The following is a 545,273-nucleotide window of genomic DNA, read 5'->3' on the forward strand; positions in this document are numbered from 1 at the left end:
GTCTTTCTTTCACCAACCCTCTGCATATTTAGACAAATATACTTCACCTCTGTCCAGTTTTCTCTTCCATATTGAGAATTACAGAACAAATTAGACTGTATCTTCAACTTGCCTCTTTCATCACAGCCACTGGGGCTGCAGGGAGTGTCTCTATGTGCCCCTCAAACACCCTGCAGAGCAAAGCTCAGTTTAGAATGAATCTCTCCCTCTCTTTCTGTCTCTATTTTGGTCTTTCTCACTCTCTCACATGTATCCTCACCCAACCTCAAATCTTTCCCTGGCTTTGGACTACACGCTGTGGTCTGCTCCATATTCCTTCGTCAGCTTTGATGCAACCTGTCATATAGTTTGATAAAATATGCACAGTATCAGTTCATGGGTGTTAGTTGAGTGAAAAGTTATTCACTAACCAGTTCTGTGTCCTATTGCTGAAGTAACCAACTACTACTGTCGCATTTACATATCTTCAAAACAACTACTACAACCTCAATTTTCGTATACTGTATGGTACATTTAATTTCAGAGTAATTTAAAGTTAAAAGTCATGACATAATTTTATGATGTTAACACAGTGCCATCTGACAAAGTTCCACTCTCATAAACAATATAAAAGAAAGCTGACTTGAAATCACGCCATAAATCTTTAAAATTGTGGACGTGATTCAACAAATCAAGAGAGTTGATCTTTGCCGAGTTTTAACAGCTGCAAAGTGATGGAAGACATCAAACTGTGCCCATGGTAATTAGCACTGCACTGCGGTGTAAAAGTAATCTAATCATCTATTGGATATGAAATGTTCTTTTGATAAGCATAATGAAAAATGATAATTATAGAGATTATGACAGATAATGATCACTACATTAAGATATACTGTAGCCAGTGATTTAAAATAATGATCAAAGTCTGGAGCCAAAATTGGGTCACATCCTTTCTGGAGTGTGACTGGATGGAAACAACAGTAACGTGAGTCTATGTGCAAACACTAAAACTTAAAATGGGTCTTGGTGTAAAAGAAGCATTCCTTGTTGAAGGTTAGGTAACAGACAGCATGTAAAATATTACACAATCCCGTACAGATATGGCTGAAATTGCTGTTACCTTTTCCCCAATAATATCGGAGTACTTATTTGAAGGTATTCTTTGTACCATGTTTAATGCAATATGTAGATATGTTGCATTTGCTTTTCAATGCAACACTGTTTTATATAGGCCTAACACAACAAATGAAAATGGCATGAGCATAAATATAAGGACACTGAACCTAATATTTTATAGCACACACTTTTGAGAAAATGACTGCAATCAAGTGCTTCTCGTGGCTCGTAATGAGACCAGTAGTGGTAGTTTGGTCCACTCTTCTTCAGCAAACTGCTCCAGTTCTCTCAGGTTTGATGGGTGCCTCCTCCCAGCTGTGAGTTTCAGCTCTTCCCTTAGATTTTCAACTGGATTAAGATCAGAAGTCATGGCAGGCCAACACTCCAGTGTTTTCTTCTCTTTCGTTCATGGTGCTTTTAGACGTATGTTTTGGATCATTATCCTGTTTGAGGAGCTGTGACCTGCTACTGAGGCAGAGCTGTCTGACACTGGACAGTGTGTTTCTCTGTAGACTGTCCTGATAATCTTCTGAATTCATGGTGTCCTGCACAGATTCAAGGCGCCCTGTGCCAGACACAGCAAAGCAGCCCCATAATGAAACTCAGCCTCCTCCATCTTTCAGTGGGGATGGTTTTCTTTTCTTTTAAAGGTTTGTTGTTTCTGCTGTGAACATGGAGAGGACGTGACCACAAAATCTTTATTTCATCTGTATTAAGGGCATTTTCCCAGAAGCATTATGGTTGGTTGCATGCATTTTAGCAAATGTCTATTATGTTTCTCTTTCTTTAATGGAGTTCAATTTCATTCAGAAAATGACATATGCTCTGACTGGACACTGTTGTACCTTGAGCTTGGAGATCAGCCTGCATGTTTTGAAGTTGTTGTTTCTTTTATCATCATTTGAGCTGCCCTTCAGTCTTTGGTCAGCGTTACCTCTTTTCCCAGGTTCATTGCTTTATTCTATAGCAAAACAACGGCCTGCAGGTATGCAGACATGCACCTTTTGGGAAGAATGGAACATTACTTCAATGAGGTGCAAAGGGACAGCATTTTTTGCTGCTTTATAAAAAGGTCTTGTGTACCTTACAGTCATATGAGCTGTTTGAAGAGGCCATACCAATGTGAGGACTTGTTGATTTTGTCCAGTAAACTAAAGCTCAGTAATTACAAATGTATTAATAGACTAGTGTTCTCTTACTATCTCAACACATGTGAATGAAACATCAAGTTGCCCATAAGCGATGCAAGCAATCCGATGGATGCAACAGAAGAATAGTTTTGTCTCAGAGTGTTTCATGGGCAGTTTACATGCCATTTCAAACCATATTGTGAATGTGATCTATTACACCCATGAATGCTGGATGCCAAATTTCATCCAGCCTAATGTGTAACAGTAGAGGGCTCAGCAGAGGGTAAGGGCTGGCAAAGAAATCTGAGGCATTTTCAATCAATGGCAGACCTTACTGTTTACTGTTATTCTTAAATGCTGCGTTTGTTCGTCATCAGGACGACTCTGGATTCATAGAAAGTGTGTACAGTTTTGTCCATAACTATCCAAATTATTCCATAGAGTTTTCTTTATCTTGCTCATGGAAATGGAAGTGCTTCCTATATGTGGCAACTTCACAGTTGAAAAAGCTTTAAAAAGTAACCAGATCTTCCTTTATCAATGTTGTAAGAAACACAAAGCCTCAAACAACCATATGTGAATGACTGGAGGGATAAGATGCAGAAATAGACTCAAGGTGTCATCCCTGAGGGCTGATGAAGGAGTATGCAAAAACTCTTGCTAGGAAAACAACATATTGCTTCATGTTTTAATTGGAGCAAGTTAATGGTCCATGAAGACTTGTGTATTAGTCACTAAGACAAGCTGTTCTGATCAAAAATGTTCCTGTATGTGTGTGGGTATGTGTCTCCACATAAAAAGTTTGGTTTTCAGTGTCTCTTTGGCCAAGTGCCTGTTTTGCGTCAAACCTCCGGGGGGAACACTATTAGGCTGTTCTCTTCTACCTCCAAACTTTTTATTAGCTCAGATTGTTTAGAAAACTTGTTCACGCGTAATTGTGTCCATGCTTTTGTAAAATAATCAAACAATAATTGCACCATATGTACAACATAATGTTCATGTTAAAGGTTGGTAAGAGGAAAGAGTAAGAAAAAGTTACAAGGAAATAGTTGGAGGAAATCTGAAGTCATAGGTCATAATCAGGTGAATGCGTTGGTGTCTGTCTGTGATAATTGTTGACTTAACTAAACTGTGTTGCCAGTGTTTTTATTTAAGGGAGAAGCAGAAAGCCAGTATGATACGAATAGTGTGTATATCATCTGTATCAGCTCTCAGCACAGTTAATGGGGAGACAGTTTTCTAAATGCGCAAACACCCACACGCACACACAGAGCTGTGAGCGGGAAATCAGACAATACGATTAGGGTGACATACATCCTTAACACTTGTCAAAGTCACTCAGATCCTTGCACTTGCCCATTTTTTCCTGTTTCCAACAAATCAACTTTAAGAACCGACTGTTCATTTACTGCCTAATAAATCCGACTCTTTGAATAACCAACGTTATTCCAATGAGGGTGCTCATGATTGGGAATTTGTTAATAGCTTTAGTTTGCGTATCTTTCTTCGTATTTTAAAAGGTCCTTAGCTTCATGGGAGTGAGTATTGCTGTATTAAGAGACAGTGAGAAATACAAATAAAGGAAATTACATCAAGGCATGAGCTAGATATGGAAAAAAAAAGCAGATTAGTGCTTTGTATTTTGAAGGGGGCATTTGAAAACAGAGCATGAGAGTCAATCTAGTGTGAAAAAGAGAGAAGAGCCACAAAGCGACAGAGGATGGAGAACAACAGAAAGGTCTAAGGTTTGTATTTAATCCTCCTGCTGTTTGTGTCTGCAGCTCTCACAGCCACACTAAAGCTTCCAAGGAAAGATATCTTTATTGTGGTGTATCCCCACACAACATTTAACCTGCCCTGCGCATCCTCTTCCTTATCCTCTTTGCTCTTCTCTACTCTTTCTGCAGCTATTTTTTGTGGATTTTTCTCTTATTGTTTCCTTTTTTCCTGCAGTATCCCTTAACACGTGTTCTCAAATCTTTTAATTTAACAATAGGTCAGTATAGGCCCACTTACTCTGATCTGTTCAATTCAGCTAATGTATTCTGTTATGCCTTTGCACGTGTGTCTGTGTGCATTCATTTTTTCCCCCTTGCCCAGCAGCGTTTTGTCTTTGTATTTCCAATGCATATGTGAGAATGTGTTTGTACGTGTTGTGTGTGGCTGCTGATGAGTTTTATTGTATCGTTTAAGCCTGAGAGGTTGTGTAGATGGTGTCAATGTGGTGCTTAGAGATCTGTCTGTGTGTTGTGGCTCATGGTAGGCTGAAGTGTGTGTGGCAGAGAGATCTCTTTATTCGAAGGTGAATAAACCTGGGAAAGTAGTTCTATTTGTCCTCAGTAGTCAATGTCAGCCAACAGGCTCTTTAAATTCAGATCGGCAGTTTTTTACAGGTGGAATTGGGATTACTAATATAATGTGGACTGAGCTTTAGTGCACTACAAAAAGGGCAAACAGGTGACACCTGTTCTTGATCTCAGTGCAAGCTTGGCATTTTCAGTTTTTTCTGTATTTGGCAAAGCACAGTCTGTGATCATCAACAACTTTGATAAAGTGTGATGTAATTTAACCCTCTGGGGTCTGAGGGGGTTTTTGGGGCCTGGACAAATTTTGACATGTCCTGACATTTGTGCTTTTTTCAGTGTTTTTTAAACATATTAATGTCTAAAGTCTGATAACACTGTAATCAGCACAAAATTGGCTACAATAATATGTGAGCAGCAAGTTTATACATTATTGTGTTTTTGAGAAAAAAGTGTTTATGCATGGTTAGTGAAAAACTACAATTTTTTACTCACTGAAATAAGACCGTAAAACACAAACTGAACATTGGTTCACAAAACTTTGGAGACCAGCATGTTGTAGGCTAAAGTGTTTACTTCAGAGTGCTGTGAATGTCATCTTGTTCACACATTCACAGTAAACAATACACTGATTTAAATTTTCTAAGACACTTTTTGTCCAGAAAGGCCATATGCAAGAGGGTGTGGCTCAGGATGAATAGTCATGTGATTTACCTGAGAACACAAAAGACGCACTGAACGTCCAGACAAAGCCGCGCATAATGAGCCTTTCAGTCAATGTAGATGGGACGGATTAGTGCAGCACAATACAACACAATGAGGAGCCAAACGATCCTCATTTGAGTTAAAATCAGTGTTTTTACTCTGAGGACAAGCTAAACTGTTTATCTCTGTGTGGAATGTAAGGAGCGCCGCTTCACGTGCGTAACGCGCCATCATCCAAACGCGTCGAAAAAGTGAGTAAATTCTATGATGAAGTTTGATATTTTGTGTCATTTCTCGGGGGCGTGCACATATTTACCTGGTTCACCTGAGATTATTTACATGTGAACAGTGGACAGTGTAGAAAGTGATAATTTGTTTTTGACTTGAATTGTTTCACTCAAAAGAAAACATTTCAAGATTTCTAGCCATATAATTCTTATTTTTATGAGGCAAGTATTCGCTGAGATTCTGGGTGTTTTATTTACGCGTCTGTGAAGAGAAATGGCAGAGACAGAAAAGTCCGAGAGCGCACCCTGTTGGCTTTCTTTATTTAAAAAAAGCACAATGTTTTGTTGTTATTATGATGGTATACCACTAAAAGTAGACCCTTTACAGATTTGAATGATATACTTCTTTTATCTGTACGATCAGAATTGACGGAGTAATTTAAGTTTGTTTCGGCCTTATCAGAAAATGCGTCAACCCCAGAGGGTTAAATACATGTCCTTGATAATTTGAAATGAGGTGCTTCTGTGAACCAACACTAATCAACAGGGGTGTGAGGAAGTGAGGACCAGCCAAACTGGGGGAAATTATAGAATTATACTCAAAATGATCCTGACAAAGACAGAAATACTAGCGTGCACACACACACACACACATATAGAGACTTCTATGCGTCTTTTAGTGTCCTTGCCACAGTTGCCACTGGCTAAATATGTTTATGTTTATGCTTGGAGGTGGTGAAATCTGGTCAGAGATACTGGCACTTGCCTCAGGTCACGACAGACTGCACACATGCACAGATGTGCTAACTTGTCCCTGAGGATGTGACACAGATTGACCCAGACAGCCACGTTCTTCTTCCACCTCTTTATTCCTACATGATCAACAACAACAGAATGACTAGAGCCCAACTGATATGTTTTTTTGGGGGCCGATGCCGATACCACTATTATGAAGTAAAAAAAAAAATCTGATATCGATATATTGGCTGATATTATTTATGTGTATATTGTAGTACAGAAAGTTTGGATACACTTCCGTAGGCAATGGCATTTCAATTCGTGTGTCGAAACTTTTGACTGGGAATGCCTTTATGTATATAGAATATATATACATAAAGGCATTTTAAACGCACATTAAAAAATGTTAATATCGGCAGCATATCTGTAGCATATTCGCTGATACTGATATATCTGCGATAAGCTCATATTGGCCAACAAAATCGGCAAAACAATATATCGGTCGGGCTCTAAGAATAACCATTAACATTACATTGCGTCAATATTGTAGCATGTATATACATAGTAATGCAGGGTACTACAAAGTAAATTTTTGTTTAAAACTATTTTGCAAGATACAAATTCCCTGTACCCACAGTTCTCAGTCATGTACTTCTGTGTCCAAAACCCATCTGTATTGCCTCATATTTAAATTTTGTTTATATTTCATTAGGTTTTCCTCTGACTGAACTGGGTGTTAAAATTTGATTCTTAATATAGGGCTGCAACAAATGACTATTTTGATAGGTTGATTATGTTTTTGATTAATAGATTAATCAGACTTTTCCAAGAGTACATAGGGAATTCTACTTTAATATTTTGTCAAAATTTGATCCTTAAACGGAAAAAACGTGTCTTGTGTAGGCTATAGCTGTCTTTAGAAATTCACTGAATGCTCTGGGGAAAATAAGTTGCTATGTAAATCAGCGTGAGGACCGTAAACATTTTGCTAGATGACTGATTATCTGACCACAAAACAGAAAAACAAGAACAAGGCACCACCACTATTCACATAAGTTTTTTCTCCACAAGTGCTCACTGTGTCACTGTGCTGTAGCAAACAGCTACATCACTAGACCTCACTAATACATCAATACATTCATTGCCAACTATTTTAATAAGTGATTTTTATAAATTTTATTGATTAGTTGTTGCAGCCCTATTACTACACCTTTACCATATTCTCAACCAGTGACCTTCAAGTGTAGAGGTCAGAATGCTGTGCCTTAGTTGTGAGTGTGTGGATTGATAGAAATTATCCATTTTTTCTTGAAAACCAATTATTTTCTTCCAAGGCCCCTTCATATTATTGCAGAGTGTTGTTTAAGGCCACAGCTCAACAACTTCAATTCATCATGGCTCAATTTTACTTACTACTTTATCATTGCAACTAACTGAAGGCAACCTTATAATTCTGTATAGATGCCCTTTGAAGTCCTTCAGAAGGCACAAATATAAACTTAATGGAAGCAAAACCATGTTGTGTACACACATACAAAATCAGCAAAACATTTTTCAAGCTACAAATTTATTTTTCCATCTGTTTATTATGGAACAAACAGTTGGATGGTGAAAAAAAATTCTCAACGTAGTCCAGCTTGTCATTCATGTGTCCTACCTGTGCGAATTAAGAGCTGAAAGTGCTGGTGTAGCTACTGTCACTCGCCATCTCACCCTCCCCCATCCTCCCCAACCCTTTATCCAAATGTGTGGAAAGAGGTCAGGTGGTGCAGGCATCAGCAGTTCAGTAAATCTCTGCATGAACTGAAAAAATAGGAGGACCTGAGGGAAAAGGTCATAGCAATATAAGTTTGACATGTAGATAGAAAGGGCTTTTTCACCTTCTGGGGATGTGGGTGTTCTTTAATGCAGTTTTGCACATTATACAGGGCTGTGTGCAAACTGTTCTTCCTTCCTCTCAAGTATAAACCTATTTTTTTGTGTTGTGTGATCAAGATTCAATGTAGCATCCAAAGTGGTTGAGAGAAGAAGTGCAAATGTAATAAATGAGACAATGTTATTATTTTAAGAGATCCATTCATAATGTCTAAAACACCACCATACTACAATGCATCAGCACTGCGGCACTTTGAAGACAAATTACTTATACATAGGCACAATTCATTTATTAATATCTACCAGGCTCCAAATAATTCGGAGTGTCAAAGGTGTAATAAATTTATGATTGTAGGAGTTTGCTAAAAATCCTTTTAGTGCTTGGCAGTTTTTTTGTTTATGAATAACACTGGTGGGAGGCAACAGATTTGAAGCCAAGCCAAAAATCTACTTTAGTGGATGATAAGTTGTCTGGATGGTTCAACATATGATTATGATTTTAAGATTAAAACTTTACTCTTGACCTTGGAAACAGAAGTCAAACCCCTGTGACTTAGTGCAAGTAGTTCCTGTGAACTACAGCACTTTTTTCAGTCAAAAATTTACTTTCTTATTTAGAAAAATAGAAATTCCACAACTACTGGCATCTCCTGAGGACGATCGTGGGATTATCTGATTGAATGCTTCAGATCAGCTTCTAAATTGATTATGTGGTGAGATTGTTTTGATTGGTATTACTATGAACTGAACCTCTCTAAAGTGTTAACATCAAGAAACACTGAAGACAGACACACATGAATGTTGAAGTACAAATGCTAGGCCCCTCATTTGTACTTGCTCATACACACCCACACGCTACTGGTGGCAAAATATCAATTCACACATTCCCACAGACAGGAAGATATTAAAACCTGTTGCCAACCCCGGTCCCAGGCCTGGAACCAAAACTGTATTTCCAGATGTATTACCAAAGATCATCGGACAAATTTGAATATAGTCCGACAAAGTATGCATCAAACGAAAGGAGAAAGTCTCACGATTCAAATGGTATAAAGCAATTTAGGATTGAATTATCACAGCGACAACAGTTTCTTAAGGTTTAACAAGAGTGCAAATGTTTAAAAATGACCTTTCCAGACGTGTACAAACCCACACATGTACTGAAACAGCATGTGTTGCATATTGTTTTTTTTTTTTTTTTTTGTTAGAATCCAGAGAACATAGTGCATCCATGTTTTTAGTCCAAAAGACCCTATTATCCCTGAGTAAATCCATAAAACCCATGTCCTCCTCATGAAAAGTTGTTAATCCCGTTGGTTTTACGGTTGATTTTGCCGTTTATTCACTACAAACGGCTCAGCTCCATAGATGAAGCCCCTGTCAATCACATCAGTTCGTCACGTTTTATAACGTGAAAACCAATAGGAGTCACGACTCAGAGCAAATCCCACCCAGACGGAGAGAACTTAGTAGAATCAGCCAGTCTCATTGTTTGTCACTGATGACTGACATATGTCGTAGCCAATGAAAAGCCCCACGCAGCGGGCGCAGTTACAGGGGGAGGGGGAGTCATATTTCATATTTTACAGCGTGAAATAATAAACTGGAAAGCTTTTCCTTTCCAATGGCACCAAGGTCATCAATATAACCCTCAAAATGTAAAGACAACAGCTAGTTTAATTTGGGTCTGTATTGTTCGGCCAAGTGCAAAAAAAGGGGCGGGGTAGATAACAGGATTTATAATGGGAAGGGACAGCCTCCCCCAGCCGCCAATCAATCAGCATGTCAGCCTTCATGTGGGACAGGCTTGGTGTTTAGGCATGTGTCTGTGATGTCCAATTTTAGGACTGAAGTTTATGTGAGTATCTGACTACAGTCTCTCTCTCTGTGCAAATGGCCACATCAGCAATAGTTTTGATCAAACCCTTGTAAATGAGAGAGAAGAATATAAAAGGCAAACTCATGCTGGACACAAAATGCCATTTGTCTCTGTCAGTCTTTCTCTAACCTCGGAACTCCCTCTCTTTATCATCTCCATGACACGTGTAAAAGTGATTTTTGAGAGATAAAGTGAAAAGTTCAGGTGTATAAAATGACCTTAACAGAGAGTTAAAAGAGAATGAATGAAGGAGAATTAGCAGAGGCCTGAATAAGTGAAGTGGGCAAGTAAGGGATTTGTTGGGTTTTTATGAAAAGTGCCTTGAAATGATTGTATTGAATTTAATTAAACTGGTATGTAGATTCAGATTCTGCCATTATATTTATTTTTTAAAGAAATGAAAACCAAAACTTTTTAAATACAAAGTTTCTAGGAGATGGTTGGTGTGGGTGGCAAGTGTACAAAGGGCACCGGCGTTCCCAACCATAATCCTGTCTGTGTTTAGGTTTAGGCCACTTTAAAGTTAAAGGATTAATGTTTGGCTTAATGCAAATAAACATGTTGCGCCTGAAGTCACTGTTAATTTTTGTTGCACTAAACCAGATCACAGTCACCATCTAAGCCTTAAACCAGGTCCTGTGAATTTCTAAACATAAGCATTAACAAGTTTAATAATGCTGTAGATGCTACAGGCAGACTGGATGTTTTGGCAGAAAACGTGCGTTGTCTGTGAGCATTCCACTGCTACGCTGAGTGTTGACATATTTGGCTAATATGTAAATCAACAACATATGTGATAGCAATTACTTTTCCTGCAAAATGTGTTTACTATTTGAAATTAGTTGCATATAAATGCAATATCTAGGAGACAGAGTCAGTACGAGTAATATATAGAAAATATGTTTCAGTGGGCTGTGTGATTCTCTCTGCATCTGGGGAAGAAATGGGTTATCTAGAGATTAATTTAACTCAAGGGTAAAGATGCCATTTCCTCTGTTTTTATGGAAGGTTATGTGCACAGGCACAGTCACATGGAGTCTAGTTTTTACAGAGGTTGCCAAACTAGAACAGATCTGAGCAGCTCCAGCTTCCTCACCCTGCAACCCTAACTTTCATCTCATTGGTCACCTTGCCTCCCGCTGCTTCTCACCTCAATTTCTACTCTGCATCCGTTCCTTCATTGCAGCCAGCTTCCGCACTCCATCCTCTCTTCCAAACATACCCTCCTTCAAAGCCACCCACTGTCCTCCTCTTCCTCTGAGTTTTTTTATTTTATTTTATTTTTTACACATTTACCCCTTCCATGTTCTGTAGGTTCCCCACAATCTTGTTCTTCTTCAGTCCCTCCCACTAGTCACCTATCTCTCCATCTCTGCCTCCACCCCTCCGTGCAACAGCTCTTTCTCTGCAGGTCTTTGTACACCTGAGAGCACACTACCATCTGCTCAGTGCATCCCTTCCTATGCCTTACATCTTTCAGTATCATATCTTTTCTCCTCTCTCTGCTCTTCTTTTTCCACTCCAGAGGGTTCTCTGAATACATTTAAATGTAAAAGCATCCCCTCAGGACAATTTCCACTGTCAGGAAACATTTTAAAAGATGTGGAATATTCCTTTATTTATATGTCAATAATTTAACATTCATCCATAGGAAAAAAAAAAGTCATTTTGTCATAAACATGTATTTATCTGGTTTAATTTATGTCAAAAAAGCAACATATGGATATTTGTGACCTGGAAAATAATCCTTAAGAAATAATTGGCCTGAGATAAACCAGTCGGTTATAAGTACCAGATGTCTTTCTGTCTTACTATATTTTATTGCTCTGTATCTGAAATGAAAGATGAAAGCTGGTGATGTAGTAAGACCTCATTAAAATTAAATTCACCTCAGTTCAGTTCCTAATTTACTTGAAGGAAATGACAGTGTGTATGTGTCCTTAACCTAAACTGTGCACAACACACTTGAAAATATGACAGTATGAAAAAGATGTCTTGGCAACTTTTTTAGAAAAATATAAGTGGCAGAGCAAAGCGTCTGAGCCATTTTACTGTTAGTCTTTTTCTTCTGTCTTTGATTTCTCACTTCATGTCTCCCATGCTCACTTTTTTTCTTTTACACTATGTGAAGTCCATTTGTGTTATGAGTCACTGCTTCCCTCCTGTTGAGGTATGCTTGTTTTCTGTGAAATATATTACAAGCCACATAAGAGCCTTTACACCAGGTGCAGTTACTGCAGCTTGGCACTCCCTCCCTTGAGAATTGTATAAGTGTCTGTGATTGCATATGAGAAGGTGTTTTCTGTGTTAGCACACGGTTGCCATGTGGGAGACCAGTATGCATGGCTACAATGGGATACTGTCACCTCAAATCATGTTAAGAAGCCAAAAAAGAAGGTTGTCAACTGTTTGTGTGTATTGTGTGTCTGAGAGCTAAATGGGAGTTTGGCACCTATGTGTTTACTGTGGGGACAGAAACACCAAAGCATGTCAGGTTGTACAAGGACAGCACAAGGACTAGAGGATCAGGAGAACTGCTATTCCTGTTTGTATTTGCATGTGCGAGTCCGCTCTTGTATGTCTGTCTTTGTGAGGGCAAATTTGGGTTTTAGAGCTGCATAGGGAGGACATTTTTGGGAAGTGAGGATATTCTGCCCAGTCCTCAGTTGTTTAAAGGGCTGCTTGCATTTTAGGCTTGAAGTCGGAGCTTAGGAGTGCAGACATGAATAGTTCTTATGCCTGCATGTCAAATGGCCTGTTGGTAAATGAAACAGACATTTACCTCAAAGTCTGCCAATGAAATTAATGAAAGAGGCTGTTTGATGTTCCCCGATTTCACTGAAAGGCAGTTCCACATATCAGTGTTTGGTGAAGTAAAAGCCATCAAGGCACTAATAAAGGCATACAAGATAAGTTTATATAAATGAGGCAGATTTCAGTTTAAAAAGTGGATTTTCAAATCATTTGATAAGGGAAAAATTCATTCAGCATGTTTGTTCAACCAGAAAAATGGACACAATACATTTCGTTATGAATCACTGAATGTAAATGTATTGTCTATATGAAGACTGGTCCAAAAATGGGAGAATAGGGTGGAACAAAAGACACTAAGGAAACTAAAGAGTGAGTGGGTAAGAAATCAGAGGATTACAGAGTTAAAGGTAGAACTGTGGGGTGAAAGGAGAAACATAAATTGACTGATGAAATCCATTTACCTTTCCAGTTCACTTGTCAGATTGCAGAAGGTATTTGATTTCAGTATAATGTGTGTCAGCAAACCCAGTCTGATAAAAATCAGACTCAACATCAGCTGACCTCTACATCCGCCAAGTCACAGCACCACTCTAGAAAAGCCATATTAAGATTCTCTTAGAAACAGATTTTATTCTTAATTATTCTCCCTACATGAATATTCCTTTTATAAGCTTTCTTATTTGATTTCAAAAGCAAAACATGGATCTTTATTAGAGTGCACAAAAGCTCTGCTCAGAAGCAATTGATTTACCCAGTCCTTCGCCCTTTACCACTTTGCTTTCAGCTCAGTGTTACCCAGGAGATTTAAAAAAAGAAGCAAAGGGGATCTTCTTCTGCATAGGCTGCTCACTGAAATGGTCCTCTCCTGACACTCAGGAAAGGATGTGCCCATTTTGTAGGGTGTGAACTGAATGTTTAGGTTAATGTGGATCTCTTGAGTGAGAGTACCGACGTCCATGCACACTGATTTAAAAACACACACACATGCACAAAAAGGAAGAGGGGATTAACGTCATAGTTCACGCTTGCTTCTTGCACTGATATTTTATTCATTTTATACACAAGGAAACGGCATTAAAAAAGGGCACAGACTCTTCATTCATGAAAATCAGAGTTGAACTTGTCACTTGGTTGCAACTTCTTTCAAAGTTTCTTCTTATGAGCCATAATATAAAGTAAAAAAAATGTGAGCTTTCATATGTTAGCACCCTGACTACTTTTTGGCAGCTGTAGTGGTGACAGTGTGCTAAGTCACAGAAGTGAGTGTGTTTACTCGTCATGGAAGTGTTGCATTCACCAAGTCTGACATCAGGTTACTTTTCACTGTGCTACATAATTGGGAGCCAGTTTATTGGATTGCACTAAACTTTAGTACTTGACATAAATCATATGCCCTACAACTGCCCAGTGAGTATAATTACTAGGGCTGGGAGACTGGGTTTGTGTTTTCCCCTGTGTCCTTAAAAAAATCTATCATGATCTTTAGTAAAAAAGGCCTGAATGTCAGCAGATATACAAGGTAACCAGTAACATCTGGGCTTGTTGATATATTATATTTTCAAAGCTTTGTGTGGGATGCCAGGTTCTAACAGAGGCTGCAGTCGCCCACATCTGTGTTTTTTTATGTGTTGCGCTCTCCTTTTCACTGCCTCTCTCTTTGTTGGCCTCCCTTTTGTTCTCGCCTCATTTTTTTTTCTCCTGGTCAAGTTAATGGGTCTTTAACCTTGTGTCAATGAGCTAGGGGCTTTGGTATGATCGCCCACACCACAACTATTCCCTTCCCAATTAGGCAGAGACGCAGGCCACAAGACAGCTTCAGTGTATATGTGCATGTTTGTGTGTGTGGGTGTGGGTGTGTGTGTGTAAGAAATCCTCAAAACATAGCCTGAGGTGTCCACAATGAGTGCCATTATTGTCTTAAATGACAAAGATAATGGGCTACAGACAAGCGTGCAAACACACACACTGACACACTCTCGCTCTCTCTCCTCCTCAAAAAATCAGCTCAACCTTCACCCTCCCAACCAGTGATATAAACATAATAATGACTGTTATAATACATACAGACTCCCACTGGGGCCTTGTGAGGATAATACAATCAGGAGATTATTAGCATCACCAGACTTGAAGCGATTAATTTTATCAAGAGATTGCCTGATTTGATACCATACAAATCCATCGTATGGGCTTGATGTCTGAGAGATTACATTAAGCCTGATATTAGTCTGATAGCCCATTATTATTAAAAGTCTTTGTCATTGTGTAATGGTGACCCTAGATGAACTACACATCAGTCTGTTGTACAGTATATGTTATGGCCTTTTTTGACCAAATAGCCCCAGAAACTCAATTTGGGAACAAAATGAGAATCAATGCTGTGAATCTCTATTGAATTTTTTTTTTTTTTAGTTGCATTTTTCCCCAATGTCAACCGTGAAGATAAGCCAAGTTAGACAAATGAAGGATTTAATGGGAATGACACTGAGCCTGGAAATCTTGCAGATAAGATACTGTATTCAACATAATAACAAATGTTTTTAAATGATTTCATGGGCAACTATGGATTTTGGAACAAAGGTTTGCTGAGGTGGAAAGGGAAAACTAAAAAGACCAGGGGCTATATTGCTGTCTGCAAAGTAGTCACCAAGTAGTGATCTGCTGAGTGTTTCTGTAGTAAATAAAATGTCAATGACATTAAATCCTAATACTCTCACTGCTGTTACCCCACTCTCTTCTTTTTGATTAGTTACAAAATGAACTACATTGTCAAATTTCACTTCCCCTAACCCCGTTACGAAAATGTTTCTTCTCAATTCTTAACATTGATTCCACTGGTAAGTTGTAGCAGTGTCTGTGTCTATGTTCGGTCAGTCTTTTTTCCATCCTGACTGAGCCATGAGAAAGTACAAGTACTGCCTCACTATATATGTATAGGCTAGACAATTCAAAAGACTTGGCGTTTCCTCAGAGCAGTGTTGTATTACAAGCAGCAAAAACCAAATGCATAAAACATGATGGCAACTCTTTTCAATGGTAGTAAACAATGGGCAGTCATGCACAGCGTGTCTAGAAGTAGGCATGTGATTGGATGCCTGCAGGAGATGGAGTGTCGCACATATGCACACATAAACTTCAGGTGAAACACAAAAAGAAGTGACAGGATATTTGCCTTAGATTAGATTATCTAAGATATCCAGTTCAATTTTAGAGATTTTTAAAGGAATCTGAATCTGTGGTTTTGAACCGATTCACTCTTGTATCACTTTTCCAATGTGTATGGTGCACCTTTACACCAGTACTGGGAACCAAAACTATTATAAGCTTCCTTCAGAAAATGCAGCAGACGTTCCTCACTTCCTAGAAATGAATACAGGCCTGTAACTCTTCCTGTGTACAGTGTATGGAACTATACTCCCTGCATCATGTGTGATGTCATAAGGACAAATTTCTGTAGTTTTCACTTATTCAGTGACTGGTACAGACAAGTACATAAGTACACATTCAGAAGCGTTTTGGCAGACCAGTTATTTGAAATACAAATATTACACTTAATAGAGTTTCCAACTTAAATTAAGCATGAAAAAATTCCTATAGGTATTTCTGCCACATGTGGAAAAAGAAAAGATTCTGGGTGTATACTGTATTTGCATTAGTCTGTCTTTTAGTGCAGATCAACTAGAAATAAATGTTTCTGTAAATTATAAGGTTTGGATCTGGCAACATCTTCCCACCACCACTACCACCACCACCAAATCCAACTTAAAGCTTTCCCCCCTGCAGAGAGTGTGCAGGGAGGAGACGTGTGTGTGTGTGTGTGTGTGTGTGTATGTCTGTGTTAGGGAGTGTTAGAGGAAGAAAAAGGGGTGAGGGGGGAGGCAGGGAGATAAGAGGGCATTATCTGCCCTGCTCATTCTCTTTTTCACCAGCGGGGGGTGTGGCGCCTTATCCCTGTTTCCTGCTCTGTGGGTCGCCTTCACAGTCAGAGAAACTGGATGTCATGCAAACACACACACACACACACACACACACACATTCGCACTCACACAACTTCATTGTCACTGTCACATTCCCTGACATCCACACATATCACACAGTGTCACACAATCCCATGTCTACTCTGGTACACCAGTACACACAACGAGACTCACACAGACATTTAGCTGACTTTCTCTCACATGCACACACATCCACACACACACACAATCTCTAAAAGTGGCTTTTGGGTACCACTGCAGGCAGGGACAGGCAGCTTAGTATCACACTGTAATGCGCAAATTTCAAAGGCAAAACAAAACAAGATTCAGTGGAGAAAAAACAGAAAAAGTAGAGGAGATGAAGGGAAGCTGAAAGAAAAGAAAGAGAAAAGTGCACCAATGCTGAAGGCATAAAAAGTAAGATGTATGAAAAGGGGACGGAAGAGAGTGAGGATGCAAAGATAAAGGATATAAGGAAAGAAGCTAGGAAGTGGGTGTTTTAAGTCCTTCGGCACCAGTCCTGGCCTTTAATTTCTCTCACAGCAGGGTCATAGTTATCAGTCTTCCTCTGAAGAAAGAGCTTTTTAATTGAGCACAGTGCTGTTATCGGTCACATGTTCTTTAAAAGCAACAGACTGATGATGGTCTTTGCAAGCAGGAGGCTTTTTACATGATAAGAAAAGCATGGAGTCATAATGAAAAACAGGCTAAATTGTGGCAATCAGTGTAACATTTACAAGGGAGGTGTGTAGGAGACAAAGCATTCATGTGAAAATGTCATCAAATTATACTAAGACACGAGGCTTTTGTTTTGCTTCTAGTGTGTATCAAAGTTTAATTAGTTATTGGAACAGTTTGTTGAGTTGTTTGAAAAATATATGAAATTGGAGGTCATTGTTAACTAGCGCCATGATGAAGCGTGACTTTTATAAATGCATAGTGGATTCAGTGGTATCTTGAAAAAAAAAAAAATCCTCCAGATTTTATGCTAGGAAGGCTTTTAAGTCGGTCGTCATCTAAACATGTTAGTGATCTTTGCTGTTTGCCATTCACAAATTTTATTTTAATTCTAATTATTTCTGTGTCTAAATGTAAAATCATTTCGTTTCACACAGGTTTTTACCAAAGTGCCCTCATATTCTCAGGGTTTCTTTTAAGGGGATGAGGATGCAACCTGTTTATAGACTGTAGAGCAAACACTGTTATATCATTCATTAGTCACGTTCAGTCATTTAGGCCACTGCTGTTCTAATTATATGAGAAAACGTCATTATGTTATATGACTGTGACATGAGTTAACACTGGACACATGCTCTCAAAGGCAATGTCTTGATTTGCCCTTGTGGTGACACTGTCTGTACCTACCTAGCTTATTAACGTGTGTGTGTCTGCCACGGTGCACAGCAGATCAGCACCTTAATTACAACAACCAACAAGCTTTTCATCTGTAGTAAATAAGTTGAGTTTATTGAGGCTGCAGATTATTGTCACCCTTTTACAAGGACTACTGATGGTGATGCTCACTTTCTTCTTTTATTGTATGTAGGTCATCTTTTATTGCAAGATATATGTTCTTAGAGCAAAGTCAGACTTGGCAGATGGGTATACTGTGTCTGGCTCTCAGTTTCATTAGAGGTGACATACTCTTTAACATCTTTATTGCTGCAGATATTTTCACAACACCACTTTATGTACAAATTAAAAAATCTGAATTTGTAGATACATAGATAGTCTTGCTGACTTAAGTTGTCTAAGAGAGGAAATAGTTGTTAAAAAATATTTTCCTATACTAATACTTCCGCTTCCCCTTGTCTGTTCAGAAGGTAAACAATAAACAACACACTATATATGTCTTTGATTTGTATTGATGGGTTTTATCAGTTTAACTGGTTACCTACAATGAAACAATCAGTTTTTTACAATGAGCAGAGCATACACTTAAAATAAATGGACAGCTGAATATCCAAATGCACTTAGAATGAGATATGATTTCAACTCTGCCAGCTCGTAAACGAAGAGAAGATAATGAGCGAAAAGTAGAGACACTGGGCATCTGGAGCAGGCATATGGATATCTCCGTTAATGGTGAGCAGACAGACCATAATTCTGCAGCCTTTCGACAGTGTCTTAGCAACAGCTGGAACCCAATAAACACTAATTGTTTTGAACCGCAATTGTTGCTCAGTGAGGTAAGAGAGGATAAAGGGAAGCATTGACTGAAGTTCATATACTTTCTAAAGTCTGCACACATCGCATATCATCTACCTGTCAATTCAGTCGTCAAATTGCTCCACAGAAGAAACATGTATAAATACTTTCATCTCAAGTGGTTCACCACAACTGTGTAAACGTAAACTCATGTATTTAAGAAAGTTAGAAAACATTATTAATAAAGTTCATTCCCATTGGTCTAACACCGGCAGAAAGCTGTATCTCATGAGGCAGCTGTTCTAACCACTCCACAATGCCATCCTAGTCTGCATGACCTTAGTATGTCACATCGGAAAGCCGCAATAGCTGTCTCCAAATAACAGTCAGAAATGTTTTCTTCATTATTCTTTTCATTTCATTTAATTTAATTTCATTCATTTCTAACATTTTTAAACAAAATTTAGCAAATGATAGAGCACGCTTCCGAATGTTTACAGTTTGCAAGATACTAATGAATAAAATGCTCCCTGGTCTGTAATTGTAGCCTGCATCCAGATGCAACGTGTTTTTAAACCATCTTCGGGGAGTTTGAGTTGATTGAAAGTTTATTTTTTATGATGATGCTTGTTTTATAGAAGTTGCCGGAGGTATATTAGCTGTGTGATGTCCAACACAAGCAGTGAACCAATCAAAAGATAGATTCAGGCAATCAAGACTTAGTCTGCTTTTTTGTATTTGTGGCTAGGCAGCACATTACATTTAAAACACTATGATGAAAATTTAAACTGTTCTTAATGTAAGTGGGCATTGGTAAAATGCAACAAATAAATTGGTATGTATTTTTTTTTATTCAAAACAATAATTGGAAAGGAGTGTTTTGTTTTTCTCCACAAGTCACTGAGCAAACAATTGTCAAGTTAGACTATGAAGGAACTGAGTCAGTGAAAGAGATTTTTTTCTAAATAACAATGTGGTGTGATATCTGTGGACTGTTTTACTTGTCTCTTGAAATAAACATGGGGGTGGCAGACACAGCACATAAAGTGCAAATAGTGTATTTTTAAGAACAGGCAGCCCACTTTCCTGAGCTTTTGAATGTTTAAACACAGAAAGAGACAAAGGCTCAGATACAGAGGCAAGCTGACAGGTTTGGCATTCAACACATTTCTGAGTTTAGTTTGAAACAAAATTTCATTTCATTTGTTTGATGTTAAATATGTAGCTGAATGGATGAATAAGACTCCAATCGGAAATGTACCGCTTTGTACCCGGTTGTGTAAAGCACAAAGGAGGTCATTAGACTGCCTTGACACTTTGTGCTACAGCTCCACTGACATATGTTATTATCAAAGCAGCCAGGCTAAAGTGGCTAGTACAGTTTATGACAGAGTCATACTAGCAGACAGCTTTATGACCTCTGTCATGTCTGCTGCACTGTTATAACTCATGTCATGCCTGTGACAGCTTAAGGGGGTGTGCTGATCTATAGACTTCATATTGTGCTACAAGTCTTGATAACTTAAGTGATATTATTCCCTTATTCTCAGTGCGGAGAGCATCATTTCATGCTTTGAATTCAGAGGACATTTTGTATTCATTGAAGAAGAACCTTTGGCACCACTCATCTAGATACGGCCCGTTGTGTTTAGTGTCGTTTTGTGCTGGAAGCCACATTTATAGCTGCTTTCTCTTCTTTACCTTGCCTCCTTTAAGTGTGTGCTTGTATGCAAGTTTTCCATCCTGAAATGTAGCTATCTGTCTTGCCTCAAATCCTTTCCTTCTCATTAAATTTCAGGGTTAAATTTGCATGTACTTACCTTCAGAAAGAAGGTTATTCACAACCTGAGGTGTTTCCTTTTGTAAGTGAGTGTGTGAGTGTGTGAGTGAGTGTGTGAGTGTGTGAGTGAGTGAGTGTGTGAGTGAGTGTGTGAGTGTGAGTGTGTGAGTGAGTGAGTGAGTGAGTGAGTGAGTGAGTGAGTGAGTGTGTGAGTGAGTGAGTGAGTGAGTGAGTGAGTGAGTGAGTGAGTGAGTGAGTGAGTGAGTGAGTGAGTGAGTGAGTGAGTGAGTGAGTGAGAAGCCAGAAACAACACTTCAACAGGGTCTTAAAATTACAGCCTTTAAAACTTTAAGTTTGGTTGATGTGATGAAAAGAATAGTGACTTTTTTTAAACATGCATCATCTAAAATCATGTTGTGATAATTTTTTTACTCTATTGCGGAAAAAAAAGTCCAGAAAACAAAAGGTTTTTAAGTCTTTAAATGTTGTCTCATGGTACCATAGTACAGATTTGCGTCTCGGAGTGGTGTTGACAACTCACAGTTTCTTACCTATGTTTCAGATATGAAAAAGAAAATACTGACAAATCACTACAACGGTTTTTATTGGTGTGTGCACATGCTAACACTTGACCTACTTATTGTGCATAAAGCCACGTGTGTAGATCTCCCCTTGGCACTGATTTCATCATTTGCGAGGCTTGGACATACAGTATACAGATGTAATTACTTTTCAGCAGTAATGTCTCTCTCAGCTGAAATAATACTGTTCACCACGGATGTATACTGTACGCTGATCAGCCCAAACATTAAAACCACTATGAGGTAAAGGGATAAAACATTATTTTGTTACAATGGTGCCTGTCAAGGGGTGAGATATGTTAGGCAGCAAGTAAGCAGTCAGCTCTTGGAGCTGATGGGTTGGACTCTAAAAATGGACATGACGATATGGTTGCTATTGATTTCGTACAAAAAAATTAACCATTATATAAAAGGAGATGAGATGAGATAAACTTTATTCATCCCTGAAGGGAAATTTTAGAATTCAGGTAATTCAGGAAGTCAATTGCTACAAAGAAATAACATAATTAGTTTTGCAAAAAGTTTTACTCTCAACCATCATACACGTCATGAGAGCAGCTTTTTTTCCCTCTGTGCTTCATTCTAGGAGTATCTATGGTGCGTTTCCCGGAATACATCATCTCCTCTATTATCCGGTGTCATTAAATTCCTGAACACACTTCTTCTGACTCACTGTTCTCTCTCTGTCACTCAGTGTCTCTCAGATGGCCTCATTCTCTCTGTCTGTCTCTCTTTTTCTATTTCTCTCCCCGTCTCCTTTTCCGTCTCTGTCTGTCTACCCACTAAGCCACAATATGTCTGCCTTCCACAAGCTTCATCGACCGGTAAGAAGAAACAAAATCATTAAAGGCCACGATTTAAGCAAAATGCAGCAAGTACATAATCAGCGCGTGCCTTTTGTGCCTAATGCCTTAAATATCAAGGCGGTAAGCGAAAATAGGAAAACAGGACAAAAGCAATAGAATAAGATACTATAATTAAAAAGTAAGGATTTAATCTCCAATGCAGTGTAATAACTTGAGAGACAAAACTTAAGGCAGAATTGAAAGAAACATAGTATTTTCATTAAAAAAAAAAAAGTATGTATGCATCTGCAACTGCAATACTTACCAAATTATAGGTGACTGGAGTACTTCACTGTCCATAATCCTAAGAGACAAAGGAAGTTATATAACAGTCCTAAGGATAAAAATAAATATACTAAGTAGAATATATTACCATACTGCCATGTCATGATTCGTTGCTGTTTCGCTATATTTAGGATTTGAAACTTATTTTTTTGTCCCTTTCAGCATTGCTTCTCTTTTTTGAAAGGGTATTTGAGCTTTTTAGTGCCAAGCAGGCTTTTGTATAAAATGTTATAAAAATCAATTTGATCACTTAACAATAACTTTAGTTTGCTTAATCTTCATCATGAAGGGTGTGAGCCTTCTGTCCTTAAAAGCGATTGAAGTCAAACTGGCAACTCAATGATTGGTCAGCTCTGAGAAAATTCAATTGATATCCAATTTTATTTAGGATCTTCAAACAACTGTCTTTTTCTTCTTCTATTAAGCTGCAAAATTCTTACAGACTGCCCATATGTTCGAGCTAAAAGCCATGTGCTTTTGCCTGCAAAGAAACCAAACTTTGGATGAAGTCCAAGCTCTGTTTCTTGGAGTTAGTGAAACCAGTGTCATTAGGTTCCTGAACTGCATGCATGCAACACAGTTGTGTTAAGGAGATGTGTGTTATGCACAAAGTCACTTGAGGATGGTGCTGCTGGAGAAAGTACAAACAAAACAGCTTATCGGGCTGGTGAAGTGTGAAACAAATTAATAAGGAAGGAGCCACAGTAATGTGTTTGGGGTCTGCAGTGTGTTGTTGAGGGGAAGGTAAGGTGATTCAGTCTAAGTACGGGTTCACTGAGGGATAAGAGCAGGCAGTGCAGCTGTCCTGATTGCCTTAGATGTCTTTAGAGATGGCAAACTGTGTCTTCATGTGCTGGCTGTGCTCTTTGCATCCTTGTTTGCCTTACTCCTTATTCAGGGCACTAGCTGTGCTGCTGGTCCATAGGTGTGTGGGATTGTGTTGCTGAACTGGGCGCTCTATTTGCACCAGAGCTTTATGCAGTAGCTGGTGTCGCTGTCCAAGGTGCTGAACACCATTAGGTGGTTTAGAGCCTTGGGAAATGGCACCATTCATGTTGGCAGTCAGGTCCATTAGTAAATCATAATATGTGATCCTTTTTGAGCTGGAGACATTTTCATTTTGTTTGCACATATAAATATGGGTCTTTTAATATTAGTGTTTAGTTGACAATACAGTTTGTTTGTAATGGATTGCTTTAACGTTAAATAACCCTCCATCTACTTCACCACTGCAGTGCCAAGTGCTCTTACCTATAACTGTATCTAGGTCAGGTGGCACTTAGTGAGTCACCTCATGAGTGTGAGTGCCTGAGGATAAAGGTTAGCTGATCACCATCCTCATTTCCCTCAACTCATCACATGGAAATATCAGAGCCGATGGGAGCAAGTCCTGCTCAAAAGTAGACAAATATTAACTTTCTCTGGAAAACTCAGGAGCCATTTCACTTTTGCAGTTAGTTATAGCCACACATGAAGACAGTACTAGTTTATAATTGCAGATTTGCATGCATAGTGTCCGTGTTACCTTGTTTTAACTGCAATGACTTACCATGCAGATTAGGTGCACTGTTGTTAGCCTTTTTTCTGTCACATGGACAGGCAGTGCATTTAAAACAATGCATAGAAAAAGCTGTTGTGTTGTCTAATTTTCTTGGACTTTGTTAAAAACATTTCTGTTTCCAATAACCTCAAAACCACGCATTACCCAAATTTCCTTATGGGCTTGTGTTAGCATATACAAATTGCTAATGTTAAAAAATGCAACAATGTTTTGGTTGTGTTAAGTGGAAGTGATGTTTTGATTTTAAAAACTACAAATATGTTTTCCAGTTTCTAATGAAAAGTAATCTAATAACAACATGAAGGCATTTAAAACCTTATTTTTCTGGTCTTTTATGTGAAAGTACCAGTATGGAAAAGCATACCCTGCTTGTTACTGGCATTAAGATAAACATTAAAAAAATTTGATTTGATACGTTATTTTTGATACATCTGTGCACCAGTGACCAGTAAATGCAAGTGACTAATACAAAACAGCAAATTATGTCACAGAGCCACCTCTATGTTGAAATAACTCTTAGTACACTTCAAGTTAAGGTGATTAAATCCTAACTAGTTATCGCAAATTCTTTCAGCAAATGGTTTACCTCCTATATTATTATTTTTAACTCAACTTCTAAACACTAGTCAACGCACAACTCTAAAGCAACAAATAATGTTTCGAAATAAAAATAATTTAAAAAAATGTCTTGTTTCCATGCTTCACTGAAAGCAATATGTATCTGTAATCAGAAGCAGAAGAAAGTCAAGTCAGCCTAATTACAGGCCGTGTAATGAACCACCTGCTGTGAGACTATGTCGCTGAATGTTTATGAAGTGGGCCAGAAAGGCTGTGCAGTCATATTGTGTGTACCCGCTGTCGCTCTCTCACACACACACACACACACACACACACACACACACACACACACACAGATCCTGTTCCCTATAAATTAAACTCTTACTCTGTGAGAATTTTAAGAACTCCAGACTAAGGAAACACAGGTTGGTGTCCACAAATTCACATGCACACAGAGCTGGCTGAACACACATTTACCCAAAATAAACACTGAGGTGACTGATAACTGAAGAGCAAACACTTGTCAGTGTCCCTGCTGTGACCGCTATTAACACAATGTTTCTGTTGTCAATACAGATCAACACATCCCTGCTTTTCATATCTCTGCAGATGCACATTAACACACATCCTGCTGTACGCAAATGCACACTGATCTCATGGCACACAAATTACTCTAGAATAAACTGAAGCAATTAATAATTAAAGAGCCAATATCCATCCTCACCCACTGTGACCAGCCCCACACAGGAACACATAATACCCACACTTACACAGAGACAGACACTCACAAACTACAGCTACCCATCTAACCTTTTATCTCTAGATGATGAATGGAGTGTGTGAAGGATTCTGCCTTAGACAACGTTGCCAATTTTCTCCTTCTGTGGCTTTCAAATTCTAACAGATACATCTCTGAACTTTCAATTCATCATCCTGGACACTGTCCACTCAACCGGCAGAACTGAGCACAAAGGCCAGATCCATTCTCAGACAGGCACACACCCATACACAGCCTATTGTGTGCAGTGGATAAAGACTAATTTTGCTTGTAACACCTAAGGTAGAAAGATTAGTTCCTTTTAAATCATTTGGTTCTGTAAATATATCTGACAGTGGTGGATTATTTCAGGGCTGGTGCATTTGATTAAAACGTTCTTGCTGAAAACAGCAGCTGTTGAGCCAATTGAATTTAAGGTGCTACGTCAATCATTATTTCTGGCTAAAATTGCCTAAAACAGTTTGCATAACTGATCAACTAAAAGAGTTCAAAGAAGTTTTTTTTTTTTTTCACGCTTTGTTTTGTAGATTTTATTTTAAAATTTCCTAACTTTGGTCTGGTGTATCCTTTTTGTTGTGGTTTACCTAGAGATGTGTCTAGGACATAATCAGAGTTCACCTGTAGTGAACTGAATTAATTGGACATAGTTTGCGATGGCACACAGTTCACAGTGCAAACACTGAAAACTAAACTATCAAGTTTCAGGAAGTCTCTGCAGCGCTCTATGCTAAAATTGGGTGAAGATCAATGCATGGGTATAAAACCATTTCCAAATCAGTGAATGTTCCAGGTGCACAGGACTGTAGGCAGTTATAGAATAGAAGAAGTTTGAAACCACTGGGGCTCTTCCTGGAGTTGATTATTTTGCCAAACTGAGAGACTGGGCAAGAAGGTTCTTGTCAGGTGGAGAAATCAAGAACCAATAGTCACTAACAGAGCTTCAGAGAGCCTCTGCAGAGATGGAAGAATCTGCCAGAGGCAGGACAATCTAAGCAGCACTCCATCAATCAGTCCTTTGTGACACAGTGGCAAGACAGAAGTCACTTTGAGCACATGACAGCCATCTTGGAGTTTTCCACATGCGTTTGAAGGACTCTGAGCGCACCAAGGAAATGATTCTCTGGTCTAGTGAGGCAAAAATTTATCTCTTTGGGCAGAACTCCAAACACTATCACTGGCAAAAACCAGGCTGTTCTCCTCATCTGCCTAAGCCATCTTTACAGTGAAGGATTGTGGTGGCAGCATTGCACTTCGTTGGTAATTTGACAGCTGCTGGGACTGGTCACAGTCAATGGAAAGGTGACTGCAGCCAAATACAGAGGCACATTAGAATGTGCACAAAGTCAGACTGGAGAGACAGTTCACCTTCCAGGACAACAGAAAATGAAATTGACCATCAGATTGAGTCCTGGAGTTAATCTTTCATTTAACCAATCAGAATCAGAAAAAGTTAACCTTCCATTTAACTAACAAGTATGAGTTTCCCAGTCAATTAATTCTATTCAATCAGTTCAATCAACCAATCAGAATTAATCTTTTATTTAGCCATCGACTCATATTTTGTATACAAATAATTAGTTCACTAAATTAAATATATTAGATGACCAAATTCTTTTTTTTTTTTAGGTAAAATTTCAAGTCAGTCCTTTCACTTGTCTAAAGTTGAAGCAAACTATTTACATTCTGCCACACATCATGGATATGTGTAATGTAAGATTTCCATTCAGACTTAACAGCAGAATGATTTTTCTTTTGAGAGGGTCTCAATACTTGCAACAATATGCTCCAAAATTTATCTTATTTGGTCATTATGTATTTTTGAGTGTAGATGAAGGGGAAACTGAAAAATGTGTAATGTAATAAAATTTACATTAAAATTTGCAAGTGAAAGGGTCTGAAGAATTTTGAAGCCACTCTAATGTTGTGTACAAGGAATATACATATATAAAAGTAAAAATATCAACCCACATGCAACCAGAATCTTGCTAGTCCAGACAGACACACAATAGGGACCTCTTGCCCATCGCCATTTGCTTGCCTCATGTTTATGTCCTTGCCTGCAGCCACATCAGTTTCACCAGCAAAGCTTCACAGATATGACAGTGCTATAGAAATGTGCATTTGTGTGTATATGTGTGTGTATATGTGTGTGCCCCTGTTGTGTTTGTTTGTAGAAAGAGGCAGGCAGAAGCTGAGAAATAGTCAAGTAAACAAAGATCTGTTTTCAAGGCTCTCAAACCCCCTGTGAGGAATGTTGCCCTGACTCTTTGCCAAAGCTCTGTCAAAGCTTCACAGTACTCAGGGATAAGGACTGACCATCCGGCACTGTACACACAACAACTCCTCTGAATTCCCTGTTGCCCTATTCCTGACTCAAGGTGTAGTCAACTGAAATGTACTGTACACATATACTTTTACCCTTCAAGGGAAAATTATTTTCATACGCAGCCTTTTCTCCCCTGTAGCAGTTTGTCTTCAGTCCAGTTAATATATATGTATAATATATATAATTTTACATTTTTAGTTTGACTTGGGTGATCAGACTACTTTTTGAAAACATCCACTGAGCAGCTCTTTAAAAACTATTGTATTTGTGGTCTTGTGTCTTACTGAATCAAAAAATATTGGACTAGCTGTAGCCTGGATCTGTTTCTTTCAGTGAATCAGTAAACTTACACATTCAGCAGAAGCAAAGCAACATGATCAACCCATTGGAGCTGGATTTATTTGCCTTCTGTGGTCAACTATCTGGTCAATACATATAAGTACATATGACTTTCCTCAGCATGACTTTTTTCAGATGTCAGTTGTTTAGTTCAGCACTCCGACTCTATGCAGGAGACGAGTAGCATACACTGGGCTTGTTTGTGATCATTCAGATAAATGAATGTTGTTGCTTAATCCATCTTTCTGCACATTTGAACCCCCCCCCCAGCCTACACACACACACTGCTGAGATGTTAGAGGGGTTTAAGATGACAGATTAAATGAGCTGCAGTTATGAGCTTAGCTGTTGGAGCAATACAGCGTGCATTATTTCTGATAGACATCCACTAACTAGCCTGTCTCACTGTTAAATATACTAAGATAAGACTGCATCCATGAGTACAAGTACAAGTCTGTAATTGGGTGAGTAATTTGGAAAATTGGATCCCTTTCAGCTTGTTCTGAATGTTTTACACAGCTAACCCAGGCAAACATATGAAGCAGCTGGGTCAGCGGAATAACCAAAGAGTAAAAAGAGTAAGAATGTTAGAAGAGCAGCGAGAGGAGCCCAGACAAACACAAGAGGTGAAGCAAGAGCAGAAAGAGCGAGGCAGTCAAGCACACAGCTTTTAGTCATCTGGCACATGGCTAGCTGAAGAGCACTTGGTTTTCTCAAGCTGCATTACACTAGTAGAGCTCAGGCTATTAGCTGCTCTACTGATTAATGCTCTAACCTGTGACTAAAAGCTAAGAGCACTGCGGCACGGGAAAATGAAATCACTGTTCAGACTGTTTAGATGGAGTGATGGCGATAGATTGTTCTTGCATAGGCTGATGTGATTGAGACTTTCAGGTGAAACATACATTACTGAAGTTTTAAAACTGAAATGGCACAAAATCACTAAATACAGTATTTGCATTTTAGGCATATGATAGTGATTATACAATTCTCCCACCTCAAATATATTCTATAAAAAAAATAAGGTTGTATGCACAGTATGAAGTTGAAGGTGACACAAGCTATTTCTTGGAAGTTAAATGTGAGAATGACTTTGCTTCTATTGTGTTCTCCAAATTGAGAAATTTGTGATGGGAAGACAGAATTGATTGGTATGGGAGGAATCAAGATGATATGCTGGTTAATGCTGGCCAATATGTTCCTGCTTCACCATCACCAATTTCACCAGAGGGAATCTTCAGTAGGTGCAATTTAGCTCATCCAAATACTCATCAGTCATTGTGCATTTTTAAATCTGCAAGAATTACGTACATTGGCACAAAGTACACACCATTTTTAATTATTAGCTGTTTTCTATGAATAAACCAACAGTGCTTTTCTTTCTATTCTCATCACTTGCCAGGCTACAAGCTGTTGTTTTGATGTTCCTTATGTATTTATGCCATGTGAGGACAAGATATAACTTTTGTGTAACTTTGCTCATTACGTGCCCCTAAGATTTAATAAATGGCCTTACTTAAGTTATTCTACTAATTTACTTTGTTGTCTCCTGCGTATCTTTTGCTCTATTAACAGTTACAGAGGAAGCTACCGTATAATAGGCAATGAGAAGGGAAATTGCACATAACAGCATCACATTAAATGAGGTGAATGAGATTTTTGTGGTAATAAGAATGAGTTACAGAGGCAAAATGAAAAATGAATGAAATAGGAAGCATCTGAGTTAATAGAGATCTACTGTACATGACACAAGTCATTTCTGTCCATTAAAGTAAAGCAGTCATCAGTTTAGTAAATGTGCCTCATATGACACTTTCTTCCAGCTGGTTCAGGTGGCGTGCACACTCACACATGCACACACAAACAGTACACCCACTTGCGTTTATATGGATAAGCACAGGTGCCTAAGAACCTGCACACAGACACTCCCAGACACAGACATGCACATCCACATAAACACCATGTCAAGCTGAATAAAGTGCAATGACAGCTGGGTAAAATTGCATCTATAAATCATTTGTCACACTGGTCTAAATTCTATCTGCCAGCCATACATGCAGTCATATCTGTCCCCATAGCCACACACACACACACACATTCATATTCTTGGATGGATCTGTCTGTGATATTGAGGCTACTACTCTGACAAATTCTCTTTCATAAACACATAAACCCTCAGCTCTATTTTCAAGCAGACACAAAGTTGTAGTGTGGTGGTGTTTTCCTGGGGAGGAGTAAGATGTTTTTCCTCACCTGTGCCTGTTCAGCGGTTTGGTGACTTGCTGTGCATCACAGCAGGAGGACAGTAAAGAGTTTGACAAGAATCACTGTTTTTTGCACCATGGGCCATTTACCCGTTTGGACCAGGTCAAAAACATGCTGTACATGCATTTTTTGCTCTATTTTACTTTAATTGTTTAGTGCATTCATAAAGTATTCAGACCCCTTCACTTTTTTCAATTTTGTTATGTTGAAGCCTGATTCATCTCTACAGAACAGTACAGTACAGTACTTGCAGTGTATTCACATAATGGCAGCAGGGCTTGGATGGCAAAGATTGTCAGATGTTTACCAGCAGCTCATATGTATGAAAGCCCTCTCATTTAACTGAATAACTCTCAGACAAGCATCTGGCATCATCTGGTTTGTGTTTACTTTGCAGGCTGCCATTACAGTGATGTGCATTGTCAAAGCTTGATTACATAGTTATCTTGAATAAAAGGTGAACAGCCATTTCCAGATTAGAGAATAATAATAACTACTCTTCAATCTGCTGGGCTATAATATGGTATTCTACACAGCTTATCATTTGGAGTATATCTGGAAATTGGATTAAGTAGAGATGTTATGTAGTGTGTTTAGGCTGCTGTATATTTACACCGACTTCTTCACATTATGTTTAAGTTACCTTTTTTGTTACAGAATTCAAACATGACCCATCATCATAATGGGTCATTTTACCAGCCTAACTTACCCACTGATAATGTATGGCTATAATATTCTCTAATCATATTCTGACCTTGTTTACATGTGGTTAGAGGCACATTGCATACAGATGCTGAACTATACAAAGTCCTGCTGCCACACCCACTGAGCTTTGTGTAATTGATTTGATTTAATTCCACTTTAATTCACCATCATCATCATCAACTCTCTCTCTCTGTATCACAGGCATGCAAATTGTCATGGCATGACATTCAATTCCTTGTAAAGATCAGTCAATCAAAATGTGACAATCATCTAGATCGCTCCAGGAAGAGAAAGGGAAAAGAAAAGGATGAGATATTTCACATAAAGCAAAAATGACAAAGACCTAAAAATATTGTGTATTTTTTAATTCCACTTTTTGTTTAATAAACACATTCTCATTTAAATCTATAGGAAATTGGAAGAAGTCGTATGTCTTTCTGGTGACATTTGTCACTGAGAAAAGCGAAGTGTTCAGGCCTGGGTGCTTTGGCTGGGGGCCCTGCCATCCATCATGGAGACTGGGTGGTAAATGGCTTATGTAATTCTGTTTCAGATGAATGACCATGGAAGAGAGTGTCACCACTAACATTATTGTGATCTATACAGTAGCAATGAGAAAGGGAGGGAGGAAGTCGAAGAGAGAAGGAAGTATCTAGTTGCACTCTGTGCATGAGACACAAATTAAGAGTAGATGCATGAAATTCTGATGCAGGTCAAGCTGCTTTTTGTTTTTAGGGCAGCAACTGAAAACTATTTTTATTATCAATAAGCAGTTTGATAGACTTATTGTTTTTATATAAAGTATTAAATATATATAGTATATTATAGCAGTAAATAAATAAATAGTATATAAATAAATATAGTATTAAAATAGTAAAAATTCTAATTTGTTTTATAGAACCTGAGCTAATCATCTTCAAATTTCTTGTTTTCTTGTATCTGACCAGTAGTTCACAGCTCTAAGAGTTTCACAATATGTATAAAACATTTAAATAATATACACGTACAGATATATATAAAAATTGTATTCTCATAGGGGTATGAAATTAATAGTTTCTATGTACAACAGTTATTGCGTTACGCCACCGTGCAACAGAACATACATCAAAAACGCTGACACTAATCATCGGCTCATGGGGCAAAACAAAAGCTGCCAGCGAGTAAAAGAAGGTGTATGTCTTCCTCAAACTTAACTACAAACCTCTGTTCACAATAGGCCCATAGCAAATCACTTTGTGTTCTCACACAGCTTTGCATTTGTTATTGCTTTACCTTGACTACACCAAGAAGCTTTTTGAACACAATGTGGAGAAGGATATGCACCTCAGTCTGTTTTACTCTGTACCTCTGTTAATAATGTCATAAAACTGTTGGTTTTGAGAGCCATTGCTTTCCCTCAGTAGGCTAGAACAGTTCAGGAGATCTCACAATTGTTTCTATATACAATATGTAACAAACCGGGTACAGTTTTTGCTATCTTAAAATGGTTTGAGTGAGTTGAAGTGCAATGTAGTTTATCTAATTATTAAGGTAAGATAAAAAAAATCAAAACATTAAAAATATGGGTCCTAAAGTACAACCTGATTGCAACAAAAAATAACTGATTTCCAGTTAAGGTGCATTGCATAACCAGTGTTACAAAAGTTCTAGTTTGTTTGATTTAGTTTAAATAAGCAGACGAAGGGAAATATACCAGGATTTCTGCCTAACAAAGGTGAGTGACTGCTTAGACGGTGTGAAGGACATTGCATGAGGTGAACTTTTATGGACACTGCCAAAGAAGAAAACCTTTGCTCATTATTTGTGCTTTCACATATAAACTCCCCACAATGTCGTGACAATCACGTCCAGAGACAGGACAATGAAATATATGTCATCTAAATACTTAGCCTCAGTACCACGAAGAATACGTCAATTATATTTGTCATTTCTACAAGTGCTTTTTTAAATGTAATAAAATTTTGTTTAATTGCCATCACAAATAAGAATAATTCGAATTGGCTTTATTTTTGTATTACATGCATAGCAAACTCATTATTTAAGGTTCATATTTTGACAATAAGACATCAAAAACAGACCTCTATATTCTTTTATAAAAATCTGATTAACTGAAAGCATAGTTGACCGATTAATCGATGCCCTTAAAGAAATAAAAATATTGGTACACTACAAACTTAACAAGATTGTATCTTCCTTTTCATTTTGAGCTTCAGTTTCTACTTTGTGATAGAGTTGGAACTTGTTTATGAGAGGAAAAGAACAGAAAAGAAGGACAGGTGAAAGAGAAAGAGAAAATGACGCTGACCTTTCTGTTCATTTTTATTTTAAGTGGTGTTATCAAGAAAATGGCACCATTTAGAGCTCGGAGATGGCGCAAGAGCAATGAAAGACTGATTGACACAATTGCTTTGCTAATTATCTATGTTTCTAATATTGGTCATTTTTATGACCCTGTAATATCTTATTCAGTCAAAATGTCAGTGATTTACTCTGAGGCTGAGGTTTTGTTTTTTTATTTTTCTGCTTTATCATAATTCACTTCAAGCCTGGAGGTGAAGACGGTTGCAGACATGCACAGAGGAGGATGCACATGCTTTTCACCAATCATGCACACAGATGTACTTTTTGTGTACAATTTACTTGTTTTAATCATTTTTGTATTTTTATAATTTACAGTGGTAGTTTCTTTCTCTTCTCATTGGTTGTCATTGTTTCTGACATTGAGGGACAAGATCTCTTGAGGTTAAATGACCTCTGAACTCTCCCTGTCACTGACCTTACCAAATCAATTTCACCCTCCCCGGTGCAGAAAAAAGCTGTGAGTAACAACCATGACCGCTTTCACAAAGGCGATAACGTTTATGGGTGAATTACCTCCTATATCACGTGTGTGTGTTTGTGAGACCAATAATGGTTGTTTTCTGCTGAACTTGCCAGGTCACTGGCTACACTGGTTATAATTTTGAGTGTTCTGATTTTGTGTACGTCATCCAATTGGGATGGAGCGCAGTGTTAATTTCGTTGACGAAGTATTTTCGTTATAATTTTCGTCAACGACAAGTTTTCACTGACGAAAACGAAACGTTAACTAAATAAAAATTAAGTGATGACGACGAAAACTAACGACGTTGACTAATAAAAACGAGACGAAAATGTGAGTGAGGGACGTTTTTAGAAAAGATCCAATCCATCTTCTTAGACGCACACGCATATTTGAAAAGTAACTGATCCACCTAGTGACGCGGGATGCGACATCATCTTGCATAGCCTACATTGGGTTTCTGTCTGACTTAAAATATAATGACATGGCAACAGCCTGGAGAAAGCAAAGAGAAGATATATGGGTCAGTTTCATGTTTGATGCAATGACATTACTGCTAAATACAGTTTTTCTTTTAAATATTTTGGAGTTGCACTTTTGCTTTATGGAATGAAGAATGTCATATGCAAGTTATAAACCATGCATATCTAATTTTTGGTCTTTTACGGAAAGGCCATATTCCATATATATTTAATGAAACTTGTTTTTCATTTAATCTTAATTTAGAATATTTTGTATATTACAACAGTTTAACTAAATTACACTTAAATTAAACCCAATAGATTTTAGTCGACTAAAATATTATGCTATTTAGTCGACTAAAAGTAAAACAAGGCAGATGACTAAAATATGACTAAAACTAAAATTGCATTTTAGTCAAAAGACTATGACTAAAACTAAATTAAAATCTGCTGTCAAAATTAACACTGATGGAGCGTTTGAGTACTTATAGCATGCATGTGAGTAAATGTACATGCATAGTAAATCTTATATATGTGTATATCTTTAACCCTCTGGGGTCTGAGGGTGTTTTTGGGCCCTGGACAAGTTTTGACATGTCCGGACTTTTTTCAGTTGCTTTTAAACATATTAGTGGCTAAAGTCTGATAACACTGTAATCAGCACAAACTGGGCTACAATAATATGTGAACAGCAAGTTCATACATGATTGTGTTTTTGAGAAAACAATGTTTATGCATGGTTAGTGAAAAACTACAATTTTTAAGTCACTGAAATAAGACCGTAAAACACAAACAGGACATTGGTTCACAAGACTTTTAAGAAATGCATCTTGTAGTGTAAAGTGTTTGCTTCACAATGATGTGAAAGTCGTCTTGTTCACTCATTCACAGAAAACAATACACTGATTTAAATTTTCTAAGACACGTTTTGTTTAGAAAGGTTTGACGTTTTATATCATTTCTTGGGGCCGTGCACATAATTACCTGGCTTACCTCTGATTATTTCCGTATGAACAGTGCGCTCATTGAGAGGCGGAATCACATTAGTTATATTGAGGTGAGACAGGAGAAAACATACGTCTACTTACATTCATAAGGATTAAATAAAAAGTGATTTGTTTTCGTCTTGAATTGTTTAATTTAAAAGTAGACATTTCAAGCTTTCTAGTCATATATTTCTTATTTTTATGAGGCAAGAATTCGCTGAGATTCTGACAGAGATAGAGAAGACAGAGCACGCTCCGTCTGCTTTCTTTATTTAACAAAAGCACAGTGTTTTGTTGTTATTATGAGTTTATACAACTAAAACTAGACCCTTTACAGATTCGAATGATATATTGCTTTTATCTGTACGATCAAAATTGACGGAGTAATTTAAGTTTGTTTCGGCGTTACGAGGAGAAGATGCCACAAAACGCGCTGGCGCGTTTGTCGACCCCTGAGAGTTAATCTGACAGCATCTGAGCAACACTGTGTCTCCTCAAATGTTGTGACCACAATATCCAGATGGTGCTTATTCACATCAGTAAGCTCAGCTTTGGAGCTTTGCAGTCAGATCCCTGAGATTCTGTCTAAGATCTACAGACTGAGAGCCCAGGCGAGATTTAGCCAGCACAGAAAATCTGGGCCTGTGTGTGTTCAAAGCTTCTAAGAACTAAAGGACTCACTCCGGATCATGAGTGAGGTCACATTACCATGTGAACTTCTGTGGAAATACCGTGAGGCAACACGATGGAGCGATTTCACGAAGTGATGACAAATTGTACTATCTATTTTTTTTTTTCACAGAACCTTATTTCATCCTAAATGATCCCAACACACCAATCAGTTCAAATGTGGGATAATGCCCAACGTCATTTCAAAAGTTGATCATGTATTATCATTCTTTGACTTTAAGGATGTGTAATCTATAATGTTCTACATTATTTTATGATATTCGCCTTCAGATTTCGAGTTGGCTTTAGAGAGAATGTTGTTCTTGACTAGTGTAAACTGCAACACGGAGTAAGGCAGGAGAATTTTCATGCATTTTTTTTACAAATGCATTCAGGGATCAGCTCACAGCTAATTTGATATGTGAAATGAAATCCTTTGAAATCTATCTCTCTACCTTGGACCAGGGTTCAAAGATGCTTTATAGGCATCAGTCAATAAACAACTCATACCTATGATGCTGCTGCAGTAAAATTTAATATTCCTCCGAGTAGACCCTGATTTTGTCTGTAAGTTTTTTTTCTACTTTTTTTTTTTCTCTCCATCATTTTTGTAATTCATGCTCTTACCTTTTCTTATTTTTCAGATTTTCTTCTATTTCTGTATATTTGTATTATATACCACTTTCTAAATCAAGTTCTTTTACTTTTTTATTTTACTCACATCTACCACTCTTTACATCTTTTTCACATCTCCTTTTTTTCATTTTTATCTTCTGGGCTGGGTTTTCGTTGACAGATGGAGTGGTGGTGGCATCACACAGGTAAAAATGACAGGTAGTGACAGGCCTACTGTGGACATGCTGGTCTAATAAAGCAGCACCTTCACTCATATACTAATTGTTATGTTTCTCATGTTAATAATTACTGTAGATGAGTGTATTCTTTAGGGATGTTTCATTTTTCTGCCTAAAATGCCTACCCAGGTGTAGTTTGTTGGCAAAAAGAGAGAATAATATCCTTTAATATCTTTTTATGGCATTTGGAAAAGCACAGCCTTGCTCCTGTACAACTCAACATAACAAATTTAGCCTTGAGCTCTTGTGCTAATATAAATGTCTTTCTACTTCTCAGGTCCCAGTGCAATTACAAAACTCACAGAAATGTGAGTGTTTTGTGTGTCAGGTGCTGTCTTTTTTTTCTCTTGTACTCTATATTTGAAATTAAGGATGTTTTTGAGCATGGACCCTGGAGGCAACAAACACATTAGGCAGGAGGGGGCAAACCACAAAAGTGCCCATCACTGTGGGAGTTCAGTTCTTGGAAAAACTGTATGTTCTGAGTTGGTTTCTCAATCTGCTGATGCCTTCAGTGCTTCTGCTTTGGTGCTGTGTCTGTGTGTCTTTTGGACATTCAAGGCCACATGTTCTACACACCAACCACCAAGTTCATCTACTTATATTAGTGTCATATATTTACTGATGGCCTATATTCTACAACAGTGTATGTAATCATTGTTTTTTTTAAATAATTGTTTAACTGGTAATGCATCTGAAATGAATCATATGGAGGTTATTATTCCTTCACCAGCAGCTGGTCCAGTGAGCCTGATAAAAAGGAAGTGGAGTTTTCTGACGTGTTCAGGGGGTGCACATTGACAACAGGTCCACAGAAAGCAAAGACGTTCCACTGATTTGACAATGCCTAATGTTCCTTTGTTTGGTTCCCACTGCAAGATGGCAAAGGAGCCGCATATGGATGTTTACCTGAAAGAGCGGTTGGATATGCTTCTTCCTTTTCACCATGCTCAGTTATATTTCATTCATAATGATGTGGGTGCGTTGTGGGGAGGAATTTCTTGGTGATCCTACAAGTGGTCGTCCAATTCTTAGTGTGGTTTTGCAGGTGTCCTATGATGTGTCTGGCCACCTGGATGTCAGGATGATGTATGGCCACATATTAATGTAGTTCTTTGTGCCATGTCTGGTTACATAAATAAAACCGGTCTTGCTCAGTCCTGTACCAGGTACAGTATAAGCCAGTCTGTTAATTGTACAGACCCATGGCCCCTGTACTCTAAATCTAGTGCAAGTTATCTGATAATGGCAAAATGTCAAAGAACAAGGTACCTGGTTGTGTATCTTTCACACAGAATTACAAACCTGTCCTTTCTATAGTGTGTTGCTGTCAGAGTTTCTATCTGCTCCCAGAGTTATTCAGTGTGATCTGAACTTGTGTTTTTTTCTCCCAGATCCTACAACAATTGAATATTAAACGTAATCAGGTGTGCACACTGTACACAAATGAATAGTGACAGGGTTGAGGACTTACTTTAGCTGTTATTATGTTTAAGGGGTTGGTTGAGGAAAGCACAGGGTGTAGCCCCAGAAATCTTGTTTGTGGTCATAGCATGTGATCTCTTTCTTGTGTCTTCATGTTGCATGTTTCAGAAGAGGTTCAGTTTTTAACTAAGAAAACTTGACAAGCAACACAAACTTGGTGTTCAAAATCCAGATGCCACAAGCCAGACCTCTGAGCCTTTTTAGTGCATTATACAACATGCATAATTAAACATTTCCATATTTTTGTTTGTTAGTGCTGTTGTGGCTTTTAAACTGGTGATAACATAACATAACATACAATGAAAAGAGTTATTGATATCTATGAAAGCAGACATGTAGCTGTGTTAGTGATCCCTGTGGGTTAGTAGAATCATCTGCAGGGCGAGAGATGGAACAGTGAAGAATAGTGTGGACCTCAGGCATCTGTGGGGGCAGCTGAAAAAAGCATTTGGTAACGTGCCCTGCAGTTAAGACATGACTGTCTGCTGGAGCCCTCCCAAACATATTGATTGCAATGCAAAGGAAAAATAGGAATTCCAAATTAAGGAAAAATTAAGAAAAAAATTAAAGAATAATGAACAGTAGCTGTGTTTTCCTCCCTAAACACAGTAATCAATCTTGCTTCATGCCATAAATACTATTTCAAAAATGCTTCCACAACATGTGATGCTAAATATACTTACTTTTGGTTAGTTCATAATTTTTACACTGGCATCATCTCACTATTGTGGTTTGTCTGTGATAAAGTACTAAGCACCTCTCACCCCCCACTGCTGCCCCATCTGGCCCCTCAGTGTAAGTGTTGCTATTGATACTACAACCCAACCAACTTCTCATAACAGCCAGAGCAAGGCCACTAGTTTCTCAGCTGGTCGACAAGCTAACACAGTCACAAACATTTGCAAACACAGTCATTGCAGCTGTGTTTGCGTACCCTGACTGTTTTTGTCCAACACTTTTTTAAACTTCGGTGATGCCTCCAGTTTCTTCATCAGTTATTTGCTCTGTAATGATGGCATCCTATCCACTATCTTATAGTAGGCAGGTTTGAGACAAATCCTATATTTTACACAGGGACTGACATAAACAGGATATTCCAGCTCCACACTGAGCACCTGCGTTGGTATTCCACTTGAATGGAGTTAGTTTTCAATCCGACAGCCTTTTCTCTGTTGAGTCAGATTAGTGTGCTGTCATCAGAGTTTCATGAGGCGAGGCCATCTGCTCAGACAGATCCTACAAGATGACTGTGGGATGATGCTGAACACTCTGGGGGGGAGCACACAGACAGGATCTTGTAAAAACCATGGATCTGAACATTTAATCCTAATGATTATTTCCTTTCCGTTCTCATATGAAAATGACTTCATAAAGAAAAGCTTCAGCTGTAAAATTGAAAATGTACTGTGAAATGTCAAGATGAGTGTCTATTAATGTCATGTTAATGGGAAGAACCTTTACTTTTGTTGTTCTGACTTCATTATTTGAAGATACAAGTTGGTTTGAGCCAAATCCAAAGAACATTTTGTGCAAAATGAGCTGTACTTTCTGACATAAACAGTATAACTGCCAGTCATTTTCTGTCAACAATATCAGTGTCTGACAAGTCAAGTATGATGATGTTATTGCAATGTTTAGGCAGCTAAGAGAACTTTGTTAAGGTTAGCGAACGTTGGTGATCTGGGTTAAAAAGTGAAAAAGAAGGTAATGAGGATCATTTCAGTTTATTTTAACATGGCACATTTCCTGTAAAGGTGGTTGCTGTGGCTCTTTGGATTGTACCAACTTTGCATTTGCATCCTCTATTTTAGAGATTTCAGGACGCAACTAATTGTGGACCTAATTATCCAACATAGTCTGGAATCAACAGGTCCCAGTCTTTTTAAAGGTTTTAAACTTTTCTCCTCCTTGGGCTGTGGAGAGCAGTAAAGCTATAGCAGAAACACCACAGGTTTCCCAAGTTACATTGTCTTTCAGTGCCATTTTGTTGTGTTTATGTCTCTATACTTTGTCTCCTCGTTGTTTTGATTCGTCACTGTGTAATGGAAATAAAGTAAATGTAAAATCATGGTTTTTTTTTTTCTTTCTTCATAGCTGTAAGAGACTTTGCTAATTGCCTCGATTTATGCTGTTTTGCGAGAGTCCTCACTTCTCTGACCTCAATGAAAGTGGCAGGTGCAAATTTGGCACGACCCATAAAAGCCACAATAACCACATTTATGGGTAGTATGAAAGGTTGACATAAACAGTAATTATCCTTTAAAACATGTCTTAACTTGGTCAAAATTCAGCCATACACACCTTTGCTTCACACCCATCCATTTCTTTCAAGTTGTGACAGCAATTAAGTTTCCTCCCAAACTTGGCAACACACATTCACAGAATATAAACCTGTTGTGTAGGAGACATGGTTGTGAATATACTCCCACACTCCTACCTGAAGAAACACGTCTCGAGACTTGAAGTGATCCTCATCATTATGCCCATAGTGAAAAGGAATTAAAACTATCTAACTCACTTGTAGCCTCTGTTCAGTCAAGAACACCTTCATCAGCGGTTCATCGTGAGAAACCATCTGCTTAGACCTTATAGGATTGACGGGCTGATACGAATACTGATGACTTCTGTATAGTAAGGCTAGTTCACCATATGCTAACGGAGTATGAAAACACCATGCTTGGCAAATACGACAGAGGAGCGTTGCTGTGAGATAGTAATGAGCAGAGAGGGACTGAAAAAGCAGAGGGGGCAATGGGAGTCGGAGTAGCAGGAAAAGAGAAAATGCTGACGGCACCAGAGAGAGAGACAAATTGAATGAATGTAGGCAGAGGAGTCAAGATGAAAGCATTAGGATAACGACGGAGGCAGGATAGAAGAAGGGGCAAGAGGGAAGAGAAAGAAATGCAAAGTGACAGACAGAATGAAAGGGCATGAGGGAAATAAGGAATCACAGACTAAAATGGAAACGGATGGATGAAGAAATGAGAAATAACAGTGCCGAAATGAGCAAACACCAACCTTTGGAGAAAGGCAGGCACTACGTAAATCAAATAGACAAAAGCTAAGCTCAGCTGAAATAAAAACACAAAAGGACAGAGATAGATAATGAGGAGAAGTAGGGAGAAAAGGCTTGTATTCTCATTACTTGTCCGTGATGAATCATAGTCCATTTAATTATACGATTAGCCAGCACACACACAAACAGAGTTTCGCATGATAGTATGGTGGTCAGCCATTAGGCTTCACCATAACAGTCTAATAGAACTTCCCATTACAGCCAGTGCCCTTCTCACAACAATGGTTCCTTTAATTACTCAAAGATTTCCTCTAAATATGGTGCCTCTCTGAGTCCCTAATGGCTGTGACTGGAACATTACAGAGTTCCATTAAAAGGGAATTGTTTCTCAGGGCAAGTGTGATGCTCGCATGGAGGAAAACAAATTTCTCCCATCACATGACCGTGTCATTGTAATCCACGCAAACCCAGTGGTCTCATTCACAGTAAGAAGGACATGGTGTACACGTGCACAAATGAAAGTGGCGAACATTAAAGTGTTGGTACCCTTACAATTAAAAAAAAAAAAAACCCACAGTTTTTTTTCTGAATTAATTTGAAACTGACAAATTTAATTAGCTTCCATGTAATAGAACGGACACTCGGATGCTTTTGTTTTTTAACCTAACATGTTATTTGAAATTTTACAACAAGCAGCCCAGGCACAGCAAAGCAACCCAGTCACCAGACTCAGTAAACTCATCCGCAAGGCCAGCCATGTTGAGGAGGGCTGGACTCTCTGAGAGCTGTGTCAGAGAGGAGAATTTTGTCCAAGATAACATCCATATTGGACAACTCTTCACACCCTCTCCATAATGTGCTCCTACAAACACATTCAGCCAGAGACTCATTCCCCCACGATGCAACACAGAGCGCCTCAGGAATTCAGTCCTGCCGGTAGCCATCAAACTGGTCAACTCCTCCCTCTGAAAATCAATCTCTATTATGGAGGCTGTACATAACCTCATTCTGCTCAATCAACCTGCCCTGTTCATCTGATCATAGTTCATAGTTTTCAGTCCATCTAGTCTGTTCAATACTTACAATACTGTTCAACACTCACACATATATGCTACATACATGTATATTTAAATAGTGTACATTGTTTTTTTTCCTGTATTTTTTATTTTTTTTTAATTTGTTCTTATTAGAGTCTATATTTTTTTCATTTTATATTTTATTCTCATTTTTAACTTTACTTTGTTCTTTCCTTTTTGTAACTTACATGGTGTGGTAGGGAGCATGGGACACAATTTTCCACAAGGGATTAATGAAGTATTTCTGATTCTGATAAGTTTTTCTTTGAAAGCTTCATTTTTATTTCTTTTGTTAGCATAGATCTGATGTGACTTACCAGGTAACTGGTGAAAATTTTGCTTTGCTTTTGTTCAAAGGACATTTTCCCAGAAGGAGCGCCACTGTGCATTTGTGTCTGTTTTGAAGTTTTCTGATTATAAGATTGAAGACACCTGTAATGCTAACTGAAGCCAACAGTCTGCTTGAGATATCACTGCAATCCACTTTCATATCAGCACGTCCAAGTGGTACCAATAAATCAGTTCAGACCATTGTAGAATGAGCAAAGAATTTCACAGCTTCTTTGTTTTAATCTATGGCAAAACAAAGACATGCAGGGGTACCAGCATTTTCAACTATGTCTGCGGATGCAAATACAGAAAGAACGAGAGGGAAAAGAATGTACTAACTCTTATTTATTAATGAATCTATATTACTTTTTACCCCTCTGCTCATCCAGAATCTTTCATTGATACACATTATGCATGCAGAGCAGTGATTTTTTTAAAATTTATTTATTTTTTCATTCCCTTATAAGTAATTTACATATATTAGGGCATAATGATTTAGCAGTTTTTCAGTACTATCTAACGTTTAACTATGGTGACCCTTAGGGATAAAACATTAATAAATTTTGCTGCAAATCTGAAAGAAAAATGTTGCAAATGTGGATCTGCTACAGCGGAAGTACTCTGGGACACCGGATGCTTTGACAGACTAGCGAGCCGTTACCTCAGAGAAATATTGATATAGTTCCTGCCTGTGCAAAACAAGCTCATTAGTCTGACTTTTGTACATGTTTTCGGATTTGCAGCTTGTTTTGTTAATGTTTATGCTTTTGGTATATGGCCTTATACTCATATAGCACTTTTCCACACTATATACCCATTCACCCAGTTGACCTCACTATCACAAAGCCACCATGGGCAACTTGGGGTTCAGTGACTTTGATACTGCATGTGGACTACAGAAGCCAGGGATCAAACCAACAACCCTTCAGTTTGTAGTAGGAGTGCAACAGATCGCAATTGATCCATGATCCATGCAGATCACGACCCACGGTTCGGTATGCACCTGACCCGTGGATTCATTTTTTCAACTTGTAGATGAATCCTAAATTTTTAACGATTACCGAGAAAAAGGTTTTTTTCTGCTGATATTGCTTTTTAAGTAATTACATAGATTTTATTTTTGTTAAAATCATAGGTTCTATAGGCTATTTTTGTCAAAACCAAAAGTTCCTTGCTGTACTCTTGTAGTAAATGGAAAGCAAATTTAATTTGTCTCCTCCCCTTTTTTGTTGATCCGAAAAATGGTCCGATCCGTGACTCAAAAATCGTAATGTGATCCGAACCACGAGTCTTGTGATCCCTAGTTTGTGGCCAACCTGCTATACCTCCTTATCCACAAAGCAGATGTAACTCCTAAGCATTTTAATTCTGTTAAATACATATAATCTTATTTCCATACAAATGATGTTTGATGAAATTATATTAATTACTGGAACAAAGGTTTCAGAGGTACAATAAGCACATCGGGACACTTGTGTATTTGTGTTTGTTTTTTTTTTAGAAAGTTATGTACCTCCCTGTGTTCCCACTGTAAATCATTTTAATATAATGCATAAAGTACAGCATTGTTAGGGTTATTGTCCGCTGTGTGGAAAACTGTCTTTGCAGATGCAAAAGGTGGGAGGGGTCCTTCATAATCTGGACTCAAGAAATATAATTTGTATTTCTCCCTAGTATTTTGCTATCAATATTTGCTATATAGTTTCAGTGTATTCTTAACATAATATATCACACAACAATCACGGTACAAAGGGAATACATTAGCACCAGTTAAAGTGCAGTATGTTTTTCAAAGTTCATAAAAGTTAACTCTGCAGTTGGATTTAGTGGAAATATAAATCAAATCTCTCTGGCTGAATAAATAATAGGTGTTGAATTTTAGTATTATGGTATGTGCGCTGCTGGCTATTTTCATTTTGAGGCAGGAAATTGTTTTTTAACCTTTTTTGTTAAATCTTGCAGACTCAGGATGAGTCAACAAACCTATCTATCAAGACCTTCGAGGATTAAATACCTATCTCCTGGAACTGGAATTTAAAATGTTTTGGTCGACAGCTGAATGTCAAGACAGTTTTCATATAGGAGCCAGCTGGGAAGGGGTTTAAATATGTTGTAGCACCATTACAGTCACAGATTGTCTGCTTATTTGTCCACTCTTTTATACACTGTCACATGCAGTGATTGCACCCAGCCATGGACACAGGTGCTCTGGCTGGAGTCCCACCTTTTCGCCTCATTATGTGTCACCCTGCTTTGTTCTGTTTTATATCTCTATCGGTGTCCATTTTAATGTTGCCCGTCAAGCTTTGGATTTTCTCCACTTCTCATGATTAAAGAATTAACATGTGGCACTAGTAAGAACTACACTATATTGTGTAGGCTACTCTTCTTTTATTACCTAAGTAGCATACTACCCACAATAGTAGTAGAAAGGCCCAAGTGTAGTGTCACTGGCATAAGCACTTTGTAGTATTCCCACACTGCCCCGGAGCAGGAGTAGATGCTGTTCAGTTAGAATGAAGGCTAACATTAGTGTCTCTGTCCTGCTTTTATTTAATTTGAGGCTCTTTACACTCTAGGAGGCCCAGACACACTCTTAACACAACCATGTTACGTTTGCCAAACTCCTCCATCTTGAAATCATTTTCTAATCCATGACAGCTGACATAATCTTGTCTATTGTTCTGTCTGATGTTTCTTGTAAAAGAGCAAAAATGAATTCTGAAATTTTTGCATTATCTTAATATGTATTAGTATATCTTTTATTATTGTAGCAAAATTAAATGCAATAAACTAGAATATATATATATATATATATATATATATATATACATGTTAATTATCAGCACAATTATCTGCATTTTAAAACCTCTGATCTCTTCTGTCTGATTCTAAAGAAGCAGTTCAACTGAAATCCATCTTCACCCTAACAATGTTCATTAATGACACACCAGTAACTGTTCGCACTGCTGAGCAGATTACACATTGTCTTTTGTCTCTCATCTATTTGTCTCTGAGACAGAAAAAGTTGGGGGGAGTGAGAGGTTGAAGCAGTGAGAGGGGGAGAGATGGAGACAGAGGAGTGGGACACCTTCTGCCAGTGTTTGTGCATGCCAAGACCTTCTCCTTATGGGAGCTCCCTCAGCAGGAGGCTTGGCACCACTTCTGACTCCACACTGATTACAAATGAAGACACACTGTTTATTCTGTTCTCCTTGCCTAATGTGTGTGTTTGTGTGGTTTCTCTTTGAAAATGTTGTCCTTGTTAACATTTTTAATTTTTCTTTGTGTATGTTCATTTCCAGAGGGTAGCTTTCAAATCAAGATCATATCTCCATTTGAGAGTGATGAGAAAACACTTAAGAATATGTTATGGGTTATAAAATCAAATGAACAATATATACAATATGACACCTTTAAGGTAAATTGAAGATTTTAGTTTCAGCCTTTCTACCACAGCAGTGCTGGTACTGAGACCACAGTGTATCTGTTAAAAACATGACCACTGAATGTGCCCTTTTTTGTTCTCCAAAGCAACCAAATTGTTCAAATGTAATATCCTATTAGAATCACATCCCGCTTTGTGCACAAGCCCAAAAAAAGCATACCCAAATTAACCTAGCTCTGTTACATTTTAAGGGTTAGATGGATGACCTTGGTATCACTAGAAAGGAAACATTTTCTCGTTAATTGTGAAAAAGTCTGGCAAAGTCATAGTGAACCAAAACTTACACAGACAAAAATTTTGGACTTATCGCCTAATTTTTGTGTTTTTAAATATAGGTTGCTCTGGTGAACCTAGTGACAAAATGGATTGAGAGCCACACTTGTGGTGCAGTACTAGTCGGGATTTTGTCACAAAGGAGATAAAATTGAACTTTCTGCATTGTTTTTTGTAAGACTGTCTAGTCAGACCTTATAGTGCCATTTACAGACTACAAAATCGCACGGTGCAGGTATTCATTGATCTAATTCGGCTTCCAATCCTTCCAGCTTCAGAATAAGCCGATGCTAGCGTCGTTAGCACTGTACAGTAACTGCTAGCTGTAGTCATCGTTACAAACGTCAATCGAGATGTCCCATATAGATGTCCCATATAGATGTCCCCAAGTTAACTTTTCTGAATGACGTCATGCCTTTTGCAAGTGAAATATGACTCCTCCATTTCCTGTACGCTGCGCCCTCTGCTCTCCCTGTGCATCACCAGCGTTTTCAGGGCAATGGTCCTTTCAGAACGTAGGAACATTTAAATCCCTGCCCCTTTGCATTGTTTACAATGCATCACATGGTTGGAAACATTATTTCATTGGCTACAACATGTCAATCATCCTTGACAAACAATGCGACTAGCTGTTTTTACTGTCAGAAGTTGTTCTAGCCCCTGGGTGGGTTTTGCCTGTGAGTCATGACTGCCATTGGTTTTCGAACTGGTTGTCGGTTCAAAACCTGACAGGCATATTTGGTTATGGGCTTATTTTATTCACAAGAGGCTGCAGAATGCAAATTGACTGTCTGTTTTTCTATTTGTCTTAAATAACTAGTGAAAACAGGAGAACAAATGGAATTAAAAGTTTTTAATGAGGACTGAAAAGTGAAGGTCGATGGTTTTATGGCTTTTTCTCAAGGATAATACAACTTTTGGACTACAAATTTTTGGACTGCCCATTTTGTTCCCTGGATGGGCTCTTAGGAAAAAACTGATATGCAACACTTGATGTTTCAGTGCATGTGTGGATCTATACACATCAGCAAAGGTAAGAATTACCATCTGTGCTTCCTTGCTGTGTTTGTACTCTTGTTACACATAAAGGACCTGTTGTCGCTGTGATTTTTCAATCCTAAATTGGATTATAGCATTTGACTTGTGCGGCTTCCTGCTTTCAAATGCTATATAGTTTGTAGGACTTTGTTCAAATTAGGCCGACGATATTTGGCAATAAATTTGGTAATACAATTGCAGCCCGCTGATGTGCTGTGTATGGCAGTGTGGTGCTAACAGGATATTAAAACATAGCCTTCACTTATGCTGCATCAAATCTTGCTGAGTTGCAATTCAGAACTTCAGTTGATTGTTAAATGACTTTTTATTATGATAAGGTTGTTTTACACTTTTTAATTTAAAATTTTCATTAACTAAAAAAAAAAAAAAAACCACATCATCTCACACCCTGGCATGGTGATTATGACCGGGAGACATATTTTAAAATTATTTTAAATGTCACCAACTAGCCTAAGGTTGTTCATTTTGACCTTACAATTGTGAGCCAATTAGTTATTGAATTTAAGTATTTCTATCCTGTCTTGCCATTAGTAGCTGTGTAACTATGCCAGTTCATGACAGATATACCTGAAGTAGCTCTGCAGTAAGAGTCAGGGGGTTTCTTACCTGTAGTAGTGTTTAATGGTTGAGTTGAGTTACAAGATACAGCTGCACAGTGGTTGCGGTGAATCTGAGTGTGAAACTTCATGTTACACCGCACTGGTGAGACTTGTGGTTGGCAGGTGTACTACAAAGAAACAGCAGAGATGCATGCATAGTCGTCTACAGCCTCCCCCTAGGTCATCTGTCAAGACAGCGTTGCCTGAGGTTACAGTGTGTAGGGAGTGGAGGAAAGGAAGCTAAAAGGTTATTTTCTTTTTTTGTTTAATATGAAGCCTCCTGAACTGGGGTTGACACATAGAGACAGAACCATCCATGCTAACATTCATACCTATGAGGTAATTTAAAGTTGTATATAAATATCTCATAAGAAAAGTGATGTGTGCCTAACACTACACTGAAGATCTGAAAGAGTAACTGCTGTGCTTAGATTGCTGGTTGCTGAAATGAATAAAATGAGTCAAATGTGCTGAATTAAGTTGCAGGTCTGAAGCAGTTGTTTTCAAAGCACACTGCAAGAAACAATTTCACCTGCCAGTTTATGCTGAGTAAGCAATTTAGTGTTGGACTCTGGTCCCTGGTAATTTCCTTATGATATCTAGTGCTCCTTACAAAACTTAAAATCAGTGGTGAACTGTAGATACCTTCTTTACATATATATTCCTCTAATTACACTGAGTTTATTAGGTACACCTATCTATAGCTGATGAAGTTTAAAGTAACAACCATGCAATAAAGGCTACATTCATAAATGTTATAAGGTTCGGTTTTTGTTCAGAGAGGTATTGATTTAACCTAATCTTTACTTTGTGGTTACGTTTCTGGTGCTCTTGAATTGCATTGTGTTACACTAACAGGTGTATTTTTTATTGTATCATCTTTTATATATGGAGTGTGGGGTAAACACTGTACCTACACTGTATCCTGCTGGAGATACAACTTGTAATCTATGACTTCAGAGACATATCGTCAAACAAGCATTACTGAATACACAATGAAAACAAGCACCAAAACAGAACTGGTGTGATAACCCTGCTGCACAGAAAGACACATTGGTTATGTGACTTTTTTCAGGAAACCTATAAGAATAAAAGCAGTGAAGATCTCTCTGGAAGATAGTGCCTGAGGTAGATGCCTTGCCAATTGTTTTTAGTGTTAGTTTTGCTATGGGCACTGGCGGTCAGTGCATGTTTGAGTGCCGCAAAGGCTCTGTCCATTGGTGCTTTGCAGTATTAAAATTAAGGTAGGGAAAACAATATGCAGCATCTGCTGTAACCAGTTTCTAATACTGAAATTTGAGCTCATTTTACTTTGCAGTTCAGCTGCAGTAAGTTGTAAGATGTAAGTGCACCTGGTTTACCAGCTGAGAGATTATGCAGAAGCAGTTGTTGGAATAGAGGAAGGAAATTGACATGCTGGAATTTACAACTACTCACTAAAGCAGTAGCTTTGCTCGGACTGAATTCTATTTAGTTTGGATCATTTTTACTTACTGCACATGTTTTTCTCACCTCAGCCAACCAACTTTTCCTCAGGTACATTTGGCTTTTCAGAGTGGAAACTATTTTCTACTTCTAGCTAACCTAAGTTTAGGTGGATAAGGTTGTATCCACTTTCTGTCACAGTAAATATCTGAGTGGACAAATTTGCTTCATCTGAAATAGTGTCTAAGGTTATATGAGGTTATATGTGTTCTTCCTGTTTTTTTCCCCCCACAACTCATTTATATATCTTTTAAAAAGTGGTTTTCTAATCTGTTCTCTACTTCTCTATAGTAGAGTTATTAATTTAGCCAAATGGGATGATGGAAAGATACATGCACTGAAGCACATTGCCAGTTCACCTCTATGTTTATGTGATGTGAAACAAATTTCAGCAGCACCAGGGAGAGATAGTTTTTATAGAAGTGTTTATGGCTCATTGACATCCTGTCGCTGTGTTTATGACTCACTGTGCCCGTCACACAACTAAACAGCCTGACTCCCTCAAGGGCATCAGGACCAATCAATATAGACAGAACCTGCCTTTAATAATCCAGCAAGACATATTCAGTAGGGCTCATGGCTGGGTCGCAACTCACCACTGCACAAGAAACAAGAGCTCAATTTGATTTTCTTAATGATAATACATGGGCGGAGTTGAATGTACATGTAGATATTTTAGTCTCTGATATATCCAACAATTACTGAAGCACAAGTATACAAAAGGTGAAGTATTCAAGGCAGTATTTCTCTGATCCTTCTGTTGCAACTGACGGAAATAATGTGTGTAATAATATAAATTCAAATTCCTGGTGGATTTTTTGTGAAAAGCATTGGCTGAAACACATCTGATAAATTTGACGATTTGAATGTGGTAGTGTGTACTCCTCATATCCCTACACACACCCTACATGTTGACACACAATACATGAATTCCTTTATCTATTTATGATTTCCTGAAGATTTGAGGAAGATAAAAACATACCTGGCCACGTTTACCATTATTTCAATAAATAGATCCCTTCATTGCGTTTAGTTCTGGGCTTTCTGCTGTCCCCTTTTCATTAACAGAGCATTGATTGTTGGTCCTGGTGGTGTGCTTTGGTAATACACAGTGAAATGGCATTGTGACAACTGTGATCTAGCTTTGATTCCAGTAACTGCCCTCCCAGCAGGGTGAAAATGGGCCTCAGCTTAGCCTTGTCATACAACAAAAAGCACTTAGTGGGAATGCTTATGAATAAAAATGCCAAGGCAAAAGGCATGCTGCTCCAAGACAAGCTTTTGACAAGCTGGCAGTCTGCCATTTTGATTATCTAAATTCACTGCTAAAGAGCTATGAAATATGAGGAAAACTATCAACTGACATCCCTTTGGCAGCTACAGGAGATGTAACTGTTTTGTATTTGCCCAGTAATGACTTCTCCCCTTCTTGTCAGTGTGACCGTATCTAAACCTTATCACCAAAGTGTGTGTCATGTTGTGATTTTTGAGCTCTAGATATATAGATTAGCACCTTACCAGACTGAAGAACTTTGTGCAGTGCTGCTCGTCACTTTTTTCCTCTTGGAACGTTTGGACAGGGCTGTAAGCATCGCATCTTCTCTCATTATGGCCTGACAGTGTTCAGCAGGTATTTGATTGATGCAGATGTTATCTGAAGTATTGTAGACATCATCTCAAGTACCCTGTTAAATAGATGATATCTACTTAACTAACTCAACAACTCAAAACCTTTACGCATTTTTGACACATTCACCACTCCCTAAGGCATTATAGGTCTTTGTCCCCAATTTTCATACCTGTAAATCAGCAAAAGCAACCCTTGCCTTTTTTGTCCTAAATTTGGGGCACTATATATAAAAGTGTCCTATATAAAAGATTCCTACATTGCAGATGTGAACTCTCTTTAACACCCTTAGAGTTGAAAGTCAGCAATTTTAACTTAGAGCCACTTTTTCATTTCAAATCCAATGTGCTGGGTAGAGACTAAACAATGGAAAACATATTACCATCCCTATGCTTTCTGACTTCTCTGTATACAGTATTGATATTAGCCTTTCCTATCTACCAGGCTTATTGCACACCCACAAAGGGCGATCACTCTTTGATTCACCTCCACTGGTGTTTCTTTCCATTTCCCTTATGTGCTCTGGCTTTTTAGGAGTTTTCTTTGTCTTTAGTTCAGGCTCCATCAGGAACCTGCTGGCAATGTGCACTTGTAAACTCAACATTGAGACATTGTGTGTGATACAGTGGTTCAATTACAGAGCTCCAGACAAGTTTTTTTTTTTTCCCCTACAACAGGCACTTGTGCTTCCAACTAAAAATTTCATGATCTCCAGGCCACTTTTAGAAGTATCATATAATTTGACTTGTGATGCTCAAAACTTTCATAATTTCACAAAAATGAAAATGTCTTGTTTGTTCACATCAAATGAATGCTTAGAGTAAAGACCACAAAACTTCTTGTGTCTAATGCTCACTGCTACACTAAAAACCCTTATGTCTTATGGGTGCTCGACTCAGCAGTTCCTTAGAAAACTATTTGTTCCATGTGGCCTCATTTTGCCTCTCTTGGGTCATTTTCTCTGCTCTGGTAGTGTGAATTTGCGGGCAGATGTCTGCTGGTCTTTTTCTCATATGGGGGACATTCAGGGGACACTGTGTGATAAATAAAAAAAAAAAAAAAGCAGTATTTACTTTTTGGCTGGCACAATAGGTGTTTTACAGATTACCATGAAAGAGATGTTACACACTAATACATTAGCTTGTTAGTGTCGACTTCCCATCAATAGGATGGTCAGTGGAAGAGTCATCCCATGGCAGTGGAAAATTAGCAGAATTGAGCTGTTTTACTGCTGAATGTGTGAGGTCAGAAGCTCAAAGTAAGTTGGATTACTCTTGTTTGTGAGCCATGCAGGAGATGATGAGGTTCACTGGTCTGCTTATTGCCAGAATACTAGGGAAGCATGGTTGGAGAAGGGTGCTGCTTTCAGTCCTCTATGGGGAGTATAGAACACTGGTCATGTGGAGGCGTATAAGTAGTCTTCTCTCAAAACTTGAGTGGGATTGCCCCCACAGCGCTTTACTGAAAAGATAAAAAAAAAAAACTGGGACAATGTGCTGACAATGGGAAACTGCCAATCTAATAGGCCCTGGGGTCATCTTGATCTTACTGTGCTGTCATTCTGCCCTTAATGCCATGTGGTGAAGAGGATTGGGTTATCTTCTATTTTCTGGACAAAAATGCCCTCTTTTCACCCTGATAGTCTTCAGGGGTATCCACATTATTTAAAGATGACTCACTGTGTGGTGGGCTGTAATTTTCATCATCTTTATCTTCAGGTATCTCCTTTTCCTCCAGTTTAATGTTATTTTGTTCCTCTTGAGTATCTTCATAAAAAATGAGTTCAAGTGTTTTTGGTCATTTAGTCATACTGTGATGCAATTGAAAAATTCTGAATGGTGGGGATGACATGTGCTGCACCTTTGTATCACTCTACCAAAGACAAGTGTGTAATACCTAAGTGTATATTTGTACATAAAAGTATTTTGTTACATGTATGAAAGTTTTTGTTCAAAATGTGAACTTTTTATGCAATTAAAATATATACACAGTACTTTTAATACAAAACTATGTTCCTTCAATTTAATAAAACGGAATAATGTTGTACCTGATTACAGAGAAACATTTTTGCCTCGGTAAAAAATATTGGATGAAACTTCAAAATCGAGCATAACTTTCATTTTTCATTGATCGTGATACTGAGACTGCTGTTAAAATTAGTAAAATTGTGTGACATTAAATTAAAAAGGATTTACATGGTTAGATGACATTCTTTTTGGAGGGCCTGCATCCAGAGTAGGATGAGCAGATCCGTTTATTTGGGATTTTATTTGATGTCTCATAAAACCAAACTGTTTCCAATGATGGTGTTTCTGGGATGTGACGCCCTTATCGTTTAGACTTCCATCAAGGACGAATTGCTTGGTTGGTGAATGTCAGATTATGTTTTTATGGGAATGCATCTTTATATCTGGCATCTCCTGTTTGTCTACGTTCATCTCTGCCCGTCTTTCACTCTTTCAGACTGCCTCTCCATCACAGTCTTCATCAGTTTACCGGCCTTTCTCTCTTCTGCCTATCCTTATCTCTCTTTCTCTCTAATACACACATTCATTTTCCTCCCTCTTTCTCTCTTGCTTTCTCTTTCGCTCTCCTCCTCTCCTTCACATATCAGTCATACTTCAGCTTGGCTGGGCAGGGCTGCGACTGGGTAGAGAGGGATGGTAATTGAATTTCTCTCCTAGAGTGACTCACATCAACACAGACAATTCAGACATAGCCAGGCGCGACGTAATAGACAGGGAGGGCACCACATCGGCTTAGAACTGCAATTAACTACAGGGGGACACAGACGCTTGAAGCCCGGAGAAGAAACCAGGGGAAATAAATGTGACGGCGCACTCTTCAATTTTCTAGTCTATGTATTCATGGTTTTAAGACTGATATGTCATTAGAGCAGCTGCTCCTCAACTGACAGGAAATTAGAAGAGGCTGTTCTTATTCCTGTTCAGGTCAAGTAGTGTAAGGTGAAAACGTTTGCCTAATTGGAAGCATAAAGATGACACTATTTACATGCGGGCTAACCAAGACATATAGGAATTAACTTTCACATATTCGTGATTAAGTCATTCTTAAGTTAGTAAAAAAATGATGTTATTGGGAGGAGGAGCCTGTTGCCTGGAATAGGTCAAATTAAGATTGTCTTACATTGGCTTTACCCAAAGTGTGACTGAAATCCTCCTTGTTGAGGTTGTTTATCTTCGTCACTGTTTTTGTTTGTCCTTACTCAACATATCTTCTAATGCACAAACATTTATTAAATATAACAGGAACATTTGACAGGAAGAAAATGTATGATACCACCAGGATAAACCGTCAGCTGACTTTCTCATTGATACTGACAGAAAATTTGGTATCAAAATTACCAGCTATTCACAGAGAGACCTATCATTAGGGTGACTTATAGTCTGGAAAATACGATGCTAATTTTAATTAAATAACTTAGCTCTACTTAAGGAGCAACCCCAACCTCGCGCTGTTGTCAAAATAGGACTAGTATTAGCTGTTAGTAATGATGTTTACTATGTTTATTTACTGCTAGTTTAATTTACAGCAATGCATCCTATTATTTCAACTGGTCACTAGTTGCAACAAATGTAAATGAAGTGCAGGTTTGAACTAACATTTTGTTTGTATAAAAATATACTTTAGAATCGTCCTTCTGTAAACGTACTTAGTTACTTCATAGCCTTTATTATACTCCGCAGTATTATAAAGATGAAGCAGCAGTGCTATCTGGGGAGATTCTTAGATTTTTTGTTTTGTTTTGTTTTGTTTGTTTTTTGCAAAGGTCTGCACTCCTGATAGGAGTTTTGTTTCTCACTGTTACTGAAGTGCTTCCTAATCTTACTCTAAACTATAGTCAAATATTTGCATGCTGTGATCTGCTGGGGATGCTCTTAACACATTTTTTATTTACGCAGTTTTTCATAACAATTTCCGAGAAAACTCCTGATTGCTTTTAGCATAATAAACCATTTAAAAAATGATTTTCGTAAACCAATTTTCTTCATGAGGTAAGTATAATAAAATTTGTGTTATTACGTAATTACTTTTAAAGAAATGACTTTTACTTAATGAAATTTTATTAATGCTCTTAATGGTATGATGATTTGATATGATGATTATTTCCATTAGTTTGATATAGCTGTATTATTGCACCACTGGTTGTGACGGAACGTGAAACTTAATCTGAATGTTACAGACAGTGAATGCAAAAAATGTGTTCGGCTAATATGTTCATCTCTTAAGTGCTTGAGTAATATTGTAACTTCTTAGGTTGTGAATCTTTTATCGATTGAGGCATTTTAAGGTGTATTTGAAGCAGATTAATCATTTTATTCGATACTAATATAGGGGTGGAGTGTTATTGCGCCTGAATAAATGCTCCCTCCATGGCAGTTATGGATGAACTGGAGTAGGATCTAGTATGCTGTCTATTTTCTATTGATTATGTAGAAGGGAATGGGGGAAAAAAAAAGGAAAAGAACAAAAAAGGTTTATCAACATTGACTTGTACCAACATTGATCACTATGTGGAAGATGAATATTCTGAAGATAACTATAGGCCATAAGAAAAAGTTTCATTTTTATTTACAACTGATGGAAAAATGAGCAATTTTCGTTTTAATGTAAGTTTACTACCTGTATGTTAAGGATTCAAGATATATTTAAAGTCTGTTAAAGCAATGATTACATACTGACATACATGTAAAAATGAATGCCTGCCAATGACTTCCCATCTGAAATTATTATATAAATACCACATGTGTTTCTGATATATTTGTGGCTGTTTGAATTATTGTTGGCTGAACGTTAAATCTATCAACCACTGCTATCAGACAACATTTTCACACAATCGAGAACTATGGCTGCATTGTGCATCCTCCAGATATTAATGTGCACGTTTTATCTTTTTTTTTTTTTAACTTCATGCACAGATGTAGAGTGTGAAAAGTCAGATTAGTCAACCTTCCCTTGATAAAGTTTTTAAAAAAAAATCCAGTAAACTTGGCAGCTTTGCCTTGGCAGCTCAACATAAGCTGTGAGGTAATGAGGTTGAATCAGCTAAGCATCTTTCTCTGTGCCCTCATTATACATTTTCATCAACCAGTCAATTGATTACAGCTGCTGCTGCTTTACTAACGCAGCCAAGCTAAAGAAATATGAAGTAATCAATGCTCACAAGGGACTTTTCTCTCATTCTTTTTTTTTTTTTTTCCTAAAGGAGTCTGATTCTGGTAACAACCGAGAATGACCTATCGAGTGAGCGTGTTTCATTTTTTTCTTTAACAGGAGTTAGTGTTACGTCTGTGAAATCCCTTGTTGTGTGCTGTTACTTGGCCTTGCACAATGACTGTTACTGTGCACAGCCGGAGATGAACAGAGGAGGAGACTGAGAAAAAGAGTGCAACATAAATCACATGCAAATGCCATTCAAGGAAACTGCGTGGAAATGTTACCAAGATGCTGACAAACAAAATGTTATCTGACAGAGGCGTTGTTTTTGTTTTTGAAGGTTACCAGGAAGGTTTAAATTGTTTGCTGTGCCAGAGGGATGCATAAACATACACAAACAAGAATTATTTTCTAGTTGTTTCAGTACAGTATGAAAATCAAGTAGCAAAGACTTAAAATTTGGCAATCCATCACTGTGAACATACTGGTTTAATCTTAATTTAAAGTTATGTTGTGGTTGTATACTAATCCAGTTGGATACACTACATAATGTCTTATGAATTATAAATTGACATGGATTTATAAATTGAACATGCAGCTGATTCCATTTCAAGGTAAAACATTAGCTCTTGTGCCTAATAAATAATAATTAAAGCAGGCACCGTTTTCTCCAGCTTCCCATGGGGTTTGATAGACTGACTGACCTTCTGTAAGAGCAAAGTGTACTAATATTGCACCTTCCTTTCATTTGGCTCAAAGTTTTCAAGATGTGTCACGCTGTGAATACGTGGTATTGTGTTCTAACTGTGGAAAACATGCTGAGTTAGTAGAGCGTTTGACATAGTCAACTAAATGATTCAGCAGTCGGCTCAAGTATCCAGGCTCCAGCCCGTAGTCTGTTAATGTCATGTGGTTCTGCTGCTGACATGCAACAATTAGTAGTATAGAACTTCACACCAGAGCTGAACTGTAATACTTGGCTATTGGACATTGGTCTGACTCATGTATGATGTACTTCTACACTATATACAAAATTGAGTCTTAAATTGCTAATGTGCTGTTTGTTGTTAAAAGAAAAAATAGAAATAGGTTACTGGTCTTTGGTAAGTCCTCATATAGCAGCTGCTTTTGATATATCAAAAGGCAGCTCCAAATATAGTCAACCAGCTTTATAAGCCTTTGGAGCCAAAGGTCTATCCTGTAATGTGTTATAATGGTGCCCCTGTGTTATCAAGAAATGGCATATATTGCTCTAAAGCAGTGAGGAGTTATGGAAATATATTGCTGTGGGGGTATTGTGGTTGTCTCAGTGTTGCCGAGCCCATTTATCATGATACTGTGACACCTGGGGGAATTCCAACACAGAGGCTGATGCCAGATACACACATACTGTGTGCACACACACATCTGCTGGTGTGCACATGCAAGCATGTATGACTGCATCTGGGCACAAAGACACACAGAAACAGTACATACCTGGCAGGTATGTGCAAACACACACACACACACACAGTATCAGACCGTAATACACACAGTAACAAACACGTCTATGCACAGGAATACACAGACATGCACAGAGAATTCAAGTATACAGCGGCATTGTTACAGCATCCCCTTGTACTTCTTTCTACAATATATATTACTTCAGTTGTTACACACAGCTACATCCAAAGTATGCACGCATGTAAATATATACACAAACCTGATGTAGAGCAGAAGTAACCAGACCAGTACAATTAAAAAAAAAAAAAAAAAAAAATGGCAAGGCTGAGTGAAACCCAGAGGGCATGAGAATGACTTACTTAGATATGAGCTTGATCTATTCTTAGTCCACCAACTCAGGAACAGATGAGATATTCAGAGTGGAACGGTAGGGAAGGAAGAGAGGAGTACGAAAAGAATGAAATAAAGAAAGGAAGGAGGAAAAGAAGTAATGGATAGTCTCAAGTGTTCTCGGTGTCGACACAAGAAAATAACAATGCAGGCACTTACCATCAGCAGATAACAAAATCAATATACCGTCTCTCTTTTGAGACTAATCAATAGCATTCTGTGTGCCCATTATTAGAGGAAATGATCGCAAATTAGCTTTCCAGGATTTTTTCAAATGTCAGCACAATGCCAAATGTGGCTATTAAACAGGACGATTATTACGGTATACTTGACATTTATTGTTGTTTGAGAACTTTGATTAACCAACTTTTAAAAAAAAAAAAAAAAACCAAAGACAATCAATTGTGTTACGGCAATAATGTTTCAATGTCTGTAGGACGTGCACACTTCATGGTAGATCGAAGCAAGTTTTTGGTCAAAGTTTAACCTATCAAAATTACTGGCTGTGTTTCTAAATATATTACTGCAAATGAGGTATTAGCAAGCAAATGTCTATGGTGTTTAGTATATGATGTTAATTTCATAGCTTGTGAAGCCCACATAGACACTAACCACCGTTCCCGGAAAACAAAACTTTTTGAGAGAAGTCAGCAAGTTTTTTAAAAGACCAATATGTCCATTAACTAGAATATTAGAGTTTCAAGTCAAATCCATAATTTCTATCAGCATTTTGGAATTGTGTCTTTCAGTAAATAAAGAACACATAAATAAATTTTTTTTTTTTTTTTTTTTATCATTGCATCCCAGTTTGATCTCAGGAGAGATGGTGCCTGACTGTTTTAAAGTTTTTTTTTTTTTTTTTTTTTTATCAGCTGGAGACGACAGAGTGGCTTCAGCAGCATACCGAGACATCATTTCCATCAAAATGATAATTTTCCCTTCAAAATGTTGCCTCTGAGGAAGGCAAGGTTGAGTCAACAAGCAGCTTGTCTGGTTATACATGATAAGACAGGTCTGTGAATGAGTAATGAGAGAAGTTTTACACCCTTGCACTTTGCTCAGGTAATATTGGATTGCTTGGATTGTGTGTGTTGGGGCTAAAATTCTCATTTGACTCTGCTAATCCTGACTTATGCTTGTGCTAAAAGGTAAAGTTCAGTTAAATAGTAAATCTGCAGTCAATCTCCATCTCACTCTGCTGTGTGTTGCGATGTCTGCTACAATTTATGCTCAAGGAAGTAAAGGTGCATAACAGTGGATCAATATGGAGCCATATGGGACTCCAGAGGAAGGTGAAAAAGAAGTTTTATATCAAACTACTTCTTAAACACAGAGCCACAAATGAATGAAGTCTTTAGAGGCCCTGGTGATTCTCCTAGTAGTGTTAGTTTTAAAAATAGCCTGTTAAGTGTATAAGAACCTTTTGGGCAACCACATTCCTCTTTGTGTTTATATCATCACATTAAGAACACCCTTACAATCTAAACTATTATCCTGAATATAAAGCAGTATTTCTTTTGGGAAATTCCATTTCAAAAGTGGTTGCTAAAAAACTATTCATTCACTACATCACCCTTTCATTCTGAGGCTTGTGTAGAGAGTGTTGCTTTGTGGGTTGTTTCTTTAAGTCCATTTATTGTGTTTCTTTTAGAGCTGGCGTAAATGAAACCATGAGAGTGTTTAGTTAACTCAGGCTAACCTACAGGAGTTACTTATGGGTAATTTAATGTGTTTTTCTGCAATTGGGGTAATATTCCTTATAAATGAAACTCATTATGAATGAATGAAAGCATTTCCTTACACCTTTGCTGTAGATAGTGATTTGGGACCAAATGTCAAAGACAACAATATTAATGGCATAAAGTGATGCTGTAGCCAGAAGAAAAAGAAAAATGCTAACTGCTGAAGAAAATAATTGTGATTGTGTCCGAGAGCCTGACAGGAGCAGTGAGGTGTTAACTCTGTAACAGTCAGTGACATCTGCTGACAATGACGATTAATGCCACGTGCTGGTTTCCATGAGAAATGAGGTGAGGGGAGAGCTGTTACTTGTTGGTTCATGCGTGACTAAATCCAGCAGAGAATATTAACTTGCTTGTTAAATTCCATCTAGAGGTACAACGTTGAGCAGAGTGAAGCTGTATGAAGATTTGTTTGACAGTAGTCTTAATTTAGCCATATTGAACAGTGAAAAAGGCCACTATACAGCTTTGTGTAACAAAGTGGGTTTGCAACCAAACGCAGCACAAATTTTAAAATCTGTTAGAATATGTGCATTTCTATCCACTGCCATTATGTGAGTTGTAGGAGTTGGTTTGTCGAGCTGGTGGCACTAATTTTCCACTTGGGTGCCATTAAACTATTGCAGAATAACATTTTAGTTTGCTTCTTGTATTCATTTCATATATTCATTTGAGGAATGTCACAATTTCCTCCTGACTTCACATAGATCCTCTTTTAGTCTGTTGCTGTTTTTTTTGTTTTTGTGTCTCCAGTGGACGTGCACTTTGTCATATTTTGCTTTTTTCTATGTAGCAGATCTTCCCTGTCAGCCAAGCGTAAAAACCTTTTCTACAGCAGTTCAAGAGTTTTTTTTGGCTTTCTGGCATTTCCACTCAGGGTTTTTATGCACAAATTAGAAATATGCACAAGAGCTGGTGAATGGAAACTCACCTGCTTGATGTCTACTTAAAGCCTGACTGTTATCTGTGGCGTTTGCCTGTTTGCCATGATGATTACTTGTACTGTACATGAGTTATGCAACAAAGCACAAATTTGCATTAAATTACAATTTAAAATGACCCAGCCATGCTTCCTCTTTTTCTTATCTTAGATCTTGTTAATCATTCAGATGAAATTCTAATTATAGATGACTTTAACATTCACCTGAGTAAAGCCTGTAATCCTCTAAGTAAAGCCTTCCTGGCACTTATTGATACTTTTTGGCTTGATCCAGTTTGTGCATGAACCTGCTCATTGAAGTGGTAACGCCCTTGACCTGATTCAATCTCAGGATGGTTTCTGCTCCCACTGTCTTCCCCATCACTGTTAACCATGTCTGTTACTGTATGTCACGTCACTTTCTTATCAAATTTGAAGCAACCACAACTTGACCTTTTAACACTGGTGGAGATGTATTTACCACTTGACATGTTGATTTATCAGCTTTAACTGCTCCTTGTAAATGATTGCCGCTGGCCTTGTTGAAAATGTACCAGTGACTTAAACTGTGCAGTCTCCTGAATTAAGTTGCACTCCCTGAAACCACAACCGGGGAATCAAACTACCCTTGTTTACCCCAAAAAAATACATGTTTGCAAACAGGTCTGCAGGAGATTGCATATGTTGAAAATCAAAACTGTTTTTGTGTTTGTCATCTTCCTGGTCTTCATGGGAGAGAGAGATGGTTGTGTGGCTTAGGCGTTTTTGGAGGCACCTGGAGGTCGCTCAGGTTTCCTTCTGGATCATGTTCTTTGTATACTAGAATAAGCTTTATTGATAAAATGTCTCAGACACCCAGTACAACAGCTCTCAGTGTGCTTTGCAGTCAACATGTATGTAAAAAACATTTTGTCTTCCTGATTATCCATACTGTCGTTTGTCCTGTTGCAAGTTAAAGAACTGAGAATCTAAGAGGAGGGTATTGTGTCCATGAATGTGATTATCTCTCTGATGGTTCTTGACAGTTTGAGAAACAAAAAAAAAATGTAGAAAATTAATAAGGCCTTAATATGCAAAACTACTCAAATGGTTAAATAGATGAAGCCTAGTTATATCTCTTTACATCCTGAAATTAATTTACATGTCATCTAAATGAAGACTTTTCAGGACATATGTATCTGAAGGATATGTCACATACAAGTACTTATGTTTTAGGAGACAGAAAAGCATGACACTGAATTTATATTTTGGATACGCTGCAGGAACAACAATTTTCATCATCTGGCATAGCAGATGTAATACAAACACATCAAGTCAAAAGTCTGTAATTACTGAATTATCTACCAATCATTACTTTTCTTTACAGGAACAAAGAGCCAGTTGAAAAATAAATTTATGAGATTTTCATGCCTGAGCTCTCACAGTGGCAATATGATATTGACTGTGAAACACACTGTTGGTACAGTCTTTCTAGTAGCTATCAATAACAATTTATCCAGTCAATACTACTGTGACGTACCACACAGGTGGCTGTTGGAATAGAAAACATTGGATTTGAAAGCTTGAAATATATTAGTTTTAAATACAGTAAGTGAACAGAAATGTAAGCACAGAAAGGAACTGCTGTAGGAATGAAGTGAACAGGACTCAACTGAAGTTTAGTGTGACCACAATCATCAGTCCCCTTGATCTATTGTTAGCTGACATGCTGTGCTGACCTTTACTTACATTAGCTGCCATCATTTCACCATAAACCACAGATTTATGACTTTAGTGAATGCCAGGGCCCTTAAAATCTTGTCTTCATCTTCTCTTTGTCATCCTGTCCTTCTCTCTCACACCCTTTTTTCAGTCCAGTCCATCACCACTCATCTCTTCATTCTCCACCCACCCTTGCTGGCTTGGTGTTTAACAGTGGAGAAGGTCGGAGTCGTTAGTGGCATGGTAATAGACAATGTAAATGAGAAGGCCAGGCTTAAAGGAGATTAAAATGTAACTCTATGTCAGGGCACAGTGTCTCCTGTCTAGTTATGCAGCATGTCCATCATTTGCATTTTAGGATGTATACATGTAAAGTCATAAGTATAAACAAGTAAAAACATTATTAATAATAATGACAATAATCACAGTCCTGAAAGGAGCGGCTATTTTACGCCATTGTGTTGCTCACACCACGATATTATTATTCGCAGTTCATGAGCCTCTTTTCTTTTTCTGTCTCTTTGCAGTTTTATGCTTAAAAGATTATATATCATCTGAAAACTGTATATAATTAAAGTTTGGGCAGTGGGATCAGCAGTAATACCAGCACTAACTGACTGTCAATATTCCCTGCCTTTAACAAATCAAAACCATTAATTCCTCAGCCCAAACATTTTTTTTGTGTCATCTGATGATGAGCCTGAGGCTGAACATTTTGACACTTTGACTACAGGAGAATATTCAAAACCATCTCTTATTCAAGAACCCTGGCAGCATTTCGTGATTGCACAGATTAGCTGAAACCGTATTTTCCTAATAACTAGACAGGGGTCATAATGTTACTTTGGACTTGTATTTTTAAGTGCAACATGATCATGCCAGCATTGAGAACAGAATATTGAATGTAAATGATGACTGCAGCATTATTATTGCTGTGCTACAGTGAATTAGAAGAAGCCAGTGTTGCAAATAAATAATTTAATTGATTGAAATGTACAGAGCAGAGCAAGTATCAGAATGCTTGTTTAGTTGTTAAAGGCTTTTATGATAAAGTGCATAGGTCCTTTTGAGATATGTATACGAAATGCATTCAAAATATATTAGATGGCATGGATGACGTACATTGAGTATCTTAAGCTAATGAGTTAAATTTTGCAGTAAAACTTCCTATTCCATCCTTTCGGCAAGTAGTTGTGCATTTTGCACTACAAATCAAATGGACCTTCCATAAACTAACAAGGGGGGGGGGGTCATTAAGCTTTAAAGGAGACGAGTCCAAATGAAATTGCCATTGCTATTGCTGTCGGTTCTGTTCACTGTTCATATCAGAGTGGCACTATCTTAATCTGATGGCTCTCCCATGAAGAGAATGTGTAGAGCCTGGTGGTAAAAACTCTGACTTTTTGAAGAGGCCCCCAGAAAGCGAAGAGAAGAAAAGCTGCAAATGTTAACAGCACTTTATCTGAAAACTCTCAGAATAATTTCAATCACTGTTTGTTTGTCTGCTATGTGTGTCTGTTCTCTACAGCCAAGCAAAGATTAGTGTTGTTCCCATACCTCTTCACCACCCCATGTAAATGACATGTTCTTTTGATCCTGCAGTCTCTGACTCTGTACATAACCTTGATTAATGATGGACAAAGACAGAGTGCCATTACATGCCTATTGACTCTGAATCTCCAACATCAGGCAGGCTTCAGCATCCCCAATTAAAACTCATTTACAGTAATTAGCACTGATGGAAGGGCAGACAGCAGAGAGGAACAAAACAGTCAGTGGTTTCAAGGACATGCAGTGTCATTTGGATTTTTCTTGTACTTTGCTCTTGAAAATAGTAATGGGTTTCTGGGAATGTTTGGAGTGCTGGGAAGTTTAAACATTTGTCTTAATGGATTTTGTGGTTAGAAAGAGGAAAGAAGAGCAAATGCTGCATTTGTGTTTACTGTATTTACAAGTGACGTGTGTGTGAGTGTGTGTATGTGTGTGTGTGTGTGTGTGTGTGTGTGTGTGTGTGTGCACGTGTGCATGCATATACTGCCATCTCTAATTTCAAAAGTATCCCCTGCAGACAAGGGTCAGCTATTGAGATTTCCAGGACTTGGGGATCATGGGAAATGTAGTGAACCCCTGGGGAGTTAAAAACATAATAACCATCATCAATCAGAGGTGGTAAGTCATCATTATGCAGCATGTGTGCTCACCACATGTAGCAGAAACACATGGCATGTGAACTTAATTTGTAATAAAATGCATTGGGTTTAAAGTGAAGCATAACTGTACAACCTTCAGCAGCAGAGAACAACAAGTATTCAGATGTTAATGAAGGTCACAAAAAACATAGAATAAAATTTTATTTTATTTTTCTTTGTATGAAGCTGTCTTGGGCACGTTAGAACAGTTTCAGTGAACTCAGATGCGGAACAGCCTGCCAGAGCAGGTCTCTGCCAAGTAAACCCCACAACTGGTCGAATTAAGCCAGCATTCACACTAAATGCTTAATGCTGTACTTCAAGGGTTTCACTGCAGGCAATAGTCAATTGTTTTTCAAGAACAACTGCATTTATACAGTAAACATTCTTCATCTGCTCAGTTATAAAACTGCTTACTGTATAACCTTCAGCACAACTCACTTCATGCTGGTATTGACATTACACGGCCATCCATCTTTTCTTTAATATAAAGGGCTACAACAGCTGTTCTAAAGAGCCAACAATTACTGGCAGTGAGGTCAATAAAAGTGACTGTCAAGATGTTGTTTTTTTTTTTTGTAAGGAATAGTACCAGTACTGAATAAAAAAAAAATCATTTTAAATATTTCATATGCAAACTCCCAGAGTTACAGTTTTTTGTTATAAAATATGAACCCGTGAACTGTTATAAACATCCTGTATGTCATTTTGAGTGACATCTGTATTTATGAGCTGCTGTGGGCTCACTGGATCACTTCCATAGTTTTTTGTTTTTTATTTTTATTTTTTATCCAGTCTTGTTTTCTTATTCACATGGAAGTTTCTACTGGTCTTAGTATGTCAAAACTGTGTGTGTGGGGGGGGAGTAGTCTTGTTCACACATGAAAGTGCAGCACATACACATACAGATTAGTGTATTAGCATTGTAAATCATATGTGTGAGGTCACAGCATAAATCATTGGTTAAAGATGATTCTAATTAAATCCTATCAAAGACCAATGACTATTTTATAACAACCTCTCTTTCTCTCCTTTTCTCTCTCCATTAAGTCCTATCACCAGATTATATGTTACTTTGTGAAGTAGACATATTACCCCTTTATTAGCTACAGGGACAAGGCCAGATCTATGGCTTATTAATAAAATACTTGCTTGACATTGATAAATACATAACATGATGGCCATGTCACAGGAATTAATCTCCATTTTGGGGATTGTCTGCGATTCATTAATCCATCTAATTACAACAGATTTCACAAAATATCTTCGTCCTCATCTATGTGATTCAATTTCTTCTCCTCTCTCCCCCTTTATCCCACTCTGCCTTCCATTCACTCTCACTCTCTTTCTCTCTCTCTCTCTTCAGAACCTATGGATCTCTCCATAATAGATGAGTCTGTCTAAGGGGACAGAATAAAGGCTTTTAGCAGCGTGATGAATTTTGTACATTATCAAATTACATTTCTTATCAAGTTGAATCCCCCTTTGCTGCACAGGCAATCAGCCTCAAAGGCCAAAACGCAGGAGTGTAAATGTGAACAGTGATTTATATAGATCCGCTACTGAGAAGCAAACTAAGGACGGCGTTGTTTTTGACATTTACTATTGATTGACAAACTAATTAAGAAGGATGCAAAAGCCTTTGAGGTCTCATAAAACATTTTGTATTTGTATTTGTTTATTTATTAATATATTAGGGTCAGTGCACATCTGTCAACAAGAAGAGCAAAGATTCACAAAATTTCATCTGCAGCTCTTTCCTACCATGGCTATTTATTGCTTTCATTTTGTTTTGGGGAAATACATTTTTGTTTAGAATTTAAAAAAAAAAAAAAAAAAAAAAAAAAAACGTTAACAAGGAGATCTGCTTTGATTCTGAGGCATCTTTGGTTCCGGCTGTGTAAATTGGCTTTCAAGCATGAATTTTCTGTGGTTCATCATGTTAACTTAGTTTATTTCAAAGAAAAATAAAGGTATAGGTGCGTAGAGGTAAGATTCTCCTAAAAGTCTATCAGCTGTTGTTACAGACCCTGCATGAATTAAGCCTCATTTTATCCCTAATTTGGTCGTCCACGAATAATTGTAGAATAAGGGTTAAATGTCACCCTAGTAGCGTTTCAGTTTTAGGTGTATTGTGATGCCTGATAGAGGCTTCTAGCAGCAGAAAATTTGGTTCGCGGTCTCTGCCATTTCATTTCTGAAGTTATTGTATGAAACTGTAGTGAACTTGATTTGATATTATTGGAGTACTAATTTACATGCTGTGCCTGATTGCAGTATTTACTAAAACTGTGCACTGATATAAAGCTGAGCATCTCTGCAAACAGAGCACATTCTTCACGTCTTCTCAGCCATCTGCAGCAGGGACATACGCCTCTTGATTATTCATTCAGTCATTCAGAGTAGAATTGGAACAAAGGGACATTGTTTATCACTGCTTTGATGATATTTCTGAGAATTTAGACATCCTAAATTGTTATTAGCAGTTACCTAAAGAAATTGGGGATTCCCCGTAATCACTGGTCAAATGGTCTGCTCAGTCTGTTGGATGTGCTCAGGGGTGATTCAAGAATGGTTTTGAACCTCAGGACTAACTCGTCAAATCATGGAGCAATGGAGCAATTTTCTGAAAGAAAAATGAACACTGTTGTTGATTTCATTGTAAGCTGCTCCTTGTGTCAATGTTGATTGACAGTGTCATTGCATCGGGACAAATGGAAAACATAGATTGGACTCTTTGTTGCTCTTTCCTTATCTTATTTTTAGACCTATTTTAAATCCTTTTCATTGCACATTAGAATGACAGAAACACAAAATGAGGTGTTGCAAATATAGATAAGTGATTTTTCAAAGTGCATGCTGGTTGTTTTGACAGCACCTACAGCATGTGTTTGAGAGACATTTTTATTCCTCTTGCAAGGTTAAAAATTCAGAGTAAATTGCTGTGTCAAAATCTAATAGAGAAGAGGTTGTTTTGACTATTATATTTTAAAAACAAACTTTAAAAACTACTTCACATTGACACTGGCGAAGACAGAAGCCCGTTCTTTTCCATCAGTAGCACTATTTGAAAAGGTGCAGTAGAAAGGAAATATTTGTGATGCTGAACATCTTATGTTGAATGTACTGAAAAATATACTAAAATATCCATGATTTCATGGATTTTATGGAAGTCAAAGGTGTAGTTAAAAATGATGGTACTTCATAATGGTAATTATAAACTAAAACTTATGCAATGCACAGGCCAAGCATTAGTCTGCGTATGTGGTTTGTTTTTTTCCCACTTGAAGAGAGAAATTGCTGTAAGATCATGACCATAAGAGTGGTTTTAAGTTGGTCCTTCTTATAAAGCTTTCTTTAGTAAAATAAACACCTGTTTAGGCCAAAGGAGTTTATTCTGATTTGAACACACTACAGTGCACCTTTACAGAGGATTTCTGTGTCGCCTTTACAGTTTGGTGTGTGAGTTTGATGATTTATTGTGGAGTTAACATGATTATTAATGGAAAATAACTGCTGTACACTAATAGTCTGTATTTTTTACTAACACAAACAGCAAGGTTGTTGAACTTTGAAACATGGAGCAATGTGGAATATTGTAACCTGCCTAAAGTCGGCAAGAAAATGTAATTTTAGGAAAGGGACTTATCATCTTCAGGCTGTTGCTTCCAGCTGTCAACAAGCGTTTTGATCTTCCTGAGCTGGTGACTCACATGTCTAATCTGTTTCTGCACTCTCTCCTTGCACAAATACCATTGAAACATAACTAACCTCATTTCTACAGAATGAAATGCCAGATTGTTATTCCAGTCTCATTAAAAAAAAAAAAATCTGGTCGTGTATGTGTGACGATGTGGATGTTGATGATGTGTGGATTTGAGGGTTTGTAGTGTGTGTGAGCAAGGGCACAAATTTGCAAATGACTTTTCATATTTTTAGTAAAATTATGATTAAAGAGAGTTAAACAGGTGTAGGTAGGCAAAATGTCATTTGTTTTGTGTGGTATGTTGCTGTTTGATTTTGTTGGGAATTTGAGTGACTAATATGTGGAACGTGTAAACTCAGTTGTTAATGAAGCTGTTTTAAGCATATTTTACGCCCATTTTGTGCTGCTGGCTCTGACACTGCCTTTCGTATAGTAATGGATCTTTCTCATAAATATGAAATAGGAAATGATCCGGCTTTCTTCATTATCATCCATACCGTTTGCTCTTGTATCATGGCAAAGCAAAGACTAGTCACAGGTTTCCTCTGTGTTTTCATGCTGAGATGTGATGCATTGTGTTGCCATAGAAACAGCAATCTCTTTCTTGTACTACATCTTGAATGTCTTATACACTTTGTGCTGAGTGTTAGACAAACCCTAATGTGTATACTGTGCTTCTTCATAATTTACTTCTGACAGATTTTAGTAACCTTTTCAAAGCTATTTATGTTATTGTAATGCTGCCTACCATAAAATAGTGTGAAGCACCGCAGGTACTATTGTAATTTAAGTACTTATGTGTAGTTTTTAATGTTTATTGAACACCCACACAGTCAAGTGAGGACATAATTCTCAGTCTTCATGTCACATCCAAGCCCAAGCTGGCCTTATTTGCATAAACAGTGCATACACACTGAGTCATACACACTGTACATCTTATGTAGTGCCACCAATATCATGCATTATTCTATACTACCAGCTTTAAGCCCGAACTGAACTTAATGAAAGAACTGTTTCAGCTTGATGATCAGTGGATTTTCAGCAGTATCTGTGCTAGTGTTTAGTGTGCCCAGGTATTTTGTGAAAATGAAATGACTTAAGGTGGCTGTGAATAAAATCTTTATTATAACAGTGTATCAAATAACAATGTGAAAACACTGTAACAGGGTGAGAAGGGGTCGCTCATAGTGATGAATGAACTGAGACTTATCACCTCAATCTGCAGTGCTCTTTGGCTTTATGGAGATTTATAGCGAGCTTCAACTCCTTGTTTAGCTGTCCAGCTAGTTGAGGCCAACAGTAGAGCTAACGAGTACATATTGGACTTACATTTACCAGGTGGCCACAAGCACAGCTCCTGGTGAATACTAATGGTTCTTCAAATGTGTTGGATGTATAAATAAGTAACTGTTTGCCAAAAAATTAACCATCAAAGTGATGATATGTCAATGTTGCACTCACTTGGACCCAAGAGGCAACCAAAAACCAATAGTGCCAGTCTAAATAAATTGCAGTGAATAGTGTTATATAATTATCTAATTTTAGGACATGGTGTAAGGAGAATGCTCAGTAAATGAGATGGTGGCTTAGCACAGGGACAAATTCCCAAATCCTACTATAAGTGTCAAAAAACAACAAATGCAGGTATTCAGATAAGAGATGAATAAGACGGTCCTGGTAGACCTCATGTGTACTAGAAGTAGTAGTCTTGTAGTACATACTTGAGGCTATTAGCATTGCCTAGTATTATACTGACAGCTCTCCCACCTTGACCTCCTTATTTCCTAAAAAAAAAAAAAAAAAAACCCACTTTGCTAACCCAAGTGACCCCAATTTACAAAGAGGCATGTAAGGCACGACCTTGAGAATGTTGAAAATACTGTAGAGGGCGAGCTCTTCATAGATGTAGTGTTCCTGCAGTACGCATCCTATTCACACCGTGAGGTCTTTAAGGTTACGTGACATTGCCTGAGAAAGATGCAGTGAATTCCACTCAAGAACAAAGAATTAGTCGAATGGATTTGACTAGCAGTAATTATTTTACTGCTCTTGGAACATCTGTAGTCAAATCAAAGTAACTAAGCAAAACAATAAATGACGTCATAGGTGGTAACAGCATAAAAGCATTAGGCGACCTTTACTGTGTGTATGAACCATTAAAAGCAACGTCACCTGATGTGAATGACGTTTGTCTGCTATATCTTTCATGTCACTCACGTATTGGAGTAGAGATGATGGCACAATGATTACCAAAACTGCATATCTTATTGATGATAGTACTTTAGAGAAGCCTGCAAACATCACCTAAATCAGCAAATCATTTGGACAGAACTTGAATTTCATGTCGTACACCTACATCCCTTTGATGTAAATTGCCTTTTTCCAAAAAATGAGTCGATGCTTGCCAAGAACCCTCAATTATCTAGGTAAAGCTCCATTTTTTGACAAGTAGTACTTTAAGTGGACCAATATCTGTCATTCAACACACTGCACTTTCAAAATATGAACTTGCTTTTTCTTCCTCCTTCCTGGTGTTTCTAAATTCTTGTATGCAATAGTGAATTTACTACTTACTCTTCTTGGTCTATGAATTTTTGTGATCATAATGTTTGTTTGTTTTTTAACAACTGTCAGCTATTATAATTGCTCTTGGTGCTTCCAGTATTGATAGCCACTTTCCTGTTTTTTGAAGGACTGCACTGAGCATCACAGAAAAGCCAATCTCAGGCAAAGCAAGCAATGTCACCAAGGCAGCAACTATTGAATGTTATTTTAAGGCCCCAACATTAAAAAAAAAACAGTCTTTTACACTCCAAAGAGTGCAAGTGCTTGAAACACTGCTATCAGTGCCATTGGTAGAAATAGTTTAGTCACTGCAGTGCATTCTTCACAGGTCAGCTCCATCGTTGTTGCTAGGTAACATATAGTTTCTTGGCAGCTGAAATTCTGTTCAGCATCCCAGCATGGTGATGTTGGGAGAAAGGTCTTACATATTTGCAACACTTCCTTTTCAAGAGGGGAGGTAATAGCTCAGCGCTCACAGCATAAACTGGTCAAATTCCCATCATCCTCATCTCACTTGATTTGACAGCACCTTTTTTAGTTTTAGAACTGGGGTGCAGACTCCTGCCTGACCAAAGTATCTCCATTGGTGGCTTGACTCATATGAAAGCATTATAAATCTGGACTATGGTAATAGAGTGGCCAGGCTCTCAGTCCTGAAAATGACTTATTATGTGTCAGTATTTTTTTTTCCTTCCTCTTCAAGGTATTTTGGCTTGAAGTGTAAATAATTAATTTCCCTATTTAAAGAGCGTCATGTTTGATTTATAACCACAGAGGTGCGGCGAGGTGACTGTATAGGGGTGGCATTCACTTCTGAATGACAGAAACACCTTCATTCTGAACTGGGTTAGAATATGGGGAAAAAAAATTGCAGAAATGTGGAATAAAGTTTTATGTGAAGGCTCCGACACTGTAGAAATGAATATGTAAGGATAACCTTTACTGGGTTTTTATTTTCTAAGAAACACAGTTCATTTAACACTGAAAAGAAACTTTTACCTCACATGATTAATTTTCACAGCATAAGTGATAGATAAATGTATGGTTTAACCTTTTCAAATTAAAAGTATGATAAATTAAATGAAACATAGCACAACGGTCACATTTACGTTCTTTTTAATCTGTTGAGATGGGAATTGAAATGTTCAAAGCAGGAATCACTGTCGAGCAGCAGCCTTTTCTGTCAGACATTTACAACAGACAAATCAGACAAAAACTATACCCATCCTATCTAATACAATCCACCTTCTTTTTATTTAATATGACATCCTGCTATTTCGTCAGAGATTCAGATTTACTAAAATTTGGTGCAACAGGTTTAAGTTTTCATTTATCCCCTGTGTGATAAGCACTCTTAAGCTGCCTCTGGGCTCTTCGCACAGCTCAGCACTTTATTTTTCTTATCTTTATTCTCTTGTTGCCGTTTTGAATTGCGTGTATAGTACAGTACCAGCATGTTTATAGTCTTTTTATTGTCTTGTGTTGTTATTGGTATATTTCTTTTATGTGTTTTATGCTACCTTGTTGCAAAATTTCTTCTTGTACTGAATTGTATATAGAAGTTGAGTCTCACTATGGTAGACATTGCTTTTATTTGTGAACTTACTGTACAAGCACGTAGTTTACATGTAGATACATATATATATATATATATATATATATATATATATATATATATATATATATACATATATATATATATATATATATATATAAACCATAATCCTGACTTCTGTTCAGCTACATCTGTCATACTTTTACATCTCGTATCTGTGACAGCATACACTTACTGTATGTGTCCTCTCACTTCACAGAGGAACCTACTCTACAACAATCCCGTCAGTTACAGTATAATCACGTCCACCGCTCAGTGTCCGGAGCGCTGTCAGTGTATTGATGTTTACACTTTCACAATTATCCCCAAGAAAAGACAAGAAAGGTGTTTATTTAGGAAACAGGCTTCTAGCCTTCTGCCAGCACCGTAGATCATAAAATTGATCCAGTATTACTCGAATGTCTTAAAATATGTGTTGCATATATCGTTTACTTTGGGTCTATACATGTCACACCAAGCAACACTATCTTTTTTTATTAATTATCACAATTCCTAAAGCTGTTCGTCTGTTAGAGTTCAAATCATTTGCCAGACTCATCTGAAAAATCACATTAGGGGTTTTGTGTGGGGTGTAAAATGGAGGCACATAGTACTACATTCATACTACATACTAACACCAGTATACAACATACAGTTGCTGAATATCAAATCTGTTTTGCAAATTTTTATATTCATATATTTTGGACAAGGAAAGTGCTGGCTGCATAACTGCTAAGTTAAAATTAATGGTATTGATGGCAGCTCAAAAGGCCAGCTATGATACGTGCTGCATATAAGCTCTTGATTTTACTGTCAGAGTCACAGAGCTAATATGATGCTCATTTGATGAAATGTCATGTTGGTTCACAAGACAGAAACTTTGTACAGTGCACACAACTTTGAGTATCCTTATACGGGTTTGAGCTAAGCTGCTCTTGTTTTGTTCAGCCAATTTTGGGGATGTTCTTGGATATCTGAACCCCCTCCTGACCTCAATCATATCTGGTCTATATATGCTGTATACTGCAATGCACATCTCTCCTTGTAGTTTTTCTTGAAGTTGTTCCTTACCGCACTGTATCTATTGACTCTACCACTAGTTATACTCATTTTTACTCATTTTTCTTGATTTCTTCTTTGTTTTTCCCTCTGTAAGAACAGTTGCCAAGCATGATGCTTTTCTACAAGTCTGTCCAGAGAGGGAAGTGATTCACTGAAGGTCAGCCCTTATCTCTCTCTCTCTGTCTGCTCTCTATTCTCACATTCAGTGTGACCATACACACACACACACACACACACACACACACACACCATACGTCCAGTGCATAACTAGTTTCAGATGGGAGCTTTGAAGCTACGGAAGGCTGGCTTTCTTTCATCCCAGCACTGACTCATGTTCCATTTTCATAATTTGGTAATTTCATGAATATGTAATGCTTTGCTGTTGACCTGACTAATATGAAGTAGACACAAACACACGCACGCACGTTATTATGGTTATGTTTGTGGGTACATTCATAATGCTTTCCCTTACCCTAACAACCCCATCTAAATACCTAACTCAGACTTAAACCCAATTCTAATCATAAGCCTAAAGGAGAGCTTTACTGTCTCAACTTTAAGGAAAACAGGAAGGATTATAGAAAAACAAAAACCACTGTAACAGGTTTGCCTAATAAACTTAAATGGTCATTAGCATCTGTAACAAGTAATAAGAAAGTAATTACAAATCACTTGAACCTCTGTGCATCCCAGTGTACTTTGCCTTCCTTCTGGATGTTTAGTTGAGTTGACAACTCTGTGAAAACTGATGTTCAGTTCAAGTATTTTTGAAATTCTTGCTCTGCAGTATCTGTGCATGACAGTACAGGATGGATAAGGTTGAGGAGGATTGTAGAATATAGTTAAGGAACTCTATAGTTAGACTTACAGGCAAATAAAGCATTTAGTGAAAGCTAGAGGAAGATTATGATTACAGTTTATTAAAAAACTTCTTGCATAAGCACCTCACATTTGGCATTAGATGTGATGTGTAAGAAGTACAAAACGTTTGAAATTGGAATCATTTGCTTCCACTGTAAAACATGCACCCAATGTGAGTGATAATTGCCTAAAGGTGCCAAAAAATTATCAGCAGAATGTGTCACCTCAATAATAGGAGTACAGCAGCACAGAAAACAGAATAAATAACGAATAGGTGGCAAACATGTTAATAAAGTCAGAAAACGTACTTTCACATCTTGAGTAGCATTAAATCCTTCAGCTGGAGGAAGCGAAATTGTCCCGCAGAGTTCATCAGACAGTGCAAAAAGAAAAGTGAGAACTCAAACTTGTCAAACTGTCTCAGAACAGTGATATGTGAGAATGAGCTGGAGCAGCTGAATGGCTGCGGTGCTGTGTAGTATCCCATCGCCACCACACGTGTCTTTCTCTTTCTGTGTCTTTGCCCCCCGTGCCTCTCCTCAAGTCCCTCTTTTCTTTCCATCCCTCGTTATCAGCCAGGGTGCAGGCATAGGGACCGCCCGCGGAGAGGTGCCCACAAGGCTCAAACCGCATGCCTGGCTCTCTCCTTTCTCTCTGTTCTTTCTGCTCGAGGTCGTACACCATCAGGGGGTGTGATTCAGTGCGATAATTTGCTGTCTCATCCCAAAAAGACAGCAAACACACACTTGCACGCTTGATCTTGAAAAAACCTCAAGAATTGGTTTTCATGGTAATCTGTCACACATACGTAGACATGCAAGTAATCACACTGATATTTTAAGCATGCACAATCATGGATATGCACAAACATCAGTGAACAGAAATACGTTTATCATTGTGTGTGTGTGTGTGTGTTTAGCTGTTGCTTGTGTTCCATGAGCAATTAAAGAGGACTCATGAGTTGTGTGTGAGCATCTCAGTGTGTCTCTGTTTATTGACTCACTCTTAATTACAAACTGTTAATGAAAACAACACAGGCATCCGATAAAATACGAATGTGTCAGTGCACATCTGTGTGTTCGCACATCTGTACATCTTTGCATCTTCGTGTGTTAACTGACACCTCGGTCTAATGAAGATGTTGACGACAATGACAATTACAGACAGAGGACAGATTATCTCATAGTGCTTTATTCAAATGAGCCTCTTGGTGATGTTAAGAGACCACTATTACTGTGTGTAGAGATTTATGCATGTGTGTCTGAGCTGTTGGTCACATTGAGGTGCATCAGTAGGCAGTTGGACTTCTGTGATTTATCAGCCTACATTAAGTTAATAACAAGCATAATAGTAATGTTACGATGTAAATAGAATTTTGGCAAAATGTGTACGAATTAAAAATACGGAGATAGTGCTCCATGTGAGGCATGTAATGTACACGATGACACATGCGCAAATTTAGATGCACATGCACAGAGCAAGCTTTACACTAAATTTTCCAACTGTAGCAGAGAACAGATTAGCACTTTGGAACGTTCAAGATTTACCGCCGACTGTTGTCCCAAATGCAGCATTGAATTACCTTGTGTGTACGTTGATGTAGAAAACCTTTGTGGTGTGTTATGTGTTCATTTGTTATTACATATGTTGTGAGGGCGGGTTAGTGATGTAGTTCATTTGTATTGTGCTGTATTGTGCATACACAGGTTTGCATGTGTTTAGCTCACAGTGCTTCACTGAAGCTTCCTTTCACACTATTAGATTAACAAAAGGAGAAAAATGACTTTCACTGAATGTCCAGGCAATGTGAAGCCACAACAGTTATACTGATGTGTTCCTGACGCAGTGATCAACATATTTGTAGGTAGTTATTTTTAAAGCCAAGCATGGTAATGTTAACATATTAGGTTATTGTTATTTTATTAGTGTAACTACACTAAAAACAAGGAAGACACCAAATGATTCAAGACTCTGAGCATCATGAGAGCTAATTAAGTTAATTAAATGTTATGGCACTCTGTCAAGTAGCTGCTACTGAGAATCCACATATACTCTGACCATCTTATGAGCTGCAGGCCAAACTGTTTTCATGGTCAACTGATAGAAATGTACAAAACAGAAATGGATTTCATTGGCTTCACATGAACAAATCAGCATTTCTTTAAATGTATTGGTTCATTGCTTTCGTTTCACTCTTGTGTTCCGCTGTCAGCAGTGAAACACAGTGAGCTCATAGCAATAGCTGCCTTTGGAGATGATGCTTCCATTATTTGAGACACTCCCCTATGTCAAAATGCTTTTAAAAACACTTTCTATGTGGACTGGCCTTGGCAATGTATCATTTTGCTCTTACCACCTGGCTGACAGATTATCCATGTCATTCTCCAGCCCCACACTGACCAGGTTTTAAACTATTGGTCCAAGACACTGAATGGCTTACAAAACAAGAAAAATCAGTTGAAGTTGTTTGGCAAAGCCAAAAACAGTGTTGAGAGGAATCATTTCAGTCAGCCACAACTAAAAACATACATGAACATATACAATAACTTTAAGCCAGGCATACTAGAGATCATTTTCCTATTTGGAACCCAGGAAAAGTCCAGTAAGTTAGTTAGAATTTTTTGGATGTTGTTAAAATGTATGTGACAGTTACTGTAGCAACTTTGCTTTATTTATATTGTCTTGTTGCTTTAGTGTAGAGACAAAACATGTGTCCCAGGACTTTGTTGTGGGTTTACAGTGAGTCAGCGCTTGCATTTAGACTCAGCCACAACATTAAAACCACATGGCTAAAATTGTGTAGGTCCCACTTGTGCTGCCAAGACTGCTGTGTCAAAGCAAACGCAAACTCCACAAGACCTCTGAAGGTTTGGTCTGGTGTCTGACACCAATCTATTAGGAGCAGGTCCTGTAAGGGCTCCTCAGTGGAGCCTCCATGGATTGGATTTGTTTTTCTAGCATATCCCACATATGCTCTATTAGATAAAGATAAAGCTCTAGAGTATTTAATTGAAATATCAACACTGTAAAACTCTTTGTCCCTTCAAACCATTCTTGAACAAGGTGTGGCAGGTCACATTATCCTGCTGAAAGAGACCATTTCCAGCAGGATATACCATTGCAATGAAAAGCTGTACTTGGTCTGTAACAGTGATTAAGTGGTACAGTATGCATGACTATCCCTCCGCTATATCAGTTCACTTTGCCTTTCCCAACTACACCCTCATCTGAGATGGTATCTTCCCGCTTCTGATTAACTGAACACACCTGATGTAGATAATTAGCAGTTGAAGAACATGGATTGCCCAACTCTAACCTACCTGAATGACCTGAGCCAAGGTTTTCCAGCAGAACATTGCCCAGAGCATCACACTATTTATTGCCTTTCTCTCATAGTGCTTGTCAAAGCCAGGTAATGACTCAAAGGTTGTGTCAGGTTGTCCAAGTGTTGTAAAAGAAAGCAAGATTCATCAGACCAGTCTATTGATTCATGGTTGAGTTCTGATGCTCACAGCCCATTGTAGGCAGTTTTGGTGGTGGACAGTGGGTGGGTATGGAGATTCTGACCATTCAATGGCTATACAACCCCCAGCAAGCTGCAAAGCACTGTGGGATCTGACAACTGTCTGTCATAGTCACCTTTACGTTTCTCAGCAATCTGTACTACAGAACCTCTTCTATTTGATCCGACCAGGCAGGTTAGTCTGTACTCAGAACCTGCTGTCGGTTCACTGTTTGCCCTTCCTCGATCCACCTTTGGTAGGTGCTTACCACTGTAAATCAGATTACCCCACAAAACCTGCTGTTTTGGAGATGCTAGACATCAGATGCCATCTAGACATTACAATTTGGCTCATTACATTTGCCCATTTTCGTGTTTCCAGCACATCAACTTCAAGAACTGGCTGCTCACTTGCTGCCTAATACATCACACCCCTTGACAGGCGCCATTGTAATGAGATAATCAAGATAATGAACTTCAACTGCCAGTGGTTTTAATGTTGGGGCTGATCAGTGTATAGATTCATATAATATGTTATTGTACATCTATTTATACTAACGATATTGACCATTTATTGTTTTGAACAATTATTTATTATGGTTCATAATAAAACCATTGATTACTGTGATGTAACGAGGAGGTTCACTAGGTTGCAGACAACATGGTTGAGGAAGTTCATTATTTGGACACTATGTTGGTTCCTGGCAAATTAAGTAGCACAAAGAAGCTGCTGACATATGCATACACAGTTGACTTATAGTACACAATATTACACGAGTGAACATCCACTTAACCGCAGTGTGCTCCATATGGAGCTGCAAGAACTTCGTTGATATAGTGATTGAGCTATATACTACAATTAAATGACCTTTGAGGTTTTTCTTTCACACCAGTTACTGTATTATTCACTGCTTTATGCTCCTCAATCTCTCTGTATTTATGTGGTAGGCTGTCAAAGTGTCAGTGATTAGCTGTGCATGAGAGCTGGCAAAACTAGAATATTTTCAACAATTAAAATGTGTTTATGTCAAAATGCCCCTCTGCAACATTCTGCTCATCAGTGTTTGAAGTCTAAATGTGTCAAAGAGTCATATGTATTGAAAAAAAGTCATTATGTTTGGACAGTCTAAATGTTTTCAAAAAAAATTAATCAGACTTTCCACCACTACTCTATTGTAAGGGAAATCCAGCATCCTTTCTTTGTAATCAGACAAGTAAATGCTAGAGTTAATGTACTGCCTTTGCTCAGCTACAGTTTGATTACATGCTTTATTTTAGTTTTAGTTGGGTTCTAATTTTGTTGTGATCACAGTTATGCTCCAATTTTGCAACTAGTACATAATGACCGTAATGGGACAAAGAAGACAATGAATTAATAAATAAAAAATGATTTGGAGCTTGGCAAATCAGACTAATCAGCTGCATACTGTAAGTTTTGATTAATTTTCCATCTCACTCATCACTCCTCATTCTTAGCCTCTGTTAAGTCTTTCTTTCTGTCTTCACCCCATTATTTGTTGCCCTTCAACTCATCTCTGATATAGAGTGTATTTTTTAAAATGTTACTCTTGGGAGATGCCTCTCATGCCTGTCTGTCACCAATGTAACATGTCTGTCCCTAACTAGCACCTTTACTTCCATTGTCCCTCTCCCTGCTTACAATAATATATCCACAAGCTAATATTTACTTCTGTTTACAAGCAGTGATGCAGTCTGCCAAGAAAATATTGTTTTACAGGAGGCTTATCTCCATTTTCTGTCCTTGATTTTATACTAATTTGTGGTTGTTGCTTTTAAAATGTGGATTTTTTTTTTTTTGCCTAAATTAGGGCAACAGTGCCAGTGTATCCTTTACTACTGGTACATCAGAATACACTTTGGACCAGTCACTTGTTTTAAATGGCACATACTGTTGGTGCTCATCAACTTGTCAGGTCGGGAAATGTCACATATTACAGCATATGTAACAGTTCGTCGTAAGTTACTGGCAAATACAGCCCATTAAGCAGACCAATGAAGAGCCAAAGATGGTTGAAGTAATTTACATACAGTATAACTGAGAGTGTGCAAATAATATTTTTTCACACCATGTTTTTTGTTAGCACTCACAATAACTACAAGACTCTGCCAACATTGTCAGAAGGCTTTAAAGAAAAAGAAATTTAAAAAGCAAATCCAAGTGGTGAAGGTTATAAATAAATTGTATAGAAATGAATATATTGTGTACAGTGGTGGAAAATATAGTTCTTAAATGCATTATGAGAAAGTTTTTCTTAGGCTGTTGAAAATACTAGAAATCTTACAGTATTTATAAAGACATTGTCATATCTTTAATTATGTTTTAATGTTCCACAATTATTTGAATTACATTTTTTGTAATTTGTGGTTATCACTGATTTTTTTTTTTTTTTTTTTTTTTTACTTTTAGCTCTCTTTGTTACTTCTCCCTTAGTGGGTAACAAAATATAGTCTTCATGTGCCATTCTGAGTTTATAGCAAATAACATTAAAAAAAACCTTAAAATAGAACTGCTGTGTAAATTGCGAAGAGCTATTCAGAAATAATTCAGGGTTATGTTTTATTCAGTCTACTGAGTGATGATACTTTCAAGAGGCCAGAGTAGCGTTAAGTAGCTCACAGTTTTCTAAATGAAACATGTAATACAATCAACAAATCTTTATAAACCCCTTCCGCAGTTAATCAGAATATCCTTTGCATTTGTGATTTTGATTAGGCAGACAAATGCTGACACCAACTCTTAGAAAGGCCAGGTATCTAAATACCTTAAGGCTTTGCTCTATAATATACTTTCTCCATGCCAAGCTGTATGTAACGACAAACACATAAAGTGCCATCAGTGCATAGTGTAATAGAGCCAAGTCAACATTTCTTAGATTATCTGAATACCAGTTGACTTGTTAGGAAGTATGTGTTTATAAATTAAACGCATTTAATACAGCCATAAATATTTCTTCCTGTTTGTCTTTTTACTGTAGCCTTCCTCTCTTTACTGCCTCTGTGTGTGTGTCTTCCAGGGGGAACTTTAGCTTGGCTCAGTGATAGAGTATATTTGCATCTACTGTCATTGAGTGAGGGCATATTGCATAATCCCACCGAAGGCCAACACCACACAGGCAGTTTGACATTCTCAGTTGAAGTGAGGTCTCATATTCTTTTTCTGTTCTTTACTAGCTACAGTAGTTCTTTCTCATTTTGTAAATCTACCAAATAATGGAAGGTAAAATCCTGTATTATTTAGACTTACACACAATGTGTTCACACACACACAGTTTCAATGATTTGTAAGAGATTTTTAGGCTTCCATCGTGATAAAGGCATATTTACATTAAAGCAGAAAAACATTGGTCAGCCTAGCATTTGCCCTTCCAAAACGCCTGGTGGCACGTAAGTTACAATATTATGCTTGCACTAAATTGCTGCAATTTGTTAAACTGTGTTTTTTAATAAAGTTGTATTATTATATTGTGTTTTAGTGATTACCTAATGATTTTGGACAACACTGGTGTAGTATCAATAATTTATTTATTTATTTAATCCTCGCTTTGTATCATTGTGTATGGCAACTGTAGCATGGTTAAGTTTGGGTAAAGTATGTTGGTATGAGTGCAGCCAGAATTGACTTCGGTGGTTCTCAAAGTTAGTAGGTATGAAAATAACTACCTCAGCTGTTGTTCATGGATAGAGCTGGTTTGTACTTAACAAGTTTGGTGCATATACAGTTTGATATTGGTCAGCTGAGAAAAAAAATACATTGGAAAAATCCATTATGCTAAGCCACATTGGCTCACAATTGGTTTTTATCAAAATTAGATGAGCCAGTTAGCCAGGGGCTGTTAAAAAATAAATGTAGCCCAAATACTCTCTTCTGTCTTTCTCTTTACAGTCTTCTCTTTTTCATAACTCTGTGTGTCATGTTTCTCTGAAGCATGCTGACAACACTACTTGCCACCAAAATGAAAGAATGCTTTTGACAAGTGACACATTTTAATTAAAAAGTGGAACGCTTTCATAGTTAGGACCTTTAATTAAGGTCATTTTGAACTTGTATAAGCAATCAGTATACACAGTAATCATTGCTGTTACTAATCACCAAATGCTTGAAAGACTTTATTCTTTAACTTAGAGAAGATAGCCACTTATCATTTGAATCTTGATGCTCTTATTTTGATAATGTGGCTTTGTTTCCACGCTATGGGCCTGGTTTAGAGCTTGACTTAACTGTGCACATTGTGCAAGGGGCATTTTCAATGTAGTTGAGGTAGCGCTCCACCTTGTTTAGATAAACTCTCTTGTGCAAGTGTTTTAAGTAACTATGCTCTTGTAAGTCGTGTTGTATTGTAAGAAAGCATTTAATATCAGCTGCACTTTTCAACTTACCATGTTGAATGCTGACTAGCCGCTGGTGTGAGGTTGACATTAAAATATCTGCAACAGTTTTGTGAGAGACCTAACTAAGAAGAGGCTAAGTCAGACCGACACCGGAGAAATTCTTCAGAGTTTTAGTTTTTGGCCTGGAGGGCACAGAGGTATTCATTCCATTCAAAGACCACGCAAGGCACATAAGGTCTGCTGCATGATTTCACTGCATTCAAGCAAATGTTAGGTACAGTATTTTCACATGTGAATCAGTATTTTTAGTATAAGTCTTCATTATGTGTTTTCTATCTTCTTAATGGTCATTTAAACTAACCACAAAAATACATATTACTCTAATGTAGCCCTAATGTTTTAAATTAGTCCATTTCATTAGAGGATAAACATATAACCTTTTTAACAGAGCATTACTGTGTGTCTGGCTGTGTGCTTTTGTGGGAATGTGCGCATCTGTGTGCATCAATTATAACGTTTCTGCTTTCCTTACTGGCTTTGCCCTTGTTTTCCCATTACCATAGTGACCCTGTTGATGGAGGAAGTATTTTTCTAATCTGAAGACTTGGGCAGGAGCCCAGCCTGTTGCTGACATGAGATCTGTTGTACATCTCACTTTCCTTTCTTGCCGTTTTCATGTCTTACTTGCAATCCCCTCTCATTTTTATTTCATTCATACCTCTGTTAATTAGGAGAGGTGAAAGGGAGTGGAGATTATTCTCTTGAAATACAGTCTTGCAAGTTGATCAAACTGCTTCTGGAGCAGTGTCTTAGCATATGTTACTTACTGAAAGCTTAACATGAATCAGCTGACACAAACCTGTAATGGTTTATTTATGGATTCACAGGTTGTTGTGGTAAATGACAAACATATTGTATTGATCACATGATTTACTGCATATAATTACCTAACTTGTGAAGCACCCTTTTAATAATGACTGTTAGCTTGAAACAAATACAGAGAGTTGTGTGACATTATTACAGACAATCTATGCATAAAGAGGGGGCTGTGGATGGTTAGCCATAGAAAGTGCTTCTCCTACCAGCATTGAAGTTGTTGAACATTTTTTCCTCTAAACTTATTTAGCCATAGTGATTTTTATTCCATAACTAAATCATTTTTGTGCCTAATTCTAACCAAAATTTACCATAGTTGGGATTTATGCAAACGATTCAGTAGTTAAAAATTTTGTAAAGTTAATAACAAACCACAGATTTATTCTGTTTCTCTCAGGGATGGATGAGAAAGTCGGTACTGCATGCCCAACCATTCTTGCACTCTCCTTCAATAAATAAATCTATGTACAGTACCAGCCCCTAATACCACCTCTTAGCTGAGTCATAAGTACAACAACATGAGTGTACTTGCTTGGTTAAAAAAAAGCAGCCTGGGTTTTGATGGAGTGCTTTTAAAGGTTGAGGGTGGAGTGAATGGGTGTAATCACTGTCTTAGAGGGATAACAGCTCCTGCAACAAGTAAATGTAGGCTGTGTGTGTGAGAGAGAGATGAGACATGATTAATGATTGAGTCACATCACATTACAGTGTCTTTAATTTAAAATAAACCAGTGAGGGCTGCCTAGCTGTACTGTACACAGTAAATAGATAAAATAAAAAAAAATCTTGCCTTGGCCCTTGAGAACTAATTCAACCAAACATAATCAAATAAGGAGAACTTTTCAAACCGGTAAAAAGAGACTGTAAGAGAGAGAAAGACTGCATTAATGACACAAGTAATTTGGAGGAAAAGGAGTTTGCTATTTACTGATTCTAGCCTACACATAACGTTAGTGCTACCTTTTCCACTGCCCCTGCACTTTGACTCTCTGACGCAGTGTCCCTCTGTCTCTGCATTTTCCTGATTTGTGTCAAGGATTCAAAGGTCTGTGCCCCTGAGTAAAACAGGAAGAGGTTTTTCACATAACAGTCAACCCATGAGACCCGTCTTGTTTCATTCACCCTCCATTTTTCTCTTTTCGTCTGGTGATGTCAAGCAAAGGTTAGGCACTTGTGTGAAACAATTGGGCATTACATTTCGTGGGCATACACTGTGTGGGAAGAATCCATCTGTGTCGTCTTCTGCATTTTTGTGTGTTGCTTTCTGTCAGTTTCTGTCTGTCTCTTTCTCCGTGGTGTAATATAACAGGCTTGTCACTCACTTAGTTCTTGAAGCGAATGATGGACGAGAGGTTTGACTCATAAACCATAGTAGACAGCAGCTCACACTGCACTACAAAAGAAATGCCAATCCAAATAAGCCAATTATAATAAAATGAGCTAGAACTAATTCAAGGAAAAATAAACACAACATAAGGTTTGCCACTAAATATCAAAACATATTTGGAAGCTGCTGTTACTGCAGTGTCAGCTTTATTGACAGGCTACTGTTGCAGGGTCTAACACTATTACATCCAAGTTATCAGTATTTTCTGACGCTATCTTTAATTAGATGACAAAAAATAATTCTAATTAAATGTAGATGTAAATGTTTTGGTACCGTGTATATTATGTAATATCTCTGCAATATGTATCTGATTGGCCTATGTTATTTGGGAGCATCATTATAAAAAGCTGATAAATCTCAAATGAAATTCAATTTGTAACTCTTAAAGCTCCAAACTCCTGATTCTCTGTTTTTTCTCTTTCTTCTTTATTTTTAAGTAACAAAAATAGGACTAGCAGTATAAGTAATCTTTCCAGCTAGATGTTTTCTGCAGTGTCTGCTACTTAAGTCTTTAGCTAGACAGATGTTGGAAATTGCAATTATGTTCTTCCTTCACTTCAGATTGGTTAGTTAAGCATCTGGGGGCACCTTACAGAGCAGTGTGTGGGCACAAAGAGAGAAAGCTTCACTTCTAATTGGTAGTTAGAGGAAACAGGTCACCTAGCTATTTCAGTGTAACCTCCACAGGGATGGAGAACATCTTATTAACAACTAGATAGATAGCTCTCATGCTCTTTACTGTAACTCTGATTTATCAAGACCAAAGACAGAATTCAGGGTTGTGCAGAAGCAGAGGAAATGATTCATAATAGCTTATAGAAACATTTATTTATTTATCTGGAAAAGTCCATAAAAAGACATTCTCAGAATTATTGACTTCACTTACACGCAGTGAGGCAGTTGCAGTACATGTGTCCATGTAGTTAGATGGGGCAGTAAATCAGTCCAGACGTCTTATTTGCAGTAACTTCTTCCTGTGAGACTGCCGGGTGTCCCAGTTGATCTCGCTCCAGCACATCCTTGGTCTGTCAGGGTCTCCTCCCAGCTGAATGTGTTGAGTACACCTCCAAAGAAACGGTCAAGAGACCTTGTGACAGTTTGCCTGAGCCACCTCAATGAGCTGTGAAGGAACAGGGGAGTATCGCTGACATAGTTTGAGATTTTGGAGCTAGAGTGCATGGCTGTACATTTAGTTGAGATTTGGAGGTGTTCAATTAATCTGAACACTCAGCCAGGGAGTGGGACAGTTCTGTGAATCCAAATCTACTGACCCGTGTCACAATAATCAAAGCACAGTAAGGTGCCATTTAGTTTCTGTTGGAGATTTTACAGGAGCCCCCTTTTCCTCTTCAGAAGGGATACACTTGTGATTGGTGTGTTCATTCTGTTGCTACCAATAATCAAAATCAGTAAGCCACCATCAGTTAGTGGTTTTTGGATTACATGTTGTAATTCCTCTTCAACCTCTGTCTCCTCTGAGATGACAGAGCCAAAAAGAAAATGATCTTTAAAGACTACCATTGTTTTTAATTGGATAGTCTTTGTCCTAAATTTGAACTCTTAAAATCAAATTCCAACAGAGACAGGTCCCACACTAACATCCACAGTACTGCATGCAATATGTAGACTTAAATTTGCTTTTGATGATGCCCTTAGGATGCCCTGTCATTGTGTGTGGGAATGTTTTATACTGCTAGTTATGCACATTAATCTTAGCTCACAAACAATACATTAATACATATGAGTGTTTTTGATAAGGTGGAGATTTAGTTGTTTTTGTCCTTTTGGATATTAATATCTGGCAACTTTGACATAATTTCAGTCAATACTCTATCTTATCTGTATTTTTTTCTTATGGGACCCATGACTCAAATAAAGAGATATTTGTTTTAATGTAGGAGCACAAAAGACAATTACTATCTCAAATCCTCATGAAATTTTAAAGTGAAACACATTTAATGGGCACAGCCATTTAAATAAGTGAGGACGCTGTTATTAGGTTTGTTATACAGTTACACTATCACATCAGTATGTTTTTCCTTTTGGTGACTTGCTGTTGCTACTTGTTTCTTTTGTTAGATATGGTGAAAACAACTGTGGCTGTAAATAGAGGAAAAAAAAAAAACCTGGGCAAGTAAACTTTTTGAAAATAATGAGCTCACATGCTGAGAATTTTGTGACATTTGTTCTCAGAACGGTCCTGAATTATATTAAAGGTCATGATTCAGAATAACTCTCTTTTAAATGATATGAAAGAAGGCGACTTACATACTTTGGATCTGTCAGATATATGTTCCTTATGTATTATCTTTTTACCCGTTTTCAACCTTTTTTTTTTCCTACTGTAATTTTTTTAATTAGAGTTTTCATCCTCTGTCACAATTTTAATGTTTTCTTCCCAGTGGGATACAACTCAACTTTAATGAGCTCTCTTCCTTTGTCACAACATGATATAATGAAGGGCATAACGTTCTCTAAGATGCTAACAATGTTTGTGAATATATTACAAGTTAGATAGGAGATACCACCATACACAGTGACACGGCCACCTGCTCTAAGTGGTCAAGACACTGGATTTGCCTTTAATAGCAATCAAACAACAGCTGTCGAGCTATAGCTGTCATTGAAGAATTGAAGCCAACGATTTTCATGGAAATATTTCATTAGTATAATGACCATGTTTACCATAGACCCCCCCCAACCCCACTGTCAACTACAGTATATTTGGTAGTGTTTTAATGTTGTTTGCATCATATACAGTATCTTGCCTTAGTCCAGAACAATAATAAATCCCATTTGCCCATGTGACTAGACAGTAATATTAAATTCCCATCGGTTTCATAAGCCAATTTGCTTGTAGAAAGACAAGGACATATTTTTTTGCTAATCCATGATTTTTCATTATGAATAAAAGCGAACAAATATATGAGAAGTGCCATTTCATTTTATGTAGACTAATTTGCAGATGGTTTGCAACAACTTGTTGGTCTAATTACCTGATTTTTCATTATGACCACAAGTCACAGCCCTGAATACCATAGAAACTGCTTTTAATTAACCAAACAATTGGTGTGTATGTGTGCACCTGGTATTACTCACATTAGGAGCACTTAAACTTGCTTACACACTCACGAGGCCTTCCTTGGTAGGACCAGATGCTGTTCTCTATTATGTAAATCACAAATTTTTATAGTAAAGACTTGGTGTGTAAGGTTAGAGAAAGGTTAGGGTGAGAGTTAGGGTTAGTCAAGTCGTGGTTATGGGTAAGGTTAGGGCAAGTCTCCAGAAAATCAATGTATGTCAATGTAAAGTCCCCATGAGGAATGAAAACACGTCTGTGTGTACTTGATTTTCTGTTCTTGTTATATGTACATTCTTGAACACCTGTGTGTGAACGCTGCAGTTTTCTGCCACAGTGGTAAACACCGCTGCTCCTTCTCAGCTTTTACAATGTAATTTTGATTTGAATTATCATCTTTCTGCATGCCCATTGTAAGCCAGCCAGCAGTAACAACTATGACATTTTCAGTCAGAAGATGTCTTCATTATTGTTCTGTCCTCTCTTTAACACAGCAGTAAAGGAGTCTAAAGGTATATAGAATAAGTAAAACAAGTTAAATGTAAGGTAGGTGATTTTCAGAAGCATTTTTTTGTTTGTTTTATTTATTGCATTTCTCTTCGCATCTTGATGGCAATGAATAAATTAAAAGCAACATAAAGACAAGAACATCCATCATCTGTGGCAGCGACAGGGCTCAAAAAAAGCCTGACCAATCATTTTATAAGACACGAATAAAACCATTAGAGCCTACGTTCATGTGCAGGAAACTGTGCATAGTGTATACAGTATGTACTGTATATGCGGTATATACAGTATGTACTGTATATGCGGTATATACAGTACGTACTGTATATACTGTAAGATGGGGGTACAGCACATTATGTATGAATGCTCCCTTACTAGACTACTTTACTGACCGTCTCTTCTTTTCTGTCTCTCTCTCTCTCTCTCTCACACTCACACACACACACACTCAGACATACATATAAGTTATATATACTGTGTGTATTTGAAGTTATTCGTACTACATGTATTTGACAGACTGCTGTACATCGAGCCACATATCTCCTTATAATAATAGATTTAAGCAACAATGGCAGGTGGTGTACATGGTTGTCACGGTGATGAATGGTCTCCAGGGCAACACAGGAAGTCCATCTGGGAAGAAATCTGAAAAGGGGAGTGGATAACAGAGATTGAGGAGACACAGCCGCTACCTGATTCATTCATCCTCATCCATCACCTAAAACTATTGGTTTCTACAGTGGCCACAGAAGAAGTAACAACAAAGCTAAAGCTCATAAAGCAAGAAAATCAGTTTGGCTGTAAAAAATGAGAAAACAAAAAACAAGCAGTTCCATTTGGGTGTGAGCACAGCAGCTGCAGCAAATAAAAGTGGTTAAACAAATCTTTTTGTCTCTATTTTTTCCTCTTCTTTCCTTCTTCCTTTTCTGAATGTTTCCTTCTTTCCACCACACCCACAACACAACTGGGGTCCTGAAGTTAAGTATTTAAGACGTGTTAATGACTGTAGTCATGTGATGGTTTTGGTTACGGCATTGGTTATCGGAGCGGATTCAGTATGACAGTTAGTATAGTGTTGTGGTGATTTCGCTGGAGCCTACTAACATTTCTTTGTGCCACCACACTAATCTGTATGTGTATAACTGAGACACTGTGGATGCATCATTTTTTTTTTTTTTTTTTAATTCTCACTTGCTGATTAATAAACAGCTCAGACTTCTAACATGAAGATCAAAAGGAATTTTCAATGTCATGCTAAAAATTGCTCATCCTGTGCGTGAGCCTGTGTGGGTTTTTTGTGTGCATTACTGCACGTGTAAGAATATAAGACATGAGATAAGTAAAATCATGCACCACAGAATCTGTGACATAAGGATGACCGATTGTTTACAAAATATGTGAATGCATTTCTGTAAAATAAGGCCACTGAGATGGAAATTACGCTAACAGAGTGAACTAAAGGTTGTATTTTCACATATGTTAGGACGTCATTCATTAAAAGTTCTGATTTTTTTTTAACCCTTTCGAAAACACTAGTCAGTTTCATCTGTGCAGCAGGGTGTTTCAGTGATTTGTATCTGAGGAGGTTCTGGGTTAAAATCTGTCAATCAACTTCAACCTTTCTATGTGGAGTTTCAGTGTTCTCCCTGTCTGTGTGAGCTTTTTACAGGTACTCCAGCTTCCTGCTGCAGTCCAAAGACGTGAGGGTTAGATTGATTGGCAACTCAAAATTTTCCTGTAGGTGTGAATGTGAGTGTTTGTTTCTGTGTGTCAGCCCAGTGATAGACTGGCGACCTGTCCAGGGTGTACCCTGCTTCTTGACCAACTTTAGCTGGGATTGGCTACGGCTCAAAGCGGTGCTTGGAAGAGCTACTGAAAAGTACAGAAATGGTGTCAGTTGTTTTTGATGGTCTTTGCAGTCATCAAATCTCAACCAGACAGAACACTTGTGATTTTGTGAAATATCTTCTAAAGGAACCTGTGACCACTGAAGCTGTTCTGATGTTCTGTGGTCACTAGGCATGTTAAGAAAACATTTTATTTTGGGTGTCCTGTTCATTTCTCACTTATTTGAGCATTTAAATAAGTTTCAACAAGCATAGCAAATCCAAACCATATAAAATCCAAAAATGTGAGATATAGGACAAAATGTCAGTTTTGTTAACCAGCCGATGTTTTAATGTTTGATGGATGTTTGGATGTTTGAACATTTTGCTTTGCTGTTTGCTGGAGTGCTTTTTTTTTTTTTTTTTTTTTTTTTTGATTCCTACTCATTTGCACCTGCAAAACAGCACAACATGGCATTTTCAGCATAATGGTGATGGGGAAGAAGTTTGCTTACGTAATCATTTCCAAATTCATTATACAAAGAAAGCCTGCCAGTGAGCATTTACTACACCAGAAATCAAATGTCACTACATCCCTGAGCTGCTGAAAGACAATATTTTCATTAAGTGGCACTGCAAGGAAGTAATGGCTCTCAAAATTGCTGCTGTGATGCTAACATCATATGTAGATGATGGTTTTATATTTTTAGATTTAAAGGTCATCCAGTATCTCCGCCCAGCATTTTAAATTGTTTACAATAGTCATACATTTTATGTATAGCTATAGGAGATAGGACTCCTATAGGAGTTATATATCTAGTAGAGTTATAGTATGTTGCATGTCAGTCTATTGAAATAAGGGTCATGATTGCAGTAGCTATTTGCAAGTACCTCTAGGCAGAATTGGCTAGTCTAAGGTCATGTGAAGAAATGTCAAAAGTCTAAAGATTTGGACCTGGGATAAACTTGGGATGCCTCTGGTTAAACAGTTTTTTTAAATACCCATCCACCAAGTTTTTAGGCATCATACTCCCTTTTTTATTGACATCATTCACCAGTGCTTTGTTATTTTCCTTTGAAAGATCATTTTTCCTTGAAAACATTTTAAACATATGCACAGCAGCTGCCAGTTTACATCATTTGCAGAAGACTGGTCAGCCAAGAAATGACAAGACTGCTAATAGGACCTAGTGAGACTTGTCTGTGTGGCTGTCAAATATATGTCAGATTGGCATATATCCACCTGTCTAGACATTTAGTTATCTGTCTCCTTAAATGTACATCAACCTGTCTGTGTCGATTTGGGAGTATTCATCTATACAGTCATGCTGTGCTTTCAAAAACTTATCTGTCTGCTTCAGCATTTTAACACTATCCATCAGCCAATTTTCTTTCGTCCATCTACCACAACCAAACCTGAGCGTTCTCTCTCTTTGGTGATTACACAGTACAGACTACACACTGTACTGATGAATTTACAGTCATTGCACTTTGTATTCATTTTTTTTTTTTTTTTTTTTGCATTTTATTAGAAGTGAAAGAGTTTCAGAAGTGAAAGACAGTGAAGTGAACTATAAAAGAAATGAAAGATTAAAAAATTAAAGCAGCTTAAAAGATGAAGCTGTGATGTTGGAGAAGGGCTTGCTGGAAAGGAAAGTGGGTCGTTTATGTCACTTTGTGGTGACAGGTTGTGTGTCACTGCTGGGCACTCTGTGTCACTCTGCCTCATTCCTCCTGAGAGACTGACACTGACGCAGGGACAGGGACTGTCACTAGCCCCAGCCCTCCTTTGGCCTTGGTGTGTGTGTGTGTGTGTGTGTGTGTGTGTGTGTGTGTGTGTGTGTGTGTAGCATGTGTGTACTTCAGTCAACATGCCTGTGTTTCCATTCCTTCATTTGCATGCAGTGCTTAATAGTGCTCTTGGTAGTTTTTGTGCGAGTGTTTGTGTTGGAGAGACAAGTCATGTGTGCACTCATGTCTTTTAGCAGTGACACAGTGTAGCAGTACACAGCTAAGCTGGTCACACACTGACAGTTGTGAACTCTCCCCGAGGACACACATGCAGAGACCAGCAATCGTTTACTCACAGCCCACTTTAGCTACAGAATACGTGTAGTTTGGATACACTTTTTTCTTTAATGGCAGCGTAGTGTTAAGTAAATCTATTTAGTACATTTTAGATGACATTTTATACTTAATATACAGAGCCTGCAAAAAGCCTATTCATCACTCTTGAACTGTGAATTGCAGTGAAAGGCTTTTAACAGGAAGAGACTCCAGTGGAAACAAAAAACTCTACAGATTGATTTAATCACATTCATCTGCAGTCATTTATGTTGTCTTTTATATATTATTGTTCTGTTGTATAAGTATTAGCCTACTTACAAAGGAACACCTAAACCATCTGGTGTAGCTGCTTGTTTTCAGAAAATAATATGTCAAACAATATGTTCACTTGAGATTACCTGTCTGTAATCAATGTGTCCCATTCATATAAAGACTATAGAATACAGAAGCTCTGCTGGTGCTGAAAAAGTACATTTCTTCTATGTGGAAAAAATATGAGTATAAAAGACTGTCTGCACAGCCCACCCTGCAGTTTCACATACATAAATAGAAATAAGAAATAAGCACAATGTACACACAGTGAATATGCAAAGTTATTAATGATCGTTTGCAGCAAAGATCAGGTTGCAGGTGAAGTGTTGAATAATGCCACGTGATGGAACAAAGCAGATATAGAACGATAAGCATGAAAACCCAAGAGACTGGCATGAATTGTAAAAAGGCTGTAATTTAAATTGTAATTTTTTAGGGCGATAAACAAACCATTCTGTGCTTGTCTAATCCCCATTATAAGTATTTCTTAAGTGCTCAATATTTCATTTCCAAGATTACATTATCCATACAGAAGAGAGCGTATGATTTCAAAATACTTGAGAAAAACAAAAATAATTAGCTTTATTGAATGCTGTACTGTATAACAGTTGGATGCTGAGGAGCTCATTTATTGCAAACAATACAGTTTAACTAAAAAGAGGAGAAACATGGGGATTTTTTTTAGTGATCAATCATGTGTAGACATGTTCATGTACTGTGTGTATGTGCGTTTTTTACTCTTGTGTACTAATGAGTCAGCTAATGGGCAGTGGCAGCAGGCCATTAGATTTCTACTGATGGTATAAAAGTATTTCACTGATGTACATATTAGGGGTAACATGCCAAGATATGTTGCTGTGTGCCAGTAAAGATCGTAAACATGAATGTGAGTAATGCTAGATTCAAAATACAACCTAAAGTTGTAAAAATAATGGTTCTTGCTGAAGTTGGGGCTCACTATATCGTTGTACTGTCTGCCATTAAACTGAATATCTTCTTAGCAAACTCAAACTGAGGAAGGATTTGCTGAGGCACAAACAAATGAGTGAGCTGGCCTGAGTTTCTCTATCTACAAATGCATATATGATACACACATAGACTGTATATATTGTATTTTAGTGCAGTGTATTTTATTGGACAATGCAGTTACATCCTGGAAGCCCTCAAGGGGCTGCTTAGGTCACAAAATCCTTGGATTGGCTGCTAGCAAAGTCAGTAAAAGACAGTTTTTCATAATTTTTTGCATTTGTGGCCTGCTCATAGATATCCATGAAATGTGATGAGGTAACATCATATCAGAGTCTGTCTTTTCATCTTGTCTTTGTGTTTCAAACATGGTGTCTCACTATCACTCATTTGTTCCTGTGCTTTGTTGCAGCACCTTACTTTCTTTACAGTCCCTTAAGGTTTCTCTGTCAGTCTTATGACACCACGTCACCTCTGCCACCACCTTTGTCTCTTTTTCCATCTCCTCTCTGTGTTTGTCACCCAGAGGTGCTGGAAAGCAGAAAAGTGAAATGTGTTCTTATATCCATGCACTTTACTTTTCTCTCCTCTTATGAGCGAACACTGAAGTGGCAGCAACACCTGCCAGTGAGTGTCAATTTGTGTGTTCATGTGGTTGCATCTGTTTGTGAAACTGTGTGTGTGTGTGTGTGTGTGTTGTACTTTAGTTGAAGAGCAAGCTTGCTTATGCTGTATAAATTTAGTTAAGTGAACACTCTCGAGAATGAAGCGTAGAGTTGTGTATCTCTCCTTCCCAAAACCCGTCGGCATGCACACACATCCATTAACTGGTTGCTCTTTAAGAAGTGAAAAAAAAAAAGAAACTTAAACCCCCTCTCTCCTGCCATCTGTTAGTGTGCAGGCAAAACCAACTCTCCCCCGCCCTCTGCAATCTGCTGCATCATGCACACACCCTCGCACATGCACACTAACATGCAAACTCACAACAGAGACACAATACATACTCATCCGCGTTCCCACTCTCACACACACAGAAACACATTCAGATATGCAATACCAACGCTGACATCTGACATACATATAGACACATACCACCATCCCACACCTACACAGGGACACCTTTTTTATCTCCAAGTACAGTATCTCACTGTGTGTGTCTCTCCTTTCTGGAGCCAGCAGACAGACAAGAGAGAGAGCAGCATGGTGGTGAAGCTTGTGATTGATCTCATTAATACTAAAGAGTAGAAATGATGGCGTATGGTGTTTATCAAATCTTCCTGGCAAACACTACAATCCTCAAAATGGCTCTGTGGGGAATGAGGGTAAGACAAGCATGAAAAGAAAGGGATGAAGAAAAAGGTGCTTAGGGAAGAAAAAACTATTAAAAATGAAAGATTGTGTTGATCCACAGGCCAGTGGACAGATCACAAAGAAATAATCAATGAAAATAAGCATAGAGAGAAATGGTAGTTTGTTTTTATCCAGTCTCTCTGTTATAGTAAAAAGGTTTGACTTCAAACTTTGTTCATTTTTATGGATTATACAAACATCATCAGCTTTGATTGTGTGTCTAGTACACACCTCCAGACACTTCAGCCTGAGAGTTCATCTCAGAGACAGTAAGAGTGTAAATAAGTTTATTCTGATCTTGCAGAAGTGTGAATATAACTGGCAGTGAATCCGAACATTTATTTTATGAGGCAGCTTTCTACTGCAGAAAAAACATATTTAGCTTGATAAGTCGTCAGAGTTCACCAAATGTAATTCCAGGGGAATTACATGGTATATATGGTCTATGATTAACCAGGTGAACACATAAACAATGTACAATTGCACTGTATCACACTGTACTACACAAGTATTCTTTCTGGTTGAGACTTTTACAGTAATAAAACTGCAACCACTACTAGGTATTCCTCTCAAGGCACTTCAGTTGGCAACTAGACAGTGTACAATTAAGGATAAAGTCATAATAATTTAATATTCTGCAATTTAAAGTTGATTTGATATAAATAATTGAAAAATAAAAATGTTTTTCTTCAAGTTGCTCTTCATTTAAATGATTCTATAGAAGAAGAAAATACAAAATTCGCAATAACAGCAGTGAACAAGGAAAAGTGCTACGCAGGGCAACTTTTTGGGGAGCCTCCAAGGATGTTTTTCCACTGTACGCCTGCCAGCTGGATGCTACTTACTTTATGTATACTTGGTCACTATCACCCTTTTAAATCTGATTTTCCAACTACATTACAATGCACTGAGGTATGCCCATGTAAATAAAATAGCTAATTGGCTCAGTTACGACCCTGACAGGATTTTGGATTGGGCGCTAAAATAAAAGAAGATAAAATTTTTTAGGTTGCAGTACTGTAGACTGTGTGATAGCATCCTCATCTGAAGGAAAATCATCATAATATGCAGATAGACCCACGCCTTTACAATTACACTTGCATTTCCACCTGCTCAGACCTCTTATCACACTGGGAAGAACATAGGGCAGTATTAATTGTTCTCTTTAGGCTCAGTATGTACACAGCTCTTAAATCATATAAAGGTAGTTTAATTTGGGGTTAGTAGATTTTCTTCTAATTGTTGACATTTACATGTTTTTCTCTATGGAACTTTAGACCTTGAAATGCATATTTTAAGGCTTTTCAGTGTAGAATATTCAGCGATTTATATCAAGACTGTGATCCACAGCTGCCTATCGGATACATAAATGAAAACTGAAATTATGCAATGTACAATACTGGAGTATATCTGTATGTGCACATGAGGCAGCTCAGACAACATATGTGGGCCACATACCGAACCCTGAGGGACAATCCTTAATGACAAATGTCTTCAATAAAACCGAGAGGTAGCACTTGAAACAGCAGAGATCAGTCCCACTGATATCAACACAGGGCTCTACACAGTTTGTTGCACCAAATGAAAATTACACTGAGGTATAGAAGACAGAGTACTGAGAGATTCTCAGTCTCACCTCATAAAAACAGGACATATATTATTATCAGGCAAGTTGTTTCAGTACTGGTAGTCTTTGCTCTACACGCTCATTCATAAAAGCCAAATTTTTATAAGATAAGATAAGATGAACTTTATTAATCCCAGCAGCGAGGAAATTCACTTGTTATGACAGCTCACAGAGATGATATAAAGTGCAAAGGCAGAAAAACGTGTTCATGCAGAAATATCAAAAGTGTGTAAAGTATTTACCAAAGTGTATAGCAGAAGTAATGTGACAAAGTTAAAATTAGCAATATAATACAGGCTATAGTATATACATATTTGTAGTGGCAGGGATGATTATCTTGGAATATTGTACAGCCCTGTTGATGTACTGAAGAATGAATAGAGTACAACTAAACTGTGGAGTTGTACAGTCTTATGCCTGTTGGGATGAATGACCTGTGGTAGCGCTCCTTCTTACACTGTGGGTGTATCAGTTAGCTGCTGAAAGAGCTACTCAGTGCCTCCACAGTCTGGTTCAGTGGAAGAGAGGTGTTGTCCATGATGGACATTAGATTGGTAACATCCTCCTCCACGGAGGCCAGCGGACATCCCAGGACAGAACTTGCCCTCCTGACCAGCTTGTTCAGTCTCTTCCTGTCATCAGACAACAGAGTGGTGGATAGCAGAGGCTACCACAGAGTCATAAAAAGTCCTTAAGAGCCTGCCCACTCCAAAAGACCTCAGTCTCCTCAGCTGGTGGAGGCGACTTTGGCCCTTCTTGTAGAGGGCATCTGTGTTGTGGAACCAGTTCAGTTTATTGTTGAGATGAACACCCAGGTACTTAAAGCTGTCCACCAGCTCAATGTCCAAGCCCTGGATGTTCACCGGTGTGTGTGGTAGTGTCCTTCTCCGGAAGTCAGTCACCATCTCCTTCGTCTTACTGGTGTTTTAAGGTTTTGCGCTCAAAAACAAGAGTCAACAAAGTCCGTGATGACTGACCTGTACTTCAGCTTGTTCCCCTCTGACACACAGCCAACAATGGCTGGAGAACTTCTGGAGATGACAGCTGCTGGAGTTGTATGTGAAGTCCGAAGTGTTGAGGGTGAAGAGTAACGGTGAGAGCACCATTCCCTGAGGGGCCCCAGTGCTGCGGACTACCACCTCAGACGCACAGTTACGCAGCCTCACGTACTGTGACCTGTTAGTGAAGTAGTCGATGGTCCATGCAGCCAACAACAATTTGCTGCTTATGATATGAAATAATAATTACCACGGGTCTAACCTACCTTTACACTAACTTATCAGCTAATCCCAGAATGAAATGAAGAAATTTAATGCTTCAGAATCAAAAATCCTGTGAATGCTTTACTCTTGCAGAAAATAGAAAATTACTATCAGTTCTAAGGTGATCCCACAGAGTTCTTTATGCAGCAGGCTTTTTTTTTTCCTTTTAAATTGCCAATGTTTGCGTGGAACCTGACTGAATATTACTGCTGCACAGAGAACTTTTTACAAAGGATTTTCTTGTGTATGAAGGCTTCCAAAATAGATCAATAGTCCACATAACAGAGAGGCACAATGGAAAGACATGATGCTATAAACCAATATTCCAACTTACGCAGCACGTGTTTGAAAATGTGTAGAGGACAAGAGGGAGAGACACAGGATTGTGGGAAAATAAGAGTGTTTAACCTGTGTGTTACCGGTATCATTTCTTATCTCACCCTCATCTCATAAAAGAACAGGCATAGGGAAACAGTCATTAACTTTATCATCATAACAGAGTGGGTGTGCCTTAGTCCACTAAATCACACAGATGCTGTCAAAACTTGCCTTCTGATTAAAAATAAGAATATTCTTTCCATATGGTTTATGGCCGAGAGATTGACACTGAGGGGAAGATGCTTGAAGGTGTTTCTCTGGAAATAGTTGACAGCTATATTCATTCTTGGTTATTCTCCACAGGCATTTCCACTGAGAGCTTTCTAGGGAAATACACAGTTGACAGATTTGCATCAGTGACTCAAGTCATATGCAGATGACACATGCAAAGGGAGACTGGCTGGCGGGGCTAGAGGGGATTGGCCAGCCCTGCCAAAATCAATCTCAGTGAACCTCACATTGGAAGAAATGAAAATGAAGCTCTAAACATTAAAAGGTAGGATGCCTTGGACAAATCCATAAACAAACTGTGGCTGAATACCTGGCATCAATTTGTATCATCATTGCCGCTGTGATTATATTCTGTTATTATTCCAAGTTTATACTATACCATAGATGAAAACAAGGACACAATGTTGATGATGGCTCTCATAATACAGGTAACACACTTCAGATGCATTTAGATTCTGTACCGGGGTTTGACTGCACCTTAGTGTTTTCATGTTAAAAAAAAAAAAAAGAAAGTATATCCATTTGAATGAGCGCCACACTTAGAGAAACTGTAAAGACAAATTGTCATTTGAAGTCTGGCATTTTCAGTATCAACTTGCTGTTTTAGCTATTTTTACATAGCCACTTGCTTATGACAGTAAGTGCCAGGGCTGTAATTTGAATTTGTGTAGGAGGTGGTGAGGGCATCTGTTCCGCATGCAACAAATTTTTGCCAAAAATTTGAATGTCTATAGCAAATTGAAATGTGAATTTCTGCAGAACATAAATACAGCAGGGGAAGAAAGAATTTATCAAACATAGGTGCTTTTACTGTGAAGGGCACATCCAGGACACCCTCTTGTCAGAAATAGTCAGCTGGTGCTAAAATAAATAAATTGCATGTAAATAATTACATAATCTCTTTTGCCTCCATTCATCCCACACTTAGGGCAGACATATACGCCATAGAAAAGATCCATAGGAAAGGATCTTGTTTAAGAGAGAAACCACAGATATAGTTGTCATAGTTGCAGTAATGTGCTGCCACAATTGTTTATCTTTTTCTGATACCAGTCGCCATCATTGTCCAATACTGCTTTCATAGTTTGACCGTTACAGTAAAAAGGGTTAAAGGGTTTTTAGCTTGCTTTGTAACTGTACACTTGCATACATGGTCTGGGCAGTTGGCATGGTCTGACAACTATAATTCGGGGGGTTTACAGTAACAGCAGACTATATACTTAGAGCCGCACTGATAGCATAAATATTGTAGATGTTGTTCTACAATATTTATAGGTAGTGTATTGTAGCATCCATCCTACAATAGCATCTAAATTCTACATGATTAATGTCTGCATACCGTCTCTCCCAGAGAGTCATCTACATGCATGCAAGATGTAGCTCAGTAGATCCCATCAGGAAATAAAAAGATCATGTTCCAAGTTTATTTTGCAACCTCCTCCTGATTTACTAACTTGAATTACAGTTTGTTTGGCATTTGTTGTACTGCATCTCTTGCTCTGTCTTTCTTCCTCTTTGTTTTCGCCTTCTTCACTCTCTAACCTCTTACCTCTCTTTCCCCTCTCTTTGCTTTGATGTCTGAGCTCTGAGGGCCCTCACTGCTGAATTAGTATTCCCTTTGTGATTATTGTCTGGTGGGGTTTGGGGGGTGGTTGTGCAATCGGTAAACTCGAAATGGAAAGCTGATGCTGTCTTTGTGGCTCTGTTCCTTCTCCAACTAAAAGTGGAAGGAAAGTATTTTGGCTGTAGCATGTTATACAGAGAAAAACACAATCAGAAACATGAAGTCTTTTATCAGGAAATGATTCTTATCAAATATTAGGTAAATGACCAAATTTGGCAATGTTGCTGTGATATAATATGCGTTATATGAAGTTTAAGTAAAAAGAATAACAAAAGAAAACTACAGGGACCAGCATACCAAGAGTCTACAGTAAAAACAATCTATATTGAAGATATTATAAACGCTAGCGTTACGTTGCGCACAGCAGTATGACTGCAAAACTAGCAGTGTGATCGGTTCGAAGGCCATTTATCAGTCATCTTTTGGTATAGTATGGTAGATTATTTCCACTTTATGCTCAGTTTGCCCTTCTGTCTTTCTGTCTCTGTTTGAGTCAGTGATCTTATTTTTAGAAAACTCATTTAATGCATGGAGAAAACCTTTGAATTGCAGAGCTAGAATTATTCTCTATCAGTATTTCTGCACTTATATTGATTTATGTGCCGTCCTGCCCTGGGGTGGCATGTGTCCTTGTAGAGTCAATGATTAACACTTCAGTCAGTCAAGGCTGTCGATATCTGGCTGTGACTCAGTGTCACGACTTTTACCATTTGGTCATGATGTCAAAAATTTTATTTCTTCCTGCATAACTTGTCTCTGTTTCTGTTTTACAGTTAATGACAATTTCTTTACCTCTAATCTTTTCATCTACCTTCACTTTCTTGTTTCTTTACACTGTATTTCTTAATATAATTAATTATTATATTAATATTAATATAATAAATTTATATGAATTTATATCAGCCATAGTCTGACAGACCCTAATTAGGAATAAGCAGGTATAGACGATGGATGTATGGATGTATCTTGTGTTCATTAAGCTTAGGGCAATGAAACCGTTTTGTTTACATTAAGTACAGTATGAACTCACATCAGGTGATTAAAACAAAGTTGTTGACAGGATATTATAGACATTCACACATAACACACTTAGTAGAAAACATGTATACATTTTGTTTGTTACATGTTTATGTGTCATACAGCCAAGTTGTTATTTTCCATGTAATTTGGTTTGGAAACTTGAGTTGAACATCATTGAATTCTAAGAAATCATGATTAAACCATGCTATTTTCACTGCTGTTTCCTTCTCTGTTCTGCAATTTTTTTCCCACCCTTCTTACTTCTTAACTTTGCATCATTTTTTTTTCACATCCTCCTCCACTCCCTCTTCTGTCTTATTTTGCTCTTCTACATCCTCATTTATCTCCTCATCCTCCGCGCACTCTTTCTGAACCAAAACCACAGCTGCATGACCAACCGCAAAAAGTGAGAGTCAGGCCATCCACTGTATCTGTGTCACGTCTCTCAGGCCTGGCTGACCTTCACACGGTTCAGAAGATGCCAGAAGAAAAATCGGACACACACACACACACACACACACACACACACTCACCATATTACATTAAATACAGTATGGATTCATAAATACCTCAGATATCTGCTCTCTGTTATGCACACGGTGCCTGTAAATAATGACAAATGATTTGCTGACAGATTTGAGTGGAAAGCTTAGTATGTGTTCATCTTTTTTGTATTTTAAACATGTGTGCATAGTGATGTGTAGGTGTGTGTGTGTGTGTGTGTGTGTGTGTGAACATCACATTAGACTCCATTTGTCTCTAACTCACCAGTACATTTTAACCTCAAATACTTGCCAGAGTGATGTAAGTGTCCGCTAATGAATTTACCACATACTGTATGCAATTTTACAAAAACCAAGTAAAGGCGTTTTTCTCATTTTGTTTCGGTGCACTGTACAAATGGAAAAGTTTAAAACGTGACTGAAATATTTTGGCACTAATGAAACTAATAAACTGTCGATGAAACTATCTAGCCAAGCAAACAAACAAACAAATCATAGCCTGCAGTTTCAAAAACCTTAACAATTAAGGCTGAGAGTCTTAGGAGCGCCCAAATGAATTTGCAGTTGGTTTTGTTTTGCTATGTGGCAATTTCTGTTTGAATACAGTGTTTTGTGATCATAGACATTTTAAGCAATGTGTTAGTATCTGATTGCATCTTTAACCACCTAGTTTGAAACTAATTTGAAGCAGCTTCATCTACAGCCAGGGTAATACAAGTTTTAATCTTAATTAATTATTCAATGAGAAGTAGGCGGCTTCTGACTTTTTGAATCCAAATTAGGGTTATTTACATGTATTAGTAACAGTGTGAAAGCACTGTAAAATATGGACACCAGTAAGACCTACTTTTGCATGTACAGTATGGTGTATGTCCAAGATGAAGCAGCTCAGTATGGAAATTATATTGTCACTGTTGCCTGGATACAGGGACTTGGATCCTGTTAAAGATATGAGCTCCAAGGTCTTTTTAAGTTTTTTCAGTAAGCTTCAGCTTGACAAAATTTGCCATGTGATGGCAAATAGGGTCCTGTATAGTATATATCACATGCAGAGATAGATTTAACATACCCTGCAGCAACAAAATAAATGGCAAACACACAGCCCCTGTACTTCCAGCAAAACATCAGAGAGTAAAAAAAAAAAAAACACAAGAAAGAAAATAGTGATATCAAAGGTTGCAGAAATGTTTAGAACTGATAGACATTGAACAAAGACAAGCTGTAATCAAATCTTCCTTTCCAAACATATGCTGTGGAAGCATATGCCAGTGTTTTCATTCTGAAGGAATTTTCAGTCTGATAGTTCTTATTTCAGGGGAACTGAGATCTGAATAACCCCGAGGTCTTATTTGGCAGACCACCAGCATCCAAATGTGTGTTAGCGAGTGTGCAATGAAGTACATGCCAAGCCAGTGGGTTTGAGTCTAACTGATTGTGTATGTGTATGTGTATGAGTATTATGTTGTCCCACCCTTACTGTAGCCCAAAGGACAAAAGTAAAAAAAAACCAAAAAAAACCTTGATGTTGTTTTTGAAAGAATAAAAATCGACTGTTTCAAGAAATTTGGAAATGATGTCGGCACTTATTACATTTGCTGTTTTGCTACTGACAGAAGATACTGACATCATGGCTGGAGAAAGAATAACAACCAGGGTGAAGTTCAAAATCATTGTAGAGACATGACCGTTGTACTGTCCATTATGTCACTGCATGTATGTTTGTGTGTGTATGTGTAGGTCTGATGTTGCTCTGTGCACTGTGTCCATATTAAGGTGGTGCACACTGGCCTCTGAGAATGTTTCTGCTTTACAGAAATAGATGTTTTTCGTCTCTCGGTTTCCGAAGGGTGATTAGTCGGAGCAGCCTTGACGTCAGCTGGAAATAGTTGAGACGCGCTTTCACACAAGTGAAAACAAATGGGTTCAGGGTTGTTTGGCTCAGCAGGTGCAGCATTGATTATTCTGTTATTCAGTTTTTAGTTTGGTATTTACCACTCAGGTTAAAAGCAGTTAGAAGTGCAGCTAATTATCCTTAGCCAGTGGGATACTGGAAAAGAACTCAGAGAAAAGAAGAAGGCCATTAATATTTAACCTGTGCAGTAAAATAGAGGCAGAGGCAGACTGGCTCTTAATATTCCTCATTTTTCAAATAATGTTTTGCATTGAAGTCAAAGCATATAAAGGACACACACATACATTGTCTATACTGTGTGTCACTTCATCAAAACTCATATTTTACTTCTCCCATCACAGTTGTACATTTTTTTTAGATATAAAATAAAAGAACAGCAATGCAACTTCAAAGAGACCAAAAAGACTAATCAACGTTTCTCTAAAATGGTTCCAGTCAAAGCTGAACATGGTTGTCTTTGTGAAGGGAGGCTTTGTTGCTGTGCAGTTGTATTCATGTTGTATACTACACTGCATTTGCTATGTTTACATAATAAACTGGTAACTCACTATATGTGAAAGCAGTGACAAATAGTAACTATGAGATTTTGAAATTGCACTGGCAGTAATTTTAATTTGGGCAATATTCACACTCTTGTGTTGCAGTTTTGAGGGGTAACTAGATTCCTCTCAACATTACCGTCTTCATTTTTGTTTCAGCTAGGACACTTGAAGGGGCAAATGTAAAAACTAAAACGTTTCACTCTCAGACTAACAACCAGCTGTGGAACACCTGTGATTGACGCTTGCAGATGGTTCTGGGCCTGCCCACACACTTTAACTTGCAGTTTCAAATTTGAGAAAGTGAATTCTGAAAATTCCTGTCTTTCAAAAATGTTTTGGACCTCTGTGTAAGCAGGCTTTGACCTCAGAGGATCTGCTTTTAGTGAACAGCTGAAAAGCCTAAACTGTAATCACCACTGATCCCAGCTGGATGACACCTTGGCTTGACGCATCACTAACTTGCTTCAGTGGCTCTGAAGCAATCATCATGGGTAGCCATTCATGCTGGTGGCAGGATGACTGCTGTTACAAATCATAGTTTTACTGTCTTGCTACACTCTACAGTTACTGTCATGGATCGATATCTTGCTTTCCTTTAAAAGTGTTTGTGCATCAAAGCCATTTCATACCTAATTTCCCTACCAGTGTTTCAGTATTAAAAAAAAAACCTTTAACATCAAAACTTTCCCTTTTTTTTCCTGTAAATGTAACCATTTTACCAGTGCACAGAGAGCTGGGGACCGTTAACTTGAAACTTTATTTTCACATTACTGTATTCCTTTCGCATTAAGGTTAATTCAGAACCTAAAAAAAATACTGTATGCTTAAAGCACAATAATGGAATGGTTGCAATACTGGTTTTGCATAAATGCTTTTTCTGGACCCATCAAGTCATTATTAGATCTTGCTACAATTTGGACTCTTTAATTTATAGCCTTTTTTGAAGGACATGAGGTAATTTTTAAATTTGTTCTGTTGATCAGTCAGCAGTGTTCCTTCAAGTAAACTAACTTGTGCTGGTACTGTTGCTGGCACACTTCATCTGTGAGACACACAATCCCAGAATAGCCTATTCCAGCAGCATACTGACTAGTAGGACGGTGGAGGCTTAACTGTCGTGCTTAAAATGTTAATTGTCTCTTGTTCCAAGGCAGAACTCAATGTGCTTTCCTAAACACTGAAACACTTTAGTCAGGCACAGGAAACACTATTAAATTACAGAAGACAGATTGGCATTTTCCAAAGGCTTATTCAAAAAAAGAAAAATGTTTGGAGGCTACTTTCAGAAGAGTCTGAACACATCTCATATCTTTAGGACAGCAGCAGATATTTTATAAACAAGAAGCATTAAAACTAAAGGCAGTTTCACTAGACTTTTAATTTACCCAGGGAATGCCAAGGAGGTCAGTGCCAGATGACCTGACAAATCTGTCTGACTGCTAGCTGTTAGAGTGAACCTATTCAGTTCTTTATACACAAGCAAAATAATCTTAAAATCAGTTCTGTTATGTACTGGAAACCAGCGCAATGATTTGAAGGTAGCAGTAATAAGCTGTTGAGAACTCCAGCTGCGTCATTTTCAATAACGCATTAACTGCCTAATTTTCTTTCGTAGAAGGTCATTACAGTGATGTATTCTGCAGATTACAGAGGAGCATACACAAAGCATGTCACATAACCAGCAGAAACCAGCCATTGTGATTGTTACAGTATGTGGCCGGACTCCTCTGGAGCTCACCTGTCACCAGCTAGTCTCATATGTCTAAGGAGAATACTGGGTTGTTGTAATTCATATTGGATTTTGTGTTCCTCTTACAGCAGTTGCAAAAAGTGAGTACTGAGAGAGTATTTTTCTCGTATAGCCATTTATAGCCTTTACTGTGAAGTACTGGTGGGTGTTCTCCAAGAGAAATCTAAAAAAAATCAATTTTCTCTCATCTCCTACCCTGGATTCTGGAAAGAAAAGGCTACTGCTCACATGACGTTTAAAGAATTTGCTTATTAGAGAAAAGTCGACTGTGACCTGATTACCTGTAACTGAATGTAAACACACTAAAAATACGTCTCTGTAGTGATATTTGAGTAATCTAAATACTTAGGACTGAAATTAATGCTGCACTTCACTGAAAGTCAGCTTTTCCTAAAGGTTGTCAGGAGGATGGATCTGCTGATGAAAGTTAGAATGAACATTTTAAATGTCGGTAATGACTCAATGAGTAGAGATGTCAAGACATTTGTATCTTACTACTATGTCCAACTTGTGCTTCATTAAAAGTTGTTTTACAGCATCAAAGTGGCAGGCCAATAAAACTGCTTAGTGGAGACGGATCATTGTTTTGGTTATGTGATAAAAATGTCAACACTAACTTCTAGTTTATAGTTTAATAGAAATTGTGAATCTGGAATACAGGTGTACTACTGTTACAGTTCTATCCACTGCCTGACCTTTACATCCTTAAAGACTATGGAAAGTACATCTATTTTCTCAATCAGCCACACCGACTTAATCTCAAAGCTTTCTGTCAAAGAAAGAAAGTTCGTTTTACAAGACATATTTCTGTGTTTGCATTTTTTGTCCTTACATGTTTTGTTGAATGTGACCAGAGAGCAGTTTGGGAACGATGGACTCACATATTCCTGCTGTGCACCATTGTTGAGCGACACTTGAATTAAATTGTGATGATGGTTGTGGAGTTGTTGTTTGCTTACGATACGATACTGAGCTACTATCCAAATATAAATAAACCAGAGCCACGGAATCCTGATGAGGCAGGCAACCTGAGATTTTAAATAAATAACAACTCTATGTGTTTTGAAGAGTAAATGCACAAAAACAATCACATTTGTATAAGTTCATTATCATGTTACTACACAAAGAGATCGTTCATAAAGAAGTTGACCTCCATGAGTTTGCTTTTTTTTTTCCTTTGTGATTTAACATAAGTGTCTGATCATTGGCCTTGGTCTAATTTTTCAATGACACTTCCAGTGTCTGGGTGGGGTTGTGTTTATATATGTGATTGTGCGACTACAAATACTTGCAGATGTTCATGTGTGGAGGACTAAAACTCTCTAAATCTCTGTGCACATGTCCTTGTATTTCTGTTTAATGGTGTGGCACATTAGTGGCATCTGTAGCAGAGCTGAAACAAAACCCTCAGCTGGCTTCCTTTTTTGTTTTAGCAGCACATATGGTCATGTTTAATTCTTTTGCCTTATATTAGAGAGTGAAAGCGCTCTTTATATTGTGTGAAAGAGTTAGTAAGACTATTGTATGTATGTCTGAATAAGTCTTGTTAAGCCAGTTTCATGGTCTTTTCATCAATACATTTCACTTGGGATGTCTGCAGCAGTGTGGGTGGACGTGAGAGGTTTTGCTTGAGTTCGTGTTTGTGTAGATGTGTGTGTGTTTGGGGGCCTCAGTGTATGTGCAAGAATCATTTCTGTGTGTAAATTTGGGGGTTTCCTGAGTCTGGTTAATATCCCCAGCGTTAATCAGAAACAGATAAGAGTAGTGATACAGTGACAGACCTCTCCAGTTTGACTAAACACGTCTGCTTTCTTTCTCTCTCTCTCTCGCTCTCTCTCTCTCTCTCACTCACACACTCACACACACACACACATTCATTGATTATGGCAGTATAAACAGGAAAGTTATCAGTCTCAGGGGTGGTACTGGTTTCACAGGAAGGAGAGACTGATATAGGGAGCTATATAGTTTCCACACACACAGTGACTGCATTCCTCTAAACTAATATTAGACTGACTCACTGAATTTTATAAGGAATGCAGCATCCTAATTTCTTTTCATAAAGAAATCCTTCTTGCAGGCTTCATGGTGTGTGAACCAAAACATGCAGTAAAGATAATATAAGGAGAAGAAAGGCCTGGTTCCTCAGATATGGAGAATGAAAAACACAGCTTGTCAGAAGAGATGCTACACTACATCGTGGCTTTAGTGCTACAAAAACAGGAAGAACTATCAAAGCCAAGACCTACAGTGTTTTTCTCTGCATCATGAATTGCTCAGAATGAAGGCGTATGTAATGGGATCTGTGTTTTAAACAAAATGCTTCAAAGTGATTAACCTTTTTCTCCTCCCCTCTCCTTTTTTCAGCCATGAGGAAAAGCTTTTTCTCAAGAGGAGGTTGAGAGGGAATTGTTATATTTTTGTGTTGTTTATTTTTCCCTTCCTGGTTTGCATATCTTTAGCCTCCAGCCAAGTGCTGTTAATTAGGTAAGCAGGTAAACTGCTGCATCTGTGTGCAGGTATGAGCACATGTGTGTGAATGAATGCAAAGGCAAAATATAGAATAAAGCACTACAATAAATAACAATGTTAAGCGTGCATGGAGAAATAAAGTTGAAATGCACATAGTGACAGGGAAATCAAGAAGTACGTTATGCATGAGGTCATGCATTATTGAACAGCAGCATTTCAGAGGTAGAGAAACGCTATTCAAATGGACCCAAAAAAAGATTTTTTGAGTGCCAGTAACTGTACTATGCTTTCAGCTGAAAAGGAGAATGAAAAAGACAACTATGATAGAAAAAGGAGAAATAGATATTATGAAAAAAAAAGGAGAGACAGAAAGAGAAAGTGATATTCCCTCTCCATGTGTCAGGCTCACTGGTGTGTGACATGTCTGGCTCAGTGGGGACTTCCTGCCTTTCCCTCCTTCTCCTTATCTGTTTTTTTTCTTCTACCCATCATACTCACTTCTCCATCTTCTTCTACTGCTCTATTCCCCCGCTCTTCACTGCCTTGTAGTTGTTCAACCTTATCATATCCTCTTTTTCTCTTCACCTCAAACACACATAAAAACCTCCTCTTTCTTTTGTTCACACACGCACAGATGCTTTTTACTTATCCTGTATGACTTGGTTTTAACGTAGCCATTTATTCACAGTATTACCCATCATTGTTGGTACAGATTGTCTTAATAGGGAGGTGTGTTTATCACAACAGGTGGTGGTCTATCACCACCTATTGTGACACAGAGAGTGGTGATATTCGCACAACCAACCAGGCAGAATTTAAGTGAAGCTTTCCCAGTGTCATGAAAGAGATGTATTTATTTAAGCAGAATTCAAGCCTTCATGTTGCATCACTACATTATTATTCATTTAAATAATCAAATCAGTCAGACTCAGTAGTGTCAGAGGGTCGTTTAGCCACATTTAACAGTAACACTGGCATGTTACATACCATATTCGAATACCACCCTAATTTTGCTATAACAGGACGAGCGTATATGATGTAGGACCACAACACAAATCAGTGGAGGAGAAACAAGGAACAACGTTTCAGTCATTGACTTTCCCTGTAATGGCAGCCATGAAATACTTGTGCTAATTATCAAACACCATTGACCCAAATTCCCAGTGTTGCAGGGCTATCATTGTGTGCCGTCAATCACCACTAACTGGCTGACTTGACAATGACATCATAAATCATGGAAGCGAGTCTTCTGAAGAGTCACTTATTATCTCCACATACAAACAGCTCCCCTCACTGGGGTGAAGGGAGACTGATTGCGGAAATGAGAAATGAGTTTCTCAAGGTTAAAAACACATTTTCAGACCGGTGCTATACACTCCCCACTCTCTTTAAAGAGAGTGAGGCATATATGAGTTAGTCACCACTAAGTAAGGAATGCATATTTTTGTGTGTGTTTAGTATTAGCAGTTGTCTTGACAGGTATTGGGCATTTTAAAGGCCATAAAAACTTCAGTTTCTTTATAACATTAAATATTTACAAGTTAGAAGAAAATATCTATTTTATGCAAGTATAAAACTAGATGTGCTTAATCAGAAATGTGTGGGCATACAGTGCCAGCAAAATAAGCAAACAACCTAACAACATCATCATATTTTAATTCAAAATTTGTTAAATTCTACTTTCTGCCCAGAACACATCACCTTTTTCAGCTGATACCCACTGACAGCAAAATCTAAACAGCATTAACATCTGGTGTGTGAAATGAGCAAAGCTGTTCCAACTAGAAAATGTTGAGTTCATGCAAGATTCCTTTGCTTATAATAAAAAGCCTATTGGGAAAATGTGTTTTCAGGACCTTTGAAAGACTCTTTATGTAGGCTATTTTTCGTCTATGTGTATAGTGCTACTGAATGGTACAATACAGTCCACATTATTATAGCACTGCAGACAGTGATTTAGGAAGGTAGGGCAACTGTATTATGTCTTACAGCCTCAACTCAAATGTGGAAACACTCACAGAAAAACATATCCGAGAAAAATATTGGAGGTTCTTAAACACCCAGTAGCTGTATAGGATGGTGCTGTGGTGTAGAGTATAGATGAATGTCCCCAAAATAACAGTAAAGTTAAATGTGCCAAAAGTTGGGTAAGCATTCTTATGGAAGTCCAGTGTTCATGTTAAATGATGTTTAAATCTTTAAATCCTGGGCTCTGCAGTGAGTATCTGCTTCAATCTGCTCAGCCCCATGACACCAACACCATTCTCTAGCTCTACACTACCTTAAAACTGACCCGATCTTCTCCTATAGTTGCCTTTTACTTCCTGCCATCACTCATGCAGACTTTCAAATGCTTGGCATATCTTCACTGAATGTTCCTGGGCTATGCTACCAGGCTTGGCCAGTGTCTGGAAGTTTCTGAATGTCATGGTGTGGTCCGTAGGTGTTGTCCCCACTAGTCCTGTTAATAGCAGTATCAGCATCAGTTTGATCAGAAGATTATCACTCTGACCTAGGGCATCGTTAACACATTCAGCCGAGTATATTATCGGCAGCACGACCTGGTCATATATCTGCTATCATATTGTGTCATATCATATTGTATCTGCTCAGGTTAAGCTACAGTAGCTGGGAGCCAGGCTTGCTCAGCTGTCCAATCACTTTATAATTCCATTAATCTCACTAATAGCTTCTATTTAGCAGTCCCGCTTGATAAAATCCTTGTCTAAAGCGTGTTGGTGTCATCCTGAAGTCCACCTTCTCAAAAACTGATGTTTTGTTGAGTTTGAAAACACCAACAAGACTAATTCTGTTTCAGTGTCCCAGCACACCCATGGTGTTAAAGTGACCATAACAAACTAACCCCAGCTTTACAGCATGTTGCTACCACCGTAATGTAGTCACTTACAGCTCAGCTATCTTAGCATGTATCTAATCACCCACTCCTGTGTAGCTACTACCTCACTAAGACAATTAACATGCCAATTAGCCTTTTGCTAAGCTAGCCTGCATGCTGCCTGAGAGACCATAGATGTGTCTCAGTTCAGTGGATGCAGCCTTCGAATGCCGCGTTGGAAAGCCGACTGTGTCATAGCGTCGTGACAGGCCTGTCCCATTTCAAAGGCTTCAAGTGTTAGACCCAACTTATCCCAAAATGAATTGTGTGCGGGTGATAAAACGTGAGTACTGTAAGTTAGACACAAGTGCTGAGCCAGAGTTCACTTTTTTATACAAAAACCACAAGCTCATCTCATTTTCCTCCAACAAAACCAACCAGTGTCAAACTGCAGCTGTCAAGGTTGCAAAGTGATGGGAGTGGGGCTTCGTGACTCAGTGGTAGCAGACGGGAAAAGCTGGGGACGCCTTTGTAGATGGCATCCAGCCTCCAAATTGAGACATAAACCATATACACCAGAAAATTGTATTAAACCGAACAAACCTTGAGCTAACTAATGTTATTAAGCAACACACCATAAACTTCTCTTTAAAGCATCATGAGTTCACACTACAAGTTCTGCTCTTTTGTATCTTTGCCCCATTTATTCTGGCCAACAGCCATTCCAGCTGTAGTGTCTGCCATGTTTTCACCATCTGCTTTAGGTCTAGCCCTCTTATACGCAGGTCAGTTAACAGTAACAAGACTGATCTGCCAACAAAGCCTCTACAACCTGCCTCCACTGGCTGATCCTTACGTTTCCAACATCACTCTACATTTGCTGCCAACTCTGTGTACCTAAGCCTTGTCAATTTCCTTCGTATGCCAGACAAGCAGCTACTCTTCTTGAGCTGTATTGATTTGGATGAGCTATCAGTTCAGTATTCCCTACTAGTATGTTTTTTGGTTATAAAATTTAAACTTTCAAGTGCTACCGTTTTCCTTAAGAAAGAATGGATACCACAAATCCTTTTTCATAACAGAAAAAGTAGGCAATATGTTTTAATGTAAACAAGTCTCATAAAAAGACGAAAAACCAGCATGTCAGTCTATCTCGCCTTCCCTACTATGTCTGCGACTCACAGCTTCGAATCATGTTGAGAAAATAAATCTTTTAACAAAGATCTAAACAGTATCCTTCAAAGAGCCGAGTGCTGTTTTTAATGAATTTTACTGTTATAATAGTACTTTTGTTAGGGACTATTGTTAACTGAATAATGTACTGCAGGTGGAAATCACTCAAAAGATGGAGAGCAATGAATTTGATCAGATTTTGATCTAATCGGTCTATTTTTGTAAGATCCATTCATAACTGGTTGTCTTTTCATGAGATATGGTACTAATAAGAAAAATAAGAAATATCACCAAGTTTGTCTTTTAAATGTATATAGTGTAGTTCTACAGTAAATGTATTCAACATTTAAATTTCAGTATTTCCAACACAAACTACAGCCACATATTTGTCTTTTAAGACACTGAATACAGGATCTATAAAAATATAAATAGAATGGGCTTTGCCATTTACAGAAATTATCCTCATTTTGATCAAACGCTGAAAAGGGAGTAATCAAAGCACAATGGCACATTTGTGGAGTCATTCACTGTGTCACGCTGCTCCGTGCGACTCCCTACAAGCACTGAATGGCAGTATAGAACCTGCTAATATTAGGTAATGCTGAGTTACACACACACACACACACACACACACACACAAACACACACAGCAATAATGTAAATTCCTCCCGATCATCACAATCGATAGTGAATGCAAAATGTTAGCTACTGAATGTTTAATATAACATAATTAACTGATTATATAAACTAGTAGTTATAGGTCTGAATGGTATCCATAGCAACACACATTTAATCGGCCTGAAAAGGTGGCGGTTGTGCTATGTCAGGACATGTCAAAATTTGTCCAGGTCCCAAAAACCCCCTCAGACCTCAGAGGGTTAAGACCTATTTCATGAGAAGTGTCTTTTCTATTTTTGAAAAGCCATATAAATATTTGTAGGAACAGAGAAAGCTTTTAAATGATTGAGCGATCTTTGACTTTTAAACACAAACTCTGTAACTTAGTTTTAAGTACATTCACCAAATAACAAAGTCACATAGTCTGCTCCAGAAGAACAATATGTACTTTCCCACTGTAATCAAATCTTGTCTTCTAAAACAACCACTACATTCTTCAGGAGCCAAAGAAGTCACAAAATATCATTACCATCACAGTGAATTGAGTAAAATATTTTCTATACGTATATTTACCCTTTGACAGTCAATAGGATGATAAAATAATGGGAAAAGATCAATGAAAGAAAAGGGAAGGAAGAGAAGGAAGCACATTTAATAGGTTTTTTTTAATGTATAATAGTAATTCAGTTTGCCTGCCAGTCTGACTGATTGCAATCAGCAAGGGTCATTTGCCCCTGTATTCAGTCTGTGGCAAATGCTGCCGAAATCTAATTGACCAGTATTGTGCTGTGTCTTCATGAGGCGGTCCACCACTTTACTGTTTATTACCGAGCCGAATGACTATTCGCATGTATTTGTGTTATTTCTCCCTTTCTCTCTGTTCTTCTTCTCCTTTATTCTATAAGTCTGGGTTGTGCTGCTGCCAGACTCTTTTCTTTTAAAATGACAAAGTCCACAGTAGATGCTGTCCAAACTGTTTCCATAGAACTTGTAAAATTGTAAAAAAAAAAAAAAAAGTTATTGGCTTGAAAAGTTCTGGGCTGTAATTATAAAGTGGAGTGAGTCAATAGTCAAAAAAAACTTATAAAATAAATTATAAAAGCTCCCTTTGCTTTATCACACTTTGTGCTCTCTTAGCCATCTTAGTTAAAAGAAAGTTGTAGCTTTTCAATAGAAGGCCAAGTTCCTGGGTAAAAAACTGTGTGCCCCCAGTTTCAGGTTTATACACATTTCTCAGCAAACGTCATGTTCATAATATCAAGAGCTCCTTGTCCTGTAAGATAGATTAATGACATATCTAACTGTAGTTTCAAATAACTGCAGCTATTACAACAAAGTAATTCAATACACTCATCACAACTCAAATGTCACAGATATCCAGAGGGTTTTTTCTCTCTCTAGGGAAATGAACACAGGCCCCCTATAAATCCAGACATAGTAATTAGACAAAGATACTACTGACTCCAATAAATCCAGAGGTTGTAAGTCTATTTCCTGTCACGAGAGGAACACACTTCCTGTCAGCGTGACAGAGGAGGTCAGAAGTCAAAGAGGGAGGTCAGCAGTCTGTTTCACATCAACACCCATCAGCTTTGTCTCTTTCTCTGGACTGACTTGGTGATCTGTTTCTGCTGCATTCTTTCTTTTGAATTTACATTGTTTCCTTCAGGCGTCTGTTTGATTGTATGGTTTTTTTTTCCTCCTCCCCATCTGTGCTGCTCACTCCTCCCCTTTCACTTTCTCACTTCATCTTTTGTTGCTCCTCTCACGATGACACACTCTCCCCTCAGTCCCTCATGGCTAACACACACCAAGGCAGACCTGACTATATCACCTATTCAGCCTCCCAAATCAAATTACCATGGACAAAACAGAGTAATAAAAAGTAATGGGTTGTTATACAAGGTACACACTCAAAAGCAAAACAAGTCCTTCAACCCTCTGATCCACAAGGTTCTGTTTGTTACTTACTTACCTCTTGCTGTGATTAACTGACTTTATGCTCTTGAGCCACAGTATAAAGTTACTGTACAAATTTCAAGTAGTGTGATAATTGTTTTTTAATCCTTAAACAGCACAAATCTCATTATTTTGAAAACTACCCATGATGAAAGTAAACCTGGACGTGCGAATCTATCATCCAGGTCCATGTACTGGAATTTAATGATCAATCAATACCCTGGTCTTTAGTCATGTGTGGCTCTGAGAACGGTTGTGTTGTTACTTTCATCCAGACTGAACTCTCTCACTACTTTATGGATTTCCATTAAATACTGACTTTTCACTTATCCTGTGACTATGTCAGTATCCACTAAATGGACTGCAGATATTCATGTTCCCCTCCGAATGATTTCAAATCACTTGGTCCACCTGTGCCATCGTCAAGTTAAAGTTTCACTTTGTCCAGGACAGTGAAATTCCCATTAGCTTAAGATGGAGAACACTGAGAACATTATACTTCCTTCACATCACCCTTTGAGCATCGTCTACTGCCTGTATATTAGCATATGTGCTAACATACTGATCGTTACTGATCATTTTGTATAGCTTTGCAGACCTGCTATAGCATAATTTATACTCGGTCTAAGAAACTCTGTTAATTTAACAATAAAGTGTTTATATATATTTCAATTGTTCACAATTAGTGTTGATTTAATGCTGGTGATGTTGCTGTGTTGTTCATACTGAGTGTGAGTCTGTATGTGTATATGTGTATAGATGGTGCCGTTGAGAAATGGCTTTTCGAGGTGGTAACAGACCTGCTATTGTTCTTTGCTAACCACTATCTAATGTGTTCAGGTGTGTCATCTTATCTTGCAGGTGGTATTTTGACCTTTGACTTTCAACATGCTTCTTGTGCAAGAATTCATGCTTCTCAATCACACAAATGGGCCTAGAGATGTTTTTTTATGGATTATGAGATGGTTTAGGCACTTCGATTGTTCATGTGTTGAAAGTTTTTATTAGAAGAGGGTCTGCTCCCCAGAAATAGCAGTCTTTTATGTACCCTTAGGGGTCCAGGGCTCATTTTTATTGTCTCCTGGAAAATCTTCAGCACAGGACTGTGTCTTAACTGGACCAAGAGCAGTCTGGAACCTTTTCAGACAACACAGATTCTGGACTCGGAGTGAACTGACAGTTTGCTGTAATGATGCTGCGAAATAGAGGCAAGAAAAGCTTTGACTGCCTGACTTCCTCTGGTGTGATATAAGTTTACTGAAGGTCAGAGAGACAAAAAAAAGTAACAGGGCTTGGTTGAAAATAACAAAAACATCAGGACTTTCTGGTTATTGTGAGCCCCTGGCCTACTTGTCACAAGCACTGTAGCTTTAGCTACAACTAAACTCTTGTTATAATGTTAGTGCATGAAACACAACTTTAAAAACATGCTAGTGGGCCTATTGATTAACCTAATTGGTTTTGTGGCATCCTTCAAATGTACCAGATATTTTTCAGATTCTTATTTGTAGATACCAAAGATGTATGTGGTGTCATTTCAGAGAAATAGCCTGCTGAGTGTAGACCAGATGTGTGAGTGTGTCCTTCCAGCTCCGAGAGGAGAGCGGGCGATCTGGGGACATCTGACTGAAACTGTGAGTTTTTAGGCTGCGGTTGTGCTTAGGTTGTGCATGCACACACGGTGACACACACATACACAGTCAGACAGGCTGAGTCACTGGTCTGTTCCTGTGGAGTGCTGATAACAGCGTTTGCTCTGGGGCCTCTGGAGCAAGGAGCAAGCGTGTGTGCGTGTGTGTGTTTTTGTGTAGTCCTTCATGTGTGCAGTAGTAATAGATATTGAGCAAAGGATAGGAAAAGAGTCAAAACAAAAGACAAAAAATAGACATACTTTTCAGTGTGTTTGCGTCGCTGTGTGAGGGAGAATTGTACACATTCATTAGTATGAGTGCCTTTGTGTCTCTGTGCTCTCCTACATAACACAGGAGCAGCAGAAGACTTTAAAGTGGCTTCTGTCACACAGGATCAGAGACTGTGCGGTCAGAAAGAGAGCGAGAGATGGCAGTAGAAAAAGAGGTGGAAGAGGAAGAAAGAGCTGAGATCTAGAGTGATGGTGATGATTGCAGGGACAAAGCTTATGAGTTTGCACAAAAGAAATGATCAAGACATAGGGAATTAAGGAGAGAAATGTAACAGGAGCAGAAAATGGAGAAACAATAAAGCCTTTCAAAAATATTTGTGTTATATACTGTCCAGCTCTACCTACCATTTCAGAAGTTCTTTCCCAAATGAAATCTCTTTACTCTCAATCCACCTAAGACTAAATAAGAAGAAACACAATAAGCCCTGTAATACGGAACACAAAGCCCCACAGACTCTAAAACTTGGAAAGCTGTGAAATTGATACTTTGTCTACCACTCAATACTCCACATGCATATTACTTTAACATATTTGTCGATGCCACACCACATTATTTATCCATGTATCTGTTTTCTATAACTACATATGCTCTTTATGGTTGCAGTAGAAAGTACAGTACCTGATCCCCAGCATGCACTGGATGATCAGCAGTGTACCCCCTGGATAGGTTATCAAGGACAGTCATACCTTTGTCTCTGTATTATGTAGTGTGTAAACATTGTGCAGTTGCACCTACAACACCCCTTGGGTCTGCTATAGTCATCCCACACCATCTGTCTCCTTGAAGGTCAACACATGCAGCCTCTGGCCAGTGCATGCACTTGTACATCCCAACTAAACTGGTTAACTCTGAAAATATGTTCATATGTGAAAACTGTGTTTGTTCTGACTATTGTTTTCAGGCTCTTTTGATGCTGTTCTTTGTCCACTGTTGCTTTCAGAGGAAATTATGGATCACATTCAGCATCTGTTAAAAAGTGAGGCTGACACCCTGCGCACTGCTTCAGCGAGTTAAACCTGGGGTTTGATTTGTCCAGCTCTCCATAAATTTATCAGAAATGAATTTATCTATTTAAGATGTCCATCAAATCATGATATTATGATCTGAAATAATCATAAACACCTGGTTTGTGTAAATAGCTGCATTGGTATGTGAAATGTGAGCTAATAAAGAGGATTAGAGGCGATTAAAAAATCATCTATTTAACTTTACTGCTACACATTCACTGAATATGTCTGAGCCAGCTTATGTCATTCATTTGGAAAGACTCAGTTTTTGGGTATGGAAAATGCCAGCGCAGTACAGACAGAAGGCAAAAACTATGAGATAATGATACAGATAAAAACAACACCCACATTCACAGACTTTGTTATTCTGGTTCTGCACACTCCAGGTAAAACTGTAATTCAAGGTAAACAATTCAAGGTGATTACATGAGTGTAATATTTATTGTGTTGTGTAGAGTACACGGGTCTAGTTGTCAGAGAAAGGAGGAGGATTTGGGGATAGAAATAGAGGTAAAAAGTGTGAAAACTGGAGGAATTGAGACATTGGAGAACAGCAGAGAAGAGGAGATGAGCGGAGTCCCCCTGGGAAAAGTCTCATCTACCACTTCAGACAACCCAACATGATCCCCTCCAAAGTACCCGGCTACAAACCCAGTCTTTGCTCTATTTCTCTACCTCTTTACCAATGGAGGTGAGCACAATAATTCATCCTGAGTCCCATAAGAATTGTGAGAGGACTGCCTCTAATCCCACCAAACTCTCACCTCTATGGCTTGTTCATGCTTCCTGTGTGGGAGCTGCTGATGTAGGTGTTCATTCTCAGGATGGCCATGTTTTTTCAGGAAAACTACTTTATTTCTGACCATTGTATGAAAATAAAGCTCCAAAGTCCAAAGTCCCCCTGCAAACCAAGGAGTAGCCCCACAAGAACGTGGTTCTGGTTTCTCTGCACTGTCATATCATTTAATTTTTCAAGCAGATCAAACTGTTGCTGCCCTGATTATGTTGGAGTGTTAGTACATGATAAGGTGGAATTCTGATCTCATTTTATCTACTCAGCACTAATGTAGGCCTTTGCATTTTTTTAAAAACATGATGCTTTTTTGAAAAGCAAAAAAATAAGCAGATGGTCACCTGAATGATCTGTGTTATGTCCTTCAAGGCAATACTGCCCACCTGTAACATTCAAAACGCTGCTAAAAAACATCTTGGTTAGCAGTTGAGGGCATAAAAAATAATTTGTCCTGGAAACTTTTTGCTGTTCATTTCAAGCTGTTCCCATTGCAATTTATTTTCCCAGGAAAGATATGCCGTCACATTGCCCAAATAACATGTCAGTTGCATCACAGCTTTAGTGCTCCAAGGCAGTACAGCCAGAGGGGTTATTGCCTGAGTGTTGCATTAATTACAAAGCAAGGTCTTGGTGTCCGTGCGAATTCTACTGTGTACTTCTTGCTGCTTCTCATTTGCAGTTTTTGTTAAGTATGTCAACTTGCAGTGTTGTTCGAAAAAGTTGCCTTTATGATGAAAATATATGTGGTTTGTTGGAAATGATGTTTGAAATAGCAATCAAAGGTCTAGTTAAAAATCTGTGATTGAAGATGATCTTTGTCACAGTGATATCATGGTGATTTTTCCTCATTGGACTTTGTTTGCTGGGCTTTTTGTTGTGTAATCCATCTCCAAATAACGGCCATTATTCCTTTGTACCGCCTAGCTGACATAATACTTAATTAACTTCAGCTTGATCAGTCTGCTTTTTAGATTTCTATTTTCCTTTTCTGTAGTAAGCTTCACCTTCCTTCACCTCATTCTTCTTCATGCAGCTTGTTGTGGATTAAGCGTGTATGATTTAGGAACCGCAATCTTCAGTCGTCACCCTAACCCCTAACCCCCAGAATCTTAAACCTTTTTATTCTACAGAAAGTGTGCAGATGGCTAATTAACTAGATTTGCTAGTTTACATAGGCATAGGTTGTACACAGGCACAGTGTACACTCAACTGAAAAGTGTGTGACTTATACAGTAGACATGTGTTAACAATGGCACAGTGGCTTTCACTGTAACTAACATTAAATCTGCCTAAATGTTTTCATGTTGCCAGAAAGAGACGGCAAGAATCAAAAGGAGGCAAGATACCATTTTTGAAATGTAAAATGCTATTTTTAAATGATATTTTTCATGGAATGAAAGGACATAAAACATATATCAGGTTTATATCAGATTAGTTTTCATCTGTAGGAAAACAAAACATTCATTTTCATAAGCACAGTGAGTTATAACTTTGTGTGCTTTGCGGTTGAGGCCAAATCAGTGATTATCCCTGAAGTTCGTAGGGCTGGAAGGAGAACCTTTACGTTAAGCACTACACAGCATTGCTGTGCTAAACATGCATCATGCAGCTCTGTTTCATCATGCAGCTCAGGTTCAGATAAAACAAAAGCACATAAGTATCCTCGTTTCCAAAGAGACAATCGACAAGGTGAATTAAAGCTTCTGCATAATTTAGCGTGAATCAGCAGTGCAACTATCCAGCCTTCATGATTCCTGGATTCCAAAGCAGAGCTGCTTTTCCACCTTGTTAAAAGGGTGCTCCATTGCACAGTGTTTCTCTGATAACCAACACTCTCCTCTCCCTTCAGGCGGAGTGAAAGTGAGAGAGAGGCAGGCAAACATCCAAATGTGTTCCTCCGTCAAAGGTAATGAAAGAAGCCCTGTATTCTTTGATCACACGGCAAGGGCATCAAGCCTGCGTTAGTTTTCTGAAATATCTCAGATGCTCAGAACCTCATCTGTTTGCACACACACGCATGCACACACACAACACACAAACATTCGCATGCACACTTTCTTTTGGGGATGTCATGCACACACAAATGTGCATATAAATAAATCGAGCACATGAACACACATTGAGAGGCAGAGAGAGTTTTGCTGCTATCAAAAGCAGAAACTTCTCACTGTGGAGATAAGTAGGCGATGCAGGGTTGATTTCTATCACTTTTTCAAATGATGTTGACATCAACACAAACTGCCCCATCCTGTATTTTCCTTTTATCCCCCTACACCGCCTACATCCCTTTCTTTCACTTATTCTTTAGATTTCAAATCTTTCACTGGAATAGTTCATCTTTCTATTTGCATGCCCCATTTTCTTCTAATTTTCCAGTAAACTCTCTTGCGAAACCTGACGCTCACTGACATTTTGTGTAAACATCAAAAACATATTTTGAAAGATAATGTAGAGTATTTGCAATTCTCAATGTTTTTATTTCATTTAGAGATACCTTGTGGTTTTTCCTCTGTTTGTCTTCTTTTTTTCTTTCTTCTTTGTTCATTCTTTCTGGATCGATCTGTTTTTCTTTCTCTGAATCCCTTTCCTTCAAGCACAGTACCTTTCAAACAGACTGACCAACAGCAGCAGGTCCGGGGTTGCAGAAGGGTTTGAGGCAGTGGTTTGAACCCAGCAACTGTTGTTCACTAGAGAAGATATGTGAGAAGAAGATATGAGCCTGATGAGAGGATGGGGTAAAATTTAATGTAGTATGGTAGTAGGGCACAAGACAGGAACAGTGAGTTAAATTTCATTTCACTATGAAGCATCATGGTTGGCCTAAATGGTATTATCAGATGTCTGAAATGTTGTGGGTATGATTTTGCATAATTATTAATGCTGAAAATTGAAATATTGGCCCTAAGGAATAGTTTTACTTTATCGGAAATTTACTTTCTTAAGGAAAATCCAATGAAAAGATCAATGACAGCAATTTATCTTATTAATAAAACTGGAAAATATGAAATAGAAGGAGAAACAGTTCTGCATGGGTTGGCACTGTTGCATCACAGCAAGAAGGTACTGTGTTTGAATCCCATTTGACACTTGGGTCATTTCTGTGGAGTTTATATGTTCTACCTGTGTATGGGTGAATTTTCTCTGGGTAATCCAGCTTCCTCCCACCGTCCAAAGACATGCAGGTTAGGGTTAGGTTAATTGGTGCCTGCCTCTCACCCAATGTCAGCTGGGGTTGACTCTAGCCCACCGTGACTCTGGATGTGCCAGGGTAAGGGGTATAGAAGATGGATGGATAAAATATGAAACTGGAAACACCCAGCCTGATGCTTTTTGAAGGTACCAGCAACTTGACTAATTACCATGCAATAGGCTGTATCCTGTTTAATATATACAAAAACAAAAGTGTAAAAATGTTGGTATGTTGATTTGCATAGGTGGTGTGTGATGAACTACTACTCCTTAAACAAAAACAGACAGCCTAGCTACCCAGTTTCTACCTCGAGCTACATAATTACTTCACAGACATGAGAGTGGCATCAACTTCTCATTGAACCTTTGGAGAGAGAAGTACATGTATTTCACAAGTTAGCTGCTTTCATTAAGCAAAGCCAGATTTTCTGAAATAACAGTCTTTAAAGGTGATTTTAGATGTGGATGTTTAACTTTGAAGTAATGCTGGAAGAATCAGAATTTGCAACCTTCATTATGCCGCACTACACCTAAGTCAGGACTTATCCTCTCTCCTCCTCTCAGACACACACACACAAAATAAGGAGAAGGATGCTGAAAAATGAACCCATTAACTCAATAGCACATTACCCACATCATACTGTCTGAAAGAGGGCAACAGGGAGAAAATGGAAGGGTGGTGGGAAGTATTTACGGGGAAGAAGCCGAAAGGCAATACTGTAAATCTGGAAAAAAACTGTGTAGTAAAAGAGGTTGGGGAGTTACAGAGAGAAATGGATGAAAGGGGGCACAGGAGCAGTGAGAGAGAAAGAGAGCTGAATAAAAGAGTGTGTGTGTTAGAAAAGGTGGGAGAACGCCAGAGAGGACAAGTAGGAAAGGTTGATGTGGACGTGTAATGGCTGATGCTCAAATTTTAGTGGAAGGCTTCAGATCAGTGGACTGGCTGTGAGAGGTTTGGGATTTGATCCCCTGTTGAGTCATTTCAGAGTCTTAAAACTGAGACTTTGTGGTTGCCACACTGTATTAAAGGAGGTCTTAAAGGAGAACTAAGCCTCTATGAGACACTGGCGTCCTGTCCAGGGGCCTTTAGTAGCATCTAAGCTTCTCCACACCACAGAAACGAGAAAGAAGGTCCTTGGCTTGTGACGCAATACGTCTTGAATACAGTAAGCCATACATATTTTTCAAAACATTATGCAGGGACTCATGTTGAATGGTCTCCTCTAAATGGCCGTGAAATCAGGACGACAGAGGAAGGAGAAAAGTGAGTAGGAGGTGGTGAGGGGGAAATAGGGAAGGAATTGTGTAGGTGGAAATAACGACAGATAGGGGGAGAAGAGTGTGGCGAACGAAGGAGAGAAGGAGTTGGAGGTGGGAAGATAAAGAAAAGACAGAAGAGAAGACATCGGTGAAAAAGACGGAAGGAAGAGGAGGTGGAGAGAACTGTCTGTATGTGAGAGAAACACAGAGGAGAATACAGAACCGTAGCCTTGCTCCAGGCACCACATTTCTGTCAGCAATGGCATCTTTATCTGCTAAATGCACTTTTGATGCCTCGCCACATATGTTGCTGTAAATTACTTTTAAGACCCATATTAGACGTAGAGGAGAAAGGGACTGAGATGGGGGCCAGAGTGCCGTGGGTCTTTTTTAATGGAGGACAGCAAGGGGGAAGATTTCTGGCGCCGGTTTGTCTTGGGTGTGTTACTCACCCTCGATCGCTGGTTTCTCCACAATCTTTTCTCTCTTTGCTTACATACAGTACTTCACTTTCTTCATCTACCCCCCCCCCCCCCCCCCCCCCCCCCCCCCCCATCTTCTCCTTGTTGTTTCCATTAAGATCCTTATTTTCCCCAAGTTCTCCTTTCAATCTCAGACACATCTCATGTATCCCTCCTCCCCTTACCCTACATGCTTATAGACATTCTTTACCAACTTTATCTCAGTTTTAGATGTTATGTTTACCTTTTTTAGAATATATTAAAACAAAAGGCGATGGGGGCTGTTAGTCATTTAAAGCACAAGTGTGCAGAAGATAGGCTTGTGTGTGTGGTTTGATTTTTACTGTATTTTCTTTTGTTTTGAAAACACGACTAGTTTAATTACCGACCACTGTACCAACATAAATGTGATAATGCAGTACATGCACCCATCAGTATCTATATGGATTTTATTAAATTTTGTTTTACCTGCATGTGTACAAAAACCATATCCACATAGTCTTTAACACATCTAGACATCTTCCTGAAATAAAGTTCCTTTTGTGCAATTTGACAACAGGAGTTGACACAATAGTTGTGTCTTTTTTTTTTTTATTATTTTGGTTGTGTCTGGAGCTTATTTTACCCTTGTGTGATAGGTTGTGATGAACTAATTAATTGGACTTATTCGCTCTAAAACAGTGTTTTAATCCAATTCAGTGTTTTATTTCAGAATTAGTGGGATAATTTTGGTTTTAAAAAGAGTGAAGCGATTCTGCAATAAAAAATTAACAGCCTTGTAATCATTGGAAACACACCTGGCATGCTACTTGGCTAACAGTCTAGTCATTTAAATGTTATTTCCTTGTTTGTGACATCCAAGAAGTATTGAAGGTCTGTTTCAGAGTATGTGCAAACAAGCTAATGGAGCATATTTAGCCCCTGTAGCAAGTGTGCGGCTGTTAGTATGGCTGAGTTTGTGGGTGCCATTATAATTGCAACTAGCAGCTTATTTTTCCTTCTGCAGACTGAATGCTACAGTCTGCAGGCACAGCAGCCATACCGTGCTTCAGAGCTTTTTCAAAATGCAGCAGTAAAAAAAAAAAGGAATCAGCACTAGAGATAAGTGGGACTACATTTAATGCTCTGCTGCTTTTATTGTGGATGTTAGGCGAATCTGGAACATTTCTTGTATTTATAGAAGTGAAGTCATTATACTATTCTTGTGCTGTGGCAATACAATTTAACAGCAAGCTAAAGCTTGTCCAACAAAGGACATGAAGTCATGACTCACTGTGGTCTTCCCCTTAATAACAGTCCGAACAGTGCCGTGCACAAATGAAAAGAAACAGAATAATGATCCCAGTGTATAAATGAGTGATATTGCACAAATCTGTTGATAACTGCAACTTACTACCGTGGTTTTCCTTAACTATGTATGTAAAGTATATACTTCCTTACTTACTAAAGCAATATAAAGCAAATTCAAGTAATACTTCTTGTGATGTCTTTTGTTTCGGTACATCCTATTGGCTATATAAATCTTCATGCTAAAACATGATATATTGCAACTTCCTGTGTATCTTATTCAGTAGATAATAACATAAAAATGAAGCTAATTCAGTTTAATGTGAAAACTATAAGCTCACATGGACAGGATGTAGTGGATACAGAGCAGTGAAAGAGAATGACTTACAGTATTTCGTTTTACAGTTCATGTAAAACTGCTGCTTTCATATTTATCAAAGCACTCACAAAATTAGCAAGTAAGTGAAATACCCTCCATCTGATATCAGCCATGTGTCGTGTCTAAATTTAATTCCTAATCTTTTCTGGACAGGAGAGGAAGAACTTGTCTGGTAGACTGTATGTAACTGTTGCACAATCCTTTCATCACGTTCAGACTTGCCCATCGCAAGTATTGAATGCTTCTGTGATCTGTGCCATAGGCCTCTCAATTTCCTGCTGCTTCAGTGTTTCCACAAAGAACAAGATCTGCTTGGTGCATGTCACACTGAGTTTTCTTTCACCTGAGAAAAAGAGAAGTGAGGTGCAGGGAGGTAGTGAGCAATATGGGAAATCATCTCACTTGCCACTTGCCATTTCTATTGAAAGTCTTGGTTTATATATTTTTTTTTTTGTGTGAGTAACATAGCAGGTGTAAGTACAAGAAGCCCGACTTGTCCCTGTCTGAGTGTAGCCATGATCAGGGCTATTGTACAGAAGTGCCTTTGGTCAGAATGGAGTTTAATATCACACACACAATTTGGAATCATCCTTTCCGATGGCGATTCCATGTGGAAAACATTTAATTTAATGTGAACACAAGTTTTATTGGATGCATTGACTCAGTAACTCACTGATCAGGTGAACACACAAAGTTTAAGCCCTGTGCTTGCTGTTGGCATGAGCTAGTCTTATATTGTTTGCTGAGACTGAAAAGGCCAAACATGTCCAGGCTGTGAGAGGAGGGGGTCATGTGCTCTGCCACAGGTTTTCTGGGTTTGTTTGGCTCCTCAGACCTTCCTACATACAGCAGATTTGTGAGGGTCATTCTTCTGATACCATCCCTGGGCCAAAACCCTGCTGCACACTGTATTTGTAAAAGATGTGGTATTCAGTCCTATTAAACAAAAAAGTTTAAAAAAGTGTTAAACTTGGCAGATGATTTAGTCTTAGTCTCAGTATTTCAATGAAATAATAAAGTGGAATGAGAAAATAATAGATGGACTGGTGACCTGTCCAGGGTGTACCCCTGCCTTCCACCCGAGAGAGAGCTGGGATAGGCTCCAGCAGATCCCCGTGACCCTGAGCCAGGAAAAGCGGGTATAGAAAATGGATGGATGGATGGAGAAAATAATAGTTTTCACCATAGTTTTCATTGACAAAATTACTGTAATGCTGCAGGTGTCACTGTGACATCGCACCAAGATGTGGAGGTGTCATTGTAACGTGATGGGATTTGATTCATAACAGTCTGTTGTGTGTCACAAAACATCAAGATATACTATCGGCTGGTTTTAGAGACACTGTGTTTAACATATTTAATGTGACTTAAAACTCATCTTTATATCTTCAACATTTATTTTTTCCCCTAACACAAGAGTGCCCAAGCTCTGCCTCTCTCTCTCTCTCTCTCTCTCTCAGTTTTTCTTTTCCCTGGCGCCTCTTTTCACTCACACTCTGTGCTGGACCGTCAACCATCCTGCGACCTCTCTGTCTCTCTCTTCGCTGGCTGTCAGTTCCAGATGTTTTAGATCTAGATCTTCATCCTCCAGTACTCCCAGTCTGTCTCTCTTTCCCTTGCCTTCATGCTGTCCCTGTCTCTTTCTCGTTGTTTCCTTTCTCCTGTATGTATGGATGCTGTTCTTGGGTTTTGTGTGCGTGTAGAGTCTATACTCACAGTGTTTATAGCTCTTGTATATGTTTATATTCAGTAATGTTGACATTCTAATGGTGTATAATGTAACTTCACCATAGTGCTCTATTCTATTATTGTGACATCTATTGCACGTTTGCATGTTTGCCGTCCTAGTTGAGGGATGTTGTTCTGTTGCTCCTGCTGGTGTTTCTTCCATGTTTTTTTTCCTTTAAAGGTGTTTTTTTTTTTGGGGAAGTTTTTCCTTATCTGATGTGAGGGTTTAATGATAGTGTTGTAAGCTGTACAGCTTGTACGGCCCCTTCAGGCAAATGTATGATTTATAATATTCGGCTATATAAATAAAATGCAATTTGACAGAAGCAGTTCAGCTTTCAAAATAATTTCATTTATATGCAGTAAGAAAGTTTTCTGATAGTTTTAAGAACTCAGTTTGCTCTCCACAGAGAGTGTGTGTCTGTTTAGGCAGGTGACATCACTCATGCGGGAATCTCCCCCCATGCCGTGTGGCTCCCTGCCCCTGGACTCCTTTAGCCCATGGCATGTTTTAACAACAGTCAGGTCCACTGCTTGATGAAAAGGTTGCTCTCCAGACCACATGCTGTCAGGTAGGCCACCGCAGGCAGGCTCCCTCCTATAGACCCTCCAACTGAGGCTAAAGCAGGAGAGCAAGAGAGAAAAACACAAGGATGGCACTTCATTTCTATTACTGAGATACAGCCTGATTCGCTCTTCTTTGCTTTTCACCCCCGAAGCTACTGCATCACAGTGCCAGCCAGCCCATTTTCAGTATATTCTGCCTTCTGTTTTCTGCTCCCTTCACAGTATCCCTCATCCATTCAATCTGGATATGGCAGGCTAACTGCGAGTCTTTCTGAAGATGTGCATTGATCAGTCAAAAGGTTTTGTGAGAGAGGTTTGCATGTGTTGTTCTACTAGAAGAGAAAACAGACATGAGATCAAAACTCAGTAAAGTCAAGCAAACAAACCTGAAGGAACTTAGTGTTTTTTGATGCAAAACCATTTCCAATTAATACTTTTGTTCCTACAGATGTAGAATATTTTGTTTCATTTACTTTCATTTATTTCCATATCTCATTTTATATTTGTATATATACAATTGTATATATAGATTATTTCATTTATATTTATTTGTCTTATCTGAAACAGTCACTGGTAAAATAATTTGTTTTGGGATTAATGCATTTCTAATTTATCTTATCTTATTTTACAGACTAGGAATATGGCCTGTGGGATTTATGAAAGCCCTAACTATCCAGGGAAAAATGCTCCTATAAACACCAAACAAGTAGGACAGTGTCATGTAGTCTCTTTTTTTTTTTTTGTCTTTCTTTGAAAATAGTGACCATATTTTCTTATCTTCTTCCTTTTTTAGCAGGAATTATCGAAGGTTTTTGACCTCCCTGGCAAAATACTCCTAACACATATCTTGGCACTTCTACTGGCACTGCAGTAGAACATAGCATTTCTGTGGTACTTTTCAATTCCTCTGATCAAATTTCTCTCTTTTTGCATTCAGTGCCACATAGCCCCGCCATAAACCGTGAAAATATTTTGTGAAACTGTGAAGCAACTTTTTTTTTAATAATAATAAATGCTCTACAGGCATCTGTAAGGCTAAAGTTTTATCAACATCCGGCAAATGGAGTGGCATTGCAACAACACAACAAACCTGATATTGATTTTAATAACTTTAACTGAATTTTTACAAAAGACGACCTTCATCGTGAAATATTCTCTCTCAAATCATCCACTTATGACAAAGAAAGTTTTGCTCTGTGTTTCTGAACTGTAAAAGGATTTTACCTGTACTGGTGTTATTTTGTGAAAAAGAGAAATAATATTTTTTAATTCAATTGGAATTATGGAATACATATATATGTATATATATATATATATATATATATATATGCAGTTATAGCAGTTAATTAAATGCTTCTATTTTTGCAGTAGTGATTGGCAATTGATTCGCAGGGCAAAACCCTAATATGTCTCAGAGGGAGGACAGTTTAATCTGGATGACTCGTTACATAATATAGTCTTTTATTAACAATAATCTGTTACTATATTAATATATTAATCTTTGTTGATAGAGTAAGTGTGAATTCCTGAACTACTTCACTCAAAATCTGATCAAGTTAACTCATGAGCTCTTTGCATAAAAGATGATGTTTATTGCTTGCTTCTTCACAGTCAGCTTGAATTCCTAAAACAGTTGCAACAGAGTGCAGAGTTTAACTGCAATCAATAAAAAGATCTCAAACGTCCATCAAGTATTCTCAAACTACTCCCTCAGCAACATCCACTTCTCCTCTGTCCATCTTTTTACTAAGTCATATTTTTGCCAAGACATTGCTCATTCTGACATAACCTCTGAAGCTTGTTTGTGAGATCAAGATGTCACTTTAGGTAAATTTATCAATCAATCATACTTTTAATTTCATGTGTTAATAAACATTTTTCTTAATCTGACATCCTCGATAAAAACACACCTCAATATACCTCTTGTTAGTGCCCACTTGGGTTTTGTTAATTTGCCTTGTAAAGTATTAAGCATGCAGCCATCCATCCATCCATCCATTTTCTATACCTGCTTATTCCTTAACCAGGGTCACAGGGATCTGCTGGAGTCTATCCCAGCTCTCTTTGAGTGGAAGGCAGGGGTACACCCTGGACAGGTCACCAGTCCATCACAGGGCCACATAGAGACAAACAACCTCACACACTCACACTCACTCCTATGGGCAATTTAGAGTCACCAATCAACCTGACATACATGTTTTTGGACTGTGGGAGGAAACCAGAGTACCTGGAGAAAACCCACACAAGCACAGGGAGAACATGCAAACTCCACACAGAAAGGCTGGGTTGTGAACCCAGGACCTTCTTGCTGTGTAGCAACAGTGCTAACCACTCAGCCATTTCCAGACATTCAGTCACAAATAAAAAGATATTTTTTGTCCAAAGGAAAAAAAAAAAAAAAAAAAGCTCACCAGAGTGTCTGTGAACCTCCACAGCCTTGAGGTTTACAGGCTATGCCAGATTGATGATGTTCAAACAGCAGCTGAAAGAGCTGTGGGGGACTTTATAAAGACTCCGGGGGTGACAGCTGAGTCTGGCTGACATGAACCTTGACCTTACACCTCTTTAGAATGTCAGCAAGCACACCCTAACAGACACAGGCATACTGGATCTAGTAACTCTTACATACACATAGATGTGTGGACAAACACAAGTCAGAGCCCTCTCACTTTGTCTATCTCTCTATCTGTCTCACACACACACAAACACACACAGAGACAGGCTTTGAAGGCCGTGGCAGTAGCCACTAATGTGTTGCAGGGTCCCAGTAAGTAGCTGCAAACTGTTTTCTTTCATCTTCAGGGGAATAAATGAGGAGATAAGAGTACGGGGATGGAAATCATCAGGCATCCAGACAGCCATCACATGAGCAACTCTTATCTCCAAAAAGCCAGGTTTTCAGGAAATCTCTTGTTTTCAAATGAACAGCAGAGGAATAAATGTTGTTTTACAGGCACAGATAGAGGATAACCCTGATATGGACAACATTTCTCTGTTTTAATATAAGGAAATTACCATGCAATGCCAAAGCATTGAAAGCAGGCTGCTAAATTATCCTGAAGAGACTTTATTGTTAATGCCACAGCAGGTAAACTAAAAAGACTTAATAACTAGCACCCACCAGCTCACCGAGTGCAAAGTGCTTTTCTTGCAGGCAAAAATCAAAAACACCTCAAACATAAATAACTAAATTAAACTAAGTGTGAAGTGCCATCTTCAGGTCTCTCCACAGATGTTCTAAGGAGATTACGCCTGGGTTTTGGCTGGGCCACTCAAGGACAGTTAGAGACTGGTCCCAGAGACACTTCAGGCTCTATACTTCAGGCCACTGTCATGATGAACCAACACCCTACACTCAGTTCTGCTCTCTGGAGCTGCGTCCCTCTTGTCCAATATAAACTAAAGGAGGCTGAAGTAAGATATCCCGACTGAGACTTTTATTTAACCAAATATTTCCACTGCATCCTCTTTCTTGATCCTGCCTCTTATCAGCTCAGTTTGATTGCTTTTTTCCCCATTTATATCATTAAAACATCATTTTCTCTCTGTCCCTTGCAGTCAAAAAGAGGATGTTGTAGCCGCTTGCTCTTAATTATTTAATTACATCAATATTGGTCACTGCTGGAATCACAGTTGTGATTAAGTGTGATTTGAGGTTCGGGGAATGTGCATGAATTAATAATGTGCTAATCAAAAAGCACTTGGGCTGATTGCCAGGACATTAACACCTAGGAAGAGGGAAGGAATTAACTGTTGTTTCTTTCTGGCTCATGTAGCACATCTGCATCTGTCAGGGCCTCCAGTGGTTTATCGTTTTTGGTTGAAATCCTACAATTAACAAATTTGGGAAAGTTAATGTGGTAAGGGTTTTATAGCCCTGTACATTTTTAAAAAAAATATGTTTAAGCTCAAGCAGGATTTGCTGAAGCTTTTAGTTAGACACACACACACACACACACAAATTGAAATGTCATTTGTGAAGGTACAACGGTATTTCTCTGGGGAGAGCTCGCAGAAGAGAGAGCTAACGAAAGTGATAGTGTGACATCTTTCTTAAAAAGCCATCTTGTGTTCACAAGCAATCTACTGAAGCACGAAAAACATGCTTGGAGTATGTCCCATTACAGGTAATGATGAGAATACATCAACTCGTTCCTAACAGACTAAGATTAATTTGGAATCAGTGTGCAGCAGTAGCATAGTAGGAAAGGCGTTTTCTGAGTAATGTTGCTTCGTCAGTGTTGTTTTGGTTGTTCCTTAGGCACAGTCATTTTGATTATTTGTTTCCTTGAATGTATGCATTGTACCATCAAATCATTTAAGTTGTGTACACGAGACATAGAGACAGACACATGTAAAGGAGCCCTCCAGTCTGGCTTTGGATTGACTGTTTGGAGAAATGTTCTGTACTTTCATTCAAGCCAGCTCTATTGCTGATCTGTGTGGATTTTGTGTAACACAACGTTGTTTTGCTCTTATTTATTAGTCCAAATACAACAATGACTTTCTTTCAAATGCTGACATTTCTATAGAAGCACTGCTTTTCTAAACTTGCACATTTTTAATAACAGTGCATATATCTGAGCATCATAAACAGGTTTTTATTTGAGCTCTATAACTGACTTTGTCTGAGCTTTGTGGTTTAGTAATAAAAAAAATCTTTGTAGTGTTGATGCTGCAGTGAAGCAGGACCACCCACTGACCCATGGTGCAGCAGCATATTCTGGTAGGCAGTAGAAGCAGATGGTGGGAGGCTAGTGTCATCTTGCATGACAGAGCTGATCTGTCAAATGACAGTGGTGTAACAGTGAATTTTGTTTGGCCATCACTATGTTTATGAGGTTTCACTGTCTTACAGAGCAGGATCCTTTGTGGAATTAAATTTATACATTTAAATTTAGTAAGATTGACAAATTGGTGTTACTGGTCCATGAACTGTTAAAATAAAACCATTGTCGGGCATTCTGCTTCAGTTATATATGGGATGCCCTAAATCCTCGTGTGTCTGTGCCTCTAAAATTGGTCCACCCCTCCAAAGTGGTAAATGTGCTAGAAAATCTATTTAAACTGTAAAACATTTTTCTTAGGATTTTTGGAACTTGTATTGATGATAACAAAATACAGGCTGTAAATAATAACTTTCAGAAGGACCAACCTTCTGTTCAGCATGTGTGGCAACAACCATGACAAGAGGGAAGCATATTCACAGACATGCCAGCTTGTAGCCCCAGACCCGCTGGGAAATTGTTGCTTTCTGCACCACTTCTCTTGTGAATCTCTCAGTGACTTTGTTCTTGACTTCTAATCTGCCACTGTTAATGGGTCAATTATTAAAAAACAAATCTCCATATATTTATACACGCCTCATTTTAAACCTAATACAACCTAGAAAAATCAGCCCAAACCGTGCACCGGCAGTGTGTCAGGTGCCGTTTAGAAATCCTGTGGCACAATCTGAAAGAGAATGGTTGAGATGTGAAGTGCATTCACAAAACGTCACGTCTCCTCACAAAGATTTGCAAAGAGCAAAAAGCACGACTTCGTTGCGCTGGTGGTAATTGTGGACACCTTAAATTCTGTAAATGTCCATATTTGAGAATACAAGTAATGTGGAGTGTTTCTCAGGGTGGTCTAAAGATTCCCTTGAAGATGGCAGACTAAATTTACCATCACCACTGCCAGAAATGGCGTGTTAGACATCATACAATATTTGATAAAGCATATCCTGGACCCAACATATTCTGGCAGAGGCACATGTTTACCAAAATGTGATGAAAAAGAAAACATCTTTTTATTTAGTAGCTGGCAAGTCATCCTCAGAAGAAACCTGCTATGGTTTTGTCCCCGATTGCTTCCCCTCCCTACTGAGTTGGGAATAAGGAAAGGTTGTTATTGCTTTGTTTATCTGTTTTTTTAAAATAAAAGATGTTAATTGTCAACTATGTGGTCCTGCACCACTTCCTGGAATTTTCTTGTAAACTAAATTGGTTTTAGTTTCCATTCTTAGTCTTCCCAGACTTACTTGTGTAATATTGCCTTTCTCTGCATGTTAGTCTGTGGCAGGAGTGTGTATTGCCTTCTCAGCATGTGCATCACTCCCAGGTACTGCAGGGATAAGGTAGCTGGAAACCAAGAGGGACAGTCGCTCTCGAGGACCAGGGGCCCCTGCTCTAGATTAACAACACTTAGGTTTCTTCTTTCTTTCTCTGTTATAGGTGGCTCTGTAGCTTGCCTGCCACCTTCTTCCCTTCTAGTGTCTGTCTCTTTCTTCATCACAATATGTTTTGTCCACTTTGTTCCTCATTTTGTTAGCTTTTCAGAGGCCTGTCCATATGTCCTTGCTTTTTTATGTTGTAGCCTCCTTGTTTTATTGTTAACATAAAGTCTGTCTTACTGGTCTCTTGAGTAAAATCTATGGCACTGTGTCACGGCATGATGAAGGTGAAAAAAGTCTGACTTTCAATTAAGAAATGAACATTGCATTGATTTTCCCTATGCCTTTTTCTCATTGTATCTTTAGACCATTACACAGATTGTAGTTATGTAAACAAATAAAACAACAAACAACATTATTTTCATGATAAATGTATAATACACTCTTTACTGACTATGAGATCACATTCTTACCGGGATTTTCAATTTAATTTATTGTAGCCACAGCATTTTGTTTTTCCTGCTAAATCCTCTGATGTGAGTCAGCCCTTTTATCTGTGTGTGTGTGTGTGTGGGGAAGCAATTCAATTTGATGACTGATATATTCTCTCCTTGGATTTCTGGCTATCTGTCCATCTGTCTGTCTGGATAAATTTCTTGATTCACTTTTGTTTCCACAGTGATCTTCCACCCTGTGTACGGCACACAGCGAGGGTCACACAGAGCCATCTAGGGAATGAGATTGTCAGTAGTCATCACCAAACATCCTGTTGAACGACTAAAATCAAAAGTGATCTGAAAGTATTGATGTTGTGGACAGTGTCTCTTGAAATAGATGGTTGGGGATACACACATGGATGTATGTGCGAACGCGTGCAAAATCGGTAGGCTAACAGAAACGCAATAATTCTCTGTCTAATTTTCTCTATCTCAAAATAACGCACAGATAAATCCTTCGACAAACACTGGCTCGCGTGGAGGTGTACCACCTATGCCCCTCCTTCCTCTTGCTGCTCCGCTCTAATCCACTTGAATGTAGCTGGATATTAGATTAGAAAGTTATAGATGTGATTATTCGTCCCTGGGCACAGCCATCTATTCGCTGATTAAAACGTGAACTGGGGGCCATTATGTAACTGTTTAAAGAGATTAAACCTAGTCACCCCCGTGAGGGGCCCACTCTCTGTTGTATCTTACATTACAGATAGCATAGGCGATGGTACACTTGACAGCATGTTAGTTATTCCTATAGGCAGCAAGAAGAATGACAAAAGACTAATGCTAAGAGAAGTGAACCTGGTAATTTGAAACTGTCAGAAGTTTAACTTTCCAAGGAATTGGATGCTCTTTAACTATATTCAATTAGTGAGCCAGAAGCCAGAAAGCTCCTGTTTTATAAAACGGCTCTCACAAAAACACCACCCCCTCCTCCACATACAAACATGTGACTTAAGGTTTGTTTTTCTGGTTATGTAGAACAGTTTCCCTTATAATTATAACCCCAGAACCTTAGGCAAACTGGATTAGTAATATGAAGCACAATATCATTGTATTTAGGAGCCAAAAAGCATAATGATGGTAGTTTTGTTTTTAGTAGTGAGTCCTTCCTGTTGGTTGTGTGACAGAAAAGAAGTGAAAGTTGTGCTTCACCCAAGCAACAGTGGACTGGTTGAATGATGAAAGTTTACAGTCAGTGTTATCTCTCATTCTGAAACATTCATAAGCAACATGCTGGTTGCTCACTGCTCATTGTGAACCATCTGCAGCTGCTGCTTGGAGCAGAGCATTGGATTGGATTTTTTTTCAAAAAGCATAATGTGATGAGCAGTCCCCCACCCCTGTAGTAAATTATTTATATTCACATCTATCACGTTTTTTTTTTTTTTTTTTACTCTTTACTAGAAGCTGTCAAGAACAATCACCTGACCATAGGGTGAAGCCACAGCAAAGATCAGACATTAATTTCTCCTTCACTGTCAAAACAGAGTAAAAATCTTTGCTAAGTATGTTAACATCAAATGATGCTGGTTACTGCTTCAACATATGTTCAAAATCCCTCCAGATTAGCCTCACACCTCAGTGCACAGATGTGTGCACCACACAGTGACAGTAAGACTCTAGGGAGTCACTGCACCCAGCCAGAAATCTGATATGAGATATTGATCTTCTCAAAAAGAAAGCAATTAAGAATAGTCTCTAAAACTTGGAACTGTTCTCTTTAAACCAAATAAAACCAATTTCTGTACTGAAAATAACTGCACTGCATCAATAATAAGGTTGACACCGACACTGGATGTTTAAAATTAGGGCTGTGGATGATAATATACTTTTCTTTTACCCTCTTCTCTGCATCATCAAGGTGGTGAAATCCTCTTATGCCTTCTTCTCTGCCGTCTTCTCTCTCCCCTTCTCATTACTGCTGTGTCTTTGTAGCTATGGATAACAGGCGCAGGCAATCAATGAGAAAATATGTTCAACTTTCCAGATACTGTATATCTGCTTCTGTAATAATGATAATCGTGAATAACATGATGTTGGGTTGCCTTTGATGATGCTCACATTCAAAGAAAAGAGGAGATTGTGACAAACTCTGGGGGGTTTAGTTAAGAGTAGAGCTTGTGGGCTCTGGGGCAGAAAGGGTAACACACACACACACACACACATACATCGCAGTCTTTATTCTTTGTGTTCAAGTGGAGGAGTTATTCAGTATGCACTTCTCCAATTCACAGTAGTGGAAATAACTATCTGACGTGTGAAAAGTGAGGAGGAGGAACCAGGTTCACGTTCAAAGTTTAAAACAATATTGTGGTCTGTCTGCTTTCCCAGGAATGTGCATGTAGAATGTGAACTGGGCCAGACCATCAAAAGTGTTAGAAACCTATTAAAATCCCATTTCAACTCTGTGACAGTGTAAACAATGTGCCTTGGACTGATGGACACGTGCTACAAAACGTTTCGAAGCTTTGGCCCAAAATATGGCTTCTTCTCACTTGAGCTCATCAAAAGCAGGAAACATCTTAACAGTGTTGTGATGGAGGAACCAAAGAACCCACCTTAGACAATGTACCTTTTAACTGGTCTCATTTCTCAACTGCACCAAACTAATCAACAGCTGATACCCACAAATCAGCTTCCATGTTTAGACCTGTGCTTCCCTGAGAAATGCATAAGTACAGTTTTAAATTGGAATTGGTACATGAAAGGCTCTTTATGTTTATTTCTCCATTATTGATTATTAAGTCTTTTAAAGTAATGACTTGTCAACTTGTCTGGATTAACAGTGTTGACGCCACTGTGCTCCTGGCACTCTAGCAGCTTTATAAATGGTTTTACACTGTCGCCCTGATCTATGTCTCGCCCCCCAAATTTTATCCACAGGGAGTTCCTTGAACTTCATTGCTTGGTTTCTATTCTGACATGCAGTGTGAGTTGTGGGACATTTTATGCCCTTCACTCTAAACTACTCTGTGTCCAATCAATAGGATTTATAAATGAGAGATGTTAGGTTTTAATTTTTAATAAATACATTTTCACTCTGTTTATATGCCGTGTGTGGGCAAAATGGCAATTTTAACCATTTAAAGTCAAACTTGCAACACATTAAAATGTGCAAAAAGTGAAGGGGTCTGAATGCACTGTATATGTGTTGTACCACCACATGGAACTGTGAAAATCTCATTGCCATTAACTGTTGCTAGTATAAGTGTTGATCCATATCCAAGTGTGCCATATGTTTCTTGTGTAACTTATTGCTTTCCCATTCCCAATAAAGTGGCAGAATAAAAAGGCTTTTACAGGTCCCTGCGGGTAGCTGCTACTTCCAGTGGTAGTCACTGAGCTGTGGGGCTGCTGTAGTGACAAATGGCACCAAACACATATTTTACTATTGCCATTTACAATGCATGATCCAGGCTGTGCTGCTCAAATGACTGTGCAGCAACACTGTTGAGTTATGTTAGCTGAAAGCATGAGTGTGTGGGTGGGTCGGTGTGTGTGTGTGTGTGTGTGTGTGAGAGTGAGTGAGTGAGTGAGTGAGTGAGTGAGTGAGTGAGTGAGTGAGTGAGTGAGTGAGTGAGTGAGTGAGTGCTGCAAACACACAAATATGCATTGACCTTGTTTTGAGTTTATTTATCAGTCAACTCAAATGGGATCTTTTTCTGGAGTAGCCAGAGAAGGTGACACTGCAGTGTTGGAAGTTCACTAAAAAATGTACTATATGTTATACTGAATTATACTTTTGCAGCAGAGAAGTGTACACAGGTATTTTGTCCTATTGCCACATTGACAGAAGTGTGACATCATCACAGTAAAACCAACATGTCATCATGTTTCAAGATGTTCTGGCTGCTAATAATTATTTTTTTATTCTATCAGAAACAGGTTTTGAAGTCACATTTATTAAAAAGAAAAAAAAACTTTTGTCAGCCATTAACTCTTGATGAGTTTTGAGGTTAATTTCCATCATTTCTTACCTTTTCACATTTTAGAATAATTCACACTGATGAAGTGGATAATATCCAGTATGTGAGTGGCCTTAACTTAGTTTTAATATGTCTCCTGTACACAATCACCAAGCAAAATAAAATCAATTCTGATTTTCTTACATTATATTAATGAATGTTCTTCATGCCTACAAACTCTTACTTCAGTGTACCTTACCTGCAGCGAAGGGCTTCATGTCTACTGAAATACACCTTTCCAACACGCATCCCTCAGCAGGTCCATCGGCCGTGGCCGTCAGGGGGCAGACATCAATCGGTGAGCAAACGTGGCTCCCTGGACCGGACAAGGGCAGCGCTTTGGAGCGCGTGCGCTCGTACACGCGGAAACAATAGACGAATACAGTGAATTAGAAAAGATACAAGAGAGTAGGTGTATGACGGCTCACTGAAATGCGCCAAGAAATATAATAATCAAGGGAAAGTAAAACAGTTTGTGTCTCCAAGTCTGTACAGGGAAACATGAGTTTTGAATGTGGTGTAAGGTTCGGAAGAAAAGACGCTTTGTCATAAAACAGGCGACAATGTCAGTGCAAATCGGAAGTTTTAATTTTTCATGTGGTTTTTAAAGTGTTGTTAAAGAGAAGGAAGAAGGAGGCAGAAGACGGCACAGATGGAGGGAGAGAGTCTAGTGTGGTAGCCAGAGGGCGGTGGCATTTCTCTCTCTCTGCGTAAACGGGGAGAGTGGAGAAGGAGAGAGCGCACGGAGAGAAAGCAGAGCTTAGTGGCAAGGCAGCAGTACCGCTGACACGAGTGAAGAGACCCCGTGGTTGTTTACGCCAGTCTCTCTTCTCACAGCTTAACCTGCGCCGTTTGACTCGGACTTCGGCGCTAGAGGCTGTACACCTATAAACCTTTGGTTTTTGGACTCGTTTGATTAATCAGCAGATCCTGTGGTGGAGGGAAGGGGAGTGTTCTCATTTCCCTCACCGTGGAGTTTTGTGCGTTTATGTGTTTTACGCGTTGCCTGTAATGGGGAAAAGTGGACAGAGAAGTGGAATAGGACACGGGGGTTGCAGTTTGGTGAGGATGTGCGCCACACCGGGGATCCTGGTCCTCCTGCTGCTCGTGCAACCAGCAGCCGGCCAAGGTAAGGCGGGAGACCGCTTCTTCTGTCAGACCTTTGAAATTTACCTTGATTGCTGCCGATGGATCGTCTCCCTCTGTGTCCGAGATGCAGCTGTGCGTTAGTGGCGCCGCGCCAATTAACAGGAGTACCGCTGTCATGGAAGTATTTTAAATTGATTTAAAATGAGCTGCTGCTGATGAGCGGATGATTTATGGTCGGACTCTTGAGGTGTAGACCAAGTAGGCGCATTTCCTTGCCTTCTTCAGGTGTGCTGTACAAACTGAAAGGCACAACTCGCAGCCCACGTTTCTCTGCGAGAAACCACTAACAGGCTAAATAACTGAACCAATTATGCGGTTCATTCAGAAAGGCTGGGGACATAAAACTACCGAGACACAAACGGAGACTTTTGGTCTCATATTGAAGTGTTTTTTTTTTCTCAGGATTGTTTCTCATACAAATGTATAAATCAGCTCTGAGGTCGCAGTTAAATTGAGGTAAAACTGTGAAGGGCTGGACACGGAGTCCACGATTACGCGTCTAATGTCTCATTGCAGAGTACTTGGCAAAATAGAGCCGACGCTTCCCTGCTCTCATTGGGAAATTGATCAGAAGTCACAAACACTCACATCCGCCAGGGGCGAATAGGAAACTACACAGATTTCACATCTGAAGCGTCCAGAAAAAAACCCCCCCAAAAAACAGGCTGCAAACATTATGGGTGAGGTGAATGACTAGATTCTAAACACACCATCATTAGCTCCATGATAATATCCAAAGGGAGCTCACCAAATAGGAGAGCACGACTATATAGAAAACCAGGCTGTCGTAATAACGAGGTGTTGTGTACTAATACCGTGTGTGCGTTACACGCCCCATGTGAAGCGTAATGGGAATATTAAAGTGATATTTCTGAGAAGTGGCGCGCGGTCGCGCAGCCGCTGGTGTTTGCTGTGGATGTTGCAGGTCACAGACTCGACCTGAATGCGCAGCCTGACATCTTACTATTAACACAAAGGCTTTTTATTTGTTTCTCCAGCTCTGTGAAGTTCTCAAGAGGGTGATGTGTTGCTCAACAACAATCTTCCATCCAGCTCTGACCTCTCAGGGACAACTTGTGCCTTTTTAATGATCGTCCAAAAACACCAATGACCAGCAGTTATGTTGTTTTACCAAACTGATTAATTCATCACATTTTCCTGTATGATGTCAGGAGCCTAAGTTTGCCCCTATCACAGCCACTTACTGTCCATTTCATCCCCTTTTCAACTATAATATACTGTCCTTTTAGGATTCAGTCTTACTCCAATCTTTGCCCTCCATTACGCAGCTACTATGCTACTTGAAAGCCTCTGAGAGGATACAGTAAGTTGCCTGGCGCACAACAGAATGGAGTCAGTGAATTAGTATCATCATTACTGATTGGCCTTGGGTTTTTATGCTGAATTTGGTCAGTAATTGGACATGATGTTGCTGCCACCTTTCTCTCATTGCCTGGGGGAGCAGCATTTCAGCAACACCCACTGATATTCATTATGACCGTTCTATTGGTTTATTGTTAAATCGATGCTTCGCAATTTAGGGACACAATTTGAACAGGCTTTCACCCAACTCTGTTAAATTGCCCCTTGCTACCAACATGCGACTCAGTTTGACTTTGGAAAAGAAATCTGATCCTTGGGAAGTAAAGCAATTAGTGTTTTGCTGGACAATGAAATACTTCAGTCTCCTGAAAAGTGCAGATTTCCACTTATTCTGCTCCCTCTTTTTGAAAGAGGTTTTTTTTTTTTTTTTTTTAACTCTCCCTCCTGGTTTTATTCCTCTGTTAATGTTTGCGCTTGTTATTTCTTTGTTCTGAACAACTTGACTCGTGCCCCTGAAGTTCTTTGTGTTTGAGGAGTCGCTCCATTACTTGTTCTATTGAATGGGACAAACGCACAAACACATTGACCTAACTGTGTGGAAGTTGTTTTGTGTACATAGCGGATCCTTTCTGTACATCAGCACTGGATTCAGTTCCCAATGCATTCAGGTAGAGGACTTTATTTGAATGAAAAACTTTGTGATTGCATGTCACTTTTTCTGTGTGTATTTTGTCTTTGAATGGGAAACACAAATTATACTGCTCAGTGTCAGATGTTGCCTTCACTTGAACTACACTGTGGATGATGCGGTTTGATAAGTTCAGTAACTAGTTTGTTTTTGACATCATCACTAATGGTTCTCATGATGATGGTGTTTGTGAAAATTATCCTGCAACTGCTGAGAGATCAAACTAATGTGCAGAATTCTTCCAGTGATTTTTATTTTTTATTTTTCAAAGACTCCATTTTAGTCAGCTCTCACAAAATGGATTAAATCCAAGTTTTTCTAGATGAAGTTCAGGTCTATTCAAAGCCTCTAATTGTGAACTTTTTCGAAGCTCTTAAGTCATTTAATCAGTTTTGTTGTCCTCTTTCTTCAAGCTTTGCATAGCTATAGAATTTGAAGAGTCTCTAGCACACAGACATGTATGTATAGTGGGAGTTGAGCGTTAAGATCCTCTGTAGCCAGCTTAGTGCAAGTGTCAGCCTTCAAAATAAACCCCACCCTCAAGCCTTTGGGCCTATTAAAAAGCCATTAGCTAAGCTCCCTTACATTTGATCCGGAATGAATGAGTGTCAGGATCACTCTACGAAGTCTGAAAAGTCCCCTTGTTTATTATGATGACTGAGCTGCTGCGTAGCCCAGTTCTACAGTCCAGCTGCTACATGGTGTTAGTGTAAAACATTTGGTGTGTTTCAGCTTTATACGGGCCTGCAGCCTCCGTCATTTCAGATTCCACTGTTTGCCTGTTCTGGTTACATGTTGTCTTTCAGCTCTGACGCACACTTTCTTGTAAATCTGATACTTCTAGGTACAACTTCTACTTTAATATTCTTGAACAACAAAATTGATTTAAAAGCAACACAGTTTGTGTGTGTGCATGCGTGTGTGCGTATGTACAGGTGGATGTTGGTGTGTAGGTGTGTATGTGTGAACCTGGTGGTGCAGAGGTGTAAATATGTACTAAGAGTGCTACTGTGAGGTGTGTGTGTGTGTTTGTGTTCATGAACTTGGCAGCTTGGGGATGTTCTCGGAGAACGCCTATGGAGCGTGTGTGCTTCTGTGCACGTGTGTATGCCAGCATGTCTATATGTGGGAGATAGTGTGATTTTGTGCATGTGTGTGTGAACTTGGCATTATAACAGTGTTCCAGCAGAGCTCACATGGTATTTAGTTGCATGTGTGTGTATGTATGTGTACACACTTGGCATTATGATATTGCCAGAGCTCCCATGCTGTCTCCCATTATGCTCTGATCCTGTCCCATGGTGCACTGTAGCCATCCAGGGTTCAGTGCTTGTAGGGGGACAGCTGGGAATTATTGGAACTAAACAGGCCAATGTGATTGGCTGTGCTACTCCAGCCAGCACAATCCGATTGGCCAAGCAGGTTTTATGTATAAATTTGATGCTGTTTCTGTATCAGAGGGAGAGAGGGAGACAGAAGTGAGGCAGGGAAAGGATGAATGGATGAGGAAGGGAGAGATCTCTCTGGGTGGTTTGTACCAGCTTTGATCACTCCACTAGGAGTTGACAAGCTGACTGGCTGCCACACACACATCCACTCACGCACAGCAAGCTATTTCTGCGGTCAAACAATGCTGCATTCTTTGCTGTGTGTGTGTGTGTGTGTGTGTGTGTGTGTGTGTGTGTTTGTGTGCGTGTGTGCGTGAGCGTGCAAATGTGCGCATGTGTGTGAGCTCGGACAGGCGTTCACAGGAGTATGTGAAAGGAAGCCTTTGACGGTGTCTGGGGTTGTTTTGTATCGAAGACCCTCCTGCTGCTAGCAGCAGCCTAGTGACGGAAGATTTGTCTCACCCTCTGCCTTTTTTTTTTTTTTTTTTATTCTTTTTAATTCTTTTTTATCATTGCTTACTCATCCGTACATTTCATAGACTCTTCACCCATCTTTTCTGCCATATTTATCTCTGTCCTATGTCGCTGCTGAATGGTTTTTGACCTTTTTTTTTTTTTTTTTTCTCCTTTTTGCCTACGTGGCCTTGCATGTTCATCCATTCACTCAGTAGATATTATGTTGGACTGTGAAAACGCTGAACCTTGTCAGTCCACCTATATAGTTCTATGAATTTTATATATGGTTTACTTAGAAACAGCACAGCAATTGCAGCTCTGCCTTTTTTGAAAACTGAAGCGGCTGAACATGAGTTGTTTGTGTAGTGGCAGGGAACTTTAAAGGCATGTTTTTCTTTGAGGAAAGCAGAGATAAAATCCGGTTTTTGAAGAAGCCTGGTTTTCAAAAGTCTGTGTCGACAGGCTGCGTCACACTACTATCACTTACCCTCAACAGGGGAAAACCCAAGATAGAACATGAGAGTTCGCGCCTGCGTGTGTCCGGTGTGTGTTTGCATGCATGTTTACTGGAGAGACGAGCTGAGCTAAAGAAAAGAAGGGAAAAAAACCTAGGAGAAGCTAAATGTTCTGAAACGGATTCCCAGTGTCTCCTGCTGTTAGGCCCAATTCCTTCTAGAGTTTCATGTAAAGATCTGGAATTATGAATTTTTCATGGCCTCTGAAACCTAAGGCCTCATTTGGGGCTCTCATTTCCAGGCTTTTTGTTTTACTTAGATGTGTGTGTCTGTGTGTGTGTGTGTGTGTTTGGGGGGGAGGTTCTGAGAGAACACTGTTTGTTCCCAATCAATGGCCTACTATATAGTTCCCACTGGTCCCATGTTGTCCTGTTACAAAAACTATAAGCCTATTTTACTGTTTTTAATCACCAAATTAAATATATACAATTAACTCACTGTCTGTAAAGACATAGAGTATTATGCACACTCTAGGATTAAACACACATAGGAAGACTATGGAATATTAGAGTAAATAAGCTTACCAGAACATTAGTTTTAAAAAGTCACATGTTCATGTAAGTTCCTAAAAGTAATCATTCAAGCTAGATATTGTGCCTATTCTTCTCATCTATCTTGTCATTTTTTTCAATGACCTGCCAGGAATAACTGGGCATCTTTGATTCCCATAACAAACAGTGGGTCTCAGTGAGTTGCTGCCACTAAGTGCCAGGGTGCAGATTTTTGTTCTGTTGTCCATCATCTCAATTCCCCTCTTGTGTCATTTGTCCCTTTTTCTCTCTCTTAAACTATCTCTTATTTTGTCTGTCCTGCTTTTGTTTTTCGCTCCTTTCCCTCTGTTACCTACTGTGTTCGCCTCTCTGACTTTTAGCTTTCTCTTATTATTCTATTACTCTGTGGCTGTCTCTCACCACTCTGTCCCTTTCTCTAGTTAGATTTATGCTGTTTAATTAGAATGTGGTCCAAACAGTGGACATATTGTTGTGCTTCTGAGCAGGGGCCACAAGCAGCAGGACATTGTGTTTTTGTGTGTATGTGTGTGTGTGTGTGTGTCACTGAAACTCATCAGTCAGCTAGAGAGGGGGCGAGAGTTTGCCTAGACACACACACACACACACACACACATATATACATACATACATGTGTGGGTTTAAGATAGATGAAACTGAACAAGAAGCAAGAGACAGGTAGAGAAATGGAGCACCACACCATGCCAGCTGTTCGCCATTGAAATCTCACTCTGTATCTCTTTGTTTTAAGGCCTCGCCTCTATCCACAGCCGGCAGCTTAGGCTTTTCATGGTCTATATATTCCTTTTATTTGATACCGTAAAACCTCCAGTAAATAGCCTGGGCTGGTTTATTTGCTTCAAAAACAACAAGCAGCACATGGCGCTTATTGGAGACAAGCGATTACCAGAAACACTTTTTTACCTCTGTGTGTGTGTGTGTGTGTGTATGTGTGAAGAAACCAACTTCTGCCTCTTCAGCTTAATCCCCTGCCCCTTCCAGTGTCTGTCTTTGACACTTTGGATTCATGCCAAAGCACCAATCTGCTGTGTCTCCAGATTTTTTGCTCATGGCACTCATATTAAAGACAGGCTGTAGATTTGGGGTATGCATGTGCCATTGTAACAGTATTATCACAGATTTGTGCAGGGTTAAACCTTATGAGCCATGGCACTGCACAGGTGTTGCTCCTTAAAAACACATACATGCGAAGACGCACAAAACCGTATTTCAAAATATGTGTGAATGAACAATTCCTTGAGGGCAGACACACGACCAGCAGATGGGTGCTGGGTGTCTTGGCTGCGTGTCGTGTTTGTGTGTTGGAGAAAGAGTCTTATTTGTGTCACCATGAATATGTAATTAAGCTGCCATTGAGAAAAGACAACTTGTCGCAACAGGGGGTCCACAAGGCTGGGATTCGGGTCCTTTTTGTTTCCACTGAAAGCTTGTTATATGCATTGTCCGGTATTGGGCGAAGGACAGAAAGAAAGAAAAAAGAAAGGAGGGACAAGGTTAGGAGCTGTAACATAGGGATATTTTTTTTTTCTTAAGAGAATTTGACATTCACGCTTCTTTTGATAGGACACAAAGCAGCACTGTAAAATCCCATTCAACTCCTGGTTGAGTGTGGAGAGAGGAGGGACTGGGGTGAGGTAGAGAGAAGGAGCAAGTGGACTTAGCTGGATTGGAAAGCCGCCTGAAGGATTAGTTTTAGTCTTTCTCTTTGTATCTTTTGCCCCAACATTCTCTCCTTCTTTGTCACTCTATACTCCCCTACCCACTCTACTTTTCATATCCCCTTTTCTGCACGTTTTCCTCTCTTTTTCCACCCTTTTCTTGTTCTTTCAATCCAACCCCCTCTTCCTTCACCCCCAACAGTAACTCTTTTCTTTTTACCACTCTCTCTCTGTGTGCCGACACTGTTTGGTAATCTAGTGGGCAATCTGAAGGAATATGCAAAAACCTGAAACCATAATTACTATAATCACCACTGTAACTTTTTACCTCCTGGGCTTATGTCTGCACTTTGCACACATGCGTGCACACAAACACACAAGCACACAGAAGTTATGCTTGTTTTAAAAGAGTAGTTTGTAATTTTGTAGAATGCCATGAAAAGGGGGATTTAGCATGTGTTGTAAAAAGGTTTTCGGTTGCTGGTCCTCCTGTTGTAGACGTGATGTAATTTACTGTACTGTGCCCTGTGCAGGCTTAGGAAAAACTAGGGCGTATCATGTACACATGCACAGACAGCCACGAATGCACAAAAACCCTGTTCAATTCAGTGAGCTTTTGTTTATGATTGGTACAAATGCGCACAAACACACTACATACAGTAGACTTAAATACAATACAAGAAGTCCTTTCACTTGCATTGGCTCTGCACCAGCTGTAAGGAACACGGGATGTTTTTCTCTGTGGGTGACAAGATTACGTGTAAGCAGTTTGCTTTGATTCATTTGAACACAGCATTCTAAGTGGCTAATGAATATGGGCAGTACTTTGCTGAGAAGGCACATTTTGTGTGTCCATTGTGCGTGAGCGTATATGTGTGTATGTGCGCGTGTGGGTGAAATATCACACTGTTATTTTCCAGAATTATCCATTCACAGAGCCTTCTTTTTTTTTCTCCCTCAGAGGAGCACAGGTAGGAAGACACTCTAGGTGGAGAGACGAGACAGAATAATGACGCTTCACTGTAAAAATCTTGCCGTTCTTTGGGGGGAAAAAAGTGATCATACTGTATAAGGATAAAAGAGGCAGGCAATCAGAAAACCTAGGCAGAGCAATATGGTGAATGAGTAGGAGGGAGAAAGATGCAGTATAGTTGGTTTGGATATAAGAATATCAGGCGTGGGTGTGAGGGAAAGACTGCAGGGTAAGTAATTAATCACAGTTCTCAGAGAGCGGGAGAAAGATTTGATTAACAAAACTGTGAAAATGGGATGAATGAATAATTACACCCCACTTTAGGTTACAGTCACACGGTGTCTTTGGTGTTTGGATCACTAACTTTTAAACTGGTCAGTTTCAGGACCTCTAGAGGTCAAGAGTGAGCTCATGGTTAACTCAGTCCATGTCAGCAGAAGATGTTCAGAAGACCAGAGTGTTAAGTGGATGTTTGTCAAATAATGAAGACAAAATGCAAACAAACATGCAGCTTCTGTGAAAATCAGACCTGGTTGTCATATGAAACGGAAAGAAGAATAGCGTGTGGAACACTGGTCTGTGGTTGTTTTTGTCTTTGTCTGTGATTGAGAGACATAAAGAAACCATCCATCCATCCATCATCTATACCCGCTTATTCCTAACCAGGGTCACAGGGATCTGCTGGAGCCTATCCCAGCTCTCTTTGGGTGAAAGGCAGGGGTACACCCTGGACAGGTCACCAGTCCATCACAGGGCCACATAGAGACAAACAACCTCACACACTCACACTCACTGCTATGGGCAATTTAGAGTCACCAATCAACCTGACATACATGTTTTTGGACTGTGGGAGGAAACCTTCAACCTTCTTACTGTGAGGCAAATGTGCTAACCACTAAACCACCGTGCTGCCCACGCAGAAGCCATTTTTTAAAATATTTGTATACAAGATTACAATCGAGCAGACTCCTCACTCTGCTTAAGACTAAGTGATAAAACTTTACAAGTGTAAAGTGTGGGTTTATCTTTTGCTCTGTGTGCTTCATTAGTAGAGCTACATTAGGACCAAAGACAGTGACCCCACTTCATATTGAAACGGACTGAAAAGTTAGTTTAACAAGTCTGAAGAATGTGTGGACGATGCTACACTGAGTCAGAGTTATGGGTTCTGTGGAAGGATTTGTTGCTGATGAAAAATGTATCGGCTTATTGTCTGAAAGTTTGGTTGCCTTTGTCTCCACAAGTTTCTGTATGGAAACATAAAGTGAATTTATTTGTTTTCCTTGGTAGACTGCACAGAACAGATTGGACATTGTTTTCCCCGCAGGTTATTCTTCTACATTATTGTGGTCTTCAATTCATACCTTGTGATTTATTGCATGTTTTTTTTGAATGTCTGTGCGTTTGTTTGCTGTGCAGAGCTTCTTATGTTGCTTTTCCTATAGGGAAATCACTTTATTATTGAGTGAAATGAGAACAATGCAGTATGAATAAAGACATGACGGGGTCACGCTGGTATTAGTGTTATATTGGAAACAGGAGTTGTACACAAATGTTGGGAACTGCACATTTGAAGAAACCTCCCTCTCTGTGCAGATTCTTTAGAATACATAGAAACCAACCATCTGAGTAGGCAGAACTAATAGAAACATGAGATGTATTAAACAAATGCATTGTTCATTGGCACATCGCAAAATACATTATTCATGTTATAAGCTTTTTTTTTATTTGTATTTGAAAGAGTTTGATTAAAATTTTAATTATATGTCAAATTTTAATTTAATATTTAATTATATGCTCTAAAAGCCTTTATTCATTAGCTTTAAAATTCAACCACCAGCACCACTTTGAATAGGCAGTGAGTCAGCTGCTAGTGGAGATAATCAGATATTACTTTATTAGGGGAATACAGTTTCCAAAGAGGCTTAAATTAAATGGGGTTGTGATTGGGTCACTGGGTGAAGGCTTATAAGTTGTTGAATGATTGAGAGATTCAAGGTCTTTTTTTTTTTTTTCTACAGTGTTTCACCAACCTCAGAGTGAAAGTCAGTTTTTATTATGGGTGCTCAGTATTGTGACTCAGCAGTGCAGCTATAAAAGTACAGACCTCCTGACTTGTTTTGTTCAGTTGTTTATAGCATGCTTCAGCTGTGCTTTGTTTTCATTGATTCTCTCCCACACACAGTGTGTGTGTTTGCACATGTGTGTGCTAACTTGCTAGCTGTGCTTCTCTGAGCCCTCTGGCTCTCTGTACAGTATTGTCTTTACAACCTCTATTGACATTTATTAAAAAAACACCTTGGTTTGAACCTAAAAATCACTCTTTCATTTTTCTTTCATGCTCTTTCTTACTTTTTTTTTTTTTTTTTGTGGTGGTTTGTATTTCCATCCCCATGGATTTCTGTAAGGCTTAAGGTCACGTCATGCACGTCATGCCGTTCTTGGATTTCACCGCTTGTTGTTTTGTCCTGAAATGGGCTTCTTTGCAGGTCATAATGTGGTGACAGTCATTATATTTGCCTTTTTTTCCCTTGACAGGGCTGTTTAAACTACAATACTTCATCGCAAATCTGTCAAATCAAATACAGCATTTAATGTCTTATTGATTCAGCTAGGTATTTGAACTTATTTTTATGATCATACACCCTTAAGAGGATGAACACATTTAAATCAAAGATGGACTATATCTGACACATTGTTCATGAAATCTTGAGGTATCACATCATTATCTGTGTTTTTGGGGGAATGAGGTTTGGTGCTCCCTGCTATGATCTGACATCTGATGAAATCTGAATGTAATTTAATATAGAAGTCAAAGGCACACACAGATGCTTGATCTGAGGAAAGTTTTAATCACGCTGGATCAAAAAGTTTATCAAACAAGAGAAGAGCTAAATTGGACCCCAATTAGGTAAGAAACAATTCCCTCTTTCAAATGATATGTGTCTGCAATTATTAATTCTTTACTAAATAACAGACTTTTGGTAAGCCAGACTTTTCCCAAAGAATGTACAGTGATACTTTGATGTAAACAGCTTAGTCACTAATGAGGAGCACTGTTTTATTCTGTTTGCAGCAGCACTTCTTTTAAGTTTTCAATTTTCCCAGCATCATTTAGCTCTAATCAATGCATTTTATTTTGCATTAGTCACAGCATCAGACATGCCTTTTTATCGTGCATCTCTTTCTTAGATTTGTTTTACTAAGATCTCTTTTCAGAAAAGTTGGTAATTACAAATGAGGGCTGGTTTGGATGATACAGTCCTGTCTGAATCACTTCCTGCAACAAAAGGAACGATTGCCTACTGCCAATGTAAAAAGTCTTGTAGTCCAGGAGCTATACGCCAGCACATTTTACATAAAAGTAGAACTGATTTAATTTAATTCCTGTGTTGATCTTATAAAGAACCCTATTTCCACAAGTTAAGCACTTCGGTTCTTTACTTGTCAAACTGAAAAATGGTTTGTTTTGTATTTGGACCTTTGAGGTTTTTTTTTTTTTTTTTTTTTGTGGGTTCAAGCTTTTACTTGGGCTTTTGAATCTTCGTGCAATTTTTGGAGCCCATTCTCATTTTGTTGCATTCTCAGCTCATTACAGAGACCCAGCTTAGCTGTCTTTTCACAGAAATAATAGAAAATATCTCTCCCTGATAGCTAGCGGTGAGGCAAATTTATTTTATACAGCTAGTGGAGCACACATTTAATGAAGTACATCAAAAGATCACAATGGCACGCAGGAGTTTCATATCTGAGGCTGTGATCCAACACATGCAGTGACTTTTGCACTCACAGCTCTTCCTTGCAGACAGATATTTCTGCTTTTTTGCTTCTTTTTTTTTTTTTTTAACTTTTCTCTTGCCATCATCATCACCTCCCCAAGGCACAGCTGGTGTAGTGGTTTTCAGCCCACAAACTGGCTTACCGTCCAATGACATGTGGCTCAATTGGCTGGCCAGTACTGGGGAAAAACACACAGACACACACACACACACACACACTCTGACACCACACAGAGTACTGGGACAAGTGTCTCTGCCCTGTTGAACACGAGCATGCAAGGCGATAGCCAACACACACACACACACACACACACACACACACACACACACTCACACACTCAGTGGCAGTGAACGGTTACTTTGGCAGTTAAAACAGAAGTGCGGATAGGCACTGTGTATCCATATGCAGTAGTTATTGTGTTCTTGGCAGGTTTTGTAAATCTTGTCACTGTCTTGGACCAGTCTGATATTTAGGCAGTTGAAGTTTCAGAAAGGCAGGCCCAGCCACCTGTACAGTTACAGCGATTCATTATCCTCAATCTTTGATGCATGTGTTACCGCATTTTGCATTATTATTGTTCAGTTTCTGTTTATATATATATATTTATTTATTTATTTAGACTCCTGACCTGTTTTTTTTTTTTTTTTTCGGACAATATCTGGGACATTTTTACATGTAGTCTAGTTTAGAGTGCCCAGACCATGTATTTCAGCACTAATATTACAGTGATGCCGTGGTTTCTTCATCACCGCTAACATATCTCCATCCAGGCTTCATAACTTCCTCGAGATTAGGCGGCACAACATTATGCTTGGACATCTACCCCCTAATAAACTGGTTAAAACTGTACCAGCTGCATGCAATTGTAACGCTGTTGCCTGCTTGTTGAAAAATGCTTCATGGTATGTGTGGCAAGCAGCCATCTGTAAGCTATATATCTTGCATTTGTGCCAATGATGTCATGTGTATGGGGTTACTTTGTCTGTGGGCAGATGAATGAGAATAAGACTTATGTCATAGTGTCACAGCAGAATTATTCCACCACATCAAAAGAAGATGAAATAAGGGTCTGAGTTTTCTCCTCACTCTGAATCCATCTCTGTTTCTCCTTTTATACTGTCCTGTCTTTTTTTTTTTTCCACTCGCTCTCATCTTTCTCCACTTTGGTCTGAGTCTCTTTCCTCCTGTCCTTTCTTCTTTCCTTCCTTCCTTCATTCTTTCCTTCCTGGGGGAAGGGCAGATTTAAACTTTTAACAAAAGACACAAGGAGGAAAACTTTGCAGAAACATTTGAAGTGTTTTCCCACTTCTCTGTTCTGACAAATGTCATCCACACCCAAGGAACAGTTTCAAAAGAAACAGAAAGTAGCTGACTAAAACCAGACAATGCCCACGGCTCTCTCTAGCTCCTCCAAATCCTTGTATTGTTGCTCTGGTTATTTGTGTTGCTTCTTCCTCTGAGCCCCTCCAGGGTTTTGGTTTATCTCCACTCACTGCTGAGGTCTTGTCAGAAAATGAGGGCAGGGCTGCCGTTTTGGCCTCAAGTCAACTCGCAACTTGCAAAAGTTTATTTTTAGTTTGAAAATCAAGTGAACTCGAAGCTAATGACAAACATGTCAGCTCTGAGTTGATGTTTTTTTTTTTTTTTTCTTTTCCTGATGTTGGTAGCATCTTCTGTGCTTTACTGCATTCTTTCAGTGACTGGTGATCTGCAGGAGGGAAGGACATTTTAATTTAAAAAATACTGTACCTCTTTGTTGCTAACATTTGATAGATTAACCATGATTTAATGAAAAGATTCCACACATAATGGCCTTTTCTGAAAGTAACCATGCATAGAAATTTGATTATTAATACTTATTTTCTTTGAATGACCAAGTGCTAATGATTGAGCACAGCACTGTTATGTAAGAGTTTGCTTGCTCCTTACTTGATCTTCAGGTGAAAGACGTCTATGTTGCAGGTTTCCAAAGAAAAGAGCAGCCCTCACCTTCCCAGAATAGTTTCCCCCGCAGTGTGTGCTGTTGTATAGTCAAGTTTAAGTCCTTTAAGCTTTTAGTACCATCTCTTTTGGTCGTCAGAGCTAAGGAGGGGAGGTGTGTCCAATGAATTATTTACCGAGCACAGAGGTAAGATAACAAAATGCTTTAGAGTTTCAGACCAGCTTTAGCCATCAGGGTTACAGAGACCTGAGCTTTATAGAGCTTAGGTGGTAGTCAAAATCCTGATCTCATCAATATTAGAGGGTCTGTTCACTGAAATGACCAAAACATATTTTCAAATGGTGTCTTGTCATGTAGATAGTTCCACTTATTCACCCAGTCTTTAAGATACTGTGTCTCTGATAAGTTTGCCTTTAGGAGTGAGGGTGAGCAGAATTTATCGAAAACACTGTCTGTCTAAAATGTTCACTGTATGATTTATGAATCATCTCGACCACAGGGAACTTTATTTCCTGAATGAGAGGAAAAAATTTGTACCTAAAAATATTGACAATAGTATGTAGCATGTTGAATGATTGATATGATATATGTGAGACTTACTAATGAGATCGGTATGAAATAATCTAATTCTAAGGGGTGCCAATAATTCTGTTCATGCCTTTCACAAGATGTTTTTAGAATAAGCAGGAATCAGCTCCTTTTCACAGCTTGTATATTATGTGGCAAAACAAAGGCCTGCAGGTATGCATAACAAAACAGCTTTTCATTTCAACGCTTTACAGGAAGAATGGAGCATTGTTACAGTGAGGTGTAAAAGTCCCAGCAACATCTGTTTTTCAAAGCCTTGGAAACTAATGTTGTTTCTATGTCTACAGTGTATAAGACTAGACAAAATTGATAAAATATGCTGTTTATGATTTAATATATAATTTTATTTATATAAATTTTTATATATTTTTATATAAAGATTTTATATAATTACTGACCTTCAGCCCTTGTTGAAGTACTCTGTGTAGAGTACTGTGTGGCTGATGAGATAGTAGAGCTAGTAAAAGTAGCTTTACTTTAAAAGGGACTGGGGTTCAACAGGTGTCTCAATTTTAAAAGTCAGAAAAACATAAGCCCCACAGATCTGTGGAGACAAAGCTGATTTTATTTAGGTTTTCTAGACCAAGTGTTGCAACAAATTTGCTGTTAGAAAATCTATCAAGGCAGATTGACCATTTCCCCCATATCAGATACACGGGATTGGTTAAGACACACACACACACACACACATATATAGACATACAGATGTCTCAGAGGTCTGCTTAAGTGGACATTTAATCATCAAGGACTTTGGCTGGCTGGCTGCTCCATTGAGTGGGTCAAACACACACACAGTTCCTTGGTGTTACAGACACACACACACACAGATCCTTGGTGTTATACGCACACACACCCTGTCGTGTGGCTGAGTATTGATTCTCAGTGTTGTTCTTGTGCTGTTGGTTAAACAAGACAGTAATAATGGAGTAACATAGTTTAGTCTGCTTATTGAACTGTGACTGGCCGACATTGATTCCTGTCTTCTGCTTTGGTAATGTATTTGTGCCTGCGTGTGTATAAATGCACATGTGATGGTGACTTTCTTGATGAGTGTAGCTGTGAGTATTTAGGTGTGTGTTTGTGTTGCGTATTTGGAGCGAGCCATGAGCACAGGAGGAAGAGCTCTTGCCGTACGAAAACACTTTTTTGGTTTCTTAACTAATTTCTCTTTTCATAGGAGTTTTGAGAATAAAGCTCAGTCAAGGCTGCAGGAAGTATATATATATATGAGTACAGAAAACAGTGAGGGTGGAGGAAGAATTAATGAAAAGTAAATAGCCACTGAGGTGTTCGACAACACTGACTAGAGGCAGGACTTGGCAACAGAGACAAAGGATAAGAGAGAAGGAGAACTAGGATGAGAAGGTTGCTAAAAGAAGGAGAGAGAGAAGAAGGATGGGAGAAGCAGATCTAAATCAAGAAAATCTCAGGAAAGAAAGTGCAGAGAGCTGCATGTTACATTTCAAGGCTTCTGTCAACTTCAAGAGCTCTATTTCTGTCATATTTCATACCTGCACTACTTACAGATGTATAAAAAAATCATTGCAGCATCAGTCATTTGTCTGATTGTGAAAATAGAGCTGTTTTATATCTTTGACATAGAAAAACTTAGCTTATCAGGATAGTTTTGGCACTGATTTATACATTTTGCAACTTTAGTCCAGAGCTATCTTGTGAAGATCAAACCCACTCAAACTGAATGTTTATGATTCTAATAGATGCCCTTTTTTTCTTTTCAGAATTCAACCCTTTGGCAAATCTTTGAATATTAAAACAAAAGGTTACGACAAGGACTTAAGGTTTGAGGTTTTCATGTAGAAATGATATCACTGCTTCATTCAAGTGGTTTTCTGCAGGGACAGCATGTAATGCTGAAGTTACGGTTGAGTTCGGTTCATTTGGTCCGGACCAAAGGCAAAAATTATACATTGTAGCTATTTTCAGCTGTTTTGGTTCCTTTTCACACCACATTGTTTGCTCTGGTCCGAACCAGCTGAAACGATCCAAAATGCAGTCACGTGACAACATCCGCTTCACGTGGACAGATGTGTCTTTGAACCATTCCCTAAACTGGTTTTTGATTGGTCAGAAGGAGAGTATGGGAAAATTGCTTTGGTGCTCCCAGAAGTAAACAAAAACGGGCGTAAAATACAGCAGACAACACACACTGCTATTATGGAGAGACATCTGCGTGGGTTGACTGTATCCCTGGTCATCCTTTACTACATAGTTTGTGTCATCCTTTACTACATAGTTTGTGTCATCCTTTACTACATAGTTTGTATATACCACTTCAGGCAAAATATACATTTTGAGAATGAAGCTCACTACGGCAGCTGGTTTAGTCCTGAAATGTGCAGTTCTTTTTACAGTTGGGTCTGTTTTAGGTTGGATCGCGTTCTCATCACAATCAAACCGCTCAAGGGTTCGTTTGAAAGCGTACCAAGACCACCTCTTCAAGGACGATTGCGCTATTCTCACCCACCCAAACGAACTGCACCAAGGGGACAACCGAACTCTAGTGCAATTCAACCGAACTAAATAAGGCAGGTGTGAAAGCACTCTAAGTCTTTGTTAGTGTACCTGTATGAATTGTACACTTAAGTCTTATCGTGTTATTAACTTTTGAAGGGCTGTCCTCTAGGTATGTAAAAATAAATAAATAAATAAATAAATTGATTAGCTGTGCGTGTTCCTATTCATCACAAGCTGTTTTGATATTACCTAAGTTTGTGCTGTCTAAAATTTTGCCTACAGGCTTACAAGCAGCTATGAATAATTCATGATAGTTTAATATTGAAATTGGTCATTTGTTTCCATGCCAGAACTGTGAGATAGGAGAATTACAGAGCGCTTTGACACCATATAATGAATCATCAAAGATGTCTGAACTGACACTGAGAGCATCTAATATTAGGTGTATAATATGTATATATGTATATATATATATATATATATATGTATTTATGTAATGAACAGTCTGCTTAAGACATTTTAGTACTCCCCCCCATCTCTGGTTTCACAGTTGAATAAGTCTCAGTGGGAGATGCTTAGTCTGTATTTCTCCTGTTTTTTTTTTTTTCTTTCTTTCTTCTTTTTTATACACATGTAGCCACAGATGTACGTACATACATACAGACAAGCTACATGGTCTCTCTCACACACACACACACACACACACACACACACCCACACCCTTTGGTATACACAGGCTTGTGCAGACACTGACATTCACAGTGAAGACTATTTGCTGGAAATGATTACATTGCCATCATTTCTTATACATTTTGAATTTAGACTATAGTGTCAAGTGGTTGCTTTTTAACTGGAAATGGTTTCTAGCCTTTTCCAAAGTATGAACACAAAGCTTGAATTCAAGCTTTTCAGTGTTTTCTCTTATTTGAAATACTGAAAATAAATAATGTGATGCTTCTGTAAAGAAAACAATTTTAGTTTCTAATCATAAAATCAGTTCAGTGTGAAATTGTACCGCTGATACAACTAACTGCAGCAAAAGCCAACTTTTGGAACATTTTGTGGCTTGAAGCTGTGGCTGGTTCATCTTGAGCTATTTGAGATGCTGCTCTGGTCTCTCTCTTTCTCACTTGCTTATTCTCTGTCTTGTTCTCACTTTCTTTATTTCCACAATTTCAGCGTTTTTCTTTTTTCTCCTACAGCCACAAAGGCCAGAGGCACTGTCCCCAGGGGGAGTGGCAGTGTGTTTGTGTGCGTTTGTAAGAGCCAGAGGGGAGTTCAAGAGATTGTGAATATGCAGAAGTGTCTGAGAGAGAAAGATAGTGAGACACAGAGACTGTATGAGAAAGGGATTGTGTGTCTCCTTGTGTGCGTTTGTGTGCGTACTGCCGTTCCTCAGGCTCTCTAATTGGGACATGGGTTCTGCCTGCACTGTGCACCAGAAATTTTGATGTAAGTCCCGCATGAGCATCGCTGTAAATCTTGATAATGGTATTAAGCTTGTCGAGCTAGCCTGGGACTTCAGCATGCAGTGCGTGCATGCATGCAGACACATGCACACACAACACACAAAAAAGTGGAGGGTGGTGTGGTCACTGCTTATTAATGTAGGGCAGACCCACAAATGCATATACACTGTAGTCCAGACTCTGCTTATTGTCATAGCTCAGGCAGACCTCTATGCCACTTTCCAGTTTACTACCTGCTATAAATGTATTTGACAGTTATGGGAAGATGTGTGATGTCATATGTATTAATAAATATATATATATATATATATATATGTGTGTGTACACACACACACAATTGGAATCCATCAGCATATTGCATGCATATTTGGCCTGGAAGGTAACAGATATAAAGGGACACAAAAGTCTGTGCTATAAAGCTGGTTAGACAAGTTCTTTTGTGAAAGGTGTCACAGCAATAGGTATCGTCCTGTCAGCGTATGAAGTGGGCGACGTAATGAAGTTACCGTATGTCTTGACTGGTTTGAGCGGCTGTAGCTGCGAAGTGAAAGCACTGAAATTGTTACACTACCTCAGCAGGTTTCAGACATATTGAGGCTAGCAGGAGACATCATTTTATTTGAAGTCTCTGCCTTCCAACATGTCTTTGGTAGATTTGTACTTTTTGGGATACAGTTGGTCTGTAATAACATAACAGTGGTAACTGTTGTCTGTGCCCTGCTAAACAAGAGAGAACTGTGTGCATTGCTGATTTATAATCCCCCCAAAAAAGGGACGTTGCTTTGAGATAACGTGAAATAAGTTTGTCTGCACTGAAAAAGAATAGAATTGTGCCATCCATCTGGCATCTTCTCAGATTTTTTTTTTTTTTCCTGAAAAGTTTTGCCTTTAAATAATTGGCCTGGCTTGATTTGTATTGAGGCATTATAAGGTGCTTTTGCTGGTGCATGTTTTATCTTTTTGATGTTGATGCAGATGTTTCCATTTCATTTACTTTAAGACAGTGTAATTCCCTCAGAGCGAGCTCCTTGATTTGTTTTGTTTATTTGAAACAAGTCATACCATGATATTCGACTTGATTTTTTTTTTTTTTTCAGACTCCAGGGAAATTATCTGCCAACATAGCAACATAATTCGCACTAATATTGTGAGATGCGCTTCATACAGTACATCTGTATAAACCACCCAAACAAACAAACATCATTTTGTAGTGCATTTCAAATGACTGGTAGACTGTTTTGCTGATACTATATGAGCAGTCCGTCCTCTTGACTCCCAGCAAATGCAAATGTTGTACCAGCCAAGTGCTGTAAAAGCTAATGAGAGTAATGGGGGCTAGTGTACTCAGTGATGGGCTCGACATAAAGGGAATATGTGGGGGTTAGACGTACTGTAATATATGGAAGTAGATGCCTGCAGCTGTTCGTGCTGGCTCGGGCTCAGTTTATGTCTCCATCTCTCAGAGCAGATGGAAAATATTATGATGCTGATGATGAGGGAGAGGGAAAAGAGTGAGACACACAGACTACAAGAGAATGAATACGAGAAATACTGACAACAGAAACAATAAACATGAAAGTTGAGCACCCTCCTTGATCAGTCAGATGTTTTAAGAGAGTTTTCAAGAAGTCAGTATTTCACATAATTGTCATCAATATCTCAGTTGAATTTTTTGCTTTTCTCTGATTATTGACATAAGCAAGGGTGCAAAAAAGGGCCCCACTGTAGTGTTAAATGTTAAGGACATCTCCCCCCGGGGCTTTTCACTGCAGCAGCTGTAAAGCATAGTAGTAATAATGTCTTATTAGTGTCAACAAAACTCATATAAAATATGCACAGACACTTTATGTGTCTTCAAATGGTGAATTGGAAGGGTTTTGAGAGCAAGACCATTTAAGCAGACATGCATTTATACATACAAATAAATGCACACAAGCACACAGACTTCTTGAATTTCACTATAATCCATCTCCTTAACAAATTGTCTGAGAGTTTAGAGTTTGTTAGAGGAAACAAGGGGGAATTTAATCGGCGTGACACCAGCAGGGGAATCTAATAAGGTAGACACCAGTGGGGCTTGTTTAATGATTTTCTCCTTTCGCCTTTTTCAATTAGGGCACTTTGCTGTGATCTCTGTCTCTCTCTCTTTTCTTTCTTTTTTTTTTTTTTTTAGTTCTCTGGCTTTGTCAGAGTCAATTTCCTTCTTTTTACCTTTCTGCCTGCTGTTCTCTGATTCTTTGTTGGGCTCTTTGCCTCCTGGTTGTTGGGGTCTCTTTTCCTCTAGTGCAGAACACATGTAATAAGAACCTAGAATTTGTATGTGTGGTGCTCTACCTGCCACAGTGGGAACACTACCCCTTAACTGCCCACACAGAAACACACACGCAGCAACAGTTCAGTTCTTTATTAAAGAATAGCTCATATTTTGGTGGCGGTGATATGGGAGCTGTCTCTTCAGCAGCAGGCATCTGTCTCCGACACTCCCTCGATGCTCCAGTTCCCCATCTGGCATGCGGCGGACGCCACCTCGCCCATACAGTCCTCCTCGGCCTGGTGCCCTTAGCTACCCAGGAGCGATTCCCTCGCCACTTGCCCATGCAGACCTCCTTGTAGCCATGGTCTCACTGTCCAAGAGCGGTATCCACAACGGTCGTCTCAGCCGCCCCCTACGGACGACCGTGAAGACTTTTGTAAGCCTTGCCTCATCTCCCCCAGTGCCTTTCAGTTGCCAGTTTCCTATTGCCCTGGGTGCGGGGCTCCCATGAGCTCTCTGGTGCTGCTGCCACCCGCCACTCTCCTGCTGGAGGTTGGATCCGACACCCCATAATCATCCTTGGCTCCCATTTCCCCCGCTTAATGTAGCCGGATCATCATGGGTTCATCATCTTCAGGTGTGGCAGTTGCGCTGCCAAGCTAGCTCGACTGCCACAGGATGCATCTGTAAGTTACATTGCTGGGATATTGATTGAATATGAACCAGGAGAAGCTCCAACAGTTTTCAGAAACTTGCTATGCCTTTTATTTTTAAAAATTAACGTGGTAAAGCCCGTCTATACAGAGCTTCAATGATCGAGGTCGGACTCCATGAGAAGAACACTGATGCAGCAGAGATCTGCTGCTGTTACCAACAGTACCAGTGTTTATGTCTTATACAGGTCACTAACTTCTTTATCGTGATGGATAGGCTGAGAGCTTTTGCAGCCGACTAGACTACATGTTTATGTGCTGTCACACTGAATTCTTTTTTAGTCACACAGACAAGCAATGGACCATATATAGCAAATAGTTGCATGGTTAGATTTGGTGGAAGAAGCTCAGCTATTTAAGGGAACTCTAAAAGCATGTGTCCAGCAATGAGGAGTCTGCTGGGAACTAATCAACCTTAATTAAGAATACGTGAAAGTAGCATTTTAGTTAGATTGAGCAATACCAAGAATGACGTGGTGACTGTGAGGCATGAGAAGACAACTAATGCAGACTGGCTGACAAAATTTTAGGTCATTGCAGGAAGCAGCCTGTTCTGTGGTCCAAGAAGGGATGTACTGTAGGCTGCTTAAAGCATATCACACATGCATGTTTTTACTTCACAAATCTACAGATATTGGTACTCAAGCAGTATTTCAGGAAAAAATATCATCTATTAAAAGTATTTAAATACTAATAATAATTATGATAATGATCTGAATGAATAGAAATGAAATCATTTGTGGTTGAGAGCTTATACTCTCAGCTCTTCTGACCTTTTCAGAGTCAGTAGGTCACATTACTTCTGACCCATTAGCTAACTGGTACTCTAATCTACCCTAGCGACATCCAGCCGCCCCCCTCTCTCTCCGCCTCTCTCCATGTTTACCTCACATGTCCTGAAGATGTGTCATACCCCCACGTATGGACCGTCTTCATTCCGTTACCCCGGGTGACAGAGCATTCCGTTACCCTTGGTGACAGAGTATTCCGTTTCCCCCTCCGGTGACATGAGATTCCATTGCTCACAGTGACAGGGCTGGGAACCATCGGGCTTCGAGCAGGAGCGTAGAGCTGCTGTGGCATGTGCAGAGAGGAGACATGGGCACGCCAGGGGTGACTTTGTGCATGTGCACGTGTGCGTGCATATATGTGTGTGTGTATATGAGCAAGATAACACATGTACAGTGTGCTAGTGAGTGAACAGATGTGACTGGGATTTTTTTTTTTTTTTTTTTATCTTTTATTTTGTGGCCATGTTAAATTGCAATTGTCAAAGGTCTTCACAAGTGTATATAATAATTGCAGGTAGAAAAAGGCTAAAAAAAAAAAAAAGACAACAATAAACATTAAAATCAGAGGCCAAGTCACTCAAAGTGTTTGCTTGTGAATGCAAATGTTTGTGTGTGTGTGTTCCTAGAGAAGTGGGGAGTAAAGGGCGATTGGGAAGGGTAGCTCCGGGAAACAATGAGTAAAAGGGCAGTGAAGGGTGAAGGAGGGTGCACTTCACAATGGAAAGCAGCTCTGCATGACTCTGTACTGCACTAAATTTCAAACCCTGTCCTTAATATATTCACTTTACCTGTTGTTTTTGTCTTGAGACAGTTGGTAGTAAAGAAGCCCTCTACTCCAGCTCTACCAAACTATTATTAGCTGATAGTGGACAGTTGAATCCATCTAGATAGGGTGAAGCAGGCAGAAATAGTGTGACACATTTAAAACTGTAATGCTATGAAATAGTTGCTGGTAGAGGTGACACTTAATTAGAGTGAGTGAGCTGTAGAGTTTGCAGACAGTTGTACGCCATTACCAGGCTCTCAGTGGGAGGGTGGTCATAAATCAGAAATTGGATACATGGACCCCAGTACGCATATATACATGGACACACACGTGCCATTTCCATCATCTTACCCTTAACCACTCAATCCCAAATGTCAACACACAAGTTTCCATCTCTTATGTTTTTTATTTAATGTTCTTTTACATTTTTTGCTTTTTTACATATGTGCATACCATGAATACCTATTGGTTACAGATAGATTTAATCATATAGCTAATTCTGTATTAATTGAACTATAAGATAATTTTTTTGTATTTACTATTTACTTACCCTGTTTCCTGCACTGGCTGAGAAATTCTTTTAGAGTCAATCATTTTAAATGTGATATTTTGAAAAATCTGATCTACCAGATATAAAGTCATGAGACCTCACAATTGCACATTTTCCACAGGCCTGTTGTTTCTCTTCTGTGTCTAGCGAGTTATTTAACTCTGTGACCATATTTGTGAAAACCACAGTGCATATTGTATTGTTCCTGCTTTTCCCATGCACAGTATCACAGCTCATAATATTGAATGTGCTCTGAGTTTGCCTTGACCTTGACCAAGCCATGGAAAACTCAGATTTCAGACAAAGCCTGACCACCTCCCAGCCCAGGCCTTGGGATTTACTGTAAAAATGCAGAGTTGGCAAAAATGTGTTTTCAATCCTTTATTTTCCCCTAATAGGATAACACAAATTATTTGTGAGTGTCTTGTCTGATCAAGCTGTGTGATTTTTATTAGAATTCGATGAAATTAGGATGAAGGCAATCCTGGTTTGATTTGTAAGAGAGAAAGTAAGAAAAGACAGATGAAAGGCAGCTGACGAGGAAGATGGGCAGAGCTCATCATTGAGACAGGAAAGAAATCAAAGAGAAACTGTTCATTGCTTTCTACATTTTCACTTGAGGAGGAAGGCATCATAAAACTAGAAACCATTAGCAGCCATTAGGCTGGTGTCAGTCAGCAGCAGAATAACAACCCAGCAGTTAGCAGGCAATTGGCCCAACTGAGGCTTCTTGGATGGAAGAAATTCAGGTTTTAGCTGGACGAAATGCACAACATCACTGGGTATCAGCTTTCCTCTGTTTCACAGACGCACACACTCATGAATCTCAGCAGTACATATGTATACACATGCCTCTACCTTGTTTCCTGTGTTCCTCTGTTCTCGTTTCTCTTATGTTCACAAACATTTTATAATACTGTTCTTGTAAGGACCTTGACTCACTGCATTCAAATAACTTTAGTCTTTATCTTTCTCCCTTGTATCCTTATGGGATACAGGGGGTTTCTCACTCTTTAAGTATAGAAAATAGCTATATGAATAAAACTTTTTTTTTTTAGCAGAACACACACACACACACACACACACACACTGAAACATGCAGCGAGGGTTGATTCATTTCAGGATTCTTTTTGTTTTGTGTTTAACCAAAAATGTCTAATTTGTTTCCTGGACATATGTCATATATTTAGCAGCAAAGAAAGAAGCATCATTTTACATGATATGCAGTCACAGATTCTTAAGCACACACACACACAGTCTTACTGTCAGTCCTCTAACTGGTTAGAGTTACTGGGCTGGGAGCTAGATTGCCTATGTACAGTCTGCACTTGTAATTTATTTTCCACATAGAACAAAAGGTCCTATTCATTTATGTGCCTGAAATGGATTCGTGGGGAAAAATGACACCTCATCTAAGAGGGGAATAATTTTGGCAGTATTTATCAACCTGACATTGCTTCCTCACTAGCTTACTTTCTCCTGCTCCTGCACCTCCTCTGCTCCCTGCAAAGTAAAAACAGTTTTGGTAAAACAGTCAGTCTGCCAAGTTGGCCTTTTCTTCATGTTTGTCTCCCCTTTTCCACCATCCTGCTACCTTTTCCGTCTTCCCGTCTCTGCTTCAATCCATGTAAAGGAAACAGTTTAAGGAACAGTTAGTCAATCGGACCACTACATCCCACAGAGGGAGTGCAGAATAACGAGCGCTGCCGGTGGATAATGGCCATGATTTAGCTCCCCAGTCAAAAGGTTACCCTGCTCTTGCTCCAGAATGAATGGACGTAATAAGATACCCCTTGGATAAGTAAGTCTTACATGAACTGCAGTGTTGTTGAACCCCAAAAGCCTACTTGTAACTGTTATTTTCACTATTAAAAGGGGGGCTAAGTTCTTTCTGGTGTATTTCTATCTTGAAAAAAAGAAATGCACCATCTCTTTGTATAAGGTGCAGAGAGTGGGTGATAGATGCAGAAATTAAAGGTGGAAATCACAACTGCTATTCCCATTATCTTTACACACATAGAAGGAGATAGGGAACCATTGGCCTGATGTTATGTCTTCCCTGGGAAGCATAGAGGAGGTCAGGGGAGGAAAATGGCTTCCATCTCACAGCTGCTGTTAAAAATTCTGCACATGAAGCCAGTTCTTAAGTCAGTCAGCTAGTCAGTGAGTAAGGCAGTCAGTTAATCTAACAGTTGGATGTTGTGAGAAATGTCTGCTATGAGACCTCCCTCCACCCACACTCAGACACGACGACACACACAAATATACATACACACACAAACATGCACCATCCCAATGAAGTAATAAGGAGCAGCAGTAATCAGGGTTTTATTCCATAAACCACCTTAACTACAGTTTGCAAGTATTTTCAAGTGTTTGTTGTCCATAAATTGACTTAAGCCCTCATTTGTGTGCGTTTCTGCCTGTGCGTTTTAGTGTATACAAGTTTACATGTTCCATGTTTCCATGTGTGTTTGCATAGCTGTTGACATGCGGTAGTGATTACATGTATATTTCCATCGCTTGAGTGCTGGAGTTGGGTATTTGAAACACATGTTTTCTTTGTTCCTCTGTTGGCTACTGTGGAAGCTGAGAGGGTGGTATACACCCACACACGTACACACAAATACTGAGGCAGGGTGGTAACTTGCTACTGAGTCAACACTAATTAATGCCATATTGTATGTTTTTAAGCCAACTCTTTCCATTCTGTTTTTTTTTTTTTTTCTTTCCTCCTATGGCGTCGTGCCATGTAGAATATCAGCTTCTCACAACATCACGTTTTGTCACTGATGCTCAGGAAAATAAAGAAAAGGTGACACCAGACAAGAGGTAATAATTTGATTTGATATATTCATGACTTAGCATTATGTCATATAGTTGACTACTGACTTGTCTTTCTCCTTTAAAATCATACACACACACACATAAAAAAACAAGGAGAAACAGTTTATACTCCTAGAGAAGCTAAAAGCTTAAAGTAAAAGTGGGTTGTGCAGCAGAGCTAATAGGTTTATAGTTTCCTCCATTTTGCACTTTCTACTTCTCCGTTCCCTTAAAATGGCTAACTGTTGGTCTGTGGCTCAGATGTGCAGGTCAGCATTCACCAAAGTTGTACTTGAAACAAACTGTGGATTTAGCCTCTACCAGCAAATCACTGGGACTCCATGGCAAAGAGCTGATTTCACTGCAACATTTAATCATTTTAAATGCTGGTGTGACAGGGCCTCAAAAGGGGAATTTGGCTGTGTCTCAGTAGTTACTTTCATTGTCTCCATTTCTCTATTGTCTTCCATCTTAATTAGTGTGTGTGTCTATGTGTGTGTTTGAGTGTTTAGGTGGATAACCATCTGCCCTATTTGTCAGCCATTGCCAGTACTATTAGAGTACATGCTCTTCTTTATCTGGCATGTGATTGTCTATGTGACGGGGGGGGCACTCAGATGGAGAGACATCACTGAACCAATTAGTCTGTCTTTCCGTCTTTCTTTCATTGGCATCTCGTCTTCATTTCTTCCCGCTCCTCTCCTCGTCTCTCAGCCCTCCTCCCTTCTCCGTCTCCTGCCATCTCATTCCTTCTCCTTCTGTCGCCCCCGCACTGTGACATAAAGAGACCTTCTGCTTCCTTGATTCTGACAAAATAAGGTGTCCGGCATTTGGGGAAAAAAAAAACAAAAAACACCTACTCTCATAAACTGATTCATAGCAGAGGAGAAACAAATGGTACTTTCTAAAGACCAGTAGCTCCTGAGTTGGTTGCCGACCAGATGATGGCACTTGTTGAAACTTGTTCCTCTATGCTTTATAGATACTGAGTGATGAACTTCATGTATTGATTTTTCTGTGGTGGATGTTTTTGCAATAAACTCTTCGCTTCAAGGTTCACCTTTACTTTCTGGCAATCTCACTTAATTCTGTTCTCACTTCCTCTAGTCGCATACCTCCTCTTCAGCAATAACCTTTTTAAAAAGTGGAATGGAAGAACACTGCTTTAATTGCAGGAGTTCTTTGGAAGGACAAACTGTCCACAAGGAGCTGCATACAGGCGTGCACGTGTGCGTGTGTGTGTGTGCATGTATGTGTGTGCGTGCGTGTGTACATGCACATGCATGGTAGACATGCTGTCTCGACACTGTCACAGCAGTATCTGCTTTAGCAATAGGAGGTAGGTCAAAGCATGCAATGTATGTGTGTTTGTGTTTAACACTGTGTGCAAGTATTTATGCATGTGTGTGTACTATAAGAATGTGACTACATTGTGCTGTTCACCACCAAGCACAAGTTAGCTCACTAAATAGTAGGTCTGTGTTCAAAGTCAGAACCTTGAAATTTGACTTTCAGGATGCAGAGTGAAACATAACATCCACGCGCGCGCACACACACACACACACACACACACACACACACACACACACACACACACACACACACACACACACACACACACACACACACACACACAGTATTTCCAGTGTACACTTGCCTCATCAACTACTACATCTCTGACATCCAGCTGGCTCCAGTTGGATGATTGACATGTGAGACAGCCAATTATAAAAAGCAAGGAAATGAACTAAACATGTAGCAGCAGGATGCTCATGTTGGCTTATGAATAAAACATTAAAGAACTGACTTATGGTTTGATTTGGATTCTGTTTCACATTTGTTTGTTGCTGGATGTTGTTGGCTGACTGACAATATTGGGGAAAGTGTCAGATAATTGTGTGTGTGTGTGTGTGTGTGTGTGTGTGTGTGTGTGTGTGTGTGTGTGTGTGTGTGTGTGTGTGTGTGTGTGTGTGTGTGTGTTTACAAATGCCAGACACACAGAACAGTAAATGCCAAAATGTCACAGAACTACTTACAAAATTCATTTGAGTTTTTCTGAATTTTAACATCATCACAGAACATGACTTTATTTATTTAGTTCCAGATTTGACTTTTTTATGTTTTTGTAAATTGTTCAATAGGCTTATTGTAGTAAAGTTTGGTAACTGGGCAACGTTTCATTTCCTGAAATACATAAGTTAAAGATTTCGTGCTCTGGTTGTAGCATTACTTGAATCGTTATTTTACTTACAGTATCTTCAGAGCTCCATTATATGTTGTATCTGGGAAAGTCCAACCCAGATTGCTTTTAATTGAGAGTTGAAGCAAGGGAAAGAATGTGATGTAGGAATTTGAGGCGGCCTCGGAGCACTGAGCCACAAACCACAGGGTGACCAAAGAGGTTGGATGGTAAACTCTCTGTCTCTCTCTTTATGTCTTTCTCTCCTTCTCCGCACCACGACCCCCTCGGCTTCCCAGGCTACTGAAAGATGGAACCCAGGGCACACACACCAGTGCTCCGATGGCAGCACTTAGTTGGGATGGTTGCTCATTGTAAAGTGTAACTCCACCCTAAAGGCAAATCTAGAGTGGAGTGCCCTTACAGAACGGATCTTAAACAATTTTATGGAAAGATTCTGCCCTCGGGGTGCTTTTAAAAAAGGACAAACCAGTGCTGTCTGAGATCCACATATAATCCATGGCCAACCTTGACAGCGGACAAAGACTCGGGCACAGGGCCGTGCTTCCACATATGTGCTGTGACACACACTTATTTTATATGGGTCGGCAGAAACCCTGAGGAAATAAAGTGTTTGTTTTTATTGAATTAAATATGTTACTGGGAAAACACTGGTATAACTACATAATCCAGGAAAAAGACAGTTGTAGAAAATGAAATTGGTTTGTTTCCCATCCATGTGAATATGAGTGTGAATAGTTGTCTATCTCTGTGTGTTGGTCCTGTGGCGGACTGGTGAACTTTCCAGGGTGTATGCTGCCTCTCACCCAAATCGACTCCAGCCCCACCACCTCTTTCACTTCACTTTGAATTATTAGTACTATGGATGGATAGAATAAAGAAGCCCTCGGCCATTTATACCATAAAATGATTCAGTAACGCAGTTTTGTGTGTGTGTGTGTGTGTGTTTTGGCCACAGCACACTCTATGCTATTGCCATAAAGTCATTAAGCAAATCTTTTTCCATTAATTTCACATATTCTCTCATTGCATGTAGCAAATCACCTAGAGAAATGGGGATGGGTGGAGAGATGGAGGGAGGCCAACAGTGGTCATTCACACTCAGTGATGGTTTGCTAAATACTGTGTGAAAATAATAAATCAAAAAGTTGGGGTTAAAACAACTCCAAAAACAGCAAGGAGCTTGAGAAAGAGGGAGGGGAAGTAAAACGTTGTGTAGTGTTTTCCTGGTGCGTCATATGCCAAGACTGTAAATGCTGGTTCTATAACCAATAATTTATTCAACAAGTAATTTTCCTCTCTTAAAACAAGAGGTGAGATAATTAGGGTTCCAAAGCAGCAACTGTGTGTTCTATTTGTTCTTGTCTTTTAATTTTGTTTTTCCACTGTCTGACACACAAATGTGCTTGTATGGCAAAACAGTGTGTGTGTGTGTGTGTGTGTGTGTGTGTGCGCTCTAAATCAAATTTTAGTCCCAGTTCTTTATCTGATTTCTCAATATCATTGTGTCTGTACAGTTTGGCTCTACCCATCTGCGAGTCTGTTTCCACGCTCTCAGTGGAGTTTTTTGAATTTTTTAGATTTGACTTGATTGGTTTGAAGTATCAGTGTGAATTGCTTTTGCAGCATCATTTGTATATGTGATTCATGCCAATAAAGTAACTGATGCATGAAAACACGTCATGTAGAGCAACACTTGCTTCAGTCAGTAATGTGATGGATTGTCATTAGGCTCCTTATAATCCTGTCGTAACACTACACCAAGGGAAACACATCTCACATCTCCCTCTTTTTCTCTCGTGTCCTCTCCTTGTTTATACGTTTATGATTTCTATAGTCCCCCCCCCTCTCTCTTTCTCTCTTTCTCTTTCTCTCTGAACCCCATTTTCTCCCTTTCCTCTCTCTCGCGCTCTCTGTGTTGCTGTGGCTTTTGTTTCCAGGAGATTCTGTCTTTTTGACTTTGCTGTAGTCTAACCATGACTTTCTAATGCACCCAGAGACAAGATAAAGACAGTGAGTGGGTGGCTTATCTGTACTTTATTAGTCTGTCGTTTCTCTCCTGGATTTGTGTGCATCACTCATGACACTGGCAATGCAGCAACTATGATTGCCCTTCCTTTTTGTCTAACATTTCTTATTGTCTTTCATTGGCCTTTTCTTTTTCTTGGTCCATCCATACAATTGATTTCCCATCACATAAACAGCCCAAAGATTTGTTTTAAGTCTTTATGTTTAGGTAGAGAAGGGCCAGAAGCGCACACATAGACTTGTGGCTGTCATTTGTCATCACAGTACAGCTTTGTGATAAGTTGACAGCGGTACATTGTACAGATAATTTTCTCTGGAGCACTATGTGAATTCTGTCATTCTCTGTAACTCAGGAAATCCACTTTGTTTGTTTATGTATCTGCGTACAGTATGTGTGGCTCAACACTTTTGGACTGCACGCATACGTATGTGCCTCGGTATGTGGCAGACTAATTGTGTGTGTTCTGTCCTCTCACAATCCTCCATGCATCCTCTGGTAGCTGTGTTTACTGTGTGTGTGTGTGTGTGTTTGTTAGCGGGTGGGTGGCTGGAGGGGGGAGAGGGGGGACGGCTTGACTGCAAGACTACAAATGTCTGATTTTATTCATGCGTTAGTGTGTGAGCGCCCTGAGCACTCGTTTTATGCTCTGACCTCGTAAACATCTCTCCAGTGGACGCTTAAAAAAATGGAAAAAAGGAAATGGAGAAGGCAGAGAGAGGTGGTCAAAAATGAAGAGAAAGAGGATGAAGAGGATCGATAGCTGGGGTTTAAAGAATGTGGGATGAGGATGTTTACAGAAAATAAAAGAAAAAATAGCCAATTTTTAATAAAGGACAAAAGAGTTTGTGAGAATGAGCGTATGTGCTCCATTTACCTTCATCAATGGCTGCTTTTGTTCAGGCTGAAGAATTTATGACCCTACACTCAAATGCAGGCACACATGCACAAGTATTTACAATATGTAGAATATATCTACTGTACATATTTATGACTGAAATGACTTTTCCTTCTGAGAGGTATAAGCAGTGTACTTTATGGGCCATTGACTGCATGGAGCTCACTCCTCCTTTGCGTGTGTGTTTGTGTTTGTATGGGGAAATTACACATTTACTCCCACATAAATTAAACAAGGCTTCAACAGAGAAATGAATGGATGTCTTCTATTTTGATTTCCTCTCTTGAGGTCACCTTTCAACACTTCCTCTCTCTTTCCCAGTCAGAATCTGTTGTGGGTCTCCAGCTTTCCCATCCATTTGTAAAATATCCCTTATGTGTGTGCCTCTTTCTGCTTCTCAGAGGCCAGCCACTCAGGGGACAGATAATACTCTGTCTACCAATCAGCACCGACAATTTTCCAACCTCTCTGAGTTTGGCAGGTCACTAAATATTGTTGACTTTTTTTCTAGATTTCTGCCAGACAACAGACAACTGGACAACCTTTGACATTTTCTCACATACTGTGTACTGGTTACTTACTCTGTCTCTCGTGTTCACTTCCTCTCTCTCCCTCTCGATTCTCTGTCACAAATATACTCAGGCACTTAAAAATGGGGACAAGCACACACATGGGGATTTGGAAAGTGGTTCTGGACGTTTGCTCTCCTTCTAAGCCCGTAAGTGGGATTTCAGCAGGAGAAAATGGAGGTGAAAAGCAATGGAGAGGGATGAAGGAAATATGGAAGAAGGAAGGAAAGGAATGGGAGTGTATGATAATAGAAGAGTTGTTCCTCCTTTAGAGCTGTTTTTAACACCAGCTAGCTCCAGTGTGTGCTGTATAATTTGGATGAATGATATGATTTTGGCTTTGCTTCCAGGTTGATTCCTACCTTTTCTTTCTTTAACAGCTCCAATCTAGATGATTTATTAAGATAAATAAAAACAGCCCATTTCTCAGCACCTGCTTATTTGCTTACTTGTGTTTAGTTGGTCTAGTTAGTGTTTTATTTTTATTTTTTTTAAACTGCTGGTAAAAAAAATGCTTGCAGTGATGGACACCACCGGCTGAGAGCAGAGGCGTGTGTCAGTAAATGAGATCGTGTTAAGGCGATTTTCCCCGTGGCTTCCTCTCTGCTTACATCATTGTGAGCACTGCAGTCTAAGGAAAATTGTGGGAAAAAAAGAATAAGTCAGTGAGGGGAAGGTGGAGTTGAATATGGGGTCTATATCTTCACACGCATAATTGGTCTTTTCAAGACCTGTGCACCAATTTTAAGTAAGGAAAAATAAACTTCTCTTTGTTTTTTCGTCATTTCTTTAGAGAGGGGAAATGCAAAGCATCATTGCTTTGTTGGCATTGTATATGTATGTGTCTGTATGTGGGGTGATGCGGGTCTACTATACAGTCAAATCTCCTCTCCTGCCTCCCTCTGTGTCCCTAGGTCATCTTCACCTTCTTCTAGATGCATAGACTTGAAAGATGGTGCTATTTTTCACCATACCTAAGTCTTCTCATGCTCTCATCTCCTTTAGGCAAATGACACTGCTTGTACTGTGTAAGCAAAAACCCGTCTTCTATCGCCTTCTTCCCTTTATCTCTTTTGCGCTTCCCACACACTTAACTCTATTAGATACCCCCCAGTTAACTTGTCATCTCAAGTCAGTGTGTCTGTACATTCACATGCACACACAGACATTCACAATGCTAATCTCCTTCGGTGTTATCTGTTACACACATACACACCACTTGTCCTTGTGCCACCAGCGTTTTAGTTTACGAACAAGACAGAGAGAGACACAGTCTGTGTTCACCTTGAAACTGACCCAAAATAAGCCTAATACAATAAATAAGCACTTAGTAATTTATAGATATTTCTATTGTAGTGATGCTGCTATAGATAAGTGTGCTGAATGCAATATGGTAAGCCTTCAAGCATGTGAACACCAGATGTCTAAACGGATGGTTGAATGTATCGAAATGGTAAACACAATGTGTTGCACAGAAGATCGCAGTATTTTTTTTATTATTGAGAAGAAATTGAGAAGTAAAAGTAAATCCAAGTCTCTTATGATGATTATAAAAGATGGACTTAAATGTAATATCCTGCTTTTTTATTTTTTGTATGTTTTTCTATTTAATGTAATAGTTTGACTTCACCTATTGTCACATCCAAAAAAAAAAAAAAGATCAATCAGAACTGCAGAGAAGTTGATATTTGTCTTAACTCTTACTGGTTATGTGTGAATTTGTTCAACAAATGCAGGGAACTTTCTTTTCTCTGCTTCTGTATTTTTGACATTTTCTGAAGTACTTTCAGTGGTACGATCATGCAATATTTATCAGCTCTAGGGAAACATTTGTCACTTACAATAAAGGAAAGAATAGATATTTAGAACTATTTGATGTATGTGGGACACAAACTGATATGTTGAGTGTGTGTGTTTTTCATTACTTTCCCATAGGTATTAAAATTGCATCTGCATAGGCATATGTCAGCTCTAGCCTTACTCCCCACTCTGTTTCATTAAAGCGACTGCATGCCTTAAACACGACATATACATTTATAGCACATGTCCCATTACAGGTCAAAATGACAGCCAGACTAGAACGAACAGAAATGGTGGTGATGTACAAAAACCTATAAAAGTGAAGTGCGAATATAATATGTATCACACTGAAGAGGGAACCACACACACACACACACACACACACACAAAGTAACAGCCACAGACACACATCAGAATAGACTGGGTAATGGGGTTTCTTGCGTTTAGTGGCTAAGATGTGCATTACATAACCTCAGTAAAGCTAGTGGCTCTATGTGATGCCAAGGTTTCACACACACACACACCCAAAGGCATGGAACCATGAAATCCTGTGGCATGATAACCCTCTGAAAGCACATTCACTTCTACTGTTACAGCCCCTGCATACACATCTGTGACATGTGAACATAAGGGCATGCACACACAATGAACACAGGCAGACATACAAAACAGGCTTTGTAACGGAACACAATGCAAGATTTCTGTTTTCTCACCAAGAAATGAAGTCATTTTGTCATTTCCCAGCATGTCCTCTGGCTGAACAGTAAATTGACATTCAGGTAAAAAAAAAAAAAACGTAGGCATTAACAAACTGACATTTTTGTGGTAATTACAGATTTATATGGTTGTTTGGCTTCTTTGCAGATTTTTCCAGTGTTGGGTTGAAACCTTACAGTGTTTGTTGTTTTATACTGAAATTAAGAGTGTGCATGTCTCTTTATGAGCTAGCAATTTAAAGTTTTATTCACCTACTTGGAATGTAGGGGAATAAAAGTGACTGTGCAGTTAACTAAGAGAGAAGAATGGGTTTATTGTCCTCTTTACCAGCACAGTTATGATGTACAGCATGCAGAAAATAGAAGTTTTGGCCTGTAAATTGCTAAGCTTTGTCTTGCTAGTTCATTATTAATGCCACCTCCAAACTCCAGCATAGTTAATAAAACCTATAATTATAGTCCTAAGATAATGTATGAAAAGATAAGGAGGCAAAGAAGAACAGGGTGGTAGAAAGCCATTTTTCCTACTACTGGTGTTCAAAAATTGTTTTCTGTAGTACAAAAGCACAAAAAGATGTAGGTTACATTCATTTCAGTAGGACATTAAGGAGACACAGATGTAACGGATGGTTTCATATTCATGTTTGCTGCGTTTTAGTTTATGTATCAGTCCTGTTAAAGAGATTTTTGGATGTGTAAAACACATTTCCTCGACGTTAAAGTGTGAGGAGACATAACTGAATCATTACTTCTGTACTTTACCAACAGCCGCTTGGCCAATTAGCTATTTTATATATAGCTGCAAGAACAGGCAAGCACATACAGAGCGTGCCACTTCTAGCAATGTCAAAACAGTGTCAGGGTTGAACATTGTTAATACAGTTGTAGTCTGCTGGTGTGTATGGCACAAGCTGCAGGGCTTCACTGTGCAGTATAGCGGGTAAGATTAGAGAACATTATATGTTTGGTGGTGAAGTATTAGGCATGATTTAAAGTCAATAAAACTTCTGTAATAGCATAAATTGAACAGGTCTGTGTGTTTCTGTGTGTGTGTGTCTTATAACTGCTGACCCTGTGCATCTGCAGAAGTAAGACTCCACAGACTGCTGCTGCAGAGGGGGCAGAAGCCTTTGATTAACCCTCCAAGCCCTTGCACACACACACACACACACACACACACACACACACACACAGCTTTGATCAACTTCAGATGTTAACATTGATAGAGAAATATATGTACAGTGTATCCATCAGCTGCTTTTTTTGCTTCTCTGTAGGTGAGATGTGCATCTGCTGTTTTGTGCCACGCTGAGCAGCTCCTACGACATTTTTTGATCAGTCTGAGTGTGTTTGTGTGTGTGTGTGTGTTAACACAGTGAGCCATTAATCAAAACCTGCCATATGCCCAAGAAATTGTTAATTTCGAATATGGCTGTTCTCAGACTACTGACCATTGTCAGAAAATCACCAAATATATACTTTCTGTGGAATCACTTTTTCTTTAGAAATGTACAAGTCAATTTGGCAACAGAAACAATTGATATTTATTATTGATTCTCTCTTATTTGTATTTCAATGTTGCAAGTGATTATAAAATAATGTAGTCACTTCTTTGCCATCATGGTTGTTTGGCCTCACCAGCACAAGCCTGTGAAAGAGTTTACAGTTAGCAACACACACTGAATGAATGATATGACTGGACACTGAAGTAGGTATTGGTGAGACAGCTAACTTGAATTAAAACAGATATCCAATCCTGCTGCATTAGAAAACATCTATCAAAAGTGTTTGTTTTTTTTTTTTTAGGTTTGGTTAGAAAAAATTTTTCTCATCTTATATCCTATAGAAATTTTTATAACACACTGTCACAAGGCTCAAGCAGTTACTGGACACTGGCAGCCCAGATATATCTCCTGCCTTAAAGTGGAGCTTCACAGATTTCAATTCATGTAACTATTTTGCTAATCTGTATTCCCTTACAATTACACTTGTGATGTGGTGTGTTTTAAATGTCCTCATGTCTTATGCTCTTGTGCCTATCCTTAGCTTTTTTTATGGACCATAGAAACCACACAAAAATTCCATTATACAAGTCTTTTGAATATTAGTGTTGATTCACAGTCAAGTAGTACAAAGAACCCCCAAAACTGATTGGATTAAAGATTTTGCTTATTATTGCTCCAAATGTTGTTGACTTTTACCCCATTTCTAGACTCTTGTGCCTTTTCTCTCAAAACCCCGTGTCAAATTGCAAATGCCATCTAGCTGTGTGCAATGATGCATTCAACCATTCTGGCGCCGGACTACAAAATCAGCCTGCTGTAATTGCCTAAAACATTTTTTTCTCCTCTATCTCTCAGGCATTCAGTTAATTTATCTTGTATCTGATAGTGTTTCCACATTGTTTCTTTGCCTTGGCAGGGTGGATGTTTGCCTTTCATGGATGTGAAGGGTCTTGACTGTAACTTAATTGGATTGGGCTGTTCTGTGGAGATCGTTGCGGGCTCTGGAAGAAAATGATCCATGAATGGGCAGAAATGCATATTATCAACCTTTGAACACACACACACACTGAAACTTCTATGCACACACAAACACTTGGAAAGTAAATGATCAGCTGTCATCTATGCTGCTTAGGTTGAGCTCTAGCTTCTCAGCTCTTTGCTTCACTGCTTTAGTGACTCAACATCGATTGAAACAGTTCGAACCTTTCAGTGTTTTCACTCTCAGTAGGTGTTTTGTGATCGCTGTCTTTGTTGCTTTAGCTTTGTCATTCTCATTTTTCTCTTCTTTTTTTTTAACCTACCTAATTCTGTCTGTCCAGCAAGCTTACCTGTCTCCCACATTCCCCTTTCTATGTTCAGTTTTACATTTACATTTGTACTGTGGAGTAATTGGCCAAAACTGATTCTGCTTACATCTATTTCTTTTGTGAGACGTTTGGACTGATGCATTAAGTATTAAAGGCATCAGCAGAATTTCAGCAAATACTGTCACATCTATTGTGCACAAATCTCTAATGATATAACATTACTGTGCTTCCTTACTGTGTTTTACACACATTTTATCTCCAACATTGAACTATTTCTTGTTATTGTGCTTTTTTCTCTTTGTCTTGGAGTTCTTTTGTAGTTACTAACAAATATAATCTTATCTCATAGTGTGATCTCAAAGGAAATGAGGTACAGTAGCAAAATGATGTATGAAGGTTTGTTCTGTTACTTTGACTTGTTAGCCAGCTAATGTAAAACTAATTTTTTTTTTCTTTCTGTGCCCAGGATCACTGTAGTTTATTAGTTCATTTGGACAAGAATATGGCTTGTCTGCTGTATGCCAAAATTCAGAATTATCCCGCAGTGTTTGCACAATGTTTAAGCTCACAACTCTTCTTTTTTTTTTCCTGGGGTTTTATAGTTAGTCTTTTTATAAATCCCAAACATGCACACACATACACACACTATCCTCTGCAGACTGAGGACAGCTGGCCAGACTGATAGAGCGATTCATCATACACAAAAACACACAAGGATTGTTTATAAAGGAAGGGACTAAGATAGAAACAGGTTAATAGATCCAACACTGAGATAAATTATGCTAATAATGTATGTCATAAAATCGCTGTAGAAGTCACTGATGCAAAGTTAACAAGGGTAGAAGAGGACACAAGATGGTACAGATTGATGGTACTCCCAAGCTGTTAAAAAAAAGTCCTCGTAGTTTGTTTTTTTTTGTTGTTTTTTTTTTCCCTGTGCAAGCATAAAAGCAAGATACTCACTGTCTTTAATGTATATTTTGATGTTTGTGTCTTTTTTATTTTATGGTGGTTTTAAATTGTGTTTTTATCCCTTTTTCCCATTATACCACTGATTACATTTCTTGGATAAAGGTGCTTTTCAGAATCGGTTTTATTGCCAGGTACAGGAAAGAACGCGTAGGGGTTACTGGGGAAGAAACTGTTCTTGTGGCATGAGGTCCTGGTCCTGATGTACCAGAGTCTCTTGCCAGAGGGGAGGGACTGGAAGAGTTCTTGTCTGGGATGAGAGGGGTCCGCTGCGATGTTGGCTGCGCGTCTCTGGGCCCTGGAGATGTATAGCTCCTGGAGAGTTGGGAGACTGCAGCCGATCACCTTCTCAGCAACATGGATGACACGCTGCAGTTTGGCCTTGTCTTTGGCTGTGGCTGCAGCAAGCCAGACCGAGATGGAGAATGTCAGGATGGATTCGATGATGGCAGTGTAAAAGTTCACCAGCATCTTTGAAGGGAGGTGAAACTTCCTCAGCTGCCGCAGGAAGTAGATCCTTTGCTGAACCTTCTTGGTGAGGGAGCTGATGTTCTGCTCCCATTTGAGTTCCTGGGTGATGGTGGTGCCCAGGAAGGGGAAGGACTCGACAGAGTATCACAGAGGATGGGGGGTGGAGGGGGGCTGGGTCCTTCCTGAAATCCACAGTCATCTCCACTGTTTTGAGGGAGTTGAGCTCCAGGTTGTGCTGCACCATGACGCCAGATGTGACATCTCACTCCTGTAGGCCGACTTGTCCCCGTCAGAGATGAGGCCGATGAGGGTGGTGTCATCTGCAAACTTCAGCAGTTTGACAGACTGGTGAGCAGATGTGCAGCCGTTGGTGTATAGGGAGAATAGCAGAGGAGAAAGGACACAGCCTTGGGGGGATCCAGTGTTGATGGTCCAGGAGTCAGAGGCATGCTTTCCCAGTCTCACGAACTGCCGTCTGTCCGTCAGGAAGTTCATGATCCAGCTGCACATGGAGTCAGGCACATTCAGATGCGAGAGCTTGTCTCTGAGCAGAGCTGGAACGATCGTGTTGAAGGCAGAGCTGAAATTCATAAACCGTATCCTGGCGTAGGATCCTGGGGAGTCCAGATGCTGGAGGATGAAGTGGAGGGCCATATTCACAGTGTCGTCCACAGATCTGTTGGCTCTGTAGGCGAACTGTACTGTACTGTACTGTCTTTGAGGTAGGACAGGACGAGGCGCTCAAAAGACTTCATGACCACAGAAGTCAGGGTGACGGGTCTGTAATCATTAAGTCCTGTGATCCTTGTCTTTTTGGGGACTGGGATGACAGCTGAGGTCTTGAAGCAGGCTGGCATATGGCAGATTTCCAGTGAGGTGATCTCCAGTCTGTGAACACTGGGAACAGCTGATCAGCCACAGTGCTTCCGAGTGGAGGGGGAGACAGAGTCTCGGCCTGTAGCCTTGCGGCGGTTCAGTCGTTTGAACAGTCTATTCACATCTCCCTCTTTGATGGAGAGAGGGGTGGAGGGGAGGGGGGGGCGCAGAGGTGTGGAGCTATGTAGGTGATCCAGGTATGGAAATGGAAATGGGGCTGAGCTGGTCAATGGCTTGTGGGGGAGGTCAGGTTTGTCCCAGTCTTTCAAAGCGGCAGAAGAACTTGTTCAGGCTGTTCGCCAGGCGCAGGTCGTTCACAGAGTGGGGGGCTCTAGGCTTGTAATTAGTGATCGCCTTAAACCCTTTCCAGACAGAGGCAGAGTGGTTGGCTGAGAATTGCTGTTCCATTCTCTCACCATACAGATTTAGTATTTTTCTCTGTCCCCACTTCTGAATGCAGCCTCCTTCTCTGACTTCAGCCGTCTGAGTTTAGCTGTGAACTAGAGTTTGTTGTTGTTATAACTCACCCTGGTGCGTGATGGAATGACCCTGTCCTCACAGAAGTTAATGTAGTACGTTACAGTGCCTACAGTGCCTGTGTACTCATCCAGACTGTTGGTGGCAGACCTAAAAAACACCACAGTTTGTACAGTCCAAACACACATGAAGTTCCCCCGCAGCCTCACTGGTCCACTTCATTGATGTCCTCACAACAGGTTTGCAGAGTTTTAGTTTCTGTCTGTATGCAGCAATCAAATGCACCATGATGTGGTTGGACTGGCCCAGTGCGGCACGAGGGACAGCACGATAAGCAGCGCTGATGATGGAGTAGCAGTGATCCAGTACATTCCCCTCTCTGGTCGGGACACTTAATAAAGTATTTGTATTTAGGCAGCTCGTGGGAAAGATAAGATAAGTCTCCTAGGACAATAACCAAGGCATCCGGGTTTGTCCGTTCCACACGCAGTACCTTGTCAGCCAGCACGCTGCGCTTCGTGCTCATTGCCTTGCGGCAGGATGTAAACACCAACGAGAATGAAGGAGCAGAACTCACGGGGCGAGTAGAAGAGCTTCTATTTGATGGTGAACGCCTCCTCCTTTTGCTGTGGCTAAACCTGAGTCTCTTGACAGGGTGGCTGTGTGTGTGTCAGATTTGCTCAGGCAAAAGACAGCAAGGCTAATTCTATGTCTAAGGAGGCTTTTGATTGGTCTTGATCCCAATTAAGGTGCCTTGTTCGATTTTAGAAGACCCCAGTGAGGAATTTGGTTCAGGGTTTTTTTTTTTGGTGAAATCCACTGATCTTAACTTTCTCTGACTCTATCATTGATTAGGTTAAAGTCTAATAGACTCTAATCTCTGTAATGCACATGTCCACTAATTGGCTGGATGCATATTGTGTCATATTGCACAAATTCTACTTACTGAATCATCTGAAACTGTAGGAGCAAATGTGTTTGGCCTCGTTTTTAAAAACTTTCATTTTTCTGAGAACTCACTTGTTGCAGTCAGTGAGTGGAATTCAGCTGTGATCTCTCAGCATTGTATGACATTACCAGACATCGTATAGTGATTCTCTTTTAGCTCAGGATTTGGTTTTCCAGGCTCAGTTTATTTACACCAGGGGAGGTTTGGGTCCTGGATGGAGCTAACGGCAAAATAAATAAATTCTAAATACATTTTTTATACAAAAGGGTTTTTTCTAAAGTAATCACAGTGGGCTGAACATTTAAAGTTTTAATGCTTTTACCACCTATAAATGCATGGACTCCATTCTTAAATCCTTTGTGTCATTGTGTACATTTGTTTTACAGATTTATCCATGAGATACCCTTTCAACTCCTTTTGAGCTATGGATGAAAGTTCACTGGAAAATGTAATTTAACTGAACAGCCTGAACTGAGTCAGAGCGCAGAAATCCTACAACACCCAGAATGCATTATTACCCATGCAGCTCAGCGTTCCGCCCATTGTCCACCAGGTGAAAAAAAAAAAAAAGTTGTCATCTGGCAGCCATGTTTGAAAGTGTTAACAAAGAGCTAAAAACAAAGAATTGTTTACCCTTGTATTTACCAATGCCTGGAAATAATGCGATAACAAGGTCAGTATATAATTTTTACGGGAGTGGAGTATTCAAGAAATTGTTGAACACTTTCCAGCAAATATAAAATTGCATTTTTGTTTGAAATGCCCAGGAATGTGGTTGAAAATCAGTAAAGTCCCCCTTTAACCTTTAGCTAGAAGTGCTGTGAATGGGATCAAACAGCCACTGAACATACAGACCCATTGCCATGGCAGCTGATTAAACTCTACATCAGTGTTGACTGGAAAAAGTTTGTAAGCCGAACATACACCTCTCAGTGTGTGTGTTCTTGGATATTTGTAATAGATGCTTTCTGCAGATGAGAACATAGTTTTATTGCCATATGGTGGAGCTTTGGAAGTACTAGAACTGTTGTAAGGTATAAAATGATGGCTACTCTGACAGCCTACATTGGTTACGGTTCAAGAATTCACTCATGAAACTGTGAGCCAATAACAACGGGTGAACAGGCTTTGCTATTTCCTTCACTCCTTTGGTTTATTCTCCAGTTTCAGTGTTTGGTACTACAAGACTGAGACACTTGTGCAACAATATGATGGAAGAATAGAAGAATAGAAACTGAGTGAGACATACTGGATGCGAACAGACTCGTGGGAATACAGATACAGGCTGAGTGATTCAGCAGGAGACTACAACAGAATAGATGAATGAGAGAGTGAATAATACAACAAGAGGACAAGGAGTGCTGTGTTGAGTTTTTTTTTTTTTTAATAAAAGAATCCGGTCATGCCACCTGAAAATACATCAGATCTTGCTGATTTCAGTTCTACAGTGGATCAAATGCTTTATTTTATTTTATTTTTTAGCCTGAATTCAATAAGAGAGCAGTTCTCCCTTCATCTCTTGCTGTGATTTACATCACCCTGAAAGAGCTTCACTGACACAGGCACAGGGGCTGTCTAAACTTTCATTCCTACTGATTTATTAGTGGTCGCTAATACTGTCCCGATTTTAGTTGTTTGATGATGGATGTTTGGGGAAATATAGAAGCATTGTCAGTAAAAATCCTTCTGCAGTTTTCAAGATTTTAAAGGTTTAGCACTTGTCAATGGATTTCTAGTTTTATTGGAGAAACATTGGTATTTTGAAGTAATTTCAAAACCACTTATTTTTGAAGAAGCTGTTTCTGCTGTTTTCGAGTATATTTCCACCTAACAGTTCAGTAACTATTTATCAGTAAAGTAATAAAACTAGTCACTCAGTCCACAAACCATCTTCAGCAATGATGGCGACACGCACCGTTGACCAGCCATAGCAATATGTAATTAAAGTTCAGAGTAATGACTTTAAAATAAAACTCCTTTAGTTTTCTTGGCTTATTGATTGATGGCAGAAAAAGAAAAAAGCTTTTTGGAAATTTGCTAAAATATCTCCTCAGTTTCCACATTTTTATCATTCCGTTCTTTCCTCGCTTCCTCTCCTTCGTCTTCCCTCTGACGACAGCTAAGAAATAATTCTCAATAAATTACTGTCTGTTTTTTTTCTGTTGTCTCGTGGTTTGAGGCTTCTGCAAATTCTCCCAGAGACAAACATCAAAGATCCTCCAAACCACTTTACAATTAGAGAAGAGAGGAGAAGCTTAAAACGGAAGAGCTGTAATCCCGCTTTGAAGACTGAGTGTGAAATGAAAACTGTAGGCAGAGAAGCTGAAAGTTGTTTAGACTCTAAAGGTTTGTGGTAGTTTTTCTTATTGAGGAACAAAAAAAGTTAATTCTAAATTACATCCGATTACCTCAAGATTTAATTTGTGAAGGAATTGGAATTGCCTGTTTTGGTCTGTTATCCCCCCTCATCACCCTGTCGAGGTGCATGATTTGGGTGTTTGGATTTTGGAAGAGCGACTCTGTTAAGACTGACAGGTGAGCTTGCAGGAGTAGAGGTCAGAAGGTAGAGTCTAAAACAGCCAGAGAGTTGTGAAGATACAAGTCAATAAAAGGAATAAAAAAAAACAAGAATAACAGAAGTTTGATATATGATATAGGAATGTAGATGCACATACTGATAAACACGTCTACCACCTGTGATATTGTCTGGCAGTCCGTCATTTTCAGTCTGATCTTAGTTACATAATTTGACATTCTTAACGTTGTCCAGAGGTGAGTGCTGCATTTTATTTTTAGTGTCTTTCAGTATTGGCAGCTAAACATTGATTAGTCATTAGCAGAGAGCAATGCTGCTTCCTCCTCTGCCTGTCTTGCTGAGAGAGCATTAGTTAGGCAGAGAGATGGTTTGACATGAGAAAAAGTCTTATGTAACAAATCCTAGAAAACTGACTGAAAAATGATCAAACATAATCATATTCTCAGAATCTTGAGAAAGGTGGATCCAGAGAAATTGTGTTAAAAAGCAATGAATTTCTAAAAGCGGGTGAGTGGAAAGAGTGAAAGCTGTCCTTGAAGCACATGCACCGAGCTGTTTACCACCCCCATAAACACAGGCCATCAAATAAGACTCAGAGCAGAAAATGCAATAGTTTATAGACAGAGATCGTCAAGTTTAATGCAGCATTGCCCCTTAGTGACATATGATGTGTATGTGAGTGTGAGAGACATAAAGACGGAAAAGAAAGGAAGGGAAAAAAAAAAGAAAATCTATGTAGCATGTATATACCTGTCAGGATATTAATAATAATAAAAAATGAATTCCTCCTATCAAATGACTTCAGTGAAGGAGCAGACACATTTTCACTGTATTTTATGTGTTGCTGCAAAGACAGTGTACTAATAAGTGATTTACTAAGCAAAAAAAAAAAAAACATTTGTTTAATTCTGGCTCTATGTTTACATTATCAACTAACTAGGTAGATGTAGCATTGATATTAAAGTTGCATGGGTGTGATGGCTGGTACTGCCCCTTGCAGATTGGATATATTCAAGGGCTTTTGTGGTCCTACTTTGTTTTGATTTTTGATATATGTGTGTATATATATGTATGTATGTATGTATGTGTGTGTGTATATATATATATATATGTGTCTGTGTGTGTGTGTATATATATATATATATATATATAAATAAATAAAAGTGTGCGTGTGTGTATTTTGTAGATTTTGGTTTGTCATCCTTTCATCCGTGCTGGTCTGCTGAAAATCAATATTTCATGGCAGATAGAACTGTTGGACATGTTGGCACCAGCTATAAACTGTAAATTCAAGTGATGGATAGAACAGAAAAATGCATTACACCTGAAAGCACAGAAACATAGTCAAAATATAGAATACAAAGTTAGAGACAGACATGAGATTGTAGGCCATCAGAAACAGTAATACATGACAACTGCCCCATGTGATATGTGAAGTAGGTAGATGGACAGAGAGACTGACTGTGTTTGCCTAAAGGAAAAGACACACTGTTCGATTAGTTAGCAGTTATTGTTTTTGTGAGAGATGTAAATAAGTATTTCTTCACTTAGACGTGGACTTCATTATCTGCTTATTTGCCATTACCTTTGTGCAAATCTAATTTTGTAGATTTCCTTCACATCTTCATCAAACCGTTGTCAGCAACATATTTACATAAACAGGCTGACGACTTGAAAAGTTTCTGTCCTTTCACCTTTTTGACCACCTCCGAACACATAGTTTAATATTTGTGGCTCTATTTGTCACTGCTGAAATGTTTATGAAAATAAAGTGATTGATTACAACTATAAAGCCTGCACCTACATCAACTTTTTTTTTTTTCTTAGTGCAAGATTTTTATTAAATGTTTTTAGACCGTAAGTTTGATTTATTTAATGATGAATGCGTCTCCAAAAAACAAAAGATGAATAACATATGGCACTTTTACATTTACACAATACAACACGCTGCATGACGTGTAAAGTTTTTAATTACAGGTGGTGTTATACATTCATCACAGTCAGAGCTGTAACTAACCCAGCAGATAAACTGCAGAGATAAGCAGTATCATGGGCATGCTGGTGCCTGCTTTAACTTAATGATAGCTGCCTTGTTGATTGCTCTGAAGCCAATTATGATGCTAGGTAATTGGGGTTGATTGCTTTGAGGCCAATTATGCCCGTTTGCACACCCGTGCCTTTATTATTCTGTGGTGGCGCATGAGGTGCCATTACTCTGTGTGGTCAAATACAGTGTGGTCTTAAATGATATAATCAAGCTCCTGTTATATGGAGACATTTTAGTTCCAATTTCAGTATTTTTAACTGTGACGTGTTTTTTTTTTTTTTTTTTTTTCTTTTACTAAAGGTTTTCCTGGGTTCTTTTTACACTGACTTGTGTTGAACGCCCAATTACAGTACTGTGGTTTCAGCTATCACAGCAGTTGCATGAATGTGCTCATTATCTTGTGTAGTCATACAGTAGGTGTCATTACCATACATTCTAGCTAAGTTGGAGGGCCGACAGTACGTTGCAGACTCGAGGTTGGGTGGCTGAACACTGAGGTTCTATTCACAGTTTGAGAATTATGAAATGAGTTGTAGCTGAACAGAGTATTTTTGAACTTCAAACTGGCTGAATCTCTGAGTTGGGCTTACTGCCACATTTAGCAGGGCAGAAGTAGATCTGAAGTCTGTGTGTGTGTGTGTGTGTGTGTGTGTGTGTGTGTGTGTGTGTGTGTGTGTGTGTGTGTGTGTGTGTGTGTGTGTGTGTGTGTGTGTGTGTGTGTTTATGTTATAAAACCACCTTTTTTTTTTTTTTTTTCAAGTAAACAAAAACTGTCTTTGCTGAAGCCAGGGCTGTTTTTGAAACCTGATGAAAGAACACACTTTTTCTCTTCTGTTAATAACGGCTTCAGTATTCACAGTTTCAGTGGTGAAACGTAGTGTTAAATGGGTTTCTGTGTGATTGCACAACAGATGCTGTTAGTTGGACTGAAGGACTTTGTGGATTTATGTTAGGGTATATAATGGACGTTCTCCAATGGCAGTGTTGAGTTATTGTCATTTTAAGTCTTCATATGAGTTTACTGGATATGTAGGCGGGTGACAAATTAAAGGAATAACAACCTAAAGTACGTTATCATCATGTGCTGCCAGAGCAGCTTCAATGCGCTTTCTAGGGCGACAAGTGGCCCCACATCATGTCAACAAAATGTGCTCTGCAGCATAATGGAGCCACCGGATCACCTCGCTGCAGGGGTCGACCATTCGGGCTTTTTGCTGTTCTCTTGGTTTACACGATACATAAGCTCACCCACTCATCAAGAATATGGTAAAGGATGACCATATCCCTTTTTTCCCCTCCACCTCTATAGACCGGTGCTTATGGCTTTTGCACCACTGAACTTTCAAATGTGCATTCATCTTTGTAATGAGGGCTTTATGCACTGCAACCCCACTACAAAATCGGAATCAACTAGGCCTGTTCAGCATTTCTGTAAATGCCATAGAGCATGATCAGACGTTAATTGCTCATTTGTACCATGCCATGCACTTGTGTGTAGCATTTATGTTTCTCTCCATTCATCTGTTCAGCTTTTTCTTCCAATTTGTCATCTGTCCATACTTACATGATATCAATGTCCTTATAATCAGATCGCATACACACAAGTCAACATCAGTCTTGAAAACAAATTTTCAAGCAAAATTAATATTTAGTGTCTCCCTGCATTTTTCTATGTTGGTTTCTTTTCATTAACAGTTTTCTCCTTGCAGCGACAAAAGGTGCGGTGGTGTTAGTGAGATGCCACATTTGCTAATGAGATGTCTCTAAATAACATGCACAACATTAATATATCACATTTTTGTCCATATTCTTGCAAGCAGTGTTGACCTGATTAGCCACGTAATTAAAATTGTGGTCTTACAGTTATTATTCGTAACTTATGTGGTTGTACAGAAAATGCAGTAATTGGATGTGGATGCCCTTTAAGTTGGTGCCTTGGCTTTCTTGCTGTTGTCATTATTTCTAATGGTCACACAATAAACATCAACTCTAGCAGGAGCATCTGGGTGCATACTCAGTCAGTCGGGGTTCTATCATAGAGGTTATAACAGATTGCCGTCTGTTTTATATATATATATATATATATATATATATATATTACCATAAAACTTGAGAAAGATTTGCAATATTGTCAGTCACAGAGATGAGAAGAGAACAAACCAGTTTGCATTTAGTCAGAAACTTTATCACTTTCACCATTTTTACAGGTAATTCAGGACTGGAAACCTGAAAGCTTATACTAAATGAACATGAACATACACGCTTATAGGTGGTTCAGTGGTTAGAAAAGAGGAATACTGAGATTGTAGGGGATGAAGCAAGAGAGATTCGTGCAGAGTGGCAAATAGAAGTTGCTAGAGGGATGGGAAGGAGACACAAATAGCACCGCTAAAGGACTCTGAGATGTTTCCCACAGGGATGAGGCTGATGTAATATTTAGAGGTACAAGGGGCAGCGGTGTCACCTCCACTAGCTTTTAGACCTCTCTGAATAGCAGTCAAACACCGCCAGCTCCCTTGGTGCAAAATGGCTGCACACAAGTGAAGTGACATAGCAAAAGCGAAGCATAGTTTAGACTATTTATGTGAATATGCAGCCCCCTTAGCTATGTAGAGTGTTCATGCAGCCCCACAGCAGGATATCCACCTGTTTGGCATCTTCTGTCTATCTCAGCACTATTTTAACTTCCCCAGCTCTCACTATGTTGCTCCAAAATAGCCTACTCAACACAAAAAGCACCTTTGTTTTTCTTACATCTGTATACCTCTCCAGAGTACTAACAATTAAACAACTCCTCTTAACAGTTTATGGGAAGAAAATATATAGAATGCTTAGTCCATTATGAACATGCACAGGGCACTGTATCCATTCAGCACCACTGTAATGTTTCAGTCAGTAGGCTTTGGGCCAGCTGCTGCCGTGCCTGTCCATGACACAGAAAGTGCATTTGAGGTATAGCACCGGTGACTTTATAGATGAAGACATTCACTTCATAGTTTTAGCTCTTGCCATTTTTATTTCTACAGAAGCAGCGTCAGCATATTCAGCTCTCTGCTGTCAAGAGTCACATCTGTTTCATTGCTAAAGAAACCAGCACTTTGGACAGGTTGAAACCAGACTAAGTCTACAACAGTACCCCAGAGTTTTACCCTGTTTTTGACTTACTGTGAGATGGTTCTTTAAAGTAAGTTGAAAATATGTGGTAGTTTTCAGAGTCTGCTGTGAAATTTGCTGGATGATTCTCAGAAAGTTTAGTTCTTCAAGTGTATTCACGTATTGCTGAAGGCTATGGACTAGTCTCATATCTCTGATTCTAACTTGAAACTCAAGCATCTTCCTCTAATTTACCTTCACTTAGAATCCAGGTAAAGCAGTACTTACCCTGTGACTAGACTCAAATAAAGTTCATTGTGCACTCCAGTGCACTGTTTCAATTATTGATACTGGCAGTTGGAATAGATTACGGCAAATCCACACACGCACAGATGCGCACATATTCTATGACAAGATTACATGAACTTTCAAGCCCCATGGCCCCTGGGACTTTTTAGCACCTTCCTCTAATGTCTATATTTGTGAGTGTGTGTGAGACAACAGGGCCTTTCATAAAGGTCTTGGCCTTTCATCTACCTTGGGGCTTAGACTGCATGCTGGCTGCTACTGGAAAGACCTATATCTCTCTCTCTTTTTCCTTTTTTCCATTTTTTCCTCCTCCTGCAGTCTCTTATTTTTCTCTGTCAATCTCTCTGCCCGCTTTGCTGTCAATGCAATTAATTTCAAAAGACTTTATTGGCATGGTCTGACCTACACCTTTCTTTTCTTGACCTCTTCCTTTGTTGTTTTTTGTCTTTTCTTTTGCCTAGTTGATATTCATCGCTGTTCTTCGGCTGAAACATACCCAACCTGAAAAATTTGACTTTTTCCTTCTTTTTTTTTTTTTAAAGTGTCTTTTTCCTTCCTCTCTCCTTCTTCCTCTCTCTCTTTCCTACACCCACTCATACATATTCTCTTTTTTTGAATGAGCTCCTTTACACCCACACCCATGTGCATGCTTTCGCACCCGAGCGCACACACTCTGGCCCCTGTTAAAATCTTCCGGTGATATTTACATCTCATGTTAAATGGATGAGCTGAGAGAAGGTGTCCTGTTTTGTGTCTAACGTTGGTTGTAGCAAGACAGAGAAACCGGATTTTGAGATTACACCTCTATCTGATCTTTCTCGTCTGACACCTGCTTGTGTGATACATCACACTGTGAGCATGTTATTGTGGTGTATTAGCCATAATGATTTTACAATAATATGAGTAATACATAGAGTAGTGCGATTTCTGAGTGCAGTTGTGTTTTCTTGTGTGGTTTGTTGCTGCCAATTGGTTTTACAGTGCACAATCATTTCCAGCTGCTCAAACCACTGTTAGACGTCCCTCATGACTGAGGCCATGTGTGTCCGTGGCAATATCCTCTCCACCTTGCTTCCTAGTCACACCATTGGTACTTTTTAACAAAACATAAGCGTATTGGCAACAAGCTCTTTTGTTCATGTGGAAAATCTCACAAGAGCTCCCATCTTAAACCGCAGTTACCGATGTGACGTGTTAGAAAGTAAAAATGTAAAAGTTGAGCTTTAAAAGTGCAGCGGATCATTTGGAAAAAATACAACTTCTAAGTTTACATCATGTGAATAATAGTTTATGCAAAAACAAATGAGGTGATTATATTCATGTGATTATGCTAGTTGGTGTAAGAGTTATTACAGTAAAGATGTTTTGATAAGATGTTGAACTATTTCTTGCATATTTTTCTCATTAAATTAACTATGTGCCATAGTAAAGAAACAGGAATATATAACTGCATGTTATTACACTGAGACAATATCACATTCAAGTTTGGATCTGTGTTTTTGACTGAATTCTAATTAAATATTTGGTTGCCATGTTCTTTTTTTTCGTTGATATAAAACAACATTCATAAAAACAATTAACAAAAGATTTGTTTTCTCCAAAGCTGTTATAAAAAATAAATAAATAAAGCTCAGACATATGCCTAGTCAAAGGGATAATTAAGAAAAACTTGAATCAGGATACAATAAACCAACAGATTCCAGTTGAGATTTCAGTATTGTTTTGACACCTGCTCCCTGCATTTACTCAACAATACAACGTGACGATTGCAGGATGGAAATGCACTTTTGCACAGACAGATGTTCAAGTTGTGTACATTATTTAGTGTCTCCTGTTAATCCTCTAAATCACTCTCGCTCACTTATACTTTCTTCAAACAGCCAATCTCTTTCTCTTTCTCTGTCTGCCATGTTGATTTTTTTTTTTTTTTCTTTTCATCTCTCTCTGCCATTTTGTTCAGTTTTTCTGTCTCCTAGTCACCTTGAGATTCTGAGTGTCCATTAAAGCTTTCAACTTTTTGAATCACGGTGCTTTCAAAGCTTTTCTGGGTTTAGATTATCTTCACCCCCGCGTCACCCCAACATTAAAAACATCAGCAAAACACATACACAAGGTTCACAACATTCAGTCTGCATGTCAAAGGGTTATTTTAATAGTTTATCTGCATCCAGGTCCTCTGATTGAATCTTCATCTATCTTGGCAATTTTTTTTCACACTTGTCATTTGGAAATTCTTTATCTCACAAAGCTTTATGAACTAATTATTCTGCATGTATATTCTAAAATCACACTATATGCGCTATTATGGATTATTGATACTGCAGGAGTTTAAAGAGCTGGCTTTTTTTTTTGCATGTCATAGAGAACACAGATATGCATACAAATCCAAACAATATATTTCTGGAACAATGGAAAGTTAAAAGTATTGAATGTTGCCTGTGTGCATGTGGCCCTGTCAGCATTACAAAGCAGTGGTAATAGATTGGTTTGTCATGTTGCTGACTGGGTGCATCAGTTTTTTGTTTTTTTTTTTTTTATCCAGGGCAAAGCCTTTTTTCCTCTGCAACACACACACACACACACACACACACACACACTGAGTGTTTGTCTGTGCCAGCTCAAACTGCTGTCCTGGTTTCAGAATAGCCATTTGTCAAAGTCATTCTCTTTATGTGTTGGGAAGTTATATGGAGCTTTATTTTTTGTGTATGTCTATCTTGGTATGTGTACGTACATCTTTTATTTTCATACCTCCTTTTTTTCCCACCCTTTCTATTATTTACAGCAGGGTTGATAGTAGTCTGGATGCTACTGGAAACAGACATCTGAATTTTTATCTTGTCATTTTGAAAAAAGGCAGGGATTTTAATTGTATTTTCATGTATTGTCAACATAATTGCCACAACATAAGCTTAAGGAGTATAACAGTTTCCGATGGAGTGGTTGAAGGTGGATTTGTTTAATGTGGTTGAACCTCCTTTGGCCGCTCAACTGACCGTCTCATAAAAAGCTGCAGTAATACTCAATAAAGTTTGTTATTAACTGGTCGGAGCTCATTACCTCCTAATCAAGATAATTTAAATGTCATTGTTAAACACAGCCAGGCATGTGTGTGCATAAACACTTCTTACTTTGGTCTTACAATTTGGCTTGTGTACACACAAATAAATCATGTGAATTCACACAAATTCTAAATGTTGTTCTCCGTGTGGGTGTTGAGGCATAGAAGCAGTCATTTTATTAATATAATCTTAATATAACTTAATGTGAATCCATTAAACTGTTAATTTTATGAACCATCACTTGGACGGCAGATGTGTGTCGGTGTGTATGTGTCTCCTGGATCTTGTTAAACCAGGGCAAGGAAGCAAGTGTGCCGAGCAGGAGAGGCGGGCACTGAAAACAAATCTGACTCATATGGAGAAAATAAAGTGCAGACATAAACAAACAGACACTGCATTTCATATACAAATAATCTTGTTAATCACAAACATTTGTTATTCTCATTGATGAAAGCATTATATACAGAATTACAGTCAGGAAAATGGAGATTAGCATACCGCTACACGTGGAGGATGGAGAAGGACTTTATGTGAACATCTATGTCTGTCACAAAGTGACAAAGTGTGTGTCTGGTACACAGAAAAACAAAGCGCACCATTCGGTAAAAGCACAATTGTGTGTGTGTGTGTTTGTGTGCATTCATTTGTGTTTTCATGATGATATTTTCAGCCTAGATGCATAACATTTTATTAGATTTGCATTCAACATTCAGTTTTCACACAAGAACTTGAAGTCTGGATGTAGGTTTATTTTTGCATATTTGAATGTTTAAAAGTCTTTTCAGCTTTTCATTACACCTTAGTGTTCATGCTCCCTTGTGAGCATCTGTATCAGAATGTGTATGTATGTGCTTTGGCAGTGCTCTATGGATGTGCACAAACAACTCTCTGTGTAAATAGCTCATTAGTGGTGGGGGGTGCAGACCCCTTTGCGTGTGTGTATGTGTCTGTCTCTGTGCATCTATGTATGTGCTGATTGATGGGGTCACAGCAGGGTGCCAGGCCTACTTACCACCTCCTCCTTCCCTCTCCCCACTGCTCTCGTTCCTCCTTCCCTTCACTCTGTTCCAGCCTCGCTTAATCTGGCGGCGGAGGCGAAAGAGAGCAGGAGCGAGAGTCACCAAGGGACACTGCTCATCTTCAAACATCACACTCATGCCTTTTTTTCCCCCCTTTCTCGTCACCCTGTCTCTTTACTTTGCCCTCACTTCTCTCTCTTCCTCCCTGCTCGCTCCATTTCTCCTCCCTGCAGTTTTGTCTCCGTTTTAACTTCTCCCGCCTTTCTCGTCTTCCTCACGCTGCGAGACAGTGTTCAGCTGCGGTGATGCAAGACACCTTGTCAGTTCAGTTTTGTGCTCCCCAATTTCTTTCTTTTTTTTTTTTTTAACATCTGAATCGTAACTCATCAGAGCTCAATGTTTTTCTTTTTTTGTGCATTTGAACTCATTTGAAATTTAAAATAATACTGAGGATATCACAGAGACAAAGGCAGTCTCATATATGTGTGTCTATTTGAGACAGTTATGATTTTTTTCTGTCTGGGTATCTTCTATGATATCTGATATTTTTATTCTCATTTTCTTTGTTTCAAATCTGAACTTGTCAACTTCCCATTTCTTCAACTCTGGCATCAAAGAAGAGATAACTATAAATCTAAAAATTGTATTTTAGAATGTGAATAAAAGTGTGTGTGTGTGTGTGGTGGGGACAATGGAAAGATTGATTGTAGATTAACATGTAGAAGGAGGAACAAAGAGAGACGTTGGAAAGGCAGTAAATGATATAGCTAAAAAACAACAGGACCAAGTTTAAACATTAAAAAAAAAAAGAATTAGTAGTGAGGAAAACCTCATGTACTGTTTTGATGGTTCTGTTTTTTGTGTGTTGTTCCATTTCTCTAACAAACACACGCAGCCAGACCCTTTCCCTGAATGAATGTTCAAACACTTTATTTGTATCTATGCAATGTTTTTGAATCAGCTTTGTAGAGGAAAGGTCATTTTACTTTTGAGCTGCTTTTATTTCCTTGAGAGATTGGAGAAATGATTTCCCCCTTCTTGCATAGGCATGAATTCATACCTACAGAAATGTAGAATACAAATAGTTGAGGGGAGTAAAACCTTTCTGGGTCCTAGTTATATCATGACACATGGCTTTTGAATGCAAGTTTGAAATATGTTATTGTCCATTTGTCTCCCTGTTTTAACACTCATTGCTTCTGCATGATCAAATTGCACGTTGTTGACCATTGCTCAAAGCTTTACAGAAGACACTAGGTGTGTATATTATTAATGTGTGTGTGTGTGATTGGAGGATTAGAGTGTCATTGTGTCACTGTGTGTTTTTGGACTTTTACATCAGACGCATGTGTTTAGCTGTCAAATGAAATTGAATGGTGGGATGTGGAGGGCATTGTGTGGAGTGAATGACTGCTAAAGACAGCCGCACACTGACACACACTCTCAGAAAAACCACTAAAACACTTGACCTTTCACCTAACCTCCTCCGGAGACAAGTCATTTTATTGGCTCTCCATCTTTCTGCCCCAGCCAGTCCAAACAAACGGGCTCTTTGTTTATGAACTCTGGCTTTGTTGCTGTGTCCATCTACTCCTGGCTGGTATGGCAGCGTGTGTGTGTGTGTGTGTGTGTGTGCGTGTGCGTTTGTGTTTGTGTATACATTCTGGCATGCATGTTTTTGTGTGACTTTCTGTGTGTTTTTTTGTTGGTTTCCTGACAAAGAGAAAGTGGTTTTGGATTGTCTTCCTGTGCTAATGTTAAACAAAGGCTTAACTAAAGCCAGCAGTAGCGAGGCAGAGCAGGATTGATTTACAGAGAAACACTGTGACATTCAAGTGGAAGACAGGTGGACTGTCAGGCCAAGAGACAGACAGGCAGGCAACAGTCCAGGCAGTTAGGAAGGCAGTCAAAGCAGGGATGTAAACACAGTAACAATGTTTGTTTGGAGAGGAGATTCACGATCAGATAGCCTTTGTTAAACACACTTTTTCCTTTGGAGTAGAATGGAGAAAAGTAAGTTGACAGGCATATATCTGAGATAGAGAGAGGCACAAATGGGAGTTGTGGGAGGAATGAACATGAACAATAATGAAAGATGAACAAGGGAAAATTGGCAATAGTCAAACTTTATACTGTTGCTATGGGAACAATAGGAAAGATAGAAATGAGAAAAGGTACAGTAGACTTGGGTAATTATGATGTGCACCTACAGACAATATATATATATATTAAACACATTTCCTTTTGTGTTTATTGCTACTGTATTACCAGGTGTATAAGTACTCATGTATAGGTAGCCTATTTATGTGTGTGTGGGTGTGTATGAAAGCATAGCTACGTTGTGTGTGAGCGTGCGTAGCTACAAAGAGAAAGAAACTCTAATAACAGCCTCCTACCTCTAACCCAACTAACAAAGGTGATTATCCTGCGAAACTTATAAAAATGGGAAAGGTAATTTGATGAATGAGAGAAAATGAGAAAAAGGGTCTCTCTTATCTAAAGCATGGAAGGATGAAAGGGGAACACAAATCTATATTTAGCCTATTATTGTTAAGAGAACAATATACAGGCAGATTGTAGATCAAGGCTGCCTCTTCACACTGGGACTTCATTCTAAATTAGGGAGGACTTTTTTTTTTTTTTTTTTTTTTTTAATTAAGCCAGCAAGTGTGGAAAACAGTTTCAGAAATATTTCAGAAGGTTTTCTGCCATCAAAAAGTATATTTCCCCACACCTTCCTGTGCTTTTGACTTCAGCAAAAAAGAAAAATACTTTATTTATTTATAATTTATTTTTAGGTTATTATTATTTATAGGTAACTGTGATTAACAGTGGGCAGGAAAGATGCTTGTAATATAAGAAAATGGACCGTGGACAGGGGAAAATGTATGGTAACATGCAGAACAAGTTTGATCTTGATCGGGTTTGGATCTTCCCCCACAAGACCATCATCAAAAAACAAGTGCTGTAATGATGAATCAGTCTCAGTAGCTTTGTTTCGTAGTCTCTCGTTGCTTGCCAAATGCATGGTTTGTTCCTAATTTCAATTATTTTCTTTTTAAACATGCACTTTTTTCAGTCTATTTTTATATCTTATTTTCATTTCCTCAGTTCTTTCCTTTTTTCTTGTTATCTCTTTCTTACCAGTTGTTTCAGTGGAGGATTTATTACAGTTGTGACAGCTGGAATGGAAAAGCAGCATTTGAAAGACTTCAGTAAAAGGAGATAAGGCATGTGGAAAAATGGTGTTTTTCTTTGTCCAAAGACAGCCATCCTCTTGTCACTATTAGTCTATACAATTTGTGTGTCCATGCTTCCATAGTAATTTTGTAAGCAACCTCATGTGTGAAAGTGATGTATTGAGCACATCAGTCTACCAACATTGCGCTCAATCAATCACGTTAAAGATGCAAATCAGATTAGATCTGCCATACACTGTCTCACTGATCATATACCTTCCTTTCTGTTTTGTCACCCGTAAAAGACTATTAAGTATAATCTTCTAGATTTGGCAGTAGTAATAATCCCCTAACTCTCTGCTGGTATTTACCAACACATGGCGCACGGCGTGGATGCATTAATCTCTGTGGTCGAATTTTAATTTGTGGTTATTTTTCTATGGTTTTATATGTTAGTTGTTGCTCACCTCTAAATAATTAGAAATTATTTGCTGTGAAGTTACAGCTAAAACCTGCTGTGTTTTGTGTCAAATAGGTTTTTTTTTCTTTTTTTTTTTTTTTTTACCCGTTCATTTAGTCATTCGTCAGTACAATCATTCAGTCAGCAAAGCATGCTTCAGATTGTCTGCTGTGTAGTGAATACCTTACAGACAATCAATAAGGCTTTAATTCATCGCTCAAAGATAATTTCATGCTCTCAGAAGCCCATTGGTTATATTAATACATCTATTAAAGCACTGGGCTATGAACTTAATATTACTCAGCCTCAGAGGGAGTGGAAGAGGGAGAGGGAGCGTTGTGAAGAGAGTGCCATGACCAGGTCCATCTCTGTGTGTTAAATGAGAGTTTAAACTGTTAATCATCATGGTTAGATTCGCTCTCAGATGAGGTCCAGCACTCTAATGGCTAATAAGACTCTAAAACACTCCGCAGTGCCAGAGGAAACAGGCAGTTCAGCTGCAGACTTGAGTGCAGATATCGCTTCCTTTTGAACTCTTGCTGCACTGTTCACCATTCACTGCTAGTTGTGTACTGTACATTTTCTATTTTCATCCAGTCCAACCTGCAGGTTCAGTTGTGTGGGGGAAAACATTTGCAGGTACTTATTTCAACAACTGGACAATCGTGATAAAAGCCACGCATTTCAAAAGCTGCTCGCAATTTTTGCCTAAGTATGTTGTGCAGGCTTAGGAATACAAAAGCTGTTATGTCTCCACAGGTATGCGATGACTTCATGTCAGATTATAATGGCACTCTTAAATGGCTCAAATGGAAATGATGATGTAGAGGCAAATTAAAGAGAAAAAATAAATGACACACAAAAGGAAGAAGCATAAAGGGCTATCAGAGAGACAGATGAAAGCTTGATGAAAAGAGTTGTGGGAGGAACAGACGTGAACAATAATGAATGATGAAAGTCCTGATGATTGATGAGTCATCTTCTGCAGTGGATAATGACAGCTATCACTCTGTTGACTTGATGCCTTCAGGCCTTCTCTAAGGTTTTTTTTTTCCTTCCTCCGTACTCTGTGATTGCTTTTCCCCCCTCGTTTCCAGTATTTAAATTCAGTTGTTGTGTGAAAATGTGCTGGAAAGCAGCTGTTTCGGGAATAGCTGTATGAATGAATGAATGAATGACTGATGAGTGATCTGTATGCTCTTTTTGCTGCATTTTATTCTCTTTAAGCGAATCTTTAAGTGAAAGTTGAGGAAATATTCACAACATGGTCACCTCTGTCTCTGTGTTTCTGTAGTCAGTTGGTTATTATTCTGGTCATGATAAAAAGAAGAAATGAAGAGTCCATGCTGGTTTGTGTGTGTGTGTGGTGTGTGTGTGTGTGTGTGTGTGTGTGTGTGTTTTACTGTATGTTAGGCCAGAAAGGAGTTTCATCAGTATGAAACTAGAGAAAGGATGCATTTATCTAGGTGGTGAAAGGTAGGGCGGATATCGCACGCTGTGTGTTTGTGTTTTGGTATATTTACTGTAGGCGTGTGATATAAAGGCTTTCTGTGTGTCATAATTTATTGTGTGTGGTGTTAAAAGGTTGTGTGGTCACTTGTGAAACATTTTTGAGTGATGTAGTATAAGGGTCAACCAAGTAATAGTGATAATGAAGGAAACAGGCCATTGCGTGTGTGAGCAGTGACTGGTGAGAGATGTAGCAGCAACCCACTATTACAAAGTCACACACCTGCTTTAGATAACCCACTAGTTTGCACACAATTACAGTGAACACACATAGGTACTTTCTCTCTCTCTCTCTCTCTCTCGTCCCATCATGCTATGTAGTGTGCAATTGAAGCCATCAGATACCTTAATGGAATCACTGCTTTAAGGCACTGTTGATGACTTACAAATACACACAGACACTCTAACAGAGGCAACCACACAAATAGCCTACACACTCCACCAGAGTCTCAAGTCCAAGTCTTTACAAAATTACTGCCCACTTTAACTCTTTTGAGTGACAGTAAGCACATTAGCTTTTTTTTTTTTTTTTTTGCAATTTTCCTAATGTCACCAAAGACAGTACACAGGCGCATATTACACGAAGGGCTTTCAAGTACACAGGAAGCTAGCTGAAAGAACCTTTTATTTACTTATTTAATTTTATTCTTCATGGCTGAACTTATAAGAGAAATGAAAAAATATTGATCAGGGTAAGCTACTACAACACTTTCCTATTACTCCACAGTGTTGATTTACTGCACAAATATTTGTAAAGATAACTTAATATTTTAAACAGAGCAAAATAAGATTTCAACTTTTCCTAAATATTTTCAGGAAAACATATTGGAAGTAAAATATTTAGTTTTTAGGTTGCATGCTCCGGAATAAAAGTATTCAGTGAGGCACTCCTGGATGTGTATTTTCTTAGACAGTAGAGACGGACGCACCCAAACACAGAGTAAACTGTGGAGGCATGTAGTTCCATAAGTGTAGGTATATGTTAGCCAGCTGTTAGCAACAGGAGATATTGACACAGGCCCCTGACCCACTGCCTACTACACACAGAAGACACATGCTTTCACAAAGTGGCAGTAACACCCGAGATTCCTCACTGATTTCCATATCTGTGTATTTGTGTGTGCGAACATGTGTGTGTTTGTGTCTTACGTGGAAAAGAGGAACAAGTGTGTGGCTGGTTTGTGTGTCTGCTTGTGTCAAAGGAATGCATTCATCCCTACTGAGCAGAACACAGCAGCCTGCCTGCAACTGGTAGCCTGCTAGCACGGTGTTTCTCTCTGTCTCACTCACACACACACACTCAGAAGCACACACATTGAGAGAGGAACACACATGGGGTGGACCAGAGCACTCTGATTGGGCTTAATGACCTTAGGAACAACAAAAGGCCTTTCAGCTTTCTTGTTTAGCTGTTGTTCGCTGCACTGCTCATTAACTCCCACAGGAAGTCGTTAAAGGCAGGAATCTGTCCTGATAGGTCAACAGCAGCTGAAAAGGTTTCCCAAACCAGGAAGTAATCAGGTGCTGATTATCAATATGATGCCAAGTATAATTAGCCAGTGTAATTTGTGTTGTTGTTGCTGTGTCTTAAATTGTACCTTACTTTCTGTAGTTGTGCCAAGAATGATAATCATTTTTGTTACTGATCTGAAGCTTGTTTTAAACTTTCATGTTGGGCTTTTGAACCTAGAGTTTTATACGATGAAAATCAAAACGGCATCACACTGAAGAGGAAGACGACTGCTAGGATCCTTTCTGTTTTACTTTTTATTGAAGAAACTGCTCTAGATTTAGGCATTTACTCAAGCACAAACTTTTCTGTACAAAGCAAATTCTGCTACATGTGCGCGCACACACACACACACACACACACATACACACACACACACACACACACACACAGAGTTTGCACATCTGTACTTGTTCTACACCATTGGAGTGAGTTAGATTCTCTGCATGGATGGACTTCTAGGTAGGTGAGTTAGCTGAAAAGTCAAAGATGTTTTGATGAGCCAAGGTTTTATAGCTGTTTTAAATTTAATTTTCTAACCTACTGATTATCCGTCTGGCAGAGGAGGATGGAAGCTTTTTTCTAATGGATTGCAGTCATCCACCTAGAACTTTTTCTACTTAAATATTTTTATATGCTTTTAAGAGAAAAATAAAATGGAATATATATATATATATATTAGTTTGAAATCACTAGTAAATAAAACAGTAAGAAAAAAAAAAAAAAACGTGTGAACCCACAAACCACCTTGTAAAACACAAATACTTTGTAATATTGTTGCTGGTGTCGCCTTTCCTCCCTCTTCTCTCTCTCTGTGTGTTCAAAAGCAGGGTATGAGGAACAGCAGAGAATGTGAGATGTGTGGAGGCAGACTGACAGCATTTGTTGTTTGTTTTTGGGACATCAGACATGTTGGCTGTCTGGGAGTGCAGGGATATCCAGTTGCGATCAGTTCCTCTGCTGAGCTCAGAGGCTATAAGCATTGATCAAGTGTCTCTAGTACTGCATCATGACTAGACATGGACATCAGTGCACAGGGTAATACTGACATACGTAAATACCGTGTAGCACATAGATGCACGATTTCTGTTGCAGATACGGTGATTTAGACCAAACATGCAGACACACATTTCTACAGCTCTCCACTGTTCATATACTTGTGAAGTGCTCAGACACTTAGACACACTCTTTGTTCTGTCCTGATCAGCTCAAGCAAGCGCAGGGTTGTTAAAATTTCTGGATGGCAGAGGCCCGTGAGAGATGGTAATGATAAGGCAACCACAACACACACACACACACACACACACACTCCAGGGTAATGATAAGGCGTCACTTACAAGCATTTCAGAACAGATGCAAGGAGGGCCAGAATCAATAAGTGGTAGTGGTATCCTGGGGGAAATGTAAATAACTCTACACTACACACAGAGCAACCACAAGTTTTAGAAGTGCAGATTACTATTTGAGTGAGATGCAGAGAGTGGCACACAGAGAGAAAGAGAGAGTACTAGTGTGAGAGAGGGGGGCTAAGCCTAAGTAAAAGAGGGAGTGCCAAGAGAGGCATGGAGAGTGGGAAGAGGGCGCAATGACATTAAGCGTGAAATATTTTTGAGGAGATGAAAAAGCAAGTAAATATTCTGGAGTGGGACAAGAAGAGGCGAATGAATTCTTCAGTCCACTGTGAATGTCTGCTTTAGATATACGGCCCATTTATCTCACTTCAGACACTGAAAAATTCTGTGTGTGTGTATGTGTGTCTTTGTCTTCCTCTAGATTTTTCTCTTGATTGCTCTGCATTTTAAGGGTGAAAATAATTCACTGCATTTGTTTTTCTGTCCTTCACAACTCCTGTGCACTCTTGTCTCATGGGCAGACAGGCAGAAACAACTGTAGACACACATGCATTTCACATTTGACACAAGCCAGACAGAGCAATCACGGTCAGTGCTATTTTCGTGTGTCAGTCCTGATTGGTTCAAACAAGACGTTGACTCATTGGGTCTGTTGGCATCACAGCGACCAGAAAACAAGTGAGCATGTTTAATTCTCACTCCCAGCTGATGCCTCTAAATCAAGGGTGGCCAACTCATGTCCTCATTTTTTCCCCCTAACTATCCCTGATCTACATCCTGCTGATTACCTGGATCAGGTGTGTTCAGCCAATCAGAAACTGGAAGACGCTGTCTCAGATGAGGGTGGAAATGGGGGAAGGCAAATTAAATGGGAATAGTAGGAAAAACAAGCAGGACAGTGGCCCTCGAATAACACGGGTTGGGCACCTCTGCTCTGAATATTGCTATGATGCATTTCTGTATCTTTAAACCCATTTTTATGCTTGGCAGTATACTGCAGTGTTGGGTAAATCCTGGAAAGTTACGTCTAGAGAGAAGTAGTAGTGTAAAATTATCCTGCAGTGAGGTACCTTGTCACAGTTGAATCCTGGGTATTGAATTATTTAACTTGTATGGCAATGGGAAATGTCCTGAAAATACAAGTAAAGTCCAGTCTAACAAATATAAGGTTTACTGAGGAATTGTAGTGCAGCATTTAATAATCTAATACAATTCTGTCTTGTCTCTTTTTTTGTCTCCTACCCTCACTGGTTCCTGTTTTCCTCCGTGTCTGCCCCTCTCCTGCTGAAATCAACCTCAGGTAAGAACATTGCCTATAATACAAGCTGTGTCAGGTCCAATACAGAAATAGCATGATATAGATCACACTTTGCACTGTCCCACTTTGCACCTCATGCCACGCAGGTGTTGCTTTGCAAATTCACAACCAAGATGGATTTTCTTTGGAAATCTACCAATGCTGTTGCAATATAGTCCCAGGCTGTGAAACCTCTCGTCTGTAGAATCAAAAAACTGTAGAATACAGCGACTGCTAAGCTGTGAATGTGCACAGTGCAACTGCTAGAAAGATACATTGTGGGTTGCTTACATACTATACATGCATGTGCAACCCCATTGTTTAAAATTTGCTTTCCAAATGCAATTTGGAAACGTTGCTGGTATAACCATAATCATGATACCTTAATCCTGCAGAGAGCTCACAGGAAGCAGATCTGAATAGATGGTTAGGCATCCAAGGCATATTTTAATATTTGACCAAGACCACAGTCTTTCTTGAACCTTGATCAAGTTTTGTATTGACACTAAAGTTAAGAAACGCACCATAGTCTTACTGTTGTAGCATCTCCCACTATATGATATAACCAGACGTATGCCCCTCATATCTTGAGCCTCACCGAAGCCAAATTCTTATTAACTTTGAGCAATATGGTAGGACAGTGCTGTATCTTGTTAGATGACAGCGACTGAGAGATACAGTTTTCTGATTCTCAGAGAAATGGCTTTGGACAGGAACAGTGGTTCTCGATCTCCAATTCCCCTCGGGTTACGTTAAGTTTTTGTTCCAGCTTATCCCTCCATCTAGTCGACTCAATTGTGCTGTTCACTGAACAGTGAAATGGACTTAGCAGCTCCTCAGTACTGTCAGGTGTGTTTGTTCTCTGAAATAAATGAACAGATGGCTCACAAACCAGTAACGTTGTGGCAGCTAAAAGTGTGTGTCTGCGCGTTTGCTTGCATGCATGAAAATCAGAGAACCTGTGTGTGCACGCACAATTCTGTGTATGATGTTTATATGTGCCCACGCATTTTGTGAGTGTGTGGATTTGTGTGTGTATATATAGCTGGGTTGTGTTTGTATTCAGGCCAGTGCAGTAGGTATTTTGGCATTCTGGTACTTGGCTAAGCTTTTGAGTTTTGGACTGTGAGGTCTGACTAGAGAAGAGGAAAGTGAAGATGAGGAGGAAAAAAAGCTCTGGGAACATAACTGTGGCTGAAAGAGAGAACATATTAGGGGATAACTGAAAGAAAAAGGTAGATGAGGGAAGTGAAATGAAAGGTTTCCAGGTGTGGAAAGATTAAATTTATAGGGAGATAAATGAGGAGAAAATAAGTGGAATCAATAGAGGGGAAATGAAGACTGGAAAAATGGGATTGGTAATATTTTAGAAAATAAAATTTAAGAGTTGAAATGAATAAATAAAGGGACATAAACATAGAACCACAAAGAAGCAAACTTAGTATAATGATGTAGATTTTTTACAAGGGTTGGAAAAAAACCTACAGATGGTGGATGCAGGGATAAAGTGAAAGTTGGTACATTTGACTTCATAAAAGCCACAAAAGGGCAACTGAGGATGAAACAGAAAATTGAGGGGGAGATGAGGAAGTTAACAGATCATAAAGAGGGGGAGCTTTGGGATGAAGTGCAGAGGAGATGTAGCGTATGATTGTAAGGAAAGGAGAGACACAGAGGAGGTTGGAGGATTGTAGTTTTTCAAAAAAAAAAAAAAAAAAAAATCAAAGGAACAAATAAATATGAGAGGTGAGAGGAAAGAGCTACAGAAAGATAGACAAAGGAAATGATGGTGAAGACAGAAAGAAGGTGTGGAGGGAGCCTTGACATGAAGAGCAAGTGACCCTAACAGGAGTTTAATTAGCATATGTAAATTACAGCTGCACTCACTCACCCGCCACCACCCCATCCCCTCTTTCTGTCTGTCACCTTTTTTCATTATTACTCTAACCCATCACCTACTCATCCTCTTTCCTCTTGCCTTCTAATCTTTTCTTGTCACCCCTTCATCCTATTTTCTCTGTCACCTTTTCCCCTTTACGGCCCCTTTTATTTACTCTTTCTCGTTTCTGGCTGTCACCTTTTGATTTAGTCCCTGAAACCTTTTTTTTTTTTTTTTGTCACCTCATTCCCCTACACTCCTCCTCATACTTTCTTTTAGCCTTCCTCTTTTTCTTTCTCCCTCGCTCTTTCTCTCCTTTCGTGCTGCCTGGCAGATAATGTTGGCAGTTCGTTAAGCGATTGTTGATGGCATTATGGGACACTTTACTGGGATATTTATGTGGGCTGTAATGTAAGCCTGTGAATAAACATACCAAGCTGTGAGCTGGCCAGTAAGATAGGCTGCCAAATAGGGCAGTCAGCCATTCAGCTTTAGGGAAAGTCTGGTCACTTTCAGCTTATCAAATGCAACGTTCACACTTAAGTACAGTACACACACATAACTGACTGATACGATGACTCTTTCCGTTTTTTTTTTTTTTTTTTTTTTGTTTCTCACCATTGTTGACATCTAGTTCTTTACACTCACATACATAGGTGCACATCTGCAGTCCTCACATCTTGTTTCCTTCCTTCTTAACAGCTTGGCTCACTGCCTAAACACACCTCTCATCTGCAGTTTGTATTGTTTTCCTTACGCTGTCTGAATCTGGGTAACCTCTGGGTAAAAGCCCTGCTTCACCCAAATCAACATCATATGGTCTGTGTTTCAAACTTACTTATGTGTTTATAATAGCGACTGCTTTATTCTGTGATGCCTACTGTGTACAAACACTTGAGGTTTTAATACAGGTTAACTATTTAGTCAGTAAAACACAATCACATATGCTGTTCCATTTGCTATTTGTGCAATAACACTGTTTTGATCTATTTATGATCACAGATGGGTACTGAGGACCAGTCTTACACCGATGCCAGCTCTTGTGTTGGCACTGGTGTCCGTATTTGAACATCATTCAGTGATTAGTTCACCATTTCCAGATTACCTAAATAACATTTTCCACATGATAAAATGTACCTTTTGCATTGTTTGAGTACTTAGTGGCTTGTTTTGTGCACTACCGTTATGGCTTTCAAAGTGCAAAGTTGTGGTCCATTAATCGGCATTACAGTGAACCCAGAATTGGTTCAGGTTGTAGGAAAGAGGAAAAATTATTACTAGGCACTGGCCATCTCTAAGATCTACAGGTAAAATGTGTGCCTAGATAGAATTAAGCTTAAATGAAAAATCTCTTTGCCTTTCTAATCTTCAATTCATGCACAGTGGGTCTGGGCATGGGGCCTGCATCCCCGTACGGTCTCATGCGTCTGTATCTCGCTTAATGTTTGTCCTTTTTTGTTCAGTAAACACTTGCTCATTTCAGGCTGTTTGTTGAACAGCATCTCATTTTCCGTCTCATCTCAGACATCAAACGTCTGTGCAAACCCTTGGGATCTTGGCATACTAAAAACCTTAACAAGGTGTACAGGCAGGGGAGGGGTTTGAATAAACACTTCCTCTGATGTCTGCGTGCTTAAGTTCACTAAATATAATATATATATTTTTGCAAGGTTTATTGTATGAAAATGATTACAGATCACTATGTTAACTGAACTCATATAGTTGCGCTCTTTCCGCAGCCTTAGGCCAGAACTTGCTTTTGATTCACTGTCATGCTTTGTTCTCTCAACTTCTCATTACTGTCTACACTCAAAGAAGGACAGATGCAAGCTCTCTTTGAATTATGGTAAACAGGGTTTCATTAGGGAACTGAGCGGGCTGTTGATCTGTGATTTGTGATCTTTGTTTTCAATTTGTCATATATATTTCACATTTGTAGATTGTGGTATACAGTTGTTTTTTAAATTCTCTCTCATTGTAGGCCTCTCTCATTGCAAGTTCCGAGAAAACATCTTTTTGCAAGAATTTAATTTTATTAATAAATAACAGCTTCCTGTTAGTTCCCACTGTAATGTGTGTTCTCTGATTCTTGATTTAATTTTCACTGTTCAACTTTTAGATTTGTCCTTGCCAGTATGTTTTATTCAGATTTTCTCAGCCTAGCAATTTACGTCCTCTTTTTCACTTAGTAAGTATTCAACTCTTCTCCTTTATCTTATCAATAGACTTCAGCTCAAATTGATGGGTGCTTTACCGGCACAGCACAAGTTGAGCATGCTTTGCCAGGGCAGAAGCTGACAACTGATTTGTGCTCATTACAGAACAATAGTAATCCAAACAGAACCAATTGTGTTGTTTATGTTGTTCTTTTTTTTTTTTGTTAATGCGTCATTGTGACTTTTTGAATATCCTCTTGACATGAAAAGACTTTTCTCTTCTGCAGGACAGATTTGAGTCTAGGAATGTTTTGTTTGTTTTGTCAAAGCAAATACAGTCACTTCTTTTTCTCTGTGTTTTCAGTCAGTGCTGTGCTCAAACATTCATGCTGCGACAGTCACTTTGTCACAACTGATTTCTGTTCAGTCCTGTAGATCCTCTGAAATTGTCCTTAGCTGTGTTTTGTTTGGCTCTTTCTGGCAATATATGTCACACTTTCAATGACAAATACAGACTCTTATTTGTCCCCTGGATGTCTTTTAATTTGTGTTTGCACTTGTGGGTGACTGCATCCACTGTAAAACTACACACCTGTAAGCAAAGCTTGTCCTAAGCATTGCTGAGTCATGATAAAAAAAAATTTCAATTTTTTTAAGCTGTATTTTTCATCTTTCTGATCCCATTTAATTTAATTGTTAACAGAGTAGCAGTATAGATTGGCTTACTCATACGCATTTCATTTTTTTTATAAGTTGTATTAATTTATTATAAAACATCATTCTAGAGTGGTGTTTTCCCATAAAGGACTGTTGTCTTATCTTCCCCCCTCCCCATTCATCTTTTTTTTTCATTTGTCTCACCCTTTGCTTGTGTCTCTGTCAGTTTCTCTCAAGTAATTCCAAACTCTCAATCTTGATCTATTTTTCTCTTCTTCTTTCCTCTGCTGTGCAGTTGGCCTCGCTGTCTAATTCTCTCTCATCTGTGCCTCCCTCTCTCCTCCCCTCTGTTCTGCTCTGGTGTCCAGGGGCCTGAGGGTGGATTTAGTTAGAGAAATTGTGTAACAAATGACAGTGCATGTGTGAAAGAGAGAGAGGCAAGAGGAAGAGGACAAGTCATAACCCAGTGTATTGTGAAGCTCTGGATGCTGATCCGGTGTCCACCATTAGCCTACACTGTGTGAGTGCAGAAATAAAAAAGAAATAAGTCCCATTTGGAAATTTGGACACTGGCAACAGGACTTCCCTTGTCATTATTCATGATTTTTACAATAAGTGAGGAAGTAAGCTTCTAGAATATCAAAATGTCATTTATCATCCTCTTCCCTTTTTTCAGATACCAGCATATGAATACAAGATGAACAGAGCAGCCCAAATTTCCTTTTTTAATTTCTGTAACTGAGCCAAAAACTCAAACAACACGAAACACAAAATGACATAAAATGTAATTTTGTATTTCAGTGGTACTTGAAGTGTGCACTGTGCAAATAGGTTGCCAAGGGAATTACAAATGCTGGATTGGGATTAGGGCGGCAAAAATGTGATTTGAAATATGTAGGTGTTGGGAATGGATTGGCCTAGCTGTACAGATATGGACAGATACCATTAGGGGAAAATTGGGAAACCATGTTAGGTGGTTTTTTTTAGGTGTCATTTTAGGTTTTCCTCAATAGCTGCACACCCTAATATTTACATCACACATGCTGCTGTTAATGGGGTTAAAAATTGTATTATTTATGGAGAGAGGACTAGTATGATTACTTATGCAAACAACTAAGTGTTATACAAAGTAGTAAGATGGTTGGAAACCATATCTTTGGGTGTAACAGCTAAATTTCATTGTGCTGTCAATCTTTGTTTGTCTAAGCCTAAATGTCTTTTGACCTTTGTACCTGCAAAGTCTTCATAACAGTGTTTGGAAAGACTTATTTCTTCAGCTGTTCAGAGAAAACTGATGCACTCGTACACATGCTCACACACAGGCCATACACTCATTGTAATACATAATATGGCCATTATCATATTCCTAATTTGCACCCGAATGGTGAAAGACACAAAAGGGATGTAGGAGTCGCAGCATAACATTCCATAGCAGGGTCATAAATCTTCTATCCTCACTGGCTTTCTCCTCAACACGCATGCCAGACGCACACACAGACACACACGTCTGTCAGATGTGCACTGCAGTAATTAGGTCTTTCAGGTTATGATAATGTTTGTGCTGTTTTCTGGTTCATCTGTTTGCTGGTGCACAAAATGCCATTAATCACGCCAGTCGAAATCACATGCTGATTCTGCCACAGTCTCTGTGTGTGAATGTGTTTGTGTCTGCATGTGCATGTCTCATTTGATGGTGTATGTTTTTGTCTTTGTATTGGCAGATGAGAATGAGAGGATGAATGAGGCCAAAATCACATGGGCTTGGAGAAACAGAAGTAATAAAGGTGTTTTCCCTTATAATGTATACCAGGCAGGGGCTAGCTTCTCTCTGTTTATCATTCTCTAGCTTTCCCAAACTATATTTCTCTCTCAATTTCACATTTCATGATTGCCTTGTTCCCACTTTTCCTGCTTTGGTGTTGGTAGCAAACACATAGACCTTGAGTTAAGATTGGTTTTGTAAAATTACTTTTTCTGGAGTCAAGGATAAACCCTGGGCTTCTTAGGTTATGAGTCTTTATTTAACTTCAAAACTAATGTAATGTACACACATTCACACTGATTCACTCCGCTCTGATAATATTTGTTGTGTTGACATATATGCAGTGTTAAAAACATGTGGCGTATCCGAGCTAATAGGCTCATTAGCAATAGTCAGGGTCATGGTTTTATAGTTTTTGCTGTGTTAGCTTGTGTTAGCTTGTAGTGTCTATTCTCTAGTGTAGTCATTTGTGTAGTCTATGTAGTGAGAAAAGTGGTTGTACAGCACACCTGAATGTGAGTACAGAGATCAATGACCATAGAAAAAAGGGACGGAGGAAAAAGGTAAAGAGCATCTCCAAGGATTCAAGATCACATAGTCTCGCACCTTTTTCCCTGAGCTTCATTTTCTTTTGTTCTCTTCTGCCGGCTCCCTCTGCCACCTTTTACACCTTGTTTTTATCCTCCTACTCTTCTTTTGTCATTACTGTTTTGCTCTGTGAGCTAGCCACACAACACAACACAACACAACACACACACACACATCTCTCTCTCTCTCTCTCATATATATGTGTGTGTGTGTGTGTGTGTGTGTATGTATATATGTATATATGTATGTATATATATATATATATATATATATATATATATATATATATATAAACACACACACACACACACACACACATATATATATATATATATATATATATATATATATATATAAACACACACATATATATATAATATAATATAATGTAGAAAGCAATGATATATACAAATATATACACATGTTGATTGTAAAATGCTTGGCATATCAAAAACACCTTTTGTTTTCCCAGTTTCCATGCTTACTGTATGTGTGAGTGAAAAAAAAGTAAGGGAGGGGCAGAGGGTTTAAAGTGTCTTGTTAAAATGACCCCAGACTGTGGCTGAGAAAATATGTCATCATATCAGGTCTTGTGCAACACCTGATGTAACAAGGAGTCTTTGTTCTTGCACTGTAGAAAAGTAATCTAACTCCAATTACAACATTCATGCAAAACAGTGCATAATCCTTCTGAGTGGATCTATTTTACATTTCATTACACAAAATGCTATCCAGTATACACAATAGGCCATTTTTCATTCACTTTAAAAAGATGAGGCAAACTCACTATCATCATAAGTGAGTGCATTTTCAGCTGTAGTTAATTAACTTTAACCTCTAAATGTGAAACTCTATTAAAATGAAAGCTGCTATATTTCCTCACCAGTCTGTGATGAAATGCAGTTTAAAGGTTCAGGGGTGATCAACCTAACTATAATTTTAAGGATAGATTATTACACAATGGAAGGAGACATAATGTAGCATGAAAACACAAAGCTAGTATGTGATTGTGACATGGTCCAACCTTAACCTTGATCATCTTCATTTATTTGTTCATGTCCATGTTTCTTCAGGTCATTTATCTGCATCCCACGTCAGTTAGTAACTGTGTTTTTCAACACAGAGGATGCAGTGTCATCTGCAAAAAGGTCAAACCATGCTCACCTTACGTTTTGCTGCATTATGCCATCATGTATCAAGGCACTGCATTGGTCAGTTACATGCATTAAAGAGCATCCGTCACTTTGTACCATGAACAGATTTTTGAAGTTAACCTGGTGATTGTTGTGGTGAAGAATCAAGTAGTTGCCACTGCCATTTTAAGTGCACTCACTTAATTCAACTGGACTTTCTGGGTCATTGTTTCATTGCCTTTATTCTGTGCTGATGGCTATTTTTACCTGAATGTCAAAACATTAACTGAGTTACAATAAACCAGTAAAACCTTTTAAAACATTAATGAAACACTTGACTCTACATTTTTGGAGTGGCAGATAATTTAACTCAATTATTTCTTTCTGATTCCACTAAAACTGCTAATTCTAATAATAAAAGGATAAAACACACTCATAACATTAACACATTTGTTTCATCGATTAATAAAGATACAGTAGGTCAGAACATACACCATCTACAAGCATACGATTTCCACATGCCAGCTCTCAGAAAACAATAGTATCAGCTCATTCAGCTGTAGTCCATTACCTCTGAGCTTACAAGGCTAAAACACTTAAAACCCATTCATCAGTTCTCTGACAGGGCAACCTACTGCAAACAGATTCAGTCATGCAGTGAAATACTCTCTGTTAGCCCCCCACAGCATTTCAACTTCTGACCTCAGCATCCACCTGCACAGGCTCTTTCATCTTACAGCACATCTTCTTTAAGGCTCACTCAATCACTCACTCACTCACTCACATATACACGTGCAGACTTAACGTAACTCACCTACATGCACAAACAGACTACTTGCACGCAAATATGCACACCTTTGACCTTGTGACCCCAGTTAACTAACTGAACCCTTGTTTTTTCCCCCTGTTCACTGCACCTCTTTGTGTGGGGCCTCACTGAAAAAACCCAGTCATGCAGCACTGGTAGCCCTGGGGTAACTTCAACTTCCAGGCTATCAACATATCCATACATCTTTTTTATAGGCCAATTCACATATAAACAAAGTGACTCAGTCACTTGTTCACTTGAGGATTTAAACTTTTAACCTTCTGCTTTCTTAGTTGCGGTCATTTCCTGGCATTTTAGTTCTTCCTGATGGCCTTTACATATGCCTAACGTAAAGCCAAACAGGATATATGTATACAGACCAGACAAGCCAAGTTAAACTTAATGATGTATGCATTTAAGTCCCTTGCATATGAACTGAATCTGAACTTCATACTTAATGCATAAGGCGGTGATCTATTTGCTTTTACCTAATATGAGATTTGTAAATCCATAATTAACCGCACAATGACTCTGTGTTAAATGGAATTAAATGGTGTTTCAGAATAGCCTGAAATGGAAATGAATCTTAAAATCGAATCACCTAAGCCAGCACTCATGACCTTTAGACATGTTTCCGCTACAGTAGTTTCCTAATGTTCAGTGATGTACTAATATTTTACCCTAACCTTTCCACCTCCTGTGCTTTCTCTTATGGTTAAAAGAACTAAGGAGTCTTTTGTTTTCAAGTGGGATAGCTTGTACTGTGTAGTTGTCTGTAGGAGTGTTTTGGGAGAAACTGCTTCCTAACTATAATGTTGAAACAAGTTGTCCTGAAATGCTTCAATGTTCAGTAGAGATTCTTTTTTAATATGTCACACTAATTTTTGATTTCTCCATAATACCTAAAAGAAGCCTGTCACTGTATTAATATTAAGCTTTTGATGTGTTCCAGTCCAAAAGGAAATCACAGAAAGCATCAGCCACAGAGCAGCCTCGCTAGTTCTTAGAAGAGTGAAACATGGAGTTTTGGGGATTCGGCTCTTTAACTCTTTTTAAGGATGGTCCTCTCACTCGTGGTGCAAGTCTACTGCCCCAGGTGCTGATAAAAGGAACAGAGAAATATTTCAGATTAAAGTGAGATGTCTCTTCAAGGTAGAAAGACTTGAAGAAGTTACTCATTATTCCCCTTGCCCCTTAAAAATATTTTATAGTTTTACTGCCTGCTGAATTTGAGCTAATGAAGTCTCTGACAGCTTTGAACTGTATATCCATGCCTTCAAGCTTTACCATTGTTTTTGCACATTCAGCATCAATAGGTTGCATGTGGACCACATGTGTAAATGTTTGGAAATCAACTGACAGCAAACCAACAACACAACAGAGGAACTCAGTAGCTTCTGTAGAGGCACGTGTTTCCATGCCAGTCTATGGGGGAGTCTGTAAACTAGGGCTGTGTTTTAAGTGTGAGCGAAGAACTAGGACACTTCTACTTACTGTACACATCCCTGCTTCTGACCAGGGAACTACATGTTAATGCTTACTAGTACTGTTTAAAACACCAAGAAGATGAAGAGAGCACATTGACATTGATTATTTTGGACTTCAGCGTGTTTAATATACACTTAGATATACATGACTTATGATTTGAATTGTGTATGAAATTTCTGTGTACACAGGGACTGTGTGCGTGTGTGTGTGTGCGTGTCTGTGTGTGTGTGTGTGTGTGTGTGTGTGTGTGTGTATATATTATTTAGCTATTTTATTCAACATTTTGGCAAAAACGTAGCCTAAAAACAAATGTTCCTGAAGTCTTTGTTTACTGGCTAAATCCTCCTATGAGGATTTTCTTTGCCAACTCATTCTCACAGTTATCGGTTTGGCTTTACAAAAATGACTTGGTTGGGTTGAGGCAGTAAAAGTACTTGGTTATGTTTAAATAAAGTTTTTGATGTGGGTCAAAAACACTCATGGATTAAAAAGCAGCACACTGGGATCAGACACTTTTCTCCTGTGAGAAAGTCCACTGGTTTCAGGTCAATTACTGACCTGACTGTGATAATAGTGTTCTCCATTGAGGTGAAGGTGCCCGTTTGTGTGAGCATGAGAAGGAGGAAGTCGTTCAAAGTGTCAATACTTGACACTTTTGACTTCTTGACTCACCTTACTCGCTTTTATTAGACATCTCAAACACATTCAGAGTCAACTAGCTGGCAAGTCACGACCCGCTGTCGTCTTCTACTGCACATAAGAACATAAGATGAAGTGAAGCAAGGACAAAAATGTCACTGCACTGTGAACAATGTGTTATTGTAATTTGATTACTGAAAATGATGCATAATTATAACATTTAATGTGCCACAATAATATTTATAATTTACATCTAAATCTGGCCTAAATGTATCAATAGCCTCTGGTCTTTTTGAGCTTTGGCTGAAAAGATCTAAAACACCCATGACAGGTTTAATTTACAGTAGGCCCACTTTGTTTTTTTGTCCCTCAAAATTATCAGTGATTAAGTCTTTTATGTGCTGGGAATGTTTTTCTCCCCACAGGCTGATGAAACCCTTTCAAAGCCTATTGTGTAATTTTAAAAGGCTTTGGATTTGACCAAAAGAAAGCTGAAAATAAAATGAAGCTGTTTGTCTGTTGGCTTCCCTCTTTCTCCTTCTCTCTTTCTCTCTCTCTCTCACACACACACACACACACACACACACACACAGACTCACTGTGGAGATTGTTCCACCCCTGCTCAGTAAATACTGCTCTAGTTCCCACAAGCTCGAGCACAACTTGTTTTAGACTTGAGTACTTGTGAGGACAGCAAAGCTGAGATAAAAGTTAATTAGGACTCTGGCAGCACAGGATCAAGAGGGACAAAACAACGGAGATGGTGTCAAAGGAGTAACTTGACATTTTGGACTCATCTGGCTCACATCATGGCGGACCAGAATTCCCCATGTTGGTGCTAGAGATTCCAAACTGGCACGCCAGCACTGCTGCCATTTATCATTAAAACCCATAGTAGGAGTGACTGTGAGCTAGTTCATTACTTTGCAAGCACAGCCACTGGTTTCACAGAAGAATTTAACACTAATGATGTATTTTTATGGTACTTCTAGAACAAATTAAGTTTTTTAATTTTTCAACAATGTAAGAAATCCCTAGAGATAATAAATAACACACTAACAAATTCCAAATCCTGTTAAGATTAGGAAGAAATTAAATGTGAAGAACAGTGGGACCCATGGGAGAAGCAAAATTATGAAAAAAAAAAAGCTGAAATGAGAAGCTGTGGTGAAGAGTAGGAGAGGAAATAGGAAAAGATGACATACGAGTGTTTATAGTTTGCAGAGATGGTGTATGAGTTATGCCGATAAAGGAGAGATTGGAGAGACAATTGTGTTTTGTTTGTGAGTATGCATGAGTGGGGGGAAGCAAGAACAGCCCAAGAGAGGCTAGCATGGTCAGTAATGTGTCAGTAATAAGGTCAGAACTCCATTATGAAACCCCCTTGAGGTTCTGTTTATAGTGACGTAAGGAAGGAGGGAGGGATATAGACGGCAAGTTTCAGGTAGAGAAAAAAAAAAGCAAGGATGAGATGAAGAGACTGAGGAGGGAGAGGAAGACTGAGAGAAGCCGCTTGGAGGGAGGTAGTGAGTGGAAGGATGCCACAGAACAAAGCAGAGAATGAGAAAAGTGCTGGATAAGAGGGAATATGGGAACGGCAAGAAATAGGGATAGAAATTCGGGGTGAGAAGTGTTGAAAGATGGCAGAGAGAGAAGGTGGAAAAGAAAGAGGGAGGACTGAGGGATGGGGGGATAAGAGAAAAACAGCAGGGGAGAGGAGTTTGGCTAGGCAAGGAGAGAAACCAAATTGTGCAGTTGGAAGGAATGAGGGTGGTAGAGAGAGACAGTTGAGAGGAGGGATAAAAAAGCAAGAGAGACTGTGAGCCTCCAGATGGAGAAAGGCATAAGCAGTGAAATGTCTGATCCAATTTTATCTTCAGCTCTGAATAAAATAGCCAAAATATGGGAAAATCTTCAAATGAAATAATCCTGTAAGCTGTTCTTTATCATTTGAGTTGAGGCCATCTTTATTATTTTATTGTGTGTGTGTGTGTGTGTGTGTGTGTGTGTGTGTGTGTTGTACCAGTTTTCCTCTGCAAATAGATAATCTACAGAACTGGCCTAAGCGTAATATTTTAATTCCTTGCTGGAGGAAACAAGAGGAGCAATAGGAAGCAACAGACATGAGGAGATAAGTGGAAAGGAAATATGGAAATATTGAAATGCAGATGTATCAGAAAAGACCAAACCTGTGAAAAAGTCATGAAGAAGAGATGTAGATTTGTGACAGTGCAAATACCACTCTCACAATTTGTTTGTTTTTTTTTGGTTTAAAATTCACTCTGCCTGTGTGACTGGTATTGTGGTGCAAAGGGCTGAGAGCACAGTGCACAGGTGGAAGAAGTAGAGGCACAAAAAGGTGGGACACTGATTCAAACGAGGCTGTGTAAAACCTATGTGTGTCATATACTTTGCATTAAGAACAGACGCCCCAGAATGATCCCTATTTCTGGCACATCAATCTGCTGCCACTTGTGATCCATGGTGACTGACAGGTCTGTTATAACTACGTATTCGTTTGTGGAGATGTCAGATTACAGTGGATCATCAATCCTGTGTGCCATTGTGTTCTTTGGAATTTTCATTTTAGCAAAAGTAGGATTTCATACATTATTCATGAAAAATATTAGAGTGCAAATGCTTTTATGTCACACTTTATGACATGAGATGACATTTGAAATAAAACTCCAATATCAGTATCAGCTTAATGTAGTCATTTAAATGGCTTTTTCAACTTTTTTTTTCTGCCATCATTGTATGAGTTCAACCAAAACCAAACACCTGCCTCTGGCTGTAGATCTTTGTTCAGATCACACCTCTGTACCATCCAGACAACATTTCCTGGAGAAGCCTCTTTCCATTTGTTGTGTTGAGACCAGTGATGTGAAATGTATATGATCCTGACACCCGACTATCTCGGCCAGTCCTTTTGCACTTTGGGCCGCTGCAAGTACATGAACCAAAGGAAAAGGTGCACTTTAAAACATCAGCCCGTGTGCCAAAGATCAGCAGAAAAGTGCTCTTGGGAAAGTGACTGAAGAGAGAACGATGTCTAAATCTGTGTCTCCAGAACAAAAGGAGAGTGAAAACTGTTCTCCAAGTAACAGGAAAAATAAAAAAAGAGAGAAAGGTGAATATAAACAGTTTTTGTAAAGGAATCAGAAGACATCATTCCAGATTGAAAAGAAGTGAAAAAAGATATTGGACAGATGGGGGTGGGGGGGAAATAGTAACGACAGATAGACCCTACACGAAGAGATACTAACAGCTAGAAAATATGCAGACAGACACTGAACGGAGATAGTCAGGTGGATCGTGAGATGTGGATCATACAGCACAGACATACACACCACCAGCTAGCCACCCAGAAAACCATTATCCTATCTCCCTGAAAATAGAAGTCCTTCCCCGGCCAATGTTTTGATATTCTAATGCACCGCCTTGCGCTGGCTGCTTGTATTAATAGTGATGCTGAGCTGTGATAGTAGAACATGAATGAAAGCGAAGCCTTGCTTTTCCCTCAGGCTTGGGATAAGGGAGACAAAATCCATCTGGAAGATAACATTACACAGCAACTCGCAGAAGTTTGTACCCCCACAAGCTTACATAAGACTATGCATATGAATGAGATATTCCATCTGCATGTGGATGTGTTTGGTGTGCAATCATTTGTGTGTGTAATACAAAATGAGACTTGTGCATTACAGAGCTGATAACTGTTCTTCATGATTGTGAATGTGGTTGCTTGTTCTCTCCTTGTTATCTGTTTTTCTCCTTTCCAAATGCATTTCTTCCATATTATGGTGTCACTGCAATATTAGTGCATTATTCAGTTTCACACACACTGTGATTAAACCGTTTTGTGGGTTACACTTGTGATGATTTAAAACTCAGATACTCTGAGTATTATGTTCGGCCAATATGATATGTAGTTGTGGAAATAGCATGATAGCAACATGACAAATTTCTAGTCTGGTAGACCTTGGGCTTTTACCTAGTGTGACTGAAGCGAGCTAGAGTAGAGGAACTGAGAGATGGGAGAGGGAGAATTGCCCTAAATGGTCTGCCATTACTGGTTCTCACACCAGTGACCTAGTTCAGGAGGATATGGAATTAAAACCCACAGCATAACCGAGTACTAAAGCAGATTGGTTCTCATCTGGCCTCACCGTGATCGCACTGGATGATATTGTGACATTTGGGGTTCAGCCCACGTACCCAATATGAAAAACTGTAACCAAAGCCTCATTGCTTGGTGCTCAAGCTTGAAAGAGCGGAATCGGATATAAGCCCCTGCTGAGGACCATCCTGTGCTGTCCAGTGAGGTGTATCCGTATGCGGAAGCTGAATTGCACTGCAGAAACTGGAGTAAAGCTTTGGCTTAAGAGAAATTTCAGGACAAATGAGGCATACTCGCTCCTCAGTTCTTCATATGGAGTAGGATAACTGTATACTTTTCCCCTCTCTCTATCTCGGCCCTTCTGAGCTCTAGAAGACGACTGTTTTCCAAATCTCATGGAGGTAAGAGAAGTTAATAAGTAAGAAAAAAATACATGCAGAAAGATGCTCGAAGCAAGGAAATGTGCATAAAGGTAAAGAAAAAGAAAAAAAAGCTTGTGGAAGAGGAAAAATGATAGAGGAAGAGAATGAGGAGGTTCCGTTGTGCAGGAACTGACCAAAAATGCAGCACTTGTCATTTGGGACCAGCATAAATACAGTCGTGTGTGTGTGTGTGTGTGTGTGTGTGTGTGTGTGTGCGCGTGTGTGCGTGCGTGCGTGCGTGCGTGTGTGTGTGTGTGTGTGTGCGCGCGCAATTGTGTGCATGCAATGCTTGGCAGAGACAGCCACGAAAAATAGCTACTGAGTGCTCTCACACTGCCTACCTGCAAACACCCACTCATCAGCTGCTCATGTGCTGTATATGTCATAGCTTAAAATGTGACTGTGCCCAATTGTATATACATGTGATATACGTCCAACCCTGAGTGTGCTAGTCAGTGAGCGCTCGCTGTGACTCTCAATGATGCAGCGTCTGAGGTGGTGTTTATGCCTCAAGTCAAGTACAGTGAAGAAACATTTTCTTTTCATTTCTTTATGATAAATTCATTTCTTTTTTTGTTTTTCCCTCCTATTTATCCTCATAGAAACTCTCCTTTCATCACAATCTCTAAGACCTCTTAATGCAAAACTTTTCAATCACGCTCAGATCTTTCTGATTAAAATAAGCTTTTGAGCGAAATCTTTATTGTTGATTTATCAATGATAAACCCATTGATGTTTTTGTTGTCTGAATTTTCTGGCAGGAACTGTAATTATCATTAATTGGGGTTTTGTAGCAAAAGTGGAACAAGTTATTTACAGAATAGTTGAAAAAGCAGAAAAAGTTTGTCTAAAAAGTCAGGCGATCATCAAAGTCTGTAGGCTTCATCCCCTGTGGAGCAGGAATGTCTGTACAAAACTTTATGCCTCTACAAAATTTCATGGCTGGTAAATCCATCCAGTACTTGTTGAGATATCTCAATCTCAACCAAATTGGTTTACTGTCTGACCGTCCCTATAGCCATGCTGCAAGCACTGCTACAAATGCCTGTTTAAAATGTATGTGCCATTTTTGTATAAACAACACAATAATATGCACTTTCTTAATGCAGCTTTCAAAATGATAAATAAATAAATAAAATGCAGTAGAAGAACCTCAGGAGGGCAAAACATCTTAAGGAAGGAATATATTACATTATACGCAAATGTAATATATTCTACACAAAAATGTTTTACCACTCATTTTTGACTTTCTATTTATTTAATAAATTCAAATTTCATGTATTCTCTCTAAGCAGTCCATTTAATATGAGGAATAGTTCATGCTGCAAAGACTCATTCTACAAATAGGAGGTCTCTTCTTTCTTAACTGAGGCCAGCTGTGGACTGAGAAGGTCACTCCTCTGCAGGCAGGCTCATAAATTTAGTTCCAGGCTTTAGCTGGGGCCTTATATCACACACAGTGAAAGTCTAAAGAAGCCAACCAGCTGTCAATGTCGGCTCACATATTGAGATGCTCTAGCTTTCAAATACTTTTTGCTCTTATTGAAAGGCCTGGTATAGCCCTGAAAGCCAGGTGGTGATATAAGTGGCTATGAAAAAGAATGTGAATTATATATTATATTATTATATGTTATGTTCTTGGCATTATTTCTGTCTTCAAATAATAATGTTGTTTTTTACCTGATTTTATGTGAAGGTCTAACTAATGTGCATCCACATATTAAAAGAAAAATGTTGTGATGCAGTCCAGTACAAGATTACCACAAACTACAGGCTCAACCAGAGTTGACTCAACACCTTTCAACAAAATAAAAATAAAACTTCACGAAGATATATGTTGTACATGTTGCATTAAAATGTGTAAATTTGCCTATTTTTGTGTATCTTTTTGTTTTTCTGGATTCAAATATATGTAAATTGAATTGATCCCCTTGGACAATGGTAATGGGGTGATTAACTTTTCTCACTTCACACGTCTACTCATGTCTTGAATAATGCGGCTTTTATCAAAGTGTCGATTGAGGATAAGACGCTCATTCGGTTTCAAATAGATGCAGATGACGTGTTGCTGCTTGGTGTCTCGTTTCAAAAGGAATATGACACTCCAGGACATGGTTATAATTCCCTGGCATGCTATGTCAAGTAGTTCAACTGTCTTAACCCAGCCTTGATCTCTTCTGTACAAACAGATTTGACTCTGAGAAATGCACACCTGCACACTGGCGGTGAATATTTTATCATGTCTTTTGTGAACCAGCATAACTTTGCTGCTCTTTTTTTTTTTTATCACCCTCATCTAAACCACTTATCATCTAAAAACATTTTGGGATATAGGAGACAGAAAAACACCCAGCAAAGTAAAACCTGACAGAAATGAAGAAAGGTGAAGATTCAGTGCGTGATTAACAGGACCTACATTTGTTTTTCTAATCTGTTTATCCATAAACAGTTCCTGAATGCCCCTGACATAACAAACTATGAATGGAAGTATTTCTGATGAGATTTTATTTATTTTTTTTGTTCTTACAACACATAAAAATGCTGAAGTAAAACTGATACAATGGCATAGACCGCTGAAAGCTCACAACAATTGTTTGTTCCAACAAAGACATTCCTAGAGGTACAGTAGCACATAAAATATGTCAAACAATAATATGCTAAATTCCTTTTTAACTGAAAATGGTGCTCAGCGACCTCAGATTACAGGTGTACCTTCAAGCAAAAATGGGTAAACAAATCTATAGCTATAGTTTCAAAGCTTGAATAATTGAATTGTGGATGAGTAAACGCTTATAAATGTCGAACAGGAAGTCCTCAGTGGGACATTAGAAAAAAAAATGTTTCAAAAGAGAGAATAATAAAATCTATTTGTTATTTTCTTAAAGCAGTAATGTCAGCTATTTATAAAAGAGGCTGAGGGGAGGAGACTGAAGACAGCAGGCCATTCAGGGTATTCATGGAGTGAGACAAAGTGAAGTGCTGCTCTATAAGTGGAAAGCTGATAAGATTCAGTTTCTACCACTGTGTGCTTGTCTTGTTTTCTAGTATGTGAACTGCATACTTGTAAATGTATGAGAGTGTGTATGCTGAGACGGAGATGTGCACTTAAATTTTTTGCCGTTTTGCTTGTGTCTTCTGATTGCATGTTGTTTGTGTCTTTTTAGTGTGTATGTGTGTGTTTTGGGAAATGGGCAGTGTCATATATCTAATTCCAGAGCAACGATACCCTAGCTCTCTGCTGTCCTATCATCCCTCGCTCCTCTGTTTTCATCTCTCCTTATCTCCCTAAACTCCCTGAATTATCTCCCTAAAACTTTTTAAGATTCTAATCTTTTCAGTTGAATGTGATATAATAGCAAGTAGGTGTGTGTGTGTGTGTGTGTGTGTGTGTGTGTGTGTGTGTGTGTGTACGAGCTCTGGGTATTGTGAGTGCCGAGAATGGCTAATTGTGTTTTGCTGCTTGTGAAATAATGCACAATATGAGGCTGAAGTTTGGACATGGTTTGGAAAAGTGTTTCAAAGCGAGTGGTAGCATATGTGTGTTTGAGACAGAGAGAGGGAGAGAGAGCAAGAAAAGGGAGAAATATGTCAGCCCATGTGTTTTTCCTTCCGTGTATACAAATGTTTTTACGTCTGTGCTTGCGTGGGTTTGTGGATTTTATTTTTGCTTGTGTGTGTGTTTGTTTCTGACTTGTGTAATTTGGCAGCAAAAAGTCTGAGAATACTGTAGATGAGTATGATTCCAGCTTTGTTGTCTGTGGATGTGTGTGTGTGTGTTGTTGATAGGCATTGTGGTATAGCATTAGAGGTAAAGAAGTACCAGTTATAAAAGTGTGTTTGTATGCCTATTAACACAGTGTGTGTATCTGTAACTGTGTGTGTGTGTGGTGAGTGCCTGTTTCTCAGTATGTGCATGTTTTTGCAGCTGCTGCTGATTCTAACAGATAAGACCTTAAGAAGTATGATCTCATGATTTCCATGGCTACTGCACTGATACATATCACAGACCACTTACCGAGAAAACAAGGCCCCAACACAGAGGCACACAAACGCACATACCCATACACACACAAACCTGTGAGCCATTTTGACCCTACATGGCTCGGTTTGTCTTGTTTTAGGCCGCAGACATGGGCTGCATTCCTCTGAATTCCTCCAGAAAACACTTCTGTTTTAAAAGATTTTGCAGCTATTGGTATCAATCTAAAGTTGGTCTCAAGAGCACAGGCTTGCTTCAGACTTTTTAGACAAGTCAGTCTTAGATAAGTGTCAAGTATCAATCACATATCAGTTATCCTTCACTTTTTCACTGTGCTTTTTTAACAGAAAACACACAAACCTGACAGCTCTGCATAGACACTACGAGGGTTTAAAATGACAATTCAGGGTGGGGACAGCTCAGCAATGCAGACATATTTCAACCATCCAAACACAAATCTATGCTTTGAGTGACCTATTTCTGTTCATTTTACAGTAGAAGAGCTGTAGTATTTGTGACACATTCATACCATGTCTACCAATGTTAATGATAGGATCTCATTTCATTATTTTTTCCTTCTTTAATCTACCTCTCTCCATTCTTTGTCATTGATCCATCAATCTCTATCACTATGATAGATCAGTTCACTTTTTCAGTGACACTCAGACATGATTGGTCACTTCTTATGACATAATTCTTAACAGATTTACAGATATTTATTGGTTGGGCTTATAGTTTTTCTGAAGTGGGCAGGTCTCGAGGTATGAGCATGGGAATAAATGTGGTTTTTGCCCCTGGTACATATTTACTACATACCGTAAATCGAACCTAGACAATGTTCTGCTACATCCATCCATTATTGATGACAGCATTCAGGCAAGACATTTATGAGCTGGGCTGTTAGGATCAGTATTTCACTCTGTCAGGAGATCAGGAGAGACCAGTGGGGGTAAAGAAGGAAGAGAGAAGATTTAGGAAGAAGACCAAAAAAGAAAACAACCCAGAAGGGGAAAAGACGTGAAGTGGTGAGAGGGGAGGACCAAATAAACAAGGATAGTGCAGGAGAGAAAGGAAATTGTAAGCATTTTTATTCATGGGAAAATTTTCTCCAACCCTTCCTATTTCTCCATTCCACCCACCCTTTTCTCTGGCTATCATATTTCTTTTGCCAGTCAATAATTTATAGCTGTCACTTCAGAGCAGTGAAACCCCTCTCTCTGAATGACAGATGAGGGTGAGAACGGGTGTTGGGGCAAAGTGAAAACCTGGAGGGTTGGACGGGTGTAAAGCAGAGTGGCAGAAAAACATAAAGTGAGGAGAAATAGCAGTAGTGAAAGAGGAGGCTGTGCCATAAGAGAGAAATGAGAGAGAGAGAGAGAGGGGAATGGGTGAACATGACACTGGATAAATAAGTGGGAGAAAATTTCCCACAGATAATGAAATTATGCAGTGAAAATGCCTACCAATTTTCATACTCTCAGAGAACTAATTACAGACCTAACAGAGAAAATGTCAGCTTCGTGACATCAAAGTGGGCATGCAGCCTACTCATTTTTCTCCTATTTGTGTCTTGTTGTTTTACCTAAGCTGCTTTTAGCTCCTAGCCCACAGCGCACTGCTATTCTCCAAGATAAGGACACACACATTTAGGGTAAAGTAAGACTGAGTGTGTGCACAGGCATGCAAATGCATTATGTGTAGCTTTTTTTTTTTTTGTGTCTAATGTTAGTGTTTATGTGCAGCTGGAGCCAGGGTTGAAAAAAGACGGCACCTTTAAGCTGTTCTCTGCGTTAAAATTTTCCCATGAGTCATAGCTCTCCAGGTGAGGCAATCACATACTGAAGCACATACACAGTGAGGGAAGTCTAGACGGCCTTAATGAAACTGGATGATGATGGAGTGGAAGGAAATTATAAGTTAGAAGAAATTGTGCATTTGTGTGTGTGTGTGTGTGAGTGTGAGTGCATGAACATTTAATATCTGTGCGTTGTGTTTGTGTGCACGTCTGTGGTAGAGAATGAAAGAAAGGCCTCGTCCTCTCCCTCCCACCTGCTCTTGTAATCCTCTGTGTTTTGGTGACCTTGGCAACCTGGTGACAAAACATTTCTGGTGTCCCTTTGATTGGGGCCACGGGTGGGTGTGAAGTTTGGACCGAGACAGTGGAAGAGAGAGAGAGAGCAGGAAGGAGGATAAAGTTGTTGGTGCTCTCAGGGTTGGCCACTATGTTTCCTCAGTTATTTCCATGAGTCTGTTTCATTCATTCTTTCCATAGCATGATTTGCGACAAGATGCTCAAGAATTGAAATTTTATTAAACTAGAGGAAGGAGTTTCTATTTCGTGCCTTATTGACACTGAATATGCATTCTTGGAAAATATTTCTTCTCTTGTAACAGGAAGGGAAAACAGCTGGTGTCAAATAAAATTAATATTATTTAATTTACGCTTACTTTATTTCGTATATCATTTATTTACAATGTGTCAGTAGTCATAAAGGATCGTTCCTACTCTGAGATTGGCTCCTAAACCAGCTGTTTTTGATATTCTTATTTTAATATGGCCCCTCTCTTTTGCTCCCTTTTTCATCAGTTTGTCTTCAGTTTTCATGATCGTGTAGCGTTTATTTCATCAATTTGATGTATTTAAAAAGGTGAATTTTTAAATGTGACTGTTGGCCAGAAGGATTTTACAAATAGATGCCACAATCAGATGCTGATTATGGGTGCATTTCATGGCTCAGTGGAAGAAATTGTTATCTGTCCAGGTCACCGGCTTGAGACACGACAGTTATTAACGATCAAATGAAAACGGCAATTTCTAGTATGCACTGAATCCAGGGGTAAGTGTCAGACAATGCTGTTCACTGGTGTGAATCACAGCATGATAATGAATGATTGAAAAAATGCGGTACTTCCTCCCTGAACCAACTTTGTACCCTGTTAGTCCACAAAGCAAGTCGATAAAAGAAAGACTGAGCCAGAAACAGTGGAGGAAAAAATGTTCTGAGTAGCAGTGACTGTCATAATTTTAAACTTTTCTCCTTTTCTGTCTTTCCACAGTGAGAGATGACGATGACTTTCTCAGTCTCAGTGAGCTCCCAGAAACCTTCCCATCTGACCCTCCGGAGCCTTTACCTCACTTCCTGTTCGAACCTGAGGAAGGCTACATCGTCAAGAATAAGCCTGTCAATCTCTACTGCAAAGCGACGCCCGCCACACAGATTTACTTCAAGTGCAACAGCGAGTGGGTCCATCAGAAGGACCACACTGTGGAGGAGAGAGTGGATGAAAACTCAGGTGAGTGAAGCCTGAAAGTCACATAACCCAGAGAGTTACTTGGAGTGCAACAGAAAGTGGGCGGGGAAAAATGGGTGGAAGAGCACATTAAATGAAAGCTGTCACCCAGAGGGGGTATTGTTTACGAGGGCTGTCAGAGATTTTTGTTTTGACTAAAGACATTTGTGACAATAGCACTGGTGGTAAATAAACATGAGTGACATGCATATAGTTGCCTGTCAGTTCACACACACACACCATATTTTTTCCAATGTGAATACACAGATGATGTTGGCACTTTGAATTGGGCACGTGACAAAAAAATAAAAATAAAATAGGCGGAGTAGGTGAAAACATCACAGTATGCATACATTTTAATACTCATTTAGGACTCTTCTTCACCTGCATTTTTTTATGTGTCTGACCCTGACAATATTTCACTCGTCGTAATAATAAATAATAATAAAAGTTTTACGATTCAAGAAATGTAGCCAACGTTTATCCCAGATTGTCTGACCGGTGCGCTGTAAGGAAACAGGTTAAACCCATTATTCAGATGTTTAGCCATTTGTGCAGAAAGCCAGGTCACATGTCAGATGTGTGTACACAGCTGTCCCACTCCCAGTGCTGTGCTGTGATGTTCACAGGACACTTTAATAGGATCCACAGTGGTGCACTGGACTGCAGCCAAAGTTCCACACTTGTCACTTGACAGCACATGGTATTACTCTGCTAGGTAATGATGAATCATGCTGTTGCTTTGGCACAAACACAAAGACGTACACAACCCAGTTTCTTAGACTTAAGGTTGACATGAGCTTAGCTTATGGGTCTCAACCTGCTTGTTAATGAGGCCTGGGTCCCTAGAGTGAGTGATTAAACACTGAGTGAAAACTCTTGATATATAGTACCTGCTGAATGAAATACACAGTGAGGTTAACAGTAGCACTGAATAATCAGCATGTTGTTGCTTGAACTGCCTTGTTTTTTTTTCCTTGATACAAGTGAGCAAATATACCTAGTAGATGCTCTTCACCCTTTGATACTCGACAGTGTGTATATTGCATACTGTTGTGACTCAAATTCACACATCAGCTTGCTCACCATAGATTTCTTTTTGTAATACAAAGAAGACCCTGGAGCTATTGTGCTGTGTATGCACTGTATGTTTGTGTGTGTGTGTGTGTGTGTGTGTGTGTGTGTGTGAGGGTGTGTGTGTGTGTGTGTGTGCGTGTGTGTGTGTGTGTGTGTGTGTGTGTGTGTGTGTTGGTGTCCCGTTTGCTTAGTGGGTCTGCTATTGTGCTAAACCCAAGACAGAGACTGGAGGAACTGAGCAATCCAGTTTGATGTTTCCCCCTGATTCAGCTGTCACACAGGAACAGTCAAGTCACGGGAGAATGAATGTAACCAAAATCTGCAAGGAGCAAACATGAGAGACGTGAAACAACAGGTACAAATATAGAAACACACACAGATGCGCACAGTGGAAAAGAAAAGTTTTAATAGTAAAGGTAAAATAATGTTATAGTGTCTTGAAGGGTCGCTTGTGAATCAGATTACAGTATATTCCACTTTTTACCTTACTTCATTCGCCGCTGCCTTTTACAACATGTTTTTGATTTGTTAAACATGTTTCTTTTGAACAGTTTTATTACTTTTTCATCTTGCTACCTGGGTTTTCCCCCCAGTCCTACATCTTTCTAAATATTTAATCATTGCAGTTTCTTTTATCTTCCTCTGTCTGTCTCTCTCTTATGTGTCATTTTAAACTTAATTTTTCAGCCATCTTCTTTTCCTTCTGAGTTATCTCCTATCCTGGCAATTCTCCTTTAAAACTTTATACGCCCTGGAGAGGTTTGCATTTCAGTAAAATACAGGTGCAGTCATATTTTCTTATCTACATTGTGGCAGTGTTAGCACGCAGTCAAATCCTAATGTATCCTCTCAGATAGCACCAATGTTTAATTGTACATCATAGTTACCAGTAATCAATTACACAAAAAGATGGGAATATAACATGTAATCATGTTTATGGTTTATGGTTTTCACCCCTCAAACTTGCTTTCTCCCATCATTTGCACACACTTTCAGAGCTTTTTTAGCTTTCCCAAAATGTGATATTTGCATGCCACAATGTAAAATCCTTGGGTACAATAGCTTATTTAATACCCAAGGATTTTACATGGTCATGACTGGAGACTAGACTATTTGTCTCACCTTACTTTTTACTTAACCCTCATCTCCCCTCCCATCTTTCCTTCTCTCTTCCTCCCTTGGTGTAGCTGCTGGCCCTTTTATTAATCTCCCATCAGCTGTTAACTTGTTAGCTGCTGGATTTCAGTCAGTGCGTTACTGAGGAAAATCTGTTCGGTCATAACAACCCATGGGTTTAGGCACTCATGCTGCATGTGATTGACACCATGAGATCTTTTAGTGATCAGGACCATCCTCTCAGCTATTTGACTGAAAACATTTTGAACATCAAGTCCAAGTCTTGCAGCCATATTCACCAATGATATCTCATAGACATAATTTTATAATTTCATTTCCGCATTATCTTTCCCAATGTCCCTGTCTGTAGGAATCACCCCGAGGCCCAGTAAAAACATGGTTTTGGTTTTAAATATGTCAGCTGCTCAAGATATGCTTTAATTTATGCCTAATTCCTCTTGTACAAAGCCATCATAATGTGACTTTAATAAAAAATTGATTGACTGCTTGCTACTTTGTACTGCTCCAGGGCACTTAAACTTTCAAGCACACCATAATCCATACAGATACACACATAAAAATATAATGAATAAATAAATAAAGTGAAGAGCTGTTGAGGTTTGGAGGTGTCTGGAACTGGAACATTTTCCAAGAAAATGTCTTTTTACTAGAATTTGTAATGAGCAAAGTTTGCTACAGCTGTACTGTTTTGACATCTGCATTATTCTCTGAGCTAAACTTCCAAAATAGTCAAAGAATGAAAAAACAAGCGAAAAGTAATCGATCATGAGACTCCCATCATGCCTTGTTGCTTTTTTAATATTTAAATCACTTCTGTTGAAACGACAATAAGATTATGAATCCTGGATATATAATATTTGGAGTTATTTGTTATCATTAGTGAAAGTGAAAGAAAGAAAGCTACTGTAAGGCCTGTGCCTCATAAATACACAGTGTGCGTGTGCGTGTGTGTGTGTGTGTGTGTGTGGTGTGTTTATCTGTATGAAAACCTAAACACGCTAAGCTGTTTTCTCCTCTTTGTTTCCTGCTGTTTCACAGAAACAGCTAGAAGCTATGGCCCCCATACTGCTTTTATTATCTGTCTTTCACTCACTCCCACCCTCTATGTCCCCCCCCCCCCCCCCCCCCTCTCTTCCTTTCTCACTGCTCCATGCTGTTTTGTGCTCTGCTCTAATTTCTACTGTGTGAAATCGGAGAGAGCAGAGGCAGACAAAACCTGAGCCTGAGAAAGCAGGGGAGAGAGGTATAAGGGATGATGGAGTGATGCTGATGGAGGGTACTTTTGAGAGGGCTACAAAGGCCAACAGATATCAGGGAGTCACACTAAGGAGAAAGATGATATGAATCCTGCTGTGTTGTTTTTTTTGCCTTTTCCTCGTTCACTCCCACTCCTACCTTTCTCCCTGCCTGTATTTTCTACACTTTTTGCAAAAAAGAAAAAAAAAGTCATCTTAAGTGCTGGAAGTCAGTGTTGTTTTTTGCTCTTAATGATGCTAAAACAATACTAAGTAGGAGAGAATACACAAAAATTGTAATGTAAATAAAACAAGTTAGTTGTGCCAAACAGCTTTGTGTGTGATGTTCTCTGCCAAAATACATTTGTAAAGTTGTTCTTGTCAAAGAGAATAATGGAAATAGTTTTTTTTTTCTTGTCATAGGGTGGAGACGAAGGAAAATCAAACATTTAGATTAGATTAGAGAGTTAGTAGATGATAGCAAGGATAAATTAAAGAAGGCTGCATGAAAAGAGCATTGCCAGGGAAGGGCGAAAACCAAAGAACAAGGATCCACACTTTTTTCTATCATGGGACAGAACATTAACACTAGCACTGTGCAAGAAGCTTTGATCTATAATACATCATATATAAGGTGTATTATCATACAGAGATAATACATCATAATGCAATCATGAGGTTTTCTGATATCTTCTAAAAACCGTCATAGGGCTAGTGTGACTGGAATTGTTCATAATTTATTCCAGGAGACCTTTTTCATGGCAGACATGTTTTAACAAGCAGGAAATGCATAACTGTAATTAATAAAATTAATTACAGTTATGCAAAAGTTATGCAAAATTAAACCACTGTTTTAAAATTAAAACAGTGGTTTAATCTTGTTTTGTGTTCCATGTCATCTACTATAGCATTGTGCCTCCTGTGACCAACGAGATTGTTCAGGAAATACTTTATTGTTGATGTTCTTGCTAGTAGAACTGTATTAAGAAATAATGTAAGCAGCAGAGAAGATGTGCTTGGAGCCTTTATTGCAGGGGACATTAATGGGCAATAATAAGAAATGAGTGTTAAACTTTTCTGTGTTTAGGAGCACTCCTGCTTATACAATGAGATTGTTGAGGTAAGAAAGCCTTATGAATATCTTGTTCTCTGTGATAAGTAGAAATTGTAAATGAGCTTAATGACAGCTCAAACATTGCCAGTGTCAATCTGGAGGATGGGTAAGTCAGGTCAAGGTCACAGGCGGTGGGAGGGGTCAGCTGGCTGACCTAGTGGTTAGTGCTAGTGGTCTGGCACAGTATCCTTGACAAACATGACTAATTTGACCTGCTTTTGTCTCCATGCCGGGTCACTCCATGTGCCTTAGCAGAAAAGGAACAAGTGCTTAAATCCAAAAAAAAAAAAGGCAATCTACCTTCCTTAAGACAGGCACTTTAATACAGTAGCATTATTAACAGTGACATTTTCTGAAACATGCTTACTATATCTCCATCCGAATTAATGCGACTTAAGGAGAGAACCAGTATAATTTGTCTTGATTGCATATCTTATTGTGAAGGGCATTCCCAGTGTTTGGTTAAGCAACGTGCATACGACCTCAGTATATCTCCATTAGCCTTGAAGTGTGCTAATGACATATTGTGTACTATGTTACTTACTTTGTCTCCATTAGCTAAAGTGTGAATGGTTATTAGTCTGCTAGCACTGACCTGTGACTCTCTATCTGCACATGCACACACATACAGTATTGGCACACACAGTATTGGCTTGGGTGATTTGTGACCTCTTTCCCTCCTTTGCTGCCATCTCACTTGTATTGATTTTTTTTCCTCATCTTTTCCTACGTCTCTCCCTCCCTCTCTTTTTCTTAGGGTTTCTTATATCCTATCTCTCCTTCTCCTCCTTTCTAATTTCAGTCCCTTGGTCCTCTACTTCTTTTTTTAGTTCTCTCTCCGCCTTTACCCTCCCTCTCATAACTGAGAATTCGATTAACAACCATCAAGATTTATAAAAGAGGTCAATTAGCTTTTGCATCTGACTGTTATTTGTGTCTAAATCAGTTTATTGGCCAACTGTGTATGTGCATGCTTGTGCTTCATTGTGTTTATTTTCAGAGGAATTGCATGTGTGTTTGCATATTTCTGTTCACATTAGCTCCGTTAGTGTATACTTTACTTAATGTTTGTTTGCCTGTTAGTGTGTGGGGAAATTGTTAGAGTTTGGTTGTTGTTCCGTGTAGACTTTCTCTTCTATCCTGGAAAGTCCTGGTTCACTGCCTCTTCAGAGTTAGTGGAGGGCACAGACATACACAGACATGCACACTCAAAGAGACTCACATGTCTCCATGCACACTCATACAGTGTGAGATGTATTCACACATAGACCGGAATGGACAGTGTCACAGTGGATGTCATTAAGAGAGTTTATTAAAATACATACACATAGATCTGTACACACACACACACACACACACACACTCGCATACGTTAAGCGTCCAATTGGTCACAGACTGGTGCCTCTGTTCTGTCGACGTGCTGGATGATTTCCCTCGATAAGTGAAGAACTCAGTCAACTCCTGCTCCCTCCCTGTCTCACAATGCCTTACATCTTACTTTCTCTCTCCATTATTTTCTGCCTTTTATTACAATATAACTGTAATCATTTGTGTAATGTAACATGCCATGTCCTCAGCTCGTGAGCATGGGCTATGAAATGCTTTTCTAAATGTGTGAGTCAACTGACTGTGGCTGTTGGACTGTGCGATTTTTGCTTTTGCATTTTTTTTGATAACCATCCTGATTACATTTGACCAATACTGTGCTTATATACTGTAATTTCTTTTACATAATATACAACATTAATATACTAATTTTTCAGCCAGTTACTTATCCTTATGTTTATTATTTATTATTATTATACCAATTTATTCATGTTCTTCCTTTTCACACGTCACTCTTCTGTACAGTAGGTATTCACAATAGTATCTATTATCCTTTGCGCAGCATCTAATTATAGAGTTGACTAATTTTTCAGGCTTTCTTCATATAGAAAAAGTCAACTTTATCATACTTAAGTTTTACATCCTGTAAATATGAAAAAATAACTAACAATCACGCAGCCACTCCTACTTTTCTTATCGCTATCTGAAGGTGGGAAAAAAAACTGGTGTCACATTTTCTTTGCTGTTTATCTTATTAGCAGGGTTTAAAAGTAGTGGCTATGGTAAGGTAGCAGCAGTAACAACCCTGAATTAATCCCTGTAGGGAAATCGTGTTTTCACCTGCATCTCCTCCGCAGGGAAGTCACAGTGCTGGGTCACTTTCAGCCGAGAAGCCGCTCGGCTGAACTGCTCACACACACTGCAGCAGGGCAGATGTTTGCGAAACAGATACTCAAATGTGTGTCTCTTGATATGTTTTATTCATTTACATACAGGAAAGAAAGCAGTAATGTAATGTTAATTCAGCATCTTCAGAAATGAAGCATTATGCTGGTGCTGTGTGTGTTCCAAGGCCATTGGCATTTTGTCTATATGTCTGTTGTGACCCCATGTCTTTGTCCCTTTGTGGCACTGATGAAAAAAATAATAGACAGTGTTGCTTTTTTCTGTAGCCACTGTTTCTTTTCCCTAAAGGCCCGTCTGTTTGACCTGTCACTGATCACATTTAAACAACACAAAGCTTTTGAGTGGTTTCCCCTCTGCTCCCTTATCTTTTTCATTTTCTAAGCCATTTAGCCTCAAAACCCCCAGTCTCTGTTTTCCTGTCTGTCCCTGACAGACCAGGACAGACAGAATGTGTTTTATTCTAGCGTTTTCTTAATATCCCTCTTTCATTTCATTTCATTCAAAGAAATCATAGCTTTACACTTTTGTCTCTGCCATTACGGTTTCTATCTGTTATCTTTATCTGTGTATTTCTGTCAAAGCTCAATGTGCGATGGAGAGACAGAGGGAAGTGGGGGAAAATATTTATAAAAAAGAGACAGAAAATGGACCAAGAGTCTGAGTGGATTTAAGAAAATGGCAGGAAACACATTTGATTGTAATTTGTGACATGAAGAGCAGAGAATTTAATCCCACTGCAACATATGTGTTGCAGTGGGATCCCCAACATATGTGTTGCAGTGTGTTTGTAGAACAGTAGACATTCCCATTTTTAAAGCCTCAAATTACGAAAACTTTAAATCAGATGACTGTCATTGAAATTAATTTGCCATAATGTGCTATGTAACAGCACAGTGATACAGTATGTTTGCAAAACTGTTTCTAATTAAGAACAAATCCGGCTAATTATAACAAACCCATTAATTTTGTTGACACTGAGTCGATTAAATAATTGACTCTGCATTTGTCTGCTTTTTATTACGCTGGTGTAAAGTGATTTTTAGAAAACACGCTTTTCCTCTTTCCTTATCACATCTGTGAAAAGGCTGTTTATCGCTCCTCGGTTCATCCTACGACGGTTCTCGTGAGCATGAACTCCTGTCTGTAAGCCTCAGATGACACACCACATTACTTTGGGCTCTGACAATTACAGTTACTTTGTGAACAGAAGTCTCCAAACCTGAGGGGTGCACAGTGTGTTCAAAGGAAAACTTAGGTCTGCCTTTTATAATCTAATTTCCTAGTGGTTGTAATTATTGGCATGAGGTACAGTATTTATGGACATGTGCAGTGTGTCAAACAGCTACATAATATATACCCACAAAGATAAAAAAAAATATATAAAAAATATTTATGTATCTCTACTGTGTAACCTTTCCTAATTTCTATTTTATGTGTATGTGTATGAACTGACAAAGCACATTAACCCACCATTGTACTTTTTACTCCCAAGCCGACAAGTAAACTTGGTTATAAGAATTGACACTCTCAGACTGAGAGAAATATTTGTGGGTTGTGTGCAGTTTTGTGATTGATAGAAATGTTTGTGACAGTATCCACTTGTCTTGATGCTTCTGTTTTTTATCTTCTTCTTTCTTTCCCCTCAACTCCCCCTACCTGACAGCGGTGGTTTCGTTGACATGAAGTACTGTCATGAGCTAGAGACCCCAAAATTCCATGCTTGTCTTCTCAAAACAGAACAACGTGAACGCTCTGAGCACCGTCTCTAAACAAATTCAGTTGTTTTCTGCCTGGAAACATTTGCTTTATGGGCTTTGGATTAGCAAAAAGCAGAAGCCACTGGTGTTTTACTAGTTTTAGCAGCACAACTTCAAATCCAGTGACATCTGTCTTAACATCTGTTTAAAATGTTTTCTTACATGTTTTTTGTATTGACTAAAGGAAAACAAGGGAATGTGTTTTCATGCAGGACATTTGTAGGTGTAGATGTATGATCTGTTGCAGGTTTGTGATGTCAAAAGATGAGCATACTTATTTTTCTGTTATGAATTTTTGCACTTACTTTTAGTATGCAACTGACAAGAAAAAAACATATGACTTTCTTGATTGAAAAATGATTAAACACTGTAAAATGCATGAAAATCTGAGAAAGGTTTATGTTGCATAACTTATATTTTAAAATAAGTACATTTTTAATTTTTTTCCAAATACCATTAGTGTCCTGGATTTGTGTTGCTGTTTTTATCTATTAGTCACAACGTTGGGTCTAATAATGCAGTGAAGTAGTAAGAGTTTTCGTTCGTTTGCGAATGTGTCAGAATTTCATAGAACATGGAAAAATCACCATTTATTTAATCATTTTGTGTTTGAGTTTTAGCTTTAGTTGGACCTTGGATCCAAGTACTGTGAATTAAGGGATGTGTTACCAATCCAAATTACGTTCCACCTCCCGGCAGTGTTTTCACAATGATATTTTCCTGTTCTAAAGTAAATCAGGTTTCTGAAGCTGAAAGTTAAGTGATTACTTAAGTGCATGTTAATGCATTTTAAAATTCCTTTCCTTTACATTATCGCTGCCCAGCCACATTAAGCCACTACTGAGCTTTGGGTATCTTTTTAGCTTCAGCCTCACTTCAGCCATAGAATCTGAACACATTATGTAATTACAGCAATTGAATTTATTCTGTAACCAGTGCTCCTGTTCACTTTGTCCTTTTTTGTTTTTCCCTGCTGTTTTCAGCACCACTTTCTGGTTTAAATTAGCTGTAAAAAGTACTTCTACTCATCACATTTTATAAAACACATTACTTATGTGCATCTGCAGTGTGTCAAACAGCTGTACAGTATATACCTACAGAGATAAAAACAAATTGTATTTAAATACCTCTGCTGTGCAGTGTTTCCTTCACTTTTTGTGTGTGTTTACTCATTTTACCCATTTTATGGTTATACATTTAATGATAAACTGTAAATCGCATTATTTGTCGTTCATAAATAACAGTATGTAGTTGAAATTGTGGCACGGACAGTGCTGGTGTGTAGAGCTCAGGTCAGTATCAGCAAGTTTAACTTTTTTACATTTTAAGTAAGACCTGTTAAATTAATGCAGCAGATAAGTCATTTAACGTGTATTTTAAATTACACAAATGATACTGTACATCTCTAAAAGCTTAGGGATTCTTGAGTTACCTCTGTACAACACAAAACCTCTGTAAAACATATCTGGCACTGGCTTCTTAAGGTCTGAGGTGCAAATGTTCCGTCTGCTTCAGGGTCATTCTTTATGTAATAAATGGTGCAGGGCAGGTGAGAGTTCAGTCTTATTATCTTTAGTTTTTATAGTTCTGTACAATAAACTCCTTTCTTTCTGTCTTTCTTTCCAGCTTCCAGATTCTAATTTTCCATCATGTATTTATGTTGGAAAAGTGTATATTTGACTTTATTAATTGATTCTATATTTTCTACAGTTTCTTGGCTGAATGTGTCTGTTTAAATCCATTTCAGAGTGAACTTTTTTTTATTGGCTAAGGTTTAATGCTTCACTGACTTAACATTTTACTGTGAATAGGTTTTGATCTTCAGGTCAAAAAGCCATGTAGCTGGTGATGCAAAATCTTTTAATGTGCATATGTTTTCTAGCTTATTTGCTTTTAGCACAAACTTGCTTCCTTATCTCTCATTGTGTCCTCAGATTACCACCACTGCATTCATGTAACATCCTGTATCTTTCTTTGTATTTGGATGAATCTATTTTCTATAACTGGCTGTCTGGCTCTTTTGAACCATTCACTTTAATTGCCTTACTTTCCTCCTTACTTTGGCAGTAGCATGCTCACTGGTCTCCACCTCCTCCCTGTTCCTTTTGCCCTTTTTGTCCTCATGCTGTGTTTTTGCTCACTAAAACTGTCTTACCTTTAGTCCAGGGTTCCTTGCTGCTTATAATTGCCTCTTCAGTTGCCTTTTTTTTTAGCCTTTACCTCTCTTGCCATGCCCCTTGTGCTTTCATTTTAAGCTGTGAAGCCATAACAATCTTCCTTGTTTGGTGGTTTGCTTGAGCTCTGGTAACCGCACTAGTTTTTATACCATCTTTGTTCTTTGCCCTTGAATCTTTCTCTCCCTCACTGACTATTAGCCCTGGTTGTCTTGGCTTTACCTTTCAAAAGCTTTTTACTCTCTGCCTTACTTTTTCTCTGTGCGCTCTTTGCCATCAGTGCTATTTGAATTGTCATATCATCCAAGTTCCACGTTTTCTAACTCAAAAGTCATGTCTGTTCATGTTATAGCTAGCTTCCATAAAAGCTTTTGTTGCCTTTCTTACTCTTTACCCTCATGGGTTTCTTTTTAATTCTCTCGGCAGTCATTAATGGCCTTTAGTCTGCCACAATCCTGCTCACTACATTTCACTCTTCGCCTTCCCCTCGGTCCCCTCGGCCTCTATGCTGGCTTGCTCACTATAACTGTCTCTGAATTTCTCTAGTGGCAAGAACTTACTGAGAGTCTTCATAAGTAATAGGCCCAAGTCAGATTTGTGGAGCCCCATAGACATGGTTTCTTGGGTTTTTGTAACTCTGCTGAACCTGAAATAAACTGCTAAGATCTTTTCTTATGGCATTTTGACCGTCTACTCTCCAGTTCCCACATACTTTTTACCTAAAACCCATCTCCTTTTCCTTTCCTTTTTCATTTCACATTTCATTGCCCTCTCCCACCTCTTATTCTCTCGTCCTTTCGTTTCCTCTCACCATGCCTCTGTCATGTTGCTCTCCATTACTTCTACCACTCCAGTGTTTCTCTCATTTCCCTCTCCGTTTTCTTTCTAGTCTGTGAGCTTAACCTTCTTTTTCATTCATCAGTCCCTCGTTGCACCCTAATCCTACTTTTTTTTTCTTCATTATTTCTTTCCTTTGTCATGCATTTCCACAATTAACTCTACATACCTTTTTTTCCCCTGCTGTGCACTTGTGCACTTCTACTTGTTCCTTTTCCTATGCTTCTTATATTTTCATGCTGAGTTTATTCTTGCTCCTGTTTTCCTGTGCAGTCCACCTCTATCTCTGCTCCCTTGCAATCCTATCAGTAGGGTGCAACTATTTAAACACCTTATTCTTCACATAAAGCTGCTTTCAAAACACCAGAGAGGAGGAAGAACTGGAGAGTGAAGCAAGACAAAATAGCTGTGGTTTGTAAACAGCAGCAGATATTGAATGATTATCCTCCACGTCTATTTACAGTGCACTGCTTTGACCTTTGCATCTTTAACTAACGACTTTTCAAATTAATTTCAATCTCAGTTGATAACGATGCATCCATGCCTTTCCTTTCTTCTGCAGGTCTGGTGGTAAGAGAAGCCAGTATAGAAATAACACGGCAGCAAGTCGAGGAGCTGTTTGGGCCTGAAGATTACTGGTGTCAGTGTGTGGCCTGGAGCTCAGCTGGAACCACCAAAAGTCGCAAGGCGCATGTCCGCATTGCATGTGAGTACAAATTGTAAAGGTTACAATATACGCTTTGTTTACATGTGTTAGCATACTGTGTAGAGTAAGAGTGAGTTATTTTTTTTTGTTTTGACAGAAATAAGTATCACTGTTTAACATTTGTATATGAAGACATAAACAAATACACAATCAGTTCTTTCCCCTTCCCAAATAAAAAGATACAAGATAGCAAATAAACATGCACAGAGATAGTCATACATTCACGGACAACTTTATCACCTCTGCTCTGCTGGGTCCAGTCACAAAAGAGCCAGTCATGAAAGAACAGCAGACCTCACAAGATGGGGAAGGCTGACAGGGAAAAATGATAAAGAGCTTAAATAATGAAAATAGAAGCTTCCCCACTGGCCTTTGGGTGTGAATTCCCTTACAACACCCATACGAACACAAATGCGGAGTTGTGCATGCACAGCACAGGAGCATATGCTAAAAATACAATCCTTCTAAATCAAGAGAAACATATCAGTGTATGATAGAGCAGTTTGTACAATGTCCTATGTTAGTTGATTTAGCAATGCTCATGGTTACTTGCTGTTACAGTAACAGAAAGTGGGATCTAATACTACTGTATTACTAATACTACTGTACACTAATTGCTAAACACTTGTTTCGCCAGAAATGAAGACAACTGGTACTGTATATCTGTTTGTAGTGCAGCTAATCAAATTTGGATAGTTTTAACGAAAAAGTCAGTAGTCAACCTCTTTTTTTTTTCTTTCATTTTTTTTGGTCATGAAGCAATGTACAGCTGTGTTTGGATTTCATCCTGCTCACAGTGTGAGAGGTTTTCCACACAACAGCAGGACACAGTAAAAGGACTTGGTTACCGTAGAAGTGTACAGCCTGTCACCTGCAGGCTCTTTGTCTAACTGTGCACCATGGGTGCTCCTTCTTGTTCTGTTACTCCCTATAATATATAAAACTGATCTGCCGACTAAAAAGCTGAGAATTACCTTTGTCTTGTCTGTTTTAACTAATGACCACTGTCAGCGCTAACCTTTAATAACAGATACATTGTGTTTCATGTGACAGCTTCACAATAAGAGCTGCCATGAGATTTGCCAGCTGAATGGTTATAATGTGAAGCCAGCAGCAGTATAACGTGTTTGGTTTGCATTAGCAGTAACTTGATAGACCTCTGAAATGGAATTAGGAGAGTGAACTGGAGAGCTGGCTGTTATAAATGAGATAAACTACTTTATAGAGAGGTAAATACTGAATTAGTACTGCAGAGAAATTAAGACCAAAAATAGAATTAGAAACTAGGTATTATTTTAGAAAAATTAATGGTCATGACTTTGTCTGTGTGGCTTTGTTTTTTGTTTTTTTTTTTTAATGTAAACGTATTTTGCTGCCATGAGTTATAAATTTGAACTAGAAATACTATAGACTTGGGTAGAACCTCCAGAATAGTTTTACGCTGGAAATTTTTCTGAGCAGAGACTTAGCTCCATAACTTTAGTCTACCATCTATAGCTTCCTGTTATGGTCTGGTGAAGAATTTAATAAGGCAACTGGGAGTCTGACTAAAAGGTCACCAAAAGAACACAGGCCAGACTAAACCCAACCATGCTTAATATCACTCTAGCAGACAGTGTTACCATGTAACATTGCATATAGTGATCACACAGGGAAATCATTTTTTGATTGTTAGTCCCTTGCATCAGTCCAGGCAATAGAAAAGGTTGAATCCTGTTGCGGGTGATAGTAACCTGACAGTTCTGCAGCAACTGTGAAGCAAGGGAGTTGAAATGTTCGATAGGAATCACCACGAAGTCTTGTTTGTCTTTCCACATAAGCCACATATAACAGAATGGATTGTTCTTCAAAGCATCTTTCACTGGCTTGAGAATTGAACTCACAAGAGTAGTTTTCCAAACATCATTGCTCTGGTCAATCCAGCCATATACGACAACTGGGACTTGTCACAGTGCTCAGTTTATAGAAAGGTCAAGTAGAAAAAAATACCAATAACAAAGTCGACCCCACCTCTCTGGTCTACCTGTGTGAGAGTGTGGCTCTGCTTGAGTGAACTCTCAAAAGGACAGCTTGGGGGTTTGATAGACTGCTTTCAGCAGCACACATAATAAACGGCATACATCCCCATATGCAGTACAGACACTATGACTCTGACAGTCACTCCCTGGAAATCTTTTTTCCAAGTTGGTCTTATTTGTGCTACAGAAGAAATCCATCATGTTGACCATAGTTTTTAACTTCAGGTTATTTTATTTGGCTGTAAATATGTCACTTTAGCACTTTTTTTCAGGGTTTTGTTGCTTATTTTATTTATTTACTTACTGATTTACACACATATTTTTTCACAATTTCTTGAATTTGTCTGCTTTATGAGATTATAAAGCTAAAAAGTACATATTTCAGATTAGCACAATAAAACACAGCAAATCATTAAAAATGAATACACAATTATAAAAAACATTTATACCATAACATTTATATTATATTTATAGGTTATATATTGCATAAGAGCATTTGTAACAGTATAAACAGCATTATACTACATCATATGTAAAATGAACCTTTGCCAGATTTTAATACAGTAAAGAGTCACTAGAGAATTTGTGCAAAGGTTCATTAAGTCAAGCTTGCATGATATGCAATGTTAGTGTATGATCATAGTAGCATGGTAGTTCTGCAATAACATGTTTCTCAGTTAATTTGACTTGAGAGCTTTAAAATAAAGAGAGTTTGAGTTTAGAACAAAGCATCTGAACTCTCCGCATTGTTTTCCTTTGTGAAGATGTTTTTCTGTCTGTCAGCAGAGAGTTAGTGACACAGTTAGGAATATCCTTCTGAACTGCGCTAATAACAGTCTCAAATGGAAAGTGTCCTCCTTGGGGTGCAATGAAAGCTGGGTAATGTGCTGTTTTTGGCTTACATTCGGGCTGATACATGCTGAAAGACAGATGCAGGCAAGTGAATGTATACAGACTTCTGAGACTCTCAAAGGCATACGAGTGAATGTAGACGGCAATGGCACAGAACTGCACACAGGGCACTGAGGTCCACACTGAATGCATGAGGGTACTGATGCATCCATGCATGTATATGAGAGAGAGCAACAATGTGTGTGTCTGCGTCAAACTATCATCATGTAATACCATTACTTAGCAAGGAGTGTCACATCCTTCTTAGTGTGTCCAGTCTTTACTATGACCTTCCTGTATTAGCCTTCTCTTTCTGTTTTGTTTTGCTTTAATGCACTTCATTTGAGTTCTACACTGTATCTCAAACAAATGTATTTTTTCCACATAACCTAACAGTATACAGGTCTTTGCTAGAGATGGAGGGATGGTGATGGATCATGTGTGTAAGAAGGTTTGATGGGCCATTATATATCAACAATGTGATAGAAATGCCTGCCTCTCTTTTACTTCACTCTCTCTTAAGTTCTCTTGTTCTTCTGACTTTGTCCCCAGGTCCTTCATGTTCTCTTTCTCTGTTATAACAGTGATTTTTCCCTTAACCAGATCTGATTACACTCATCCCCCCCTTGCGATAACCTTTTACTTCAAATCGACCCAACCTCCTGACCTACCCGGCTTTCGACTCCTATTTGGATCTACTGCTTTGATTAAAATGCTTCCTGGCAGCTAGAGCTTGCTGAGCAAAGTGTCTTTTCTTCTGCACCTTGCGATAGCAATTCAGCATTTCTCTCCTGCATGCCTATCTCCTCTTCCCACTCGTTTTTATTATTTCTCATTTCTTATTCTCTCCACCTCTATTAATTTTCTCACCTTTCTCACCATGTGCTTATTGTTTCATTCTGTCACTCATACTGTTTTTTTCACCTTTCTCATTCTGCAACATCTTCAGGCTGTTTCAATAACTGTGGAATTAACACTTCAAGGGAGTAAATAAATATGTAGTTTGTAGATGGATAATGGCAATCAGTGTCATGGCTCTAAAAGTGTCAAACACATAATCAGAGTTATTAAATCCCAGAGTGATTGGTCTTGTCTTTTGGAGCAGGACATTTTAGCTGAGTTATTTGCAGCAGGCAGCTTAATTCCAGTTTATAAAGCAGGTGAGAGAAACGGAGAAACACAGACAAACATTCAATCATGCACAGAATTGCAGGCACGTACACAGGGGTAAGCGAAAACCAGACACGTACGTGCACACAAATGTGCATGCAGTGTCAGTCATGCTCTTTGGCCCTGCAGCTTTCAGGTCAAGTCTTTCTCCTTCAATGGATTAGCATCATGTGAAGGTCACACATACACAAACAGCCAGACACACACAAATTTCAAATGATGGCAATTTGTTCTGCCATCTACCACTGAGACGTGTGTGCATAGCAATCAGGCGTCCAGACACCCAGGGACACAGAAACACAGGCAGCTAGTTGTGTCAAATGAATTGCTTCTGTTTTGTTTATGATGCAAATGCCTCAGCTGCATGTATTTGAGTTTTTCTTTAATCATGGATGAATCAGACCAAGGAAAACATGGCTCAACAGTGATTTACTTTGTTATATTTTAACCTCTGATTCCAGACATTTACATCTTTAGACCCAGTCACTCGTAATTGAGCAGCTGGACACAACTGCAGTTGGTTAACCAACCTCTCTGGTATTAATCTGGCTCAGAATCAGCAGAATCAGAAACCAAATTGCCACGATTACCACAGTCCAAATGACTTGCCACCTTTCATTTACAATACCACACTTACTGCTTCATTAAAGCATATGCAAAAAACATTCAGTACTGTTGAACCAAAAAGTCCTGCTGTTTATCTGCTCACCTTGACATTTGCAAAGACTGACTGGAAAAGCTGCAATGTTTTTCTCTGGGTGACATCATCCAGAGAGTCTGGGTTTCTGGCTTTGAGAGAGACTTCATGATGGTCACAAACACTGAATAAACATTTTTATAGTGAGAACCCATAGAGGGTGAGTGTGTGTCTGTGTGTGTGTCTGTATGTGTGGTTATGATGTCTTACCATCACTGTAAACCACTGAACATTTTCCCAGATGTTAAGAATTGCTTCAGCGTACTCTTACGTGTCACAGCGGTAAACCACAGCGTTGAGTTAGTGACACAGATCTTAAGTCACCTTCTGATGTCCAAGTGTGAGAAGAATGAAAGAACCATTATTATTTACAAAAACTACCATTAAATCAGTTTCATGCTGAAATGTGCCTGTTTTTATAATTTGCCTAGTAAATGGAGTAGGCAGGCCATTTAGCCATTTGTCAGCCTTAATGAGCCATTTTACAAACCAAAACTCAAAAGAAATGCTGTGCTCCAGATCAGTGGTGCTGTGACAGCAAATAGAGTTGTTTACTGTACTTGTTCAAATCTTGATTGTGGATGGAAAGACCTTGTCTGATGTATAGAGCTGATCACAGGTTGTGAAGTGTTGAAATGACAGGGTGGAGAGTTTAGTGAAAGAACTGGTCTGAGTGGAAAGAGACTCTCTAAAGTCACTTTTGAGAAAATTACCCCATATAACCACACTGAAAATGACTGCGACACTCAAGGTCAGAGTCTGTCTTGATTTTTTTTTTTTTTTCAGTTTTTGATATATATATTTTTTTAGCTTTATTGATATTTGAAGATGCTTGTATGAGTGTCCAAAGATGAATAATTACCCAATTATAGGATATGCACTGCATGCACGGTTCCAAGCTAACTATTAGGCTATATATAGCACATAAAGAAGTTTGGCAAATTCACACTATGAAATTACTTTCTTATCAAGAGACTCAAGCAGAACCTCATTGTTCTACTGTGCTTAGGAGTAGCTGCTCCAGCAGAATCTGTTTCATTGTTTATAGCTTTGATTTTTATAATTTAATAAAACGTGGTTTAATTATGAATGCATTTACTTTTGCATGCACTTTATCACTTTCATCATTTAGAGTTTTTCTAAGTCATAGGCCTGATCTCTATTGTATGCTATCACTCAGGAAATTGGATGTCTAAATTATCCTCTCTGAGACTAAAGGAGAGTACTTTCCTTGCTATTTTCTTCCCAACGTCTCACATTGCTCTTTATTGCTTGAGCAGCTCCACCAGGGGAAGCCGTTATGATTTGGCATGGGTAGCATGCGGGCAGAGACACCCATTTTGGATAATTGCTCTGAAATGTGCTTATGTAGAGATGCCTGAGGCAACAAACTAACCACAAACATAATAACAGTTTTAGATGAGCAGTGGAAGAAGTTTTAGAAGGAGAGGAAAGGAGGCAGAGAGAGAGAAAGAGAGAGAGAGAGAGAGAGAGAGAGAGGGTAGGATGAAAAAGTGGGAGAGAGAGGAGTTTATGCAAGAAGAGGTAATTTTTGAATAGATGCTTACACTGCTTTATTGTACTGTATATATAAGGGAGTTCACGCTGAAGAACACTTGACAAGGTTGCCCTCTGTACTTTTCAACCCTGCTGTAATTCTAAAAGGTTGTTCTGTGAATTTATCTTTGCTTTTGTTATATTTATGAATCTAGATAGTGTTATCTGCAGCTTGGGAGTGAAGTGGGGTCAGTGAATTGATATGACACAGCTGTCCCTCCTCTCTTGTGCACATATTTCCCTTGGGCACATATCTGCACACGCATGCACGAAAACACGCAGTTTCCACTGATGTGAATTTATAGTCCCCTGGTGTCATGAACACACAATGCAAGTTTTTCTCTAAAACACACATGCTGCCACGTATGTAGCACTCTTGCAAAATCTTGTCAGGTCTGCATTACGGTATGTGTGAATTTTTGTGTGTGTTGTCTGTTCGTCCCCTGAGCAGTTTGCTTTAATCTCCTTTAATTTCATTCTCAATCTTTATGGAAATCAACTCTCAGAGCCAACTCCTCATTTCACCATCTCCCTTACTAATTAAGACCAGGAAATTGTTTCTGGAATTGGCTGGCATGAGAGAAATGTCTCATCCCTCAATCACTTCCTTATTCTCTCCTTGTGTCTGCAGTTGTTATTTTCTGTTGTTATTATTTATTTATTTATTTGCACATTTGTGGTTATGTGGGCAAGTCTGATTTCTGTCCCACTGTGAGTATTTTATTTTGTGTTATCCATGCAATTGTTCTGTCTTTGTGTGTTGTGCCTGCTTATCTCCATCTCCTGTGTGTGCTTTCCTCACTGTGACAGTATCTCTCTGTCTCGTTCTGTTTTTGTCTTTCAGTATCTGTCCGTGTGTGTGTGTGTGTGTGTGTGTCTCTGTGCAGTGTGTGGGTAGCCATGTGGTGGATTTAGGGCTAGAGCTTTGGGTGATTACTCCCATAATGAACCATCATGCTCTGTTCAGGCTGTCGTCCCCGAGAGGGATTGACTGTATTATGAAGTTATCATTCAGCCTCAGCAATACTGTGTCCTCACATAGCTTTTCTTTACCAATATAGCTCTTATACATGGAATCTGATAATGAGTATGTTTATATTGCGTGACATTAAACCTAAATCATTTAGATGGGGAGTTGTTATGGGGAATTTTGGAAATCGTAAAAGTTTTGTCAGTGGTTTAGCACTAGAACTCAGACAGCATGATAATCTTGAATGCCTTGTTCACACATATGGATTCAGATGTGACAGTCTGTCTCTTATCTCTCATGAGTCTGTATTTCATCTCCTGCTGGTGTTTAACTTGCATACAGATTAGGGCTTTGCTTTACAATATACTGTATTTACTTTGTAATATATGTGATTGAAACTGTGTAGTACAACACATGTTTACTTTGGAGTCCTAAATCTGTCCACACGAACACTATTAACTATGATTGTCAGGGGGTATTTGAATAAAGTAAATTATTTTCTCAACACCACTGTTTGTGCAATGGGATTACATTTGACTCTTTCAAACTATCAATGAGTCATAACAATAATTTGGTGATTTATTTTATGGGGAAATTCATGTCCTCCCTCACTACATCCAAGAACCTCCTCTTTGGTCTTCCTCTTGGCCTCCTTCCTGGCAGCTCTAACCTCAGCATCCTTTTACCAATGTATTCACTGTCCCTCCTCTGAACATGTCCAAACCATCTCAATCTGGCTTCCCTGGCTGTTTCTCCAAAACATCTAACATGAGCTGTCCCTCTGATGTCCTCATTCCTGATCCTATCCATCCTCGTCACTCCCAGAGAGAACCTCAACATCTTCAGCTCTGCTACCTCCAGCTCTGCCTCCTGTCTTTTTCTCAGTGCCACTGTCTCTAAACCAGACATCATGGCTTGTCTCATCACTGTCTTGTCCACCTTTCCTTTCATTCTTGCTGACACTTTTTTGTCACACATCACACCTGACACTTTCCTCCACCCGTTCCAACCTGCTTGCACATGTCTCTTCACTTCTTTTCCACACTCTGTTGCTCTGGACTGTTGACCCTAGGTATTTAAAATCCTCCACCTTCTTCACCTCTACTCCATGTAACCTCACCGTTCTACTTGAGTCCCTCTCATTTACACACATGTACTCTGTCTTACTGCGGCTAACCTTCATTCCTCTCCTTTCCAGAGCAAACCTCCACTTCTCTAGATTTTCCTCCACCTGCTCCCTGCTCTCACTACAGATGACAATGTCATCTGCAAACATCATGGTCCACGGAGATTCCTGTCTAACCTCATCTGGAAGCCTGTCCATCACCACAGCAAACAAGAAGGGGCTCAAAGCTGATCCTTGGTGCAGTCCCACCTCCACCTTGAACTCCACTGTCACCCCTACAGCACACCTCACCACTGTCTTACAGCTCTCATGCATGTCCTGCACCACTCAAACATACTTCTCTGCCACTCCAGACTTCCTCATACAAAACCACAGCTCCTCTCTCGGCACCCTGTCATATGCTTTTCTGGCCTTCTCTGTACTTCACCATCAGCATTCTCAAAGCAAATATTGCATCTGTGGTTCTCTTTCTTGGCATGAAACCATACTGCTGCTCACAAATGCTCATGCAAAATGCTGCACATCCTTCCCATCTCTGTCTCTCTGCCTCGCCAACCTGTACAAATCCACCTCTCCCTTCTTAGTGTCCAACCTATCATACCAAATCCTCATACAGTGGGTACGGAAAGTATTCAGACCCCTTTAAATTTTTCACTCTTTGTGTCATTGCAGCCATTTGCCAAAATCAAAAAGGTTCATTTTATTTCTCATTAATGTACACTCAGCACCCCATCTTGACAGAAAAAAACAGAAATGTAGAAATTTTTGCAAATTTATTAAAAAAGAAAAACTGAAATATCACATGGTCATAAGTATTCAGACCCTGTGCTCAGTATTGAGTAGAAGCATCCTTTTGAGCTAGTACAGCCATGAGTCTTCTTGGGAATGATGCAACAAGTTTTTCACACCTGGATTTGGGGATCCTCTGCCGTTCTTCCTTGCAGATCCTCTCCAGTTCTGTCAGGTTGGATGGTGAACGTTGGTGGACAGCCATTTTCAGGTCTCTCCAGAGATGTTCAATTGGGTTTAGGTCAGGGCTCTGGCTGGGCCAGTCAAGAACGTTCACAGAGTTGTTCCGAAGCCACTGCTTTGTTATTTTAGCTGTGTGCTTAGGGTCATTGTCCTGTTGAAAGGTGAACCTTCGGCCCAGTCTGAGATCCTGAGCACTCTGGAAGAGGTTTTCTTCAAGGATATCTCTGTACTTGGCCGCATTCATCTTTCCTTCAAATGCAACCAGTCGTCCTGTCCCTGCAGCTGAAAAACACCCCCACAACATGATGCTCCCACCACCATGTTTCACTGTAGGGATTGTATTGGGCAGTGATGAGCAGTGCCTGGTTTTCTCCACACATACTGCTTAGAATTAACGCCAAAAAGTTCAATCTTGGTCTCATCAGACCAGAGAATCTTATTTCTCATAGTCTGGGAGTCCTTCATGTGTTTTTTGGCAAAATCTATGAAGGCTTGTGTCTTGCACTGAGGAGAGGCTTCCGTCGGGCCACTCTGCCATAAAGCCCCGACTGGTGGAGGGCTGCAGTGATTGTTGACTTTGTGGAACTTTCTCCCATCTCCCTACTGCATCTCTGGAGCTCAGCCACAGTGATCTTTGGGTTCTTCTTTACCTCTCTCACCAAGGCTCTTCTCCCACGATTGCTTAGTTTGGCTGGACGGCCAGGTCTAGGAAGAGTTCTGGTCATCCCAAACTTTTTCCATTTGAGGATTATGGAGGCCACTGTGCTCTTAGGAACCTTGGGTGCTGCAGAAATTTTTTTGTAACCTTGGCCAGATATGTGCCTTGCCACAATTCTGTCTCTGAGCTCCTTGGGCAGTTCCTTCGACCTCATGATTCTCATTTGCTCTGACATGCACTGTGAGCTGTAAGGTCTTATATAGACCGGTGTGTGCCTTTCCTAATCAAGTCCAATCAGTTTAATTAAACACAGCTGGACTCCAATGAAGGAGCAGAACCATCTCAAGGAGGATCAGAAGAAATGGACAGCATGTGAGTTAAATGTGAGTGTCACTGCAAAGGGTCTGAATACTTATGACCATGTGATATTTCGGTTTTTCTTTTTTAATAAATTTGCAAAAATTTCTACATTTCTGTTTTTTTCTGTCAAGATGGGGTGCTAAGTGTACATTAATGAGAAATAAAATGAACCTTTTTGATTTTGGTAAATGGCTGCAATGACACAAAGAGTGAAAAATTTAAAGGGGTCTGAATACTTTCCGTACCCACTGTATGCCCTTTGTTTGGCCTTTGCCACCTCTACCTCACTTTATGCTGTATCTCCCTGTACTCCTGTCAGTTCTCTTCCCTCCTCTCAGTGTCCCACTTCTTCTTAGTTAACCTTTTCCTCTTAACACACTTCTGAACTTCCTCATTCCGCCACCAAGTCTCCTTATCTGCTTTCCTCTTTCCAGATGACACACCAAGTACCCTCCTACCTGTCTCCCTGATCACTTTAGCTGTGGCTGTCCAGTCATCTGGAAGAACCTCCTGACCTCCCAGAGCCTGTTTCAGCTCCTCCCTGAAAGCCACACAACACACTTCCTTTTTCAACTTCCACCACTTGGTCCTCTGCTCTGCCCTTGTCCTCTTCATCTTCCTCACCACCAGAGTCATCCTACACACCACCATCCTATGCTGTCTGGCTACATTCTGCCCAGCCACTACTTTGCAGTCACTGATCTCTTTCAGGTTGTAACGTCTGCACAAGATGTAATCAACTTGTGTGCTCCTGCCTCCACTCTTATATGTCACCCTATGCTCCTCCCTTTTCTGGAAAAATGTGTTCACTACAGCCATTTCCATCCTTTTTGCGAAGTCTACCACCATCTGTCCTTCTGCATTCCTGTCCTGCATCCCAAACTTACCCATCACTTCCTCATCACCTCTGTTTCCCTCACCAACATGTCCGTTGAAGTCTGCCCCAATCACCACTCTCTCACCACTAGGGATACCCTGAATCACCTCATCCATCTCCCTCCAGAATTTCTCCTTCTCTTCTAACTCTCATCCTACCTGTGGGGCATAACCACTGACAACATTCAACATCACACCTTCAACTTCCAGCTTCAGACTCATCACCCTATCTGACACTCTCTTCACCTCCAGAACATTCCTAGAAAAATCCTCCTTCAGGATTACTCCTACTCCATTCCTCTTTCCATCCACACCATGATAAAACAGCTTGAACCCTGCTCCTAATGTATAGGCCTTGCTACCTTTCCACCTGATCTCCTGAACACACAAGATATCCACCTTTCTTCTCTCCATCATATCAGCCTACATTCCTGCCCTTCCTTTTCTCTCTCTGCCTACGAACACACCTTCCTCCTCTCCTTCATCGACCAACAGTAGTCCAATTTCCACTGGCACCTTGTAGGTCAACAGCACCAGTGGTGGTCGTTGTTAACCCGGGTCGCCACCGATCCGGTATGGGAGTCATATTTGTGATTCGCATGTTTGATTTGGCTTAAATTTTACGTCGGATGTCCTTCCTGACACAACCCTCTGCATTTACCTGGACGTGGGACCGGCACATGAAGACAATGGATTGTGCCCCCCTGTGGTAGTGTTACCACTGCATAATAGAGATTATGAAAAGAGACCCTGCACATTGGTTTGTGAAATATTACAACTACATTTTCTATTTTCAAATGTCCTTAATGTGCCACATTTGTCTATCACTAAAACTGGCCACCAATGCATACTGTAGTTCATGAAGCCTAACAAACATTTGTACTATAAACATACAATAACAGTATAAGGTTTCTTACAGGTGAAACCGGTGTTTCATTCTTCTGTACAAAACCATCACCACCTTATTGAATTCCAGTGCATTTTGATCTCAGCAGGAATGTTGAAACTCTGAACAGGGGAATGATTAATAGTCATAAATTCAGGCAACTTAATATTAAGAAGCCAGCATACATATGTGCAATATTTTTTAAAGATTGAATTCATACTTCTAATCCTTTTGTAAGCTACACACGCAATCTCTCCCTTGTCTTTTAGTAGAAGATTGGGATCTTATGGAGATGTCAAAGCCAGATTGATGGCTGGAAGGTTTGATGGATGGCTGGCTCTTAAAGAGAAAAGGCAGATAAATAAAGATGATTCAAGTTGGATTCACTGATGTGAGCTTATGTTAAATGGTATGATGCAGAATGAGTGGTGGACATTAAAGCAACTTTGATTGGTAAAAACCAAGCTGGTGGCTTTGATATTAAGAAAGAGGAAGGTGGTCTTAATGCATTCTGCCAACTTCACCCTACTTCCTCCTCTCTCTCTCTTCCAATCCTCTTTCAACCCACCACCTGCTGTCCTGACTTCTACCCTGCCTATCTTTCGCAACACATATTACTTCGCTTTCACTTTGCCAGCTTCTGTGTCTGTTAGCCACTGTAAGGTCACTGTCCTGATGAAATACCCAGAGAGCAACTCCAAGTCGACTGGTTCAGCACTAAAAAAAAAAAAAAAAAAAAAAAAAAGTTCTGTAGGGTGTGTGTCCACAAATGGTGTACCACAGCTGACGGATAAGGTGATTAAGTATACACCTGGGAACCAGGACAACACACATTGTGTCCTCCGATGCAAGTTTTCTGCATGGTTATAAAAAGTAAAAGGACAGAGGATAGATGGTTTGTCTTCCAGAGCTTCAGCCATCCTTCACAAACTGAACAAAGTTTGTGATACAAAGTGACTCTCAAACGAACATTTAGGTATCACTTTGAAATGTGCACATAACCTTGTATTTTAAGTTATGTAGCCAATAATTAATCATCCTCACTTGCAGACATTGATTCAATTTGTGACACGCAGTTGCAGACATCCATGCACATGTCCTTTTAGGGTTTATTAGTCCTCTTTCTCGCCTTCATACATCTTATTCAGAATGTCACCTGCTTTGGTCCTGCAACACTGCCACCCCTCTCAAGTTACATTTTGTTTTATGGCTTTTTTTGTGGAAGGTAATTATTTTAACATGTGTTATGCTCAGCTGCCAGTGTAAGGATATATGTATACAGTACAGACATCAGAGTATTGACGTGAACATAAAAGCTGTGAATTATGTTTGTAACTCTGTATAACAGAAGAAGTCTATCAAAAGTGGAGAGACAGAATGATAGAGCATTGTAGTGTCGGGGACAGCCTCAAATAGGGGGAGGAAGGTTATGCAATAGTGTATTGAAAAAAAAAAGTCACTCAGAAGAAGCAAGACAAGAAGACTCAGCATAAACAGCTAAAGAGTTTTCTCTTTTGAACTCTCTAAATGAAGAAGATTCAGTATTTTGTGTAGGACTATGTAGAAAAGAGTGGAAGTGAGAGGAAAAACAAGATGCAGAAAAAAACATATTCAGCATGATCAGTTAAACAAAACTGTCCTTCCATCTATCCACTCATCCATCCACCCACAAGGCTTTCTGCATTTTCATTCCCATCCCCTTATGCCTCCTCTCTGTTTCCTTCTCCTTTGTCTTTTTGTCTTTTGTTGTTCTTATTTAAATGTCTGGCTAATTGTCTTTAAGTCTGCTACTGAGGGTTTTTTTTTTTTCCTTGTAATGAAAACAGCTGATCCCTCTGTGAAACCATCAGTGAAAGAAATGACATGCATTCCATGCTGTCATTTATCACAGCATGTGGACCATTAGTGTGAATCATTTATTGTATTTGGCCTGTTTGAGATCTCTGAACTCAGGCAAGTCTACATGGAATGAAAGCAAGGTTAAATATTGTGCCTAGTGATTGAGGGGCAAGTATGCAACAAAGCAATGTGTGAAGCAGCTCTGTGTGTGTGTGTGTGTTCATAAAAAACTGTTAACTACATTTTTAAAATGCAGCTGATATGCATCTGACACCCCTGCATAAGGATTAGCTGACACTAAAAATATGCAGCTACAGCTGTGACAGGGAAGTGGGAGAAGTCAACATACAGAACACACGGCTGGATTCAACCGCCAACTCCATAATTACTGTGTCATGTTTGCTTGGAGGTGATGTAATGAGCTCAGTCTACGATGACATGGCACCATCTCCAAAATGGGCTCTCTAACTGGTGAAACACAGGGTGTTTTACAAAATGGCCTCCCACACAGCTTTCCACTGAGCCTTTTTCTGTGATGTAATTATTGTCTTTGCTGTTCTGTGCCACCACTATGGGCACAGTTTACTACATAAAATACTTAACCTTGACCTTAATCATTCAGTTTTACCAGTGAATTACATTCACTGACAAAATATAATTACCAACATAATTTATATAAGAAACAAAAAACTATAGAAACAACTTATACGCTATACATACAAATACACACTATTGTGCAGTTTCCAGATGTGTTGCTATATTTCCAAATTTGCACAGTGGTACAAATTGCACAGTGGACAAACATTGCACTTTGTTTTGTAAAAATTCTGTTGTCAAGACAAATGTAATTAACTATTCACCACTGATGGCCAGGGGAGGGAAACTGTCCTTGTGTGTGGTGGTTTTGGCGTACTGTGTTCTGTTCAGTGCCGACGAGAGAGGAGAAAATGAGACAGATTGTGAGGGGTCTGCAGAAATCTTCTCTGCCTTCCTCTTGACCCGTGAGGTCTACAGGTCCTCAATGGAGAGCAAGTTGGCACCAATTATTCTTTCTGCAGCTCAAACTGGCCACTGGAGCATGTTTCTGCCGAGTTTGTTTGCCAAACCAAACCATACAGTGATGGATGAGCAGAGAACAGACTCGATTTTACTACCACACTGAAACAGTATCACTTACTAAATCTATATGTTGTCCAGTGTCAGCTCTACCATCAACTATATGTTCACTGGTTCACGTTGTAGCCTGTCCTAGTCTTTAAGTTTCCTGTCTCTCCTCGTCTCTCTCCTCAGACCTGAAGAAGTCATTTGAGCAGGAACCCTTGGGAAAGGAAGTTTCTCTGGAGCAGGAAGTGCTGTTACAGTGCCGCCCTCCGGAGGGCATACCAGCTGCTGAGGTATGTGCAACATTACGGTAAAGCTCCACCTGACGGGAATACAAAGATATGAGACTGAGAGAACACATGACTGGACCTGAACAAGGAAGCGTCTGAAGAGATGCAGTGACAGAATGAAGACAATAGAGGCTGTAAAAAGATGTTTAAAAAAAAAAAAAAAAAAAAGGAAATTGCCAAGTGGAAATAACTTGAAAGTGCCACAGAAAAGTCAGTTATTATGTGACACTTTCTGAAATTGCCTGGAACTGTGAATGACAGAAAGCAGAACAGAGTGGTTTGGTGGGTGCATGCACTCTTTCACAGTCTGCAGTCAGTAGTTGAAGGGTGACTTGAATAAAAATGTAGGCTGACCATTTTTGAGAAATTCTGTTATGCCATTTGCATTTTTCCCGATGTTATGCCTAAAGAAAAAACTGATAAGGCTTAATACCCCAAAACAAAAATAACAGTAAACAGCCGTTCCAACAGAGATCACGCTAAATCTAATTTCCTTTTAGAAAATAAGTATATGAGAAAAACAATGAATTAGAGCTAATTATTATTGCAAAATTAAAAGAAGCAATCATGATATAAGCAAGGGCAATGCTTAAATTCACAAAAGGTTAGCATAAAATTATTTCACTGTTCTGTTTTTTTCAAAACATTTCTCCAGTAGGTTTCCATAAATATGTGGCATTTTTTAGCGTCGCACAACAATATTCCTGTTGAATTGTCAGAGCTGGGAATCGGGAACAGTCTGAATCCTGTTTTGACTGGCTGTTGCTCGAAAGCTCAGCTGCAATGAAGTAACACTGATCCAGAGGAGCCACAGTTGAAATGTAGACTTAAATATCTCTAGAGAGCCAATTTGAGTTGCAGCACAAGTTCCCAGAAGAAATCTCAATAACCATCAAGGTTTAACCTATATTCCTGTATTATTTTACAATGCCATTGCTCACTTCTCTCACTTCTTCAGTACCTGAGGTTTGCAGAAAATGAAAAAATAATGAATGTGATTTTCCTGTTTTCCTTTGAAATTACTGAGAAATTCTGCCATGGTGCCATTCAAAAAAGAGGAATGTGCATGACTGGGCAACTCTTGGCGAAAATTACCCTTGCACATAGCACATTACTATTTTGGCCAATCAAACAGGTATTTTAGTGACTTGCCCATTTCCCATGCTTGCTAGCAATTTCCAGTATATATGTATTATTACAAATGTAGTAAAACAACATCCATTTGAAAGACCCTTAACTACAGCAAAGAATGTCATTTACCTGTTAGATTGTTCTTTACTTTCCTGGTTTCATTTGGCACTGTTCCCACCCGAATGGATAAAAAGACATAATTTCATTTAGTCGGTCACTGGGGAACAGCAGCAGAGCACTTGGTGAAGGCTGCACTACCGGATAAGGAGTCTTTGAATCAGGTTTCGCTCTTCAGAGTTTGATAGTCGTTTTCAATTGCACCTAAGTACACAGCTCCCCTGAGAGAGACGGGGAAAGGGAAACTGAAGGAGAGAGGGTAAGGGAGGCTCTCAGACAGGCCAGCATACAAAGTGAGGGTGATTGCGCGTGTGTGCGTGCGTGCGTGCATCTGTGTATGTGTATTCAGGAGAAATAAAGGTGGGGCAGAAAGAGACAGAAGCAGCAGTGGTCTTTTCACTTTTAGAAACTTCTTCTTTGAAAGAAAATGAGGCAGATAAAGTGGTTGATTGTGACATCAGTTCAATAGTAGGAGCCGCAGACTTTTACCAACACAGAAACTCGTTTTCACTCATTTAGTCTCTTTTTCAGTCACACACCCACATCCACACTCTCAACTCATGCTCTGTCATCTTGGAGACAAATCTCCACACTGATTACTCTGTACTACACCTCCCTTAACTGTTTTGTTACTGGGTTTGATTTTTCACACCTGCTTGAACACAACATATACTCTCAAAGTACTTGTGCACACCTATGCACTCGCATGCTTGCACACACACACAAACTGTCTAGCTGTTTTTCCAGTGAGGTCAATCCTTTACCTTTTCCAGTCCTTTCTCCTGTCATAATGGGATCTCAGGCCAAATGGATTGGTCTGTCTCCTTTTTCTGCTGAAGCTGATTAGAGGGATTTAGGTTTAAAACCTGCAGATGACCTCAGGTTGTAGCCATTCTTTCTTTCTTTCTTTTTTTTTTTAATCTCTTCTGACTTCCTATTTCTCCTTGCTCTTATCATGCCCATTGTCTTTTCCATTCACTCTATTTCCTCTCTTTTACTCTCTCTCTTTCACACACACACAAACACACAAACATAATGTTTTTTGATGTTGATTGACAGTTCTCTGTGTTGGTGTTCTGTGACCTGTCTAAAACGTTCTAATATTAGTGGTTGTGGTTTCTCTGTCGACCAATGGACAACTGTTGTGAACTTGGCAGTGTGATGTGGTCATTGCCCTGATATGTGATACCCACATCGTAATACCCAGCTGGCTTCATGTGGCTGTCAGCATACCACACCAAAGCCATGTCACCCTAAACACACACACAATACATATTCATATTCACACAGACTGTGTCCTAGGGTCAACAGTCCAGAGCAACAGAGAGTGTGGAAAAGAAGTGAAGAGACGTGTGCAAGCAGGTTGGAACGGGTGGAGGGAAGTGTCAGGTGTGATGTGTGACAAAAGAGTGTCAGCAAGAATGAAAGGAAAGGTGGACAAGACAGTGGTGAGAGCAGCCATGATGTCTGGTTTAAAGACAGTGGCACTGAGAAAAAGACAGGAGGAAGAGCTGGAGGTAGCAGAGCTGAAGATGTTGAGGTTCTCTCTGGGAGTGACGAGGATGGATAGGATCAGGAATGAGGACATCAGAGGGACAGCTCATGTTAGATGTTTTGGAGAAAAAGCCAGGGAAGCCAGATTGAGATGGTTTGGACATGTTCAGAGAAGGGACGCCACCGAGCTCCTGGACAGTCTGTGGTGGTACTCTGTGGCATTGGATGCACCCAGACATACTTTCCCATAGGTGTCCACTTAGATTTAGATCATGGGGAACATGAGGGCAGTCAGTGACATCAATACCTTTTATCATCCATGAACTACCTACACCCTCTGGCCACATGAGGCCGGGTATTGCCCCACACCAGGAGGAACTCAGTGCTGACTGCACCAGTGAGAGGTGAGACAATGCTCTTAGGGTTTCATCCCAGCAGTCAGGATACCATTGGCTATGATATGGAAATCTGTGCAGTCTTCCAAGTATATGCCTTCCCAGACCATCAATAATCCACCAGTGATGTTACAGGCAGCATAATATTCACCACAGGATCGCCAGACTCTTTCACGTGAACCTGCTCTCATCTGTGAAGAGAGCAGGGCGCCAGTGGCAGACCTGCCAATTCTGGTGTTCTCATGCGAATGCCAATAGAGCTGCACAATGCTGGCCTGTGAGCACAGGTCGTACTAGAGGACGTTGGGCCCTCATGCCACCCTCATGGAGTCTCACAGTTTGGTCAGAGTCATGCAGGGCAGTAACCTGCTGGAGGTCATTTTGTAGGGCTCTTGCAGTGTTCCTCCTGGCATGGCACAAAGGAGAAGATAGCAATCCTGCTGCTGGGTTGTTGCCCTTCTACAGCCCTATCCAGCTCTCCTGGTGTTGTAATGGCCAGTCTCTTGGTATCGCCTCTATGCTATGCTTGACACCGCCACAGCAAAGCTTGTGACTGCACGTACAGATGTGCCATCTTGGAGTAACTGGATTACCTGTGTAACGTGACTGGGCTACAGGTACCACTATTGACAAGTACAAAACACAAAACTTGAGAAGAACCAGTCAAGAACGGTAAGAGAGCATGGCCACCACATGCAAAACCATTCCCTTTTTTTTCTTGCTTCTGCTTGTTACTTTCATTTGCACCAAGGCAGAAACTCATTCACAATCACTCATTATTACTAAATGGACAATGGATATCCATGTAGTTTAAAATGACAGTAAGCATGTACACATCAAACATTGCACGTATTCTATTTCACTTTCCTCTGACAGTACTGCAGCTCCTGAGAGAGACACTTTGAGGCACTGTGAAATCCTTAAGAAACATCTAAATCTTTTTAAACTGTGATAGAAAACCTTTAAAAGCTGATGGAAATCTATTGGATTCAGCAGGGAGAGTTCAGCAGTTCAATGGGAAGGGTTTTATGGACACAGATGGTGAATTCACACAACTCCCCTTAAGAGCAGCACACTGTTCACTTTCGATGAAAAATAATACTAATTTAATTTTATTTTATTCTGGTTTCAGTTTTACTTTTTTGTAAACTTTTTACTTGTTTGGCCTGAGGTCACCTGAGCAACTATATTAAATTTAGACAGATTTAGATATTTTCTCTATGTATGCTGTCAGGTTCATTAGGACATTAGGAGAAAAATAATATATTTTATCTTGAAACCCAAAGAGTATGAGCGACCCCAGAAGGCAGGCAAAGCCAGTGGACTGTACATAGCAGGTGGGGTTATGGAGTTGTGTGTGTGTGTGTGTGTGTGTGTGTGTGTGTACTGTAGGGATCCTTGTGAATATTTGTGTGTATGCCTGTCTGCGTCTGTCTCTGTGTGTGAGTGATTACCCCAGCTGCAGTGAAATAAACACATCAGTGTGTGGTGACAGGCCCCCCCACGTTTCTATCCTTAACACACAAACACACACACACACACACAGAGTCACACTGTAACTGCATATGTGTCTGGAGCCTGGTCAAGTTCCTGCCACATTCTTAACCACTCAATCCACACCCTAAAGTAGTGCAAGTTAGCTTATGATCTACGTGAACATTATCTGTCTGAATATATTCTTTTACATCAGACAGCATGTCATGGTTATGGGCATCAGGGTGCCATACGATGGGATTTGGATTCAAGCTCCAAGCTTCATATCACCCAGTATTCAGCAACATTTGTCCTGCTTACACGTTCTTGAGCAAGATATACATCCACCTGTCAGCTCCAAGGTAGCTTTTATGTAGCTGACCCAGAGAGGAGTATATAAAGTGGACGTAGTGAGGCATAACATTACCCATCACTTTGAAACCCAGAGTTGTGGTTCGTGGTTTGCATTATCTTTTCTGCTTGGAGCCAGGACCTTTTTAATGAGTTCACAGGTCTTGCCTTTGTTCTGCCACTTCAGAATGAATGCTGGCTTGCCAAAACCATTGACCATACCTATGTATAGAAATTACTCAGTATGGTACTTGCTTACCTATCAGATTATGTAAAATGTTATATATTCAAATGTTTACAATCTAACAGTAATCACAGCCTCACCTAATGTGTAAAAAAACTAAACTATGCTAACACGACAGATATTGTAATCAAATCATTTAAATGTAGAGACACACTGTATGTGGCCCTGTGATGGACTGGTGACCTGTCCAGGGTGTACCCCTGCCTTCCACCCAAAGACAGCTGGGATAGGCTCCAGCAGATCCCTGTGACCCTGGTTAAGGAATAAGCGGGTATAGATGATAGATGGATGGATGGATGGATGGATGGAGGTAGAGACACAACTTGTAACAGCATTTATTGAATGTCTTGTTAACTAACTCCATAACCGCAGCCAGACTGTCTGAAAAATGCAGTTTTTTTTAGATAAACAGAGACCCTGAATGTCCAATTCAATGCAAGTGCAGGAGCTGGAGAAGAGCAGGCAATGTCAATCACACCTGTCAATCAACACCCACTTCAGACATCAAAGCCTTCTGTCAGCCCTAAAATTTTATTGAAGCACTGACTTCCAAAATTACCACTGGCACACTGAGTAGAGGGCCTGCCTAAGCGATGGAGACCACAATGACCCCTGGGAAAAAATGATTGACTTAGTATTTCCAGAATGAAGTTGATGTGTCTCAAGTTGGAGTCAGTAGAAGCCGTATTTTTTTTAGAGCCAGCATCTAGTGGCCATGAGCAGCATTGCACCTAAAGACATGCCCACACTGATGTCAGCCTCCAGCTGTGGTAGTTGCTGCCTGAGCTGACCACAACCAGCAATCTAAAAAAGACACACCATCCTAACCACAAGGTGGCTGGGACAGTCATGGTGAACAATTGTGTGTTTAAGTAAACCCAGGAAGCACAACCACACCCCTCTCTCTCTCTCTCTCTCTCTCTCTCTCTCTCTCTCTCTCACTCACTCACTCACTCACTCACTCACTCACTCACTCACTCACTCACTCACTCACTCACTCTCTCACTCTCGCACTCACACACACACAAACACACACACACACATTCGGCTTCTAACCCACCCCTGCAGGGACCACTGATGTCCATTTTTGTGAATTACTTTCTGTTAGCTGGTATGGAATATGTCTAGACATCGACATTTGTGTAATTACATGAATTGCGGGTGTGGGGGTGTGTGTCTTTGTGATTCAAATCATAACTGACATTTCTGTCAGACGGCATCAGCAGTGCGGTGTGGCCAAAAGAGTAATGGCTAACTTGTTCCTACACTCACACTGAATATTGTACGCAGAAGCACAGTACATTTCAGTCCTTGAAGTCACCATTGTTAATATGTCACATGATAAAGTTTACTCGCAGAATCTGTCTGGAGGTTATAACATTGGTGATGCTGGAGTATTTTAAGTGGTCAGTGAAGGTGAATTAAACTGTCTAACAAATAAGGTATGCTCGCTCCCTGTGTCCAGGGAGAGAAACAGAGCTATTTTTCCTTTAGCTTTAAACTGCTTTCAGATCTCACTGGAGTTTATTGCTGCTCTGTGCCTCAGAAATGTATTTATTAATGACAATAAGATAAACCATTTGCAAGTGTTGAATGCATCCAAAACATGTATTTAGCCAGAAGATACAATTCTTGCATCAAAAAATCTGTCAATTGCTTTAAAGTAAAAAAAAAAAAAGTAATAAATATCTGCAAAGCTAGAAGACAACATAAATTGATTTTGGAATATACTGAATGAAATGAACTAACATGAAAGGATAGCAGAGGTCTTTGCATGAAAATTAATCAAAGAAAGCATTTGATTTTTCTTTAGCTTTACACAATCTTGTGACCAATACACTGGAAGAATTAAAGTCATTTTGTCACGCAGCAGGATGAGAAACACGTGTGTATAGCATCTGTACCTGTATGTGAGTGTGTGTTTGTGTGTGTGTGTGTGTGTGTGTGTGTGTAGGGGCACAAAAACAATTTATGTAATGCTGCTTCTCCAATAGATCCTTACCTTAATCCTCTTTTAGCTGGCATAGTAAGCCCCACGGCTCATCTCCCATCGCTTTTTACCTTGATCCTCAACCTCTGTCAGAAATCATCACCGTAATCCACAGATTAGTCAGCAATCTCTGTTTTTTTTATTCAGACAGCCTATTTGAATTATTGAAATGGATAAGATTATTAAAATGTTGTTGCCATGGTCTATCACTGCAAAGTAATTTATAAAAGGGGAAAAATGAGGGGTTTGTGTTATTTGTAATGGCTGGTTGTTGGTGTACAGAGACATTATGGTCATTACCTCTTGATGTGTGTTCACAGACATGAATGGGCACAGATACATATACAGTAAGTTTTATCTCTGATGCCTGTAGTGCAGTTTATGTAACCACTTTGTATTTTCAAAAAGATACTGTCAGATATATACACACAGACAAGGACAGGAAGAAAAATATGTACATCCAGTGTAAGCTGTGATTTTTATGAGCCTTGGGAGGCTGTTCATCCAGTTATAAGCTATGTCAGTAAATTCAGGCATTAGTCGGATCCCACTCCAAAGCCATCAGACTGTGCAGAATTATATCAGAAGTGTGAATTTTCCATTGCAGAACTTTCAGCATGAGCTTTCAGATTTCCTAGCTATTTTGTTCTAGTGACCACTCTTTCTGTTTATACGGTCATTAAATAAGCGTACCAGTTGCTCATTTTCTCAGTTCAGTTCCAGCTGTTTTCAGTCATTGGCTCAAATAATTTTTTTTTTTTTTTCAAAAATATTCTTGCTGTCTGCCTCTGTCTCATGTAATGCCGATTTAAGCGGGTCTGCTTTGTTTGCAGTAGTATAACTAAACTTTAAAGACACTAATCTCAGACGTCTATCTCAGCTTTCTTAGACAAAGGGAAAAGTTTTGCTATTTCAGTCTTGACAGTGGCTGGAACTGAAAGCACTTATAGTATATCCGCCCATCGCCCAGGCCATTTAAGGAAACTATCAATCAAAATGCAAACAGGGAAGCTTCTCATTACATATAGTTACCCTGTGTTTTGTTTCTTAGATGACAACTCAAACTGCATTATTTTATTCGCACACTCAGAGATGACAGGAATTATGTGGGTCACTGATCGTATTTTAGTTCGCTGTGGTCTGAGGTTTTAGTATTTTTGAGACAAGGACTTTGTTCTTCTGTAGAGGCTGGAGTGGATGCTTAACTCAGATGTATAAGGGCTGGTAATAACGAAGGCAGTTGTGAAGATGCTTCCACACCCAACAAATTAGGAAAACGGTCTTTCTCCCTTTTAATTACCTATTCACAGAAATTGGCAGATACTGTAGGGTAGTCAACCACTGCAGTTAACCCCTTTAAATGCCTCCTTTAATTAATGCTTATTTGTTAACTGGCCGTCTGTCTCCATTTCTGTTTTTATGTTTTTAATTTTTGTCACACTTTTTTTGTTACCTGTCTCCCTCTCTCATGGTCTTTCCACTTTGTCTCTTTCCATCACTATCGCTGTGTCTCAGTCGTCCTCATGCCCCCTGTCGCTCTTGGCATAGTTCTGAGACAAAGCTGTGGATTGATGGTGACATAACAGTGTAGAGTGTACTACATTGTCAGGCAGCTACTCGTGCTGCCCTTGGCAGTTCTGACAGTGTTGTCATGGGTGAATGGACACACTGTTTTGACAAAGGGTGCGACAGTGTCAAATAACAATACTCTGTTTTGTTCTGTCAGGTTTTATAAGATGTTAGACTTTGTGAGTCCTTTAGGACTACAAACTTTAAAAACTATGAAATTTGTAAAGCTGTGCACGTGTCTGTAGGATTTATTAAAGGTTTTTGGTTTTTTTACATATATATTTTGATGATGCACAACAAATTAGAAACTTATTCTTGAAATAATTCAGCACCTTAAAATAGTCCTCAGTCCTGCTGCTGATATGATTTTATATGCTTAACTACTAGAGCAATTGGGACAGTTAAACCCTCATGTGGGACCAGACTGAAAACGTTTAATAAGTCAGGGCTTTGGATAATTGCCAGCAATTAATTGCTTTTCACTTACATCAGTTTTCAGTTAAGTAGTTTTCCGTGAGTTATCCAAGGACGTCATTGTCATTGCAGTTAATATTTCCATACATTTAACTGTTGATACTGAGGCATTTTCAGATGATGGCTGTGTCATCTTTGTGGAGCAGAGAATATGTTTGTAGCGATGTGATGCTCTGTTTTCTGATTGTAAAGCTTGTGTTTGCCACAATGTAGTCCTCCATTTGACACTATGCAAAATGTGTTTGGTGTGAAATTAAATACATTTTTGCTGATCTGTATTAACCACGATACTGCTTACATCCTGGAATTATATTGAAACATTAGCTTAGCGAACACTCTGCCAACAAGCTCTTGGCAATACTGATGCATTTCTGATTTCAGAAGCATAATTCTTTCAAAGTTAGTTGGTTGCTGGCTTCTTAAGTGCGACCTGGCAGAAGCCAATATACAGCACTTAGAGATGCTCCTGCAGTTCTTTAGGGGAACATAAAGAGAGAATATGCTATTCTTGATGGCACCTTGCCCGTAAACCCGTAGTAGTGTTTTTAAAGATATGGCATTGAATTATTTTTCCGTTATTTTACACAGTCACTTTGTATTTTGTTCATAAAAAAGTGTGTATGTAGGCATAAGGAAATGCTGGCATGTTATGAGCCCATGTCCAGTCTTTTGACCAGCTTAGAACTCCTCCTTTTAGGCCCATTTTATTCCTATAATATCCATGCAAAGTTTAGTTAAGGTTACGCTAACATTCTTAGCTCTTAGTTTGAGAAAGATTATTTTTATGTTTAAATAATATTAAAAAGTGATTTTAATTTTAGAAGCAAAAGGAGAACTTATCCTAAATCTCTGCTGTCAAAATCAAACATGTTTTACATCCATCTCGCCAATCTCTGTACCCTCACCTCATAACAAACACTAAATTTCTTGCCTTTGCACTGGAATTTGACATTGGGCATAAATCATGTCACTCAGTTTCATGTATTTCAAAGACCTCCATTTGTCCTGTCAATTTTGTTGTGCGTTTATCATTCTCATACTTGACACTGTGCATCCTTCAAGTAAATGCAACACTAACAAACAGGGAGGTCTCCAGTAGTTCAGCTGACCCGGCTAATAAAGCAAAGCTGATTTTGTTATTGCGTGGTTTTAATAACACTGGAGAGTCAATTAAAAAGGATTAGCATGCCCCCAATAAGCTCAGAGCCTCTTCATGCTTTAATGATTATGGAGTGTCATCAGCACTCCTACAGTGTACAGTGAATCAGCTTTGGCACGTGCACACGCACATACACATGCATGTTAAAATTTGTACAAATGCCTGCGCACATACACAACGGTGTGTTACAAAAGTACTGAATGGGTTAGCTTCCCACTCAGGATAAAAATATATATTATACATGTATGCACACATTTATTTTATTTACTTAATGTTCACGAGAAACAAATTCCTTTGCGTATTTAACCATTTTTTTTACTTTATAGAGTCAAGGCCTATAGTAAAAAGAGAGTATCGGTAATGACTAACAGGTGTACGTATAGGTTTTAAGAGGATACCTTGTTTTTTGTGTGTCTTCTACTTTGATCATACTTCTCAAATTAGGGCAAGGATGAAGTTGAAGGAGAGAAAGATACAGTACGTCTTTGCCACTTACCTTGAGTGTGTTGAAGGACTTTTGAGGACATACCGCTGTGTCCTGCTGAGAACAGAGTGAAAAATGAGAACTGAAGTATTAATTAGCTTGAGCATGAAAAATAAAAGAAACAATTTAATCCCACATCCTCCTCTAAATGAATGAATATAACATCAGATTTCTTGTCGTCATATTACATAAGACCAAGAAATCGTAAATATTTACTCTAAGTACTTATTCTACATACACAATAAACACGTACATAGAGCATCTAGGAATGAAAGAGAAAAAATAGGGCAGCAGTTTGCTTTCCATATAGTGTAAGGTGCAACTTGACTGAAAATCATTCGTCAAATATGAGTCAGACACTACAGGTGTTTTAGCTCATAATACTGAAACCCCTTAATGCTTTTTAGCACTCTGTGTCATGTGGTTTCTTTTGCACCACTCTCACATTGCTCCCAATTTATCCCCACTGTTTCTTTCGTTTTTATTTCTTTCCCCTTGTCTCTGCCTCTCTTTCTCCTTTCTTTCCCTCCTCATGTCTTCTGGTGTAACCATTAGTGATGTTAAAGTACTTAGTGAAGTGGAGGGTCCAGCAGGAAAGGCAAAATAAATCACTGTCCAGAGAAATAAAGAAAGTAACAGAGACAAAGATACTGATGGCTTCAACACTTTCATCGCATTGACCCGTAACTATTCACCAGGCTGTTCTATAATTTAACAGCCTGTCGATCATTTCAACACCAGCTCACAGCAACCAGAATATTTACTTAGGCAGCACATTGCCTTTAAAGACCCAAGGACTATCTCACAAAGGCCTTTTACTGTCTAAGTTATGGTGTGAAATTCATTATTATTTTTAGTTCTACTGGGTATGAGTGTACTACTAAATGCACTATATGTGAAAGTAATTGGTTTTTATCACTATTTTAAAATGTGAAGATATTTCATGTGATGATCCATCCTTCTTTCTGTGTGTTCAGATAGTCGCTGGGATTAGGAATTTGGATCAATAAATGTGGTGAGAAATCCCAACAGCTATGCTGTCTGCTTAAAGGAATCACTGTTTTGTGCTCACATATATATTTACATAACAGCTGGATCAATTGTCACCATGTGCTCTTATGAAGTCCGTATGCAGCAAAATGGCTCCAGAACAAATACTGCATTGTGACATTGTTGTTTACAGATTAGACAAGAACAAGTATAGCGTGCAATATGAGGAAGAGGAGAGAACAGGTTCAGTCTTTTAATTTTCTAACTTTCTGTTCCTCCTTTGCAAATGTTTCCTTTTTGAGCTTCTCCTCGTGATATTTGAGGTGTTGATTCCAGCTGTTACTAGGTCAGCGTCTGTTTGGGGAAATGTTCCCCTGACATATCTGAGATGTTGAGTGGATTTGGATGTTTTTCATCTTGCCTCTTTTTTTATGATGTAAGCCCAGGGTGTCATTTCAACCTCCTGTCCTCTAACCCTTTTCACCCCAAACTGTCATCTCTGTCTTCTCTCCCCCTCCTCCCCCCGACAGCTACCACTGCTGCTATCAAAGTAGCTGGCATTTTGCTTCTTGGGGCTCTAAAGCTGAGTGGTTTTACTCAATTTGTTCGGTCATTTAATATGTTTTATTTCTATTAATTCTATTTTCCTCTTCATATTTTTTCCTGTCATCAGTTTTTGGTTATGAAATGCCTGCAGTATTTTATCTTACTAATGATGTTTTTGCTAAGGCATTTCTCTCATTTTTCACTCACTGCATTAAAATGCGGATGGAAATATATCATACATAGAGCAAACTGAACAACCAGTGAACAAGTAAAATTTTACATTAGTCAATTTTGATGTGAGGGGATCACAGTTTCCTTTAACTTTAATATTCAGTTTATTTCTCTTAAAAATATTGAAACTAATAAAATAATGAAATATTTTTCTTGTGAACATTGAAACTGTATATACTATATATCTTAAAATCAAAGTGAAACCGTAGCTATGATTATGTATGATGTGTTTGGCTCACCCTTGAACAATCCTTTCTGGCTTTCTTAATTTCCCTTACATAATTCTTTAACTGTAGTCAGCATTAATATTCATCCAGCTTTTTCATACCTTTATTGATTATCAGTACATGTATTTGATGGAAATGTTAAGCAGCTCTAATAAAAATCTTGCATGCTGACTGCAGTAGTTTTTACCTGGCAATGTTGTTTTATTGAACTGCCTGTCAGGAAATAGTTGGAAGGCTTAGGGCGTAAGTAAATTCAATATCACAGCTCTTTGTTAAAGGATGCCTCTGTCCTTGTCATTGCCAACTATAAGCCTTGCTGCTTTGCACTCTCTCATGTGCTCTCTAGCGCTTCCTAACATTTTCACATCACTGGCCACCTTCTTTGCTTTCCTTATTCTTTGCACATCTATTTTCCCCATTTACTCCCAATTATTTGACCCATGTCTCCAAAGTACAACCCATCGGTCAATCCTTCATAATAGTGGTGTTATGTCTTGTTCTTTTATAAGAGAGAAGTGGGTTGAGAAAGCTAGCAGTGGCTGGGGATACTAGTGGATTATTTTCTCTCTCCTACACACACATACACACACACCATATTTTGACACAAGAATTCAGGGGTAAAATATTACCCTCGCCAACTTCCTTCTCTTTTTGTTAATTTTCTTTCTCTTCCCTTTCCCTCTCCCCCTGCATTCCTCATGACTTCTTCTGTTTTCCCAAATGTTGGACTTAATGGATTACCCCTGTATATCTTTCCCACCTAGTCTCTCTACTCCCTTTTCTCTCATTCTCATTTTGCTCACTCCTCCATCTTTTTTTCTTAATTGTTGAAATGGTATGGAAATTCTGAATCGCTCCGTCTGTCCCTCAGTCTCCCTTAACTCCTCATTACTTTTTCATTTGTTCTTTTTTGTTCCAATGCACACTCTCTCTCCCCCTCCATGGACTCCTCCTCTCCCTTCTTTTTCTTGCTTCCTCTGCCTATTTGTTGACATTGTCGGGTTAGCTTTAATGGATCACCCACAGATATCTGCTCTTAGCCTGCACCCCATGTTTCCTCATCCTCCTCCACCAGAATCACTCCCTCTCTTTCTCTTTCTCTCCCCCTCTCCCCATTCACTGTTGCTGTGGATATACCTTTTCTCTATCCACCCCCTCTTGAGATTGTTCCCCATCCATCTTTTGCTCTCTCTCTCTCTCTCTCTCTACTCTTGAATGTTGACATGAGAGGATGAGTCTAATAGATCACTGTGAAGCATCTGCACCTGTGTTAAATCTCAGAGGTAACTGTGTGCGTATGTGTGTGCAGCTGTGTGTGTTTGTGCATGTGTGCACCCTAGAGAAGTCAATGCAGGCTTTCTGTTCAGCACATCTGTGACCTTCTTTAGTGCTGAGCAACTTCCTTGTTTTGCCTCTCCTTTACTGCTTTTCCTCTCCTCCATTTGACTTACTTGTTTGCTTCTTGCCTCCTTCGATCTCTCCTTTCTTGTCATTAGTAAGCTTACGTTGCAGAAAGCATACCATTAACTTTGTCCATTTATTTTTGTTTACACGGTAACAAGTTATTTTAGCTCTTTTAAAAAGGACATGTGCTGACTCTTTCCATGCAAGTACAAAGGTCTGATATAATTCAAAGACGTGATATTTTGAGTCACATTCACCAGCAGAATTTACAGCTAAGCAAAATAATAGTCATGTGTCATATGTCCATGCTATGCATCATTCAGTGGAAGTTTGCCAAGGTGCACTGTAGTAGTAGGTTATAAATAGGTCCCTGTAGACCTGTCCCAGTCCAACTGGGTGTCCTCCTGTGTCCCAGTTCTGTCTGACTGGGACACCTTGGAGAGTACTCCGCTATTCTTCACTCTGTGCTACACATTGGGGACTCTTTCTCTTATACAGTATATGAGCATCTTTCTCAATGCCCAACTACATTTAAATTCATAGCAGTACAACTGTTTTAAGAATATTCGCTAAGGCCTAGTTCTTCTTATATACAAGACCTTGGAAATTTCTCTGCTCTCGCCCACAGAACAAACTCTTATTTTTATTTATGTTTCACTGGACAGTAGATGAAACTCCCACTAGTATGTATATCTGTGTTTTTCTTAACAGTGTAATATCAAGATATAATATAATAGATCTTTTCTCACCTGTACACAAACTTACAGCTGTGTACAAAACACTTTAGACTGCATTTTTTTTTTTTTTCAGTATTGAAAAATGTTTCTTTTTAATGAACCAATTGCTTGTCAAATTCACCAAAATACTGCATCAGGTATGAAGTGTGATCTAATCTTTAGAGTAAACCTTCAGGATAAGCCTGAGTCTGATTCTGTTAGCTGGCATGCTTTGTAAATTTTCTATGAATTGATATCTGATCTCTGTCTTGTATTTGAAATGAGAATTCAAAAAGCTGCAACAAACTCTACTCAAACTCTAAACCACATGTTTTAAAAAGTGTCGTTTCAAACATTGTTGTGAGGATGATTGTTGATGGCAACCCAGTTATGTCAGGGACGTTAATTGGGTCTTTATGTCACTCGTCTGGATCTAGTTAATTAAGCTGCCAGAGCCTCTGAAATCCCATGTTGCCATGCACACGCATCGGCACCGACACACTGACATCCACACACACATGCACACTTCACCCACTTACATTATGTGTACAGTATATGTATGCACATGCACGCTGACCTTATTGTAACCTGCACAATCTGCCCAGGCTGCCCAGTCCTGGCATGTATTGTATTGTAGTGGTGATGGTGGCTGTGGTAAATTCCCCATAGAGGGAGTGGGCAGCAGGATTGTCCTAATCACCTCCCAAGTGTAGGGAGGATGCAGAGAGAAACACCAAGACATATGGCCAATTAAGGCAGTGATGTGAAATGGCACAGAAATACAGTAGGTGACTGCAATTCACACTTCACATAATTAGTGTAATTAAGTTATTATTAATAACTATTTCTTACTAATGTACTCCAATACGTCATTTAAAATATAACCTGGAAATGAATCAGTTTCTTAGGGCTGCATTTGATATCATGTGCTCTCTCTCTTTTGTCTTTTTCTCAGCAGTTTGTTCTTTTGTCTCTTTGCATAACGTTCTTGTTTGTTTTTCTTATTTTTTTATTTTTTTATTTTTTGGTCTGACTTTTGTCTGAGAGACAGGCTCTCATCAATTGTTTCCGCCCGTATTAAATTCCTAAATCAAGTTTATTCTTTCATGGTAATTCAGATGAATACTGTTTGTCTCTGCCTTAGATATCCTCAAACATTTTAGGCGAACCCAGTCTTGTATGATTGACATTGAGAACATATTGTACTTAAAGATACAATGTGTAATATTTAGAGGCATCCATTTGCAGAACTAGAATACACCGTAGTATTCATAAATATGTTGTCATTAGTGTGTAATCACCAGAAAAATACCACCTGTTGCATTTTTTTAATTGTAGAATGAGCCATTTAAAACTTCATAGGCAGTGGGTCTGCTTCAACGGAGGCAGACATGATGTGCTGCCATGTTTTTATAGTGGCCTAGAACAAACCAAACCAAATACTTGCTCAAATCTCAATTTGTTTTAAAGGTGACAGCCTCTGTACCCTCCCTTGTGCCTGGAAACAGATTGGGTGGCGTGTGAGGGTGCCCAGAGGGTTGCATTGTCCAAATCCATGACAAGATGCTGCTAGATCTTTCACAAAAGAAAAATATAAATCTTTTCACATTTTACACACTGCACCTTTAAATAAGGAAAAATAGACAAATTGTGTTTTAACCTTTAAAAATAATTAAAGCAATGGCTAGTATAAGAAAGGAAAATGTTTTTTGTTTCAAGGTAAGGGATAACATATTGAGAAAGTGTAGAGAGAGGGAAGTGCATGTTACTCTAGTAGTGGTGGGAGTGAGGTGTAGCTCTTGAAGTTGAGAGGACAATTAGGCCAGAGGTTTTGTTGGCAGCAAAATGTAGTCATTTGTATTTGTTAGAATGCTACAAATTGGCAGATATAGAGGTGCCAAGAAGTGAAGTGGGTAAGAGAAGAGTCACGGTGGTGTGGGGGAAGGAGAACAGACCCAAACAAACACACACACATGCAGTATCTGCTCACTGCAAATCTCATTTGTTTGTTTTTCCAAATCAATGGTTGCTACTTTTGCACTTGCAAATTATAGTACTTCTGTGGTAAGAAAACTTGCATATACACAGTAATGGGCTGGCTGTGTACTTCATTTGGTGGAATAGATTGTATTGTAAACACAGATGTGCAGGAAGAATAGATCCATGTGTTATATGAAAGCTGTCAAATGAAGTCAGAGACAAATTTATGAAAATGAATTTTATAGTTTCAGTAGGATATACAATACATAAGAAATTTCATTTTACTGTATATACAAATAGAAACATATGTTAATAATATTGACCAAATTCAGTTTGACCAGCTGCCACATTTTGTTATTCAGGATATATGAAGGCCATCAGGATGTAGTCCCAGTGAGACAACCATAATAAAGAAAGCACCTTTTCAGCTGCTAACTTTGGAAGAAATGCAACAACTGCGTCCTGTATTTTTTTATGCCTAAATCATGTAGCACTCTCTAAGGTCACGAGTACATGTAGGTTATAGATTATATGATATATTTAGTTTGTAGCTAGCTTTTGTACTTGGCTGCAGTACAGTCCAATTTGGCCTAAGTATAATCAACAAAAACCAGGATTACCATAAGCAATAATAATTTGTCCATCTCTGTTCACACAATAATCTCCGTGTTTTGATTTGCTTCTAGGCAGAGGGATCGATGCTGTTTTGGAAACGTTTTTCGAGCTTCCACCATGATCACATGGGTCCATGTGTTCTGCCTGTGTATTCACAGGGACCACCATGAATGAAGAATAAAAGGAGACTTCATGCCTTATCATAGCCATTTATTTAGACACTTTTTCCACATTTCTTCAGACATGTAGAAACTGCTTTCAGTTGAAGTGATTACATTTATTTGATGCTGAGAGAAGTAATTTAAGACAAATTGATTTTGTTTTTTTTTCTCCATGATGGTTATTCTCTTGTAATTGTTTGAAATAACAAAGTCCTTTTGTTCATCGTATTCCAATGAGTTAATTGTTTTCTCTAATATCAACGTACACACACACTCACACACAATCTTCACCATATTCATGTGTGCTGTTGGATTAAATTTCTATTAGCTTTCCTCGATTGAGTTTGAAGATTGTTGATTAGCCAGTAATGGCCTTTGTTACTGCACTAATGAATAGCTTGATTACTATTCTACTTAGCTACACATCAGGAGGTGGGTGGAGTGTGTATTAGTGAGTGTGTAGGTGTGTATGGCATCTGTTGGTATTATCCTCTGATAAACACACACAGACAGTTATAGCCAATTATCTGGGTTTGTGTCAGGAAAGCTGATGGCAGCAGAAGAAGAAGATAGATGGTCTGCACTCATGTCCCATTCTCTGCCTCCCTTCTCTCCCTCAATCGGCCAGTCTATGCCTCTTACTAAGTTTTCGCCCACCTACTTTGTTTCTATACTCTACTGTCACTTGACTATTGTATTTTCCTTAATTCCTCCATCCATTCCAACTCTTTGTTGCTTTGATCGTTTCATTCCCTTATTTGTTTTTCTTACTTTCCTGCTTTAATATCCTCTTTCCCTTCTCTCTTGTTTCTGTGTTACCTTTCTGCTGACTGGACTGGCCAAGCTCTTGAGGACTGGGATAAAACACTGCCTGCGTGCCTTACGTGCGTGCGTGTGTGTGTGTGACTATTATGTTGTTGGCGTGAGCATACGTGCATGTGTGAGTGCTTGATAATGGAAACAAGCATGCCAATTACAGTGATGGCTCTCTAGATGCCAGTCTGAGCCAATAATAATGAGAGTGGCACATCTGGCAATGGTGTATGCATGTGTTTCTCTGTGTGTGGTAGGGAGGGCAGGAGGTATGTATAGAAAGGTGTTATGAATGCGGGAAGACCGTGTGACAGTCTTCGAGATTAATTTATGCTTCTCAGAAGTCAGCCTACACATGGGTGAGGTTAGGATAGAACCTTGTGGGTTAATTCAACTCTGGTAGAGAGGAAGATGGGAATTTGAGATGAAAATTAAAGTAAGCACTTTTCAAGTATAGGTACATATATGTATAAGAGAAACAGCTGCACATGTCATATAACCCCCATGCATCTTTGTCTAAGGCAGCCCAGTGCATAATTTCAGTTGCACTAGCATTTATGATGCTGAACTTTGCCAATAAATGTAATTTACTTATGTATGCTTAAGCATAGTGATTATAAAGTTCAACTTTGATGAATGTTCATATAGGAATTCAGATCATCAGTCAACAGGGGAATTCATCATAAAAGATCTGTCCTTTCCCACACTATAATGGATCTGCTTTGGTTGAAAAACTTGCCACACATTTTTCTTTTCTCTACAGTATTTATAGTGCTACAATATGCACTTGTAATGAGTAAAGCAAGACTTATGCTTTTTAATGGATCTGTTAGGGCACTCAAAGTACCTGTGTACTTTATAAACTATTCACTAGAATCACATTCTTTTCCAAAACCCAAAAGCCTAAACCTGCAGTAACCACACACACGGTTTAGGATGCAAACCTCAGGCTTAGGGGTCAAAAGTCCTGGTATAAAAACCGGACTTCCTCAACTTGAAAAAACTGTTGAATCCAGAAAGCCATTTCCATTAAAAATCTTTTTGTCAAAACAGTATTTCAAGGTAATACCTTGAACAAAGCGTAGGTGGAAGAAAAAAAGCTTCATGACACAGTTAGCACAGATTATGCTTTTTTGCAAGTATTTCGGCACATCCTGTCCTCATTAGGCTAATTCCTCAGGATGATTCAAAGAGAGAGCTGCCAAATGGATTCATAAAATAAAAAATTAAACCTCCTGCATTGGTGCGGTGATTGTGCAGCTCTGGCTTCTTCTTTACCAAAAAAATTAATCAATAGATAAACCAAATTTAATTCAAAAAGACCTGTGGTCAGTTGACATGAAGGCGACTTTAGTCTGTGGTTGATTCTCAGCTCGCCTAGAAATGAAGTAACATGGCTTGCTGGAGCAGGTGGAGGGCGGTTGAGGTTATTAAAACATGGATGGACAGATGACGCACACTCAGTCCCCGCCCACATGTAGGTAGAGTAATCACTATGAGAGCTCTTTAACCCACTCATCTGTGGTCTAATAGGGATCCAGATAATATAGCTAATCATGGGAGATAATCCTCAGTGACGAACATATTAATGCTTCAGTGATTCACAGGCGCAGACACGCTCTTGCAGTACTGCAGTACAGCTTGATTTCCCTGTCTGTTGTTGATTGCAGAATCAGAATTTATTGTAACTGGTCTATTATCTTTGTTTGCTTCTGCTGCTACTTGGAAAAATTAATGTTGTGATTCAGTCTTAGATTCTATCCATAGACTCTGTGTATATGTGCTCTTATCGACTCTCATATGAGGGATTTTTTAGTGGCTCTACAAAGCATGTCATATTTTTGCATTAGTCGTAGATATTCGTTGCTTTATCTCATTTTGCTCTGTAGTCGGCCATTTGTTTTCCTTTTGCAGTATTTATACTGTGTTTCGCTTTGTGACGCAGTGTGACTATGATGGTCCTGCTCTTGGTAGCATATACGTGGCAGCGCTTTGTGTTTAAAAAACATTTTGTGACACTCTCCAGTACAACAAAAGGGGAGCGTATATCTCCACATCTTGGCCTACTTTTATCTTGCACAGCATGCGACCAAGTCTTGATTCTATTGCCAAAGACAGATGCATATCTCAACAAGTGGAATAAATTACACTTTTCTGCTGCCTTGATATTTCACAGTACGAGGTGCAACATTTGTTTAGTTGTGAATAAAGGAACATATGGAAATACTTATGTCACACTATACCCTCCTCCATATACTCTTATGTATACTGCAATACAAAACAAGCAAATATGTAAATATGCAAAGAACTGTGTAAATATCTGTTTTTTAGCGTTCTGTGCCATAAGGTTTGAATTATACCTGTAGCCAAATTGAGGGCTTAGTTACCAGGTCAAGCAGATATAAAACATGAACAAAGTGAGTGTAATTGATCAGACAAAGCTTTTATCCCTTTGAAAAGAAAGCTGTTTGATTTCTTTGTGTAAAGGAAAAATCAGTCTGAACCTCTTTTAAAATCCTGTTACAGCTGAAACAGAAGGCAAGGCGTCATCTTCTGTTTGTGCCCATACGAGTATGTCAAAGGGGTATTTTATGTGTGTTTGTGTAATCAGACGCTCTAAGCATTGGAAGTATCGCCATACAGGCATGTATGATTTCATTATTTCATATGTGCACCATGGCAATAAACCAGTGGATTATGGGTGTTGTTTTCTATCTGTGTATCTGGTAGTGTGTAGTTAAAGCGAAAGAGGCAGGTGATGTGGGGGCGAGAGTTAAAATAACAAATACACATTCTCCCCTGGGGTTGTCTTGATCCAATCAGCCACCCTCTGCCATTCACACTCACACACACACTCACACCAGCTGGGACTAATGGTGCGGTGTCAGTGGTAGTATAGCCACCACATGTGGTCTCTTTGTCTGAGCCCAGCAGAGCACATATCAGCCTCGCATGTTTCAGCCTTTAGGCTTCATCAAAGGCTGCAGCTATTTTCCGTGCATCATCACACACATATGTTTCACTGATATACAGTATGTGTGTATATATGTATTTATGTATGTGTTTTTGTTTGTCATGCTTGTTTGTCCAGTGTAACCTTTACTTCACAATAGAATCTGAAACATAAGATCGAGACTTCAGAGTGGGGCCGCATGGCCATAGAGCTCTGTCAAATCTCTAAAGATAAGAGGGAGAAGCAGGTAGAACAAGTGAGAGAGAAGACAGCTGAGCCTGATCAGGCAGTAAACCAAAAAAATAACACTGAATTCCTTGTTTCTGCATCTGAGGTTTCCATTTCCTAATGCGAAGGGAGGAGGAAATTAAACAACGTGAATTAAACAACGCGGCTTGGACATTTATGTGCCTGCTACAAAGCCTGGACAGGCTGAATTTATGAGTTTGCACCAGTAAATACAGCACTCAGGAAATGTGATTAGGCTCATAAATAGGGTAGTTTCCCGCTGTCCTACCCTTCACCCAAAGTACCTTGTGAAAGCGTATGTTTGGAACATTTTCCTTTTTACTCCATCACTTCCCTATGTGACCCAAGGGTTCCATGTTGTGACGGCTCCACTGTAGATGATGATCTTTAATAATACACAGTATTGGTTTCTGTGACTTGATGCATTTTCCTGCAGTTCCCTAATTCATGGTTAATATTATAATTGATACTATATCACATCCTATCCAATAAAGCACATTTTGATTATAAATTTCTAATATGTAATTTTACTATATCGGAATAATTTTTAGGTTTTGGTTGTTTACACTTCACGTGACAGTCCCTATAACCTCCTACTCATCACATTTTCTATGTGCAAAAACAAGATTACAGCAGCATCACCATTATATCACCTCTTGCTGACTTAGATTTTTTTCATATTTGCTCAGAAGTTTCGGAAAAGTTGAGGAAACCTTGACACTTGTTCTCATTTTCTCCACTTTCTGCCCCACAGGTGGAGTGGTTGAAGAACGAAGAGATAATTGACCCAGCAGAGGACAGAAACTTCTACATCACCATTGACCACAACCTGATCATCAAACAGGCTCGTCTGTCCGATACAGCCAACTACACATGTGTGGCTAAGAACATAGTGGCTAAAAGACGAAGCACTACAGCGACTGTTATAGTTTATGGTAAGCTTGTGTGCTTGTGTCAATGCGGCACTTTCACTGTGTGAACGAGAAAGTAGGTAGCTGAAATCTCATCTTTAAAATCTGTAATTATTCTGATTGGCCGATGTTTCAGGATTTTACTGATTTGACTGACATGGCTTTTTACATGCTAGCTGAAGCTACCCAGCAATTTCTCTGATCAGCCACGGCAGTGCCCATCTGCCACATGAAATTAGCTCTCCTGCCATGCCTAACATTGCTCTATTTGTCATTGGCCTGATAGTCCCACATCACCCATGACCTCACCCAATTAAAAATCCACCAATCACGCCTTCAGTTTTAAATGAGAACACTCTGGCTTTCCAAATGTCTACGTTTTCAGCCAAGAGTCCCAGCATCAAATGAATTGTGCAGCATATGGCATGATAACAGCTGTGAAAAACAACAACAAAGAGATAACTTTGAGTTTGCTCAAATCTGAATGGTGTTATTTTTTTTTAAGGCAAAGCTCTTCTTGTGTTATTTTCCTAAAAACCTGGAAGCAAAGCTTGTTGACCAGTGTCTCGTAGGCCTCAGGTTCTTTTTTATCCATTTTACCAAATGCCAGCCTGACATGGGAGAATAGGAAACATTTTGAGGAGACATAATGTATAGGAAAACACACACAGCACACACATTTTTTTTTCTCTCTAATATAACACTGACTCTATTCACTAGGAGGAGTGTTTCAATCAAAAATAACTGTGCATGTGTGCGTGTTCGATACAGACAGGGAGAGATGGAGTGGTTTGACACTGATGTATCCTTACAGAAATAGATTGTTCAATCTGTGGTTCAATTTTCTCGGCTCCACAAGGGCCCAGCTGACATTGTTGACAAGGTGAAAGAGTAGTGGAAAAAAACATCGGAAAAAAATGAAACAGCTATGGATGGATGAGGGGACAGGTGAGGAGAAATGGGAGGCGGAGGAGAATGTTGTCAGAGAAAGCAGGTGAGTGTAGAAGAAACAAGAGTTGAAAAACCTTAGAAAGTATATGACAGAAGTGACTGTATAGCTGATATTACCGGTTACTTTCTCTCTCATGATTCATGTCTAATTGGGCACTGAGAAAAGGAGAGCGTGCACTGTCCACTGAGCTGAGACAGAATTGTCAAAAAGCTGCAGAGAAGTTTCAACCTACAACACCACTCTGGATGTCAGCTCGCTCTCTGGGTGTCCTTGTGACTCATTCGAACTTTATGCTTGATTTCTCACTTTCACTCTCATCATATCTTATCTTTTCTGCCAAATGTTTCCAAAAACATTCATACAAAATATTAGGTAGATGATCAAGTCTATATAACACAGGAGAATACAATGAAATGAGTTTAAAATAAGAGAGAGAGAAAGAAAGAAAGTAGACAAATGAAGATGAAAGGTGCAAACAGAGAATGAAAACAGATTACACCATTTTGGCTAGTGAGGATTTAGAGGGCTGGAAAGAATGATTCCTTTTAAATAGTGATTTTTTTTTTTTCCTCCTTATAATCTCACCCACCAGGTGTCAAGGTTAAGCAATTTGCAAGAAACATGACAGTTTGTGTTTTTTTTTTTTTTTTTTTTTAACATGTGGCTTATAGTTTCATCTGTGTCAGTCTGCCCTTTTCTGTGTGTATTAGTAAGTGTTAACATTGTGGGAAGAAACTGTGGAACTGTCACAGCAGGGCAAGACTGTGTTACATGTGTAGTTTTGGTTTACAGGAAAATTCAGTTGTTCTTATTACACTTCAACAACCCAGCCTAATGTACAGCAGATACAGACTGCATCATAGATCAATCAAACAAAAGCATCTAATAATAATCATTTAAACATTTGTAGTATTTTGATTGTTTTCTGCTTTATCCCCATTAGATGACCATTACAATAATGGAGCAGAAAGATGAAAAGTATGCACATCCAACCCAAATCGGGTACAAGCGCAGGACAAAACTATCTGTTTATTGCATATTGCAGTGTTTCCAACCAAACTGATCTGATCCTGAAAAATTATGTAATATGCAATAAATAGGTTTTTTGGTGGAAGTTTGCTTAATGCAGTCTGCAGACAATCCTCCCCTTTTCATTATAATAATGGAAACATGAGGAAATAAAAGCATGATGCAAACGTTTCAGATTTGAAGATAAATATATGCTGTATATAAATTTTAGTGAGAATAAACATGTCTCCAGGCTGTGGCCTTGAGCCACACCAAGGCATATCTGTGAATTACTATGTTGATTGACGTGACTGATCTGTCTTGCTCCAGTCAACGGTGGTTGGTCGACATGGACAGAGTGGTCAGTGTGCAACAGCCGTTGTGGACGAGGCTTCCAGAAACGAACGAGAAGCTGCACCAACCCTGCCCCTCTCAATGGAGGCCTGCCCTGTGATGGACAGGCCATCCAAAAACTGCCCTGTACCACACTGTGCACTGGTAATTCTATGCTATTTTTGAAAAAATATTATTTAATCCAGATGTTTCAATTATATGCAGCTATTTTGAATTGTGTTGCTGATTTGCTGTACTGTAGTGTGGTATATTGCAGTGTGTCTTTTTTTACTTTTTGTACTTTTCCACCATATGAGTGATACATGTCAGAAGGTTTGGGCATAATTTAATTCTTGCCCTCAGCTCTTCCTTCACATACTTAGTCTGTTCTTGTATTTGTTATTACCTTAACATCTTTCCCTGTTCTTTCACTCAAGTGGATGGTGTGTGGACAGAGTGGAGTAAGTGGTCAGCCTGTGGGACAGAGTGTACCCAGTGGCGAAGGAGGGAGTGCAACAACCCAGCTCCTAAAAACGGAGGAAAGGACTGTGAGGGGCTCGTACTCCAGTCTCAGAACTGTACAGATGGACTCTGTATGCAAAGTGAGTTGATGATAATGATTATCTTTCTGTAGAAGCATTGACAGATCTCTCTATCTCTAAATATAGTGTCATATATCTAACCATTTTGAACATGCCAATTCAAACAAATGTTTTGCTCTATATGCTTTATAAGACATGGAAGTGTATTGCCCCCAGATCAGGTAGAGTACTGGGATGAAGGCACATGGTTGAATATTTAGTCAAAGTATGATAGCCATAGTGAATGAAGTGTAACATGACAATTCAATAGAATGAAAATCTATCTAAACTGAGAAATCCTTATGTGTTTGTAAGCTAAGCAGTGGGCTTAGTTTAGCATATATCTTAAAATGCAAACAAATTTTTGTTCCTAATAATGTTAGAATATCAGGGTTGAATTAAAAAAGAACATTTCTGTATCTTTGTTTTTAGATTTCTACTAGGCTGTATATGTGTTTACAGTGCTGCAGTTTTCCTTTCGCCTTCTGTCAGTCCGGACCTCTCTTTTTCTAGGTTTTTCTTCACTCTGCTCATCAGCTTCATCATTCCCCCTCATCTAAGTCAATTGCCTCCTGCAAACATGGCTCTTAATCATTCAGTGTCCAATCCTCATTGCCAGTCTCTAGAAATCTACCCCCTCCTCTTTCCCCCTTTTTAAAAAATTAACATTTAACTTAATTGTCGATGATGGGAGGTTTCGCTTGCTCAGTGCTTTGTCATCTTTAACCTTCCTTTTCCACGTTCTTGTCAAAAAGACCTGTTTTATGGGGAAGGTAATAATAAATATGACATGAAACAATCATCCAAAATGATCCCACAATTTTGTGATTTCTGACACCAGCAAAAAGAGGAAAAAGTGTGGTCAATTTCAAAATTGCGTGGAAAATGGGGGCTTAGTCATAATGGCACAAATACAGCAACAGCGGTTTTTCCAAGGTGGAGGCAATTATATTTGTTGACTTGTAGCAAGAGTGCTTGTTACTCCCTGTGCTCTGAGTAATTGTCAGACAAGCACCTGACGTGTATGTGAAAAAATACAAACACATCCCTGTAATAACGCAAAACTGTCTTCCTTCTCACATAACATGGCACTCATATAATGGTATTTCCTCCATAGCAATTCTTCAGATACAAGTAATCAGTCATGAGTTTTCTTCATGAGAAATATATGTTATCAATGGGTACAAAGCCTTCAGCTGAATACATGTGTGAGGGACTTTTCTCCACAGCCAAAGGAAAGCAGATAGTGTTGATAATTTAATAGATGGCCTATGTCATAAGCAGTTGGATAATATTTTATAATCCTTCAAAAAGCTTTGCCTGTAGGCACATTATTGACAGAACTGTCTGCATATGCACAGCCCTGCCCACTCCCAACACAGAGTATTATATACTGTATCTCTGATCCATCAAAAGGATTCCCTGAGGCCTGTGAGGTATGGCAACAGAATCTGGGATAAAACCTAGAGAGGTATAGATTTAGACTCATTTCCCCTGATTGATTTTATGTCTTTAAAATGACTCCACAGACGTGGTTTTATGTCAGCACTAATGTTTCAACTGTTTCCTGTAGCATTAACAGGAATCCATGAAATAAGTGTGTGTGTGTGTGTGTGTGTGTGTGTGTGTGTGAGAGAGAGAGAGAGAGGGGTTTTTTGCATCCACAGCATTTTATAGGTAGAGTTTATTTGAAAGGCTTGAAGTGACTGCATTATTTTTTCATTTGATTTCTGAATAATCACTCTTTAAACATGTGTTCCTTACACACACAGAACATGCTTCTTTGTTTCTGTTTTTTTTTTTATAGCCAACTGGGCAATTAGACTAACATTTTTATCTGTTCATCCTCAGTGAAGCCCAAAACTGTATCCTGGTCTAGTGTAGAAACCAGATCCAGATAAAGCAGAAAGAACAGAAATCTTTAGGCTACTTACATACTTAAAGATACTGACTACATGATACTGTACTGACTGTGCATATTTTTGTCATTTTGAACAACCCACTTTTGGACTCAGTTTAACAAAAATAAATGCATAATAGATGGCAATGGTTTGTTGCTGCTTCTAGAAGTCTGAACTTTTAGGGTTTCTGGCTGTGAATGGACTGAAAACACACTGTAGATGTTGAGGGGGAGTTTATGTTTTCCATAGTGCTCTGTAATTGACTTTGTTCTCAAAAAGCACTTCACTCTGCTCTCCCTCTTTTTCTCTCTTTTTAAATTCTCTCCACTAATACCTCCTCCCTTTCTATTTATTTTTCCATCGTCTTCTGCTGTCTTTTTTTTCTAAAGTTGTCCTGTTAAACCCTGAGTGGAAGAAGCGTGACCTCAGTTGTGCCCTGCATGGCGTGTCTCCTCTCCTGTGTTTATGTGTTTATCTAAGAGTTACAGAGGCGTGATCCTGTATGTGTATGTGTGTGCATATATTTTTGTTTGTCACAGAAGTTGTAGGTCCTTCATGTTTCTTTTTTTATTCTTGTTTTATATCTTTTGGCCCCTTGACATTTTTCCAACACATCTATCGGGATTCTTGGAAATACAGATTCAGACTCAGAACTCTATTGTTTGATTATTAGGAGTATTAAGAGTTCTCTCACTGGCTAGTGTATGTGTGCGAAGGTGTGTGTAACTGCGTCTAACAGTACCAACAGTGCAAATTAAATCTGCAGTGTGCTCTTCAAAATCACAATAATCACTGGAGATACTGGCTGTTATGAGAGTTTAGTGTTTGTTGTTTTATACAAACCCGTCATCAGTATCAGCTGGTACTGCAGAACATCAGACAACATGTCATCTCCACACTGAAAGGTCTATTCTTTCCCTTTTTCTTTCTTCACATTGTGGATTCTAATTACTTCACTCTGTTGTATTGTTTCCTGGACTGCCTTTTTCTGCTCCTTTTCTTAAATGATTTGTTCCTGTCTTATCTAGTTTTTCTTTCCACAATGCGTCTGTTGGCTCCTACTGAATCATTTATGCTTTATCTTTACTGCCATTATGTTTTCACATTTGTCTGAGTCATTGTGTTATACATGATAAACCTTTGTCATGGCAGGCTTCTCCTATTTGTTAGGTGCAGTCATATAAATGCATTCATTTAAAGATAAATAAAAAATATAATAAAACAGTGCTTAAGCATGCTCACACCACAGCAATCATCCCAAATTCTATGGCTAACTAAATTAGAGGAAACCTTAAAATCACCTACAGTCATGTATACTGTATGTTTATATTTTCACATCAGCCCATTTAACCTTGTCAGTGTTTCTTGCCCTGTATCTTCTGCAGTAAGCTGCTCTAGCAAGAAGCTTCTAAGCGCACCGTGTTACTGTGTTGCCTTTATCAATTATACACCAGCACTTCAATTATATATTAGTACATCAGCAGATTTATCTGTGTCATAGACCTTCTGTCTGCCTGACTAAGTGGACTGTTCAACATGATACAGCAGTAACTGCCTTATTTTTTCCATTTTGAAGCCTTAATGTGCTTTGTTGTTGTTTTCCTTGTCCTCATTTTGATATTGATTTGTGGACTAAAACAGAAAAACCTCATGGCAGAAAAACAAGAAAGACACACAGAAAGAATCAAACTTTGGTGTTTTGAGGCATTTTTTTTTGGTTGTTTTTAGGTCCTGTCATGCCTGTCCCATTTTATTTGACTTGTTTGATTTTTGTTCCTCTTTCCTCCTTCATCCATTCCACCACACCCTTCTTTTCCTGTCCCAAGGTTCATTGTTTCAGAAGTCTACCGAGCCCAAAGAAAAGAGTGATTTGGGAATCCCATGTAAGTTGATGTTTTATGTTTTATCCTCATCCACTTTCCTTTTGTTTTACTCATCTTACTGTGTCTTCGATTGGGAATTGATCTTTGCCACATACGTTTTGTTTTATTGTCATATGCCATTTAGAGATATATGACCCTTATGTCTTATGAACTGTTTGATTTATGTACACAGTATTTTTGTTCTGATTTAATAATAGCTTCTTTAGCATTTTATTCTGATCTCACACAAAGGAAGAAAAGGTAGATTAAGGCTTTTTACTATTATCCAGGTATTAAACAAAACAAAAACCACAGTTTTGGATTTAGAAGTGACCCTTATGTGCCATTTTGATACATACTTCATTTATTCAAACTGGGGAAAACAGACATGACATCAGGTAATAAGCAAAATTAATTTTCTGTTAAACTTTAATCATTTTTTCATCAGGTTCTATGTATCTTGGGATTTTGTTTTGCAGAAGAAGGTTTGTAAAACATGATTAGTTTCATATTAGGTCAGGTCCTTCAGTTCTGTCATGAAAGTGCATGTAACGCAGTGGCAACAGATTCCTTCTATTAATTTGATTCTGTCTTTCTTCCTTTCGGATACCAGGAATTGATTCAGCACCAGTTCACTTGATTCACAAATTGTGAGTGTGTTGCAGCTGTGGTCACTTTGGAGTGTAGCCAGACAGCCTTGAATCATTGCCAAAGTAGGCAATTTTCCTTAGTTTTGAACACTCGCTTTGTGTTTACAAGCGTATTGGATCACTAACATCTCAATAGGGTGCAGTCAAGTCATGAATACTGAACTGGCTGAAATTTTGAACCCATTCCACTTGTTTTAACCCATTCTCTTAGAAGTATCTTCCTAAATGAATGATTGATTTGTCAAACTGGCTCAGTGCCAATGCGCCAGTTGTGAAGGTGAAAAGTAATTTACAGAAAGGCAAAATCTGATCTGGCAAGGAAAGTACCAATTAAGAGGAAAGAATGCTATTAAAAGCGTGTTAATGAGTAATAGAAAGGACAAGAAATGATAACAGGGTGTAAAAATATATTCTTGCTATCCTCCTTTTTCTATCCTTGTCTCTTCTCCCTCTCTTTCTATCTCTCCCATCTTCCTGTCCTTTCCATCACCATTACCACCGGTTCTTTAAAGTGGTATAATGAGAGAGATTTGCTACAAACTGTTAGGAAGACAGAAATTGAGAGGTGCAAGAGGGAAAGGACCTCTGCCATATATTATTACCATGCCTTTTACTTCTCTCATTGCAGGAGCTCTCGTTTTATCTTCAAAGCAATCTGTGAGTGTCGGTGATGTGTTCTAATGACTCTCGTTTAGGATGTGCTGAAGGAGTTTCATCATCCCGGTGTGTTTTGTGAGATGACTAGTCCCAGACAGATACAGAGAGGAGATAGACGCAGTTATAGCTCATTTAACCGATAGTCGCTTTGGTTTTAATATTTAAAAAATACAGTCAGTAACATGAGCCCTGGAAGGCTGCATGAGTAGCTTTGTGACTCATTAATCACCGAGCTGGTGACAATTTTGTCAAAGTATGAGTACAATAGCTGTTATTTTTACTGCTCCATTTCACAATCATGGCCAGACTGTATCTGCTGGGAGTTGATGAGGCATTAGGTCAATGCTAGTGATTAAAGAATTATATATAGTTGCTGAGATTTCCAAAATATGGTTCTTACCATATTTTTTATTACAGTTTTCTCAACCACGTGATTCTTCTTCTCCTGAGAGTTGATTCTTGATTCTGTAACGAGCTGGCATTTATCATGGTCGTGAACTCACCTTGACCACAACAGTGTCTTTGTGCAACACAAACATGTAGCAGTTGTTCAACTGTAGTCACTATTGACTGTTTCCTAAAAGTGAAGACAATGCTATGATTGAACAGCTGTCCGTACAGTATCTTATGTATGATGGCTGATAACCTTACCATCAAAGTAAATAACAAGACATCATTATAATTATCAGTTGTTTTTTTTGTATGTCACGAATTTGTGGACTGACATGTCTCTTCATGTCTGAGAATATAACATACAGTAGCTGTTTGTGTCATTTACAGACCAGTTATCTTGGGAGGATGAGAAAGGTGGCAGCATGCCCAGTTGGATAAAACAAGCTGCATTGAAATGTCTGTATTGAGTACATTCACCAAATAACTACAATTGCACCATATTGCAGGATTGTCCCTCCATGCATGAGATCTAATGACATTATATAAAGGGTTGCTTGTAGTCGCATAAATACACCTTCTCGCTTTAGTGACTCCATATTTTATTTCTTGGCACCAGCAACTGTCAAGTTTTTTTTTCCTTTCTATTCCTACTATAAATGATAAGCATACACACATTTAGAAATGACTGCTCACTTTCCCTCACTTACACTCTATCTCTTCCATTAATCCCTGCCAGTTACTTAGAGCGGATGTGTCTGCCAGGAGTGCAGCATGGGTGGTGTTTGCATGTTTATGCCAAGCAAGATCAAAAAGGCAGTTGGATGAGTTTCAAGTAGTGACTGTCCACAGCTCCGCTTTGGATGCAGATCACAGAGAAGATAGAGAGGAGCTAAGCTGAGTTATCCTTGTTTCCCCCTTCCTTAAATCCTCTCCGTGGCAGATTGGACAGACTCGGTGAATGACAAAAAGCTCAGCCAATCAATAGACAGCGATCCATGATGAGTGAGTGTGAGCCCAGGCTTCTACTCTGCTAGCCCGTGTGTGTAATCAACTGCATGTGAAGGAAAAGTGTGGGCAGTTTCCTAACCTCCAAAGGTTTATGTGTGTTTAAACTCAATCACACACTTACAATTACCAACTCTATGTGACCAAACTCATATTTTTTAAATAAATACATCTGCATCAATTACAATGCCCATTACACATATACAGACACACACATATACAGACACACACACACACAGTACCATACTCACTTGCTGAGACTGTACATGCCAAGCAAACTGAATTTGGCAGATGCACAGTGAACACTGCCACAACAATTTTGGTTTAGCAACTGAAAAACATCTTGCTCTGATCGCATATATAGACACAACAAACTAAGGTAACACTATTATGCTAAATCATGACAATTACCAAATAATCCTTGTCATGGAAATAAGCAAAGATGGTAAATTGTCAAAAATATAAAACAGTTTCTAACCTCTTTTAGCTGACTTCACCATCACTAATGCCATATTTATTATACCATAATGGACCAAAAGTCTATTTTAAAAATGTGTTATTTGTATTTTATTTTGTTTTTTAGATTGGTTTTTTTTTTCTGTCTTAGTAGTACATGTGCAGAAGTGTTAAAACACATTAAAGCATCACCATGTACTGTATGTGTAGGAAAGGTAGACACTGACATACAAATAAATGTAATGATAAAACGAGGTTCACATTTCTCCTGAGCTGTTTTAAAAAGTTCAATTGACAGTGGACTAGGAGAAGGCGTTCTTCAAAGGATAGTCTCCTTCACACACCACCGTCCATCTCACCAGTGGGAATTGTGTCTAAATGGGACTTTGATTGATCAATATGCCCACTGTTACAGTCCTGCTCATGATATTCTCAGATAGATGTGAAATATCTGTGTTTTTTCTGCATTTGTTCCCACCTGTGTGTGTGTGTATGTTATTGGTGGTGATCGTGTGTGGGTGTGGATGTGTGTATATGTGCCCTGACCTTTAGAACAGAACATCCTCCCTCCTACAGAGAGCTGTCAGATAGTACTTGTTGGAACATCAGACTGGATGTTTGAATGTGTCTCTGTCTTCCCAGGTGATTTATTGTTTATTCAATTCCTTTCTAGTGTGTTCACTGAAAGGCACATATTTTTAATCTTAACCCAATTTAGCTGGGCTTGCAGGTGAGCAGTTTGGACATGAAACCGGCTTGTCAGGTACAAGGGAGGAAAAGCACAGGCTTGTGGATGAAAGTTAATATGGATGTGTGTATGTGTGCGTGTCTGTCCATGCATTCATTGTGAGTGTCTGTGCTCGTATGAATGGTCATAAAAATGAACATAGGTGTGAATCTATCAGCATTTAGTCAGACTGTGTGCTCCTTCCTCTTTCTATCACTTCGGATTTTGTCATTCTGGCTTCACAGAGCACAGCCTCAGGCCACGGTTAGATACACACAGAGGTCCCAACACATTATTCATTCATCTGGGTATAGTCAAAAGTGCACACCCACGTTCAATCCCTTTTTCAGCCTCCATCTTGTCACAAAAAGACAGCCTATTATGCAAGGCTGTCAGAAAGTAAAAGAACACCAGAATTAAAGCACGGACAGTTTTTAACCAAAGCAGCACATTGTTTTTTTAATTTTTTTTTTTTTTTTTTTTTTTTTTTTTGAAGAAGTAGCAGAACGAACTGAAAGAACAGCAGGCAGAGAGGACATGAGTGCTCAAGAAAAGCTACTGTACATTAGTGCAGTGAAATTTGTTGAACATTTTAATATTGAACACAACTGACAAATTAGTCTATCAAGGAAACTGTATGTCTAAAGTGGAGTTAACAATTAAATTTAATTTTGAATCACGTCTTGCAGTTTAGTGACCCAGAACATTGTTTCCCCTTTAGTATGAATCTCAGTAGAAAATCCACTTACTATAAATGACTACTTCAGTAATATATGCAGCACTGTAGCTGATCTTTATTCTTTAATTACTCTTTAACTGATAATATTGTTGCTACCACTTAAACATTAAACTAAACATGTTACATTTGTCAGAATTACTGTTCACTTGCAAGGTGAAAGTAAAAATTGTTATTTAGGACAGATAAAGAAAACATTTTTAAAAAAAAAGAAAATTGTGAGAATTAAAGGAAAAAAAACAATATTTGATATCAGCAGTTGTATGTAGGTTACTCAGGCAGGCAGAAACTCTAATGGGATATGTTGTTTCATTCATCTACAAATCAAACAGATGGAGACAGGGAGTCAGAGACAGAGGTATAAGATATGAAGGAAGAGAAAGATCTGAGAGAGATGCAATATAAACTGACAGTGTGGAAAAGATTTTTAAGCCCACTGGTACGAAACATGTTACACCCAATACACAGATGCACATACCTGTATATTGAGAACACAGCAGGCCATAGCCTAGTTAACCTATCCCAAAGTGTCCCAAAACACTTGGTAGGAAGATAAGATAGGAAATAGCAAGTTTTGTTGTGTTGTTTTTTTTTTTTTATGCCTGCCTGATCTCCCACATGTTCTGAAGTTGTAGACCTTGAAGTCAAAGTAGAACCAAGATAAAAATTACACAAATAGATGAAGATGGTGACAATCATAATTAAGATCAGGGAGTTGGTACTTAAGAGGATTACCCAATTCTGTTTTCCCTTGGCAAGTGCAAAGACCTTGATAACAGGGCAACTTTGTGCAGCAGTGTCTTTAGGGCATTAAGGAATGTATGGCAATCCCTTTAACAGCACCGGAAGAAAATCTGTAAGTGCATATGACAAAGGCAACTGAGGTTCATCTTTGAAGATGTAAAGGTGTTGAACTTAGATTACATTGCTGTTAAATGTGATAAACAGATATTTGGCAGCAATTTGAGTTGCTGTAACATCCCCTCTGGTGTCATGAATCACTGGTAAAAGAGCACAAACTCAAAAATGCAAATCAGGGGTTGTAAACAAATGAATGTTTTATTTCCTCTTCCACACTGTGGTTTATGTGGCACAGTGGACATGGCATTTTCACATATTCAAAGTTAAACAATGTTAGAAAGCAGCTTTAGACTGGTAAGACAGAAGCAACAGGTTATTTACCTGGTTGGGCTGGTACAACAGTGCAGCTTAAATTTTTTTTTTAGCAGATTTATTATTTTTTTCTGTAAAATGATATGAAACATGAAAAATACCCACCACAGTTTCCCAGAGCCAAAAGAGACCCCCTTAATCTTATGACATGTGACCAACAGACTAACACTCCACACCCACCCGTTCACTGTTGGTGTAGAAAACCCTCACCTTTAAAAATCTGGAACCACTGACTATGTGGCATTTGTTTTCTTGAAAAAAAAAAAAAAAAGATCAAATCAATTGTCAAATAAGTTATTCAGATGATTCACTGATAAGTTAATCAACTTAATCCTTTGAGTTCTGCTTTAGCTAGTGCCAGGATATGATTTCGGTCCTGATCAAATTAAAAAAAAAAACATCCATTAGAAACATCCACTTTTCTCCGTTCCTTGGAGAAAGTGCCCAGAGACACTTGTTTTACCACAGTCTGTCTTAATTATGAGGACATGCTTTGCCCTCACACACTCAGCTCCCTGGAGACACTACAAGTGGTTCATAGCTCCCTCAAGTGGTAAATGGGTAACTAACACCATCAGGAGTGACCTCTCATCTGTGTGTGTGTGTGTGTGTGTGTGTGTTTGTGTGTGTGTATCATGCATGTGAGCATGAATGTTTGTGTCTCATCAAAGGATTATTTTGTGCATAATCAAGTTCATATTTTCTGAACTTGTTCTGATGCGACAACAGCAAATCCTTTCGAAAATGACTCAGGCTGTTTGTAGCTAAAAGCCTGTTATCTGCCCCTCAACTTTAAGGGCAGATTAAAAGGAGCATTCCTACACTTTTCTGTCTTCTTAATAGCTGCAGACAAATCCCCTCCTACTAGCTAAAGAGGACATGATTATACAAGGAGTGATTTAAGTGAGAGACTACTCAAAACGTTCACAGTCACTTTCATGTCAAATATGGAGGCTTGTTTGTTTTGCTGCTTTTAAGTTCAAGTGCATTTTTTTCTACTTTTGCTCCATTTTTCTCTTTTTTTGCTGCTTTCACTTTCCTTCTCTTTTTCCTTGCCTCCCCTGATTTATTGTGGCCTCCTTGTTTCCTCTTATCTTATCTTTCCTGCTTCCTTATTGTATTCTGTCTTTCATATGCTACTTTTATTCTCTTTCACTCCCCTTACCTCTCTATACTCCTCTCATTTCATGTCAAACCTCAAACCTACTGTATGTCCTGATTTCCACTCCGCTCTCTTTCTGCTCATTTCTCATCTGCTTGTGTCCTCTTTTCATCCCGCCCCTGTGCTCTTACCGGTCTCCTCTCATCCTTTCCTCATTTGTTCTCTCCCTCATCCATATGTGGCTCATCTGCACAAGCCATCAGTTAAAATTTTCTTAGTCCTTTCTTCTGTTATAAAATATGGATCATGAATGACAATTCCACCATTGTTCTCATTAAACCACCATTAAAGTCTCAGGCGGATTGAAAAGGAATGTTAGGACCCTTGTAAAATAATTAACAGCCTTATTAAAATTTAAGAGTTGGTACCATTCGGATTTATTTTTTTTAAATGAAAGGTGTCTCTGCAACTCTCTACCTCTGTCTAGACAAATTATGATATTACACGAGGTGGAGGTCTATTTAAAAGTTTCATTTGCAGTGGAACTTATAGAACTTGTTCTTTGAGTGTGATAGTTGTTCTGAGGGAAAAATTAATTATAAAAGAAAGACAGCCATATTAAGCGAATTGTAAACTTGCAAATTCATTCATTAAAAAATTGCTTTAGTCTCCACTGCTGCCCTGCTGTTTGATAAGAATTGTCATTGTAGCTGTTTCTTGCGTCTTTTCTTTCTGATGTACAGCTTTTGAGTTTGGTTCATGCTTCATGCCTAACAGTATCTGTCTGTCTAACATTGTGTTCCTGTTCTTCTTTGTGTCCCCTCTAGCTGCTCCAAGCACAGATGATGTGGCTCTGTACGTGGGCATTGTGATCGCAGTAATTATGTGCCTGGTCATCTCTGTCATCGTGGCGCTCTTTGTCTACCGCAAGACACACCGTGACTTTGACTCAGACATCATCGACACCTCGGCACTAAATGGAGGCTTCCAGTCTGTGAACATAAAAACAGCCAGATCAGGTAATGAATGGTACAGAAAATAACATTTGATCCAGGGTGGGAATAATGCTAGAATATTTTGCTTGGTGGACAACACCACCTTGGTATATGAGCCAAACCCAGCTTAACATCAGGCTGAAAACCAGCTTTTCACTGTACTCTCTGGTTGAAAGTTTCAAGCCTGTTGCACCTTTAACTGTGCCCAAGTGATGTCACAGTTTCCTTTGGTACATGTTAAGACTGGTGCAACACTTGCTGCAAGTGTCTGCCTTTTTGTTATATCAAAGAGAGGACTGCAGTTCTTTTAAAATGTTTGATTGCAAGATGCGCAAATGAATAAAATCTGGATGAATAGATGGATAGATAAAAAGACTGACAGGTAGATACAGAATGGACAGAAACTGTACCTGCTCTGCTTTGAGGCTGTGATGTTAGTATCATTTAGTTTCTTTCCTCGGCCTCCAGCTTTCAGTCCTTGCTGGTTTGGATTAATCTGTGTCTCTAGCAGAGACCCCTCTCTTTCATCAAGTAGTCTCTCCCTGTCACTGTCCTTTTCTTTCTCACTTTTTCTTTCTCTTCATCTGCACATTCACCTCATTGATGTTTCCTGTTTATCAGCATCCTCTTTATCTCTGTCTTCATCTCTGTCTCTGTTTTTCCCTGCCTATGTCTCCATCTTTCCCGTCAAAGTGACTCCTTCTGCAACAAACACTCCCTCCATGTTTGTCTTCCTGTTTAAGTGGAGCCATGTTTCAGTCTCTGCTTGTCTGTATTGTCATTCATTCCTCTTTGTCTTGAAATTGTATAGGACAACAAGAAGCGCGCAGCCACACACACTCGTACACCATTGTGCATGCATTTGATACCTTACTGGAAATGCCAGGAATAGGCCAGGAATGTGAATGAATCAGTTATCAGTGCAGAGGTGCCACGAATGTATGACTTTTGCTGCAAGAATCTTAATTTGTCAAATAGATGTCAAAGCACACTTGAGTTTAAAGCTTAAAAAATGGACAAGTATGCTTAAAAATCCACCAATGTAGGCAGTAGGCATGTTTGCAAAGAGACATGTAGTCATAAACTCCCTCAAATTTGAATTAAATGATGTAAGTTAAGTGACTAAATGCTCAATCAGGTTCATATAATACATATCACTATAGTCACCACTTAGTCAACTAGTCAAGTACTGTAAAAAGAGGTTATAGTATGTCCACAATGCAGATTTTGAGTTAATCTAGTTGAGTGCGATCTACAATCTCTGCACGTCCTGAAAACCTAAAACAGGATGCTCAAATAGTTCAGGGTGTGTGTCTATGTGGTCAGTTGTGGGTGGATGATTAACATTCAAATCATGCTATACAGTTGAAACAAAAAGTGAGGTCAGAGAGGATGCAGTGCAAATTGGTAAACAGTGAGCTAAAGTAATTGTGTGCGTGTGTGTGTGTGTGTATGTGTGTGTGTGCATGTACAAGGGTGAATGTCTTTTGCATGCATGGTGATTGGTTGACATTTTATCAGTAAAGCATTAGGATGCTTGTCACTCTGCATTGAGGGACCATCTCATATTACTATTAATGAAGAATTATGTCCCTGCAATCTCTCTCCCTGACTTACTGACTCTCTCCCTCACTCTCTCCTGCTCTCTCTCTGTAGCGTTTCGTTAGTTGTTAATTAAATTTCAGCAGGGATGATTTGGCAGGAATACCCACTGGCTTTAAGGGTAAACAGTCTGGTGATAGAGAGGAAGAGAGTGATAGGTGACAGATGTGTGTGTGGGTGTGTTAGCAGTGGTGGGGGGTGATAATGAGGGATTTTAAAATTAGAAAGAATGGGCTCATGGAGAGAATGGCAGGATGTCAGGCTGTATGCCCCCCAAAGAAAGGTAATAAATAAATAATTAATTGAGCCTGGTGTTAACAAATTTGGAATTGTTCTCAGTAGGTAAGTCACCTTATTATGATCCAATCCCAATTAAATGTTGAATATTTGTTGGATTTTATGGTGGGAGAGAGTTGTATGTGTAAAAGTACTAGTAGTTGTGTTTCCACCCTTAGGGTAGATTGATAAATTGAAAAGAGCTGTGGCAAGATGGCTCTTATGAGGGTATTTAGAGCACAATCATTTTTATTCACTTTGGTAAAGTAAATCCTCATGTAGAATTTACTGTTTGTTCATAATGCCAAATGTGTTGTTATTGCCATACATTTGGCTGTAGCAGCTTTCCAATTACCTTGAAGGAAGTGAGTCTAATACTCTGGCAGATATAACAAACTGAAGTCAGTTCATTGTTGTGTAAGCATTGCTGTTAAAGCACCGCTAATAATTTCACTGCAAAAATATTTTTACCTTATTGATTAGAAAAATGCATGTTATAAAAAACTTCCTGCAAAATATCAATATTAATTCTGAGGAAGATATGTTTAAACCCGCTATTGGTTGGCTGTGTTACAGGAAGTCATTGCTAGCAGTACTAAGAGGTAGTTTTGTTTTAAAACAAAAATCAACAAAATGTAACATTGATGCACATTAACTTCCTCCAGCTCCTACCTGGATTACACTCTCTTTTCCATGATCGACGCAGAAAGGAATCTCAGAGTGGTCCCTATCCATCCCCACTGACATTATGTAATTCCCATTATTGTTGTGTGTATTAGTGAGTCCACTGCCAGCAACACTCTTTCTTATTGGATTGAATGAAAAATAGTCTCCAGGCTTTTGACTAGTAGCGTTTATCAGCTGGGACCCACCACTGGTTGAGTTTTATTTAGTTTCCATTGATTATTTCCTCCAAATCAACCAATATGGATCAAGCTAATATTTTTCTTTTTTAGGTCAGGCTGTGTAGATTAAAGAAAAACACATTCTTCCTCTAAATGAAAATGTGATAAATGCCGTAGATCCTGACATTACGATGTGAAGTCAACTTTATGGCTTTTGAAAAGTTATGTTCCTGTTGCACCATATTTTAGCATGTCAGATATAAATATGACAAAGTCTTTAACACAAATAACTCAACAGAATCAATTCAGTGTGCAAGTATCCTGTAATTACTACTGTTTGGCAAGAAGGGACATTGTACTGTGTCGTACGTTAATAATTAAATTAAAGGGTTTTGCCTTTAAGGTTTGCTTGAATATGTTGTATTTTCTCTTACTTGTTCAATTCTAAATAAACTATATAAATTAATAACACGTATGAAACCTAAAATTTGGAAAGTGAGGGTAGAAATAGTACTTTCTCTATTGTTCTGTTAATTTAAAATAATCTAATTAACAGAACTCTATTATATAACTCTTAATTCTCATTGTCAGTTAACACTGTAATATTTTGTGGTAAATATGCACAGCATGTGTTGTCAGTAGGTTATAATTTGTGACATAGCATTTTAAAAATAGACAGTGATGTGATTAAACTGTGACAACTTTGATTGTGTGAGTGAAATCAGAGTCGCTGACAATTTGAAGGGCTTGAAACACTGCATGGAGCCGTGCTTTTATTTTAGATTAGAAAAAGAGTAAGAATCTTTTCAAAAAATACAAATGTAAATATGAACAATTCAACTTATGTAAGTTTAAATGCATTTAAGATGCCCTCACTCTCAAAATCTACACTCATTTTCTCTTTCTCTCTCTCTCTCTCTCTCCCTCCCTCTCCATCTCCATCTCCCTCTCTCTCTCTCTCTATTTCCCGCTCTCTGTATGATCCATGACTAGTCCTTGATCCAGGTCATGGCCCTGTGTACCGCAGTGTATCATACCAGACACTGATACCTTATCAGCAGCCTTACCTTCCCTCATCTTACTCCCCTTATTCCTGCTCATTGATCTTACTAGAAGCCCTACATATCTGTCCACTACTGCAGTAATGCAATGTAATTTATAATATTGAGGATATAAAGTTTTCATCAGTTTTCATTTTCCCTTTCTTTCTCACACACCATTTCCTTGACCTGTGCTTTTTCTCTTTTCTTCCTTTCATTTACTCTCTTTCTCTCCTTCACATGGCCCCTTTAGCTGATCTACTGACAGCTCCTCCTGATTTGACAAATGCGGCTGCCATGTACCGTGGTCCAGTGTATGCCCTCCATGATGTGTCAGATAAAATCCCAATGACCAACTCGCCTCTCTTGGATCCTCTTCCCAACTTGAAGATCAAAGTTTACAACTCTTCTGGTCTGGTCACACCACAGGATGACCTTGGAGGAGATTTCACATCCAAGCTTTCTCCTAAGGTAACGTAGCTATTGTGTCCCCCACCACTAATACCAATATCTTTTATCCACTTCTACTATGACGCATTCTGTACAAGTGGCCTATGCTTTTTAAATATTCCCCTCTGAAGTGTGAGGTTATACTGCAGGCATGCATGAGAAGTACTGAAACATGGCTGCTATATATTCCCAGTCAGATAAATACAAAACACATTAGTATACATGCAGCTCACTGCCCCAGTTTCTTCTCTGCTCTGTCAACTACATGGCATGCATACCAGAGTCAGTTGTCACAAATAGAGATGAAACCGCTCAATTTTATCTCGACACCTGTCTTGAGGCAGTACAAGAACTGAACTCTTTGAGCTCCGTATCCTCTCAGCAGTGATGATTTTATTTTTTTAGTATTTCTGAATGCGCCACTTTTGAAATGCTGTTGTGTCTAATGACTGACCTTGCCTCACTTATCTCAGGACTTTTTTGTGATTCTTTTTTTTGTGTTTACTCTGGTGTCTTAACACAGCAAACTCTTGTCAGTCATGTGTGGTGTAGGAGAAAACTACTGAATGTTAACTCCTCATTTTACATCTTACAGTTCACATTTTGATGAAGAAATTCAAAGCAGGTCATATTTTACCACCTACCCTAAGGTGGTTTCATAGGTCTGCTTTAAATCCACCCTCTTCTCTCAGACTGCCAGCTCAGCCCAATGGCATTGCTTCCAGGCAGATGCAGATGCAGCACTTTAGTTAAGGGCAACCAAGAAAGCATACACAAAAAATGAAAACATCTTAATGAATGCAGTAGCGTTTCTGTGGAAAAGAAAAACAGCATTAACATGTTTCCCTTTTTATTGTTCATCCTAATCAAACTGGCAGAAATAAAACTAAAATTACTTATGCAAACAAAGATTGGCCTTGCAATGTAAAACTTTTCTGGACCTCCATCACCTTTTGGTTCTATTAGGAAGCTTGTCCTCCAACCATCCCAAGGTAATTGGATATGCATATGTTCATGTCTTTCATATGTGTGTGTGTGTGTGTGTGTGTGTGTGTGTGTGTGTGTGTGTGTGTGTGTGTGTGTGTGTGTACTATGATCCATGCTATACAATTCAAAAAATAATAAAGTAACTCAGGATATTGATGGAATGTGGGATTAATATTAAGAAGTAAGGACACAAATAAACAGAAAAGGACTGGAACAGAAAACCCAATAATTCTGTTTCCCTTTAATTCACACAAGTAGATTTAAGCCTAAGGAAAATAAGATATGAATAAAGGAAGAATGGAAAAGTCTTTATGTGGTACATATCCGCTCCATTGTCAGCCAGTCTGAATCCCCTGAACAGTGTATTAATTCACAAGAGAGGGAATTTCCCTTTTCCTCTTCCCTCCATCATTCTGTCCTTTCAAACTCCTCGTTGTTGTCTGAGAAGACAGGTACAGGAAACATTCATTAAAAACCTGGAGCTCATCAGCTTTAAAGTAGGCACTGTAGGTACCTATGAAAAGAATGTGATTTAAATATGTCATGTTGTTATGTCATGTTGCTAACATCTCAAAGAAAGTTGCTTTCTTGCCTCAAAATTCTTCTGAAATCATCAAGATACAAAAGCATTCATAAATAATGATTTCAAAGATGAATGCATCTCTGCTGTTATATAACAGTATTCCTCAGTTAGATAAGACATTTATGCATCCAAATATTTTTGTAAGAAGTATTTGCATTCTTACTCTTATCACTCTGACTGCTGTCTTTTAATTGTTAGGTAACTCAGTCTCTGCTGGATAACAGCGACACTATGAACCTTCGCAACCAGAGTTTAGCCCGAACACGAGACCCTTCATGTACAGCTCACGGATCCTTCAACAACCAGGGAGGGCACCTCATTGTACCCAACTCTGGTAAGCCTGGTATTTTATATGCACTTAATTACTGAATATACAAATAATACATCGCATAATAATGTTAGTGTTAAAAATCACACCAATATGTTTTTTTTGTTTTGTTTTAAACAAATCCGATGTATTTTCTGTACTAAAATCTGATCACATAGAGTAAATTAAAGTGTGTAGCTATTACTGCACAGTCAGCATATTGTACTACACAAATCAACATTGGGATGTTCTCTTGCTACTTAGAATTAAAAGAAAAAAACTTTTATTAGACTTATGGCGGGTTTTAAAGGCAAAAATAATGAATAGTGGAGTCTTTTGATAGGAAGCAGCTTTCAGGAGCTATAAAACATTGCAGCGCATAAAGGAAAGTATTCCACAGGTTACCTTTAAATATTGTTATGCATAATTATTCATAATGATGAAGCGATAATGGTGGGACATTCAATAATTCAGCTGTGCATGGTGAAATTAATAAATTCTTGATGAAATTCATTTCTGCCTCCATCCATCCCGCTTTCCCTGTCCTCCCTCCTGCAGGTGTGAGTTTGTTGGTTCCCGCGGGTGCTGTTCCTCAGGGTAGGGTGTATGAGATGTATGTGACTGTGCACAGGAAGGACAGCTTGAGGTAAGTTTTGTCTCTCAACTTCTCTGTTTTCTTCTTTATGGCTTTTTTTTCTCTCTTTGTTGTTCCCTGTTGGCCCCATTTTTCTCCATCTCTCCATCTCCCTCTACATTCTTTGTGTTTCTTTGTTTTCCATTGCATTTACTCCTACTCTTTGTGGGAGGGCTTTCACAGTTTGACATGGACTTAGGATGCATACCGAGGGATGATTCAGTAATATTTATAGTGTTTCCACACACACCTTCTTTCAGTGATTCATTCAGCAGAGGTCAGTTAATGCCACAAAATTCCTATTTTAATGCTAGAATGAGAAGCAGAGTTGAAGAGAATATAGAGGAATATTTTGCACAGTATTACCTTTTTAACATTATAATCTTACAGAAATCCCAAGAAATTGTGTAGGTAATCACTGTTTTCCAAATGTTAGAATCAGTGCCATTACCATTTATAAAACCTATTATTTTTAAATGCGGTCACAAATGTTGATTGCAGTGTGACCAACAGATTTGTTTTCATGTCATATGTTATTGATCTAACTGTTTTTCAAAGCATATGCAAAGAGATTGCTTTTTTCCATGGTAACTAACAGCTATTTTGGGGATTAACGAAATCCAGTTACATATACTAAAATCCTTTACTCCCAAACCATGTTGACGTAAAGCTCTCTGTGGGACATGAGAGACGGTTTCTTGGTCAAAATTTCTTTTATGCAAACGTGGTGACGTTGGTCATAATTATTCATAATGATAAAGTGATTATGACACAATCACACAGGGAAATATTTTTTTTATTATTAAGAATCTATGTATCCTAATGATTTGCACTAACTTGAAGTGAATCTGAAATACATCAAACCAAACATTTCTCCATTTTCATCTACTGGTATTTAGCCGTGCTAACAACAAGAGTTGTTCTGTCGCTTCAGGAACAACTTTGATTTGCTTTTGATTCTTTTAAATATCATTTTGTTGATTATCATTATGTTTGCATTGGGGTTGGGGGTCATGACAAAACTTTTTAAACAAAACTTTTTATCCAATCTTCAAAAGCTGAGCAGAAGCATCCGCAGTGCTTAATGCACAGGAAAAGGAAATATGAAGGAACACATTCTTGTGTAGCTTCTGCCAGAGCTGAGCTAAAAGACGCCCATCAATAAGAATTAGCCCCCCTGCAGTGTGCTGCAGTATTTCTAAGAGTCAAATCTCTTCCCTGTCCTCTACCTTCATCACATTCAATAGCCAGCTAACAAAAATCCTACCTACATTGATTTACCCAAGCAACACTAGGCAAGCCAGAATAATGTGGTTTAGCTCATTAAGACATAACCCTTAGGTTGCAGTTTTGCCACAGACCCAACTTAAACTCTCTCTTTTTTCAATTTGTGTAATAAAAGATATCTAATGACAAATCAATAGAACTGTAATTCATTTAATATCCTATATTAAGTCAAGGGGTGCTGTTACAGTTTGAATCACACTGGTTTTATCTGTTAGATTCTCCTACCCTGTGAACCCTTCATGAGTCAATAATGAGCTCCAGCAGTTAAATCGATAATACTGCTAAGGATTAGTGTCCCCCTGACACAACATGGGCTGGAAAAAAGCTCACTATTAGAATTTAGATCCATCTCCTTTATCTGTATGGGCTCATCCTCAGTAAATAAATATCTTCGGCAATGGGAGTGGAAGACAATGACTGGATGGATTAAACAGGAGAATACAGAAAGTCATTTTCATATGTATTTTCATGTTGTTTAAAGCTGTGGTTTTACTTTTCAACGTGCAAGTGGATGCTGGGTAATAAATAATAAATACTAATGGCATTTGTTATGTACAGTCTCACATTTATTAACAGTGGAGAAGCCTGGAGTATTGTGTAGTATTATGTAGTTAGCAGGTACTCGAGGTTCCAATAATTGGATGAATTGTAAAAATCAGGAGTCTGTGACTATTAGTCATTCATATTTTGCCTGCAGAGGCCCAGCTGAAGCCCTGCTGACTACACTAATCATAATCTGATTGAATTTGTGCTGCCCCGCTCTGATCTGTTTTGCTCTGTGATTTTCTCATCTACTCTAAGCTAGTCAATCCCACTCTAGTCTACCCGTCCACCTGTCTCTTCAGCATTCCAGTCGAGGTTTTCCATATTTAAGCATGATGACAAAAAAACACAGAGCACAAATGAAATGAAATGCAGTTTTGTGCAGTTGATAGTCGCACTAAATTGTAGCCAACAGTGTAACGTTTCTGTCACTTTTTTTTTTTTTTTTTTTTAAATTCATTTCACTTCAGCGTTATCTGTCTTTTCCAGACCCCCGGTAGAGGATATCCAGACGGTGCTGAGCCCAGTGGTGAGTTGTGGACCTCCAGGAGCCCTTCTGACCAGACCAGTGATCCTCACCATCCACCACTGCGCTGACAATGTCCAGGAAGACTGGCTCATACAGCTGAAGAACCAACTGGCCATGGGAGAATGGGAGGTTAGTGTTTAGGGCTGTATCTTTGTGTTTGTGTGTAGTCCGTTGTATATGTTACTCTGTTTGTGAGCTTGTGCGGCTTTTGAATTTCTGTCACTGGATAACACACTGTGAAAAACGTACATTTACAGAAACCTCTAGATACATACAGAAATCTGTATATATGTGTTTGGACAAAATAATCAGACATCTGCACACCATCACAGCTAAATCATTAATGCAAAATCATACACAAATGATTCAAACAGCATGTATACACTCATGTTATCACCTTCACCCAGAAGAATAGCCTGCCTTACACATCCAGTGAGGAAGAAGAGGACAAGAAAGAAAAGGAGAGAAAATTCAGTAAACATAAAGTGCCTACAGGCTAGTAGACAAGCAGGGGGTTGAAGACTCCTATCAGAAGCAATTTGTTATGCTCCTGCCGTACTCCTCTTCTCATCTTTCTTTTTATGTTTCTATCCCTCCTTTTTTCTACCCTTTTCTTTCTCCCTCCTCCTGTGTGTCTCAGCATGAAACCTCTACCTCAGCAATCTGTTTTTTGTGTGTGTGACTGCGTATGCCTGTGTGCAGGTCTGTTTCTGTGTGTGTGTGCGTGTGTATGTGCATGTGTGTGCATGCATGTGTGTATCCTCATGTGTGGGTGTGGGTGATAAGGCTGTCTTGCAGCATCACTGTGTCTACAAGGCCCCCGTATGCTGTCTTCCATTGCTTATCACAGCTCAACACAATGTCTCTGCACAATTAGCCATGCATAAGATTCTGTGTGTGTGTGTGTGTGTGTGTGTGTGTGTGTGTGTGTGTGTGTGTATCTTTGTGTGTGTATCTTTGTGTGTGTATGTGAGAGAGAGAGAAAGACGGGTTGTGTTGGGTTGGGTTGGTTGCAAAATGGGTACAGAGTGGGTAAAGACAAGAAAAATGAAAAGTGGAATTTCATCAGGAAGTTGATTTGTTTTTCTCTTATTGCAGTAGAACATCCATTTCCCATCAAAAGGTTCCCCCCAAAACAGGGAGGGAAAGGTGATTGAATTCCCCTCACATCAGGGGAGAGCAGCCATGGCTGTGATTACCAGTAATAACAGATTCATACCATATTGCTTTCCTACCTCTCTGTATTGATTCAGTTCATCTGTAGGAACACTGCATGAACTGTGATTCAAAACTCAATATTTGTGTCGCACATTTGCGTGTAGAACACACAACATCCGCGATAGTGTGTTTGCATGAAATGACATGCACACACATTTACACATAATCACACAAGGAAACAGATATATGGACAAGTAAGGTTTAGTTAGCATATAAAAAGAACACAGTAAGCCTTTGCATTCTCTTTCCAGAGTTGTATGGATATGCCATAACTGAGTTGTAGACATGAAGAGCAACAACAATGCATAATCACAGTGGGATTGGACACAGGTCACAAACAGCTCAGAACACGGCATCATTCTTCCTGGATTTACTATTTGAAACCATATATACATAAGCAGACATGGCATTTACATGCATTTTATGTCAAGTGTCCCAGTCTGGTGAATCAAACTGGAATATATCTCTTCATAGCAACAGACCAATGTATCAGGTATAAAACTTTGATTACTCGTTGGTTGTTTGCATCACTGGAAATGCTCACTACTGTGTTATGTTTACAGCCAGAATGTGGCTTAATGCCTGTAAATTCTCAAACAAAGACAGCATTCAAATAATGGCCAGGTTTTGATAATAGTGGTCTGTACTAACAAAAAATGGCTGATCCAAAATAAAGAGAAAAAAAAAAGAACAAGATTACTCACATTGTTCATTCAGAGTAATCTACTTTGCCACTGTTTCCATATCAGCACAGGAACATAGCTGTGCTCGTCACTATTTTAAGCATAGAACCGACAATTTGCCAGCATGGCACTCTGATCGTAAATGTGTGTGACTTTGTGTGTGTTTTTGTTCTTACAGGATGTGGTTGTAGTGGGAGAGGAAAACTTCACCACCCCCTGCTATGTGCAGATGGACTCAGAGGCGTGTCACATCCTAACAGAGACACTGGGGACTTACTGCCTGGTGGGCCAGTCAATTGGCAAGGCAGCTGCCAAGAGGCTCAAACTGGCGGTTTTTGGACCTGTCTGCTGCACAACTTTGGACTATCACATCAGGGTCTATTGTCTGGATGATACACAGGATGCACTCAAGGTACTACTGAATCTAAATGGAAGAAAAACTCAATCAATATGTCAATGTTTAGTTTTTTATAGTCTTAGATTTGAATTAAACTATATTATGTGCACACACAAACTGTATACATATCATTTACAACATATATTTGCCATACATTATGCTCATCTCTGCCAAGTATTTCCAATCTCTTGAGTAATAGTGAAGGTAAAGCAGACGTGTGTGATATTTTAGGCAGAGTGTTTTGCTGTGTTCTTTACTCCTCTGGGGGCTTATGTTCTCTCATGGGCCAACCATACTAAAGCTCTTCCCTGATCATTTGCATTTGAAATAAAATATATTGTAACTTGAATAGAAGTGACTATCTAGAGTCATAAATAGAAGTTTCTTCACCTCTAGTCTTTTGGAAATGAGCTGAGAAGCAGTAAACAAAACAGGGTCAAGCAATGTCAAAATAACGATGCTTTAGAATTTAAACAAATTCAAAGCACTGGAGGGACCATCTGATATGGGAGATTAACATTGGTAATTTATGCATGCAATGATAAGTCAAGTGTCAGTGCGCACACAGCCATGCACACGCACTGACAAACAGCAACACACACTCAGTTTTAAAATTGCAAATAAACAGCTGTAGTGTGAAAACAAAGTTCAAAGGTGGACTTTTTAATGATGGAAACTTTGTGTAATATAATTGATCAGTTGGTGTTTTAAGGGGGAAGCATCTGCTGTATAGCTGCGGTAGCGCTGCCATGTAGAAATATGACCGGGAAGGAGGAATCGATTATTTTGAAAAGGTTGTAGGACGCATCAGAAGTCATACTGATAACTTATTCTTCCAGAACAAAAATACTCTTCCTTCATTTAAAGGTATGCAGTTCAAGACCCTGTAAATATGTTGATGGTAACAGTCCGTGTGTTATTATGCATGCTGGTGTGCTTTCTTAGTACTCTCTTGGTGTGGGCTTAGTTGATATACAGAAGTCAATTTGAAAAGGATGAGCAAAAATTCCCACAGGACTGTGTGTGTAATGTGTTATTGAAACAACTGCAGCACAGCAAACTAAAATGTGCTGCTTCCTTTTGTTCACAAAATAGACAAAGACATCAAATGGACGGCATTGGTTTTACATTAACTGATTTATTTTCCCATTTGCTGAAATCTAAGCCGCTAAATTAAAGCAAGGACCACTGTTAAGTGCAGTGCATCAACTTTTGAATCTGTCTTGACTGAGATGGTTGTTATAGTATCCTTTTAAACTATAAAGAGGGCACACAAGGAAAAACACTTTTGTAGCTGGTGATAATGGAAAAAGACAAAAAATGTGCTGCAAAATCTCAAATGAGCGGAATGATGTTTATTATTTTCATAAGAGTAACATGCCGCATTGAGGTCATCTTCGGGCGTCTACAGGAGTAATTTAATTTCGCAGTTTTACATTAAAGATTTGCTTTATTTCTCCACCTTTTACAACAGCAGTACTTTTGCTGTTAGTGAATTATTAATTAAGGTTTTTATTGAGAATGTTAATGTCTCTCTTCAGTTCAGTCTGGTTGCAGAACTAATCTTTGCTTAAATCCTGGGAATACAACTACTGAGATGTGGAATGATATCACAGTGAAAACGTTAATGTACTCCAAGTGTACTGTGTCAATATTCAAGAGGACATTGTCTGAAGTAATTATGCAAGATAATTCAATACTTTAATGCTGTATGAAAAATAAATGGTTCAGTGAGTAAGATTAAGCAGAGGCAAACATGCAAAAGAATTACGAAGTAGTTATTATTTTTTGTGGGGTTTTGTGCAGGAGGTTCTTCAGATGGAGACCCAGATGGGAGGGAAGCTTCTGGATGAGCCAAAGACTCTGAATTTTAAAGACAGCACACACAATCTGAGACTGTCAATCCATGATGTGCCACACACTCACTGGAAGAGCAAACTCATTGCAAAGTATCAGGTGAGCGGGATATAAACATACATGTACATATTTTAGATAGAAGATACAAAATACACAATGCAGCAAAGTATCTTCACACATATGACAAATGGTGCATGTTTTATGACTTTGTGGAGAAATTATAGTATCGCAATGACATCCATCCATCCATCCATCCATCCATCCATCCATCATCTATACCCACTTATTCCTATTTAGGGTCACAGGGATCTGCTGGAGCCTATCCCAGCTCTCTTTGGGTGAAAGGCAGGGGTACACCCTGGACAGGTCACCAGTCCATCACAGGGCCACATAGAGACAAACAACCTCACACACTCACACTCACTCCTATGGGCAATTTAGAGTCACCAATCAACCTGACATACATGTTTTTGGACTGTGGGAGGAAACCAGAGTACCTGGAGAAAACCCACACAAGCACAGGGAGAACATGCAAACCCCACACAGAAAGGTTCCTGATGGGTTGTGAACCCAGGACATTCTTGCTGTGAGGCAATGGTACTAACCACTCAACCACTGTGCTGCCCAGCAATGACTTCAAGTAGTAAAAAAAGTTAATCTAGACTAAGGACTTGCCAGTATTAGGTTATGTTAGGGGTAATGGGGAAAGTGGGTGCACTGTACATACTGCACATTGAAAACCCAGTATTCAGTTAGGCTAATTGTAAATCAGAGACAGATATATGTGTTTTTGGCCTGTCAAATTCCCAGCCTGAATGAATGTTTCAGTCTGGCCCTAATCAGTTAGAAGATTTCTTTTAAATCACATATTTTTCATGGGACCTACACAACGTATTTAAAACATGCATATTATTTGTACATTTATAGGAGATCCCATTCTACCAAGTGTGGAGTGGTAGTCAGAGGACTCTGCACTGTACCTTCACCCTGGAGCGACTGAGCTCAGCCACTACAGATCTCAGCTGCAAACTGTGTGTACGACAGGTGGAAGGAGAGGGGCAGATCTTTCAGCTCAGCAACACACTAGAGGAAGTAAGTTGGCACAAATCAAAACAGGCATGCTGTTCATTGGGTATGGGTTGTATGGATGAGAAGGGTGCAGAAGACAAGTAAACCAGTTCTGCCCAAGGCAGAATGAAACAATATATGCTTAAAAAAAATGAACACAGTCACACAGAGAGCAAGAAAGAGGGCTTCCCTCCACAACCTTCTGCTAACTTTTACATTTCCCCACTAAAGGTCCTGAAGTCACTAAGTTTTTGTCGATCTGTCAGACACGCAAGGTTCCTGCTGTGGTTCCGTGACTCTGTTCAATCATTCATACTGAGGCTAGAGGTCAGGTAACATGAGTGGAATAACTGGTCTTTGATTTTGCCAGGCCACGTAACCAAAAAGTCACTGAATGTGTGTGTCTTTGTGTATGTGTATGTGTCCGTGTGTGAACGGACTTGGCCAAAGGTCAGACAGTTCTTTTGGAATTCTCCCATGGTGTTCAAGGGTGATGGCGTTGCACTTCAGAAATATTTTTAACCCTTGTTAAACCAGTTGATGAAGAGGAATATACTGTATTTATGTATTTTTGCTGCATATAAAGAAACTGTTGTAGCAGGTTACACATATTTTCCAGTACTGGTTACTGAGCAAATAAAAACCTGGAAAAAATACATGTATGTAAAATGTAGGGGGCTTAAGTTACTGTATAATTATGGTGTCTCTAATTAACTAAACTGATACATCCTGTTTACAATACAATATATCTTACTTCTTGCCACCTGTGTTATTCATCCCTGCCATGTCATTTTCTCCAGGGTTATGCACTCTAGCTTTTTTGAAGTAGGCACAATGTTTCCCCATGTTTTGCCATCAGCTTTAATTGAGTCAGACAGATTTGTGAGCAAAGCAATGAGACAATTGTCAATTCCTATTCATACCTTTCTTGTAAAGTGTATATCCAGTTAAATAAGTTGTGATGATTTGCCTTTGTGTCTTTTCTCATGAAGCCATTACACTGTCATACATGCAAAATCCCAGTAAAACACCGTAGAAGAGAGCATAATAGAAATGTCACTTCCTGCACTTCTCCTGTGCTGCCTAAAGTAACTCTACTACTTCATTATTCCTTCTGCCAGAAACAAAACAACCTTTTTTTTGTCTGTGGGGTACAGCTGTTGTTATATAACAACTACACAATAACATTTTTTTTTTTTTTGTCCAGTTACAGTTTACAGTCATAACATTATACATTTTGTTAAATCATCAACTGTAATCTGTTTTAAATAGGCCTTACCTACTTTTACAAAATAATTACTATGATCACGTGGGATATTTGGCAAGAATAGTAATTAGAGCTGAGTAGCTAAAGCAATATTCAGCAAGTTTCTTTGTGTATGCAGTAAAACGCTGTAGACCCTCAACCGGACGGCAGTGTCCTGCATGTTGGAAAGTAAAGGTTTAAAGCATTTATTATTTCTGCAGAGATGTTCCTTTGCATCAATCATTCAACCTCGAGCAGCAGAGAGCTTTCTGCTGTAAATTGGGGCTAAGTAGACGCAGTAAATAGTAATCATTCACATCAACAGTGGCAGTTGTTGTTTCCTTCTGCCAAGCCACATTCATTAGACCGCTTCTTCCTTTCAGCCCAGGAGTGGCAGATTAATGGGATGAAGGTTTATATAGAGACAGAGATCGACAGCAGGAGGAGAGGGAGAGTGCTAGGGAGCAGATCTTTATATTTGTTTCACTCTTGTATTAATTAAGAGACTCATGTGTAATTGGTCACATTGAAGGCAAACAGCAGAGACAAGCACAGACCAAGATAGAGATGTATTTGAAATAGAGATATGTATAATTTATCTTTACCAAAGCTGCCACGTGAATGTACATTGTGATCCACATATTCTTTTGAGGATCGCTAGTATATAACCATCGATCCATCCCTGTTCTTCAGTGTCTTTACTGCAGATGTTGCACTGTAGTATTCTGAGTACATGAAAATTTAATTTCAAAAATTTAAGTCATATTTTCCCTTAACCAGCAACTGAACAGTTTCTTTTTGCCTTCCCAGGATGTCCAGTGCATAGACACATCCCTGATGGACCCTGCAAGTAATATCACAACCTTAGTGGGGCCTAATGCCTTCCGCATTCCTTTATCCATCAGACAGAAGCTGTGTGGCAGTTTAGACGCACCACAGACCAGAGGCAATGACTGGAGGATGTTGGCTCACAAACTCAATCTCGACAGGTGACGAACATATGTACACTTTTAAAAAACATTATTATTCCCTTGGGCATTTTGTTTGGCTGGGAACATGTTTTAGGCAGAAAAACTCAAATCGGATGGCAGCTCAACAAGGTGTCCTGTCTCATTCCTTTCAAAAACTAAATCATTTTTTGTGAATTGAAATGTGCCTTGAGTTCTGGCAGATTAAATTATGTGAGAAAACTGAGAAAAAATACTCTTCTTATTTTTATTTATTTATTTTTTTATCTCCGTAGAATTCAAAGACGCAATAGCACATACAAATACCAGAGATACAATCACACTGACCAGCAATGTCATTAATTATATGTAGTGGATAGTCATTTCTTACAGTGAAATATAACTGTGGATGTTAGTATTTTCAGTATAGATCCCTGTAGAGTTTGAGTAAAATGCAATACTGCTGGGCTCCCATACACCTACAGTAAATAACAAACATCCAATTTTTCTATTTGCATCTGACTCACAGGCAACATCTTTAGTATCTCTATCCCCAGATGTGTGTCTCGATGATTCAGTCTGGAGGTTCATTTACCAGCAAGTACTGAAGCAGAGGCAGATATTGAGAGGATAATTGGGCACAAGTGCACCTCATTGTCCCAGTAGGCAGCCAGCTCATGATGCAGTCTGTTAAAGTGGGCACCAAACATTGTCGATCAGTGGGTGCAAAATGGACAACTAGCCAAATTGTTGTTTACTTCTGCATTTCCGCTAAAAGCTGTTCTTCAAAAGGAGCACAATAAAGTGTCCTAACAAGGAAATACCATCTTTTATCCTCTCTGCTCTTGTAATTGCCACATCATATCTGTTCGACTTCAAAGTATGACTCATGCATTGCCGTCACAGCCATCTCTCCTCGCATAACTTTCATGCTCATGTATATTTAAACGACAAAAAACCTGAAATGTTCCCACTTTCACGCAGACACAGGCACGTATAATTGTGAGCTTTCTGGTCCATCACACACACACACACACACACACACACACACACACACACACACACAAAAGCAGATCTCAGCTATTGAGTTCACTTAACAGTAGGATACCCCTTATCACATACTGCAGACAGACGGAGTCAGAGGCAGAAGTGAGAAAGAAACAAAAGAACAAAGCAAGTGATGAAAATAGCTTTATTAGATGTTATGAGTGAGAGAAAATATGAAAAAGGAAAATCTGCAGGAGGAGAAGCTGACAGAAAGGAGCAGAGGAGTGATATACATGTCTGTGGTTGTGTTTAAACAGTATCAGATTGTGCCAACAGTACAATCATAGGATTTACAGAGGAACAGAAAGTCTCATTTTTATCCTCATGGGACTCAAATCTGATGTCTTTTTCACTTTAAGGCAGCATTAAGATCTTCGTCACAGATAGCTAAGCATCAAGACTTTTCCTCTCCAACCATTGTGCACTTGTCTCTTTTCAGCTGTAGTACTTACCATTAGTGTAAGAACTGTTCTCCCTGTGGAGCTGTTGGCATATTTTTGAGCTCTAATGCAATTTCAGTGAGATTTTTTCCCTTATTTGTTTAAAACAATTTTAACTGAACATAATATAATAATGGCAAATTTGAAAGAAAAAAAAAACTGGAGTGACTTGACTGTTTTTTTTTTCTTTGACATGCAGTATTTAATTTAATAGTATTTAATAGACCCCCATGACCCTCTACATGTGTAACATTTGTCCGTAATCTTCTCCTTGACTTTTCCAGGTACCTTAACTATTTTGCCACCAAGTCTAGTCCAACGGGCGTGATCTTGGATCTCTGGGAGGCCCAGCATTTCCCTGATGGAGACCTAAATGAACTGGCTGCTGTGCTGGAAGAGATGGGTCGCCATGACAGTAATCTTGCCTCCATGACAACAGAACACTGATGAAGCAACGCGGTTACCATGACATGGACAGAACTCTGGAGACGATTACGCGTGAATTCTCTGCGGTGGAGTCTGCAGTAAGAACAATGAACCAGTTAGATGTGAGCAAAAGAAAAGTTGTCACCATGGTGATTGTGCACCAGTTAAATACCATGGTAATCATGGAGACATGGAAACAAGACAGAACTAGACGAGTGTGAGCTGGTGCTGGAACTACGTGTGTATCTTCATGTGTGTATTTGCGCGATGTTGCAGTGTGTTCGGCGTGTGGCCGAAGGAGAGATAACCCTACCTAGCACGCAAACAGAGTCTATCAGGAGCAAACAAAACGCCTAAAAAAGAAAAAAATACACTTTGTCTAGTGTAACACCAGTCGTTGTTCTCTTGCTGTTACTTTATACTGAACAAAGACAAGCAGTGGAAAAAAGAAGAAGCAACTGAGGTATTGACCCTGAAAACCTTTATAGGAACGGAAGAGAACCATAAAGTGAGAGACGTAAAAGCAAAGACAGAAAGTGGGAGACGGAAGATTGAGGGAAAAAAGGGAGAGTAAGACAAGATTAAACATACTGCAAAGCTAAACTGATTATTAAAGGGAGGAAGGATGTACACATAGAATGATGGCAAAAGCAGCAGGTCATCATCTTTAAGAACAGGATGGAAAACCGGTAATTGAGAGAGGAGAGAGAAAGAAGCTATCCCACTCTTGTAAGCCTTGGCTGTACGTGTTTGCCAGTACAGTTTGTTGTCTTTAAATCGTTTCCTAGGGAACGCTGTATGTATTCTGCTGTCCATATGTGTGGATCATTTCCCGCTAACAGAATTTGCTACAGAGTGAACGTCAATCAAAAAGGTCCTGACCAGAAACAAGCCAGATACAACAGGTTCCCCTTTGGGTTGACGTTGACATAAATGGTGTTTTAAGTTTGAAGTTTTCTTCCAAAGTGTAAGAACATATATAATCATCCATATTACAGGAAACCTAGCTGTACTAAGTGAAAGACAGCTGAACTAGCTGTCCACTTGCCTTTAACTTGTTCCTCTAATTTTCTTTATACAGTCAGTCCAAAGATGGTTATATTCCTGATGGATGCAAAGTAAAAAATATTTTGCTTTTTTTTTTTTTTTTGTCTGTCACACTCTATGGGTGTGACAGACTCATTAAATTGTCTGTTTTGAGGTACATGTACAATTTGCACTTATGATAAACAGATAAACCAGGCAAAGATGCAAACTGTGTAATTATTCTCATGCACAGTATTCTTATATGTTTGTTTAAAAGGAGTCATCGATTACTAAATTTAGATCTATATTTTTGTTTAGGAAAACAGTTTTCGCATAAGAAAACAGCAAAAATGTTTCTGCGCTTCACCACAAGCCATTGTAAAGTACTGAAACATTGATCCTCAAGCAACAAATGGATCTCAAACCAGAATCAACTGTTTACATGCTATCTGCAGTACTACTGCTGCTCAGTTCCTCCTAAAACAGGAGTTTGGTGATGCAGGGTGGCTCCCACCTTTGGTTAACCACAGCTTCAAACCCAGGCATCTCCGATTGACTGTTGTGGCTTGTTTCTGGACAGGGCTCAACTTAGAGTAAAGACGAAGGAAGCAAAAAGAGACGAAAAGAGGTGAAAACACAATACAGTAATATACAAAGTACCATAGTATAATGTGATAGTGAATTCAATACAGCTGATATCATTCATTACTGCTAATTGTACCCAATACATCATCTTTAATTTACTAAAATATAGGCTACATATATATATTTATTTCATATTTTCAGTGTCCCATCATCACAGGCTGTCAGTTGTGTTATCTTCCATCAGGTCACATGTGATCACCACTGACTTTGCTGGTCGCTAGCACCATCCAGTGGCCTTTGAGGAATAACAGGATTTACATTATTTTTGGTCACCCGAAACGTGTAAATACATGAATATGTTCAGTTTAATGACCCTTGTATTACCATACTTTTTTTTTTTTGTTCAGTGATCATTATTGTGTTATTTACATTAACATTTCTAATTATTTCTTCCATTTTAATGTTTTGTTTTTTTTTTATAGGTGTGAACGGTTTGGGGTGGGGGATTTTTCCCTTTTTCTTAATGTTCTGTCAGCAACTAACATTCCAGCTCATGGTGTATTTGTTGAAAAAGGTTGCGATTTAGAGTTACAAATCAAGATGACAACTGAAGGGGCCTGTGTAAAATGAAATGTAATATATTTGTATTTTGCAGAATAACATTTTAAACCAAGGCTGGCTTTCAAATGTATGCATTGGCTCGTTTCAACAGTGTCTAATGAAGAGGTCTATCTCCAATGGGTCAGCTTTGAGGAAAGAAAAAAAAAAGGCCTTATTTTTAGTGGTTTTTCAATAGCTGTCCGATGCCCTGGGAACATGTACACTGCTCACCATGTAAAGAACAACATGAACATTAAGTTCAAAGGAAATATATGTAAAATATTGAAATACTGGAGATTTTCTGCTCTAAACTATGGAGAGACGCCATATGAAACTAAACATCAGGTACGTAGAGGAGATACTGAGGAGGATATTGTAAAGAAAACGATGGCAGAGGCTGAGTTAACGCTGTTACAAAAGGTCAGATCTTTACCTGGTCATGACAGATTTCATCTTGTGGCTGTCCACACAGGAGGAAACCTTGAGACATTGATTTTTTTTTTTTTGCATTGATTTTTCTTTCTTTATTTAGTTGGTCAAAAATGTGCAAGAATCTGACCTCTTGTATCTCCGTAAAACCAGTCGTCTTAGGCGTGTATGTTTTGGTTTCGGGCCGCCTTATGAACCGGATCAGAAAAGGTGTGTGGTTAAGTAACAAAATGGAGGTTTTGTATGTTTTTAAATGTAACTCCTGATGTCAGATGTTGAGAAATCAAAGCAAAGAGTTGAGTCAATTTTGTGGATAAAAGCCTAAAACATCAAATCATTAATTCAGTTTGTTTCAGAACAAAACATAAAACCTATGATCATGACAATGTCTCTTTCATACAATATTATCAACATTGATTAATTCAAAGGCAGCATTCGGTCAAACAAGATCAACTTTCTAACTGAAATGTCTTCAAGGAAACAATCAGTTAAGAAATAAGTTACACACTGTAACTGTGTAACTTTACTCATTTGATCCTTTACCATGTCCTAAGTCTACGGTTTACCAGCAGGATAGACTGTTTGCTAATGTAGTAGACTGAAAAGCTGAGCTTTCATATGAGCAATTATGTGAAAATGAAGAAAGTACTGTTAAGATATCAAAGTATGTAAAAATATTTTCTATCCACAGTATGTACAGTTGTGTACTGTCAGCTATATTTGGCAAATTTCAAAGTTTAAAAAAAAAGACCAGTACAGTTAATTACTAGTTTGTATGTTTCAAGTTTTTTAATTTAAGTTTTCTTGTTTTTTTGTAAAAGCAGTGTCTACTATGCAAACTTGGCATTGGTTGTCATGATAGAAGTCTATAACTAGAGCTGTCCTTGTAAATGCATTTTTCTTTTATGATCGGGAGTGATTTGATTTGTGCAGGGTAGTGTTTCTGTTTTAGTTCATTTTCGCTAATTCTGGCACGCTTCATGAATCTTGCTGAATGCTCGCCTCTCTATCTCCTCTAATTGTTTTCTGTACAAAGTGTAAGAAAGAATTTTTAAGACAATTAATAAATTATATTTATAAGCAATGCTGAAATTATGTAGTGCCTTTGGTGGCTTATTTCAACAATATTCTTTCAGGGAATGGATTTACACTTAAATGTCTTTTTTTGTACTGTACTGTACTTGTAATGGTCATAAATGGATTTGTTAGACCATGAATATATACATTTGGTTTGCAGTGCTTTGATTTTATACCCTTTTTTTCCTGTGGAATTCCTATTTACAGGATCCAGACTCAATAAGTCGTTGGATAAAGTAGCCTGAAGGTAAGGAAATTGAAACAGAAAATCCTTATGGTGTCACTATTTAACATGCTGTGTGCTCAGCAGCACCAGTGGGTTGTAATGAGGCATGCCGCTTTTTTTGTAACAAAGAAAATATGGAGAGCATGCCTTAACAGTAAGAGGTACTGCCAAGTGACTTGTTAGTATGCATCTCATTCAGCCAACACACTGTGCATCAGCCTTGTGCATGAGTCAAACACTTTATTGACTGGAGAATTCTTTTACCAAATTAAAACTCTATTTTCTCTTACGGACAACTACACATAAAATAAGGCACAAAACCCAAGAGGAAAGAAAGGGCAGTTACATCAGAAACAAAAAAAAAAAAAAAAACCTGTCAAACCTCTGTTGGTGACAAGCAGCCTGTTATTTTCTTTGTTTCATTTTTGGCAGAGACAAAAAAAAAAAAGACAACCTCTGAAGAAGAGTTTATCAAAGATTTTACAAATTGACTACAAAAGCTAGAAATGAATGAGTTATTTGCTTTGATGGCAGACCATAGTGGAAGACCTAACGCTCTGCTAAATGTGATGATGAAAGGTGTTCAGATTTACCTGGACAACCATTTCATACTCAAGTATTAGTAGCCGTCAGGTGGTAAAGCTTCCTGTCTGAATTTGAAGTACTAGGAAAAAAAAGTCCTGATAGGAGCCAGATGGAGTTTTTTTCCCCACTAAGTGTCATTTGATTTCAGTGCAGCAACTACAAATTGTCTATTATACTCAATTCAATGTGTAGTTGAATTTAAATGTATGAGGCAGCAGAGTAGTAAAGAAAGCTCCAGTTCTCAAAGGCCACTGTCCTTGTTTTCCAACTACTCCTGCCCTACTCACTGCTGATTACCTGAATCAGGTGGGTTCAGCCAATCAGAAACGACATAGGCAAAGCTAGTTGGAAAACAGTGGCCCTTGAGGACTGGAGTTAGAGACCCCTTCTCTATGGCAATCTTGTGATACTACTGAACAAACAGTCACAGTTCTAAACATTTTGATCCTAAAGGCAAGAAGTCATCACTACAATTAATTTATTGTAGAAAACTTTGCTTAAGCAGACTTACCTTCCTGTAATTGCTGTAAAGTGCCTACAGACTGCACCGTTCTGCTTCAATCGCTTCATTAATGTAATGCCGCTTTTCATCACTTCAGTTTTATTCAAAAGCTAAGTTGCACTTGGGAGTGGGGGGAGTGGGGGTTAAGGAAACACAGAAGCGTTTAGAGTCTCAATCCAGAATTTATTTGGACAGATAAACTTTATTTTTTCACATATAGTCTTAAAGAGTTTGAGTTTTACATGGAAAATACACTTTTGCGACTTTCATAGCCCATAACAACTCCAAAATACCTTTTCTTCAGTGTCTACAAATGCTATCAGCATAAACAAAACTTTTAAAGCCTCAAAATACTTTTTATGTGATGTAGTGTCAGTCCTTGCAACCAGAAGCAGTCCATTTAAGAGTGACAAAAATGTGTTCAAACCAATTATGATATAAAGCCAGTAGTGGGGTAACAGTGTTTTGAAAGGAGGCATCACGCTGCAATAACAGATTGCCTTTAACACATCCCTTCAGTTCTATCAGTCATACCTTCATCTACAGGTAGGGAAGCTTTCACAGAAAGCAGTGATGTAGTGCTCCACTCACTGGTCAGTAGCCTGTTTGCATAACTCTGCAACTACAGTGCTAAGTCAAACTGAAACTCTTTCTCTAAAGCCTTTGGAGCATGTGAACAGGAACCTAGACGGTTAGAGTCCTCACACTAGTCTGAACTGTAATGGTCTTCATCTCTTGATGGAAAGAACAGGCCACACAAGACCTGACTGTTTCATGTACATTTTAGTAAGCAGCCGAAGTCCTGTAGTCATGTTTTTCAAAGGGGACTTGGGTTGCAGAATTGCCTTGCCTGGGCATCTTTACACAAAATTTGCAATCCTGTGATCTCCAAACTGAGCTTCTTACTTCTTCACTCATCTCATTTCCCAGAAAAAAAAGGCTTATGTGGCCTAGACCAGAGCCAGAGTGACTGTTAGTGTGTTTTCTATGTGTGTATGCACACACCTGGCAATGCCTGCTCACAGCTTGATATCCTGCGATTCTGACATCTTGGCAAGTGTCTTTTTGACCCGTAGGGCTGTGAGGCGACAGGCAGGGTTGTGGGCCCAGCATTCTGTCATCAACTTCCCCATCTGTCTCAAACACTGAGGGAATGCAGATTTACATTACGAAAATTGTTGAATTTGTGCTTGTGAATGTGTTCGTGTAGTGTACGTGTAGTATACTGTGATATGGTTTACCTCATCGCTGGTCCATCGGTTAGGAAAGGACGGCCGTAGTCTCTTAATGCAGACCACTTCTCTCATGTCTTCATATGAAGGGTCTGTAGGAACCAGCTCATGGTAGGGTAACTGGTACTCTTCAAGGATCCCTGAAACAAATAAGTTATGGAGGAAATCTACGCTGTTCATTTTCTTCAAAGTTTCCTCAAACTTCTGTAAATTGCAAAAAATAGAATTCAAAATCTACACTGCATAGCTATCAAACCAGTGATGCCTCTTTTTTTATGGCAGTCTGGCTTTCAGAACATTTTTCTGTCAAAAAAAGAGAAATGCATAAAATGTGTAGCTAGTGTATTTACCTCCTGAAACGCAACGCCGAGCAATCTCCCAGAGAATAAGCCCAAAACTGTACATGTCGGCCATGATGTACGACTGAAAATGACTTCTGTTTAGCGTCTCATCCAGAACCTCTGGAGGCATGTAGCGCTTTGTACCAACTCTAGTGTTTGGAGGGATGTCTACCTCATTGGTGTCACTGTAGATTCAGAGATGAAAATCATCATTTTAAACCTAAGAGTTATGTGTTGAAGATAGAGAAAACTGCCATTTCAGGTATCCATGATAACATCCTTCCTACTCCATATTCATGTATCAGATATCCACAACATCATTCTTCCTAAGACAACATCCGAATGCTGTTTGGATGTCAATTTAATATCCAGAATTAACTTTTGAATATCTAAAAAATAATTATTTTCTACTATTTCAAATATTTATAATCCTGGTTTTATTTACTGCAAACTTATAATTGCAGATATATATGTGTATAGCGGGCCATTTTAACATTTTATAGGTATCACTTAAATATCCAGAATTCTAATTCAGATATCCAAATTGCTGTTTTACTAGTAAAAATTACAACATAACTAGTTAAAATTATAATTTGAAGATATCTACAATTACCTTCTAATGAGAAAAAACTGACAATTTATGCTATTTCTGAGTAGTCACAATTCCATTTTGGATATCCAAAATGACATTATTGTCTTCATTTATCAAACTAATGGAATTAATATTACAGATGATTGTGATATATTACACATAACCACAAAGTATAAACTATCATTTTTCTGCAATTCCATTTTGATTAGTAAGAATTCCCCATTGATTTGAATTCAAATTCATCTGGTATATGTGTAGGGATTTTCTCTGGGTACTCTGGCTTCCTCCAACAGTCCCCAAACTTTCCTTTGAATATTCTGATCCACGGACATTTCCAAGTAAACTCTGGACAGGTCACCAGTCTATCACATAATCACATAGAGACAGACAGCCAACTAAGTCACCAATAGACCCTAACCATAATGTCATATCTTTGGACTTTGGACTTTGGGAGGAAGCCAGAGTACCCACACAGAAAAGCTCCAGGTCAACCATAACCTTCTTGGTGAGAAGTGACAGCCTGATAGCCTTAGACAAGGCTCATTGAGACCAATAATTACAGTGAAATATTTCATGTCCTTGACACACTCACCTAATAAACTTGACTGCCAGTCCTAGGTCAGCTATACAACAGGTCCCATTTTTTTTCACCAGTATGTTCTTACTCTTCAAGTCCCTGTGAGCAATGGCAGGTTTGCCCTGGGTACCAAAGATCTCCGTGTGGAGGTGACAGAGTCCTGATACAGAGGAGTAGGCCAGTCGCAGCATGGATTTATTGTCTAGAGTGGTTGATTTGAGGTAGTCATACAAAGAGCCATTCTCATGGTAGTCTGTGATAAGGTAGAGTTGGGTCCATGAACCAGTTCCTTTAATATCTGCGGCTATAAAACCTGTGAATGGGAATGGAGAGAGGGAGAAGAGAGAATGACATTGAGAAAACAGCTCTTTACAGCCTCAGCCCTGACTTACCCTGCGTAACATGTTTTGGTGTATCAGCTGAAATCAAATTTGTCTTTATACTGTATTACAGACACTAAAGTTAACATAAAACAAGCAGTATTGACTGTGGAAGGCAGCATTATACATTGAGTCTGTCTTCTAGTTTACTAGCAAGTGATCTTTTGCCCCACAACTTAATTACTATGCATCTTGTGGTGTTTAATTATGCAAGCTCTGGTTTGTAGCGTGTTGTTGTCTACTTTATAATTGGTTGTGGTGCATGGTCTCTTGGCTATAATTGATCTGTTTTGGCACCAAGTGCAGTGTGGTATAGCATAACACAGTCCAACTCTAACTACGGAAACTTTTAATATATTGTCAGTTTATTTCCTTTTCGCTACAAAACTCAAGACAGAAAGTCTTTCTGTTACTAATGTTAATCACTAAACAATACACCAAATGTATTCACTTAGTGATCCAAACACAGCTCAGCCATGAGAATTACTTATGATTAATATATTAGAAAGACTTTATCATCAGCCTCTTCAAATCCCTGCGGGGCACTTAAATACAATGTGGTGAAAGTCTTTAGTAATATTGAATTTGAAGATGAGAAAATTAGAGAGAGAGTCAGTTAAATTGATAGAGAGTGCACAGAAACAAATAAAATTATAGACTACTAGAAAAATTGGGCAGGATTGGAGAATGTAAAAGACAAGACACAAATGGTATGGTGACCAAAAAGAAAAACTAGCATTACCCAGTATGTTCTCATGTCTCATTAGGACGGTTTGGTAGATTTCAGTCTCTCTGAACCAACTGGCCTCCTCAGTGGTGAAGAAAACTTTCACAGCCACTTTTTCTCCCCTCCACCTGCCCATCCACACCTCTCCATACCTCCCTTTGCCGATCTGCTTCACCATCTGAATCTGCTTGGCTATTGTTCTCTGGACCTGAAGAGGAGCAGAAGATAGGAAATATTACATGGTGGAAGTCATAGCTTTATATTGAAACAACTATACATACTGACCGACATTATGTTATACATTGGGTTTTAATACATTTACTTTTTGTTTTAAAAAGAAGATCCCAATGTAGGTCTTAGTAATGCTCAGATGGATATATGAAATTCAAAACTGTTATCTCACCACAGGTGATAACAAACCAATTACTACTGTGCGTGTGTAGGTGATACATGGAGCATCTTTCTAATCTAAGTGTTTTTCTGCAATGTGGGTATCTCACCAATAGAGGGAGCCCTGAGCCTGAGCCAGAGCTCTGTGACTGCTCTATCAGGTCCTTCAGAGATTCTCCAGGGGGAATGTAGGTTTCATCCTGTTCCAGACCAATACTGTACCGAGGACGAGACTCTTGACGCTTATACCTGCAGCAAGAGCATTATTCACCATATATTCTTGCAAAACTTCCAGAATATTATAACAAGCAACTGCAGTATGTGCATTATAACTACAGGGACCACAAAAAATGGTGCCATAAAGCTGTAAGAGTGTGTGCAAATACATTTTGGACTGCGTTTAACTGTTTAATCGTTAGGTGTGATTACCTGAAGTAGCAGAAGACAATAATGACGGCCAATATAATGCTGCAAACAGTGAGTGAAATCAGCAAGGCCATGTGGTGGATCTTCCCATCTACATAAACTAAAGAGAGAGGGATAAAGAGGTGAAAAAGGTGGGGGAGAACAAAATAAAGGTGGAAGAGAAGAGTGGGGAAGAATATGGGTATGGAGAAACATGAAAATGTCAGAATATTTGTCTTTTCCCTTTCCTTCTATCTGACAATTATACACACTGTGATGAATGTGCAACACCTGGACCTTCTTGGTAAAAACTCATGGAATCATTTTGTGCTCATGAAACTTAAGCTGAAATTGGAAAAAATCCAATAAAAATCTCTGATATCCTTAATAGAAAATAAACATGGACAGAATATGGAGAAAATTATACCAAGGCTATCAGGGTTAAAAGTTACTTGAAAGAACCTGGTATAGAGTAGATCAAATACAAATCATATTTCACTCATCAATTTTTCATTTTCTCCCTTTTCCCTCGAGGCCCCAGTCAACAGCGAGAGGAAGCCCTCAGCCTAGTCGATGAATTCTCTTCCTGATCCCCCACGATAGGGTTTCAGATTGATGACTCTGCCCTCAGTGTCTGTTGGGGCTTGCGATTTCCCTGGGAATCTAGACTTACTATCTCTCAGATACACAACAAGACTCTCACACTCACACACATAGTATTGTACACTGCTCTAACTCCCACTGTGTCTCCCACTTCACTCATGATATCTCTATCTCTAAATCCCATGTGCTATAACACCATCAGTCACAGTTCCTGGCCCTGTCTATATCATTGTCAATGCCATGCTGTTACTGTCACCTGCTAACTGGAGAACAAGTGGCTCTCTAAAACCTTTCTTGTGTTGCATGGGCAAGAAAGACTTGTGGAGGCATGAGAGCAAATGGACAAACTTACGAGGTGGCTTGAGCGGCGGCAGCGTAGGATGCAGGTTTTTGTTGCAGAAATCTTGGTCTGTACAGCACTCTAGAGATCTTCTTTGATATGAATTACCTGTGTCCTGGAAGACAGAAAGGTGAATTGTTTTTCTTTTGTTTCTTTTTTTTTCCATTTAATACTTTGCATGTCTGGAAAAAAATCCAATAAAAATCTCTGATATCCTTAATAGAAGATAAACATGGACAGAATATGGAGAAAATTATACCAAGTCTGTCCGGGTTAAAAGGTTACTTGAAAGAACCTGGTATAGAGTAGATCAAATACAAATCATATTTCACTCAGCAATATTTCATTTTCTCCCTTTTCTCTCCCTCCTTGATGCTCAAAGAATGATTAGACAATTGTCAGGGATAAACGTATTTAAAAGGCAAATACTCAATTGTACAAACATTTGGAGGTTTTTCAATTGTGAAGAACCATACTTTTCTGTTTGACATACAAGCACATTGAGAATCTAGATGGATTTTAGATGAATGGTGGAACAGAATAGATATTAGAGGATGTTACCATGGGTTCTTTGAAAACCTGCAACATTTATTAGGATTTTGGAATATTTTATGATCTAAACAATTAACAATGAAAACAAGGGCCACTTCAACATTTTAGCTAGAACATATAAAGGAAATGCTTATAAAACAGAAATGTTACATGGATTTGGGTCTCTTACCACTTACGTTCGCCCTCCATCATTTATGGGGAACATAAGATCTTTTCCCAATAAAATAGGAAAGCTGACAGCTCTGACCAGGCATCAGAGAGAATACTGTGAATGTAGCAACGTGCTGTTTACTGGGATTTGACTAACTTCGCTAACTCCATAGACAGTGGTCACTTTGGGTGGATTCCAGACAGAGAGCAGTAAGAGAAAAGGAAGGGGGATGGCAGTATTTGTGTAGGATAGCTGTAACTTTTGGCACATCACTATTAAGTAGCGAACCTGCCGTACGGCATCGAACTGTCAGGCCTTGTTATCTACTGAGGGAGTACTCGCATGTTGTTGTGATGACTGTATACCATCCCACTCTCTGCTAACCCTGATGCTGCCTGCTACGTCCTGCACTCAGCTGTGATCAGCCTGAAGACAGTACCCACAGGTTGTCCTTCTTAACTCTGGACATTTTAACTATGTTTCTCCATCTTTCACTGTGTCCACTTTCACCCAGTATGACCTGCCACATCCGAGACAATAAAATATTGGATCTCTGACAGGGTACCTTGTTCAGTGACAGACTGCTTCACCCCAAGTACAGGACAGAGCGTTACTGCAGGTCCTTCCTGCTGTTTTCAAACTGTATAACCAGAACTACCCCCCCCCAGATAACCTCACACTCGTAAAAATCTATAAATATACCATATAGCAGAGATTGCTATACTTTTTTAAATAGACTTTTCCATTTTGATAAATTATACTATATATATTTTCAAAATACCTTGTTTTATTACTTTTCCTATTTTGCTTGTGCCTTTGCTGCAGTGACAATGGGACTTTCCCTGCTGTGAGACTAATAAAGGTTCTTTTCATATTATCTTAAAATGACAAAGGCACTTGTAAATGACATGTTATAGTGTTACAAGTTATGGTCATCATCTCACCCTACACTGAAACTCTAACCCAGCCAGAGGCAGGCAGCCCGCAGTCTGGACTGGCACACCTCCTTCTTCTTCCACCATGGTGAAACAGGAGCCATCAGTCCTGGAAAATAAAGTTTTGGCTACAATAAATACACCAATCTGTACCATCAGACAATAAATACACCAATCTGTACCATCAGTTTATGAAAACCATCAAGACTCTATTGTGTGTGCACTTACATTTCTTATTGTTTCTCCACTTCTTACCTGCATGTGTTGTCAGTTGACTCCTCTGGACAATGATGATAGCAGTGACACCACAGTAGTCTTTGGGAGGATGAAGCGGGAGCTGTGCTGCCATTGGTCTCCTTTCCACTCTCCCCTGCCTCCTTACTGGATGCTCTCAGCAGCATACTGTACAATATGTTGCCTATGACACAGTGAGAAGGAGGAACAGGACACATTTAGCTGGGGAAGAGACAAAAATATAATTTTGAGTAATAGATGAGTGAGTATATTGCCAACACTGCCAGAATCAACAACTGCACTATTGGTATGTATGGACTTAAAGATGGGTAAAATTATACTGTAGATATCTGCAGTCACACATGAGACCTGGATGTTTCACTGGATGTTTCTGTGTAGCTTATCAAGATGAAAAGAGGAAGAGTTAAGGGATATATTAAGTATATTATGCATCTAATATTCAGACCATGTTCCATATGGAGCTTGCTCAGGCAGACATTTCAAGTTGCACTTCCTGATACACTCTCCTAGATAAACATATATCCAATGTTTATAGTTGTGTTCTCACATTTTTAAAGTAAAAAAAACGTGGTCTTTGACATATGCATTATGATGCTATTGTTTTCGCTAGATTCTACCTTTGCTGTTCCAAGTGCATTTTATGAGTCCAGCCTTGACCTCTGCAATGACTTGTAGGTTTGTCTGTTCCCCAGGGGGTAGAACTTTAGTATTAGCCTACTCTCCAATCTCTGCTGTGCTGCTGTATGTGCTTGTGGGGAGTGACAAAGAGTGATATTTAATGTCTAGGTCAGACCTAGACATTAAATATCAATTCAATTCAATTTTATTTGAATACCACCAAATCACAATAGTCATCCCAAGGCACTTCACAAAAACAAACCGAACAAAGTCCCTTATGAGCAGCACTTTTGGGTGGCCATCTGGCTCGACCGTTTGGGGTGAGTTGATTGGTTGTAATCGGGTGTAATTGCCGCCGAAGTGAATAACCATATTCCCCGATTATCTTTGGCCAGCAGCTTCAGATCTGACTATGTGGCTCTGGCTCCAGGAAACTTCTGACTATGGAGCTGCCAATGCCCAGGGTCGGTTTCTCTGAGTGGGGAAAATCGGTTAGAAACGTGAACAGGTAGGTGATGAGCCGTTTCCATCGGACAGTCACCCAGACTGATTCTCCGTCGGACAGCTAGCTAGCTAACAGCGGAGGCTAGCGGGGCTAGGCGAACGTTAGCAAGCTTTAGTTCAAGGGTTTGGAGCCGCACGTTCACTTCAGTGATCCTCGACTCCAAAGCTACCAGAAGCTCAGACTTATTCCAGGTCTCATTCTGACTAAAGGAGGCAGAGGAGTAACTAACTAAACATGTGTCACACCGAGCAGGAGAGACAGAGAGAGGCCATGCTAGCAGCTAGCCGAGCTACCTGGTAGGCTAACGAGATAGAAGGAAATAAATAAGAAACATTGGACAAAAAGACGGTACGTGACTGGTACAGAAACATGTATCGGTTTATGAGATGTTATACAGAGAATGTAGTTAGTGTGTTAGACTACAGCTAATCTGTAAACGAGCTGTACAGAAACACACGACACAACCTCCTAGCAACAAGAATTGACTTCGCCTGCCCGGGAAATACGTCACAAACACTGAACCAACAGGTCCAGGAGAACAGCACATCCGGGTACTTTGCCCTTGCGCCATGTACCCGCCCCTTTGGGTGAAAACAAAGTAACCACTGAGCGGCGGTGAACACGAACTGTCGGGCCTCTTCTCGTTGTGGACTTACAATAATACACAACACAATAGCCGATAGAAGCAGAGAAAACATGGCCCGTAGGGGTAACGATTATATTACAGCGCTGTCAATGAGCGATCGGGGTCATAATTTGAAGAAACTTACCGACTCACTTAGCTTGTGTGGCCAGAGGTGTCATATCCATATAGCTATGTATAACTACGTTAATTTGTAAGATGAATCTAACTAATTTGACCACGTGTATCACACGTCACGTGTTACATTTGACATATAATCATAGTGACTTTTGAGCAAAGAAATTCCTGATAATGATTTAACAATGTATATATGTGTAACATATATATATATATATGTGTAACATATATATATATATATGTGTAACATATATATATATATATGTGTAACATATATATATAAAATCACTGAAACTAGGGATTTACACAGCCAATCTAATGAAGAACTCCAAGTCTCTGGAAGCACATCAGTTCTTCACCAGAAGCTCGGTGGATGTGGTTTTGCAACACACATCTTCTCGAGATATTACACGTTTCAAGACAAGTCAAAATGTGTGGTAAAGCCACAAATGTCATCTTTTGCTTTGTTTTGGTCTTTGAGGAAGCAATGAAAATCGTGAATCGGGTTTTTCTTTATTCTTGGAAGTACACAACGGAAGTGCCTGCTCACATGTATACAAGAGTCAAGCAGTGTTTGAGACTCTGCAAAGTTGCATACGTTTTGCATACTGGGCATACTTTTTATTCACATTATAAATCAATACACAGGAGCTGGCTGTCTGGACTGAAACATAATCTAACTTCATGCAATGAAATGCAATTATTCCATTATATAAGAAAAAAAAACATGCAACTAATAGAAAAAAGAAAAACATTAAGCTCAAACACCTGATTCTCTGAAATAGTTTCAGTCTTTTACTCTTACAACAGATACAGTTCTTAACAGCTAGAACGAAGCTGTTGTATTCTTTAGCTTCTATTTCAAAAGGGCACCTGTTTGTCACTTGAGGGGAAAAAAAGATCTCGGAAGTGTCTTTCCTTTATGGCTTTTAAGGTTTTCATTCATTCCAACATGATCATTGAGACCAGATGCTTAACAGCTGCAAGTACAAAATAAGCATGAGTCTTTCCTCTGAAAAGAAAAAAAAAAAAACACAAATCCTAGCAGATATAGAATCTGCTCTCCTAGTTCTCTTTCATCCTTTTGTTTTCAAGTTCAGGTTTCTCTTAAAGCTGATGCTTCTACCAAATAATGAGAATCAATAAACGCACTGCATGTGTGAAAGTGCACAGTCAGAATGTATGAGCTTCTACTTGTCCTCATAATGACAGTGTGACTTTCAGTAAAGTATAAGTGACTGAAATAAATGCAGACATTTAGAGCACAAAAATGGCAAGTTTCCTAGGGCTAAAAATAAAAAAAAAGATGAATCACTCAATGAAATATCTGTATGATGCATGGTCAAAATTACAAATGCGCTAAAAAGTCCACCAAAAATGTTGTTATAGGTCATGTTCAGTAGTGTATTTGTCCTGGTATGGGGATCTAAAGCTGAAATGTTTTTCAGCAAATAGATGAGCAAAAAATGTGTGAAACATAAACATCAACATGTTCACTTTGGGTCCTGCTTATCTACATTAACAAGCTTATTTAGCTACACAACAACTGGGCTAGTTAGTCATCTGGCTAGGTTGACCCAGTGCTACTGTGGTAGTGTGGTCACTGTTAAACTGTCAGAGAAAACTGTGGTGTTTTATTTGTCATTTGGTGCTCTATTGACCATTCTTAGCTCATGCAGTTAATCACAGTTATAACTTTTTGTGTGACAGCTTTATTGTCTGCACGCTTGTCTGGTGTATAATATAATATACACCAGCATGTCTAATATGAAAAAAACTCACAGGCAGAGAATTTATAGATATTTATATAGAGAGTAGATTTTTATTTCTTGAAATATTTTAATTTCAGTGTCAACTTTGAAGTGAACTTCCACACTGACATCCCTGTGCTGCCTCATGAAAATATGTTGTTCATTTCTGTAGTCTTTGATATATCCTAAAAGCTTATTAGCATTTAAGCATCTAGTGAGCAGCAATAATAGCTAATAGCACGCTAAATGAATACAATAATACATCCAATATAATATAATCTATAAAGAGCCTTGCCTCTGAAAAACAAACTGGATTACATGGAAATTTGAAATGTGTTCTGTATTTTCAGGGTGGTTATGTGTTGCCAGTCAAATTTCAGATAGTGGGTGGTATCTTCTCTTTCATCTGAGCACAGCTGTTCTTTACAGAACATCAAAGAACTTCAATAAACACTTAAGGCTCCCTAATGGACTGAAACATACAGATACTAATACACACATGCATTACTACACACATAAGCCAAAGATGCATGTTCATGCAACTTTAAAAATGTGCTTCCCTATTTATTTACCTCAATGTCACTAATATTTCATGTCCCACTTTGTCTTCAACAACAATTCACCAAGCATACACAGAAAAACTCATGTGAAGTTCTCCTTCCTCATCAAAACAGAAAAATAATAAGAATCCACTACAGTAGGTTCATAATATGCTAGCATGAGGGTTTCTTTTGCACAATGGAAACAAACAATTAACAATAATAGCTTTTGTGAATTCTTTAGAAACAATCAATCATTTGTCATAAAGCACTTCCCTTCCTAAATGTCTCTCTTGTACACGCTGATAAAGTGTTGACAATACTGCAAGTGAGGGGCGGTGGGGTTTAAAGGGGTCACATTAACAATTGACCAATTTGAGAGAAAGGGAGAGAAGAAGAGTAAGAGGGGGAGAAGAACTGGGGATTAGCAAACAAGAAGTGACAGAGCTGCAGGGAACTGGTGGGCAGTTTAGCAGCGCACAGAGGGGACTGAGCAGAGGCCACTGGCCTTTTCCACCCTTTCTCTCATTCTGCCCCCTCCCTCCCATCACTTACTCCATCGTACTCCCTAGTGCTCGCTGATTTTGTCTTTTACTTGTTCTTTGTTTTCTTTCTCTTTCTTTCCTGCATAGAACTCCTTAATAAAGCGCACTGCCTTTCCTTCCTCTATTCAGACCAAGGTCCTTTTCTCCAAGACTTTTTTCTTTTTTTCACTCTCCCACACAAGTTCTCTCTCTTGCTTTTCACACCCTTTTCCTCTTTTCATCTTCCACTGTCTTTGCCCTGCCTTCCCTATGTGAGTCCAGCAGACTGTCATGTGAGGTGCTGCTGTTGACAAAACACAAAGGCTTTCAGATTCATCCTGCACCTGGGATCCCTGGCTAATGCTGTGTGTGTACATGTGTGAAAGGAGAGTGTGAGAGAGCCAAAAAAATAAAGCCTCAACCTCTGAGAATGGTGTTTAATTTATAAAAGCTCTTTGCACAAAATCTAATGGAAATTTTAGGTCTTGGGTTAGCAAATATTACAGAAATCTATGTAACAAAATTTATATATCAGTTGCCGTCAGCTAGTCTTTATTACATTTTAGTGTTTTGGTGCAATAATGTGATTGAATTTTAAAAGCTATCACTTATGAATCATCATCATTACTAGGAGTAGTGCTACAATGCCATCAATCACACTACAAAAAGTGACCCCAATCTTTCCATTATGTTGCAGTTCTTTACATGACCTTGCAAAATACATTATCAGTGGATCTGCAATATCACATAGCTCTATAGCCTTCCTGCCTTGCAGCTCTGTGCTGTCTCTAGATTCTTTCGAAATGACAGGCATGTGAGCAAGTCATTTGAGGTGATCTGTTTCTATCACTATCTCATATTCTTCCAAGTATCACAGTGCTTAATCTTTAGTTTTTGTCCTTCATTCTTTCCTGTTTTGATATTTTTATCTACCAATGAGTATAAAGTATAGAAGAAAATATTGCTCAAGCAAGTTTTTGAGTGTCATAGTGGAGACCTGTATAAAAAAAAACAACAAAAAAAGAAAACACTAACCAATGGGAATCCAGTCTAAACCTAAGTACAACTAAAGTCAAAACATACCTTATGTTAAGTGATTTGTGCCCTGAAACTACCTAAATTTTCCTGACACTGTAATGGTTTCAACCTCTTTCATGAAAATGACCTTTCATAGCTTTCATTTCTCTCCTATAGCTTTTTCAGACTTGATCGCAGGATATAGGGGCCACTGTCAACACACAATTAACAACTGTGGCCCCTCGAACCCCCAAAAGCTAAAAGTCTCTTTTCAACAAATGCTGTTTTAGACAAACTGAAAAAACACAAAAGAGAAGGTAGTCATGGGGGGATGGATATTGTGCATGAGACAACAATATGAAGAGAGGAGATTCAGAGGGAGATAGACCAGGGTATGCAGAAAGAGAGAGAGAACATATTCATCAGTTATTCTGGCCATGTTAAACAAGCCCTTCCAGAAAAGCCCTTTCACAAAGCAGATGTAAACACTACCTACCTCCCACTTCCACTTAAGACACACTCATTTGACAACACTGCTCCCCTCCTCCCCCCTTTCGTCCTTCTAAGTAGCAGTTCATCTTCCTGGTGTTTGACAGTGCCGTCTGTGCAGCAAAGAAACATGGAAGGTAAAAGGTTTTTTGCCCTACTTCAACTCTCCCTCTCTCTCAGTTTCCATGTACTTTCAGTGGCTGGTCTTATCTCCACATTCTTCTTCCTGTCAATGTTGTGATGAACTGAATCTATCCCACATATGAAGGAATGTCTTAATGAACTCCACTTTGTGATCTGGAGGCTGGATGACAGGAAGCCAAAGTTTTGTTTTGGCTGAACCTGCTTTGAAATTCAAATATATTCTGCCTTGAGTTCCTGTGACAAAACACACTTTCAAACTGTCTTCTCATCTTGCTAATTTGACCATGTTAACATCGCACCATTTTGATGTACAGAAAAACAGCTTTTAATACTTTAGAGGAAAAGCTCAGACTGTCTTACACTTCAAGGCACAGCAAAGTCAGATTAAGAGGTTGTACTTACTGAGTGACCAGCTGATTTGACTGTTGTCTTACTATTGAATAAGCTTCATCAACGTACATCAGGCACATATGAGCTCTAATCCTAACCCTAACCCCCCTAACCCTATATGTATATACACAGGTCAGTAGAAGTCTACTATACCTAGTGGTGGCAGTGAGAGTCAGTGGTTATTAGCAGCTGACATAAATGTATGCGTTTATTATTATTTTTTGTTTGTTTTAATGCCTAAACCTAACTGAGTAGTTGTGCTTAAACATTAGGACATAACTTATGTAATGAGGACAACAAAGATCTGTAGGATGATAACGACCTACTGAACCTACAAGTAGGTTCCAGATGGTGAGTAGGGTCCTACTGAGCCATAACTATAGTCTGATAAGAAATCCAAATGGGCTATTGAATGGTGTGACATTTCAACTCAGTGTATTGACACAGGTGTCAAAGTTGGAAAATGGTTCTTTAGCTTCTCTAGCTCATAGGCATGTAATCTAATAGTGTCTACTAGGATGAAGTTATGCATAAGTATTCCATGTTTTCAGAAGAAGCCCAGTGGCGTTTTCCGCTCCTACAGACTTACTACAGCAAAGACCTTTTACACTTTGACAGAAAAGAGATTTTCTTTAGCAAAATCAGCACAATAAAACTTGGAATAGGGGAAGCTGTTGGAGCTGCATTCATCCTTTCTGTCCCTCAACACAACAGCAGCATCATCAACAGCTCTTCAAACATTCCTTCATTATGTCACACTGATGAATGATGCGGTAATGAGCCAGTGCCACTCTCTGGTTATACAGCTGTCATCTGCCAGCTTTATGCTGCGACAAGTGGGGCAGTTGTGTGTGTGCGCATCTGTCCCCTTTCATTGGGATGAGTGACAGATACGCAAGGATTTCACAACTCTGAGCTTGTTCCAGAAGGCTCTCAGCATTCCCATTTAGAATACAAGGACACGATGAAACGGCCCTTTAAGGAGGTGTGAGAGAGCAAAGCAAAGAAAAGAGAGAAAGGTGACCAGCTGGTCTCTTTATTTCAAAAGCTTCTTTGCTCCTTCTCATAGCCATCTGTGGGCTCCTACTCATTACACAACAGCCCACAGCAATTCACAGACACCAGGCATCCGGCTGGATCAGAGGACGGTGGTTGTGTACCCTAAGTAATTCCGATGCCACTGTTTCAAATCTGGCTCATGATCTTTGTACTGATTTGTCGTTTACTCTATCATGATTTATATTATTAAAATATATAAAATTATATAAAAAAAATATTTACTACAAAGTTCAAATGTTATAGTTACAACAGAGGTGATGGATCAGATAAACAGAAGATGAACAATGTCCCCCTTTTCACATAACTGCTGTGAAAAATAAACAAAGCTACAGTACAAGAAGCACTGATCACCAGCAGATCCCTTAAAGCTGCTGGCCATTCAGCCAATCAAAGCAATGCGTATGACGGGAATGGTTAACCATGAGCGGGAGCACACAGGCTAACAGTGTGCACACTGCCTGACACAATATCGATATAAACAATTTTAAACACATAACATACACACATGCTCAAATTTTTTAAAAATATAAACTTTTACAAAGCTGAAATTTTATCTACGAAATATTTTTATGAACATATAAACAACTTGTAAAATAGAAGAAGCAAAATGTTCCCCATTGGTTCATTTGATAGGCAGGAGTCTTTCATTAATCTCTAGGCATCTAGGAAAATGTTCATCAGATTTTAATAACCAGTGATTTTTGATTTCTTCGTACTCCTCTGGGATCATTAAATTTTCTTTTGTAAGACATAAAGGTAACCAATATCACAGCCATGACACTCTCCAATTTCTATCTAGTGATGCAGAGCTGAAATCTGAACTTCAGTGCCTGATTGATAGAGATTATGCTGCAGCCAGTCAGATCCTGACAATGATTTCCTTGTGCTGTAAAACCCAGATTTCTGATACACTCATAAAAAAATAAATGTCCAATTGTTTAATCAACAGATATTACCAATGATAACCCAGTACTGTCATTTGAAGGGCTAAAAGTCATATTAGGAACAACACGATTTTATTTTATTCTATTATATCTATTTTATATAGTTATTTTATTTTATGTTTAAGGCTATTTATATCACACATTTTAGTTACTGTGTCATCATCATCTGGTCACTGAATACAGTATATACTTAGATAAACACCCATCAAAGAGTAACAAATAGCATTAGGTTAAACTACATACGCCCACACTGGCCATTCAAACTTGGCAGCTATTTTTATCACACTGGATATGCTGTTCCCATGATATCATCATGTGACTCATTGTTCCACCGTAGTGGTATGCAAAAATCATACCTATGAACTGATAAACAATAGCCACACAACCGCCAAGTGAATAGTTGGCCATGGCAAACTCAGGTTTAACATTCCACACAGAAACTCACACTGTGTATATAACAGAGCAATTAAAACACACACACACAGACGAACCCACAAGCTTTCATAACAAAAAGTTACAAAATCTCTTTGTAGCTTTAGCCTTCGATGCTAATGCTAATTAAAAGGACAAATGCGAGTCTCAATGTCTGTCAACTACAAATTCCAAATATCAATCCACAAGTTCAATTTTAATTGGTATTCACACAAATAGCTTGATTACATTGAATGTTCACTGTAAGATAAGAGTCTGATAAAGCCGTTTACATGGTTTATAGTAAACAAAAATGCTCTAACTCTGGTCTAGCTGCCATTTGAGATAATTTCTGGAATGATGTTTTTTAAGCATGCAGGCTGATATGAGTAAGGAAGACATGGACAAAATGTTGTGGGTAACTTACAGCTCTTCCTCTGTTAGCACTAATATATTAAGATTTTTTGCAACAACCACTTAACACTATCTAGAAGAGATGAGAAGGCTATTAAGTGGAGAATAACCTAAACAGCAGTTGCCTCTGCCATTTAACTTTTGCATATCCTGTGACCTGGGTCAACATTTTCATGGGCATATTGCCATGCCCATTTTTTCCATAATAATTTGCATCATGTTCACTTCTGGACTGTGAAAGCAAATAAGCTTTCAAAACACTGCAAAATGCAGTTTTATCATTAAAGTCATTTTAACATGACATGTTCCCTGAAGCTTTCTCCATCGACAGCCTCATTCAGTGCTGGCATTTAGATTTATTTAGAGTGGCATTATATGCTTAGTTTCACTTAAATGTTGTTAATCCCAGGTCCTGCAAAGCCGTTCATTGGTATAGAGTAAGGTCTTTGTCAAGATTTGCTCTGAAGTATCACAGGAGCAATAGTCACACCACCATATAGTTACAAGACCGTCCTACTTTAATTGGATTGATAACACTGAAATGCAGTGTCGCTCCACAAATGCACAGTATGTATATGAAACAGTGGTGTAACTATTAGTTCTATTTAACAAACACTCAGAATGTGTAATAAGATACAGCAAACTATAATCTTTCTTTCCAGACACATCTAGCCCTCAGTAGGGGCAATCAAAACACTGCCAGTTAGCAAAGCCTCACACGCATACACTATGACTTGGACACACAATCATTGTCATGCAGAACTAATAGCTCCTGACAGTGATTGGTTGGGCTGAATGATAAATGAACAAAATATGAATTTGAGACATCACATACTGAGAATGAAAACAGGCAAATCTGTGTGTAGGTGAGTGCCTTGCTGTGTGCTTGTGGGAGCTGAGAGTGTTGAGTGTGCATGTGTAGGTTTTTTTTTTGGTGTGTGTGTATATGTGTGCTTGTGTGTGTAGAGGGAGGGTTGATGGTGTTAACATTACAGCTGCCATGTGTTTATTTCCCAGAGTTCTGGTCTGTGGCGTCTCAGTCATCTCCAGGCTTAAACAGTCACTTTCCATCCATTTACAGCCTGTATGTGTGTCTAGCATGTGTGTATGCATGCATGCATTTGTGGGTGTATCATGGATATTGATGTATCACTTGAGAAGTGTGGAAATCATATGGAATGTGGACATTTATGCCACATGTATAAGAAGGAGACATCTTTACATGTGTCAATGTCTATGTGTCTCTGCTTTGTGTGTGTGTGTGTGTGTGTGTGTGTGTGTTTGTGTAAGCATATGCGTGTTTACAGTTGTATGCGTCCCAGTGTCTCCTCTGTGTGATTAGCTTCCCATTAACTAAGTCACATATCACCCATCACTGGCTCCAGGCCTCCTCTGTATTATCTCACTGGACAAACATGCTGTCAGCTACACTCGTTCACACACAGATTCACCATCAACTCCCATCTGGACAGCCATTAGGTATCTATCATAGCGTATGATGATTTTCTCTATTGCAAAGCCATTTGGTTAAAATTGTGCATTGTGGCATTCACAAATGACCTTTAATTACAGCCTGTAAATTTATTCATTTTTCACTGCCATGTTTAAAGTACCCAATTTATTCTTTCTTTTGTTTCTTTTTACCCACTTTCTTTTTTTGTGGAACTTATTTGTGGAAATAGTGATCAGGTAAAATTACATTTCTCAGAGAAATGGGGGAGAATATTTGATTTTCACAGACTGATTAAATGACTGTTTTGAAAACGTATTTGTTATATGGTGAAATTTAAGTTCGTGCTTGTGTCTTTAGGTAGGCACAAGCAAATACACACTTTTCAGTCTTCCGATTAGTACCATGGACCCTCCTCTCTCTGTAATTTATTTTAAACTTGCTGTCTTCTTCAAAACCAACAATTCCATCTCTTTTTCTATACCAAATAGTTCTGACTTCATATGACTCTCAATACGAAGTTGCATATCAAAAACGACAAGCAGTGTCTCTCTCCAGTGTCTGTCTGTTCACCCTGCCCCATCCAAAAAGCTGTTCCAGGGGCTGACAGCAGCCAAAGGGGTGGGTGTTATGGAAGGAGAACGAGTGCATGGAAAACCCTAAGCCCTTATAGTCCCAGCGCTGTGGTTGTGACAGCCAGTTTTTCTCTGCTCAACCTCACCTGCTATCTGTCCATCACTGTATTGTGTTGTACTGGACTGTACCAAAAGGTCTTAGGTCTCATCAGTATCAAGATCACATTTGAAGCATTTTACCTTACTTTTTAAATACTTACTTACTTTTTAAAAACCACCTAAATGCCAAGCTTTTCCAACAGCCATAAACTACTATAACAAAACTACTGCTAATTGGTAGCTAGCACAAGCGATCACACCTTTGGCTCATTAACATCAACTGAATAGTAATGAATGTTTTGTTCCAGTCATTCAGGAATATGACTACTGGTACATGTAAAAGCAAAGAGAAAAAAATGTTTATTCTCTGCAATAAATAAAACTCTCTCTCTGCCTCTTTCTCTCTCATATCCACACACACACACACACACACACACACACACACACATATATATATATATATATATATATATATATATATATATATGTATGTAAAACTCCCTCTGCTCCAGCTGTGTCTTAAGAAGTCAGGGCCAGACCGGTAATCTGACTGGGATAGAAGTTACTGGATCTGTATCCATTACAGGATGTAATACACCCTAGTCCAAAACTCTCCTCGCCTCCCCTCACCTTCCACTTTTTTTCAAGATGAATTTTTCCCCTGTGTTTTTGAACCATAAAAGCCACATGTCAAGCATAGTATATCACAGATTCATATACATGTAATTGCTTTGTCACTGAACCCATATATCCTCAACTTCTGCCACCACATTAGCCTCTTGGGTCCCGCCTTGTTAACCCTCACCCGTTCATACACTCCCACGGCAGGCCATGGTTTCTGTCAAATGCCACACAGAGAAAATGAAAATGTTAAATCTGAGTTGTGAGTTTAATGCCGGACACTAACAATTTGTTTTTAACAACCGACTGCAACACCATACCTGTGTTTCAGCTTTACATCCAGCGGATCAGTAGTTCTAATGAGGTATCAGCTTCCAGCGAGAGAAGTCAAGACATCCTGTTAGGTAGGCTCTGAGACCAAGGTGCAGAAAAGAACTGACATAGTGAGTCAGCTCTTATGCCTTCTGTTTCATTTTTCTCAAAACTGCCTTTTATTCACAAAAGTCTCAGTCAGTTTTCCCACAAGCCTTTTGTCGGTGACTTCCTGGGAGCTCAGTAGCCCTGTGAATCCTCAGGGTTTGTGCTGAACAGACTAAACTAAATACTTCAGAGGTTTGTCACAATAAATGCAAGTGATTGACCCTGCAGTCTGTAATGTCTATATTAAGTCCATTTACGCCATTTACAGCAGTTTCAAGTAAAGCTGTCCTTATGTGAAGAAAACATCAACTCAGTGAAACCTGAAATCAGCAAGCAGGTGTTCAGTGATATGTACACGCACAAAGAGAGAGAGAGGGATATACCAAATAGATTTTACCAACAACTTTATGAAAACTAAAAACAGACCCCTGTGGAATCAGATTTGAAGAATGGTACAGCACATTCTCAGTAGTTGGAGAACACAATGTCAAACAACAACATGTGTGGACAGATTATTTTGGCTAAGGACTGGGTAGGTGTTTTACTGTTTAAAAACAAAACCTGAAATTCTGCAGAGAGCAACAGAGTCTCATTAGCAGGCACTGACAAAAGCAAAGCAACTGGCAGAGCTTTGACTGTGAAAACTGATACAGCAGTGCTCATTTCCACCAAGGACAATGAAATGTAAGCTATCACACTCACTCCTCACTTCCCAGAACTCACATTGAAGCCTGCAGCCTGGCGTAGGTGGAAGGTCACAGAAAATCTGTGCGTGTGTGTGTGTGTGTGAAGGGGAGATTTATAAAGTGTACATAAGTGTGCGCATTCCCTCTGCTCTCCTTTCTCCTTGAAGAATAATGAACATGTCGTCCTTTATTCATTTGCTGCAAAGACAATGGCCTAGACAAGCTGTAGGGCACACTATGAGTTTCATGCAGACACAAAACTGTAGCTGTCTATTGCCTGTCTAAAACTGGATATCACTCCTGCTCACCTGTGGCTACAGGACCAAGAAACACCAGCTGACCAAGTCTATGCTACCATTCAGCCTATCAAGCATCCTTGTGCTGTTTTAAAACGAGTTAAAATGGGAATACATGTCAGAACATGGTGAGGAAAAGAAAAGTGAAGCGAGAGCGGAGTACAAATACTGTAGTCCAATAAATAAAATCTGTCTTTACCTGCTTTATCTTTTTATCATACACTTTTGCAGAAAATAAATATTTGCCCTTTGAGGTGCAGCTGAATCTACTGCCAGGACAATCAATCATCTATACGTCAGCCAATGAATGAGGCTGTTGCTAAAAGACCTCAGGAAAAATGGTATCTGAATACAGTTTTGACAGTTTGGAACTGGTTGCCTTGAATGCACCTGGTTCAGTGTTACAACCAAAATGAATCTAGACTAGACAGAGTGAATAACTTGCTATCAGTAAAACAAACAACAAAAAAAAAGGTAGAGGTCCAACACTATGTCAGAATTCACATATATTTTCTTCAACGGCAGCTGTTCTGGGGCTTCTCAGACAGAGCAGTCAGTGTAACTATGAATCTACAACATTATCTACAACAAGTAATTTTTATGTTTGTGTACTTGTGCACAGGGCAAATTCTTAACCCCCTAATGTTTGTGGCATTCAGAAAGACTGTTATTCCTTCCAGTGCTTGCCTTTCAATGATAAAACAGCATGTGAGGGAGTAGCTCAGCTTGGGTTCCATTGGAAAGCCGACTCAAGAGGTGACAATGACAGAAAAGATGGATGAGAAAGCCGAGATGACATGCAGCCAGAGGTCGCAGGATGACCTGAGCACATGACACACCGAGTATGAGCCTTTGCTGGCTTAACTTCAGGGCTCCCAACTGAAACTCCAATGACTTTAAATAGAGCAACAATAAGGAGAAGAAAAATGTGCATGGGCATCATCACTCATAAGAAACAAGTCTTATGCTTGTAATGTGGACAAGATGCTACATCGTTAAAATTCCTTTAATATTAACTTTTGTGAATCTATGAGTGTGAAGATAATCTACAGGACTGCTTTGTCATGGTTAAACCTATATGCAGGAGAAACATCAATAGCAGAGTCAAACCTTAATGACACACATCACAGCAGTAAACATAACAGACTATTAAATCTGACTCGTTCTCTCTGTAACACCTCGCCAATCACACTCCAGATACCAAACATGGTCACAGACAAAGTGGCTGATGCAGATCGTGGTAACACAGTAGTGTCAGTGCATGACAATATATCTTTTTCTGAAGAAAACAGAAAATTCACTGTGATTCGAGATATGTAGCTGAATGTCAGCGCAATCATAGCACTTCAATGACGGTAAATTTGACAAAGTTGTCAAATAATGACATACTAAGCTAAAATAATTTCCCAAACAATTTGTTTTTGTGTAATCAGAAAAATGTGTCTGTAATTCATTTTATGACAGTAACTATCACACTCAGTTTAACTAATAAAACAAAAGCACTGAGCTGCACCCAAAAAAATACCCCTATAAACTCGCATTTGGGAAAAAAAAGTCTAAACAATTTCAGCTGGGTCTGTTTTGAGCTGCTGAAATTTGATCTATAATCTTATGATTATAGACTAAAAACATTTCATAACAGAGCACAGATTAATGCTGAACAGTAAGTTTGCAAATGAAAATCTAACAAGCATTTGATGAACTTCTCAGTAAAGCAAAGCAAAAACAGCAGCATGGCAGAGGAGAGGAGCAAATAAAGAAAGTTTTCAGCAACTCACCCTGTGCTTGTGCGTGAAGAGAGAACAGTCCAAGCAACAGCAGAGGATTCCTGCTCCAGAGACAGAGAGGTAGACAGCGCTTCAGCCTTTCTCCCTGCACTGGCATGGTAGGTTCTGCCGCTCTGCTCGTCTCTTCAGTACAGTCCACACCACAGGATGCAAAACTCACACACTGCCTCTCCCTACAAGTGTGTGGTTTGTATGTGCCAGAGAGAGCGAGAGAGAGAGAAAGAGAGAGAGAGAAAGATGAGGGGAGTATTGGGCATGCAAGCTCCTGTATGTGTGTGTGAGCCCAACACAACGTGAGAAAGTCCAAACCACACGAAACGCACCAGCAGCAGCAGCAGCAGTCACAGTTGATTGTCCTCCAGCCCAGCCTGACAGTAGCAGCCCAGCTGGGAGAGAGAGAGAGGCAAAAAGGGGGAGTTCACTTTACTTCCCTAGTAGGGAGGGCTGACTCGCTAACACACACACACCCGTGCACACACACACACACACACACACAGGGAAGGAGGACATGGGTGGAAAGAACGGGGGCTGGGAGCAGACAGAAGTAAGAAGGGGTCTAGAAAAGGGTGAAGAGGATATTGAAAACAAGCAGCAGGATCTGTGGGATTCTGTGTCATTAACAGCTCAAAGATAACTGCTGCCACTTTTTCATTTGAGCATGTTCTATGAACATTTTGGAATAACTTGCATGTTGATCAAACTATATGGAGTCCAATAGTACACAAATGCCCTGAGTTATTACAGATATCTCGGTAGCAATTGGAAACTTATCATATAACACACACACACACACACACACACACACACACACATTAAACTGACAAAGTGTGTGATTACTTCACCAGTATCTGCTTAGCAAATGTACTATGTCAGAAGCTCTTATCTGCCATGTGAATGCCATCACCAGCAGCGCATGAAGCAAAGTAATTAAGAGCAAGGTTCTACTTCACATGCACTAAAACTTGTGGATTTCTACTGTTTGTTTTGATACACGAGAAGGCTAAAATGTAGTGTACATAACACGTCCTTGGAGCTAAGGTTTCAGAGCCAAGCAGTGACCTTCAGCCAGAACAGACGAGAAAAGGCCTTTGGAGTCAAACTGTTTGTCAAAGTTCATCTGAGTTCTGCATTTTTCTTTCTTGACTACATTTGAGACATTAAAAATACCTCTTTGAACAATATACATACATTCCAAAAATTAGAAGCAAATATTTCAGAAAACCTCGCAGAAGCTACTGCAAACACTCTTCACACAGTGGTGTACTGTTAACAAATCAGGTAGCTGGCAGATTCACTTTAAAGGAGCTGTTAGAGATTACATCACCTTAGCCTGGAGCTAATATATAAATGGGTTGAGACTGTCTAATAGACCATTTCCTATTTAGAGCTATCCTGCTGCCTGTAAGGCATTTATTGTAGACAAACCTCTGGGTGTGTACGTGCATGTTGAAAACACTTTGCTTTTAATAAAAATCATTACAGACCTGAAACAGCACAAACTGAGCAGTTGTTTTTTCTAACAAAAAATGCTGATTTTTGAGGTTAAATAGATGAGGCAAACAAGTTTTTGTTTTCATGTTAATCTGTATCACGTGTAGCTACTGCTGTTCTTTGCAAATCTGTTCTTTCTCACACTCGTTCACATTGTTCATTAGTGACAAACAATAGGCGGCCTGGCTCCCTCGCCCCTCGATGAAAGGCAAAATCACTTCATAAACAAACAGTCCTGCCCTGGTCTTCTTCTTTCTCCCATCATCCCCTCCCCTCTAAAGCCTGTTACCACATGAACCTTAAACTTCACAAAATGAGGTACCTGACTAATTTTTGTCAGCAACAAGAGCTCATAGATTGTTGTCATCTTTTCTCACAAAATTTGGAGTGCACAAAAACGTTATAGTATTAGAATGAGTATAGTAGATAATATAACCACTGAGGCAACTCTATGCCAAGATTGGCTGCTGACGTAAATATCAATAAATGAGGATAATAGTTTGATGCCTAATATATTAGCCCTTCAAAAATAAAATTTACATTTTTACATGTGTTTAATCACAAAATTGTTTAAATGTCCTTATTTTCTGACTTCTGAATGATGTGCTGCCATGTGTGGTGAAAAGAAAAACACAAAATATTATTATATTTTTGTTTCTTTTACTTTACCCCCAGACTTTGTCTTCCTAGATCACACTCCACTATCTCCGCTTTGTCCCTTAATTTCTTTTTAACTTGCAACTCTGAGCTGCCCTCCCCCTTCACTTCTCTTCCCACTCCCCTCCTCCAGTGAACCAGAATGTCATTTCAAGCATGTCTAACCACGGGAAGCCTTTTAAAAACTGTGACAGCATTTGCCCCCAATCCCCACTAGCTGTGAAGCTGTGTTGTGTGTGTCTAAGTGTGTGTGAGAAAGAGGGAGAGAGAGAGAGTGTGAGTAATGAATGTCTGTAGTGATGGAGGATGGGATATCATATGCAGATTGAGGAATGGCCCCTTTAAAACAGTTACTTTGAGGTATTGTAAGCTGGTGCCTCAGACACACACGCACAATAACACATTTACTATTCTCCCATAGTGTCACCCTCATGCTGGGCCTATGATGAATGACTGAGACTGTCACATGCATAGGATGAGCAGCAAAACTGAAAGAGAAAGAAGAATAGCTTCTCACCAAAAAACGAAAGGTCAGACAAGAATGGTGATTGTGGTGGATTGAAGGAAAGATTTGAGATAATACATGGTGAGATGGTGACCTTTAGGAGAGAAGGAAAGGAGTTCAGAGAGAGAGAGAACGAAAAAGGCATAATCGATCCAGAGAGATAAAAGGGGGCCAGAGACATAGAAATGCAACAGATTTCTGGTTTAGGTTGAAAACAAAGTTGCTTCTGCATTTGAGTCTGAAACAGAAAACACTTTATTTCAGAATGCATCTGTTTTGTTGTTCAAGCTCCCTTAACACATCTTCAGATGATGTGTCTCAGCCAGTGCTGGGGGTCAATAAACGCTATTCAGCTTTCACTCTTCATTTCTGACAGGCTGTCATAACACAGCAACTTCACAGCTTTCTGTGTCAACATGAGTTGAGTTTGCTTTGAGCCGAGAGCTAAACATCGCCAACAGTGAGGAAATGTGAAATCAAGGAATGCAAATGTGTAGGAATGTATATGATTTATCTAATGCGATTATCTAGTGTGATTCAACTGAAAAAAATTTCCTTCCATCTCTGCTCAGTGATGACTATGTATCTGGAATAATGGGAATTTAAAATTTCAGAAAAAAACCTAGAGGCCGACTTCTCTTCATTGGGAGAAATGAGAAATGTTTATATACCCTAATCAAAATAAAAACAGTTTTTGTTACTTGACTCCACTGATTTTACATATCAGAGTCTGTCTTCAAACACTGGGTAGTGTTAAACCTAAAGGTACATGCACAAAGTTTAAAAAGTCAGGCAGTGATGTTCACATCCAAATATGTGGCCAGGTCATGTTGTTGGTAATGTATGCAGAAGATCTGGACAGAGTACTCAGGAAAAAGGGTTTATGTTTTGATGATACGTGGTTTTCACAATAGTACTTTAATTTTAAATGGGATAAAAATTTCTCATATTAATATTTACTGCTGTTGAATGAAACTGCTGTTCCTCCAATAACAAGCTCTCAAGACATAACAAATACAAGGACACGTTCACGCCATTATGTTTTTTTGATTAAACCACACAGCAGTTCCCTTCGGTAGACTCAACATTCCCAAAACATACAAATGGACTTGGCATACTTGTGGCTTCACGTACAGACATATTTGTTATTCAAATACATTGTGTCTGCTTTTGGATTTCTGCCTGCGAGAGGATTTAAAGACCACCACTGCCTTTTCCTGGTTCACTTGTAGAAGCTTTTATACCTTTATTTGATGTGTGAACAGACGAATTGACAGGGGATTAAGTCAGTTTCAGAGAAACACCTCTATGACACAGCAGCACATCTGCTAATCCCTATCCATTCACTTCAGCATGTCTTTAAACTAACAAGCAGTTTAACATAATCTGCTTTAAGCCTGTCCATTCACTCCTATTCACTGGTGCATTTACATAGCAATCCTTTCTCCATGAATGGTAAAGAGATGTGGAGAGAGACACAAAGAAAGCATAAGAGAACGTGTGTATGGAGTGGGGGTTGCAGATATAGTTTTCCATCTCCTATTTCAGTTTATTTGATGTTCTGCGCCTCAAAAAAAAAAACAAACATATAAAGTGGGTAAATGAGTAAGGAACATAAGGAGGTATTTTGGTCTAGAAGTAAGCCACACATAAGACAGAAACCTTGGAATACATTCAGTATAAAAGTCACATTTATCCAGCAAAAATGTGGATGGTTGAAAACTGTTTGGAGGGAGCTTGAAGCAGAAGGTGTAACAGATTTATGGATGGATGCACGTAGGGAGTGCATGAAGGACTGGTTTGTGAGGAATGTGTAAGGGGTGGGTTGTGGAAGAAAATGAGGGTGATGATGAAGATGGAGCACAAACAGCTACGTATGATTGGTGTTAAACCCTTTCACCCAGCTCAACGCATCCGACAACCTCAGGAACAGAGAGAAATGAAAGGATTAGCCAGTAGCGTGAGAAGAAGCATGATGATGAAGCGGCAGCAGAGAAGAAGTCTGTCAGGTCCACCTCTGACCTCAACACTGATTTGTTCTTGATCGACCTTTCACCTTTGGATAAATCCCTGTGCACCCCAGCTAGAGAATACTTTCTTACAAACACGGCAAGGAAGTTTGAGTTACAAGTAAAAGCAGGAGTCAAAAGATCAACCATAAAACACCAGGGAAGAGTGAAACATGCAGTAATAAGTAGGAAACTGAAAATGTTCAGTAAATTCTATCTTCTTTTTATCCCTCTGTTCCTGCCCTTTTCCACACAATGTCAAGTTTATGCTAGATCATTCTTTATTAACAGAAAGAGACTTAAATCTGTGGTGCCCAAGATGGTCAAACTATAAATTATATCAAACTTCTGCCAGTTGTCTGTGGTTGCTACAATATCCTACATAAGTAAAACACCCAATACAGTGGAATTTCAAGTGTATCCAGAACAGGTAAAATATATATAACAGCAAAAATAATGAAACTCTACACATTTCACATTATTCATTGTAAAGCCTTCTCTGATCTAAAAACATAAACACACTGGCTGAAGAAAAAATACATTTCTTTCTTTTCTTTCTTCTTCCTTTTTGTCTTTCCTTCATTATTTTCTTTCTTGCTTTGTTGCTTAGAAAGACATATACATTGTGTATGCAAACGTATACATACACATGTAAACATACGAAAGAGGGGTTATAAAAACATTTTCTTTAAGGCATGCATTACAAAGAAATTATACCTACTAATGAAGCATGAGCTATTAGTTGAAAGTACTGGAGCTAGTATCACACACACACTCTCACAGAGGTAGGTGTCAAACTATTTAACCATAATGAAGGCCTAATGATGGACTGGGAATGGCTTTTAAAGATGTTGCTGTCATTGTGAAACCACCCGCAGTATCACTTTACAACCACCATAAAGTCATTCACAGGGATAGGTGTGGTTAAGACAATGTACTACAAAACTGGGAGTAATCAAGTATCAAAAATCCACCATTGTAATTACGATAGCATAAACATTTCATTAGTAGCTGAAACGAATGACTGATATCAATGGGACTGATATCCTGTTACTTTGCTCTAAGGCACGTGCAGGAAGAAATAAAACCACAAATGAAAGGCTTAAATTTACTTTGAGCATCTGTAGTGTCATAAATAAATTGTTAGGTGATGTGTAGCAAATCAAACTGGATCAATTTAAGACATTTATGGCTGAATGAGGAGAAAACCTTCATGTATGTGTTTTTGAAAACACATACACACACACACACACACACACACACACACACACACACACGCTCTCTTTGAATCCGTAAGAATCCAAAACAATTTGGTGAAGAATGGGAGTCAGGGTTGTAAAATAAGGAACCGACCAAAAGGCTGGAATGTTAAAAATGTCCTGTTAAAGTAACACAACAGTACACAAAAGACTTAAAAGTCATGTATCAGCCACTTTGTAAGTGGGAGCTGGGAGTGTCCCACCTGGTCTGTGGGATCTTTGCCTGCCTACTTCTGATTCATAAATCTGTAACAGCTTACCAAATAACTCAGGATCACGATCTGTAGCCACCCACCAACTTTTTTTTTTTTTTAGCCTAACTGGCCCACTCCTGTCTTTCCATCTGTCACACAAAATATCTGAGACAGCTCTGACTAGACTTTGCTGTAGACTTTGAGGAATGGTGTTTGTGAGTCAGGCACACTTTCTTGAGCACGCTGACTGGATGTTTACCATACTGTCCTTGAAGTCAATGGTGTATCTCAGTGCTTAACTCAGGCATTTTAATAGCTGCACAGGTTCGGGTAGGTGATTTAGGGTTTTTCTATGGGCCCTGATAGTATATTCAGCCTTATTTGACTGCTTCCTGATCACTCTCAACCATATTGACACTATGTAGTTACTGCTGCTGTAAACACAATCTTTTCTGCTGGTTCAGCTTCACCTATCCACTGACAAATCCACTGATTGTGAAGAAGTTATAGGACACTCAATGTGTTTATCACCAAGCTAGCTGAGATTTAATAAAGTTATTCTTCAAAAAAACTGGTGTAGTCAGCCAGATATGGTCCTGTTCTGCTCTACTTGGTCAGTGGGTCAGTTTTAAATATTGCATGCAGGAATAGTACAAACAATAACAGCCACAGTGACCTCAAAACAGCTTCAGCAACAGGCTCTTACTTTAGATGGTGACTTGTACTAGTACATTCACTCACAGTACAGCTCGTCACAATGACCCCCTCGGCGTATAGTACTGTGTAAAAGTTTCTTGCCCCTGAAAATAGTTCTTCATGAACTGTAATGGGTACCTTATGGGATTCTTGTCTTGCACAATGGGATGCACTATGAATCTGGGATCAATCTATTACTGTACTGTACTGTATATGCTGCAGTTCCATCATTCTAAAAGTGCTCCTTCTTTTTTTTCAGCTTTATCAACTGCAGACCTATGTCATTTAAGCAGGTTGGCTTTTGACCTATAATAAAAAACGGAGCCATGCAGTGGTTGGGTAAAGAGATATAAAACTAAAGAAGGAAGGTTTACACCATATTTACTGTTACACTGAATCTGGGTATTGGTATTAGAGTAGTAAATGTATGACTAATATTTGCATCTTTAATATTTACAAATTTCTTTGAAGGTATAATATGATTAAAGTCTAAGAAACACAGTGAGAAGAACCAGTTCAATATAAATTTTCCTACAGTCAATTTAAACTCAATACTGAAAGTCATGGATCACATACAAAGGAAGCAATAAGCAAGGAAGCTTAAGATTTCTGGACTGAAAGACATCAAAAAGTTCAACATGAGTTCACTTAGCTGCGGAGGAGGCGCATGCCTGTCATGTGGCGAAATAATTGCAGAGAGTCTAATGTGGTTTTTGTTGCGCTGTCACTGTGACAGTTTGGGGCAACAAAGATGGTAAACAGCAGCTACACATTTTCTATTAAACAAGGGGATACGTGTGTGTAACATGTATCAAATTATTCAAATCACTTAAGATGTTTATTTCACTTTTCTCACATCCTTCCCATTATGCCAAAGGATACAGATTCACAAGCATGGGGTTCTGGTACATCTGGTTAACCATTTAAACTAAGTTGATTTTGCTCTGTGTGTGTGTGTGGAGCACACCTACAGTGGCAGCTTTTGCTAATAAAAGAGCTACATGTGTTTCCATGGCCAATGACAACTGCTCCTACAGACAAGAATAGCGTAGGCCAATAAAACCCTTTTTGTCTTTATTGCTGGTCTTATTCACAAGCTTTCTCCCACTCTCCCTCTCTTTCTTTGTCTTACACCTGCCAAACTCAATGCTTCTTTCATTTGCTTTCTAATTCCTACACATGCATTTTGGAGATTAGTAACATAATCATTTGGTATTTTCATGGCTTGAAAACATCATCATTCTTAATGAATAAAAACTTTATTGAGATTAACTGTGAAGATTTTGACAGATCTGAACCACTGACAAATTATCTGAAAATGCTGAGTGATTAGTAAAAAGATAAGTAATTGAATTGAATGCAATAATTAAATCGTATGTGGAACCAGGATGTAGGTTCCACAAGGACAGTATGGTAAGCGTCCAGTCAGCGTGCTCAAGAAAGTGTGCATGACTCACAAACACCATTCCTCAAAGTCTACAACAAAATCTAGTCAGAGCTGTCTCAGATATTTTGTCTGTCAGATGGAAAGACAGGAATGGGCCAGTTAGGCAAAAAAAAAAAAAAAGTTGGTGGGTGGCTGCAAACCATGATCCTGAGGATGGGGTATTAGAAAAGAAACAATAAAGAAAGGAAGAGAAGAGTAGAGGCCCTGTTATGGTGGCTGTTTAGGGCCAAACAGAACAAGTAACACCAAGGGCAGGGAGCTGACCTGCTAACTGCCTGTAACCCCCACACCTGCATAACCACACACTGATGCAAAGGCACAGGCAACAATCCACACATACAAACATGAACACACTCACAAACTTATTCAAGCGCCCAGCTCCTCTAGACTTTCCAAATGGCCACCATTGACCAAACCATAATACCATCTGTTAAGCAAAAACACTAGTGCTTTGTAATTGTTCTCTCTCATAGACTTTACCCAACAATCAGATACATACTGCCAGGGACTGAAAAGATTGTTTTACTGAAGACTTCAAAGGGAAGCCGTGTGAGAGAGGTTAGAGGTGAGAGCCAGAATGAAGGGAGAGACGAGGAATGTGATTTGATCAAAACAGACAGTCTGTAAGCAAAGAAGGAAAGAGAAAAGCCAAAGCCAAAAGAGTAAGAAAAAGATGAGAGCAATGCTTCTAAAACTATTTTTTATGTTAGACGACTGAGTCCAAATAAAGAATACTGAATATGGAATTATTACTTAAACCCAACAATTTGTTAAAGCTTTTATTCCAAGCCAGTGTTTACTTGTCTTTGTGATTTTTTTTTAGTAACCTCGATTCATTCATCAGATTGTTTATTGAATTTAATGCATCTAAAATGAGGCAAGGCAACTTTATTTTTATAGCACAATTCATACACAGAGTAATTCAAAGTGCTTTACAGAAATAAAAGACAAGTTAAAAGTACACAGGCAAAAATCAAAATAAGAAACAGCAAATAGTGGAAGATGAACTTGAAGTAAAATTAAAGGAGACTGAGTGCAGATAAATCACTTTGGATAAAACACTGTCAGTTGTCATATGCCACACTAAAAAGAAAAGTTTTTAGCTTGGACTTAAACATTGCCAGAGATGAGGCTTGTCTAACATCATCAGGAAGATTATTCCAGGTTTCAGCTGAAACGCCGCTTCCCTCTGTTTAGTCCTGACTCTGGACACTAGCAGAAGGCCTGTCCCTGATGTTCCCAGAGTTCGAGACGGTTCATATGGCATCAACATGTCAGAGATGTAATGTGGTGCTGAGCCATGAAGAGACTTATACACAAGCAGGGCTGTTTTAAAGTCTATTCTCTGATCGACAGGAAGCCAGTGCAGAGAACAGGAGTAATGTGGTTGTACTTCCTGGTTCTAGTCAGGACCTGAGCAGCAGCATTCTGAATGTACTGCAGCTGTCTTACAGCTCATTTTAAGACCCCCGTGAGCAGGCTGTTACAGTAATCTAACCTGCTAGAGATAAATGCATGGATGAGTTTCTCCAAGTCTGGTTTAGACATGATCCCTTTGATTCTGGCAATGTTTTTGAGATGGTAAAATGCTGACGATGTTATCGATTTAATGTGGCTGTTAAAATTCATGTCTGAGTCCATGATTACCCCTAGATTTCTAACTTGATTTTTACATTTTAGAGAAAGAGACTCGAGGTGACTGCTGACACTTTCTCTTTGTTTCTGTGGCCCAAAGATGATTATTTCAGTCTTGTCACTGTTTATTTGGAGAGAGTTGTTTTGCATCCACAGAGTGATATGTTCAATGCAGTGACAGTGTGAATCGACTGGTCCATATTCACCAGCTGTGACTGAAATGTAAATCTGAGTGTCATCTGCATAGTTATGGTAGGACACATTATTGGTGCGTATTAACTGGCCTAAAGGAAACAGTTTGAACAAAAGGAGTCCCAAGATGGACAGTAAGCTGTTGGTAAACAACCTTTTCAAGGATTTTGCCTAAAAACGGCAGGTTTGATATGGGCTGGTAGTTGTTCAGTACAGTAGCATCAAGACTGCTCTTCTTCAGGACAGGCTTGATGACAGCAATTTTCAGGGGCCTTGGAAATGTTCCAGACTGTAATGACTTATTAATTAATTGAGTGAGTTGTGGTAACCAATGACCAATGACCAATTCAGATTCATTGAATTTAAATACAATTTCTGCCTGTACTGATCTCTCAGCATGAAACAGGCCTGTGACCACTAGAAATCCCTTTGAAGATGGGGTAATGGATGTGTGTGTGTTCTTAACATTTCATAACTCACTGTAATGTGTACAGCAATGCAATTTCTTCAGTAATTTTGAATGTAGTAATTATATAACAGTTACTAATCCCAGTAATATTCTGTTATTATGATATTTGGGGGTGGGTTTGTTCATGTCTTACCGGGGGTTGGAAGCAGGATTCATATTGTTTTGTTCTGTGCATTCAGGTGGTAAACTGCTCTGGGTTGTGCCGGCTTGGTGCAGATGTGTCGGTTAGCTTCCACCAATTGAGCAGCTTGCTTAACGTGTCACTGCTGCTGGATGGTCAGTATTTCCTTTGAAATTGTATTTAAAAGCATCTTGGATGGAGCTGAGTGACGAGTTCCGGTAATGTAATGCATTTATTGTGCAGCTGAATAATTAGTAATTACTTTTTGTGTGAGTAATATTTTTCATTAATAAGTTACACCACTGGCAACACAGTATAATTAAATGTTGCTTACAGAATGTACAGCTTAAGTTTCTGATGCTAACAAAGTCAGACAGGAAGGTGGAACATTGGGGCAAACAGAGGGAGGGCAGAGCTGGGTGAGAGTTGAGTCGGGTTGGGGAGGTGATGGGACCAAACGGGGGTGTCGGAAAGGTGGCGGGGGAGCATGAGGGTCTACTAGGGGTGAGTGGCACAGTAGGATAAGAGCGTGGGGAGTTCATGCCCCTGCCAGGCCCTTTTCGCACTGCATAAACAAAGAGATTACAGTGAGAAGGGGCTCTGCGCTGCTAACAAGCAGGGGCACCATGCACACTCATTTAAAAATGGACACACACTCACACAGACACATGCATATAGGAATCATAACCCACGCACAGACACACAAGCATGTAAAAGCCATAAACACACACACAAATAAAAACAAGCTCATGCACTCACAAACACAACATGAATACAATAAAGTGACACACAACTAACAAGAAGCATCGCAACATGGTGGCGCCACCTGTCTCCTCTTCAGCAATTAATGAGCCCTGGGCTCCTGGGATGCTACAACAGGGTGGCAATTAGCAGGGAAAAGAAAGGGGGAGTCATAAAACAAGGGGGAAAAAAACAGATGACAGGAAGGGGATAAAAGGGCTGGGAACGAGTGGAAAGAGGAAGGAGGAAAGAGAAAGGATAAAGAGAGGAAAATATAGACTTAATTTAAAATCTGAGATCGGGAACAGGAGTTAAAAAACGGAGCTGGTTGCAGCAGAGAGATGTGTCCAGAAAGGCTGAAATATATCAATTTACCAAAAGTCAGGATACTAACAAATACCAACAAGCATATAACATTTTGTGCACACAGTTATGCTTATTCAATATAGTGACAACTGTCATTAGCATCATGTTTGTTGTTTGTGTGCTTGTTTAAGATTATACATGTTCATAACATTACAATTTCCACCATAAACAGTTTCTTAACAGCGTGACTAGCATTTATACCAGTTTATTTTTTATTTTTTTTAGTTTAATTTTTGAATGATGAAGATTGTTAAACTAATATGAACAATGTAAAAGCATACAACAATGTGAAACTTGACGAGAGAAAAAGGTTGGTTTTCTCTGGTGTCGTGTTTTTCTGCCTCCTGTTTTGGTTTATATTTCCATCTATCACCACGTTTGTCTCTGTCTCTTTCCTTCTGTCAGTCAGTCAATCTTTGTTTCCTGTCTTTCTCTCAAACACATACATATACATACTTTGTTTTGTTCGCCACCTGACCCTCATGACCCCTGAACCCAGCTACCATCTACATCGTGTAGCTTTAAAGTAAAAAAAACAAAAAAAAACAAAAAAAATACTATGCTCAAAGTGTAGTAGAAATTTAAAAAACGTTTTTGCAGACCTTTGCAGACCTCTTTTTAGTATCATTTTGTTAACATGCAGTGTAATGTTTGAACATACACTGTATTATTCCATATAGTTAGTATTCTTATCTAACTGACTATTTTCCTGCACCAACACCAGATAAGGGCTTTTGGTGCAGACCTAAAATTTTGCTCGTCACCATTTTCTCTATATGAAACACCAAAAAAGAAAAAATACAGAAAATGGAGAGATTGAATACGACTGACGCTGACATGAAAAAAATGCAGAAGCAGACCCACAAAGCACACACATTTCATTTGCATGCTCCTACTCTATCCAACCCCTTTCATGTCGGAACACACACAAACGCACACCCGGGGCAGGTGTGGGGTCAGTGTTGGGGTCAGTAGCCTCGGTCCAGCTCCCAAATATAGAGCATCCACTATTCCGGGATCCTTAATTTCGCTGCATGACCACCATGGAGCCTTTATGTTCTGAGAGAAACAGACATACCTAACACACAAAACATGCATTCATTCATGCATACACTCACACTGCTCCAGCACAAGTATTCACACTCATGCACTGCATATTTAGCTACATGCATGTATGCACGTGGATAAAACACTTGGATGCATTCACACATAAACACCCTTTCCAGACGCACACGGAATTACACACTCTGTTGCTCTAACACATCATTAAGATCCTTATCACCCATGTATCAGAAAACATGGATTCTCATTTCCTCTCTCATCCAACCCAAAACCCTTCATCCATAACAACTTTTTTCATGTTTCTCTTCTTCTGTTTCTCATTCTTCCCTGACTCCCACCATCTCCCTTTTCCAAAGATACTATTCACAGTGCCCATTCAGTGTGTAACAGAGGACCTCTTCTATAGCTGAAACATAAGACTGACATTCTGACCTTTCAGGATGACCTTTGCACTCCAAGCTAACAGCTCCAACACGTAGAAACATGCCTATAAGTTTTGTGTGCACATTTGTTGCATATAAAAGCTGCAAACTGAAAGCTCTGCTGGTTGGGCAGTCAGCAGCGTGAGTACATTTTTTTACTACTTTACTATAATGAAAAACAAGGACACTCTTACTAAAATGATGTATCCTCCTGGGGTTTGCAATCTACCAATTTGGTGTTTAACCTTAGATAGAAAAAACTGAGATAGTAAACTAGATTTTATATAACTTTAAAAAAAGTATAAGTATAGAAATATTGCTGCTAATAATATGGATATTAGTTCAAAGTTTGCTGAGGTAATAGAAAGTTGAATCACAGTGCTACATGGGTGAAAAATGCACCATATGGGAGCAAGGAATCCTACTGAAAAACAAATGACTGCAGCAAAGCATCTGATCTGAAAATGAATCATATGTCTTTTTAATAAATGAAAGAGCCAGATTTTTTAGACATGTGTTTACGTATAACGCTGTCTGAGCTATGCACCTCTTGATTTACACACAGCATACCTTAAAAAGAAGCTGTTACACTGGAAATCATTTGGAGAACTAAGTTTCAGTCTAACTTTATGAAGAACTATAAAACATACACATACAGTATACTGTACATACATAATGCATCAAAAGGTCAAAAGGGATCATGTTGCTGTGCTGTTGGTGATGACAGTGTGTTTAGAAAATGGCAAATAGTTGATCCCTCCCTGTCTGTGTGCTAAAAAGAACAGTAAAAAAACATACAGGCACACATACAGCTATCTTTGTTAGGACACTCATTGACATGATGCACTCTCAAGCCCCTAAATCTAATATTAACCATCATAACTAAATGCCCTGCAACCCCAAGCTAATTCTAACCTTAACTGTAATACCAAGTCTTAACCCTGAAACAGACCTTTGAAGGTGTGTCAGAAAGTGAGGAACAGCCAAAACGTCCTCACTACGACAGTCTGAAACCCAAAGCAGTCCTCACACTCACACACGACCAGCTGTGTAAAGAAATTTAATTTCCCCTCTGACTGGAAGCGCATGTCTGTGCAAAAATATTGCAACACAGCATTTAATTTAATTGTGTGTGTGCTTGTGTGTAAATGAGTGTATGCGTGCATTAGTTTGTGTGTCGGACAGACAATTTTGAGGACATTCCTTCAAGGTACTTATATTAAATCAAACCCTCTTACTGACTCCACATGATGTCAATTCCTATGGAGTATATCTTAACGCTGCACACCCACTCCTTGTATCATTGTACCACAACGATTAGTGTTTTTTTGGCTGCACTTTATTACTTAAAGGTGTTTGTGTCTTTGTTTCCACATGTGTTATTATCACATCTTATGATATGGGTGGTCTTTTCTACGTCCCGGCAGCTGCAGCTTCATTACAGAGCTGCTCCCTTTAAATGGAGCTTCACATAATCAAGGTCAAGGATAGGCGAGGGGAACATTGAGTTAAATTTGTTAAGGTATCAACAACAGCACAAGGCATTCACTGTAGCTCAATAGCTCAACCATGTGATTACTCGTGAACAAAAAGACCCTGATGTGTGTATGCGTGTGTGAGTTGTTTTTTTTGTGTGTATTTTGAAGATTGTTTTAAATTAATGTGTCTGTATGATTTGTACTAATGAAGTGTGTCCTTTAGGTGCAGTTACAAGAATGTTGCACCACTATTTTAAGGTTGAACACAGCATTATCTAAACTCAAAGTGCCAGAAAATGAACATCTTTTTATGTCTTCATTAGCAAACAGCTTTGCTAGATTTTGTGTCAAGTTGCTTGATTTTTGAGCAGGTTTGGTGTGTGAATGCAAACATGAACACAACCCTAGACAGTCAGCTTCGTCCAGTATTTTGCTCTGTCTATAAACGTAGTTGTCATTATGCTTCACTCGATTAAATTACACTCATTTTTTTCATAATCCTGCTTTAATTACATGCACTTTTATAGACAAAAGAGGATATGTTCCAAAACAGACAAGAACATGGACAGCAGACAGACTGTAAATTGTGGTGAATTTCAGATTGGAAGTCTATTTGTGTGTGTGTGTGTGTGTGTGTATACAGGCTGTGGTAGTCGGTGGAACATTATTGGTTATTCTAGAAGATCCGCCTGTGACATCTAACAACAAGCTCCTGTCTTCTCATCTGAAATACCAGGAGCTCTCCAGGTAGATCGGTTCAGCTCAGTATCAGGTGTAGAGGACAGATGAGGCCCTAAACTCCTAAAGTAGAGCTTCACATACACAAACACACATGCATTCAAGCCCACACTTAGCCTTCAACAATGCCACATTTGTCTACCAGCTGATCTCCATCTCCAAAAGTATATTAGGTAAGACACCCACACGCACACAATCATGTCTTAGATGGTTATCAGATTTACATAATAATTAGTAGTGGTTGAGACTTTGCCGCAATCTGTGTGGTGTATTAGAAGCAATTACTGTGAAAGACAGGCTTGTTTGCACACACACAGACACAGAATGTGTTTACAGGGCACATACAAAAACATATGAATGCACACACAACCCTCATGCAAGCAAAAACTAACAAACCGATGCAGCAACATATCAGTGGAACAGTTACAAAACTCTTAACTTGTTTTCTAAATTGTAACAGAGTAATTTGGTACATGCACATGATCAGAGCCCACAAACACACCCACACATAAATCCAACCCTACTGACCCTCCCCTCGGCTTAGAGAAATTACTGCCACCTGAAGCGGAACCCCGTCCATCATGCAGCAGGCCCCCAAAGCCCCACAGGTGTCCTTTAACATGTCCAAAGGCCCCCTCCTACCCTCCTGGCTCTCCATGTGGCTATTCATCTGACTGCAGTGGAGGACATCAAAACAAAACACCTCCCTGGGGGGAAAAACTTCACAGCTACCCATGCACATGAATTACTCTGCAGTAAAGACAGAAAAGCTTGGTCCTTTCAATGCTCTGAAAAGACAATCAGACTATTAAATGTAGATCTTACATTATGAATTTTATGTTGGTTTCTTTGGAGAGATCTGCATTGTTCCTCAGAAAACACAAACTTGATTAGTATTCATGTTGCATGTTGTTAAATGGTTTTTACTATATGCTGCACAGATTGACTCCAGCTCTTTTCCTGTGGTTCACATGCCCTATAATTCTTCTTTTCACCTCCCCTTGTGAGTGTTTTTTAAATTAGTTGATCCTTAGCCAGGAACAAAAGAACAAATCACTTCATCCTGACCAGACTTGTAGTGTGAAGATGAACGATGAATGAGTTATAGGAGACAGGTGGAAAATACTCCAAGCCACAAAGACCAACTATGTGTTTCTCAACAATATTTCAACTGGCTGTGGTTTAAAGCGGTCTTGCTAAACAAAATAGAATTTAAAATACAGAGAAGTTGGGTAACCACCAATGCCAAATGGCATTCAAGTGAAAAGCACAGAAGAACTTGACAAATTCCGTTACTCCACATTAACAGTGGGCTGACAGCATGCCTGGTGAAAAATTAATGTTTTTCCATTGTAGCGCACAGTTCATCTTTCTCTACAGTAAAAGCACATAGAGTGATGTTTTTTATTGGCAAAGCTAAACAAAATGAATAACTTTCACTTTATTACATATGTGTATAAGTGACTGTGGACAAGATAGAAAGAAAGATATGTCCAGATATTGTGCGTAGAGATAAACAAAGGGACAAATGCAGGTGACCACACAGACAGGCAGGCAGCTACTACCACAGACTGACAAAATCACAGACGGACAGGCAGTCAGACGTTTAGGATAAACACCGGAGCTCTCAGTGTCGCCTAGGAAGAAATTATTTTCTCTGATGTCAAGCCATGTGTGCTCGCAGCAGTCTGAGGAATTGAAACACTGTCCAAACAGACGTCAACACAGCTAACACCCTCAAGGTCAGCATGTGTGCCTATGTGTGTGTGTGCGTTTCACTCTAAATTTTGGTGTGCGCACATACATGTGTGTTTGCACACTGACAAGAAGGGGAGGGGCATGTACCCAAAACCTGTGGGGGCTTGGTATGTTCTTCATTTTCATGGCTATTCTTTTTTCTTTTGATGTAAATTTAGGAGACACATAATTGGTTCTCAAACAGTAGCCAGGATTCTTCTGCTTGGTCCCACCTGCATATCTTTCCAGCTGGTGTAAAAACTAAGGGTGCAAATTTTCCTATATTATTCCAACAACGCTATAGCTACGCAATATTATTGGTGCAATGCTAAACACATACATATGCATTAAAATAATATCAAGCTTTTACTACTTGCATACAGTACATTCCTCTGAGGAAAGAGTCCAGGTAAAGTGACCAAAAGCAAGTAAAAATCTGTCATATTTTAATTTTGCAACAGCACTATATTAACATGCAAACACACGGAAATTATCAGATAAAAATGATTTGTTATTGTGAGAGTAAGTGCTTGCTTATATGCCTACTTTCATGTCAGGCCTTATTTTGGAAGATGACTAGCGGTCAGGATAGTTTACTGCATTAATTAAGCAAGTTCCAAACCAAAAATCTTGTGAAAACTCCACTTCTGTGTGTTTCCCCCTTGCTGTCGTCACTACAGTGGACATGCCAGTGTTCTGTTTTGGTTCATCACAGATGAATGACTACAGAGACAATACTCTGACTGCAGTCCTCCTCACCCTGCTGGTAAACACTGGTGTCCCATTGCAGCAGTTTATTTAGGAGTATGTTGTAGCACAAACAAGGATTATGACAAAGCCTGCTGCTCCCTCTTTTAGATCACTAAGTACTTTCTGCTGCTGAAGCATATGGACAGCTGTCTGTGTGTAGGAGAGAGACAAAAAGAAAGATGTGAAAAAGAGACCCAGAAAGTAAACCTGTGGCAGCTCCGCTTCCAGAAAAGATATCATCACAGCAGCTCTCAGACAGCGATGAGTGAGTCGCACTTTAGATCTGTGTGATAAAACTTGGCTTGAGCAACTGAGCTTATAATGTATTTGCTGCATGCTTGAAGTTCAGTAAAAGCTTGAATCATAATTTCTTCACTGGCTTTAATAGAGTATAAACAGTCTTGCAAACTTTTAAGTTAAATTATCAGTTCTTCTGATTGCATAAAGTGAAAAAAATAATCACACTATGGTGCCCCCTTGGGGACAAACAACATGCTTCCACAGCCACTGATGAAGTCTTGTGTAGTCTTGTCAGTGTCATTTTTTTTTTTTTTTTTTAAATAATATTTTTTTAATCATCATAAAAAACTTGTGCAGATTTCAGAGGCCAGAGCTGTTAAGTGTCACTTGCTGAAGTTCAAAAACAATCACCAATAGCAGCCACACAAATGCCAACATGCTTCAATCACTGGAAAACTCTGTCATGGTAAAGCCAAGGACTGCAATAGAAACTCAACTATTTCATGTTGTCTTTCAGTAGAATTATTAGGTAGCATTTAGCCATTGAGGAGACTATTTATGTACAATCTGACTGGTATCTACAACAAATGCACAACAGAAGTGAGATGTAAAGAAAAGGCCCAAGGAAGTTCCCTTTTTCCAATCATAAGTTCATGACCTTACTAATAGCTACTTCCCTGTTCATTCACACACTCCCACTCAGACTCACACTCACACACTCTGCAGTGTGTACCTCAGGATTGCCCAGAATCATGTTGTTGCCAGCACACCTGTGTCTCTGTCCGTGTGTGTGTCTTTATACATGTGGGTCACGTGCATTTCCATCTCTGGATGTGCGTGTTTGAGAGTATGCTGAGGTGTATTTGTGCATGTAAAAACACCTTCTCACATAACAACAATAAAGGCTCTGCTGAAACATGTGTCTTTCACTCAAAGGTTCCATGCTGATGTTTAATGAATACACCACACCGCAGTGTTTCCTCCACAACCAAGTGTGGGTCACCAATCTTAGAAAATAGTCAATATACTAACAACTGAATTAGATAAGTAAATTATCTGCAGTATATCTGTCTATTAAGTACTGTATAAGTAATAAAATAATCAGTTTTGTACTCATAATATTTAAAGCTGAAAGGTAAAAGTAAATAAAAATAAATGAGTTTTTTTGAAACCCTACAAAATAACTAATAGTTCCAGTAAAAGCATAAACAGCCATACTAGGCAAGAGCACGTTTTAAAAATCAATAAACCTATACCTACTGTGGCGCACCCAGAATATTAAAACACATTTTTTAATATGTTTTTAAACAAATGTTTCAATATTCTTGGTGAACCTTTTACACTGGTAACTGCATATCAATCAATAAAATATCCCTTTGTTGTTCACTTAACCAATAATGCAGATAGTTTGTAGAAATATGTTTCATTTGCTCTTACCTGGAAACGAGGGTGGGTGGAGTTTTACTTGCACAGACAGAGCTGGCTCACACAGGTGAACAATACCTACATGCACACACACCCACAGAAAAATACAATAAGGAAATTTACAGGCTGCTTTAAAATGCACACATATAATTAGAGTATTGTTATACTATAAAAGACAGTGACATGGTTTTAATATAGTTAAATAAAAAATTCTTTATGAACTTAAACCAGTGGTTGCCAAAGATAAGCTCCAAGCTTTCATTTTGTAGACCTGTAATATTTTAACCTACAAAAAAGCAGCTAATGTGGGAGCCATGAGCATTAAATGCAACTGATTTCCCCAAGGTCATATAAAATCTTTTGCTATAACTCACAGTTAGGTTTTCTTCATGCTGAGCAGCCTTTGTAGACATCATATGTTTATCTTTCTTTTATATGATGTATCAAGTTAAAAGATAAATCAGGTCTAACAAAAGTCAGGCATAATACTGTACAGTAACTTTATAACATTTTGTTTTCTGCAATACAGGCACACGTTGTTCTCCAAGGATTGCAAATTTCATTAGTTCTTGTGATTGAAATGTCAAGTCATACAGATTCCCACCTGTAGAGCTGGAAAATTAAACTCAAATAAAAATTCGTTATAAAAATGTGACACACTGGGTGGGTCCATTTCTTCATCTCTAAGAAAACACAGCCTCCAAAACACTGTAACTCACACTGGATTCATTTCACACAACGTTTCTTTTTATTGCCACCCAATAAACCACTCCAGCCTTGTATGCATGTGTGTGTGTCTGTCTGTCTATGCAGTTTTCTGCATGTTATCCCCCATAGTCACAACCACCACTAGACAAAGAGCTCAATTCATACTGTGTGTTAAAAAGGCCAGATTGTCCATAAATCAAAGCTCTACAAATTTTAACGCATCTCTCAAACCACAACTACTAGAAAAAGAAATTAAAATTATTACATTTACTCACATAAAGGTGCCATTCAATTCTGGACAAAGAAAATGACATGCTGTTCGGTAATTGTAGTAGGTCAAAAAAAGTCCAGGATAATATTTATTTTAGCTCAGTCACAGCTGCAGTAAAATAAAACCCTCAGGACCAAAGCTTTCCATGCTTTAATAGTCATCACGGGGCAAAAGCCTTATCCAGATATTTTTAAAAATGTACACTCAGATATGCCTTTAAAAAGGTCACACAGATTTAGAAAATAAACTAGTTTATTTGTATAGCTGAGAGATAGAAGATAGCAAATGAGAGTTATCATTACATCTATGAATATATAACCAGGTTCAGGCTTGATTTCAAAAAGAACGGAAGATTTTCTGGGCAAGATTAATTACTCAAACTCTTTTTTGGCAACTGCTCTGTTCCAAAGAGAGAAATCATTTCTTTAAAACAGGTTGAAAAAACACTGATTATCAGCAAAACTGAACATCAGTGTAAAGATAATTAAAAAAGTGGGTAATGTTTGTATAAGATAAACTGGTAAACCTACTCCCTGCACCTGTCTGATAGACCAAACAATAAAGGGGCAAAACAACCAATAAGATAACAAGACTGAGCAATTTCACAAATAATATCAACATTAGGTTGTTAGAAAGTCACTTAAACATGAAAAATATTCACGTGAAATACAACATTTATGTAAAAACCTGAAGGATGTGGATTAACCCTGGAGTACACAACACAGCACACCTGCAGGGCAGCAACGAGTCATTTTACCTACTGAGTAACACAGCTTCAATCTACCTCGTATCTGATCTAAGCTATGTGGGAAGCAGAAAATGCCACTATGGGTGTCAGTTTACAGTCCAGCCTTCAGGTATCAAAAGCTGGTGTGTCATAGCAAGAGTCAGGCGGCGTGCCAGACGGTTGTTTCTAAAAAGGATCAGTGAGGTGGATTACTGCCTAAATCCCTCCGTTTACCAGGTTTCTACAAACTGTCATTTCTCTTTCTCTGCTTCACAATGGCCAATAAAAACACTGACAGGTCTGGTGATTAAAAAAAGAAGAGAAAACACATGCACACAAGTATCGGTTCATAGGCACGGGCACATATTCTCACATGCCGTGTCCTTCATTTGCATGTGTTTTGTTGTAAGACACGTATCTTTCTTATCAAAGTGAAATATTAAACAGAAGAGAGAAAGATGTGAAGGTGAAATTATTCTGATCATGGCAGCTGTGTGTCAATTATGTCCCTTTGGCAGTCACATAAAGTCACAATCAAGAGGACTATATGCACAGATAGAAAAATGCATCCCCATAAGCACTGAGAATAAGTCAGGTCTCAGCGGTTCAATTTTGGATGAGGTTTGAAGGTGTAATTTTTAGAGCAATCTATCAGGAGAAATGGAGGCAGCCATGTTGTGCCACCATGTTTCAACAGTTGTCCAGAAAGATCAAATGGTGATGGCCACCGTGCCCTTCCTCGTGCCTGGAAAGAAGATTCTTCAATCTAGATACCACTATTTCACATTTTACACATTGCACCAATTGTTATACTAAAATACATTTTGTATGCAGTAAAACATCCACATAGACATGTGTCACTGCTTTAATAAAGTTATCATTAAATGTCTCTTACTAAATTCAACAAGCCAACATACCACCCACCCATGCACCATCTGCAGTGCTGTCCAATAAAACAGTACTGCCATAGAGGTGTTAGTAAATTGTAGAAAACCATTAAAAGAAAAGTCTGTAAATAGCCAAATATTGGAACAGAAGATTGATTCATACTTACGGGTAATGTGGCAATCATTCAGCAAGCCTGGCCTTTTACCCTGCACTCACACATTACTGCTCTGAGACACTTCTGTTAGCTGGCCTCTCTCTCACACACACACACACATACACACATATGCACAGGAACACACACATGCACCCCACCCACACTGTAAAAGTGAACACTAGTAATTATATTAAACCTGTAGGTCTACCTGGCAGTCTGCCCAAAGCCCAGTGTCCATGAAACCCACACACACTGTCTGCGATGAAAATCTTAAACAACATTGATCCACACTGCAATAAAACCAGACTCACGGAGACTGTAAAGTGTAAAATGTGAATTTGGCAAACCACAAGTCTTTGTCTCTCTTTTATCTTTGCTTTTTCTTCTTGTTTTCACCATGGCTTTCGCACATTCATAGGAAGGCTATATTCCACAGCCAGCAGCAGTTCTGTAATTGTATTTACAGCAACCTGGCAGGATTAGATTACAATGAAAACCATCCAACTCATTTACAGGCCAGAGACTCCCCCAGGAAGGCATTAGAAAACAGGGCTGCTAGATTCAAGTACAGTTTCAAAGCTGGATATTACTATAGGAGAGATGGTAATAAGAAAAGACAGAAATGTTAAAGAAAAATCATAGGAAAACAAAATAAATGGGATTCATGTGTCCAAAGCATCATTTGGCAAGAACATGAGAAAAAAGAAGAGGGAATACTTTTTAAATGCCAAGTGAAATTAAGAGATGGCAGAATAACGTTTGGGATTTACAACCCATTAGCAGGTGTATATTTGTTGTACAAGCCTTGTTTAGGGTAGACATAACATGAAAGTAACAAGAAGTACACTTATGTTTTCTCCAGCTAGGAAAGAAGATTCTACACACACACACAGGCTTCATTTGACTAGCATGTCGAATGAAAATTGCATCTTGAATGCACGCACATACATACTTGTTTCATTCAATTAATTCAAATTATGCAAAGTGGAACACAGTGTCAAGGATGTTCATGTTTTTTTTTTATTCTTTAATGAAAACCATTCCCAGTCTATTTACTAGACAATGGCAATATGGGAGCCAGAATCACAAAACAGGGAGCTTTAATTCTCTTAGGAAGTGTCCTGCCAACTACAATAAAACCTAGACAACCATATTTTCCATGCCGCCTGATCTTAGCTGAACTTTTCCCCTTTACGCAAAAGTTTTTGATGTAATATAGATATGGTGTTTCCAGCACAGATGGTAGATGTTATCGCTGAAAAACAAATGTTTTAACATTTTACTTTGGTTTGCCACGCAAAGCCCTCAATTAAATTTGGTCATAGTTATAATGTCTGTGTGTCTTTTAATTCTCTATAACACTTTGCAACTTAAAATTTAATTGCTTATTCTACTACCTGATGACAGCTCACAGAAGGACTCAACAAAAGTGCATCAGTCAAAATCCAAATATCTGCAGACCACCCCTGCTGGCTACACCTGCCAGTAAACTCTGTTTGCAGAAGTTTGACTGACGTCCCAATGTTGGTGACTGACGTGATATGTTTCTCCAGAAAACACTCCCCCAGGGTGTGAAGTACAGTATGGAGTCATGAACAGGTTAGATCAGCGTGTCTGTGTGTGCATGTACGTGTGTATGACGGTCACTGCAGTGTGAATTTTTAGGAGGTGTCTGAGAAAGAGAACAGCAGTGTCAAGGATATGACTCATTACTGGCTCTATAGACCCCTCAGTATGTACATTCTCTACCTAGAAACAAAGAACAAATCTATTTACCTGCCAGGTTACCAAATCTTTTCCGCCTGTTCGCCCAGGAAACTTTTTTCACTTCAACACTGCGGGGCTGAAACGTGCTGTGTTCAACCTCTACATTGCATAGTTTGACAAGTACAAGTACGGAAAATTTGACATTTTTAAGTTAAACTAGCTGTGACTTGGGCTTTTATTTGCAAAGGAACAGGTTCACGGGTGGAATCTGAACCATACTGATCTTTATCCTAAGAGTACATTAATCTAAACTCTTCCTCTTTTCGTCTTAGCTATTCTTCTTTATAACACAAAATACAACAAATACGCTGGTGGTCAAGACCAGAGTGACGCAAACTCAACTCAACATCAAATCACATTCACAATCTCCTCCAGGAAATATGTTCTCCTGTTTTAAGTCAGTGAGAGAGTGAAATGTGTCCAAACTGAAAATCACATCCAATGTTAAACTTCAGTGGAGGAATTTCATGTTGTGCTTTCTGAACGTGGACGCGTTTTTTAACATTACATCAGAAGTTAAAATAAAAAATAAATAAATTTAACCTTAAAAGTAAATTTAATACTGACCTTTACGATGTAGAATTTTAAATAGTATAAGGATTTCTTCTTTGGTTTCAAAACATACACAGCAGCATGCTGCCACTGCTGAGCTCTTTGTTTACTTTCATACAGTAGACTCACTCAGTGCTCTTGTATAACATCCCATAAGCAATCTCCCCCCGAACACACAAGAAAGTGGAAAGAAAGCGGAGGAGCAAGAAGAGAGACATGAAGGAAATGTAAATATCTGAGGCTCATAATTTTTGTTTGAAATACACTGTTTTTGCTAGCGTCATGATTGATTTTGCTTTTTGTCATGTTATCTAAAGATCACTTAGCAGCTGAACAGCCATCTTTACAAGTACATAATAATAAGGTTATGACCAATAATCAGAAAGACATTACTTCAATCAGTTTGTTGGCGACTTTGTTTAACCAAGAAATTTCAATGCATATGTCAAAGTTACACATGTGAAAGTACACTAAATCATCAGCCTGCCCATGATGTGGTGGTGGTGTTCTGTCTGAAACACTAGGCTTTCATTTATTTAATCATATCAGATTAGAGAAATTAAAAACCAGCAAATGAAAAGGGTGCTGAGCTGGAAGCTTTTAGATTTATCAATCTACATCCCAGCTGTCGTAAGCTTTGAGGTTGTGATACAAGAAGCCAAAATCAGACTCAGACTGGACAGAGTCTGGACACGGAGCTCTGGAGCTCTAAGTAGAGCCAGTGCTTCACGTTTGACAGGGATGGGCTAAGGCATTTGATTAGGATGCCTCACTGGTGCCTTCCACTGCAGGTTTTCCAGGCCCACCAAACTGATAGGAGGTCCTGGGGTACACCCAGAATACACTGGGGAACTCCTCAGGGTACTCCAGGAGGAAATGGAAAACGTTGCAGGGGTAAGAGAGATGTCTGGACTGCTTTACTGAACCAGCTGCCAGTGAGAGCTGGCCCCAGGTGAGTGACTAATAATTGGGTGGATGGCCCAGTGCCACTCACAGTATAATCTGGCAGTTATTCCAGGAGGCTAGTCAAGCACTAAAAGAATTTAGAAACAATTAAAAAAGTTTTAAATGCTTGTTTTAGTCATAAATATTATAACAGCCGACACACAAGCAAAAAACTGTGAAATACAATGTAAGGGCTGAAACACAAAAAACGAATTCATATAGGATGAAAACCAATCTCGAAGGAGAGCCAATTCACCTTGAGAATGCCTTGTGGCAACAAAGAGCGTCCTCAGTTTCCAGATTATCCTTAATTTCCTGAAGCAGAAGTCCTGGCAATGGCACAGCTCAAACAAGTTTTAATTGCTTAATTAAGTACATTTGCAGAAAAAGGTTTGGAATCAGCCCTTGAGAGCTGCATGACACAGTAGCATCGCTTCCAAATAAGATGTAGAGATAAAAATAACTGCATTTGAAAAATAATCCAGTGCTGTGTTTTAGAAGATCTGCAAAATTCAGACAACAAATTTCTTAATCGCCTCACTTTGAAGGTGCAAGTTGCATATAGAGTGATGGTTTCAGAGAAAAAGAAAAAGCAGCAGACACGTAGTGCAAATGAAAGACACAGGAACATACCCAAACACAAACTCTTCATGCTTACTGCAAATTGGGATTTTTTCAAAAACTCTACCGAGTGTGGGTTTTTATTTAAATCAGTCCTTTCTAATCTAGAGAGGTGGAGGTTTGCTCTGGAAAGGAGAGGAATGAAGGTTAGCCGCAGTAAGACAAGTACATGTGTGTAAATGAGAGGGACTCAAGTAGAACGGTGAGGTTACAGGGAGTAGAGGTGAAGAAGGTGGAGGATTTTAAGTACCTAGGGTCAACAGTCCAGAACAACGGAGAGTGTGGAAAAGAAGTGAAGAGACGTGTGCAAGTAGGTTGGAACAGGTGAATTAAAGTGTCAGGTGTGATGTGTGACAAAAGAGTGTCAGCAAGAATGAAAGGAAAGGTGGACAAGACAGTGGTGAGAGCAGCAATGTTGTCTGGTTTAGAGACAGTGGCACTGAGAAAAAGACAGGAGGCATTGTGAGTTAAAAACATCAACATACACTCACATCTGATGCCGCTCAAGTGTTTGTGTAAAAGGTGAACAACAATGTTTGAGCAACAATACAACAAGTGCTTTTCCCCATCCCTACTCAAAACGTGAGTCATTCCAAACTGAAATAATAGTTAACATTGCTAGAGCCTCAACAAAACACAAATTTATTGGCTGACTACTAATTCTCCATCATTTGCTCCCTATTTTCCATCTAACACATTCTCAGACAACAAAGGACAGCCTCGTGGTTTTTTTTTTTTTCTTCCCCTAACCTTCCCCACCCCTCTAGGCAGACGTAGGACTCATAAATGGGTGCAGAAGCAGTCCGCCATCTGATAATGATTAAAACATGGTCTCACCAAAATATGAGCCTGCACACTCACTTGCTGCAACACACCTTTATATGCAACAAAACTAAACATGCCACCCACACTTTTCCGGATTCGGGGTAAAGATGCCAATCAGCAAGTTTTAGAATTAGATTCAACTTCAATTCACTATTGGGATAAAGGGGCATGCATCAAAGCAAAGTGAGAAAGATGGTACAGAACATATGACCATTAGGCAATTGTTGTAAAATCTATTTTTATAGCAAGTGATTTCTCGTGTAATGTTATTCTCCTTTTTCTTATAAAGTAGAAACGTCCATAGAAACACTATCAGTTAAGTGGCACAAATGCATGTTGTCTAAGGTCTAAGCAGTTAAAATGCTGTAGATTTTGCTATAGATTTTTATGGCATAAATATAAGTTAATACTATAAAAGCATTCTTTGTCAAGCGTGTGCAGGCACGCACGCACGCACGCACGCACGCACGCACGCACGCGCGCGCGCACACACACACACACACACACACACACAAGGTCTTTTTCTCTTTCCCTCTGTCCCTCTCCTCCACCCAGACATCTGATAGTGATTACAACACAGCCTCAAAAACACAACTCAGCTAACTCTCCACTACTAAGTGACCTGGTACTATTGACATAATTTGTTCATCTACACATAGAATTAACTGGCACACATGCACATACATGAGCCCCTGGAGATTTGGCACAAGCAAAAAACAGTTGTTGAAGCACACAAACACACATACCTCAATCATGCAACCACATGCCCTCACTCTCTCATTCCACCCTTATGCCCCCATTTCAGGCAGGACCCTCATCCTGTCTAACCCCTCCCTCCATCTCCAGTCCCCTGGAACAGAACAGTCACGGCTGTGTGCACCGCTGATTAGCTAGAACCTGAACCCAGGGGCAACACTGGAAAGCTCAGTGTGCTTTATTGGTTTTTCTTTTTAGAGAAACTATTCTATAGTCTCTGACTCCTATTGCATTATATGTTACTGTTGTGAACCTAACATTAAGGGAACTTTCACTGTTACTGAAGATAACCTTTTGTATAACAACTATCAGTAAAATTCACTAGAGTGACAAGAGCTGAAGAAAAGAAGAGTGTAGGTGAAACTCAAAAGTTTCAAACACTGGAGGAACATGTGTGGATGTGTATAGTCTGGGTGTTACATGGTGACTTGAGTGCATGCAGGCTAGAGTGCAAGTGTGTGTGTGTGTGTGTGCATGAAGGTTATTTATTATAACTAATTCCTTAATCCCACAACATGTGCCTGAAACCTGCAACAGATCCCACTGAAGAGAATTTGCATACACAAGCACACATATTCAGACACCACAAAGGTCTGAATAGCTGAAAATGTTTCTCATTTTGCAACACCACATGAGGAAAATGTAATGTACAATATACAACCTGCTTTAAGCTATTACAAAAATGATGGTAACTTAAATGCTGGTCTGTCTTATATGTTGGTACATCAGATTAGCTGCTCTTGTAAGGGAAGGCTCTTCATGGTGGCTCATCTGATAGAAGCCCATATCATCTAGAACCACCATACAAAATGTTTGAGGATTGAATTGGGCTCTAAACATTTATGTCAGTCCACATCCTTCCATGTCTTGTGTCAACTGCTATTGTATGCTAAGTAGAAAAGGAGCTAAATAACTTCCAAAGACAAGCATCAACTGATGTATATTGCCCTTCTGCTAGCCTGTATTGCATAGTGGATGCTTTTATCCTACAGGAAGTTGAGTGGACTTGGTTCAGGGGTTTTGGCTTGTAAAAACACTGCTCCCAGCATATCACATTAAACAGAAAAACTAGTGAGCATGTGGCGCGGGTTTGTGTATATGCACGCACACCCGTTTGATTACGAATGTGGAACTAAAAGACGTTGGTGGCACATGATGTGATGTTGTGTGGATGTCTGTGAGCAGGGAAACACTATATGTTTATGACATGGGTGTGTGAGCAGCAAGAATGTCTGAAGAACAAAAAAAAAATTAAAAAGAAGATAAATTATTCAGTTGTCAATAGGCTAAATACAAAATAATAGACTTTTGCAATAAAGCAATCTCCGTTGAAAGAGTGAAAGTGCTTCTTGTGCAAGATGATAACATACAGTACTGGCAATGCTTCCAGGTGCTGGTTGTGTGATGCTGACCTAATACAGTCATCAGCTTGATAGTGTTTTGGCTAGGAACCTACAGAGGCCTGTTAGAGACATCTGGCCTCTCCTGGACTCTGTTACACTAAATTTCATTCTCATTTTGAATCTTGCTGTCTCCCTGATCTAGCAGAGCTGATTCAGTGTTGGGCATCTGGTCATTTGTTTTTATGCCACCTAATTAAATCTACAAACAACAGCCCACCTCTTACAATATCTCAGGTAATGTGATCTATGATTTTTACCTTATCCTTAGCTTTCCCCCATCTACTTCCCTGTTGCTGCTCACCAATTAAACTCATTGTCTGTCTCTAAAGAAACAAAACATCAGACCAGATCATAAATATCCTGTTCATGATCATCTCACCAGCAGATGTCAGTGATCAATGGATTCCCCCCTGGCTGTAAGAATCAAGAAGCTAATTCAATAAGTATTACACTGTTGCATAGTATACAACACAAAGACTCCCAGAGGCCTGCTTCAAAATGTAACTGCTTTGTTAGATAAATATATATAAATCCACTGGACATATAAGTGAAGAAACAGACCCTGCTGAGATTTGATTTCACATGCATTAGATTCAGTATCCTAGAGAGAAAATCTGATTTGGCATCAATTGGATTTAATTACTCTGAAATAATGACTTTGGAAAACACATTGACAAGCCCATCATGAATTTATGCATCAGGGAAAGGTGGTGTCTGCACAGGCAATGTGGACACAATTTCATCAGTGATGTGACACAAACCAGTAGGCTGCATCTACAGCAGTGAATTTGCTACTTATCTGTGTGGGGCAGTGAGAGAGAGAGAGAGAGGGAGAGAGAGAGAGAGGGAGAGAGAGGGAGAGAGAGAAGAAAAAAAGACACTGAAGAGACAGAAAGAAACAACTAATAACTCGTGAGTTTGATTGTGGACATTACACCCCACGTCTGCACAAATCAAAGAAAGCCATCATTCAAGCAGGCATGCATGAGGATGACTATAGGACATGTCAATAAAAACGACATAGGCAAAAAAAGAGAGAGCTTTTAGTGGCTGAATACAAAAAACCTTGGTCATATTAAAAGCTCGTAGGTCAGATTTTATTTGTTATTATTCCGGACATGTTGGCATGCTGAAATATGAAGCCAAACGCAGAACTGCTCATCTTTTAACACAGCCTGTCTCTAAAAACAGGAAGTCAGAAGTTCTCCATCACTCAGTCTGACGTTTAACCTCTCAGACATTCTTAGAAAATTAATAACTGGGAAGACCACAACTTGAAGTAATTTCTCCCTGCACATATTGAAAAAGAAAACTGAAAACTGACACTTAATGCTGCTGTCTATCAAGAATGACTCAGCTGGAGTCATTTTTTTATTAAAAACCCAAATAAAAAGGATATCCAGGCCACCAGTTCTGCAAGTAGTAAGCTTTAAGTACTGAGGGGATGTCTAGACCAAAAGGTGAAGGCACTTCCTGAAACTTAACAATGATACTAGCTCTTAGGCAAATATTTCTCCCGTCAATGATGGAATGGCACCTCAAAGGAGGCACCATGAAAATTAAGGGTCTCAGGTTTTAGGTGGCAAGAAGGATGAAATTGTCTCAAAGTGGATCCAGATGGTTATCTTTCTTTCCCTCAGACCTCTTGCCCCCCCCCCCCCCCAGTCCCACACTCATCACTCCATCATGACTCGTTTTTTTTGCTCCCCAGTGATTACTCTGGCTTGGAATGAGCCAAACCAAACACAAGAAGACAGAGTTGTGGTCTACAAAATAAAGAACAGCCTAAAAGTTCAAAGCAAAACAATATGTGAGTTACAGCATCCTCAGGGCTCAACCTGTTTATGTTTGTGGTCAGGGCTGTTCTTATCAACAATACACTGTTTTTTATTAGTCACTGAAATGTACATTGTTATAGAGGAATGAATAACCACCAAAGGAAAATGACAGGGATGAACAGTACACATATGAAAGGGTGCAGATCTCAAAAAGACAGAGAAAAGAAACCAAAGAGGAGTGGCTGAGTGATACAACCTGTGTGAATTAGAGCACAGTGAGAGAAACTAGCCAGAGCATGAGATCAGAAGCTGGCTGGTAGTATGTTTTAACATCCGCCCTGTGGGACACAGGCCTAAACTGATTCTCTGGGCTGTTAGTTGGCCTAATAAATCATAATGTAAAAGCATTTTATATAACGTTGACCTATGCTGCTCTCCATGCAACTTCAGTTACTTCAGATTGTCATAATAATTAGCTGATGCCTACTTTTTCCCTTTGGGTCTTGGAGCTGTCTTCTTAAAACACGGGTGGAACATTTAAAGTATTGTTTCTAGATGGCGCTGATGCCAACTCTTCATCACATCACTCAAAGGAAAGGGCAAGGGGAAAACCAGGGGAGGAGTGCCTGAAATGTGTGCCCTGTGTAAATTACAGAGCACGGTGACAGAATAACTCCATCATGAAATCTGAAGTGGTTATCTGTTTAAATGTCTGCACTGGTGGCGAGCAGGGGGGTAATGGAGCTGTAGCTTTAAATAATAAGACTGTGTGGCTGGATGATTTTGTCCTGAAGAGATATGACTGCAAAAAGCACAACTGTGAAAACAAATGCAAACTATATAGATGTGCATTCACAAGTTGTATCACACCAATGCAGCAGTGATTATCTTAGACACTTGTCCATAACACCCCTACCTGTCTCTTTCTCTGTGTCACCTGAAACCCTTGTTGTGAATAATATATGGCTCTATCAGTGTCTTCCTCATCATTCATCTACAGTACAACAACTGAATTTACCCATGTAGGGAAATATCCTATTAGATCCCATCTTGACTCTGCAGTCAAAGCCATGCAGCAACCTGTTTTTAACTGAGTATTTCAAATGGATTGCACAGTGATCAATCCAATTATGAATCAGTTTAGTTTGCAAAGTCTGCCTGTCATAAATGGTTAGTACTGTACAGATAGTGATTTAGCTGAAAGAGAACAGCTTCAGTCTCTATTCATTGTATCTACAAATACAATTCAAAACAATACAGCTGTGTATTCATATATTCATGAGGAAAATTTTAGTAGGCTCTTCCCCTGTATTCCTTCAAAAACTTGATACCTACAGTAAAGAAGAAACACAGATGCTGTTTCAGGAAAATAAATGGGTGTGTATACATTTTTAAATTTGTAGTTTTTCTGATATACATTTTCTTTTAACTAAAAAAACGAACTAAAAATTGATTTAATTAAAAAAAGAACCTGAACTGCTAACATACAATGCAAGTATTGTGTGTAATGTGCAGAGAAAAAGTATGTCTGAGTCTCGCGTGCATGCGTCAGCATCTACTTGTTTGAAAATATCAAAGCAGCAAAGGCAATAGATCACAATTTCCATCTAAAAAAGTCATGTGTCAGATTTTTAACTCATCCCAGATTCAGAGCACAGCAGAGGAAAACCTAATGGGATCCATGTGTGTGACGACAAAGATCACACAGACACTTGTGATCCTGTTTAGTCAATCACCTTTTTTAAAAAATTCAGATTTGTATTTTGGGGGCATATTTTTAATAAGAATGCCAGGACATAACATTTTCAGTGGACATCTATGTAATTCAGTTATTGGAAGTGTTTTTATTAGACCATATTAGACTAGGATATAAATATGAGCTATAGTTTCCTGTGCTTCACACAGCTGAGTTGTTAAAGAACACGAAATGCTTTGTGCACATCAAAGCATTGAGAGACTAGGACGAAGAGTATCACCTCAGGGAATATTTGAGAAAAGACAATAATAATTAATCTGTCCAAATCTACCCTGGTGTCTACTGTTACAGACACATGAAACTCACACAGCCTATCTGTTGGACTGATAGTGACCTCAAGTGTTGCGTAAAATGTTGTTTGTTTGTTTCCAACCTGTGCTTTATCTGAAAATGCACTATAATTTTAAAACTGCATATCTAAATCTGAAGCAGCCTGCCAACATGTTTTTTCTGCTTAAATAGCCAAGCTGATTAAGAAAAATACCTGATCGCCAACATCATGGGATAAAAAGCACTGCACAGAAGAAAACAAGAGAAAACATGCTGTGGATCAGATGTTCAGCACTTTACTGTTTTACACTAATGATTTCTTCAAGCAAATGTGGTTTTATTTTTTAAAGTTTTATTGTGAAGTAGAAGAAAATTAGAAAATTACTGTCTATAGCTTAGCAGAGTGAAACGTAGCTAAAACGTACATTTGGCCATGTTTGGCTGCTTTAGGTGATGAGTTGCTGTGAACATAAATCTGCAATACACGATTTAAGGTGTTTCTTGCAGTTCTTCAAGGGGGCACTGCCAGAGATTTGAGGGATGTTAATAAATGTGACAGTTTTATTTTGAAAAAACTTTTGGCGCTTTATTATCTCAACTCTACAGGGGAATTTTTAAGGCCTGTGGAAACCTTTCTAAAACTACCAGAATATCTGTTTCTGAGTTTAGCTAAATAGAAAAGGTGCAGTGTTTCTATAAATCACACTGACACTGTAATTAAAAAAGAGTTAGATCTTGGAGAAAAAGCCCTCAGGCTCAACGTTCTTGACGCTCTTGATTGTTATCAACACTCTGTAAGTTGAGGAAATTGGACATTAGAGAAGTTAAACAGTGGCAAAGTGTCCTCGGGTTCACATGAACAGTTACTTTTACTGTCTTATTGTTGGTGAATACATTTCTGGAGATAGAGTATGTTTACCTGCACAAATATAATGTGGGTACTGTAATTCTCTTCAAGTGCTTATGGCATATTCATTTTCCTAAGAAATGTTTGCCCTATAAGTGGAGAATCACAAGAGGCAGGGAGTTCTGGCGTGCAGCCATGATGATTTTAGATGAAAAAGATTAGAAACGTAACACCTTTCTGAGGCTCGTCTGACTGCTTTGTCTTTCTTATCTTTGTTGCTGCTCAACACTTCGATGTCATGAGCTGCCATCACAGCTTATAAGCTCATAGATGGAGGCATCCATACTGGTAAATGCATATTTCACAGATTGTCTAGCAATGTGGCTGTTTCAGCTATATTCGCATTTTGATCATGATTTCAAATGAGAGATCCAAACACTAAAAATGGCCATAAGTTTTTGTAGTCTCTGAAAAAAGCTTAACGTGCACGTGTGTGATCTCTGCTAGACCAACATAAGAGGTGCCCCAGTCATTCTGTGAGGAAGAAACACGTCACCCAGGTTCTGCATTACTCTGAGTACATGAAACATGAGATGTATGTGGGACTTGTTAAAAATAATTTTAAAAAAAAACAAAAGAAAAACAAAATCATCAGCCTTACACTTTAAATAATGACATTTGATACAGAATCAACATTGTGGATGTGTAAATTTCTCCTCTGGCTATTCTCTGCCAGTCTTTTCTTCTTTGTGTTCCACTCATCTTTTCTCCACAGACAGAAATTGAGTTTGTTTTGGCAAATATGCTATTCTTGGCATGTCGATAAAACTCCAGTAATGCGATCTGAATTTCCAGCAGTCAGTATCAGACACCTCATCTCACACGACGAGGTGTTTGAAACTCTTAAGTGTCTCAGCTGCTCGCTCTCTCTCTCTCGCTCGCGCTCTCTATCTCTCTCTCTCTCTCTCACACACACACACACACACACACACACACACACAGAGAAGCAAAGAAAATGAGGGAAATGTTCTGTTTACAGCTTCTATGTGAAACTCAATTACACAGCCAATTGAGAATCTGGTTGTTTCAGAGATTTGTGTGATGCGTTCCTGACCTAAATAAGACTGCTGTTACCAGTATACGCTCAACAACTGCATACACTTAACTGGATCGACAGACAAGAAAAACAGTGCACGCACGCACGCACGCACGCACGCACGCGCGCACGCACACACACACACACACACACACGCACACACACACACATCTGGACCTCTGCTCTTCTCATTCATGTTTGCTGAGTGTTTTCCTGCGTGGTCCCCTGGTGTTACTGCCCCTGGACCCCTCAGATGAGGTGAGGTAAGATTTGGAGCCACAGTATTATGCCAGATGGATACATTCATACGTGCTTGCTCATGTGCACACATGCACACATACACACACGTAAAGATATACTCTTGTCATAACCCACACTGACGAACACCTGGTCCTGGTTACTGGACCCAGAGGGAGTGCCGAATACTGTGTGTGTGTGTGCGTGTGTGCGTGTGTGTGTGTGTGTGTGTGTGTGAGTGGGGTGTATGAGGAATACTGGGCTGTAGGTTATTCGGTGCTGCAGGCTGTGTTGTTTTTTGTGTTGTCTGCCTTATGAGCCCTTGGAGAAGGGCTCACTTCACCTAGTCTCAAAAATGAAAGGAAGGTCACTGCTACTTGAGACCCATTCTCCCAAATCAAAGAATCCAGACAGAGGGCGGTTTTAACATTTTCTGAAGGAAACTTAGTAAAGTCAATGTAGCACTGCGGTGACTACAGGATTATAGGAGGAGCCAGGATTAATATTTTTTACATAGCCTAAATTCATAAAAAGTATTTACAGGAAGGCTTCATGTGAAAGTCTAGTTTATCCTAAGAACTGCTAATGCAAAATTTGTGTTTGAGTTGAAAGTTGCAGAGATTAAGGACGCCTGAACAACAACATATGCTATGAAGGTTCCCCATCGTATCTACGATAGTTGGGTAAAATATCCAGCTACGTTCAGCACTTTGTGTGTAATATCTAGCAGAACGGGTGAGATGAAGATAACTGTGAAATTAACTATCACATTAAATGTGCACATCATTATGAAAACTTTTGAGTTCGGTTCTGGTCATGTATTTATTTACATGTTTGCAGTTACTGCTCTCATCCATACCCAGATATCTTTCTGAAAATAACTCACTATCACTTCTATACAGACACGTGCAGCTAAGACGTTCTTCTTTTCTGGTATCAAACACTCTCAAACTCAATCATACACAATCTCACAAATACACAAATCTAAGCAAAAACCTAAGTTTACTGCCAGTGGCATTTAGACCATTTTACAGTGTTTTTAAATTGAATATCTTCACATAGCACTGAACAAAAGAAATGCTCTGAGGGTAATGTAGACTAATGTGACTATTTTAATTAGTGCTAAACTTCATAGTGGGCTGAGACTGATACCCTGCTACTGTTTGATTCAGGCCTACATGTATTTGCGTTTCCTCTTTAGAGACAGTGCAGGTTAAGTATCACCTCAAAACAAACGCCATGCTGCTCAGGGCAGTAACGCAAACATCCTTTACTGTGGCAGGTTTCATTGAGGAGCTGGCTCATCTGTCCATGGAGCAAAATCTCAGACACACGTGCAGCAGACATGTCAACATTTAGCAGACAAACACAGCGACGCCTGTCAAACTTTCCGAGGTGGCTAAAGACGGACAAAGACAACGTAACGCTGCGCTAAAAAAAAAACAACTCTTTGTTGGTGTCACTCGAAGTTTACTCACCTCAGGAAGCTTTGTTGTTTTCTTCGGAGAGGAAAAGTTCTGGCACTCAGTAGGACAGTAGGACACTCCGGGTACTGTTCAGAGTCGGTCAGTTTCCACTCTGGAGTCTGGAGTCAGTCAGTCAGTGTCTCTCTGTCTCTCTCTCTCTCTCTCTCTCTCTCTCTCTCTCTCTCTCTCTCTCTCTCTCTCTCTCTCTCTCTCTCGCTCTCTCTCTCTCTCTCCTCACACACAGGTCACATTTCTGACACACGAAAACCACTGGGCTGTATGAGGGGCGATTAATGCCACAGAGAAGGAGAGCAGTGATTGACTTTTTTCTTAATCTGACTAGATTCAAAGAGCCTATTTTATTTCTTGCTACTAATAATAATACATTTTTTTATAGTGAACTGGAACTCAAATGAATTAATTAATTCATTAATTAAAGAAAAAATGGGCAGAAAATGGGCTTGGTCGTTAGAAATGGATGTTACAAGACACGCCAAAGCTTACTGCCAGTCACATTTCTTTAAATGGACCTTTCTACAATGAAAAATTATGTCAACAGGCTACCAACCAGAATTATATTTATCAATAGGGCTCAAAACTTTAGCTGTGTCCAAGTTTGGAAATACTGATAAACATTTTATTTACTATTTATTGTGAATCACGAACAGTAACAAGTAAAAAGCAGTAACATTTTTAAATCAGAGCATTATATTCAATGTACATGTGGTATAATGTACAGTTGTATAAGACCAACTTACACACGTCACATTCGCTTTGTGTTTCCTTTGTTTTGTGTAGTTGATTTGCTGTGGCCTCAATGATAAAACGACTAAATGTTTCCAAAGTCATTTTTCCATTTTTCTTTCATTGTTTTCGTAGATTCTTACATAACAAAGACAATACGTTAGATTCGGTTTCTCAAGTGATAAGATAAAGAATGCAAAGAAGGAAACGCATGATATTTTTTTTACATCATTTATTAAACACTCAGATCACTATTAATAATCTCTACTCTAGTTCTGTGTTTGAGAATTAGGTCTTTCTTAAATACATACAGTAAAACCCCAGATTTCTGTAATCCAATTATGTAAAATTAAGATAGCAGTGAGTTTTGCTGCTATTTGCCCTGGTATAAGAAAAACACAACAAAGCCACCCACATGTCCTCCTCAACCATAACAATGATTGGATGGTTTGTGGACAGTCAAGTGAGATATTAAAAACTATGCCTAATCAGTTCCCTGCACCAGTCTCCAAAAAGCAAAAACCCAGTTAGCCAAAGAGTTAAATACATATTGTCAGATAAGACATTTCTCCCCTCTATAAACAAACTTAAATACACTATTTATCATAGTTTAGAATTACTGGATTATGTTTGACACTTTATTTTTGCCAAAAATAGCTTCTTATTTTTATGAGCATATTGGGGAATGAATCAACCAGAAAGTAGTGCAATTATAGGACAATGTAGACTAGGCCAATACTGTGCAACTGCTAAGACGTGTAAGTTTAGGGTTAATGCATAAATAGATACTCTATGGGCTTTTTTCACATTTTTCTATTTTGTATGCATACTTTTTTGAAGTTTAGATTAAGGGCCAATTCTGTCCTCCATAAAATCAAAACTACCTCTCTTTATCTCTGTCAAATGCCTTACTGTTCTTTCTCACTAAATTTTGTTTGGGAACCTGCAGCATTTTTGTCAATGATACCAGTTTTACACAACAAATAAAAAATAAAATACATTGAATTTATTTTTAAAAAATATGGAAAACAAATAATTCTAAGGAAATAATTCTAAGGAAACAGCTTTACCATCCCCCCGGATATTCAGGCCAACTTGTTTTAAAACAACTACTACAAGCACATTGTGGTCATTTTTGGGTGCACATTTTGATATTTTAACTGTTGTGAATAATACAGTCTGGTCATATGTGGGCAGCAAAGTTCATTACTGTTAAAGACTAAATTTTATTACATGAAGACCAACAAAAAGAAAGTGCCTGGTCAGAAGAAATAAAGTTCAATATCCTTGTCTCTCTGTATTCATGTGGTTTGGGTATATATTTCCCCCATTTCTGGTGCTGTCTAATTACAAGTGTTGCATGATTTAACAGGTTAACTGAGCCATTTTATACAATGACTTACAATAATAAATGTGATGATCTCATCACTGTCATACTTCTGAGAAACTAAAGAGAAAAAAAATATAAAGATTAGGATCACAAAATCCTAATATAATTTTGATGGGTGAATCCTAGTGGTAGTATACATATAATTCATTTGGCAGTAAAAAATTTCTACTTTTGGTTGAAAATCAGTTAAAACTAATCTGATTCTTTCAAAGTATTTTTTTTTTGTGGTGAAAAATGAAACAACATATTTTGCTGCTTATATCAGGAATCTCTTTAAAATTGCAGATTACAGTGTGGCTTATCGGTGTGGGTTTTTGGACAAAAATAAGTTCAGTCCTGTATAGATGGGAGTGTGCCCTTTATTGTTACCTGTAAGAGCCGCTAATAGGCTTGTACAAGCATCGCTTGCATGTTATTGTTGCATGAACTAAGACCAACCAAGACGCTAAAATTATGAGGAAAGTCAAGTCAGCTATATCTTCAGTGTATGAGCATGTTTCTTGCAAAGAGGTTTGTCTTTCTTGGAGAAAAAGGTATGGCCTTCCAGACTAGTGCAGCACACCTGAGGAAAAAAAGGACAAAAACACACAGAAATAGGAACATTACATAAGTAAAGTTGACAGACCAGACTGACTTTGTGCAGTACTCACACACTATTATACAAAAACTATGACTCTAAGTAATTAATTAGCTATGAAATAAATGTAATTATGGACAAATGTGATGTCAGGCATTATGTATTAGCCTTGTGATGGACTGAATTCATTGTGATCCTCACTTACAGCACAAACAAAGCAGGTGTCATGCCAGGTGTAACCAAGTGCCTCCAGGAACCTGTCTCCAGCCTCGATGGGGAACTCACAGCCATGGCAGCCAGTCCCAAATAGACTATAGAAGTCTTTTAGAGACAAAGATAGCATATTTTAAATAACCAACCATGGTTTACAGCAATAATCAAACATCTGTACCCTAAACAGAGATCATAAGTGGCAGTGAACAAACATATTTTGCCATGGAGATTCTGCAAAATTATTATTAAACTTGGTGTTAGTGATAGAATCACATTTTGGTAGTGTTTGATTGAAATCAAGATTTACATAAGTATAAGTCAGTAAAACACTATAAGTCAGTTTGTAACAGAATGTCACTTGTGTCTTTCCACCCACTGACTGCTGTGCCTTTTGTCCTGTAGTGTGAGACAGAAGTGTCAGCACAGTCAATATCTCCAAACGTTGAGACATCACTCACCTTGTTCACAAAATGGCTCTCCATCCTCCAGGTGGAAGGTGTTGTTTCTGATAGGCTGCTGACAGCAAGCGCACAGGAAGCAGTAGATATGCCATGTCTGTTTGAGGGCATTTATCACCTCCTAGACCCAAATGCAAACGATGTGATTAATTAAAGCCATCCTGCAGTTTGTTAGGATCACTGGACTGTGACTGTCAGTCACAGCAATTGAACAACTAGATCCACAACACATTGTGCAACAATGTTGTACATGTAATTTGCCAATAAAAATCTGTTATTTTTAATTATTAACCCCTATTTAATCAGAAGGATGAATTTATAATTTTATTTCCTTAATGTGGTGGGAATGCAGTTTTTCATACAGGCTGACCTTTTCTCATGTCATACTTAAACATTACTTTTTTTTATTGTGGGCCCACATGACCCAGCTTCAACTAGACATGCTGCTTTCTTTCCCACCCTTAAACTGTGAGAACAAGACAGGACATGGAAGCAATGGAAAGTTGGTGTACTGGAGTAAAATGAAGGATTAGGAGAGAGGGAGTGAGAAAACAGGTTAATAAGCTGGTTGAAGATGTGTGAGAAATAGCGGGTTGAAAGGGATTGAGGCTATTGAGGCTAGAACATGTGAGGGATGAATGTCAGAGCTGTTATGAGAGCAGAGATCTCAGCTTCCTGACACTTTGGATTCAAGCTACACCTGCAGCCTTTAGTCCTATAAACCAAATTCTCCTAACACCAAAACATATACTGCAGGAACTGCTTTTCTATAGTTTTTATTGAAAGTCAAGTATCTCACATTTTGGAGTTACTTCATACGATTATGTTCATAGAGAACTGGCTACCAAACCTCTTTATGCATCCAATTTCTCACTTCAAACCCTGGGCCCATTCTGGAAAAGTGGAGAGTAGTGCCACATGTTTAATCCACTTATAGTAAGCCACCCTCTCATAGGGACTAACACGTACACACAGTTACAAACTGTTTATTTTTTCCTAAGCACAATGTTGAGAAAAATATTAGTGAGTGAGGAAACATGAAACCATAAAACAAATGAAGGGGGCACATGTGACACAACTGCACTGCCAGAGGAGCACTATGTTTTGATTGATGGAGTTGCAGTATGTGAATGTCACTAACAGAGACAGTACCAACAGTTTTTTAATGAGCCACAATACATTCTGTTGAATAACCATAACGAAATAGAAAGTGCACCTCTCCCCAGCCTTTACTCCTGCACACATGAACAGACATAAATAACACACAACCTACTGCCCCATTTTGTTTCTCACTAACCTACCCCCAATATTTTGGCCTGGCAGCGGCTGCAGGTTGGAGCAAAGAACTCTTCATAGCAGTGTTCACAGTAGACACATCCCTGTTCCTCCACAAAACCAATATCTGCTAGGGACATGTGGCAGTGGGCACAGTTGAATTCCTCCTTATGCCACGATTTCCCCATTGCCACTAAAAAGGGCCCTCTGAAAAAAGAGACAAGCAGAGAGAACAGAATATGTTGAAATCAACAATTGATTTTCACCTGAAATTTCAAATTAGCTCTGCACTGGCAAAGAGTTAACCTAAGAGAAAATGGCAAACTAGTCAAATTTCTGTATGACAGTGATTAAAGGATACTTCACCATAAACGCCAAGTAGAGATGCCAATGTATGTCGTGTAGGTTAATGGAATTTGATTCCATTGTCATTTCTAGAAACAACCACTAGAGGGATAATAGTGACACCACAAGTGAATATATATAAAATAATGTAAATGGTGGTACAGTGTTGCAGTGATTAGCACTGTCTCCACAACATCAAAGCCCAGGGAACCACTATTAAGAGACCTATGGACATTTCAACAAATTGTTGGTTTTGTTAAATGAGTCAAAGACGCAGAATTCACAAGTCTAAATGTTTTATGTTTGCAGTGATCTATAATTCTAAAGAATAGTCAGTGTTAATGACCCAAGTGAAAATTATAATGGTGAATGCTAAAACAAGAAGAAAAGTACATAAGCTCCCAAGACAGGTTGTATTGATATTGAACTGTAAATTACATAACCTCACTTTTTTTTCTTATCTTATCTTTAAGTATCGGAATTATTTTTAGATTAAATTTATATGAGTTGATCGATTCATGTCAATATTCCAGTCAGGCCATTAGTTGTTTCAGAAATGAGGAACACAAAATCCACTACAAAATCCACTATGTCACGGTAACCATCATCCATCCATGCCTTCACTCAGCCCACACCATGACCTTGTTCTTTTTGATTAGGTAAAGTGGGAAAACAACAGGGACTAATTTACTGCACACAATAGCTAGGCTTATCGGGCCCCATCTTCGCAGTATGTCAGCAACCCTATCCTTGGTAATGTACTTTGACACAAGCTCAGAGATAATGCTGGGGTTAGGGAAGTCAGCTATCTAACAAGTCACCATAAGCTACCAAGCTGTCTGTGTCTTACAGATCAGATTCTTTACTCTTAATCATTTAAATGGGAGACAGGAAAAATTACAAGGTGGTATCACCCTCTCGTGCATATGCTCTGTACATCTATGTGTGCAACGTCATTCTACGGTGTAATCTTCTGCAGGTGCAACTTAATTCCTCTTATCCTTATTTACGCTACAGTGAGATCTTTGTAGTTCTATAGTTTCATGCACAAATTATTTTCTCAAGATGGTTTCAAGTTAATTATTTTAAGTGCCTGCCTGTGCCACTGAATTAATAAAGAGTGGACATATTTTAATTTTCCCATTCTTAATTTGCTTGAGTGCAAGATGCTGTCTGCACTGCCAAGTTGAAGAGATGGGATCTTTTTTGATTATCTATGTAAATCAGTATATAGGCATGATATGATGAAACTACCATCAGTCATGCACACCTTTATCACAATTTGGTCATGACAACCTCCTCCCTTCCTCATGACATCGTATTTGCATTCATTATTCATATCTCCATATTGCTGCCAAAAAGTATGCTGTGTTTGAAGAATGAGTGTTTCACAGGATTCTCTGTTAATGGAGTTCCCTTGTTTAAATCTGGTGAAATATTAAATGTCTATACATAGAGATCATACAAACATCCTTAAAACTGGCCTTATTAGCTGCAGCATTTATCCCTCACCTAATGACCATGTTGCAATGGGCACACATGGGTGTACGAGTCCCAGCGGGAATGTGTTCTGCCATCTGGACCAGAGTATCCTCATCTTTAGGATGGGGCTGGGGTACAGGTCGGGCTGGGACAGGACCCCTTGGGACACTGGTGCTGCCGTTACCCTTCATACCAAATGACGGAGTGATCATACCAGCCTGTGGACTGTGACCTGTAGAAGGTAGAAGAGAAATAAAAAGGCTATGCTGGTTAAGACATGATAAAAGGAAGAAGGCAAAGATGGAAACCCAAGAGTGACTACATCCATTACAAACTATGTGTTTTCTTCCCAGGTGAGTAAATTATTGAGCCCTACCCTCTTTGTCTATATAAGCAGCAGGTGTCATGGTGATGCATGCAGCTGGCTGACTACTGTTGTCACAACAGTGGATTCACCACGTCAATCTAGGGCAACACAGAGAATATGTCACTCTATCTTTGACACATTCCTGTTGCATATGTGCACGTATACACAAAACAGCCACTGCCACACACACATGGACCACCAAGGCATTCCCTCCACTGAAGCCCTGAGCACCTGGCTAAACACAAAGCTTGGCCTTTGATCTCCACCCTGTAGATGGAGACACGTTGGATGGTGGTGAGCTACTTTTGAGTCTTGGCATGTCATACCTATGTGTCATACTACAAAAAAAATCAAAGGGCTATAAATAAAACATGTTTCACAGTCCTAGATGGATGCTGAAAGCAGCTTCAAGATACCAAAATATCCTTAAAAAAGTATTCTAGCAATTTGTTATTTTACATTGTTTGACATTTAAGGTCTTTAGCAAAGCTGCTATTAATTATGTCAGCACATACTTTATGACTCGCAGTCTATACATATATGTAGATGTATACTGCAGTTCTTCAGCTAGTCCCTTCAGTAAATATTATCTTTTTGATGGAGGAGAAATGCTGCATGCCAAGGCGTCAATAGCAGCACTGGGTGCTCCTGCGTGGTTAATGTGTTTCCACAGGGGAAAAAGACAAGAAAAGAAAAAGAACGTCGGCAATGACCTATTTCACAACATATGTCACGCTTCAACTATGGAAAATAAGCCTCTTTCCTCTTGCTAACTGGCTGCAACATTCAGTCCAACAGCAGTAAATCAGTTTCACACTAGGATTGGGTCCCAAATATTTTTTGTGAGAAAAAAATACAATTTTTAACTGTAGGGGTTAATATATTAATCAATCAAATAACATATTTAAAAGAAGATTTAGCTCAGTTCCTAAGGGAATGTTTATTTTGGGAGTCACAGAATTCACTATGACTTATGCTAAGAAAACAGCTCAGGCAACTAAGTCTGATTATACTCCACTAGTTAATTTAGTAAAAAAAATACCACAAAATGCCCAGAGTAAAAACACCTCACACACAGGCATACAGATAAACCTTGTGGGATTTGGTAGCATATTTAATGCTATATTCCACAGATTTCATGCAGCCCTATATATTTTAGTCATTAGGACCCATGTATTATATATACTGTATTTTATAATAAGTATTCACAAAGACGAAATATTATTTTAGTCGGTTCATAAGAGACATGCCAGCTGTGTCTTGGTCCCAGGTCCATAAATCATATTTTACACAGGGCATAAAAATGACAGCTGGCAATAATCATAAGCAGTGCTCAGTGTGAATGTGTGATTATGTGAAAAAGAGAATGAATAACTCTTTAAGATGTGTTGCAATCACAACTGGACAATAAAGAACACACACAGTGTTTACCTTGGGTTGCAGCAGGTCCTTTGATCATGGTCTTGACAACTGCAGACTCATGGCTGTTAAGTTCAGGCTCTTCACGCTCCTCACTATGCAGAGAGACAAAATGTAAGCACAAATTATACATAAATCACTTAATGTTTCGAAAAACCGTACATCAGAAACCACTGGGCATGTATAGTCAGTTTGGAAATCAACTATATGTATTTGCACCACTTAAATTCTCAATCAAATAGCTATTATTTTCAGGCTGCTTTTTCTCAGTGATGGGTCATACAATAGCAGAATGTGGCTGATTCTGTTTTTGCATGTACTACATAGTATGTGTGCTAGTTAGTACTATTAACAAATATGTCATACCCAGGGAAATATCTCTGAAAGCCAACTGTACTCATGTCCATTAGAAAAAAGGCAAAAAAAAAAAGACAGGAGAAGAAAGTCTAATTTTTCAAGCTCCATCAAAAAAAAAAAAGAGTATGACAGAGTCCAGACCACCTACCTGCTGACAGAGCAGAGACAAATATGGTGCCAACCCAAACACAGAATGCAGTTACAGCCAGAACAGTACAGTACTCTACTTTATGCTGCGCTTCCTTCGTGCATGTACAATATACATAAAAATGTTGCCCATGTGCTGCTTTAACAGCAGAACAGAGTCCAGGCCGACGGCCTGATGATGGATAGGGGACGGGTAGGTTTACACAATACTAAAAATACATTACACCCATTTAAAACTGATTCCAGAATTTCAATTCAAATGACTCAGTAGAGAGTAATTGACTACAGTGGAGTGAAATATGGCATAGGGTAATGAACAAAAGTGCTCAGACCAGATGTTCTGTAGACAGATGCCAGACTGCCAATACTAATGTTGGAGGGGAAGCAAAATTCTCATTGTACTGGGCAAGGTCTGACCATATTCATTCACTCCATATTTGTATATTTAGCAACACCTACTGCATGTACAGGTAAACATAATTACCTCTCTACTCTATATGTTAAAGGTCCTCTCTAAATACACAATATATGGGTGAGGACATTTGAGATAGTGAAGTGGCTAATTAAATGGGTCCCCATGGCAACACTGGCAATCCATTTTCATGGGCCATTCGGGTCAAAGGATAAGTCATTTTAAGAGACTGCAGTAAAAATTAGTGGTGATCACATCAACCGACGCCAAAACATTCATTCAAATGATGACATAGAGAAAATGAGTGCATGGGATCTGAGGTATTTCTCAGCTATCATCACAAAAGAGTTGGCATTGGCACAGTGTGACACCGTTAGTTGTAAATGACATGTAAACATATAATATCTGTAGCACTGTTTTGAGTACTTGCCCGAGATTAGACAAGCTGAGCTCTACAGCAACACATTTTTCCGAGGGCAACATATCTTTTTAAGGGTCACACATTCTCTTTTGGGTCACAGCCTTCACTTGTAGAGGAAAACATGTGTCTCTGAGCCAAACACAACCTCATGATGTAAAATTTTCACTGCTTGTTAAAGCTGAAAAGCACCACATCAACTCTAAGTATAGAGCAGCACCTTTTTTTTCTCTGTCTCTCTAATAAAAACGTTTCAAGGACTCATTGCCATTAAATTTTGATTCTGTTATTTTGCTTTTTTTTTTTTTTTGGATTAAAACATGGCAATAAACATCAAATACCACAAAACATTCTTTCACTTAATTCAGCCATTATTAAACACAGACAGCATACAAAATATATAAACAAATCAGGACACGCACTTTGTTAGAAATGTTTGCTTGTTTCATTGGATTGAAGCTATTTTGATTAAATACGAAATATTGTTGCAGACTTGGCTTGATAAACATTTTTGGGTTATCTTCCTGCCTTGTGAAGAGATGCCAGAGCTTGTCCAGTTATCGTGTTGGAGCGGAGCAAAATGTCTCTGCTCATCAATCAAATGGTGCCCCAGAGGCTCAAACTCTCTGCTGCATTATGGAAAATTAATAACCTCTCTATGAGTGCCATCATGTGTTTTTTTCTTTTATGTCTGTGTTCATCAGCACCATATAAGGAGCTTGGATGGGCCAAAAGTCACTCCCCCAGTTTTATGGCTGAGGCCAACCATCAGACCACTGCTGTCTGTTGTGTGCCTGACTGTTAGGGGACTCAGGGGAGACAAGTGTTATGGCAACTGCAGTCACAGTTATGTTGTTACTATGAGCCTGTATGCTTTGTGTGAGCGAGAAAGAAAGTGTGAAAGGGAGAGTGTCAGAGCCTACGAGAGGTAAACAAGCAGAGAGAGACAGAGAAAGATAGAGGAAGAATGTCACACTTGTGTGTGTGCTGGCTTCACGTCAAGAGATGCTAAGTTTCAGCTGCTCTCTTTGCCTCTGCTGTGACACTCCTTGTGCACGCAATTGATTTGAACACATGACACATCTATAAAATGAAATGGTCCCTAGAGAATAAGGGGTCACCACATGATTTACCACCCAGGACGACCTCTAAAATCAAAACTAATACAGAAACACTAACTGACAAAAAAAAAAAGTTGGCTAGTTGATGATCAAAAATGACATTCACATCTTTGACACATTTACATAAGGGGTGTCAAACTGCAGTCCAGGACAATGGCCCTTGAGGACCAGAGTTGTGCTAGTATTTAGTAGTAGTTGTCAAATACAAAGAAGACAGCCCACTGAAAAGTGATTATAGAGGCCGACTGATAAATATACACACTGTTAAACACTAGACACAAAAGCTACAGTGCAACGGCAGGTATTGTGATAAATGCACCCAGTGGACTGCTGTGTCAGCACTGATTCCAGCTAATCAGTCTATAGCCAGTCCAGTCCTAATCTAAGCACTGTCTATAGAAAAGAGACTGTCAAACTGCAGAGCATCGCTATTCATTCTCATTATCAACCTATTTTATACAATTTGTCTGACAGGAGGAGCCAGTGGACATATTGATATATATGTCCATATATCTATCTTCTTGTACGTACAGTGCCAATTAACTGCAAACATTTTTTACTGATTCACATTTACATTTTAACTATATTGAACAATAACAAACTAAGTGAAACCTCTTAGGTTTAACAGGTGGGAGTCATTTGACATAATTAAAATGAATCAGTATTTACTTGAACTTCCTTATGGCCCTGTTGTGGACATTAGTTATGAGAAGTTAAAACAATGAGAGTTTGTGTTTAAAGTATTTTTGTAGGCTATTTTGACAGCAGACAGTAAACAGGTAACAGGAAATAAGAGAAGAGAGAGGGATGAGATGACATGTAATAAAGGTCCCTGGCCGGACTCTAAATATGGATGTTGCGATTACATGGTCAGCCTGTCAGAAGTATTTGAAAGTTTTGAAGTTCTATAGCTTTAAAGGTGCCCAGTATCTTATGAAAAAAAATTAAATAAAAGTCAACAAGAAAAAAATTTTGTGTAACTGAAACATGTCTCTTTCCTATAAATATAATCAGGCTGTCACTCTGTCTTGGGGGACTGGCTGGGCGTCATGACTCCAAAGTTGCCAAACCATTGCAGTAACTAACTCCAAAAAACAAGGAAGCAGGTAAATAGCAGGTAAAGGAAATTATATATAAGCTAAGTATCCCACCTAAATTGACTGTTCTATCTATGTGGAAATTGCAGCAAGAGCATCTAGAGGATTTAAATGATCAAGCAGAATGGTCCTATAAAGAACAGGAAAAAACCCATCCTCATCATGCTATTAGGCCATTAAACTCACAAAATTAAAGGCTATAGCACCATCTATTCAAATTATCTTGGTGAATGAGGTAACAACATTGATTCATGTTTGCTATGGTAATTGGCTAACAACAGGTGACAAATAGAGCAGGAAATAAGATGCTCCCCAGTTCTTCATTCATTAGACCCAATTACAGCACAGCTCATTAATATTCTCCACCAATCAGGCCAATTACAGAGAACCTTAATTGTATTGTGCAAGACTGTGATTGGTTGATTAATGGAGAGTCCCACTGTTCTGATTCAATAGTAGGGAGTTAGAGTGCTGACCATCTGGACCACATTTGAACCTTGTTAAGCGAGGAGATAATTAAAGAGGGACTGAAGGAAGGAGGAAGAGAGGAATACATTTATTTTCTTTTTATCTTTATGCCTTCCCTGTTCTGGCTTTGCATTTTCCTCCTTCTATGTGGTAGCAGAGTGGAAGCTCAAATTTATGTACTTACCACTACACATTCAGTGGCCTTTCTCTGCGTCCCTGTTGTTGTCTCTTCGATTGTCTTATCTGAAGTCTGTTCTCGGCACTGTATGCTGCCTAATAATGAGAGTTTTTGTTTGCTGCTATTTAGCAATGATGAGGAAAACACCCAACTGTTTACAAATGTAAAGTGACCCCTTGTGTACTGTAAGTCCACCGAGAACTTGTATTATGCATCTCATAAATGTGTTGGTTTCGTTTGAACAATGAACAAATGGTCCATTTACATAGCTGACTGCTGTCTAGCAGCTCTCTCCACCACACAACAGATGGTCTATAATTTAGGACTGTAATGTTCTTTGGATCAATTTCAATACACACTATACCATGCATGCATGTGCATTCACACATATGCAATGACAAAGATATCCATCCATGGAAACACCCACTCAAACTCTCTCTCACACACATACAGATGCACAGACACACACATTTTCATACTTAAGTGTGTACAGTTGTGTCCACTAGCCAATGACTGATCTCTGTGAGATGGTGCCAAGTTTTTTTACAGTGACCACAGAATGTTATAGTTGGTATGAGTCGTCTCCACAGAGACATATGGACCGTGTCTTTTGGTGCTGGCATGGTTTGAACAAACATGGCTCTTTCACTGCCATGAATGGCATGTTCAGTGGACACAAGGGCCTTATTTACACAGTGGGTTAAAAATAGGTATACCTATAAACATATTTTAGAAAATATTACTTGTATTAGTAAAACAGTTTTATAATTAGAATGAATAACCCCTCCTTCCTCTAAAGCCCAGTGGTATAACCAATAAGATATACAGTACTTTCAATCCTTAAAGTTGACTTCCCTGTAGGTTTGGTAGTGTCTGTGCTATTGGGCAATTAGTTGATGACTGTAATTATTGTGAAGCTCCATGCATCACAAAACACCAATAAACACAGTCTCCATGGTAACTTTCATTTTTTGTAAACTAGAGGTTTTTAGTACATCATTCTTTCCTGGACCCAGACCAGGACACAACTGTATTAAAAAAGTAAATAAAAAAAAAAAAAACAACAATAAAGATCAGTGCTTGAGTAAAAACTATGCTTTTAGGAGTAAAATGACAATTTTCAGTTTTGTCTACTTCCTGTTCTAAGGCAGGTACAGCTCATTGACGCTACAAAGCTACTTCTTCCTCAAGCGTGGTAGGGGAGCTTGACTAATTGCAGTGATGACAAGGCGTCCAATGGGGACAGAGACACTGTTTTCTCAGTAGTCCAAGGATTGCTCTGACAATTTGTTCTGACCAGGTGAGAACACATTGAGGAAAATAAAAGGGAGATGACAATAGAAGCTAAGTACCAATTGTCATTATCAAAATTACACAAAAAGCCTAAAGGAAGAGGTTGTTGACTGGGTATACAAAGAAAAAGCTTTTGATTCTTTCAGGGTGAAGCTTACACACACACACACACACACACACACACTACACTGGCACTTTATTTACTTTGCCTGCTCTGGACTATAGCACTCAGCGTGTGTGTGTTGTGTGGGCTGTTTGGAGGTACTGGGGTTGCAGGGAAGGGGCCATGGGGCTGCTCAGGGCAGGAGGTATAGAGGACTTGACAGGAGGTCCTTCCTGTTTACAAATAAACATACATGTGCATACACCAATATAGAGTAAAACAATGGCAGAAGACCACAGTGAATATATATATATATATATATATATCATGACATGTTGAAATATAAAATAAGACAAGTATCATTCCTGTCTAGGGAACAGAGAAAGAGCGAAAGGGGAAAAACAGCATAGATTAGAAAGATAAATACAGTAAATTAGCCTATATGTCACTGAAACTTTTTTTTTTTATTTGTGGGTCTATATATTAAAATATGTGTTGAAGCACCTGTGTTGACATAAAAAATAAAACTAAGACTCTCTTTCTCTAAGCTATAGTAGTCACCATCATGCCCAGGCTGTTACTGGACTTACACTTAGTGTATCCTGACCTCTAGTGGTGTTGCTGGGGAATTGCTAGACCAGTTAAAAAAAATAAATGAAATGATTGCTGTACCCAAAGCTAATATAATAATTAAAATTTCACGTAATACTGTGCGGTTTCCAAACCTGCTGTGTCACAGAGAGTAGTTGAAAGTTTGGTGAAGTTGTAAGAGTAATATCTGAACTAGTTGGTCTACTGACAGAAACAAGAGGAGGTCTCCGGTGCTTGGTTTGGTGATGGAACTGTTTCCACATGAGGAATATACTGCTATAGTTTGGGTAGGAAATACACTAACAGGCAAACATGATGCTGGAGTCTGGGTGCAGACAGGACTCTAAGAAAAGAATGAGTCATGTTGGCTGAGAAAAACACTGCATCAAGAGAAGTGTAAAAAAGGATGGATGGATGTAATATGATGGAGGGTGTTTTAGAATTGAGCCATTATACATTAAAGGCACCAGAACTGGAGCGTATGGATAGTTCATTTTAGATGAATATGTTTATTTTATTTGAGCAAACATGTTAACAGAATTTGTCATTGGGAAGGCAACTAGATGACGGTATGTTGCACATCATAGGTTCTCTGGATTTTGTGTGTTTAAGAGGCTGTCAGGAAATGAGGACAAGGTTTGACCATTACTCATGAGGCTGTTGCCTGTGGCCACTAAATGTTGTGAGTGAAACACCTAATTATTCAGATGACTGTTGCGCTGAAGACCTGTCTCTGGTAGGTGACAGCAGAGAATAATGTCATAAGATTGACAATATTGAGTTGTGTGCGTGTCTTAAATGAACTATTTGAATTTAAGTTGGTTTTAGTAGACTCAAGTGAAGTGTGAAAAAGTTCAGCAAATGCACTTATGTGAAATCATTGTTACAGCTTGCCAAAATAGTGTCTCAGATTAAACTTCAGATATCTTCACTAGCAAACTATTTGTTTCCTTTGTCCACTTAAAGTAATATGGTTGGTTAACTTCTGTAACAAAATAAAAGGCCTTTTCACGTGTTTACTACAAATTTACTACTGTGCCAAGGTGCAATTTAAGATGACAGGTAAAGAGGTGAAACAAACTGTCACAGATTTAGAAACAAACTGTCACAGATTTAGGTATGACTTTATATTGGACAAATTCAATGAGACAAGCAGAAGTAGGAAACAGAGAAGGTGCTAAGGAAGAAGACAAGAAGGTAAGAAATGGGAGGGACACCAGAAACAATAAAAAGGGAAACAAGAAAAAAACTTGATTACTTTATTAGCTACAGTATGGCATAATACTTTTTCAACTCAAAACAGAAAGAAGATATTTCAGGCACTGGATTTACAATCTACAAGAAAAGACAATAATAAACAGCATGATCTGCAGGAAGTAAACATAGAGATGAAATAAATGTTAAGGAAGTGGAGAATATTTTACATAGCAAAGGCCTCAAAGTAATACCTTTGTATTACAGGCCATGTATAGCATTTATACAGTCACTTTGCACATCATCTAAGCTCAACAACCTGCTTACTGAAGAGAGTCTTCTTTATTTGCATATACCTTATACCATGCAAATGTCTTAAAGCACCAATCAGGATTGTCACTTCTCAGCAGCATAGCATGTAAGCTATTGGTATAGCTATGGTTCATATACAGTATACTGTATATACATCCATCACTAGTTGAAATCACTTCCACTTTTTAAGATGCCACCAGGATACTGTGTTCAAAAAATAATTCCAATGCTAGCAGATAAAACAAATGTAAACAAGCTGTTAAAGCTTTTAAATAGGTTTGAAATCTCTGTCACAACGTTCGTGTGCAATAAACATACAGGAACATACATAACTGCCCATTACACTGGGTACATTCTCAAGCACAGCAAGGCCAGATTTGCTCTCAAAAATAGACTTTCTTTTAAATTACACATCTTCCCCTTTTGCCACTTTAAACCTAGTGTGGTACACAAGACAACTAAGGTTAAACAACAGTGTAGTTATCTAACACATCTGTAAAAAGCAGGACTTTGTCAGTCCTTATGTATGTCTTTTTCCTCATTGGCTGTATGCAGGCCTCCAGAATAAGGTGCAGGGTTTAATTATTTACAAGTCTGAGTCTCTAAGTATCTTAATGTTCTATGTGAATGTGAATTAAATGATTCATAACATGTGGTCTACATTTTTTTTTGCAGGCAACCCCAGTGCTCACCTCTTCTCATTACCATCGTAACAAGTCCAGTGTATCGTCTCTATCACACTGATGCAGAAAAACGATTAGTAAAACAGCTGTATGTGTTATGTATGTATGTGTTAGATCTGAGGATCTAAAGTTTGTGGGTGTTGGTGTATGCAGGTTAGACTGTCACCTAAGAAAACTCTAGATTCCTTTTTTCCCACTTTATTCCAACTGTGAATGTCTTCATGTTTGTTTGTATGAAAGTATGACATGATTTCAGGTGTATACACGACGTACAAACACACTTTAATCAAACTGAAAATCTACTGTATGTATAATGAGGTGAAAGTAAACACAACTCTAACTCTATTGTACCTTTGGGTTTAGAATCACCACATAAGCAATACTTACAAATGAAAGATCTGAATGAGGCCAGCACATTGCAAGCACATAAACTAATAGAGAATGACAACTTTTTATGACACACTAACTCCTGCTCCCTTACTACACACTCATTAATGCACAAGTTCGAATCTCTGTATCAGACCATTACATTAACAACCCTCCACAAGTCAAACATATACAGTGCACAGATACACAGGTACACACACACACACACACACACACACACACACACACACACACACACACACACACACACACACACACACACACACACACACACACACACACACACACACACACACACACACACACACACACACACACACACAGTCTAGTGGACATTTAGGGTGCGAGCAGACACTCCATGGTGCCAGTCTCTCAGTTCGTTGTACTTAGGGCCAATCACCAACCGGGTGCTGATCTTGTTAACTCTACCATCAAGCACACGAGGGTAAGAGGAGAGACAAAGAAGAGAAAAACACACCAAAACAGAGAGAAAAGAAGGATTAAGGTAATGTAGACTAGCTGTCTTAAAGTCTGCGATGAAACGCCCTATCAGCCATGCTACAGGGAAAGCTTGATGAAGCAGAATGACCTATTACAACAGACAAAAAAACTGATGATACATGGGAAACGTAGTGGAGACGGGCAGTATTGCTGTCATCATCAGAAAATAAAATTACAGAAATCAATGCAAAGAAATAAAGTGAGCTGTAAGGATTGCCAAAAGGTAATTCACTTGTCATTTACAATATGTAAAAAGCCCATTTCCTTTTGTCAAAAGGTCCTTGAATTATGGTCCATATGGAAGGAAAATTATGAATTTATGTAACCATGAAGCCACACACAAACAGACACATGATCCCAAACCACTATGAGAAATGGACAGCCAGTGGCTCACATCACACTGAGAACAAGACCACAGCCCAGGCATGATTGTGAACAACACAATCACAGGTTAAACAACATGCAGCAATGCAATGCTGTCACATCCACAACCAAGGCACACACAGCACACACAGCAACCAAGAGCACACAAACCATTCCATATGTCTGCACTTCAATTGATAAGCACAGGTGGAGACACTTTCAACAACTGTCATGATGATATTTAAAATCAACCTTCAACATCTGGAGAGGGGAATCTAATCAAAATTGCTTTCTGAGCTTTTGAGAACTGACAGTGCTCAGTGCACAGAGATCTGGCTTTTGAATTAATGGATCAAAGGAGGTCCTTCCTCTGCTGTCTAGACAGGAAGAGCCCACATAGCATCAATACAATGCCAGAACTGTGTCACAACAATTTACTCAGATTTTTGGTTGCTGCATAAATATAGCCTTTGAAATGATGTTAGAGGTACTCAACTGAGGTGGTTGAAAGAAAAAATCACACAAATATAAAGTGATAAGATTTTCCAGAATATGCATTATCATTCCATACAATGAAATTATTTCTAAAACAATCACAAACAAAACTAGAGATATTAGTATTATTTTTCTATAGGTCAGCTTGAATTGGCCATGCACTTACTTTGTTTTCTTGGCTTGGTCAGCTTCCTCAGCAAGAACTACAAGGGGAAGAAGAGAAACATTAGAGCGCACTCTATAGCAATGTGACCTTTAAAAATACTATATCAATTTAGAAATAAATGATGTGCTATAGAGTAAGCATCTTGATTTAGCTTTGCCTAACCTGTGTGTAGCAAATTCCCTGTATTCATTTGTTTGGTCATTACTTCAGGTGTACAAACAACAGTCTGTGTAGTAACTATGCAAAGAGAGTGACTGCGTGCACTTCAGTCAGTCAGTAATGTACCATTCTCGGTGCCAGTGATCTGAGCCAGAATCCTGAAGGATCTGGACTGGGTAGTGCCGGTGCGCGGGCGCCAGTCTTCTGTGTCCTCCATTATGCGTTTCCTGCTGGCATCAGCATGAGTGGGCACATGGTAAAAATGGATATCTGTGTCCACGATGTGTTTCCTGGGAGCCCTGGAAAGACAGGGGAGAACAAAGTGGATGACAACAAAATCATCAAAGTATAGAGATCGAGACTGATGTTGTTTCCTCTGAGATATTATAAGCTATAAAAGATAACTTTTAATTCTGGCGCAATCTATAAAGCATTTCAAACTCAGAGGAGCTCTGTGCAAAGTGGCTCCAGTTGTGTTATGAGGCAAAAATGTTTAGTTTTTTAGGAGGCTACTTTGAATTATGGATTTGAAATTTATATAAGGTGCATCTATTAACGTTATTATTCATTCGGTTAGAGTAATTGGATTAAATCACTGATTACAGGTTACATGAGATGACACATACAAAGTAATAAGCAACAATTTGTGATTATTGGACATGAAAAATGAGGGGTAAAAAAAAAAATCACACCACACGGTTAAATGTAATTGGTGTCTAGATCTATACCACTTTGATACCTTTGTGGCTGAGGTTTTCTTGAAAACAAATGTCAGAGAAAACAGGGCAGAAGAACACAGAAATACACAAAATAAAGGCAGGGAAAAATAAAACAGCAACGTTCATAATCGTTATAAAGAGACAGTGCAATTATTTGAAAAGACTTACTTTGAAATATGTTGAGGTCCACTAAACAAAAGGTAAAAAGAAAGAAGACAGGGAAGACTTAGAAAGAATTGATTCATTTGTAAAGACTAAAATTAAAGTAAATGCTGATGTTAAAAGAAGGTCAAAACAATAGAGAGGGAAAAATATTAACTTATAGGCTACAATTTCCAGAGCATGCACAACACAGAACAAGCATTTATTGCAATTTAGAGATGAGGAAAAATAAAGGAAATGAGTCAGTTCAATTTCCAACCACACCAGGGCGCTGTGGAGTTTGATAAGAGTAGTCCATAATTTGGAAAGAAAGATATAAGACATATTTATTTTTATTGAAATGGAATTGGAAAACTAGTACATCCGCTGTTGTCCTTGGCAACAAGGTGCTGACAGGCCTGTTACTAATGGGCTGTCAATAAATCAATTTTTAGGAGAAACGTGCACACGCGCGCGCGCGCGCACACACACACACGCACGCACGCACACACACAGGAGCACTGAAGACTTTTCAGGCACTGCTGTCAATAAATGATCCATAAATAAACACACCCACCAGTAGCACACTTACGTAGCACACTGAATAGACTGATTTATGACTGTACCTCAAAACATTCTTGTCACCGTAGCAGCTATGTGGGTGTGGGAGTGTTGAAAGCTCTATGTATGCCTGGTCAAACAATTTGTTCTCTCAGTATACTGTGTGTGTAAATATTTGTGATTTAGAGTTGAGGTGAAAATGTCATCCTAGTGAAGTCAGCACATTCTATCCCATACTGTACAGATCAGGATTAATTTTAATCAGCTAAATGTACCATGTGTATGCATTAATGCAGTTCTAGCATAATATAAATAAGAAATTAAGAAAACTGAACAATAAAAGACAATTATTAGTAATGACAAGGAATGACTACAGGGGACTTTCACATCAAAGTGTTTCCCACTTATTTGTGTAACCAAAATATAAAATGTTCGGAACTAAAGGGTATTTCTTCATATACAGATGTTGTGATGCAGTAAACAGATACACAGAGGTGAGTAGGTAAAAAGGCGAGACAGGCAAATACACAATTTGACATGCTTCAGAGACTAACTTTGTGACTGAAGGAGCTGCTGCAGTCTGCAAAGCAGAAAAACAAGGATTGAGAAAAAGAGAGAAATACAGAGAACACTGACATACAAAGTATGTCATAGTATGTCTTTACATTTTAGAATAAAAACATTGAAAGCTGTTATTCAAAAATCCCCTCTGAAACGAACCACACAACTTATTTAAAACATGCAAACAAGCAAACAAGATGCAAGGATGAACACAGTTGCTATCGCTTGGTGTCAGTCCTAACAACAGAATAAAATGAATGGATCCACTGATACTTGCCATGTATAGAGAAAATTCAGAACAAAATCTAAATCTAGTGACGTCAGGCTTAAATTAAGTCGTGTGTGTTATTAAGTGTCATCTGTAATACTTGGAGAAGGTTATGTACCCAGCTTGTCTGTCTGTGCATGTGTGCATGACTGCATGGTGTAAGATCATATTGTGCAGATCACGGGTTCACGGGTGTCTGCTGAATCTCAGAAAAAGCAACCACTCATTCTTTTGTCAGTACGTTGCCCAGAGAAAAGAACATGAGAAACATGAAGTGAACAGAAATTATGAGTCACAGAAAGAGTGTATTCCATCCATTTGGCATCTTGAATGCAATAAATAAAAAAATATCCATGTAATGCTAAAAGATGAATAGACAAGTGAAGAAAAGGCTTTATACAGGTGTATTCAGCTATGAAGTGAGGCAGTGGATGTGTAAATCTAAATGGATTTGCGACTGCAACCTTTTAAGAGAATGCCACATGACTCAAGTTCCCAATGCAGCCTATATATATAGACAACTTAGTCAAAGCATCGTGGCATAATTATACACACTATGCCCCTGGAGAGAAGAGTTGAGGTTGAGACAGAAGCAGAGTGGGGATAAGATGATGGTGGGAATTATGACTAGGCAGCTTGGGTATAAAGGATGGCATGATGAATTAACAGCAGAGAGGTAGAGGAGGTGAACGCAGTAGACGTGGATGGATTTTCACTCAGTGGGGCTTCTCTTGAAATGCTAGTGACCATTCGTGCAGTTGTAATGTGCTGCTAAACTCACACAACCTCAATACAAACTAAAAAAGGCAGTGGCAGAGAGGTCCACGTTCACTTAGAGAGGAAATCAGTCATTCATGTTAAAATAAAAGCAGAGACAAGCAAGATGGACGTACAGCCGCAAGTTAATGTAAGAGTGAATGTTTTTAAGCCCCTTTTAAAGACTACTAAACTATTCATTAAAACACTACATTTTAGGATATTAACTTCAAACAACTTCAGGTTATGTCTTACAGTAAAGTTTCATTAATTTAACGCGACTCTAAAAGTTACATTCCATAGTTTCTCCAGCTCCTCGTCACATGAACACAGCTATTAAATGTCTTTCCCCCCTTCCCAAGCTACAATAAACAAATGGTACAATACAACAACCCACTTCCAGAAGTATTTCTGTTTGGCTACATATTTTATTTCTTAATGGCAACCAAAGCAGCTACACAGTGCCAAGTTGAGACTGTCACATTTCAGCACTAATATAAACAAGACTCACAAACAAACCATCATAATTAGGCTTGTCCTAGTAACTCAGATCAACTCAGCTTGTTTTGAATTGCAATACTGTTTGTTTGTTGTTATTTTGCTTTATTTTTTAATGTGTTGTTTAAACAAACCACAGACATTTGAGTCAGATTTAAAGACGTAGAAAGAAATTTGAAAATCACTGCCAAAGTTAGAGTCTGGCAATTGTGATTAGTATGAATAAACAACTGGAGTCTGGAGAATCAACTTTGAAATAGGTTTGGAAAAAATTTTGGTAAACAGGAAAAAACTGGATAACCATGTACTTGTCCAACTTGAACAGAAACTAAGCACAGACTTCATTAAAAATAAGATTTTTAGTTCATGTTTCTCGTAAACAACTGAGGCTGCACATACTGGTACTTCAAAATGCCTTTTTTGTATTTCTAAAATCATATGAATTTGTGCGCAAATCATCAAATAGTAACCTTTGAACGAACTTGAACAGTAGGTGTTTGGGCTTATATCCCATGTGTCAGCATGAGAGCTGGGATAAAGAAAGCTGGATATAGTAAAAGACCCAACAACTGATTCATCTGATTGGCTGGAGACACTGCCACTCACCCATTAAACTGCAGTGACAAGGCTCCACCCTGACTCTCCAAAAGGCCACGCCTCTGCCCCATGGCCACCTCACACGCGTTCTCAGTGGAGTAGAGGTTGATTGGCGTGTTATACACTGATGGGTGAGGCGGAACGAGGACAGTGGGGGAGGAGGAGGAGGACGAAGATGGGTAAGAGACAGGAGGTGGAGGAGGAGGAGAAGGAGTGGTGTAGGAGGAGGCAGGAGTGAAGGCAGAAGATGGGGACGGGATAAAGGCAGCAAATGGTGACTGTGAAGGAGGGTATCCACTCTCTGAGCCACAACCCCCCTGAGGTTTGGGGGCTTTAATATAGGGGATGGTGGAGGGACTGGAGGAGTGAGGGTGGGGATGGGGCGGTGGAGGTGGATAGGTGAGGGCCACTGGTTTTATGATGTCTGATCTGTCATCCTACCAATGTGAGAGCAGAGCATGCAAAATACACACAAAAATAAATCACATCACAGCACACACTATACTGATGCCTCCCTTTTAATTTTAATTTTAAAAAGCTGCAAAATAGCTAAATAAAATTTTAAAATTGAAAGCCCTGAATTTTTCAGTAAGTAGGAAAGCATCAGTATACTTGTCATGTACAATAAATCACAACACATAAAACAAGATAAATCAAGACAGTGGTGGTTTAAATACAACAGAAACAGTGCATGGCATCATTTCAGAAGGGTTTAAATGACTCATGAGAAGCATTAAAAGCACTTCGAACATGCAAACCCAGATGAAGTATCTTTATTAATGCTTTTTATGCTTGTTTACTTTTATTGTTAAATAATATTAGAATAAGATTTTGAACTATAGATTCAAAATGTACAAAATATATAATATAAAAAACATGCTGTGTGCAGAATTGTAAATAATTTTCTGTTATTTCAGTGACATGCAGTGTTACAGTACCTTTGGTGCCACAGGAGGAGGTTTGGGGACACTGGATGCCCTGTAAAGTGGGAGGAAGAAGGGAAAGTCTATGAGTTATGATTGCATAAACCTAATAATTTTTTATTTCCATATTCCCTTTGCAAAATGTCTGTTTTTTATATTTAAATATTTATTTATTTGTTTATTTATTATTTATTTAAGTTTTATGTGACTCTTACCACCGCACCATGTGGATGAAATTACACAAGCTATTCAAAATCGCTGATATTTATAGAGTCATTCAAAACTGGTAGACTGAGCCGTGAAACTTTCAGATCTTATTGAGGTTGAGAAAAAAGTGTGGTTATGGAGAATTATAACTAAACCTAAGCTCTGAGCAGAGATACCAACATGGAGAGGCTTCTGCCATTAACCATGACAGAATCCAAGAGTATTACTGTGTCTGTGTCAAACTATGAAACTTGAGTTGCTGGAGCTGAAAACCATGGCCCCTGTCAGTGTATGTGTGCTTTTGAAGGCAGCTGTTTTTAGTCTATAAAGGCCTGTATCAACTTGATACTCTGGGTGTTTGATGCTCTTGATGCCACTTTGAGCCATGAGCTCCCCAAAAGGTCATCTGAGTTAACATGCCTGCATCTAGCCACACATTTAAATTTACTCAGATGATACTGGCCAAGCATTGCATCCTAATATTAATTTTACTGACATCATGTTTCTACTGTTCGTACTTTCCTAGCCTGATTTAAGATGGTACTGATGCAAGAAGACAGTTACAGCACATTTCATAGAAGTTATGGAACATCAGGCTTATATGAAATCTTTAAAGAGTGAATTTCCTCAATAACAGCAGCTCCAGACATGTCACATAAATGTAAATAAAATGGTTCCTTACAACTTGATAGAAAACGATATAAGAGGAAAAATACATGCGTTAACACAAATGAAAGGTTAAGCAAACTGTGCAGTAACTGAAGACATGTAAATGTCAGCTGCCCTGCGTTCCTTTCAGAGCAGCACCTCTAGAGACGTCCTCAGGGAGGTTCATGTGCTTCACCTTCGTAATTTTGAACTGACAGCCTTGTTGTAGCTAAAAACACATCAGTCTACACATACAGCTAATCAGACACTTGGACTGGCCCACGGGTTAGGGGTTAAGGTACTGTCCATGGCAGTCATGGTTGAAATTCTGCCAGAGGAGCTTTGTTGCATCACTTTCTCCATCATTGCTGATGTCACCTGACAAAACAACTTCCACCTTTGTCTCAGTAAATGCGTTAAATACCCAATGAACGAACCCCGAAGTGTTCACTGACAGAAAAGCTGATCCAACGGTATATGGAGCCAGAATGATGGCTTTAAACTTTTAGACTAAAAAATAACACTTGGCACCTAAAAATAAAACCAGAATAATAAATAAATAAATAAATTATGCCAAAACAGTGACAGGAAAAGAGAAAACTAAAAAAATTTAGCACTGAAAAACACAGACTGACTGGAAATCAGAAGGTTGTCACTGAAAAAAACAACTTTGGCATTGCACAGAATTGTATTTTTTCAGTATTAATATTTCTTCAATGCTACTATTTTTTTTTCGTACAAATACTTCAGTGCCAATGTTTCCTTTTTTAAGTTTGAGCTTCGTTTTCAGTGCCAAGTGTTATTTTTCAGCACCAAAGTTTAAAGTCATAGTTCTGGCTCCATAACGGTACCAATAATTTTATGTGCGCAACCAATGGCATGAAAATGTGCGAGGTACATAGAGTAGGAAAGAGAACACCAGGATATCGAGTAGGTATTTCAAATACATCATCGTCATCCTTGTATGCTGATTCCATTACAGCTATAACTGGAAGCACCAACATGGAAATGCCTGCTGAAAAGTGAACGATAGCCAGAGTCTTAACCTTTTCTTTGGGGATTTGCACACTCAAAGGTAATTTTAGGCTTCTAAACAAGCAACCTGCAGTTTTATGAAGACACTTTTATGACATGACCTCTGGCGAACTTACAATTTTACTATTCAGCTTGAGCTTTCTGGAATCTCTAGTAAATATTCAAGTCAAGTCTGCAATAAATAAACTACTGTGCAAGTAGGTTTATCCTGCATTAATTGTGTACCTTATTATTGATTAGAAACCAAATTAGGATTTTTTTGTATCTTCTTATGGATAGTATAATCAATTTGATTGTCTCCATATATTACCTCTTTAAAATTCTCCCTAGATTAATGCAGCAGGTTGACCTGTCATAAAGACAAGGATGTCTTCATCTCCTCTCAAATTATCTGTGCCCTTGCGGCTGTTCTGTGTTCTCTGAGCTGAATTTGTGTTTAATCTCTCAGGTCTATTCTTACTCAAGTGACATCACTGACCAATGTTTCCAAAGCTGCACCCTGGCATGCCATCAGCTACACCAGCAAGCAACCAGCCATACTGAATCAATAAAGGATTGCTCCCTGCATGTGTGTGTGATTTTACTGCATGGCTATAAAGATGGTGGTCAAGAAGCAGGGGTGGTTGATGTGAATAGTACAGAGACTGGGATCTTTTAGTAACACCAGCAGTAGTCACCTTCTGTACTACACATATCCAAGGGGACCTCTTAATGACTGAACAAATTTCACAAGTGATTGTCACAGGATGCCCATATGTGTGGAAGCAAGATACACATGAACAAATAGCTCCTTGCAGACATGTCTGTCCCAGTTAAACAGCTACACATATCACATATACATTTGTATTCCAGCGTAAAGCAAGTCCAATGAACCATGCTGTCATTTGAATGGACAGAATGTTAAATGGTAATGGAGAAAAAGACCAGTTGACACAGACACAGACACACACACGTACAGACAAATATAAACAGTCACACAATGGTGTATTGTGCCTACCATATATACCCTATAAATGAATGAACACACACACGTAGACACACAGTGTTTGTGCCCTGATTTACTTTTAGAATAACTGCACTTCAGACATTTCCAAATTTGATGTGTGAAAAAAATAAATTTTTAAGGCCTCAGTTGTACCATAATTGGCCCACTTTATTTTCCCAGAGCTCTACTGTGATCCTGTTTCCTTCCAATCCAGTCTGTGTTTTTGAGCCCTGATCTTATCTTAGATTTGCACCTAATTTGTCTTGGGGAGACATTTTCTGGCAGCTCTTGTATGTTATTAGGCTAAGTTTTGCATACCTGCTACAGAGAAGAGAATGATCGTATCCAAACAGAAAATACTGAAAACACTCAATATTGAACAAACCAAATATTTCAAAACTTGGGTTTCTGATATTTATCATTTTAAACAGATAAGCTATAAATATAATAATACATTCTCCTTCCCTCCCCTCCTCTTTTCTTCTTTCTCTGTAAATGTTAATTAAGTAGTTCAAAATACCTGTAGCAAAGTGCTGAAAATTGAATGTAAAAGAGTCTAAATGATGAAGATAGAATATCTTTGTGAAGCCCTGTGTGCCAAAAGATGCAGCTTTAATAACGTCTTTTATTTCCTGCAGGGAAAGATTCAGAGAGAAACAGACACTTCCTCCTCTTACTCTGCACTTTTTTCAGGATGAACTAAAGCACATCTTTATACCTGGCTGTTTTTCAGTTTATTTTTTTTTCTTTTCATTACACTTACTCATTTCATTCCATTTCTACGTCTTTCCATCCTCCAGTTCTGTTTGATTATCTTTCCTTCATTTTCCTGTGCTTCTTCCTGCTTTTCATGTTTTCCCTGTTTTCCTGGAAAAAGTTCACCCTTTTAAACAAAAGTGATAATGATTTTTAAAACAAAGCCCTCTAAAATATGTGAAGTCATCATTCCTTGAGGCAGGGACACACACTGAGCACATTTATATTTACAGTATTTCTTTTCTCTCTTTATTAGGAAAAATATGTTTGTGCGTGTGTATGTGTGTGGGAGGAGTGGGGTGGCATGGTGGTTTGGTTTCAGGCATATTTTAGCTTTACCTTAAACTGAAACAGTTTTACCCTCAACTGAAGCACACACAACATGATGCCTGCACACCACTAAGAACGGACAGACTGGCAATTACTGTCATGTGTGGTTCAGCATTTGGGTGTCTAATAAATGAAGTGTGTGTGTGTGTGTGTGTGTGTGTGTGTGTGTGTGTATCTGTATGGCAGAAGGCATGCCTAAATACTCAAAGAGAAGAAGACACACCATTGATTAAACATCACAACATCTGTGCTATTTTTCTGCCAGTGTGAAAATGTATGTAGAAATTGCCTTTAAATGGATCTGGAAGCTAAATGTGTCTGTTATTCCCATTCCTTATCCACCATTACCTTTTTCATGGCACCTGATCGTACCATAATGATAAATGAGAAAATGTCCATTACTGTATGAACAATTGAAGTCACAGACAAAGAAAAACTTAAATGAGTTCCCATTGACTGAATGTCGGTGATTGTTTCACATTTGTGCTTCCATCAGTTTTTCTCATTTAAGGTAAGCTGCACATCATATAACCCATGTTGTCAGTGAAGTGTTATGGTACATGTGTGTGATAATGTTCAGTCTTCCTTATTCTCTACATCAGATCAATATGGCTAGACAAAAAGCCTGAGGGTACAAATCCACTATGGTTTTCATGAAATGGGGCCTCAAAATCTCCACTTATGGTCTGTTTATCTGATGGAAAAGCAAAAGATGTTACATGAGCAAATACTCATTCAGGTCAGCATCACTTACTGTACAGTAGCTTTTATTCTACATTTAATTTGAAAATCTGAATATAATCAGGAGATATGATTAGAGTACAGTGTCTTTTTTGAATCATTGGTGACCACAGTCGATAAAAATGAACTGACATTAAGTACCAGAGTATATCACAGCTTTATTTCCTAAGACAGCATAGTAACAAACAACTTCCTCTTAGCTCAGTCGTAGCTCACTTTCTATCAAAAACATGCAGACGAAACAGACACATTAAGTTACACCTCAATGTCTCCAACAGTGCACAGGTTAACAGCACATAAAAGCTGGAGGAGCAGTGTCTCAATAACTAATGCTCACCCTTTCATAGGAAAAGGAAGGCTAAGAGTTACTGCTGAAACACCAAACCTCTTTTTCATTTAATGTAATAACATAGATGAATAAACAATAAATGAAAATTGATTAATCACAGCAAGTAATCATTAGGTGTTCTTCAAAGGCAGAGGACAGATGTTTTCTTTCTACATAAAACTGTTTTGTTTAAAGGCAGTGTCCAGTCAGCTAGTCTGACTCCAGCACTGCTGCTGGAGTCTCAGGGCAGTAAAACCGTACATTGGAGGATTGGATCCCTCTGTTGTTATTTGAAATCTAATTTAAACTTTTACAGCTGTCACCAGCAGACTAACAAAGAATAAAAACTTTACATATAAAGAGAAGAGACCACATCTGGTTGAAGCCACACACATAAATAGCAAAAAAAACAAATACTCCTGCAAGATACTGCTGCATCCTAACATATTTTTCTTCCTACTCAGCCTAGAGCACTCATTGTTAATAAGTAGACCTGCTAATGGCCTCATCATACCTCTTTGCTCACTTCATGGCAACTCTCATGCTGACTGTTGCCATTGTTGTGAGAAACATTTAAACTATCACTAAAAGACTCAAATGACCATAATTACTATGAACCCAGCCTGTTTATGAAAACATGATTTGGTTTAGTGAATTAACTGGTGATAAAATGTGATCTGATGTATCGACAAACACAATGAGGCTAATGTAAAAATAGACAAACAATTATAACCTTTGTTGTTGTCAAACACATCCAATAAACATTCATAATGCTGCTGGAAAAAGTAAGTCGGTTTAATATCTTGTCAAACCTCCCTCCACTATGATGCTCTGTTATGTTACCATGCTCCATGCAAACATACACCATGGGTTACGTATGAACATGAATAAAGATGTTAATCAGCTTCAGTGATGCCTTTAGGCCTTTTTCCGTTCCTCTGGACTACTCATTGATGATTTGTCAACTGAAGGCAGAACAATTTCTAAATTTTGGAGATTACTTTATAGCCTTTTCTAAAAAATAGTTAAATAGTTTTTTGCAAGGCATGGTTCATATTAGCAGACACTTCTGGTGAACCCTAAACACAAAAATAGTGCAAAGTGATCAAGTTCAAAGTAGCTCACATCTCCTATCCTGATTTATTGATTGGACTCTAGTTTATTAACTCCTGATTCCAATTAGCTTTTGTTAATTTCATTAGCTTAGAGGTTCACATACTGTCCTTTTTTCTAACCTACACTGAGTGTATTCAATATGGACAAGAACAATACAGTGATGTGTGTGTGTGTGTGTGTGTGTGTGTGTGTGTGTGTGTTAAAATTTTAAAATACATTGTATTTGTTCATTATTATAACTTACAACACATTTTATGATATGTTTATGAATAAAGTCAATTTTATGTCTTCACAAAATCACAGTCCACAAAACAGAGCTTTCTTTCTCATTACAGCTGGCTGACAAACACACTATGACAATCTTGACTAGAACCATACAACACAAGGAGGAGAGAAACACCAGACCGATCCCCAGAGCAAATCTGGGTTTATCAAAGTCATGTCAGCACTGTCAAACTTATTTAAAGTATATTTAAAGCTGTTTTTCTGAAATTACACAACACAAGCTAAACCTAACACAGCCGAAAACTTAGTGTGGTTTCATAACACTCAGATGAAGATTGCACTGTTTCAAGGATGGGTGCTGGACAGGAGGAGTTTAGGAATCTTTGCCTTGAAGGCAAACTTGGCATACTGAGGCTCTGTAGGGGAAAACAAAGGTACAGGGGGGTCCAGACTGGATGAGGACATCCACATGATCTCTAACGGGCCCCAAATGGAATGAATTAAAGCACAGATTCAGGATTACTGGACCTTTAGTGTACAGTTTTGTAAGCTCAAGACAGCACTGAACTATGGTCTCAAATTATGTACGTACTATATGAACACTCTGTGTACACAGCAGAAAAATAAACAGTGGAATATTGAATGGCACAAATGACTTAGTGTATATTTAATTTGACTAAGAGGGGGAGAATCAGATTTATTTTCTTATAGTTTTAGCGCTTTCTAAAGCAGATTTTTTCCCTCTCTGACTCTTTTAAAGCAGCAAAAACAGAAACAACATGGTACAGTACATCAAACAGAAGAAAGACAGGCTAAAGAGACAAGACTCCAGCTGGGTCCAACACCCAGTGCTGAGACAGCCTGCCCATCAAAATGAGCCACAGCTGGACTAGGAAGCTTTTTCCATATTCAAAATTTGGCCTTAGGCCTGTTAAAAGGGTTATGGGTATCAATATGTGTCAGTATCACTCACAAAGATGTTAGATTCACTGGTTTATATAATTTATTTTTTTATATTCTGCATCTCCAACTGTCTGTCCCATTTTTTCCCCTCTTTCTCTGGCTCTTTTGCTAACCACACACAAATCCACGCACACTCCAGATGTTCTCACAGAGTCAGATCCCTCTATGACTCTGATATGACGGTGATTGTAAAATGACCCTGGCTCTAAAATTGTACAAATACCTGCAGTTACGGAATTCCTTCAGTGTCCTTTTCCATTATAAAATTATAATATTTTCAACAGATGAGCATGAAGATAGATGGTGAAAGGTCACTGATGAATGAGGGTGCATGAAGTACATGGAACATTTTCCTCATTGTGGATACGTCTGCATTACATATGTTTTTAGAATATTAACATTATTTTTACGTTATTATCATGAGGGATGTGTTGAGAAATAACACAGGCAAATAGAGTATTTGTATCCAGAAAACAAGCACAGATGCATTCAGAAACTACACATGCTCCTCACCTTACCTGAATTAAACATGGTGTCATCTGGTTATGTGATAAAATCCAGGCAAAAATAAATACACAGTAAAAGATTTGGCTGAATTTAAATATATTCCAGCCAAAGTGAACTTATAATATAGTAGACTTAAAGCTGAATGTGAAAACTAATAGAGAAGATGGTAAATCTGTTTGAGAGTATACTGTATTGTGTTTCAAAGCATATTCATGATAATTTATTACAAAGTCTACATAATAGAAGTTTATTTTATTTGGCACAAAACAGAGTATATGGTCTATGAAATGTACTTATAGTAATTATTCTGTGCTTATGAAATGTAGCTTTTTATTTTTCTTTTCTAATCAGCCCAGATGATTATTCACACTGTTACAGCTGCCAATTTGGTTATCATTCAGCAAAGCTAGCTGGCCTAAATTATAGTGCTCTTGGCTTACAGTAACATGTATCTGACAGAGAAGAATTAACACAGTGGAGACAGATTATTTTAACGCATTGTTCTTTGCCTGAGAATATCCATGGGCTACCTTCATCAACCCCTGATGTTCTGGGGATTTGTAGTTTCTTTGGCAAAAACAACATACTAGCAAAAGACAGGCAGAGACAGGTGCGTCTAGCTGGAGCTGCATTCTCTTGGTATTAGAATGTTACTGGCAAATACTACAAGCCTAGCAAGAGATCACAGCCATGAGTTTTAGATGATCTCTGGCAAATACTGCAGACCAGTGAAAGACAGAGACAGGTGAACCCAGTTTAGCACTTTTGGCTTTGGAATATCTTTGGCAAATATCAGAGCTGAGTAAGTGACAATGGCAGCTGCACAGGGTGTCTATTAGTACAGCGGATATGTGTAGAGCAATGAATTTCTGCAGCTACAGTACATGTCCTACAATCATTAATACATTTGTCATATGTGCATGTGCCGCATTTTGACTAGTTTTATTAGCTGTTCATTTTTTCATGTGTTCGCATTTCACAGTGTGTATCACTTACAGCAACAACCCATTTGGATAGATTATTAAATGAGTTTAAATATACACGTGATCTACAGTGTAAACAGCAATATTGGTAAATCCGGTCCCAACAGAGAGAAAAAGTGGAGATGTATGAACATAATGAACCACCCATATAAACTACTGACACCGCAGTAATCTCATTTCAGGAATCTCGGTGTGTTTGATTTGGATCACGTTTGCTCCCCCGGTGGTGCATAAACGTGAATAATTAAGGTACATGCAACCTTTTATCTATGCTGAGGTAATGCTAATCATAACCATAACCCACAGTGAAACCATCCTTATTGTAATTTTATTACCTTTAGAACATGTTTGTAGACTCTGAGAAAAAAGTGCCTGAAGCTTTGCCCTGCAGCTTCTTTTCTGTCGTCACAGTTTTCTTTTGTTCCATTCTCACAATTTATCATGACTTCATCACACGCCACATTATTTTGTAATGACTCCAACTTTATAAGTTGCAAAGTACACTTGTGTACACAAAGTACACGCAAAGTACAAAAACACTTGAGTAGGTGTAAAAAAAAAGTACAAGTACTCAAAAGTTTCAATGTGCTGATAACTGTTACTTCCTCCCCCTTATACAGCTGTAACAAGAGATCACATTACCAACCAAGTTAAAATATCACCCTTGGACTGACTGCCAGTTTACTGCCTTCGGCAAAGGAGCTACAATGTGATAATTTTTTTAAACATTTCTCTTTATGGATCATTGTAGTAAATGTTTTTTTTTTCTAATCACACCCCTCTGTGCCCCTCTAATAACATGTTTGCCTGATTCTTGCTTTTTTTTTTTGTATTTTTTGCTCAAAAGCATGGGCTCTCTATTTTTTTAAATATGGAATCCAATTACCTCTGTCCTTACAAGTCAGGCTTGTTCAACCATGCTGTTCTTGTTGCATGCAGTGTCAGTTCCAAGTAAACATACTGTCCATACAGGGTTTCATTTCACAGTGTAAGCAAAAAGCAGGCAATAGATCATTAGATTAAAGCATCCGTTTGGCTTACAAACAGGTAAGTGACACATACCTGCTATTCGTGACCAATTACATAACTCATACTCTATTTCTGATATGTTTAGAGGCCAGTAAGTGCGCGCATACACAGACATGCACAAATACACACTCACACACAATTTCAGGTTTTATTGTGAGAATAATAACATTATAAACAACAGATCTAAAGGACATATATATATATATACACAAATTTGTTGTTTGTGACTTGACATCTATACATCTTAAAGAAATTACATCTCATTTCATGCTAGAGACAGCCAGTATAACCTGTAGCCTTTAACTGTACCGCACTATATCTAAACTGACATCACCAGTGCATGCACGTGTGTGCACATGTGGTCGTGCCTAAGCATCATTATATGCATGTGCAGGGATCTTGTTCTATCTCTATTTAGAGAATGAAATGTAAACAAATTGAAAACGTATACCCCAGCCTTCATCACCATCTCTCACCAATCGCTTTGCCCGCGCACCAAGATTCAACTTCCAGACTCAAAATAACTCAAGCAGCTGCCAGTGTGAGACCTCTTTGTGTAGGTGTGCCTGCTTGTGTGCCTATATAGGTGGTGTGTTTGTGTTTGTGTTTGCGGTGTAACAAGTAAACATTAAGGTGTACTGTACTGTGCCATACCGCTTGCAATAAACATTGACTATCTCCAGTGTTCAGTTTCTCTTTGCATGCATGCAACATAGGGAGCACAGTTAATATTTGTGCAAGACACAGAGCGCTGAGATAAGTTAAACTCCCTTGCTCACTGCGTGTGTGTGACTGTGCATGTGAGGGAGTGCTGGTAATTCAATGCCACTACAGCAAAACAACATCAGTGCATTGAAATGCAAGGTTACTGCACACGCACAAGAGCTCTACAATCTGATTGTGTTTATCCACGACTTATTATGGCCTGTCTTTGTGGCTTTCTACACATGCATAAGATCTCACTATTATAAATGAATGTGACGACTCCACAAATGACACACTCAGTCATAAAAAAAAGGCTTGCCAAACAGTGTAATTATCCTGCTTCAGGTCCTTTCAACAGGGTGCAATCTCCGTGCTGATAAAAAGAGAAGTGGAACCAGTTAACTCACGATACAAAAGCTGCTTCAAAGCCTTTCTTCTTTGTGTGACAGCTTGTTTATTCAAACCATTCATTCATTTGCTGTGTACTGTGATCACAGTACACAATAGGTCAACTATTTCTCTGTTTGTGTCCTCTAACTCAATGAAACACACTGAGACACTACGCCATTACTGGTGAAAAACACTCAAACACACACACATAATACATACATGCACACAGACCCATTAAAAAGTCCAACGGACTTTAAAAGACTATACTTTTGGGAATAAAGTATTTAGCCAGACACTGGCAGTTTAAGTGCATAACAGTGAAATACAAAGGTGGTTTTGTTGAAGCATACGACGACTGGTTTAAATGAAGACTTTAATACTTCGGTGTACCACTACAGAGAATAATTACATTGCTAAAGACTCTAATTTAAGTGATTGTACTATAGTAGTTGGAGTGCTTCAGGGTTGGAAACATCCTGTTTTGTTATTCCTCTGACACTTCCTTAGGGTTAAACCCAACTCCATTGTCTTTGTTTTGACTTCCACCATGCTTCCAGCCTTCACTTCCATTACTCTTCTTCCATTTCATCGACAATGTCTATGTCTGAAACAACATTCCCGTCTTTGTCCATTCCAGCATTATGTACCTCACATTTTCTCCCTCCTCATTGGCATCTTTTATCATTTTTCAACTATATCATCTTCAGACTACACAAAAACTGCTCTACCATGTCAGTTTTATGCTCATCACCTCTGTTATTATTCCAACATTTCACACAGTTTTTCTTTATACATCTTTCGTATTGGTGGCTGTAACAGTAAATTAATTATGAATTTAATCTATCAGTTCATTGTTTTGGTTTAATGCAAAAATGGCCAATATTTGCTGGTTCCTGCTTCTCATATATGAGGATACAATGGTGATTCTCACCACATATGGTAATAGGATAAATAAAATATATTTTGGTTTTGTCGTTTAATGATGGCACTTTGGGCTGTGGAAAGCTATGAGCACTTTCTTCATGTACTAAATGATTTACAGAAATTAGAAAAAACAATAAATAAAATTATCATTATCAAGTTGCAGAACCACTAAAGACATTCAGTGGAATGTACAAGAACCTAAGCCACCAGCTTTTGACCATCTGTTTGTGTGTGTTCTTGTTTGTTTGCATTTGTGTGTATGTTACGGACACATGTGCTCCACATGTGTCTGATATTTCCCTCATAGTTAACGGTCAATGTTACTAACAAGATACTGGTTGTTTTTCTTGGGCTCATCAAATTAAATTCAATTTGACAAGAATGATAAGATTGGAAAAAAATGATTCATTGAAAAAAGAAATTCAGAGAACTGCATTTTTTCCACAGCTGTGTGTAAGAAATCACAGTAAAACTTTCTCTTGCCTTCTTAGCATCCAAGCTGGATTCATGTTGTACTGACAGCCATGAATGCTCCAAAGATCGTAAAATAAAAAGTTTGTTTTTTGGGTGAAATAACAATACAAAGGGCATTCCTGAACAGAAAAAAAAACCCAGGCAAAGATTTATGTGAAGTGTTACTTAAAACAACAAACACATCTGATCAGTCACCAGTTACAGTTACTAATTTATTTCCTTATGGCTGGTCCAGCTCTGTATGAAATCTATTTTATTCATTCTTAGCATCTCATCTATAAAACAGATCAGAAAAATGAAAAATGCTAATAGACAGAATAACACAATTAACCATATACAGTAAGTGATACTAATGATACTGGCTGTTGAAAGTCTACAAAACCTCTCACGCACACTATTGGTCATACTGTGATAAGGTGACAGACTTACAACCATGTAATTCAATTTACACACTACATTGCCAGACACATGTCGCTGCAGCCAAGTATCTGTCAGCCCTTTATGCTGTGAAACAGGAGTTAAAGTCACATAAATCAAGGATTTTATAAAGGAGACTAAGTAGAATTATTCAGGATTAAAAACAAACTTAAAGACTATGGTTTTCTTCAGTTTCCTGTGTAAAACAGAATGGTTCATAGATAAAAGAAACTGGTAAAAAAGCATTTGATGTATTATAGATCTTCCTACAAAAAAGAAGACATATATGCTGTGACTATTTTTGTAAAAAGTAATTTAGCTGAGAAACCGACTGCTTGTAAAGAGAATTGATATCTTTAATGTGCTGTTTATCAAAGAAACCATATTTTTTACCTAACCCACAGATTTCTTGTTCATTTGGACTTTTACACCTTTAGATAACAACAAACTTATTCACTGATGATGTTTTGGCACCTGTTAACTGCCATGTCAGCACTACTCGCTTTACTGCAGAATGTTTTCCACAACAGAAATAAAGTATGTTTCACAGACAGCTAAATGAATGCTGGTAACCATGGTATTTGCATTCGTGCATTTTTATGGTTTAATAGTTGATAAATCCCAGCTCGCTCTGTTCCACCTGTTTTTGTAGAGACAACTTTACAATTTTTCCTTTTCTTGTCATTTGCACATCTGCTGACCAGCACTTCTCTCCATCACCCCTTTATTTGGAAAAACAGTTACAACCTGTCTCCTTTTAAAATGCACAGATACAGATGGCACATGTTAACATTTCTCTGCATTTTCTCACTGCTATCATTCCTTTTCCTATCTGAAGCAGTGACAAACCCAATCAAACCATACAGACAGAAAGGAAAAATGAAAAGGGAAACGAGTGATGCCTATAAAAAGAGAAACAAGGGACTGTACTCTTTCCATTACGAATATAAGCCCATTAAAGTCTGGATGCTGACCTATATGTGACTTGTTTGGCATTTACTGGCACTGCAAATAGACACATTGCATATTCAAAGACAAAGAAACCATGTAATTCCCATTTTTTTTGTAAATGGAATCTGGAGAAGGCACACAGATGACTGTCAATCTTCTGCACCCTGAAGTAAAGCAGAAGCTGGAGCCGACTCCAGGTCACACAGTCTTAATAATATAATACTGCCATTTAATGAAACAAGTCTTTCCATGTGTTTCCAACGGGGCATGAATCAACCCTTCAAGGCCTTATGACTGCTACAGACACAGAGTGTTACAGAACAGATAATCTTTTAACTCGTCCTACAAACAAGCACACCCACACATGAGATTTGTTCTCTTACACTGGTACTTGGCAGCTACTTTGGCGCCTTAATGAAGTAATTGGAAACAAAAGTCTATAACAGCTACAATCGTGTTTGTTAATCATTGCGGTGTAAAACATAAAGAATTAAAAGCTTAATAACTGTTAAATGAATAGTTTAGCATGTTGGGAAATCCAAAGCTCACTAAATAACATGTTATATCTAACATCCTGCTCCTGCTCTATATTGTTTAATCCATAGAAAACTGTCTTCTGGCTGAGAGTCTCTGTGAAAACAATTCTAATAAGAGCCACTTTCATTATGCCAAACTGTTGAAATGTAAATTATGAGCCAGGGTGATCAATACAAACTCCATTTCCCTAATCTGCAAAAGTAATTATTGTGACAAGCAGTCAAGATTAAACAATGCTTTTTCAATTTGCTGAGATTTGCTATACTGTATATCTGAAATAATTGAAAGACATGGTTCAAAGGACTGCTCCTGTTTGCTACAGAAATCATTTTAACTCAAGTGGCAACCTATCTTCCATTTCCTGTGAAACACTGTGACATTACTCTGAATATGAAGCAAAGACTCAACCATCTTTGACCTTAAGTCAAGTGTTATTCTAAAATCTGTTGTGTTCATCATACAAAAGGAGTCTGACCATAGACGTCTCTTATTCACAGTAATACACACAACAGAAACCCACACACTGACCTTGAGTTACCATAAGACTTCTGATGTTACAGTAGGGGTTGTCTGCCGCTCGACCAAAAGAAAACACTTTAAGTCAGTCATCATTTGGACACAAATTAGAGGACACAGTCAGTTAGCATCAAACAAGGGGAAGGGTGAAAGAAAGATGAAAAGTCATCGAGGGAGGACGAAATGTGAAATCCAGGCATGGAGACAGACAGAGATCAGGAGACATAACAAAAAAAACAAAACAAACTGACCATTTTATGACTTCAATCCATTCTGATTTCATATAAAGCAAAATAAGTTGATTCGATTTTACCTGTGTAGGCACCAGATCTTAGAAATCTATTTTTTCAAAAGCTTAAATCCAAAAAGGCAAGTGTAGGAGCCGTAAATGTCTCAGTATACTTAAATAAAAACACACACAAGCATGAGTGCTGCCAAACAACCATACAATTCAAACCACATGAGAAACAATATGAAGCCAGACACTCACATAGACACACACTGTAACACAACGGCTTGTGATAAATCAGCTCCACTGTACAACAGGATTCCACCACATAGTGAGGAGAAGGCCTCAGGGGAGAGGGGGTGGTCTACATGTGCAACGCACTCGCTGTGATTTCAGTTCCTTTAGGGAGCTGGAGATCGGGCAGAACTAATGGTGTTACTGTGGGTTAAAGCTAAGATTAACTCCTATAACAATAGTGAACATCTGCCTGGATGTGGGACGTCTGGGGTTGAAAGGGAAAGCATGGATGTTAAATTTGATGCAGAGATGGTTGTTTGGGAGGAAATGAAAGGAAATGTATGGACCCTATGTTGCCTTGGAGATAAGTGGCTACCCGCTCTCGTTTGCACATTAAATCACTATAAAGTGAAGTGGTTTGGTTTTGGTTTAAAACCACACACATACACGTTTGTTTTCATTCTTCGTGAGGACTTTAGATTGACTTACATTCATTTCCTGGAAGCTTACTCTAACTTTACCCATAACCACTACTTGCCTAACTACCAGTATCTGGTCCCCACAATGAGGGCTGAGTCCCACTCGCACTTACTTCTGCAGGGTGAGGCTGAGGTTGCCAGTGCAGCTCTTGATCTTGTTCTGGGCCTCCAGGTGGTTCATGCCGTCTGTGTTGATGCCGTCAATGGACAGAACCAGGTCTCCGACAGCAATACCACTTTTAGCTGCCTTCCCACCATCTGTCAGCTGCAGAAACACAAAAGCCACACACAGTTTGAATTATCTACGTCACAAGTAACTTTACAATCAGGATTATTAATCAGGACAGTGTGTCAAGGTAATGTGGAAAACACACATTCACTCTGTATTTATCAAAGGATTTAAGGAGCTTTTTCATATATATTTGGACAAAGCTAATGACAGACCTAGTTCTTGTTTGCACAATGGAGGATGTAGTGTATCATCACTGAGCTGCGTTTAATGGCAGGATTTGATTTGTTTGCAGGATTTAACATAGAGGCCCAACTTTCAACAATTGTATCGGTAGCACATAAAAGGTTGATGTTTGGGAGGAAATGAAAGGAAGTGTATGTGTCTACCTGCTCTCATTCGCACATTAAATCACTATAAAGTGAAGTGGTTTGGTTTGGTTTAAAACCATACACACACGTTTGTATTCTATTCCCAGTGAAAGATAACCATGCTGTTATTCTCTGTACAAAATGCTGTTATAAAGGCGGCAAACACTCTCTCACACATCATAAAATATCTATTCATACCTTCTCTTTGGTTTTCAGGTGTCTTCAATGATTTTTGAGGTATGATTTAAATATCAGCATCTAAACAAAGTTTAATTACTGCACTTCCACTTGGGAGGAAACTTGTTAATTTGAAACAGACTCAAGGTACAAACACAGTAGAACAGAACGACTGGAATTTAATGTTAATCCTTCTGTTCAACATGGGTAGAACATGCTCAAATACTGTACTTTATTAATCCGGCTCTTGCCAGTCTATAATTAGACTTGAATTGTGCAGGGGGAACAATAAACATTATCTACACTCATGGAAAAAAGAAATAGAACCAACTTATCATTGTTTTAATTCCTGCAAAAATATGTAAAAATTCAGGCTTTTCTGATGTACTAACATTTCAGAGCTGTTTCTGATTAGTCAGTGGAGTTTTATTGCCTTTTTGAAATCCCAGTCACCATTATCGGCAGGGTAATACATTTTATCTGCGTGTGTCAGAGCTCCTCTTATCAGGAGGCTGAGGAAAGCCAGTGACAAATTTGGAAATGTGAGTAGGATGTTACATACTCTTTTACTCTTCTTTTTCCCATGACGCCAAAGCATTGTATCTGGGAACAATGTGAAAGTATTATATTACTACACCAATTTCCTTCCATGACAGTTATTGATATCGCATATTTTTGCAATGAGCATACAGCCAAAATCAATTAACAATTTAGATTTATGTGTTTGTTATATTATTTTAAAAAGGAACAAACATATATTATCTTTGTTATAGAACAAAAGTACAGTGCAGCCATATTTCTGACCATTCTTGGTCACACACAAGGTCCAAATGTGTCCTAAAGCGGAGTGAGGTCATTTGTTTTATTTGACACCAGGAAAAAGGACTACACACACCACTACACACAAGCATCACTTCTGTAGTTGTTCTTGCTTTGAAGTGGTTCTTACTCTTATCCTCCATATGTCACTTCAAGCATAGCTATTGAATGTGATGGCTCTACAAGAAAATGTGTCTTTCATTCTCAGTGTTTATTAGAAAGTTTAACAAAGGGTTAGATCTAGCGACCTTTTTAATGTGTTTACATTTGTCTCTCTGTTTCCTTTGCTTCAATCTTTGACTCTTACTCACATATATATAAATACACACACACAGACACACACATAGACACACACACACACGCAGGCAGAGCTAATAAAAGAGGCTCGGCACCCGGATTAGTGTTAAGGCTCTGCAGCCCCAACCTTTTATAGTCATATTAGCACAACACACGCAACATCACTCACCACCACTCAGAACCACAAAGAGCAGGAAGAAGAGAGTAATGAGCGATCGTTTTGACATTGATTAAAATTGTGTGGATGGAAAGAAAGGGAGAAAGAATGAAATGAGAAAAATGTTCCTGGGTACTCTGAATCTGTGGGCTCTTTATTCTGTATGTTCTGACCCATTTCCAGGGGTGTGTTCATGCTCTGGCACCGCTACGGACCAAACTCTCACCACAAAACGTTCAATTATGTTTTCCCCAATTAGTGCTCTGCTCCTTCTCCTTTCCCACACAAACGTTACCTCTCTCTCCACATACGTACAGAAACGCTCACTATAAATTCATGAAACGCTGCTTTGTTTCCTGCTGCACCAGAGCAACCTGTACCCATGCAAGAGATTTTTTACAAGGAGGCCATACAACAGACAGAAGAAAAAAAAAAAAAAGGATTTGTATCGCAAGCCTAGAGTCTGTATATCTTGATTATGTTTAAGTCAAATGGTATTTGTTGATATAAAATCAGTTTCCAAAAGTAAGCATTTATTTTCAATCAACATGATTAAAAAAAACAAAAAAACAATCCGAGCTCAGAGTAGTTTCAATTTTCGTATCAAAGAGAGTGCAGCAAATCATTGAGAAATCAGAAACAGAAATCTAAATAATCTGTCTATACAAAAAGGCAATTGCTTAATGTTTCCCAGAGAATTTCATTTATGGCTCTATTGCTTTGCCCATGACACAAAACATCAGTACTCACATATCCACTGGAGACAATAATACACAGCAGATACACACACAATACATGTATATATGGTTAAACAGTTTTATCACATACACTCTCTGACAGCAGCTCCACATGTGCAGCCACATCAGTTAACACTAGAGTACAACTTATATTAATTATGCTCTGAGAATTTGTCCTTTTAAGAACCAGTTGTGCAAACATCCCAATTTGAGAAAACTAGAACAGATGAAAAATCTGTTAAATGATAACTGATAAATGGCAACAACCGAAACTTCCCTCCACCATAGGCGTATTGGACTGAGACTCACAATTTGAATTTACACCAATGACTGCGGCTAAAGTAGCCACATAAAGGCTGCATTGAAATACCTGAGTAGCCCCAAAAGTGCACTCTGCTTTCACTCACATGAAAATTGCACATACATTGATGAGGTAGCCTGACTTAGACTGAAGTTAGGATCTTATTTTAGACACGTCTTGCTTTCTTTAGAAGCCAGGACCAAACTGGTTGCTGCCACCCTCTTACCATTTCCTGAATACAACTACTTGTTATACATGAACCACCATAATGTCTTCATAGGTTGGACTCTGTATTAAAGTGTATTATGATTTAGTACAAATTTAAAACCATCAACTCATTATTATGTTTTGTACTCCAGTGTCTTTCTATCTGCCATCTACTGTAAATCACTGGTATAAAATTTAATTATAAAGCTGTTCTGTTCTCTCACCTTTGCACCCTTAATTTATGCAGCTCATTTTCCTGTCATAATCTTAGATCACAAGACAAATATCTGTTCTGTCTCCAGCGTTCACAAAGAGCAGGAAAAAAGGCTTTCATGTTTTCTGCTCGAGCCACATGGAATAGGTTGTAGAGGGAAATTAAATTAATGAACTGGTATCGATGACAGAAATCAAGACTATAGGTGAATGATTCCTTTTCTCTTGTTTGTGTTCTTAAATCATTTTTAATTCTTGGCACTGTTGTGTTTTATATTCGTCTTTTACACTGTACCTTATTGTTGATCTTCGGTTCAAATACGACTCACTAATACAACTTCATGCAACCTAGTGCTGCTAGAGATCCGGGTGTTTTCATCACTACAACTCTTTCACATTATTCTCTCAGTGGTATTTGTATACTGTATGTTAGTATTACAAAAGTGAATATTTGAAAGCAATTAAGCCAATTAAAAGTTGGAGAAGCATCTAGCTGTAGATAAAACATGATAAGCAGTGTAGATAGTGCTTCAAGTGCTGGAACAACTGAGTCTGGTGCATTTTTTTTTTTTTTTTTTAAAGAATGAGAAAAACACACACCGTGTGTTAAAGTCTTCACAGATGACCTTGGCACTATACTTGGCACTATACTATACTTCCAGCACTGTCAGTTTTCAACACATATGCTGTCTGATTTAAGTGCTTTGAAAAAAAAAATGGTTTCAACACATACCAGTAAAAAGGACTGCTAGAGTGCTGCAACATTGTCTGATTTGAACATACGCCGATCAGTTTGAAAGCTTTCAACACTGTCTGCTTTCAGAGTGACTGAGATAACAGGGAGATGGTTCACATCTCACTGATTGAAACACAGAGATGGATGCCCAAATTCCTAGACTCTACCTCCTAACGAATTATCAACAATAGCTGCTTCCATATCCAAGCCATCAGAAATGTTTATTTCACTTTGATTTTCCCACTTCAAGACAAGACATCAAGTAGGTTATATTTTAGCATGATCAGCATAAATGTTCTTTTGTAGTACAGTATATACTGTATATTAAGAATTACACACGGATTGAAAGGTAGACACACACAAAATAAGAAATATTGGTTTGAGTTCACAGAAAGTGCAGGAGGCAGAAGCAGGTGCAGACATACGTTAAACCTACTTGCATGGATCTGTCAGTAATACATAGTGAACTGTGATATTTTATTCTGAATTTAGAAACTGAACAAAGTAAATCATATAGCAGTATGTGAGACATCAAAAATTCCTCCACTGCTCTTTTCAACTGTTACAATATGTGCATTTTCATTATATTCTTTATAGAAAAGGCTGCACTCCCACTTCCAGTCTGACTGTGTACCCATGCACACACACAGACACACACATGCGCCCCAGTGCTGGCACATTAACATTCCAGCATAATCAAAGCATTTGATAATAAATAACAGTTTCTTTCCCTAAAGCTGTGTGTGCACCAGTGTCTAATAATCAGTGCCTGACTTATATTTTAATGCTCAAAAACCTTAATAAGAAAAGGCGATATCAGATTGGGTTTCCATAGATTGCAACTACAGCCACCAAACCCACAAAAACATATTGTAAACATTAAACACAAAGCCCATGAAACCAAGGGATCCGCTGTGCTCCAGTCTTCCTATTCAAGCATAATCTGATACAGGCTGATAAGGATCAAAATCCGATTGTTTCTTCTGATACCTTTATAGCCACAAAAAGCAAAAACAAAATGAGGAATAGGTTGTCTTATGACCATAATATGATGTGTATGCAGTAAACCTGAGGCTCAGAGTGAATGCTGAAGGTTCCCTGTGGAGTTTTCTTGTAAACAAAGTTTCCCTTTACAGGAACACTGATTGTTACTCACCAAAGCTTAGTGTGTGTATGCTTGAGGTCTAACAAATATGCTCAAGACTCTTATTAAGACTTACAGTGATGATTTTTTAATGTGAAATCCGCACAGTTCATGCCCATATTTATTTCTACTTCTTCTCTTCTTCTTCCTTTCTTTTTCTGAGGCATGCATTTCTTGGTGTTCCATTACCACCTGTAGCTCAGTGGATTGAAACAGCTGGCATCAAATTGTATAGCATTAGGTCCTTATAGCCGTCATTTAAAAAGAAAATGAATAGGAACCCCCTCTTAATGAATTACTCTACAGCGGTATAAAGCATCCAAAACTCCACAGGGTTTAGGTCAATTTCAAGAAAACAAGTTATCACTAGTTGTGTAAATAGTAGTAGACAACACAGGTAAAAAAAAACAAACATTTTTTTCACCACACTCACATTTTACACAACAAATAAACAGTACAAACATTAAACGTTCAAGTAGTGAAGAGTGGATTTTTCCTTTCTATGGGTTTTTATGGAAATGAGGGGTTATATGTATAACAGAGAGTAAAAAGAAATACTCATATCCAGCATCAACAAACCCACATGCCAGTAGTCTGTGTTATAAACGCTAACTGCATTTTTGCTATATTAGAAACAAACAAGCCAGCATTCACAGCCAGACTCAATGATGTGATTGTCATGGTGCTGGGGAACTTAGCACTGGCAGATCTGGTGAACACACATTCAGGAATATGAACACAGGTCTGGACTGTTCTTATTCCATATGAACCCACAGTGAGTTACGTCTGTGTCATTAGTGACACATGCACTTACAGAGGGTGTAATAAATCCAAAGTGGTGGTCTTAAGTTACAAATTATATGTAGTATGTGTTTCATAAACAGGCTTTTACCTCAGAGGGTGAGAAATAGATCCAGAGACTCAGGGAATGAAGACCTATATATCAAAGAGTTTGTGGTCACAAAGGCAGTTAAACTAAAAAAAAAAAATTCTATATTTAGAGCAAAAGCCTCATTGCAAACACTGTAACATCTTAGAAAGACTATAACTTAGAAAGACAGAGTCGATGCTTAGTTTTTATTCAGAAACTAACTTTACGTCTGTAACTATGCAGCTTTTTCCTTCCATTTGAGCCCAAAGACATAAGAAACAACCAGTGAAATGAAATTCTCAGGCTCAAATCACCAACAAATATTTGTAAATGTTCACTACCTCTATCATTGGTACTGTGAAAAATACATTATAACGGTATTAAAAAATATTATCTTTGCATTGTGAGTATACTGAAGTAACAAGTTATGACCCAGTTGTGTTTTGTTTGCCAGAGCTGTAAAATCGTCCTACCAGTGTAAGCTATTTGAAGATCTTAACTGAAACAAAATGTCACTCAATAGCGCTGAAACAACTGTGACCCTGCATGAAGAAATGTAAAGGCTTTAGACTGCTCATAGTATTTAAGGTGTGATTTTCATTTCAGCACAGTTCCTGCACTGGCTTGTATGACACTGACAGGGTTTTACAATGGATTAGTCAGTCCATTACCGGTGAAGACAGAAATGCTTCAGTGAGGTCACCAGAAGGACCAGATAGCACTCAACATGCAATATAGAAGTAATCCGAAAAGTAATCCATGTCTTTCTCTCACTTTATCACTAATATGATGGTGCACTCGAATCTAATAAGTACTTATAAATGAGGAGAAATAACATCAGGACATAACAAAAAGCCAAATCTTGCATTTTATAAGAGAGTAAGATGAATTATCACTCAAAAAAGTCCAGTCTGTTGCAGTGTCCAAATACAACAAGTCTGCCCCACCAAGGCCTTGTACAGGCCCTGACAGACTGATTTGTGGGAGAGGAAATGATAAGTTGTTGATTCTGGCTCTGCGATTAGATAGGAAAACAGGGGACTTGTTTGATTACGTTAGACTTAAGTATTAAGTTATATGAAGGAGCTGTCAACTGCTCTGGTAGTCTGGTATGATTAAGGCATAAAGTTTGCTGCATCAGAGGTTCAAGACCTAGTCAGTGGCACAGCAATGAAGGAATAAGAAAGTGGAAGGGCGAGGGAGGGAGGCAGAGAGACAGAGAGAAATGACAGGGACTATGTATAGACCTAGACAGTCTTTGAAACAGACCCATCACTGCGCTCAGTTGTTATCATCGCCTGTTGAAAAGTGTCTCTGGGGAAGCTGTACGCAGCCATTACTGATGCAATTCTAGGAACTGCATTCTTCCATGAAAAGGTTTTAACATATATTAGTTGTCCACCACTGTAGTCACAGCACTAATTTTACCACATGTGATTATCAAGTCTTCAAAATCTTTATATTACTGAGATACAAAATAGGTAAAATAGGTAAAAATACACACATGTGTTTTTATATAAATTGTAAGTACAATCTGAACAATATTCAGCATAGATCCAGCAGCTCTTAGAACAGGGGTAGAGATCTGAGACAATTTTGTCTCAGTGATTGGGTGTGGTCCTGAGAGCTGACCTGTGAAATGATGCATCTATTCTTAGACGCTTAATGCATCCACACCACTAGGCTGCCATCTCTTAAATTATTTTAGCAATGGATTCTGTAAATGGGCTGCCCTCAGAAAGGTTTAAAAATTGATGTACTGTGTTGTAAATATAGCTGGAGGTAGGATTGCACATGTTTTCTGCCTCTACACATCAGGGACAATCTTTTGAAAAACAAATAAATGCATTTCCACAATAACTGGTTTTGATGAGGACTGACAGGATCTGGACTACTTTTGCAGGTTGTTTTCTCCAAGATCTTTTCAACAGCATATCCATTAAAAGGTGAAGAACGGTATAAAGGGAGTCTAGTTCTTCTAGAGACAGTCATATAACAGCTGTTATTTTGACATCTCTAGCCTATCAACAGCCATTCTCCATGAGCAACACCTTGAACCTCTATGTATTACCGTGTATGTAAATTAAACTGTGGTACTGTCTGGTTATTCTAATTGTACAGAAGTACTTGCTGCTGAACTAAAGCAATAAACTACTATCTCTTTTAACACTGGCTGCTTTTACTAAAATCTTTTCCTTCTTCTCCAGATATCTCCTTTTATGGAGTATGTCAAACTGAGATGCTGTGGTAAAACTTTTTACTGGCACTATAAGAAGCAGCACCATTAATCTTGGCCTCTTTAAAAACTGCTTTTCCACACTTTAAAAAAAAAAACAAAACAAAAAAAAACCCTACAATTTACATTAACACCAGTTACTGGGCAGATAGCTCCGGACATAACATTGCAGTTACTACTACTCAACCTATGATGCAATGCCGGTAAAATGTGATAATACTATGGATACATCTAGTGTCATAAATGAAACACGAAATATGTTCTCATATGTACAGAGCTTAGCAACAGCAGCTGTTAGATTAAGTGTGGCTTGGCAGTAAAGCTGCATTCTCCAATAACCCCTTCTCTGCGGACCCTTCTTAGAACCAGCTCTGTGGTTAGACTGGCAGAGAGCAATCTGTGTGTGTGTGGTTTTGTGGTATTTGCCAGTGTACATGAGCTAGTGATCAACACTCAGAGGCACTGCCCATCATCACCATCAACTGGATTTAATAGGTTGGTTAAGATTTGGTTTTGGTTTGATTCTTGTATCTAGAGTGAAAACTATGTTGTTTATGGGGAGGGGGTCCTGTGTTACATAACATCTAACTGCCAAAAGATACAGAGAGAAAGTGAAACAACAAATAATTATGAGTGGGTGAAGGTAAGATAAGAATGGGGCGGGGGGTCGAACCTTAATAGATGACATGTCTGGCATCATATGCTGCTAAAGTGTTGAGGGTATTTAGTATTTAAAGTGTTGATTGTGAGTTGGGAGGTTAATCAGTTGTTCAAAACTGTGGAGTATAAAATAAGAAAACTATCAGAGGTTTTTCTTTATTTTGTTGCCTATTTCTGATTACATTGCATATTCAGTAAATGAACTAATAAAACTTCACTTTGATTTTTTTGATATATACTAACATACTAAAACATACTCACAGCACACTGCATGGCCTTAAAGGAGACCTAACATTTACTACATCAGCATCCAAAACTGTGCCAATACTTCACTCACCCTACTGGCAATGTCTCAGCCATCACCTCAAATCATATAACTGTCATTGTAATACTGAAGTAAAGGTCAGACTGGGCTGCTAAGACAAGTAAGATTTTGTGCCAGCTTCTCTGGGGCAAAGAAAATCTTCCCTGACCAACATCAACATTTATATGTTTAAGACACAAGACTTCTGCAAGTAAAATATTCCGGACAGTTTATGTAAAATGTAACATGTTATGTTATAATTTCAGATCATCCTTATCTTTTTCTTTCATTTTCGATTTTATTTTCTCAGGTACTCAAAGAGCGATTTTGACAATTTTGTCCATGCACACAGTCACAGACACAAACACACACACACACAACTGTGGCAAGAATTCACATGGCTTCAGTTAGTGGGAAAAGTATCACATCCAAAGTAATAACACAAACATGGCAACCCAAAGGAGCCCCAAGTGGGATTGGCACATGACCTGGCAAGTCATTCATCATCAGTCTCCTGTTGCCATAAGTGTGTACAATGCCAGTTTGTGTGTGTGTATTTGGGTGCAGTGCACTGATGTTTATATTTTTGTATTTTGCTTAATATTTAGTGTGTGCCAACAAAGCTGTGTTGTTGCAGCAGAATGGAACAGAAGCTTAAACAAATGTAGAAGAAGATTTTCTGTATCATGTTTCAGGATCATTATAATTAACATGATGAAGGAGCTGTACTGTATCTGTGTGATCTTTACGTGTGAATGAACAGCAGGCTTAGAGGGTAACAACGTTAGAAGTAGACACTGAAAGGCATACAAACCAAGGGACCATCAAGTTACTTGTTCAAGAAGATGGACTGAAGCCAAGATTTGATTGCTGCACTTTCCCTACAGACACTCAAAGAGAAGTAGAATTCATAAAACTCCAAAAAGGTTTCCTGTTTGGTCAGTGTATGACAGATGGCATATGGCTCAGTTAAAGTATCACAACTGTAGTGGTGGGGAATTCAATGGGACAGCAAAAATAATGCAAGGTAGTGGAAAGATGGAAAGTAGGATGAGAGAAAGAGGAGACGGAAGGTAGCATGGAAATCAGTGTTCACCTTTTTAATCACTTATTCTTCCTTTGGCATTGCTGGAATGTCATTCTATAGCTGTACTCTGATGAATATAGCTATGTGCTCTTATTGCACTAAAGAAAATACTGACATTGTGATATAAAATAAAGATTTCAAGTAAAGACATCATCATGTGCCTGTAAAAAAAAAAAACACAGTGTGACCACGTTTTGTGTGTGTGTGTGTGTGTGTGTGTGTGTATGTGTGTGTGTGTGTGTGTGTCCAGTCTTACCCTGGAGATGGAGAGGGGCATGTTGAAGTCCTTTCCCCCTTGCAGCCTGAAGCCCCAGGGGGCAGGGCCTGTAACAGTGACGCTGTAGTTGCTGCTCATGGTTTCCTTGATAATGTTATATATGTTGTTTCTGTTGAAGCTGCTGAGTGATGATGCTGATGGCAGAAAACACACTGCTGATCAGGTTATGCTGAATGATGTCACAGGCTTTTGAGTTGAGGATGGGTAACAATTTGGCTGTGCTGAGGCTCCCTTTAAGATGTGCTTCCAAGATCTGTGGGAAGATATGCAAGAAAGACACATACTAGATATGTTATTGTATGGTTATATGAGACAAAGGAAGTGATAAACAATCTTGTGACTGATGTTCAAAGGAGAGATATCAGACGGACAATGTGGAGAAAGAAGATGAGAAACATATAGTTGGAGCTACTCACAGTGAATGAACAAAAATGTACATATTCAACATATTTCCAAGGATGAACATGTGATTTTATTTCATTAAGCAACTGGCTGTGCAGATTTTAAGCTGGTGAAAAAAATACACATACACATGCAATATATATACTTTTTTTTTTATCTCACCAGGCTATGTTATAGCAGTTCAGTAGGATAAAATACTTACAGTGCCCCCCAGGAAACCCCCAAAAGAGGATACTTACACTGCTAACATGAAAATAATTGCAGCACTTTCCTACTATTAAGTGGAACTATTATGAATGGAAATGCTGTACCTCTTTAATGGAAATTCCAGAGAGGAAAAATATTCCTTTACAGGCAGGTAAACAGTGTAATCCCTAGTTTCCCCTGGACTATCCCCTTCCCAGCAAACACACTGTGTGTGTGAGAGGTAAAGAGGGATGCAATGCTCTTATATACCAGCTAATGACAGAGGGGAGGGGAAAGGTGGAGGAGGGGAGAGAAGAAGCGGGAGGCGAGAGAAAGAATGGGTAGAGGTTAGAATGGGAGGAGAGAGGAAAGGCAAGAGGAGGGGAAATCAACCATGGGTGGAGTGAAGGGAAGAAGAGGAGGAGAAATGAAGGAAACGATATGAAGAGTGAGATTAGGGGATAGGAGGAGGCAACACTCAGAAAAAAATACGGGGGGAGAAGGAAAGGGGGGGTGAAAGGGGGATTAAGGAAAAGTGTGGGAGCAATCTACACAGACACGACAAGGGGAGGGAGAGGAGTCACGGGAGAGGGAGTGAGGGGCAAAGGAGAGGGGACGGTTTATCTTTCATCCGGATATTTTGGGAACATGTACTCAGTGCTGCAGGCTGCTTCATTTAAGGTGGAACCAGCCATGACCAAATCGTGACCCAAGTACGCATCCAAAAGGTTTGAATTAAAAGGTCTCTCAAAGGTCCGCTGCAGGATACATTATAGCGATGTTTACAAGCTTGGGATCACCTTTAACTGCAGCAAAATGATTGTTTCACTACTACAAAACTGTTGCCCCGTATCTAAGACAAATAGTGACAAATCTGGGAAAATGCAAAGATGAGATTCTTCAAATCTACAGCCCACTTTGTCTCCCACACTTTAAGAATTAAATAAACAAGTTTAACCAAAGAAGTGACTAACCAGTCTCTTTGGTGTACATAAAGTAAGCAATCCAGTGCCTAAAAGCAGCACCATCATTTCCATTTTGTTAATTTATCCATCTTCATTATTTATGTTCAGGCAGATGGTAACTTTTTTGCACTGGCTCTTGCCCACTCACCTTTTCTAGCTGAGACAGATCAATATTGACTTTGTATTCAGACTGATATAGTAGTGGCTCAATTAAACACTGATCCTATTCCTTTCTTGGCCCTGACACACATGCACACACACATCTTGCCAGGTCAAAGCTCCTTCCCTGTATGCAAGACTAGTTACAATATAATAGCCTGGTGAGATCACAGTCAAAATATAATTTCTTCAAAAAGCAAATATCAGATGAGATGGAGAGCTAAAGCCTGAGACAATAATAAGCTACAGAATAGATACGCAGTAAGAGAAGCTCAAATTTGATGTGATTTGATTACATGAACACACACTTGTAAACACAGGATGCTCCTCATTAGCTGCTAATGAACATTCCCACAGTGTTTCTAACAAAGACAATGTGCACCTCTCCAGCAGAGCCAGCCTTAACAATAGCAAAGCACATCCTGGGAGGAGCAGAGACGGAAGTGTCTTTTTCCACCATGGAGCTGAGGGGGTCCTGATGGGTTAGAGGCACAGATGGTTGCTCATGTTGTAAAAAACTGACTACCTCTTTAGTTGGGTAAATGACATGGATAATGAGTAAAACCCCATTTAGCCTCGTTTCATCCCAGGGTGAACACCACGGGGTCCATGTTAGGAAATGGTTTGGATTGTAGTTAAAGGGATAGTCTCTCAAATGTCGACCACCACTCCAGCCTCCGCCATCTTACATTACACTGTTTCCTCCCACCCCTTAAAAATTCAATGTTTAAATGGTGATAACCCTATATCCTTTAGGTCATAACTTCCTTTATCATGATTGCACAAAATGTTTGAGCATGATGACTTTGATCTTCAAGGTGTAACGTAAGAGGGGATGAAACATAATAACATATGTTTTATTCATTTTTTGGAGTTAAGACGGGATAGGCCTGTGCCCTGAAGATATAAATTACACAGCTTTCGAAAGGGGCAAACCAAACACTGATTGAATTCAAAGTGTAGAATCAAAAATAAGTAAATACACTTTAGTCATGTCTCCATGTCCTGTTCCCATGTGACAACAGGACTGGTTTTGATTCTCATGAAGATCTAATTTCTTAAATGTGGCCCTCCCATGGTCCCAGAAGTCCACTTCACTGCCTTAAAACATTTGATCAATTGCTGATATTGTCAAAAATGGCCAGTGGGCAAAACTGTAACAAAAAGAACAAAAGGAGAGCTGTGGGCCACAGGATAATGATATCAAACACTAACAATAGAGAGTGTGCTATAGCACAAAACCTCAGACACCCTGCCAGTCCATTGTTCAGTCAAATGGTCTGTTCCACTCCCCATATGTTCACCTCTCCAAATGCTTAATGATCACAGCTTAGCAGCTCCCAGTCTAACACACATATTCATGAACATACACACACATGTACACACTGAAACAAGCCCCACCTCTTAAGGGTATGATAATCTGCTGCTCTAAATGACATTTAATGAACCACATCCACATGAATAAAGGGAGACACCTGCCCCCTATTCTGCCAGCTGTCAACACACACACACACACACACACTCACAAAACCTGGGGGGGATACAACCTATGTACAATCCTGCTTGTATGTAAATAACATGTTTCAGGTCAAAAGAGCTGAGGCACTGATTCGAAATTTGTTCAGTCAAATTTTCAAATATTCAGAATACAAAGGACAACTCTGAGACACGATATTTCATTTCTCCTTCAGTTAGACTGATGAACTTGGTGGAACTGGGGAAATGAGAGGGCACAAACAAGTAAACAAAATTTTTAAAAACTCATTATGTGTACAAACCTTTATTCACTTACAGGCATACATACACTTTTCTGCAGGTAGACAGACAAACAAGTGTAATGTTGTTTATATTGGGGAGCGTATTTGTCTACCAGCCAACTAATCGGCCTGACCCCTCCAGACTGATATAAATCTAACTAATCCCTCAACCTACCCCTGTAAATTTGACACTGTTAGGGGTACAGTTACTGCAAAAGCTTTTCTTTCGCAGTTTTTGCATTTTCAGCCTGTAAAAATGTGATTGAAACTTAAATAATAGCTTGGCAAACCTGATATTTTCTCATAATGTTTAACAGGCAGATTGACCAACACCAGTTGCACACACCCTGCATAGTTACAAATTATAATAAGAATATTATTTTGTCCCCAAATACAGTAATACTAACAGCATGCAAGAACAGGAATTAAGAGATTAGCCTATTATCAGAACTCTTTATCTCCTGTCTGAGCTCAGTCACTGTTTATAACTACTCACTTTCACAATGGAAAATATTCCTCCCTGCTTACCAGCCAAGTAGACAGACAGACAAACACTGGGATACAAATAGCTCAGGCTAAATCATTGTCAATCCTACGAAAGATAAATTGAAAGAAATTTGGCTTTAGCCACACAAAGACATGAACAGAATGGTGTGTGCACGCACGCACGCACGCACGCACACACGCACACACACACACACACACACACACACTCAAAACACAAATGTCCACACATTTTCTTACTGCTTGAGTCAAGTCTGGGACAATCGGAATGAGGCATTTTCCATGCCAAGTGTAATGTTGCCTTCGGAACTTATAGTACACAAATTTCAAAGAGACCTTTGAACCCTTAAGACATTTGGGATGAGCTGCCCTTAATTGTTCCATCCACACCCTATTTGGAAACATAGTGATAAACTATGAAGTCACTGATCTCTCTCCTTTTGCTATTTCATGCATACACAGTAAATCCACATCTAATGAGCAGATTCTTATTAATGCTCACCAGAGAATGAACCATGACCTTTCCTTCAGCACCAGACTGCAGGCAAACTTCACATTGGTAGCTCCACAACTGTAAGAACACAGGATGAGCAAAATCACCAGGATGTTTTTCACTTAAATTCTGTACCTTTGAACTGTGTCTTATGGCAAGACATTTGAGCATAAATTCCATATCCTTGATGTCAGATGTTCATTTCATATACTAGTTCAGTCTTTGTCAGAACTAGTTGGACATTTGATTGCACTAGTTGGACATGTGATTGCACTAGTTGAACAAGAACCCTTACTAGTCACGCTTTCTCAGCAACTAGTGGCATTTCGGTCCAGCTAGTTCCAAGAAAGGCCTTACTATCAATGCCAGTAACAGAACGAGTAGGACCAAAGACCCAACTAGTCAGCTTTTTGATGAACTAGTGGCCCTCTGGACAACACTAGTAAGGCTAAAAGTCTTACTAGTTAACAAGTGTGCTGAAAGAACTGTGACAAGTTTACTAGTTAAGCATGAGTTTGGCTAGCTAGTGAACCAGTGACTAGCGTTTGTCTGCACTAGTTCACTAGTGAGATCCTAAATCCTCACTAGTTAACTAGTGAGGGCCAACATGCGCATTAGTTAACTAGTTAAAGCCTCTAGGCCTTACTAGTTAACTAGTGAGGCTAAAAAATACATACTAGTGCAACTAGTGTGGTTTTAGGCATTTTCATGTAACTAGTCAACTAGTAAGTTTCAAAATGTTCACTAGTTGAACTAGTGAAAGCCAAAATACTCACTAGTTAAATAGTAGAACAAAATGCTAATGAGGGTGTGGGCTGGTGGGCATTAAGGCTTTCTATTAGCTTTCTATTCCAAAATTAAAAATGTTAACAAATCAGAATGAAGGATTTTGTCATTATCCCGACCACTTCATCTGCATGTTGCGCACTAGTTAACATGCAGGCCTGATGAACTGCACCTAGATACCTAGTGAATGCCTGTCACAGCTTACATGTTAAACAGTCAAGGCGTAAATGCTGACAAGTTAACAATTCAAGGTTTATTAATTCTGGGCATCATTTTGGTCAAAAGTCCCTAACTAGGGGACATTTGGCCCTTGCTAGTTAACATGTAAAGTAAAACATGCAGCCACTAGTGTCTCTAGTGCCACTTTAAATTCAACATGTTGCACTAGTGGACTAAATGCAAATCAGGCAGGTGGGACAAAGATTTTGATTGGTTAGTGGTCAACTGTGTTCTGGAAAGCCTTAAAGTACCTGCTGTGAATAGTATCTTGAGTTTTAGCAAAACTAATTTCAGGAGGTGTTTGAATAATTTTATTTTGTATTATTATGGAATGACAATTTAATTAGTAAATTTAATACACAACGTAATTTTAAAACAATATTCCTCTGTTATCAATGTTATTAGGTTTGCTGTTATTTTAAAATCAAATTTATTGTATTAATTACAAAACTGTTATTGAATTGATCTGTATTTGTGAGAAAAAGTAGCTGTCAGTGAAATGTAACATTTTTTACTTTCAGAGATTCCATTTGATAAATTTAACTACTGCAGCACTAGTGGCAGTAGTTGTATGTGCCACTAGTAGCACTAGTGGTCCTGTTTGTATGTGCCAGATCACCACTCTATCGCAGGGCCCCCAATACTTAGGAATTAGTGATAAACTACACAGATGCATGAAGTAGCCTCAATATTCAACCAATATTCATTTGGGAATATTATGGAAAAGGGTAAAACAACAAATAAACAAATACCAGTTTGTAATGTTTTCCTTTAAGATGAAAAAAAAATAAAAAATCACAATTCTCTCAATATCCCAACAACCATGCACTGACTAAACACTACCAGTGGCCAGTAGACAGACTGTAGCCAGTAGACTGCTTATTGTTCAGAAAAGATGCCTCTGAAGATGCTAAATAGTTGCCATAGGATTGCTATTGACTGCACTAGTGCCACAAGTAGCACTAGTGGCCCTGTTTGTATGTGTCACGAGCCAAACTCATGCTTGACTAGTAAACTTGTCACAGTTCTTTCAGCACACTAGTTAACTAGTAAGCCTTTTAGCCTTACTAGTGTTGTCCAGAGGGCCACTAGTACATCAAAAAGCTGACTAGTTGGGGCTTTGGTCCTACTCGTGCAGTGACTGGCATTGATAGTAAGGCCTTTCTTGGAACTAGCTGGACCGAAATGCCACTAGTTGCTGAGAAAGCGTGACTAGTAAGGGTTCTTGTCCAACTAGTGCAATCAAATGTCCAACTAGTTCTGACAAAGACTGAACTAGTATATGAAATGAACATCTGATATCAAGGATATGGAATTTATGCTCAAACGGCTTGCCATAGTGTGTTGTAGTAAACACAGACACAGAAAGCATCTGGGACAACTAGCAGGTTTTTATAGAAAAATTTTGCAACTGCTGTTGAGGTTTTGAGTGCAGTGTTGATGGACACAACATTTCCCACAGAAATGAGGCTGCTACTCAGAGCTGGAAAATTTTAAATAAATTGCAGGAAGTGGTGAGACAGCTCCAGGAACATCTTGGAAAACAAAAAATGAATTATTAAATCTTTGGAAAACATTTTTCTTTCTGTTAAGGTTCCAAGATTGAAATTGGCAGTAGCTAAGTTGTATGATTGATAACCACTGCTAAGTGTTTATTGTAATTCTCTATGTACAAAAAGGTACAGAACAATAATTCTTTTGTATATTACCTGCCAAAACAACATGTCAGTTAAAACATAACAAATAGTGAAGTGTATAACTGTTTGGAGTTACACTAATAAATATAATTTAAATCACTGAAACCAGACAAAAATCCCTCTGAAACAGCCCATAAGGTAGTCCAATATGTTCTGTAACATGCTGAATATATCACATCTCATAATGCCTAATGCCTACTGCCTTCACAGTTTGTCATAACTTTTCGTCACGACACAATATTTAGTGGATAATGAATTATTAAATGATGGTGTGCTTCCTGCCACTTTCAGCCAAACATGCACCCAGAAACATGCTCAAGACTGAAAACACACACACACACACACACACACACACACACACACATATTTGGGACCCTGAATAGATTTCTGTGCCTGCCCAATGCTTTTCTTCTTCCCTCTTCTCTCTCAGCAGCTGTGCTGTGTTGACCGCAGAAAGACGGAGGAAATAAACACAGGATACAAAGACAAAGATGCCAAGTGGGGCAGATAAGATCACAGAATGATGGGGAGAGCAGAGGAAAGTGATGCTACAGAACTGATTGAATGCAAACTAATCATGGTCCAGCTGAACCTCATTGTATGTTCAATCAAGTACTGCAGGATACATGTGTCCTCATATGTGTGTAAATACACTTGCCATCCCAGCCCATATATTGGTGACCTGAGGCAGAGCTTTGGCATCAACTGGGTCTCATGGGGAGTTTGAAGCATCTGCTCCATTCAGCACAGACTAAAGCATGACCAAACATCAATACTGCCCCACCCCCTTACACTTTCCTACCTCACCCTTTTCTATATAAGGGAATAAGGGTGTGTGTACATCATCGCCCACCTTTCTTTATGCTTTATCTTAGATTTTAAAATATAAGTTATCAATATACAGTAAATCCATCCATCCATCCATTTTCTATACCCACTTTTTCCTGAATCAGGGTCACGGGGATCTGCTGGAGCCTATCCCAGCTCTCTCTCAGGAGGAAGGCAGGGGTACACCCTGGACAGGTCACCAGTCCATCGCAGGGCCACATATAGACACACAAAGACAGACAACCTCACACACTCACACTCACACTCACTCCTACGGGCAATTTAGATTCACCAATCAACCTAACATGCATGTTTTTGGACTGTGGGAGGAAACCGGAGTACCCGGAGTAAACCCACACAAGCACAGGGAGAACATACAAACTCCACACAGAAAGGCCGGGTTACGAACCCACAACCTTCTTGCTGTGAGGTAACAGTGCTAACCACTCAGCCACCATGCTGCCTATACAGTAAATCATTGTACAATATACACAAGAAAATTAGTAAAGTATCTACATTGCAACTGGCTCCAATATTAAAAGTATGTTAATGCTGCCGGAATAATGATCTGATATTATAATATGAATGTAGACCTAACAGAGGACCTTGTGGCTCTTTAATTTCCATATGTACTTTAGGTAGCTATACTACCGCTTTTACTTAGCTAAGGTTTTGTAGGCCTTTAATTTGTAAGAATTTTAAAGCTGATATTTCAACTTAAACAAACAAAGAGATTATTTTCTCTGAAATGCTTCTTGTACAGGAGGCCTTTCCTAACTGCTTAGAATAACTTTCTGATAAAACACTGAGAAAAATAAAGTAGAAAAATGATCCAGTGTGAATTCAGCAAAAGCCGCCACCATGGTTTGAGCAGGTGATCACTACTCACCGTGTTGTCCTCCTGTTTCTGGTCTGTCTGATTGTCCACTCACTGAGCTCTTCGTGGGGAAAGGTCCTTCTGTACTGGAGCCATGTCGTGACGCACTTACCCAGAGTGGGTTCAATACAGCGTGAAATTAATGTCCGCTGCCTGCAAAGGCCTTTGATTGTACAAACACACTTAATATTCAAGCGCATGTTGTGTTGGCTGGGAGAAGACTATTAACAAAGAAATAATTAATAAATAAATTAAATATCTAGTGGGTAGTTGCTATAGCAACTGTGAATTCAAATACTATGCGAAATCTTCTTTTATTATATTTTCCTTTCAGGAAGTTGTCACTTCCAGATATTGTGGCACAAACCTGACCCAGGTGTGTGTGAGTGCATGGGCGGAGTCAAATACAAACAACAGTGACACGATCAGAGCTGGTCATTAAAATAAAGTTAACAGTATATACAGACACACATCAGGTACATCACTGCCCAGTTGTTCCTGGTTGTTGTGTGTCTCCAGTTTCCCTGCGTGGTGACGTCTCTCTCTCTCTCACGCTGTCACGCAAACACGTGACACACCTGGCAGTAGTGAAAAGTAGGGTGCACTGCTAGAAAAATCCCTGCAGTTCATCATAGTTCATAGTAATACTGGGGACTAATCAATATGAAATATGAACACAAATATCACCCACTGCTCTAAACTGTCCAATTCAATACTGTGAATGTTTGGGGTGACAATTAGGAGAAACATACACTATTTTCTAACTGAGTGTGAGATAATGTCATATTTGGTATTTTATTATAAGAAATATGGAAAGAAAAATGAATGAAAAATAATCTGCACCAATTTCCACAGTGGTTGATAGCCTAAAAAAATATGATTCCCTACATCCATCTAGTGGCTGTTTCCTGTCATTGCATATGAAATAAAAATGAATACTACTCAGTTGTTGAGTAAATATTATGTTTTAGATGGAAACATCTTTAGTAGTCTTGAACCAATGTTTTTTCCAAAATAACAATAGGGATTTTTCATTTAATTTAATGGTGGGAAGAGTGCAGGTGTAATTTACATCATCAATAAACAGCATTTCCTATGACCAACATGCAGGATACAAGAGACCTGGAACCAGCAACATGAACTAGACTGTATTTATCATCCATTCACTATCCCAACTCTCTTCAAGCAAGAGTACAACCTGTTGTATTCATCATTTATGTAATTTATTAATTACATTGGTGCTTTTCTGCTCTTGTGTCAAAATGTACATTCAACCAGCCACTTGTATACAGGTTCATGGAGGCTGGGGCCAATCCCAATCACAGGTCTATTGCTGCCGTGAGGCGACTGCCACAGGACCACCATGACACCAAAGATGACAAAATGTTTTCTATTTGATGTATTTTTTCTAAAACCTATCACTTCCTCACAAACAGCAACACAATAAATGGTGAATATTGGTGTTGTTATCTTGTCACTGTGTGTGGGTACTGTGCGTAATGTATTACATTGCATGTGGAAATTTGTCCCTCCAGACTAGATTCTGTTGAAGAGAAACTGTTTTTATTGGTTCATTCCAAAGGCTCTGAGGCATTGAACTGCCTGTTCAAGCACATATTTTTATTTAGTGAGCGCTGGATGATGGTCCCTGTTTGGTGTTAGCTGTCAAACCAATGTGAAAGAAAGTGACAGATGAACATGTGCACAAATATTTTTTAAGGCAGCACTGAAGGAAATCTCTGGGTAGTCACAGAAAAGGATAAATCCATAGGAGGAGTGGTTGTTTATGTCATAGGTCCTCTCCACATTGCTTGTCACTCTTACCTTTGATTGAAATTTTTAGAACATGGCACATAATATGCTATAATATAAAAATAACTACACTAGTGACCTTCATTGCTTGCCCTTCACTGATCCATGTGTTTAACCTTCACTGCTTGCCCATATGGCATTTACAGCCCAAAATTAGCTGCACCAACTGTCATTCACTCAAGACAGTTTTTCCTCTGATACAGAAATACTGGTCTTCTGCTCAGCAACAGGGTGGGGAAACAAAGCAGTGATACTGCAAAACCACACGTTCAGTTTCATCAGTGTGAATCACCCTTTTTCTTTATTGAATCATGTGATGCAGAGTGTAAAGTGCATGCACCATACCCTATTACTAAATATCATTGATCATGTAAACAAAAGAAATAAAATCAAGATATTTTTAAGAATCAGGAAACATATCAAATATTTTATTGTGGCACAACTGCTGTCACTGAATTGGACTAAAAATACATATATTAGTTTAAAACATGAGTTGTTTGCTATTCTGTAGTTGCTGTGCGTGTGGGGACTGAAGACATAAATAGTTTTGTTAATGGCAGCACTGAATGCACTAAAGTATTGTCAATAAACTTAATCCATAATTTTGTAAAACTGTCTAGCATTAATGGTCTGGTGATTGAGCTGACAAGTGCAGAGTTTAACCAAGAAGGTAAAGGTAACTCAACCCTAACATGCTGAATTTTGTTGTATAATATTTATAGTTATAAAACCATGAGCTGCATGATTTGCGAGTTACTTTCATACTTGTTTCTGACTGCTACTGTATGCCAAACATTTACTGGAAGAATTAATGATAATTAGGAATAGGAATAACTAAGAAAGTAGGAAAAAGAGAAGGATTTATTTTGTCATTGACTGACTGGAGTGATTGTTATATTTAAATAGAGAAAAAAACATTTTTTAAAGTGTGGTAAATAAACCATTTAGTAAATATCTTTGGTCAAACGTGTATTTAAAACTTAGAACAACACCATTGCATAATTCCTAAAATGAGACGTTCGAGCACACGTTCACCCAGATTGCTGGCAACTATGCTGCAGCCAACACAAGCAACAAATCTTCTTCTGCTCCCTTCAGGGGTCGCCACAGCGAATCATCTGCCTCCATTTAACCCTATCCTCTGTATCCTCCTCACCCACACCAACTATCCTCATGTCCTCCTTTACTACATCCAAGAACCTCCTCTTTGGTCTTCCTCTTGGCCTCCTTCCTGGCAGCTCTAACCTCAGCATCCTTTTACCAATGTATTCACTGTCCCTCCTCTGAACATGTCCAAACCATCTCAATCTGGCTTCCCTGGCTTTTTCTCCAAAACATCTAACATGAGCTGTCCCTCTGATGTCCTCATTCCTGATCCTATCCATCCTCGTCACTCCCAGAGAGAACCTCAACATCTTCAGCTCTGCTACCTCCAGCTCTGCCTCCTGTCTTTTTCTCAGTGCCACTGTCTCTAAACCAGACAACATTGCTGCTCTCACCACTGTCTTGTCCACCTTTCCTTTCATTCTTGCTGACACTCTTTTGTCACACATCACACCTGACACTTTCCTCCACCCGTTCCAACCTGCTTGCACACGTCTCTTCACTTCTTTTCCACCCTCTCTATTGTTCTGGACTGTTGACTCTAGGTATTTAAAATCCTCCACCTTCTTCACCTCTACTCCCTGTAACCTCACCGTTCTACTTGAGTCCCTCTCATTTACACACATGTACTCTGTTTTACTGCAGCTAACCTTCATTCCTCTCCTTTCCAGAGCAAACCTCCACCTCTCTAGATTTTCCTCCACCTGCTCCCTGCTCTCACTACAGATGACAATGTCATCTGCAAACATCATGGTCCACGGAGATTCCTGTCTAACCTCATGCTCACTTCTGACCTCAGCCTAGCCTCCACTACTCTTTCCCATAACTTCATTGTGTCACTCATCAGCTTTATTCCTCTGTAGTTTCCACAACTCCGCACGTCTCCCTTGTTCTTATGGGCACCAGTACACTTCTCCTCCATTCCTCAGACATCCTCTCACTTTCCAAGATCTTGTTAAGTAGCCCAGTCAAAAACTCTACTGCCACCTCTCCTAAACACTTCCATACCTCCACAGGTATTTTGTCAGGACCAACTGCCTTTCCACTCTTCATCCTCTTCAACGCCTTCCTCACTTCATCCTTACTGATCTTTGCTACTTCCTGCTCCCCTTCAGTCACCTCTTCTACTCTGTGCTCTCTGACACTTTCCTCATTCATCAACTCTTCAAAGTATTCCTTCCATCTTTCCATCACACTTGTGGCACCTGTCAACACATTTCCATCCCTGTCCTTGATCACCCTAACCTGCTGCACATCCTTCCCATCTCTGTCTCTCTGCCTCGCCAACCTGTTCAAATCCACCTCTCCCTTCTTAGTGTCCAACCTATCATACAAATCCTCATATGCCCTTTGTTTGGCCTTTGCCACCTCTACCTTCACTTTACGCTGCATCTCCCTGTACTCCTGTCTGTTCTCTACTGTCCTCTCAGTGTCCCACTTCTTCTTAGCTAAGCTTTTCCTCTTAACACACTCCAACTAACAACTTCCTCATTTCACCACCAATTCTCACAAGCATCACAAGCAAAAAAACATTACAATGAAAAGTTTTTACCAAACAGGAATAGCTTAAAGGAACTGCAGAGCATTTGTTACATGTCCACTACAAGGAAAATGTATAAAGTGAATTCTTTTATAAGATACATTTTTCATTACACGTCCATCTTACTGCCAATGAAAAGTTGGAGAGGTCCCATCTACCTAAAGGAACTATTATCACAACACATACTTATGTATATACTACATATACTGAAGTATTGCCTCACAAACTAAAAGGACTGCTTTCTTTCTTAAATCAATTTTATGACAAAATGACCCAAAAAGAACAAAAATCTTGCTTCTAGTTGTAATTTTTGCTCTTTTGCCTAATTTATGATTTATTTATATATGATATTTATATGACTAGTTATAAGGCCAAAGTAGCATTTCCCAGAAATAAACTGGTTACTAATTACAGATGCAAAAGTCCGTTCTTCCGTAAAGAATATCTCATGTGGATCTAAATCAACTAAAACAGAAACATTTCAGCTCAAGTCTTTGTATCACACTTTCATGGACCTTAATAAGCCTGGGCCCTTAGCTAACTGTATGCAAATATGAACAGTATGTTCGGGGAGGATCTAGCAAAGATATGATATAACTCACGTGGCCCCTCAAGATGCTTCTGTCCCTATGTCTAACTGACAAACACTACATCCGGTGTATCAGGAACCTGGTTGTTTCGCTTGACACACCAACTATTCTTTCAGTTATCTAAGCAACAGAGCGGCATAGCCTCAATTTAAAGGATGAGCCAACATGCTCAGAAACAAGCAGTGAACAGTACTTTTCAATGGATGAGTACTTGGCCCAATAAAAGTCTGCTGACTGAAATCACAATAAATAATATAGTTTAATTTGAAAAGAATTCAAGAGAAGTTATTGTCCAGTCAAGTCCAGTTTGTCAGGAGAGTAGCCTGACTGCCTCAAAGACTTCTGATGAGAAGTTCAAGCTGACAAAAATATTATTCTCCATTCCCTCAACACTCTCCTCAGAGCAGTCATTGTCAGGGTTGATGAGGCTACTCTCAGATGTGGGACTGATGACAATTATTTGTGGAACATCCTGAGGCGACCTGGGATCAGTAGAGGGTATTTTTCTGAAAATGATGGAATCAAAAGAATCACTCCTGTGGCTACCACTGATGCTGACTTTCTCATGGCTGCCATCTGAAATCCCACTGGTCAGACTCTGGCTGCGCCTCCTGGTAAGAACTGCTAGGGGGAGAGTTGCGATGGTCAGAGAGCTGGAAATCAAGTTAAGCTCATAGGTGCGCGATGATTCAGTCATGGTAGATGGATGCTGTGAAAAACAAAATATACAAATACACAAGAATAACATCATTTGCAAAACATGAAATCATGAATGCATTCAAGCAAAATAAAATAGCATGATTCAAAACCCTCCAAACACACATGGGGAAAAACAGGCACAGCAGTTCCTTCAACAAGCGAAAACACATTTAAGTTGATTTCACACTTTTTCTTATTGTGTTTTCTCACCTTTTCCTCTGTGATGTTGATGATGTTCTGCGCTAATTGTTTCTTATGGGACCTGCCTCTGAAAGACTGACTGTATGGCAACATGCTTCTAAAAGAATCACTTGACGTTCTGCTCAAAGGCTCCATCTCTACATCTCTCAGGACCTGCAGGACAGAACAGAATCAAATGAGCTGCACTGAACTGAGCTAAATGCAGATAAGTCAAGACTAACCCACCTCAGATCACGTTAGCATTCCACTGACCAATTCAGCTAAAAAATGAATGAGTTCCTATGACAGTAAGACTTCAAAAAAGAAGTGATGACCTTTACATTTTTGCAGATGCATTAAAATGTTTTAGCCAAGTTTGCTGAGGTTTTCATGTGCTGTTGCCTGACATACCTCAAAGACAACATAAAAATCATTTTTCCCTTCAACAACGAAGAACTATAATTGCCTTGTATACCTGCTAAGAAGCAGGGGACGATTATGTGCACTATCTTGGAGATTATTAGATCATCATTCATTTTTTAGCTCTGGGAAAACATGAAATAATTTTTGTCATCAGATACAACCAAATCAATTCCTGTGACACCTGTTTTATGAACGCTGTCACCTCAGTTTTTTCAGATAGGTGCTAGGAAACGCTCTCAAAGAAGAAATAAAAATTCAGGGGGAAAATGCAATTACATCAGTGGATGTGGAGGAAGCTGCAATAAAGTGAGTTCTTGATGATGTGGACTGTCGGCTAATGATAGAGCCCTTGAAAGAGGACTCGCTGATGGAGGAGATACATTCCTTTTGAGGGGTAGGAGACAGAAAGGACAGGCAGGAAAACTTCTCCGCCAGCGTCATCCTAATGAGCATAAAATAGACAAACATGGGTGCGTTGTTTTTTAAATTTAAACAGTATATTTGTGAAAGTTAAGTTTTTTTCTAAATTGTTACTTTTTAAGTCAGATACGATGAACTACGTTTTCCAAGCTACAACACAAATGAAGATAAATGAAAATACAATTACACTGATGAATCCTTTACCTGTATTTGTTGTGTATTATAGCATAAATGAAAGGATTGTAGATAGTTGATGCCTTTGCTATGATTGCAGGGACTGTCTTGGAGTATGGCGATAAGATGTTGGCATGCCTGGATGAGAAAAAAAAAAAAAAAAAAAAAACACTAAAACCTTTGCTGTATTTGAAATAACCTTGATCATTATGTTGTGCAACACAACACCCCAACTAAAAGTTCCTTTTATCTCTTCATTTTTTAGCATTAGGGATTGGCCTAAATGTGCCAGCTGCCACAGAGGGTTTGTTAAGTCTATCTGATCATGTGTGCTTGTGTAAGGCTACCTTCCCTCTGTGAATGGGCAGAGCAAAGATGTAATTTCAGAATTACCTAACAACATCCCATCCTACTGTTCATCCCAGGAGAGACATGTGGTTTAGTGAATGGTCGGATAGATTGGATAAGCAAAGGACATATGAGTAACTGCACCTTCTGCTGTATTCAGACTTTGTATCACCTTATGGCCTCTAGCTAAACACAAGGTTATATAATTTATCACTTGACACTATTTTATGGAGATTGTTATTGTAAGTCACTGTAGCAAGGCATCCTGGAGGTTTAGTGTTACTGCTATACTAGGGATTATATGCTAAACAATGGTCTTCCTCAGTATTTCCAACTGAGCCTGCTTCAGTGATTTATTCACAATGAAAAACAAGCAGTAATTTACACAAAGGTTTTATGCAAAGACACTTTATCAAGAAAGCAGAAGTAATTAGTAAATCCATTTAAAACTTGAAAACTCAGCAGCAATGTTACCTTGTGCATCACACTACATTGTACATAGTGAATACATGTGACAGTGCTGGAAACTATTTCAACCAGTGTGATCTCACAGTGACACATGCTGAGTGTGACATCAAATGTCTTTTGTCTCCCTCTTGGCCTGCTTTTGAGATGTCTGCTCTTATCCAACCATTGCCTGTGTGTTGTGTATCTCAAGCTAAATAACACTTGTTTCAGAAACTGTAAGTAGGTTGTGATTTTGTTATTGTCATTATCTGCTTCTAGCTATACATACTTTATGTCTAGCAGTGATCCCTGTACATATATGGGCACACACTGATTATATTGTCCATTACTCCAACAGTATAATACATATTGCTGCTATTGCTATTATAAACTGAACATGTGTAAGACAGAATATCTACAATGTACTGTACACTAAAACATTACAGCGTATTACAGATGTCTTACCCAGCCCAGGAAATCATTGTGACACAAGCGTATGGTGACCAAGAGAGGACGTAAACCACAATAACAACAAAAGCGATCTTTGCCAACTTCCACTCACTCCTGATGGACCTTTGCTGGATCAGAGTGGATTTTCTCACTTGAGTCCCCAGACGTTCCACCTCCCTGTAGGTACAGCAGGGCAGAAGTGGCAGTTAAAGACAGAGGTATTTTTAAATTCTTGGCATGTTATTCCAACTATGCACACATTTTGATATAAGAGTTCCAGTACCTGCTTGTCTTCTGTATAGCTATAAACATTAACAGATAGCAGTAAAAGATAATTCCCAGTGGAATGAAGAAGACAAAACAGCACAGCATCATTGTGTAGCTCCTGTTGGCCATTGTATATGTGACATAATCCCATGTGCAAGATGTCATCAGGCCCTCTGGGATGTAAGAGCCTAGAAGGATGAAAGGACATTAAATAGTTTTTAAATCACAGGAAGTAAGATCAGGTGAAACATCAATAGCTTGTCATATGATCCTGCTCTTGTTTTGATGTAATGAAGATTATCAGCGATTTGATCAATGATTTGTGTTAAAAATGCAGGTGGATGCATGGAGATTATTTACATTAGTCCCTAAACCTCTTTCCCCAAGCAGCTAACCAAGAACAGGTTAATGCATGTTTCTGTTAGAAAAGAAGCCCAGGTTGACAAAGACTCACTCCAGCCAGCTAGAGGAGCAAGACTCCAAGCCAAAGAGTAAAGCCAGACCATGACAATGGCCAGAGTGGTTCTTCGTTTGGAGCTCCCACGTAAGGCCTGCAGCGGCTTGGCTATTACCAGGTAGCGATCAATAGAGATGGCCAGTAGGTTTATCATAGATGCGATTCCAAACAGGGCACCACAGAATGCATACATCTTACAGCCTACAGGAAAGGAGCATACAGACATATAAACTTTCTTTGACTAGATTAAAAAATAAGCTTTGTTTTTGAGGCTTTAGAAACTATCTAAAGGAAAAGATATACGTCCAGAATTGAGCAGAGTGTACAGTATTAGCAAACAGAAGAAATAATTACCCATCTCTCCAAACACCCATTCTCTGAAGAGACAGTTAATGAAGAAGATGGGGGACTGTGTGAAGGCCATGAGGAAGTCACTGACCGCCAAGTTCACAATGAAGTAGTTAGGCAGGTTACGAAGCTTCTTGTTACTATACACACACAAACACACAAGTGAAAAGAAGGGAAGTTTGACTTAAAAACCATATTCAACATTTTTTTCTTTGATAGGAATGATGATAAACTATTGCACATCATACATGCAAGCTGTACTGCTGGAATGTTGACTCAGTTTTAAGATCTGATTTCTAATTCAGTAAATAACAAATATGGTCATAATCACATTTTGTTTGAATGGATATTACCAATACACTGTACTGTTTTACTGTCAGCATTGATCAGATATGAACCGATCAACTCTGTGTGAAACCAAGCTTGATCAAGCAGCATATTGACCTTCTGTCTGCTTCCACAAGTCTGTATTGAATAAACTGCTCCCCGACACCAACTGAACACCAGACCATGTTACTTCTGTTCCATTAAATGTGTGTCTGCTTTGAACATTTCTATGTTTGTCTATTGTTAGATCAAAGCAGATGTATTTATGTGTACATAATTCCCAGAAAATCAGAGTATTGGGCAGCATCTCTCATCATCATCACCTCATGTGTCAATGAATTTTCTTGGAACCCATAACATCATGTGCCCTTCTGATTCAGTAAACCCATCTAATCTATCTACAGTGATAGACAGATGGACTGTAAGACTGTAAAAGGCCCTGACAATCCGCAGAACACGTGCATGTGCACACACACGCACACACACACACACACACACACACACACACACACACACACACACACACACACCCACACACACACACACACACACACACACACACACACACACACACACACACACACACACACACACTTTTCACAATTGACTTACATTACCTTAACCACTACCTGCCTAACCCCAACCCTAATCCTAACCTAAAGCTTAAACCAAATAATCACTCTAAAATTTAATGATTTATGTTTTGGGGTCTTGCATTTTGTCCCCAACATCAACTTCCAAAATGTGACTCTAACTCTTCATGTACCCACAATATGAGTAATATCAATATGCACAGGCAAACAGACACACTCCTCCTTTCTGGCACATTTTCTGTGAAAATATGAAGATCAGCACTACATTAAGAAGACAGTCCAAACACACAGTTCCTGCTTGACACCTGAAAGAAAGCTTACAATTTATGTTAATATTTAAAAGAAGAGATTTGCCTTTATTTTTTACATTACCTGTTGTATGTCATTCTAAAATGTGAATGTTATAATTGATTTGAACTGCGTGGTACATTTGATTTATAGTGAAACGTACAAAAGCTTAGCACAGAAGGTTTCAGTCACAGCTGTTTCAGTTTTAGTTGCTTATGTGTTATTTTTCTTTAGTTGTAGTATACAACTTGGCACTAGTTAAATGACTTGGCACAAGTTAAATTAGTCAAAATTTGTGACGTCTTACGTAACACAAGTCAGCTCACCATGCTGATTGTTCTGTGGAGCTCAAATACCAGAAAACAGTACAAACACAAACAGATGTTTGGTCAACAGTGCTCTATGAGAGACTGGGGAAGTTTGCTACTTTTCAAAATGCATTTTCATACATTCACAGTTTCTTAGTGCCAAATGAAACATCTGTTCCCACATTTCACTTCATTCCTGTAAGATGCAAAGATTATTTAACTGGTAGATGCCAGCCTTTTGGAAATATCTTGGATCATTTGGAGAGTAAGCAACACGAGAAATACTGACCCTCACTCGTCAGAAAATTTAAGGCAGCAAAAGTCCCTTTTACTGATGCATTCTATATCAGAAACATGAATCCTTTTCTAACAAGTAAAGACCAGAAAAGACATGCCCACATACAATGCATACTTCCTGTCTCTCCCCACTGGTCCAGCTCTCCATTAAATGCTAACATCTCTGAGTGATTATAACTTACTACTCCTTAGCTCTCTGTTTTCACCTTCTAATATTATCAGATGTAAATGCACTGTAAAAAAGCAGACACATACAATAACTCAAAGTAAAACTCTGAAAAATCAATCCACTGATACAAACCCCACCTATAGAAGGCGAATATAACCAGAGCATTCCCAGTCATTCCCAGTATCCCAATGACAAAGACAAATAGAGCCACAATGTAGTGAGCATGGTCAGGTACATCCACTTTGCTGAAGAAGTTGCTCTTGGTGTGTTCTTTCTCTAGCTCCATGCTGACATTGGACCACATTGTTCAAACACTTCACCAGGACTGCCACCTGGGAAGGATGTAATACATCCACTAGTTTGTAATCCACTTCATTTTGCCTGTATTGGTCCCTCAGTTGTAGCATTACAAAATATGCAATAGAAATGAACCATATCTTCTATTGACCGAGCTACATTGCCCAGAAAACATCTGTGATAAAAGGAAGAATATGAAAGAATGTCTGTTCCTCTTCTTTGTCAAGTAGTATGAGATACTAGGCAATGTCCACAGCAGTTCACGTTATCTCAGAATATACTTCAGAAGGAATATCCACAGTTATCCTCTTCTGTTGTGTAGCTCAAAAACTTTCCTTCCCTCTGTAATCTCCAAATATTCCACATTTGATGCATGAGATACTGAGCTGATTATGTTCTCCAGCATATTCAGTCCTGCACTCGTTACAACTGTCACTGTCCCTCCAGTCAGTGTCAGCCTGCAGCCTCTTCACCCATCACACCAGCTGTGCACCAAGCTCTGAATCAGTGGCCTGTCTCTGATTGTCTGGCCGACTAGTGGCTCCTAACCTCTCGTCTTTCCCTCCACGGGTCTCTCCTTTACTGTCCAGTGTTGCTCTGTGCTGATCTCTCCACTCTGCCCACTTGTCATACTCTCTCATCCTCCCTCTCTCCTCCAGCACACTGCCTCCCTTGCTGCTCTCCTCTGCGCCCCCCCCCCCCGCTCTCTCTCTCTGCCCCTACCATCCCCTAACCACTCTTCATGTAATATTGCTCTAGACCTGAAAACCCTTTAACTATCAGATTCTTACATAACAGATATGATGCTTGCTATTATCATCGGTATCAACAGCTTTTTTTTTTTTCTTACCTCACACATGCATCAGACTTTGTAAACTGGACATATAGACAAATGAAAGACATTTCCAGTCTTTGAAGGCCACTGCCCTGCTTATTTTCTACTATCCCTGTCCTCCCCACTGCTGATTACCTGAATCAGGTGTTTCCAATCAGTCGGAAGCTGGAAGATACCATCTCAGATGAGAATGGGGTGGTGGAAAACAAAACAAATTGGTATCTTCCAGTTTCTGATTGGCTGAACACACCTGATCAGGAAAACTATCAGTAGTAGTAGCCCCTAAGGACCAGAATTACCCTACCCTGATGTAGACAGTGACACAGTGAAGACTCATTGTGTTAGAAACATGCCCAAGCTGTTACTCAGGGCCAGCCCAACTAAGTGGGCCTCCACCTCCTAACTTATAAATCCAATTAACCAAAGCTTTGACTCTTGTTGCTAGAACATACACTATTCTTGAATATTTCATTATGTTTTGTCAGTTCTAGATTCATACTATTCATGTACAGAGGGTCCAGTATTAAGAAATTTGTTCCCTCTGCTATAAGTGCACTAAAACACAATTAACTCCAAAGCCAAAGTATCATAGTGAAGCTATTATGTAACGCAGTCAGTGCCGTTTTAGAAATCAGTAAATAGGATAATAAAATTCTGAGTGAACTCAACATAACAATTATGTAAAGCACAGGGAACTGCGAATATTGTCAACAAAAAAGAAATGATATATAAATGTTGCAGTTTTAATAGGGATCTGTTTTGGAGAGCAAATGGGGACAAGATAAAGCCCCTTTCTGAACAATGTTCTTATAACTGCCTGCACACCACATGCCACATCTGTTGGTCATTGCTTTTTATGGTGCTGAACACACTGATGAAAGGGAATGGGGGAGGTAAAGAATGCTGATCCTAGATAAAGATGTCCACTAAGCCTCTACAGCAAAGGATAGCCTTAATGTACACACTGTACATGCTGGCCTGAATAACAAAAAACACTAAAGTGGAAATGCATGTTTTGACAAGGGAAGTAGCCAGTTAAATATACTCATTAGGTCATATTTGGCCACTTTTCTCTTTAATACAGTGTGTGCAACAAGCTTGAGTAAGAGAGGGATTAGACAGAAAGAGACAAGTGATTTTCCTCATCCAGTTCATCGGCACTGTAAAAAATTAGAGGTCTCTCAGATGTAGGCAGGTAGTAGTAAAAATGTAGTAAATTCAAAATTAAAAGCTGAAATTAAAATTATTGAATGTTTACACAGGGGTCAGATTAAACTAGAACTAGAAACTGCCATACCAAAAACACACCATGTATTGACAAACATGCAAACAAAGATTTCCTGAGCCAAGGTGACACAAATGACACAATAAGCATGTATTCAGTATAGTTACCCTGCTACTTGTGTCCCTTTGCTGGCGTGTAATTGGATCAGTAGAACATACATAACAATATAATGATACGGCTGGGAAAAACAGTAGTTTCTCTCTGAGCTGTGAACAATTCTCTCCTCTATTAGGGACATTCCTGTGACTGGGATCTTATTCTTTGACCAAGCAAACACATCAAACTTTAGTCTCACAACATGAACAGTCTAAAAATACTACTATTTCACTAGCCGGATATATGACCTTGTCTAGATGGAAAAACACATCAGTGGAGTGCAAATCACAAAGGACAATGAAGGTCACTACATGCACATGTTCATGAGTCAGTTACTATTGAACCAGCTGGAAGTGCTGGTGCTTAAGTCCTGCGCTTGAATCCCCTGTTTAAAGATATAGCTGGATTTTGCTCACAGTGGAAAGAGACTTAATTATTATTGAGTGGTGCTGCCCATGTGACCAGGGCCTCAGACACATGAGTGAGTTAGAGATCAATACATCACTACATACAGGCAAATAGGTTATGGCTACAGTACAGAGCAACATCAGCATCAAAAAAATAATATATACTAGGTTTATTTAGTGTAAATACATACACAGACACAAGGTCTCTGATGATGATGTTTATCTGGTAAAGCGTGCAGACACAATATCTTGAGAAAAGACATTGTCAACTTGAACCATTGTATGTAGACACCCTGCAGAGTAGATGAACTGGGTTGTCTCTATGTGGCCCTGTGATGGACTGGTGACGTGTCCAGGGTGTACCCCTGCCTTTCACCCAAAGAGAGCTGGGATAGGCTCCAGCAGATCCCTGTGACCCTGGTTAAGGAACAAGCGGCCCTTTATGGGACCTGGCAAGACTCCTCTGTGTCTCTGTTTTTGATTTTGTGCACCCTAAACACAGCAAGCTATATTTTAGCAAAAAAGGATGGACCACTACCGTTCTTCTGGTTTCAGGTGCAGATGTTTCAAGGGGCAGCAGCTTATGGAGAAGTAAAATGTGAATCAAGCAGAAAATAATGTCGATGGTACAATATGGAGCATTAAATCTGTCACGTAACGCAGGTCTTAACTCTTTTTATTGTCTGCCTGGGTTTCTGTTAACCACCATACTGGGGATTGAGGTTATAGATCAAACAATGTGGATAAAGCACGTCCTAAAACGTTCTTCAATAAGTTGAATGAATTTCAGTCAATAACAAACCACCACACTAGGACTCAGTATCTTCTCCCTATCTATCGTTTTTCTTTGCTTCTTCATCTATTTCCTTCTCTCTCTGAAATTAATACACATTAGTACATTTAATTTTAATGAGAATTGATGGTGTCATATTAAAAGATCAGTTACAGAGAAAACCTGATAATTCATAACTAAATGGAACATAAAGAACATGCACGTTCAGAGCAGTGCACATATTGTTATAGTTCAGATTGTAGGGAACCCCGTTAGTGAATTTTGTATATACCATAAGGAAAGAGCAAATTATATTGATGATACATGGTATATCATAAAGAACATGCTCAAATATTTTGTGACTTCATATTTAGAACAGCTGAAATTATAAGGATACAAGGTACAAGTCTCCAAAAATCATAATTTAAAAGCACGCGCACTCTGATTGCCGAAAATGTTTCTATGATTTATAATAAAGAACAGCAGTTAGAGCCAAACAGGTTGAATGAAACATTTTCTTTTCACTTTATGTTCAGCCCAGTATCTGCAATATCAAAAAACACATCAGGAGGAGGAGCAGAGGTTTTTCTTCAGCCATTCCATCACTTGTATTTTTTATCAGGAAAAACCCTTCTGGTCCCCCTGAGAAGTAAACAAGGACAAATCATTACAAATGTTTTTCTCTTTAAATGCATGGGTGCATCTCAATAAATTATAATATTGTGGAAAAGTTAATTCAGTAGCATCTATTTGGACCACTGAGCAATTGTCCGGTTCTTTTTCTCCTAAGCCCAGTTAAGGTGCTTATGACGTTGTCTCTCGTTGCTTTTATCCTCCACTTAATTTTGTGTTAATATGTTCGGAAACATTACTATGAATATCCAGCCTCTTTAGCAATAACCTTTTGTTGTTTACTCTCCTTGTGGAGGGTGTCAATGACTTCTGGACATCTGTCAGGTTAGCAGTCTTCTCAATGATTGTATAGCCTACTGAACCAGACTAAGACCATTTAAAGACTCAGGAAACCTGTGCAATATTCTAATTTATTGTGATGCATCTGTATGTTTTGATTTATCACCCTACTGCACCAACCTCTGATCAGCATGGAGGATCTCACATTAACCCAGTAAACTGCACGCTGCTGAGCTACTGTGGCCCTGGGGGAAAAAAAACAAAAAACAAAAAAAACAAAAAAAAAACACACATGGTTATTCTGCACAGATGTTCCAGCTGTTTCATTCATTCTGCAAAATTTAAATAACAAAAATCCACTTTCCAAAGTTAATCACCTCTCCTCTTCAAGCCTAAGTTGGATTACTTTCTACAATGCATTACAATGAATAAACTTTGCAAAGATGTGAACAATACAGAAGCACTATTAACATAACATTTTATTAATGTAACATTTCTATGAGAAACTTAGTAATTTATCTGTTGAGCCATTGTCACCGAGTCATAAGTTTTTGCTGTGACAGAAAAGAGTCATAAAAATAAACCTGTGTCCTATGAGACAATGGCAGCTATTAGTCTATGTCTGCATTTTTGTGATGGTAAAAACTGGATTTTTTTGCTTTACATGAAGTAGACAGGACTTGTGATGTTGGGTGGTATCCAGCTGTAAACAGTAGTGCTGCCCTTCGGGTTGGTGTTGGAATGAGTAACAGCACCATATGGGTTCCCTGAGCACTGTGAAGATAATAAAATACACAGAAGCAGCAGCTGACTGGTAATGCTTAATGTTGCTTCTAGTTATCTAAGATTAATTCATGAACAAACAAAATACTTTGTCAGTTCATTTACAATTTACTTTTTTTTTTTTCTTCGTTGGAATATTTGGAGGATATTTAGTATTATGTAGTTGTAGGCTTGATGTGATATCAACATGCACATCACATCTGTTAGCATTAAGTTGTTAGGAGTTCAAGTGGAAAGTGGCTGAGAGTCACCTCGAGAAACCTTGTGTCTGGAGGAGGGAGTTGCCAGCTCCCCAGAGCATTAGTGCTTTTGCCTGTCCGGGCTTCCAGAAGGACACCTCTGTATGGTGGTCCAGTGATAGTGACTGCACAAATACACACACAAACACAAATTCACAAAACAGCAGTTAATGTATATGGAAGTCATTAAATAATTTTAAAATGTTGGACTACAGGCAGCACAGTGGGGGAGTGGTTAGCACTGTTGCCTCACAGTGAGAAGGTCCTGGGTTCGCAACCTGGCCTTTCTGTGTGGAGTTTGCATGTTCTCCCTGTGTGGGTTTTCTCCAGGTACTCTGGTTTCCTCCCACAGTCCAAAAACATGTATGTCAGGTTGATTGGTGACTCTAAATTGCCCATAGCAGTGAGCGTGAGTGTGTGAGGTTGTTTGTCTCTATGTGGCCCTGTGATGGACTGGTGACCTGTCCAGGGTGTACCCCTGCCTTTCACCCAAAGACAGCTGGGATAGGCTTCAGCAGATCCCTGTGACCCTGGTTAAGGAATAAGGCAGTATAGATGGATGGATGTTGGACTATAGCCTTACTTACAGTAAGTGATGGACACAAGTAACGTGATTTCATTATACAGAACAACCAAGAGTTGGTTCATGAAACTATGGCCTTTAAACTACTGTAAATCCCTGATGAATAACATATTGATAATGAGACTTTACATTCAAGACTATTTCCAGAACAATAATTGTGTAAGAAGTAACAATTCAGTCTTTCACTGTGCATTTATAAGATCCAGTTTTTTTCCAAATTAAAATTACTTAAAAGTTTTTTTGTTGTTTTTTGTGGCATCTACAGACATCACAGAAAATCTAAGCAAATAGGGTTTAATAAAATCCCTCCATAATAAGATTAATAGAGTAAAGATGACTGACAGAACCACTGTTGCTTAAACCAGCTTAGGTGTAACAAAGCTAAAAATCAAAAAGTGATAAGGCTTTTGATTATACTTGACATGTGAAGCAATCCTTATCCGGCCCCACTTTACCTGTAATGTGCGAAAGATTATTTTCACCCTCTATGTTAATGTCCTTGTTTATGAATACAATCTTAACCTCTACTGTATATAGCCACGGCTTTCTAATAATTTATCATGTTTAACATGAAGCTTGAATCAGCACTAAAAGTAATCATGAACATCTTACCTGTAATGGGTTTGCCTGGCTGAAATATCTTGGTGTTCATGAGAAGGAAGTAAGGTGCTGTTGAAGGCTGAGGCTGTACCCCAGAGTGGCGAGGCAACATATCCTCACAGGCACCCGTGGGAGCACCACTGGGATAGCCCCTAACAGAAGAGAAGCACAATGAGAGCACAATGCAAACAGGCAATGAGAGCTCCATCAGGCTGACTGAAAAGCCACTACGCCAGTATGGAAAGTTGTGTGACTATGATGGTACACAGAACTGAGCTCAGAGAGGGACTACAGCACAACACAACCAAAAAATGATGATTTTCTCCACTTATCACATGAATGCTCATGATGTTTTGGACAGAATGCATAAGTGATATTCATGCATTTCAGGGCAAAATGAACCTCAGTTTTCCTACAGTGAAGCTTAATATCGCAATTTGTCAAACGTCTCCTTATAATTTTCTGTGGCCAGGGGAAATTAGAAAACACTTTCTAGTCAGTCAGTCACATGATGCTTTAGTGGGGCAATAATGTTTATTACATTATGTTAAATAAAAGGCAAGAAGTAATCCATTAAAACCCCTGCATATCATCCTAGTATGTGTTTGACCCACTTGAGCCCATGTCATCAACATTAAAGTGGGGAGTTGAGTGCCCTCTAGCAAACAGAAAAAAAAGCACCCATTCTTTTGGGCTCCCTACAGGTTGAAAAATATAGTGTCAGTGGATGTTGAGTTTACTCACCATGTCTCAGCAGATCTGTCTGCGCTCACTACCAAGACCTGGTGTTTCATTCAGCTTCAGGTTGTCCTGCTCCAGTCTGGTCTTGTCTCTAAGCAAACAAAAAACAAGCCCCAGAAACAGGCAGGAGGAAATATTATGTGTCCAGTGTAGTTTCTTTGTTATCAAAATAGCTTGTGTGTGGTTACATTTTTAAAGAGGCACAAATAAGCCTTGGCATAGGTTCAGATTTAGGCACTGAAATATAAAAGCAGCCTGTGAGTCTTAGACACAACAGTATTTCAGATGTCAACATGGTATGCGTCCCCCATCATTCATTCACGGGTCAAGCATGAATAATGTCAATGAAATTTCATTTCAGTCTGTCTTGAACATCTCCTGACTCTCTGGTTTGATACTTATTGGAAAAGAGTTTCAAAGGAAAAATTACATGAGTATTACTTGTCTGAAAAGATTAATCTGTCCTTTCAAAGTCTTTCTGATTTGTCCAAAAAGTTTATTATGTCTTCATATGTCCTAAAAACATGTTTAATCTCCTGTTCCTAAAGTAGGATTTGTTGGATAACAAAAGAATAAGATGATAAAAAAAATGAACTGAATCTGAGGATATTTATATGTTAATACTTTGGAAAAGTAATTACTGCAGCTCTGCAGCACAGCAGAAGGTCTGTTTCTGTCTTTCACAAACTCTCTCTGGTGTCTGTAGAATATATGTAATTTTTTTTATTATTATGTGAACACTGAGAGGAAGAAGCAGGCTGTGCTTTTAATCTAAACAGAGCCAGGCACCTTAGTGCTGTGGGTACTAGAGAATACCTTATTTCCTGACATGTTCCCTCCGGCTGGGAAGGCAGCCCCATAACAAAACTCAGCCTCCTCCACGTTCACAGTTGTTTTCGTTCTTCTTGTAAAGGTTTGTTGTTTCTGTTGTGGATGTAGGGATGATGTGACTAAACAAAAAAACTCTCGACGACATTCCCACTTTCATTTCTTTTCACAAAATGACATTTGATGCATCTTGAGGCCATCTTGCATGTTTTGGAGTTTTCATTGGTTCTTTTTGCAACGTTTGAGCTGCCCTTCAATCAAAGGTAAATTTAACTGTTGCCGCTACGTTCAGGGAGGCTGGTTACTGTCCCATGGAGCTTAAACTTAAACACATAAGGAGCTATGGTCACAGGATGTTCAAGCTGCATAGAAACGGACTTGTTGCATTTACCTTTTCCATGCTTGGCAGTTATTTTCTTCTGATCTGCTTAGACGACTCCTATTTCTTTTGTCCAGTGGGTTTCACACCATGATACCGAAGAATCAAATAGCAATTTCCTCCTTGATTATAAGACACCTGTAGCATTGCATGACTGTCTGCTTCTCCGCAAACCACTTATTTATCATCGCTTATAAGAAATACTGATTATTTTTTAAGGGCCTTTGATAAAATCTTTAGAGAATAAGCAAGAGTCCTGCTCTTTTCACAGTTTCTATGTTTTATCATGTTTTCAAACCAAGGCCTTTTTTTATTGTTAGCACAATTTGTTTTTGAATGTCAGGATCAACAGCTGTAAATTTGAGCTTAAGAAAGAAAATACAAAAGAATAATGCAGCTCTGTGCATATCTGTGCATCATTCAACTGTTCCATTTGTACACATACACATACATTTGCTCAGATTCTACAATATGAAATGGAAATGATTAAACACTAATCTTTGTTTGACATAATTGAATATAGTCTGCCTGCACTCCCCCTAAATACAGCATGTTCTGTTGGGCTAGTGAACATGGGGAATCCAAATCCAACAAAGCATTTAGTTATTTGGTACGTTCCTAAAAGATGACGTGAACAAAGACTGTTAAAAATTAATTGTCCTCAGAGAGAAAGGTCAAGGGACTTTTTTTTTTTCCATCTATCTTCTCAGTTTAAAGCTTAAGGCTTTTTAAAATTGGGAAAAACAACTCAGTGGAGATACACAGAAAAGTAGTAAAAAGTTCAAACCTATTTCCAGCCTAGTTTAATCAAAAAAAGTTTGTATTTAATTAAGCTGCCATGCAGACACTCACAAAATCTCATCACATTTGATTTCAATTTGCATTACTCAAATAAATCAGTGTGTTTACAGGATTTGTATTGGCAAGTGTTCTGGTGCATTATGATCACAAATCAAATTATAAACCATTAGTTATCACACTGCATTGTTATAACAAGCGAAATGAAAATGGCAGGTTTAGAGCAAATCTTTCAACTGTTACCTTTAACCTCAAACTGTGATAAGATGTGGATGACCTCACTGGACTAAATAGTTTCATCTAAATGAAACAGATTTTCTAACAGCTCCTCTAGCTGATCAGTCATCACTGGATTCAGTTTGTTTCAGTGCAAACAATCTGGTTCGAGGTATCGAAAAATACTGTCCTGGAGTGCCATGCTGGTGTAATTAGGCTCACGGAGGAAGCGAAATGAGGACACAACTATGAATGTGTTTGTGTGTATGTGTACGTGTGTTCTTGCGTGTGTTTGGGTAATGAGCGGCAGGGCAGGACAACAGCAGCAGAACAATCGAATAAAATTCAATCTAAAATTCCACCGAGCGACACTCAGTCATCCATTAAATGCATCTGATCTCCAGCAATGTCAAAATGCTCAGGTAAAAGATGCCAAGACATGGTAATGCTGATCAAGCTGTGTGAAGGGGAAGCCAGATGTCATCTTTTAAAAGAGGTTATCTGTTAACTATTAGCAGCTTAAATCACATGGGGGAGTTTTAGTCAGTGACATGCAGTGAAGCTGTGTGCTGGATATAAGCAAGGCAAGGAAGGTCCTTTAATATATAAATATTAGTCACCAAACAATGATCAAGAGACAGGCATTACAATATCTGATTGTAAAGAGTCTAGTGAGACTGCTAACATATATGGAATTGAAGCAAACACTAAGTAATAACCATATTTAGATGTAATAAAACACAAAATCTGCAATAAAGATGCTTATGATTATAGCGTAGTATAGCTAATCATCAGATGTTAAAAAACAAAACAAGTCAGCGAATCTACTCACACGTTGTTCTGCATTTGCCTCAGCATATGATGTGTGCTCTAACATTCAAGTCGATTCAAGAGGGAATGGAGATAAAATACCGTAAAATCCTGGTGTGCAAAAAATTATGATTGAATAGGTCATAAGAACTCAAGGGCATTTTCTGACTGACCACCACTATGGTTACATTCAGGAAACTAAGTACTTGATTAAAGAGCAGACTGCCTGCAGAAATATTTGTCATATTTTGTTTATACCAGCACCTAAAACAAAAGCAATCTGTGCCATTTGTTTCTATCAATAAGTGTCAGAGCTGTGAAACCCACATTCTTTAGTTCCTTGTTGCTGCTACTGGGGACTAATCAGTTGTCACTAATGAATACAAATTTTGTTCCTGATTTTTCTTTTTAGTTTTTTCAGACATATGTGACATCATCTTGTACATGTAATAGATCAGATCATAAACATATTGAGTGTAACCAAATAAAAAGCACACTGGATACATTTGCTGGTTTTTGGTTTTAGCACTGGGATATTTGGACTGAGTCCATTCTCCAAAAATCAAGCTGTCAGGAGCACTACCATTCATGACAAACCAGGACAAAATTTGCTTAGCAACCTATTTAAATTAGCAGGCTATTTGGTTAATATTTTTATTGCGTAGTTTTTTGATACTTTTCATTTTAAGGGGATTATTTACACACATAAAGAATTTTCTACAGTCTACAGTCACTTACTATGCTTCATCAAATGCATACAGTCGCTATATGTTCTACACTTTGTACAATTGGTGGTCAACCTATCTTAACCCCCATGGATGCAACCCATGTTCATTCACATTTCACAGTCATGTGGTGCATTTCAGTGTATGCAACTCTTTTGCAATGCTGAACACTTTACTGAAAATTCTGTGGGCTTTATGAGGATCATTTCATTTCACTGCTCTCAAATACATTCTAGCTGTAAATTCATATGATCAATAATTCTTTGTTAGTAGATGTGTTATGAATTCAAACTTGATAAAAGATTTTGACTGAAACTATGGTATAGCAGTCATGGGCAAGCCATTTTATGCTTATTTGGACACTTTTTAAGCCGGCAACAGCCATTACGATTCAGTAACCAAACGTAGTTCATGAAATAGAGAGTAGATGAAACATTCGTAGAAACACCCTTTTAAAGGGTAAAGCTTATGCATTGGAAAGTAATAAATTCATATGATGTTTTTTTTTTTCTAGTGTGAAAATAGGAGACACAAACTGACAACTTAAAGGCTGATGTCAACAGTAATATGGTTTGTATCAAGTGACAGCATCAGACTGTCACGCACGACGGTCACGTTGGGTCAGATTTTGGCTGTTGTATCATAACAACATCAGACTGTCATGTGATTAGCATCTGAGAGTTCCCTATAAAGGAGCGTGTAAACTAAAAGAAGAGAAGGAGAAACAAATATTTTGTGCAACTGACATCATCATCCTCCAAACTAAAAACCTTCACAATAACTGACATTAATCAAGCTTCAGAAAGCGTAGTCTACAAGCTGATAACACATCACAACCAAGAATACAAATGCCACAAATAACAGAAATCTTCTACGTCAAAACCAAAACCCTCTACAAAGAAGTTCCTCTTTGCTAGCTGCTCTAGGTCAGGTTCATCAAAAACTTACAATGACTTGATCCTTTGAATCACTTGGTTCTTCTGGCAATCGAATAAGGATTTTCAGTAGAAAAAAAAAATCAAGATACAATTGGGAATCATCACATGAAAAAGTCCTTCAGTTGTTTTTTGAAGACCTTCATTACACATAACATTATGCTTTTCTCTCCTTTCACAGAGCACTTGTGCTGTGCAACATCCTCTGGTCATTTTTGCCTTTGCCATACATCGAAAATGTTTTTCAAAGCAATTCGAGTTGTTAATAACTAAAACAAACTTACAACTTGGCAGGTTAGAGTATGAAAACTTTGCCCACAAGAGCCCTATATATAGCTCTCATGACTGAAAGTAGCAATGTTAGTTTTTTTCCCATTTCAAGTTTATACCATGTCAGCCTTGACCTGGCAGGCCAAAAATCATACTCTTTAGGTTTTCAGTCATTGGGTGTTGGCAACTCCGTTTGAAGATAATAAAACAGCTGATTGAAGTGTCCACTCCAGTTTAAAATGGTGTAAAAATGTAAAAATGGACCTTTGCCTGTTGAATCCATTTTCTAGTTAGAGCAGGTGTTAATGTTCTTGCCATCGGCAGCATCCTCCACCAGTGCTAAGTGATAATCAGTGGAGAGTGTCAAGTGGGACACGCAGCCCACCAAACCTCCAATGTACTGCCTGTTTGTGTGAAGAGCTATCTCTTTCATGCCACCTTCAGGGGGAGAACATAGTGATAGCACACATTAGCAGAAGAGAATATAAGAAAAAGGAAGGCATAATGATTGTTTAATCTTCAGTACATGCACAGTATGTTACAGGACTATGTGAGATCCACTCACCAACATATAAAGGGCCATTGATATTGAGCTGTCTCATCTTGCCAGGTGACCTGCCCGTCTTTGCTCCATAGTCATCGACCGTCAGCTTTCCTGACTGGCCATCCCTGAAGAGATTAGTGATAATGGTGAACTTATGTAATGTAATTCACAGCATGGCACATTTGCCTTTACCCTCAAAACACTTTTTGCATACACTATGTCGTTGAAAAACTAAACTTAACAAATAAAAATTTACACATATTTCTAAATATACTGTATAGCAAAGGATAGCAGGATGTCACATGACCTATTCTTAAAGCTGCCCTAATCAGTTTTTTACACTGACAGTAGATCATGTCCTTTTGCGTAATAGAGCCAACCCCAACCCAAGTTAACACTGGGGTGCACCCTAGGTGATCTGCCTAGGGTGCACTGCCTACCAGCCTAACACAGGGCTGACACATAGAGACAGATTAACATTCACGTCCACATCTATGGGCAGTTTAACCAAAACCCAAACTGCATGTGCTTGGACTCTGGGAGGAAGCTGGAGTACCCAGAAAAACCCATAAACCCATCAGGGTCAAACAGGATTTGTACCTGGACCCTTCCAGATGTGAGGCAACAGTGTTAACCACTGTATCACCCCCTGTTTCCCACAACTTTACAGTTTTGACTCAGAACAACACGGATGTGTTGTGAAATCCACAGTGGTATTCGACAGGATGTCTTAATAAAGATATTTTTAGCACTTACCTTACAGCTTTGACTCTGTGCCACTTTCCATCACTAAAGGTCCCATTGACAACAATGTTTGTAGCACCACTGCCCAGGTTATAACTTAAACAATATGGAAAAAAAAACAAGAGATTTAAGTGGTTACAAAAGGTGCAGTCAGTTTACATTTGTATGGTACTGTCCAGATAAAACCTGGTTCTTTTCCAGGTCAGGCTCCTGCCTCACACCTGCCTTTTTTCCATACTTTTTTCTTTTTTTAGCTCAGCGACCCACTGCATGCTTAGCTCTCCCTCCCTACGGTGGGATCAGAGTCACACTCCATTATCATCACACTCTTCTAGCACTAAAGTTCCTCCTCTGGTTTAAATCCGTTTTGAGATGTTTGTGACTATATCTGATGATGATCTGATTGAGAAAGGTGTAAAGCATCTCTGCTCATCTGCAAATAAAATTACTGACACATTTGTCCATTTAGCCCCTGCTGGGCCCGCTATACATATGGTTATTTAATGGTTTCTTTTATCTTGACTGTATTTATCTATTGCTTGTATTTATGTACCATTTGTTCTATGGCCTGGATGTGCCTTATATATTAATAAGAAAAAAATTTTTTTAAAATATTAATATAATATATAGGGTTACATCATTATTACTTTTTGTTTTAAATCTACACATTTTACACAAACAAATACCTGAAAATCAGTGCACCATCCTGAAGCCCCATAGACAGGAAGTCACTGTTGGGCCTCATTGGACTGTCTCCTCGCCACAGCAACAAGCCATCCTTGGCTGTACTCTTAAAACGCATAAAAAGGTTGGTCCTGGACCCAGAAACCCTGAAGATTTTTACACAATAAGATATTCAAGAAATTTTAAATACACACATTAGATGCAATAATATCAAATATATTTCATTGTTTAGAAAGTGTACACAGTCTCCATGCACAAATGTCATACAGTATAAAAATACAGTAATCATATACTTGCTATTACATGTAAAGGGGGGTGGGGGGAATAGCGTGTTAGGTGTACGTACAGTAGTTTATGTTTCACTACCAACCTTTTGAGGATATCTCTGTTGTCATATGTCAAGTAACTACGGCCAATGAACTGCGGGATCTCGATGGCTTCAGTCACAGCTGTGTAGACAAAACATGTATTTACTTCTTAACATCACAAGGTGGCAGCAGCAGCATCATGTATCTGCGACCCTAAACTAAGCAAGAAGACTAAAACTGTTACTTTGACGATTCATGTACTGCATGTTGGGAAGGAGTATGTCAATTATCAAAGCCAGTGCTAAAGGTTATGATGTTGTTGAAGTTGTTAAAACATCCTTTATGAATTCACATGAAAAAACTTACTGTTCAAACAGTAATTTCCACACTCTGCTCAGTGAAAGCATTAAAAAACAAAGAAGGCATAAATAGGCTTAAGGGATTAGGATGTCCAGTACATTATTCTAAATGGCATTACATGAGAGGAGAAAAAGCATTCAATCCACAAGAAAATGAAAGACTGCCACACAGTTAAAGCCGTATATTATTAAAAAAAAACAATAATACATTTATTTATGCCTTGTTTGAAACACAATAGTTAATTGCAACTTCAGTTTAGCTTACTCAAAGCAAAAACCACTTATATGCCATGTAATTATATATCTATATTACAAAAGAAATGACAAAAACATATATTTTGTCCTGGTCCTCAAAATCATATGACAGCAATCTTAAAACATCTCTTCTGCGCAACTGACCTTTCTGGCAGTGTCTCCCATCATACCCTAGGGGGCAGTCACACTCATATCCATCCCACTTTGGCCGGCAGGTCCCCCCATTGGCGCAGGGACTTTCCACACATGGGTGCGCTGAATTTGCTACATTAACTCCACCAGCAGAGCCAGCTGTAATTGGGATGGTGCGGTCATTGAGTATCAGCTGGGGATGTGACAGAAATAAAATAGACAGGATGAAAAGGAGGTGTAAACACTCAGAGACAAATATTTTGGTCTCTTTCTTATGTAAAGACTATATACGATTTGTGTTTGTTGACAAAATTAGATATTGAGACTTTAATATGAATTTTTACCAGCGTGATGGATTTTAAAGGAGTTAATGAGTAAAGATCCTGTTGAAATGATCATCAATTAAGTAAAATACCTTCTGAATAATTCCAGTGAAGGGCTTTATTACACCTGCTGTCCTCTTGGTTTGATCATATTCTGGTACTCCACCAACATACAGAGGTGAACTACAGTTGATCTGAGTGAAAGCGCCCTAAAGAGAAAGATGTCAGCCATTCAGAAATAAATAAAACTGCGCCATATAAATAAATAGGTTCATGAAGATTTCTAATGTTTTCACTCAGATTTACTTCTATAATGTTTAAGAATTACAGTATTTGACCTGGATTTTTTTTTCTAAATTAAGAAAGGTAGCAGTGGATTAAAAAAAAAAAAAACTGATTTGAACAGACCCCAGCTCTCTCAAGGCTAAGATCTCTTTAAATCCACATTAAAATTCACCATTATTTTTTCTTTTAGTTTAAAAGCATTTCATTCCAGGCATTAGGAGCAGCACACCTGAATTCTTCCACATTCAGTCAGAGTGTTTGGGACATTTTAGATTAATGAAGAGATCTGGTGTCCAAGATCACTTTTCAAAGCACAAACAAGATTCATAAAAATCCACAAATGAGGTGGAATCATCTATAAAATGCCCACAACTACAACCCATTTCTGTTTTTGTAACTTTAAAACGTTAAAGGCTGCTGAATGTTTTGTCATAGTTTTTATAAACAGCATAAAATTAGTTTTGTCAGCATGTAATATCAGCCTAAACTCCCTGAGCTCAGACTATAGACACTTAAACGATTCTTGCAGCTTCCCAACAGTATCATCTTTAGTAGGAGCTGATGAATAAGTTCCACTATTGTCAACATAAAAATGAAAATTTAGGTTTGAAGTGGTATGGCCAATATCATTAATATAAATAAATAAAATAACCTTGGGTAACCCCATGTGACACTTTAAACACTTCAGACACTGAACAGTTTACTTTTACACCAGGTCTTTGTAGTAAAGAATCATCTATGGTGTCAAATGCTTTACTAAGATCAATGAGCAGTGCTGCATGGTGACTCCATAATATCATCTAATACCTGCTGTTTTTCATCTAAAATTTGACTGAAAATCAGATAAAATAGCATTTGAATTTAAAATCCCTATTAGATGTTATCTCACCAGTGTGAGGAGGCCAAAATATTGGCTGTGCTGTGAAGGCTAGCTATTGGTCTGTAATTATGCAGAGTTGCAGGGTCTAAATCTTTCGAAAGGGGGTAGCAAAAAAGCAGATTTCCAGACAGAAGGGATTTTATTCAAAGCAACAGGAAGTTTAAAAAAATGAGTCAGGGTTTAGGGAATAAAACCTGCAGCCAGTATTAAAAACTACTCTACAGATTCAGGGCATGATGGCTTACTGGTATTATCTATAACAGAAAAATGCTTTATGCTGAGGCTGTTCTCACACCATTGCAGTGGTAAATCTCAGCCGGTGAAGTGAAGACTTTGACGAGTATAGACATTTAATGCATTTACACGTAAATGAAGAAATAGCAAATTTTTTTTTACAAAAGTTGGCATTTTGAATATTTATCATTGACAATCACTGTAACTAGCAATAGTACATTATGTTTAAAGCCCAAGGCAATCTTATGTAGCTCATATTGTTTTTCTTCTGCAGAATGTAATTTCTTTGGCCAATTATGATTAAAAATAACATGTTTCAGTCTGAAGCACATATAATACAAATACCTCAGCAATTCCTTCCATTGGCCTCTGGCTGTCCACCTGTAGGATACCACTCTTTGCTGTGCGAGACACCCTCAACTCATGCCATGTGTCCAGACTGATCTGCTCTTCACTCCTGCAGCACAAATCATTACATTTCTCTATGGGACATCTAGTTAGAAAATATAAAGGCGATAGGAAAATAAAAGTGTCACAGAATAAAATAAGGCTGGCTCTATCTGGTACCTTATGACCGCTCCCCCAGAACCGCAGTCAAATCTAAACTCTACATATCTGTCCACCAGATTTATAGCTAGGAAGTCTCCACTGCCTGCGTCATCACTGTACAGCAGCGTCCCGTCAGGCATCGACGGCCGAAACGTCAGCTCGAACTCCATGAAGGACAGATAACTCTGAGAGGACTGAGGCCATGGGATGACAGCGTACGAAAATACTGTCTCATTGAAGAGTGGTGATGACAGTGTGAAACCTGAGGCATTAAAGAGGACACGAGAAACGAAGAGGCAGGAACAAAGAAGTAGGATTTAGGTCATAGGTGAAGAATAGACATAAGAATTAAGATGATTATGAGTGAAGAGGAGGAAAGGAAGTTGATGAGAACAAGAAAATGGAGAAAAAGGACATGGAGTGAAAGAAAAGAAAGCTGAAGGTTATATTGCGAGACAGCTGGTCTGACTTGCAATAAATCCCTCTGTCTCTATATAAAAAATAATCCTCATCTCAACCAATTTTCTTCATATTGTACTCAACTGTTCAGAAATTACCTTGAAAGGTCTGTGTGACAATCTATGACAGCCATCGACCACAGTATGCACAGAGGTACAAATCTCCCCTTGTGGACGGGACAAGTGTCTGTTCTTTGTGTAGGTGTGAGAAAAGAGAAAATAGAGTTGACTCACTCTCTTCGCAAAGTGCTCCCCTGAAGCCGAGTGGGCACAGGCAGATGTAGCTATCAGCACGATTTGCAAAGCAGACGCCACCGTTAGCACAACTGACCAGGTCACACACACTTTCGCTGCATTCACCTGGTACAGAGTAGCAAGGAGGTGAGGGATGATTAGGGCAGACTCAGCATACGTAGCTATGTTGATAACTGTAACATGCAAACATTTAGGAACCACATAAAGATTTGGTGTTTGCATCAAAACTGCATGTAGAAGAAGAAAAAAAGCAATATTGGAGCATGAATTCAACAGAAGTAATTGTGTGTGTGTGTGTAAAAAGAGACAGACATGGAAATCTCTATGAAATGAAATGGAAATAAAGACATATAGTGCACCATATAACAGCTGGATTTATTACAATTACTTATATATGAAGACCAAAATATATTTATATATTTAAATTATACAAAGGTATAACTCTGCTACTAAAATAGCATAAACCGCTACTAAACTACTTAACAGAGCACAAAATCCCAACAGGACTACCAGAATATTATGAATAACTTGGATAAGAACTGTACCACTGAGAGCAGCCAAAGAAAAATAACACATATTACATTCAAATGCTGTATGTTTCCTCACCTATGTCAGCTCCATTCAGAGCTCTGCCCAGAGGCCAGGGTCTGATGTCTGTCACCTTGTTGTTGATGGTCAGACTCTGAATACAGCCAACAAAGCCACGATTTGTCCCTGTCGCCCTGACCAGCCAGTAGCCGCTTGGGGATCCACCCACATACAGCGGGGAGCGGAAAGTGATCTTAGTGTACTGGCCCTGGAAAAGAAAGAGTGAAGAGAACAAAATGTGTTTCATCCTTGATTATTATAAACACACTCTTCAATATTTGCTCTTTGGAAAGCCAGTACTGAAATAGATTACAAATCTATGTTGTTGATGCTCATCAATATGGTTCCTTAGTGATCAGAATATCCGGATCTCTAAATCAATATTTCATTGAAATCATCTGCAGTAATAATAGCAACCCCTGTGCTGTCCAGCTACCATGAAACACTATTATTTATTATAGTGTGCATGTTGTATGCAGTGTATATAGACAGGGCACATTTATGAGCAGAATGATAAATCTTCATACTCTAATTTTGTAAAGTGCCTTGAGATGATTTGTATTGTGATTTGGCGCTATACAAATAAAATTGAATTGAATTGAATTGAATTAATGCTAACCAAATGTTCAGTTAGAGCAATGGGCATATTTCTTGTTACCTGTGAGCGTCCAGATATAGGAGTGTCATTGTCCATACGGAGCCAGCCGCTCATGCCATCCCTGAAGACAGTTACTGTGTGCCACTGACCAAGAACAATATGACTCTCACTGATTATCTGAGCTGCTCCTGTACCACAGTTAAACCTGTAGAGAGAAAAAACAAAACAAAACAAGTAATTATAAATGTGTACTCTCATGACAAATATGCTCTACAAACCACAAATTATATGTATTCTTAGCATAATTACCATTTCCCTATGAGAAATTGTTTTGGTAGAATAAGCTTTTTATTTTCTAAGAGTTAGATGACAAGAGTGATCCTTCCATCATTGTATGGTAAGTAACAGCTGGTTAGTTGTTTTCTCCCATCTTTGGGCTAAGCTAAGCTAAGCTAAGCCTTACCTCGGTATAGCTTCAGATTTGTGCCAGCTGCATTATATTAAATTGTAATTTGTAATTTTAACTCTGCCTTTGACAGGTGGTTGCCTGTTCTCAGCCAAACTTTTTGGAATCTAAAGTCATAATTGCTACAGGCTGGAAATGCAAAGTGTGAGTCCTCACCTATAGTGCAGCTTGCCTCGCACCAAAGCCAAAGAGGTAAAGTCTCCACGGCCGTGTTCATTCTCGCCACAATATAGTAGCAGGCCATCCTCATAGTCTGCCTGCACCAGAGAGACTCTTTCAAATACATTTTCATCACTGTCAGGATGGAAAAAAGGGGGTAAAAACAACACAATCTCTTACCTTGAACTCCAGGGTAATCTGAAAGGTCTGGTAAGAGTTTTTCAAGGGTTCAAAGGTCATGTGAGAATAGCCATAGAACTTGGGAAAGTTCACTGACACCACTGAAGAGGATCAAGGAAAAAATTGTGATAAATTTATGGTAACAATGTCAATGAGAACAGTTCAAATTGGAAATGTCACACACTTGCAACTTTAACTAAGAGCGGCCCTATCACAGCACTGCTGCCTGTTGGCATTAAACATTTTTATCAAAGCTTGCAAAATATACACATGGCATATATTGGTAATAAGACTGGAATTTTGTTTTAAACCTTTTTAAATATTGTAGGGCAAAACTACAACAATTTTTTCTCACCCTCAGAACAAGTGTCCCCTCTCCTTCCAAGGTTACAGTGGCAACGTGAACCTCCGCTGTCATAATCACTAAGACAAAAGCTCTCAGGAGGACACACGGTATCATCGCAGGCCAGGTCATACACACGAGGTACCTCACCCTTCCAGGGGGACATGGTTGGGGTGGTAGTAGTGGTGGGCAAAGTCATGCTAAGGTGGACCCAAAAGAAAGAATAAAAGAGAGAAAGTTTTCTGAGGTTTTGCAGTGCATAGCAGTGGTTTAGCTAATAACTATGTTACATTTTTAAATTGTAATGTATTTATTGACTTATCACTTGATTTTTTTAAACACTTTTTCCTGGCGATACCTTTTTCCTCTGTGCTTTGGGGAATGACACATCGTAAAAAGCAAAATGTTCACGCAAATACATGTACGTCAAAACCAGACAGCTTAAAATGAGGTAATATTTCCCTGCTCCAGACATCATCTTTATCAAATAATTAAATGGAAGAGCATGCAAAAAGCAAATTATAGGTAGCTTTTAGGAGAAAGCAGAATGGTAGGAGAGACTGCAGTCTAGTAATCAAAGCACCAGAAGATGAGCAGGAGTCATGTTTTTTTTTTTTAAATAAGAACCCTTCTTGATGCCCCTTTTTCTCTGTAGAGGAACATTTATTTTGTTCAACTTTACTTTGAGGAGAGATGTAATTACATCCTCCACTGAGTGATAAACACCACTGACGTCTTATCAATCTAAAGCAGATTTGGATGGTAAACAGGTATCAAGGGAAGGTCAAGGTTTTTGAAGGTAAAACTTACGTGGTAGTGGTAGGTGGGGGAATTGTTGTAGTGTCAAGAGTGGTACTGGACTGAGAAGTGGTTGAGAAGACCGGATCTGTGAAGTCTTGGAAGATAGCCAAGGTAGTGGTGGAAACTGGTGGGGTGGCAGCACTGGGAGGAGCAATGGTGTTCATACGGTAAACCACATTCTGACCAGATGGAGGACCAGAGCGTGAACGGAGCTGGGATTTCCTGTTATCCTGACTGATACCTGAGAATGGCTTCAACTATGGAGTAAGGAAATGGAAAGAACAGATGATTAACAGGGAAAAACCTTTGACACAAAAGAGTTTGAGTCTTTGTCATCACCTCTGTTTTGTGATGTGCTCACAAGCAAAAAAAAAACTCTATCTATTGTTCAGTCTTAATAACTGCAAAATTTCAATGCTCACCATCCAACTCACCTCTTCGATAAAGATATCGTAATCTGAGTCATCAATGTCAAAGCCATCATCATCTTTGTTCCTGGAATCTGTTGTGTAAAGCCCATAATCACCACTGCCAACATCTGATCCACCTAAGAATGTAAGTAATAATTATTTAGTTTCTCATTACTACTAAATCCTAGTAAAGGGTTTTATCACTGATGAGTTGTTAATGGAATGACCGAAGGAAGAAACACAGCAGCTGAATGATGAAACACAAGTCATGTAATTTCAACGAATTGAACATGACATCATGAAAAAACAGTGAAAGTGCTAGTCCACATTTACAGTACTTTGTATGTGCTAGCATGAAAACTCCAGTGAGTGGCAATTGGGAAGTTGGTGGTCATCAAAATGAAGCACTTCAATATTCCTCAATGTTCAAATGTGTCAGATTTTACATTAACACACTGGACCATCCGTGGTCCACCTGCTTCATATTACATTTGCAGCATCACCATGTATGAGAAAGATTTTTCATTCACAGCAAAGTCATGGTGAACAACAAACAATAATCACCAGTTCATTAAAGATGTTGACAAACAATGCAGTTATGACTTTTACTATAATGAATGACCGTGCAGTAGAAAATATGATTATATCTCATTGATCATAATGATGATCATGATGATCACTGTGATAAACTGACAATAGTGAAACAGCTGCTGATGGAGTCTACCTGTGATCCTGTACCAAGGCTGCCGCACCACATACTGAAAGGTGTCTCCTCGATACAGAATCGGGCCAAAGGGAGCTCATCATGTACAAAGACAGAGCCAGACAGTCAGCAAGTCAGTATGGCAGTAAACCAGCTGCTACCTGTGTTTAATTTGGTACAATTTGAACCTGTGTTTTTCACCAACCACTTCAATGTATTAGTTAATTAGCTTACCCTGTCAACTCATCTGAAAAAGTAGCAATCAAAGACATTTTATTAAAGCAAGCAACCTTACCTAAAGTGAAAGTGAAAGTGAGAATGACTTGTGTAGCCAAGCATGGTGCCCCACACTTGGAATTTGTGCTCTACTCGCTCATTTAACCCATCCCAAAGTGCACACACACCTGGAGCAGTGTGTTGGGGTTGGGGGTCCAGTGCCCCTTTAAGGGTGTGGGATGGTATTGAAGGTGGACAGGGCACCAGCTATTCATTCTGCCTCACCTGAGACTCAAACCCACAACTTTCAGGTTACAAGTCCAACTCCCTATCCATTAAGCCCCTGCCCCCTATTAGGCCACAACTGCCGCCTAAATAGAGTTATAAAGCATTTACTGTATATTGGTTGTACAGTGTTGTATATGTTACATTTTATTTTGAATCTAATGTAAAATCTTTCTTTGTAACTTGTGTTTGTTAGACTTCATGCTGTGTGTATTGTTAAGAGTTTACACTCCCATCCACTCTTCCATGAGGAAGTTTAATCTTGACTTACATAACCACATCCCCTCCCGCTTGCCCTCCACCTCCTTATCCAGGTTGCTTAATTGTACAGTATCATTCCACATGTGCTACTGTGGAGTGACAGACAGCATAAACAACTATTTCATTTATCAGATATCTCAAGAGTTAAAGTGCTAATTAACACGGCCTAATAACATTAAATCTTGTGCTGGCAAACAGGGAGGGGGGAATGCCCAAAAAGCCCTTAGCAAACTAATCTGCTTTTGTGTAACAATACGCCTGAATCTATACAACCTTGTTTCAATCCACTATAAACACACACACACACGCACACAAACTATCACAGAGAGAGCAACAAGAGATGTATGTCAGTCAGTCAAGCCCAACCCCTGCTGTTCACTCAAGCAGCAGCTCATTGTGTGCATGTGAGTGTGTATGTGCATCCATCAGGGGTATGGATGTGCAGAGAAGGGGTCTGGCATCCCGTCCTTAATCCTGTCTGATGAGACTCGGACGTAACCCGCTTTCATTCCCCGCTGAGAAACAACGCTTCTCTACCTCTTCGTTTCTGTCCTTCTGTTTCTCTCTGTCTCTCTAACTGGCTCATTGTGTCTTGTTTCATCTAACTTTCATTAGCAATATTTATAACAACTTCTTTCTATTATTACCTCCCTCTGTGGCTGCCTTCATAGTTCTGTTTCTAAGCAGGACATCAGGTACTCAGCAAGCATGGCATGTGAGGCACTGTGGCCTGTAGGTCACAGAAAATACCCTGCTTAATGTGATTCTGTCTAATTTGAAAAGTCATATATTGTTATACTCCTAAATCCTGTTGTGCACAAGTGTCCTCTCTCTCTCTCTCTCCCTCTCTCTCTCTCTCTTGCTCTCTCTGTCTGTCTGATAACATTATACCCACAGATCTACAGGTAACCTGCTTGAACGTCATCTCCTCGATCCATGTTTTACGTTCAAGTGTGTATGTCTGCAACAAATCTGTGTGAATGTGTGTGTCTGTGTGTGTTTAATATCAATCAGTCCTGTCTGTCCCCCATCCCCCATGCGCCAGAGGACACCAGGAGCAGCAGTCTACATCAAAAATATTAAAGTAGATGACTCTGCTACTCTCCATCTCCATCATCCAATGTGACAGTCAAAAAAACCCACTGACACACTGCCAGATGCTGTCCCACATTCAAGAAGATGCTGAAAGAGGCTAACTGTCAGACTGAACACTGTGTTTGTGTATTAATTTGCACTGCAAAGAGAACATAAGGGTTTATATGAGCACCCCAAAGACACAGACTGGCACCTTTATAACAGCTTTTTGTGTTAAAGTTAAAAGTTAAAGGTTTAAAGTTATACATTATAATCTAGCAGATGGGAAAAGTAAAATATGTTGATAGAACAAGGTTAGGCACATTATGCAGTACAGAAATTAAACTCTAGCTGTCATGTTTACATGTTGGTGTCTCTATAAATAATAAACGATGCCTCTAACTAAAAGAATTGCTTGACACCGCTGGCAGAAAAATGTGACTTTCTCCACAGTAACGATGGGGTTTATACAGAATGGTTGAGCATGGTAAACGTTTTGTTGTGAGGATGACTTTGGTGATGCAAAAAATAAGCAAACTTTGTTTTGTTCTGTGTGGGAGTTTTGTTGAAACTGTTTTTTTGAAGTGTGGTTGAAATAAGACTAATGAGAGCTGGCGCTAAGCCTTCATGGCTGCCACATCACAGCACGATGGTGCAGAAATCAACATTTGGCCTTACCGAGAGTGCGCACAGGGTTGTTGATGTGGCTGGGAGGGCTAACTCCGTGCACATTGGCCGCCCTGACAACAAACTGGTACTGTGTTTCCGGTATTAACCCCTTCAAAACCATGGAGTTAGTTTCAATGGGCTCACGAATATACGTCCACTCTGTGTCCATTTCCGGTCTGAGAAAAAAAAAAGACATGCAGAAAGATATATCAATATAGACTGGTACCACTAAGCAATAAGACTGTTAAAAACCTTCCCGAGCTGTATGACATTTTACAAAATATTAAAAAAAAAATAAAATTCTGTTGATTTCTTTTACAAATCATAAAAACAATCAAAACATTCTCGCAACATCTTTAAAGTCATTGTTTTGAAGATGATGTGTTTTTGTAAGGGATGCTTCAAAGTTCTGTGATCTCCATTGATTATGTTCCTCCTGCTGTTGTATGCCACTGAAAATGTTTATAAGCGATCACAGAACAATTACTAGAGACCATAGCTCTGAAAAATTCTGTCTCAATAATCTCCTAAATAAAACAAAAAGAGCAAGCAGTTTGTTCAGTGGTGCTATTTTTGAGGTTCTTCAAGTCTTAAATGAAAGCAGCTCTGCTTTAATCATAGTGTGGATTTGAAGAAAAAAAAAAAATGAAAGTAAACCAAAAATAATGACCTCCTCAACTCTAATTTCCATTTTGAGCTGCCATAATCGTGATGCTGATTCTGGGCGCCTGGAGCCACAACTATCTGTTGAATAGAGTCATCTTCATCACCACTCAATGTCTCTTTTCAGAAAGACCCCTTTTGATGCAAGAAGAGAAAGATTTGCCTCTGAGATGGCCCTTTTGTGTAGAAATGCCCCTGTATGCAAAAACAGACACTGATTCATGTCTGCTGTCTCATAGTAAGTGGCAACTTCTCTGCCTCACTTTCTCTCCTTTTGTCTCTATGGCTTTGCCCAGTTCCACGATGTTAACTCTGCACCATGAAGGGCGACACTACTGTTTTTTTAAAGCTTCCCTTTTATATATTGCAGTTTGCTTTTTGCATTTTTATCTTTTATTATTATTATTATTATTAAATTCCTTATAGTGGCATTTTTATATTCTATCTGTCCTTTTTTAATTATTGCCTGGCAGATCATCAGACGGCCCTGAGATAATTATTTGTGACATCAACTTCCTTTACACTGTAGCCAGAAGACTCGTCTAGACACGGGAGGTCCTCGTGTGTGTGTGTGTGTGTGTGTGTGTGAGACAGACAATGGAAGTCGTTCTTTCTCATGTCCCAAATGACCTTAATGTCAAAACACAAATGGTTACACTGAACAGACCACAAAGGCCTCATGAAATTCTGTAAAAGAGAGCTGTTCAGATGCTTCAGACCCCCTGATGCACACTAATAAAAGTTTGGAAAGAGCTACAGTTTCAAGTTGTTCTCTTATACGTCTCTTTTACATTTACACATTTTGTGAAATACACTGTTTTTACTGTACTCAGAGTTATATAAATCACACTTTCACAACTCGGGAGCTAAAGCAGAGGGTCAGTTAGCTTAGCACAATCTAAATAACGGGAAAAGGTAACTTAACAGTCAGAAATTAACATGTTGTATCAACTTTGTTTAATCCATGCTCAAATACAGAAATAACCTGAACCACTGACATTGGGAATGAAGCACCCACAGAAACCACTCGCCTATCGGGCGACCTAGAACAAACATTTCTAATAATGGGCACATCAAATGGTCTGTTTGTTTACATGGGAGCATTGTTCTAGGAAAGAACTCTATCACTTGTTCTCTTGAATCATTTTTTCCTATAGGCAGACGCCTTATCAATTAAGAGAATTAACAGGAAGCCCTTTTCTTCTGCCCACACAGCCTTTGATGGAACAAGGCTTTTCACATAGACCTGTTCTTTCCCTCCATGACGTGGACATTTCATGCAGCTCTTTCCCTGATCAGTGTTTATATGAGCTGGTTTTCTGGTGTTTGTATGTAAAGACTCTGTGCTGACCTGATGTAAGCCACCAGGAAGTGAAGGACAGGTGCGCTACCCTCACTCTCTCCTTGCTGCCATGACAACGCCAGCTCTGTGTCAGACACAGCCCTGACAACAGGCTGAGTGGGGGGCGATGGGGGCATGCACATGTCTAATCGCAGAGAGAGAGAGAAGGATTCAGTGAAAGATGTAACAATACTACAGCAGAAATAATAGTTTAATAGAATAGAATTGATTCCTACTACTACTACTCACATCATCTTACCATGTGAACTAGTGCTGATGTCTCTGGGCATGCTGGGTCTACCCTCGCCTGCCCAGCCATACGCTCCAACACTGACTCTGTACTTAGTGTTCATCTTTAGGTTACCTATGTCTACATCCTAGAAAACAGCATATGGGGGAGTCAGGGTACAGATATAGATAAATATGGAATATCAAAAAAGGTTAGAAGAATAAAAAACAGGAGGCAATACAAATAATTAAAATTACTGAGTAGCTAGGGATTATTTTAGAATCTGAGTGAAAATTATGCCCAATTCATCCATTTCATAAAAAACAGTGATAGGGTCTAATTCATGAAACAAATGGATAAATGATACTTACAAAGCTTGCTTGTCCATCAAACTGACCCTTTGAGAAAAGTAGGAGGAGATGTATCAATAAATGTCTGTGTGTATCACAAGGAAGACCTGTCATACATTGCAGGTCCAAAACGCACTAACATTCAACATACTGATAGAAAAATAGTAGCAGGATTTGATGATGGTGCATTTCATGATCAACTATGAAAGGTTAAAGTTCTTACGTTGTCAAATCCCATATCAAATCTCTTGAAAAGATTTTTTTTTAAAAACAGTAGTCCCACCAAACCCATTCATGCAAAGTGTATTTTTTAAATGGGTTGTTAGTATATTGTTTTATTTTTTAAAGCAATGCTAAATAATTTAATAAAAACAGCTGGGTATTGTAGTGTTAGACATACTTTTCTAAAACAGAAGTAACCAGTGCTTTTTCTCAGGACAATTTCCAGCTGTTGAAAGTCCCTGTGTACTCACGGTGGTCAGCATGTCCAAGCTGAGAGGGACCTCCAACAAAGATGCTGCGCCCACCGGACGGCCATTCCTTACCTCTGTATAGAAGACCTGAAAACACAAAGACACATACAAACAATATTTATATGAAAACAGTCTTAGCACTCTGGAGTTTGGCAAACAATTATAAATGTCACATTTGTTAAGTTTCATTAAAGCACAGTTTTTATAACCTTTTAGCTCCTGCATTAAAACAATATGAAAATGTAAACAGAGCAAAATGAGGAGGAAATACTGCGAAGAAACGAGATTATTTGTGAACTTCAAAAGTGATTGGGCAAATAAGCACTCATGTTTATCTGTGAGTTGTGGGGAAGCTAGGTAGCTGACTAATCCTCTTAGCGCAGACATATGGTCAAAAGCAAAGCACACAGTCATACTGATCCACACTTTAATAGTTGACACTAAAAAACACTAGAAAGGGGCAGAAAGGAGGAAAGAAAAGAAACAAATTGGGTTCTAATAAAGTAATATATCTCATCCAAAAAATATATATATATTTACATGGGAAAATTAGGTCTTAATAAAAAGAAGGGAATGATTACATTTTTTTCAGTTTAGTATTCAAACCTGGTGTTAATTTCCATTATAATTTTTTGTCCATTATGTCCATACTAAGGAAAGTAAATGCCTTTAGAACCTCAGTACTCAGCTGCCCAAGACAGGAGAAAGAACTCGAACTTGACTTGACACTAAGTAAAGATTTGTTACCACATCTTTCAGAGCTTTATTACGTCTGAAAAAAACATAAATTTGGCAGTGAAGGGTTTCCATCAAAATTTAAAAATATCAATCTGGGCTTCAAGGCCATCTTGCTGGACCTTGAATTTGACAGGCACTTTAAAAGCAGAAAAAAGGCGAGGGCCAGAACACATCAGAGGCTTGCAGAGTGAAATGGGCATCTGTTCAGAAAAAAAGAGGGACTTTGATTTGTGACATATCTGAGAAGTTTATTTTTTTTTAAGTTTGCCTGCTTGAAAACCTTTGTTTGCATTTCAAAAAGGCATCATTAAAAGGAATATGTAGAAGTATCTGTCTATCCTGTTGATTATAAAGTTTTATATAGGTCCATACGGCAAATGATCGATCAGACGTTTTAAAATTTGTGCATGATACCTAAAGCTCTGCACTAAATGACCGTAAAGGATTGGATGATTGTATTGTTGTTGTAAGTGCTTTAAACTGTATAGCACAGCTTATATAAAATCTAATATGAACAGTGTAAATGTATTGTTATATATATATGAAATAAAATTATGAGGGATGCTTCTAAAATCATCCATCATTATGATTTTGAACATTTATCATTAAAATGATTTAAAAAAAAAGACCTGAAGCACAGCTGTATTTGTATAATTATGTAATATAAAATCACAGTTTGTTACTACCTGAATTTCCCTTTGGAGATGAGCAAAGTTTTCTTTATCTTATCTTATCTTACCTTGTATCCAGTGATGGTGCTTACATGTCGCCGGGGCATCTTCCATCGTACACGGAAGGCGGTGCAGTTGATGGTCTCCAGCTGGATGTCTAATGGAGGACTCAGACGATCTGGTTTATACAAACACACAGAAAGACATTATGGATGAGAGATGCAGAGGCTCTACAAAGGGAAAACAGTAATTATTAATGTGATTAGGCAAATTTTATAATCAGTTTATTTGATGTGCTAACTTCAGCTCATGTTTAAGTTGCGTCAATTAATGTTAAGTTTACATGGCAGACTGTTGAGTGGTACTGTACTGTATGTCAAACAGTTATGAAATGTTTTAGCACCTTCACAATACTGCTAAGAGCATTAAATATAAACTGAATACAATGTGAAGCTGCTATTTTTAATAGCCATTATGTTGAAAGTGTTTCTTTAATGATAGACCCACAGAAAAGCATCGACATATTTGAGCTGGCTGGTTTTATAGACAGCAACTATTGTTAAAGGTTCAGTGTGTAATATTTAGAGCGATCTATAAGAGGAAATTACACGAAAATATGCTGTCATTATTGTGTAATCACCAGAAAATACCACCTGTTGCATTTTCTTAATCTGAGAACCAGCCTTTTAAATCTACCTTCTTCTTTCACGGAGGCAGCCATGGTGTGCTGCCATGTTTCTATAGTAGCCCAGAATGGACAAACCAAACACTGGCTCTAGACAGGGAATTCAGTGCTGTGTTAAAGGTGATGGCCAGTGTACCCCTTCTCACACCTGGAAACAGGGGCTGGGGGTGTGAGGGGTGGGTCAGGGTGTGGGTCGTCCAGGGTAAGTTATCTAAAGGTTGAGTCATGGCAACTGGACATTCAGCTTTTCAAGTCGAAACGTTTCACCACCCATCCAAGTGACTTCATCAGTCTGAGAAAAAGCTGGACTGGAACCTCCAATTTATCTTCCAGGTTGGTTTCACTCCACCCCTAATCCCACAGGTTCACTAGTTGAGCTAAGCAAATCAGGTGAGAGTCATTAGACCCACACTCCTGAGTTGGTTTCACTTCACACCTGGCCTGAACAGGCTCATTAGGTGACCAAAAGAAAGTGAGCTCAGGTGAGGGTTGTTAGGATCTAATGGTGGACTCATGTGACCCCGCTGATTCACCAAGAATGTGTCCTCTCTGGAAAACATTTGACTTGTTACGTAATTTCCTGGGAACACATCTTACCTTTAAATCGCTGTCACCACATTTAGTATTTAGCTGCTTGCAGCTTTTTCCTAATGCCTCCAACTTTAAAAAATTCTGTTAAAGTTTAATAAAGGTTAAACTGAGTAATAATAAACTTATTGAAACATATTTTTTCTATTACTTTTTTATTACTTTTTTCAGTACACATTAGAAAACATTTTTTTCTTCAGAAGAAGCAAAATCAGTAGCAGTAATAGGATATTTCTATCGTATTATACATAAATGCAATGTCAGTCATTCTGTTGGTTTTGAACAAAAGCCATTCTGTTGCATAAACTCTGCAAATAGCTTGCAATACTCTGAACAGAACCTACACTGTGTATTTGCCTGATTTTATATAAAGGTTGGAAAAATCGACCACTTGATGACATAACAGCTTGACATGTCAGTTAATATCAACTGACTCTGGCTTCAGGCGTCATTATTTTCATCATCTGAGATATTAAATCCCAAGTACTTCTGCAGCTCTTCAACAGATTGTGAATTCTCTTCAAGCATTCAATTGTTGCCTGAAAATACTTCAGGAGAGTCTTAAGGGAACGAGAAAGAGTAATAGCTGTAGAGCTGTAGATCATCAGCACTCCTAATGACCTATGCTATATGCATTACCAGGCTTTAATGGATAAACATGAGCAGATAAAGGCCCTCAGAGCCTCATAGTCATACTCTTTATTTCATAATATTTATACAGAGTGAATGATTGCTATAATCAGACCATCAAAAAGTTCCTTCAAATGCCTGATAACAATACACAGTAGCTGAACAGTCTGTATTTTAAATTCAGTCTATTTGTGATTTACCTACCCTTGACGCAAGAGTGGGTTCTAAAATTACCTCCAAAACTAAAGGAAATACATCTTACTTTTTGCAGTTACAGATTAAAGTTAATGTTTGCAAGATTTGCTTTAAGTTAGGATTTAGTTCCGAAGCCCAAATTTAGCCACAGCTGTCCTTTCGCTGCCTAAGTGACAAAAGGACAGACTTTGTTACACTGACACAGAAATCAAACTAAACTAAATATAGCAAAGCAGAACTAAGGAAATTGAAATCTTGTGTACAGCACTGCTCTTTTCCATTTTCCTTTTCTCTGATCTTTAGTTCTTCTGACTTCCTCCTCCACTTCCAATACCGACCTCACTCCTCCTCCTTTCTCATACCCTTCACCCTGCACTTCCATCCAAGCGGGTAATGCAATATGTCAGCTGAACTCCCTGATCATCCATATCTCCCCAGGGGTGAGGCCCAGCGAACGTATGGGTGAGCTGAACTCACAGAATTACAGCCGATAGAGAGGGGACTTTTTAAATCATCATCTTTATGTCCATCAGCATACGGCAGCTTATAGTGGGACTGAAGTAATCAGGAATCACAGGGGCTGAAGATAAACTGTTATCAAATCAATATGAATTCTAATTCTTTTTCTTGACATAAACCCCTGGATTATTATTGTTATTTTTTTTGCCAAGACTAGATTCAGTGAAGAAACTGCATTTTGTGAGCAATACTAACCAGAAGCTGGCGTAAAGACACTTCCATGAATAAGAAAATTATGAAATGATAGAAGCAGCAGGACAAAGAATGAACTGTGAGCTTAATGGTATGTTCTCTGGGTGGATCCATAACAACTGAAATACCCTGCTAAACGAAGAGGAGTGGTGTCTCTATTTAAACACACTCAGCTCCAACTCACACAGACCTGGGGCGTCAATCTAGCGAAGTGACCACACTGTAAATGAGGGTGAGAACAAACACAAATCAATACATTGACAGATTCCCCTATTATTTAACCAGATACAGCTACAGCATCTGCTGCCATTGCAAATGCTGCTTCCCCTTCTGAAAATTCAAAGAACCTGAATCTCCAAATGTTGTTAATTCCATTTAGGGTGCTGACTACTGCAAATGTGATTTGACTGATGAGGCCAGATCTCCTTGGTCTCTCATTGCATCAAATTTGATACAACTTGTGAAATGGTAGACTCTTAGGCTCTCTCAATGAAGTGCAAAGCAGAAGTTGCACAAACTCACACAGTGCATCTCAGGCACAGGCCTCTTCCTGACAAAAGTACACCAAGATTAGCAAATTAGCCACTTAATCTGTGAGATGGCAAAATACTTGATATTATCATTGAAATGGCTCATTACTCTCTAATGGCTGAATTATCACCTCAACTAATACTGGATTTTTGAAGCCAATGCTGTTATCGGTATTTGATCTTTAATGTAACATATGCTTACGTTTGTCAGTTTTAAACACGTAAATATAAGAGTCTTTCTCATCAGCTCTGGGGTATCAGTACAAGCTTTCAAACAGGTATAGGCACTCAGGCGTTCATTTATGTTGCAATTTTAATGTCTGATACTTTATACTTCTCTGGCCAAGAAAAAAAAACCAAGAGGGTGCTCAGTGTCACTTGATCAACAATTATTAAGACTTAATTTCACCTTTCAAAACAGACCACCTATATTTTTTTTCACTCTGATTCTACATCTCCACTTTTAGAGTCAATCATATAAAGTGCTGCTCTCACCAGGTCTGACTCATCCAACTGTGAATGAGCAATAAGACGTGTTCTGTTGTGCTGCTACTCAGCATGGCTTAGGAAAAAAACATATAAACACTGAATCTGAAGGGACAAACTCTAAAATGTCAATGTCTGAAAAAGCAATTCCCTAAACAAAGTTTGTGTTGTATGACATGATGGAAAAAGATCGTTAAAACCCAGTTTCATTACGAGTGTATAACTTAGATATATAAATTAAAGTGTGTGTATCAAAGTTCCTGATTGTGTAAATAACTCGACAGCTTACTCCAACACAGGACAAAGCTGTCAAAATCCTGAAAAAGTCAGACCATTTGTGGGAGAGACATCATTCAGTTTGAACCCTTTCCTAAGACCATCAGCTGATGTGATTCATCTGGACATCGAATCTTGTTGACCTCAGAACAAAAAAAAAAACAAAAAAAAAAAGTACAAATGTCATTGGCAGCCATGAAGACAGAACTACAGTCATCTGTATGGTAGTTTCAGCTGGGGTGAGTTTTCTGCACTGACAGACAGATGTAATAGTCAGCCTGCTATGGCCTGTGGCTCTGAAAGAGTCAGGGAGAAATACGACAGACAGTGACAGTGAGAGAAAAACGAAGCGATGGGAGGGAAGGAAAGAGGAGGAAAGAGGGAGAAACTGGGATGAAAAAAAGAGTTCAGGGTGACAAGATAACAAAGAAAGACAGAGACAGGGAGACAGAGAGTGGACACTGTGCAGATGACAAAATCACCATCCAAGGACTTTCTGCCCGAAGGAACACACTGGTAAGTTTGGTGATGGCTGAGCTCCAAGTCTAAAGCTAAACATTTCTTCCTCTTCTCCTCTAAAAAACTATTCATAAAAAAGAATAAAATAACCGATTGATGATACAAACAATATTTTGAGAAAGAAATCACAATTTTCATGTCATTTTTTTCTTAGCCTCAAACCTTCAGGCTTTAAAGTGATTAAATTACAGTTAAGGTTGTAATTTGTAGCTCTATGGTTAAAATGCAGTGTAATGATGCTGCTCAGTGGGGTGGGGGACCTTTTTTGATGCTGCACAGGGAGCTTTGTTGTATGGAGAATAATTACTTGTATGAGTTGGAATATAGTGGTGATTACATGATTATGATTGTGTCTTTTCTTGATAATAGGAATCCAACAACCAGCATTAATCATACCTTCATCACTATAAAACTAGAGCTTATGGACTATACACATTAAAAATGGTCATTTATTGTACATTGTTATAATCAGTTTTTAATGTGAATTGTGACAAAGTTTTAAAGCAGGTCGCTGATTGGGGGATATCAAACAACTAAAAAAATAAACACAAACCCATTCTGCCCTCATGCATAATTACAGCGTATTCTTCATATTTATCATTATTCTTATTGTTATTTCCCTTAGTAAGATCTGCATCAGTTTTAACTAATGTACTTACCAGATCTCCGGACATTTGATCTTCTTGCACAAAAGCAAACACTGGCGGTGCATATCGCAAGGAGAAGTAAGTATAAAAGACTCCTTTCTTTACATGTAGGTTCCATGTCGTCTTCTGATCGGACGTTTAAAATGGGCACACGGTCATTTTAACACACATTCAAATCTGTGTGGATCGTAAATGTGGCTGACGCCTTTGCTGATAAAAGTTTTCTCCGATAAAAATCGTTTTTCTATCCAAATTTTGGCGTAAAAGCCATCCAAAGACAGGCGGGATATGCCCCAGAGGAAAGGGCAGCTACGGTTTGACACTGATGAGATTACAGTCTGCAAAAGATCAGTGGGTTGGACACATTAACGGACGAAGAGACTGACACCGTGCCCCGCAGTAAGACGCGCCGACAGACGGTGGAGAGGGTTGTCCTGATAATTCACGCGTAATGCGCAACGACTAACACAACTGAATGATGAGCTCGATCATTTTACGCATGGATCTCGCTGTCTTGTCACGCTCGGGTCTGCGTCTTAGATGCCAGATGAGATGGAGGCGAAGTGTAGGAACGTGTGGCCATTTAGGGCTAAGAGATAATAAGCGTTTAATCCGCATGCTGGACACAGATGGAGAGCATGTCTTGACGCAGACTCAGGGAAGCTCAAACCACAGACACTGCTAAGCGTGTGTGTATGTGTATATCACCGACGTTCTGTGTGTGAAAGAAAAGGGCAAAACACTGAATCAGCCACTGGTGTGTACTTATGGGACTAAGTGAGGAGCTAAACCTGATTTTAAAAAATGAATCAATCAGGAGTGCTCTGTGCGTAAACTCACAATGTGCAGGTTGGAGAGTGCGCGCGCAGGAGAGAGAGAATGCTGTTTGGAGAGAGCTCTGAGAAAAAACATCACGATATCAAAGACACATTTTCTCATCAGCAAGGACCAAAGGAAGAGACGCTGATAAAGGTCTATTTTCTAGGTCAGAGTTGTCCAGAAGCTCCATGATTAGAGGTTCGGTGAAAATGAAGGTTAATCCCTAACATTTCATGATTAAACAATACGGCAGCCTTTTACTTGGCCCTAACCTTTCCTGAAGGTCACAGTTTTGACATTTGACCCTCGGTTTTATTATTTTCGAGAGCTCAGCGCACTGTAATTTTTTTAAAAAACTGCGTGGAAAAAATAAAACAAGCCAGTTAAGAAAACATCCTCAACAATCTGACAACATGGGCAGGACATTTAGTTAAAAAAAAAACAAAAACGAAGTGACACAACGCAGCCAAAACAAGCTGCAACTCCAGAAAACGAAACAGCAACACACATTCAGACATTGACTGGCAGATGTGGGTTCTCCACTTAGATGTAATTTTCTGAATCAGGCATATTCTGCTTTCAACATGAGCATGACAAATTCGCCAGTTACTCCAACCATCAATTTGCTGAGGATATTTAAAAAAACTTTTTTTTTTTTTGCCTTGACCGACCTATCAGCTACAGAAAGTCAATCCAAGCAGAATTTTTTTTAAAAAAGGTATCGCATAGTAGCTTTATATCTCCATTGCAGCCAGTTTAATAAAGACTCCATCTGTGCTGGGTACAGTCGCACAGATCGTGCTGTCCATTCATCAGGGCCCATCTGACAGCTCATATTGTAAAGGCAGATTGGTGACATTAAACTGAGGCAGAAACTGATAGAAGGTAGCTGTCATGTAGTACTCACAGAACATGATTTCACCTGCATGGGTCAGCTATCATTTTTCCAAACTGTCAGTACTAAAACACTCAATGTTAGGTTAAATTGCTATCTATCAGTATCAGAAAAAGACACAAGAATCAGTAAAGGGAGCAGAAAATGGAAACATTATAAAGGAGTAAGTGGAGGAAATGAAACGAGCTTGTCTGTTCTCAGAAACCACGCAGCTGCTGTCCGTCTTTGTGACGTTTCTCTTGAGGATTGTGTTTGACTGAAGTGTAAACTGCATTTTGTTGTCATCCTTTTTCCTTCAGTAATGGTATTCTTCTTTGCAGTCAGACAGCCACCTCATAAAAAAGCACTGGTAGCTCTCCAAATAACTGTGCGTGTGATGAAATTTTCACACTGCAATTCCCTAAACCCAGTCAGGAAAAATATTTCGGCATAGCTGGTATTTACAAATCAGAAGCACCAACAGCTCCTACATTACTAGGCTCTTGGATGTTCCTCTGTTTTCTGAAGTGGTGTTCTTCTTTGTGATACACAAGTATCAGTACACTAAAAACCAAAAAAACTGTATTATTTATAAATGAAGGCCTTCACAACAAATACATCATATTAGTCATTCACAGTTTACGCTCGTCCTACTTACTTGCTTCCATCCTTCTCAGCTTATTTATTCCATTACTTTTCCTTCTATCATCAACCAATCACTGAACCTGAACAGCCGGAGGAGGACACCTCTGCACAGGTTAGGGTGAGGTACAATGTGTGAAATGTCATCAGTGATTTCGATAAACAGCTCTACACTGTGTTGATAAAAGAAACTGATTTATGCAAATCCTTTCGTAATTATATATTTCCAAAAGAGTGAACCTCAAACACTGGAGATCAAATTAGATCTTGAATTTGTGATCTGACCTATTGTAGGATTTTAAATAAATGACTTTTCACGCTTTGACCACAGGTTTGAGCCCTGATGTTTAGTCTGTTGCGTTGCCTTATTATGTATTTTTCTTTCACACTCTACCAGGATTCAATACCTGGTTTTTAAAATGTGTGCCTGGAATCTAAGTTTATGATTAAACTGATACAAGTACCTTCTACATTTCAACCAGCTCCAGGGTTGGCAAAAAGCATAGATGATAGTAGACTGCAAGAAACTCTAGCAGAGGTTTCAGGGACAAAGGGCAGTAAGAGGGTAATGAGACGATGTGCACAAGCTGAAGTGATAGACAATGATTTGCATGAGAGAAACTCACTGGTTCCATCTCCTGGACAAATGCAAGCACACAGGGATAGCGGACAAGAGAAAAAAGACAAACTGTGACAAAAAAGAAGCAGGGCAAACTAAAACTTTTCAAATCCATCGATGTCTGTCTATAACCCAAAAGAAGCAACCAATAGCCCTTCTGTTAGCAGAGTTAGTACACCGAAAAAACACCAGAATGTTTATGTAGCCTTGTTCACAAAGAGATGATTTGTTGCTTTAAACCCCCCAAAAAAAAGCAAATAAACCAGATGGTGTGGAGAAATTGCTTAATGAAAGAAACATATTGTAGTCAGATGTTAGGGGAACTAATTGGTTCTTTCTCACCACACCACGAGGATTGCAATAAAAACAAGATAATTATTTGCATACATGACATACATGGTTGTGCTATCACCCATCAACCTTCAAAATTTTTAGATCAGTGTTGAAGATGTCTTATGAATTATTCCCAACTTGCATATGGACAAAACATTTATTCATCATTCATGTATTTTTTTCTGTGTACTACGTGTATTTCTGTACCAAAAATTGTTATTTATGAGTCTTTAAATAAGTGAAGTTAAACATGAAATAAAGAAAAGATTACTCTTTGTGAGCACTACTCATGTGTTGTATGGTGTAACACACTGTTGACATTAACAGTGGTGTACAGTGTCCACTAGTGGCAGCATTTTAGATCTACATGCACATGTGTGTGGAATCAGCAGATCTGGGCTCAGTGTTTTCCACCCACTTTTTAACAAGCTTAGAAGTACTGAATGAAATTGACAATAATGTCACACTAACCTACAGTTACAAATTGGAGACAAATGTAGCATAAGTGGTCTGATTGTTTAACTCTTTGGAGACCCTTACTGGAAAAAATTCACTAGCTGACCATCTCACATAAATAAAACAGGAGTCAACAGCCACAAACACTGGGCACTATGGATAGGTTGAACAAATGTTATAGTACTCAAATACTCTGAAACTGGCCCAACCAATTGCCATCACTAGACATGACAATAAATAAATAAATAATAATAATAAGTATGACATTAAAGTGCTTAAAAACAAGACTACAGGACACATTATTGCAGACACCCCCCCCCCCCCCCCCCCCCCCCCCCCCCCCCCCCCCCCCCCCCCCCCCCCCCGTCAGCACTTAAAGTCAGGATATTCTTTAACTGCTACTAACTACATTGGCAGCCTTGTCCTAAATCAGATGTCCATTCCAGCTGTCAGCTCCTCCCTCCCACCCTTACGCCATTCTGTGGCTGCATTTACATGTTGGCCAGTAATGACCAGTGAAATGGCTCAAGCAATTAGCCTGTTACATGTGAGTCAAACTGAGCCCCTCCAAAATGGCTGACAGATTTAATAGCAGATCAGAGCACGATTAGCCCTCATGCCTTGCAAAAAGAAATATGGCCATCTGTTTGGTATATTTGCTGCTTGGCAAGTGTGCAATTGCATGAGGACTAGGTATTTCCATACACTTCAGTGAATGAGTCAATGGAAAGGGAAGCCTCTTGTAAGTGATTAGACTAACTTGATTGTAAAAAACTCAAACATTACTCTGTATGACTTTACGATTAATGCACAAATAGCTTTTGTGTATCAGCGCTGTCAAGGACACAAACATAACTCCTCATAGAGTACTTCAAGGGTGCATCAAATATATACATGTTTTCAGATATGCTGCACAAATGCCTGTGTATAATTATACAGTATGCATTTCACGTAAATCTTATTCATTAAAACAGCTGATACGATACAAAACATGGCCTTGATCCATGTGAACTTCAAATCAAATGAGATTGTGTGGTTCACATTAGACCTATACTATTTGTTGGTGCCCACCCTGAACAAAAAAACTTGAAAGATCACAGCTGTTAGTTGTACTGCAGTGCAGACTAAAACCAAATAAAGTACTTTTAACTATCTATGTAGCATTTGACTCACAGATGCTTAAACTGCTCAGATAAATTTCACTTGTCTTTGCTTTGGTTTCAGTCATTAAACTTTCTGTCTTGTCCTCTAATAAAAATAATAAAAAGAGATAACATGCTTTGCCACAGTGAATGCATGAGATGGAATTTATCCCATTCACATTCTTTCAGTGAAGCAAGTACTGAGGCAAAGCTGCAACGTGACAATAGAAGGATTTAATCTGCAGCGTTATTCAGATTTAAGTTCTGTTTCTTATTGGCACTCATGATGGATTTGCAGCTTTCAAATGCATTTTGCAGTTATAAAGCTGATCCATATACTGTGCCTTAGTCAAAATTCACAGGAACGCAGGAACAGATTTTTACCAGTGCCCAGTGGTTGATGACATGTGACTAAAATAAAGTGACAAAAGTACCTGTACAACACTGGAAGAACTGTAAGGGATATCACCTCAAATCCCTTGGATATACCATATCCCCCAAATCAGCCTCAAAAGGTGTTGCACGGCAGAGTACCATATCTCCCAAATTGGGCTCAAAAAATTTCATTAAGTGTTGAATGGGGAAGTACCATATCCCCCATATCGGACTCACTAAGAGCTGCGTGGCAGAGTACCATAGCCCCGGGCTGGGCGGAGTGTTTCATGGCGAAGTACACAAAGCACTTTCACATGAAGGACTTTGTGTGTACAAAGGTTAGTTTTACCCTACTGATGATGTGTTGTTGCAATGGTAATGCACTTATGTGCGCACAACACTTTTGTGTGGGCTGGTGGGTCGAATTTAATGGTTTTTACACCATGTACCGCTGGACTCCAGCAGTTACTATATATTTGTTCTGATTATGGTTTAGAGCATGACATTAAGTATAATCCAACTAAAAGTGTGGTCATGATCTGTAGGACCAAAGAGGATAGACATGAATTTTCCTGATTTTTGCTTGTCAAACACTGTTGTTTGTCACTGATAAAGTAAAATATCTGGTACATATTATTACAGAGGATATGACTGATGATGATCATTTATAGACGGTGTCAAACGTTATATGCTCAGGCAAATATTCTTTCGTAAGTTTGGTTATTGTACAGATCTAGTGAAGTTGACCTTGTTTAAATTATATTGTACCCCTCTGTATACTGGTCTTTTATAGACTAATTACAAGAAAGAAATTAACTACTGCAAGTAAAATGTTTGTGACAGCAAGAATAAACACCTTGAAAGCTCTATTACGGAACCTCATGTATATAGTACTCCGTTCAAATGTACTGCAGTTTCAGAAAAAATTGTACATATGAAACCAGGTACTCCAGTTTCCTCCCACAGTCCAAAAACATGTATGTCAGGTTGATTGGTGACTTTAAATTGCCCATAGGAGTGAGTGTGAGTGTGTGTGATTGTTTGTCTCTGTGTGGCCTTATGATGGACTGGTGACCTGTCCAGGGTGTACCCCTGCCTTTCACCCAAAGAGAGCTGGGATAGGCTCCAGCAGATCCCCATGACCTTGGTTAAAGAATAAGCAGGTATAGATAATGGATGGATGGATGGATGGATGGATGGATGGATGGATGGAGAATTTGCTCCACTAATACCATTTTCTCATAATATTATATGAAAACAGTTCGTAGCATCTGGAGTGTGGCAGCAAAAACAAGTATAAATGCTCCACATTTGTTAAGTTTCATTAAAGCACAGTTTTATACAACCTTTTAGCTACTGCATTAAAACAATATGAAAATGTTAAACAGAAGCAAAATGAGGAGGGAATTAACTGCGAAGCAAGAGAATTATTTGTGAAACTTCAAAAGTGATGGCCAAATAAGCACTCATGTTTATCTGTGAGTTGTGGGGGAAGCTAGTAAGCTGACTAATCCTCTTCGCGCAGACATAGGGGCAAAATCAAAGCACACCAGTTCATAACTGATCCCACACTTAATAGTTTGACACTTAAAAAACACTCGACCAGGGGCAGAAAGGAGGAAAGAAACGAACACAAAATTGTGTTCTAATAAAGTAATATCATCTTATTCCAAAAAAATATTTATATCTTATTTACATGGGAAAATTAGGGTCTAATAAAAAAGAAGGGAATGATTTACATTTTTTTAGTTTAGTATTCAAAAAACCTGTGTTGTTTACTTTTCCATTATCCTTTTTTTTTTGTCCATTTATGTCCATACTAAGGAAGTAAATGCCTTTAGAACCTCAGTACCTAGCTTGCCTAAGACCGGAGAAAGAACTCGACTTGACTTTGACACTAAGTAAAGATTGTTTACCATTCCTTTCAGGAGCTTTATTACGTGAAAAACATAAAATTGGCAGCGTGAAGGGTTTCCATCAAAATTTAAAAAATATCATCTTGGGGGCTTTCAAGGCCCATCTGCTGGACCCTTGAATTTGACAGGCACTTTTAAAAAGCAGAAAAAAGGCGAGGGGCCAGAACACCTATTTTCAGAGGCTTTGCAGAGTTAATTGGCATCTGTTCAGAAAAAAAGCGGACTTTGATTTTTGACATATCTGAGAAGTTTATTTTTTTAAGTTTGCCTGCTTGAAAACCTTTGTTTGCATTTCAAAAGGCATCATCCTTAAAAGGAATCTGTAGAATATCTGTTCTATCTGTTGATTATAAAGTTTTATATTGTCAATTACGTGGCAAACTGATCGATCAGACGTTTTAAAAATTTTGTCGGCATGATACCTAAAGGCTCTGCACTAAATGACCTTTAAAGGCTTGGATGATTGTATTTGTTGTTGTAAGTGCTTAAACTGTATAGACAACGCTTATATAAATCTATCTGCACAGTTTGTAAATGTATTGTTATATATATATGAAATAAATTATGAGGGATGCCTTCTAAAATCATCCATCATTATGATTTGAACATTTATCTTAAATGATTTAAAAAAAAAGGACCTGCAGCCCAGCTGTATTTGTATTACTTATGTAATATAAAATCACAGTTTGTTACTACTGAATTTCCCTTTGGTAGGCTGAGCAAAGTTTTTTTTATCCTTATCTTATCTTACCTTTGATCTCCATTGATGGTTGCTTACATGTCGCGGGGGCCGGCATTCTTCCATCGTACACGGAAGGCGGTGCAGCTGGATGGTCTCCAGCTGGATGTTCTAATGGAGGCCTCAGGACGGGATTCTGGTTATACAACCACACAGAAAGACATTATGGATGCAGAGCTGCAGGGGCTCTCACAGGGGCAAAACAGAATTATTAATGTGATTAGGGCAACTTTTATAATCAGTTTATTTGATGTGATAACTTCAGCTCCTGTTAAGGCGTCAATTAATGTTAAGTTTACATGGCAGACTTTTTGAGTGGTACTGTACTGTATGTCAAACAGTTATGAACGTTTTCTTTTAGCACCTTCACATACTGCTTAAGAGCATTAAATATATAAACGACTCAATGTGATAAGCTTGCTATTTTTACTCGCCATTATGTTGAAAGTGTTCTTTAATTGATAGACCCACAGAAAAGCATCGACATATTTGAGCTGGTGGTTTTCTTAGGACAGCAACTTATTTTAAAGGTTCAGTGTGTAATATTTTAGAGCGAATCTATAGAGGAAATTACACGAAAATATGCTGTATTATTGTGTAATCACCAGAAAAATACCACCTGTTGCATTTCTTACATCTGGAACCAGCCTTTTAAATCTACCTTCTTCTTTCACGGAGGCAGCCATGGTGTGCTGCATGTTTCTATAGTAGCCCAGATGGACAAAACCAAACACTGGCTTCCGACAGGGAATTAGTGGCGTCCTGTAAAGGTGCTGGCCAGTTGTACCCCTTCTCAACCTGGAAACAGGGGCTGGGGGCGGTGTGACGGGGTGGTCAGGGTGTGGTCGGTTCCAGGCGGTTATCTAAAGGTTGAGTCATGGCAACTGGACATTCAGCTTTTCAAGCGCATAACGTTTCACCACCCATCAAGTGACTTCATCAGTCTGAGAAAAAGCTGGACTGGAAACCTCCAATTTACTTCCAGGTTGGTTTCCACTCCACCCCTAATCCCACAGTTTCACTAGTTGAGCTCAGCAAATCAGGTGGAGATCATAGACCCACACTCCGAGTTGTTTTTCACTTCACACCTGGCCTGAACAGGCTCATTAGGTGAACCAACAAAGTGAAGCTCAGGTGAGGGTGTTAGGATCTAATGGGGGACTCATGTGACCCCGCTGATTCACCAAGAATGTGTCCTCTCTGGAAAACATTTGACTTGTTACGTACACTTCCTGGGACCACATCTTACCTTTAAATCGCTTTTTGTCACCCACATTTGTATTAGCTGGCTTGCAGCTTTTTCCTAATGCCTCCACACTTAACAAAACTTCTGTTAAAGTTTAATAAAGGTTAAACTGTCTTAGTAATAAGAAACTTATTGAAACATATTTGTTCTTTACTTTTTTATTACTTTTTCAGTACCACATAGAAAAACATTTTTTTCTTTCAGAAGAAGCAAAATCAGTAGTAGCATTAATTAGGATATTTCTATCGTCTTATACATAAATGCAATGTCAGTCATTCTGTGGTTTTGAACAAAAAGCCATTCTGTTTGCATAAACTTGCAAATAGCTTGCAATACTCTGAACAGAACCTACACTGTGTATTTGCCTGATTTTATATCAAGGCTTGGAAAAAATCGACCACTTGCTGACATAACCGCTTGACATTGTCAGTTAATATCAACTGACTCTGGCTTCAGGCGGTCATTATTTCATACATCGAGTATTAAATCCAAGTACTTCTGCAGCTCTTCAAACAGATTGTGAATTCTCTTCAAGCATTCAATTGTTGCCTGAAACTACTTCCGGAGAGTCTTAAGGGAACAGAAAGCTTACTGCCTGTTAGAGCTGTAGATTCACAGCCACTCCTAATGACCTATCGCTATATGCATTACCAGGCTTTAATGGATATAACATGAGGCAGAATGATAAAGCCCTCAGAGCCTCCTAGTCATTACTCTTTATTTCAAATATTCCTATACAGACGTGAATGATTGCATAATAGACCATCAAAAAGTTCCTTCAAATGCCTGATAAACACTACACCGTTAGCCTGAACAGTCTGTATTTTTAAATTCGTCTATTTGTTATTTACCTACCCTTGACGCCAAGAGTGGGTTCTCAAAATTACCTCCAACACTAAGGAAAACATATTTACTTTTGCAGTTACAGTTAAAGTTAATGTTTGCAAGATTTGCTTTAAAGTTCGGATTAGTCCGAAGCCCAAAATTTAGCCACAGCTGTCCTTTCGCTGCCTAAGTGACAAAGGACGACTTTGTTCACTGAACAGAAAGCAAAAACTAAACTAAATATAGCAAAGCAGAACTAAGGAAATTGAAAGCGTGTGTTACAGCACTGCTCTTTTCCATTGTCCTTTTCTCTGATCTGTAGTTCTCTGACTGCCTCAGAAACTTCCATACCGACCTCACTCTCCTCCTTCTATACCCTTTTCACCCTGCACTTCCTCCAAGCGGGTAGGGGTAATTGCAAATGTCAGCTGAAATCCCTGATTCCATCCATATCTCCCCAGGGGTGAGGCCCAGCGACACGTTAATTGGCGTGAGCTGAACTCACAGAATTTACAGCGATAAGAGAGGGGACTTTTTACATCATCATCTTTATGTCCCCTCGCTACGGCCCCCCAAGCTTATCGTGGGACCTGACGTAATCAGGATCCCAGGGGCTGAAGATTAAACTGTTATCAAATCAAATATGTTCTAATTCTTTTTCTTGACATTAACCCCCTGGATTATTATTGTTATTTTTTGCCAAGACTAAAGACTAGATTCAGTGAAGAAACTGCATTTTGTGAGCAATACTAACCAGAAGCCTTTGGCGTATAAGACCACTTCCATGAATAAGAAAAATATGAAATGATAGAAGCAGCAGGACAAAGGAATGAAACTGTGAGCTTAATGATTTTCTCTGGGTGGGATCCATAACAAAACCCCCTGAAATTACCCTGCTAACCGACGAGGCGTGGTTTGTCTCTATTTAAACACACCTCAGCTCCAACTCACACAGACCTGGGGTCAATTCTAGGACGTGACCACACTGTAAATGAGGGGTGAGAACAAACACAAACAAATACATTGACAGATCCTATTATTAACCAGATACCGCTACAGCATCTGCTTGCCATTGCCCATGCGTTCCCCTTCTGGAAAATCAAAAGAACTGAATCTCCAAATGTTGTTATTCCATTTGGGGATTGCTGACTACTGCAATGTGATTGACTGATGAGGGCCAGATCTCCTTGGTCTCTCATTGCATCAAATTTGATACAACTTTGTGGAATGGTTAGATAGACTCTATGCTCTCTCAATTGAAGTGCAAAGCGAAGTGCACAAACTCAACACAGTGCATCTCCGCACAGGCTCTTCCTGACAAAAGTACACCAGATTAGCAAATTAGCCACTTACTTACATCTGTGAGCTGGAAATCCTTGATATTATCATTGAAATGGCTCATTACTCTCTACTGCTGCCTTATTAACCTCAACTACTACTGGATTTTTGACGCCAATGCTTTTCTCGGTATTTTGATCTTTAATGTAACATATGCTTACGTTTGTCAGTTTTTAAACACGTAAATCTAAGAGTCTTTCTCATCAGCTCTGGGGTATCAGTACAGCTTTCCACACGTTATAGGCACTCAGGCGTTCCTTTATGTTGAATTTAAGTCTGATACTTTATACTTCTTGGCCAAGAAAAATAAAAAACCAAGATGGTGTCAGTGTCACTTGATCAACAATTATTAAGACTTAATTTCACCTTTCAAAAACAGACCACCTATATTTTTTTCCACTTGATTCTACATCTCCACTTTTAGAGGTCAATCATTAAAAGTGCTGCTCTCACAGGTCTGACTCATTCCAACTGTGAATGAGATTAAAGACGGTTCTGTTGTGCTGCTACTCAGCATGGGCTTAGGAAACAAAAAAACCTATAACCTGCATCTGAAGGGGGCGGTAGGGGACCAACCTCTAAAATGTCAATGTCTGAAAAAAGCAATTCCCTAAACAAAGTTTGTGTTGTATAGACAGATGCGAAAAGGATCGTTTACAACCCAGTTTTCATACGAGTGTATAACTTAGATATATAAATTAAGTGTGTTGTATCAAAAGTTCCTGATTTGTAAATAAACTCGACAGCTTACTCCAACACAGGACAACTGTCAAAATCCTGTGAAAAAGTCCAGACCATTTGTGGGAGAGACATCATTTCAGTTTGAACCCTTTTCCTAGACCATCAGCGATGTTGCTATCCTGGACATCGAATCTTGTTGACCTCCGAACAAAAAAAAAACAAAAAAAAAACGTTACAAATGTCAATTGGCAGCATGAAGCAGAACTACAGTCATCTGTATGGTTTAGTTCAGCTGGGGTAGTTTTCTGCACTGACAGACAGCTGTAATCGTCCGCCGCTATGGCCTGTGGCCTTGAAAGAGTCAGGGAGAAATACGACCGACAGTGACCAGTGAGAGAAAAACGAAAAGAGATGGGAGGGAGGAAAGAGGCGGGAAAAGAGGGGAAACTGGGATGAAAAAAAGAGGTTCAGGGTGACAAGATAACCAAGAAAGGACAGAGACAGGGTGGAGACAGGAGGGGAACATGTGCAGATGACAAAAATCACTCCAAGGACTTTCTGCCAGAAGGAACACACTGGTAAGTTTGGGGATGCGTGAAGCTCCAAGTTTAAAGAAACATTTATTACTCGTGCATTAAAAAACATTCATAAAAAAGAATAATAAAATAACCGATTGATGATACAAACATTATTTTGAGAAAGAAATCAACAATTTTCATGTCATTTTTTTTTTAGCCTCAAACTTCAGGCTTTAAAGTGATTACATTACCGTTTAAGGTTTAATTGTTAGCTCATTATGGTTAAAATGCAGTGTTGTTGTAATGATGTGCTCAGTGGGCTGGTGGGGACCTTTTTGATGCCTGCACAGGGCGCTTTGTTTTTTTTTGTCTGGGCGAATAATACTTGTATGAGTTGGAATATAGTGGTGATACATGATTATGATTGTGTCTTTTCTTGATTAATAGGAATCCAACAAACCAAGCATTAATCTACCTCATCACTATCCACTAGAGCTTATGGACTATACACCTTTAAAAAATGGTCATTTATTGAACATTGTTATAATCAGTTTTTAAGTGAATTGTGACAAAGTTTTTTAAAGCAGGTCGCTGATTGGGGGATATCAAACAACTATTCTAAAAAAAATAAACACAAAAACCATTCTGCCCTCATGCATTAATTACAGCGTATTCTTCACTATTATCATTATTCTTATTGTTATTTCCCTTCGTAAGATCTGCATCAGTTTTAAAACTAATGTACTTAACCAGATTTCCGCGACATTGACTTCTTGCCACAAAAGCAAACACTGGCGGTGCAGTCGCAAGAGAAGAAGTAAGTATAAAGACTCTTTTTCTTTACATGTAAGTGTCCATGTCCGTCTTCTGATCGACGTTTAAATGGGCACACGGTCATTTTAAAACACAATTCAAATCTGTTGGATCGTAAATTGTGGCTTTGACGCCTTGCTGAAAAGTTTTCTCCGATAAAACATCGTTTTTTCTATCCAAATTTTGGCGTTAAACGTACACGTAAAAAAGCCAATCCCAGACCGGCCCAGGGATCTTCCCCAGAGGAAAGGGCCAGCTACGGTTTGGACCACTGATGAGATTACAGTCTGCCAAAAGTGATCAGGGGTTGGACACATTAACGACGAAGAGACTGACACCGTGCCCCCGCAGTAAGACGCGCCGACAGACGGTGGAGAGGGTTGTCCTTGCTAATTTAGCGTACTGCGCAAGACTCCCACAACTGAATGCTGAGCTCGATCATTTTTACGGCATGGATCTCGCTTGTCTTGTCACGCTCGTGTTGCCGTCTTCTTCTTAGATGCCAGATGAGATGGAGGCGAAAGTGTAGGAAGTGTGGCCATTTAGGGCTAAGAGGATAATAAGCGTTTAATCCGCATGCTGGACCACAGAATGGAGCGCATGTCTTGACGCAGACTCAGGGAAGCTCCAAACCACAGCCACTGCTAAGCGTGTGTGTATGTGTTATCCACGGACGTTCTGTTGTGAAAGGAAAAAGGCAACCAAACACTGAATCAGCCACTGGTGTGTACTTATGGGGACCTAATAGGCAGCTAAACCTGATTTAACACAAATGCATCAATCAGGAGTGCTCCTGTGCGTAAACTCACAATGTGAAGGTGGCGAACCGAGGTGCCTGCGCGCAGGGGAGAGGAGGAATGCTTGTTGGAGAGAGCTCTGAAAAAAACATCACGATATCAAAGACACATTTTCTCATCAGCAAGGACCAAAGGACGAGACGCTGATTTTACAGTCTATTTTCTAGGGTCAGAGTTGTCGAAGCTCCATTATTAGAGGGTTCGTGTGAAAAAATGAAGTTAATCCCTAACATTTTCATGATTAAAACAATACGGCAGCCTTACTGGCCCTAACCTTTCCTGAAGGTCACAAGTTTTGACATTTGACCCCTCGGTTTTATTATTTCGAGGCTCAGCGCACTGTACTTTTTTTAAAAACTCGTTGGAAAAAATAAAAAATACAACAAGCCAGTTAAGAAAACCTCCTCAACAATCTGACAAATGGGGCAGGACATTTAGTTAAAAAAAATAAACAAAAAATAAACGAAGTGACACAACGCAGCCAAAACAAGCTGCACTCCAAGGAAAACGCGAAACAGCAACCACACATTCAGACAATTGCCTGGCAGATTGTTGGTTCTCCACTTAGATGTAATTTTCTGAATCAGGCATATTCTGCTTTCCAATGAGCCTGACAATTCGCCAGTTACTCCAAACATCAACTTTTTTCTGAGGATATTTAAAAAAAACTTTTTTTTTTTTTTTTTTTTTTTTGCCTTGACCGACCATCAGCTTACCAGAAAGTCACTCCAAGCAGAATTTTTTTAAAAAAGGTATCGCATATAGCTTTATATCTCCATTGCAGCCAGTTTAATAACGGACTCCATCTGTCTGGGTACAGTCGCACCCGATCGTGCTGTCCATTCATTCAGGGGCCCATCGACAGCTCCTATTGTAAGGCAGATTGGTGACATTAAAATGAGGCAGAGACAATGATAGAAGGTAGCTGTTCATGTAGTACTCACCAGAACCATGATTTCACGCCGGGGGTCAGCTATAATTTTTCCAAACTTTCAGTACTTAAAACACTCAATGTTAGGTTAAATTTGCATCATCAGTATCAGAAAAATACCCACAATAATCAGTAAAAGGGAGCAGAAAATGGACAACATTATAAAGGAGTAAGTGGAGGAAGGAATGAAAGGAAGGAGGGAAATGAAACGAGCTGTCTGTTCTTCAGAACCAACGCAGCTGTGTCCGTCTTTGTGACGCTTTCTATTGTAGGATGTGTTTGGAATGAGTGTAAACTGCATTTTGTTGTAATCCTTTTTCCTTCAGTACTGGTATTCTTCTTTGCCGTCAGAACAGCCCACACTCAAAAAAATCACTGTTGTAGATCTCCAAATTGTGCTTGTGTGATGAAATTTTTTTCACACTGCAATTCCCTAAACCCAGTCAGGAAAAATTATTTCTGCTCGTCGGTATTTACAAATCAGAGCACCAACAGCTCCACATACTAGCTCTGGATGTTCCTCCTTTTTCTGAAGAGTGGTGTTCTTATTGTGATACACAAATGTATTCAGTACACTAAAACCAAAAAAAAACTGTATTATTTATAAATGAAGGCCCTTCAAAAACAAATACATCCTATTAGTCATTCACAGTTTACGCTCGTCCTACTTACTTGATTCCATCCTTTCTCAGCTTATTTATTCCATTACTTTTCCTTTTATCATCACCAATCACTGAACCTGAAAAACAGCCGGAGGAGACACCTCTGCCACAGGTTAGTGAGGTACAATGGTGACATGGTCATCAGTGATTTCGAATAAACAGCTCTAACTGTGTGATAAAAGAAGAAAATGATTTATGCAACCTTTCGAATTATATATTTTCCAAAAGAGTGAAACCCTCAAACCTGGAATCAAATTAGATATTGTGAATTTGTGATTCTGACCTATGTAGGATTTTAAATAAATGACTTTTCCGCTTGACCACCGGTTTGAGCCCTGATGTTTAGTCTGTTGCGTTGCCTTATTAATGTATTTTCTTTCCACACTCTACCAGGATTCACTACTCTGGTTTTTAACATGGTGGCCGGCATCTAAGTTTATGATTTAAATGATACAAGTACCTCTACTTTCCACCGCTCCAGGGTTTGGCAACAACGCATAGATGATAGAGACTGCAAGAAACTCTAGCAAGAGGTTTTCAGGGCCAAAGGGCCAGTACGAGTTGTAATGAGGACGAAGTGGGCACAAGCGGATTTTTAGTGATAGACAATTGATGTGGGGGGGCTGGAGAATTACTCACGGGTTGCCATCTCCTGGACAAAGCCAAGCACACAGGCGATTAGACGGCGGGAACAAGAGAAAAAAGCCTAAACTGGGACAAAAAGAGTAAGCAGGGTCAAACTGACAGGAACGGGGCAAAGCCAGTGATGGGTTCGGGGGTCGAGGCGAACCCGAAGAAAAGACGCAAACCAAGTAGCCCGGCGGGAGCCAGAGGGTAAGGTACACCGAAAGAAAACCAGAAGTTGGGTATGTAGCCGGGTGCACCAGCAAGAGGAGGTATGGGGGGGGTGGCGTTAAACCCCCCAAAACCAAGCAAATAACGACCAGAGGGTGTGGGAGCAAATTGCGGATTGAAGGAAAGAAACATATGTAGTCAGCTGGTAGGGGAAGAATTGGTTCTGTCTCACCCACACCACCGAGGCTGCTAAATAAATAACAAGATAATTCGAATTGGCTTGGCATACATGATCATAATGGGTGTGCTATCACCCATCAACCTTCAAAATTTTTCAGATCCAGTGTTTGAAAGATTTGGCTTCTGAATGATGCCCAACTTGATATGGACCCAAAACATTTATTCATCATTCATGTATTTTTTTCTGTGTCTACGTGTATTTCTGTACCCCCAAAAATTGTTATTTATGAGTCTTTAAATAAGTGACGTTAACATGAAATAAAGAAAATACTTTTGTGACACTACTCATGTGTTGTATGGTGTAACAACTGTTGACATTAACAGTGGTTGTACCGCTGTTCACTAGTGGCAGCATTTTAGGATCTACATGCACATGTGTGTGGAATCAGGCAGATCTGGGCTCAGTGTTTCCCCACCACTTTTTAACAAGCCTAGAAAGTACTGAATGAAATTGACAATAATGTCACACTACCTACAGTTACAACATTGGAGACAAAATGTAGCATACACAGTGGTTGATTGTTTTTTAACTCTTTGGAGACCCTTACTGGAGAAATTCACTAAGTGACCATCTCACATAAATAAAACAGGAGTCAACAGCCACAACCACTGGGCACAGGATAGGTTTGAAACAAAGTTATTAGTACTCAAATACTCTGAAACTGGCTCCCACCCCATTGCCATCACTAGACATTGACAATAAAATAAATAAATAATACTAATAAGTATGTAATCGTGATGCTGATTCTGGGCGCCTGGAGCCACAACTATCTGTTGAATAGAGTCATCTTCATCACCACTCAATGTCTCTTTCAGAAAGACCCCTTTTGATGCAAGAAGAGAAAGATTTGCCTCTGAGATGGCCCTTTTGTGTAGAAATGCCCCTGTATGCAAAAACAGACACTGATTCATGTCTGCTGTCTCATAGTAAGTGGCAACTTCTCTGCCTCACTTTCTCTCCTTTTGTCTCTATGGCTTTGCCCAGTTCCACGATGTTAACTCTGCACCATGAAGGGCGACACTACTGTTTTTTTAAAGCTTCCCTTTTATATATTGCAGTTTGCTTTTTGCATTTTTATCTTTTATTATTATTATTATTATTAAATTCCTTATAGTGGCATTTTTATATTCTATCTGTCCTTTTTTAATTATTGCCTGGCAGATCATCAGACGGCCCTGAGATAATTATTTGTGACATCAACTTCCTTTACACTGTAGCCAGAAGACTCGTCTAGACACGGGAGGTCCTCGTGTGTGTGTGTGTGTGTGTGTGTGTGAGACAGACAATGGAAGTCGTTCTTTCTCATGTCCCAAATGACCTTAATGTCAAAACACAAATGGTTACACTGAACAGACCACAAAGGCCTCATGAAATTCTGTAAAAGAGAGCTGTTCAGATGCTTCAGACCCCCTGATGCACACTAAAAAAGTTTGGAAAGAGCTACAGTTTCAAGTTGTTCTCTTATACGTCTCTTTTACATTTACACATTTTGTGAAATACACTGTTTTTACTGTACTCAGAGTTATATAAATCACACTTTCACAACTCGGGAGCTAAAGCAGAGGGTCAGTTAGCTTAGCACAATCTAAATAACGGGAAAAAGGTAACTTAACAGTCAGAAATTAACATGTTGTATCAACTTTGTTTAATCCATGCTCAAATACAGAAATAACCTGAACCACTGACATTGGGAATGAAGCACCCACAGAAACCACTCGCCTATCGGGCGACCTAGAACAAACATTTCTAATAATGGGCACATCAAATGGTCTGTTTGTTTACATGGGAGCATTGTTCTAGGAAAGAACTCTATCACTTGTTCTCTTGAATCATTTTTTCCTATAGGCAGACGCCTTATCAATTAAGAGAATTAACGAGGGAAAGCCCTTTTCTTCTGCCCACACAGCCTTTGATGGAACAAGGCTTTTCACATAGACTGTTCTTTCCCTCCATGACGTGGACATTTCATGCAGCTCTTTCCCTGATCAGTGTTTATATGAGCTGGTTTTCTGGTGTTTGTATGTAAAGACTCTGTGCTGACCTGATGTAAGCCACCAGGAAGTGAAGGACAGGTGCGCTACCCTCACTCTCTCCTTGCTGCCATGACAACGCCAGCTCTGTGTCAGACACAGCCCTGACAACAGGCTGAGTGGGGGGCGATGGGGGCATGCACATGTCTAATCGCAGAGAGAGAGAGAAGGATTCAGTGAAAGATGTAACAATACTACAGCAGAAATAATAGTTTAATAGAATAGAATTGATTCCTACTACTACTACTCACATCATCTTACCATGTGAACTAGTGCTGATGTCTCTGGGCATGCTGGGTCTACCCTCGCCTGCCCAGCCATACGCTCCAACACTGACTCTGTACTTAGTGTTCATCTTAGGTTACCTATGTCTACATCCTAGAAAACAGCATATGGGGGAGTCAGGGTACAGATATAGATAAATATGGAATATCAAAAAGGTTAGAAGAATAAAAAACAGGAGGCAATACAAATAATTAAAATTACTGAGTAGCTAGGGATTATTTTAGAATCTGAGTGAAAATTATGCCCAATTCATCCATTTCATAAAAAACAGTGATAGGGTCTAATTCATGAAACAAATGGATAAATGATACTTACAAAGCTTGCTTGTCCATCAAACTGACCCTTTGAGAAAAGTAGGAGGAGATGTATCAATAAATGTCTGTGTGTATCACAAGGAAGACCTGTCATACATTGCAGGTCCAAAACGCACTAACATTCAACATACTGATAGAAAAATAGTAGCAGGATTTGATGATGGTGCATTTCATGATCAACTATGAAAGGTTTAAAGTTCTTACGTTTGTCAAATCCCATATCAAATCTCTTGAAAAGATTTTTTTTTTAAAAACAGTAGTCCCACCAAACCCATTCATGCAAAGTGTATTTTTTAAATGGGTTGTTAGTATATTGTTTTATTTTTTAAAGCAATGCTAAATAATTTAATAAAAACAGCTGGGTATTGTAGTGTTAGACATACTTTTCTAAAACAGAAGTAACCAGTGCTTTTTCTCAGGACAATTTCCAGCTGTTGAAAGTCCCTGTGTACTCACGGTGGTCAGCATGTCCAAGCTGAGAGGGACCTCCAACAAAGATGCTGCGCCCACCGGACGGCCATTCCTTACCTCTGTATAGAAGACCTGAAAACACAAAGACACATACAAACAATATTTATATGAAAACAGTCTTAGCACTCTGGAGTTGGCAAACAATTATAAATGTCACATTTGTTAAGTTTCATTAAAGCACAGTTTTTATAACCTTTTAGCTCCTGCATTAAAACAATATGAAAATGTAAACAGAGCAAAATGAGGAGGAAATACTGCGAAGAAACGAGATTATTTGTGAACTTCAAAAGTGATTGGGCAAATAAGCACTCATGTTTATCTGTGAGTTGTGGGGAAGCTAGGTAGCTGACTAATCCTCTTAGCGCAGACATATGGTCAAAAGCAAAGCACACAGTCATACTGATCCACACTTTAATAGTTGACACTAAAAAACACTAGAAAGGGGCAGAAAGGAGGAAAGAAAAGAAACAAATTGGGTTCTAATAAAGTAATATATCTCATCCAAAAAATATATATATATTTACATGGGAAAATTAGGTCTTAATAAAAAGAAGGGAATGATTACATTTTTTTCAGTTTAGTATTCAAACCTGGTGTTAATTTCCATTATAATTTTTTGTCCATTATGTCCATACTAAGGAAAGTAAATGCCTTTAGAACCTCAGTACTCAGCTGCCCAAGACAGGAGAAAGAACTCGAACTTGACTTGACACTAAGTAAAGATTTGTTACCACATCTTTCAGAGCTTTATTACGTCTGAAAAAAACATAAATTTGGCAGTGAAGGGTTTCCATCAAAATTTAAAAATATCAATCTGGGCTTCAAGGCCATCTTGCTGGACCTTGAATTTGACAGGCACTTTAAAAGCAGAAAAAAGGCGAGGGCCAGAACACATCAGAGGCTTGCAGAGTGAAATGGGCATCTGTTCAGAAAAAAAGAGGGACTTTGATTTGTGACATATCTGAGAAGTTTATTTTTTTTTAAGTTTGCCTGCTTGAAAACCTTTGTTTGCATTTCAAAAAGGCATCATTAAAAGGAATATGTAGAAGTATCTGTCTATCCTGTTGATTATAAAGTTTTATATAGGTCCATACGGCAAATGATCGATCAGACGTTTTAAAATTTGTGCATGATACCTAAAGCTCTGCACTAAATGACCGTAAAGGATTGGATGATTGTATTGTTGTTGTAAGTGCTTTAAACTGTATAGCACAGCTTATATAAAATCTAATATGAACAGTGTAAATGTATTGTTATATATATATGAAATAAAATTATGAGGGATGCTTCTAAAATCATCCATCATTATGATTTTGAACATTTATCATTAAAATGATTTAAAAAAAAAGACCTGAAGCACAGCTGTATTTGTATAATTATGTAATATAAAATCACAGTTTGTTACTACCTGAATTTCCCTTTGGAGATGAGCAAAGTTTTCTTTATCTTATCTTATCTTACCTTGTATCCAGTGATGGTGCTTACATGTCGCCGGGGCATCTTCCATCGTACACGGAAGGCGGTGCAGTTGATGGTCTCCAGCTGGATGTCTAATGGAGGACTCAGACGATCTGGTTTATACAAACACACAGAAAGACATTATGGATGAGAGATGCAGAGGCTCTACAAAGGGAAAACAGTAATTATTAATGTGATTAGGCAAATTTTATAATCAGTTTATTTGATGTGCTAACTTCAGCTCATGTTTAAGTTGCGTCAATTAATGTTAAGTTTACATGGCAGACTGTTGAGTGGTACTGTACTGTATGTCAAACAGTTATGAAATGTTTTAGCACCTTCACAATACTGCTAAGAGCATTAAATATAAACTGAATACAATGTGAAGCTGCTATTTTTAATAGCCATTATGTTGAAAGTGTTTCTTTAATGATAGACCCACAGAAAAGCATCGACATATTTGAGCTGGCTGGTTTTATAGACAGCAACTATTGTTAAAGGTTCAGTGTGTAATATTTAGAGCGATCTATAAGAGGAAATTACACGAAAATATGCTGTCATTATTGTGTAATCACCAGAAAATACCACCTGTTGCATTTTCTTAATCTGAGAACCAGCCTTTTAAATCTACCTTCTTCTTTCACGGAGGCAGCCATGGTGTGCTGCCATGTTTCTATAGTAGCCCAGAATGGACAAACCAAACACTGGCTCTAGACAGGGAATTCAGTGCTGTGTTAAAGGTGATGGCCAGTGTACCCCTTCTCACACCTGGAAACAGGGGCTGGGGGTGTGAGGGGTGGGTCAGGGTGTGGGTCGTCCAGGGTAAGTTATCTAAAGGTTGAGTCATGGCAACTGGACATTCAGCTTTTCAAGTCGAAACGTTTCACCACCCATCCAAGTGACTTCATCAGTCTGAGAAAAAGCTGGACTGGAACCTCCAATTTATCTTCCAGGTTGGTTTCACTCCACCCCTAATCCCACAGGTTCACTAGTTGAGCTAAGCAAATCAGGTGAGAGTCATTAGACCCACACTCCTGAGTTGGTTTCACTTCACACCTGGCCTGAACAGGCTCATTAGGTGACCAAAAGAAAGTGAGCTCAGGTGAGGGTTGTTAGGATCTAATGGTGGACTCATGTGACCCCGCTGATTCACCAAGAATGTGTCCTCTCTGGAAAACATTTGACTTGTTACGTAATTTCCTGGGAACACATCTTACCTTTAAATCGCTGTCACCACATTTAGTATTTAGCTGCTTGCAGCTTTTTCCTAATGCCTCCAACTTTAAAAAATTCTGTTAAAGTTTAATAAAGGTTAAACTGAGTAATAATAAACTTATTGAAACATATTTTTTCTATTACTTTTTTATTACTTTTTTCAGTACACATTAGAAAACATTTTTTTCTTCAGAAGAAGCAAAATCAGTAGCAGTAATAGGATATTTCTATCGTATTATACATAAATGCAATGTCAGTCATTCTGTTGGTTTTGAACAAAAGCCATTCTGTTGCATAAACTCTGCAAATAGCTTGCAATACTCTGAACAGAACCTACACTGTGTATTTGCCTGATTTTATATAAAGGTTGGAAAAATCGACCACTTGATGACATAACAGCTTGACATGTCAGTTAATATCAACTGACTCTGGCTTCAGGCGTCATTATTTTCATCATCTGAGATATTAAATCCCAAGTACTTCTGCAGCTCTTCAACAGATTGTGAATTCTCTTCAAGCATTCAATTGTTGCCTGAAAATACTTCAGGAGAGTCTTAAGGGAACGAGAAAGAGTAATAGCTGTAGAGCTGTAGATCATCAGCACTCCTAATGACCTATGCTATATGCATTACCAGGCTTTAATGGATAAACATGAGCAGATAAAGGCCCTCAGAGCCTCATAGTCATACTCTTTATTTCATAATATTTATACAGAGTGAATGATTGCTATAATCAGACCATCAAAAAGTTCCTTCAAATGCCTGATAACAATACACAGTAGCTGAACAGTCTGTATTTTAAATTCAGTCTATTTGTGATTTACCTACCCTTGACGCAAGAGTGGGTTCTAAAATTACCTCCAAAACTAAAGGAAATACATCTTACTTTTTGCAGTTACAGATTAAAGTTAATGTTTGCAAGATTTGCTTTAAGTTAGGATTTAGTTCCGAAGCCCAAATTTAGCCACAGCTGTCCTTTCGCTGCCTAAGTGACAAAAGGACAGACTTTGTTACACTGACACAGAAATCAAACTAAACTAAATATAGCAAAGCAGAACTAAGGAAATTGAAATCTTGTGTACAGCACTGCTCTTTTCCATTTTCCTTTTCTCTGATCTTTAGTTCTTCTGACTTCCTCCTCCACTTCCAATACCGACCTCACTCCTCCTCCTTTCTCATACCCTTCACCCTGCACTTCCATCCAAGCGGGTAATGCAATATGTCAGCTGAACTCCCTGATCATCCATATCTCCCCAGGGGTGAGGCCCAGCGAACGTATGGGTGAGCTGAACTCACAGAATTACAGCCGATAGAGAGGGGACTTTTTAAATCATCATCTTTATGTCCATCAGCATACGGCAGCTTATAGTGGGACTGAAGTAATCAGGAATCACAGGGGCTGAAGATAAACTGTTATCAAATCAATATGAATTCTAATTCTTTTTCTTGACATAAACCCCTGGATTATTATTGTTATTTTTTTGCCAAGACTAGATTCAGTGAAGAAACTGCATTTTGTGAGCAATACTAACCAGAAGCTGGCGTAAAGACACTTCCATGAATAAGAAAATTATGAAATGATAGAAGCAGCAGGACAAAGAATGAACTGTGAGCTTAATGGTATGTTCTCTGGGTGGATCCATAACAAACTGAAATACCCTGCTAAACGAAGAGGAGTGGTGTCTCTATTTAAACACACTCAGCTCCAACTCACACAGACCTGGGGCGTCAATCTAGCGAAGTGACCACACTGTAAATGAGGGTGAGAACAAACACAAATCAATACATTGACAGATTCCCCTATTATTTAACCAGATACAGCTACAGCATCTGCTGCCATTGCAAATGCTGCTTCCCCTTCTGAAAATTCAAAGAACCTGAATCTCCAAATGTTGTTAATTCCATTTAGGGTGCTGACTACTGCAAATGTGATTTGACTGATGAGGCCAGATCTCCTTGGTCTCTCATTGCATCAAATTTGATACAACTTTGTGAAATGGTAGACTCTTAGGCTCTCTCAATGAAGTGCAAAGCAGAAGTTGCACAAACTCACACAGTGCATCTCAGGCACAGGCCTCTTCCTGACAAAAGTACACCAAGATTAGCAAATTAGCCACTTAATCTGTGAGATGGCAAAATACTTGATATTATCATTGAAATGGCTCATTACTCTCTAATGGCTGAATTATCACCTCAACTAATACTGGATTTTTGAAGCCAATGCTGTTATCGGTATTTGATCTTTAATGTAACATATGCTTACGTTTGTCAGTTTTAAACACGTAAATATAAGAGTCTTTCTCATCAGCTCTGGGGTATCAGTACAAGCTTTCAAACAGGTATAGGCACTCAGGCGTTCATTTATGTTGCAATTTTAATGTCTGATACTTTTATACTTCTCTGGCCAAGAAAAAAAAACCAAGAGGGTGCTCAGTGTCACTTGATCAACAATTATTAAGACTTAATTTCACCTTTCAAAACAGACCACCTATATTTTTTTTCACTCTGATTCTACATCTCCACTTTTAGAGTCAATCATATAAAAGTGCTGCTCTCACCAGGTCTGACTCATCCAACTGTGAATGAGCAATAAGACGTGTTCTGTTGTGCTGCTACTCAGCATGGCTTAGGAAAAAAACATATAAACACTGAATCTGAAGGGACAAACTCTAAAATGTCAATGTCTGAAAAAGCAATTCCCTAAACAAAGTTTGTGTTGTATGACATGATGGAAAAGATCGTTTAAAACCCAGTTTTCATTACGAGTGTATAACTTAGATATATAAATTAAAGTGTGTGTATCAAAGTTCCTGATTGTGTAAATAACTCGACAGCTTACTCCAACACAGGACAAAGCTGTCAAAATCCTGAAAAAGTCAGACCATTTGTGGGAGAGACATCATTCAGTTTGAACCCTTTCCTAAGACCATCAGCTGATGTGATTCATCTGGACATCGAATCTTGTTGACCTCAGAACAAAAAAAAAACAAAAAAAAAAGTACAAATGTCATTGGCAGCCATGAAGACAGAACTACAGTCATCTGTATGGTAGTTTCAGCTGGGGTGAGTTTTCTGCACTGACAGACAGATGTAATAGTCAGCCTGCTATGGCCTGTGGCTCTGAAAGAGTCAGGGAGAAATACGACAGACAGTGACAGTGAGAGAAAAACGAAGCGATGGGAGGGAAGGAAAGAGGAGGAAAGAGGGAGAAACTGGGATGAAAAAAAGAGTTCAGGGTGACAAGATAACAAAGAAAGACAGAGACAGGGAGACAGAGAGTGGACACTGTGCAGATGACAAAATCACCATCCAAGGACTTTCTGCCCGAAGGAACACACTGGTAAGTTTGGTGATGGCTGAGCTCCAAGTCTAAAGCTAAACATTTCTTCCTCTTTCTCCTCTAAAAAACTATTCATAAAAAAGAATAAAATAACCGATTGATGATACAAACAATATTTTGAGAAAGAAATCACAATTTTCATGTCATTTTTTTCTTAGCCTCAAACCTTCAGGCTTTAAAGTGATTAAATTACAGTTAAGGTTGTAATTTGTAGCTCATTATGGTTAAAATGCAGTGTAATGATGCTGCTCAGTGGGGTGGGGACCTTTTTTGATGCTGCACAGGGAGCTTTGTTGTATGGAGAATAATTACTTGTATGAGTTGGAATATAGTGGTGATTACATGATTATGATTGTGTCTTTTCTTGATAATAGGAATCCAACAACCAGCATTAATCATACCTTCATCACTATAAACTAGAGCTTATGGACTATACACATTAAAAATGGTCATTTATTGTACATTGTTATAATCAGTTTTTAATGTGAATTGTGACAAAGTTTTAAAGCAGGTCGCTGATTGGGGGATATCAAACAACTAAAAAAATAAACACAAACCCATTCTGCCCTCATGCATAATTACAGCGTATTCTTCATATTTATCATTATTCTTATTGTTATTTCCCTTAGTAAGATCTGCATCAGTTTTAACTAATGTACTTACCAGATCTCCGGACATTTGATCTTCTTGCACAAAAGCAAACACTGGCGGTGCATATCGCAAGGAGAAGTAAGTATAAAAGACTCCTTTCTTTACATGTAGGTTCCATGTCGTCTTCTGATCGGACGTTTAAAATGGGCACACGGTCATTTTAACACACATTCAAATCTGTGTGGATCGTAAATGTGGCTGACGCCTTTGCTGATAAAAGTTTTCTCCGATAAAAATCGTTTTTCTATCCAAATTTTGGCGTAAAAGCCATCCAAAGACAGGCGGGATATGCCCCAGAGGAAAGGGCAGCTACGGTTTGACACTGATGAGATTACAGTCTGCAAAAGATCAGTGGGTTGGACACATTAACGGACGAAGAGACTGACACCGTGCCCCGCAGTAAGACGCGCCGACAGACGGTGGAGAGGGTTGTCCTGATAATTCACGCGTAATGCGCAACGACTAACACAACTGAATGATGAGCTCGATCATTTTTACGCATGGATCTCGCTGTCTTGTCACGCTCGGGTCTGCGTCTTAGATGCCAGATGAGATGGAGGCGAAGTGTAGGAACGTGTGGCCATTTAGGGCTAAGAGGATAATAAGCGTTTAATCCGCATGCTGGACACAGATGGAGAGCATGTCTTGACGCAGACTCAGGGAAGCTCAAACCACAGACACTGCTAAGCGTGTGTGTATGTGTATATCACCGACGTTCTGTGTGTGAAAGAAAAGGGCAAAACACTGAATCAGCCACTGGTGTGTACTTATGGGACTAAGTGAGGAGCTAAACCTGATTTTAAAAAATGAATCAATCAGGAGTGCTCTGTGCGTAAACTCACAATGTGCAGGTTGGAGAGTGCGCGCGCAGGAGAGAGAGAATGCTGTTTGGAGAGAGCTCTGAGAAAAAACATCACGATATCAAAGACACATTTTCTCATCAGCAAGGACCAAAGGAAGAGACGCTGATAAAGTCTATTTTCTAGGTCAGAGTTGTCCAGAAGCTCCATTATTAGAGGTTCGGTGAAAATGAAGGTTAATCCCTAACATTTCATGATTAAACAATACGGCAGCCTTTTACTTGGCCCTAACCTTTCCTGAAGGTCACAGTTTTGACATTTGACCCTCGGTTTTATTATTTTCGAGAGCTCAGCGCACTGTAATTTTTTTAAAAAACTGCGTGGAAAAAATAAAACAAGCCAGTTAAGAAAACATCCTCAACAATCTGACAACATGGGCAGGACATTTAGTTAAAAAAAAAAACAAAAACGAAGTGACACAACGCAGCCAAAACAAGCTGCAACTCCAGAAAACGAAACAGCAACACACATTCAGACATTGACTGGCAGATGTGGGTTCTCCACTTAGATGTAATTTTCTGAATCAGGCATATTCTGCTTTCAACATGAGCATGACAAATTCGCCAGTTACTCCAACCATCAATTTGCTGAGGATATTTAAAAAAACTTTTTTTTTTTTTTGCCTTGACCGACCTATCAGCTACAGAAAGTCAATCCAAGCAGAATTTTTTTTAAAAAAGGTATCGCATAGTAGCTTTATATCTCCATTGCAGCCAGTTTAATAAAGACTCCATCTGTGCTGGGTACAGTCGCACAGATCGTGCTGTCCATTCATCAGGGCCCATCTGACAGCTCATATTGTAAAGGCAGATTGGTGACATTAAACTGAGGCAGAAACTGATAGAAGGTAGCTGTCATGTAGTACTCACAGAACATGATTTCACCTGCATGGGTCAGCTATCATTTTTCCAAACTGTCAGTACTAAAACACTCAATGTTAGGTTAAATTGCTATCTATCAGTATCAGAAAAAGACACAAGAATCAGTAAAGGGAGCAGAAAATGGAAACATTATAAAGGAGTAAGTGGAGGAAATGAAACGAGCTTGTCTGTTCTCAGAAACCACGCAGCTGCTGTCCGTCTTTGTGACGTTTCTCTTGAGGATTGTGTTTGACTGAAGTGTAAACTGCATTTTGTTGTCATCCTTTTTCCTTCAGTAATGGTATTCTTCTTTGCAGTCAGACAGCCACCTCATAAAAAAGCACTGGTAGCTCTCCAAATAACTGTGCGTGTGATGAAATTTTCACACTGCAATTCCCTAAACCCAGTCAGGAAAAATATTTCGGCATAGCTGGTATTTACAAATCAGAAGCACCAACAGCTCCTACATTACTAGGCTCTTGGATGTTCCTCTGTTTTCTGAAGTGGTGTTCTTCTTTGTGATACACAAGTATCAGTACACTAAAAACCAAAAAAACTGTATTATTTATAAATGAAGGCCTTCACAACAAATACATCATATTAGTCATTCACAGTTTACGCTCGTCCTACTTACTTGCTTCCATCCTTCTCAGCTTATTTATTCCATTACTTTTCCTTCTATCATCAACCAATCACTGAACCTGAACAGCCGGAGGAGGACACCTCTGCACAGGTTAGGGTGAGGTACAATGTGTGAAATGTCATCAGTGATTTCGATAAACAGCTCTACACTGTGTTGATAAAAGAAACTGATTTATGCAAATCCTTTCGTAATTATATATTTCCAAAAGAGTGAACCTCAAACACTGGAGATCAAATTAGATCTTGAATTTGTGATCTGACCTATTGTAGGATTTTAAATAAATGACTTTTCACGCTTTGACCACAGGTTTGAGCCCTGATGTTTAGTCTGTTGCGTTGCCTTATTATGTATTTTTCTTTCACACTCTACCAGGATTCAATACCTGGTTTTTAAAATGTGTGCCTGGAATCTAAGTTTATGATTAAACTGATACAAGTACCTTCTACATTTCAACCAGCTCCAGGGTTGGCAAAAAGCATAGATGATAGTAGACTGCAAGAAACTCTAGCAGAGGTTTCAGGGACAAAGGGCAGTAAGAGGGTAATGAGACGATGTGCACAAGCTGAAGTGATAGACAATGATTTGCATGAGAGAAACTCACTGGTTCCATCTCCTGGACAAATGCAAGCACACAGGAGAATATGCGGACAATAGAAAAAAGACAAACTGTGACAAAAATAGAAGCAGGCAAACTAAATTAACTTTTCAAATCCATCTATGTCTGTTTCTATTATAACCCTAATAAAGAAGCAACCTAATTATCCCTTCTGTTAGCAGAGTTTATTTACACCTAAATAAACACCAGAATGTGTTTATGTTAGCCTTGTTCACATAAAGAGATGATTTGTTGCTTTTTCTTTAAACCCCCCAAAAAAAAGCAAATAAACCAGACTGGTGGTTTAGAAAATTGCTTAATTTAATGAGAAGAACATATTTAGTCAGATGTTAGGGGAACTAATTGGTTCTTTCTCACCACACCACGAGGATTGCTAAAACACAAGATAAATAGATTTTATTTGCATACATGACATACATGGTTGTGCTATCACCCATCAACCTTCAAAATTTTTAGATCAGTGTTGAAGATGTCTTATGAATTATTCCCAACTTGCATATGGACAAAACATTTATTCATTCATTCATGTATTTTTTTCTGTGTACTACGTGTATTTCTGTACCAAAAATTGTTATTTATGAGTCTTTAAATAAGTGAAGTTAAACATGAAATAAAGAAAAGATTACTCTTTGTGAGCACTACTCATGTGTTGTATGTGTGTAACACACTGTTGACATTAACAGTGGTGTACAGTGTCCACTAGTGGCAGCATTTTAGATCTACATGCACATGTGTGTGGAATCAGCAGATCTGGGCTCAGTGTTTTCCACCCACTTTTTAACAAGCTTAGAAAGTACTGAATGAAATTGACAATAATGTCACACTAACCTACAGTTACAAAATTGGAGACAAATGTAGCATAAGTGGTCTGATTGTTTAACTCTTTGGAGACCCTTACTGGAAAAATTCACTAGCTGACCATCTCACATAAATAAAACAGGAGTCAACAGCCACAAACACTGGGCACTATGGATAGGTTGAACAAATGTTATAGTACTCAAATACTCTGAAACTGGCCCAACCAATTGCCATCACTAGACATGACAATAAATAAATAAATAATAATAATAAGTATGACATTAAAGTGCTTAAAAACAAGACTACAGGACACATTATTGCAGACACCCCCCCCCCCCCCCCCCCCCGTCAGCACTTAAAGTCAGGATATTCTTTAACTGCTACTAACTACATTGGCAGCCTTGTCCTAAATCAGATGTCCATTCCAGCTGTCAGCTCCTCCCTCCCACCCTTACGCCATTCTGTGGCTGCATTTACATGTTGGCCAGTAATGACCAGTGAAATGGCTCAAGCAATTAGCCTGTTACATGTGAGTCAAACTGAGCCCCTCCAAAATGGCTGACAGATTTAATAGCAGATCAGAGCACGATTAGCCCTCATGCCTTGCAAAAAGAAATATGGCCATCTGTTTGGTATATTTGCTGCTTGGCAAGTGTGCAATTGCATGAGGACTAGGTATTTCCATACACTTCAGTGAATGAGTCAATGGAAAGGGAAGCCTCTTGTAAGTGATTAGACTAACTTGATTGTAAAAAACTCAAACATTACTCTGTATGACTTTACGATTAATGCACAAATAGCTTTTGTGTATCAGCGCTGTCAAGGACACAAACATAACTCCTCATAGAGTACTTCAAGGGTGCATCAAAATATATACATGTTTTCAGATATGCTGCACAAATGCCTGTGTATAATTATACAGTATGCATTTCACGTAAATCTTATTCATTAAAACAGCTGATACGATACAAAACATGGCCTTGATCCATGTGAACTTCAAATCAAATGAGATTGTGTGGTTCACATTAGACCTATACTATTTGTTGGTGCCCACCCTGAACAAAAAAACTTGAAAGATCACAGCTGTTAGTTGTACTGCAGTGCAGACTAAAACCAAATAAAGTACTTTTAACTATCTATGTAGCATTTGACTCACAGATGCTTAAACTGCTCAGATAAATTTCACTTGTCTTTGCTTTGGTTTCAGTCATTAAACTTTCTGTCTTGTCCTCTAATAAAAATAATAAAAGAGATAACATGCTTTGCCACAGTGAATGCATGAGATGGAATTTATCCCATTCACATTCTTTCAGTGAAGCAAGTACTGAGGCAAAGCTGCAACGTGACAATAGAAGGATTTAATCTGCAGCGTTATTCAGATTTAAGTTCTGTTTCTTATTGGCACTCATGATGGATTTGCAGCTTTCAAATGCATTTTGCAGTTATAAAGCTGATCCATATACTGTGCCTTAGTCAAAATTCACAGGAACGCAGGAACAGATTTTTACCAGTGCCCAGTGGTTGATGACATGTGACTAAAATAAAGTGACAAAAGTACCTGTACAACACTGGAAGAACTGTAAGGGATATCACCTCAAATCCCTTGGATATACCATATCCCCCAAATCAGCCTCAAAAGGTGTTGCACGGCAGAGTACCATATCTCCCAAATTGGGCTCAAAAAATTTCATTAAGTGTTGAATGGGGAAGTACCATATCCCCCATATCGGACTCACTAAGAGCTGCGTGGCAGAGTACCATAGCCCCGGGCTGGGCGGAGTGTTTCATGGCGAAGTACACAAAGCACTTTCACATGAAGGACTTTGTGTGTACAAAGGTTAGTTTTACCCTACTGATGATGTGTTGTTGCAATGGTAATGCACTTATGTGCGCACAACACTTTTGTGTGTGGCTGGTGGTCGAATTTAATGGTTTTTACACCATGTACCGCTGGACTCCAGCAGTTACTATATATTTGTTCTGATTATGGTTTAGAGCATGACATTAAGTATAATCCAACTAAAAGTGTGGTCATGATCTGTAGGACCAAAGAGGATAGACATGAATTTTCCTGATTTTTGCTTGTCAAACACTGTTGTTTGTCACTGATAAAGTAAAATATCTGGTACATATTATTACAGAGGATATGACTGATGATGATCATTTTTATAGACTGTGTCAAATGTTATATGCTCAGGCAAATACTCTTTCGTAAGTTTGGTTATTGTACAGATCTAGTGAAGTTGACCTTGTTTAAATTATATTGTACCCCTCTGTATACTGGTCTTTTATAGACTAATTACAAGAAAGAAATTAACTACTGCAAGTAAAATGTTTGTGACAGCAAGAATAAACACCTTGAAAGCTCTATTACGGAACCTCATGTATATAGTACTCCGTTCAAATGTACTGCAGTTTCAGAAAAAATTGTACATATGAAACCAGGTACTCCAGTTTCCTCCCACAGTCCAAAAACATGTATGTCAGGTTGATTGGTGACTTTAAATTGCCCATAGGAGTGAGTGTGAGTGTGTGTGATTGTTTGTCTCTGTGTGGCCTTATGATGGACTGGTGACCTGTCCAGGGTGTACCCCTGCCTTTCACCCAAAGAGAGCTGGGATAGGCTCCAGCAGATCCCCATGACCTTGGTTAAAGAATAAGCAGGTATAGATAATGGATGGATGGATGGATGGATGGATGGATGGATGGATGGAGAATTTGCTCCACTAATACCATTTTCTCAGTATCTTGCCTTGTTTGCTTATACTACATCTATATCAAATACATTCTTAATTATTCCTTATATTCCGTTTAAACGAATTATAGACAGTTTTATCATATAAAATTTATTGTACACTTTCTGGTCATCAATTCAGAAGCTTTATGGGTTATCAGGGAATATGGATTATGTGTCCGCTCCTGTAGGTGGCAGCAGAGTTCTGGGAGAGTCTGATGGAGCCACAGTCAGAGACAGCGAAGAAGGGAAGTGGGCGGGGCTTTACTGGCGTTACAACGGCATTTTTGAGCGGTCGATGACATCGCCAACAACAACAGTTCACAGAAGTTGTCAAGGAACACTAAGAGAACAGTGCCACGAAGGTACATATTGTTTTAGTTCGTTATTTAATGCTAGTCTAAAGTACAGCTAAATAAACGACTTGTCCACAGGACTAGAGCTTGCTAACGCTAGCCAATTACAGTCACTCACGGTTGCTAGGAGCTTGACGTTAGCTTGCTAACGCCACTAGCTGAACTACCGTTAAAGTGCAACGAAAACGGGGCATTAAGCTAACTAAATAAAAACATGTTTCCGCGTTAGCACGGCGCATTTAGTGTCGTTTCAGCCTAGTTTCTACTTACTACTAGAAAACAAAACTGTCGTCTAACTTTTAAGTTACTTTTCGCGGTTTAACGTTGACTTTCGCGAAATCTGTCAACAATGTAGTAACGGCGCATGGACAAAGGGATACACCGTTATCTGCACAATAACCAAGCACTCGGCGGGGTGTGTTATTAAACCTATAGGAATACTGAAAAAAAATCAGTTTTTCTGAGATTACACTTATTGCATCTAGCGTTATAATGTTACTAGCTAATGCATATTGTATTTATTCACAGCATAGCGTAACTTCATACATAAATGTCATATCACACGATAAACACATCATTATACTGTACATTATGAATAGGTTTCCAACTACTAAGTAATATCAAAATATTGATCTATGACCTGTTATTTTTAATGGTCTATTGACATTGAATTACTTTGTGTGTGTGTGTGTGTGTGTTTTGTTTGTTTTTCACCTAGGGAAACGATGGTTCAAGACAGTGCTCAGAGTCGGCGACGCGGTGCCCATGACTTTTTGGCATACTATGAATTTACCTGTGCCAGACAGGAATCGGTCCCTGTGCCTGCTGTCAAGATGAATCTCGAAAAAGGGATGCTTGACTTTAATGGAGATAGGTTGAAACTGACAGACTGGCCACCCATTCTCAATTCTATTTCCATCAACAAACACCTGCACCACATTGCAATAAGTAGCACATACCAAGCTGGTCTGGGTTCTGGAGATGTAGGTAAGGCAGAAAATAAACCTGGTACATCAAGTCAAACTGGGTACATTAATATATTAATGTTTCATATAAACATTAATAATATAACCACTGATTCTAGACAGGAGGTATTATAAGCCTAGCTTCAGGAAGAAGATCCCAGTCATTCGCTCAAAGGACATGACATTTAAGTTGTGCAAGGCCCTGAGAGAGTGTCTGACTGTCTCTCCCAACCTCAAGACTCTGCAGCTTAAAGGACTTCCAGTGAGAGGGAGGGACCTCAATGTCTTAACAAAGGTGAAAACAGTATTAATTTGCAGTGTGAATGAATTTTAAACAGTGTTATTCAAATTTGTACTCATTTAGAGAGATTGACACATCCTCATAAGCTTATTTGCAATTCCAGGGTTTGTCAAAAAGTGTTTCTTTGGAAAACCTATCCCTGGCTCATTGTCCAATTTCTGATGAGGGTTTAGAGGGTATGTACGTTTCCAGTATTATATTGTGTCTTTTTTTTAAAAATCTTTACAAGAGTATATTGAATGTGAGCGTGTTGTCTGTGAACTGCCATTTTCTTATGTTTCAGTCATTTGCCAAAGTGTCAAGTACTCTGCAAACATCAGGACAGTAGATTTTACAGGGTGCAGTCTTACTTGGAGAGGGGCAGAGCACATGGCCAACATTATCAAGGTGTATTATCTAATTGAGAAGTTTAAGATTGAATTTTTCCAATGCATTATGGACTGTAACTACTGTAGTGATAATCATTCAATTTAAAGTCTAAGAAATATGCATGTATGTGAGAATGCACATTATTTTCTTAGCATCAGGCAATGCAGAGACATGGTACTGCATGGGCAGAGTCCTTGAGGTATCGACAGCCACAGTTTGAGGGAATGGGAGGTCTCCGCCGTGTCACCCTTAACTGTAACACTTTGATTGGGGACCGAGGTGCTGCTGCTCTCGCACAGGAACTGACTGAAGATCTCTGGGTCAAGGGTTAGTAGATGTTTGTGAGTTTCAGAGAAATGCAATTAGACCATGAGAGAAGTTAGTTATTTTATTGCAGTTTTCTTTTTTTGAAGAGTTTTACTCAGGATTTCTGTTTGCCTTGTGACTTGCTGAACAGCTGTGGACCTACAGAGGTGTGGGCTGTCTAATGAAGGAGCTCGTCGTTTGCTGGAAGCTTTAAAAACAAATTCTGCTCTTTGTATACTGGATATTCGAAATAACCCTTTAGTTGGTAAGGACATACCTCAAACTTAATTGTAAGATTTTCTAGATCCTTTTCACACTGCATAAAATTTTGGCCAATGTTAGAAATTGTTATTATATAGTTGGTTCCATGCAGCACTGTTGTGGGTGTAATAAACATTGCAACTTCTAGATGCTCTAGAAAAACATTTTTGTTTTTTTTTTCTTTACAGATAAGGTCCTAATTAAAACTATAATAGAGAAAGTATTGATGAATACCGATGGACAGTCACCAGAGGTAAGTTTGTCAGTGCAGATAATGCCAAAGTAAACATACAAATTCTAAGAGCATGTGTAATGTATTTGTGGTATTTTTAATATTTGTTACAAAAGTATGCCCATGTTTTTAATATCTTGTATCTTTCTAATGTTGCACTTCAGTACTGCTGGATCATGCCTGCTGCTACAGAGACACAAAGAGCTCCTATGCCAAAGAGGCTTGCAGTGCACAGTTCAGTCAGAGGAAAAGCTACATTTAGGATAGGTATAAATTTATAAATATTCTCACCTCTCTATGATTTCACTCTATAAAGTCATGTATTTTTTGTGGGACAAAATAAACTACAAATATTTGAGGGACTACACACAGTAAAAAAAAAAAAAAAAAGCTAGCACCTTTTATTAACACTGGGTGCGCTAAGTCTTTCTTTCAGTGCTTCGTCAGACTCAAAAATATGTAGGACTGTAGTTGTACCTGATTAAAATGTTTAATTTTTCCCAATTCAGACTCAAACAGTTGTGTACAGTGTACAGTGAACAGTGTGCACCTGTATTCTGCCCCACAAAACTTCCACTCCTCATATCTTATGTGTTCCCAAGCTGCAGATTGGGCATTTAGATATAGTTGAAATGAACATCCTGATTTCCAGTCTGTTCAGGAGGGAGTACAACACACATTGTTAAATCTCGTTGACATACCGTCCATTATCTCATACTCATTTGATCTGTTTATGTCATCTTACCTTTGACTTTAAGTCATCTGGAGACATGGGAACCAGTGCAAAAAAAAACTTGCTGTGTATAGTTTAGATATATTTGTTAGAACATGAAAAATCTTGACAAGTGTACTTTTATCTGTGTTACCAAACATGTATTTTAAATACTTTTTTGGATACACTGGTTAATATCAAAAGCAAAAAATGAAGAGCACCATGCTGTCTTATAGAATAAGAATAAAACTTATTTTTAGCTGGATTAATCGGCCTTTATTCTCTTGTGCTTATGATGTTTAGAACCTGCTTTTTTTTTTTTTTTTAGATGTTAAGCAGCTTGTGGATTCGCATGTGTCTCCGTATTAAGAAAAACTATTTGTTGATTCCCCCAGAAAAACTGCCTGCAGTTTAAATATCTGTAAAGTTTAGTATTCAGCTTTTCGTATGCCTTTTTTTCTGGTCCAGCCCCTCATAAACGAACATCTCCTGGAGGGCCCAGTTCAAGTGTTGCTCAGGTACAGAAGCCCTATTCCCGATGCGGCTATGTACCTTGGCGTGCTGCTGCACGAGCTGGGCGCCAGAGGTGAGGAGATGCTTGATAACCAATATACTTTCAGTTCAAAACAAGCAACTGTCTCCCATTTATAAATTTAAAGCACCAAATTTTTTAAGTTGTTTACTTTTTAATAGAACAAACTATAAATTTATGTAAAACAATTCCACCTGCTGTGTTTAGAAAGCATTCCTAAAGTATCACTGTGATGGTGTCTCAAAGACAAATATTTAATCGGATGCATTTGTTGCAGAGGTTTGCCCCCTGGAGTTGGTGTCAATGACCAAAGCTTTCAGGTAATTTTTTTGTTTTCTGTTGTTTATATATCTGCCATAGAGTGTCTGAAGGAGAAAGTACAATAATTTAGAGGAATAAAATTAAAGTGAGCTGATAGCTGAGTGGTCACATATTCACCACATCTGTTGTTTGACTATCTTGCATGTTTCCTGTCCACCTCTCTGTGACCTACCACCATATAATCTTAAAAAAAAAAGAATTTTAATTAAATGCAAACAATATTTTCATCGGATCCCATGATGTGAAAGGCATGCTTTTCATTAGGGTGCCACTACTGTGAAGGTCAACATGGAATCAGACTCGGAGGAAGAGGTGGACGAGGAAGATGTGGTGGTGGTGGGAGTGGAGCAGAGACCATCTTCTCCCAGTTTTCAGGGCAGGATGAGTGAACGGCAGTTTGAACGTATGCAGGTCAGTCAGTTCCCGAACTAAAACTGAAGTTTTTTGGCTGCAAAAGCAAAGTTTTGGAGCTGACATTCGACTCGGAAGCACTTTGCAATGCCATATACTATATTTGTGTGGGTCTTCTTACACATGTCCTGCAGATGGAGCTAAAAGAATGTCGTCTGAGGTTGGCAGAGGAGCGCAGAGCCCGTCTGAAAGCTGAGTCAAGGCTCATGGAGGTAAATACTTAAAAAATGTTTCTTTTGTTTTTGTTACATATTTTTCTTCTGGTTCTCTCTTCTACTGCAACTTTTCTATGCAGCTTTAGAGCTTTTGGCAGTGCCAAACTATCTTCTGACAAAGTGAATATTATACAGTCAAAAAGTTAGCCATATTGAAGTAGGCTTTGGATAATTACAGTCAGCACAATTCTAAATTAAGTTTTTATTATTCTGAAACAGTCTGAAACTGGGACAAAGCTTTCTTGATAGTACTTGCTTCAGTCAAATGTGTTTTTAAAACACTTGGATGTAATAGTTGCCAAAGTTACAGTACTGAATTAAGTTTATATAATTGGTTTTGTAAATCTTTCTGTTATTTTTATTCAGTATGAGTTGGAGAATGCCCGTCTTCGTGATGCAAACAGGGAGCGCCTATCAGAGGCATTTGCAACCACTGGCTCTGCATCAGCACCACCTGCTTTTGGTGCTCTTGATGACGAAGCTGTTCTTGAAAGCATTGAGAACTCATTTACCAAGTTCCATGCTTTCCTGGATCTTCTCAAGGATGCTGGGTGGGTATTCTCAAGACAAGGTTTGTCTTTTGACTTGCACTGTGCCAGTTTGGTTCTGGGCCCAGGTGTTATAATTAATGTCCTTACTTTCAGTTTCACTATGTAGCTCTGGTCATTTTGTTTTTTCCAGTCATGAAGTGTTTGTCTTAGTACCATTGGTACTGCTGGGAAACTTGTGAGGTTTGATTTTATTTTGGTTTAGGTTTAGTTTCATTTTGACAGAATGGTCAAAGATGGTCACTTGTAATAGATGTATTTTGCAATATTTTCCGGTCATGCTGAATTAACTTTGAATGACATGGGCACCTCACGGATATTTATACATTGTTTTTTTTGCTTATATATGGGAAAACCAGATGAGGTGGATTTGCCAATGTCCATTATGTTGAATTGCATGATAATGAGAATGCTCTCATGTGACCATGGGTAAAATGGCAAACATGGGTGTTACTGGATGTGGTCTTAGAGTTCTGTTTCGTTCTGAGGTGTTCTTTAATATCAAATGTCAACACATCACACCAGCGTGATCTAATGCCATGTTCCACTAGGCCTAGACTTCTAAGAGTTACATTTGGTTTCATTCTGACAGAATGAGCTTTACTATGACAGAGCTTCCCATTGAACATTAGGCAAGGCAAGGCAAATTTATTTGTATAGCACCATTCATACACTATGCAATTCAGAGTGCTTTACAGGGCATATAATTACATTAAAAGCATTGAAAAGAGCATCTAAAAACAAAGACATTTAACATAAAATAAATTTAAATCAAATAAAGTAAATTAAAATAAGACATAAAAGCACATTAAGAAAACAAGGATGAACAATTATTTGAAGGCAGCAGTAAACAACAGTGTTTTCAGTCCTGATTTGAATGAGCTGACAGTTTGAGCAGACCTCAGGTGTTCAGGAAGTTTGTTCCACAAGTGAGGAGCATGGTAACTGAATGCTGCTTCACTTTGTTTGGTTCTGGTTCTGGGAACACACAGTAGACCTGTCCCAGATGACCTGAGGGGTCTGGAAACCTCATAGGGAGCTAATACATCTTGAATATATTTTGGTCCACAGCCATTTAGTGCTTTATAAACTAGCAATAAGATTTTAAAATCTATCCTTTGACTAACGGGAAGCCAGTGTATTGATCTGAGAACTGGTGTGATATGGTCCAGTTTCTTGGTGTTTGTAAGGACTCTGGCAGCAGCATTCTGGATTAGCTGCAGCTGCCTGATTGACTTTTTGCTAAGACCTGTGAACAAGCCATTACAATAATCTAACCTACTGAAGATAAATGCATGAACAAGTTTTTCTGCATCTTGTTTAGACAGAAAACCTTTTATTCTAGCAATGTTTTTCAGGTGGTAATAGGAAGATTTAGTGATGGATTTTATGTGGTTGTTAAAATTCAGGTCTGAGTCAATGATTACACCAAGGTTTCTGGCTTGATTTGTAGCTTTCAATGACATGGAGTCAAGGTGAGGTTCATTTTTGGGGCCAAAAACAATCACTTCTGTCTTGTCTGTATTGAGCTGGAGAAAATTCTGGCACATCCATTCTTTGACTTGATTAATACACTCACATAATGGAATTAGAGGACTATAATCATGAGATGATACTGATATATAAAGTTATCTGCATCTGCAGTCATTGTTGTAGTATTCCATAATCTGAGCAAGGGTCATTATTCAATGGATCATTATTTTCTTTTGATTTGAATTCATTTCTTTGATTGTTTACCTTGAATCATACTCGAGGACCATCAAAGAATGTGGAGTTGTTTTGAAACCAGAGCCTCAGTCCTTGACAAATATATAATACTTTACAATATTGCCATAAAGTATGAGCAAGCAGTAATCATTACACTGTGTTCACGGCATATACAAGGACACTTTTAATTAATTACATTAAACTTGATGTGCTATCCCAGTGACATCTTATTTACTTATTCTATGGGAAAATAGCAACCTGTAAGTAATACAATGCTTGTTATCACTTACAAATTAAATATCCCACATTATTTCGGCATACAATGAATGAATTTACCTTAACTTTAATAGCATGCATATATGCATTTCTTTCTTTAGTTTAGGTCAGCTAGCTTCAATAGCTGGAATTGACAAATCAGATTTCCAACCTCTGGAAAGACCTCAGCTGTCCTCGACAATAAGACCACAGTTGGATCATTCAGCCTCACTAACCAGAGGGGAGTATGATCAAGTTTCGCCTTTGGTAAGGATATGCAAATCAATTTTTCAGAAATGCTGCAACGCACAACTTTCAGTTTGCATATAGTTTGTAGCGGATGGCAGTGTTAAAACACTGGAGCAGTGAGCCAACCCGACCATACGAGACCAGAAATTTTAAGTGACGGACAAACTGTTTTAACTTTTAATTGTTTAACTTTCAGCAACTTAATATCAGACAGCTGAGCTGTAACACTGCTGAATTTATCAAGTGTAAATTAGTATTAAATTTACCTCCTGTATACCAACTCTGTCGAATGTGTGTATTTTTGACACCACTAAGTATTCTTTAGCACTCCATTGAGAGGGTGTATCTCATGATTAGACACGTCACCCATGCCAGTCAGAGAACCAGGCTTACACAAGTAACCTAGGGTTTTGAGTATTGCCTATATTATCGTGTTTTCCATTGATTTCTTTTAGTTCCTGTTTTTCATTGGTAGATGGACTAAATCCATAGACTATCATGTTAATAACTTGTAACTGTTTTGTTTGATTATTCATCTGTTACTCCATTTTTTTTTTAACCATCCTTCAATTTCTTTCTATAGGTAGGTAGTGCCTTGCCTCCTCTTCCTGTTGGCCCAGCTAACACCACAATTACTGGATCTCCACCCGCTCTGAGGAAGTCCTTATGTGGACACAGACTACTAGATGTGCCCTATACTCAGGCTGTTGGACCAGCAGTGAAAGAGGGACCCGCTCAATATTCCAAGCCCGACACCCGGCATGACTCAGGTTCGGAGTGCAGTTTCCATAGCCAGAAATCCTTTGATAATGTTTCCTTTGGTAAAACTTTTCAGACTCAACCAGAAAACCACAACAATACAAACTCTCACCAAAGCAGTTCTCGTCATAGCAGAGGTTCTCATGGATACAGATTCAACAACAGCTCTGCTAACAGTCATGCTTCCCAAGGCAACAGGTCTCATGGGGGACTGACTGTTAGATCGAGTGTTAGTGACATTATAAGTGACAGGGCAGAATCTGTTGGATCTGCATGGTCAAGGAACCGAGAACAGGGAAGGCTGGTGACAGTAGGTCAGTCAGGGTCAGAGGGGTCAGAAGGAAAAGCATATCATGGGAGGGACACTCTGGATCAGATCAGGTCTCTGGGCAGTCTGGGAGGGCAGTCAGATTATGAGTCCTTCTGACTAGCTGACCAGAGAAAAATGGGGCTAAACTCTGCTCTCAGTGACTGCCCCTAAAATTCTGTCTGCTTGTCTTCTTCAAGAATATCTTTTTATTTATCTAATTTTATTTTATTTATTTTACATTTTTTGTTTATTTTGGCATCTTTCCTAAGACACAAGACCAGAGTTCTTACATCTTCAGTCTGTAATTTCAAGGAGAGAGCATGAGAAACCACTTAAATATTTAGTTTAGCATTTAAGTCAAAGCAGAGGTAGAGTCCTATGAAATTAAAATTGTGGTTAAACATGTCAAAAAAAGTTATGTAGATTTTTGTATTTAATTTTGACCATTTTTGTGTTAGATGCCAAGACCTTTGCCAATGCACCACTCTAATCAAGTCTTAAAGCAAATATACAAAGGCCTTTCTCAATGTGATTCTGTTTAAAGTGAGAGGACAGGAAATTTGCATCCTCAAAGCCATTTCATGCCAGTTTTGTAAAATTCACAGCTTGTTTCATGTTTAATATTACTTTTCTTCATGGCTGTTTTACACTGAATTTTGATTTTTGTAAGTGAATTTTTTTTTATGTAGAATGATCCAATTTCTCTCTTCTTTGATTTAAATTCTATCTTTATAATGTTAAGTTGTTTCTGTTATGATACTTTGCACTGCTGTCAAATTTAAATTTTATAATAAACATGTTTATAATAAACAATGTGACTTTCACCCCCATTGAAAATATACTTTTTGACCTTTCTAATCAAATCAACTGGCAGAGAGCAATTTGTATATGGTTTTGGATCAATTTAATTGAAATATTTTGCATTGCCTATATAAATAATGTGCAGTAGCAAGAACTAAACTGAGTATAGATTATTAAAACATAATTTTTTTGTAATACCTGACGCTGACCCCAAGAGTGGCTACTTATGAAACGCAGATCATGCATGAGCACAGACCAACCAAAATGTGTTTCCTACTTTTTGTAGTTTACCATTTGTGTTGGTGCTGTGCCCTGATAGCCAAAGACATGGGACCCAAATATGATTTTTGTTGGCTAGGCAAGAATGTGGTTCTCTTTTTGGAACACTATGTCGTAGCATGCTTTTTAATTAAAAGCAATAATGAAACTTAAAGCTGAAGTTACAGCCCTTTGCAGAAGTGACAAGGATTGCTTAAAGTGATTCTTCTGTAATGTTTCCATAATGTTTCCTAATTCAGTCTTCATACTGTTCTTTCCTCCCAAGGCAACAGGTCTCATGGGGGACTGACTGTTAGATCGAATGTTAGTGACATTATAAGTGACAGGGCAGAATCTGTTGGATATGCATGGTCAAGGAACAGAGGGCAGGGAAGGCTGGTGACAGTAGGTCAGTCAGGGTCAGAGGGGTCAGAACGAAAAGCATATCCTGGCAGGAACACTCAGATCAGGTCTCTGGGCAGTCTGGAAGGGCAGTCAGATAAGTCCTGACCAGCTGACCCAAGAAAAATAGGGAAAACAGTTTTTAGTGATTTCCCCTTAAAGTTCTTTGTCTTGTGTTTTTGTAATGTTTACATCTACAGGTTGTTATTTTAGTTAGAGAGCCTGATAAGTCAGTTAAAGATTGTGTTTAAGCCAAAGCAGTGGTAGAGTTGAAGGTCCTTTGAAATTAAGATCTTAGTTACTGTTTTAGACAAACGTAAAAAAAAAGAATGCAATGTACAGTGGGTACGGAAAGTATTCAGACCCCTTTAAATTTGTCACTCTTTGTGTCATTGCAGCCATTTGCCAAAATCAAAAAAGTTCATTTTATTTCTCATTAATGTACACTCAGCACCCCATCTTGACAGAAAAAAGCAGAAATGTAGAAATTTTTGCGAATTTATTACAAAAGAAAAACTGAAATATCACATGGTCATAAGTATTCAGACCCTGTGCTCAGTATTGAGTAGAAGCACCCTTTTGAGCTAGTACAGCCATGAGTCGTCTTGGGAATGATGCAACAAGCTTTTCACACCTGGATTTGGGGATCCTCTGCCATTCTTCCTTGCAGATCCTCTCCAATTCTGTCAGGTTGGATGGTCAACGTTGGTGAACAGCCATTTTCAGGTCTCTCCAGAGATGCTCAATTGGGTTTAGGTCAGGGCTCTGGCTGGGCCAGTCAAGAATGGTCACAGAGTTGTTCCGAAGCCACTCCTTCGTTATTTTAGCTGTGTGCTTAGGGTCATTGTCCTGTTGAAAGGTGAACCTTCGGCCCAGTCTGAGGTCCTGAGCACTCTGGAAGAGGTTTTCTTCCAGGATATCTCTGTACTTGGCCGCATTCATCTTTCCTTCAATTACAACCAGTCGTCCTGTCCCTGCAGCTGAAAAACACCCCCACAACATGATGCTCCCACCACCATGTTTCACTGTAGGGATTGTATTGGGCAGGTGATGAGCAGTGCCTGGTTTTCTCCACACATGCCGCTTAGAATTAACGCCAAAAAGTTCAATCTTGGTCTCATCAGACCAGAGAATCTTATTTCTCATAGTCTGGGAGTCCTTCATGTGTTTTTTGGCAAACTCTATGCAGGCTTTCATGTGTCTTGCACTGAGGAGAGGCTTCCGTCGGGCCACTCTGCCATAAAGCCCCGACTGGTGGAGGGCTGCAGTGATAGTTGACTTTGTGGAACTTTCTCCCATCTCCCTACTGCATCTCTGGAGCTCAGCCACAGTGATCTTTGGGTTCTTCTTTACCTCTCTCACCAAGGCTCTTCTCCCAGGATTGCTCAGTTTGGCTGGACGGCCAGGTCTAGGAAGAGTTCTGGTCGTCCCAAACTTTTTCCATTTGAGGATTATGGAGGCCACTGTGCTCTTAGGAACCTTGAGTGCTGCAGAAATTCTTTTGTAACCTTGGCCAGATCTGTGCCTTGCCACAATTCTGTCTCTGAGCTCCTTGGGCAGTTCCTTCGACCTCATGATTCTCATTTGCTCTGACATGCACTGTGAGCTGTAAGGTCTTATATAGACAGGTGTGTGCCTTTCCTAATCGAGTCCAATCAGTTTAATTAAACACAGCTGGACTCCAATGAAGGAGCAGAACCATCTCAAGGAGGATCAGAAGAAATGGACAGCATGTGAGTTAAATATGAGTGTCACTGCAAAGGGTCTGAATACTTATGACCATGTGATATTTCAGTTTTTCTTTTTTAATAAATTTGCAAAAATTTCTACATTTCTGGTTTTTTCTGTCAAGATGGGGTGCTGAGTGTATATTAATGAGAAATAAAAGGAACTTTTTTGATTTTGGCAAATGGCTGCAATGACACAAAGAGTGAAAAATTTAAAGGGGTCTGAATACTTTCCGTACCCACTGTATATTCTTGTATTTAAATTTGACAATTTTTCATTTATTTAATGCAAAACTATGCAATTTTGAAAGGAGAAATTAATCTTCTACCTTTATACATTTGAACAGTTAGATTAATAAAACAGTTCTTTTCTAAACAAAGTTATAAAGTGCTTTACATCATTCAAAGCAGAAGTACAACAATTTTGCAGTAGATTAGACATTAAAATATAATGAAATTAGATACAGGCAGTAAAACTATAGAAATAATGGCAACAAAAAAGATAAAAGATTAGGAATTAATATGTGTCAAGGTTTTCTGTGGATGTGGACCCTTGCACAGATGGTAGAGAGGCAGGACAGTAGAAAACAGGATTTTATTCAGGGTCCAGGAGTGACAGCAGTCAGGGGAAGCACACAAGAGGGTCAACAAGAACAGATGGTGATCCAAACAAAAATAATTCTAACCCAGCACATGAAAGAAAGCTAGACGAAGGTCCAGGGAAACACCAGGCTCTAGGAAGAAGACACCAGTATAGCACAGGGTCCAAAAAAATCCAGAAGCAGATTGACAAAAGTGACTCTGGCTTATATGGTGTGATAGAGGGAGACAATAAGGCAGAGGTGAAAACAATCAGGGACTGATTACTAGTGAAAACTAGAAACACTACAGGAGACAAAAGGAATCAGAAAACTACAAAATAAAAGTCCAGGTTAAGAAAATGCAGGGTTATAGCTATGGTGCTGAGTAAGGAATGACCTTTTTAAAAGATGTCTCTAATTATTAGAATTAATAAACAAACACACCCTTTCTCGATTCCCTACGCTCAGGGCTTTGGTGCAACTGTCTTGTCCAGTCTGATTTGACCAGGAAGTTACTGTTAGCTAACATTTTGTACAGTATATGTATAGTTTTGTTGGCATTATGTCTATACTGATGTTACTGTTACATAATGTACATGTGTACAGTGTCATTTAACAGTAAAAAAAAAAAAAGAATAGGAACAAGGGTAAACTCAGAATGGAAGTGAACTTTATTCAAGTATTGACATGTCAAAAAGGAACTTCTGAATTACAGGAACAGAATGAATGTGAATTCAGGGAAACGCTGATGAAGCTGAAGTCACTGATTATTGGTTTTACAAATCTAGTCTGTAATGCTTGCAATTTTTTCCTTGTGTGCCATTTTATAGAGCAGAGCATGAAACAGTGAAGTTCTTTCTTTCTCATCCTCCATGTAAGGGATGAATATTTGGACATTTGTGGAGTGCAGTGAATTCATTTTTGTGTGGTGATTTCTCTTCATGAGAAAACTGTTTGTTAAAGTTGGTTTAATTAGTTATTTTGCATAAATAAATAAAAACGTCATATTCTGACATTGCACATATGATGTGAATGCATACTTAATATAAATAATAATAATAACAATAATAATAATATGAAAGCTAAAAGAGCCTGAAACCCAAGGGCTACAGTGTTATCTCTCATATAATAAAACAAAGTCATGTCACACAATGTACAGCATATTTACTATAAGTTGGACAATTATGTGTTTTACTATCAGTGTACTGAGGCCTTTTTGATAAGTAAATGATCAAAGTGTTTCCACTTCCTTTGGCATCCTAGAAAATTTTAGCACACTGGCATATTGTTATCATCACAGAGGCAAACTCAACTTTGCACTTTCAATCAGCACCAGCAGAACAAAGTTAGAGGTTGGGAAAACAGTGAGAAAATTGCTGCCATGTTTACTTATCTCTATCATAACTACAGATGGTTCACAGACATGGAAGCTACTGTTGCAGTGCGTGAGTGGCAAGTTTGTTGAAATATCAGTATGTACCAAGTGTTTTTAAAAAGGTCTGACAATATCTCTATATGCTCACATTAAAGCTTGGATGTATAATTAGAAGAATTAGGTCAACTGGTGACCTGTCCAGGGTGTACCCCTGCCTTTCACCCAAAGAGAGCTGGGATAGGCTCCAGGAGATCCCTGTGACCCTAAAAAGACATAAGCGGGTGGTGATAATGGATGGGTGGATAGGTTTTGGCTCTCACACATAAACATTGCTCAAACATCACACTCATACAAAATAAAAATATAATACATACAAATTGAGTAATTGACTCAAGACATAGAGAATAAGTTCATAAATAGCTTTATATAACATAGTGTTTTTTCTGTATACATGTTAAAAATGCAGCATAAATGAAGTGTTCTGAAGCTAACTGATTACACTCAGAACAAACATTGAGGCATCTTTTTAATTATACAAAATGAAAACCAGAAATACATTTTAAAGCCCAATCAGCATCTCTCTACAAGTATGCATAATTATGCTCCAAATGGAGATTCTAAAATTGTCCAGACACCAGTGTTCACCCTATAACTAACTCTAAGTTATATGTTTCAGCACCTTCTAAATTGTTTATTTGTGCATTTTATTTTGAAGAGTATCAGTAAAGTACCCTTCTTATATTATTGGATATTGATAAAAAACTGTATTGATGTGATCTGATAAGAGTCCAATGTTAACCAGTTATGGAGGTTTCAGGAAGCTTCAGATTGCAGGTTAATGAATAAATTATGTCACCACAATGTAGGATTGACTTTGTTCACAAATGCGTGAAAACAGATGTTTCAATACAGAAGCTCAACGTCCTCATTCTTGTTGATGAATCATCAATGTTCTGACACTGCAGTGTTCCGGATTAATCATCTGATAGACAGCGCCGAGATCACTGAATTGACTGGACAAGTATCACCGCAATTTATCTACAAATTACGATAAAAGAGCCTTCATAAAGTCTGGTACATGCTAATCACCGCCTCTTGCAAAACATGTGCTGGCACAAACGAGGCAGTAGCTTCATTATTATATAACAGTGGCTATAGGCCATCCCATGGTTGAACTGGTAGAGAGAACACTGGAGGGTATTTATTTAACAAACTCACCTCCTTGATGCACTATGTGCTCCCAGGAAAGGCAAATAATGATGAAATGTGTTTAAAGACGTATGTTTGCTGTTTGACTAAACTGTCCATGTAGGTCCTGAAGGACAGAAGCTGGAAAAACTCTCTGAGAAGGGAGATAGAAAAAGGCAGTGAATTTTAGATTTGTATAGAATTGAAGATAATTAACAACTGATAAAATGGATGGGTACATTTTAGTGTTTTCTGCTTAAACACTACTGACCTAATTTCCTGACTTGTGGCCATTTTTTTTACTACTTCAAACAATCAAGGACATTAGATGAGCAACAACCTTAGCTAACTGTGCTGTCCACACGCAGCTACTTTTACATTAAAAGTCACACACTATACTGGACATTTTACCCCTTTTCACATCCAATATACAAAGCACATAAAAACTAAAGAAAAAAAACTAGAAAACATTTATACAATTGACATTAGGTCATATACAAAATACATCTTAAAGCAACCAATTAAGGTACATTTTACCTCATACACTCTAACCTACTCTCTTATCTGATCATTTGATTTGCAATAGTCTACTTTGATATGTGCAACAGACACTGAGGGCAAGGTGAAATATTAATGCTTATAATCACTGAAGCTATTACCATTGTGTGTTAATTGTATGCAGAAATTAATTTTTGCACATACACTCGTGTTTTTCGGTTCACATCTACCTTTCAGATTCATTCACTATTACCCACATAGTTAACATGCTTGTTTTCTTGCTAGACGTATGCCAGTCGTGCAAAGCTGTCTGATACTGTAATATCATTTTTAATTGCACCATTAGCAAAATGTATTTTGTTAGTCAAGATAATGATCAATGTAACATTTCCCTTGAAGCAAAGTACAGATGGCAACACACATATATTTGTCAGGCTGCTGGTAGACAAGGCTTATCTATTAATGAAGTGCTTCCAGAATGTGGCTACCTATTAACCATTACAGGTATTAGAAACTGACTATATATCAATAAAAGGTAGTGAGGCTAACAAAATGATTAGCATCCAACAACAAAATGTATGTGCTTTTATTTTGATGTTTTGCACAGGTCTGCTGAACAAACTATTCAAATTCTATATGCTTGTGGCTTACAGTATGAAACACTTACAAATTATGGATGTTGCTAAGTAATTACAAAAATATATAACATGAAAAATGAAGACAGCACAAAATGAAGTTCTGTGAAAGGATAAATTGTGTTTAATGGTCTACAGTTATGCCCAGATTTTACATTTACTGCATCACAGAAATCATGCAAGGTTTACTACAAGAGTTGATATTATTTTATTTTTTTTGTGAAACTACACACCATATGACTACAGTTACAATTAAAATATGCCTGGATCCTGAGAAAAAGTAAGAAATGTACCTAAATATGTTGTCTGGTAATAATAAAAAACAATCCTGCCTCAAGACTCTCTTCGTCAATATTTGAACATGAATACATTTAGGAGTGACACAATATCATATCTTGGTGATTTAAACACTCCTGTGAACAGAATACTCTGAAAAATAAATTACAAGCATCACACTTTTCAAAACAACACGACTCTAAAGCTTTACATTTCATTTTCCAAATGTAAAAGGCACAAACTTTTTTTAATTAGACTGTACAAACATTTTTATGTTTCTTCACAATTTTTAACACATTTTGAGTGGTACAAATTGATGGTAAATACAGCTATAAAAGTGCTCCACTGAAAATAAAAGTAATTGCAGGCCTGTTTTCCTTTACTTTAGATGTAAAGATTTAATCATATATTTAACAGTAACATTTTCCCCTTATTAAAATCCTAAAACTTTTTCACTATGGGCCATAATTTTATAAAAGTGTGGATGCACAGTTCATGAATAGGCAGGAATGCTGTTACTGGAAAATGGTTTCCTCAGGCCTAGCAAACAAAAGACAGATTCAATCCATGTCCAAGCCTATTCATGCATTCTTCCTGTGCTCATCAGTATTTGCCAAGCTCACAGTGGGCAGCGATCAAGCTATTCTAATTACTGGGCTTTCCTTTTGCTGCCTGGTCCTGATTTCTAAAATGGGTTTTGGGTTCGCATTTTGCTTCCCCAGCAGCTTCCTATAAATCAATTTCACAACATTATCAGTTTAAATGCAAGCATCTTCATCTGGAGCCTCTTTTGGTGACCATTAGTTGTTTTCTTGGGAAACTGTAGTTTCCTTAAAAAAAAAAAAAAAAACAAGGTTCACATCATTAATCACTAAATTACATATATCTCTAGAATTTATTAAAAATTATTCACATTAAGTCACATGACCCTGATGACCACTTACCCAAAACATATCCTCAGTTGACACAGATTTTTATAGATAGGCATATGTAGAGTTAAGTTATATACACATACTGGTGTATTTCAACTATCTCATCTCCTCTGTTTTGTGTTGCAATATATATATATGCACTACTGTTATGCTCAAGGTATGCTTATACAACGTTAGATTTCAGATAAGTCCACTGTTGTTGGCAGGGTGGCCAAAAGAGACAGAAAGTCTTATTATATTTATCTTATTATACATACATATTTTATACTGTAGGATCTGCTCTTTTTTTTACATGTTTGCCTTTTGTCTAATTTTGATTCTTCACTCCCTGAACATAAAATTCAACCTATCTGTTTACAGCAGAAATTGGAAACACATGTAATGGAAAAAAAGAAACCTTAATCTTCAAGGGGTGCTGTGCTTAATGAGAGCAGCAAGGTACTATTAAAAACTTCCCACTTCCTGCTCATAAAGCTGTAGGTTATAGACGGGTGAGAAAAGTTGTGTGTTCAAATAACTGTTGAGTCTATGTGTAAAAATATGTAGGAATATTTACTACAGTGGCATTAAGTGTGTAATAGGTTTTGTAATGTTTAGTTGACTAGGATGTGTGTGCATACACCGTATCTGTAGGGGTCTTAGTTTTTCTAAACAGTACAGGCTTGAAGGGATGAATCTGTATCTCTCTTCTGCTGCTAACATCTGTAGTCACGTTACCTCAGGGTTTTAGTGGGTTGCACTAAATGCTATGAATCTATCTGGGTATATTTCATCAACAGTTTATCATTTTCACCTAAAGAATATGACAGTATTCTTTATTATGAAATTGCAAATTCTGAGTTTGCGAAGGAATACTTGGGGTTTTTCAAAGCATGAATAAGAAGAAGAGATTATCTTTCCTTGGGTAGTGTCACTCCTCACTCAATATGTATGCGTTAAAGCCACGATGTGTCACTTACAAATGGAGTTCTCGCTCCAAATTTGCTCCAGAAGGTCATTTTGACAGTGTCCTTGTGCCCTGTCCGCTGGTCAAAGGTCTGGCAGCTCTGGAATGGGGGACTGTACAAGTGCAAACTCACTGCACATTCTGTGTGGCTGACATTTTCCACACGGTGCAGGCCGATGGAGTCTAAAATATGCACACACCAACAAATAACATGCATTTAGACGATGGAATGCTGTGAAATTGGAGCTTACTCTCAATGCTGTAACCAACAACTGAGAGCAAACAACACCAGGGCTACTCTCTTTGGGAAAATATACTGTACAATCAGCAGAGATTGAGTAGTCATGTCTAAGTTTCAGCGATACAGATCACATCATCACTCTTGCACAGGCATGGATGTTTTAACTAGAGCAGCATAACAATGCAAGTGTATCTTCTTATTAAGAACCAGTTTCAAAGAATCGCACATCAAAATGGTATGAATATTGAAGGAGGGTCAGATCCAATTAATGAGAGAATAAACATTTCTTACCATTTATGTAAGCAACTTTGTCCTCCTGCAGAATTCTCTGTGACTTCTGGACCATGTCTCCATGAGACTTATTGTCTGGCCACTCAAACAGCGTCTCCTTCAGCTGACCCTGCAGCAGCTTCATGAAACAATGGGAGTTTGTGTGGTCATGGATGCTACTGCAAGGGTTAAAAGAAACACAAAAACAAACTGTGAGAATCTGCCAAGACTCCTTTCTCTTGATGATACCTGACTGAGAGGCCAAGTTGAAAGACTGTCCTGAAAAGTAAAAAAAAAATATTTAGGATTAGGTTTAAAGGTTTTTTGAAGATCAAAATCTATTTAGTTAGGAGGATTACGAATATTGTGTGTGTGTGTGTGTGTGTGTGTGTGTGTGTGTGTGCGTGTGTGTGTGCGTGTGTGTGTGTGCTTCCAAACTGGCAGATGTTAAAATATATGCGTAATGAAAGGTCATGGAATTGCAGCTTCTAGGTAATAAGCCATGAAACATAGGGTAACTTGTGGACACTCGAACAGCTGTTCAAGTTAACTATTACCACTTTGCCAATAGCGCATAAGTCTTAGTAGTATGTGCGAAGTATGTGGTGAAAATTTTAAAACTGTGGTAAAATGTTCCAGCTCAGGTCATATTTGGTCCAGGGCTGGAAGAGCCATGTTTTTGAGATAAAGCCTAAGACATAACTAGAAAGGTCTTACAAGTGAAAATACACATCCATCCATACACTGCTCTTGTCTTATAATATGTAATAATAAAAAGACCTGTCATACAATTTTGCAACATGTCTAGAAATTATAATGCCATATCACAGGTGAATGAATCATTTCAGTTTTTATCAAGATCAGGGAACGTCAGCTGTTCAGGCGACGTTTGCTGACAAAGTGGAGACTAGATATCATCAAATAATGTGTATTTACACAACCTTTCAGTCACTCAGCAGAACATTGGACTCTCTTATCTTCATAAACTAATACAGTAATTGGGCGACATAATGGCGTCAATAGGTTAATTATCGAGACCTTGCAGACGCAAATGAAAACCTGCAGAAACACTGTCATCTGTTTAATAATGATTTCTGTCACTTCATTTTGACACTGTTTATTTACATGTGGAAGCGTCTCACCTTCCATGGCCTTCACCCCAGCACAGAATCATGAGATTGAACTTCCCATTGCCCTCATCAACCAAGTTTCTTGTGTATCTGTGAAGAAAAGGAGAATTTGTTAAACGAACAGGGAGACATGTGACAAGTTTCTTACAGGGTCCGTTCCTACTTTGATGAACCTAAAGCTCAGTGGGAGTATTCAAGCATTATGAGGTTACTTTGATTTCATTACCTCTTAATGTAATCTTCCACCCACTTGTAATATGCATATCTCTTATGGTATGAGACTTACAGGTTTAGTTGGTTTTATTTCCATAATGACAATGTGCCTGCCCCCCCCCCGTGTCAAAGGTCAGCTTACTTCTTTGCTCCTTCTGTAACTATTATCGACACAATGCGCATTTTTCTGCTCTGTGCGTTTCCCCAAATCGTGTCGGGGCAGCTGCAGATCCCTGACGGGCAAAAGTCACACATATCTCTGAAAAAATCAGCGGGTGTGTATCAGTTCTCAGCGTTGATTGGTTGACTCACTTATCCTCCCCGCACCTCAGTCACAACACTGGGTCTTGTTCTTCAGGGCGTTTTTTTTTTGTTTTTTTTTTTTTTTGTTTGTTTGTTTTTTAGCAGATCGATCATATTTTCTGTATATTATTAACGAGGGGACCTTTAGAACAGTTTTGTACGAGGTCATCAAACGATGTGACGTTTATAAACAGACTGTGCCAACACAACAACAACTTATTTAAAGAAAATAACCTACAGATTAAAAACAGATAACTGATTTTTAGAAGTGCTTTCATGAGCTTCACACACAGCCTTTCCACTGGGTAATTTAGTTCGTCCAAACACTTTTTTTTTTTTTTTTTTTCCAGGGGCTGTGGCATCAAAGTGTTTTTGCAGTAAAAAGCCAAAGCAGCAGACACACAAAGACACACAAAGTGAGCAAAACTAACAAAACATCACTGGACAAATTAGGATTAAACACACAGACAGACTGTGCTACAGAGCAGAGTGCAAAGTGCATCAGCCCTAATGAATGAGCAGTATCTGATTAGGTAGTTGTGAATAATAGGGTTATGAAACAAAGGAGTTTTACCTGTACTTGTCAAATATTGCGTATTTCTTCCATTCCTGGGGCTTGCTCTCATATGATTCCATTATGTCCTGGACCTCTTCAACATTGATGGAGTCATTCTCGAAAATCTTATGCAGGATTTTTATCAGGTCATCCAGAGTTTCTGGCTTCACCACCTCGGTTTGCTCCATCGCTCGGGTTCTGCAGGAGTTTATTTTTCAGATGAATCTCTTCTGATAAAACACTTTCTCTTACCAACTTTGCACAGGGATTTATAGACTAACCCTGCAATCTGGGGGCGAGCGGTGATGGACTGTACCATCACGGGAAAAAAGGTGAACGCCCACAGCACATATTTAAATGAACGATATAATTAGCGCATAATGACATAATGTGGAAAACATTCACCACAGTTACTCTATAGTGATTATGTGATAAGCATTTTTTCTTTTGCGTGTTGGAGTTAAAATGATGAATTCGTCTCACACAAAAGGAACTTGGACTAATCCTCCTTGAATCCAATTCTACCACGTTGTCAAAAGCACAGCCTCCCCCTTTTTTCTCTCTTTCCCACTGAGGCATTCCTGTAACAATGGCAGTCTTGCCCCTTTTTATGTGCCGGCTCCTCAAAGACTCAGTCATTAACATACTATCCAAGGTGTGTGCAAACATCCCATCATAAACAGGATGGAATGAGAAAGGAAAAGTAGGTAAAAAAAAAAAACAGATAGTTAAATGTGATTTATTTTAGGTGTTTAAAATGGAAAATACTTTCCCATGATTGGATGATAGATTATGCAATGAAGACATTCCAGTATTGTGTAATTTAGCTTATGATATGATGGGAAAGAAATAAAAGTGTCATATATTCAAAAGAAATAATGAAAGTAGCCATAACATAAATAAAAGTGAAACCATCTTATTGAGCAATAGATACAGCTAATTTTACAATGCAGAGTAATGGTTTTGGCATCCACCTGCCAGCATCCGTCCGCATGCTTAAGTTAGAAAATAACCAAAATATGACTCAGACCTCTAAGTCAGCAAAATGAACAATGCTCCTTCATGTTTTCCCCCAACATCCTCTAATAGGGATGTTCTTACAGTTGTCTGTATGTCATTCCAGCTTTTACAACCTGCAGTATGGATCATGAATCATTCTTATTATTGCAGTGCTTCTCTTCACAAATAAACAGGTCATTTACTCAACATGTCACTTGAGGCCTGTGTGGTGGTTGAGGGTGCAAATAAAATGTACAAAGTGCTTGTTTTTCATGCTGTTGACCAGTGGTTGCTCAGAAACATCTATGCAGATGTCGGAGTGCAGAGTTGGGTTTAAGCCCAGTGGCTTAGTCAGGGACACTTTGTGAGGAACATTTGACTAGTTCAAAGGAGAGTTCATTGATAAGTCACTTTTTAGAATCACAAATCTATCTAAATGATTACTGATACTGATTTCCAAAGGATGGGATTGAAAATGTACCTGAGCTTGTTCATTTCTCCTCATGCTCGATTCCACTAACATAAATCATTCCCTCAAAGTAAAATCTGATCTAGCTGAGGAAGACATTCCAGATTTCATGTTTGCTGCTTGTGGAGAACGTTCTTTGCTTCACAGGTTGGGCATGTTTCCTCCGAGCAGATGTATTTGGATCCACCTGGTGGCTGAATGTGAAATCACATTTCCTCACACAGTATTGCACCAGTGGGATGGGATGTTTTTTCAATAATAAACACTATTTGGCTAAATGAAAAAGTAGATTTTAAGCTAGTTTCCTTCCTCCCTAACTTTTTTCAGTTGACATGGCAATCATTTATGCATCTCTAAAGTGTGTGAAAGAATAACTACACGTTACACAGCACATTTATACTCCTGTTGTAACCCAAATACTATAGACTGCTAGGGTTGCAGAATCAATTGAGAGTGTCTGACAAATACATTTCATTTATTAAAATATTGCCTTAAGCTGCACTTTAAATAAATAAATTAAAGTTGGCAAGCAGAACATCCACAACACGGTAGAATACTAAGAATAACATTAAAATGTTTAAATAAAGACTGAAAACTTTCAATAAAATTCACTGAAAACCTCTGGATGGATAATCTTTATTGCCCAGGGGAGACATTTGTTTTCAAAGTCAGTCCATATTCAAGAGAGAACACTGCATACATCTCACATTTCCATTTAAACATTCATGCTCCTGCCTGTATAGACGTTTCATATGATAGCATCCCATTAAATTGTAATTATCAGTTGTAGTCATGCCAACACTCCTGCTTTTGTTGGGCCAATCGTCAGCTGCCATCGGTTGGTGATGATATGCATTGTAATTAGGCGACCTCTGGTGGCCATTCCATGGCAATATCATGGGCTAAGGCCACACATTTCGAAATAAGGCTCCAAATTACAACCAGACTCGATTTAACACCAAGACAAGACAGCAGTGTTTTCTTTTACTCAGTAAAATTTAAATATTAAAATATTAGCCATTTCCTATCAAAGTGGCAGCTGTCTGACATTCTGACTGACTCAAAGAGACCAAAACCACCTATTTACGTCACTGGATATTTTTTTTCTAAAGGCTTCAGTCAAATTTCACATAAACAAGGTTATGCAATTTCTCAGTTTTGCTCAATTGCTCCACATAGTGAGGAGCTGTCTGAACAAACAAGAACCCAGATGTCACAAAGATGGACAAGTGTACAAGAGCATCAGCAGATGAGAACCACAGTTGTAGCAGTGGTTGGGATGTATAAGAGCCATACTTATATTATAGCATCTGACTTGGCACAGAGTCATCTCTAGAAATTTCATTGTAGTTTACAGAATTTATATTCTAGTTACAACAAAACAGTTTAAGAACATCAATAACTATAAATGCTACAATTATATACAGTAAATGCTCAAATACAATTAAACCATATACGTTTTTATGTTTGATTGGAGATGTCTCATATTTCCACTAAAATGAGAAGTAGCTTTCACAATGTCTGTAATAAATCAAGTAGCTTTTGGTCTTACGCCCCCGTAAGGCCGATCCGAGCATCACATTATCAATAAATAATGATTCACTTTTTGCTCTGCAGCCCCGCACGGACGGCGGAGGTTTGACCCCTCGCGGCTGCTGTAGGAGGAAGAGGCGAGCATGACTGGTCCTTCGACGTGGAATATTTCCGTAAAGAGACGATGGACGAGTAGCAGCGTGTCGCTCGACCGTATCGCACATTAGCCTCAAACCGAGACGGGATTTAGCCGTGAATCCCAGTGGGATCTGGGTTCACTTTCACAGACTGATCCCTTTCTGTCCCCCCCGCTTCCCTGCATTCAGCTGCAATCATGATAAAAGCCATTTTAATATTCAACAACCACGGCAAACCGAGGCTTTCTAAATTCTACGAGCATTATGTGAGTAACATGACACGTTTTTATTCTGTTTCACTGCTAATCTAGGTTCGTATGGTGAAAAACCTAAAATCTCAACATATGGCTGTTGATATACTTTTGTTTGATCATGCGATAATTAGAAAGCCTAAATGTAATAAGGCAGAGTGTGTGATTGGGACGGGGAGCGTGTGTGTGTGTTTGTGTGTGTGTATTTTTCAAGTGATGTGCTCTTGTGTAAACCCTGCTGTCTTTTTAAAAATATGAATAATTAAACGTGTGCCAGCCGATCACAGTCCGGCCTGTGTGAACTGGATTGTGCCCAGTGTGAACTGGATTGTGCCCAGTGTGAACTGGATTGTGCCCAGTGTGAACTGGATTGTGCCCAGTGTCTCAGCTCTGGTTAGATCCAGCTGTGCTGATGATCACAGTCAAGTCTTTGGGTCACATGACTCGAATAACGCCCTTGTGATTGACTCGTGTTCACTCCAGGTTTTTCCCCACGACGGATTCAATTAGCTTTGTTATTATCTCTACCTGCTGTGGACCGAGCTGCATGTGGCAGCTTATAGAATATTCTTTACTGGGCAGGCTGCTTTGGCTTGTTCTCATAATTGGATTTATATCTCAAGGTTGGCTGCCTGCCCCCTCTTTAATATTAGTACCACACAAACACTAAGGCAGCCACACTAACCCAAGCAAGTAGATTCTTTCCCAGCCAGGGTTAGGGTAGATTCGGTCATACTGATCTCTCTTTGGGTTTTGGTTGGGCCACAGTTAACAGTTATTTTCACTGTTAATTAATCTGGAGATCATTTTCTCAGTAGTGGATCAGCAGTCAGGATCAGAGTCTATAAAATGTCAGCAGAGTTTTTTTTTTTTCCCAACCAAGTATGTCAGAGGCCAAAGTGACACCAGTACAAAGCACAGAAGTCTTTGGCTCAGTAAGCCGAAGAAGTATTTTGATCATTGATTGATTGATCTGATCATTATTCTTGAAGTCCTTGATGTTGTCTTTAAATGTCTTTCGTCTTGCAGTCACCAGCGTTTTGTTTGTGATTTCTGCATAACCCCCATGATCAGAAGTGTTGCAGATTATTTGTCAGTCATAGGTGATCAGCAGATTTATTATTGCAGCTCTGTTATTTTCCTTTAAGTCTAGGAAAAACAGCAGATTTTAACATGTGAGCAAATGTGTGAAACTTCAGTTTGATCGAAACAATCAGGCAATAATCAATATGGAAACAGACAGCAATTTCCTGTCAGTCACTGAGATGATTTGAAATTGGTTCAGCTTTAGATTTCTGACTTTTGTTTGGACAAAATAAGACGCCCTAGCTGCAAGAAACATTTTAGACATTTGTAAAAACTAAATGCTTAATGGACTAAAGAAAATTATTAATCGATTAACAACAACAAAAAAAAAAAAATCTGGTGAATTCCTGTTTTCTGCATTTAAAAGCACAATCATGAACAGTAGAGCTTTGTATCATATTTCTTTGGGTTCTGGACATCAAATAGGCCTTGCTCACAGTTTTTTGTCATTTTACAGACCATGATCTTTTGGCCTAATGATAATAAGTCTTACATTTTTGTGCATCATCGTCCGTGCTGCATAATCTATTCACTGATATAGACATGGATGTATTTGTATTTCAGGCGGATAAATTGAAATTGACTGGATTATACATGTAGACACCATCTGCTATACTGAAAGCTGAGGTGTCAGCGTTCTAGCTGGTAGGATTCACACATACTGCTAGCTGTGAAAACAGGCTTTTGCATTTTTGTTTCTATTTAAGTTAGTTCGATATTAAGACTGGGCCTCAGTTTGGTGTTTATGCATGAATGCTTGTGTTTGGCACTGTGCAGATATATAAGACGTGTGTTGCGAGCCTTTGTGTATGTGTTTTGTTGAGAAGGAGCTAGTTCGTTTAGCTGTATGGCGTCGACACAAAGCATCTGTCTGATCAAAGGGTGATTCGTCAGAGAGGAGAGTGAAATATGGACACACAAATACGCCCCATTAAATTCACTGAGCATCAAATTGGGGAAGAACAGTTGCACGTTCTGCTTCTGCAACTTTAATAAAAGTTGCTTTCACACATACTGGACAAATATTCAGCTCTTTATTTATTTATGTAAGTAATGTTAGCAGGCTGACGATGGATGGAAGAATACTATTATCAGCTGTCTTATGTGCTTGTGGTAGTGTGTCGGCTACACTGATTAAATGCATGGCTGACAGTAATAATGTAAAACTTGTTCATGAAAGTTCTAATTGCTGACAAATACTGTACATCAAGCATAAATCTTTACATTGAATATATTTTAGGTATGTGTTTTGGTGTGCTATGAACAGTTCTAAAATGATTTGGGGGATTTTTACCTATATTAGGCAGTGTGCAGTGAAGATATAGATGGGAAAGCGATGTCAAACATGCAGATGAACACATTTAGAGCAAAGTTAAAGTTTGATAAGGTGAAAATAGCTCAGTCTTACTGCTGTGGTTATTTATGATTTTATTATTGAACTGTGAGTGCCCTGCCAGTCCCACGTTACAAGTCACAGATTTAGCTTTCCAGCCATCTGCGTACTGGACACCCTCTTCTGTACTTGTGCTCACTGACCTGTTATTTATTTCAAGAGGACATTAGCATCCTCTGGTGCCTCAGTATTACAGCTGTACATCACACGCTTTTATGTATAATTTTCATTGTTGAGGTTTGATTGAAAACCCCAGAAAAGATTTAATTTTTTTCCTTGAGTATATGTTTTTATTACATTTTGTTTTTGCATTTTAAGCCCTAAAACAACCTAATGCAGGATACACTGGCCCCCTGTTAGTTCGGGAAATATTTGAATGTGATTCCGTTCTTTTATTGTGAACATGTGTATGGATGTCAAATAATAAGATGTGCCTGCCTTTGGTTCAGCTTGTTCAATGAAATCATTACCTCTGTTGCCTGTGGGCACTACTGTGTGTTTACAAATGGCAGGGAGAATGGTTATTATGTAAATCACGCCTTTTCATTCGGAACCAATATATGGCCTTAAAAAGTAGAGAGGGGTAATGAATGATAGTAATGAAATGGCTCACTGGAAGCAATTAAGTGCACAAACAATACATTATTTACCATCTCTTCTTGTTTTAACAGCATCTGTTTCCTCCTTCATCTTGCAGACAGAAGACACAGAGCAACAGATCATCAGGGAAACCTTCCACCTGGTCTCAAAAAGAGATGAGAACGTCTGTAATTTCCTAGAAGGTGGAATGTAAGTTATATGCTGCATGAGGGACTGGAATGCATGAGGGAGTGGAATTTAACATTCCAGTAGATAATTTGCTCTAACACAGTGTCATAGGGATTCATTCCACACTGTAAAGACCAACTCGGAGGACTTTGTGAATGACAAATGATACTAATAGTGTTGGGCGTTCATTTATCATTCATGAATAAGGGGCAAGGTGTCGTTTTGCATTGAGAAACAACAGTTTCCACCTACTGTTGTATTTGTACTTCATCAGCATTCTGTCACTTTAAATTGTGTAAAACCAAAGCTAAATGGCTATAAAAATATAAGATATACTACATTATACATCAAACGTATAGACAACTACAGAGTAGTGTCACAACAGCCAGATACATATACAACAGTCCTTTAATTCACAAACACATTGAAGCAGTTACCCATGTTTGGGAGGGGGTACAACATTTCCTGTGGCTCAAGCTACTTGTGTGTTTTTTCACACACTCGCTAAGCTCTTATCTCACCCAGTAACATAATGGTTACTGTACTTTCTTGCTTATCTTCTGATGTTTATCTCAAATGTTGTATCTTTACAAGTACTAACTCATGACTATAGGCGTCCTGTTGTTTTTCAGTTTTCAGGCCGTGAGTGGAGTGAGTGGAGTGAGTGGAGTGAGTGGAGTGAGTGGAGTGAGTGGAGTGAGTGGAGTGAGTGGAGTGAGTGGAGTGAGTGGAGTGAGTGGAGTGAGTGGAGTGAGTGGAGTGAGTGGAGTGAGTGGAGTGAGTGGAGTGAGTGGAGTGAGTATCTTTTTTTATGTCTGTTTTCTAAAATGGAAGAGATAACTAACTTTCAGTCTGATGGAAAAGTTAAAGATTCACAAGATTCAAGATTGATTGTAGAATCAAGATTCAGTGATTGATTGTAGTGTTTGTAGTGTTTGCATGTGATAGATTTGACCAGGAATCATTTTACTCTAGTTTCTTTGTTTTCTCTGTGTCAGGTTGATTGGAGGATCAGACTACAAGCTGATCTACAGACACTATGCCACCCTGTATTTTGTGTTTTGTGTGGACTCCTCAGAGAGTGAACTAGGAATTTTAGACTTAATCCAGGTAAAAGACTAGAAGACCCAACAGTATTTATTTACTTGTTTGACCAAATACTTTTGGCATTTTACTAAATTTGAATCTCTATTAAATTGTGGTTTGTAAATCTATCCATCTATTTCCTTCTGTTTTTCAGGTATTTGTGGAAACACTGGACAAATGTTTTGAGAATGTCTGTGAGCTTGACTTAATTTTCCATGTAGACAAGGTAGGAAATGAATTGAATGGCTTCAGTGTTCTCTGATGCTTTACATTTTCAATACCATATGAATGTTGATGTTAATCTTAGAAATTCTTCTTTTTTTTTTTTTTTTTGCAAAAGCCATTGTTGCTTCATATTATGGTGTCACACTTATCTGATCATTTGTCTTAATTTGACTGAAATTAATTGTTGTGACACTTCATGTAACTTCTTAAAAACAACTTAGTCATGCTGCATTCTGTAACAGGAACTACTTGTTGATCACTTCGTAGATCCGCAGATAATGGAAAGGGATATTTTTGGCTTTTGGCTGATCCTTTTGCAAAACAAACAATTCACACCACAGCTGCAGCTCTGTAATTTCAGCTGTTATGGCTTTAAAGAGCATGACCATGGTCATTTAAAGGTACCACACTACCAATATAAATGACCAATATAAATATCTTTGATATTGATGGAAGCACCTCTTACAAAATTCTTCTGTTTTGCATTTATGTACAGTATATAAACAAAAAGATTTTATAGCACACTATAATGTTATAGTGGCACATACAAGGTTATTAATGTATTTGTCAACAACATCCAGGTGGAGGCTGGTATTAAAATAGATAATGAAGGACAGTGCAGTAAACCATGGTTGGGATAATGTAAATTGAGGGTTTTGGTTGTTGAAATATCTTGTGCATTAGTACACACACAACTTTTTAGTGCGTTATAAATAATTTATTTAGTATTTGTGTACTGCTTGTAAATACTAAGTAGGCAGCTGGGAAAACATGGACTAAACATGCATAACTGAATTTTTCCACAGGTCCACAATATTCTGGCAGAGATGGTGATGGGTGGGATGGTCCTGGAAACCAACATGAATGAAATAATCACACAGGTGGACGCTCAGAACAAGATGGAGAAGTCTGAGGTAAGCCTGACCCTGCCCGGCCACTGTGTGTATGACTTGATTCTACCTCCATACTCTGAGGTATTGTATACAGTATGCAGGCATGTGTGTATGCTGCACCCTGCATGCTACTCTCCAGTGACCTTGTGGATGCTCCCTACCTACTCTTGAGTGTTTGTGCTCTTTTTTTGGCCTCTCCTCCTGCTGCTGCACTGCTCTCAATGCAGATCAAGACCCAACATATTCTCTCCTATATCGCTCAGTATAAAAACAGTATCATAGTCATCACTTTTTCCATTACTATACAGACTTAGCTGTATCATTGTCAAATACATTTCCAGAATCTGTGACCTATACCATCTAAATCTGACATAAAGTAATAGGTTGGCTTTATCCCTGCTCATTACGTCAGAGGAGAAATTTCACATGGTCCATGTTCAAGTAACTGCTTTCCTAATGTGTTTCGTAACATTTATAAGCCAGTGTCCTTGCTTAGATATTTGCTCTATGCAAGGACATTGGGTTGTTTTCCATACAGCTTCTGCCAGCAGATAAACATTCATTTACTTCTTTGAAAGTTTTAATCAGACAGACAGCCAGAGACAATTTCATGAAATCATTTCTATTTTGCATAATGTGGATTTTGGCCTCTAATAGTCCTAAGACATCACTGCACTAATGGTTTGGCTTTGTTTTTAAATTAAGTGCTACCACATTGTGTAAACACTGAGGGGATGTCTTTGGGATTTTTTTTTTTCCTTTTGCAATGGGAAGCACTGACAGAACATTGTACAGATTTGTTGCTTTTTGCTTACACGACAAAGTGAATGGTTACATTGTCAGGTTTATAACTGGCTAGCATCAAATGTGTGACCTTGCATTTGAATGATAAAAGTTTTAATGTTAAAGTGCTCTTTTTCCAATAATCCAAGCTGCATTGTGAACTTTTAAACAGACAGACTTTTCTATCCAAATGGTGTTCTGTAAGCAGAGTCTTTTTACTATTCTACAATCATCAGAGCTGTTCTGTCTTTTCCCACTTGGACCTAACCTAGACCACACACACTGAGGCTAAATCAAAATGAAGCCGTCTGTTTATAATTCAGTGTCTGCGCAACAAGACAAATGTTTCGTCCATGGAAAAAGATTGGTTAAGTGGCTTTAGTGCTTTTTCACCAGTTAATCTTTTATTGTTTGCAATAAGAACAACTGAGGGATAAGCTTATGGTCAGTTTTGACTTTATAGATGTGGTCTATGATAGGTCTATCACTTTTGTCGTGTGGAGATAAACTGTGATTACTTTAATCTGCTTTAACATTCCTCATTCCTCTTTTTCCTGACCCTATCTAGTTCTTTCCATTCTTTTCTCTCTTTACAGACGTTTATCTTTCAGTCTACCAGGCAGGACAGGTAGACACAGGTACTGATAAATTTACAACCAAGTGCTGTAACCTTAATGGAAGTTTACCCCCCCTCCTCCCGCTCAGTCTCTTCATATGGCCCTCCATTTAACAGTAAACTGATGTCACTAACACTCGAGGAATCTTTCGTGGCAGACCCAAAAATGTTACCATTTCTCTCCTAAACTAACTACAGAAAATGTGCTCGGGGCAGTCATAACTAATAGAAACACCCTACAGTGTAACTGTGAAAATTGTAACATTGCTTTGTTGTTAAGAATGTGTCGGCGAGATGGTCGCCATAATATGCATGGCCAGTTCTTTGTGTTACATTGTTCACCCCATGCAGTTTAAAGAACAGTTTAAACTGTCTGAAAGGTGAGACACTTTACAGATACTTTTCCATGTCTTCTGCTTGTTTTTTTTTATTTTTTATTTTATTTAATGGATTCTCTGTCTTTAAATTTGATAGCTGATAGCATTCTCATGTCTGTATGCTAAATGTATACAGCTATATACAGTATAAAGACACAAAATGGGGAGAAATTGCAAATGAGACTGTTAAATGGTGTCATAGTAACTCTAAAGCTCACTAATAACAGGACTTATGTTGTTGGTGTAGCTCATGAAAACAGAAATGTAACAACCATTTCAGGGGGTTATGTGCCAGATTATGTCTTGGGCAGCGAAGAGTCACTGAAGTTAAAAGAGTCACATAACCACACTTAAAATACAGATTTTTCCTGTTAGGACTCTTTTTCTAAACATGTAGTTTGTCTTAAGCCAGCTATGAGAATCTTATAAACCTTTACCCTGTGAATCTTTTGAACTATTGTCCATCATAGACAAGATCAGACAAAGGCCTTATTGAGTGAAACACAGCTCGTGCTGCTATTCCTATGCATGTTAGTCACCAAGCATTTCATTAAACCCCCCCCCCACTAAAGTGGTCTTGCACAATAGGCCTTTAAGTGACCAATGTAAAAAAAAAAAAATATATATATATATATATATATGTTGAGTCTGCCTCCTCAATACTGAGCCCTTGGGCTGGATCAGCATTCCACTGTCTTAACGTCACAGTCATCTTTCAGTCTGACACAAGTCTCCTTGGTTCTTGGCAGAGGGAGGAATGCCCATAGGACAAACCCTCCATTCAGATAACCTTGTGAAAATAAGTGCAGTGGGTAAATCTGTGTTGCAGACATGCCTTGTGTCATATCACTGAATGATTTATGAGGATATCCACTTGAATGTGCTACTTCAAGAGGCAATGAGTGTAGACTTTTGTGCATTTTAAGCCCTCTGGTCATTTTTGGGTCTGTCTGCTAAAGATTCATTTGGGGGATCTCTAACTGCAGTGATTCTCAAATGTTTCCTCACACTTGAGGTGAAAACATCAAATCATTCACTCGTAACAAATGTGTCTTATTGTTCCAAAAGGCCAACCTACCTTGATATTTTTCTTAAAAACACCAAATTCTTGTAAATGGTTTCACATTGAGACTCATTGAGTTAGAGTGAATTGCCTTTTTTTGTCCTTAAAGATAGATCTCCCATTGTAGTTTAGTACTACTGGGCTTACAACCTCTTCATGTCATCAAGTAGTTAACAATATAGATAGTAAATGTTACAAAATTCTTGTTCCTCTATTCACAAATATGTATTTAGACAGAAAATATCATAGTAAATGTTACAATATTCTTGTTCCTCTATTCACAAATATGTATTTAGACAGAAAATATCATGTGTACTCTTTCCAGCAGTTATTAAAACCACTCTAGGTACAGTATCCTGTGTTTTTAAGGCTAAAACTTTTATTATATGGACTTTTTTTTTTTTTTAATTTGATGCACACCTCCAATACACACCTATCTATCCACACGCCACTTCCGTCTTCATATCCAAATCCTTTTTTCTGCTATTCCCAATTCTCTCCTTACACTTTTACCCTTATCGGTCCTCAAGAGTCCGGTGGGTTCACTTTCCCAGCAATGCTGCCTTTCGTCCATTTGATGAATGTCTAGTACTGTTCAGTACATCAAAAACAGTGAATGATGTAGTACAGTATGCTCTCACAGTTGATTCATAATTGGCTCTGGTTGTGATGTAAGTCATTATAGAACCAAATACTGCATGTGCATATGAAGCTATGAAGGCATCTGAATGTACATTTGCACATGTTGTCTGTCCTAGTAGCTGTCAGTGCTTTTGCATTGTGTCAGCTGTTGACTGTTTTTTGTCCAGTACTCCGTTTCGCACTGTGTGCGCTTGTGTGTCCAGTGTTCACTGTTCATTTTGTTGTCGTGTAGACCATGTTTTTTGATTTATATCAAAAACCGATATATGTCTTATCAACCCTCCTTGTGTGTGTTGTGTGTTGTGTGTGTGGGTTGTGTCTGTTTAGGCCGGTATTGCAGGAGCACCTGCTCGTGCCGTATCAGCTGTAAAGAACATGAACCTCCCGGAAATGCCCAGAAACATCAACATTGGTGACATCAGCATAAAAGTGCCAAATTTACCCTCCTTCAAATAGTGGCAGTTATATCCTGAGCCTGCAGATGTTGGCCAATGTTTACCGTGATGCAATCTGTTTACCAAAACCTCAAATTATTAACTTTTATCAAAGCTATATGTCTTGAAGGTACTGTGTGATTTGACACTCCTTGTTTTGGTGTTTTCTTTGTTTTTCCTGATAAAGAAGATAATGTTTTTCTGATGGAAGGAAAAACTGTATTTATTTACCAGTGGTACATTCCTTATGGCCCTTGGCGTTCAGCTGCTACAGTAGAGATCTGAGTCAGTTTGTAATTTAAATGATTTCATTTAACTATTTACGTAAGTGTGGCAGGCAGCAAAGTTTTTGAGCAGACTTATTTGATTTCTCAAGTGTGAAATGACCAGTGAATGAAGGAAAGTAGATGAAACTATTTTGAATTCCAAATTGTTGCAGGTCTGCTACAGTATTGAAAGTCATACATTATAGTGTGTTTGTAAAACCAGTGCAAACAATAAATATTATATTTCAGATTTGCTGTGTTACAGTAATATTAATGAATATATGCTGAAATGATTTTTTTCTCTTCTTTTTTGTATGCAAACTTTTAAAATGATTTGTGATGACTTTTCAAATACTCTTTAGTTTTAATCTGTGCATGACTTTTTTTTTCTTTTCTTTTTCAACAGAATAAACTATCAAAACTTAGTCTGTGTCTGTCATAATTATTTATTTTAATGACTGTATTTAATACTTTTAACAAAATGTCCTTATGTGCATTATTTCATTACCTTGTAACTATACATGTTCCATCTATAAGAGTTTAACAAACCGGCAACTTTTTTGAAGAGACCCAATTAAGTTTGTAATATACAACTTGACTGTTAATACTTAATGCATTTATTTATTTCTAATATATCCTCTTATAAACTACTAATAAAAACTGATTTGTGGAAATGTTTGGACCACTGATTTTTAAAAAATGGTTTCAAATAATCTGACCCCTCCAAAACTTAACACATCCACATCTTAACAGGTGACTTGACTGGTTACAACAGTCAAGCAACACATAAGCCTTTAATAATGGATTATCAGTATTTACACTAAATGGTACATTTTGGCAAATGTATTTTTTTCAGGCTAACATCACAAAAATTGTTCTTACCAATAAGTGGCTTATAGAGAATTTGTAGTTAATGATTTTACAAACATTAAAGGTGTTAGATAATTTGCCATCAGTCTATAAGGGCATCGTAGAAAGGGGCACCAGAAAAATTGTTTGCTTTATTTAAAAATTAAAATCTGTGCTAGATGAAGATTTTTAGATTCCTCA

The 545,273-nt window shown here is 38.8% G+C and overlaps 11 protein-coding genes and 1 long non-coding RNA gene across 24 annotated transcripts; 3 read left to right on the plus strand and 9 right to left on the minus strand.

Annotated features, from left to right (window-relative positions):
• Nucleotides 1-22,299: 22,299 nt before the first annotated feature.
• Nucleotides 22,300-118,395, minus strand: LOC113138723 (uncharacterized). Of its 4 annotated transcripts, none has more exons than XR_003296485.1 (4): nt 118,213-118,395; nt 116,786-116,839; nt 50,932-51,098; nt 22,300-22,338 (listed from the first exon to the last, which is right to left on the minus strand). It is a non-coding gene; the product is annotated as an uncharacterized LOC113138723 (long non-coding RNA). The 4 variants fall into 4 exon arrangements; XR_003296486.1 differs by lacking the exon at nt 22,300-22,338 and adding an exon at nt 31,190-31,449; XR_003296484.1 differs by lacking the exon at nt 22,300-22,338 and adding an exon at nt 38,620-39,396.
• Nucleotides 118,396-138,311: 19,916 nt separating this feature from the next.
• Nucleotides 138,312-308,032, plus strand: LOC113138657 (netrin receptor UNC5C). 2 transcript variants are annotated; one of them, XM_026321261.1, is made up of 18 exons: nt 138,312-138,857; nt 223,387-223,623; nt 235,746-235,889; nt 251,200-251,303; nt 273,821-274,001; nt 276,268-276,435; nt 276,708-276,872; nt 280,579-280,635; nt 288,341-288,532; nt 292,525-292,742; nt 294,490-294,625; nt 295,157-295,244; nt 297,552-297,720; nt 299,671-299,904; nt 301,696-301,845; nt 302,674-302,838; nt 304,871-305,049; nt 306,779-308,032. In XM_026321261.1, exons 1-18 carry the CDS (start codon nt 138,740-138,742, stop codon nt 306,939-306,941), a joined length of 2,868 nt encoding a protein of 955 aa, XP_026177046.1. In that variant the 5' UTR covers nt 138,312-138,739; the 3' UTR covers nt 306,942-308,032. The 2 variants fall into 2 exon arrangements, with proteins under 2 accessions (XP_026177046.1, XP_026177047.1); XM_026321262.1 differs by lacking the exon at nt 280,579-280,635.
• A 4,086-nt stretch (nt 308,033-312,118) lies between these two features.
• bmpr1ba (bone morphogenetic protein receptor, type IBa) lies at nt 312,119-371,730 on the minus strand. 3 transcript variants are annotated; one of them, XM_026322419.1, is made up of 13 exons: nt 371,643-371,726; nt 335,253-335,315; nt 334,921-335,102; nt 319,431-319,593; nt 319,185-319,284; nt 317,550-317,652; nt 316,619-316,715; nt 316,300-316,438; nt 315,815-316,007; nt 314,708-315,005; nt 313,533-313,708; nt 313,192-313,322; nt 312,119-313,095 (listed from the first exon to the last, which is right to left on the minus strand). In XM_026322419.1, exons 3-13 carry the CDS (start codon nt 335,024-335,026, stop codon nt 312,970-312,972), a joined length of 1,632 nt encoding a protein of 543 aa, XP_026178204.1. In that variant the 5' UTR covers nt 335,027-335,102; nt 335,253-335,315; nt 371,643-371,726; the 3' UTR covers nt 312,119-312,969. The 3 variants fall into 3 exon arrangements, with proteins under 3 accessions (XP_026178204.1, XP_026178205.1, XP_026178206.1); XM_026322420.1 differs by lacking the exon at nt 335,253-335,315 and having other exon boundaries at nt 371,643-371,730; XM_026322421.1 differs by lacking the exons at nt 335,253-335,315; nt 371,643-371,726 and having other exon boundaries at nt 319,431-319,631; nt 334,921-335,015.
• Nucleotides 371,731-373,518: 1,788 nt separating this feature from the next.
• Nucleotides 373,519-379,950, minus strand: LOC113138741 (PDZ and LIM domain protein 5-like). The gene is made up of 6 exons (XM_026321447.1): nt 379,913-379,950; nt 378,145-378,346; nt 376,314-376,494; nt 375,013-375,133; nt 374,547-374,662; nt 373,519-374,326 (listed from the first exon to the last, which is right to left on the minus strand). The coding sequence occupies exons 1-6, from the start codon at nt 379,938-379,940 to the stop codon at nt 374,237-374,239; spliced, it is 738 nt and encodes a 245-aa protein (XP_026177232.1). The 5' UTR covers nt 379,941-379,950; the 3' UTR covers nt 373,519-374,236.
• Nucleotides 379,951-387,330: 7,380 nt separating this feature from the next.
• LOC113138743 (PDZ and LIM domain protein 5) lies at nt 387,331-422,775 on the minus strand. Of its 2 annotated transcripts, none has more exons than XM_026321449.1 (10): nt 422,618-422,775; nt 421,884-422,157; nt 411,195-411,346; nt 395,385-395,424; nt 394,456-394,883; nt 391,233-391,253; nt 391,085-391,102; nt 390,472-390,644; nt 390,187-390,223; nt 387,331-389,086 (listed from the first exon to the last, which is right to left on the minus strand). In XM_026321449.1, exons 2-10 carry the CDS (start codon nt 421,980-421,982, stop codon nt 388,987-388,989), a joined length of 1,068 nt encoding a protein of 355 aa, XP_026177234.1. In that variant the 5' UTR covers nt 421,983-422,157; nt 422,618-422,775; the 3' UTR covers nt 387,331-388,986. The 2 variants fall into 2 exon arrangements, with proteins under 2 accessions (XP_026177234.1, XP_026177233.1); XM_026321448.1 differs by lacking the exon at nt 394,456-394,883 and adding an exon at nt 392,321-392,346 and having other exon boundaries at nt 387,336-389,086.
• A 13,358-nt stretch (nt 422,776-436,133) lies between these two features.
• Nucleotides 436,134-442,322, minus strand: LOC113138891 (melanopsin-A-like). Its single transcript, XM_026321728.1, has 9 exons — nt 442,156-442,322; nt 440,043-440,176; nt 439,686-439,889; nt 439,248-439,419; nt 438,980-439,141; nt 437,750-437,857; nt 437,402-437,567; nt 436,733-436,876; nt 436,134-436,532 (listed from the first exon to the last, which is right to left on the minus strand). Exons 1-9 carry the CDS (start codon nt 442,320-442,322, stop codon nt 436,134-436,136), a joined length of 1,656 nt encoding a protein of 551 aa, XP_026177513.1.
• A 3,661-nt stretch (nt 442,323-445,983) lies between these two features.
• On the minus strand, nt 445,984-449,659 carry LOC113139183 (putative defense protein Hdd11-like). Of its 2 annotated transcripts, XM_026322218.1 has the most exons (6): nt 449,572-449,659; nt 448,840-448,979; nt 447,657-447,769; nt 447,287-447,396; nt 446,803-446,867; nt 445,984-446,352 (listed from the first exon to the last, which is right to left on the minus strand). In XM_026322218.1, exons 1-6 carry the CDS (start codon nt 449,619-449,621, stop codon nt 446,243-446,245), a joined length of 588 nt encoding a protein of 195 aa, XP_026178003.1. In that variant the 5' UTR covers nt 449,622-449,659; the 3' UTR covers nt 445,984-446,242. The 2 variants fall into 2 exon arrangements, with proteins under 2 accessions (XP_026178003.1, XP_026178002.1); XM_026322217.1 differs by lacking the exon at nt 449,572-449,659 and having other exon boundaries at nt 448,840-449,081.
• A 3,281-nt stretch (nt 449,660-452,940) lies between these two features.
• egflam (EGF-like, fibronectin type III and laminin G domains) lies at nt 452,941-477,428 on the minus strand. Of its 3 annotated transcripts, none has more exons than XM_026321613.1 (24): nt 477,038-477,428; nt 471,827-471,936; nt 470,350-470,436; nt 469,898-469,924; nt 469,557-469,674; nt 469,307-469,442; nt 467,302-467,468; nt 464,109-464,221; nt 463,684-463,931; nt 462,886-463,073; nt 462,531-462,631; nt 462,348-462,448; nt 461,786-461,930; nt 461,146-461,335; nt 460,519-460,644; nt 459,845-460,088; nt 459,623-459,734; nt 457,971-458,087; nt 457,568-457,748; nt 456,872-456,950; nt 456,504-456,647; nt 455,830-455,913; nt 455,095-455,198; nt 452,941-454,967 (listed from the first exon to the last, which is right to left on the minus strand). In XM_026321613.1, exons 1-24 carry the CDS (start codon nt 477,141-477,143, stop codon nt 454,816-454,818), a joined length of 3,180 nt encoding a protein of 1,059 aa, XP_026177398.1. In that variant the 5' UTR covers nt 477,144-477,428; the 3' UTR covers nt 452,941-454,815. The 3 variants fall into 3 exon arrangements, with proteins under 3 accessions (XP_026177398.1, XP_026177397.1, XP_026177399.1); XM_026321612.1 differs by having other exon boundaries at nt 464,097-464,221; XM_026321614.1 differs by lacking the exons at nt 459,845-460,088; nt 461,146-461,335; nt 461,786-461,930; ... (10 more) ...; nt 471,827-471,936; nt 477,038-477,428 and having other exon boundaries at nt 460,519-460,525.
• Nucleotides 477,429-496,168: 18,740 nt separating this feature from the next.
• On the minus strand, nt 496,169-504,096 carry LOC113138568 (pikachurin-like). The gene is made up of 5 exons (XM_026321107.1): nt 503,563-504,096; nt 498,349-498,458; nt 496,873-496,959; nt 496,418-496,444; nt 496,169-496,195 (listed from the first exon to the last, which is right to left on the minus strand). The coding sequence occupies exons 1-5, from the start codon at nt 503,666-503,668 to the stop codon at nt 496,169-496,171; spliced, it is 357 nt and encodes a 118-aa protein (XP_026176892.1). The 5' UTR covers nt 503,669-504,096.
• A 6,202-nt stretch (nt 504,097-510,298) lies between these two features.
• On the plus strand, nt 510,299-520,636 carry cep78 (centrosomal protein 78). 3 transcript variants are annotated; one of them, XM_026322388.1, is made up of 16 exons: nt 510,299-510,426; nt 511,136-511,404; nt 511,502-511,677; nt 511,787-511,859; nt 511,967-512,070; nt 512,205-512,379; nt 512,510-512,623; nt 512,808-512,872; nt 513,016-513,118; nt 514,032-514,149; nt 514,373-514,415; nt 514,681-514,827; nt 514,962-515,039; nt 515,409-515,593; nt 517,675-517,819; nt 518,385-520,634. In XM_026322388.1, exons 2-16 carry the CDS (start codon nt 511,143-511,145, stop codon nt 518,985-518,987), a joined length of 2,391 nt encoding a protein of 796 aa, XP_026178173.1. In that variant the 5' UTR covers nt 510,299-510,426; nt 511,136-511,142; the 3' UTR covers nt 518,988-520,634. The 3 variants fall into 3 exon arrangements, with proteins under 3 accessions (XP_026178173.1, XP_026178174.1, XP_026178175.1); XM_026322389.1 differs by lacking the exon at nt 512,510-512,623 and having other exon boundaries at nt 518,385-520,636; XM_026322390.1 differs by lacking the exon at nt 510,299-510,426 and having other exon boundaries at nt 511,140-511,404; nt 518,385-520,636.
• A 5,800-nt stretch (nt 520,637-526,436) lies between these two features.
• Nucleotides 526,437-531,484, minus strand: cdo1 (cysteine dioxygenase, type I). Its single transcript, XM_026322483.1, has 5 exons — nt 531,221-531,484; nt 530,143-530,220; nt 529,022-529,179; nt 528,503-528,672; nt 526,437-527,441 (listed from the first exon to the last, which is right to left on the minus strand). Exons 1-5 carry the CDS (start codon nt 531,388-531,390, stop codon nt 527,412-527,414), a joined length of 606 nt encoding a protein of 201 aa, XP_026178268.1. The 5' UTR covers nt 531,391-531,484; the 3' UTR covers nt 526,437-527,411.
• A 2,803-nt stretch (nt 531,485-534,287) lies between these two features.
• On the plus strand, nt 534,288-544,648 carry ap3s1 (adaptor related protein complex 3 subunit sigma 1). Its single transcript, XM_026322285.1, has 6 exons — nt 534,288-534,606; nt 537,768-537,859; nt 538,837-538,948; nt 539,079-539,150; nt 539,956-540,063; nt 543,851-544,648. Exons 1-6 carry the CDS (start codon nt 534,538-534,540, stop codon nt 543,977-543,979), a joined length of 582 nt encoding a protein of 193 aa, XP_026178070.1. The 5' UTR covers nt 534,288-534,537; the 3' UTR covers nt 543,980-544,648.
• The last annotated feature ends 625 nt before the right edge of the window (nt 544,649-545,273 follow it).

The sequence above is a fragment of the Mastacembelus armatus genome, chromosome 9 (assembly GCF_900324485.2).
Source record: "Mastacembelus armatus chromosome 9, fMasArm1.2, whole genome shotgun sequence".
Taxonomy (NCBI): Eukaryota; Metazoa; Chordata; class Actinopteri; order Synbranchiformes; family Mastacembelidae; genus Mastacembelus; species Mastacembelus armatus.

Excerpts from the sequence above, each read along its gene's own strand:
- LOC113138657 (XM_026321261.1), top strand. The coding sequence starts at position 138,740 with ATGGGGAAAAGTGGACAGAGAAGTGGAATAGGACACGGGGGTTGCAGT. Across the intron at positions 223,624-235,745 it reads GAGAGTGGATGAAAACTCAG|GTCTGGTGGTAAGAGAAGCC; the intron begins GTGAGTGAAGCC and ends TTTCTTCTGCAG. Across the intron at positions 305,050-306,778 it reads CACAAACTCAATCTCGACAG|GTACCTTAACTATTTTGCCA; the intron begins GTGACGAACATA and ends TGACTTTTCCAG.
- bmpr1ba (XM_026322420.1), bottom strand. The coding sequence starts at position 335,026 with ATGCCAGTGCAGGGAGAAAGGCTGAAGCGCTGTCTACCTCTCTGTCTC. Across the intron at positions 317,653-319,184 it reads GGTTAGAGTTTCAGTGTAGG|GACACAGGTAATTCATATCA; the intron begins GTGAGATGATGA and ends TCTGTCTTCCAG. Across the intron at positions 316,439-316,618 it reads ATTGTCTTCTGCTACTTCAG|GTATAAGCGTCAAGAGTCTC; the intron begins GTAATCACACCT and ends CTCTTGCTGCAG.
- LOC113138741 (XM_026321447.1), bottom strand. The coding sequence starts at position 379,940 with ATGATCAAAGGACCTGCTGCAACCCAAG. Across the intron at positions 375,134-376,313 it reads GCCAGGCCAAAATATTGGGG|GAGGTGATAAATGCCCTCAA; the intron begins GTAGGTTAGTGA and ends ATTTGGGTCTAG. Across the intron at positions 374,327-374,546 it reads ACACCTGCTTTGTTTGTGCT|GTGTGCTGCACTAGTCTGGA; the intron begins GTAAGTGAGGAT and ends TTTTTTCCTCAG.
- LOC113138743 (XM_026321449.1), bottom strand. The coding sequence starts at position 421,982 with ATGAGCAGCAACTACAGCGTCACTGTTACAGGCCCTGCCCCCTGGGGC. Across the intron at positions 390,224-390,471 it reads GATCACTGGCACCGAGAATG|TTCTTGCTGAGGAAGCTGAC; the intron begins GTACATTACTGA and ends TTCCCCTTGTAG. Across the intron at positions 389,087-390,186 it reads GACCAAGCCAAGAAAACAAA|AGTTAACAAGATCAGCACCC; the intron begins GTAAGTGCATGG and ends GCTTGATGGTAG.
- LOC113138891 (XM_026321728.1), bottom strand. The coding sequence starts at position 442,322 with ATGTGGTCCAATGTCAGCATGGAGCTAGAGAAAGAACACACCAAGAGC. Across the intron at positions 439,420-439,685 it reads TGCTCCTCTAGCTGGCTGGA|GCTCTTACATCCCAGAGGGC; the intron begins GTGAGTCTTTGT and ends TCATCCTTCTAG. Across the intron at positions 439,142-439,247 it reads GCTATACAGAAGACAAGCAG|GGAGGTGGAACGTCTGGGGA; the intron begins GTACTGGAACTC and ends CTGTACCTACAG.
- LOC113139183 (XM_026322217.1), bottom strand. The coding sequence starts at position 449,035 with ATGGAGCTCTCATTGCCTGTTTGCATTGTGCTCTCATTGTGCTTCTCT. Across the intron at positions 447,397-447,656 it reads CAGACACAAGGTTTCTCGAG|TGCTCAGGGAACCCATATGG; the intron begins GTGACTCTCAGC and ends TTATCTTCACAG. Across the intron at positions 446,868-447,286 it reads ACAAGTCCTGTCTACTTCAT|GGCCACAGTAGCTCAGCAGC; the intron begins GTAAAGCAAAAA and ends TTTTTCCCCCAG.
- egflam (XM_026321612.1), bottom strand. The coding sequence starts at position 477,143 with ATGGAACCTACATGTAAAGAAAGGAGTCTTTTATACTTACTTCTCCTT. Across the intron at positions 461,336-461,785 it reads CTATATCTGGACGCTCACAG|GGCCAGTACACTAAGATCAC; the intron begins GTAACAAGAAAT and ends TTTCTTTTCCAG. Across the intron at positions 458,088-459,622 it reads CAATGGAAGGAATTGCTGAG|GGCGCTTTCACTCAGATCAA; the intron begins GTATTTGTATTA and ends CTTTCTCTTTAG.
- LOC113138568 (XM_026321107.1), bottom strand. The coding sequence starts at position 503,668 with ATGGAACCTACATGTAAAGAAAGGAGTCTTTTATACTTACTTCTCCTT. Across the intron at positions 498,459-503,562 it reads ATCAAATGTCCGGAGATCTG|ATCGTCTGAGTCCTCCATTA; the intron begins GTAAGTACATTA and ends TGTATAAACCAG. Across the intron at positions 496,196-496,417 it reads TTGATGGACAAGCAAGCTTT|GATGTAGACATAGGTAACCT; the intron begins GTAAGTATCATT and ends GCTGTTTTCTAG.
- cep78 (XM_026322388.1), top strand. The coding sequence starts at position 511,143 with ATGGTTCAAGACAGTGCTCAGAGTCGGCGACGCGGTGCCCATGACTTT. Across the intron at positions 512,873-513,015 it reads CCGATGGACAGTCACCAGAG|TACTGCTGGATCATGCCTGC; the intron begins GTAAGTTTGTCA and ends GTTGCACTTCAG. Across the intron at positions 513,119-514,031 it reads AAAAGCTACATTTAGGATAG|CCCCTCATAAACGAACATCT; the intron begins GTATAAATTTAT and ends TTTCTGGTCCAG.
- cdo1 (XM_026322483.1), bottom strand. The coding sequence starts at position 531,390 with ATGGAGCAAACCGAGGTGGTGAAGCCAGAAACTCTGGATGACCTGATA. Across the intron at positions 530,221-531,220 it reads GCAATATTTGACAAGTACAG|ATACACAAGAAACTTGGTTG; the intron begins GTAAAACTCCTT and ends TTTTCTTCACAG. Across the intron at positions 529,180-530,142 it reads TGGGGTGAAGGCCATGGAAG|TAGCATCCATGACCACACAA; the intron begins GTGAGACGCTTC and ends TAACCCTTGCAG.
- ap3s1 (XM_026322285.1), top strand. The coding sequence starts at position 534,538 with ATGATAAAAGCCATTTTAATATTCAACAACCACGGCAAACCGAGGCTT. Across the intron at positions 537,860-538,836 it reads AATTTCCTAGAAGGTGGAAT|GTTGATTGGAGGATCAGACT; the intron begins GTAAGTTATATG and ends TCTCTGTGTCAG. Across the intron at positions 538,949-539,078 it reads GAATTTTAGACTTAATCCAG|GTATTTGTGGAAACACTGGA; the intron begins GTAAAAGACTAG and ends TCTGTTTTTCAG.